The sequence below is a fragment of the Neoarius graeffei genome, chromosome 21 (genome assembly GCF_027579695.1).
Source record: "Neoarius graeffei isolate fNeoGra1 chromosome 21, fNeoGra1.pri, whole genome shotgun sequence".
In the NCBI taxonomy this organism is placed as follows: domain Eukaryota; kingdom Metazoa; phylum Chordata; class Actinopteri; order Siluriformes; family Ariidae; genus Neoarius; species Neoarius graeffei.
The window spans coordinates 19,394,694-19,866,595 of NC_083589.1; the positions used below are offsets into that span (position 1 = coordinate 19,394,694).

Consider the following 471,902-nt stretch of genomic DNA (forward strand, 5'->3'; position numbering starts at 1 on the left):
CTTGAGGTGGAAAAGACTGTCCCAAGTTCATGAGTAGTATTGTGACCATTTTAATTATTTGGCTTTTCCTCAAATACCTCGTGTAAGTGTGAACTTCCACCAGACGTCCACTAAAATTGTAGCAATGTTCTTAAAACTATTAGATTTTTAACTGAAAGCCCAAGAAAGAGCAAGTCTTTTATTAATGTTTCCTGACATTCAGTCCATCCATGGATTATGTAAAGGAGAAACACGGAAGAAAAAAAAAACACTAACATAATTTAGGAGCTGATAAATTTGGGTAATTTTTGTTTGTGTGTCAATATAATAAAAAGAATATCACACATTGGCTTGAAGATATGAAGTTTATCTTCTCATGCTGAAAAACTCGCATTTTTCATATGAAATACATCACGGATCTAAGTGACATATTTAAATAATATTGGCTGGCTTTTTTTTCATGGTACATGAGATATATTCCATTCAGCTAGCATGATACTGAACAAGTCAAAGACGAGTTCAATATCATGCTAGCTGAATTAAATATATCTGATATACCATGGCGGCACGGTGGTGTAGTGGTTAGCGCTGTCGCCTCACAGCAAGAAGGTCCTGGGTTCGAGCCCCGTGGCCGGCGAGGGCCTTTCTGTGCGGTGTTTGCATGTTCTCCCCGTGTCCGCGTGGGTTTCCTCCGGGTGCTCCGGTTTCCCCCACAGTCCAAAGACATGCAGGTTAGGTTAACTGGTGACACTAAATTGACCGTAGGTGTGAATGTGAGTGTGAATGGTTGTCTGTGTCTATGTGTCAGCCCTGTGATGACCTGGCGACTTGTCCAGGGTGTACCCCGCCTTTCGCCCGTAGTCAGCTGGGATAGGCTCCAGCTTGCCTGCGACCCTGTAGAAGGATAAAGCGGCTAGAGATAATGTGATGTGATGTGATATACCATGAAAAAAAAGCCAGCCAATATGATGATGATAATAATAATAATAATAAACATTCCTTTCAGGTGTTCGTGTCTTTCTCTTTCAAAATTCTCTCAAAATCTTCCATATTTAATGAAGCAAACCTGGTGGGCATGTTTGTTTACAAATTGTCACAGTCGCTCGCTAGCACGAAAGTTTTACATCAACATGTGACGTCTTATTGTCTTGACAACCATGCAACATCGTAAACTATATTCAACGCTCATTCTCCACTGGGTAGAGTGACATAATACACATAGGATAAGCGATATGCTAACAATATTGCATGCCATCAAATCAAATGAATGAACCTCGCTAGAAGGGAATAGAATGTTTTTATTCCATCAAAAAAGCGTCCTGGATGTATAACAATTCCCGATATTTCATTCCGATGACATCCCAGTGTTTTCCTGCTGCCTCAATGTACATTGTCAAAATTGCGAACCAGTTCAAAATTAAAATCTTTTGATTAACTTGTGTTTTTTTTTAACGTCCATATAATACAAACATTACACAGTGGGGTGAAGATACATCATCTTGTGTTGAAAAATATATCACTCAATTCACTTCGCTCAGTCGTGGTATATACATTCACCACTTGAAGATAAACTTCCACCACCGTGTAATATCCTCTATATACATAGTCTTACAGCCTAGCCCTGTTTGAAATGCTATCTGCATATCCCTATATACTGGCACAATTACTGATTTTGTTGAAGTTTATTAATAAATCAAACAGAGAGGGAGAGAGTGGACATCCTGGCCTAGTCCCTCAATGAAGTGTAAATGTTTGAAAGATTGTTCAGGTATTAACCACTGTAACTTTTTGGTGAGTGATAAAAATAAAAAAAACACAAGTACAGATTACTTTGTCCAATGCTTTTGTGTGTCCAGTATTGCTGCATCACATTTCTTGATTTGATGATGCATGTTATTTCAGGAGTGTCTACTTTTAACAAAAACAGTCTGATCTGGATAGAAGAGGAAACATGAACCTTTAGTCCTACTATTCCCTTATAACACCTGAATATAAACCTTCAAGTTGGTGCTCATTTTGTTCCTAAAGCTCTGACTTATTTAACATTAAAAATAAAATGTTAAATCAGAATTACTGTGCCTAGGCTAGCCATATGTTCAAATTTTTCTCCTATAGACCTTTCTTCAGAGCATTACCACACCATTGACTTACCTGATACCGTTTTGATGTCTGGAATCCAGAAGAGTGAATTGGTATTGATGTTCATCAGAGATCATTTGTCTAGCTGTCTAACTCATGTAAGACGATAAACAAAGAGAAAATGCTGCTTATGACTAGCTCTGCCCTGCTATAATCAATATTTCCCGTTTAATGAGCATCTGATTTCAGACAGCAATTTAGACCTGAAATATTTAGACCTGCTTAATCTTCAGTTCTAGTTTACAATAAATGCTATGCTGCTCTCACCTATTCCACCTGACAAAAAGAATCACATTTTGGTTAACTGTAAACTTTGCCATTTAAGTGGTGAGCCAAAAGCAATAAAATTAGTACTATACACTCAGCGGCCACTTTACATGTGCTCATTAATGCAATTATTACGTTGTGGCAGAAATGCAATGCAAATGATCATGCAGATGCACAGAATGGTGGTGGGAAGAAAAAAAACCCCAAAACATCCAGTGAGCAGCAGGTATGTGGGCGGAAACACCTTGTCGATGAGAGGTGAGAGAAGAATGGACGAATCGGTTGGAGTCAACAGGAAGGACGGCAACTAAATGAACAACTCTACAGCTGTACTGAGCTGAAAGCATCACAGGATGCTACAGAGGCACAACAGTAGCAGAAGACGACATCAGGATCCACTCCTTTCAGCCAAGAACAGTTTCACTGGACACACAAGCACCACAACTGCTGAAGATTGGGACGAATCTGTTTCTGTCGAGTTACACAGATGGTGGGGCCAGAATCTGGCATCAATAGCTTGAATCCATGAATCCCAAACTGCCCTGTGTCAACAGTTCAGGCTGGTGGTGTAACGATGTGGGGGAATGTTTTCTTGGATCACACCTGGGCCCCTGAATACCAATCGAGCGCCGTTTGAATGCCACAGCCTGAGTATTGGTGAGTATCTGAGTAGTGTTCCTAATCACATGCATCTATTTATGGCCTTTACTTACATATTTAATTATGCAGCTCACTTTTTTTTTTAACGGCAGTCTATTATTTCTTTCGATGAACCATGTCATTAGCAGATTTGAGCAAAGGGGGAGTCCTGCCCGGTATGGGAAAGATGTTCCTAATAAAGTGACCAGAGATTGTATATTACAGCAAAAGATTTTGAGTAGCGTACTTCTAAAGTTTAAAAAATTAATCTTATTTTAAATAAACCACCATATGTTTGACACCTAGAGTCTTATCGTTTTTTGTTTTTTTATAATTGCTCTTTTACAAAACAATAACAGATGCAGTTAAATAATAAAAAATAAAGTTTCAAAAGTGTGCTTTCACCCATTAAAATGTTATTCTTCACTTTACAATCATGTAATTATTACTAACTACATAAACAGCCACTTGGAAAAATATTCAGACCCCCCAAAATCAATTCAAATTCTGTATTGGGAAAACAAACCAAAAACACCCCCGACACACACAACCACACCCTACACACTGTTGTGTGTGTATACACACACTCTCATGCTAAGCTAAACACATTCTATATTTCTGATGGTTCCAAAGGCAAACCAACCCCACATCTTTTCTCCATTTAACTTAATTATATTAATTTTCAGGGAACTCAGACATCACTATACAACATACAGGAGGAACTAAGTGCTCTGTGACTCTGAAACACTTCCAGTATGTATCTTTGCAAATGGCACTAATTCAGAAAAAAAAAAGAAAAATCATACAAAATTAGAATGTTTTTTTATCTTGGCTTCATAGTCAGGGTATGGAATTTAGACGATCCCCACTCTTAGCAATTAAACAAAAAGGTAAAGGAGGTCATTAAGTATTAGACAGCAACAAGTACAAATTTTTCTTTTTGAAAAATGCTGCTTTCATAGAAAACAATCCTGACTTTAAAGATGTTGACAAAGAAACACCAGAAATGAGAGATCCAAATGAGTAAGGGAAAGGGGGAAAAGTCTGAAACAGTTTCAGTCGTGTGAGCAAAATGCTTTGTAGCCCTACTGAAGCCTTGAATACTTACACCATCGCACATTTCAGTGTCTTTCCTTTGTTGCTTTACGATGATCTTTTTTCCTCTTCCCTTTTTTTGTGCAGTTTGACTATTTATATGGATGCAACAGAAGTACTGAATACTTTTGCAAGTGGCTAACTGTACGAGTTCCCAAAAAATAAAAAGTTGTGAAGGCAGATAAAATATGATACATGTGTAATTTTTTTTGGTACATACAAGTCCAAACCCAACTAGAGAGCATGTTTAATAAAACTTCTGATTAGTGATGAATTCAGGAGGTGACGTTGGAGACAAAGACAGAAGCTCACTAATTACCACAAGTACAGCGGACTTCAGTGTGCATGTTTACGTTATTAAATAATGGGTACTTATTTCCTTTAAGCTTCTAATTAAAAGAAAATGCTTTCATGGAAATCAACCCAAGTACAACAGTAACCAAATGGGGGGGGGAGAAAAAAAAAAAGCTTGGAAAAATCAGATCTTCGTGCGTGTTCAAATATTCAGAAAGAGTGCATGTGTGTATGCGCGCGCGAGAGAGAGAGAGGGACAGAGTGCCTGAGAGAGTGATCAAGTTACCACATCCATTAGATTCTGTATTCCAACTTTGCAGTCAACAGGAAAACAAAACACTGCTGAAGCCATCAGTGTTACAGAGCAGAGAACGAGTGGTTGATGAAGAGTACCAGTACTATAGAGAGGGGGGAGGGGGAGGGGGGGAGGGGGAGAGACACTGTCCTAGCCTGATGAACAGCACCCTCCGGCTGCAGTAGCAGCTTGCGGTTCGTCGTCGATGATCTGAACGCCTCTCCGTCCTGTGCTTGCGTGGCTCGTCCCGTTCCCCTTAGATCTCTCCTCCACCTGTGCAGTCTCCATCATTCCTGCACATTGAGAGAAATCTCAGAATCAGCAAAAAGTTTCATTCAATCGTTCATTCATCTTCAAGTAAGCACTTCCCAGAGGCTATCCCAGGAACGTTCTGTGCAAGCCAGGAATACAGCCTGAAATGGTAAGTCATCACTGCGTGCGCACGCACACTTCATTTATAAATGTTTGATAAATGTATGCTAAACCAAAAATTTGTAGTGGATTTACAATCCAAATTCCAAAAAAGTTGCAAAACGTAAATAAACAGAATCCAATGATTTACAAAACCTTTGCAAAGTATATACTCAATTGAATACAATACAAAACCAAGATATTTAATGTTCAAACAAACATTTTTTGTAAATATACACTCATTCAGAATTAGAATTCTATTAGACTCGTGTTTAATGTTGCCTGGTGTAACAGCTTTGGGAGACCAGTATGGGGAGATCTAACAGATCCTGGAGATATAATTGATCTCCATCACTCCTCTGATATGTAATACAGCTCAATCTACTGGGTCTTCCTGATATCACAGTCTGTGTGGTTTTAAGAGTATACATGTAGGTCTGTGCCATAGATTTAAGGAGCCACTATTTATATTTGAAAATTATCAATAAAAAAAAATGTGAACCGCTGGGAAAATTTCCTAATTACTGATGCGTGAAAAGGGCATCAATCCCAAGCCTACAGTTTTCCTTCACATTTGTGTGTGTTTGCTGAACACCAATTACGTCTAAAGGCTCAATTGTGCGCAACGTTAAATACAGATACGGATGGAGCCTTCTGTGTACTCTGCGTTGGTTTCATGTGCATTTGTGCACATGTGGGGGCAACATAGACAACAGTTCAAGATACACACGAAGAAATTTTTAAAAGAGTGGCAAAACTTTGAGGAGAGGTTATGCAATTTAGTAAGTAATTTTAAACATCTACCAATGTCTAGAACGCTGCCTCTGCTTTTGCCTCCTTCTTAAAAGGAAGATTATTACAACCTCCTCCACATCACGTTTGTTGTTGTCAGAAGTGTTTGACTGAGCTGACTTCTAGTGGATGTACTGCTCATCATCCATGCTGACGTAAAGGATGCACAGAAGTACGTGAGCAGTGACGGTTACATTGTTTGAAATGGACGCATTCCCCCCCATATAAAGGAAGCATAAATGAGCCTTAAATTCCCAGGTGCATGCAGGACACCACTGCAATTGGTGACATCCACAAAACTCCATAAAAGGCAAACCTCACAGTGGAAAATGATAATTTTGCCCTGAAAAGGCTGAACTCTTGGAGGCAAGTTCCAGAAAAGGTGAAGTAAATGAAAAGAAAATAGTTTGACATGACAATGGACACCAAGGAGAGGACACAGGAAAAACAGCGATACTTAAATCAAAACAAAGTGTCTCAGAGACCGTCAGCCAAAACCAATAACACGCCCTTGCCAATAATATGCTAGAAAAGCAGGAGGATGTGCGTCATTGCAGATTGAGACACAGCAGATCAGTCCATCATTGGTCACATAGCACTGACTCTAATAAAGTGTTGCATAGCATTAAAAGACAACACTGTGGAAAACGCTTCCTTTTATACAGGAGTATTTCTTCTTAAACTAATAACTGGTTGTATTAGTCAGAAAATAGCCATTCAATTTGAGCTTAATTGAAATACACAAGCTATTTAAACTTGGCAGCACAATCCGTACAAAAAAGTGCAGTAACATCACGAAAGTATATGATTTGAAGTTAATCATTTGAGCTTTACGAGTTAATTTCCTTTTACGTAAATTTATACACAATCCGAAGCAAGAGTAGGATAAGAACGTTTTTCTGAACTTACAGGATTTTCACGATTACCAAATCTCATAAATGCTCATACAAACAATTTACATATAAAATGTACTTGTATCCATCTTGATAAAAGGAGGTTACATGTAGTGCTCAGTGTGTTTAGGAATCCTTAACCCTCTGGGGGTTAAGAACTTCACCAGTGAAGCTCAGCAAGTTTAGAATAAGTAGGTCTTGTATTTAGATAAATATCTGCACAAAGTTTTTAATCATACAAGCATGATAAACATATTGACAAAATATACACTTTCCTGTGTGCCCACTGACAAATTTTTTTTTTTTTTAAATTACCCAAGTTAGATGAAACATACAACTTGTCACCTTACTCAGTGACACCGGAGTCGGAGCAGTGAGTGCCCACTTACGCATTCATATAAAAGACTATTCACATGGTAACGGCATAACGATCACTTTCACTCTTTCGGTTTTGATTGATTACTCTTTCACAACGGGAACGCCCAACGTAAACAGGATAAAATATTCTTGGGTTTCAGTCACATGACTCTTCTCAGCGACTTCACTTCTGGTAAAATGGCAGGTGGTCGAGCAAACCAAAACGGCTGCCGTAGTGCAAACAACTAGCGATAACTTCGGAGTATGCTCGTAATCTAGAAGCCACTGCTCGCTTTAGATATATTCAGAAGATTGCTATGTGGAATGGAAGAGACCCCAGCAGTCTGGGAAAGAAGGATTTGTCTTACGATTTTGAAAACTACCCTTCAGTTGAGCTCCCTGACATCTTGAACTATCTGGTGTTGCAGAGATTCTGCAGGGGAACCCTGAAGAAACTTATCAGTTTCACGGTTTGATCAATTCGAACAACCTAAAACAATGCAAGTGTAAGGCATTTTTCATTCGAGCAATGCACCTTCTCCATACAAACGCTTTGTCAACTGAGCTTTGGTAGACCACCAGCTAAAGTTCTGAATAACTTATGTTTGTGACGTCACGTGAAACCTAAGAATATCAGCCATAGTTTTGGCTACCTGTTTGGAGGTAAAACTTGCTGTGAGATGGCATGGGGATTTGATGCTCAGGAAGTGCTTCGGATGATTCAGGACAATTATTTAATTTCAGGACAGCAATTCAGTTCAGTTCAAACTGACACTGATGAGCAGTGTCATTTTGAACTTTGACTCGATTCAGCCAAAGATCAACTTGAGTAAGTGTAAAGATTTCTTCTATTTTTATGAGCATATTGGTTCATATGCATGCGGTGTAGTGCTTGAGTAAATAAAACTTGCACCGGTGCTTATTTGCTCCATTTTCTTTTTAGTTTTTTCTGGCACTCTAATGATTTTGGCATGCGCTGGTGTCAATTTCAACAAATCTAAGCAGTATTTTCAGTCACATGACTTTTGTATTCAGCACAAGTTCAGCTACAATAATATCTTTGTAGTATGTATGTCATGATTGTACTTACAAAAATAAAAATAAATGAAGATATTGTAAAAAGCAGTTTTAGAACTGTGTTGGAACGTGTGAAAAAAATATTACCTTACTCAGTGTGATGAACTGTTTTGATCACTTGACCTGATGGGATTAAGAGTTGGCAGTGGGAGGGGTTTTCACTCTTCTCACTGAATGAAATGGAATGTTTGACCCTTCTCATTGAATATCCCTCCCACTGCCAACCCTTTATCCCAAAACAACAGGACACAAAATTTTTGATGGCCAGTTAATTGTCCAAATCAGTGGAGCAGATTTAAGTTTTTGTGCTTGATACATTCCTAAGACTGAACAGAATTCACCTCAAGTGACCAAAACGGTTCGTCACAATGGGCAAGGTCATGTTTTTTGACACAAACAGTTCTAAAACTTCTTTTTACAACATCTTCGTTTCTCTGTTATTTTTTTTTTTAAAGTGAATTTAATGCCCCTAAATCCCACTTTTTTTTCCTTGTACAAAGCAACAATCATTATGTTGATTGACCATGTGTTTTCGAACCATAGCTGATCCAAAAAGCCATAAATTGATGGAAAATCAATAAGATCAACCGATTTTCAAGGAATCTGCAGAGACTGATCCTGAAGGGGTGTGTGATGTCATACATGTAACAATCCAGGTGTCAATTTCGTTCATGTGCGCAGCAGTGGTTAGACCAGTCTCAATATGGAATCACGTTTTGGAGAGAATTCTGACAGTGATTGGGATTCTTACATGTCGGATAAAGGGGCAAAAGATTATCAAGAATATTCCGGAGAAAATGGTTCTCTTTTTGAGCCCCAAGACAAGAAACTGCCAGTTCACGACAGTCCCACTCACCGCCTATGGACCCTTTTCACGTGACGTCACGACAAACGCGGCCGCCATTTTGGACGTGTACTACCAGTAGTTTACCACAGCCAGCATTGAGGAACGGCAGCAAAGAAAGTGTTTATTTTCAGCAAGACTTCCATCATGCCACTATATTGTTGTGCACCTGGATGTAATAACCATCAACAAACAAGGCAAGGGTTATCATTTTATCGGATCCCGGTAGATGCTGACCGACGGAGAAGATGGATAGCGGCATACCAACGCTTGTGTAGTGACCACTTTGTTGGAGGTAAGACGAATAAAATTAGCCAGAAAAGGCATTACATTGCTGTTAACATTCTGTGGCGGCAAGTGTGTAACCAAATAGGCTAAAATAACCCATTGTAACCTCTTTGTTCTTCTGTAGTAGCTATTAGCTAACGACATTAGCTAGCGTTGTGTTCCTTTGCTTCTGGTAGACTGTAGGACAGATCAGAGGCAGTGTCCTACAAACAGCGCTTAATTTGAGGGGGAGCAAGCCGGAGCGCGCTCCGGAACCTCGGGCGTTGGCTCCGGCAGCTATTTACACTGGATCCGGTGATCCGACACCTCTTTTGACTATGTAACAAAAAAAAAAATAAAAAAAATAAATGCAAGTTTATTTAGTGTTAATGTCTGATTTTGATATCTGTCTTGTTGGCGATTTCTCTCATGAAACGACATCCACAAAATATCTGCAGATGAACTTAATTTGCAGTGTTATTACAAAACATGCCCAGAAGCGCAGCGCCGCGCCCCCCTCCCCCCCTCTTTTTTTCCGCACCGGAGCCGCTCATCCTCTGTGCTCCGGGACCTCCCACTTTACAAATTAAGCACTGCCTACAAATAAGTGTTCAAAATAAGAGGAACATGTATTGGTCTCTTAAATCCAGGCCGTTCCCTGTAATCTGTAACAACGGTTGGAGAAAGTAATGGCAAATAGTGAGTGCACAAACCATAGAAGGTAAACTGTACACAGCGCCAGGGCAGTGTGATGGTATGTCTACTTTTAGATTGTGTTAGCTTATCAATGAACACACTCGTCACTCGACGAGTTTCACGTCTTTACGACGGATACTTAAATGTGTGTTAGGTATTATTGTTGCAGTCTAAGCAGTCATTGTAGCAGCTAGATGAGCGAGAACCGAAAGGGTCTGTGCCATAAACTGTTATTTCTGTACGGCGTTGCTAATGTGTCGTTACTGTTATTTCTCCCTCTGCTCGCCCTGTAAATGCCCTACGTCGCTGGATAGCGAAGGTGTTTTCTGCATCTCGCTCCTTTTTCTTGTATGTTCTCTGTTTGTCGCCTTCCTCGCATTCAAACCAATTCGAGCCGAAGTCCACTACATGTCCAAAATGGTGGTCGCGTTTACGAAGGTCACGTGACTGAAAAGGGTCTATAGCGCACCACCAGCCAGAGAGAACTGGAGAAACAGATTGGTTTGTGGATTTTTATTCTAAGCTGGCCACTGCAAAATATAGGGAAAGTATTTACATGTACCTCAATAAACAGAGAAATATAATCTTTAAAATGTACACTTGTTCACTGCAATTATTGAAAGAAAATATGAAGTGGGCAATAATAGGGGAATCAACAAACCGTCCAAATGTCAGATCAAATGTCATTTATTAAATAAATAGGTTTCTTTTTTGATCCAATAACTCCAATGTGGGCGACACGGTGGTGTAGTGGTTAGCGCTGTCACCTCACAGCAAGAAGGTCCGGGTTCGAGCCCCGTGGCCGGTGAGGGCCTCTGTGCGGAGTTTGCATGTTCTCTCCGTGTCCGCGTGGGTTTCCTCCGGGTGCTCCGGTTTCCCCCACAGTCCAAAGACATGCAGGTTAGGTTAACTGGTGACTCTAAATTGACCGTAGGTGTGAATGTGAGTGTGAATGGTTGTCTATGTCTATGTGTCAGCCCTGTGATGACCTGGCGACTTGTCCAGGTTGTACCCTGCCTTTCGCCCGTAGTCAGCTGGGATAGGCTCCAGCTTGCCTGCGACCCTGTAGAACAGGATGAAGCGGATAGAGATAACAAGAGGAGATAATTCCAATGTGGTTGTTCTGGCGGTGAACACTTGATGAATCAGATTTATTAGTAGTAGGTGACAATCGTTTGCACAAACTTCACCCACTTTCGCTTTAGATTAGTGTAATTTCTCAGAAATTCATGAACCGAATGTCCTGTTGTGTATGGATTTGAACATCCAAACAACACAGTTTCCCATCGTTATTTTTGCAAGATTCCAACAACAATATCCAATTTCAGCGAGTAAACGAGCATGGCATCAGATGAATCGAAATGACTCAGATAACCAGGGTTCCATGCGTGGCATCATGCAAGATTAGCCTGAGGCAAGGCTGCCTTTTTCCGGGATCCAGAAGCCACAATTTATCAATAGTTTTGTGCTTGATAATAAAATAAATTAATATCCCCCCCCTTTATTAATTCATTTTGGTCGTTACTAACGATATATTCATTTTAAAGCATTACAATAAGGCATTACATACACTTTAAAAAGTACAATCATGACATATATACTACTTAAATATTATTGTAGCTGAACTTGTGCTGAGAAAAAAAAAAAAAAGGGTCATATGACTTTGAAAATACTGCTTAGATTTGTTGAAATTGACATCAGAGCATGCCAAGCTCATTAGTGCCAGAAAATACCCTCAGACCCCAGAGGGTTAAATAGCATTGTAATTTACTTGGAAGACAACATGCTCCTGCTTGCTACTGAATATAGGCATTAGTATAATATTAATTTAGCATGAAAGCATATTGTGGAAAAACAGTGTGCTTATGAAAAGCATTTTTTTGTTCAAAATCCCTGTATCCTCTTCTGATCCAAGGTGATGTAGTAGTTACCTTTTCAGAGGAGAGTGTGCAGGCTTAATTAAGTTTAAAATATTCACATAGTAGAAGATGGATTTTTGAAAAAAAAAAAAAAAGTTGACTACTTTATAACGCGGTCTGTGATGTATCCGATCTAGAGTCTCATCTCATATCGACTGAAACGATACATCACATGAGGAAGTGAAGCAGCTTGAACACTTACTTTTACACAGATCGAGGAACATTTCTTCAATTCCTTTGTTTAATTTAGCTGATGTGTGATAGTGTTTTGCCCCAACTGACTCTGCATACCTGTGAGAGAGAACATTTCAGAAAAAGATCATACAACTTTTAAACATCAGACATCTTGCAGCCTTGACTTTGTGCTTGAAGCTTTGTCTTGACTAATGATTGTAAAATGCTCTGGCAGTAAAACAAGTACTGTATTTACAAGACCACTGAGTGTTACATGAAAACTAAAATGCAGATGCAGAATCAACTGTTTTTGTGTGGGGTGTGTGTATTAAAAGTGCATGTAACGCCTCTAAACCCCACTTTTTTCCTTGTACAAAGCAACAATCATTATATTGACTGACCATGTGTTTTCAAACCATAGCTGATCCAAACAGCCATAAATTGATGGAAAATCAATAAGACCAGCTGATTCTGGCAGAACCTGCCAAGACTGATCCAGAAGATTCCAAAGGGGTGCATGACATTACATGTGTAACAATCCAGGTGTTAATTTTGTTCATGTGCACAGCAGTGGTTAGCCCAGTCTCGATATGGAATCACGTTTTGGAGAGAATTCTGACAGTGATTGGGATTCTTATATATCGGATGAAGGGGCAGAAGATTTTCAAGGATATTCTGGAGTAAATGGTTATCTTTGAGCCCCCAAAACGAGAAACTGCCAGTTCACAACAGTCGTCCTCTGTAGCGTGTGCAAGATGGAGAGATGGCGAGAGAGAGAGAGAGATATATGTGCAGAACAGGATGGTTACCTTTCATCATGTTTTCCTGAACAAAACTAAAAACAAATCAAGTCTTACAATATTGCAATCTGAGGGAATTTAACACCTCAGTTAATAATTAATGATGACTGCATGTACATTTTTTTTTCCTGATAAAGTGTATCAGGTATGACAAGATCGGATGCCCTGAGCATGCAAGTATTGCTCATAATCCTGTGTCTGGTGCACAGTGTGTGTGTGAGAGAGAGAGAGAGATAATAGGGGAATCAACGAACTGTCCAAATGTCAGATCAAATGTCATTTATTAAATAAATGGGTTTCTTTTTGCTCCAATAATTCCCCATGTGGTCGTTCTAGTGAACACTCGATGAATCAGATTTATTATTCGTAGGGGACACTAAATCTGCCCGCTTCATTTGCGCAAACCTCACCCACTTTTGCTTTAGTGTCATTTCTCAGAAATTTGTGAACTAAATGTCATGTTGTATATGAATTGAACATCCAAACACAATGCGGCGCTTTCCCATCGTTATTTTTGTAAGATTCCAACAATATACAATTTCAGTGAGTAAACAAGCACGAAGTCAGATGAATGGAAATGACCCAGATAACCTGGGTTCCACGCGTGATGTCATGTGATATTAGCCCTGAGGCAAGGCTGCCTTTCCCCGGGATCTGGACACGCGGTTTATCGGTAGTTTTGTGCTTGATTGATTGATTAATTAATTAAATAAATAAAATACATCCCCCCTTTTATTAATTCATTTTGGTCATTACTAAATGATATTTATTTTAAAGCATGACAATAAGGCATTAATACACATACTAAGAAGAATGAAAGTGAAACTATGAAAACAACCATTTTCAACTGAGCAGTTTTTACTAGTCATTTCATAAATTCAGATTTAATTTTGCATTATACTAGCTGATTACACAACTTGATGGCACAAGTCTAATAACCAAGACAAATAATATACATACGCCTCAGCCTCTTCCACTGAAACATTTCTCTCTTTCTCCAGATCGATTTTATTACCTAGGAGGAGAAACAGGAAGACCATCAGGAGAGTCATCATTCACAAGAATGTGAATTTCATCTAAATTCTCATCAAGCTGTTAAAGCATGTGTGATGAAATTATATTATACAGTATAGTAATGAAATATACCATGCACTCAGAGGCTCCGGCTGAAATTATGGATTCTCTGAGATGTATGGCATAGTACTATTTTCTGAGGGACACAGCCAGTCCACAAGAGAACCCATAATCACCGAAGCCCCTCAGTGCATGGTATATTAGATTTATATCCCTCATCAAAAAATTCCAAACTAAAAGTGTTAAAATTTAACCTCGGCATAAACTCACTGGAGGTAGCCGCGTTTGTTGTTTACGTTGGAGCAACCTTCGACCTGCACATGTGCAATGTTCCATGCCATCGCCTGCCTTGCTAGGCATGATCATGATTCATAGATCCACAGACACAGAAATGCTGGCTGAGCCAAAGCTGTGATTCAAGTTGGCCGTGTAGCTTGAAACTGTGATGTCAGCTCATGGCATGTTCCAGGATATACCATGATTGACTTGCACTACATTTTTTTTGACATCACGAGATACATTGCTTAATCAATGGTGAAACTATTTTTCACGTGAGCCGTCTTTGGCCAATCCCTGCATGAGAATTTTTTTGATGAGGTATATAAAATATGATATTCTGCCATGTGTGAGATTTCCATACAGGAGTTCGTTAGTTGTGCTTTCAGTTACACAGCTCTCTGTGTGTGGTGTGTTTTTGAATCTTGGGTTCTCTGTTCCTGATCTCTGCTGTGATTCTTATCCTGTCATGACCCAGTAAGGAAAGGCTGTCTGACAGAGTTAAGAGAGAAGTGTATGTTTTTTTTGTTTGTTTTTAAATGCCTTTAGTGCAGATAAATAGAAAGCTATTTTTTCAGAGGGAGTGTGGGATTGATTAATTTGAAAATATGTTTATTCAATAGCCATGTACAGTAGCACTTCAGTCAATTCATGATTTGATTCACAATACTGAGCTCACAGCTGGATTTTGCAATGATGATTTTTTTTTTTGGGGGGGGAAATCTTAAATATTCCTTTTGTTAAATAAATAATTAAAAAAAGACGACCTTTTTCATTTCTCATTCCCTCCATTTTGTGCCCTCTGCTGTCTAAACACAATTACAATTTTTTTTTTTTTTTTTTTTTGGGGGGGGGGGGGGGGGGGGGCACCCTAAGATTAATTCATCCACCTGATAATCATCATGATTCATTTTTTATTTCATCAATTTGAATAATCATATTTGTATCATGATATATCGTTACATCTCATCATTTAAGCGGTACTATATGACGACTTTATCATGCGGTCTGCTGAATGTGTTGTTCAAGCCAAAGCCTCATATGGAATGAAACACCACATCATTACAGCCCCAGCTGGCTGCTGCCTACTGAGATCATGTTGGGTAAAAATTAGCTGAATTTTTTTTTTTAAAAAGCAGCACTAAAACCAGTCAGTCTCCATAAAGATGTCTAAAAGCTTTCTAGCTAAATGTGTTCACAAAAGATTTAACCAACAGGACAGAACCACCTGAGTGAATCAGCGTTTATTTCCCCTTAGATGTAAAGCCATAAATACTCTCACGGTCACCATGCACAACTGCTAAATGACTGGCATTGTTCACATACTTGCTTGCGTATCTTATGTACAGCTGGAGGATTAAAAGATGTTCTGGCTCTGAAGTGGCATCTACTAGATGGCACTTCAGAGCCAGAACATCTGTTCATCTGGTTTTCACTTTGAATGTAATGTTTAGTGATTTCACGCATAGCGACGTTAAACAGGATTAGCTCTGTTTCACTTTAAAACCTTTTGCCGCTGTCGTGACTTATGATCTGTCGCGCAAATCAAAAATGCTCACCGTACATTCAAAAATATTCTATCCACATTCACAAGCTCTGATTGGCTACTCTACTCCTAGGATATCAGCTCACATACCGTGAGTAGAGAAAAACAAAATGGCAAAGCGTGCTGCTGAACCAGCCGAGGACAAAAAAACTACTTGAAAATAAAACTGTTAAAAAAAAAAATAAGGAATAAAAGTATCTTTTTTTCCCAACAAGAATAATTATTATAGCATTTTCCACAAATTGCTACCGTCATTTTGCTGGTTTGTTTACATTCTAAGCAGAAATTATTTTGTTGGACGTTTTGTGTAAAGTTTTTATTTATTGAATTTGCAAAAAATAAAAATGCTCCATTTCTCAAAATCCAGTGAGTGTGGATATAATAAAACAGTTCTTCCACTCAATCTCGTCATACATTGCGTATAGCTGACTCAGCACTACGCGTCTCATTGGCTATCAGCTCACGTACGACTTGATTTCATGGAATAACTTAAATATTCACTAATCTGGAAAATCCCCAAGACTACTACTCAAAACAGACTTTTCAGTAGGTTTAACAGCTTTTTTTAATAGTTCAAACACTAATGTAAATAGGAAAACTCAATAAGTCTAGTACGCAAGTATTTGATTTGAGACGCAGTGTTATTAAATCGAGGACACGGGGTCACACGGTGCTATACTGCCTCCACTATTTATAATACCAATGTATTACACCACACACGCACCCTTCATGTGAATTTCTGAGGATGTGGACAAATGACGCACCAAACCATGCAGGATATATGAGGCAGCCATCTTGCGTATGCTTACGGTAGTAAACAGCAAATAGAAAAATCAATCTTAAGTACGAGGCTGAGTGAAATGCTTGTTAAATGCTGCGAGTGATATTTATTTTACCTCAGGTGACAAGACTGAGGCTGATGACCTGTGTTTGTCATAATGAATGATTTAGGTGTATCCAAATTTTTGACTGGTACTGTATACAAAGTAGAAAATGTCAAACTTAGACCACGTGAAAGGTTTTTGAAGGCCGCTACACAACACAACGAGAATAAATCATCAAATCCATGAACGCTATTCTGTGTCTCACAGATTAGCAGAGCAGCAACACATCAGCTCCTGGGGGAAATAAACCTCTGGATGTGCGTGTGAATGTTTGTGAAGGAGAAGACAGTCATATGGACTGTGAGAAAAGCCTGTGAGGGTTTTCTCAAATCACGAGAGGGAGCAGTGTAACATCATGTGACGGGGCGTGGCAGTGTTCACATTCTCGTACCGGTAGGTCTTCCGACAGCCTGCAAGGTCCAGCTGACTCTACACTGTCCTTCAGATTCTTATTTTAACAAAAATAGCAAATAATTTACATGGTAAAGAAAATGTACATACTTACCTACTATACATAAACATATTTCGTTTCCCAACATTTTCCTTAGTTCCTTCACCCAGTTTTTCACCTAACAAATATGAGAGAGGGGGAAAGAAAAAAAGACTCATTAGTAACAAGATGATATACTGACAGGAAATTCTCCCTTTGCTTTTTCCTCTTATTGTGTGGACATAAAAGAATTTCAGTTTGAGACTTTGTAGCTATATTTATCCACTGGATGTAAAACACATCACAAACTCTTAAAGAATTCTTACCGAGTATAAACAGTCACTTAACACTTACATTACACCACACTGTTGGCCTCATGATAATCGTGTGTGCTCATGAGAGTATTATTTCAATTTGTGGGAATGTGACACACAGTGGAAGTACGAGGTCACAGGTTGAAATTATGTCTCTTAAAGCATTAAGATGCTGTCTAGGTGTACTGTATATTTATGGTCATATTTATCAATCCTTCCTGGTGCATCAGAAACAGTTTTGCTACTTTGGGCAAAAAGTTAGTACTCTGTCTGGCAACACGATGGGTTCAAATGAATGATCAGGCTACAAAACAAACATTTGCTTACTTCAAGTAGTGAAGTAATGAAGCTATTGGAATCAATTAACTTGTAAGTAGTTAGGTTTTTTTTTTTTGGACCCAGTAGCATTGAAAAATGGTACACTGTCTAATTTTCTGAGCATATGCAATGCATAGTTTTAATACATCTTGTCCATCAAGTGGATCCCAAACTTCTGCAACTGGAAACAGATCCCGAAGAAGCCACACTCAACTTTATAGCCCGCCGGCTAGCTCACACGGATTTGTACATCCTGTTAAAATCAGCATCCTTTCTTCCTGTTCATTTTCATTTGATGTGCTTTCATATTTTATGAGATACACATGCGCCACATCCATTGAGGTCACTAATTCTACTGTTGTCACCATTTCAGAACCAGGAAGTGGAATTTTACATGGTGAACACAGAGGAACAGAGTGATACACAGTTAAACGTCTTGGTGTGGTTACAGGAAATATCAGCACTCTTGGAACATTGCTCGACTAATCAAATTAGTGAACTGTTGTATAATGGGTGCAATACCGTTCCTTCAGTGAAATGCTGTATGAAATCTGATCACGAGTGGCCTGATCACTGGAGAAGCGTTCAACATGCCTGGTGTTAGTCCGAGTGTCTCCCTGCTCTTACGAAAAGAACCTCACCTTCTGGAAGGAGTCTTCATCGGTGATGTCGTAGACTAAAATGGCTCCGTTGGAGTCTCTGTAGTAGATTGGCCCGAGAGCGTGAAACCGTTCCTGCCCAGCTGTGTCCTGGAAGTTTCACACAAATGGCCACGAAGAAGTCAATGTGTCACATCACCACTGGTGGGTGATATTATGGCGGGAAAACAGTCACCACCACCACAGTCTTTGTTTAATACTTTTCCATTTTAGTGATTTTAAAAACACGCTTATAAATAAGGTAAGCAAATCTCAAAAAGTAATAAACCTTCATCTTTACAGTTATCCAGAGGTTTTGTATAAATTTGTATTTTTGTATATGCAAGTGTAAATGTGAGCATGCCATATGCATATGAAATGAAAAACTTGACTCAAATCTCTTATTTCTACTTAACCTTGAATTAGAGTGGAAAAAATGTGGACAGAAACTTTGTTTAAAATGAAATCAGATCTGCTCTGTGAGACGTACACAACACTGAAAACATTTCAAAATGAAATCTGATTAACGCAAAACAACAGGAAGTTAAATGTGTTTAATTCACTCATACATGGTAGACACTATTTAAAGGGAGACTTACCCAAATAGCCAGATTGACTCTCTTGCCTGTAATGTTGAGCTTCTTTGTAAGGAATGATGCCTAAAAACAAAAAGATAGATATAAATGTCTCATGTCAATTTTAACAACAACCAGCCTCACAGTGCTATTATTGTATTAAAACAGAGAAGACAGAAGAACCAACCAACTCCAGTTCACGATAGCAGCTAGAATAGAGCCTCATGTCACACAAGTTTGGAGAATTTTGTTGTTTTGAATCTCATGATACAAAATACTGGCAAGATGAATTTTGTTTCTCTGAGGTCTATCATGATATTTCTGCTGTTTAATATACGTTACAAGCTGTATCTCTTCTTACACACAGGAAGTCTGTAAATGGGAACTTAACTGCATGTTAAGTCCAAAATTCACACTAATCAGAAGGAAGTGTTATGGCACATCTGTAAAAAAAAAAAAAAAAAAAAAAGACCTGCAGCCTCCTTTCATTTAGCCTGTGTGAACATAATGCTGAAACCACCCGTGGTAGACTACTGCTCATTTTCATAGCATGGCACAAACGTTGTATATACTGTGTATGCATGTGCTCTCTGGTTTGTACCATAGTTGCCTTTACTGCAGTCTGAAACACATGTTAAAATCAATTCCCATGTGCTGTGCTTGATGCAAGTCACACTCACGTCTAAAACCTATTCAGAAGCATGTTCTGCCATCAGTGGCATAACCAGAAACTAATTTCAGAGGGATGAGTAAATATACAACGTAAAAATCATGATCCTCATCTGTACATTTAAATAGGTTAGTGTGATGCGCTTGTGTGTTTCAGACAGATGTCAGATAGCAGTAGGAGTGCTGATGACACAAATTTATAATTTAATCATTTAAGGCACAAACAACATTGCCATGAAATACCTTTATAACACTACAAAAGGTTAAAATAACATTATACCTTACATTATAAATACAGATCTACTTTTCTTACAGTACTGCATTGTGTATTGATATTGCACTAGTTCAATTTGTTGTCATTACAAAATAAAAGGTATTAAAATGCAGCATTTTATTTGTGTCAGTATCGTCTCATGAAGGCTGTATCAGGATATCTGTCTCATGCAGAGTTATATTTAAAAATACAAAAACTGGGATGTTTCTCCACGTTTTGCAAGTATTTTCTTATATGTCACTCCTTGTTGAGTTTTTTTTATGCCCGAGTTGTTTGAAACCAATCTGGGTTTTGTGTGTCGAATAAGAAAATCAAACACCTTCGTGAAGGAGCGAACTCGAATGCGAGCAGAAAAAAATAAAATAAGATTCTTAAGCATCCTCACTTCCGACTGTTTTTGTAAAATACGTTTTAAATACAATCATGAATTTCTCTGGAGTTTTCAGGCTGAGCTCCTCTCTTCATATTCTTTAACCCTCGTTGTTCTTGAAGCAATTTGCTTCCATTTGTTAACATTTTTCTTGATAGCGGGGAGACAGTAATGCCTTTTATCTATTTCTCTGTTTGAACAAGCAAAAACAGCGCAAAATTAACCATATTGAAGACAAATTAAGCCTTGCTTACATGAAAGGGTCTGTCTGACCCCAGCTGAAATTATCACGTGATGCGGGACATCATGCACAAGGGGTCTATAAACAGTACGCATACCATACCACAACAGCGGGGGTATATAAAATAACTTGCAAAGCAGTAAATGAAACCGAGACTAAGAAAACAGCCAAGACATAATGGTGGATATGTAGCGAGGGATGCATTTAGGAACTGAAATAAAATGATCAAAAAGCCTAATTTTTGTGGTGCTAATTTGTAATATATGCTCATTCCAACTTGCCTGGTCAGGCATGTCGGGGACATATCCCACTTGCCCGAATGTATGTTTCACCTGCCCCAGGCAATTGGGCAGTGCTTAATGTTGAGCCCTGATTTTGCTGTTCAAAAAAAAAAAAAAATTCAAAACAGTTTAAAAAATTCCAGAGAGGTCCCAGGTTCAAATCCCAGATGAGCTCCGATTTTATCACAACCTGGCTCAAAGGAAGGACAAAATGTGGAGACCACACATGGTTTTTTCAAGTAAAAATAAACTTAAGTAAATTAAAATGTGCAGTCAGTAGATCAGTAATGTGTGTTGCGAATGGATGTGTGAATATGTAGAAGAGCAAGTAAAACTAAAATCAAACAGCCAAAAAGGAGAGATAGAGAGACTGACTGCTGGAGCACATATATACTAGGGGTGGGTATTGCCAAGGACCTCACGATACGCATCACGATACGATACGCATCACGATACTTGAGTCACGATACGATACTGCGATATATTGCGATATTCTACATAGTTCACCGAAAAATGTAAACGCATTATGCATCTTAAAATCCGAGTTGTATGTACATCAGATGATAGTGATAATTCATGGGACAAACTGAGTCAAAACAATGTAATTCTAATTATCCATGCCATTTTATTGTAACTATACAAGCGCAAGTTACAACATATTTGCAGGAACAACACACTGTCTGGAACACATTGAAAAGTGCAGTGTGCATCTTAGTCTCCCTGAGCACAATTATGAAACAAAGTGCAGTGTGGGTCAGTGTCCACACACTGAAACTGAATTGAAACCTCAGTGAATCACGTTTCTTCTGAACTTTGAGTAAATACTCAAAATAAAATGCAGTGTCTCACACACACTAAAATTGAAAATGCAAAATAAAGTGCAGCTTCTTGCCTTTGGTCTTAAATGACAAAATTAAGTTCACAGTTACAGTAAGTTACACATCACTGAAGTAGACGGGAGGACTTTGGCGCTGTCCAGTGTAGTTTGCTTCGGGTCGGGTTTCGGTGGCTCCGGCTGAGCTAATATGTCGGGGTGGTGTCGTGCTAAGTAAGTTCGCAAGTTTGTTGTGTTACCTGACTAACTAATTGGAGAGAAACAGGTTTTGCAAAGTGCGTACTCTTTGTCCAGCTCACTGTTTTTCTCCTTTCCTTTGGAATCCAAAGTGCCTCCAAACATCTGCCTTAAAGTTCAGCGGCATCTCTAGGTTTACATTAACAGCCATGCTTGCTTGTTTTTTTTCCTCTCTGCAACCACCGGGAAAAAAAGAGAAGACGAAGAGTGCCTTGCAGTGAGGTAGCGGCACAGCGACACCTTGCGGAGCGGAGGTGCGGAAGTCGTACTGGATTTACAACCCGTTTGAAACATGATTTATTATTTGAAAAAATATCGATATTCAAATTGAGTATCGATATTGAATCGGAAGACAAAGTATCGCGATATATCGCCGTATCGATAATTTTGCCCACCCCTAATATATACAGTGGGGCAAAAAAAGTATTTAGTCAGCCACCAATTGTGCAAGTTCTCCCACTTAAAAAGATGAGAGAGGCCTGTAATTTTCATCATAGGTACACTTCAACTATGAGACAGAATGGGGGGAAAGAATCCAGGAAATCACATTGTAGGATTTTTAAATGAATTAATTGGAAAATTCCTCAGTAAAATAAGTATTTGGTCACCTACAAACAAGCAAGATTTCTGGCTCTCACAAACCTGTAACAACTTCTTTAAGAGGCTCCTCTGTCCTCCACTCGTTACCTGTACTAATGGCACCTGTTTGAACTCGTTATCGGTATAAAAGACACCTGTCCACAACCTCAAACAGTCACACTCCAAACTCCACTATGGCCAAGACCAAAGAGCTGTCAAAGGACACCAGAAACAAAATTGTAGACCTGCACCAGGCTGGGAAGACTGAATCTGCAATAGGTAAGCAGCTTGGTGAGAAGAAATCAACTGTGGGAGCAATTATTAGAAAATGGAAGACATACAAGACCACTGATAATCTCCCTCGATCTGGGGCTCCATGCAAGATCTCACCCCATGGGGTCAAAATGATCACAAGAACGGTGAGCAAAAATCCCAGAACCACACGGGGGGGGACCTAATGAATGACCTGCAGACAGCTGGGACCAAAATAACAAAGGCTACCATCAGTAACACACTACACCGCCAGGGACTCAAATCCTGCAGTGCCAGACGTGTCCCCCTGCTTAAGCCAGTACATGTCCAGGCCCGTCTGAAGTTTGCTAGAGAGCATTTGGATGATCCAGAAGAGGATTGGCAGAATGTCATATGGTCCGATGAAACCACAATAGAACTTTTTGGTAAAAACTCAAATTGTTGTGTTTGGAGGAGAAAGAATGCTGAGTTGCATCCAAAGAACATCATACCTACTGTGAAGCATAGGGGTGGAAACATCATGCTTTGGGGCTGTTTTTCTGCAAAGGGACCAGAACAACTGATCCATGTAAAGGAAAGAATGAATGGGGCCATGTATCGTGAGATTTTGAGTGAAAACCTCCTTCCATCAGCAAGGGCATTGAAGATGAAACGTGGCTGGGTCTTTCAGCATGACAGTGATCCCAAACACACCGCCCGGGCAACGAAGGAGTGGCTTCGTAAGAAGCATTTCAAGGTCCTGGAGTGGCCTAGCCAGTCTCCAGATCTCAACCCCATAGAAAATCTTTGGAGGGAGTTGAAAGTCCGTGTTGCCCAGCGACAGCCCCAAAACATCACTGCTCTAGAGGAGATCTGCATGGAGGAATGGGCCAAAATACCAGCAACAGTGTGTGAAAACCTTGTGAAGACTGACAGAAAACATTTGACCTCTGTCATTGCCAACAAAGGGTATATAACAAAGTACTGAGATGAACTTTTGTTATTGACCAAATACTTATTTTCCACCATAATTTGCAAATAAATTCTTTAAAAATCAGACAGTGATTTTCTGGATTTTTTTCTCATTTTGTATCTCATAGTTGAGGTATACCTATGATGAAAATTACAGGCCTCTCATCTTTTTAAGTGGGAGAACTTGCACAATTGGTGACTGACTAAATACTTTTTTGCCCCACTGTAGGTGAGCCAGGTGCCAGCCATCATTCCCTACGAGCCACTCCCCTGATCTCAACCATCAGGAGATTGGTCTTAAGGCCAAGAGAGGCTGTCACACTGTTCTGATGAGGAAAGTTTACTATGATCCATTTCCTGCCTGCTTTGATGGAGATGCAAATAATTAAAGTTCACAAAATGTAAATAAAACAGGAACCAAATCGTACAAATAGGAACCACAATTTATTTTGTGTTTTAAAACTACTGCTAAAATGTACACCAATGTTTTTCAAATACAAGATTGCACTTTAAGGCTACATGTCGCTATTGAACTTTATACCATGGCGCTTGAGAATTGAATTCCCAAAAGTCAGCTGATGTGGATTCGTTTTCTCTCTCAGCATGGCTCAGGCAGTAGTTCTGTCTGTAGTAAACGAGAGGTTCACATTAATGTGCTCGTTCTAACACATTATCGTTTCTATAGCAACAGCTTGTTCACAGTGACCTGCATACCCAACACTATATAATCTAAGCCTTTATGGAACATTTCTGGAAGGCGTCTCGGCTCTCAGGTGCTAGCGCTTTGCAACACTCAGTAAATTTTCCGTCACTGGAATGCCTTCAGGACAGAGGACTTTGCGTTTTATGGTTTCTCAGTAACATGACAAGCTGTGTGCATTTTTTCCAGGAGCACTTACAAAGAGAAAGAGAGAGAAGGAGGAAGAAGGAAAAAAAAAAAAGAGGTTGGTGAGAGACGGACTGCTCATAAAGCAAGTGATAACAGGAACGAACATGTCTTGAGGATGAAATAAATGTGTATTTGGGCAATAAAATTAAATGTAACTAATTTTTTTTAATAATGATGCATCAATCATTAATAAACTGAAAATTTGTCATGGGGACGGTGTAGGCATCGTTTATAACAGTCCTCAATTCCTTTCAGCAAAGTGTCTTATTTCTGCTAATGACCCAAATCTCACAAAGTACGTCCCGAAGTACAGCTAGGAGCTTTACCAGAAACTTCAGAATGGTGACGTTCCTGATGGGTCTCCAAGGAGGTGTTGATATCTCCACCGCACATCATATTGGACCTTATGAAAATTTCTCACAGCTCTAGAAAAAGAGTCAGCAGCCATCAAGACCTTGACCTTCAAAACTTCAGTCTCAGATCAAGATGATCCTGGAGTGCAATGAATTCCCCCAAGAAGCTCACTATTAAGAAGGTGGCGGCTTGGAACAGCATTTTTTCATGGTAGGTCAGGCTTCTAGTTGAGACTCTGAAGAAGAACCATGACAACATGGGCTGCAGGATCTCTCTCAAAGTCCATATACTTGATACTCATCTTGATAAATCTGAGTAGAACATGGGAGCATACTCCGAGGAGCAAGACGAGCGTTTCCACCAGGATATCCTACTGAACAACGTTAACAAGGACAATATAACAAGAACGTGATGGGAGACTATGTCAGGAGGCTGCTTCGTACAATATAATCATAAATCTTGAAAAAATACTCAATCTTTTGTAATCATTTTTGTATAACTAATATAAATACACTGATTTGATTGATGGTGTTTTTTTCTGACTTTACGTGAATGAAAAAAGATGCAAATTTGCCCGTTTTCTCAATGAAAGTAGATCAGTTTATACAAAATACCAAAACTCCTGGTCACAAAAGCAAAGTCTGAGGGGATTAATGAACATTTTCTGTACTTTTAATGAAGAAGCAAATAGAAAACACTTACTACCCAGGAACAAAACCTGTGGGTGGATCAGTGGTCATCACTGTCACCTCACAGCAAGAAGGTTCCGGGTTCGAATCGCACAGCTGAACGGGGCCTTTCTGTGTGCAATTTGCATGTTCTCATGTCTGTGTGGGCAGCATGGTGGTGTTGTGGTTAGCATGGTCGCCTCACAGCAAGAAGGTTCTGGGTTCAAACCCAGCGGCTGGCAAGGGCCTTTCTGTGTGGAGTTTGCATGTTCTCCCTGTGTCTGCGTGGGTTTCCTCCACAATCCAAAGACATGCAGGTTAGGTTAATATGGGACAGCCTTGGGCTGAGGTGCCCTTGAGCAAGGTACAGTGCTCAGCATAAATGAGTACACCCCCTTTGAAAAGTAACATTTTAAACAATGTCTCAATGAACACAAACAATTTCCAAAATGTTGACAAGACAAAGTTTAATGTAACATCTGTTTAACTTATAACGTGAAAGTAATGTTAATAATATAACTTAGATTACACATTTTTTCAGTTTTACTCAAATTAGGGTGGTGCAAAAATGAGTACACCCCACAACAAAAACTATTACATCTAGTACTTTGTATGGCCTCCATGATTTTTAATGATGGCACCAAGTCTTCTAGGCATGGAATGAACAAGTTGGCGACATTTTGCAACATCAATCTTTTTCCATTCTTCAACAATGACCTCTTTTAGTGACTGGATGCTGGATGGAGAGTGATGCTCAACTTGTCTCTTCAGAATTCCCCAAAGAAAATTATTTCTTTACACCACAAAGGTGAAGGCTACAAGATCATCAAAGCTTTACTTATCAGTCAGAATACTGTAGCAAAAGTGGTACAAAAATTTAAGAAAGATGGAACTGCAACCATGTCACAGAGATGTCCAGGTCGTCCACAGAAGTTAACACCTCAACAGGAGCGTCTTCTGAAGAAAATCAGCATGCAAGTTCACTGCAGTTATCTAAAGAAGTAGAAAGCCAAACTGGGGTGACTATTTCCCGTGACACAACATGGCATACACTGCAGAGGAATGGCATGCATGGATGCCGTCCATGAAAGAAGCCTCTCCTAAAGCCCAGGCCCAAAAAAGCCCGCCTAGAGTTTGCCAGGGCCCATGCTGACAAAGATGAAGACTACTGGGACTCTATACTCTGGACTGATGAGACCAAGATAAATGTTTTTGGAACTGATGGCTTCAAAACTGTATGGCATTGCAAAGGTGAGGAATACAAAGAAAAATGCATGGTGCCTACAGTGAAACATGGTGGTGGCAGTGTCCTTATGTGGGGCTGCATGAGTGCTGCTGGTGTCGGGGAGCTGCATTTCATTGATGGCATCATGAATTCACAGATGTATTGCTCTATACTGAAAGAGAAGATGCTACCATCACTCCGTGCCCTTGGTCGTTGTGCACTTTTTCAACATGACTACACACACATCTAAGGCCACTGTTGGATTTCTGAAGAAGAACAGGGTGAAAGTGATTCAGTGGCCAAGTATGTCTCCTGATCTGAACCCAATCGAACACCTATGGGGAATTCTGAAGAGACAAGTTGAGCATCACTCTCCATCCAGCATCCAGTCACTAAAAGAGCTCACTGTTGAAGAATGGAAAAAGATTGATGTTGCAAAATGTCGCCAACTTGTTCATTCCATGCCTAGAAGACTTGGTGCCATCATTAAAAATCATGGAGGCCATACAAAGTACTAGATGTAGTAGTTTTTGTTGTGGAGTGTACTCATTTTTGCACCACCCTAATTTGAGTAAAACTGAAAAAATGTGTAATCTAAGTTATATTATTAACCTTACAAGTTAAAACAGATGTTATATTAAACTTTGTCTTGTCAACATTTTGGAAATTGTGTTCATTGAGATATTGTTTAAAATGTTACTTTTCAAAGGGGGTGTACTTATTTACGCTTAGCACTGTACCTAACTCCCAACTGCTCCCTGGGCGCTGTTAGCATGGCTGCCCACTGCTCTGGGTATGTGTGTGTACTCATTGCTCATGTGTGTGTTCACTGCTTCAGATGGGTTAAATGCAGAGAGGAAATTTCACAAGTGTGTGATGAATAAAGTTGTGCTTTCTTTCTCTCTTTTTTCCCTCCAGGTGCTCAGATTTCCTCCCACAATCCAAAAACCTGTGGATTAGGTCACTTGGATACTTTAATTGCTCATAAGTGTGAATGAGTGTGAGAATAGTGTAACGTTCGTCTCTGTGTTAGTCCTGTGACAGACTGCCCAGGGTGAACCTCGCCTCTTACCCTGAAGTCAACAGTATGGATAATGGATGGAGAACATTTTCTTTTCCTGATAACGAACAGATTATTAAACATACTTCAATGCAGCAGATCAAATCCGTATCTCGTACATGATTCACTTCTTCAAAAGGTCACAATTCAAAAGCTTCCATGTTTCAAATTCACATTTATTTATCTCACTGTGTGAAGCAGGGCTTTTTTGTTTTTCATACCCATGAAAAACTTTACTTGATCCAAAGGGATACAGTGAATTGGATACCAGAGATGAGACCAGGTTTCTTGCAGTGGATCAGAGATGAGGTGAGTGGTAATATGTAGTAGGAGTAATAAAAGTACATAACCATATTACATACAATAAAAACATCGTCTTTTCTTTTGTTTCAAATCTATTATTGTGTAAGGAAGATCTGCTTACTATAAACATTTTGTGCAAATCGAAATAGAAACTGATCGACAGGAAACTGTGTACACACACACACGGCAAGTTCCTCTAAAATATACAGTAGAGAAGAAAAATCGCCTGGAATTATAAAATGCTTATTTTTTATCCCCAAACAAACAAGCACCAACTAATTTCTCCCCACAAAACCTTCTTTCCTTCCTGTACGAGAATTGAGAAGATTTGACTAGTTAAATTAGTAGCGTGTTCTGTGTCAATCCAGCCAGTTAGCTAGCCATAACAACAGCTACGCCTGAGCATGCACACTAGCACACTAAGCAGTAAGTATGAACACACAGGTGGCTGAGTCCACACTGGAACACTATCCAGTAGGCGAGTGCGCTGCATCAGCCCAGTTTGAGGAGAAACGCAGTGGGTTGTTAGCCGGAAGCTAACAGCGTTACCTGGAGGGTCGTGATGTGTTTGTCGTTGAACTTGTTTTCACAATAGCGAAGGACCAGAGACGTCTTTCCCACACAGCCTTCCCCTAACAACACCACCTTGAAGGAGTATGTTCTGTGAACAGTACTGCCGCCGCCAGCCGCCATGGTAGATAGATAGAGAGGTCTCCTTCTTCAACTTCAGTAAAGAAAAGTACACCTCGCCTCCTGCTGCTGCCTTACATTAGATATCTACATTCGTGTGATATGAAACCGTGAGGGGAAACGACGGGGGTTAAGTCCCCCCCTACTGAGTAAAAAGAGAGAGAAAAAAAACAGAAAAGTAAATAAGATATTATTTCCGCCTGTTTGTGTCTGCGCTTCTCAGCCAGTCTAATGGCGTCCTCTGCTACGTCACTCTCTGGGAATCATATGACAAGCAGGCGAGCTGCTGCTCCACTCAGCCCCGGTGACGTCAGCGTTTACCTCATGTTTCTGTTCTGTCTCCAAAAAGTTCGTGGTTTTTTTTATTTTTTAAAATTATTTTTTACATAAAATTTTTTACACACATTTTAATTTATAGTAAAATACATATAATTATTACATTACTCTATAACAATAATGGATTTATTGTAAGGCAGATAAACACGATTGGCCGTGTAGTCACAGGAAAATTATCCACAACAGGTTGTTTTTATTATTATTATTATTATTATTATTATTATTATTATTTCCAGTGTGGGTGACTCTGAATTGCCCGTAGTTGTGTGAATGTGAGTGTGAATGGTTGTCTGTGTCTATGTGTCAGCCCTGTGATGACCTGGCGACTTGTCCAGGGTGTACCCCGCCTTTCGCCCGTAGTCAGCCGGGATAGGCTCCAGCTTGCCTGCGACCCTGTAGAACAGGATAAAGCGGCTAGAGATAATGAGATGAGATGAGATTTCCAGTGTGTTTTATTCCTCTGATACTACAGCAACTTTTTTCCCCCAACGATTACAATTTAACTTTTCTATGGAGCCCCCTAAGGGTCATGGTGGGGATTTTTTAAAAGTTACTTTTGTGTTACCTCACAATATTTTTGTTACCTCGCAATACTTTTGTGTTACCTTGTAATATTTTTGCGTTACTTTGCAATACTTTTGTGTTACCTCACTTTTGTGTTCCCTCGCAATACTTTTGCGTTACCTCACAATACTTTTGTTACCTCGCAATACTTTTGTGTTACCTTGTAATATTTTTGCGTTACTTTGCAATACTTTTGTGTTACCTCACTTTTGTGTTCCCTCGCAATACTTTTGCGTTACCTCACAATACTTTTGTTACCTCGCAATACTTTTGCATTACCTCATAATACTTTTGCGTTACCTCGTAATACTTTTGTGTTCCTCACAATACATTTGTGTTACCTCGTAATATTTTGCATTACTTTGCAATACTTTTGTGTTCCCTCGCAATACTTTTGCGTTACCTCACAATACTTTTGTTACCTCACAATACTTTTGCATTACCTCATAATACTTTTGCGTTACCTCATAATACTTTTGTGTTCCCTCGCAGTACTTTTGCGTTACCTCACAATATGTTTGCGTTACCTCGTAATATTTTTGCGTTACTTTGCAATACTTTTGCGTTACCTTGCAGTACTTTTGTTACCTCGCAATACTTTTGCGTTACCTCACAATACTTTTGTTACCTCTCAATACTTTTGTGTTACCTCATAATACTTTTCTATTCCCTCACTTTTGCATTACCTTGCAATACTTTCATGTTACCTCGCAATACTTTTGTGTTACCTCATAATACTTTTGTTCCTTCACAATACTTGTGTTCCCTCACAATACTTTCATGTTACCTCGCAATACTTTTGTTACCTCACAATACTTCTGTGTTACCTTGCAATACATTTGTTACCTCACAATACTGTTGCGTTCCCTTGCAACACTTTTGTTACTTCACAATACTTTTGCGTTACCTCACAATACTTTTGACTGACCTCACAATAAGGGTTAGGGTGAGGATTAACACTAAAATATTGCAAGGGAATGTAAAACTAGCTCCAAAAAATTCCCACCATGACCTGAGGGGGCTCTGTACTTTTTAGCCGTTTATACAGTAGTTACATCTTATGCCGCTTTTCCACTACAAACGCGGCTGAGTCGGGCTGAGCCGTGCCGTGCTGAGTCGAGCTGAGCGGGGCTGTTGGAGTTGCATTTCGACTACAACCGCGCTGAACCGTGCTGGCTGGAAGTGGGTGGACACATTGGGTGGAGTTAGCGAAAGTGGGTGGACGTCAGGTGATGTCGTTAAGCAGCGCAAACAGTGACATCAGTGATCTTTTAAGCGGTAGTCTCACGACCCGGATAGTAAACAATAAACATGGAGGACGTGGAGTCGTTAGTGTTGCTGGTCTTGGTGCTGTGGCTTGTTGTCACCGACAACGCCAACAGATACTGGCAAGAGCGTATAGATGAGGCGAGGTGCATAAGGCTTCAGAAATTCTCGTAATTCGTAATTCTTCTCCTTCCGGGTTTGCGGTGTTTACAGATCCCAGCGTGCTCGCGGGGCGTGTGTGGGCATGTGAGGACACTCCTCCTCACCAATCAGTGCACAGGGGAGTGTCTGCTCACGTCCCCAGCCTCACTCGGCACGGCTTGGCTCGCTTCAGCCCCACTCCAAAACGGTGCGAGTTTTAGGGGCTGAGCAGGGCTGAAACGAGCTGAGTCGTGCTGGTTTTTGGTAGTCGAAACGCGAGCCGTGTCGGGCTGAAGTGAGCTGAAGCGAGCTGAAGTGAGCTGAAAAAGGGTAGTGGAAAAGGGCCATTAGTGTCCATAAAAGATCTCGCTGTTCTCACTGATGTTATAGCAGCTATAAAGAGTTGTTTCCACACCACCCTGTCTTTTTAAGTTAATATACACTATATGGCCCAAAGTTTTTGGATACCTGATCATCACATTCATATGTGCCTGTTGATGCACAATTCACTCCAGATTTAGTTTCCCTGTGTTTGCTGTTGTAATAACCTCTACTCTTTCTCTTTAGAAAGGTTTCTATTAGGCTTTCTATTAGATTTTAGTGTTCATTAAACCACGAGTGCACTGATGTTGGGTGGGGAGGCCTGGGGTGCAGTCAGTGTTCCAGTTCATCACAAAGGTGTTCAGAAGGGTTGAGGTCAGGGATCTGTGGAGGACACTTGAGTTCTTCCACTCCAACCTTTGTTCCACTCCAACAGGGGTATTGTGTTGCTGGAACAGGTTTGGGCCTCTTAGTTCCAGTGAAGGGAAATACAGCATACAAAGACATTCTACTGTATCTAATTGTGTACTTCCAACGTTGTTGTAATAGTTTGGAGAAGAACCACATATAGGTTTGATGATCAGGTGTCCACATACTTTTGGCTGTACAATATAGTAACATTTGTACAGATTGTGGAAGGAGTACAAGACCAGTTCCTGTTCTCACTTATGTTATAGCAGCTATAAGCTGTTGTTTCCATACCAGTGTCTTTTTTTCCCCCCTCATATATGGAATTCAAAAGTATTAAGATGAAAATTCTCTGTACTGAAGACTTCCCCATTACAAAGTTGACCGACACCCAAGACTCCAACCATAAATGTTAAACAGCTCCTTATCAAAAGTTTAACCATATCAATAATTATGGAAATTTTTTCTTCAGTACACATTTATTTATCTATTTATTAGCCTTATTACAGATAGAACATATTAGAACTAGTGAAAATAAACCTGTGATTTGTCTTGCATCATTGTCTGACCAATCAGAATTGAGAATTCAAGTGTTGTGGTATAAAACTAATTAATTGTACCACTTTATAATTAAAGTACCTATTAAAATAAATATGGAACGAGCCTAATAATAGTAAAGCAATGCAGAAAGCCCAGTTCATTACATTAAATATCAGGAATCAATTATTACATAGGTGGCACGGTGGTGTAGTGGTTAGCGCTGTCGCCTCACAGCAAGAAGGTCCTGGGTTCGAGCCCAGGGGCCGGCGAGGGCCTTTCTGTGTGGAGTTTGCATGTTCTCCCCGTGTCCGCGTGGGTTTCCTCCGGGTGCTCCGGTTTCCCCCACAGTCCAAAGACATGCAGGTTAGGTTAACTGGTGACTCTGGATTGACCATAGGTGTGAATGTGAGTGTGAATGGTTGTCTGTGTCTATGTGTCAGCCCTGTGATGACCTGGCGACTTGTCCAGGGTGTACCCCGCCTTTCGCCCGTAGTCAGCTGGGATAGGCTCCAGCTTGCCTGCGACCCTGTAGAACAGGATAAAGCGGCTAGAGATAATGAGATGAGATGAGAATGAATTATTACATAAAATCACAATATCTTTAAAACAACATATTCACTCAAATTTCTCTATTTACATAATATGAGCTAAATCATTCAATCTTCAAGTTCTATCAGGACAAACAGACCAAAATAAGGCAATAGTAAGAACTTTAGCTGAGAATTTAGGTCAAGCATACAGCATTAACAGTAGATTAGTCTACATAGTTTCAAAGGTGATTCATTAACATTATGTATACAGGAAATCTCCTGGGAAGAGGGCTCAGAGCTCAGCACACAGGGATCAGTCAAGTCAATCAATTATTGACTGGTTTTGCACACATAGCTTTCTGAAAACATCATGAACTGGGTACAAAATAGCTACAGACAACTCAGAAGACGACATTGAACCAAAGGGTCATGACACAAATCACCAACCTTGTGCAAAACATGAATGAACCTCTTTAAGAGGTTCTTTTATATACATATTAAACCATATTCATCAATTTTACTTCACTTTGAAAAAAAATTAACTATCTCCCAGAGATTATGCCAAATAAAGACCCGCAACCTACTGTACTGCACAACATACTGGACATGTGATGTTAAGAGTTTATAAGGGGTGGGGGTGTTTCAGTGTTTATTTTTTTAAATAAATACCAAATATTATGTAAACATGAAAAAAAACAATATAAATGCATTTATTATAAATGTGTTTATTATTAATAATAGTTTATATAACACTGCTCTATTGGACTGCTGGAAGTTTTGGTATATGTGATGTATACCATGTCATAGAAATGGCTTCAAGTATCATATATGATATGATATTTCTGTCGTATTGCCCACGCTGAGTATCAACACAGGAAATTTACAACCAAAGAGGTTCACAGTGCACAGATGTCTTTAAAATAATCTTTAATAAGAGTCACTAAAATTGTAACACAATATTCACATTAATCACACCAAAAGATGGATTTTAATCTAACGATTTCATCTCCAGGTCAGGCCCATATGATCCCAAATTTAAAAAAAAAAAAAAAACACACTAGCTAGGGGCATCTAACTGACTTGCAAGCACATTTGTTGCAAATCCAATAGCAGCTGTACACAGTGTCCTTTACTGGATCAGCGCGTGGGCCAGACACCCCATGCAATTCCTGGCAGGATCAGAGCTATGAGGACCGAGGAGAAGAGGTTTACTCCATTGTTATCCAAAATGGGTTTCCCACATATCCACTTTATTTTTGGAGCCTGAAAGTTGACAACCTTCCCAGTGCTTTCATCATAGCCTTGATTGAGAGAAAACACAAATAATGTTGAGCATTATGTAGAGGCTGCTGAATTGGATAATAGTAGCTAAACAAGATGTCATATTTGCATGTGGTGGGATTCAGTTGCACGACATTTATAGACTATACCTGAATATTGCATGACCGCACCCAGCAAAGAGTCGAGCAACGAGCCGAGTAAGCCCGCCACAGTGCCGTACACAACAATAGGCCACTGAGGGGCTGCCAAATGCAGATCACTAACCAGCAGCAGCTGAGACATGAAGTAAGCCGTGCCCACAGTGGCTCCACCGAGCAAGCTAGCTACAAGACCAACAACAGTCACTCCTCCATTGGTACCTGTGATGAAGATTACAAAATAAAACAGACTTTTCTTTTTATGACATAATGGAAGAAATAGTACAATTATGAGGCACTGGAAGTCTATTGGCCTTGTGTAATATAATGATTTAATCATCTCTACACAACATAACACTGCCACGATATCCAGTGCTATTTATGTCTACTCTATTCCCAGACGTGCCAAACTTTACCAAATTTATCGTAGCACTATAATTTAACAGAGTACACAACTGAGTTATAAATAAAAAATATGCCAAAAGAGCAGTCTTTCTCTATTCAATAAAAAAAGATGAGCCAACACACATATTCAGACACATCACAGCTGTTTTGAACAGTTAACTGGTTCTTCCTGGAAGCCCTACCCCCTTCCCTCACTCACATACTCTTGACTGGCCTTGTTGTGTGTCTTTGGTTTCTGTCAGATGAAGAATGTTTTGAATTAATTCATATCCAGGACTGTATGTTCAACTTGGCTAATATTAGACATAAACCAAGTATATATTTAACATCAGGTCACCATAGTTTTAAAAGAAAAGAAAACCCATTTTTAAAATACAGTTATGAAGATAGATTATGATATAAACTAACGATTCATGTGAATAATTGAAAATAAGGAGCTCACACAACTAAGATATCCATCTTCAAAAGTCAAGTTTCTATGCAGAATGGACGATTTCACAGAGGCCGCCATTGCAAATATTTTAACCAATCAGAAAAATCCCCCTGAGTGTTTCTGGCAGTGTTCTGACGTCATTTGAGCGCAAGACACAGAAGCTCCACATAGCGAGTAAGACTTAAAGCTGCTCCTGGCTAGAGATTATTTCATTAAAAGTTTATATTAAAAAAAAATTTGAAATTCCATTTCTCTAACAAAAAAGTAGAGGGGAAAGGATAATACTGATGCCACTGATAAACAGTTGATGTATTTCTATGTGACTGAATGCAGGGAGGTAACTTTTCATATTTATATCTCCGGTACAAGTAGTGCTGCCGTGACAGCCTCGTTCTGTGGACTGTAACCTTGCTAGACAACCTACAAACAGATCTGCATACAATCTGACTTACCTAAATCTGTCGAAGAGGCAAGTGCGCAAGTTTTTCCACGTTCCTGGCAGCATAAGCACTCGTTAGCATGCTCTCGACTCATTCATGAAAAACTTCCTCGTCAAGACGTCACCAGGCTAGCCTACCATAATTACCGGAGTAGAGTGTCCAACCTCTGCAGCAATGCAGAAAGAGGGTAAACAAAAACTGCTTTATGCAGCTCGTGTGCTCAGAACATTTTGAAGAAAATTGTTTCACTCAAACAACTCTGATGCACCGGGCATTAGGAATACTGTACAAGCCAGCGCTGAATCCAGATGCAGTTCCCACAACCTTCGGCCAAAAAGCAGACAAGACAAACGAGACAACACGGTCAGTAGTCCGCAAAAGAGAAGTTCAAAGGGTAAGAAAAACACTTTTTATGGCTTCCCTAAGTTTTTATTAAGTGTGATATGTTATTTTGAGTTCCTTTGGGCATAAACGTAATAATTGCTAATGCAGCTAAGCAGCTTGATGTTTGTTGGGTGGCTTGCTTTGATTTAGTGTTGTCAGAAAAGCCTCAGTAATGACTAACTAAAACAACTCTATAAATATTGTTCACTTGTGTGTAACTAATTGATATGGTAATACTTGTTTTTCATGATCATCATCGTTATTTGTGTCATTGTCCTAAATACTTAAGGAAATCAGTGAAGAAATGTCGCTGGTGCTGTGGTCTATTTTGTCGAACATGTCCGTGTATTGTAAGTGACGTCACACTTTACGGAAACCATTCAGGGTTCTTTTAGGTAAACAGGAATTTGTTTGTGGAATAGCTGACCTCGATCAGTGCAATCTAGTCAAACACGTGATAATTTTAAGAATCAGTTTTTATGGAGTAAATTCCAAACCCAGTTTTATGATGTGTATATACCTAATTTTTAATAATTTTGATGCCATTTCTGTAATCTAGTTGTACTCTGTGATAATTACAGTTAGCATATTTTTTTGTTTATGACTTTCATCATTGTTTATACAATTTTGTCAATTTATTATTGTCTCTTATATTTTATTGTTTCCTGCTGTCATCAAGAGGACCACATTGGAAATAAGTGCATTTTATACTTTGTGTTGTCGTCGGTGCTATTTATACTGTATCTTTTACATGTATGAATTTTACCAAATAAATCCATACCATACCAGCAGCTCGGGTGTTTCTGGCAATATTTCCGCCTTTTTTCGTACAAGTGCATCTTGCTGTAATGCTCAGATGAATTCTGTATAGTAAAGCAGTGTTTGTTTACCCTCTTCCTGCATTGCCGCGGGGGTTGGACACTCTACTATGGTAATTACGGTAGGCTAGCCTGGTGACGTCTTGACGAGGAAGCTTTTCATGAATGAGTCGAGAGCATGCTAAGCATCCTAATGAGTAGTATAACACTGTTTCAGCCTCGTTTTACAGGTAAAGAATTCAGATTTGTCTATAAGTCAGGGTTGCAGCTCATTAATACACTACTGCAGATGTATAGTGTGGAGGGAGGGAAAAAAAAATCGACATTGTCACCTTAGTAGACATTTCACTTTGCCCCTTCAGTACTGAAGTATACACTCAACCTTGCGCCCAAATGACGTCATGCATCGCCCTTCCAACAGGCAATATGGTAGCCTCCTGGTGGCATAAGAGCAGCGATACAAAAACGCTCACAACTTTCTTATAAATGGTCAAACATGCCTGAAACTTTTCTTACGGGCTCTCAATATTACAAGCTACCAACCCGTGCATGTATTTACTTTGCATTTTCGATTCCTTTAAGGATGCCAACTGAAATGCAATACAATGTGGCCAAATATGTACATGTGCTTATTGAACATCCCATTCCAGAATTATTCCCCTCTTTCCATTTATAATAAGCTGCACTCTTCTGGGAAGGCTTTCCATTAGATTTTGGGGCGTGGCTGTGGGGATTTATGATCACTGAGCATGACTGAGATCAGACACTGATGTCAAATTTAATGACTTTTCACTGACTTTCACTGACTAAAAAGCTCCATTTCCATGACCTGTAATTTGGGTTGCCACCTGTGTCTGACAAAAATCCTGGACATTTCGACCATCCAATCGACCTTTTTGCTTGTAAGCAACGGCGCCCTTCACACATCTAAACCAAGACAAAAATCGCCCTTCTACGCTGAAATTGTATTGCTCTAATTAGTAAAAATGACGCTTTTGCTAGTTATTTGTTTAGTTAATTGCTTTACATAATATAGCAGGTCTTCATTATTTTGGTTTATTTCCAACAGTTTTTGGTTGTGGACACCTGGGGGCAGTAGTGGGCACAGGTAAAAGGGGAATACATAATTAAGTTGTTTGTTTGCTTATGTGGAATAAAAATAATCTAATTTTTCATTGTATCTAAGAATACCTGAATGTAACAATGTAAGGTGTAGTGTCAAACAGTTTACCTGATTGCTTAGAGTGTGGTGTGTGCTTTGCTTGTGCTTGCCTGTGCCTCTGCTGCTCTTGGCTAAACAAATACATAGGAGGACATATAACTGGGCACATACAGTACATACAGGAGTAGGCAGATAAGACTATTTGGATTTCATTTAATTCACCAAAACCTTACCTAATCTTCCATTTATATTTGGTGTTTTTCTTTGCTGCTGCTATGAGTCCTGGCTGATTTTCAATGAATGTCTTGAACTCAGTACAGGACAACTGAAAGTTTAGCCTGACTTGAAGCTCAGCCTTCACCATTGCAACAGAGAGTCTGTTTCTTTTATCAGTCCAAGCATCCTCCATTGCCCCTTTTCCACCAAAGCAGTTCCAGGGCTGGTTCGGGGCCAGTGCTTAGTTTGGAACCGGGTTTTCTGTTTCCACTGACAAAGAACTGGCTCTGGGGCCAGAAAAACCGGTTCCAGGCTAGCACCAACTCTCTGCTGGGCCAGAGGAAAGAACCGCTTACGTCAGCGGGGGGCGGAGTTGTTAAGACCAACAACAATAGACCCTTTTCAGTCACGTGACCTTCGTAAACGCGACCACCATTTTGGACATGTAGAGGACTTCGGCTCGAATTGGTTTGAATGCGAGGAAGGCGACAAACGGAGAACATACAAGAAAAAGGAGCGAGATGCAGAAAACACCTTCGCTATCCAGCGACGTAGGGCATTTACAGGGCGAGCAGAGGGAGAAATAACAGTAACGACACATTAGCAACGCCGTACAGAAATAATGGCTTATGGCACAGACCCTTTCGGTTCTCGCTCATCTAGCTGCTACAATGACTGCTTAGACTGCAACAATAATACCTAACACACATTTAAGTATCCGTCGTAAAGACGTGAAACTCGTCGAGTGACGAGTGTGTTCATTGATAAGCAAACACAATCTAAAAGTAGACATACCATCACACTGCCCTGGCGCTGTGTACAGTTTACCTTCTATGGTTTGTGCGCTCACTATTTGCCATTACTTTCTCCAACCGTTGTTACAGATTACAGGGAACGGCCTGGATTTAAGAGACAAATACATGCTCCTATTGTTTTGAACACTTATTTGTAGGCAGTGCTTAATTTGTAAAGTGGGAGGTCCCGGAGCGCAGAGGATGAGCGGCTCCGGTGCGGAAAAAAGAGGGGGGGAGGGGGGCGCGGCGCTGCGCTTCTGGGCATGTTTTGTAATAACACTGCAAATTAAGTTCATCTGCAGATATTTTGTGGATGTCGTTTCATGAGAGAAATCACCAACAAGACAGATATCAAAATCAGACATTAACACTAAATAAACTTGCATTTTTTAATTTAATTATTTGTTTGTTTGTTTTTGTTACATAGTCAAAAGAGGTGTCGGATCACCGGATCCAGTGTAAATAGCTGCCGGAGCCAATGCCCGAGGTTCCGGAGCGTGCTCCGGCTTGCTCCCCTCAAATTAAGCGCTGTTTGTAGGACACTGCCTCTGATCTGTCCTACAGTCTACCAACAGCAAAGGAACACAACGCTAGCTAATGTCGTTAGCTAATAGCTACTACAGAAGAACAAAGAGGTTACAATGGGTTATTTTAGCCTATTTGGTTACACACTCGCCCCCACAGAATGTTAACAGCAATGTAATGCCTTTTCTGGCTAATTTTATTCGTCTTACCTCCAACAAAGTGGTCACTACACAAGCGCTGGTATGCCGAGGGCTGCCAATCTTTCCTGTTAATGGCCGCTATCCATCTACCGGGATCCGATAAAATGATAACCCTTGCCTTGTTTGTTGATGGTTACTACATCCAGGTGCACAACAATATAGTGGCATGATGGAAGTCTTGCTGAAAATAAACACTTTCTTTGCTGCCGTTCCTCAATGTTGGCTGTGGTAAACTACTGGTAGTACACGTCCAAAAGGGCGGCCGCGTTTGTCGTGACGTCACGTGAAAAGGGTCCATAACAAGACCGCGAAAGATCACCATTTTTAAGCGACGAGAAGCAGCAGCTGTACAAACACGAAGTCAGCCATCATCATTATTATTGTTGTTGTTGTTGCTGCTGCTGCTTCTTCCGTGTTTTTGCTTTGATATTCGCGCCAAGGTTTATGCAAACGTAGCGCCGTAACTGACGTATACAGCGACGTAAGTGACGTATACAGCGACGTAATGACGTGGCTCCACTTAGCACGGCGAGCTCGGAAAAGCAAACTGGTTCTCAGCTGGCTCGCAAGTTGAAATACACATTTTGTCCATTATGTACAAAAAACCGGGACATTCAGTGTCCCGGATTTTTTTTTTTCCGAGACAGACCATGAAAATCCGGGACAATCAGGAAAAACCGGGACAGGTGGCAACACTACCTGTAATGAATGGAAAAAAACTAGGCTGCCTTTTTGCTGAGCAGACAAAAACCAGCCATGGTATTTTAAAGATTTTTTTTTAGTTCAGATGTTTTCAGTACAAAACTTAGTTTGCACTGCTTTAACATGGTATAAGAACCAGAAAAAGAAAAATACAAATTAACAATTATTCGCTGAAAGCGAAGTGAATATCAGTGATTATTATACATCCAGGACACTTTTTCGATGGAATAAAAACATGTATTCTGTTCCCTTCTAGTGGGTTCCATTCATTTGGCTTGATACAGTTGTGATCAGAAGTTTACATACAGTGACATGAATGTCATCTTGGATGTCATGGCAGTATTTGGGCTTTCAGTAATTTCTTCGAACTGTTCTTTTTCTGTGGCAGAATGTATAGCATACATCTTTAAAAAAAACAACAACGATTTAGTGCACAAGTTTTAATTTTCTTTGGGTTTTCTGAAATCAACACAGGGTCAAAATTATACATACAGAGTCAAACATTTACATACGCTCACTTAGATTATTAATTCAGAGGTGCTGAAACTTCCATAATGTCTTATCTTGCCAAGACCGAGGTCTCTTAACTTCCTGTTAGTGATCATGATTGACTACAGCTGGTAGCTTCTCTGTGCCTTCATAAAAAAGGCTTTGTTTACAGCACTCATTGGATTGACCAACACACAGTAAAATGGGAAAGTCCAAGGAGCTCAGTGCAGATCTGAGAAAGAGGACTGCAGATATACACAACTCCGGAATGTCTCTTGGAGCCATTTCTAAACAATTGCAAATTCCAAGATCAGTTCAAACAATTGTATGCAAGTTATTATGAGGTGTAGTCACTTTGCCAAGTCACTTTGCTTCAAGAAAACCCAAACTGTCATCCTCAGCTGAAAGGAAATTGGTTTGGATGGTCAAGAACAACCTGGGAACCATCATGGCACAGTCCTGCCATGAACTGGAAGCTGATGGATCACTGTCTACAGTTCAGTGAGTTTTACATCACCATGGACTAAGAGGCTGCTATCCAAGAAATAACCCCCTGTTCCAAAACTGACACCTTCAAGCTTTAGTTAAGTTTGAAGCTGACAACACAGACAAAGAAAAAAGCCTTCTGGAGAAAAGCTGTATGGTCAGATGAGACAAAGATCGAGTTGTTTGGCCACAATGACCAACATGTACAGAGGGACACTGTACCAGCTGGTTGTGGTGGTAGGATAATCATGCTGCCAGTGGAACTGGTTCATGCACAAAGTGCATGGAATAATGACAGAGGACTACCTCAGAATTCTTCAGCATAAACCATCAGAAACTTGAACACGACTTGGGACTTACAACAGGACAATAAACCCAAACACGCATCAGAGCTGGTTGTGAAGGATAAAGCAGGCTAACATTAAGCTTAAAACAAGTCCTGACTTCAACCCTATTGAAAATATACAAGTCGAGTCCATGCCAAGAAAAAAAAAAACCCAAAACAAAACCATATTTAATTGAACTCTACCAATTCTAACATGAAGAGTCATGAAATATCCAACGAGAATTCTGCCAGAAGCTTGTCCATGGTAAACAAAAATGTTTGGTCAAGGTGAATCTTGCAAAGAGACACTTTACCCAAATATTAGGTGTGCTGTATGTATATATATTTTGACCCTGTATGTATAATTTTGACCCTGTGTTGATTTCAGACAACCCAAAGAAAAGTAAAACTTGTGCACAAAATTCTAGTGTTTTTTTTCAATTAGAAATATATGCTGTACATTCTGCCACAGAAAAAGAACAGTTCAAAGAAATTACTTAAAGCCCAAATACTCCCATGACATTCATATCCAAGATGACGTCACTGTATGTAAACTTCTGACCACAACTGTAGCATGGAATATTGTCAGCATATCGCTTATCCTACGTGTATTACGCCACTCTACCCAATGGAGAATGAGCGTACAATATGGTTTACGATATTGCATGGTTGTCAAGACAACATGACGTCACACGTTGCAACTGGTGTGAATATTCAATGAGAGTTTTCTGATGTGAATGCGCACTTGTGGCAGCAGGGGCGTGGTCAAGCGTCGGTCTGTGAACGGAGGGCGGAGTCAGGGAAGGTAAGTGGCAGAATCACTGCACCTGATGTCAGTTAACCTGTGTTTGTGTGTCTATCCAGTGACCGCGCCCTATAAAAGGAGAGAGAGAGCAGAGGAAGGGAGCTCTCTCCCCAACCAGACAACTTATGTGTATGTGCGTGTCTGTGTAGCTGGGAGAATGTTAAGTCACTGAAAAGTGCTAAAATAAAGAGTTTTGGGAAACTCAGTTCTGGCCTGCTGTCCTTCTGTGCTCCACCCACCCGCTCAAAGTTCTATAGCACTGTTGCACTGAACTGAAAATACCATAAGATACGCATTACACATAAAACTTCCATGCTAGCGAGCGACTGTGACAATTTGTAAACAAACATGGCTGCCAGGTTTGTTCCATCAAACGTGTATGTATTATAATAATAATAACAACAATCAGGCTTGTAGTACTCGAGTTCGACTTGTGCCCTAATTTTAAGGACTCGTGACTTGAGCACTGATGAGTCGGACTTGTGCATTAACTGCATTAGGACTCATGCACTGGAGATGAGGACTCGGATTTTTTCTTAATTTTTATGCAACATGCCATAATAATTTGGCATATTTATATCTACATTAATTTTTGTACGAATTTTAGGCAAGAACATACATGCCAAGTTATACGGTTTCCCCCGTATTTTGTACGGGAAAATGCAATTTTTTGGCGAATACGGCGTACACTGATTTTCATACGGGAAAATTACGTTTTGCATCAGATATTTTTTCTGTTACTCCGAGAAATTTTTTTTTAGCATCCACCATTTATTTTTTCAAACACGCATGCCCAATGAAACGGAACTATTTTCGATTTATGTGGTTTTATAGTTGCACGTGGTTTTCTCGGTCATTTGTAGTTGAGCAGTCCTCGTGTGCACATCAAATTTGACAAGTTTTATCTTTTAAAAATGGCATCTGGAAACGCAATGGCAAAGAGAAAACGTGCTGGAACTGGAAAACAGGTCAAGAGCCTGGGCATAATATTAAACTGTATACTGTCCTTCAACGCTCACATTAATAACGTGTCTCGCAGTGCCTTTTTTCACCTATGGAACATCGCAAGACTACGCCCAGCCCTCACTCTGCAGAATGCAAAAGTCGTGGTCAATGCTTATGTTACATCTTGCATTGACTACTGCAACTCCATCTCGTCTGGCATCCCAAATAAGCTCCAATTAATCCAAAACTCTGCAGCCAGGATCATAACACGTTCAAAACCCACTAGCCATGTAACACCTTTACTCATGCAGCTTCACTGGATCCCAGTTGCATATCAAGTCCAATTTAAAGTCCTGTTCCTAGCTTATAAGGCCCTGTAGAACCAGAGCAGGTGGGTGGAGCACAGGAGCACGGCAGGCCAGAACTGAGTTCTCAGAAACTCTTATTTTTAAAGTTATATGTGGCTTTTCAGCTCATTCACACTCTCTCACACATGCATTTGGGTCGGGAGAGAGCTCCCTTTCTCTGCTCTCTCTCTCTCCTTTTATAGGGCGCGGTCACTGGGGAAGACACACAAACACAGGTTAACTCACATCAAGTGCAGTGATTCTGCCACTTACCTTCCCTGACTCCGCCTTCCATTCACAGACCGACACTTGACCACGCCCCTGCTGCCACATACCCCCACTGCCCGACTCAAGCCGGGGAGCCATCCGGCCTGCAGCTGACTCCCCCCCTTGACGCGAGAGGAAATCCGCCACGACCATCTACGCCCCCGGCCTGTGGACCACCTTGAACTTAAACGGCTGGAGTGCCAGATACCAACGGGTGATCCGCGCGTTGGCATCCTTCATGCGGTGGAGCCACTGGAGGGGGGCATGGTCCGAACAGAGGGTGAAAGGGCATCCCAGTAGGTAGTAGCGGAGGGCGAGGACTGCCCACTTAATGGCGAGGCACTCCTTTTCTATGGTGCTGTACCGGCCCTCACGCACCGACAGCTTCCGGCTGACGTACAGCACTGGACGATCCTCCCCCTCCACCTCCTGGGACAGAACAGCCCCCAGCCCTCTGTCCGACGCGTCCGTGTGCAAAACAAAGGGGAGAGAAAAGTCAGGGGAGTGTAACAGTGGCCCCCCACACAGTACAGCCTTTACCTCAGAGAAAGCCCGCTGGCATTGCTCCGTCCACTGGACCGGATCTGGTGCCCCCTTTTTAGTGAGATCAGTCAGTGGGCTGGTGACGTCCGAATAATTAGGTATAAACCTACGATAGTAGTCAGCCAGTCCCAGGAACTGTCTCACCCCCTTTTTGGTCTTGGGCCTCGGGCAGGCCGCAATCACTGCCGTCTTATTAATTTGGGGACGCACCTGCCCATTGGCCAAGTGGAAGCCCAGATACCGTACTTCCACCCGCCCAATCGCACACTTCTTCGGGTTGGCTGTGAGACCCGCTCACCTCAGCAACCTAAGGACAGCCCTTAGATGCTTTAGGTGTCGTGGCCAGTCATTACTATAAATAATAATGTCATCCAAGTATGCGGTCGTGTAGGTGGCATGGGGGCGGAGGACCCTATCCATAAGCCGCTGGAACGTAGCGGGCGCCCCAAACAGCCCAAAAGGAAGTGTGACGAACTGGTGTAAGCCAAACGGTGTGGAAAAGGCCGTTTTCTCTTGGGATAACGGAGTCAAGGGGATCTGCCAATATCCCTTTGTCAAATCCAGTGTCGAATAAAAACGAGCCGTGCCTAGTCGATCAAGCAACTCATCAATACGAAGCATTGGGTACGCATCTAATTTAGACATCACGTTGACTTTTCTATAGTCCACACAGAACCGGACTGACCAGTCAGCCTTGGGAACCAAGACCACCGGGCTGCTCCAGTCACTATGGGACTCCTCGACGATGCCCATTTCGAGCATGGCCTTGAGTTCTTCCCGAACCACCTTTTTTTTTTTTGTGTTCGGGCAGTCTGTAAGGGTGGCTGCGTACTACCACCCCCGGGGGTGTCTCAATATGGTGTTCTATGAGATGGGTGCGGCCAGGCAGGGGTGAGAATACGTCAGAAAATTCTGTCTGCAACTGGGCGACCTCCGTGAGTTGGGTCGGAGAGAGGTGGTCTCCACAGGGGAACGGAGTGGTGGGCGATGTCAATTTTACTTTTTGAACCTCCGGCCCCAGCTCCGCCTTTTCTGGAACCACCGACACCAATGCCACGGGGACCTCCTTGTTCCAAAGTTTTAACAGATTGAGGTGGTAAATCTGTAACGCCCCACCCCTGTCCATTCGCCGCACCTCATAGTCGATGTCCCCAACTCGCCGTGTGACCTCAAAGGGTCCTTGCCACCTGGTGATCAATTTGGAGCTCGACGTGGGCAACAACACGAGTACTTTATCTCCCGGTGTGAATTCGCTAAGAGGCGTGCCCGTTGTACAGACGGACTTGACGTTCTTGGGCCTGCCGCAAATTCTCCTGGGTTAGGTGCGTGAGAGTGTGGAGTTTAGCGCACAGGTCGATAACGTATTGAATTTCATTTTTGCTTGTTGAAGGTCCCTCCTCCCAATTTTCATGCAGCACATCTAAAATGCCATGCGGCTTACGCCCGTATAATAATTCAAACGGGGAGAACCCCGTGGAGGCTTGTGGGACCTCTCGCACTGCGAATAATAGGGGCTCGAGCCATTTATCCCAGCTGCGTGCGTCCTCGCTTACAAATTTTTGAATTATGTTCTTGAGGGTGCGGTTGAACCGTTCGACTAAGCCATCCGTTTGCGGGTGATAAACACTGGTGCGGATAGGCTTAATTCCCAGTAACCCATACAGTTCGCGCAGTGTGCGTGACATAAACGCAGTGCCTTGATCAGTCAGAATCTCTTTGGGGATTCTGACTCGGGAGATGACGCGGAAGAGTGCTTCCGCAATACTGCATGCTGAGATATTGCGAAGAGGCACTGCTTCAGGATATCACGTTGCATAGTCCACCAGAACTAAAATAAAGCGATATCCTCGTGTTGACCGATCTAATGGCCCGATGAGATCCATCCCAATTCTTTTGAACGGGGTCTCAATTAATGGCAAAGGGCGCAAAGGCGCTTTTGGAATGGCCGCTGGATTTACTAACTGGCATTCGCGGCACGCCGTACACCACCTACGGACATCGCCGCGAATCCCTGGCCAATAGAACTGGGCCATTATTTGGGCTAGTGTCTTATCCTGCCCCAAGTGTCCGGCCATGGGATTAAAGTGAGCCGCCTGGAATATAAATTCCTGGCGGCTCTTTGGGATCAAAAGCTGTGTTATCGGTTCCTTAGTCTGAGTGTCCTGCGTCACTTGGTATAATCTATCCTTAATAATGGAGAAATAGGGGAAGGACGGGGTGGCATTTGACTGGAGCATTTGGCCATCGATTACTCCCACTTGTTCAAACGCATACCGCAGAGTCTCGTCTCATGACTGCTCTAATGGGAAATCCGCAAGGGATTCCCCGAGAGAGGGAGGAGGAGCCTGCTGCTCCTCACTCTGACGAGGTGATGACGGAGACGGCTCTGTGACAGCTGCTTCTGCCAATGCCACACCGGGACCTCTCCCCGCTAAATTATGGCAGGCCCCACTCTTCACTAAATGTGACATTAATTCCCGAAATCCCGGCCAATCAGTCCCCAAAATTATCGAGTGGGTAAGGCGAGGATTAACCGCCGCCTTTACTCTAAATTTCTCCCCTCGAAGTAGAATGTGGACCAACACTAAACATCCCCGTGAACATCATTGTGAACATCCCCGTGCACACACAACACCTTCACCAATTGTGCTCTCCCCACTGCCTCGTCTTGCACCAGGCTTTGGTGGATTGAGGTGTGATTACAGCCGGAGTCCACCAAAGCCTGATACGTATCCCCTTGGATACCCACCGGTATGCGATACGCTCCGGCCCGATCGAGGGCAGTCCCTGGCGCGTCGGGGATCCGGACCACCATGCCCACCTCCATCGCCGAGCACGGATGCTGGAGATGCCCTGGCTCCCCGCAGCGCCAGCATACCGGCCCAGGCTTTCCCTCTGCGCCGATGTTTCGGAGCTCACTCACCTGGGGGGGGGGGGGGGGACGACACAGACATGGAAGTAGGAAACGGTAGGGCACCGCGGGTGCGGTGGGCCGGCTGGGGTGGAGCCGGCCCCCGCCTCCGCGGTGGGGGAATGGGGTGAGGATGAGAAACAGAAGGGGAGAGAGAGAGAGAGAGGGGAGAAGAGGAGACACGCTGTCCTGTGGTCGGAACAGCCGCCATATGACCGCCATATGGCGGCTGTTCCAACCGCAGGACAGCGTGTCTCCTCTTCTCCCCTCTCTTCTCTCTCTCTCAGCTCGATGGCCTGATCCAGCGACACCAGGCGATGGCACTGGACCCACTCCGCTGTTCCTTCCGGAAGTCGGGCAATGAATTGTTCCAGCGCCACCAAGTCAATGATTCCCTCGGCGTCGCGGTTGTCGGCCCTCAGCCACCACCGGCAGGCATCCCGGAGTTGCTGGCCAAACAGCGAACGGCCGGCCGACCTCCTCAAGGCACAGCGCACAGAAGTGCTGCCGTTGCTGCTCCAGGGTGCGCCCCACATGTTGGAGGACGGCCCTGAGGAGGTCGGCGTAGACCAGCCGGCTGTCGGCGGGGAGCTGTAGCGCAGCCAGCTGCGCCTCGCCCGTTAGCAGGGGGAGGAGGCACGCCACGCGCTGTTCCACCGGCCAACCCCATGCCTCTGCTGCCTGCTCAAAAAGAGCGAGGAAGGCTTCAGGGTCATCGGGTGGACCCATCTTCGTTAGGGTGAGGTGGGGAGGGTCCGCGGCAGTGGTGATGGTGGACCCCGCCGACGCAAGCAGGTACCGGAATGCCTGGCGATCTTCCTGCTGTGCCAGCAACAGGGCTTCGAACCCTTGTTCTTACTCCTTCCGGAGGGCGACCAGCGCCTGGTGCTGGCTCTGTTGGGCCGAGGTGAGGGCATGGACCAGGTCCTTGAAGCGGGAGGACTCCATGGGGCTGTCTCCTTCTGCGCTCCGTTCCGGGTTTCAGCACCACTGTAGAACCACAGCAGGTGGGTGGAGCACAGAAGCATGGCAGGCCAGAACTGAGTTCTCAGAAACTCTTTTATTTTTAAAGTTATACAGTGGTGATTGAAAGTTTGTGAACCCTTTAGAATTTTCTATATTTCTGCATAAATATGACCTAAAACATCATCAGATTTTCACACAAGTCCTAAAAGTAGATAAAGAGAACCCAGTTAAACAAATGAGACAAACATTTTATACTTGGTCATTTATTTATTGAGGAAAATGATCCAATATTGCATATCTGTGAGTGGCAAAAGTATGTGAACCTCTAGGATTGTCAGTTAATTTGAAGGTGAAATTAGAGTCAGGTGTTTTCAGTCAATGGGATGACAATCAGGTGTGAGTGGGCACCCTGTTTTATTTAAAGAACAGGGATCTATCAAAGTCTGATCTTCACAACACATGTTTGTGGAAGTGTATCATGGCACGAACAAAGGAGATTCCTGAGGACCTCAGAAAAAGCGTTGTTGATGCTCATCAGGCTGGAAAAGTTTACAAAACCATCTCTAAAGAGTTTGGACTCCACCAATCCACAGTCAGACAGATTGTGTACAAATGGAGGAAATTCAAGGCCATTGTTACCCTCCCAAGGAGTGGTCAACCAACAAAGATCACTCCAAGAGCAAGGCGTGTAATAGTCGGCGAGGTCACAAAGGACCCCAGGGTAACTTCTAAGCAACTGAAGGCCTCTCTCACATTGGCTAATGTTAATGTTCATGAGTCCACCATCAGGAGGACACTGAACAACAATGGTGTGCACGGCAGGGTTGCAAGGAGAAAGCCACTGCTCTGGTTAAAGAAGATTAAAGTTAATGTTTTGGAATGGCCAAGTCAAAGTCCTGACTTTAATCCAATCAAAATGTTGTGGAAGGACCTGAAGTGAGCAGTTCATGTGAGGAAACCCACCAACATCCCAGAGTTGAAGCTATTCTGTATGGAGGAATGGGCTAAAATTCCTCCAAGCCAGTGTGCAGGACTGATCAACAGTTACCGGAAACGTTTAGTTGCAGTTAATGCTGCACAAGGGGGTCACATCAGATACTTAAAGCAAAGGTTCACATACTTTTGCCACTCACAGATATGCAATATTGGATCATTTTCCTCGATAAATAAATGACCAAGTATAAAATTGTCTCACTTGTTTAACTGGGTTCTCTTTATCTACTTTTAGGACTTGTGTGAAAATCTGATGATGTTTTAGGTCATATTTATGCAGAAATATAGAAAATTCTAAAGGGTTCACAAACTTTCAAGCACCACTGTATGTGGCTTTTCAGCTCATTCACTCTCTCACACACACGCGCACACATGCATTCGGGTCGGGAGAGAGCTCCCTTTCTCTGCTCTCTCTCCTTTTATAGGACACGGTCACTGGGGAAGACACACAAACACAGGTTAACTCACATCAGGTGCAGTGATTCTGCCACTTACCTTCCCTGACTCCGCCTTCCATTCACAGACCGATGCTTGACCACGCCCCCGCTGCCACAGGGCCTATGGAGCACTTGCATGTGATGTCACAGCCGATCCAGATTGTGACAGACGCCACCTTGTCGGTCAAATGCCATATTCCGCCTTCTACTTCTACTTCTGGTTCTACTTCTACCTTTTCTTCTGGAAAAACCTACTATATACAATTCTACTACAACGGCTGCGGCTACAAGCTCTCCCTACCTGTGCACGTTTTTTATGTTTTTTGTGTGTATTTTTGCGTGTTGTTCATCTGTACCGGACTTCAATATCCACTACAACCGTATGGACTTACTGGACATTGGTTTCCAGCAGAAAATGACGGTTTGTAGCGATTTCCATCGCATGCACAACATTCCGGACGAGAAAAAAAAAACAAACATTCCGGACGAGATAGTGAGACCAGCGGGGTCTCCGTGGATTGTTATTGGAAGCAAAGCTAAGGAGGTGGCGCCGGGAGCAAAAGCGAGGCTGCAGAGCCGGCCTGTTGACTAAGCTCAGAAAACAGCCACTCAAACCTCCACTGCTAAGCCGCTCCCTCTCCAACGCCAGGTAAACAAGACGGACGATTTGAAATTACAGCTGGAATTACCTTATTCTATTCTATAATCGGCTGGTCAGTGCTATACTCAATACTTAAGTGACTTACCCATCCAGTGAGGATCATTTTCTTGTTTACAAGATGCCACATCTGAGTCGCTGACAAATCCTGAATTTCTGTAAAGATAACTGTCCAGAGATTTATAAGCACGCAGTGCTTCACCACTGAACAGCGAGGGAAAGTTGATGAGGTAATTATGCACGTCCGGGTATTCCGCTGGCAGTTCCATATCCACTGACACGGTCGTGAAAACTCCGTCCGGAAAGCCATAAGGGTCAATAATCTGTAGATCGTTTATTTTAGACATATATCTAGTTATCTGTTCATTAGAAAAATGAGCCGTGTAGTCCGTCGGTTGAAATTGATCCATTCTGTACACGAGTGCAGCAGTATTCAGCTATGCTGTTGACCGACAAGATGGCGGCTGTGTACTTTCCGGTCACGTGACTGTAAGATCTCTATATAACCATGCTCCCACTTATCTCAATGACCTCGTTGAGAACTACACCCCTGCCCATTCACAGTGATCCTCCTCAGCAGGTTTACTGAGAATACCAAACATAAACCTCAACACCGTGGGAGAAAGAGCAGTCAGTCACATTGTCCCTAAGCTCTGGAATTCACTTCCCCTTTACATCAGACACTGTGAATCCACTGCGGACTTTAAACGCCACCTAAAAACTCATCTCTAAGCTGGCATATCCACTGTGATTTGGTTTTACTACCTTGTAAATATGAGATTACTGTTCATTTAATATTTTATGAACTGCATTTGTATATGTTTCTATTTGTGAAGTGACATCATGAAAGGCACTTTTAAATAAAATGTCTTATTATTATTATTATTGAATTAGAAGGTGTGTCCAAACTTTTGACTGGTATCGCAAGTGGCGGATCATTCCCAGGGCAGCAGTGTGTGTATAGCGCTGGCATGAGTGCTTCAGACATAGTATGTGTGTGGCTTTTTTTGAATACTTTTTTTTGGTGCACTTTGTTGTTATACAGCTAGAGACTCAACATTTACATGCATCACTGATCTTAATTAGTGTTTTGTTTATGACCAGAACCACTGCTGCAGTTGATACACACACCAGTATCATAGTGCTATGCTGAGAAATGTCAGGGCATCAAAAGAAAACTCCCATGTGGAACACGTTATTCCAAGGTCTCTTTCCTCACCTGCTGGGACTTCCTTCCATGTGGTAATGAGCCTGGGTTGGCTCTTGCTGAGAACAGGACCAATTTCCGAAGCCCAAGTGTCACCTGTACTGCAAGCCAAAGCTCCCAGGAGTGACAAGCACATCCACGATGCGGAGTACTGCATCGTAAAATCTACAGGCATCTCACCTGGGCCAACTTCGATCATGTAAAGCAAAGCCAGTTCTGTTGGCACGCCTCCATTACAGAAAACCTGGATCCAGTTCCTCTGACCACCTGCAGAACAACACAGATAAATTCAAACATAAAAACATGACTATAATCAGATTATGTTTTTCTTTTCAGCAATTTATTTACTTTCTGGTTAATTTAAGAATGATGCCTGGCAACAGGAATTCAGAGACAAGAAGAAACTGTACATCTTTTCCCATCGACATGACTTTGGTCTACCTTCATCCTTACTTTGATGAATTAATAATTTGGGCATTTATATCAGAACACAAAACATTTCCTATACTAAGTGAGTTGACTAAAATCAGCCTTTATCAGAATTGTACTCGTATGGTAGGAACTACAACAACCTTCATGTTTTTCTTACTTACTTTTTTCCAATACAAACAATCTATGTAAGAATTGTTTCATCCAGCTGTTGTGTGTAAAATGTATAACTAGTATTTTTTTGTATTTTTAAAACTGAACTTTAGGTTTAAGCTGCCCTTAAGATTGGGAAGAACTTGCTTAGGAACAACATCTTCAACAGACCGGACCATCAAGTGCTGTACCATATTTTCCACAGTGTGTAAAGGTGAACATTTCCACAATAAATATCATGGAATAAACATCATCCTGGAATTAATAAACAGAACATTCACCTTCTTTATATTCAGAGTCGATGCGTTTCTTGACCGCACCCTTCCATCGTGTCAGCTTGCTGGAGGTGATGAAGAAGGCAAACAAAGCTGCCAAGAAGCTCATGTTGGCCAAGGTGAGAATAAAACCAACGAGCAATGCTGCAACACACAGATATCAGAAAATAAAGCAAGGGCTTAGACAGAAATATATTCTTTCCTATAATAAATCTCCTGCCTTCCCTAGAAAAGTGTGCAATTTTTCTAGTTATGGTGTTAAAGCTCGAAATGTCTTGGCCTTAGTTATAGAGCCTAATACCCTGATAAACCCTTTCATATAAGAGTGAAATCTTGTTTGGTCTGCACAGTGATGATGGTGAGCTCTCACCAGGATGTGGCAGACCAACTGCTCACACCTTTCCTCCAGCTGCCCTCTGAAGCGAGGTGATAAAAGGCAAAACTCTCACAGAGCTGAAATTGAGTAAATGACAACTAAACAGCAAGAGACAGCATTGTGTGTTAAACTTTCCAGTAAAGCAGCTCGGCTATTGCAGCATGTCAGCTACCATACACAGGTTCCTGTTATAAGGCATCATTCGTTTTGTCCTAATTGAAAAGCTAATCTTATTTGTTTTAATTCATGTACTTCTTTTGATTTGCTTTCTTTCAAGTCATTATAATGAAGCAACTGAAATAAATGTCTTGACAGTGTCACCTTTACAGAAACTTCCAACAACTCATCGCCAATTACAGTGGGGCAAAAAAGTATTTAGTCAGCCACCAATTGTGCAAGTTCTCCCACTTAAAAAGATGAGAGAGGCCTGTAATTTTCATCATAGGTACAATTCAACTATGAGAGACAGAATGGGGGGAAAGAATCCAGGAAATCACATTGTAGGATTTTTAATGAATTAATTGGTAAATTCCTCGGTAAAATAAGTATTTGGTCACCTACAAACAAGCAAGATTTCTGGCTCTCACAGACCTGTAACAACTTCTTTAAGAGGCTCCTCTGTCCTCCACTCGTTAGCTGTATTAATGGCACCTGTTTGAACTCGTTATCAGTATAAAAGACACCTGTCCACAACCTCAAACAGTCACACTCCAAACTCCACTATGGCCAAGACCAAAGAGCTGTCAAAGGACACCAGAAACAAAATTGTAGACCTGCACCAGGCTGGGAAGCAACTGAAATAAATGTCTTGACAGTGTCACCTTTACAGAAACTTCCAACCAAGGTAAGCAGCTTGGTGTGAAGAAATCAACTGTGGGAGCAATTATTAGAAAATGGAAGACATACAAGACCACTGATAATCTCCCTCGATCTGGGGCTCCATGCAAGATCTCACCCCGTGGGGTCAAAATGATCACAAGAACGGTGAACAAAAATCCCAGAACCACACAGGGGGACCTAGTGAATGACCTGCAGAGAGTTGGGACCAAAGTAACAAAGGCTACCATCAGTAACACACTACGCCACCAGGGACTCAAATCTTGCAGTGCCAGACGTGCCCCCCTGCTTAGGCCAGTACATGTCCAGGTCCGTCTGAGCATTTGGATGATCCAGAAGAGGATTGGGAGAATGTCATATGGTCAGATGAAACCAAAATAGAACTTTTTGGTAAAAACTCAACTTGTGTTTGGAGGAGAAAGAATGCTGAGTTGCATCCAAAGAACACCATACCTACTGTGAAGCATGGGGGTGGAAACATCATGCTTTGGGGCTGGTTTTCTGCAAAGGGACCAGGACGACTGATCCGTGTAAAGGAAAGAATCAATGGGGCCATGTATCATGAGATTTTGAGTGAAAACCTCCTTCCATCAGCGAGGGCATTGAAGATGAAACGTGGCTGGGTCTTTCAGCATGACAGTGATCCCAAACACACCGCCCGGGCAGCGAAGGAGTGGCTTCGTAAGAAGCATTTAAGGTCCTGGAGTGGCCTAGCCAGTCTCCAAATCTCAACCCCATAGAAAATCTTTGGAGGGAGTTGAAATTCCGTGTTGCCCAGCGACAGCCCCAAAACATCACTGCTCTAGAGGAGATCTGCATGGAGGAATGGGCCAAAATACCAGCAACAGTGTGTGAAAACCTTGTGAAGACTTACAGAAAATGTTTGACCTCTGTCATTGCCAACAAAGGGTATATAACAAAGTAATGAGATGAACTTTTGTTATTGACCAAATACTTATTTTCCACCATAATTTGCAAATAAATTCTTTAAAAATCAGACAATGTGATTTTCTGGATTTTTTTTCTTATTTTGTCTCTCATAGTTGAGATATACCTATGGTGAAAATTACAGGCCTCTCTCATCTTTTTAAGTGGGAGAACTTGCACAATTGGTGACTGACTAAATACTTTTTTGCCCCACTGTATATGATTTGAGCCTAAGAACTGAGGTTCATATAAGCGAGTCTCCTTCAGGCTGACTAATACTTGCTGTTAACAACATGCACGCGTATGCAAGATGGCCACCACAAATATCCTGAGGTCATTTGGCACATCACTTGCGTACAACCTCAGAAATGAACACGATTTCATCTTACAAAAGGACAATGACCCAAAGTGCTGCTCTGACATTTTGCAAAACCAATTTTTAGGCATGTAATATCATGTGATGATAATGATATAAATTTATGATGATTCAAATAGATTAAACAAAAAATGAATTGTGATTATTGTCAGGCTGCGTAATCTTAGTTTTTCCTAGCTGTAATTGCATTGTTCAGACAGCAGAAGGGGCATTAACATACAATAGTGGAAATACATGTGACTTCACCACAGGCAGAAGTAACACAGCTCTAATGCACTGAGCTCTATCCTCGACTTACAAGTGACGTCAAAGCAAAATAGAAACCCGGCTGTCGGCCATGTTGGTGGATATACAAATGTGGGGTCAAGCAACATTCCATATAAAACACAGTCACACGTGCACAACTCTCTTTGTTTTTCCACCGCTTTAAGTGTTCTTTTAGCTATACCATATCTTTGTGCTGTATATGGTTATGGTCACAACAGTACTTGTGACCATGGCATGTTCCGATTTTTTTAGAATTCCGTCTGCGATTCGGAAAGAGGGTGAGAAAACTCTGAGGCTTAGTACGGAGAGGAGACGAGCACGGCTGAACAACATCGGCAGGGCTGATCTAACAGAGGCTAAAACCAAAACAGCTCGTATTTGCAGTAATCATTTTATCTCAGGTGAGACTCAAAAGCTTACTCAATAATATCATGAAAGAATTTTATTTCTTGTTGCTAGAATTTTGCTATAAAATGAGCGTTGTCTTGTCATGGTTCACTCAGTCGTTGTTATAATTTTAACACGTGTATTACCAATTCGCTTCTAGGAGTGCCAGCAAAATTATATGATAGAAACAATCCAGACTGGGCACCTACTCAGAAAATGGGCTATGTTTCGTCCAAGGACAGACTTGATTTTTCGGCAGCCAAACCAGATAGAACGTACAACCCCGATTCCAAAGAAGTTGGGACAAAGTACAAATTATAAATAAAAACGGAATGCAATGATGTGGAAGTTTCAAAATCCATATTTTATTCAGAATAGAACATAGATGACATCAAATGTTTAAACTGAGAAAATGTATCATTTAAAGAGAAAAATTAGGTGATTTTAAATTTCATGACAACAACACATCTCAAAAAAGTTGGGACAAGGCCATGTTTACCACTGTGAGACATCCCCTTTTCTCTTTACAACAGTCTGTAAATGTCTGGGGACTGAGGAGACAAGTTGCTCAAGTTTAGGGATAGGAATGTTAACCCATTCTTGTCTAATGTAGGATTCTAGTTGCTCAACTGTCTTAGGTCTTTTTTGTCGTATCTTCCGTTTTATGATGTGCCAAATGTTTTCTATGGGTGAAAGATCTGGACTGCAGGCTGGCCAGTTCAGTACCCGGACCCTTCTACGCAGCCATGATGCTGTAATTGATGCAGTATGTGGTTTGACATTGTCATGTTGGAAAACGCAAGGTCTTCCCTGAAAGAGACGTCGTCTGGATGAGAGCATATGTTGCTCTAGAACCTGGATATACCTTTCAGCATTGACGGTGTCTTTCCAGATGTGTAAGCTGCCCATGCCACACGCACTAATGCAACCCCATACCATCAGAGATGCAGGCTTCTGACCTGAGCGCTGATAACTTGGGTCGTCCTTCTCCTCTTTAGTCCGAATGACACGGCGTCCCTGATTTCCATAAAGAACTTCAAATTTTGATTCGTCTGACCACAGAACAGTTTTTCACTTTGCCACAGTCCATTTTAAATGAGCCTTGGCCCAGAGAAGATGTCTGCGCTTCTGGATCATGTTTAGATACGGCTTCTTCTTTGAACTATAGAGTTTTAGCTGGCAACGGCGGATGGCACGGTGAATTGTGTTCACAGATAATGTTCTCTGGAAATATTCCTGAGCCCATTTTGTGATTTCCAATACAGAAGCATGCCTGTATGTGATGCAGTGCCGTCTAAGGGCCCGAAGATCACGGGCACCCAGTATGGTTTTCCAGCCTTGACCCTTACGCACAGAGATTCTTCCAGGTTCTCTGAATCTTTTGATGATATTATGCACTGTAGATGATATGTTCAAACTCTTTGCAATTTTACACTGTCAAACTCCTTTCTGATATTGCTCCACTATTTGTTGATGCAGAATTAGGGGGATTGGTGATCCTCTTCCCATCTTTACTTCTGAGAGCCGCTGCCACTCCAAGATGCTCTTTTTATACCCAATCATGTTAATGACCTATTGCCAATTGACCTAATGAGTTGCAATTTGGTCCTCCAGCTGTTCCTTTTTTGTACCTTTAACTTTTCCAGTCTCTTATTGCCCCTGTCCCAACTTTTTTGAGATGTGTTGCTGGAATGAAATTTCAAATGAGCCAATATTTGGCATGAAATTTCAAAATGTCTCACTTTCGACATCTGATATGTTGTCTATGTTCTATTGTGAATACAATATCAGTTTTTGAGATTTGTAAATTATTGCATTCCATTTTTATTTACAATTTGTACTTTGTCCCAACTTTTTTGGAATCGGGGTTGTAATATCTGGGTACTCGATGGTCAGTAGAAGCGTCTTATCTTCAGAAAAGTCTGACTTTTTTAAATAATATGGGTCAGAAACACACAGAGATGAAAGTGGAGCAAAGAAAAAAAACCCTGAACTTTTGAAAGTCAAACTAAGATGGGGGGGCAATGTCCCCCGAAAATATTTTAATAACATAACAAGCAAAACCCTGCATTGTAGTGCATTTTAGTACTTCATCTCATCTCATTATCTCTAGCCGCTTTATCCTTCTACAGGGTTGCAGGCAAGCTGGAGCCTATCCCAGCTGACTACGGGCGAAAGGCGGGGTACACCCTGGACAAGTCGCCAGGTCATCACAGGGCTGACACATAGACACAGACAACCATTCACACTCACACCTACGGTCAATTTAGAGTCACCAGTTAACCTAACCTGCATGTCTTTGGACTGTGGAGGAAACCGGAGCACCCGGAGGAAACCCACGCGGACACGGGGAGAACATGCAAACTCCACACAGAAAGGCCCTCGCCGGCCCCGGGGCTCGAACCCAGGACCTTCTTGCTGTGAGGCGACAGCGCTAACCACTACACCACCGTGCCGCCCTGCATTTTAGTACTTATTTTCACTAAAACAAGTTATAACTTAAGCCTTTTTCTTTCATGTACATTAATGATTAACATGTCAAAAATATCAAATTTAATTCCCCTAGTTAATGAGTAATTTTCAGGAGTGCATTTGAAGGTAAACTCAGCAAAATCCCAAAAGATTACTGTTAAAAAGTAAAGGTCTGTTAAAGTTTCTAAAGCTTTCAGGTTTCAGTGTTGGGGACACTGAGCCTCATTTATCAATCTTTTAGTAGAGTTGTGCGTTTGCATAAGCTAAAGTGAACTAAAAATTTCCAATTCATATTTACATGAGTTGAAGCCAATTGTTTACATTAGTTCGTATTGTCTGTAAATTTAAAACACACCAATGAATACCAAATTTCTCATGTAAATCAGGGGCGTAGCTAGGATTTTCGGGGGGGGGGGGGGGTGTCACACACTGACTGGCAGCCTGAGTACATTATGTAATAAAAAATAATTACCACTGCTAGTTTTAGGTAGCTTAGAAACCAGCTCTTCCATTATTGCTGTTTCTTCCACGTTTTCTTGATGTTGTGTTCTAGAAACGGCACTAAAACTTAGCTTCGAAACCACAAAATGCAACTTTGATGGAAAAAAAAAAATTGCTTACCTCTCTTCACGTCGAAAGAAGGAGGAAAGTTTTGCTTGTTTTGACATGGCGAATTATTAACACGAGGAAATACTTGTAATTTGCAACTAAAAAGACTGCAGCTACACTGGCAGCTTGACCATGCTTTCTAGTGCGATTGTGTTGCGCTTGCACAGAACGGTGTCAGTCCTGTGCGCCTTAGCTCGTGCGCCTGAAGGCGCGCCTTGGGTGCACGTGCCTAACGAGCTCCGGCACGTGCGCCGTTAACAAAGAACACCTGTTTTTAATCAATAAACTATGTTTGGGCTATTTAAGGACCGTGCCCATGCAAGGACGATGCGAAGTATTATGCCGCGTCTAGGAATGTGAAAAATCCGAAAAATATATTTCTCCATTCGGAAAACCGGAGATTTTCAAGAGTTTTGTCAAATATCCGGATTTCCGGGTAAATCCGGAAGACTTTCATCCCTGCACACATATCTATCTTCTCTTTGTATCGAATCTTCGCTCGACCGTTCAAATCATGGTAATACTGAGAAAATTCAGTATTGCTTACAGACACAATTTCAGCTGCTGCCATCCTAGTTGCTTTGTATATCCACCATCATGGCGGATGCTCATGACGTAGCACATTTTGATCACGTAGTTGCAAGTCATCTATATTAAATTTGGAGAGCTCATAGGTTGGTCAGAGTGAAGCCATCTGGCCGCCATCTTACCACTCACATTGCGTGTATTTGGCTTGTGTGTTAAACTGTTGCATCCGATCAAATTTGCCCCAAGAAAAGTATCTCCTGACTTTTTTCCCTTTCATTACCTCCTCTTATTTTCTCAACTTTACCCACATTTCTTACACATCTTTATAGCGCTCCCCTTCACCATTATTGTTTTTTCTCCTTGTCCAGTCTAATCTGATCATTATTTTAACAGTTCTTTCATGAGCATAATTATTTTTAGGGAGATTATTTCAGTTTTTTTCTCTTATACAGTGTATTTCTCTTTTGTATAGTTCTTCATCCATCCATCCATCCATCCATCCAGCCTGCCCGTTCATTATACCAATACAAAAGGCTGTACAATACTTCCTTTCCATTTTGGACAGTTGTTGAAACAGGATTATTTTTCTGAGTTTCTTTCTGAATTTGCAGATTTTATCTCAGATCTGGTTATTTCCTTAGACAAAGCTTTAGTTGTCGGAGATTTTAATATTCACTTCGATAACCCAGAAGACCCTTTAAAAACAGCGTTTGTGTCCATCTTAGACTCAGTCAGGATTAAGCAGAATGTCATAGGACCGACCCATAATGGTGGTCACACCCTTGATCTAATACTAACATTCAGATTAAACGTAGATAATATAGTCATACTTCCACAGTCTGAAGTTATCTCAGATCATTGTCTCATCTCATTCAAGATATGTCTGAGTAATAATATATGCACCTCACCACGCTACTGTATTAAACGTACTTTCACGTCAACTACTGCACAGAGCTTTATAAATGATCTCCCAGAGCTGTCAACTTTGATTGGGTCACTGTCAGCCCCTGCAGAACTTGATCAGGCAACTGAATGCTTAGAGTCAACATTCCGCCATACTTTAGATAATGTAGCTCCTCTAAAAAGGAAAATGGTCAGAGACAAAAAATTAGCACCCTGGTATAATGATGACACTCGCACATTAAAACAGACCACTCGAAAATTGGAACGCAAATGGCGTCAAACAAAATTGGTAGTGTTCAAATTAGCTTGGAAGGAGAGCTTCCTGAAGTATAGAAAAGCTCTTAGTGCTGCGAGATCAACATATTTCTCCTTCCTAATAGAAGATAACAAAAATAATCCTAGATTCCTATTTAATACTGTAGCAAAATTAACCAGGAATAAGTCCACTATCAACACATGCACACCTGCAGTATGTAGTAGCAACGACTTCATGAATTTTTTTAATGACAAAATTGAGAATATCCAACAAAAAATTCAAACTACTAATTTAAGGTTAGACAATGAAAGTGACCTTGTAGTTAACAATATAACTGTATCAGATCATCAGTTAGAATGTTTTACTCCCCTAAAAGAAACTGAATTACTTTCATTAATCTCTACATCAAAAGCCTCAACTTGCGTACTAGATCCCTTACCGACACATCTATTCAAACAGATAATGCCTGGAGTAATTGAACCGCTTCTAAAAATAATAAATTCTTCTCTTATGATTGGCTATGTACCCAAATCCTTTAAACTAGCAGTTATCAAACCCCTGATTAAAAAACCTGACCTTGATCCCTGTCAGCTGTCCAATTATCGGCCAATATCAAACCTCCCCTTTATCTCCAAGATCCTTGAAAAAGCTGTGGCACAGCAGTTATGCTCATATTTACATAGGAATAACATCCATGAAATGTGTCAGTCAGGATTTAGACCTCATCATAGCACAGAGACAGCACTGGTTAAAGTAGTAAACGACCTACTGTTGGCGTCTGATCAGGGCTGTGTCTCGCTACTTGTGTTGCTTGACCTTAGTGCAGCATTTGATACCATTGATCATTCCATTCTTCTGGATAGACTAGAAAATGTTGTGGGAGTTAAGGGAATGGCCCTCTCCTGGCTCAGGTCTTATCTAACTGATCGTTATCAGTATGTTGATATAAATGGTGATATTTCTAGACGTACCGAGGTAAAGTTTGGTGTTCCACAAGGTTCTGTCTTGGGTCCACTGCTTTTTTCTCTATATATGTTACCTCTGGGCGATATTATTCGTAAACATTGCATTAGTTTCCACTGTTATGCTGATGACACACAGTTGTATGTCTCTGCAAAACCTGATGAGAGACACCAGCTTAATAGAATTGAGGAATGTGTTAAGGACATTAGACACTGGATGCTTATTAATTTCCTTCTGCTTAACTCTGACAAGACTGAAGTACTTGTGCTAGGACCACATACAGCTAGAAGTAAGTTTTCTGATTACACAGTGACTCTGGATGGCCTTTCTGTTTCTTCACGTGCAGCAGTAAAAGACCTCGGAGTGATTATTGACCCCAGTCTTTCATTCGAAACTCACATTGATAACATCACCCGGATAGCTTTCCTTCATCTCAGAAATATTGCAAAGATAAGAAATTTAATGTCATTGCATGATGCAGAAAAACTAGTCCATGCTTTCGTTACCTCCAGGTTGGATTATTGTAATGCCTTACTGTCTGGATGTTCCAATAAGTGCATAAACAAGCTCCAGTTAGTTCAAAATGCAGCAGCAAGAGTCCTTACTAGAACTAGAAAATATGACCACATCACGCCTGTCTTATCCACACTGCATTGGCTCCCAATCAAATTTCGTATTGATTATAAAATACTACTATTGACCTTTAAAGCACTAAATGGTCTCGCACCACAGTACCTGAGTGAACTTCTGCTCCTCTATGACCCGCCACGCCTACTTAGATCAAAAGGTGCAGGCTATCTGCTGGTACCTCATATAGTGAAGGCTACATCAGGGGGCAGAGCCTTTTCTTACAAAGCCCCGCAGTTATGGAACAGCCTTCCAAGTAATGTTCGGGAATCAGACACAGTCTCAGCATTTAAGTCTAGGCTGAAAACATATCTGTTTAGTCAAGCCTTTTGTTAATGGTGTTTATGAGGTAAAGGAGTAGATCTGGAGGGTCCTCAGACATAGAGTGTTTTGGTAAACTGGGATGTATGGATGCTGTCAGTCCCCACTCGCTTGCTCACTCGAGTTTGACGACGGTGTAGTGGCTGGCTGCTTTATGTCCCGGGGCTCCCTCATGCCTGTGTTACCTTCTGGCTCTCTCCTTTTAGTTATGCTGTCATAGTTAGTTGCCGGAGTCCCTGCTTGTACTCGGTGCAATATGTATACTGCTCCTACTTATTCAGGTGACATTGGGCATACCTAACAACCTGTGTTTTCTTTCCCTCCCCCCCACCCCAAATCTGTCCCTCTGAGTTACATGGAGTCAACAGGAAATCTTTTGGTGGAGAGGGTGGAGACCTCGACTGGCTATCGTAGCCTGCAGGGAATCGGCCGTCAGACATTCTGTCGCATGTCCCAGACCCGGTGAAATGTAACTGAATTGTCTTGGCCAGCCCTAAGGGCCCCATCTGCATCTCATCATTGCTGAGGAGTGTGCTCCCATCACCCAATCAAGCATCCAGCCAGAGCAGGTCATGATATATTTTTTACCATATTAACATACCATTGTTGTGTGTTATGCCTGATGTAAAGACTCTCGTCTCTGCGAGCCTACCACACAGATTTAATACTTGTCATTTTTAGGGCATACCTAACAACCTGTGTTTTCTTTCTCTCTCCCCCCCCCAATCTGTCCCTCTGAGTTACATGTTGATCCTGGGATTGAGATGCTGGCCTCTTCTGCCCCTCGGACCTGCTTGATCCATCCTGGTGCCCTGTGTCTGGTCGGAGTTTTATCGCACCGCTCCTGTGAAGGACGGCCCCATGAGGACAGTTGAGGGTTATACCTGTTAAAACTGTTAATATTATAGTCAGGCTGTCTGTTGTTGCCCAAATGAGGATGGGTTCCCTTTTGAGTCTGGTTCCTCTCGAGGTTTCTTCCTCATGTCGTCTGAGGGAGTTTTTCCTTGCCACCATCGCCACAGGCTTGCTCATTGGGAATAGATTAGGGATAAAATTAGCTCATGTTTTAAGTCGTTCAAATTCTGTAAAGCTGCTTTGCGACAATGTTTATTGTTAAAAGCGCTATGCAAATAAACTTGATCTGATTTGATTATTTTCTCATGTTATTTACCATTTTTACTTCATTCTCACATGTCTTAACAGTATTTATTGGTCACATAATTCACTGTCACAATATTCATGCAGCGTGCAATCAATATGACCATTAAATACTGTTAAGACATGACTGTGAGAATGAAGTGAAAATGGTAAATAACATGAGAAAATAATCCTGTTTCAACAACTGTCCTAAACAGAAAGGAAACCTTTGTATTGGTACAGACTTTGTGTTGGTTGGTTGAATAAATAAATAAATAAATAAATAAATAAACAAACAAACACACAGATAGATAGATAGATAGATAGATAGATAGATAGATAGATAGATAGATAGATAGATAGAAAGGAAGGAGAAATATGAAAGAGAATGATACACTGTATAAGAGAAAAACTGAAATAATCTCCATTGAATTATAGTAGTAAAAGAGCCGTTCAAAAAAAATGATCAGAGACTGGACTGGAAAAGAAAAAAACAATGAAAGGGAGCACTATAAAAGATATGTAAGGAATGTGGGTAAAGTGGAGAAAATAAGAGGAGGTAATGAAAGGGAAAAAAGTCAGGAGATACTTTTCTTGGGGCAAATTTGATCGGATACAACAGTTTAACACACAAGCCAAATACACGCAATGTGAGTGGTAAGATGGCGGCCAGATGGCTTCACTCGTCTCTACAGCGGGGAATAGGCTATGAGCTCTCCAGATTTTATATAGAGCTCACTGCTCGAATGCCACGAAAACACTCCCTGTGTCTGAAATCACTCACTACTCACTACACAGTGGACTATATAGTGATTTGGCCATTTTGTAGTGCTGTCTGAATGCATAATGAGAATTATTACACCCTATATAATGGATGCATAGTATCCCACAATGCACCACGAAAAATAGTGTACAACTGATGGTCACTAACCAAGCAATATATCCCATCATGCACTGCGGTTGTGCTGAAAGAAAAAAAAAAGCGTGTTGGGGTGAATGGACAGAGGAAGAAACACATTATAAACGGACATTCAAGTACAATTAAAATTAGTAAGAGAATAGAAAAAAAAGCTAAAATAGAATAAGGCAGATAAAATACAAGAATAGAAGTTACAGTGCAGAGCAAGGAATTAATCAAAAGCCTCAAATTTGATTTAATAAAAGGCAGCGGCAAAGAAGAAATCAACCTTGATTTAAAAGAACTGAAAGATGCAGCAGAAACAAAGTACTTTGTATTTATTAAAGTTGGAAATGCGCTCAGTATAATATGTATTTATCACAAAAATACATGCATGTATTATTTTTAAAATCCACCAGCTAACTGATCTGGCACGTTTTAATTGTGCGACAGTAATGACGTAAATAATGGCATGGCAGAGAAGTGTCCAAAAGTGTTTTTTCATTTTACCAATGAGCTCACTATATAGTCCTCTATATAGAATTCCCTAGATAGTGAGTAAGGAGTAGTGAATGAGTGAGTGATTTCGGACACAGCCACTGATCTCTAAAATATCTGGACAGCTCATAGTCCAATCCACGCTGTATAGACGAGTGAAGCCATCTGGCCACCATATTACCATGCACATCACGTATATTTGGTTTAGATGTTAAAGCTTCGTATCCAATCAAATTTCCCCAAGAAAAGTATTTCCTGACTTTTTATTCCCTTTCATTATATTTTCTCTTATTTTCTCAACTTTACCCACATTCCTTACATATATCTTTATAACGCTCCCCTTGTTATTGTTTTTTTTTTTACCCCTTTTCCAGTTCAGTCTCTGATCATTTTTTGAATGGCTCTTTTAATCTTTTAATGGTTCTATAATCATTTTTATGGAGATTATTTCAGTTTTTCTCTGATACAGTGCATCATTCTCTTTTGTATATTTCTTCTGCCTTTCTATTTAGGACAGTTGTTGAAACAGGATTATTTTTTCATGTTATTTGTCATTTTCACTTCATTCTCACAGTCATGTCTTAACAGTATTTATTGGTCATATAACATAATTGGTCACATTAACACATTCATTAGCACCTTACCGCCCAAACAACCACCAAAATCAAGACTCTTTTTCTTCAGAGCACGAGATGTGATAATAAGTGGGACCAGAACTGAGAACAGCCATCGCCACGGAGACACAGGCTGCAATGTACCTTCAGTGTATTAAGAACACAAAAAACAATTAGAGAACCAAATCAAACTCTCAAAATAAGCATTTGAATGCTGAACTGTTAAACTGTGCCAAAGAGCACATGTTAAAAAGAAATAAATAAAAGGGTGTGAAAGTGTGAACTCACCGGAGTAAGCACTGATAGCTATGGATATGATCCAGAAGGACACGGAGATGGCCAAAGTGAAACACAACACGATGATATCAGTCATCATCTTGACACACTTATTGAGCAGTTTATCATCCACAGAACGTGTTACTCCTTTTGAGAGGTGCAGCTATGAAGCACAGGAGAAAAATGCAATATATTAAATTAACAACACAGACGATGAATTACTCACGTTTCAAAACTTAACACAGGTCCACATTAGACAATACTGACCAAGGACAATAGTTGACTCTTCTATGATCGTTGCAAATCTACAACTGCAACCAATTTGTTTGTCTGGATGAGTCATAAATATTGGCAATGATTCCACAGTCCGTTTCATTCATGTTAAAACATATTTTGAAACTGCTGTCCCTGAGTGCACCATGACAACTGCTTTCTGGATTACATTTGAGCAACTAGCCTGCATGTATACTCTAGCAGCGGTTCCCAAACTTTTTTGGCCGCGCACCCCCTTCTATACTCCAACCAGGTTGACGCACCCCCAGTTCCCCAGTTTCAAAAAAACACATGCTTTCTTATAAGGGAAGCATCTTTAATCGTGCTAAATGATAACAAACATCGTTTGCCACACCTGCAGGAAACCACAAAAGTGGAAAAAAAAAACCCACCAAAGCTTTCTTACAAAGGCAACACGTCATGCTCGAATGAGAACATCGAATCACATTAACATATTATGCGCTCTCGTATTTGAATTAGATAGAATTTGATTGAAATGTAACAGTTTTAAAACGTTGCAACACGGTAAATGCGCAAATTCATTACAAAGGGAGATCACATCGAGGCATGTAGTCTACCAGCCAGATATGGGGAAAATATATGATTTTCATCTGTGTTTAAAACACTAGCAACACAACCCTGTCATTACAAGGTTATGAAAATGAATTGAGAATGAATTTAATTTGCAAAAAAGTTAACATATAATAACAACAGTAAAAATAGCAATGATAATTATGAACATATGCATTTTAAAGAGATACAACAATTAAGGAGCATATCAGGAACAGATAAAGAGGATCCATCTGATTGTGAAGTGCAGCGCTGGCGGCTCAGTCTGCAGCGAGAGAGAGAGACAGACAGACAGACAGACGGACGGTGGGTGGGTCAGTAGGCTATATAGGTCCTATTTTCAGTAGCAGTATATATTTTTAGCAAGATCAATGCCATTTGGCCAAATACATACCAATATTAATGCGACGGATGGGCCTGCACCTTGGCACAGAGCTCTCCGATGTTTGGGGTAATTGAAGACAGTCTCAGCCTCAAATCTTTCTCAACATCTCCCAGTCTTTGCCGATGTTTAGTTGCCGATCAGCATTTAGTTTTGCCGATTTCAACCAGTTGAGCATCGCGAATGAATGAATTAATTAATGAAGCCACAAACTACTGCAGAACCGTTACGGCGTAGAAGAAGAGTTAAAAATCGCCATTACATTTTTTATCTTGCGCACCCCCTAGTGGCAGCTCGCGCACCCCTGGGGGTGCGCGCACCACACTTTGGGAACCCCTGCTCTAAAGGATTACTGGTACCTGTTAACGGGGATTGTAATATAGAGTCATCGTATTTCTACACTGGCTATGTTTTGTCACTCTTGAACTTTACTTCCATCGACTGGATTTTAAGATGTATGGCATTGTTGAGCATAGACGCAATGCAGATTTTATCTCAGATTTGGTTATTTCCTTAGACAAAGCTTTAGTTGTCGGAGATTTTAATATTCACTTCGATAACCCAGAAGACCCTTTAAAAACAGCGTTTGTGTCCATCTTAGATTCAGTCAGGATTAAGCAGAATGTCATAGGACCGACCCATAATGGTGGTCACACCCTTGATCTAATACTAACATTCAGATTAAACGTAGACAATATAGTCATACTTCCACAGTCTGAAGTTATCTCAGATCATTGTCTCATCTCATTCAAGATATGTCTGAGTAATAATATATGCACCTCACCACGCTACTGTATTAAACGTACTTTCACGTCAACTACTGCACAGAGCTTTATAAATGATCTCCCAGAGCTGTCAACTTTGATTGGGTCACTGTCAGCCCCTGCAGAACTTGATCAGGCAACTGAATGCTTAGAGTCAACATTCCGCCATACTTTAGATAATGTAGCTCCTCTAAAAAGGAAAATGGTCAGAGACAAAAAATTAGCACCCTGGTATAATGATGACACTCGCACATTAAAACAGACCACTCGAAAATTGGAACGTAAATGGCGTCAAACAAAATTGGTAGTGTTCAAATTAGCTTGGAAGGAGAGCTTCCTGAAGTATAGAAAAGCTCTTAGTGCTGCGAGATCAACATATTTCTCCTCCCTAATAGAAGATAACAAAAATAATCCTAGATTCCTATTTAATACTGTAGCAAAATTAACCAGGAATAAGTCCACTATAGACACATGCACACCTGCAGTATGTAGTAGCAACGACTTCATGAATTTTTTTTTTTTTTTAATGACAAAATTGAGAATATCCAACAAAAAATTCAAACTACTAATTTAAGGTTAGACAATGAAAGTGACCTTGTAGTTAACAATATAACTGTATCAGATCATCAATTAGAATGTTTTACTCCCCTAAAAGAAACTGAATTACTTTCATTAATCTCTACATCAAAAGCCTCAACTTGCGGACTAGATCCCTTACCGACACATCTATTCAAACAGATAATGCCTGGAGTAATTGAACCGCTTCTAAAAATAATAAATTCTTCTCTTATGATTGGCTATGTACCCAAATCCTTTAAACTAGCAGTTATCAAACCCCTGATTAAAAAACCTGACCTTGATCCCTGTCAGCTGTCCAATTATCGGCCAATATCAAACCTCCCCTTTATCTCCAAGATCCTTGAAAAAGCTGTGGCATAGCAGTTATGCTCATATTTACATAGGAATAACATCCATGAAATGTATCAGTCAGGATTTAGACCTCATCATAGCACAGAGACAGCACTGGTTAAAGTAGTAAACGACTTACTGTTGGCGTCTGATCAGGGCTGTGTCTCGCTACTTGTGTTGCTTGACCTTAGTGCAGCATTTGATACCATTGATCATTCCATTCTTCTGGATAGACTAGAAAATGTTGTGGGAGTTAAGGGAATGGCCCTCTCCTGGCTCAGGTCTTATCTAACTGATCGTTATCAGTATGTTGATATAAATGGTGATATTTCTAGACGTACCGAGGTAAAGTTTGGTGTTCCACAAGGTTCTGTCTTGGGTCCACTGCTTTTTTCTCTATATATGTTACCTCTGGGCGATATTATTCGTAAACATTGTATTAGTTTCCACTGTTATGCTGATGACACACAGTTGTATGTCTCTGCAAAACCTGATGAGAGACACCAGCTTAATAGAATTGAGGAATGTGTTAAGGACATTAGACACTGGATGCTTATTAATTTCCTTCTGCTTAACTCTGACAAGACTGAAGTACTTGTGCTAGGACCACATACAGCTAGAAGTAAGTTTTCTGATTACATAGTAACTCTGGATGGCCTTTCTGTTTCTTCACGTGCAGCAGTAAAAGACCTCGGAGTGATTATTGACCCCAGTCTTTCATTCGAAACTCACATTGATAACATCACCCGGATAGCTTTCCTTCATCTCAGAAATATTGCAAAGATAAGAAATTTAATGTCATTGCATGATGCAGAAAAACTAGTCCATGCTTTCGTTACCTCCAGGTTGGATTATTGTAATGCCTTACTGTCTGGATGTTCCAATAAGTGCATAAACAAGCTCCAGTTAGTTCAAAATGCAGCAGCAAGAGTCCTTACTAGAACTAGAAAATATGACCACATCACGCCTGTCTTATCCACACTGCATTGGCTCCCAATCAAATTTCGTATTGATTATAAAATACTACTATTGACCTTTAAAGCACTAAATGGTCTCGCACCACAGTACCTGAGTGAACTTCTGCTCCTCTATGACCCGCCACGCCTACTTAGATCAAAAGGTGCAGGCTATCTGCTGGTACCTCGTATAGTGAAGGCTACATCAGGGGGCAGAGCCTTTTCTTACAAAGCCCCACTGTTATGGAACAGCCTTCCAAGTAATGTTCGGGAATCAGACACAGTCCCAGCATTTAAGTCTAGGCTGAAAACATATCTGTTTAGTCAAGCCTTTTGTTAATGGTGTTTATGAGGTAAAGGAGTAGATCTGGAGGGTCCTCAGACATAGAGTGTTTTGGTAAACTGGGATGTATGGATGCTGTCAGTCCCCACTCGCTTGCTCACTCGAGTTTGTTGACGGTGTAGTGGCTGGCTGCTTTATGTCCCGGGGCTCCCTCATGCCTGTGTTACCTTCTGGCTCTCTCCTTTTAGTTATGCTGTCATAGTTAGTTGCCGGAGTCCCTGCTTGTACTCGGTGCAATATGTATACTGTTCCTACTTATTCAGGTGACATTGGGCATACCTAACCACCTGTGTTTTCTTTCCCTCCCCCCCACCCCAAATCTGTCCCTCTGAGTTACATGGAGTCAACAGGAAATCTTTTGGTGGAGACGGTGGGGACCTCGACTGGCTATCGTAGCCTGCAGGGAATCGGCCGTCAGACATTCTGTCGCATGTCCCAGACCCGGTGAAATGTAACTGAATTGTCTTGGCCAGGCCTAAGGGTCCCATCTGCATCTCATCATTGCTGAGGAGTGTGCTCCCATCACCCAATCAAGCATCCAGCCAGAGCAGGTCATGATATATTTTTTACCATATTAACATGCCATTGTGTGTTATGCCTGATGTAAAGACTCTCGTCTCTGCGAGCCTACCACACAGATTTAATACTTGTCATTTTTAGGGCATACCTAACAACGTGTTTTCTTTCTCTCTCTCTCCCCCCCCCCATCTGTCCCTCTGAGTTACATGTTGATCCTGGGATTGAGATGCTGGCCTCTTCTGCCCCTCGGACCTGCTTGATCCATCCTGGTGTGTCTGGTCGGAGTTTTATCGCCCCACTCCTGTGAAGGACGGCCTCATGAGGACAGTTGAGGGTTATACCTGTTAAAACTGTTAATATTATAGTCAGGCTGTCTGTTGTTGCCCAAATGAGGATGGGTTCCCTTTTGAGTCTGGTTCCTCTCGAGGTTTCTTCCTCATGTCGTCTGAGGGAGTTTTTCCTTGCCACCGTCGCCACAGGCTTGCTCATTGGGGATAGATTAGGGATAAAATTAGCTCATGTTTTAAGTCGTTCAAATTCTGTAAAGCTGCTCTGCGACAATGTTTATTGTTAAAAGCGCTGTACAAATAAACTTGATTTGATTTGATTTGATAGACGTCCACCAAGGCCAAATGCCATATCTGGCAACATTCACACAAGCAAAACTAAATTTGTGGATCTGCTCCAAAATTTTATGGCTTCTTCCTTGGCCTACACTGTACCCTTCCACTAATGGCCCTTTTCCACTACCCTTTTTCAGCTCACTTCAGCTCGCTTCAGCTCACTTCAGCCCGACACGGCTCACGTTTCGACTATCTCAGAGCAGCACGACTCAGCTCGCTTCAGCCCTGCTTAGCACCCAAAACTCGCACCGTTTTGGAGTGGGGCTGAAGCGAGCCAAACCGAGCCGAGTGGGGCTAGGGGCGTGAGGAGACACTCCCCTGTGCACTGATTGGTGAGGAGGAGTGTCCTCACATGCCCACACACGCCCCGCGAGCACGCTAGGATCTGTAAACACCGTAAACCCGGAAGAAGAAGAATTACGAATTACGAGAATTTCTGAAGCCTTATGCGCCTCGCCTCATCTATACGCTCTTGCCAGTATCTGTTGGCGTTGTCGGTGACAACAAGCCACAGCACCAAGACCAGCAACACTAACGACTCCATGTCCTCCATGTTTATTGTTTACTATCCGGGTCGTGAGACTACCGCTTAAAAGCTCACTGATGTCACTGTTTGCGCCGCCTAACGACATCACGTGACGTCCACCCACTTTCGCTAACTCCACCCAATGTGTCCACCCACTTCCAGCCAGCACGGTTCAGCGCGGTTGTAGTCGAAATGCAACTCCAACAGCCCCACTCAGCTCGACTCAGCCCAACTCAGCCGCGTTTGTAGTGGAAAAGCGGCATAAGTTTCATGGAAATCGAGTCAGTACATTTTGCACAATCCTGCTTACAGTCAGGCAAACAAACCTCACCGAAGACATAACCTCCTTGGTGGAGGTAATTAGCCACAACTGGACCATACTGTTATCAATTTGTTTTTAAGTGAACTTAGGCTAACCCAAGGACAATTCAACATGCAACATTTTTCTGGAATTTTAAATCAGTAGAAGTTTAAGCTTTCTGGCTGTAACTGCCAAGACTGAGAAGGCAAGATAGAGGAGAAAACACAGAATCCAACACTTAAATGCTTAATTAGGCCTGGATGAGATCACGATGTAAGAAGGATATTTTAACCAATTATAGCCTGAAATGCTGTACTTTTTGGAGATATTGTGGGAAGTGCAATATCTTTCTCATAATTTTTTTTAAATAATTTTAAACTCTGGAAGCAGATTGGATCAAGGCTTCTACTATTCGCAGTCTTTACATGTGTAAAATGTTACAACTTTTACAGAATTTTCTTTCTTACTTTTTTCAAGATGAATGTTCCCTCTTTTTTTATTTCCTCCTGTTAATTTATTTTTGTACACATTAAATACAGGTTTTTAAATGCAACATGAAAATAAATGCAACTTTAGCTGGCAGTTTCTTTTTCAAAACACATCAGGAATTATAGAAATGTCCTGCAATCATCTGATAGGATGTGTTGTGAACCTGAAATTGGTTTCATTTCGACCACGTTCCTTTCTCCCTCCCTCCCGCCTTCCATCCCTCCCTCCCACAGAAATAATAGCTGAGAAAGTGGTGTTCCATCCCTCTTAATCCCTCTTCTTCCATCCTGTTAAAACCAGAAATACACCACAACACCTTTAAATGGTGCCTTTTCAGAAGCAGCTTAAGTGGGGCTTTAATGAGGAGTCCAACTGTTACATCATGTTCAAATATACTCTATGTGGCCAAAAGTATGTGGACACCTGACCATCACACTATATGTGGTTCTTCTCCAAACTGTTGCACCAAGTTGGAAGCACACAACTGTATAGAATGTCTCTGTATGCTGTAGTTTTACAATTTACCTTCACTGGAACTAATGAGCCCAAACCTGTTCCAGCATCACAATGCCTGTGTGCTCAAAGTGAGCTCCATGAAGACATGGTGTGTCAAGTTTGGTGCAGATGAACTCGAGTGAGCTGCACAGAGCCCTGACCTCAACCCCACTGAACACCTTTGGGATGAATTGGAACACTGACTGCACCCCAGACCTCCTCATCTAACATCAGTGCTGTACCTCTCTAAAGCTCTCGTAGCTGAATGATCACAAATCCCCACAGCCACGCCCCAAAATCTAGTGGAAAGCCTTCCCAGAAGAGTGGAGCTTATTAAAACAGCAAACACAGGGGAACTAAATCTGGAATGAATATGTGCATCAACAAGCACATATGGATGTGCTGGTCAGGCGGCCACAAACTTTTGGCCACATAGAGTACAGTGCCCTCCACAATTATTGGCACCCCTTGTAAATATTAATAATAAAAAGGTTTATAAAAAAAAATCCACCAGGAAGTTGCTTCATCTCGCACTGAAAGAAATGTGTGTGTGTGTGTGTGTGTGTGTGGGGGGGGGGGGGGATCCAACCTTTAATTGAAACATTTATTCAAAGAAAAACAAATCCCTCATGAAGAAATAATTATTTTCAACTTGGCACCCCTGCATTTAATACTTTGTAAAACCTCCCTTTGCCAGTAAACCAGCACTGAGTCTTTCCTATAACATTTTATAAGGTTGGAGATACAGAACAGGGCATCGGAGACCATTCCTCTTTACACAATCTCTCCAGATCATCCAGGGGGCTTGGCCTTCTCTTGTGCACTCTTCTCTTCAGCTCTGCCCATAGGTTTTCATTGGGGTTCAGGTCAGGGGACTGAGATGGCCAGGGCAGAAGCTTGATTCTGTGTTCAGTGAACCACTTTTCAAGTCAAGTTTATTTGTATAGCGCAGGGGTGGCCAACCAGTCGGAGCCCAAGAGCCACAATTCTTACCGTGTTACGGCAAAGAGCCACATCGGCACATGAACATGGGCACACAATTACTCTTCCTTCTGCGCGCGTGGACACACACACAGCCACATTGATGTCACACTCCAACTTAACCAATGCCCCACACCAACATGATGATACATTTACTGCAGTACCAAGACCACAGGCCAGTCATTTTCAAGAGTGGCGACTGGTGAAGAAAATTGTAGGTGGGGCACAAAGGCAGACATTGTTTACATGTGGGGATTCCCCCCCATTGGGGGGGTTCCGGGGGGCCTCCCCCGAAAAATTTTGGATTTCTTAGATGCAATTTCCTGTATTCTAGTGCATTTTGGAGTTACCTGTTTAACATCGAAAATGCAAAAGCCATTTTGATTCAGCTTGAATTCTCAATTGCATGACCTGCACAAGACCTGCATTCAAATAAATAAGTATTCAAATAAATACAGTCAGTCGGAAAATAGAAATTAAAGTGCTAATTTAATTTCCTCAAACAGTACAAGCTCCATAGGCACTGGGAACAGTGATCAGTGCAAGTGCAAATATAGATAAAATATAATACAATGCTCAAATTTTTGAAAGAAGAACACACGCGCACACACACAAATTGATAACTGGAAAACAAATGAACAAATACATACTGTATATACACTACATGACAAAAGTTTGGACACACCTTCTCATTCAATGTGTTCTGTGTTCTCATGACTATTTACACTTACAGTATACTCTACTCTCACTCAAGGCATCAAAACTGAATGAGCACTCACCCACTACTCAGGCTTGCGCGCCCAGCGCGTATCCCAAGCCTCAGCAGCAGGGATAGTACAATACTCACACACGCAGTTAGCATCACAAACGGTCACCCACTACTTCAATGAGAAGGTATGTTCAAACTTTTGGCCTGTAGTGTATCTGAATTCACATCAGCACACATTCACATACTCAAATGTACACACATATACACACAGCAGTAGAATTGCTACTTGTAGGGGAGTTTAGCATATCATCTCACGCACCTGCGCATTTGTCATGATGTGAAAATGCCGTAATGAAACCAAGCGAAGCACCTTTAATAAAATAACCGTAATTAACTGCAGTGAAGCGAAAACGCACATAAAACCACAAACGAACACCAACTTGGACGTGAAGGTGAGAGCCGCATGACACCAGGCAAAGAGCCGCATGCGGCTCGCGAGCCGCGGGTTGGCCACCTATGGTATAGCGCTTTTAACAATAGACATTGTTGCAAAGCAGCTTTACAGAATTTGAACGACTTAAAACATGAGCTAATTTTGTCCCTAATCTATCCCCAATGAGCAAGCCTGTGGCGACGGTGGCAAGGAAAAACTCCCTCAGACGACATGAGGAAGAAACCTCGAGAGGAACCAGACTCAAAAGGGAACCCATCCTCATCACTTTTGTGTTGATTTGGACACATGCTTTGGATCATTGTCCTGCTGGAAGATCCAGTGACGACCCAGTTTTAGTTTCCTGGCAGAGGAGCCAGATTTTGATTTAAAATGTCCTGGTATTTCATGGAGTCCATGACACCATGTACACTAACAAGGTTTCCAGGGTCTTTGGAGGATAAACAGCCCCAAAACATCACAGAAACTCCATGTTTTACAGTAGGGATTGTGTTCTTTTCATTATAGCCATCCTTCTTTTTACACCAAACCCACCTTTTTGTCTGTTGTTGCCCAAATGAGCATGGGTTCCCTTTTGAGTCTGGTTCCTCTCGAGGTTTCTTCCTCATGTCGTCTGAGGGAGTTTTTCCTTGCCACCGTCGCCACAGGCTTGCTCATTGGGGATAGATTAGGGATAAAATTAGCTCATCTTTTAAGTCGTTCAAATTCTGTAAAGCTGCTTTGCGACAATGTTTATTGTTAAAAGCGCTGTACAAATAAACTTGACTTGACTTGAGTGTTTATTGCAAAAAAAGCTCAATTTTTGTTCTATCAGACCATAACCATGTTCCATTCAAAGTTGTAGTAGCATTTCACAAACTTCAGGTGTTTATGTTTGTGGTTAACTGACAGAAAAGGTTTTTTTTCTCTCAGACCTTCCAGATAACCTGTTGGCATGGAGGTGGTGTCTGATGGTGGTTTTGGAGATTTGGAAACCCCAAGATTTTACTTTTTCTTGTAATTCAGAGATCCTTGGGATTTTTTTTTGAGTCTCTTATCCTCATCACTGTACACAGGGGCAAAATAAACTTGGGTCCTCTTCCAAGCAAGTCTGTAACAGTTCCAGTTGGCGTCCACTTTTTTATTATTGCCCCAACAGTAGAAATGGACATTTTCAGGCGAGTAGCTTTTTTTTAAAAATAACCATTCCCTTATGAAGGTCAACACTCTTCTCCCTCATTTGGTTTGTGTGCTCTTATTTTTCCCCACGTTGATGGATGACTAAGGGAATTTGGCCTCTGTGTCACCTCATATTTGTACCCCTGTTAATCAAGAAATCATGGATTACAGCTTGAAAGTTCCTACGCACTCCAATCAACTCAAAAATGTACAATTTAAATGGGAAACATGCTTCAGTTACATTGTGTTCACTATCATTTCCAGGTGTGCCAATAAAAGTGGCACGTGTTTTGCTGAAAATAATTATTTCTTGATGAGGAATTTGTTTTTCTCTGAATACATTTATTTCAATTAAAGGTTGGATTTTCTCATTTCTTTCAGTGTGAGATGAAGCAACTTCACCAAAAGGTGAATTTTTTTTCTCACCCTTTTATAAGGGGGCCTGTAACTGTGGAGGGCACTGTATGACATTATATTATATGGACATGAGTGTTTTACTGGGAAATACGCCACTCGTATTTTTCATACGAGCTACATCCGGGACATGGAGAACCAAAGCCGTGACATAAATCTCTTTATTTTTTTCACAGTCCGGTTTCAATCAAATCCTGCACTCTGATTGGCTGGCGAGCAGGTCCGTATCCTACGATACGGACCCCAGTTACAGACCCCGGTTATGGACCTCTGGCGACTCACTTGTTCACAACAACAACAAACGTAGTAGCATTTTTTGTCAACATTTATCTTTTTTTATATAAAATTATCAAAAATCTTATAAATTTTTGCCAGCATTTCTCAGGAGAATAGCATTAATTTTACAGCATGGAAAGTGATAACGACAGTCTTCATAGCGAAAGCGAGTTTTACTATCCTGAGGAAGAATAAATAAAATAAAACATTTCAGGAGAAAGCTAAAAACCTATTACTGTTGCTAACGCTGAGCAAAAGCATGGCTGAATCCTGAATGACTCAATTTTGTATAAATAGGGGACTACATAGGCGGCAAAATGTAGTTTTTTTTCCCTGCCATGGAAGTGTACTTGTATACCAAGGAGGAAGCCATTTGCATTACAGCTGTGAATGAGGATTCAAAATGGCGTCTCGCCTCGGTTTTCCCTTTCGGGCGCTCTTGTTTTCTGTTAGAATTTGGTAAAGAAAAAAATATATTATTTAAGGTCGGTCCGTATGGTGAAATACCGTGACCTCAGCCTTGAATACTGACCTCGCCCCAGAGGGCCTCGGTCAGTACTTCCAAGACCTCGGTCACAGTATTTCATGATACGGACCTCCCAGCTGGTAAATAACATTTATTTTTTTCGCGGTCTGGTTTCCATCAAATCTTGCGCTCTGATTGGCTGGCGAGCAGGTCCGTATCCTACGATATGGACCCCAGTTATGGACCTCTGATGACTCACTCGTTCACAACAACAAACATCGTAGCAATTTTTGTCAACATTTATTTTCGCATTTCTCAGGAGAATAGCATTAATTTTACATCATGGATAGTGATAACGACAGTCCTCACAGCAAAAGCGAGTTTTACGACCCTGATGAAGAAGAAATAAAAGAAAACATTTCAGGAGAAAGCTAAAAACCTGTAACTGTTGCTAACGCCGAGCAAAAACATGGCTGAATCCTGAATGACTCAATTTTGTATAAATAGGGGACTACATAGGCAGCATAATGTAGTTTTTTTTCCTGCCATGGAAGTGCACTTGTATACCGAGGAGGAAGTCATTTGCATTACAGCCATGAATGAGGATTCAAAACGGCGGCTCGACTCGGTTTTCCCTTTCGGGCGCTCTCGTTTTCTGTTAGAATTTGGTAAAGAAAAAAATAAATATTTTATTTACCAGCTTAAGGTCGGTCCATATGGTGAAATACCATGACCTCGGCCTTGAATATTGACCTCGGTCACGGTATTTCACGATACGGACCTCCCAGTTGGCAAATAACACATACATACATACACACACACACACACATATATATATATATATATATATATATATATATATATATATATATATATATATATATATATACACACACATATATATTATACTATGTGTGTCTAGAAATTACAGAATTTCACATTAAATGATTCAAGTTCAAAAAGAACTTTCCCCCTCTTTGGACAAAGACTGAGCAGCTCCTGAAACGCTGGGCCCTACTTCTGTTGTCTGTAGCAGGCCGAATCAACTCAATTAAAATGTCTGTACTCCCAAAATTCACTTATCTTTTTCAAAGTATCCCAGTTTTTATTTCAAAGTCTTTTTTTCACAGGATGGATGGAATATATCATTTACCTGGAATTGTAAATTTGCCAGAGCCTGAAAAAGTCTCCTAGTACAACCCAAAAACTCTGGTGGCATGGCTCTTCCACATTTTCAATCTTATTACTGGGCCTGTAACATTCACCCTATATTACACTGGCTATATGAAGACCCTGGTGTAGACGCACTCTCTTGGCAACAATCTGTTGAATCTAATTCATGTATCATCACTGACTGCCCTTGTTTACGCCCCTCTCTCCTCATCATATACAGCTTACACAACAAACCTGTTGGTCAAACCCTCCCTGAAAATTTGGACTCAAATTAGAAAGCACTTTGGATGGCAATCATTTTCATTTAAATCTTCTTTCTATCTATCCTCATCATTATTTCAAGCCATCTATAATGGACAAAGCATTCTCTATATGGAGCACTGCTGGCATTAAGCAATTCCATGATCTTTATAACAGTGGGTCCTTCGTCTCTTTTCAACATTTGTGTGATAACTTCAGTATCCCTAAAAATGACTTCTGCTTTCTTCAAATTCGTGACTTTGCTAGGAATATCTCCTCAATATTTCCAAACCAACCTCCATGTACCTTCTTTGACCATATATTAGATAAACCACCATCATTTAAGGGCATTATATCAGTCATTTATAGTAAACTGATGGCATTTTCACATTTCATGCTTCCCGATGGTGTGAATGTGAGTGAATGGTTGTCTGTGTCTATGTGTCGGCCCTGTGATGACCTGGTGACTTGTCCAGGGTGTACCCCGCCTTTCACCCGTAGTCAGCTGGGATAGGCTCCAGCTTGCCTGCGACCCTGTAGAAGGATAAAGCGGCTACAGATAATGAGATGAGATGCTTCCTGACATAAACTCTCAATGGGAGGGGGAACTTGGAAAATCTATCTCTGAAGAATCTTGGGAGGTGGGATTAGGTAGAGTACATAGCTCTTCAATTTGTGCGAGACATGAACTATTACAATTCAAGATCATACACCACACACACTGGACTAAACTCAGATTATCCAAGCGAATTTCTGATGTAGATTCACTCTGTGATAGATGTAAGTCTAACCTGGCATCACATACCCACATGTTCTGGTCTTGCCCAAAGCAAAGCTGGACCGCTATTGGACATCTATCTTAAATACTATATCTGGCTTACTGGGACAATCAGTTTCATTCATGCCCTAAAACTGGGTTATTTGGCATTACACCTGATTCAAATAATTTAACTAAGGCACAATCTGATAGTATTGCCCTTCTCACTCTTATTGCTAGATGACTAATTTTATTAAAATGGAACAACTACAAACCCCCAACATTTACACACTGGATTAAAGATGCCCTTTACTTTCCTAAACTTGAAAAGATTAGGCACTCTATGAAGGGATCAGCAAAGAATTACACTAAAATATGGGGACCTTTCTTGGACTATGCTAAGGCACATATTACACTACCTGCCTCCCAGTAGAGCAAGGAGAGGTGATCCATCACCTTCTGTGGATGGATACCTCTCAGTATGTGAAGCAGCAATGATAACCTCAATGGAACAGAAATCGCATACTTTATGGTCACTAACACCCCCCCCAAATGTAATGTAAATTAGATTTTTTTTCTATGTTTGTTTTACTTGTTGTTGTCATTATTATTATTATTAGTCCTGTCCCTTTGTTTGTTAATAGTGTCGACTATCACAGCCAATGTAAGAATGTCATCGTAATGTCACGGCTATGCTACACTGAAATAATAATAATAATAATAATAATAATAAAGTAAAATTAAAGCCGCAAGCGGCCTCGACGGGCCCTCGCGCCAGCGGCCAAGGGGGGCGGGGGCATGCGTCCCCGCGAAAAACCTTCCACAGCTTCTGCGGCAGGAGACATTACTCCCACAATGGCGACAAAGCACAGAATTGGACACAGGGCAACAATAGGGTCTCGCACTTCGTGCGTTGTCGACCATGGCAAGCGCCTCAAAAAGGGTCTTGAAAAGAGTTTGCTTGCCAAGTTTGACAAATCAGAAGCTGCAATATCATTTTTGCCATAATCAGCACCCCCAGGGGCGAAAGTGCACAAAATTTGGCGTATATGTCAGGTGAGCTATGAAGAGTTTGCGTATGAAGTTTGATGACAATTGAGAAAATAGAAGATGAGATATAGATTTTTGAAGAATACATTTTTTGGTTTTTCCCATGTCAGTAGGTGGCGCTATGCTGTACATGAGCGAGTATGAGTTGGGAAAATAAGTGTCTACAACAGCAACGTACAATCACAAGGTAGTGGTGTGAAGGAAAAGCATTATGGAATTACTTACCAAAAACCCGTTGTGGAGCAATTGCGTGGGCCAAAAACAGCGCCCCCCATGGACGAAAATTCCCAAAATGTGGGATACATGACATGGGAGGTAGTAAGAGAGTGGCCGTGAAGTTTGACCAAATTTGAGGAAAGATTGGATTTTTTGCCCAAAAAATAGCGCCCCCAGTGGCGAAACATCACAGAAATTGGGTCACATGTCAGAAGCCCAATGAGTGATTTGCGTGTGAAGTATGAGCAGTGTTGAGCAATTAGAAGATTTGTTATGAATTTTTAAGCATGTAAAATTCTGCATTGAAAAATGATTGACGTATAACTTCTGAACAGTTAACGCTACGTGAAACGTATTTAGCAACTTTTGTCAGCCATGTCTGTAGATGATGTGTATCAATTTTGGTGACATTCCTATGAACGGTCTAGGAGGAGTTGCGCCGTCTTCGTGGCCATGCATTTCGCACAAAAGTGTAATCACCTCACGTCCTGTAGGGCGTGGCTAATGCATTGGCATTACATTTTTGTCCGGCTTGGTGAGATACATATGCGTACCAAAGGGCATGCCAGTACTACAAACTACATGGCAACCAGGCACCTTAATGCGAGAGGCAAAAATCACAACACGTTAGGGGGCGCTATAGAGGCCCTGAGGCCCGCCTGGATCTGGGCTTCTGGTTCTCAGTAGCGGTGGCAGTCTAAGAAAAAGGAGCCAAATTTCGAGCGTTGTCGACCATGGCAAGCGCCCCAATAAGGGTCTTGTAAAGAGTTTGCTTGCCAAGGTTGACAAATCAGAAGCTGCAATATCATTTCTGCCATAACCAGCACCCCCAGGGGCGAAAGTGCACAAAATTTGGCGTATATGTCAGGGGAGCTATGAAGAGTTTGCATATGAAGTGTGATGAAAATTGAGTAAATAGAAGATGAGATATAGATTTTTGAAGAATAAAATTTTTGGTTTTTCCCATGTCAGTAGGTGGCGCTATGCTGTACATGAGCGATTATGAGTTGGAAAAATAAGTGTCTACAACAGCAACGTACTTTCACAAGGTAGTGGTGTGAAGGAAAAGCATTATGGAATTATTAACCAAAAACCCATTTTGGAGAAACTGCGTCGGCCAAAAACAGCGCCCCCCATGGACGAAAATTCCCAAAATGTGGAACACATGACATGGGAGGTAGTAAGAGGGTGGCCGTGAAGTTTGACCAAATTTGAGGAAAGATTGGATTTTTTGCCCAAAAATAGCGCCCCCAGTGGCGAAATATCACAGAAATTGGGTAACATGTCAGAAGCCCAATGAGAGATTAGCGTGTGAAGTATGAGCAGTTTTGAGCAATTAGAAGATTTGTTATGAATTTTTAAGCATGTAAAATTTTGAAGTGAAAATTGATTGACGTATAACTTCTGAACGGTTTATCCTACGTGAAACGTATTTAGTAACTTTTGTCAGCCATGTCTGTAGATGATGTGTATCAATTTTGGTGACATTCCTATGAACGGTCTAGGAGGAGTTGCGCCGTCTTCGTGGCCATGCATTTCGCACAAAAGTGAAATTACCTCACTTCCTGTTGGGCGTGGCTAATGCATTGGCATTACATTTTTGTCCGGCTTAGTGAGATACATATGCGTACCAAATGGCATGCCAGTACTACAAACTATATGGCAACCAGGCACCTTAATGCGGGAGGCCAAAATCACAACGACTTAGGGGGCGCTATAGAGGCCCTGAGCCCCGGCCAAGTTTGGGCTTTTGGTTCTGAGTAGCGGTGGCAATTCTCGGAAGTGGTGCCAAATTTCGTGCGTTTTCGCCCATGGCAAGCACCCCGAAAATGGCCCAACAGCGGAGAAAAATAAAGAAGAAGAAGAAGAAGAAGAAGAAGACGGAAGAATAATTAAAGCCGCTAGCGGCCTCGACGGGCCCTCGCGCCAGCGGCCAAGGGGGGCGGGGGCATGCGTCCCCGCGAAAGACCTTCCACAGCTTCTTCGGCAAGAGACATTACTCCCACAATGGCGACAAAGCACAGAACTGGAAACATGGCAACAATAGGGTCTCGCACTGTACGGTGCTCAGGGGGCGCTATAGAGGCCCTGAGGCCCGCCTGGATCTGGGCTTCTGGTTCTCAGTAGCGGTGGCAGTCTAAGAAAAAGGAGCCAAATTTCGTGCGTTGTCGACCATGGCAAGCGCCCCACTAAGGGTCTTGTAAAGAGTTTGCTTGCCAAGTTTGACAAATCAGAAGCTGCAATATCATTTCTGCCATAACCAGCACCCCCAGGGGCGAAAGTGCAGAAAATTTGGCGTACATGTCAGGTGAGCTATGAAGAGTTTGCGTATGAAGTTTGATGACAATTGAGTAAATAGAAGATGAGATATAGATTTTTGAAGAATAAATTTTTTGGTTTTTCCCATGTCAGTAGGTGGCGCTATGCTGTACATGAGCGATAATGAATTGGAGAAATAAGTGTCTACAACAGCAACGCACTATCACAAGGCAGTGGTGTGAAGGAAAAGCATTATGAAATTATTTACCAAAAACCCGTTTTGGAGCAATTGCGTCGGCCAAAAACAGCGCCCCCCATGGACGAAAATTCCCAAAATGTGGTATACATGACATGGGAGGTAGGAAGAGGGTGGCCGTGAAGTTTGACCAAATTTGAGGAAAGATTGGATTTTTTGCCCAAAAATAGCGCCCCCAGTGGCGAAATATCACAGAAATTGGGTAACATGTCAGAAGCCCAATGATTGATTAACGTGTGAAGTATGAGCAGTTTTGAGCAATGAGAAGATTTGTTATGAATTTTTAAGCATGTAAAATTTTGCATTGAAAATTGATTGACATATAACTTCTGAACGGTTAATCCTACGTGAAACGTATTTAGTAACTTTTGTCAGCCATGTCTGTAGATGATGTGTATCAATTTTGGTGACATACCTATGAACGGTCTAGGAGGAGTTGCGCCGTCTTCGTGGCCATGCATTTCGCACAAAAGTGAAATTACCTCACTTCCTGTTGGGCGTGGCTAATGCATTGGCATTACATTTTTGTCCGGCTTAGTGAGATACATATGCGTACCAAATGGCATGCCAGTACTACAAACTACATGGCAACCAGGCACCTTAATGCGGGAGACCAAAATCACAACGACTTAGGGGGCGCTATAGAGGCCCTGAGCCCCGGCCAAGTTTGGGCTTTTGGGTCTGAGTAGCGGTGGCAATTCTCGGAACTGGTGCCAAATTTCGTGCGTTTTCGCCCATGGCAAGTGCCCCGAAAATGGCCCAACAGCGGAGAAAAATAAAGAAGAAGACGGAAGAATTAAAGCCGCAAGCGGCCTCGACGGGCCCTCGCGCCAGCGGCCAAGGGGGGCGGGGGCATGCGTCCCCGCGAAATACCTTCCACAGCATCTTTGGCAGGAGACATTACTCCCACAATGGTGACAAAGCACAGAATTGGACACAGAGTACACGGTGCGCTGAGATGTTGTCATGGACAGAACATTTTATGCCATGGCTTCCCAACCAAATTAATGTATTTACCTCATCAGTCACCAAGCTATAGCTACATAGGATTGTCTTCTGTTAGACATCTATTAGTCTGTATATAATGCTACAACACTTGCTCCCGACTGCCTACCCATTCCCCACAAGTCATGTGTGTTTAAGGCAACCAAAACAACATACTCCTGGTGCCTCATGATTGTAAACACCTCTCCTGCAACTGCTACAGCGCAATGAGCGCCCCCAGTGGTCCACAAGTCACGTGTGTTTAAGGCAACCAAAACAACATACTCCTGGTGCCTCATGATTGTAAACACCTCTCCTGCAACTGCAACAGCGCAATGAGCGCCCCCAGTGGTCCACAAGTCACGTGTGTTTAAGGCAACCAAAACAACATACTCCTGGTGCCTCATGATTGTAAACACCTCTCCTGCAACTGCTACAGCGCAATGAGCGCCCCCAGTGGTGAAAGTTCACCAAATTTGGTATACATGTCAAGGGACCTATGAAGAGTTGTTTTGTAAAGTTTGATCAAGTTTGACCAATCCGAAGCCGAGATATAAATTGTTGCCTGAAAACAGCGCCCCCAGTGGCAAAAGTTCACAAAATTTGGCACATATGTCAGGTGACCTGTTAAGAGTGTGCCTATCAAGTTTGATCAAGATTGAGAAAATAGAAGATGAGATATTGATTTTTGAAGAATAAATTTTTTGGTTTCTCCCATGTCAGTAGGTGGCGCTATGCTGCACATGAGCGAGTATGAGTTGGAAAAATAAGTGTCTACAACAGCAACGTACTATCACAAGGTAGTGGTGTGATGGAGAAGCATTATGGAATTATTTACCAAAAACCTGTTTTGGAGCAATTGCGTTGGCCAAAAACAGCGCCCCCCCTGGACGAAAATTCCCAAAATGTGGTGTACATGACATGGGAGGTAGTAAGAGGATGGCCGTGAAGTTTGACCAAATTTGAGGAAAGATTGGATTTTTTGCCCAAAAATAGCGCCCCCAGTGGCGAAATATAACAGAAATTGGGTAACATGTCAGATGCCCAATGAGTGATTTGCGTGTGAAGTATGAGCAGTTTTGAGCAATTTGAAGATGTTATGAATTTTTAAGCATGTAAAATTTTGCATTGAAAATTGATTGACGTATAACTTCTGAACGGTTTATTCTACGTGAAACGTATTTAGGAACTTTTGTCAGCCGTGTCTGTAGATGATGTGTATCAATTTTGGTGACATTCCTATGAACGGTCTAGGAGGAGTTGCGCCGTCTTCGTGGCCATGCATTTCGCACAAAAGTGAAATTACCTCACTTCCTGTTGGGCGTGGCTAATGCATTGGCATTACATTTTTGTCCGGCTTAGTGAGATACATATGCGTACCAAATGGCATGCCACTACTACAAACTACATGGCAACCAGGCACCTTAATGCGGGAGGCCAAAATCACAATGAGTTAGGGGGCGCTATAGAGGCCCTGAGGCCCGCCTGGATCTGGGCTTCTGGTTCTCAGTAGCGGTGGGAGTCTAAGAAAAAGGAGCCAAATTTCGTGCGATGTCGACCATAGCAAGCGCCCCAAAAAGGGTCTTGTAAAGAGTTTGCTTGCCAAGTTTGACAAATCAGAAGCTGCAATATCATTTCTGCCATAACCAGCACACCCAGGGGGGAAAGTGCACAAAATTTGGCGTACATGTCAGGTGAGCTATGAAGAGTTTGCGTATGAAGTTTGATGACAGTTGAGTAAACAGAAGATGAGATATAGATTTTTGAAGAATAAATTTTTTGGTTTTTCCCATGTCAGTAGGTGGCGCTATGCTGTACATGAGTGAGTATGAGATGGAAAAATAAGTGTCCACAACAGCAACGCACTATCACAAGGTAATGGTGTGAAGGAAAAGCATTATGGAATTATTTACCAAAAACCCGTTTTGGAGAAATTGCGTCGGCCAAAAACAGCGCCCCCCATGGACGAAAATTCCCAAAATGTGGTATACATGACATGGGAGGTAGAAAGAGGGTGGACGTGAAGTTTGACCAAATTTGAGGAAAGATTGGATTTTTTGCCCAAAAATAGCGCCCCCAGTGGCGAAATATCACAGAAATTGGGTAACATGTCAGAAGCCCAATGAGTGATTAGCGTGTGAAGTATGAGCAGTGTGGAGCAATTAGAAGATTTGTTATGAATTTTTTAGCATGTAAAATTTTGAAGTGAAAATTGATTGACGTATAACTTCTCAACGGTTTATCCTACGTGAAACGTATTTAGTAACTTTTGTCAGCCATGTCTGTAGATGATGTGTATCAATTTTGGTGACATTCCTATGAACGGTCTAGGAGGAGTTGCGCCGTCTTCGTGGCCATGCATTTCACACAAAAGTGAAATTACCTCACTTCCTGTTGGGCGTGGCTAATGCATTGGCATTACATTTTTGTCCGGCTTAGTGAGATACATAGGCCTACCAAATGGCATGCCACTACTACAAACTATATGGCTACCAGGCACCTTAATGCGGGATGCCAAAATCACAATGACTTAGGGGGCGCTATAGAGGCCCTGAGCCCCGGCCAAGTGTGGGCTTTTGGTTCTGAGTAGCGGTGGCAATTCTCGGAAGTGGCGCCAAATTTCGCGCGTTTTCGCCCATGGCAAGCGCCCCGAAAATGGCCCAACAGCGGAGAAAAATAAAGAAGAATAATAATAGTGAACTCTTACAAGAACAATAGGGCCTTCGCCCTATAGGGCTCGGGCCCTAATAATAATAGTGAACTCTTACAAGAACAATAGGGCCTTCGCCCATAGGGCTCGGGCCCTAATAATAGTGAACTCTTACAAGAACAATAGGGCCTTCGCCCATAGGGCTCGGGCCCTAAATATACACACAATGTGTGTGTGTGTGTGTGTGTGTGTGTGTGTGTGTGTACATGCTGTGCAAAAGTCTTAGTCACCCTATTTTGTTTCATCCAAACTTTGTTATATATTTTTATTTTATGACTACTACATTATCGAGTCAGGACAAAAACATCTTAAAAGTTCCAAACGTTCATTTTCCAGCACAAAATTAAATGTTACAGAAAAAAAATTGTATCTGAGCAGCATATTACACAAGAGACCAAGTTTCAGATTAAAAAAGAAAACATAATGAAGGCTACCGGCTTCTGCTGCAAAATTAAAGGTAGCCTGCCTTTCAGATTTTTCAAGTGTAGGTCATAAGAATTTTGCCTGATACTTTTGTTTAGTGGATCGAAAACTACTGAATTCGAAATCACACTTCCAATTTTATTATTATTATTATTTTTTAAATAGAACAATTAATGAATTTACAGCCATGTGGCCCTAAATTCGCTATTTTTTCCTGATTCACCATGACCCAATTCAAGATACTACGTCATACATCACATAGTGGGCTTTCCCCATTCATGCAAGGCATTGTGGGATACAAATTTGAAAGAGGAGAGAAAAATGGAAGACGTGAGCGTGTGAATGAAATGTGAACACCCGGCTACAGTAACGGAAAGCAAAAAGAAAAGACGTTATGTTGCGAAGGAAAGAAAACACAGGCCCAAACTAATAAATATTGGCGGTCAGCGAGCACCTCGGTGTGATCAGCTGTTTGTTTAGCGACAGAATGATGTAACTGTCAATGCACAAAGGTAAACCTGCGCTTGCGCACACAGACTTCCTCTGTCTGCTTGACTGTGCAAAGCGAGAGATTTCATGCATATTATTTGCTCAGGAATCCCCTCAAATTAAATAACTTCCCAGCCACAGAATGGCCTGGGTTTTTTTTTTTTTTTAGATATTGCAGAAATAAATATATATAACAATGACCAAATTTCAGAGGGAATTAAATTTCACCTATTTTATGAAATCAAAAGGCCGTCTAGCTTGAAGAAGCAAGCGTGACAGTCAAAGTGTCCAGAAGAACTGTGGCTGGTTCTGCAAGATGCTCAGTAAAATCTATAGCTCATTTCCTTATAAAACTGCACTGATTGTACCTGAGACTACTATTTTTTTTAAAGCAAAGGGTCGTCTCACACCAAATATTGACTTTGTTTAATTTATTATGGCTTACTGCTGTTTACAGTATTTTTTTTCAATGTTGAAAAATTTCATTTCATTATTTTTTAAAGCCATTTTTGGTCTACAGCATTTTATTTTTATTTCAGAGTTCGAACTACCTTGGACTTATTCTGGGAGCCTGAACAAATAGGTCTGAATTTAAAGCAGGGCAGAGACTCCATTTACACGGGGAACAGTGATTAGTACAACTCTACATGGATTAAGCAATATTTTCCAAACAATTTGAAGAAACACACAGAATTAATAGTAATACCTCCATCTCCTTTGCGATATCTTAAAAATAACAATCATTAAATGTTCTTATTTAAAAAAAAAAAAGTGACAGCTGAATTTCCAGCTGCACATTATGAGGTGGTCAGAATATGTGGCCCTCACAACATTCCTGTTACAGTGACACCATGTACAGTGGGGCAAAAAAGTATTTAGTCAGTCACCAATTGTGCAAGTTCTCCCACTTAAAAAGATGAGAGGCCTGTAATTTTCATCATAGGTATACCTCAACTATGAGAGACAAAATGAGAAAAAAAAAATCCAGAAAATCACATTGCCTGATTTTTAAAGAATTTATTTGCAAATTATGGTGGAAAATAAGCATTTGGTGAATAACAAAAGTTCATCTCAATACTTTGTTATATACCCTTTGTTGGCAATGACAGAGGTCAAATGTTTTCTGTAAGTCTTCACAAGGTTTTCACACACTGTTGCTGGTATTTTGGCCCATTCCTCCATGCAGATCTCCTCTAGAGCAGTGATGTTTTGGGGCTGTCACTGGGCAACACGGACTTTCAACTCCCTCCAAAGATTTTCTATGGGGTTGAGATCTGGAGACTGGCTAGGCCACTCCAGGACCTTGAAATGCTTCTTACGAAGCCACTCCTTTGTTGCCCGGGCAGTGTGTTTTGGATCATTGTCATGCTGAAAGACCCAGCCACATTTCATCTTCAATGCCCTTGCTGATGGAAGGAGGTTTTCACTCAAAATCTCACGATACATGGCCCCATTTATTCTTTCCTTTACACGGATCAGTCGTCCTGGTCCTTTTGCAGAAAAACAGCCCCAAAGCATGATGATTCCACCCCCATGCTTCACAGTAGGTATGGTGTTCTTTGGATGCAACTCAGTATTCTTTCTCCTCCAAACATGACAAGTTGAGTTTTTACCAAAAAGTTCTATTTTGGTTTCATCTGACCATATGGCATTCTCCCAATCCTCTTCTGGATCATCCAAATGCTCTCTAGCAAACTTCAGACAGGCCTGGACATATACTGGCTTAAGCAAGGGGACACGTCTGGCACTGCAGGATTTGAGTCCCTGGCAGCGTAGTGTGTTACTGATGGTAGCCTTTGTTACTTTGGTCCCAGCTCTCTGCAGGTCATTCACTAGGTCCCCCCATGTGCTTCTGGGATTTTTGCTCACCGTTCTTGTGATCATTTTGACCCCACGGGGTAAGATCTTGCGTGGAGCCCCAGATCGAGGGAGATTATCAGTGGTCTTGTATGTCTTCCATTTTCTAATAATTGCTCCCACAGTTGATTTCTTCACACCAAGCTGCTTACCTATTGCAGATTCAGTCTTCCCAGCCTGGTGCAGGTCTACAATTTTGTTTCTGGTGTCCTTTGACAGCTCTTTGGTCTTGGCCATAGTAGAGTTTGGAGTGTGACCGTTTGAGGTTGTGGACAGGTGTCTTTTATACTGATAACAAGTTCAAACAGGTGCCATTAATACAGGTAACGAGTGGAGGACAGAGGAGCCTCTTAAAGAAGTTGTTACAGGTCTGTGAGAGCCAGAAATCTTGCTTGTTTGTAGGTGACCAAATACTTATTTTACCGAGGAATTTACCAATTAATTCATTAAAAATCCTACAATGTGATTTCCTGGATTCTTTCCCCCCATTCTGTCTCTCATAGTTGAGGTATACCTATGATGAAAATTACAGGCCTGCCTCATCTTTTTAAGTGGGAGAACTTGCACACTTGGTGGCTGACTAAATACTTTTTTGCCCCACTGTCTGTTACTGTACAAACGCAGACTGCACAGTTTATTTCCCTTGCTCTTTAAACAAAACCTGAATTCCCTAAAGAAATGAACATCCTGCAATGCAACTCACTGAGCTAATAAAAGTATTTAGCCAAAAAAAAAAGATTAAAGTTTTAAATTCACCTCATACTGTATTTTCTTTTATTTCTAACACACACCCTCTGAGAAAAGAGCATGATAACGTGGCTGATTTAAACCATGGCATTGTTAAACACAGACCTCGATCCTGTCCTTCTTTGACATTTGCTCATTTGACTGACGCTTAAACTAGAACGAAGGATCAGGATCTTCAGTAACTTCCATAGAGAACAAAAGATAGAATAGTGAGGGAACTGTTTGCAGCCGTTATAGTGTGAACAGGAACTCATTTTTCTTGTGGACATTCCATAATGTTAAATATAACGATAAATGGATAAAAGTACGATGTTTCTTTTTTATTTTAATAAATGTTTACAAATGTTGGTGAACTAGTGTGGTATAGAAGAAAGGAAACACTTCGGGATTGTCCTGTTATTGGAAAGTAATTAACTTAATTAATGCAGCTAAGGGCGGCACGGTGGTGTAGTGGTTAGCGCTGTCGCCTCACAGCAAGAAGGTCCGGGTTCGAGCCCCGTGGCGCGAGGGCCTTTCTGTGCGGAGTTTGCATGTTCTCCCCGTGTCCGCGTGGGTTTCCTCCGGGTGCTCCGGTTTCCCCCACAGTCCAAAGACATGCAGGTTAGGTTAACTGGTGACTCTAAATTGACCGTAGGTGTGAATGGTTGTCTGTGTCTATGTGCCAGCCCTGTGATGACCTGGCGACTTGTCCAGGGTGTACCCCGCCTTTCGCCTGTAGTCAGCTGAGCTCCAGCTTGCCTGCGACCCTGTAGGACAGGATAAAGCGGCTAGAGATAATGAGATGAGATAATGCAGCTAATGTAGTATGGTTGATTATTTTCCGATAACTGCATGCACCACCATCATGATTCATTCCTTCCAGCACACCCAGTCACAGTTTGGAGAAATACTCACACCGTAACACATATATATTCAGGTTGCTGTGAAAAATAAACACCTAAACGCAAATTCTGTTGTTTCGACCGTTGATTATTTTCCTATAACAGCAAAGCCCTGTTGTTTTATTCCTAATTTATTAGAATAGGATTTGTAATTGTACTGTGCTGTACTTCCGGTTTGATAGGGTTAAAGATTAAAGAGCTACATCAGAGGTACTGATACTACCGATGACACTCCCAGAAAAAAAAATATAGCGTATCATGACGTCATTGATGACGATACACGATATCGATATTGTATCGTCATATCCTCTGTTCTTAATTGTAAGCACGACACTAAGCTAAGGTGCTTAGCTTGTCGACAGTAACAAGCAGTTGTAACATAGTTCACCGGAAGTGTACCTGCAGGAGAGGAAGCCGCGGTGTTGGTGAGCTGTCTGTTCCATGTTAAAAGCCAGAAACTTTCATTAAACAGGTATAACGCAAAAAACCTCAGCAGTATTAAAGCACACATTAATTTATTAATGTAGCGTACTGTTCTTCTTCTACTGCTTTCCTCCTGCAAGTTACAGTCGCGCTCTACTGCCACCTGCCGGACTGACTGAGAGCTGCTTCATAACCAGGAGCAGAAAATAAACAACTAAAACACTTCTCTTTATTCCACTGAACATTTCTGAGTTACAAAATCACAAAACAACAACAACGACAATAATAATAATAATAATAATAATAATACAGGAAAATATGGCACTGCAAATAATATGGGTAATAATATAATAACATGAAAGTAATTAAAAAAGGAACAAAACTTATGATAGACAATAACAAATACATTACTCAGTCAGTCACTCAGTCAGACAGACTGATAGATAGATAGATAGACAGATAGATAGATAGATAGATAGATAGATAGATAGATAGATAGATAGATAGATAGATAGATAGATAGTTTCACTCCTGGTCTGACTGAAAACACACAAATCATTCACATCTATATCATTTCAAGAGTTTATAGACAGAAATAAATATTATTCAGTATTTTCCAGTGTATTTCCTTGGCTTTGTGAGGGATGTGATACTTGTATGGAAGTAACCATGACTTTTTTCCAGTTGATGTTTGACGAAACATTATACCAGTGATATGTACCTCTTGGAATCACAGTATTTCTTTGTTGCAGGAAAATATGTTCACATATTTGTTTTTGCATTTTTTTATCAAGTAAACATATACCTTCTAATGTGTTCGCGAATCCTTGTGTATATAGAATATACATTGTTTGAAGGTAAGAAATGCTGCTTTGTTTACTGCTGATGTTGTGAGCAGCCATACTGATTTGAGGTCACTTGTGGAATTGAGAAAAGTCAGCATTGAGAAGACCACTCTGAGTTCCTGAGTAGGAATTCTGAGGTGAGGGATGGCGTTACTTTGTTTTTTCCTAGTTGGAGGTCAGAAATGATGAGTTACAACCTCTAGTTGAATGCATTATGTTACGCTACAGTAGAATTTAGCTAAAGCCTAAATTCAACATTTGATATCATACACGCCTACCTGAACTGCAGACTGGGCTGGACATCCATCTATCCATCCATCCCTCCATCCATCCAAAAATTCATCCACCCATCAATCCATCCATAAATCCATCTATCCATCCATTCCTCTATCCATCCATCAACACATCCATCCATCTCTCTATCCATCCATCCAACAGTCCATCCACCTATCCATCCACCTATCCATCCATCCATCCATCCATCCATCCATCTGTCCATCCCAGCATCCATCTAGCTAGCTACACTGTCAGAGAGATAAGTATTTGGAGACTTTTTTTGTTGTTATTTAAGATACTTCCATAGCATGTATCCACTTCACATTTACAAAATGTCTGTTGACTTTGCGCTTATACAGTGGTGCTTGAAAGTTTGTGAACCTTTTAGAATTTTCTATATTTCTGCATAAATATAACCTAAAACATAATCAGATTTTCACACAAGTCCTAAAAGTAGATAAAGAGAACCCAGTTAAACAAATGAGACAAAAATATTATACTTGGTCATTTATTTATTGAGAAAAATGATGTGCTGATGTCATCGTAGAGTTTGCTGAGTGCTGCCATGGAATTAGCTCATGGGAGGATGTAAACAGCGGCCAAAAAATACAGCAGTGAATTCCCTTGGTAAATAATAGCCATGGCCTTTCAGCAGTAACAGCTCCACATCTGGCAACAGTGCTTATAGACGGTCTGTATATCTCCACACATGTTTTGGAATGGCCAAGTCAAAGTCCTGACCTTAATCCAATCGAAATGTTGTGGAAGGACCTGAAGCGAGCAGTTCATGTGAGGAAACCCACCAACATCCCAGAGTTGAAGCTGTTCTGTACGGAGGAATGGGCTAAAATTCCTCCAAGGCGGTGTGCAGGACTGATCAACAGTTACCAGAAATGTTTAGTTGCAGTTATTGCTGCACAAGGGGGTCACACCAGATACTGAAAGCAAAGGTTCACATACTTTTGCCACTCACAGATATGTAATATTGGATCATTTTCCTCAATAAAAAAATGACCAAGTATAATATCTTTGTCTCATTTGTTTAACTGGGTTCTCTTTATCTATTTTTCGGACTTGTATGAAAATCTGATGTTTTAGGTCATATTTATGCAGAAATATAGAAAATTCTAAAAGGTTCACAAACTTTCAAGCACCACTGTAAATATGAATGACAAGCTGAATTATTGCCAAAGAGTTCTATCTTTATTTCATCTTTTGTTCCATAAATGTTCTGATTGGTTTAAAGGCTTATGTGCAAATTTTAGATGCAAATCTCTGTTTTTGTTTGTTTGTGTTTTTTTTTGTTAAACCAGAAGAGTTTTTTGTGAGATGTAGAAATGGATATAACTGTGTTGCAGTTCATTGCTTATTGTTCTCTGTGTAATTGTTTTTCCTGCTGCCTTCACGTCGTTCTGCAACTCTTTTTGCGTGACTGCTGGTTTCATTCATTATTGTGGAACTCAGAGAAGTCAGCATTATACCAGTGATATTTACCTCTTGGAGTCACAGTATTTCTTTCATTTTTGCAGCATTTATTATATTGTGAATTTGATTTATTTTTGATTGATTTATCATTTATTTTATTTTCATATAATTTTCCTTATCAATATCATTTTGTCAATATCTATCTATCTATCTATCTATCTATCTATCTCAAAACAATGTTTCTCTCTTTCTCTGTTTTTATATCATACTGTAAAACAAAATATACTGTACTCAAAGTGGAATCCAGGAAACCGACTGGGTCTTTGAAGCATAGCCAGGGTATCTGAGTTTATTTATTTACATATTTGTTTGTTTGTCTGTCTGCTTGTTAATGTCGTGGAAAATGCAACATATTATTCTCAAAGATCCATCATCCACCCATCCATCAAAGAATCCATGGATGGATTCTTGAGTTCTTACAATCATTATTATTTGACTTGTTGAATGGGTTCAGGTGGGTCTAAACCTCAAAATCTCTAAATAAGTAAGTTAGTTCTTTAGCTCCAGTCAATAGTGAAAGTTTTATTGTACACATTTGAATCTCATCTCATTATCTCTAGCCGCTTTATCCTTCTACAGGGTCGCAGGCAAGCTGGAGCCCATCCCAGCTGACTACGGGCGAAAGGCGGGGTACGCCCTGTACAAGTCGCCAGGTCATCACAGGGCTGACACATAGACACAGACAACCATTCACACCTACGGTCAATTTAGACTCACCAGTTAACCTAACCTGCATGTCTTTGGACTGTGGGGGAAACCGGAGCACCCGAAGGAAACCCACGCGGACACGGGGAGAACATGCAAACTCCGCACAGAAAGGCCCTTGCCGGCCCCGGGGCTCGAACCCAGGACCTTCTTGCTGTGAGGCGACAGCGCTAACCACTACACCACCGTGCCGCCCACATTTGAATCATGAGTCTAATATTTAAATAAATGGATTTTGTTCATAAAATAATTGTGTACTGATGGAATGAGATTTATTTCACAGTTAAAGGGGTGGTGCACTGGATCACAAAATTTATAATGTGTGAAGACTGGAAAAAGACCTTTTTTCCCTTAATCTTCAACTGGGTGAGTTTGTGCCCATGATAAACTCAGATTCCTATTTTTAGCTGACAGGAATGGAACCTGATATGACCTTCTGCTGTTGTCACCCATCCACCCCAAATTTTAATGTTTTGTGCATGCTGAGATGCTCTTCTGCTCACCACGGTTGGAAAGAGTGATTATATGAGTTACTATATCCTTCCTGGCAGCTTGAAACAATCTGGCCATGTTCCTTTGACCTCTCTTATCAACAAGGTGTTTGTTTCCACTGACAGAACTGTTACTCACTCAAGTTTTGTTTTTCACGCCATTCTGTGTAAACTCTAGAGACTGTTGTGTGTGAAAACCCCAGGAGATCAGCAGTTTCTGAAATACTCAAACTAATCCATCTGGCACCAACACCCATGCCACAGTCAAAGTCACAGAGATCACAATTTTTTGTTTTGAAGTTTGAAGTGAACATTAACTGAAGCTCTTGACCATTATGTGCATGATGTTACATACATATTGCACTGCTGCCACGTCATTGGCTGACTGGAGAACTGCATGAATGTGCAGGTATACAGATGTTCCTAATAAAGTGGATGGTGAGTTTGTCATGTGTAAACCTTACAGATCTTCAAAGAGGAACATGTAGATGCTCACTAACAGGAATAGTTTCACTAAAGACTTGTAATTTTCCATAAAAATGAACAAGCAGCTCTGGAATCCAGAGTGTATGTCACAAGCTTCACAAAGCTGGGGTTTATGGCATGAGAACCTCATGCCACTGAGCAGGGGAACATGGCTGATGCCAAGACAACATTCCCAGAAGTATTGGCACCCTTTATGAGAATAGCAAAGAAATTAATTTTAACTAAATTGATAAATGTTAAATATAAATAAGTCAGGTTTGAAGCAGATTTTTAATCATAATCAACACACTTTTCCTCTTAAACACTTAATTTTACTGAAAGTATGTCTGTATATACTGTGTTTGCGTTTGTACTGTGAGTTCCCTATAAGCTACATTTGTTCACCACATTGTGGTGGTTTCTTTACCCTGTATTTTGGATTCAACTGTTCCTTTCAATTCCTGGTCTGCAAACATAATTACAACATTTTGGTGGTTTTGATAATCTTAACAACTTACTCATTTAATTTTCTCATTTTTATCACTTTTTCATGTACACACAAAAAAACATCATTTATTTTTATTTAAACATCTTTAACACAAATTACATGACATATTCGAGGTATATATACACTGATTAGCCATAACATTAAAAACACTAAGAGGTGAAGTGAATAACATTGATTATTCTATCCACATTCACTGGATATGAGTCATTACACAATTTGATTGGTTACTCTACTGTTAGGCTATCAGCTTATATACCATGAGTAGAGAACAAACAAATGGCAGCACGTGTTGCAGAACCAACCAAGGACGAAATAAAAACTCGACTCGAAAACAACCCCCCACCCACCCCCCAAAATAAGCAACAAAATATGGAATTAAAGTATTTGATGGTAAGAACATATCTTTTTTATTTTTCAAGAATTATTATTGCATTTTTCACAGATTGCTACTGTCATTTCGCCGGTTTGTTTACATTCTAAGCAGAAATAATTTTGTCGGATGTTTTGTATCAAGTTTTTATTTCTCGAATTTGCAAAAAATAAAATGCTCTGTTTCTCAAAGTCCAGTGAATGTGGATAGAATAAAACAGTTATTCCACTCAGTCTCATCGTACATGGTTTATAGCCACATCGGTGCTATGCACCTCGTCGGCTATCAGCTCATGTACGACTCAATTTTGTGGAATAACTTAATTATCTCATTACAATGGCACTTGTCAAGGGGTGGGATATATTAGGCAGCAAGAGAACAGTCAGTTCTTGAAGTTGGTGTGTTGGAAACAGGAAAAATGGGCAAGCATAAGGATCTGAGTGACTTTGACAAGGGCCAAATTGTGATGGCTGGATGACTGGGTCGGAGCGTCTCCAAAATAGCACATCTTGTGGGGTGTTCCCGGTATGCAGTGATTAGTACCTAACAAAAGTGGTCCAAGGAAGGACAACCGGTGAACCGGCAACAGGGTCATGAGTGCTGAAGGTTCATTGAGTTGCATGGGGCACGAAGTCTAGCCCATATGGTCCAATCCCACAGTAGAGCTACTGTAGCACAAACTGCTGAAAAAGTTAATGCTGACACCTTTCTGTTTTAGCCAGCATTAACTTTTTCAGCAGTTTGTGCTGCAGTAGCTCTTCTGTGGGATCCTTATGCTTGTCCATTTTTCTGGCTTCCAACACATCAACTTTAAAGGGCTGATGACACGAACATGACTCTATGCAATTTCTTAAATAAACTATACAACATGGCAAACATGTTAGATTTCTGTTATAATTACGTGAAAAGAAGCTGTTGTTACGCGAACATCCAACTTTTAATTGCACAATGCAAGAAAACTGGGTCCGTGGCTCGCGGCCATGTTGTGACGTCAGCGGAACAACACGCTGCGGTTCACTGGCTGTCTACTCAATGGAAATGGCGCATGAAAACGCCGGTGAACTCTCTAGCTCTTCCTCTTCTGGGAGTCTAGAATTGTGTTGTGAGTGGGATAGATCGGAAGAATCAAGTGATGACAAACACGGGTGCATCCAACCGTACAGGTTTGAACCTGTTATTGTGCAATCTGAGAGCGACTCCGACTCTGACCCCAAGATGGACAGCGGACAGGCAGACAGCCCAGCATTGAACACCACAAGGTTGGATGACAAGGATTGGTAGGTCAACCCGTATTTGTTCAAAATGTTACGGAATCAATATTTTAATATTGTGTATTGTTGTCTTGCATGTGAAAACACTGCTTATATCATGTAAGCCGTATGCTACACTGAATACATAGTTCCTAATGGAGCATGCAAACGGCTAACATAATAAGCTTACGACTATGCCTGATCCGTGATACATTTAGGATAATATTGGCAGGCACATCTTCTAGTTTATAGCTTCTTAGTTTTATCCTTGAATGAAGCAAAATATTTGATAACCTACATCAGCGTAAGCAAATGACAATCTGTAGCCTACTTGTCTGGCTAAGTTAGCTTTCCCTCGAGAAACAAATTCTTTCAACTTGGCAATAAGAGACCACAATGCAAAGGCAAAATACTACAACTGCTACTACAAATCTGTCACATCAACAAACCAGCAAGTGAGGAGGAAGACTAGGCGATATGATGCCCATACCCATAGACCAGTTTTTTTTGTATTAGTACTAAGAAGACGTAAACAAACCATCCAACACCATCGAAGACAGTGCAAGCTTTCACAAGCAAATACATGACTGATATCATGCCGACTTTATGATTGCATTTATGATTATCATGAATGTGTACTCTATGATGTGTACTCTATGAGCGCTCTGGAGCGAGTCACTTCCAAGATGGCCGCGCAGACCGCATGGTTACTATTTTTAGCATCATGTCAGAGCACTCTATAGCTCTACGTACCTTTATCTTATGTCATTTCTCAACACGTTCTGACAGGATGACTGTCTTTGGAGGAGTTGCCTTGTCCCAGGCGACTGCTGGATCCGGCATAGCTACTAGTAGACCCCCTCCGGAATACTGTAGGCACTGCTGATGGTAGCAGCACACGTTTGTGTTGAACTGAACACCCAAGAGATTCCTTTAAGCTGGGAAGGGTGTCAAAACAATCCAAATCGAAGTGTTCAGAGCACAGGACAGATGTTGGTGAGGGCTCCCACTTGTCACGAGTGCGCCTGACTTGCTTCACCCACTTCGCATGCAGCTCGGGATCTCTGGGAAACTTGAATAAACTTACCCCATCCTTGTGGGTTTTGGAGCAAAAGCCGGCAACACAACGCGAAGGCATAATAACTATATAAATATATTATAATAATGTATAATAATGTATAATAATAATACTAATAATGATAAACTGAACATCTCTCGCATCAACAACAAACTGGTAAGCTAGGAGGAAGATTCTTTCGCTGACGTCATATAGCCCCTCCTCCTCTTTCGTCTCCTGGGTGCTGCAGCCCCGTCAAATTTGCCCAAATAGCCGCGTTTTTTATCATAACTTGTAAAATAGGCGCCTTCGTGAATTAATATATGGATCATCGGGAATTACTTTTTATGTTATAAAACATCGCCAAAGATGTCAAAAACGTGTCATCAGCCCTTTAAGAGCTGACTGTTATCTTGCTACCTAATATATCCTACCCCTTGACAGGTGCCATTGTAATGAGATAATCAATGTTATTCACTTCACCTGTCCGTGGTCATAATGTGTATATGAGTGATTCCACGCTTATGGGTACTGAAATGGGGACATGAACTTATTTTTAAAAATTCACCTAAAACCATTTCTTTTTTTTACCATCAGGTCACAAAACATGTAATCTTTAATGAATGATATGTTAAAAGATAACTTTAATTTTCTGAGATGTAATAAAAACATTTATATGCCAAAGTCAGAACGTAACAGAAGTGTTGTGGACATATATATTCTCAATTTTAACAATGTAGAATTACTTTTTGAAACATAGGAAAGTGATGTTTTAGCAAATATAATTAATAAACATGTGTAGTAGAATAAACATACACATTCTTTCAATAAGATTAACATGGTATATAGCTAGATTGTAATTAATTTGTAACAGACGCGAGATGGACAATCGTAACAGAAGTAATGTAACAGACATCATTTTGGAACTCATAGGCTTGACTTTGGCATATAAATGTTTTTATTACATCTCAGAAAATTAAAGTTATCTTTTAACATATCATTCATTAAAGATTACATGTTTTGTGACCTGATGGTAAAAAAAGAAATGGTTTTAGGTGAATAAGTTCATGTCCCCATTTCAGTACCCATAAGCATGGAATCACTCATATAAACAGACATTATATGTTCAGACATGAGAACGTACACTTCAGTGGTGAACAGTTGCTAAAACTACATCTCAGATTCACAGCTCCTTTACACAACACTTCATTATCATATAATTACCAACTCTACTGGTTGGTTCAGGTTCATACAAAGGTTCTCTCAGTATATTAGAAAAAAAAAATGAGATGTGAATGTATTTGGATCAGCTTGAACACGTAATGTTCATTCAGTGGTTTATTTTCTCTCTTTTCATCTTCTGGTTGGAAACGTTTCTATGATTGGTCATGTGAATTGTTAAAGTGAGATACTTTAGCTACATAATGACATCAAATTATGCATGGTGTGTTGTGTACTCATTTATCACAATGAGAAATCCTCACCATGCCAGATATCTCAACAATACTAGATCAGCTAATTAATTATGAAACATTAGCAATGTATGGATCAAATATCTTTATGGTTCATATAAAAGTCTTGCTATGAATAGTTCTATATTTATTGTTACATGCATGCATTTAAAGCAGGATGATGTATGATGAAGGGCGGCACGGTGGTGTAGTGGTTAGCGCTGTCGCCTCACAGCAAGAAGGTCCTGGGTTCGAGCCCTGGGGCCGGCGAGGGCCTTTCTGTGCGGAGTTTGCATGTTCTCCCCGTGTCCGCGTGGGTTTCCTCCGGGTGCTCCGGTTTCCCCCACAGTCCAAAGACATGCAGGTTAGGTTAACTGGTGACTCTAAATTGACCGTAGGTGTGAATGTGAGTGTGAATGGTTGTCTGTGTCTATGTGTCAGCCCTGTGATGACCTGGCGACTTGTCCAGGGTGTACCCCGCCTTTCGCCCGTAGTCAGCTGGGATAGGCTCCAGCTTGCCTGCGACCCTGTAGAAGGATAAAGCGGCTAGAGATAATGAGATGAGATGAGATGATGTATGATGAATGTGTTAAGCTAATCATTAATGGAGACGGTGAAGACTAAAGAAGTGCTATTAAAAACAGAATGCACTAAAACCAGTGCTTCGTGTTTCATACAGTTTTTTTTTTCTGTAACACATTCAGCAGTAAGTTTGTAACATTACCACACAAATTATCTCCATCTATACAACACTGTGTCCTCTGTACAGGTTTGTAAGAGTGATTAGCTGGTTGAAAGGTACTGTACAATCGAATAGTCTTGTCTATCAACAGTGAATCAACAGTAAATCATCATCCCATTTAGCTAAATATTTAATACTTTAACCATTGCATAGGTCCCCTCCTAGAACTGCCACCTTATTGTGGTGGAGGGGTTTGTGTGCTTGAATGATCCTAGGAGCTATGTTGTTGGGGGCATTACACCCCTGTTAGGGTTTCCCAAGGCAGACAGGTCCTAGGTGACAGGCCAGACCATCAAAACCCCTTATGGAAATAAAAAAAAAAATCAAGGACCGTGACGTTGCCCGGCATGGCGCAGCCGGGGTCCCACCCTGGAGCCAGGCCCGGGGTTGGGGCTCGTATGCGAGCGCTTGGTGGCCGGGCCTTTGCCCACGAGGCCCGGCCGGGCTCAGCCCGAAGCGGTGATGTGGGCCCGACCTCCTGTGGGTTCACCACCCACAGAGGTAGCCGTAGGGGGCCGGTGCAGTGTGGATTGGGCGGCAGTTGAAGGCAGGGGCCTCAACGACCTGATCCCCGAACACAGCTGCTAGCTGTTGGGACATGGAATGTCACTTCGCTGGGGGGGAAAGAGCCTGAGCTTGTGCAGGAGGTTGAGAGGTACTGGCTAGAGATAGTCGGGCTCACCTCCGTGCACAGCTTGGGCTCCGGAACCCAGCTCCTCAAGAGGGGCTGGACTCTCCACTTCTCTGGAGTTGCCCACAGTGAGTGGTGGCAGGCTGGTGTGGGCTTGCTTGTAGCTCCCCAGCTCAGCTGCCATGTGTTGGAGTTTACCCCAGTGAATGAGAGGGTCGCCTCTCTGCGCCTTCGGGTCGGGGAGAGGGCTCTTGCTGTTGTTTGTGCCTATGGGCCGAATAGCAGTATAGAGTATCCAGCCTTCTTGGAGTCCCTGGGAGAGGTACTGAGAGGTGCTCAGACTGGGGACTCCATTGTTCTACTGGGGGACTTTAACGCTCATGTGGGCGACGACAGTGACACCTGGAGGGGCGTGATTGAGAGGAACAGCCTCCCCGATCTGAACCCAAGTGGTGCTTTGTTGTTGGACTTCTGTGCGAGTCACGGTTTGTCCATAACAAACACCATGTTTGAGCATAGGGGTGTCCATAAGTGCACGTGGCACCAGGACACCTTAGGTCGGAGGTCGATGATCGACTTTGTTGTCGTTTCATCTGATCTCTGGCCCTATGTCTTGGACACTCAGGTGAAGAGAGGGGCTGAGCTGTCAACTGATCACCACCTGGTGGTGTGTTGGATCCACTGGCGGAGGAGGAAGCCGGACAGACCTGGCAGGCCCAAACGTATGGTGAGGGTATGCTGGGAACGTCTGGCCGAGCACTCTGTCAGGGAGGTCTTTAACTCTCACCTCCGGGAGAGCTTCTCCCAGCTTCCGAGGGAGGTGGGGGACATTGAGTCTGAGTGGACCATGTTCTCTGCCTCCATTGTCGACGCGGCTGTTCAGAGCTGTGGCAGTAAGGTCTCCGGTGCCTGTCATGGTGGCAATCCCCGAACCCGGTGGTGGACACCGTAAGTAAGGGATGCCGTCAAGCTGAAGGAGTCCTATCGGGCCATGTTGGCCTCCGGGACTCGTGAGGCAGCTGACGGGTATCTGCAGGCCAGGCGTGCCACAGCTCGAGCAGTTGCGGAGGCAAAAACTCAGAACTGGGAGGAGTTTGGTGAGGCCATGGAGGAGGACTATTGGTCGGCCTCGAGGAAATTCTGGCAAACCGTCCAGTGCCTCAGGAGGGGGAAGCAGTACTCTGCCAACACTGTTTACAGTACGGGTGGGGAGCTGTTGACCTCGACTGGGGATATTGTCAGGCGGTGGAAGGAATACTTCAAGGATCTCTTCAATCCCACCGTCACGTCTTCCATTGAGGAAGCGGAGGCTGATGACTCAGAGGTGGACTCGTCCATTACACAAGCTGAAGTCACTGAGGTGGTTTGCAAGCTCCTCGGTGGCAAGGCACCAGGGGTGGATGAAATCTGCCTTGAGTATCTCAAGTCTCTGGATGTTGTGGGGCTGTCTTGGCTGACACGCCTCTGCAACATCACGTGGCGGTTGGGGACAGTGCCTCTGGAGTGGCAGACCGGGGTGGTGGTCCCTCTTTTTAAGAAAGGGGACTGAAGAGTGTGCTCCAATTATAGGGGAATCACACTTCTCAGCCTCCCCGGGAAGGTTTACTCCAGGGTACTGGAGAGGAGAATTTGGCCAATAGTCGAACCTCGGATCCAGGAGGAACAATACGGTTTTCGTCCTGGTCGTGGAATACTGGACCAGCTCTATACCCTTCATAGGGTGCTCAAGGGTTCAAGGGAGTTTGCCCAACCAGTCCACATGTGCTTTGTGGATCTGGAGAAGGCATTCGACCGTGTCCCTCGTGGTATCCTGTGGGGGGTGCTTCGGGAGTATGGGGTTCAGGGCTCTTTGCTAAAGGCTGTCCGGTCCCTGTACAAATGGAGCAGGAGTCTGGTTCACATTGCCGGCAGTAAGTCAGACCTGTTCCCAGTGCATGTTGGACTCCGGCAGGGCTGCCCTTTGTCACCGGTTCTGTTCATAATTTTTATGGACAGAATTTCTAGGTGCAGCCAGGGGCCGAAGGGAATCCTGTTTGGGAACCACAGGATTTCATCTCTGCTTTTTGCAGATGATGTTGTCCTGTTGGCTTCTTCAAACCAGGACCTTCAGCATGCACTGGGGTGGTTTGCAGTTGAGTGTGAAGTTGCTGGGATGAGAATCAGCACCTCCAAGTCTGAGGCCATGGTTCTCGACCGGAAAAGGGTGGCTTGCCTTCTTCAGGTTGGTGGAGAAATCCTGCCTCAAGTGGAGGAGTTTAAGTATCTCGGGATCTTGTTCACGAGTGAGGGAAGGATGGAGCGTGAGATCGACAGGTAGATCGGTGCAGCCTCCGCAGTGATACAGTCGCTTTACCGGTCCGTCGTGGTGAAGAAGGAGCTTAGCCAAAAGGCAAAGCTCTCGATTTACCAGTCAATCTACGTTCCGACTCTCACCTATGGTCATGAGCTTTGGGTAATGACCGAAAGAACAAGATCGCGGATACAAGCGGCCGAAATGAGTTTCCTTCGCAGGGTGGCTGGGCGCTCCCTTAGAGATAGGGTGAGAAGCACAGTCAATCGGGAGGAGCTCGGAGTAGAGCTGCTGCTCCTCCACATCGAGAGGAATCAGCTGAGGTGGCTCGGGCATCTCTTTTGGATGCCTCCTGGATGCCTCCCCAGGGAGGTGTTTCAGGCATGTCCCCCCGAGAGGAGGCCCTGAGGAAGACCCAGGACACGCTGGAGGGACTATGTCTCTCGGCTGGCCTGGGAATGCCTTGGTGTTCTTCCCGAGGAGCTGGCCAAGGAGAGGGAAGTTTGGGCTTCCATGCTCAGACTGCTGCCTCCGCGACCCGGCCCCAGATAAGCGGAAGAAAATGAGATGAGATGAGATGAGATGAGATGAGATGAGATGAGACATTGCATAGGTCAAAAGGTAAAACATGAAACACCACATGAAACACTGACCTGGCATCTTCAATATCACTAATATTTAATGATTTGTCTTATTAAACCATCAACTTTTGCCAAAACATTACCATGTATTTACAATCTACTATGTGCAAAAAATTTACACACACATTTGCTTTTTGAGTAAATATGGAAATGCAACCCACAAAAAAAATCTTGAGCAACAACACTACTGCTGTTAGACGACTTCTTTGTACACATCACACTTGGCAGCTAAAAAGTCAGGGGTTTTAAACACCATTTGACAGTTAAATGCAGGTTAAGTCCCTGCCACCAAGTCTGGACAAAACCTTAGACATCAGTATTCTCCTCACGTACACTCGACCAACACACACGCAACGCAGTGTTACTGAAGGCTTGAAATAATGTGCAGTTGAAATAATGCACACACTGACACTTTTGTTTACAATGATCCATGTAACGTTGCCTGGGTTGGTTTTATGCACTTGGCTGCGTTGTGTGGAAAATCAATTTGAAAACAACGTCTTGCATTTTAGCCAACACACCACTTTAAGATGTACACACACAGTGCATGGTGAGATGATGGGGCTTGCTATTCTGTGCCAAATATGCTGGGTGGTTGTTTAAACTGGTGAAAGAGACCAAAGCTTGCGTGGAGTCGCAGGACTGCTTTTCAGCATCGTCTGAGTCGAGCGAGGCCAGGCTCAGGCGCTGGTTTCTCACCCGAGTCTGTCTGAGCAGGAGTCGCAGGTCCTCTTTGAAATGGGGGTTGAAGAGCACATAAAGCAAGGGGTTAAGGCATGCGGGTAAGGGTAAAACCACCAGAAGCACTGATTTGACAATGTCCGAGCCCATGGCGGAGAGTTTCAGCAGGGCAGAAAACGACAGGAATGCTACAGGGAAGTAAAGGACACAATTTGCAAAAAGAAGCCAGGCCACGTGCCGGATCATGGAGCAGTCCCAGAGCTTGTCGTGTTCCCCTTTCTCCAAGCTGCAGTACAGACACGTGTACGTCACAGTCATGATGAGGTAGCACAGAGAGTTGACTAGTACTTGAACCACCATTAAGCCCAAACCAGCGTGTTCTCCAAGAGGAACAGGAAGGCAGAGTGATGATATGCCGTACTCTCCAACATGTATGAGAGGTATAGATGTTAGAGCCAAGCCCACAATGAAGCACAGTGGCACTGCTAGCTTAACCATTGCTTTTGATGCTCTACAATCCAATGCTGTTTTACTGTTATGGACAGAAAGGCTTCTTTCCACAGCAGCCACTGTCAAGAGGAAAACGCTTGTTTCTGACGCAAAAACTGACACGAAGCCAGTGAGCTTACAGCTTGTACTGCTTTCCCAGTTAGCGCCATACATAGCAAAGCTACCAAAGGTTAGGGCATCTACAAGAGCCATAACTCCACTGCATAGTCCTGTCAGACTGTTGACCAATGCAAGCAAGCCCACCAGCAGCTTCACAGGAGATAAAAATGTTGGAGAAAGAAAGATGGACACCATGACCATGGCGTTACCAACCAGGGACACGACAGCAACAATCCAAACTCCACAGCGGATGAGCCAGCTCTCAAACAGATAAAGACATGGCTGGAATGGGCCTGGATAAAAAGAAACAAAAAACATTTAGAGGAAAAGGTAGATAAGAAAAGCAATTATGATTGTGATATGTTCTTCTGTTACCTGGTGTTGGGGAGCACTGGACTGAGTGGTGTAACACAGTGTCATCTTCAGGGTCTGGGAAAAGATCCTCAAATTCGTGGTCTCCTTTTAAACCAAAAAAAAGGAAAAAAAAAAACCTGTTGTATCAGTGACTAGATTTATGCATCAATATGAGTTAACGTAAAAATTAAAGAATTTTATGGCATATAAACTATAAAACAAACAAACAAAAACAGTCTTTAATACTGACTGTGCAGAGTGGTATTAGCGAGTGTGGTCATTAAGAGTGAGTATGAGGTGTTGTGAATTGCGCACGCACGCACGCACGCACGCACACACACACACACACACACACACACACAGATATCCAAGCGTGGAGCTTTGACTCGAGTGTGCAGAGAACCTTCTCAACACGAGGGCACTTCAATTCTGCCAGAACTGAGACACGTACGCTTGCTTGCCATGGCAAAGTAAAAGTGGAAGTAATAAAAAAAAAGGCAGAAAGTGATCTTGATCACAGTAAACTTAATTTAAAGCTGAACTAAGTACATAGCTAACACACGTAGAATCATGTTATACAATAGTGTGCAAGTGTATATGTCTTAGGCACATGTAAAGAAATGCTGTAGACCAAAAATGGCTTAAAAATAATGAAATGAAATGTTTCAACATTAAAAAATACTGTAAACAGCAGTAAGCCAAAATAAATGAAACAAAGTTAATATTTGGTGTGAGACGACCCTTTGCTTTAAAAACTAGTAGTCTCAGGCACGATGAGTGCAGTTTTATAAGGAAATGAGCTGTAGGTTTTACTGAGCATCTTGCAGAACCAGCCAGTTCTTCTGGAAACTTTGTCACACTTGCTTCTTAATTTTGCACCAAAACCCAGCAGCCTTCATTATGTTTTCTTTTTTAATCTGAAAAGTGCTCTCTTATGGAATATGCTGCTCAGATACAAACTTTTTTTTCTGTAACATTAAAGGTAGACTCCTTTTCAGATTTCTCAAATTTAGGCCATAAAAAGAATTTTTCTCGACACCCGATTTTTTTTTTTTTACTGAATCTGAATCACAGACTTCCGATTTTATTACTTTTTTCCCCTAAAAGAACAATTAACTAATTTAGAGCCCCCATGGCCCTAAATTCTCTGCCATTTTTTTCTTGCCTCGCCGTGACCTAAACCAAGATACTACATCATGTATGACGTGGGGGTTTTCCCCGTTCGCAACACATTGTGGGATATAAATTTGCAACCTGAGAGAACAATGGAGCACATGAGTGCGCATGAAACACGGAAGAGTGACTACAGTAACGGAAAGTGAGAAAAGATAAGACCCTGTATTGCGAAGGAAAGGAAACACAGGACCAAACTGCGTATTCCTTCAATATTTTAATATTTATTAAAATATTGGTAATCGGATCCGATCGCCAATATTTATTAGTTTGGTCCTGCGTTTCCTTTCCCTTTCTTCTCACTTTCTGTTACTGTAGTCGGTCTTCCGTGTTTCATGCTCCACTGGTTTTGCTCCATTCACAAACCAGTGCTTGACCACACCCCCACTACCACAGTGAAAAAGAACCTCATACTGTCTTGCTCAACAAAATAAACTGCACAGTATGATAGCAAATCGAGAGGTTGTTCACCAGAAGTTGTGCAATATAAGTGTATAGTCTAATTACACACATTTTCGCTCAGCGGTCTTCACCATCGCAATGATAAAAAAGGACCTTCTATGTAAACTATCTAATGCACAGGAATAATATTTACACTGTGAAATCAATACATAATTTTCGTTATGACGAATGAATGTTGCCTAGGATACACTCAATAAAAAACAGACTTCAACAAGATGAGTGACCAGGCTCAAGTTCGCCTCAAAAAGATACATATTTGGGCTAATTGCAGCATGTTACTCACTAATTACAATATTTATGACAGGGAGAAACATAGTAACCAGCATTTGATGTGTAGGCTCCATTGGCTTGGTCATATTTTCTGTCACAACTTGAGTACTGAACTTGCAATGTGAATGTTATTAGCTCTTCATCTCGCGGCAAAATGGCGTAACTGGGTCAGTGCCCAGTCAATGAAAACTTGCACATGCGCACAACGGACTTCCTCTGTCTGCTTGGCTGCGCAAAGTGCACGATTTCTTGCACATTATTTGTTAGGGCATCTCCTCAAAATAAATAACTTCCCAGCCACAGAATGGCCTGGTTTTTTTTTTTTTTTTGAGATATTACAGAAATAAACATATCACAATGACCAAATTTCAGAGGGAACTAAATTTCACCGATTTTATGAAATCAAAAGGGCGTCTTGCTTTAAATTTCATGCTGGAAAACAAATGTTTGGAACTCTAAAATGTTTTTGTACTGACTCAATAATGTAGAGGTCATAAAATAGTAATCTATAACAAAAAGTTTGGATGAAAAAAAATAGGGTGTCTAAAACTTTTGACAATACTGTATGTTTTATGTTGCTAATATAAACCAGTCGGCTACCAGTTTTATTTACGTGTCTTCCCGTCCTACAGGGTCGCAGGCAAGCTGGAGCCTATCCCAGCTAACTATGGATGAGAGGCAGGGTACACCCTGGACAAGTCACCAGGTCATCACAGGGCTGACACATAGACACAGACAACCCTTCACACTCACACCTATGGTCAATTTAGAGCCACCAATTAGCCTTTGGAGGAAACCCACGTGAACACAGGGAGAGCACGCAAACTCGACACAGAAAGGCCCTCGTCGGCCGCTGGGCTTGAACCCAGGACCTTCTTGCTGTGAGGCGACAGTGCTAACCACTATACCACTGTGCCGCCATATTCTGTAACTTCAGTAAACTGTTGACAGAGGAACATTAATTAGCAACAAAGATACTATTAATCTTTCAAATGACAATAAATACAAATACACTTAGAACTACAGGTCCTTTAATGGATTTTGGGAAATTTGGTAAAAAGAATTGTGTTGAAATCATTTTTGAGACACTAAATATAATAAAGCTTTTGACATTTTGTTATAATCCACCAATAGATCATCTTTAATGGTAGTTTAGTTTATTTACCTTTACATACAACAATGCAATAATTGTAAACTAAATTTTATGTTTGAGTGACAAACCCATTGCTTCGATGCGTCTCCACCATTTTGGAGAATTTTACATGCAGGTGGTAGGTGCACATGGCTCACTGCTTACTGAACTGAAGTGCACTGCACGCTAAACTCACTGCTCGATGCTTGCAAATACTTTTGTGTGCATGCAATTCACAGCACATCACACTAATTTTTAATGACCATGTCTGCTGATTCTGTGCTGCATGCTCCGGTAAAAAAATGCTGTTTAAATGCTATAGAAGTTCTAAAAAAAGAAAAAGAAATTCATGCACATTATGAAAACATGCAGCTGAAGTGGTAGAGTAGGAGCATGAATTATATTTGCGTGTCACTGTAATGAAATGCTTGTGACAAAATAGCCTTTAGCATGCCACGGTCTGGTCTAAGGTCTTGGGTCAGAGACAGGAGTACTAGTTCCCTCTTTGTTCCCAGATCTCCACAGACTACAGCATTTACTACCCTAATTGAGTTTATTCATATAACATAAAAGGATAAAGTAATGTTATAAAGGAGGTAAGAGAATAATAAATAAAAGCCACCGAAATAAATTGTAGGGAGCTGCTTAAACTAGCTATAAACCAAAAGAAAGAAAATACAGCAAATTCCCTAACCCTTTCCCTAAAAAAAATAAAATAAATAAAAAATCCCATATCACGAAGAAAGGGTCGTCCTTCTCATTTTATTTTCAATGATATTCAAGATTCATAGGTTGTATCAGAGTTTCACTTTGCTCCTATATGTGGTTACTGCTACATACACCAGTCACAAGGCAATTGCTAAACTGCGAGATAGACAACGCTATCTACCAGCCGAAGTGCGAGTGAACAGGTCAGGCCTAGCCAGTTGTACTCAAGGGAAATCTGAGAAGATAGAAAGTGCCGGAAACCCACACCAGAAGCAAGCACTATAAACAGTATAAACACTGCTTTATATTTATAAAATCATATATTTATGGCTTAATAGAGGTCAATAGACATGGCTCAAAGAGATGATTCAAAGTGTAGGCACCTGGGTTGGAGGCAACACTGTCTTTCCTTCCCGTGTCATTGCTACTGTTCTTCTCTTTTTCCCAACCCATCACATGTTTCTCACAGGTCAGAAACGGACAGCACTGAAACGCATACGGCATCTCCATGACCCTACAAATGTGAAGGCAACCTGTTAAATATTTCACAACCCCAAATCAGAAAAAGTTGGGACAGTATGCTGAAATTGAAATTAAAATTGAAAACAATGATTTGCAAATAATCTTGGACTTGTATTGCACTCAAAACAACACAACAGCAGAATAGTTGATGTTTTACCTCATGATTTTTTTCCAAATACATTTCAGTTTTGATTCTTGCAAAAAGTAAAACATTTACCACTTTATAATGTTTCCATTCCTTCTCAACACTTAAAATATATTTAGGGACTGAAGACACCAAGTGGTAAAGTGTTTCAGGTGTTATTTTGTCCCAAACAGGTCCACTGCAAACATGTTTTAAGGTGTACAACAGTACAGGGTCATTGTTGTCAAATTTTTTGTTTCAAAATTCACCACACATTCTCTTTTGGGAACAGAGGGGACAGGCACCCTCTTCTTCCACAGTCATGTCTTTGTAATGTGAAATAACCCTTTGAACTTGTTGCTGGTAACAGTTTGGATGGTCCTTTTCATCTTTGGTCCAGAGCACATGGCATCCATTTCTTCCAAAAATCACCTGGAATACTGATTCGGCTGACCAAAATACATGTTTTCACTGTGTGATGGTTCATCCCAGATACCTCCAAGCCCAGAGAAGTTGACAGAGCTTCTGGGCACAGTTAACATAAGGCTTCTGTTTGTGAGTGTGTAGTGAGACACACGGAGCCGGAGACACCGTTTCAGTTCAGCACAGGTTTTTAATGGCGTGCTGCACAATTGGGAACATCAACAGTATACTGCGCTCAACTACAGGTTACCCGAGCCACCAAGAGGTGGCGCAGCTACACTCCATAACATCTCCCCTTTTTTAAATTAAAGTTTCTTTTAAACCTTACTTGTACTTAAGTAAACATTTCAACATAACGGAATAGAAATCCTTCTTTAATCCTAAACTAACTGTTACCCTTTCCACTGATGGATTACTATACCTGGCCATCATAGCAAACATTAACATGGCACTGGTGAACACATACTCTTTTTTTTTTTTTTTTGAATGCCTGTGTGTGTGTGTATGGTCACAAATTGAGTCTCTGTGGGGGTCTGATGAGTCTGCCACTCTTTGTGTGGCCCACAGGCTGCACAGGTGCCTGTGCAGGGCTAAGGGGCTCATTTCACCAAGTACGATCTGGAAAAATCGCACGTGACCACACACGACTATGATCGCAGCTATGTTTTCCCGTAGTCGCGGGCAAAATCCGTGCGACCTAAACCCATTATTTTCTGTGTACGCTCTATGTTCGGTGTTATCTCGTTCGACCTTCGATGTGTATGCTCTACCTGCGTCCTATACGCTCTGTAGACGCTTTACATACGCTCTACTTGCGTCTATCCACTCGATCTGATGCGATCTTAACACGACCAAGGCTCATTCTGTTCGACCAATCTGCAACATAGCGTCGATCTCTCGGCGATCTATCCTCGCAAGTGCACGACCTCGGCCGATCAAGGCTCAATCTTGGCCGATCTAGCTACGTACGAGTTGCAACGTACCCTCGATCAATATGATTTAGCCTGCAATATAAACGTTCTAGCCTCGCTCTGTACGCTCAATTCTCGATCTTTTCTAGACAGACTCTCGCCTGAGCTACATGCAAATTTGTCACGGTTGCCCGGATTTGCGTGCGACCCACTGCAACCGTATAAAAAGGCCCGGCGATCGGTGGCCGACCATCAGTTTTTGACCAGCCTCCGAAGGGACAACATGGACCCAATCGCTCTGCATCATGCTATGTTATTACAGCACCGTCAGGGGTGAAAGTAACTTTTATTTCTTGCCGGTACTATTATTTTGAGTCATAGTGCACATGCACAGCATGCGCCGGAAAATACACCTAATTATTTATTATTGTTTACTTACCAAGCATTCACTAGGACTTCTTATCACTCAGTAGTACTAGTATAGTACTTTTTTAATCACACTATCACGCTTTCATCCACCTGTATCAGTTTTTGATTATAAATAAATTGCAAACACATCATTTCAACAACACAATTTAATAAAAATTTTTTTAGCTGAACAATTGAAAACTAACTTTTCATTTTGGACATTGGACACAGAACAGTGTAACAGAACAGAAAAGTGAAAGTTTTAGGTAAAACACTTAAAATAAATTCCAAAGAGGCTTGAACATTTGAGAAAGTGCATGCATTCTACAGTAAGTGCGTGTGTTCTCAGTGCGCGTGCCATGCATTGGTAGCCAGTTACTCTGCTCGCTCCAACCAGACAGTAATCTAGAATCTTTGCCCCAACTTCCACTCGATTTACGAATTCTGATCAAAGTAATTTTTAAATAGTCTATCATGAAACATTAACACGTTTCTTTATATGCCTTTTTATTTGGGAGACTTTGCAACTAACGTCTGTCTGGTAAAACACTTTGATTACCAGCTATTACCACGTTATAGCACAAGATCTGGTTAAGCGAGTCTCCGAATGTTGCTTTTTGAAGTGTCCGACTGAAAAGTACGGCAATAAAGCCTGATATTCATCCTGATCTCTGTCCTGCCGTCTTCTATGCTCCACCCACACGTTATATCCGCTACAGTGGTGCTAAAACCCGGGAAAAGGTGGAGCACCTGTCCTGCAGCCCCATGGAATCCTCCCCGTTCGCGGACTTGGTCCACGCCCTCGCCACGGCTCAGCAGAGCCAGCACCAGGCACTCGTCACGCTCCGGAAGGAGCAGGAGCGCCGCTTCGAAGCCCTGGTGCTGGCTCAGCAGGAAGACCGAGAGGCGTTCCGGCGCCTCCTCGCGTCGGCGGGGTCCACCAGCGCCCCGGCCGCGGGCCCATCTCCCCTCACCTTGACCAAGATGGGCCCGCAGGACGACCCCGAGGCTTTCATCGCGTTGTTCGAGCAGGTCGCCGAAGCCTCAGGGTGGCCGATGGAGCAGCGCGCGGCGCGCCTCCTCCCCCTCCTGACGGGAGAGGCGCAGCTGGCCGCACTACAGCTCCCCGCCGACCGCCGGCTGGCCTACGCCGACCTTCGCCGGGCTGTCCTCCAGCGCGTGGGGCGCATGCCGGAGCAGCAGCGCCAGCGCTTCTGCGCGCTGCGGATGGAGGAAGTCGGCAGCCCGTTCGCGTTCGGCCAGCAGCTCCGTGACGCCTGCTGGCGGTGGCTGAGGGCCGAAGATCGCGACGCCGAGGGAATCATCGACCAGGTGGCGCTGGAACAGTTCATCGCCCGCCTACCCGCCGGAACCGCGGAGTGGGTCCAGTGCCACCGCCCGGCGTCGCTGGATCAGGCCGTAGGACTGGCGGAGGATCATCTGGCGGCTGTCCCGGCGGCAGGACAACGGATGACATCGTCTTCTCTCTCCTCTTCTCTCTCTCTTCCCCCTCCTCCCATGTCCCGTCCTCGCCCCATTCCCCCACCACGGAGGCAGGGGCCGGCTCCACCCCAGCCGGCCCGCCGCACCCGTGGTGCCCTCCCGTTTCTCCCTTCTGTGTCTGTCTCTCCCCCCCCCCTCAGGTGAGTGACCCTCAGAACACAGCTGCAGAGGGAAGGCCCGGGCCGGTTTGCTGGCACTGTGGGGAACCGGGCCACCTGCAGCAACAGTGTGCAGCGATGGAGGTGGGGGCGGTGGTGCGGATCCCCGACACGCCAGAGGCTGCCCTCGATCAGGCCGGAGCGTATCACATACCGGTAAGTGTACAAGGGGCGACATATCAGGCGTTGGTGGATTCAGGTTGCAATCAGACCTCGATCCGCCAAAGCCTGGTGCAAGACGAGGCATTGGGGGGAGCACAAGGGGTGAAGGTGTTGTGTGTGCACGGGGATATTCACAGCTACCCGTTGGTGTCGGTCCACATACATTTCAGAGGGGAAAAATCGATAGTCAAGGCGACGGTTAATCCTCGCCTTACCCACTCTTTGATCTTGGGGACTGATTGGCCGGGATTTCGGGGGTTGATGGCACGCCTAGTAAAGAGTGGGCCCTGCCGGTTGTCAGGGGAGGGTCCCGGTGTCGCTTTGGCTGGAGCTGCGGTCGCAGAGCCGTCTACGTCATCTCCGCGACAGAGTGAGGAGCCCCCGGCCCCTCCTCTTTCTATTGGGGAATCCCTCGCGGATTTCCCACTGGAACAATCGTGAGACAAGACTCTGCAACACGCGTTTGACCAAGTGAGAGTAATCGATGGTCAAACGCTCCAGCCGAACGCCACCCCATCCTTCCCCTATTTTTCCATTTTGAAGGATAGGTTATACCGAGTGACGCAGGACACTCAGACGAAGGAGCGAGTCACCCAGTTGTTAATTCCAAAGAGCCGCCGGGAATTGGTATTCCAGGCGGCTCACTTTAATCCCATGGTGGGACACCTCGGGCAGGATAAGACACTCGCCCGGATAATGGCCCGATTCTATTGGCCGGGGATTCGCGGCGACGTCCGTAAGTGGTGTACGGCGTGCCGCGAATGCCAGTTAGTAAATCCAGCGGCCATTCCAAAAGCGCCCTTGCGCCCCCTACCATTAATCGAGACCCCGTTTGAAAGAATTGGGATAGATCTCGTCGGGCCATTAGATCGGTGAACACGAGGGTACCGCTTTATATTGGTTCTGGTGGACTATGCAACGCGATACCCGGAAGCGGTGCCTCTTCGCAATATCTCCGCACGTAGTATTGCAGAGGCCCTCTTCCACGTCATCTCCCGGGTTGGAATTCCGAAAGAGATTCTGACTGACCAAGGCACCTCGTTTATGTCACGAACACTGAGCGAACTGTATGGGCTACTGGGTATTAAGCCGATCCGCACCAGCGTGTATCACCCACAGACGGACGGTTTAGTTGAACGGTTCAATCGCACCCTCAAGAATATTATCAAAAAATTCGTGAGGACGCACGTAACTGGGATAAGTGGCTCGAACCCTTGTTGTTTGCAGTGCGAGAGGTCCCCCAAGCCTCCACGGGGTTCTCCCCATTTGAATTATTATATGGGCGTAAGCCGCGTGGCATCTTAGATGTACTGTGGGAAAATTGGGAGGAGGGACCTTCACAGAGCAAAAACGAAATTCAGTACGTTATGGATCTGCGCGCAAAACTCCACACGCTCACCCACCTAACTCAGGAGAATTTGCGGCAGGCCCAGGAACGGCAAACCCGCCTGTACAACAAGGGCACGCGCCTTAGAGAGTTCACTCCAGGAGATAAGGTACTCGTCCTGTTGCCCACGTCGAGCTCCAAATTAATCGCCAAGTGGCAAGGACCCTTTGAGGTCACACGGCGAGTCGGGGACGTCGACTATGAGGTTAGGCGAACGGACAGGGAGGGGGCGCTACAGATCTACCACCTCAATCTGCTGAAACTCTGGAACGAGGAGGTCCCCGTGGCATTGGTGTCGGTAGTTCCGGAGAAGGCGGAGCTGGGGCCGGAGGTCCAAAAAGGGTCATTGGCATCTCGCACCTCTCCGGTCCCCTGTGGAGCTCACCTCTCCCCGACCCAACTCACGGAGGTCGCCCAGTTGCAGGCCGAGTTTTCGGATGTGTTCTCGCCCCTGCCCGGTCGCACCAACCTCATAGAACACCACATAGAGACGCCCCCGGGGGTGGTAGTGCGTAGCCGTCCTTATAGATTACCCGAACACACAAAAAAGGTGGTTCGGGAAGAACTTCAGGCCATGCTTGAAATGGGCATCGTCGAGGAGTCCCACAGTGACTGGAGCAGCCCGGTGGTCTTGGTTCCCAAGGCCGACGGCTCGGTCCGGTTCTGCGTGGACTATAGAAAAGTCAACGCGGTGTCTAAATTCGATGCGTACCCAATGCCTCGTATTGATGAGCTGCTCGATCGACTAGGCACGGCTCGCTTTTACTCGACACTGGATTTGACGAAGGGATATTGGCAGATCCCCTTGACTCCATTATCCCGGGAAAAAACGGCCTTTTCCACACCGTTCGGCTTACACCAGTTCGTCACACTTCCGTTTGGGCTGTATGGGGTGCCCGCTACGTTTCAGCAGCTGATGGACCGGGTCCTCCGGCCCCACGCCACCTATGCGGCCGCTTACTTAGACGACATCATCATTTATAGTAATGACTGGCAGCGGCACCTGCAACACCTGAGGGCCGTCCTTAGGTCGCTGAGGCGGGCGGGGCTCACTGCCAACCCGAAGAAGTGTGCGATTGGGCGGGTGGAAGTACGGTATCTGGGCTTCCACTTGGGTAACGGGCAGGTGCGTCCCCAAATTAATAAGACAGCAGCGATTGCGGCCTGCCCGAGGCCCAAGACCAAAAAGGGGGTGAGACAGTTCCTGGGGCTGGCTGGCTACTATCGTAGGTTTATACCTAATTATTCGGACGTCACCAGCCCGCTGACTGACCTCACTAAAAAGGGGGCGCCAGATCCGGTCCAGTGGACGGAGCAGTGCCAGCGGGCTTTCTCTGAGGTAAAGGCTGCACTGTGTGGGGGGCCACTTTTGCACTCCCCTGACTTCTCTCTCCCTTTTTTATTACAGACGGATGCGTCGGACAGAGGGCTGGGGGCCGTTTTGTCCCAGCGGGTGGAGGGAGAGGATCGCCCAGTATTATACATCAGCCGAAAGCTGTCAGTGCATGAGGGGCGCTACAGCACAATTGAGAAAGAGTGCCTGGCGATCAAGTGGGCGGTCCTTGCCCTCCGTTACTACCTGCTGGGGTGCTCTTTCACCCTCTGTTCGGACCACGCGCCCCTCCAGTGGCTCCACCGCATGAAGGATGCCAATGCGCGGATCACCCGTTGGTATCTGGCGCTCCAACCCTTCAACTTCAAGGTGGTCCACAGGCCGGGGGCGCAGATGGTCGTGGCGGACTTCCTCTCCCGTCAAGGGGGGGGGGGGGAGTCGGCGGCGGGCCGGACGGGCGCCCGGCCTGAGTCGGGCGGTGGGGGTATGTGGCAGCGGGGGCGTGGTCAAGCGCCGGTCTGTGACAGGAGGGCGGAGTCGGGGAAGGTAAGTGGCAGAATCGCTACACCGGAGTGTAATTAACCTGTGTTTTGTGTGTGTTCTCCCCAGTAAACCGCGCCCCATTTAAGGAGGGAGAGTGAGAGCAGAGGGGAGCTTCCCGAGAGGAGACTACAGAGTGTGTGTGTGTGTGTGTGTGTGTGCGCGCGAGTCTCCGAATGTTGCTTTTTGAAGTGTCCGACTGAAAAGTACGGCAATAAAGCCTGATATTCATCCTGATCTCTGTCCTGCCGTCTTCTGTGCTCCACCCACACGTTATATCCGCTACAGCGCCTTATCCACCTGAGCCATGACGCCCCCGGTCGATCTTTATTGGTTGAAGAAGGTCGCACCTTAATCCTCTTTCGAATCCAATCGTGCCCATGGGAAAATTAGGGAGCATACAGGTCTAGGGAAGGTCTGGGACAGGTTGCACGGAGCAAGGCTTGATCGCAAAAGAGTGAAGCTAGATCGCACGGATCAAGTGAGTGTCGAGGATAGGCCGAGCAGCACAACCATGCGCGCAATCAGTTCTCGCTCGAGAAGACTCTCGACCAATGCGTCCTTTCCTCGACCTTGTTCACTCTTTTGACGCTCTCTGTGCGACTTTTAGGTCGAGGCTCAGTTTTTTGACATGTCAAAAAAACGAGCTACGATCTCTTTGTTGGGGAGACCATTCCTCGACCACGTACAACCACGGAAGACCAAGGCGTGACCAACCCTCGGTCAACCGTCGACTGTGTACGACCTGCGGTGACCAAGCCACGCTCTGAGATCGCAGCTCGGTCTTCCGGAAAGATTTCTAGGTGAAATGACCCCCTAAGACTTGCATGGTCCATAGCCTCATGAGTGGGCTGACGATTTGTTGACGGGTTTGCCAGCATGCTGATAGGTTCCCATCGGTCCTCCTGAGTATGTGTGCTGCCCTCGGTGGGTAGTCCATTGGCGGTGGTGTGTTCAGGCTGCACACTGATCTCAGGTGGAATGGGCTCAGCTGGCTGCAAGTCTACCCGGTTGTGGCGATATGTGGCTCCTTCCACTTCCACAAGGTATGAATGTGGTGCCACCTGCTGAAGACATATGCCACGGCACCATCTCCCAGTCCTGTCGCCTGGAAGGGGCTTCATCCTGACACCCTGTCCAATCTGCAGCTCTGGGAGGTCTTTTGCAGATCTGTCATAGTAATGTTTAGCTACTTGCCTTTTGCACTGTATTCTTTCAGATACGCCCGGCACAACAAATGGCTCAAGTAGCGAGTCAGACACTGGGAGAGGTGTCTTAAGTCGGCATGCCATGAGCCGCTGTGCTGGACTACTATCCATGCCTACTGTGGGCGTGTTTCTCCAAAGCAGGATAGCTCTCCATGGGTCATCACCTGCTTGCAAAGCACATTTACAGATGTTTTTTGCAATCTTCACTGCCAATTTGGCCTTACCATTCGCCTTTGGGTGACGCGGAGATGAAGTGATGTGCTCAAAACCCCAGTCTCGGGCAAACTGACGGAAAAGGCTACATTCAAACTGAGCCACAGTCTGAGATTACATGATCAGGTTGTCCATACCTGGCAAATTGGGCCTTGCATCTTTTGATGGTAGTCTCAGCGGACAGGTCGGGAAGGTGTTCTATTTCCCAGAAGTCTGAGTAGTGATCCACAATCAGCAGGAAATCTTTCCCTGTGAAGTTAAACAGATCCATGCTTACAATCTGCCAGGGCCGCTTTGGGAGGGGGTGTGACATCATTGCCTCTTTTTGCTGGTCATGTGCGTACTCATTGCATATGGCACACTGGCCCACAAAGTCCTTGATCTCCCCTTGCATATTAGGCCAGAAGAGCGTTTGATGAGCCTGTCTGTAACAGGCCTCTGCTCCTATGTGGCTCCAGTGAATACGTTTCAGCATTTCAGGATGAAGCTTCTTGGGAATGATGACCCTGTCACTTTTGAAGAGGACCCCATTCTGCACGCTTACTTCATCCCTGAAGGCCCAGTATTTTCTGATGGCAATTGGCGTCTATCTTCTCTGGTCTGGCCAGTCCTCCAGTACGGTTGACTTAAGGGCCTGAAGGTGTTCGTCAGTCTCTGTATACTGTCTGGTCTGGGCCAAGCGCTGACTTGTGACATTGAGGTAATCAGCTTGATCTACTTGTTCAGCTTCCAACTGCTCCTGCTGTACTACTGTGCATACAGAATGCCGTATGTAGGGCAGGTTTGAACTGTGAGCACACACGTGCGGTCAGGGTAGGCACTGCCTACCTTAGGTAAATTTCATTAAAATAAAAACCAACACGTGTTTTTAAAAAATATATTGTTGAGAGTTCACAATGTGCAATATGGGTTTTTGATCGGTCTTCGGAGACGTAAATGTACTTTTAACAACTCATTTGTTCCAACTCAATGTTTTGGAACAAATGAGTTGTTAAAAGTACATTTACGTCTCCGAAGACCGATCAAAAACCCAAGTTATCGCACGACGCAAAGCACCCAGGCTTTGGCAGGTTGTTGCGGGAACGCGCAATCCTCCGCTCGCATTTCGAAGACCAGGGTAGGCTCCCTTTGGGTCTGCCTGTCTTGACTTCAACGCTGCCAATATAGGGGGGTTGCGCATGCGTATTATGTATCGCATAGACAGTCTATGGGGAGCAAAAGCTCAGCTTTTGCCGCAGCGGGAATATGCGAGCCAATCACAGCGGTCAAAATGAAAAATTGTTACATTGCACATGAAGTGCCTACTCTGTCTGTGCTATATGCCCCACACACTGTATTTTGAGCACGTTAGCAAAAACTTCACAGGTGAATATGTCTACAATTGCACACTTAAAGTGTTTCAACAAACTTGATTACCAGCAGAAGTTGCTTACAATCAATCGAGGTAGGACATCTGTTCATTCATGTTCACAATCGCTACATTCGTCTACTGATCTTGTTTCATTTTGTGGCACATTTCTTCCACTCTCATAGCCCATGTTTTCCCTATATACCCCTAATGTGATGCTGTAAAGCGCTTGGGACAAATGCTTGTTATTGACAAGCACTCTGTCTCGAATGTCTGTATTAAATAAACTTAAATTAAGCCTTCCTTCTAATAAGTCTTTATTTCCCCACTCTGTGTCTTGGCGTGGTTGAGGCTACCAAAACAGGTCTTGATTTTGAACACAAATCTGGCCCTACTTGGATTAAGGCACCTTATTGGATTTTTTTAATGTTGATTAGGCCCTTTTTTATTCTTTTCTACGAAATTAGCCCAGCTAAATTCCGTATCTTTTCAGTATCTAGGATTCAAATCAATTCAATTAAGAGTTACATCAAGCAAAAATTAATGACATTTTGCATAATGACAGCCTCAGTCACATCTTTGACACCTTGACATCTGACATCTTAGTTATTTTGTTAAAGGTGTTGAACAGATAGTGGCTCATTACCATAGCGCCATCTAGCGGCTGTCTTTGAAAATAACGATTTGATTTGCTTTGATTTTTTTCCATCATTATTTTGAGTATAGGCCTACTATCTATCTATCTATCTATCTATCTATCTATCTATCTATCTATCTATCTATCTATCTATCTATCTATCTAATCACAGCATGAAAAAGTGCACAGCATGTGTCACTGCCTACCCTGCCATAGGGCTCACAGCACGCTACTGACTGTGAGGGGGTGTTGTGGCTCTGCTCAGTGTATCACTGAGATACACCGTACATCTCTGGACCTGGTTTGTACACCACACTCAGGCAGTAGCCCTGAAGGGTTAGCAGCATGTTTTGAAGTCGCTTTGGAACACTGAGGAGCAGCTTGTTAAAGATGGCAATGAGTGGTTTGTGGTCAGTTTCCACTGTCACATCACGTCTTCCATAGAGGTAATAATGAAAGCGTTGACAGGCAAAGACTATGCTAAGGCACTCTTTTTCGATTTGTGCATAATTGTGCTCTGCTGGTGTTAGCGCCCGGGAAGCAAATGCCACCGGCTGTCCATCTTGCAAGAGGCAGCATCCTAAACCATTTTGGCTCGCATCACTTTGCACTGTGACTGGCTTGCTGACATCAAAATATTTCAGGACTGGTGCTAGCCGTGTGATGACCTGGCGACTTGTCCAGGGTGTACCCCGCCTTTCGCCCGTAGTCGGCTGGGATGGGCTCCAGCTTGCCTGCGACCCTGTAGAAGGATAAAGCGGCTAGAGATAATGAGATGAGATGAGATGAGATGAGACTGGTGCTACTGACACTAAGCGCTTGATTTCTGCCACCGCAGCATCATGTTTCGGAAGCCAGTGCCAAGGTATTTCCTTGTCCAGGAGCCTGTGCAAAGGTTCACACACCTCGGACAGCTGCGGCATGAACTTGGAAAGGTATGTGATGAACCCTATGAATCTCTGGACATCTTTGACATCCACTGATGCTGGCATGGCCTGAACTGCCCTGACCTTCTCAGGGTCTGGTCTGAGGCCCTCTGCTGACGGCAAATGTCCATGGAAGAGCACCTCCTTAACCTTAAACTGTAGCTTCTTCAAACTAAGCCTGAGCCGGACTTCCCTGCAGTGTTCCATAAGTGCAAGTAGCTTAGTGTCATGGTCCCTGACAGCCTCGTCTTCTGAGTCGCCACGGCCAACAATCAAGATGTCATCTGCAATCGGCTCCACTCCATTCAGGCCAGCAAGGAGCTCATGCTGTTTCCTTTGATAGACTTCAGGAGCCACTGAAACTCCAAAAGGCAGCTTAAGCCAGCGCTTGCATCCCCATGGAGTCCAGAATGTTGTGAGGAAGCTGCTTTCGTTGTCAAGTTTACATTGCAGGAAGGCATCACATGCGTCCACTAGAGAGAATATGCGGGCTTTGGGCAGCTTATAGAGGACATCTAGAGTAGGCATGATATAGTGCCTCTTGAGTGCTTTATTCAGTGGTTTTGGATCAATGCAAATTCAAATTTTATCAGGTTTCTTAATGATAGCCATATTACTAATCCAATCGGTAGGCTCTGTCACAGAGGTTAGGTGAACCTCCCGCTCATGTCTATCCAGTTCTGCTTTTACAGTTGTTTTGAAGGCTATTGGGACATTGCGTGGTGGGCACTGAACAGGTGTGATTGACTCGTTTAAGTCAAAGTGGACTTCACCAGGTAATGACTCAATGGGTGAGGTGAAGACATCGTCATACCTGCTGGTGAGCTGCTGCCTTGTGAGGGATACCTGGAACAATGCATTCCGTCTTATGGAGCTCCTCAGGTATGATGAAGTGCATCAGACCCAGGCGTTCGCACATTGAGCCCGACAACAATGGATATTGGTTGGTCTCCACGATCTCAAAGTCTAATGGGTAAGTCTGTCCCTTTATTGAGCAATAGGTTCTGAACAGTCCCAGTGAAGTCATGACCTCACCTGAGTAAAGCTTCAGCCTAGTGTGGCTTGGTGCCAGTTTCTCTTTCGGCGCCACTCTCATCTTTTCTTTGAGGCTCATAACATTACAAGTAGCTCCAGAGTCCAACTGGCATTTAAGCCTGACCCTGTTCATTCTCAGATTCACAATCCACTTCTTTCCTTGCTGTCTATCTGTTGTAGCAGCTGCAGTCATATACAGGTACGCTTCTTCTTCATTGTTCTGTAACATGTCTGCTACAGTGTCCACTAAATTTAGGTGAGGCTGTCCAGCCTGTTTTTTTAGACACACGCTGACAAAATGGTTAAGTGTTCCGCAGTGGCGACAGGTCTTCCCAAATGCAGGACATGCGTCTCTCCCTGCTTTGTGCTGGTGGCCACAATATTTGCAGCTCACTTCCATCTCTTTAGCTCTTGGTTTGGTGAATGTGTGCGAGTTGCTCACAGGCTGCCTGGAGTCTGCAGCATTGATTGTGTCCTCAGATTTCTGGGTGAATGCTCTCATACGCACGTCCATCTCAGCTATTGATATGTGCCGTGCTGCTGAGCTCAGCAGCACGGCACATATCAATAGCTGAGACAAGGGTAAGGTCTTTCTCTCTCAAAAGCCTGAGGCGCGTGCCTTCATCTGCTATGCCAAGGACTAGCCTGTCCCTTATGAGTTCCTCCTTTAGTGCACCATAGTTGCAGGTAGCGGCCTTTTCTCTCAGCCGAGTCACATACATATCTATCAGTTCTCCCTCCTCTTGCTTCAGACTCCCTAAAACAAAACGCTCAAATCTGACATTTTTAGCAGGTTTAAAATATGCTTCCAAGGCTTTCAGAATGGTTGCAACGTCGTTCTCATGGTCCTCATCTAAGTGCAGGTTGTGTTTATAGATATGCCTACATTCGCTGCCCATGACCCTTCTCTGTGTCGCTGCTTTTACCTCCGCTGTTTTTCCGGCTAGTCTAGATGCCAACATGTAGTCTTCAAAGTCCTCCTTGAACATATCCCAGTTGGCGGCAACGTCCCCGGAGAGTTTCATCTCAGCTGGAGGTGGAATCGTGCTCAGGTTAGCAGCCATTTTCGCTCCGTTTATCTGGTGAAGGCGAGCGAGAAAACAACTTGCGTCGCTATATAAGTTAGGTCAGGGGTTTTCAAAGTGTGGGAGAGTCAGCCCCCCCTCGGAGAGCAAATAAACAACAGTGCCCCCCTTACAATTTTTGTTGTTGCTATACTTAATGTTCCATTCGTATTTTTAAAAAATGGTTGTTGTACACATTTTTATTTTTTTCTTTTTCACATTTTAAACATCTGTGCTTTTTAAAACATCTTGTTTTACACATTTTAAACATCTCATAGCATCGTTAGCTAGCACCTCTTGGCAGACAACACACTGTGGCAGTGGAGCATCTTCAGATCCAGTCCATGAAAATCCAAACTTTAAATAATCGTGGTCATACTTCCTTCTTTTTTCAGTCCCCCCAGGATTCCGCGGGCCTTTTTTGTGATTGTTGCGGGCTAAAATGTCTGATGTTGCGGGGGTTTTCCAAAAAATTGCGATGAAAGTTGCGGTGTTTTTTAGGTTTTTGTTGCGATTACATTGCGGGAGGAAGTGAAAGTTGTGAGAAATTGTTGTGATTTTCTCTTTTTGTGATTAAAATTGAGTGATATGTTAAATATTAAGTTATTACTGAAAAACTATTGATTAAAAAAACAAAGACACTGAGAAATGGTCCTATAAACAACTTTACCAATATAAAAGATTACCAGGACTACAAAAATGCAGAAAAATAGGCTTTACTTATCCAAATGCACCTGTTGGTTCAAAAGTTAAAGTGCATAGAACCTCACAGCACAACATGAAGTTACCTTAAAATATAATATAAATGCCTCAGCTTTCATGTAAGAAAAAAACACTATTAATACTAGTACTGTGTGCAGGCAGTCTCTCCTGAAGACTAAATTAAACAATAATTATAAACTAATAAAATAAATGGCTCAGGCTTCATAGAAGAAAAAAAAACAATTTGAACAGAATCTCACAGTATGATGCTGAAGCTGCCTAAACAATGGAAAATAAAATACCATTTTGGCAAAAATGTTGGCATCCATTAATTTATTGTATTAAGTAAAAAAAAATGTAAAGTGCACACTGTGCTTCACTGTAAACATAACACACTTTCAGTAACAGAATTTAAGCCTATATAAACACTGACTCGCACATCATGCAATGTTGCCAGATACTGCTGACGTTTTCCAGTCCAAAATATGTTCAAAACCCGCCAAAATGCACTTGAAACCACCCAATCTGGCAACACTGCGCGCATGCTGCTTCTCTTGAACGTATACACGGAAGTAAGGCGGAAGGTAGTTTGTCGACGTCACCTCAAGACGACGCCAACGATTGGTCAAATTTGCGGGAAAGTTGCAGTGATTGGATATAATTGCAACACCGCCCTGAATTTGCGGGGATTGGTTGAATTTGCATTAAATTTTCAAATCGCAACATCCTGGAGGCTCTGTTTTTTTTGCTTGGCCCAGACTCTGTCTCCTCACTCACTGTAGCTTTAGGTACTAAAAATCGATCCATTTTGTCTCTGGTAAAGGCTAGCTGAAGTTCGCTAAATGTCCGCAATAGTAACTTATTCTGGTTTATTTTTCCTCACGTTGCGCCCCCCCCTTAAGAACTCTGGCGCCCCCCAAGGGGGGCACGCTCCACACTTTGAAAAGCCCTGAGTTAGGTTATCTCACTAACTTTCCCAAGCTTCTGACACCATGTTTGTGAGTGTGTAGTGAGACGCACGGAGCCGGAGACACCGTTTCAGTTCAGCACAGGTTTTTAATGGTGTGCTGCACACTTGGGAACATCAACAGTATACTGTGCTCAACTACAGGTTACCCGAGCCACCAAGAGGTGGCGCAGCTACACTCCATAACAGCTTCCTTTTGTGCACAGTAAAGTTTTAACTGATATTTGTGGATGCCAAGTCAAGTTTATTTGTATAGCGCTTTTAACAATAAACATTGTCGCAAAGCAGCTTTACAGAATTTGAACGACTTAAAACATGAGCTAATTTTATCCCTAATCTATCCCCAATGAGCAAGCCTGTGGCGACGGTGGCAAGGAAAAACTCCCTCAGACGACATGAGGAAGAAACCTCGAGAGGAACCAGACTCAAAAGGGAACCCATCCTCATTTGGGCAACAACAGACAACATGATCATAACATTAACAGTTTTAACATGAAGTCAGTTCCATTGATGTTATAATTCTTCATTGATGGAAACTTGAGTGCTAAACTGTTCATGACAACTGCAGTCCTAAAGATAGCAAGTCAACTGTAGTCCTCAGCCATAAAAGCATTACTGTAAGTGTCCAGAGCGTCCTCCAGGTGTGACTTTCAACTGTCCACATGGGGCCGTCCTCCACAGGAGCGATGCGATGAGACTCCAACCAGACACAGGGCACCAGGATGGATCAGGCAGGTCCGAGGAGCAGAAGAGGTCAGCATCTCGATCTCAGGATTGACATGTAACTCAGAGGGACAGATTTTTTTTTTGGGGGGGGAGAGACAGAGAGAGAAAAAACAGGTTGTTAGGTATGCCCAATGTCACCTGAATAAGTAGGAACAGTATACATATTGCACTGAGTACAAGTAGGGACTCCGGAAACTAACTATGACAGTATAACTAAAAGGGGAGAGCCAGAAGGTAACACAGGCATGAGGGAGCCCCGGGACATAAAGCAGCCAGCCACTACACCGTCAACAAACTCGAGTGAGCAAGTGAGTGGGGGACTGACAGCATCCATACATCCCAGTTTACCAAAACACTATGTCTGAGGACCCTCCAGGTCTACACCTTTACCTCAAACACCATTAACACAAGGCTTGACTAAACAGATATGTTTTCAGTCTAGACTTAAAGGCTGAGACTGTGTCTGATTCCCAAACATTACTTGGAAGGCTGTTCCATAAATGTGGCGCTTTGTAAGAAAAGGCTCTGCCCCCTGATGTAGCCTTCACTATACGAAGTACCAGCAGATAGCCTACACCTTTTGATCTAAGTAGGCGTGGCAGGTCACAGACGACCAGAAGTTCACTCAGGTATTGCGGTGCGAGACCATTCAGTGCTTTAAAGGTCAATAGTAGTATTTTATAATCAATACGAAATTTGATTGGGAGCCAATGCAGTGTGGATAAGACAGGGGTGATGTGGTCATATTTTCTAGTTCTAGTAAGGACTCTTGCTGCTGCATTTTGAACTAACTGGAGCTTGTTTATGCACTTATTGGAACATCCAGACGGTAAGGCATTACAATAATCCAACCTGGAGGTAACGAATGCATGAACTAGTTTTTCCGCGTCATGTAGTGACATTAATTTTCTTATCTTAGCAATATTTCTGAGATGAAAGAAAGCAATCCGGGTAATGTTATCAATGTGAGTTTTAAATGAAAGACTGGGGTCAATAATTACTCCGAGGTCTTTTACTGCTGCACGTGAAGAAACAGAAAGGCCATCCAGAGTTACTGTGTAATCAGAAAACTTACTTCTAGCTGCATGTGGCCCTAGTACAAGTACTTTAGTCTTGTCAGAGTTAAGCAGAAGGAAGTTAATAAGCATCCAGTGTCTAATGCCCTTCACACATTCCTCAATTCTATTAAGCTGGTGTCTCTCATCAGGTTTTGCAGAAACACACAACTGTGTGTCATCAGCATAACAGTGGAAACTAATACAATGTTTATGAATAATATCACCCAGAGGTAACATATATAAAGAAAAAAGCAGTGGACCCAAGAGAGAACCTTGTGGAACACCAAACTTTACTTCAGTATGTCTCGAAAAATCACCATTTACATCAACATACTGATAGCAATCCGTTAAATAAGACCTGAGCCAGGAGAGGGCCATTCCCTTAAAGGACATGGGAAATGAAACATAAATGCACGCTATATCAGTTTCTTTCCATTAAAAATATGAATTAATTGCATCAACAAATACAAAATCATCTATTAAATTCAGCAAAATCATTATATTCGTGATGATTATATGGCATTTCTGCTCGAGCTCCGATATGCATATTTTACAACCGGAAGAGCCGCTGTCACGTGATCATACGTCACAAAAACTTTCGGGCACAGCACAAGCGGGTAGATGAATGGAGAAGTGAATGACAAGAAAATTGTTTTTATAGTCTTTAACGTACATTGAACATCATGGTGTATTGTGCTGCTTATGGTTGCAGTAATTCCAATGGGAAATGCCCTGGAGTAAGTTTTTTTGCATTCCCCAAAGACCTGAAGCTGAGGAAAGTGTGGGCTCACTACTGCCGTAGAAAAAACTTTGCACCTACTGTTTCCCACAAACTGTGTTCGGACCATTTCACTGAGGATTCTTTCAACATTAATACTCAGGTACTGAGCGATATTAATTGCCAAGCCAAATTTAAGAGGCCATATAGCACCATAATATACAGGGCCTAACATTCCTACAACTGTAGAGACAGTCAAGAAATCCTGTAACATTAATGGACATTTAAATAAATGTTATATTGGTAAGTTTGTTTAACTTTTCTTAATTTTCATCTCTTTCACCAAATGGCGTAGTGTTGTTGGCTGTGTGATGGCGTTTCGCCATTTTGAATGTTTTCATCTCGGACTCTGGAAGCATTGTATCTCAATCAATCTCGAAAAATATCAGCAAAAAAAAACTAGCTTGCAACGGACTTTAGCTAGATCTATGATGAACTTTCAATGTATGATACAAAAATAATACTTCTTTCAACAGATCATTAGCCTTTGAGCAGAATTGTTTTTAACTTACCAGGAAGTGTTATCGAGCCGACCGCTTTCAGTTTCATGGGGATTGAATGAACTCTCACTCTCAGAATCACCTGACGCATCAGAGTAAAGACAAGATCCATGTTCATGTGAATTTCCAGCTATCGGTTCGAATTGATAGGGTCTAACTTCACATCTCTGTGAAACATCGGGAATGTCACTGTCGATGGTGTCCATTTCGGTAACCTGTTTACATTAGATTCCCAAGCGCTGGCTCCTTGGAAAGTTTTTGTGACGTCACGGGTCACGTGACCACCTAGCTAATTAACGAATCATTGTTTTATGCTGATGTATAAAAAAGTTGAATAATGTGATGATTTTCACATTTTTGACACCCTGCAGTGATTTAGATGGCATTTCTTATGTCCTTTATACATAATTATACCCAGAAAAAAATCCATGTCCCATGTCCTTTAACTCCCACAACATTTTCTAGTCTATCCAGAAGAACGGAATGATCAATGGTATCAAATGCTGCACTAAGGTAAAGCAACACAATAAGCGAGACATAGCCCTGATCAGACGCCAACAGTAGGTCGTTTACTACTTTAACCAGAGCTGTCTCTGTGCTATGATGAGGTCTAAATCCTGACTGATACATTTCAAGGATGTTATTCCTATGTAAATATAAGCATAACTGCTGTGCCACAGCTTTTTCAAGGATCTTTGAGATAAAGGGGAGGTTTGATATTGGCCGGTAATTGGACAGCTGACAGGGATCAAGGTCAGGTTTTTTAATCAGGGGTTTGATAACTGCAAGTTTAAAAGATTTGGGTACATAGCCAATCCTAAGAGAATAATTTATTATTTTTTAGAAGCAGTTCAATTACTTCAGGTATTATCTGTTTGAATTGATGTGTAGGTAAGGGATCTAGTACACAAGTTGAGGCTTTTTGATGCCAAGATTAATGAAAGTAATTAAATTTTTCAAAGGGGAGTAAAACATTCTAATTGCTGATCTGATACGGTTATATTGTTAACTACAGGGTCCCTTACATTGTCTGACCTTAAGTTAGTTAGTTTGAATTTGTCGGATATTCTCAATTTTGCCATTAAAAAAATTCATGAAGTCGTTGCTACTACATACTGTAGGTGTGCATGTGTCTATAGTGGACTTATTCCTGGTTAATTTTGCTACAGTATTAAATAGAAATCTAGGATTATTTTTATCTTCTATTAGGGAGGAGAGATATGTTGATCTAACAGCACTAAGAGATTTTCTATACTTCAGGAAGCTCTCCTTCCACACTAATTTGAACACTACCAATTTTGTTTGATGCCATTTACGTTCCAATTTGAGTGGTCTGTTTTAAAGTGCGAGTGTCATCATTATACCAGGGTGCTAATTTTTTGTCTCTGACCATTTTCCTTTTAAGAGGAGCTACATTATCTAAAGTATGGCGGAACGTTGACTCTACGCATTCAGTTGCCTGATCAAGTTCTGCAGGGGCTGACAGTGACCCGATCAAAGTTGATAACTCTGGGAGATCATTTATAAAGCTCTGTGAAGTAGTTGACATGAATGTACATTTAATACAGTACCATGGTGAGGTGCATATATTATTACTTAGAAATATTTTGAATGAGATGAGATAATGATCTGAGATAACTTCAGACTGTGGAAGTATGACTATATGTTCTACATTTAACCTGAATTATTAGATCGAGGGTGTGACCACCATTATGGGTCGGTCCTATGACATTCTGATTAATCCCTACTGAATCTAAAATGGACACAAACGCTGTTTTCAAAGGGTCTTCTGGGTTATCAAAGTGAATATTAAAATCTCTGACAACTAAAGCTTTGTCTAAGGAAATAACCAGATCGGAGATAAAATCTGCAAATTCAGAAAGAAACTCAGAATATGGCCCTGGGGGCCTGTAAATAATAAGTAATGGAATTAACTGGGTAGACCTATTTTGCGAGGCTACATACATTACACTGTGTGCACAATTATTAGGCAAGTGAGTACTCTGACCCTACCATTATTTCTATGCATGTTTTCCAACCGCAAGCTAGATACACTTGAATGCTAATTGGATTTAAGCATTCTCAGGTGGTATTTATTTGTGTAATGAGGGAGGGTGTGACCTAAAGTCATTAATACCCTATATTAAGGTCTGCATAATTATTAGGCAGCTTCTTTATCTCAGGAAAAATGGGCCAAAAAAGAGATTTAACAGACACTGAAAAGACAAAAATTGTAAAATGCCTATCAGAGGGATGCAGCACTCTTGAAATAGCTAAGCTATAGAAATGTGAGCACAAAACAATCAAACGTTTTGTTGCAAATAGTCAACAGGGTCGCAAAAAATGTGTGGAGAAGAAAAGACACAAATTAACCGCAAAAGACTTGAGAAGGATTAAACATGAAGCTACAAGGAACCCATTATCCTCCAGTGCCACAATATTCTAGAACTGCAACCGACTTGGAGTGTCCAGAAGGACAAGGTGTTCGGTGCTCAGAGACATGGCCAAGGTAAGGAAGGCTGAAACACGACCACCACTAAACAAGACTCACAAGTTGAAATGTCAAGATTGGGCCAAGAAATATCTGAAGACAGATTTTCCAAAGGTTTTATGGACGGATGAAATGAGAGTGACTCTGGATAGACCAGATGGATGGGCCCATAGCTGGATAACTAATGGACACAGGGCACTTTGACTCAGACACCAGCAAGGTGGTGGAGGGGTAATGGCATGGGCTGCTATTATTAAGGATGAGCTAGTTTGACCATTTCAGGTTGAAGATGGACTTAACATCAACTCCCAAACCTACTGCCAGTTTCTAAAAGATACATTCTTCAAGCAGTGGTATGGGAAGAAGTCTGCATCATTCAAGAAGGCCATGATTGTTATGCAGAACAATGCACCATCACATGCACCCAAGTACTCCACTGCTTGGCGAGCCCACAAAGGCCTTAAAGATGACAAAGTAATGACATGGCCCCCTTCCTCACCTGACTTAAACCCTATTGAGTACTTGTGGCCCCTTCTTAAGCATGAGATTTACAGCGAGGGAAGACAATACACCACTCTGAATAGCATTTGGGAGGCCGTGGTTGCTCCTGCACAAAAAGTTGATCGTCAACAAATCAAAAAACTAACAGACTGGATGGAAGGCTCATGGCAGTTATTGAAAAGAAGGGTGTCTATATTGGTCACTGAATATTTTTGAAATGCTAGAAGTGTTTATTTGTTAATTCTGAGTTGTTTATTTGTTACACTGAAAATTAAAATAAACAAGTGAGATGGGAAACTTTAAGCTTTTCATTTAGTTGCATAATAATTCTGCACACTAAATGTTGCCTAATAATTGTGCACACTTATATATTCCCCTGAGAAGGCCTAAACTCCCCTTTCCTTTGTTAATCATTCTGGTTTTAGGTTTATTAACAATTTGGATTGACTGAGAGCACTGTATTTGTTCAACGATAAAATTAATCATCAGGAATACAACTTGCCTAATAATTGTGCACACAGTGTATATGAGTATAAAGAACTTCAAATGTATTAAATTTATAACTAGGTTTGTGTGTTACACCTAGATAATCATTATAAATAATCGCGACGCCTCCTCCTCTGCCAGTTAGACGAGACTGGTATATATAACTGTATCCAGGAGGACTCGCTTCATTTAATGCTATATATTCATTTGGCTTAATCCATGTTTCAGTTAAACAAAGTACATTAAACTCCTGATCAGTAATAAGTTAATTAACCATTAGCACTTTAGATGTAAGAGATCTAATATTTAATAGCGCCACCTTTAGATCAAAGGTGCTGGCAGCAGCTGTACAGTCAGTATGATCTAATTTTATATTGATTAGGTTACTGGAACAAACTGAATATTTCTACTTTTTTGTTGAGCTCAGGGAACAGACACAGTCTTGATGTAGTGGACCCTGAGTGACGACTGTGCAGCTAGCAGACAGTCGGTTTAGCCTGTTCGTCTGCTCCCTGGCCTTGGATTGTCAGAAATTAACTAGGCCTGTTCTGAGACTATGACCTATGCTGCAGGAAATGAGAGCAGCACCTTCCCGAGTGGGATGGATACCATCCCGCCCTAAAAGGCCAGTAGCGCCCTCAAAATTAGCCCAATTATCTATAAAGCCCACACTGTTTTCAGAGCACCACCTGGACAACCAGCAGTTCAGCGACCATAACCTGCTGTAAGCTACATCACCACGCCACATTGGGATGGGGCCAGAGCATACTACAGCATCGGACATCGCCTTCGCTAATTTAAACACCTCTACAAAGTTACTCTTAGTAACCTCAGACTGACAAAGGCGTACATCATTAGCTCCTGCATGGATAACTATCTTTGAGAACCTGTGCTTGCCTAGGACCCTAAGATTACCTGCTATGTCCGGCACCCTGGCTCCCGGTATACACCTGACTAAAGCTGCTGGTGCCCCTAAAGGCTGAGCTAATTTCACATGCCGTATGATAGAGTCCCCTATAACCAGAGCTCTTTCAGGTTTCTCAGTGGGTGCATCATTAAGGAGAGCAAACCTGTTTGACATGTGACGCGGAGAGGAGTGGTGCTCCCGTGGGCGAGCCTCAGCAGTAGCTTTGGCTCTACGCTTATGCCGCAGAGTCATCATCCATTCGCCCCGCTGTAAGGGCTCTAATGCCGGAGTTGGGGGATTACTAACTCCACCTAGGGCATCCAGACTTTCCCCTACAGAAACTACACTGTTCTCATTCTCACTGACCTTCTCTAAAGCCTGGATACGCGCTTCTAACACTATAATCTTCTCCATCAGAGAGCTAACTAATCTGCACTTATCACAAATAAAGCTATCACTAGCGACGGAGGAAGAATGACTAAACATCCTGCAATCAGCACACTGAACAGGTTGAAAGTGTGCCATGATGAAAGGATTCACGTACTTTAATCGAAGATCTGTTGATATTAAAGCAGATCCGATGTGGATGGCCTCCGCTTGTGCTCTTTACACAAGAGGAGAAAAAAAAAAAGAAAGCTTCCGGTCTCGACATTCTTCCAAAAAAAGAGAAAAAAAAACGGAAAAAGGAACATGAAGGTACAAAAAGGAAAGCGAAAGTACAATAAAAAAATGAAGAGGATACTGGAAAATGATTTGTCGAAAAAATAAAAGAGATTAGTAATTAACGCCAACACTCACGGAAAAAAGACTTGTCGCAAACAACTCAGGAACCAGGAAGTGCATAGCACAGAATGTGCATAGCACAGAATGTGCATGCGCAACCCAATCACCAATCACCCAGATGTACAGGTGTAACTCCATATTGTAGTGCAGAGTTCACAGATGGAGACGGTTGATGAACAGTAATTTTCATGATGCTGTTTGCTTAGGTAAGGTCAACTCTGAGGTCTTTCAAACCCAATTTAGGCGCTTCACAGCAAGCGAGGGGGTACTTATGCAATCTTCTTCTTCTTCTTCTTCCTTTTCGGCTACTCCCATTAGGGGTTGCCACAGCAGATCTGTTCCGCATATTTGATTTGGCATAGGTTTTTCACTGGATCCCCTTCCTGACGCAACCCTCCCCAATCTATCCAGGCTTGGGACCAGCACTAAGTATGCACTGGCTTGTGTAACCCCAATGGCTAGGTATTTCACCTAATCTGCATGTCTTTGCACTCTGGAGGAAACTGGAGTACCCGGAGGAAAGCCACACAGACATGGGAAGAACATGCAAATTCCACACAGAAGGACCCCCGTCTACTGATCCCCCTTTTCCACCAGAGCAATTCCAGGGCTGGTTCGGGGCCAGTGCTTAGTTTGGAACCGGGTTTTCTGTTTCCACTGTCAAGGAACTGGCTCTGGGGCCAGAAAAACCGGTTCCAGGCTAGCAACAACTCTCTGCTGGGCCAGAGGAAAGAACCGCTTATGTCAGCGGAGGGGGCGGAGTTGTTAAGACCAACAACAATAACAAGACCACGAAAGATCGCCATTTTTAAGCGGCGAGAAGCAGCAGCTGTACAAATGCGAAGTCATCCATTATTATTATTATTGTTGTTGTTGTTGTTGCTGCTGCTTCTTCCGTGTTGTTTTTGCTTCGATATTCGCGCCAAGGTTTAAGCAAACGTAGCGACGTAACTGACGTATACAGCAACGTAATGACATATACAGTGACGTAATGACGTGGCACCGCGAGCTATGGAAAAGCAAACTGGTTCTCAGCTGGCTCGCAAGTTGAACGAGTTGTGAACCAGCACCAGCACTGGCCCCGAACCAGCCCTGGAACTGATTTGGTGGAAAAGGGGTATGAGAGATTCAAACCTGGAACTTTCTTGCTGTGAGGCAACAGTGCTAACCACCGTGCCACCCCCAATACTTATGCAATCATAATTATTAAATTAAAAAAATTAATAAAATTGTAAATATGTTTCAACCTAAACTGTTCACCCTGTTTAATATTATGGGCTGTTTTGTGTTGAGTTATTATAGAAAATCTCAGTTACATCTAATTCAGTTCCAGGTTGTAACACTGCAAAATGTGCACAAGTTCAAAGGGGGTGAATACTAATGCAAGGCACTGTATATACACAACTGAAAAAGACAACAAGGAACCTAAAGATACAAGACAAAAGTCTATGTATATTCATTTGACATGTTTTTACCTTAATCTGGGGAATCTCTCCACTGGAATAAGCTCCTGGAGATTGACATTACCAGCCAGTTTCAGGTGAGTCAACACATGCAGCTCAACCACAGGTAAAGACGAAAGGTGATTGGAAGTCAGGTCACTGTAAAGAAATAAAGTCAATAGCACTATATTTATTCATATTCAAACTCACACAAGGTATGTGTGTTTCAGAATTATTGGCACATTTGTTTAAAAAAATATTTCCACATTTTAACAAATCCATGTCACTATGACGGTGTATTAGGGCTATAATAGGTTAAAAAAATGGAGCTGAGGTGGGGGAAATATTCTTCAAAAAACCCTCTGAATTTCTGAGCTTAAAGCATTTAAGAGATTAACCATTTATGAGAAACAAACTTGCCGTTTGCCGAGATTATAAAGACATAAATTTGAAAAAATAAAAATAAAACTATCATGCGTCCCTGCTGCAGTGCATTCTGGGAAATGTAAGAGAAAATCTCTTAGTGATTTATTCTTTTATACTGTGCAGTCGAGGTGGAAAGACTGCATTTCCTATAACTCTTGGCTCAGCCGTGGCCTCTGTGATGTGATGACGTTGATGCAACCTTGTAAAGTGAAGCAATCTGGTTCCTTGAGAAAAACAAGATTTTTTCCAATTTGTTTTTTTTTCTTGTAAATTTGAGAGTTCTTAATCTTGGAATTTCTGATGTTTTGATATCAGAATTTCTGAGATTTGTCTCCTTTTCAAGTTTTTTTTTTCCTCACAATTTTATAACTTTATAATCTCTGAGAATATCCAATTTTTTTTCCTCATAAATGTACAACATTAATCTTGGAAATTCTGAGGTTTGTCCCCCCCCTCAGAATACAGTATTACTCCCTGCCTCAGCTCTATTTTTTTCCCTACAATGGCTCTAACATGCTGTTGAAATGTCAAAGTTATAGAAATTGTTACATATGAACAAAAGGTTCACCTGACACTTGACGAATTAACAGCTTTAAGACATTCTTAAAGTATCCTAAAAGTTTACAGAATGCTAAATTTCAGTGTATTTACTTATAACTTTGGGAATTTGAATAGTATAACTTGAAGTGACTTTCCATGACTTCTTAAAGATAACGAAATGCTGTTAAAAAGAATGTTTAGATGTCACTTAAAGTTACTTAATTTAACATTTAAATGTACTTAAAGTCACTACTACTTTAACTACCAATAAAGGGTCTTAAAGTTACTAGTATATGAAATGAATTTAAAAAGTTTAATACAGGTTCTTAAATGTACTACTAAATTTAAGGGCTGGTCTTAAAGGTAACTTAAATACACTACTAAATTTCAGGTTCATTTAAGGTTTAGATTAAATGAAATTAAATTCACATTTTCACCTAGTGTGTGTACCAAAACAGGAAGTCATGCATGACCACTTGATTGTGGTCATGCATGACTTCCTGTTTTGGTGTATACATTCAAGGTAACACAAAGAGTAATTCAAGTAGCCATTTGTCAACATATGGAAAATTAGAGAATACACAAATGAAACAAAAGTGTGTAGATCATCTTAAGTCAGAAAATAGCTATAAAACATACCTGAAATGCCCATATCCACTTTTAGGGCAAGAATTAAGAAGTGTAAAACAACCCAAACTGTAATGAACCAATCCGAAAGAGGATGAAGTTGTATTTTGCCCCTAACACACACTGAAGTAAAAACTTCTTGAATTTTTTACTTCAGTGTTTCAGACTGTTTCAGACATTTGATCTTGCTGTGGTTTTGACTGTTTGGATCAATTCCAAAATCTAAGCAGTTTATCTGTTGGTTCGGATGAAAATTCCATATAAATCCTACAAACAATCAAACACTCATTCTTGAGATATAGCACTATTAAAAGAGCCTCAAACAGACTCACAGATGGGCACACAGACAGACAGACAACCTAAAACCTGGTGACAGAGGCATAAATACACTCACTGGCCACTTTATTAGGAACATCCATCCACTTGCTGCTTTATAGAAGAAGAAGAAACCTTTGTCACATGCACACTTCAAGCACAGTGAAATTCATCCTCTGCATTTAACCCATCTGAAGCAGTGAACACACGCACACACACCCAAAGCAGTGGGCAGCCACACTAGAGCGCCCGGGGAGCAGTCAGGGGTTAAGTACCTTGCTCAAGGGCACTTCAGCACAAGGCCACCCCACGTTAACCTAACTGCATGTCTTTGGACAGTGGGGGAAACCGGAGCACCCGGAGGAAACCCACGCAGACATGGGGAGAACATGCAAACTCCACACAGAAAGGCCCTCGCCGGCCGCTGGGTTCAAACCCAGAACCTTCTTGCTGTGAGGCGACCGTGCTAACCACTACACCACCGTGCCGCCCCATCTTCTTTATGCAGATATCTAATCAGCCGATCCCTTGACAGCAGCACAATGTATAAAATCATCCATCCATTATCCATAACCGCTTATCCTGTGTGGGGTCGCAGGCAAGCTGGAGCCTATCCCAGCTGACTATGGGCGAGAGGCAGGGTACACCCTGAACAAGTCGCCAGATCATTTCAGGTCTGACACATAGAGACAAGCAACTATTCACACTCACATTCACACCTACTGTCAATTTAGAGCCACCAATTAGCCTAACCTGCATGTCTTTGAACTGTGGCGGAAACCAGAGCACCTGGAGGAAACCCACACAGACATGGACAGAACATGCAAACTCCACACAGGACAGCCCCCGGCAGCCGCTGGGCTCGAACCCAGAACCTTCTTGCTGTGAGGTGGCAGTGTTAACCACTACACCACTGTGCCACCCCTGCACAAAATCATGCAGATACAAATCAAGAGCTTCAGTTAATGTTCACTTCAAACATCAAAACAGAAAAAATTGTGATCTCAAAGTGTGACTTTAACTGTGGCATGGGAGTTGGTGCCAGATGGACTGGTTTGAGTATTTCAGAAACTGCTGATCTCCTGGGGTTTTCACACACAACAGTCTCTAGAGTTGACACAGAATGGTGCGAAAAACAAAAAACACTGAGTGAGCGACAGTTCTATGGGTGGAAACAAATGCCTTGTTGATAAAAGAGGTCAGAGGAAAATGGCCAGATTGGTTTGAGCTGTCAAGGAAGATATAGTAACTTCTTTACAACTGTGGTGAGCAGAAAAGCATCTCAGCATGCAACAGCAGAAGACCACATTGGATTCCACTCCTGCAGCCAGGAACAGGAATCTTAGAATCAAGAACAAGTTCCTATTAAAGTGGCCAGTGAGTGTAAAGTATTTTGGCGACAAACACTCAACACTTAGCTTAGCGAAAAAACAAGTCCAGATGGTTCTACAGAAAATAACTTAATCCCTAATGTTAAGTACGGTGGAGGATCTACAACCCCGATTCCAAAAAAGTTGGTACAAAGTACAAATTGTAAATAAAAACGGAATGCAATTTACAAATCTCAAAAACTAATATTGTATTCACAATAGAACATAGACAACATATCAAATGTCGAAAGTGAGACATTTTGAAATTTCATGCCAAATATTGGCTCATTTGAAATTTCATGACAGCAACACATCTCAAAAAAGTTGGGACAGGGGCAATAAGAGGCTGGAAAAGTTAAAAGTACAAAAAAGGAACAGCTGGAGGACCAAATTGCAACTCATTAGGCCAATTGGAAATAGGTCATTGTGACAGTTCATAAGGGTGGGTGGAGCACAGAAGGACGGCAGGCCAGAACTGAGTTCACAAAACTCTTTTTATTGTGACACTTTTCAGCGTACACTCTCCCAGACACTCAGACACATGCACACACATTAGTCATCTGGTTGGGGAGAGAGCTCCCTCTGCTCTCGCTCTCTCTCCTTAAATAGGGCGCGGTCACTGGGGAAGACACACAAACACATTAATTAACATCAGGTGCAGTGATTCTGCCACTTACCTTCCCTGACTCTGCCCTCCGGTCACAGACCGACGCTTGACCACGCCCCCACTGCCACATACCCCCACCGCCCGACTCAGGCCGGGCGGCTGTCCAGCCTGCAGCTGACTCCCCCCCCCGACGGGAGAGGAAGTCCGCCACGACCATCTGCGCACCCAGCCTGTGGATCACCTTGAAGTTAAAGGGTTGGAGTGCCAGATACCAACGGGTGATCAGCGCGTTGGCATCCTTCATGCGGTGGAGCCACTGGAGGGGCGCATGGTCCGAACAGAGGGTGAAAGGGCGTCCCAGCAGGTAGTAACGGAGGGCGAGGACCGCCCACTTGATTGCCAGGCACTCTTTCTCAATGGTGCTGTAGCGCCCCTCACGCACTGACAGCTTCCTACTGATATACAGTACTGGGCGATCCTCCCCCTCCACCTCCTGGGACAAAATGGCCCCCAGTCCTCTGTCCGACGCATCCGTCTGTAACAAAAAGGGGAGAGAAAAGTCAGGGGAGTGTAAAAGTGGCCCCCCACACAGTGCAGCCTTTACCTCAGAAAAAGCCCGCTGGCATTGCTCCGTCCACTGGACCGGATCTGGTGCCCCCTTTTTAGTCAGATCAGTCAGCGGGCTGGTGACGTCCGAATAATTAGGTATAAACCTACGATAATAGCCAGCCAGCCCCAGGAACTGTCTCACCCCCTTTTTGGTCTTGGGCCTCAGGCAGGCCGCAATTGCTGCTGTCTTGTTAATTCGGAGATTCACCTGCCCGTTGCCAAAGTGGAAGCCCAGATACCGTACTTCCACCCACCCAATCGCACACTTCTTCGGGTTGGCTGTGAGACCCGCTCGCCTCAGCAACCTAAGCACAGCCCTCAGATGTTGGAGGTGCCTCGGCCAGTCATTACTATAGATAATGATGTCATCGAGGTAGGCGGCCGCATAGGTGGCGGGGGGCGGAGGACCCTATCCATCAGCCACTGAAACGTAGCGGGCGCCCCAAACAGCCCAAAAGGAAGTGTGACAAATTGGTGTAAGCCGAACAGTGTGGAAAAGGCCGTTTTTTCTCGGGATAATGGAGTCAAGGGGATCTGCCAATAACCCTTTCTTAAATCCAGTGTCGAGTAAAAACGAGCCGTGCCTAGCCGATCGAGCAACTCATCAATATGAGGCATTGGGTACGCGTCGAATTTAGACACCGCGTTGACTTTTCTATAGTCTACACAGAACCGGACCGACCCGTCAGCCTTGGGTACCAAGACCACCAGGCTGCTCCAGTCACTGTGGGACTCCTCAATGATGCTCATTTCGAGCATGGCCTCGAGTTCTTCCTGAACCACTTTTTTCTTGTGCTCGGGTAACTTGTAAGGGCAGCTACGCACTACCATCCCTGGGGGCGTCTCAATGTGGTGCTCTATGAGGTTGGTGCGGCCGGGCAGGGGCGAGAACACGTCCGAAAACTCGGTCTGCAACTGGGCAACCTCCGCGAGTTGGGTTGGGGAGAGGTGGTCTCCACAGTGGACCGGAGAGGTACGTGATGCCAATGTTCCCTTTTGAACCTCCGGCCCCAGCTCCGCCTTCTCTGGAACCACCGACACCAACGCCATGAGGACCTCCTCGTTCCAGAGTTTGAGCAGATTGAGGTGGTAAATCTGTAGCGCCCCACCCCTATCCATTCGCCTCACCTCATAGTCAACGCCCCCGATTCGCCGTGTGACCTCAAAGGGTCCATGCCACTTGGCGACCAATTTGGAGCTCGATGTGGGCAACAGTACGAGTACTTTATCTCCCGGTGCGAACTCCCTAAGGCGCGTACCCTTGTCATACAGGTGGGTTTGTCATTCTTGGGCCTGCCGCAAATTCTCCTGAGTTAGGTGCGTGAGTGTGTGGAGTTTTGCGTGCAGGTCAATGACGTACCTGATTTCATTTTTACTTGGTGAAGGTCCCTCCTCCCAATTTTCCCGCAGCACATCTAGAATGCCGCGCGGCTTATGCCCGTATAACAATTCAAATGGGGAGAACCCCGTGGAGGCTTGGGGGACCTCTCGCACTGCAAATAGCAAGGGTTCGAGCCATTTATCCCAATTACGTGCGTCCTCACTTACGAACTTTTTAATTATATTCTTGATGGTGCGATTTAACCATTCAACTAAACCGTCCGTTTGTGGGTGATACACGCTGGTGCGGATCGGCTTAATACACAACAACCCATACAGTTCGTTCAGTGTACGTGACATAAACGGGGTGTCTTGGTAAGTCAGAATCTCTTTCGGGATTCCAACTCGGGAGATAATGCGGAAGAGTGCTTCCGCAATACTGCGTGCGGAGATATTGCGAAGAGGCACTGCTTCCAGGTATCGCGTTGCATAGTCCACCAGAACTAATATAAAGTGGTACCCTCGTGTTGACCAATCTAATGGCCCGACGAGATCCATCCCAATTCTTTCGAACGGGGTCTCAATTAACGGTAGAGGGCGCAAAGGCACTTTTGGAATGGCCGCTGGATTTACTAACTGGCATTCGCGGCATGCCGTACACCACTTACGGACATCGACGCGAATCCCTGGCCAATAGAACCGGGTCATTATTTGGGCTAGTGTTTTATCCTGCCCTAAGTGTCCAGCCATGGGATTAAAGTGAGCCGCCTGGAATACCAATTCCCGGTGGCTCTTCGGAATCAAAAGCTGCATGACTCGCTCTTTAGTCTGAGTGTCCTGCATCCTCACTTACGAATTTTTGGCATTTGGCTGGAGCATTTGACCAGTGATTACTCTCACTTGGTCAAATGCATGCCACAGAGTCTCATCTCGCGACTGCTCTAATGGAAAATCCGTGAGGGATTCCCCATTAGAGAGAGGAGGAGCCGGCGGCTCCTCACTCTGACACGGAGATGACGAAGACGGCTCTGTGACAGCTGCTCCCGCCAAAGCGACACCGGGACCTCCCCCTGTTAAACTATGGCAGGACCCACTCTTCACTAGATGACCCATTAACTCCCCAAATCCCGGCCAATCAGTCCCCAAAATTATCGAGTGGGTAAGGCGAGGATTAACCGCCGCCTTCACTATAAATTTTTCCCCTCGAAAAAGAATGTGGACCGACACTAGAGGGTAGTTGTGAACATCCCCATGCACACACAACACCTTCACCAATTGTGCTCCCCCCAATGCCTCATCTTGCACCAGGCTTTGGTGGATTGAGGTCTGATTACAACCAGAATCCACCAACGCCTGATATGTATCCCCTTGGACACTCACCGGTATGCAATATGCTCCGGCCCGATTGAGGGCAGCTCCTGGCGTGTCGGGGATCCGAACCACCACACCCACCTCCATCACCGAACACTGCTGTTGGAGGTGGCCCGGCTCCCCGCAGCGCCAGCAAACCAGCCCGGGCTTCCTCTCTGCACTAGTGCTCTGGGGCTCAGTCACCTGGGGGGGGGGGGGGGGAGAGACAGACACAGAAGGGAGAAACGGGAAGGCACCGCAGGTGCGGCGGGCCGGCTGGGGTGGCGCCGGCCCCCACCTCCGTGGTGGGGGAATGGGGCGAGGAGGAGACACAGGAGGAGGGGGAGAGAGAGAGAGGAGAGGAGAGAAGAGGTTGTCTGCTGTCCTGCCGTCGGGAAAGCTGCCAAATGGTCCTCCTCCAGCTCGATTGCCTGATCCAGTGATGCCGGGCGGTGGCACTGGACCCACTCTGCGGTTTCTGCTGGTAAATGCACAATGAACTGCTCCAGTACCACCTGGTCGATGAGTCCCTCGGCGTCGTGGTTGTCGGCCCTCAACCACTGCCAGCAGGCGTCCCGGAGTTGCTGGCCAAACGCGAACGGTCGACCGACTTCCTCCAAGCGCAAAGTGCGGAAGCGCTGATGTTGTTGCTCAGGGGTGCACCCCACACGCTGGAGGACAGCCCTGCGAACATCCGCGTAGGCCAGCCGGCGGTCGGTGGGGAGCTGTAGCGTGGCCAGCTGCGCCTCTCCCATTAGCAGGGGGAGGAGGCGCGCCGCGCGCTGTTCCACCAGCCACCCCGAGGTCTCTGCCACCTGCTCAAAGAGCGTGAGGAAGGCCTCGGGGTCGTCCTGTGGGCCCATCTTCATTAGGGTGAGGGGGGAAGGGCCCGCGGTGGTGGAGTTGGTGGACCCCGCCGACGCGAGGAGGTGCCGGAACACCTGACGATCTTCCTGTTGCGCCACCACCAGGGCCTCGAACCGTTGTTCTTGCTCCTTTCGGAGGGCGAGCAGCACCTGGTGCTGGCTCTGTTGGGCCATGGTGAGGGCGTGGATCAGGTCTGCGAAGGGGGAGGACTCCATGGGGCTGTTCTCTTCTGTGCTCGTCCCGGGTTCCGGCACCACTGTGACAGTTCGTAAAGGTGGGTGGAGCAAAGAAGGAAGGCAGGCCAGAACGGAGTTCACAAAACTCTTTTTATTGTGACACTTTTCAGCGTACACTCTCCCAGACACTCAGACACACGCACACACATTAGTCGTCTGGTTGGGGAGAGAGCTCCCTCTGCTCTCAGTCTCTCTCCTTAAATAGGGCGCGGTCACTGGGGAAGACACACAAACACATTAATTAACATCAGGTGCAGTGATTCTGCCACTTACCTTCCCTGACTCCACCCTCCGGTCACAGACCGACGCTTGACCACGCCCCCGCTGCCACAGTCATTAACATGACCGGGTATAAAAAGAGCATCTTGGGGCCCGTTTACACGAGGACGCTGTCGGGTAAAAACGACTAAATATTTTATCGGAAGTGCCTTTCGTCTACACGGGGACGGCGTTTCCGAGGCTGAAAAACGGAAAAAATTGAAAACGCCTTCCAAAGTGGATAAGTTAAAAACAGCTCCCATTGCATATCCGTCTAAACTACCTAATACGCGAAACTCTGCTCGGATCTGCTCACGTCGGGTACGCGTTTACGTCATACATATGTCATATACTGTACACGCCAGCCCGGGAAGTAAGAAAGTAAGTAAAAAAGTAAAAGCATGTCTGATTACATCGATCCAACGGACCTTCAAGCTGCTCTGGCAGCTTTAATAAACGTCCAGGAGTCCTTCGAACATCTATACCGAATCTGCACATATACCCTTAATGAACAGAGGCGGGTATAGTATGCTCTTACTTTTTTACTTACTTTCTTACTTACCATAGCCAGAGTAGTCAAAGTTTTTGCGGCGCAGATGTGCAGATCAGATAAGACGGAAGACGTTGCGCATGCGTGCAGACATAGCGGAGGTCTTTCACAGCACCGCCTGGCATGCACATCTGTGACAGAGCGCAATGCGTCTGTCACTAAACAGCGGTTCCTCCCGCTGGTCATGTTTCAATGGTCAAGTGCAATGGACTAAACCACAGTTGCAAAGAAATTCCAAATACAATCTGTGTTGTATGTTTGTTGTGGGTTTGGTAATGGGGGCTTTACAAGTATGTTTTGTTACAGGTACATTTGTTACAACTTTTAGATATGTATAAACCTGAAATGTTTGGTACGTGTTCATAGTAAAAGACGCGACACAGGTTTAAACAGCGCAATCATTTATTAGTTTTCACTATAAACAATAGAGTGTAAAGATTCATTAAGTGCGCACGTTTAACATCTGAATCCTTTTCTACTAGAGTTTATCTAACATCAGCCAGAAACGTTTGTAGCCATTTACCTGCTGTAGTCTTCCGGGTGCGGGACCAAAGCAGAATGCAGGTCTGAAAGCGCTTTTCAAGGTTTCTTCCACGATGCGCGGGAAAGCAGCTCATTAGAGCGGAGAGAAATGGTCTAAAAATCTTACGTAAGTGTTTGTTGTAATATTTAAGGTCTGCACATTGTTGTAGGAGTGTAATGCATGCAATGAAAATGTTTAGAACTGTTAAAATCTGTCTAGATGTGTTGACTGATTTTAATTGTGTTAAGACTGTGACGTAGTCTTTTAAATATGCGCTGCACTGTTCATTCAGGAGATGGCCTCGGCAGTGAGAGGACGCATGACTTGAGCTCTATGTGAGTAATGCCAGAGTAGCCTAGCTTGCGTGGGCATTTTGTCCCAGAATTTTTTTGTTTGTTTGGTTTTGTCATCAGTGTTTTTTTTTGTTTGTCCTGTTTGTGTTAACTGCCGGCTTAAGAATAAAAAGAAAACTATTTTTGTACAAGAATTTTCCTTATTTTGCTCATCATTCTGACTGACTACTCCATCCGCTCGGCACACTCTATTACAACATCCAATTGAATTCCACACATTTATGCGTCACCGTATAGACGCAGATTTCCTCCTTGAAAACGGTCGTGTAGACGCGGAAAAAAGTGAGAACGAAAACGGACTTTTGCGTTTTTGTTTCAGACCGTCCCCGTGTAAAGTGGGCCTTGGAGTGGCAGCGGCTCTCAGAAGTAAAGATGGGAAGAGGATCACCAATCCCCCTAATTCTGCGCCGACAAATAGTGGAGCAATATCAGAAAGGAGTTCAGCAGTGTAAAATTGCAAAGAGTTTGAACATATCATCTACTGTACAGTGCATAATATCATCAAAAGATTCAGAGAATCTGGAAGAATCTCTGTGCGTAAGGGTCAAGGTCGGAAAACCATACTGGGTGCCCGTGATCTTCGGGCCCTTAGACGGCACTGCATCACATACAGGCATGCTTCTGTATTGGAAATCACAAAATGGGCTCAGGAATATTTCCAGAGAACATTATCTGTGAACACAATTCACCGTGCCATCCGCCGTTGCCAGCTAAAACTCTATAGTTCAAAGAAGAAGCCGTATCTAAACATGATCCAGAAGCGCAGATGTCTTCTCTGGGCCAAGGCTCATTTAAAATGGACTGTGGCAAAGTGGAAAACTGTTCTGTGGTCAGACGAATCAAAATTTTAAGTTCTTTATGGAAATCAGGGACGCCGTGTCATTCGGACTAAAGAGGAGAAGGACGACCCAAGTTGTTATCAGCGCTCAGTTCAGAAGCCTGCATCTCTGATGGTATGGGGTTGCATTGGTGCGTGTGGCATGGGCAGCTTACACATCTGGAAAGACACCATCAATGCTAAAAGGTATATCCAGGTTCTAGAGCAACATATGCTCCCATCCAGACGACGTCTCTTTCAGGGAAGACCTTGCATTTTCCAACATGACAATGCCAAACCACATACTGCATCAATTACAGCATCATGCTGTAGAAGAAGGGTCTGGGTACTGAACTGGCCAGCCTGCAGTCCAGATCTTTCACCCATAGAAAACATTTGGCGCATCATAAAATGGAAGATATGACAAAAAAGACCTAAGACAGTTGAGCAACTAGAATCCTACATTAGACAAGAATAGGTTAACATTCCTATCCCTAAACTTGAGCAACTTGTCTCCTCAGTCCCCAGACGTTTACAGACTGTTGTAAAGAGAAAAGGGGATGTCTCACAGTGGTAAACATGGCCTTGTCCCAACTTTTTTGAGATGTGTTGTTGTCATGAAATTTAAAATCACCTAATTTTTCTCTTTAAATGATACATTTTCTCAGTTTAAACATCTGATATGTCATCTATGTTCTATTCTGAATAAAATATGGAATTTCAAACTTACACATCATTGCATTCCGTTTTTATTTACAATTTGTATTTTGTCCCAACTTTTTTGGAATCGGGGTTGTATGATGTTCCTTTTTGTCCTCCAAAAAGTCCTAGGAACCTTGTTAGGATACATGGAATTATGGACTCCATGAACTACAAGGTCATGATTGGATCTTCCAGTAGGACAATGATCCAAAGTTACACAAAGATGGTTCAGTAACCACAGAATCAAGCTTTCGATATGTCCCCTGATAAAAAAAAAACCATTGATAACCCATGGAATGATCTGAACAGGAGAGTCCACAAGAGAGGACCTAGAACCCTGAAGATACTGGAGATACTTCATGGTCTATACGCTCCAACCTCATCAAGATACATCAAGATCAAGAACAATATGAGACTCCATGTTGCTATAGTGGTCAAGGAAGGTTCCACAATGTAGTAGCACAGATGTGGTTCCTTAAAAAAATTGTTTGGGTTTTTTTCAGTGATTTTCTTAGAATACATCAAATTCAATTCAAGGTTCATTTTCTCTCATATTTTCAGGGTGACATTATGATATTATCCAAATGAGCCACAGACATTTGTTTGCCACTGAGGGTGCCAATCATTTTGGAGCTGGCTGTGTGGTTATTGTTAGCACTTAAATTATGTTCATGACTCATGAGAGTAAGCTGTTGGCCATGGTTCATTAATAAAGGGTTTTGTTTTTGTGTGTTTGTGTGTGTGTGTGTGTGTGTGTGTGTGTTAAATACTGGAACTCACAGTTTGGTGAGAGCTGGCAGCTCAGAGAAGGAGAGTGGGTCCACAGAGCATAGCTTATTCCAGGCCAGGCCACTACAACAAAAAATTGACTGTTTAAAAAACTTCCATTGATGGATGCTTATGTCAGGTTCTTCCACTTGCTGATGATATGGACTGTTGGCTTCATGGCATTCTAAACTGTTAATTCATAACGCTTTTCTTCCCTTGTTTAATTCTTCAGAAATGAGACAAATGGTTTACTGTTGCTTCATTCATATGATTTCTGTTACCACTTCAGCTCAAACTACCCAACTCTCCTCACATTTCACTTCACGTACAACCCATACCCAGTGTCATATCGTCAGATCATTATACAGGATAATGAATGTATCTGGTATTGCTTTCTACAAGAAATAATCCTTCCATAGCAACAATATTCCTTTAATGTTCTTACACCTCCATTTAGCCAAACCACTTTCACTAACTGAGCTTTTCAGTTATAACCATCACTCAGCCACTCATACTCACAGGGACTTGAGTAAAGGCAACCCTTGAAACGTGTCTGCTCGCAGCTCATGGATCTGGTTATGATGAAGATCACTAGTCAGTAAAGACAAGCATGAGTTATTGTTACATTGTTATTTTATTGTTCATCATATCATCTGAGTGTAAAAAAGTCCAGTTTCATTCATAACTCACATCTTTTGAATCTTTTTGCAGCCTTGGAGACTGGGAAGGGATTGGATTCGATTGTATGAAAGATCTCTACAAAGAAAACACATCTGTGGGTTATGGTTGGATCACAGATACAGGATAATTGCACTTATTCTCCAAATCTCTCATCACTTGCCTTGTCGATGGAAATGTCTTAAAATCGAACAAGAATGTAGACATATACTGTTCTGGTATTATGAAGAGTGGATAAGAATTAAAGGGCTGATGACACGAACATGACTCTATGCAATTTCTTAAATAAACTATACAACATGGCAAACATGTTAGATTTCTGTTATAATTACGTGAAAAGAAGCTGTTGTTACGCGAATATCCAACTTTTAATTGCACAGCGCAAGAAAACTGGGTCCGTGGCTCGCAGCCATGTTGTGACGTCAGCGGAAGAACACGCTGCGGTTCACTGGCTGTTCTACTCTGGTTCTACTCAGTGGAAATGGCGCATGAAAACGCCGGTGAACTCTCTAGTGCTAGCTCTTCCTCTTCTGGGAGTCTAGAATTGTGTTGATCTCTTCCGAATAGAATCTATGATAGCCTACCCTCTTTACCCTTTGCCTCTCGTTGCTAGGTGGCAGTTACATGAAAGCTGCAAGCTTTCACAAGCAAATACATGACTGATATCACGCCGACTTTATGATTACATTTATGATTATCATGTAGAATCTATAGCTCTATGTACCTTTATCTTATGTCATTTCACAACACGTTCTGACAGGAGGACTGTCTTTGGATCCGGCATAGCTACTAGTAGACCCCCTCCGGAATACTGGCAGTGTTGCCAGATTGGGAGGTTTCCCGCCCAGTTGGGCGGTTTCAAGTGCATTTTGGTGGGTTTTGAACATATTTTGGGCTGGAAAACTTCAGCAGTATCTGGCAACAGATACTGCTGATGTTTTCCAGCCCAAAATATGTTCAAAACCCACCAAAATGCACTTGAAACCGCCCAACTGGGCGGGAAACCTCCCAATCTGGCAACACTGCCAGTATTCCGGAGGGGGCCTACTAGTAGCTATGCTGGATCCAAAGCTAAGCCGGCAACACTGTGTAGGCACTGCTGATGGTAGTAACACACGTTTGTGCTGAACTGAACACCCAAGAGATTCTTTTAAGCTGGGAAGGGTGTCAAAACAATCCAAATCGAAGTGTTCAGAGCACAGGACGGATGTTGGTGAGGGCTCCCACTTGTCACGAGTGCGCCTGACTTGCTTCACCCACTTCGCATGCAGCTCGGGATCTCTGGGAAACTTGAATAAACTTACCCCATCCTTGTGGGTTTTGGAGCAAAAGCCGGCAACACAACGCGAAGGCATAATAACTATATATATATATATATATATATATATATATATATATATATATATATAAATAAAATAATGTATAATAAAAATACTAATAATGATAAACTGAACACCTGTCGCATCAACAACAAACTGGTAAGTTAGGAGGAAGGTTCTTTCGCTGATGTCATATAGCTCCTCCTCCTCCTTCGTCTCCTGGGTGCTGCAGCCCCGTCAAATTTGCCCAGATAGCCGCGTTTTTTATCATAACTTGTAAAATAGGCGCCTTCGTGAATTAATATATGGATCATCAGGAATTACTTTTTATGTTATAAAACATCGCCAAAGATGTCAAAAATGTGTCATCAGCACTTTAAGAGCACTCACAGCATCTGCAGGTTGGGTAGCTGCTCACATACTGTGCTAGGTAGAGATGTGATTCTCGCACCTGTGATCGTGCTGAACACAGAGACAACCACTGCAATTAAATCACAAGTATACTCCATATCTGAAATATTTTCAAACTACTATAGTTTTTATGTGCAAGTCATGTCATGAAGCAAAGTGGAAGCCAAATGGAGGCAAACGATTTGTGCTTTCACGGTTTTTCTAGAGAATCAGACAGGGTTATGCATATACAGTACTGTGCAAAAGTCTTAGGCACATGCAATGAAATGCTGTAGAGCAAAGATGCCTTCAAAATAATGAAATTAAATATTTCTACATTAAAAATACCATAAAGATCAGTAGGCAGTACTGCATGGAAAAAGTCAGTGTTTGGTCAGACAACCTTTTGCTTAAAAAAAATAGTAGTCTCAGGTACAGTTTGTGCAGTTTTATAAGGAGATGAGCTGTAGGTTTTACTGAGCATCTTACAGAAACAGCTGCAGTTCTTCTGGACACTTTGACTGTCACACTTCCTTATTATTTTTTCAGCAAAACCAAGTGTGGCAGCGGGGGCGTGGTCAAGCGCCGGTCTGTGACAGGAGGGCGGAGTCGGGGAAGGTAAGTGGCAGAATCGCTACACCTGAGGGTAATTAACCTGTGTTTGTGTGTGTTTTCCCCAGTAAACCGCCCTCTGCTTAAGGAGGGAGAGGGAGAGCGGAAGGGAGCTCTCTCCCCAGCCAGACGACTTGTGTGTGTGTGTGTGTCTGTGTGCGTGGCTGAGAGAGTGGTGTATGCGTCTGAAAAGAGCAAATAAAAAAGTCATTGAATTTTACTCTGTCCTGCCGTCCTCTGTGCTCCACCCACACGCGATTCTCGCTACACCGAGCAGCCTTCATTATGTTTTTGTCTGAAAAGTGGTCCGTTATGTAATATGCTGCTTTCTTTACTGACATACAAACATTTTTCTGTAACCTTTAATTTTGTGCTGGAAAACTAATAAATCTGAAGTGTTTTTGTGCTGGTTCCATAATGTAGAAGTCATAAAATAAAAGTCTATAACAAAGTTTGTGTTTGTTTGTTTTTTTAAAGTGGGTGCCTAAGACTTTTGCACAGTACTGTTTGTACAGTTGGTCCACAAAGTATTCAGCTCCCTTCAGTTTTTTCACACATTGTTGTGTTATAGATTTTATAAAAAATAGATTAAACTGACTTCTTTGGCCATCAATGTACCCACAATAATCCATAACGACAATGAAAAATGTTGCGAATTTAATTAAACATCAAAAGCTGAAAACTTGCATTTAGATAAGGATAACTCCATATTCAGGACTTTGGAGAAGCACTTTTTTGGCACCAAATACAGCTACAATTCCTTCTTGGGTAAGTCTGTACAAGCTCCACATACCTGGATTTGGGGAGTTTCTCTTATTCTGCCTACCAGATGTTCTCAACTTCAATCAGACTGGATAGTGAGTGTCTGTGACCTGCCATCTTTAGGTCTCTACACAGATGTTTTATTGTGTTCATTCCTACACTTTTTCTATCCCACTTAAGGACATTCAGAGACTTGACCTAAAGCCACTCCAGCACTGGCTGGGCTGTATACTTTGGGTCACTATCATTCTGAAAGTTCACTCTGGAGCAGGTTTTCTTCAAAGATCTCTCAACACTTGGAAAATTCATCCATCCATCACTTCCAACCAGTCTCCCTGTCCTGCTGCTGAGAAGCACCCTTATGGCATGATGCTGCCACCACCATCCTTCACTACAGGGATGGCATTAGCCACTTAATGAGTAGCACCTATTTTTCCCCAGATGTAGTACTTAGAGTTTAAGTTAAAACCTAAAAAGTTCAATCTCATGCTCACGTTTCCTCATGCTCTCAGAGACCTTTAAGTAGCTTCCCTCTACAGACTCCAGCATAAACCATAAAGACTGATGGAGTATTTCTGAGATGGTGGTCCTTTTCCCCATCTCTGGTCAGTTTTCCTATATTTATGGAGGACTTCTGAAGCATTCATATATCTCTGAGGAAAGCAGACTCATACAAAATGTGTGTTCACAGATGCTCATGATTGGCTAGTGGGATTCAAGCTAATAATTGCTGGATGATAGGGCAAATTTTGATCCATTTTAAATTAAATCTATAAGACCAAAAACTGAAGTGGTCTGAATACTTTTCAAATCCAGTCTATATATTCCTTCATCTTTAGTAACCATTTTATCCTGGTCAGAGTTGCAGTGAATCCGGAGTCTATCCTGAGAAAACTGGATGTGAGGCAGTAATTTAGAATATCCAATCCATCCACCGGCATGTTTTTGGGAGTTAGGAGGAAACCTACAAGGCCACTGGAAGACCTTGCAAAATATACACTATATAATTTAAACAACCAGAGTAATGCTTCTAGCTAATGATGTATAAATTATAAAAATGTATAATTAAAAAGAACAAAAAACAATACTTTTGTGGCAGTCCTGATAAACAACTAAACTGGATACATTGTGTATAATAAGTGAATATTGCTACCGTATATATTTCCAGTGTATTTGCTTGGTCAGTAATTCCAGTATTTTGTGGTAATGCAGAGAAGGTGCTTAAGTAAACAGTGTATTTGAGGACATGGTTTGAGAGAACAGTGGGAACTCACAGCCTCTCCAGACTGTGTGTGCCTGTGAGATCTGGGAACTGCATGATATCTGCTGCTCCATTTAAAGACCTAAACACAACAGGAAAAAAGTATGTGACACTCTTGCTGTGGTCAAAGTTGGTGCTGTAATTTAATCATGAAGACAATAAAATGTGATGGTTCATTGATCCAAATTGTAGCTTGGCTCACAGCGTTCTGAGCTCTGGCAAGTGCTGGAAAGCAGACTGACCAACAAATTGAATGGGGTTGTCATAGAAGAATCTGTCAGAAAGAAAAAAAAACCCAACATATTAAAAAACTATGCTTTCACATGTTTTTGACAAACAGTAAAAAATGAGAACAAGTCATGATTTACATCATCATATTCACACTGATCTATCAAGACATAACTCCCAAGATTTTATTCATTGCTAATATTACAGTATCTCAGTTAAAAAGTAGGAATATGAGCTTAGCACAGAGATTCTGGTGCAAAAAGTTTGAAAAGTTATACATCATTCAGTAATCTCAGAGTTTACAACATAGAAAGTACTGAGAAAGTCAGTGATTTGTGCTCTATGTAATATGAGTATAATCTATATAACCAGAATTAAGAGGGGTTTAGAACCATTTAAAATGCTAAATGCACTTAGTAACAGTTTAATCATATTGGTACTGATCATAAATGAACACATATAGAGACCTACATTGTTAAGAGAGAGGGGTTTCCAATGAAGGCATGCTCAGGGATGGACTTAATGTTGTTGTTGTGAAAGGCCCTGCAAAGAAAAAGTAGACATGTAGCCAATGAAAATAAAGGTATAAAATAAAGGTACTGATAGTAAGGGGAAAGACACACTGTGGCTACTTACAACTCCTTTAAAGTCCTCAAGGTTCTGATAGCGATGGGGAACTCCTCCAGACTGTTGTAGTTCAAATCCCTGTTAATACAGACAGATTTGGATTACAGTATTACGAGGAAAGTTAATTTGTCCTTCTGTTCACATTTATACATGTAAGAGACTGATTTAAAAAAAGTACGATGTATTAGTACTTATTGTTATGACTTTTTACTTTGATTTTTTCTCATCTTTACTATTGTAATGCACTTATATCTTCAAGCAAAATAAACTGGATAATTGGAGATTGAAAACCTGTCCGGTTTTAGTAAGTCTGTGCTCACTGTAGCCTCAGATTCTTGCTCTTGGCTGACAGAAGTGCAACCTGATGTGGGATTCTGCTATTGTAGCCCATTCACCTCAAGGTTCAGCATGTTGTGCATTTTGAGATGCTTTTCTGCTGACTACATTTGTAAAGAGTGGTTATTTGAGTTACCATACATTCTCATCAATCTTCTCTGTCATCAACAAGGTGTTGTTCTTTTACAGGACTTCTGCTCTCTGGATTTCATAATTTTTCACACCATTCTGTGTGAGACTGCTGTGTATGAAAATCCCAGGAGATGAACAGTTTCTGAAATACTCACACCAGCCCATCTGATGCCAACAACCATACCACAGTTTATTCTTGTTTGAACATCAGAACAAGTGACTGCACTACAATTAAATACAACACTGCAACCCACATAATGAGGACATTCATATACTGACACACAGGATGTATCTTACATAGTACTTAGTATTTTAGTTCATCACAGAGATTAGAGGCTTAAAATTGTACATCCATGTGTAGCATAATAAAAGGAATAATGTATTATTTGTTATGTAGGTACATTCAGTCCATCTCTTTAAGAAACTACATTTCCCATCAGCCAACTTCCGCGTTGACCTACGTCAAGCGTGGGCGGGATCATCTACGTCACATCCTCCAGGAAGGCATAAACCACCCGGAAACTCCTAGCTCCTTCTCTTTTGGTGCCGTGATTTCAACACGGACACAGGGAGGAATCGTTCGCTCCGCGAGCAAACCCAAAAAGACGTCTTTTCTTTTCTTTCTTGCAAGAATCAGAGTTTCGCGCTTTTCTTTGTTTACCTTTGGCCATGGTAGACTCTAAGATCACGCGATTTCAAACTCAGCTTGAGTTTACAACCGGTTTTTCATTTGTTCCTTATAAGTACGTACAACACTGCAACCAGGCAGTTATTTTAAAGTTAAGAAGCGACTGGATCCTTTTTAACTCAAAAGCTGTGCACATTGTTTAATCAGAGACTTTCTTTTCATCACAAGCGACTACACGTCGGATCAAGAAGTTCTCTGCGCCTCACGGAAGCGACTCACGTGCTCCACAATGGCGAAACTCCAAAAGTCTCAGAACATCTCTTCATAATCTTGCTAGAGGCAAGATACTGAGTAAGACTTGGCATTCGGGCAAAACCTAGTCTTAGGAATTAGCTTTTATTGAAGTAGTGTGAATTTAAACTCACGCTTAATTGTTACACTATAGACACGCAGCATGTTGAATTGATTTATTTTGTTTTAATTTCTCAGTTGTTTAATAGATAGGCTTTGCATGCTTCTCTTTATTCCTTATTAACACCTTTTGTCTTAATTCCACGAGGTAGGACCCTTGGGCCTTAGCTAGCCACATATGGCTAATTCTTTGTCTAATTAGCAACCAAAGCTAGCTCACCAGGCCTCACAAACACCTTAGCTAAACACATGGCTAATTCTTTTGTTCCATTAGCCTCCAGGGCTAATTGTATTGTCTCAAGGGATCACAAGGCCTCCACCACGTGGAGTTAGCTACACAGAGCTAATCTTTTGTCTCTAACACGTGGCGGTCCTCCCCCACACACACAAACACACCTTTAGCTAGCAACCAGAGCTAAATCCTTCGTTCTCAAACCCCACGTGGTGACACACCCTCCTTAGCTAGCATTCCTTTGTCTTAGCTTAGCCACACGAGGTTAATCTAAGCACACACAAACACGTGGTCACCAGGCCCCACCAGGCCTGACACACACAAACATACCTAGCTAGCATCCCATGCTAGCCTTCTGCTCAGGCCACAGGGCCTTTCACACACACAGGCCACACACACAAGCACACATTAGCAACACGTGCTAATTCTTTGTTTTCCTTAGATAACATTCCTTTGTCTTAGCTAGCAACCAAGTTAGGCCTCACCAGGCCTGACACACACAAACACATCTTAATTAGCACACAAAGCTAATCTTTGGTTTTCACCACAACACACCCACACTCACACGCTCATCAAGTATATCTCACTGTTTGTATATATTTCAACTGCCATTATCCATTTTTATCTTTGTTATAATAAATTCATTTATTATTGAAACTGCGTGTTTGTGTTCCAATATTTATGAGGTCACACAATCTCCCAAAGAATTCAAAAAGGTGCATATAAGTTATGTAATACGGTAAGTGATCATAATAATTTGGAATATACCATAATTTAGCTGTTTGGAAATGTATTATTAAGCACCAAAATTAATGGTATTAATTAATGAGACTGATTCCATGAGTGATTTAATGATAAATGAGACTGATTCAATTTAAACGATTCAAATGAGACTGATTCAATTTTAATTATTAACCTTCAGATTTAATGAGATTGATCACTCAATTATCCAAATGCACCTACATATTAAATTGGTGCCCCGTGTGAGGAGATTGGTTTGTTGACTTCTTGAATATTGTTGCAACAACAGATAAACCATCAGTTTGTTTAAGCAACTGCTAAAGTATATCCCCAGGTGTGTTAAACGGTTAACAGTAGCGTGATAACCATATCACAAAATACTAATAACCTATTGATAACTTAGGATAAGAGAGCATTGTCAGCAAAAACAGCCTTATCAACTGATTAATTAATTACATAGTTAATATTAATTAATAAAAAGTAATTAATAAATTAACTCATTGATTAATTAATTATCCAATATCCAAACTAAGCGAAATGGCATCCCCTCGTGTCTCAAAAATTGAAGACAATGCTCAAGACGTGTCTCTCCTTGAGGTCATCGCAGACCTCATTCACTGCTCTGCCTCCGAAAAGGCAAACATTAGGAACACGAGTAAGAGTGAACGCCAAAACAACATAGATAACTCGGGGGCGTCGTGGCTCAGGTGGCTAAGGCGCCATACCATAAATCCGGGGACCCGGGTTCGATTCCGACCCGAGGTCATTTCCCGATCCCTCCCTGTCTCTCTCTCCCACTCATTTCCTGTCCTGTCTCTACACTATCCTATCCAATAAAGGTGAAAAAAGCCCCAAAAATATATTTAAAAAAAACATAGATAACTCGAACAAACATATGAGAGATCCAAAAGAAACAACTTTTAGTGTCCAAGCGGCACTAGGTAAACTATTTCTGTCATACTTCCAAGATACTGACTCAGAAATCAGACGCCTCCGCGGAGAGGTTGAAAGGCTGACCACCAGCAACGCCGAGCTGGCAGCCGATAATAATGAGTTACATAGGGAGCGTGAGCTCTTGAAGAACTCCCTTGATTGCGCCAAAAGGCTAGAGAAAACCAAAAAGGCTGCCCAGAGGGCTGCTGAGGAGCAGACCCCCCAAGAAGAGCGCGAGGGGCATGAAAGACCCCCAACGATGCGCCAAAGTTCAGAGCGGGAAGAGGCGTCTGAACCGGACACCGTAGATTACCTGGTAGAGAACCAGACACCCCGCCAAACTCCATCAACTCGCTACACGACTTCGCTGTTTAGCCAGGGTGGAGCCGTACTGTGCTCATCCCGAGCCCAGGACCATAGCACACCCAGGTCAGTGTGCTACAGTATCCCTGATCCATCTTCGGATGAGTCAGGCTATGAATCTAGTGCGAAACGGGAGCAACACCAGAGTAGCTTAGATAGTGAGTACTCAGGAGAGCCAAGAAGGCTGCACAAGGACGTGCACCAAACTCTTCACTTACGGCAAATTGACCTACTTGCCAAAGATGTCGAGCGATTCGATCCCGACAATCAAAGAACACATGTAAATGATTATTTGCGAGAAATTGACTGATGCCTGATGGACCTGCCGAACGCCACAACGCGAGAAAAACTTAAACTGATCTGGAAGCCCTCCAGTAGCAGCGTTCGTGCCTTTTTAGAGACGCTACCCCCAAACATTTGCGATAGTTATTCGAAACTTCACAACTACATGAGGGAAGAATATGCGCCGTACACGGACGAAACCTCCGTGACATTGTGTGCATTACAAATCACACAAAAACGGTCTGAGGCGCCTCGTGAATATTATAGATGGCTACGTACTGCCTATTTCCAGGGTAGTAGCGCACCAGGCTTGGAAGAAGATAGAGGTTTCAAATCCCTCTTCTTACATAACCTCCACCCAAGCGTGCGGACTCAAGTCGCACTGACGTGTCGACAGGGTTTCCACTCGATGAGGGAAATTAGGTAACTAGCCCAAATGACCTGGGAGACCATTGTCAAAACCGCAAATGGAAACGATAATGAACCCAGAGTCCTTAGGCTCTAGGATGCAGATAAGCCCCCGCTAGCCTTAGGAGGCGAAGCTCCAAAAGGGGGACCCCCCTGGAGAAATCCTGGTCCGAACCGCCTCTTGCCGAGCCATCACCAGCGTGAGCTGAGAAATCGGCAAGGTAAGGCCAGGAAGGACCGAAGGCAAGTCCACAGTGACTATGGCAACCGCCCATCACATGAAAAGGGTCGTAGGGAACAACAAGGCGGTTGGCAGCAAGACCGTCATCCCCGCTCTGGCCAGAGACGGCAGGAGTGTTCCGACTGTAACTCTAAACGTAGGGGTAGAGATGACCGACGCAGTGACTCAGACCAACCTGGTGAGTTCCGCTCAGAGCTGGAATCTTTAAAAACCCAGTTGGCTGAGATTAAAGAACTGTTACAAAAGAGGTCAGACCCCTCAACAAAATAAATCGAAACGAGCGTAAAAGAACAAAAGGCCTACTACGACCGAAAAGCCTCCCATCACAAATATCAAATAGGCAACAAAGTCCTATATTTTAACTTTACCAAACCGGTAGGAGTTTAAAAAAAAAAAAAGTTCCTACCACACTGGTCGGGACTTTTCGATCGTAGGAAAACTGTCCCCCGTCGCGTATCGCATTAGGACATCCAGGCCCAATCAAACGCTCTCATATTGATTTCCATACCAATCAAATCAAGCCTTTTGAACAGTCCTCACTCCAAGAGGGGGGGACGATAGCTAGGCCCATCCTGTCCACCTAGCTTGTACACCTCACTCACCCATAAGCGTACACTAACATTCCCGGTCAGACTTACCAACCCAATAAAGTAATAACCCTTCGGTATAACATGGTAGATAAAATACTAAAATCCGCTATTATTACTAGTGTGTATTCATCGCAAATACACCTGGCATATAGTCTTGGCAGTGCTATCCTCATTTTTGTGAATCCACAAGACTTAGAGATGTGCACCTCCACTAAAGACATCCACTGGGTCTGCCCAGGCAACCCATACATAACGCTACACGCCAAGCTGGATAAGATGGTCTGCGTTCCTGACAGCTTTAGCCGCAGTAGCGCTCGCTTTCTGGCCAGACCACCCACTGCTATTACACCTTTCTAGAAGATTAGGTTTACCAACCCAAACACTAATACTTCTTCCCTTCCTTCATTTCTTCTCTTTTCTTGTTTTTTTTTATGCGTAGGAAATGAAGTATGTATGTTTCATGTTCAATGTTAATTTTTTTTTTAGATGTGACTTGTGACCTAGTTAGCTAGAGTGATTATATGGCCAAAATGCCCATAGCCTGAGTATATGCCCAAAATGTCTCTGCCTCCAACTGTCCTCCTGGAACTCATGAGTTTACACAGTTTTCACAGGACACCATGGACTGTACAGAGCAAGGCTGCCTCAAGGACTACGGACATGTGGACTGTACGGTACTGTGCTCTCAGTGCTACGACTCCATCATACCCCTGAGACCAAAAGGGGGATTGTAGGTACATTCAGTCCGTCTCTTTAAGAAACTACATTTCCCATCAGCCAACTTCTGCGTTGGCCTATGTCACGCGTGGGAGGGATCATCTACGTCACATCCTCCAGGAAGGCATAAACCACCCGGAAACTCCTAGCTCCTTCTCTTTTGGCGCTGTGATTTCAACACGGACACGGAGGAATCGCTCGCTCCGCGAGCAAACCCAAGAAGACGTCTTTTCTTTTCTTTCTTGCAAGAATCAGAGTTTCGCGCTTTTCTTTGTTTACCTTTGGCCATGGTAGACTCTAAGATCACGCGATTTCAAACTCAGCTTGAGTTTACAACCGGTTTTTCATTTGTTCCTTATAAGTACGTACAACACTGCAACCAGGCAGTTATTTTAAAGTTAAGAAGTGACTGGATCCTTTTTAACTCAAAAGCTGTGCACATTGTTTAATCAGAGACTTTCTTTTCATCACAAGCGACCACGCGTCGGATCAAGAAGTTCTCTGCGCCTCTCGGAAGCGACTCACGTGCTCCACAATGGCGAAACTCCAAAAGTCTCGGAACATCTCTTCATAATCTTGCTAGAGGCAAGATACTGAATAAGACTTGGCATTCGGGCAAAACCTAGTCTTAGGAATTAGCTTTTATTGAAGTAGTGTGAATTTAAACTCACGCTTAATTGTTACACTATAGACACGCAGCGTGTTGAATTGATTTATTTTGTTTTAATTTCTCAATTGTTTAATAGATAGGCTTTGCATGCTTCTCTTTATTCCTTATTAACACCTTTTGTCTTAACCCCACGAGGTAGGATCCTTGGGCCTTAGCTAGCCACATACGGCTAATTCTTTGTCTAATTAGCAACCAAAGCTAGCTCACCAGGCCTCACAAACAACTTAGCTAAACACACGGCTAATTCTTTTGTTCCATTAGCCTCCAGGGCTAATTGTATTGTCTCAAGGGATCACAAGGCCTCCACCACGTGGAGTTAGCTACACAGAGCTAATCTTTTGTCTCTAACACGTGGTGGTCCTCCCACACACACACCTTTAGCTAGCAACCAGAGCTAAATCCTTCATTCTCAAACCCCACGTGGTGACACACCCTCCTTAGCTACCATTCCTTTGTCTTAGCTTAGCCACACGAGGTTAATCTAAGCACACACAAACACATGGTCACCAGGCCCCACCAGGCCTGACACACACAAACATACCTAGCTAGCATCCCACGCTAGCCTTCTGCTCAGGTCATAGGGCCTTTCACACACACAGGCCACACACACAAGCACACATTAGCAACACGTGCTAATTCTTTGTTTTCCTTAGATAACATTCCTTTGTCTTAGCTAGCAACCAAGCTAGGCCTCACCAGGCCTGACACACACAAACACATCTTAATTAGCACACAAAGCTAATTATTAACCTTCAGATTTAATGAGATTGATCACTCAATTACCCAAATGCACCTACAGTTATTTTGTTAGGATTATAGACCAGCACGGCTGTGATTTAGCTGTAGGCATGATTGCTGCAGGTAATCACATCCATGCTGATATTCATTATATACATGTTAATGCGGAAACACCTGTTGAGGAGGAAGTTTAAAATGTACTGTGCTCCTTTAGGACCAACAAGAGCAGTAGAACGGATGTAAAAACTAAAGGTTTAAAATACAATGACAGCAAAAACCTAGTGTGTCTCATATGATGTCTTCTCATGCTGATATGGACATTAGTAACAATTCCATCAGTATGGCTTCACTGCAATATAACATAACATCTCATCTCATTATCTCTAGCCGCTTTATCCTGTTCTGCAGGGTCGCAGGCAAGCTGGAGCCTATCCCAGCTGACTACAGGCGAAAGGCAGGGTACACCCTGGACAAGTCGCCAGGTCATCACAGGGCTGACACATATGGCCCTTTTCCACTACCCTTTTTCAGCTCACTTCAGCTCGCTTCAGCTCACTTCAGCCCGACACGGCTCGCGTTTCGACTACCAAAAACCAGCACGACTCAGCTCGCTTCAGCCCTGCTTAGCCCCTAAAACTCGCACCGTTTTGGAGTGGGGCTGAAGCGAGCCAAAGCGAGCCGAGTGAGGCTGAGGGCGTGAGCAGACACTCCCCTGTGCACTGATTGGTGAGGAGGAGTGTCCTCACATGCCCACACACGCCCCGCGAGCGCGCTGGGATCTGTAAACACCGCAAACCCGGAAGGAGAAGAATTACGAATTACGAGAATTTCTGAAGCCTTATGCGCCTCGCCTCATCTATACACTCTTGCCAGTATCTGTCCGCGTTGTCGGTGACAACAAGCCACAGCACCAAGACCAGCAACACTAACGACTCCATGTCCTCCATGTTTATTGTTTACTATTCGGGTTGTGAGACTACTGCTTAAAAGATCACTGATGTCACTGTTTGCGCTGCTTAACGACATCACCTGACGTCCACCCACTTTTGCTAACTCCACCCAATGTGTCCACCCACTTCCAGCCAGCACGGTTCAGCGCGGTTGTAGTCGAAATGCAACTCCAACAGCCCCGCTCAGCCCGACTCAGCCCGGCACGGCTCAGCCCAACTCAGCCGCGTTTGTAGTGGAAAAGCGGCAATAGACACAGACAACCATTCACACTCATATTCACACCTATGGTCAATTTAGAGTCACCAGTTAACCTAACCTGCATGTCTTTGGACTGTGGGGGAAACCGGAGCACCCGGAGGAAACCCACGCAGACACGGGGAGAACATGCAAACTCCGCATGGAAAGGCCCTCGTCGGCCACGGGGCTCGAACCTGGACCTTCTTGCTGTAAGGTGACAGCACTAACCACTACACCACCATGCCGCCCGCAATATAACATACCTTTTCAAAAAAGGTCTCATGAGTCTTGCAGCAAATTACAGAGATATTTCTATTGGTGCAAATATGAGTGGAATTCTTGCCAAAATAATTATGATTAGATTGAAAGATGCATATGAACAACATATTGGTGAAGAGCAGTTTGGATTCCATGTCTGTGAAGGTTCTCAGTCATCCAGGTCATAGTAAACCATAGGTGCTAAAGAAGGCAACTGGACTTGCTTGAAATTCTTGAAGACGTTTCACCTCTCATCCAAAAGGCTTCTTTAGTTCTGTCTGACTTGTGGGGAGTTCCAGATATTTATCCTCTAGTGGATCAAAAGCAACCCTAAGGAGAGTCATTGAGTCATTGAGTCAACCTGGGTCGTTGAGTCATCCTGTAGGTGTAGGTCACTTGGGGCTGGGTGTGAATGGTATTAGCAGCCTAGAGAGTCATTAGGGTGATCTGTGGGTTGTTGGCTCTCTCTGCCATCAGGTGAGTCACTGAAGTCCGCTGAGTTTTGATGTAGATGTGTATTCAGTTTTCTGGGATTCTGTGTATTCCTCTTAAGGTTGCTTTTGATCCACTAGAGGATAAATACCTGGAACTCCCCACTAGTCAGACAGAACTGAAGAATCCTTTCGGATGAGAGGTGAAACGTCTCCAAGAATTTCAAGCAAGTCCAGTTGCCTTCTTTAGCACCTACTGTTCAGTTTGGATTCCACCAAAATCAGTCAACTTCTGATGGCATTTTCATCATCCATCCATCCAGCATCTGTAGCCGCTTATCCTGTGTAGGGTCGCAGGCAAGCTGGAGCCTATCCCAGCTGACTATGGGCGAGAGACGGGGTACAAGACAGCATTTATCATCAAAAACATTATTCAGAAATATGGTGAGACACTAATAGCTGTATACATAGACCTAACAGCAGCATATGATCATGCACCAAGAAATTCTCTTTCGCATACTGAAATTACATACTGGAGTAAAACACCTCATAGCAATATTACAAAAAAATGTACAAGGGAACAGCTGCTTCAATACGTGGATCAAAATCAAAGTCTGATGTGCTTGTTGTATGGAGACAGGGAAGCCAAGAATCACTATACCTCTTTAACTATTACTTTATGTACTAAAAGTCGCTGCTCAGGAGATTGATCCAGCCTACCCAGGAGGCTGGGGTGTTTCATTTGAATACAATATACTGCACTGGTATACAAATAGAGAACAGAGAGGAAAGGGAAAACTGACAGGAATAGAAATTATCAGATGGATACTCTATGTGGATGATGTAGTCCTCTTCTGCAAACCTGTTCCTGAGGCTGAGAACCTACTTGCAATATCAACATGTGTAATCGGTTTGGGTTAACAATATCATTCAAAAAACCAAGATGCAGGTGTTTAACAATGATGAACCTGCTAGGAAAGATTCTCTCATCATTGTTGGAGATGAATCAATAGAGAATGTTCAGCAATTTACATACCTCCGCCAATTTATCAGTCACGATAAAGCAGTGTGCCTCACCAGTTATCCTATTGAACGAACAATGGCAAAGTTTACTGAATTCCACAATGTTCTAACCGATAAAACCATAAATATGCAGACTTGTCGGAAGCTACTAGAAAGTTTTGTGCACTCAAGGTTAATGTATGGGACACAAGCATGGTACCCTACGGAGGAACAGAAGAAGACGCTTGTAGTATGTTGGACCCAGAGTTTGAGAAGCATGGTGAGAGGTGGTTCAAAGCGAAATAATATACTAGAGGAAAATGAAGGTACTGATGCAGATTATAGTTATATGTACAACATTGAGCACATCATGAAGTTTGTTTGTACTCAAACTGTGAGTGGCTTAATTAATGCACAATACCTTAAATATACTGCTTATTTACTGTATGTAGAGCTGAGAATACATCTATTACAAAGGAAATTGTTTGCCAAACAAACCAGGAGCCATTATCAATGATCCATGGATCAAAATATCAAAACTGCTTGGTATATCAATTGAGCAAGTTAAAAGACTTATACAATCAAGGAATGAATTTGCTGAGCTAGTACAGAAGCGTACTATTTCGTCTCAGTGATGACAAGGATCATTGATGGAGGATTCTTCAGAACAGCTACAACCGCATGATTGGAAATATGATATTGCTTTCATACAACAGCACTATGAACAAGAAATTAATATAGAGTAACTGACATTCCAGACACACGATGGCCAAATATTTTGTTTATTTTTGCTCCATCAACAAAAATATTTCGTGAAAAAGCCACAGCTGGATATTGTGTGTTTCCATGCCAATGCACAGGCTAATGCACAGTCTGTAGTAAGTGTATAATGGTTTTAATGGAAAGAACTATTACCAGAAGTGGAATTTATATAGCGCACACAAGGGAGTGATACAAGCAATGAAACATCCTACCGCACTCTGAACTAACTGCTGTATAATAGGGAATAAACAAGCTGAACATGGAACAGGTGAACACAATAGAATAATAAACCAATGACAGGATGGGGCAGAAGGAGGACAAAAACCAAACATGTCAAAACAATCAAAAGCATGAGGACAACTGAGAACAATAGCAAACTGTCAGGAGTGGCAAGCTGAGGTAAAGTGAGGCCCGAAGAGCAGACTCAAAACAAGCAGTGTAAAGAGAAAACTTCTTTAATGAAGTAGATGGCAGAAAGACAAAGTAGGGCTCAGGCAAAAACTGGTAGTCAAAAACACAGAGGAGCAGATAGACATGATCAGGGACAAAAAACAGGACAGAAAAATCTTCACTAAAACTGATGAACAAAGGGACAAGGGAAATCCAGGCAGAGGTAGCAAAAGACAATTCAAAAGAACAGGCAGACAAAAAACTGGACAGAAAAACAAAGAGAATCAAGAAGACACAATACCAATGAGCTGTAGCGAGGCGAGGAAAGTCTACAAGAGACAGTCTGGTAAATGGAGTAGCTCCAAACAGTTCTTAAAAAGCCCTGGCTGATGGGAGAGGAGTGGTAGCGCCGCTTCAGGAAATGGCCTTCAGCAAGGCAGGACTTAATTCCTGTCCTGGATCCGGCGTGGAAGTCCCACAATCTAAGGCATGGATGGACTGGACCGGATGTGAGAGTACCCCCCCCTTCAACGGGCGCCTCCAGGCGCCTTAGAAAGTGCTTCAGGATGTTGGTGGAAGTCCGTGATGAGGGTGGGATCCATGATGAACCTGGCAGGAGCCCAGCTCCTCTCCTCAGGACCATACCCCTCCCAAATCAGGGAACTGCAGACAAGGGGTTTGACTTGGAAACCATGGAAAGTTGGAAGAATATGTCTGTGCCCGTAACCATGCGCCAGTCTTACAGAGCAGGGATTAATGACCTTGGAGACAGGGAAAGGTCCTATGACCCTGGGAGCCAATTTGCAGGAGACTGTCTTGAGGGGCAAGTGGCGAGTGGAGAACATTACCTGCTGCCCCACCCAATAGATGGGAGCTGCCAAGCGGTGTTTGTTGGCTTGTTCTTTAAACATCTTGACAGAACGTAGGAGCTTTTTCCTGGTCAATGACCATGTTCTCCTGCAGTGGTGCACAAACATCTGGGCAGAGGGCACGGCGACGACTTCTTGGATGGGGAAGAGTGGTGGCTGGTAACCCAGAGAGCACTGGAAGGGGGAAAAGACCTGTAGCAGAGGTGGGTAAGGAGTTGAGTGTACTCTATCCAAGGAAGGGTCTTGCTCCAGGAGGCAGTATCCTTGGACACCATGCACCTGAAAGTCACTTCCAGCTCCTGGTTGGCCCGTTCCATCTGTCCATTGGTCTGAGGGTGAAAACCTGAAGACAGACTGCGAGAAGCACCAATGAGTTTACAGAAAGCCTTCCAGAATTGGGCAGAGAACTGGGGTCCATGGTTTGATATTATGTCTGAGGGGAGTCCATGTAGACGGAAAACATGGAGTATCAGCAATTCAGCGGTCTCCTTGGCGGTGGGAAGCTTGGGCAGAGGGATAAAATGAACAGCTTTAGAAAAACAGTTGACAGTGAGGATACAAGTATTGCCACCTGAATTGGGGAGTCCTGTGATGAAATCCAGGGCTGTGTGTGACCAGGGCCAGTGGGGAACAGGAAGGGGTCTCAGCAGGCCAGCAGGGGGTCTGTTGCCAGTCTTGTTCCTGGTGCAGATGTCGCAAGCTGCCACAAACCTCTGGATGTCCTCCTTGATGGATGGCCACCAAAAACGTTGTCAGATGAGTGCCAGAGTCCGGGCTGCTCCTGGGTGGCACACCATTCTGGAACCATGACCCCATTGCAACATCTGTGCCTGCACAGAAACAAAGATGGTTAGGAGGTGCATTACTGGGTCCTGCTCATGGGCCTTCTGGACCAGGGTTTCCACCTCTAACAGAGCAGCCCCCACCAGGCACCGTGGAGGAAGGATGGTCTCAGGGGAGGTCGATTCCTCCTAGAGGGGAGAAAACATTCTGGACAAGGCATCAGGCTTACCATTCTAAGAGCCTGGGCAGAAGGAAAGTGTGAACTTGAAGCGAGAAAAGAAGTGACCATCGGGCCTGACGAGAATTGAGGCGCTTAGCAGTCCTGAGGTATTCAAGGTTCTTGTGATCTGCCCATACGAAGAAGGGAAGGTCTGACCCCTCCAACCAATGTCTCTATTCTTCCAAGGCCAGTTTAATGGCCAACAGTTCCCTACTGCCAACGTCATAGTTTCTCTCAGAGGGGGACAGCCGATGAGAGAAGGAGCAAGGATGAAGCTTGTTGTCACTAGCTGATCTTTGGGACAATATGGCCCCCACCCCTGACTCTGAAGCATTGACCTCAACCACAAACTGCCGGGACGGATCTGGAATGGTGAGTATAAGTGCTGACGTGAACCTTCGTTTGAGCTCAGAGAACACCTTCTCAGCCCCTTCCTCCCAGCTGAAAGGGACCTTGGTGGAAGTTAGAGCTGTGAGGGGCCCAGCCACCATACTAAAGTTCCTGATGAATCACTTGTAAAAATTCACAAACCCAAGAAACCGCTGGAGTTCTCACTGAGAGAACGGGGTGAGCCAGTCAGCAACTGCCTTGAGTTTCAAGGGGTCCATCTGAATCTGTGCAGGGGAGATAACGAAACCCAGAAAGGAGACAGAACTTCTATGGAACTCACAGTTCTCTGCCTTAACAAAGAGTTTATTTTCCAGGAGTTGTTGAAGGACCTGCCTGACGTGGATGTAGTGTTCATGAAGGGAGCGGGGAAAAAATCATCCAGATAAACAAAAACATTAAGGTAGTTCCTCAGGACATCATTAACGAGGGCCTGGAAAACCACGGAAGCATTAGTCAGGCCGAACGGAATCACAAGATATTCGTAGTGGCCCGTGGGGGTGTTTTCCATTCGTCCAACTGCTGTCTTCCATTCGTCCCCTTCCCTGATCCTCACAAGGTGGTAAGCATTATGCAGGTCTAGCTTGGTGAAAATCTGGGCTCCCTGGAGTAACTCAAACGCCATAGATATGACAGGTAAGGAGTAACTGTTCTTGATGAAGTCATTTAGCCCACAGTAATTGTGGCAGCGGGGGCGTGGTCAAGTGTTGGTCTGTGACCGGAGGGCAGAGTCAGGGAAGGTAAGTGGCAGAATCACTGCACCTGATGTTGGTTAATCTGTGTTTGTGTGTCTTCCCCAGTGACCACGCCCTACATGACGAGAGAGAGAGCAGAGGAAGGAGGCTCTCTCCCCAACCAGGCGACTGGTGTGTGTGTGCGTGCATGCATGACTAGAGAGTTGACAACGTCTGAAAAGACTAAAATAAAAAGAGTTTGTGGAACTTAATTCTGGCCTGCCGTCTTTCTGTGCTCCACCCACACGAACTGCTACAGTAATCAATGTAAGGGTGCAAGGATTTGTCCTTCTCCACAAAAAAAAAAGAATCCTGCCCCTGCAGGAGAAGAGGGATGAATACTTCCAGCTGCTAAGGACTCAGTGATGTATTTATCCATGGCTTGCCTTTCAGAAGGAGAGAGTGAGTAAAGTTGCCCCTTAAGTGGTGCAGTCCCAGGGAGAAGGTCAATTTCACAGTCATAGGGCCTATGGGGAGGAAGGGAAACAGCTTGAGACTTGCTGAACACAGATTAAGTCATTATACTCGGGAGACACATTACAGAGGTCAGGATATTCACCAATGGTGGGCTGGAGTAGTTTGGCGTGAGGGAGGGCAGATCTCAGGCATGACGATAAACAGAATTGACTCCATCCTAAAATGGTGTTAGTCCAGTTGGCATGGGGGTTATGTAGAGTTGGCCAGGGCAGACCAAGAACTATAGGCACATGGGGATTACTCATGACAAACAACTGGATGGATTCAGAGTGGTTGCCAGAAATTAAGGTGACCGGGGCTGTTCTGTGGGTGATGGTAGTCAGACCAGTACTGTTAAGGGTCAGGACAGTGAGGGACGGGTTCAGAGCCAGTAGTGGAATCCCCAGGTGCTTGGCGGTGGTCGAGCAGATCAGGTTTCTGTCAGCCCCTGAATCAATGAGTGCCTGGAGGTCGTGGGGCTGATCACCATGGATAATGACCACTGGGAGTAGCAGTTGATCGGTAGGGGGCTGATTCTGGACATTGTCCACCAGGGCCCCTAAACTCACTGGTGGGCTCTTCCTTTTAAAAGGGCAAGATTGGCAGAAATGCCCCAGCTGTCTGTAAAAAAACATGCCCTCATATCCCGACGGCGCTGTCGTTCCTCAGGTGAGATGTGGACTCGGTCTACCTGCATTGGTTCAACAGAAGGAATGGGAGGCTGAGGGGGAGCAAGACTAGTCCGAGTTCTCTCTTTCACCCACTGTCTGATCCGAGAGTCAATACGACTGGTGAGGTTCATGAGACCGGGGAGATCAGGTGGCAGTTCTCGTGAGACCAGCTCATCCTTGATGAAGTCTGACAGCCCGTTCAAAAATGCATCAAACAAGGCACTCTCATTCCAGCCACAAGATGCCACCAAAGTGGAAAACTCAATCGCATAGTCAAAAGCGGACCGGGCACCCTGCCGCAGCCCCATGATTTTTCTTGCTGCCTCTCAGCCAGACAGAGTGATCGAAGGTTCGCCTCATCTCCTCTGTGAAATCCTTGAAGCTGGCGCAGCATGGTGCATTGGTGTCCCAGATAGCTGTTCCCCACTCCCTAGCTTTGCCAGTGAGGAGAGTGATGGTGTAGGCCACTTGGAAATGCTCTGCAGGGAAGGTCAGTGGTTGAAGCTCAAGGGTTAGTGAGCATTGAGATAAAAATGATCTGCAGGTACCTGGTTCTTCGTCGTATGGCTGTGGGGCAGGAAGTCTCAGCTCTCTGAAGAGGGCTGGAGCAGGAGGAGTGGTAGGTGGAGGGGGTTGTGTAGGAGCAGACGTTACTTGAAGCTGTTGTAGCTGAGTGGCAAGAAGATTGAGAGTGTCAGAGATGGCAACAAGATTTTGATTCACCTGTTGGATGTTGTGGCAGCGGGGGCGTGGTCAAGCATCGGTCTGTGACCGGAGGGCGGAGTCAGGGAAGGTAAGTGGCAGAATCACTACATCTGATGATAATTAACCTGTTTGTGTGTCTTCCCAGCAACCACGCCCTATATAAGGAGAGAGAGCAGAGGAAGAGAGCTCTCTCCCCAACCAGATTCTGCCACTTACCTTCCTTGACTCCGCCCTCCGGTCACAGACCAATGCTTGACCATGCCCCCGCTGCCACAGATGTCCTGTTGGTGGGTCCCAAGGAGAGGTCCCTGTTTCTGCACCGCTGCTCTTAGCTGGGCAAAATCTGCTAGGTCCACGTTGGCCAGACTGTGCTGTCAGGAGTGATGAGCTGAGGTGAAGTGAAGACCCAAGAGCAGACTCAAAATAGGCAATGTAAAGAGAAAACCTCTTTAATGAAGTAAATGACAGAAAGGCAAAAGGTACAGTAGGGCTCAGGCAAAAATTGGTAGTCAAAAACGGGCCAGGAGGTCAAAAACACAGAGGAGCAGGTAGACACGATCAGGAACAAACAACAGGACAGAAAAATCTTCACAAAAACTGATGAACACAAGGACAAGGGAAATCCAGGCAGAGGTAGCAAAAGACACAATTCAAAAGAACAGGCAGGCAAAATACAAGGACAAAAAACTGGACAGAAAAACAAGGAGAAATTCAGGCAGGGGGAATCAAGAAGACACAATACCAATGAGCTGTAGCAAGGTGAGGAAAGTCTATAAGAGACAATCTGGCAAATGGAGTCGCTCCAAACAGTTCTTAAAAAGCCCCAGCTGATGGGAAAGGAGTGGTAGCAGGTGTGGGAGTGCGGCTTCAGGAAATGGCCTTCAGCAAGGCAGGACTGAATTCCAGTCCTGGATCCAGCCTGGAGCCGGCATGGAAGTCCCACAATCTAAGGCATGGATGGACTGGACCGGACTGTGACAGCAAAATGTAGCCACTATGCTGAGAGCCCTGACAGGTGGAATATGTGACATTTTAAGCAATCATGTATTTATATGTTTTTTAAATTTATTTATTCAGTCTCTAAACCAAATCATAACTGATTCAGCATCATCAGCTTATAAGTATTGAAAAAAAAGTTATAAACCAACACACATTTATTTGAAATGGAAAAATTTGACTGAATACTTACTGAAAGATTATAGTCACATGCCTTTTTTTAGTCATACTGCAAAACTTTTTTAATTAAGTATAATTTGCCTGGAATGTGCAAAACATTTTCTGCTTCTACACTAACACCCACTTCCTAATGCACACACAACTCTGGGTTTGCAAGTAAAATATTCCCTGAGAGGGCAACTAAAAACTCTATTGAGCTAAAACTCCTTATCTTCTTTATCTGAGAAGAAACTAGGATGGAAAAAGGCAGAATGGACAGAGAATAGAGAGGGAAAAGGAATGGCACTTTTGCTGAATGTTAATGAGAGAGCAACTCACAAAGTCTCCAAGCTCTGTAGCCCATCAAAGCTCTGTTTTCCCAGGGACATCACTCTGTTGTTATTGAGATGCCTGCAGTGAGACAGCAAAGAGAACAGTCAGATACACCCACCCCTCTCCATCTAGTGAGCTGAAAGCTGGGGGGGGGGAAGAGCAGAAGTAAAAGACAAAAATAGCAACAAAGACCCCCAGTTTTTTTGTGCCTGATGTCAGTCTAAAAAAATACAGTATACAATAAATGCACCCTGAGCTTTATTCATTTTAACATGACTGTAAAAAAAAAAATAAGATGATCAAAGGGGAGGAGTGCTTTATATTATAAACAGTGTCTTTCAGAGAGCTTTTTCCAAGCCTATTAAATCAGATCCATAACTAAAATCATGCTAGCACAGTAATTATGGTATAAAAGTAAGAAGGAAATACAGTACTGACCATTACAAAGCACTGATATTGGAGACTCCTTCCATAAATGTTATACAAATATTGAGCCAAAACCCCAAGAATCCAGAAATATCTTTTTAAATTCTTCCAAGCAGCTGGATCATATCTGGTGCATATCTGGTGATGTTTTGATAATGTCATGATCATAAAATACCCAACATGGATTTTATCATCAGTGGTCGAAATACTTTTTTCCAGTGTTCTGCAATATTGCAGAATGTCAAAATTTTGTTCTGCAATTTGGAAATATTTTCTGCAAATACACAAGCCTCCATACTACACCCTTCTCAACCTAATAATGCCTATATTTTGTGAGGGAAATTTAATGGATGAACATTATTATTCTGTGTTTCTGTATGTTGAGCTAAAGTGGCTTAGTTACTGAGAAGAGATGTTTTCCACATGCTGTAATTGCCTTTCTGTGACCTTGGTGGTAATGAGCAGAGTGCTTGAGTTCGTCCTAATTACGCATCTTCTCATGATGTAACCACCTCTCCTGACCTCGGTGGTGATAAGCAGAGAGCTTGAGTTCTCCCTGCTTGCATCTGCCTGCACGTACCAAAGCATGCCAGGTGCACTCATTAGCAAAGCTTCATAGAAAATCTTGAGCCAATCACATAAAGACACAAGCAGTGAGCGAATGCCTTCAGAGTATAATAGATAACATTCCTAAAACACAACTCAGAGTGCGCGTACTCTCGGCATCACTGAAGTGGTGTCTTCTACTCTTCTTCTATTCTTCTCTTTTCTTTCCTATTTTATATATATCTTTATATGATCTACTATAATAAATAACTGAAAAGATTACTGCTAAGCGTTCTGAAGTGTTTATTAGAAATTTCCATTACAATTTGGCGTCCCTCGGTGGGCCCTATGCGTCTGATCCTCGGACGACGGAACACTCCCAAGGCTACGGTGCAGAGCTGAGAACTCAGACCAGGCCATCAGGGCTCGCCGAACCAGTAAGTGATAACTCTGCATTCTTCTGTAAAGAAATTAGTGGAAACAGTATTTAAAGAATGATACAAGAAATGGACAGAGATTTGTCCTAGTATTTAAAGAATGATATAAAAGACGGACAGAGATTGTTCCAGTCAAGGAAGACTGATATAAGAGACGGACAGAAGTTTGTCCAAGCCCAGGAGGACTGCTAAGCTGTCCCTCACATCAATATGTTTGCCGAAATGGATAAAACACAATTTTGAGACAATAAACCGTGAGTAGTTTATTGGGTTGTGTAAGAGAAAAATCCGCCCAAGTGATGACTGGGTAACGGCTCACCTACTTGAGCGAGGGAAGTACGGGTGCGTGTCTCAACGGACTCACGTTCAGCGATTCGTAACTGGGAGAGAATTTAGTTTTTCTCCCTTTGTTCTGTGTGAACAACTGGCCCGTCGGAGGAACGGGATAGAGAGGTTCGATTACAAAGTCGCAAAGACACACCGGTGTGCATGCAAAATATTGATGAATTAACAGAGTACTGTCCTCCTCCAAATTCTGAAACAGAGAAACAGATTTTGTACACATGCATGAGTTGTCTTTGAGGTTGTTGTGCTAAATTATACCTACTTTAGTTTAAGGCAAATGTCAGATAAATTGTTTACTAATAAGAACACACCCAAAGGATTATTGTGTTGCATTTTTGGACATAGTCCAACTTGTTCTTCTTGTGATCCAAATAAAAACTCAGCCATTGTTGTCATAACCTATTGATATAACAGTGTACAATGAGGAACAGAAACAGTAAGTTAGGGAAAGAAAAGAAAAGCAAGTAAGCCTGAGGCTACCTGTGCTATAATAAGAATTGGGTGCTCCTATGACAGCCCAAACATCCAGTTTATGAAAACCTCGTATGGCGAGGATTATTTGGCACAGTTTGATATATGGGTAAAGGACTCAGGATTCCCTGAAAAGGGCAGTTTTAGTCCCAGGCAGATAGAACCACGGGCGCAGATAGAGGGGGGGACGGGGGGGATTCGTCCCACCCAGATTTAAATTCACCTCGTTCGGTCCCCCCCACTTATAGGGAGGAAAAAACGTCTATGCTGTCTTTCTTTGCATAAGGCAAACCTCACGGAAAAATCAAAAGACTAATTAGCATTCGGTTTATTGAGGTGCACAGCAGTGTATACATAGTTGCAACTGCGCAGACTGCACAGGTTGCGAGCTCGAGCTTGGTTGCTATGGTTACCCACAAGTTTGACAGGCATATCGGGGACAGCGCCTCCTAGTTCAGGACCCCAACACGGCATGATGAAGGGTGCCCAAAGGCAGAAAACGATTGCATCGTTTAAAAAAAAAAAAACGACTGTAAGTAAACTGTGCCTTACTTTATCATATCACCTTGCAATTTTTTGATAGTCTGTTCAAAGTAATGTCGTAGTGAAAGTAAAATCGTACGGAGTAGAGAAGCCTTTCTGGTAGCCTCCTTCTTTCGGAGGTAGCCTGTAGATACAGTGCTCAGAAGGCAGTTTTAATGTTTAATCTGGCGTTCCCTGCCATAATTTCAGCGAGCATATTGTTTCATAAGGAAACTTTGCAAAGAGTTGTTGACTGACTGCCGCTCACGCAACACACAGGCATAGTTAGAAAGTCAGGATGCACTGGTTTACACTTTACACACACACACACACACACACGTAGCCCAGCCTCTCGCTATGTTTAACAGTTGGAACTTAGCGGTTTTAAAACTAGTTTTGCAGTTTTGCAATTTCTGTGCGTGATGATAATGTGTAAACTTTGGATTTCCATAGGCTATGTTAAAATGTTATCATTGTCCTGGCCTGCAGGTAGTTCCTGGTGATGGCAGTGAGGGAGGTGAAATAACATGTATACACACTACCGTTCAAAAGTTTGGGGTCACCCAGACAATTTTGTGTTTTCCATGAAAAGTCACACTTTTATTTACCACCATAAGTTGTAAAATGAATAGAAAATATAGTCAAGACATTTTTCTGGCCATTTTGAGCATTTAATCGACCCCACAAATGTGATGCTCCAGAAACTCAATCTGCTCAAAGGAAGGTCAGTTTTATAGCTTCTCTAAAGAGCTCAACTGTTTTCAGCTGTGCTAACATGATTGTACAAGGGTTTTCTAATCATCCATTAGCTTTCTGAGGCAATGAGCAAACACATTGTACCATTAGAACACTGGAGTGAGAGTTGCTGGAAATGGGCCTCTATACACCTATGGAGATATTGCACCAAAAACCAGACATTTAGTAGAATTTAGCTAGAATAGTCATTTACCACATTAGCAATGTATAGAGTGGATTTCTGATTAGTTTAAAGTGATCTTCATTGAAAAGAACAGTGCTTTTCTTTCAAAAATAAGGACATTTCAAAGTGGCCCCAAACTTTTGAATGGTAGTGTGTGTGTGTGTGTGTGTGTGTGTGTGTGTGTGTATATATATATATATATATATATATATAAATAATATACACACACACATATATAGATATATAAAATATACACACACATACATACATATATATAATATACACACACACACACACACACATATATATATATATATATATATGTGTGTGTGTGTGTATATATATAATATAATATACACACACAAAATGGAATCATTTGCTGACAGCTCAGTCCCCCCCAGTTCAAAAATCCTATCTGCGCCCCTGGATAGAACAGTTAGAAGAAAAGTTGAAATGGAAGGAAAAAGAAGAGTCTGCAGATAATGTTAAGTTCTTAGGGGACTGGAGGGCATTTTCTGCATGGAAAGAAGAAACACTTAAGAGAGAGTACAAAAGAGAGAAACGGCAGGCAGGGCTCTCACCCTCTTCTCAGTGTTTGAAATTTCAGATGGGCCCTGACCTGGAGTCTGCCCCACCACCCCGACACACACTGCCTCCTCAGCAAGGCGGAGTATCACTCCCACAAGAGCTTCACCCACAGAAAGGGGGAGAAGTTGAGACAAAGAAAAAAAAAACTGAGCCTCTGGAATCTCTCCCAGCCTACCAGCCGCCTCCAGCATCAGCACCTCTCAGCGCTTCTCCATCACACACGAGATCCGGTCTTGCATATGGCGATGGAAAAGACACCCTCCTGGACCTGACCACGTGCTCACCAGTGGGTCCACAAGACCATAACCTAAAGTCTGAAGTCCTTCATCTTCCAATGATGGAAGTGGCTGGAGCTGATGGCGTGCTTTTAGTCCACAGACCCTAGACGACAGCTGACATGAAGAAAAGCATGGCTTCTCTTCCCAATGTGAGAGAGGTAGGAGGAAAGAGATTTGGTAATGAGCTGTTGATATTTTGCAGAGAATTCCAACCAACCACCCATGAACTTCACCGCCTACTCATGATCAAGATCGGTATAGATTGGAACAAGGTTTCCAAAGAGTGGTCGGAAGCTGACCAGCGAGTGACTACACCAGACTGGAGCGCGGCTGGCAATGGTGAGTATAGAGATACCATCACTGCTCTCTGTGCTCGTCTGGACAGTGCTTTTCCCTTGAACATAGATATGACTAAGATCAGTACAGTATGTGTAAGCAAGAAGATGGAGAAGGTGTGCCAGCGTTTCTCGCCCGTCTCACCGCCGTGCATGAGAAACACAGTGGCCTGACCAGGCCCATGACCCTGGCTGCAGTGGAGGGCACTCCTGAGCCTCACCAAGATCGAGCAGTACGCTGTGCATGCAGAAAAGCTGCTGAAAGAGAAGGAGAAGACAAAGTCAACACAAAGAGACCAAGACCTACACGCCGCCACTCTCACTCTTCTCCAGACTGCTCAGCCTGGACCTAGAGGAAGAGGTCGAGGTAGGGGCCGAGACAGGATGACCTGGGGTGACTCGTCCTGGATAAAAGGCGCAACCTGCTACAACTGCAATCAGAAGGGACACATTGCTCGAGATTGTCTCCACAGTAGCAGGCAGAAGCCCCGTGAGGAGTACAGCAAAGCAGACTGACGGGCAGACTCCGGGAACGGGCCCTGCACAGAGAACAGGGGAGGTAATACACACACACCTGGTGATATACATACACATAGACAAGAGCATTCACATAACATGAAACACATTAGTAGCAGCACCTGCATGCAACACCAAGACTACACAGAAATGCCCGATACACCAGTCAAAATAGATACACCTGAAGTTGCATTAAGTTTGTTAAAATACACAACTACTCCCTTCTCTAAACTCCCTTGTATGCCCCTCACTGTATGTGGGCATGTGTTAACCTTTTTAGTAGATTCTGGAGCAGCACACTCAGTGATACAACATGGGGTACTTCCAGTAGACCCACCACTCAGCTCAAATTCTATTCAGATAATGGGCATCTCAGGACGACCTGTAACCGAAACTTTCTCAGTCAACCTCCCATGTAAAAGCGAGGAAGGAATAGTTACGTCCCACTCATTTCTCATCCAGTAAATTTCTTAGCACGTGATTTAATGTGCAAATTAGGAGTAAATCTCACGTCCACTCCAGATGGACTAACTACTGAAGTAAGTGAAATGTGCGGTGTGCAGTATGGGTTTGGAAGCCCCCTGTATGTGTATGTCTGGCGGCTCTGCTCAGATCAACTCACACAAACTCCAAAACACCTTGTACAGCTCGCACACTTGAACACCTCATCATTTGACACAGATTATATGAAAGAGGTAGATTTGCATTACACAGCACATGTTCACCAAGGGCAAGATGTGGAGTTTGAAAAGACTTGGTTTGCAGACCCCCATGTACAGTACGTGAAAGATTGACCCTCAAAACTACATATTGGTCTAAACATTATTGCGCTGTGCAGGTCCATTTTACTCATTGTCCGAACAACTGCATCAATGTTCATCGCAGTGTTCTCAAACATGTTATACACGGCCTCGTGTCAGAGGACTCTGAGGTTGGCTGCTGCCAGCATGATTTCTTTGACATCGTTAATTCTATATCCTATGTCTCATTAGCAAAGCCATGAGCCGCCCATTGGAAAGACGTGGGGAAGTGGGTCAAGAAGAGTGCAGTCGATGGCAATGAATGGTCCCAAACAGAGGACCCTAGTGTGTTGTTTTGCCAAAGGCTTGGGGTCTACAAACAAAGTCATGCTATGTGTGTGTATGTTAAGCGCAGCGTAATATTAGCCACTGATGACCGGGATCCTGGGGACCCTGGCCATAGTGGCCTGTTTGTCTCTGTTTCCACAGGCATAACTCCAGCAGAGGTGCACCCCAAATTGGCGGTAGTTCCAAATTCCGTTTGGGTGAAGGGTAAACATGATGTGGGCCTAATAAACAATGCTGAATCAGTGGTGATCACCCCCAAATCAGATTTCAGGCCTAAACAGACCCAATACCCACTCAAACCAGAAGCAATCGCAGGTATAAGACCAGTCTTTGATTCGTTGCTGAAGGCAGATGTAATTGTCCCTTGCCAGGACTCTCCAGTGCGCACTCCTATTTTTCCAGTTAAGAAGGCAAGAAACTGTCCCAGCCCGATGAGTAGAGGTTTGTCCAAGATCTGCAAGCAGTCAATGCTGTGGCTGTCCCACGCGCACCTGACGTCCCTAAAGAGTGCTCTGCAGACCACACCCACTCTGGGACTGCCTGACCCCAATAAATAATTTTGTTCAAAGTGTAGATGAAAAGAAGGGTTTTATGACCTCTGTTCTTTTGCATAAACACGGGGATAGATTGAGACCTGTAGCTTACTTCTCCAGCAGGCTGGATCCAGTGGCGGCTGGACTTCCTGTTTGCCTGCGTGCAGTTGCTGCAGCTGAAAAGGCGGTAACTGCCTCCAGAAATATTGTGGGGTATTCTAACCTCACCCTTTTGGTCCCACATGCTGTCTCCCTGCTTCTGTTGGAGAAAAAGACTTCACATTTGTCAGCACAGAGATGACTGAAGTATAACACTGTCATACTTGATATGCCTAACATCATTGTGAAACGTTGTTCTGTTCTGAATTCTGCCTCTCTTCTCCCTACAGAGGATGATGGAGAGCCACATGACTGTGTTGCTCTCACTAACGATTTTTGTTCCCCCAGGGCAGACTTAAAAAGCGACCCTTTGGAAAATCCAGACATGGTCCTCTATGTGGATGGTTCAGCCTCCAGAGACTCAGAGACGGGAAAGAAGAAAGTAGGTTTTGCCGTAGTCTCAGATCACGAGGTCCTCAAGGCGTCGTGTCTGTCCTCAAACCTGTCGGCGCAGGCCGCAGAGCTCTGTGCCCTTATTGAGGCATGCAAATTGGCTGCAGGGCAATCTGTCAATATTTTTACAGACAGCAGGTATGCATTTGGCATAGTGCATGATTTTGGCACCATTTGGAAACACAGAAATTCTCACTAGCACAGGATCTCCCACTGCACATCATAAACTGGTCTCTGAGTTGTTGGATGCTATTCTACTCCCTAGAGACATTGCTGTGTGTAAGTGTGCTGCCCATACTAACAATACTGATCTTGTGTCTCAAGGGAATGCCAGGGTGGACGCGGCAGCTAAGTGTGCAGCCTCAGCTTCCAGTTCACCCTCTAACCTTGCTTTTCCTCAGGTTTCTACCCCCTTTTTACAGCTAGCAGACCTTCAGAGCACTGCCACTCAGGATGAGAGACGAGTCTGGAAACAGGCAGGCTGTATCTTTGCAAACTTGGTCTGGGTTTGTCCCTCGGGCCATCCCTGTCGACCAAAACACATGTTCCCTTTCTATGCAAAATTGGCACATGGGCTCACCCATGTGTCAAAAGGGGGGATGGTAGCAGAAGTAACAAAGAGATGGTTCACAGAGGGGTTTTCAAATTATGCTGCGAAATTTTGCAAGCAATGCTTGATATGTGCACAACATAATGCAGGTCAAGGTATCAAACTAACTCAAGCAGCACACCTAATACCAGACAAACCATTTGATAATTTCCAAATGGACTTCATTGAACTGACACCTAGTGAAGGGAAAAGGTATTGCCTGGTAATAGCTGACATGTTTTCAAAATGGGTTGAAGTACTCCCCACAGCTAAACAGGACTCAGAGGCAGTAGTCAAAGCACTCCTGGGAGATATAATTCCTAGGTGGGGTATACCTAGCAAAATCTCAAGTGACAATGGAACACCCTTTGTTAATGCAGCCCTAAAGAAAATAGGAGCATTCCTAGGGATAGACCTGAAACAACATTGTGCCTACCATCCTGCCAGTGTGGGAGCAGTAGAGAGGGAAAATGGGTCACTTAAAAATAAACTAAGCAAAGCTTGTGCAGAAACAGGACTAGGATGGACAAAGGTCATCCCTGTAGTACTCACACAAATGAGGATGCAAATTAGACCTAAGCATGGGTTAAGCCCATTCGAAATTCTGTTTGGATGAGTACCCAACATGGGGATAGGGCCAGCCCAAGGAACACTGCCGAACAGCAGACTGTGTGATGATGCAATGTTGAATTACTGTGCAACGTTGTCCTCTGCTTTGAAATCTATCCACAAACAAGTAAAAGAAGCACTTCCCAAACCCACTGAGGGACCTCTGCACGATCTACAACCAGGGGATTGGATTGTGGTGAAGGACTTCCGACGAACCAAGTGGAACAAGCCACGGTGGAATGGCCCATTCCAGGTCCTGCTCACGACCCCAACAGCAGTGAAGGTCACGGGCAGAGTGACGTGGATCCACGCTAGCCACTGCAAGAGGGTTCCTGAACCGGCTGAGCAGGAGGAAGAGGAAGGCCTAAGTGACCAGACGCTGACTAAAGCTCGTGAGGAAGAAAGGCATCACTACATGGAACAGTGCAAGTATCACATCAGTCACACACACACCCTCAATAGGGAAGAGTATTTCAGTGTCTAGCCAATAGATAAGTCTTAGGGTTTCGAGTTTCCTCCAAGTCCCGGTGAGGTGGGACAAGGGCTGATAGGGCATGCCCGCCCTCTGAGCACCAATACATGTCAAGAAGGGCAAGGGTTAACTTGGAGACCTAGTTAACATAGAATGAAGGGGGTAAATCATTATAAGCTAGGTCCAGTCATGGGCCTGAGCATCCTGATACTGCTGGGGCTCACAGGAGGATTCGTGTGGTGGCTGATACAGGGAACTCAGGCTGACACAGAGTCGAAGACAGTTGGTTTAGTGGATGGAAGACTCTAATTCTATCCACCATACCGGTCCTGGGCTTAGTGATTGTGATGCTATGTTTGCTCCCTGTTTTCTGTCAATGTTGTATGTCTGTGTTTCAGAGGCAGTTGACAAATATCGGTTACCAGATGGTGAAAATAGACTCAGACAACTTGCATGACTGGCCTCCAAACCCACACGAAGACTATAACCCACCGTTCGATGACATCAGCACAGTTGACATGAATTACTCCTAACTCAAAACACTTTCATTTATGGTTGTTTCCTGTTCTATTATTCCTGATCTACACTACCGTTCAAAAGTTTGGGGTCACTTTGAAATTTCCTTATTTTTGAAAGAAAAGCACTGTTCTTTTCAATGAAGATCACTTTAAACTAATCAGAAATACACTCTATACCAGGGTTTTTCAAAGTGTGGGGCGTGCCTCCCCTAGGGGGCGCCAGAGTTTTTCAGGGGGACACAACGTGAGGAAAAATAAACCAGAATAAGTTACTATTGCGGGCGGCACGGTGGTGTAGTGGTTAGCGCTGTTGCCTCACAGCAAGAAGGTCCGGGTTTGAGCCCCGTGGCCGGCGAGGGCCTTTCTGGGTGGAGTTTGCATGTTCTCCCCGTGTCCGCGTGGGTTTCCTCCGGGTGCTCTGGTTTCCCCCACAATCCAAAGACATGCAGATTAGGTTAACTGGTGACTCTAAATTGACCGTAGGTGTGAATGGTTGTCTGTGTCTATGTGTCAGCCCTGTGATGACCTGGCGACTTGTCCAGGGTGTACCCCGCCTTTCGTCTGTAGTCAGCTGGGATAGGCTCCAGCTTGCCTGCGACCCTGTAGAACAGAATAAAGCGGCTAGAGATAATGAGATGAGATGAGAAGTTACTATTGCGGACATTTAGCAAACTTCAGCTAGCCTTTGCCAGAGACAAAATGGATCGATTTTTAGTACCTAAAGCTACAGTGAGTGAGGAGACAGAGTCTAGGCCAAGCAAAAAAAGAAGGAAGTATGACCATGATTATTTAAAGTTTGGATTTTCAGGGACTGGATCTGAAGATGCTCCACTGCCACAGTGTGTTGTCTGCCAAGAGGTGCTAGCTAACGATGCTATGAGATGTTTAAAAGGTGTAAAACAAGATGTTTTTTTTTTTTTAAAAAGCACAGATGTTTAAAATGTGTAAAAAAAATGTTTTTAAAAGCACAGATGTTTAAAATGTGTAAAAAAGAGGTTTTAAAAAAGCACAGATGTTTAAAATGTGTAAAACAAGATGTTTTAAAAAAGCAGATATTTAAAATGTGTAAAAAAAGATGGTTTTAAAAAAGCAGATGTTTAAAATGTGTAAAAAAAGAGGTTTTAAAAAAGCAGATGTTTAAAATGTGTAAAACAAGATGTTTTAAAAAAAGCAGATGTTTAAAATGTGTAAAAAAGATGTTTTAAAAAGCACAGATGTTTAAAATGTGTAAAACAAGATGTTTAAAAAAAAGCAGATGTTTAAAATGTGTAAAAAAGATGTTTTAAAAAGCACAGATGTTTAAAATGTGTAAAAAAAAAAAACATCGTTTTACACATTTTAAACATCTGTGCTTTAAAATGTGCAAAAAAGGGGTTTTAAAAAAGCACAGATGTTTAAAATGTGTAAAACGATGTTTTTTACACATTTTAAACATCTGTGCTTTTTAAAACATCTTTTTTACACATTTTAAACATCTGCTTTTTTTAAAACATCTTGTTTTACACATTTTAAACATCTGCTTTTTCTTGTCTGTGTAAAACAAGATGTTTTTAAAAAAGCAGATGTTTAAAATGTGTAAAAAAAAGATGTTTTAAAAAGCACAGATGTTTAAAAAGTGTAAAACAAGATGTTTTTAAAAAAGCAGATGTGTAAAATGTGTAAAAAAGAGGTTTTAAAAAAGCAGATGTTTAAAATGTGTAAAACAATATGTTTTAAAAAAAGCACAGATGTTTAAAATGTGTAAAAGAAAAAAATAAAATGTGTACAACAACCATTTTTTTAAATATGAATGGAACATTAAGTATAGCAACAACAAAAATTGTAAGGTGGGGGGGGGGGGGGGCGCTGTTGTTTATTTGCTCTCTGAGGGGGGGCTGACTCTCCCACACTTTGAAAACCTCTGCTCTATACATTGCTAATGTGGTAAATGACTATTCTAGCTGCAAATGTCTGGTTTTTGGTGCAATATCTACATAGGTGTATAGAGGCCCATTTCCAGCAACTATCACTCCAGTGTTCTAATGGTACAATGTGTTTGCTCATTGCCTCAGAAGGCTAATGGATGATTAGAAAACCCTTGTACAATCATGTTAGCACAGCTGAAAACAGTTGAGCTCTTTAGAGAAGCTATAAAACTGACCTTCCTTTGAGCAGATTGAGTTTCTGGAGCATCACATTTGTGGGGTCGATTAAATGCTCAAAATGGCCAGAAAAATGTCTTGACTATATTTTCTATTCATTTTACAACTTATGGTGGTAAATAAAAGTGTGACTTTTCATGGAAAACACAAAATTGTCTGGGTGACCCCAAACTTTTGAACGGTAGTGTATGTACTGTATATAGCTTGCTCGCGTTAACTTAAGACGTCTATGTCTTACAAAAACAGCCTTAGCATTATCCCTGTACACTTAATGACGTGTTAAGTCGAATCTCTCTGGGAACTCTTATCACTGAAACTGTGTACAGTTCTTTTCTTTTATAGCCCGGTCACACCGCCCAAACTTTGCTGGAGCGTTCCTTGAACGGTAGGGAGGGGGGGCCGAATTTCAACAACGCTCGTCACCGCGCACAAAATGGGAAAAAAATCAAAAACAAGGGCGTTGGCTTAGCGGTGCACCGCTGAAGCCGGCGTTGCTTTAGCGTTGGTTTAGCGGTAGCGAGCGTTGGTTTAGCGGTGACGTGAGCGTTGGTATAGCGGCGTTCTGCGCATGCGGGCTTTGGCTCGGCGGGGGTATAAAGTTGGTTTAGCGGCATACCGCTTGTGACTACGGAGCTGAACGGATCGTTTTGATACAAGTTCTGATAGATTTTTGATAGAAGCTCCACCATCAGCTTGTCATACAGTCCATGTTCAGGCCTTCTCAGTATTCACTGTCTGACCCACACAACTCTGTCTCTCCTTCTCTCTCTTCTCCTTCTGTCAACAGCTTGTTGCAATCTGAGGCGGTTCTGATTCTGCTGCTGGACTAGTGCACCAATCATAGCAAGTCTCTCAGCATCCATGGTGATACAGTTTTACTGTAACTTTGAGCAAATTCGATATAGATGAGATCTGAACTCAACGGCAGCTCGATTCCAAATGAGCTCCTGGTCCATTTCTCCCTGTATTTATAGCCAAATTCTGGTCCCGCTCCGACACCTCTATACCAACGCCAAAACAAAGTTCATCGCCGCCATGGATAGCTGCTTCAACACCCGACACCGTTCCAGCAACCCCGTGTCCGCTCGTAAAACGCTTACAACCGCTCCACCGAAGTTTGTGCAACGTTTAATCGCCGCCCGGGCAACGCTGGCAAAGCAGCGGTGGTCCAGCGTTCAAGATTTCTGCATTGGCCTAGCGGACCCAAGCATCCACGAACTTGCGTCTAGCGGTGCCAAACTTTGACTGGGCATTGGTGGAGCGGGGGTGAACTTTGCCGGGGCGGAAAATTGCCCCCTCCTCACCGCTCGCAATATTTTGTGCAGCTCAAAACTTTCGGAGCGGTAGGAGGGCCCCTCGAGAAACATCAGCGGTGGCCGAGCGTATACGGCGTTGCTTTAACGGGGGCCAACTTTTGTTAAACGGTGGTGAATGGTTACGAGTGGTGATGAATTTTTTTCACCGCTCCAGGAACGCTCCAGCAAAGTTCGGGCGGTGTGACCGGGCTATTAGCAATATTATCCTGTAGGATAAAAAGGGGGGAAATGTGAGGGAAATTTAATGGACGAACATTATTATTCTCTGTGTTTCTGTATGTTGAGCTAAAGTGGCTTAGTTACTGAGAAGAGATGTTTTCCACATGCTGTAATTGCCTTTCTGTGACCTTGGTGGTAATGAGCAGGGTGCTTGAGTTCGTCCTAACTACACATCTTCTCATGATGTAACCACCTCTCCTGACCTCGGTGGTGATAAGCAGAGAGCTTGAGTTCTCCCTGCTTGCATCTGCCTGCACGTACCAAAGCATGCCAGGTCCACTCATTAGCAAAGCTTCATAGAAAATCTTGAGCCAATCACGTGAAGACACAAGCAGTGAGCGAATGCCTTCAGAGTATAATAGATAACATTCCTAAAACACAACTCAGAGTGCGCGTACTCTTGGCATCACTGAAGTGGTGTCTTCTACTCTTCTCTTTCCTTTCCTATTTTATATATCTTTATATGATCTACTATAATAAATAACTGAAAAGACGACTGCTAAGCGTTCTGAAGTGTTTATTAGAAATTTCCATTACAATTTACATCATATCTAGCTTTACAACTCATAGCATTACTGTAATTCTTTATTCTCTCACTCTATTTTTAATTTCAGTCTTCACAGATCCTTCTCTGCAGCAAAGTTATCATTCCATGATACCTCCACAGGTCTTTCATCCCCCTCGCCCTGACACTATGGGCTACTACAACTTGAAGTATAACAACTAATTCATAAATGTACTAGTTATCACACCCACACATTATTCTTCCACACAACATACTAATAAAGGTATCACCACAATAAAAAATAGAACACAACTGTTCTTCAAGAAACAAAACATTCATTTTCATGTTACACGTCATGCTACATTTTGTCAAGATTAAGTTTCTAGCTTGAACAATAGACTGTTACCCAAAATGTACTTCATTCACAGTGTTTCCATCTGCAACCTGTAGTTTTAAATTGAAAGCAAGGTTTCAATTCTACACTCTGTTACATCTTACGATGATGCAAAGAATTGATGCCATTAAGGAATAAAACCCAACTGGCAAATGGAAAGACGTTTGGGTTCATTGTGTTTGCCTGGCTTCTAAAGTGCAAGGTCATGAAATGAACTGAGAACTACTGCAGGGGCTTCACTTCTCTAAACTAACAACAGAGAACTGGGTACAAACTAATCATGGCAGAACTGAGAGCTACAGAACTGAACCTATGAGCTTTGTCTTACAGGGCAACCGTTTTACTTTGTGCTAGTCTGCACCACAGGCAAGACAGCACTTGTAAAAAAAAAAAATAGAACATGTACATACACAAAACATGTATTAGTGTAGCTTGGTATGAGAAAACAAAATATTCAAAAGTATCTACGAGTAAAGGTAAAATACTGTTGCTGTCTTCAAAAGGGATATAATATCAGTATAATTTTGCATGATTCAACAATACAATATATACAAACCTATACAGTTTACCAATATATATGTATGCAAGATAAGAACTAATCAGAGTCTTCGCTTTCTGAACCAGATCCCGTCTTTATTTTTGTCACCCTTGCGGACGCGCGATCTGTCACTGTTGTTGTTGGAGTCACGCTGGCTGCCGGTTTTGCCGAGATACGACAAAATCGTCCTTGTTTTCTTGGCATTTTTGTCGGACTCTTGCCCCGAAGAAACAATCCACTTCTTGGGAGCCATGTTTGTTGTGCTGCATTGAATTCTGGGAGATGCATGGTGGAAACTGGCGAACACTGCCGAGGAAGTTGTCGGGTCCTCAGGTAAAAACTGAGTTATGCTAACATGAATAACTTTAACTTATCTGAAGTCCTGTCAGAAATCTCATCTCATCTCATTATCTCTAGCCGCTTTATCCTTCTACAGGGTCACAGGCAAGCTGGAGCCTATCCCAGCTGACTACGGGCGAAAGGCAGGGTACACCCTGGACAAGTCTCCAGGTCATCACAGGGCTGACACATAGACACAGACAACCATTCATACTCACATTCACACCTACAGTCAATTTAGAGTCACCAGTTAACCTAACCTGCATGTCTTTGGACTGTGGGGGAAACCGGAGCACCCGGAGGAAACCCACGCGGACACGGGGAGAACATGCAAACTCCGCACAGAAAGGCCCTCGCCGGCCACGGGGCTCAAACCTGGACCTTCTTGCTGTGAGGCGACAGCACTAACCGCTAGACCACTGTGCCGCCCCCTTTCAGAAATGTTTTAGCATAATCTTCCCAAATAAACAGATTGTAGAAATCTTTCTTTTCTAGTAGTATTAGCTACCCAACATGATTTTGAGTTTGAAAAGATTTTGCTAGCATGTCAGGTGGAGCTTCACTAACGAGCTAGCTTAACGTTAAACCACCATGATGGCACAGGATGTGTTCATTTTGTGAATTCACATTTCTGTCTTTGGTCATGGCGTTAGGTATTGTAAGCATTGTGGCAATAATACAACGATGTCTCATCTCATCTCATTATCTCTAGCCGCTTTATCCTGTTCTACAGGGTCACAGGCAAGCTGGAGCCTATCCCAGCTGACTACGGGCGAAAGGCGGGGTACACCCTGGACAAGTCACCAGGTCATCACAGGGCTGACACATAGACACAGACAACCATTCACACTCACATTCACACCTACAGCCAATTTAGAGTCACCAGTTAACCTAACCTGCATGTCTTTGGACTGTGGGGGAAACCGGAGCACCTGAAGGAAACCCACGCGGACACGGGGAGAACATGCAAACTCCACACAGAAAGGCCCTCGCTGGCCACGGGGCTCGAACCCGGACCTTCTTGCTGTGAGGCGACAGCGCTAACCACTACACCACTGTGCCGCCCAATACAACGATGTGTTAACAAAAAATGTACTTTTAAGACTTAAGTATTTTTAAAAGCAAGTACTTCAGTACTTTAACTTAAGTAAAAATTTGACTGTACAACTTTCACTTGTATCGGAGTAACATTTGACCAATGGAATCTGTACTTTGACTTAAGTAATGAAGTTGGGTACTTTGTCCACCTCTGAATACAACAGCACATTATTTGTTTTACCTCATGAATTTTAGTTATTTATTTATTTTTCAAAATAAACACATTTCAATTTTGATTCTTTCAACACATTTTTACAAAGTTGGGACTATAAAGCATTTACCACTTTATAATGTTGCTATTCCTTATCACAACATTTAAAAGATGTTGAGGGACTGAAGGAACCAAGTGATGAAGCATTTCAGGTGTTATTTTGTCCTATTCTTAGTACGGGGTCATCATCATGTTTTTCTTTCAAAATTCGCTGCACATACCCTATTGGGGAGACAGGGGAAAGGGTAACAGTCTGGATGGTCACTCATCTCTGGTCTGGAGCTCACGGATGTCAGGATGCAGGCACTTATGGATGTATGTGCAGGGGAGAGCAGAGAACGCAAACTCATCTCATCTCATATCATCTCTAGCCGCTTTATCCTGTTCTACAGGGTCGCAGGCAAGCTGGAGCCTATCCCAGCTGACTACGGGCGAAAGGCGGGGTACACCCTGGACAAGTCGCCAGGTCATCACAGGGCTGACACATAGACACAGACAACCATTCACACTCACATTCACACCTACGGTCAATTTAGAGTCACCAGTTAACCTAACCTGCATGTCTTTGGACTGTGGGGGAAACCGGAGCACCCGGAGGAAACCCACGCGGACACGGGGAGAACATGCAAACTCTGCACAGAAAGGCCCTCGCCGGCCATGGGGCTCAAACCCGGACCTTCTTGCTGTGAGGCGACAGCGCTAACCACTACACCACCGTGCCGCCAGAACGCAGACTGACAAACAAATCCAAAACGCTAGATGAAATCGAAGTCGAGGGACAGGCAGGGGTCGATCGATCGGCAGACAGAGTAATAAGGGCTAAAGAGTAACAAGAATGAGACAATAACAAGGGTCGAGAACATGATAAGGCAGACAGAATAACAAGGCTTGGTATGCCAGATAAGACACTGAACGATACTTCGCATTGAGTGAGTGTAGGAGAAGTGTTTATATAGTGTGGGCTGATTAACCAGGAAATAAGTGACAAGTGTAATTAGTAGACAGGCGATAGAGACGGTTGTGGTTCTTGGGTGTTGTAGTTCAGATTGGCCATGTTTGTAGTCAGATTGGAAGTGGCGCTCTCTATTGGGTTAGCTCCCTCCAGGAACTACATTCTTCCTAGGATGCCCCCTCCTTCTGGGTGCGGGCTTGTCGGGGTGTTGGTTGTGAAATTCTTGAGTAAGGAGAGGGTCTAGGATGTCCTTAGCTCCCACCCAGCTTCGTTCCTCAGGTCCATAGCCCTCCCAATCTACCAGGTATTCTAGCTGACCTCTTCTACGTCTAGAGTCTAGGATCTGATTTACCTGGTAGATGGGTTCTCCTTCTGGGCCAGGAGACAGGTGGTCAGGGGTGAGCATGTTCTCAGACAGGGGACCCTGGATGGAGGGTTTGAGGCAGGAGACGTGGAAGGTGGGTGACAGACGACTGTGAGGTGGGAACTCAACTCTATAGGAAACCTCGTTGATGCACTGGAGCACCTTTTATACGATGTAGCGTGCCTGTAATTTTTGGCATGTGTTGGGTTCCCTAAGGTCCCTGGTGGAAACCCATACCCAATTGCCAGGAGATTACCTGGGGTTGTTGCTCCAGTGTTTATCGGCATATTCCTTGTATGTGACATTAACTGACGTGATGCATTGGTGAACTTCCTCCCAAATCGACTGGCTACGGGTGAACCACTCCTCCACGGCCCATACCCATGCTGGAGAGTTGTCCCAAGGAAACAGGGGAGGTTGGTAGCCGAGCATACACTGGAAGTGCTTGAGAGAGTTTTGAGCATATTCAGCCCATGGGATGACTCAGGTCCAATCCCCTTGGTTTCGCATGCAGAAGATTCTGAGGAAACATGCTATTTCTTGGTTGGCTCTCTCTACCTGGCCATTTGACTGGGGATGATATCCCAACATGAGGCTCACTGAGACCCCTAGTCACTCCATGAAGCTGGCCAACAGACGAGAGATTAATTGAGGGCCAGGGTCACTGACTATGTCTTCTGGGATGCCAAAGTGTCAGAACAAGTACTGGAACAATAATTCGGTGGTCTCAAATGCTGTGGGTAGGCCGGATAATGGGATGAGTCTCAGCGCCTTGGAGAAGCAGTCGGTGATGAAGTTGATTGCCAGGTGGGACCATGGTCTCTGAGGCACAGGAAGAGGGCATAGTTTGCCAGCTGGAGGAGTTCAAGGGACCTTGGCTTGAGCGCACTCAGTGCATGAAGAGATGAAACGAATGATTTCAGTCAAGATGTTCTCCCACCAATACTTGTTTCGCAGCAGTTGGTGGGTGCGATGGCTGCTAGGATGACCAGTGGCAGAAAAAGTGTGTGCCCATGTGATGAGTCTGCTCCTGAGATGATTAGGGACGTACAGGCAGCCTGGTGGGCAGTTGACTGGAGGATTCCGAGGTTGTGAGTCCCTTATCTCCTTGTCAAGGTCCCAAGTGATTGCCTGGACGAAGCATTCAGGTGTCAGGATGGGATGAGGTTCCAGGTCATGAAGAGACAGGCTGAAGATGCGTGACAGGGCGTCACCCTTAGTGTTTTTGGTGCCAGGACGATAGGATATCGTGAAGTGGGTGAAGAACAGTGCCCATCAGGCTTGGCGTGGGTTCAGTCTCTTTGCCTTCTTGAGATACTCAAGATTTTTATGATCAGTAAAAATGACAAAGGGGTGTGTGGCCCCCTCCAACCAATGCCTCCATTCCTCTAAGGTGAGCTTGATGGCCAGTAGCTCTCGGTTCCCAATGTCATACATTCTCTCTGCTGGAATGAACTTTTTGGAGAAGAATGCTACTGGGTGGAACTTGGGCCTTTTGCTGAAGTGCTGGGAGAGAACCCCTCCTACACCAATCTTGGTGGCATCCACTTCAACCATGAAAAGTCAGGTCAGGTCCAAATGCTGAAGGATAGGGGCTGTGGTGAAAGCCATTTTGAGCCTGTCAAAGGCCTTTTCAGCTGTGGGGTTCCAGTGGAGGCATTTGGGTGCCTTCTTCAGGAGGAGATCGGGGTGCTGAACCCTCTAATGAAAAAATGATAAAAGTTTGTGAAGCCTAGGAAACGTTGGCGCTCCTTCACTGAGGTGGGAATGGGCCAGGATGTGACTGCAGTTGGAGGGGTCCATGCTGACCCCCTCAGCACTGATGATGTACCCCAGGAAGGAGATCTTACGCATGTGAAATTCACACTTCTCAGCCTTGACATAGAAATGGTTCTTAGAAAGGCACTTGAGTACTGATCGAACATGGTTAAGATGACTCTCTTCAACACGGTCATCCCCAACAAACTCACCCATAAACTGTCCACACTTGGTTTGCACCCCACCCTCTGTGACTGGCTCCTCAACTTCCTGACTGGCAGACCCCACACTGTCAGGATTGGTAATAGGACTTCAGCCAGCATTATCACAAACATTGGCAGGACAACAACCTCACCCTCAACACGGACAAGGCAAAGGAGAGGATAGTGGACATGAGGAAGGAGACCTCATCAGCCACTGTTCATCCGGGAGCTTGAGTTGGAGAGGGTCAGCAGCTTCAAATATCTGGGTGTTCACATCAGTGAGGACCTCACGTGGACACCTAATGTTAGGACTAGGACTGTTTTGGCCTCTAGAGGCCGCTGTTATTTCCTTTTCATGTCGTGTTTATTTTGGCCTCTAGAGGCCGCCACTGTTCCTGTGTTTTGTGTTTGTGTTAATTGCCTAATTATCTTCACCTGTGTCCTTAATTAGTTTGTCTATTTATACCCCTGAGTTCAGTCCTCTTGTCACGGAGTCTTTGTGCTGTTATGTTTATCTCCAGTTTCCTTTGTACTGTGTTTTTTGATCTTCTTAGCTTTTGTATTTTTGCACTTTGCTTTTCTTTTGGATTATACTCTTTGGTTTTTTTTTGTCTTTTGTTTTGCCCTGTATATAGTGTATATAGTTTAAATAAACCTTTTGATTCTTTTTCTACTTCCGCCTCACGCCTCTGCATTTGAGTCATCCCCCTGGTGGCCTAGTGGGGGTTTGCTGGATTATCACACCAACGAACCAGGTTCGAATCCCAGCAAAACCCTAACAGAAAGACTCCGTCATGACCGACTCAGCAGAGGCTGCTTCAACTATCTACCCGGCCAACCTTCAGGGAATTATGGCAGCTTTGACACGCTTCGGAGCGACCATGGACGCTCATGGACGTACGCTCACCAGCCAACGTGAGGCCCTCGCTCGCCACGAGGAACTGCTTCAGCAAATTGGGAAAACCCTGGCACAGCTGACATCTCTGCCTGCATCTCCTGCTCCTGATCCAGTTCCTGCTCCTGATCCAGCTCCCACTCCTGCTCCAGTGCCTCCTGCAATGCTGCCTTCTTCACCTCGCGAACCCAGCCTTCCTGCACCACAGAGGTATGACGGCAAGCACAGTGAGTGCCGAGAGTTCCTTACCCAGTGTCAACTCACCTTTGAGCTTCAGCCTACCACCTACACTACGGATCGCCGCAAGATTGCCTTTGTGATCACCTTATTAGCTGGTAAGGCGCGAGCCTGGGCTACTGCTATCTGGCAAAGACAGGGACCTGAGTGCTTTGATTTCCAGCTGTTTTCTGAAGAGATGCTTCGGGTCTTCGATCAGGCAGACATCAGTACCGACGCAGCCCGAAAGCTCATGTCCATCCGGCAAGGAGGAAGCGTCGCAGATTACGCCATCTCGTTCCGAACACTCGCAGCAGTAAGTGGATGGAACGAGACTGCCCTGGTGTCAGCCTTCCACCATGGTCTGTCTGACCCCATCAAGGACGGTCTGGCCTCTATTGGATGCCCAAGTGACCTCGAAACCCTCATCTCACATGCTATTCGTCTGGACAACAGGATGAGAGAACGCCACCAAGCCTTGAGCCCCCCCAGCCTCCCTACCTCTACCTGGAGACCGTCTACCTCCTTCAGTGACTGTCCAGAACCCATGCAAGTGGGTCGTACTCGCCTCTCCGCATCTGAGAGGGAGCGCAGAAGGAGGGACAAGTGCTGCATCTACTGTGGCAAGCCTGGTCACTTCCGAGCATCATGTCCCGAACTCTTGGGAAAAGGACCGCCCCGTCCAGCCGAGGGAGGGTTGTGACGGGGCCTACCCTCTCTCCCGGACTCCCTGGCCAAGGAATCTACATCCCGGTCTCCATCTCCTGGGGTGAGTCTGTCCACTCTTGTCAAGCTTTGATAGACTCAGGGGCGGCTGGGAACTTTATGGATATTCACTTCGCCCAAAGCATCAATATTCCGACTGCACCTCTTGAAGTCCCACTGTCTGTGTCTGCCCTCGATGGCCAAGCGTTAGGTGATGGAAGAGTCACCCAAGTTACTTCTCCAGTTTTCCTCCAGTCTCAAGGTCACAAGGAAGAAATATCCCTGCACCTGATTCCTTCACCTGAGTTCCCAGTTATTCTAGGCCTTCCTTGGCTTACTCGCCACAACCCTCGCATAGACTGGGTAACAAGCCAGGTTGTGGAATGGGGCCCTGCATGCCATGCCTCTTGTCTGCTCTCTAGCTCTCCTGTGTCTCCTGCCGAGCCCCCTGATCTCACCGAGTTATCTCAAGTTCCCACAGAGTACTGGGATCTCAAGGAGGTATTCAGCAAGAGCAGGGCCGCCGTTCTTCCTCCGCACCGGGCCTACGACTGTGCCATCGACTTGCTCCCTGGGACTACCCCTCCTCGTGGCAGACTGTTTTCACTCTCTCAGCCAGAACGCAAGGCCATGGAGGAATACCTCAAAGATGCCCTGGTCTCTGGGTTTATTCGACCCTCCACTTCACCTGCTGGAGCCGGCTTCTTCTTTGTCGGCAAGAAGGATGGGGGGCTCCGACCATGTATTGATTACAGGGGCCTGAATAAGATCACTGTGCGCAACCGATATCCCCTTCCGCTGATGTCCACAGCTTTCGACCTGCTCCAAGGCGCCACCGTCTTCACCAAGTTGGACCTACGGAACGCATACCACCTCATCCGTATCCGACAGGGAGACGAGTGGAAGACTGCCTTTAACACCCCGTCTGGGCACTACGAATACCAGGTGATGCCCTTCGGACTCACCAACGCACCAGCTGTTTTTCAGGCCCTAATCAACGACGTCTTAAGGGACATGATTAACCTATACGTTTTTGTCTACCTCGACGACATCCTTATCTTTTCCAAGACCGTGCAGGAGCACCGCCACCATGTCCGCCAGGTTCTCCAGAGGCTGCTACAGAACAATCTGTTCGCCAAGGCCCAGAAATGCGAATTTCATGTTCCCGAGGTCTCCTTTCTGGGATTTATTGTACGGACAGGCCAACTCCAAATGGACCCTGCCAAGACCCTGGCCGTCCGGGATTGGCCTACTCCCAAGTCCGTTAAGGAGGTTCAGCGGTTCTTAGGATTCGCTAACTTCTACCGCAAGTTCATCAGGAACTTCAGTTCTGTGGCAGCACCCATGTCTGACCTCACCAAAGGGACAGGTGGATCTTATGGCTGGTCTCCTCAGGCAGAAAAGGCGTTCAAAGACCTCAAGGACCGCTTCTGCACGGCACCCATTCTGGTTCTCCCGGACACCTCCCAACCATTCATCGTGGAGGTGGACGCCTCGGACAGTGGTGTCGGCGCGGTGCTCTCTCAACGTTCGGAAGGAAAGCTGCACCCCTGCGCTTACTTCTCCCACCGCCTGAGTCCTGCTGAGTCCCGGTACGATGTGGGGGATCGAGAACTGCTAGCGGTCAAACTGGCCCTTGAGGAGTGGAGGCACTGGCTGGAGGGAGCACAACATCCATTCCTGGTTTGGACTGACCACAAGAACCTGGAGTACCTCCAGCAAGCCAAGAGACTGAACCCTCGACAGGCTAGGTGGGCCCTGTTTTTCAGTCGGTTTGACTTCACCCTCTCATACCGCCCCGGCTCCAAGAACACCAAACCTGACGCACTGTCCAGACTGTTCTCTGCCACTAACAGGGAGAATGAAGTCGGGCCTATTATCCCTGTGTCCCGGATTGTGGCCCCTGTCCGCTGGGGTATTGAGGAGGCTGTCCGACGAGCCCAACGCCAGGACCCCGGTCCTGGGACGGGGCCACCAGGCCTCTTGTACGTCCCACATCAAGCCCGGGCCAAGGTTCTCCAGTGGGGTCACTCTTCCCCTCTCACCGCCCACCCGGGAGCTCGGAGGACCCTGGACTTCCTGAAAAGACGCTTCTGGTGGCCTAACATGGAGAAGGAAGTAAGGTCATTTGTCCTGTCCTGTGAGGTTTGCACCAGAACCAAGAACCCACGACAGCGTCCCCAGGGTCTCCTGCATCCTCTGACCATTCCCCGGCGTCCCTGGTCCCACGTGGCAGTCGACTTTATCACGGGTCTCCCTGAGTCACAAGGTAACACGGTCATTTTGGTCTTAGTTGACAGATTCTCCAAGGCCTGCCGCTTCATACCACTGTGCAAACTCCCCTCTGCTCTTGAAACTGCGAAACTTTTGTTTAATCATGTCTTCCGAGTCTTTGGTCTTCCACAGGACATCGTCTCAGACCGAGGGCCCCAGTTCTCCTCCCGAGTGTGGCACGGGTTCTGCAAGGTCATCGGAGCCACTGCCAGCCTCTCCTCTGGGTTTCACCCACAGTCCAATGGTCAGACGGAGAGGCTCAACCAGGACCTGGAAACCACCCTGCGAGGCCTGGCTATGGATAACCCGACATCGTGGAGCACCTGGCTGCCATGGGCGGAGTACGCCCACAACACCCTGCAGTCATCGGCCACCAAGCTGTCGCCATTCCAGTGCCAATTCGGGTTCCAGCCACCTCTGTTCCCGGACCAGGAGGAGGACGCGGGGGTGCCCTCGGTCAACCAATATGTGAGACGGTGTCGCAAGACCTGGAGCAAGGTCAGGAAGACCCTCATACAGACCTCCAGAACCAACCAGACTCAGGCCAACCGCCATAGAAGACCTGCACACGCTTTCCGCCCTGGGCAGCGTGTTTGGCTGTCCACTAAGGACCTTCCACTGCGGGTGGAGAACCGCAAGCTTGCTCCTCGCTACATTGGCCCCTTCAAGGTGGTGCGCAGGGTGAACCCTGTCTCCTACCGGCTCCAGTTGCCCCGGACTCTGAGGATCAACCCCACTTTCCATGTTTCCCTGTTACGGCCCGTACTGACGTCTACGTATGCCCCTGCCCCTAGGAACCCCCCACCCCCCCGCATCTTCCAGGGGCAGACTGTGTTCACTGTGAATCGCCTGCTTGACTCCCGCCGGGTCCGCGGCGGGTTGCAATATCTGGTGGACTGGGAGGGCTATGGTCCTGAGGAGCGCTGCTGGGTTCCTGCTCGGGATGTCCTTGATAAAGAACTATGTCGGGACTTCCATTCGGCCCATCCGGATCGCCCTGGGAACGTCAGGAGACGCTCCTAGAGGGGGGGGTCCTGTTAGGACTAGGACTGTTTTGGCCTCTAGAGGCCGCTGTTATTTCCTTTTCATGTCGTGTTTATTTTGGCCTCTAGAGGCCGCCACTGTTCCTGTGTTTTGTGTTTGTGTTAATTGCCTAATTATCTTCACCTGTGTCCTTAATTAGTTTGTCTATTTATACCCCTGAGTTCAGTCCTCTTGTCACGGAGTCTTTGTGCTGTTATGTTTATCTCCAGTTTCCTTTGTACTGTGTTTTTTGATCTTCTTAGCTTTTGTATTTTTGCACTTTGCTTTTCTTTTGGATTATACTCTTTGGTTTTTTTTTGTCTTTTGTTTTGCCCTGTATATAGTGTATATAGTTTAAATAAACCTTTTGATTCTTTTTCTACTTCCGCCTCACGCCTCTGCATTTGAGTCATCCCCCTGGTGGCCTAGTGGGGGTTTGCTGGATTATCACACCAACGAACCAGGTTCGAATCCCAGCAAAACCCTAACACCTAACACCACACAGCTGGTTAGGAAGGCTCAACAGCAGCTGTACTTTCTGAGGAGGCTGAGGAAGTTTGTTACGTCGCCCAAGATCCTCGCCAACTTCTACAACTGCGTGATTTGAGAGCATCCTGATCAGCTGCATCACTGTGTGATATGGCAGCACTATGGCTATGGACCACAAATGCCTGCAGAGAGTGGTGAAGACTGAAGAGGATCACCAGGACTCCATTGCCCTCTCTGCAGAGCATCTACCATCGCAGAGTCCACAGGAGAGCTGCCTCCATCCTCAAAGACCCCACCCACTCCCAGTACGGACTGTTCACACTTCTACCCTTAGGCTGGAGGTACAGAAGTGTGAAATGCAGGACTGTTAGATTAAAGAACTCTTTCTTTCCCACCACCATCAGACTCCTGAACAGCTGACAGGAGTCTATAACGATGGATTACCTCCTTGTAAACTATCCTTGACTGTTTACATCTGTTTACATTTGTTTGCACATGTTTGTACACTACTGCCATTTTTTTTGCTGCTACATTGCCTTATTTTTATATTATACTGCCTATTTTGCACTATATTACCTTTATTTTATACTATATTACTTTTATTTTGTATTATACTGCCTTTACTTTGCACTATATTGCTTTTACTTTGTATTATTTCTTCCACCTATTTATTGTTGTAATTTGGCATTCATGGTGGACAGCAAACTAAGAATTTCATTGTGCAGGAGGACATGTTACTTACTGTGCATATGACAATAAACACTTTGAATCTTGAATCTATTCGTCAGGGGAGTAGATCAGGATGTCATCAATGTAAGCTATGACATACTCGTACCTCCCCAACATGTCTTGCAGCACGTCGTTAATGAGGCACTAGAACATGCTTGGCACCAAATAGAGGCCATAAGGCATGACCCCGCATTCAAAATGGCCGGCGCTGGTACTGAAGGCGGTCTTCCACTCGTCACCCTCGTGGATGTGGGCCAGGTTGTCGGCACTAGGTAGGTCAAGCTTGGAGAAGATCATGATGCTGCAGAGCTGTTCCAATGCGGAGGGCACAAGGGGAAGTGGATATGGGTATTTCACTGATATCTGATTGAGTCCTTGAAAGTCTATACATGGACGAAGTCTGCCCCCTCTCTTCTCTACAAAAAAGAATCCCACTGATGCTGGCGAAGTGGATGGGTGTATGTACCCCTGCTTGAGGGCCTCCTGTATGTACTCTTCCATAGCAGCTTGTTCATTTTGGGACAGAGGGTAAATGTAGCTTCGTGGGGGAGAAGTACCAGGCAGGAGGTCAATGGCACAATTGTATGGACAATGTGGGGGTAGGCCGCATGCTTTGCCCTTGCTGAAGACCTCCTCTAGCCCCAGGTAGCATGCGAGGATCCCTTCCAGGGAGTCAGGGTGAGGACTCTACAGAGGTGGAGGAAAGATTTAATGGAGGACATCGGAAGCAGTTCTGTAAACATGTTGGGGACCACTGGAGAATCTCCTTGTTCTGTCAGGAGATGAGTGGGTCATGAAGCTGTAGCCACGGATAGCCCAGGATGATGTTATGATGCTTGGTAGCTGTGACGAAGAGTGAAATTTGTTTAGAGTGAAGAGCTCCCACCTGAATATGCACAGGAGCGGTCCAGGAGGTGACGAGGCCCTCCCCTATGGGGCCTCCATCGATGGACTGGATGCTGAGTGGGCTTTGCAGCAAGTTTGAGGGCAGATTGAACCTCTGGACAACTGAACTAGTGATGAAGTTTCCCTCTGTCCCCAAGTCAATAAACACAGACAGCACGTGGGTAGAGGAAGACAGTTTCAGTACTACTGTAAGTTTGAAAGAAAGATCGAGCTCTAATAATAATAATGATGATGTTCAATTTATATAGCGCCTTTCTCAAAACCCAAGGTCGCTTTACAATAATAGGCAGGAAAAAAAAAAGTCCACCAAATAGAGGTCAGGATGTGGTGTAGCAGCCACAGTCCCACCAAAAGGCACACGAAAACAAGTCCCACATCTCCAGCACAGCCGCCATGACACTGCCAGCAACATCGCTCGAACACCACTCCATGGATCCACAAAGCGAGCACAGAAGCACCGCCATGCAGAGTGCTGGTATGTTCCAAACCGCCTGCACAGCCGCCGCGACGCCATCAAGCAACATCGCTCAGAACATCACACCAAGCATTCAAGCACAGAGCGCTGGACAACCACGATGTTAAAATGAGCAACGAGCTCACTGCAGTCTATAGCTGGGAACACAGGCATCACCCACGGCAAACCAAGGCCTGGAGGGAACCGATGCCCAAAACTGGGTCCGGAGCTACACCACAACCGACGGATTAAACCACTCAAACAAATGTCAAACACAGAAAAAAGAAAAAAAATTGAATTAAAAAAAGGAGAGAAAAATAAAATAAAAAAGCTCCGGTGAGAAGCCAGAATGTGCACGATGTACTCTCAAACGGAAACGGGGAAAAAAAAAAAAGATCTTCGTGATCTCATGGGACTCACCGAATCAGCCTTGGTCTCCTCGGAGCTGGCGCATGGTGGGCGGACTGGACACTGGATGATAGGGTGACTGGAGCTCCCGCAATAGAAGCACAAGCACTCCTTTCTCCAATCTCATTCAGAGCGTTTCAGGCGAGCACGAGAAACTTCCATGGGAGAGGGAGAATCAGAGGTCATGGCTTCCTCCTGGAGGGATGGGCGGCTGGAAAGCAGATGACGAACTTGCCAAATGGCAAAATCAATGAGAGTGTCCAGAGTGAGATGTTCATCACGACATGCTACAACCCCGATTCCAAAAAAGTTGGGACAAAGTACAAATTGTAATAAAAATGGAATGCAATGATGTGGACGTTTCAAAATTCCATATTTTATTCAGAATAGAACATAGATGACATATCAAATGCTTAAACTGAGAAAATGTATCATTTAAAGAGAAAAATTAGGTGATTTTAAATTTCATGACAACAACACATCTCAAAAAAGCTGGGACAAGGCCACGTTTACCACTGTGAGACATCCCCTTTTCTCTTTACAACAGTCTGTAAACGTCTGGGGACTGAGGAGACAAGTTGCTCAAGTTTAGGGATAGGAATGTTAACCCATTCTTGTCTAATGTAGGATTCTAGTTGCTCAACTGTCTTAGGTCTGTTTTGTCATATCTTCCGTTTTATGATGCGCCAAATGTTTTCTATGGGTGAAAGATCTGGACTGCAGGCTGGCCAGTTCAGTACCCGGACCCTTCTTCTACGCAGCCATGATGCTGTAATTGATGCAGTATGTGGTTTGGCATTGTCATGTTGGAAAATGCAAGGTCTTCCCTGAAAGAGATGTCATCTGGATGGGAGCATATGTTGCTCTAGAACCTGGATATACCTTTCAGCATTGATGGTGTCTTTCCAGATGTGTAAGCTGCCCATGCCACATGCACTAATGCAACCCCATACCATCAGAGACGCAGGCTTCTGAACTGAGCGCTGATAACAACTTGGGTCGTCCTTCTCCTCTTTAGTCCGAATGACACGGCGTCCCTGATTTCCATAAAGAACTTCAAATTTTGATTCGTCTGACCACAGAACAGTTTTCCACTTTGCCACAGTCCATTTTAATTGAGCTTTGGCCCAGAGAAGACGTCTGCACTTCTGGATCATGTTTAGATACGGCGGCTTCTTTGAACTATAGAGTTTTAGCTGGCAACGGTGGATGGCACAGTGAATTGTGCTCACAGATAATGTTCTCAGGAAATATTCCTGACCCCATTTTGTGATTTCCCATACAGAAGCAAGCCTATACGTGATGCAGTGCCGTCTAAGGGCCCGAAGGTCACGGGCACCCAGTATGGTTTTCCGGCCTTGACCCTTACGCACAGAGATTCTTCCAGATTCTCTGAATCTTTTGATGATATTATGCACTGTAGATGATGATATGTTCAAACTCTTTGCAATTTTACACTGTTGAACTCCTTTCTAATATTGCTCCACTATTTGTCGGCACAGAATTAGGAGGATTGGTGATCCTCTTCCCATCTTTACTTCTGAGAGCCGCTGCCACTCCAAGATGCTCTTTTTATACCCAGTCATGTTAATGACCTATTGCCAATTGACCTAATGAGTTGCAATTTGGTCCTCCAGCTGTTCCTTTTTTGTACCTTTAACTTTTTTTTTAACTTTTAATAAGAGGCTTCTTATTGCCCCATCCCAACTTTAAGATGTGTTGCTGTCATGAAATTTCAAATGAGCCAATATTTGGCATGAAATTTCAAAATGTCTCAGTTTCGACATTTGATATGTTGTCTATGTTCTATTGTGAATACAATATAAGTTTTTGAGATTTGTAAATTATTACATTCCGTTTTTATTTACAATTTGTACTTTGTCCCAACTTTTTTGGAATCGGGGTTGTACATATACATGTGTACACACACTGCCACAGCTGTGTCAGAACACGACCATGCTGCTTTTTAGATTAGATTAGATTAGATTAGATAAAACATTATTGATCCCTTTGGGAGGGTTAGGGTAAATGTGTGTATGGGGGGGGGGGGGGGGCAGGAAAGATATTGCACTTTATATTGCACATTATATTGCACATTGTCCAGTATTGCTTATTGTTAGGCTAGGCTACTGCTCCTTCCCGTCCTCTGTCCTCCTGTTACCCCTTCTCCCCCCCAGAGAGGAGTTGTACAGTCTGATGGCGTGAGGGACAAAGGAGTTTTTGAGTCTGTTCGTCCTGCACTTGGGAAGGAGCATTCTGTCACTGAACAGGCTCCTCTGGTTGCTGATGACGGTGTGCAGAGGGTGACTGGCATCGTCCATGATGTTCAATAGTTTGTCCATAGATCTCTTCTCTGCCACCGTAACCAGAGAGTCCAGCTTCATGCCGACCACATAGCCGGCCCGCCTGATCAGTTTGTCCAGCCTGGATGTGTCCTTCTTGGATGTGCTGCCCCCCCAACACACCACGGTGTAAAACAGGACATTGGCGACCACAGACTGATAGAACAACCACAGGAGTTTCCTGCAGATGTTAAAGGACCGCAGCCTCCTAATGAAGTATAGCCTGCTCTGTCCCTTCCTGTATACAAGTGTTTGGTGTTGCAAGTCCAGTCCAGCTTGCTGTCCAGCCACAGCCCAAAGTACTTGTAGGAATCCACAGCCTCCACCTTGACTCCCTCGATCAGAATTGGTCGTGATCTTGGTGGCAGTTCCGATGGCAGGAAGACATGCTTCTTCTTCTCCTCTCTCTCTCCCTCTCTCTTTGATTCCCGTCCTCACCCCGGTCCCCCACCGTGGAGGCTGGGGCCACTTGTCTGTGTCTTCTCCCCCCCAGGTGAGTGATGTCCATAACACCAGTGCAGAGGGAGAGCCTGGGCCGGTGTGCTGGCACTGCAGGGAGCCGGGACATCTCCAAAATCAGTGCTCCACGATGTTAGTGGGCGTGGTGGTCCAGGTCCCTGACATGCCAGAAACAGCCCTCGATCGGGCCAGAGCGTATCGTATGCCAGTAAGTGTCCAAGGGGATATGTATCAGGCCTTGGTGGATTCTGGCTGTAACCAGACCTCAATCCACCAAAGCCTGGTGCAAGGTGAGGCATTGGGGAGAGCACAAGTGGTGAAGGTATTGTGTGTGCACAGGGATGTTCACAGCTACCCTTTAGTGTCCGTCTACATTCTATTTCGGGGAGAAAAGCATAGTGTAAAGGCGGCGGTTAGCCCTCGTCTCACCCACTTGCTGATTTTGGGGACTGACTGGCCAGGATTTAAAGAGTTAATGAAACAAATAGTGTGAAGTGGGTCCTGCAGTAATACGTCTCGGGACGATCCCGGACAAGCATTGGTGGGAGAAGCTGTCACAGAGCCGTCTATGTCAGCACCGTGTCAGGGCGATACATGGAGCGAGGACCACCCTGCCCCTCCTCCCTCTCTTGGGGATTCCCTTGAGGATTTCCTGTTAGAGCAGTCACGAGACAAGACTCTGCGGCATGCATTTGACCAAATGAGACTAATCGATGGTCAAATTCTCCAGTCAAATGCGACGCCGGCCTTCCCTTACTTTTCTATTATTAAGGATAGGTTATACCGAGTGACGCAGGACACTCAAACTGGCGAAAAGATAACAGTTATTAATCCCAAAGAGCCGCCGGGAACTCATATTCCAGGCAGCTCACTTTAATCCCATAGCCGGAAACTTAGGGCAGGACAAAACACTAGCCTGAATAATGGCCCGGTTCTACTGGCCAGGGATTTGCGGGGATGTCTGTCGGTGGTGTGCGGCGTGCCGTGAATGCCAATTAGTAAATCCCACAGCCACTCCAAAAGCACCTTTGCGCCCCCTCCCTTTGATCGAGACCCCTTTTGAAAGAATCGGGATAGATCTCGTCGGGCCATTAGATTGGTCAGCACGGGGATATCGCTTTATCTTAGTTCTGGTGGACTATGCAATGCGATATCCGGAAGCAGTGCCTCTCCGCATTATCTCAGCATGCAGTATTGAGGAAGCGCTCTTCCGTATTATCTCCTGTGTCAGGATTTCGAAAGAAATCCTGACAGACCAAGGCACTACATTTATGTCATGCACACTATGTGAACTGTATGGGCTATTGGGGATTAAGTCTATCCGCACCAGTGTCTATCACCCACAAACGGATGGCTTAGTGGAACGCTTTAATCAAACACTCAGAAACATAATTCAGAAGTTTGTAAGTGAAGATGCACATAATTGGGATAAATGGCTCAAGCCCATGTTATTTGCAGTACGAGAGGTCCCGCAAGCCTCCACAGGTTTTTTCACCATTCGAATTATTATATGGGCGTAAGCCGCGCAGCATTTTGGACATGCTACGTGAAAATTGGGAGGAGGGACCTTCGCCTAGTAAGAACAAAATTCAATACGTTCTCGACCTGCATGCCAAACTCCACACACTCACGCACTTAACCCAGGAGAATTTTCAGCAGGCACAAGAACGTCAAGTCCGACTGTATGACAGAGGCATGAGCCTTAGAGAGTTCACGCCGGGAGAAAAAGTGCTCATGTTTTTGCCCATGTCGAGCTCCAAATTAATTGCCAAGTGGCAAGGGCCCTTCGAGGTCACACGGCGAGTCGGAGACATCAACTATAAGGTGAGGCGAATGGACAGGGGTGGGGCATTGCAAATTTACCACCTCAATCTGTTAAAACGCTGGAATGAGGAGGTCCCTGTGGTGTTGGTGTCAGTAGTCCTGGAGAAGGCGGAGCTAGGGCTGGAGGTACAAAAAAAAAAAGACATCTTTAGCCACTCCGGTCCCTTGCGGAGACACCTCTCCCTGGCCCAACTCACGGAGGTAGCCCAGTTGCAGAAAAAATTTTCTGATGTGTTCTTGCCCCTGCCCGGCCGCACCCACCTCATAGAACACCACATTGAGACGCCCCCGGGGGTGGTAGCACGCAGCCACCCTTACCGCCTGCCCAAACGCACAAAAAAGTGGTCCGGGATGAACTCAAGGCCATGCTCGAAATGGGCATAATTGAGGAGTCCCACAGTGACTGGAGCAGCCCAGTGGTCCTAGTTCCCAAGGCTGATGGGTCGGTCCGGTTCTGTGTGGATTATAGTCAATGCAGTGCCTAAATTCAAAGCATACCCAATGCCTCGCATTGACGAGCTGCTCGATCAATTAGGCACTGCTCGCTTTTACTCGACACTGGATTTAACGAAGGGATATTGGCGGATCCCCTTGACTCCTCTGTCCCGAGAGAAAACAGCCTTTTCCAAACCGTTTGGGGTACACCAATTCGTCACACTTTCTTTTGGGTTGTTTGGGGCTCCTTCAATGTTCCAGTGGTTCATGAACAGGATTCTCCGCTCCCACGCTGCCTACGCAGCCGTGTACCTAGACAACGTTATCATCTATAGCAATGATTGGCCGTGGCACCTCAAACACATTAGGGCCGTCATAAAGTCGCTGAGGCATGCAGGTCTCACAGCTAACCCAAAAAAGTGTGCAATTGGGCGGGTGGAAGTGTCTGTCTGAGTGTCTGTCCCAAATGAAAGAAAGTATTGTGCTGAAAAGCCAAAATAAACATAATCTAAACATGAACAGCAGCCTGCTGTACTTCTGTGCTCCACCCACATCCAGACAGCTTCTACAGTCTTTTTTTTTTAATTGTAACACTCCTCCCCACCCCCAAAATCTGTTTATCTGTTTGGGCGCTGTGTGAGACGGCTGCCTCTCCAGTAGCTCTGTAGTGTTTATCTCTTTAAACCTCTTTTTTTCCACCTTTTTTTTTTTTACTTTTTTACTCTTCTTACGAAGACATAGTGTGTTTTACTATATAACATGGATATATTTAACTTTAACACGCAACCAGGAGCCAGTTTTCTCACTTAATCAAGAGAGGAGCTGCTGGCCCTGAAAACAATGGGACGAGCCCGGATACAACACCCCATCCCAGCGGAACTGAGGAGGAAACCCAGGGGCTGCAAAGCTGGAGCTAAGCTAAAGGCTAGCCTAGCGGACAACCAGCGGTGCTACAAACCATCCATTCCCTCCATTATCATGGGGAATGTGAACTCACTGCCGAATAAAGTCGATGAGCTATCCGCACTGAACAACCAGCAGATTTATCGGGAGAGCAGCCTATTTATCTTTATGGAGACATGGCTAACACACCTTGTACCAGATGCTAACGTGGACCTGTGGGGATTCATTGCTGTGAGAGCTGACAGAGACACTAACACATGCGGGAAAAGCAAAGGTGGGGAACTCATCATTTATGTTAACAACCGCTGGTGCAAACCGGGACATATCTCCGTAAAGACAGTTTTATGTTGCCCAGACTTGGAGCTGCTAGCTGTTAGCCTGCGGCCATATTATCTGCTGAGGGAGTTCAGTCACGTGATCACCATCTGTGTTTACATCCCTCCAAAGGCAGATGCATATGAGAGGATTCACTCTGTCACAACAAGGCTGCAGACACAGCACCCTGAGGCATTTATGATCATTTCTCTCTCATCTCGCATTGCTTTGTTTTGTTTGTTTGTTCACTTGTTTTGTGCATATGCTTTTATCTGTGTTGCACTATGAAAGCTAAGTGGTACCGGAGTCAAATTCCTCGTGTGTGTTCGCACACCTGGCAATAAAAGTGTTTCTGATTCTGATTTCTGGGCGGCACGGTGGTGTAGTGGTTAGCGCTGTCGCCTCACAGCAAGAAGGTCCGGGTTCGAGCCCCATGGCTGGCGAGGGTCTTTCTGTGTGGAATTTGCATGTTCTCCCTGTGTCCGCGTGGGTTTCCTCCGGGTGCTCCGGTTTCCCCCACAGTCCAAAGACATGCAGGTTAGGTTAACTGGTGACTCTAAATTGACCGTAGGTGTGAATGTGAGTGTGAATAGTTGTCTGTGTCTATGTGTCAGCCCTGTGATGACCTGGCAACTTGTCCAGGGTGTACCCCGCCTTTCGCCCGTAGTCAGCTGGGATAGGCTCCAGCTTGCCTGCGACCCTCTAGAAGGATAAAGCGGCTAGAGATAATGAGATGAGATTCTGATTTCTGGGGACTTTAATTATGCTACTTTGGACTCTACTTTGGCTGCTTTTTACCAGGCTGTGGATTGTCCAACAAGGAACAACAGGACAGTTGACTTGCTGTATGCTAATGTGAGGGATGCACACAGAGTCACACCCCTCCCCCCACTAGAGAAGTCTGACCACAACCTCGTTCTTCTACAGCCGAAGTACATCCCCCTGGTTCAAAGGCAGCCTGCAACAACTAGCTCCATCAGGAGGTGGTCCCCTGAAATGGAAGATGCCCTCAGAGACTGCTATGACATCATGGACTGGGATGTGCTGCTTCGCCCACACTGTGAGGACATAGAGGGGCTGACACACTGTCTGACAGATTACCTCAACTTCTGTGCAGACGTGGTCTCCCCCGCTAAGACTGTATGGTGTTACCCTAATAACAAGCCATGGGTAACACAGGAAGTCAAAGCTGTCCTCAACAGGAAGAAGGCCGCCTTCAGGAGCAGGGATAGGGAGGAGATGAAAGCAGCACAGCAGGAGGTGAAACGCTGCATGAGGGAAGCTAAGGACAGCTACAGGAGAAAGGTGGAGCAGAAGCTGAAGGAGAACAGCATGAGGGAGGTCTGGGAAGGTGTGAAAACCATCACAGGCCACAATACAAAGACTAGAGTCATTGAGGGGACAGTGGAGAGGGCGAATGAGTTGAATGACTTCTTCAATCGGTTCAACCAGCCCACGTCCCCCACACCCTCTCCCTCACTGCAGCCATCTCTCCTTCTTCCCTCAACACACCTCCCCCCCAGTCATCACAGCATCCCCCTCCTCCCCCACCTCAACACAGACTCCTCTATGAATTACTGCAGACCAGGTCAGAGGTCAACTGAGGAAGCTTCACCCCAGGAAAGCAGCAGGCCCGGACAAGGTATGTCCACAACTACTGAAGACCTGCGCTGTTGAACTGGGTGAACCACTCCAACGTATCTTCAACCTCAGCCTGCAGCTGGGGAGAGTGCCAACCCTCTGGAAGCCATCATGTATCATTCCAGTTCCCAAAAAGAATCGGCCCAGCAAGCTGAACGACTTCCGACCGGTGGCACTCACTTCACATCTGATGAAGACGTTGGAGCGGCTCTTCCTCAGCCTCCTCAGACCCCAGGTACAACATGCCCAGGACTGTCTGCAGTTTGCGTACCGGGCAGGTGTTGGTGTGGAAGACGCCATCCTCTACCTGCTACATCGAGCCCACTCGCATCTGGATAAGGGAAATGGCACAGTGAGGATCCTCTTCTTGGACTTCTTGAGTGCCTTCAACACCATCCAGCCCCTACTGCTTCAGGACAAACTGAACAGGATGCGAGTGGACCCCTGCCTGGTCACCTGGATCTCCAGCTACCTCACTGACAGGCCGGAGTACATCAGGCTGAAGGACATCACGTCTGACATTGTAATTAGCAGCACCGGAGCACCCCAGGGCACGGTGCTGGCCCCTCTTCTCTTCACCCTGTACACCGCGGACTTCTGCTACAACTCGGGAGCTGTGTCACATTCAGAAGTTTGCCGATGACACAGCCATCGTTGGGTGTATCAGTGACAACAGAGAGGAGGAGTATAGGAGCCTGGTGAGGGAACAGGAACCATCTGCAGCTCAACACCTCGAAGACCTAGGAACTGATCATTGACTTTGGGAGGTCCAGACCAAGGTCACACCAGTTCTGATCGAGGGAGTCAAGGTGGAGGCTGTGGATTCCTACAAGTACCTCGGGCTGTGGCTGGACAGCAAGCTGGACTGGACTTGCAACACCAATCACTTATACAGGAAGGGACAGAGCAGGCTATAATTCATTAGGAGGCTGTGGTCCTTTAACATCTGCAGGAAACTCCTGTGGATGTTCTATCAGTCTGTGGTCACCAGTGTCCTGTTTTACACCGTGGTGTGCTGGGGGGGCAGCACATCCAAGAAGGACACATCCAGGCTGGACAAACTGATCAGGTGGGCCGGCTCTGTGATCGGCATGAAGCTGGACTCTCTGGTGATGGTGGCAGAGAAGAGGTCTATGGACAAACTATTGAACATCATGGACGATGCCAGTCACCCTCTGCACACCGTCATCAGCAACCAGAGGAGCCTGTTCAGTGACAGAATGCTCCTTCCCAAGTGCAGGATGAACAGACTCAAAAACTCCTTTGTCCCTCACGCCATCAGACTGTACAACTCCTCTCTGGGGGATAGGAGGGGTAACAGGAGGACAGAGGACGGGAAGGAGCAGTAGCCTAGCCTAACAAGCAATACCGGACAATGTGCAATATAATGTGCAATATAAAGTGCAATATCTTTCCTGCTCCTCCCCCCCCCACACACACAGACACTTACCCTAACCCCACTTCTCCCCCCTTCCTCCTCTCTCCCCCTTCCTCTCTTCCCCATATCTTATTCTTTTATATTTGTATATGTAAATACTTAAATTAAAATTAATTATCTAGAAGTTTTCTCTATTTCTTTTCTCTATTTATCTGTAATGATGCTGCTGGAATCTTAGCCCATGTTTACATTAGACCGTATCAGCGGATCATCAGATTAACGTTTTTAAAAACGATTAGTGTGCACACAGCAACACCAATACACGATTTGCGTGCACACAGCAATGCCAATACACGGATACGCTCGGCTCCGCAGGCATCCTGCGCTCCAAATCACTCCGCCCTGAACAGCGAGTGCCCTCTGGAGGGTGCGCACTCCGGCCTTGCGCAGCTCACACAGCGCGCGAGTGAAGTGAACAAGCTGTGATTCGGGACTGAGCCGCTGTGTGTGTGATCCCAGCGCACATCACTTACCACTTGCAAGTGGAAGGATGGCAAGCCTAAAGACAATCATAACTACACAATGGGCAGTATTTGCATCAGTATTTGCAGTATTTTCATACTTTTATACTCTTTAATGAAAGGTGATACAAGGCGGAAGTCCGCGCCGTTTTTCAGCAGTCGCGTCACATGACCAACGCCAGCGAATCAGGAAGGTGGATGTCACAGTGACGTTGTCCAATGAGACGCCAGCTAGAGCTCAGCACAGCGTATCTGCGTATTCTGAATGTTTACACAGCACCGGAGCTGACACGATCTGGATTGAATACGTGGACGCTGGCGGATTCCCGTTTCCTGGCGTTTCCAGGCGGTTTAATGTAAACGGACAGTGCATCCGCGAAGAAAACGAGACAGATACGGTCTAATGTAAACGTAGCCTTAATTTCCCTGAGGGAACCCTCCCAAAGGGATCAATAAAGTTTTATCTAATCTAATCTAATCTAAAAAGCAGCATGGTCATGTTCTGACACAGCTGTGGTAGTGTGTGCACACATGTATATGTATGTTAATCAGGAAGACAGTGGAATAGCTGTAAATGCAGCTTGCTCAGAAAATAAAAAGGACAATCTAACCTGCTTAAAACCCAGGTCCACACCTTGAGCTTAATAACTGCCCAACAGCAACACTGTTTTAAGCAAGACAAAAAAAGTGCAAGACCATCATCTGACATCAAAACAAAAAATTCCCGCAATTTGTTGTGACTGACTAGTACAATACTATCTATCCCACAGGTCTCACGTATTCAGGCACATGTGAATCTGCCTGTGGAATCATGGTGGTTTAACATTAAGCTAGCTAGTCAGTGAAACTCCACCTGACATGCTAGCAAAATCTTTTCAAACTCAAAATCATATTGGGTAGCTAATATTACTAGAAAAGAAAGATTTCTACAATTTGTTTATTTGGCAAGATTATGCTAAAACATTTCTGAAAGGACTTCAGATAAGTTAACGTTATTCCTGTTAGCATAACTCTGTTTTTACATCTTAACTACCAGTGTCCAAGTTAAGTAGCTATGTGTTAATGTTAGCCATGGACAAGGCTTTGGAAACTTGGTGGGCAAATCCATAGAAAGTCATTTGACTAACCAGACTGCATAACTATTGCAATGTTATCGCTAGCTCTAAAAGCACATAAAACTTCATTGCAAGCTTTCTCTTGGAACAAAATGTTTACATACCTCAATATGCTTCTGCAGGTCAGACGACAAGTTTTTGTAGGCTGTGATGTGGTCCGTTTTAGGCAAACATTTAAAATGAAATGAATCTTTAATCCTTTCAGAAAACTGAAACATGGGTTCTAGCTATAGAACTGTGGGTGCGTGCATTCCCCAGAAGAACCGCCTCCTTCCATTCTACCATCAACTGATCGTGTTAAATAACGCTGCTGAGAAATCATTGATCTTGATTTTATCCAGTCTATGGATGTGATGTGACCCTAATGATTACTGACAGGCTGTCTCAGTATCACCTGCAAAAAAACCAATCACGTTTTAGAAAAGAAAAGAAAAAAATTCACTCTTCAAAGCTGCTTCATAGTAACGAGTAATGAGGACCTTGATAGAAATGTAGGAGTAAAAAGTATGATATTTGTCTTTCAAATGTAGTGAAGTTAAAGTCATAAGTTGCCCAAAAAAATACTCAATAAAGTACAGATACTCAAAAAGTGTACTTAAGTACAGTACTCAAGTAAAGGTACTTTGTTACTGTCCACCTCTGATGTGCAGGGGAGAGTGAGGAATGCAGACTGGCAAAGAAATCCAAAACACTAGACAAAATCGAAGTCGAGGGCCAGGCAGGGGTCGATCGATCGGCAGACAGCCACTGAACAGATAACAAGGCTTGGTATGCCAGGTAAGACACTGAACGATACTTTGCATTGCGTGAGTGTGGGAGAGGTGTTTATAAAGCGTTGACTGATTAACCAGGAAATGAGTGACAGGTGTAAATAGTAGACAGGCGATAGAGGGCGTTGTGGTTCTTGGGTGTTGGAGTTCAGATCAGCCATGTTTGCAGTCCAACTGGAAGTGGCGCTCTCTATCGCATTACTGACAATGGACCACAAAAAAAGACCTGGAATATTGATTTGTCTGACCATAATACAAATTTCCACTGTGTAATGGTCCATCCCAGATACCTCCAAGCCCAGAGAAGTCGACAACACTTCTAGAGACAGTTAACATAGGCTCCCTTTTTGCACAGTAAAGTTTTAACTGGCATTTGTGGATGTAACTCCATATTGTACCGCTTGACAAAGGTTTACCAAAGTAATCCCGAGCTCATGTGGTTATATCAGTTATAGATGAATGACAGTTCTTGATGCAGTGCCGTCAGAGGGATTGGAGATCACGGGTGTTTGGCTTAGGCTTGTGCCCTTGCCCTTTACACATTGAAATTCTTCCAGATTCCTTGAATCATTTAATGATATTATGCACTATAGAGGATTAAATATCAAAATCCCTTCATATCCTTTGAGGAACACTGTTTTTAAACATTTCAATAATTTTCTCATGCATTTGTTGACAAACTGGAATCATCAGCCCATCTTTGCTCCTTAAAGATGAGGCCTTTCCTGCATACTGATTTTGTACCAAATCATGATGACAATCACCTGTTGACATCACCTGTTTCAAAATCACATCATCATTCATTGTTTTACCTCATTACTTGCCCTAAACTGCTCCCATCCTGACTTTTTTTTGGAATGTGTTGCAGGCCTGGGGCCTCATGTACAAAGACCTGCGTGGATTTCCCACTAAATATGTGCGCACGTCAAAATCGGGAAATTTGCGTACGACCAAAAAAATCCGGATGTATCAATCAGTGCGTACGAAGGTTTCCACGCACTCTCCTGTTGTACATCCCAATCAATGTGGAATTCGGCGCACATGCACGAGCCCCGTTCCCCGCCCCGTCTCCTCCCTCAATTATTCCACACTGAATATGTTAATTAGTATAAATAGACCTGCAGTAAGGCCCGCGTTAGGTAAAAGACATGGCAACTTTTACTAACGCGTTAATGTTAATTAAATGTTAGAAATCTCGCGTTAATCAAATTAACATTTAACATTTATTAACATTTAACATTAACATTTATTCGCGTTAATCCCTGCCTTTAGCACAGTGTAATAGAATTCACATACATCACTTAATTGTTGGGCGGCACGGTGGTGTAGTGGTTAGCGCTGTCGCCTCACAGCAAGAAGGTCCTGGGTTCGAGCCCCGGGGCCGGCGAGGGCCTTTCTGTGTGGAGTTTGCATGTTCTCCCCGTGTCCGCGTGGGTTTCCTCCGGGTGCTCCGGTTTCCCCCACAGTCCAAAGACATGCAGGTTAGGTTAACTGGTGACTCTAAATTGACCGTAGGTGTGAATGTGAGTGTGAATGGTTGTCTATGTGTCAGCCCTGTGATGACCTGGCGACTTGTCCAGGGTGTACCCTGCCTTTCACCCGTAGTCAGCTGGGATAGGCTCCAGCTTGCCTGCGACCCTGTAGAACAGGATAAAGCGGCTAGAGATAATGAGATGAGATGAGACTTAATTGTTCTGTCAACTCCAATTAAAGTGATGTTCAAAGTGTATGCTATGAGACATGCAACGGTCACTGATTGTATGCCACTGAATGTGAATGTAGCCTATACCAAGATAACGGTATGATTCGCATCGTCCGCAGTGCCTGCGCCACAATGAGTGTCTATTTGAGTTACATGGGTTTTGAAAACAAAAAAACACCTTTAGTGCTCTAATGTGTACATTTTTTCGGGGACACCCTGTATTTGAGGAAATGTCTTCCTCTCTTAGTAGGCCCAATATTCCTAGCCACATGTAACCAGAAATAAAACATGTGCACATATTTTCCACAATAGGATTTTAATGACAAATGTATTCTAGCAGGGTGCCAGGGAACAACAGGAGGCCCCCAATCCATCCCACCCGAGCAGGAAGAGGACCCCCAGCCGAGCGGATCCAGCGTCACTGTCACCTGCCCCCCTTCTCCACCGCTTGCCCCTGTTGCCGGGTCCACAGGCTGGGTGCTGACGCGCGCGGTCCTTGAGTCGCAGGGGGAAATTTTAAAGGGGATAGAGGCGATTAACGACAACCTCGAGGGAATCCACGAGGAATTGAAGGAACTGAATAACACATTAAAAGAATATCTTAAAAAATGAATGGTGTCCCGTGTCCCGTCTGTCCTTACCTTTTCACATTGTGGCTATTAAGTGCTGCCGGGTTTGTATGCCATGTCGCTGTGGCACCTCGTTGTGAGGCCCAGGGTCTGGGTCCTCCGGCAGGTCTCGCTCCATTATTGGCACGCCGTGCCGCTGCGCCACATTGTGTAACACACCACACACCGCGGTTGTGTCTGATTTGTACGCACTTGGAAATCGTTTCATATATTGATCTTGGTAATTATGTGATAAGGCTACCCCACGCAACATCAACTAATAATATTTCAGTCTGACACCTCGCGGCAAATGCGCGAGGAAGATCTATTAAGCTAGCTGCAATGCATGGTCCTGCATGTGCATTCTTTAATTTAATTAATTAACCAATAGTCAATGGGAATAATATCGAAATGATATTGCTGGGGTTTCTCATTTCCCGTAATTACAATATGGAAGGGATGGTTGATGGATCTGTTGGCATTTACCCAACAGTCTCGCATTATGTGTCTCGACAATGTCATATGACTGACATACATTTCAATTCACGCATCCTGATGTTCCGATGCATTTTTGGATGCCTCTTATCGCCATGTCATGACTCTTGACCGAGCAGGCCTAAATGTAGTTGCGTTGCTCTGCCTCTAAGTGTCGCCAAGTACCAAGATGCACCAGAAATGTGCGTACGCCAGCCATGAGGTTTGCGTAGAGTACCGCACTTTTCCACGGCAAGTCAATCTTTGTACATACGAATGTTTGCGCAGAAAGTGACGTACGTAGCTTTTTTGTGCGTACGCAAGCTTTGTACATGAGGCCCCTGAAATGCAGTAATGGATATATAAACAAATGAAATATCTTGGGTTCATTTTGTCTGCAATGAACTACAAGTCAAAGTAAATTTAGAAATCACTGCTCTCTTTTTCATTTGCATTTTCCATACTGTCCCAAGTTTTTCTAATTTGTAATTCATTTATGTGAACATCCAAGATTAAATCCCTGAAAATTAGCTGCTACTACAGAAACTATAACATGTCAGATCTAAATCTATCATTTTATTTGTTAATTGTCTCGTTATCTCATGCATTTTTATGCTCCATGTTGCTCCATACAGTGAAGAAATAATAAGTTAGACAGCACTTACAAAACCACCAGATTTGAAAGACTGGCAAACGCTCGGTCTGGGATGTGGGTGATCTTGTTGAGGGCGAAGGTCATTGCCTGCAAGGAGGAGAGGGTGTGCAGGGCATCAACAGGTACCTCTGTCAGAGCGTTGTCATCCAGCCACAAGTGGCGTAAAGAGGACAGTCCATCAAAACAGTCTTGTGGCACTCTTGAAATGTGGTTTGCATCTAACCGTCTGGTGAAAAAGATTACAGTAAACTTGACTGGTTAGGTGCAAAAAGATCAGGTTCATAAATGAATTGTTTAAAATAAAGTCACAGCGATGTGGCTGTGTTTGTAGGTGGCTTTAATGGAGTGTGATGGGATAGAGAGGACTTTAGATACACTTTATTTAGTACCATTATATACTCATCTGTTCATTTGAAATGAATAAATTAGCTAAGCTTTCTAAAGGACGGCACAATGGTGCAGAGGTGTTGCTCTAAGGTTCCCAGGTCCATTGTGAGCTTGTGTCTGTGTGGAGTTTCTCTGCATGTTGTCTGCATTGGACAGGTCAATTGGTGGATTAGCTACACTAAATTGCTCCTAGCTATTTTGTGTGTGTGTGCATGGTGCCCTGTCATGGACTGGTGTCCCATCCAGTGTGTATTCCCACCTCACTTGCAGGATAGACCCTGGATCCACTGTGTCTCTGACTAGATTAAAGAGCTTACTGAAGGTAAATGAATGAATAATTGAAGCTTTCTAAATAGACAAGTTTGAGTGTCTGTTCAAACCAGAAACAGCTGTTTCATCTAGTGAATGGTATATTCAAATCCAAACAAGCTCCACTGCTTCCATCCCATGACTCTCCACAAGAACTGGCTGAAAGGTTCAATAAGTATTTTTCCAACAAAATAACAGCTCTAAGATCTGATCTTAATAATTTACCACCCAGAGATCTTTCTGTGGAGGTTCAGGAATTTTTACCCAAGTCTATGCTGTCTGGCTTTGATGTTGTTTCATCTGATATTGTGAGAAAGACCATCAGTAGTGCTCCTTCAAAGTCCTGCACACTGGATCCACTTCCGACTAGTCTGTTGAAGAAATCAATTCATGCTCTGCTACCTTGTATTACTTTTTTGGTTAACCTGTCATTACAAACTGGTGCTTTCCCTGCACAGTTAAAGGTTGTGCATGTCACTCCACTGCTAAAGAAGCCTGACTTAGATCATGAGGTATTAAAGAATTACAGACCAATCAGCAATTTGCCTCATCTTGGAAAAGTATTGGAGCGGATAGTGTCTTAACCAACAGCTTAACCAACATCTTACACTCTATTTTCCAGTCAGCCTATAAAGTGAACCATAGCACTGAGACTGCTCTACTTCATATGTCAAACAACATGAATCTGGCTCTTGACAACCATGATGACGCCGTGTTGGTTATGCTTGATTTGTCCTCAGCATTTGACACCATCGACCACAACATTTTGATTGCCAGACTACAAAGCAGATATGGAATCACTGGCACTGCACTGGACTGGATTATATCCTATCTGACTATTTATTAACAGTGATTAATAACTCCAAATCTGAGCCATTTGTGTTAGAGTATGGTGTCCCTCAAGGTTCCGTTCTGGGTCCTTTGCTATTCTCCTTGTATGCTGCACCCATTGAGGATATCATTTGTGCACATGGTCTACAGCCAATGTTGTATGCTGATGACACCCAAATTTATCTTGTGGTGAAAAGGTTCAACCATCTACCTTGCACTGGCAAACTGGAATGTTGCATTCAGGATGTCACTAACAGGATGTTTAATAATAAACTAGTTTGTAATAGTTTTAAGACTGAAGTTGTGCACTTCTCTTCTCGTCACCTACAAAACCATCCAATTGAGTCAATTGTGATGAATGGAACAAAGATCAAGATTACTTCTGAAGTGCATGATCTTGGTGTAATGGTTGACAACAACTTCACTATGGTTTCTCAAATAAACGGTATATGCAAGTCTGCTTCATTTGCCCTTAGATGCATTGGCACTATTAGAAAGTTTTTGGACCAGCACAATGCCGAAGAACTTATCCATGCATTTGTAACTTCTAACCTTGGTTACTGTAACAGTCTTCTCTATGGTCTTCCTGACAAACAAATCAACAAACTTCAATGCATCCAGAACTGTGCTGCACGTATTCTAACCATGATGAGGAAATCTGACCACATTACTCCTGTTCTCCATGATCTTCACTGGCTCCCTATTCACAAGCGTATTATCTTCAAAATACTTCTGGTGACTTACAAGACTGTTAGTGGCTCTGCATCAAAGTATTTAAGTGATCTTTTGAGGCTCCACCAACCAAGATGAATGCTGTGTTCAAGCAAGGATCATCTGTGCTTGTCAAGTCCTCAATTCAAGACCAACAGCTACGGAGCACGAGCATTCTCTACTTGTGCCCCCAGACTGTGGAATGCTATTCTATTAGAGATACATGAAGCATCCTCCTGTGAAATTTTCGAAAAAAACCTAAAAACTTATTTGTTTAATCAAAGACAACCATTTGACATTGTTGATCAACATTTTTAGACACAGTGAATATGTATTTTAATATGCTTTTTTTTACATATATTACAGTTAGGTCCATATATATTTGGACACTGACACAAATTTTGTTTTTTTACCTATTTACTGAAACATATTCAGGTTATAGTTATATAATGGACATGGACATAAAGTCCAGACTTTCAGCTTTCATTTGAGGGTACCCACATTAAAATTGGATGAAGGGTTTAGGAGTTTCAGCTCCTTAACATGTACCACCCTGTTTTTAAATGGAACAAAAGTAATTGGACAATTGACTCAAAGGCTATTTCATGGGCAGGTGTGGGCAATTCCTTCATTATGTCATTCTTAATTAAGCAGATAAAAGGCCTGGAGTTGATTTGAGGTGTGGTGCTTGCATTTGGAAGATTCTGCTGTGAAGAAAACATGTGGTCAAAGGAGCTCTCCATGCAGGTGAAACAAGCCATCCATAAGCTGTGAAAACAGAAAAAAACCATCCAAGAAATTGCTACAATATTAGGAGTGGCAAAATCTACAGTTTGGTACATCCTGAGAAAGAAAGCAAGCACTGGTGAACTCATCAATGCAAAAAGACCTGGATGCCCACAGAAGACAACCAGGGGCGGTCTTAACATAGAGGCATAGGTAGGCGGCTGCTTGGGGCCCCCCACCAGCGGTTGTAGTGGGGGGGCCCCCAACCAACCTCAAAAAAAAAAAAGAAAAAGAAAAAGCCCCTTATCATGATTCATGAACACTTCAAAAGTATGGTACATTTTACTAATATTCCTAAGAAATACGTTGAAGTAGTAGTTAACATGTCCAGTTCATGGTTATCTGTCCCTACACATACACCCCATACTTTCACAATGAAATGGACTAGTCCATAACGCTGCGCAGTGCGAAAGGTAAACACATAGTGACAGGAGTCTGAACAACGCGAAAATGAAAAGGAGTTACCCAAGCGGATCAAAAAAAAAAGAAAAAAGCGAAAAGACGCTGAGAAATATGTGACAATGCTGCCTAAGTTGGGAAACTTTTTTACAACTACTGTTAGCAATAGAGACCGCGACAACAACGTCAACATCATTCAAAACGTTGAACATGATGCTGGTACAGCAGCAGCAGCTAGCTGCTGTGAAGTGGCACTAGCTGAGGAGGATAACGTCAAGCAAGACACGTTGTTGCCACCTTCCATCACCGACAGTGTCAACGTTGACACAAATGAGGTGGAAGAGTTGTCCAGTAATGGCCATTTTGACACTGATGATGATGACGATGGGGCTTTGGTGAGTCAACCGCAAACTTCTGCTAGTAATAGCCATAGCTGTGCCATACCTGCTGCTACCAACCAAAGCACTGTAGGCTTGCTGACAGATGACCCGTCCCTCTGGCCCAAGAAGCTCACGACAGAGGAGCGATGTGTGATCGTTCGCAAGGTCCCATACAAATTAGTTTAGAATTCCCCAAAAATCTGGAGGGGCGGAGATTTACTAGTAATAATTACTGCATCCAAATGAAGAACGGGGAGAAGATTAATAGGCGGTGGCTCATCTGCAGTGAATCAGGGGACTGTGTTATGTGCTTTTGTTGCCGACTTTTTGGAGATGGGAAAACAAACTTAAGTTCAGATGGTTTTAACAATTGGAGAAACCTCAGAGCTCACCTGAAACAGCATGAGAGCTCTGCTGAACATGTGTCTCATATGGAGTCCTGGCACACACTTACCCAAAGACTTCAGACAGGCACAGCCATTGATCAGCTGAATCAAAATGCAATGATGGCAGAAATTGAGAGATGGAGAAGCATTTTAAATAGATTGCTTGCCATAATTACCCATCTAGCTGAGCGAAATCTTGCTTTTCGTGGGCATACAGAGGGGTTATATGAGCATGGCAATGGAAACTTCCTAGGACAAGTACAGTTGATGGCAAAATTTGACCCTTTCATGAAAGAACATTTAAGAAGAATCCAATAAAAAGAGCTGTCAGACACTTATTTGAGTAAGCACATCCAGAATGAACTGATAGCACATGTGGCAAAGGGCACCCTTGATGCCATTGTTAAAAGAGTGAAGGGTGCCAAATATTATGCTGTTATAATGGATTGCACATTTGACATAAGCCACAATGAACAGCTGTCTGTGGTCCTGCGCATAGTTAATTGTGAGCTTCACAAAGGTGTGTCCATCCACGAGCATTTTGTAGGCTTTCTTTTAGCAGAGGACACAACTGGCAAAGGCCTACTTGAACTTTTCCTTGGACATTTGTAATCACTGCTCTTGGATATCTCTGACTGCCGTGGTCAATCGTATGACAATGGTAGTAATATGCAGGGAAAGAAGCAGGGGGTACAAAAGAGGGTCCTTGACCTCAACCTCAAAGCCCTCTGTGTCCCGTGTGGAAGTCATATACTGAACCTGGTCATTGGGGATGCTGCCAAATCCTCCACAACATCCCTTAAATTCTATGGTGTGTTACAGAGACTACAATCTTTTTAGTGGCTCTGTTCAACGGTGGGCCATTCTTCAGGCGAATGTGAAGGATTTTACCATCAAGGCCTTGTCAACTACCAGATGGGAATGCCGCGTGGAGGCTGTAAAAGCTGTACGGTATCAGCTTCCAGAAATTTTGAATGCCCTGGAGGCTGTACATGACTTCACCATAGAAAAGAGGGATTCAGAGTGTGCATCCAGTGCTTCAAGCCTCTGCCAAGAACTGAAGAAATGGCCATTTATGGTAAGTTGTGTGGTGTGGTACAATGTATTGTACGTCATCAACAAAGTCAGTAAGTTACTACAGGGCCCCAAAGTGAGCATTGAGACGATGAAGAGGGAAAGCTCTGCAGTCGTAGACTTCCTCCAAGATTTCAGGGTGAATGGACTCAATGCCGCTAAAATAGATGCCAGGGAAATTGCAGAGAAGATTGGGGAGGTGGAGATAATCTGGCCAGACGTTCGGCAGAAAAAAATCAAAAAGGCAGTTTGACTATGAGGGCACAGAGGAGACCACTTCAACTGCAGAGGAAAGTTTCAGAAGAGAGTTCTTCTTACACCTAGTTGATACTACCCTGGTCACGACTAGGGAGAGATTCTTATACAGTGGGGCAAAAAAGTATTTAGTCAGTCACCAATTGTGCAAGTTCTCCCACTTAAAAAGATGAGAGAGGCCTGTAATTTTCATCATAGGTATACCTCAACTATGAGAGACAAAATGAGAAAAAAAATCCAGAAAATCACATTGTCTGATTTTTAAAGAATTTATTTGCAAATTATGGTGGAAAATAAGTACTTGGTCAATAACAAAAGTTCATCTCAATACTTTGTTATATACCCTTTGTTGGCAATGACAGAGGTCAAACGTTTTCTGTAAGTCTTCACAAGGTTCACACACTGTTGCTGGTATTTTGGCCCATTCCTCCATGCAGATCTCCTCTAGAGCAGTGATGTTTTGGGGCTGTTGCTGGGCAACACGGACTTTCAACTCCCTCCAAAGATTTTCTATGGGGTTGAGATCTGGAGACTGGCTAGGCCACTCCAGGACCTTGAAATGCTTCTTACGAAGCCACTCCTTCATTGCCTGGGCGGTGCGTTTGGGATCATTGTCATACTGAAAGACCCAGCCACATTTCATCTTCAATGCCCTTGCTGATGGAAGGAGGTTTTCACTCAAAATCTCACGATACATGGCCCCATTCATTCTTTCCTTTACACGGATCAGTCGTCCTGGTCCCTTTGCAGAAAAACAGCCCCAAAGCATGATGTTTCCACCCCCACGCTTCACAGTAGGTATGGTGTTCTTTGGATGCAACTCAGCATTCTTTCTCCTCCAAACACGACAAGTTGAGTTTTTACCAAAAAGTTCTATTTTGGTTTCATCTGACCATATGACATTCTCCCAATCCTCTTCTGGATCATCCAAATGCTCTCTAGCAAACTTCAGACAGGCCTGGACATGTACTGGCTTAAGCAGGGGGACACGTCTGGCACTGCAGGATTTGAGTCCCTGGCGGCGTAGTGTGTTACTGATGGTAGCCTTTGTTACTTTGGTTCCAGCTCTCTGCAGGTCATTCACTAGGTCCCCCCGTGTGGTTCTGGGATTTTTGCTCACCATTCTTGTGATCATTTTGACCCCATGGGGTGAGATCTTGCGTGGAGCCCCAGATCGAGGGAGATTATAAGTGGTCTTGTATGTCTTCCATTTTCTAATAATTGCTCCCACAGTTGATTTCTTCACACCAAGCTGCTTACCTATTGCAGATTCAGTCTTCCCAGCCTGGTGCAGGTCTACAATTTTGTTTCTGGTGTCCTTTGACAGCTCTTTGGTCTTGGCCATAGTGGAGTTTGGAGTGTGACTGTTTGAGGTTGTGGGCAGGTGTCTTTTATACTGATAACGAGTTCAAACAGGTGCCATTAATACAGGTAACGAGTGGAGGACAGAGAAGCCTCTTAAAGAAGAAGTTACAGGTCTGTGAGAGCCAGAAATCTTGCTTGTTTGTAGGTGACCAAATACTTATTTTACCGAGGAATTTACTAATTAATTCATTAAAAATCCTACAATGTGATTTCCTGGATTCTTTCCCCCCATTCTGTCTTTCATAGTTGAAGTGTACCTATGATGAAAATTACAGGCCTCTCTCATCTTTTTAAGTGGGAGAACTTGCACAATTGGTGGCTGACTAAATACTTTTTTGCCCCACTGTACATGGAGAACTTTTTTCATTTGTATGGATTTCTCTACTCCACTGAAACAATGAAAAGCACTGTACAGGCAGGCAATCTAGGTGAATGCTGCAACAGGTTTGAGAAGGCAATGGAGGATATGGATGCAGGGGACCTAACAATGGAAATTACAGGTGCTGTTAGGTCTTTCCCCCCACACATCTCATCACCATTGGAAGTTCTTAGCTACATATACAAAGAGAATCTCCTAGATCTTTTTCCAAATCTGAGCATAGCCCTGCAGCTCTTGCTCACACTTCCTGTTACAATTGCATCAGATGAGAGAAGTTTCTCTACACTGAAATGATTGAAAACATATCTGCGCTCATCTATGTCCCAAGAAAGACTGTCATCCCTGGCTATCATTTCTATTGAACATGAGATAGTGGAAACTATTGATACAGACTCCATAATTATATGATTTGCTGAGGCTAAGGCTTGCAGAGTAAGATTGGTATGAACATGATGGGAAAGACAAAAAAAGGCATGAGGATGAAGAGAGGGAGGAGGAGAGTAAGGGACCGAGACAAAAGCAGATGGAATACTCAGCACTCAAACACAGTCATAAAGAAGAGCAGGAGAAGAACAGAAAAAGAAGGAGAGAAAGAGAAAGAAAGACAAGGGAGAGAAAGTAAAAACAGGCATGAGGAGGAAAAGAAACAGAGGGATGAGGAAGAGAGATAGGACGGGACAGAAACGCAAAAGAGAGAAGGTAATCATTTAGGCCTAACAATACAAAATTCATATTATTTCTTAATTCCAATGATTTCTGTTGTTTTTTGTTATCCTCTCAATTCATAATAGAAGATGCCCATCACTAACTTCTAGATAGCAAAAGTAATTGAATCAGCCTTTTATTGACACATACACTCATTTTGTTCATAGACCAAAAGGGGAATGTTTTTTTCTCCTCTCCAACCTTTACTTCCCTATAGATTAGCTTTACCTGCCTATCCACCATGCAGTCGGTACGTTTTTTTTGTTTGTTTGTTTTGGATCGGATGAGGGGGGCCCCATACATACCTTCACCTGGGGCCCCCAATTTGCTAAATTCGCCACTGAAGACAACAGTGGTGGATGATTGCAGAATAATTTCCATGGTGAAGAGAAACCCCTTCACAACAGCCAACCAAGTGAACAACACTCTCCAGGAGGTAGGCCTATCAATATCCAAATCTACCATAAAGAGAAGACTGTATGAAAGTAAATACAGAGGGTTCACTGCACGGTGCAAGCCACTCATAAGCCTCAAGAATAAAAAGGCTAGATTGGACTTTGCTAAAAAACATCTAAAAAAGCCAGCACAGTTCTGGAAGAACATTCTTTGGACAGATGAAACCAAGATCAACCTCTACCAGAATGATGGAAAGAAAAAAGTATGGTGAAGGCATGGTACAGCTCATGATCCAAAGCATACCACATCATCTGTAAAACACGGCAGAGGCAGTGTGATGTCTTGGGCATGCATGGCTGCCAGTGGCACTGGGTCACTAGTGTTTATTGATGATGTGACACAGGACAGAAGCAACCGGATGAATTCTGAGGTATTCAGAGACATACTGTGTGCTCAAATCCAGCCAAATGCAGCCAAACTGATTGGTCGGCGTTTCATAATACAGATGGACAATGACCCAAAACATAAAGCCAAAGCAACCCAGGAGTTTATAAAAGCAAAGAAGTGGAATATTCTTGAATGGCCAAGTCAGTCACCCGATCTCAACCCAATTGAGCATGCATTTCACTTGTTAAAGACTAAACTTCAGACAGAAAGGCCCACAAACAGACAGCAAGTGAAAACCGCTGCAGTAAAGGCCTGGCAGAGCATTAAAAAGGAGGAAACACAGCATCTGGTGATGTCCATGAGTTCAAGACTTCAGGCAGTCATTGCCAACAAAGGGTTTTCAACCAAGTATTAGAAATTAACATTTTATTTACAATTATTTAATTTGTCCAATTACTTTTGAGCCCCTGAAATAAAGGGATTGTGTTTAAAAAATGATTTAGTTCCTCACATTTTTATGCAATCATTTTGTTCAACCCACTGAATTAAAGCTGAAAGTCTGAACTTCAACTGCATCTGAATTGTTTTGTTCAAAATTCATTGTGGTTATGTACAGAGCCAAAATTAGAAAAATGTTGTCTCTGTCCAAATATTTATGGACCTAACTGTATTTCTATTTTGTAAGAGCATCGAGCTTTACATGGAATGTGCGCAATAAATAAATATTTATTATTATTATTATTATTATTATTAATGAGGAAAAAACATCAAGAATAACTGTACTATCTTCCTATAGTCCTACTTAAACTACTTACAATATGACCATACACTCACATCGCAAAATCCATTGAATAGTTTGTAATGCCAAGCCTTTGTGCTGCTCTGCATCCGTCTATCACCTCTGCCTGTATGCCTACATTGCTCTTCAGTCATATTCACCAACTCTTCCAGGGTACTGAAGTGTTCTTTTCAGGTGTCAGTGTAAGTGCCAATATTATTGTACCAAAGTGCCTCAGTTATTGATGGCTAAACATTGCGAATTTCCTGCTTTCAAATGCCAACTTCCAAAAACACTGATAAGATTTAAATAGATGGTTGTGGCAGCGGGGGCGTGGTCAAGCGTCGGTCTGTGAATGGAGGGCGGAGTCAGGGAAGGTAAGTGGTGGAATCACTGCACCTGACGGGAATTAACCTGTGTTTGTGTGTCTTCCCCAGTGACCGTGCCCTATAAGAGGAGAGGGAGCGCAGACGAAGGGAGCTCTCCCGACCAGAAGACATGTGTGTGTGGCGTGTGTGTGTATGAGTAAACGTGTAGAAGCTGAAAAGCTGACAATAAAAGAGTTATTGAGAACTCAGTTCTGGCCTGCCGTGCTTCTGTGCTCCACCCACCTAGAACACTTGCTACAGTGGTGCTGAAACCCGGGACGGAGCGCAGGAGAGAACAGCCCCATGGAGTCCTCCCCCTTCAAGGACCTGATCCATGCCCTCGCCACGGCCCAACAGAGCCAGCACCAGGCGCTGGTCGCCCTCCGGGAAGAACAGGAGCGAAGGTTCGAGGCCCTGGTGCTGGCACAGCAGGAAGATCGCCGGGTGTTCCGGCACCTACTCGTGTCGGCGGAGTCCACCACCTCCACCACCGCAGGCCCTTCCCACCTCACCCTGACGAAGATGGGCCCGCACGATGACCCCAAGGCCTTCCTCGCTCTCTTTGAGCAGGCAGCAGAGGCGTGGGGTTGGCCGGTGGAACAGCGCACAGAGCGCCTCCTCCCCCTGCTCACAGGCGAGACGCAGCTGGCCGCGCTACAGCTCCCCGCCAACAGCCGGCTGGTCTACGCGGACCTCCGCAGGGCCGTCCTCCAGCGCGTGGGTCGCACTCCGGAGCAGCAGCGGCTGCGCTTCCGTGCGCTGCCCCTGGAGGACGTCGGCCGGCCGTTCGCGTTTGGCCAGCAACTCCGGGATGCCTGCTGCCGGTGGCTGAGGGCCGACAACAGCGATGCTGAGGAGATCATTGATCTGGTAGTGCTGGAGAAGTTCGTCGCTCGACTTCCAGAAGGAACCGCAGAGTGGGTCCAGTGCCATCGCCCGGCGTCGCTGGATCAGGCCATTGAGCTGGCGGAGGACCATATGGCGGCCGTTCCAACGGCAGGACAGCGTGTCTCCCCTTCTCCCCTCCCCTCTCTCTCCCCTTCTGTTCCTCTCCCTCGCCCCATTCCCCCACCACGGAGGCGGGGGCTGGCTCCACCCCAGCCGGCCCGCCGCACCCGCGGTGTCCTACCGTTTCCTACTTCCGTGTCTGCGTCTTCCCCCCCTCAGGTGAGTGATATCTGGAACACCGGTGCAGAGAGAGAGCCCGGGCCGGTGTCCTGGCGCTGCGGGGAGCCAGGGTACCTCCAGCATCAGTGCTCGGCGATGGAGGTGGGCACGGTGGTCCAGATCCCTGATGCGCCAGGAACCGCCCTCGATTGGGCCGGAGCGTATCGCATACCAGTGAGTATCCAAGGGGATACGTATCAGGCTTTGGTGGATTCCGGCTGTAATCAGACCACAATCCACCAGAGCCTGGTGCAAAACGAGGCATTGGGGAGAGCACAATTGGTGAAGGTGTTGTGTGTGCACGGGGATATTCACAACTATCCTTTAGTGTCGGTCCACATTCTGTTTCGAGGGGAGAAATTTAGAGTTCAGGCGGCGGTTAATCCTCGCCTCACCCACTCGATAATTTTGGGGACTGATTGGCCGGGATTTTGGGATTTAATGACGCACTTAGTGAAGAGTGGGTCCTGCCGTAGTTTAGCGGGGGAAGGTCCCGGAGTGGCATTGGCGGAAGCAGCTGTCACAGAGCCGTCTATGTCATCACCGCATCAGAGTGAGGAGCAGCAGGCTCCTCCTCCCTCTCTCGGGGAATCCCTTGCGGATTTTCCGTTAGAGCAATCGCGAGATGAGTCTCTGCGGCATGCGTTTGACCAAGTGAGAGTAATCAATGGTCAAACGCTCCAGCCAAACGCCACCCCGTCCTTCCCCGATTTTTCCATTATTAAGGATAGATTATACCGAGTGACGCAGGACACTCAAACTAAGGAACAAATAACCCAACTTTTGATCCCAAAGAGCCGCCGGGAATTGGTATTCCAGGCGGCTCACTTAAATCCCATGGCTGGACACTTAGGGCAGGATAAGACACTAGCCCGAATAATGGCCCGGTTCTATTGGCCAGGGATTCGCGGCGATGTCTGTAGGTGGTGTACAGCATGCCGCGAATGCCAGTTAGTAAATCCAGCGGCCATCCCAAAAGTGCCTTTGCGCCCTCTCCCATTAATTGAGACCCCGTTCGAAAGAATTGGGATGGATCTCGTCGGGCCATTAGATCGGTCAACATGAAGGTATTGCTTTATTTTAGTTCTGGTGGACTATGCAACGCGATATCCGGAAGCGGTGCCACTCCGCAATATCTCCACATGTAGTATTGTGGAAGCGCTCTTCCACGTTATCTCCCGAGTCGGAATCCCCAAAGAGATTCTGACTGATCAAGGCACTACGTTCATGTCACGCACACTGCGCAAACTGTATGGGTTATTGGGAATCAAGCCAATCCGCACCAGCGTTTATCACCCACAAACGGACGGCTTAGTCAAACGGTTTAATCACAGCCTCAAAAACATAATTAAAAAATTGTAAGCGAGGACGCACGTAACTGGGATAAATGGCTCGAACCCCTGCTTTTCGCACTGCGAGAGGTCCCACAAGCCTCCACGGGGTTCTCCCCGTTTGAATTATTATATGGGCATAAGCCACGCAGCATCCTAGATGTGCTGCGGGAAAATTGTGAGGAGGGACCTTCCCCGTGCAAAAATGAAATTCAATACGTTATTGACCTGTGCGCAAAACTCCACACACTCACACACCTAACCCAGGAGAATTTGCGGCAGGCTCAAGAACGTCAAGTCCGCCTGTACAACAGGGGCATGCGCCTTAGGGAATTCACACCGGGAGACAAAGTACTCGTGTTATTGCCCACGTCAAGCTCTAAATTAATCGTCAGGAGGCAAGGACCCTTTGAGGTCACATGGCGAGTCGGGGACGTCGACTATGAGGTGAGGCGAACGGACAGGGGTGGGGCGTTACAGGTATACCACCTCAATCTGTTAAAACGTTGGAGCAAGGAGGTCCCCGTGGCGCTGGTGTCGGTGGTTCCCAAGAAGGCGGAACTGGGGCCGGAGGTTCAAAAGGGAAAATTGGCATCACCCACCGCTCCGGTCCCCTGTGGAGCCCACCTCTCCCCAACCCAGCTCGCGGAGGTCGCCCGGTTGCAAACAGAATTTTCTGACATGTTCTCGCCCCTGCCTGGCCGTACCCGCCTCATAGAACACCACATTGAGATGCCCCCGGGGGTGGTAGTGCTCAGCTGCCCTTACAGACTGCCCGAACACAAGAAAAAGGTGGTTCGGGAAGAACTCGAGACCATGCTTGAAATGGGCATTGTCGAGGAGTCCAACAGTGACTGGAGCAGTCCGGTGGTCTTGGTTCCCAAGGCCGACGGGTCGGTCCGGTTCTGTGTGGACTATAGAAAAGTCAACGCGGTGTCTAAATTTGATGCATACCCAATGCCTCGTATTGACGAGTTGCTCGATCGACTAGGGACGGCTCGTTTTTATTCGACACTGGATTTGACAAAGGGATATTGGCAGATCCCCTTGACTCCACTATCCTGAGAGAAAACGGCCTTTTCCACACCGTTTGGCTTACACCAGTTCGTCACACTTCCGTTTGGGCTGGTTGGGGCGCCCGCTACGTTCCAGCGGCTTATGCATAGGGTCCTCCGCCCCCATGCCACCTATGCGGCCGCATACTTGGATGACATTATTATTTAGAGTAATGACTGGCCGCGGCACCTAAAACACCTGAGGGCCGTCCTGGGGTCGCTGAGGTGAGCAGGTCTCACAGCCAACCCGAAGAAGTGTGCGATTGGGCGGGTGGAAGTACGGTATCTGGGCTTCCACTTGGGCAATGGGCAGGTGCGTCCCCAAATCAATAAGACAGCAGCGATTGCGGCCTGCCCGAGGCCAAGACCAAAAAGGGGGTGAGGCAGTTCCTGGGGCTGGCTGGCTATTATCGTAGGCTTATACCTAATTATTTGGACGTCACCAGCCCGCTGACTGATCTCACTAAAAAGGGGGCACCAGATCCGGTCCAGTGGACGGAGCAATGCCAGCGGGCTTTCTCTAAGGTAAAGGCTGCACTGTGTGGGGGGCCACTGTTACACTCCCCTGACTTTTCTCTCCCCTTTGTGTTACAGACGGACACATCAGACAGAGGGCTGGAGGCTGTTCTGTCCCAGGAGGTGGAGGGGGAGGACTGTCCAGTGCTGTACATCAGCCTCAAGCTGTCGGTGTGCGAGGGCAGGTACAGCACCATAGAGAAGGAATGCCTCGCCATCAAGTGGGCGGTTCTCGCCTTCCGCTACTATCTGCTGGGGCGCCCTTTCCCCTCTGGTCGGACCACGCGCCCCTGCAGTGGCTCCACCGCATGAAGGATGCCAACGCGCGGATCACCCGTTGGTATCTGGCATTCCAGCCATTTAAGTTCGAGGTGGTCCACAGGCCGGGGGCGCAGATGGTTGTGGTGGACTTCCTCTCCCGTCGGGGGGGAACTGCAGTGGAGCCACTGCAGAGGCTGCAGGCCGGACGGCTGCCTGGCCTGAGTCGGGTGGTGGGGGTATGTGGCAGCGGGGGCGTGGTCAAGCGTCGGTCTGTGAATGGAGAGTGGAGTCAGGGAAGGTAAGTGGTGGAATCACTGCACCTGACGGGAATTAACCTGTGTTTGTGTGTCTTCCCCAGTGACCATGCCCTATAAGAGGAGAGGGAGCGCGGAGGAAGGGAGCTCTCCCAACCAGAACACATGTGTGTGGCATGTGTGTGTATGAGTAAACATGTAGAAGCTGAAAAGCTGACAATAAAAGAGTTATTGAGAACTCAGTTCTGGCCTGCCGTGCTTCTGTGCTCCACCCACCTAGAACACTTGCTACAATGGTGAAGACTGAGATTTAAAGCCCGGTTTATTTCACATAAACCTGTCAATGAGCAGGTCAGCTTCACAGAGTAAGCTGCCACAGTAACCTCTGGTAAACCTGACCTCAACCCCTGTCAGTTGTCCAAGTATAGACCAATATCAAACCTCCCCTTTATTTCCAAGATCCTAGAAAAAACTGTGGCACAGCAGTTATGCTCATACCTAATAGGAATAATGTTCATGAAATGTATCAATCACGATTTAGAACTCATCATAGCACAGAGACAGCACTGGTTAAAGTAGTAAATGACCTACTACTGGCCTCTGATCAGGGCTGTGTCTCCTTGCTTTGATTGCTTGACATTATTGCAGCTTATGACACCACTGATCACACTCTTGAAAGATTAGAAATTGTAATTGGAGTTGAAGGAATGGCACTCTCCTGGCTGCAGTCTTATTTAACTGATCACTATCAATTTGTAGTTCATTTGTAGTAAATGGTGATTTTTCTATGCATACTCAGGTACAGTTTGTTCCATAAGGTTTTGTCTTAGGCACACTGCTTTTTTCTTTATATATGTTACCTTTGAGTAATATTATTCATAAGCATGGTATTAGCTTCCATTGTTATGCTGATGATGCACAGTTGTATGTTTCTACAAAGCCAGATGAGAGACACCAACTTAATAAAATTGAGGAATGTGTAAAGGACATTAGACACTGGATGCTTATTAACTTCCTTCTACTTAATTCTGACAAGACAGAAGTACTTATACTAGGATCACATGCAGCTAGGAGTAGGTTTTCTAATTACACAGTAACTCTGTATGGCCTTTCTGTTTCTTCAAATGCAGCAGGAAAAGACCTTGGGGTGATCATTTACTCCAGTCTTTCATTTGAAGCTCATGTAGATAATATTACTTGTACCAATTGGCTAGACAGTGGGACCAAGCTGGGAAGGACATGCAACAGTTTAGGATGATGAATGATAAAGATGGAAATGTACTGACAAGTGAGGAGAGTGTCTTGAGAAGATGGAAGGAGTACTTTGAGAAGCTGATGAATGAAGAAACAGAGAGAGAAGGGTGGATGGTGTGGGGATTGTGAATCTGAATATAGGGGCTGTGAATCAGGAAGTGCAGTGGATTAGTAAGGATGAAGTAAGGACAGTTATGAAGAGGATGAAAATGGGAAGGAAGTTGGTCCGGATAACATACCTATCGAGGCATGGGGATATTTCAGAGAAATGGCAGTGGAGTTTTTAATTAGATTGTTTAGCACAATCTTGGAAAGCGAGAGCATGCCTGAAAAGTGGAGAAGAAGTGTACTGATACCAATTTTCAAGAATAAGGGTGATGTGCAGTGCTGTAGTAACTACAGAGGTATAAAGTTGATCAGCCACACCATAAAGTTATGAGAAAGAATAGTAGATAAGAAGTTAAGAAGAGAGGTGGTGATTAGTGAGCAGCAGTATGGTTTCATGCTAGGAAAGAGCAATACAGGAGCAATGTTTGCTCTGAGAATGTTGATGGAGAAGTACAGAGAAGGTCAGGAGTTGCACTGTGTCTTTCTGGACTTAGAGAAAGCATATGACAGGGTGCCGAGAGAGGAAGTGTGGAGAGCAAGGTTAGAGGCACCTTGTACCATTTTGACAGAGAGCGCATGCACATTCTGCGTTTCTGCGTACTTCCTGTTTTTCGAGTTGCTTGCGACAAGTCTTTGTTCCGCGACTGTTGGCGTTAATCACTAATCTTTTTATGTTCTCTACAAATAATTTTCAACTATCTTTTTCATTTTTGATTGTCCTTTCACATTCCCTTTTTCTGCATTTAAATTTTTTCAGAGAATGCCAAGACCGGAAGTTTTTTCCTCCCATGCAAAGACTGCAAGTGGAGGCCATCCACATCGGATCTGCATTAATATTAACAGATCTTCAATTAAGGTATGTAAATCCATTCATAATGGACACTTTCAGCTTGTTCAGTGTGCTGAGTGCAGGATGTTTAGTCAGTCTTCCTCCATCATTAGTGACAGCTTTATTTGTGATAAGTGTAGATTAGTTAGTTCTCTGATGGAGAAGATTGCAGTGTTAGAGGTGTGCATCCAGACTCTAGAGAGGGTTAGTGAGAATGAGAGCAGTATAGTTTCTGTAGGGGGAAGTCTGGATGCCCAGACTTCCCCCTACATAATTGTTAATTAACTTATTACTGATCAGGAGTTGAATGTACTGTGTTTAACAGAAACATGGATGAAGCCAAATGAATATATAGCATTAAGCGACGCTAGTCCTCCTGGATACAGTTATATACACCAGCCTCGCCTAACTGGTAGAAGAGGAGGCATTGCGGTTATTTATAATGATTTTCTAGGTGTAACACAAAAACCTGGTTATAAATTCAATACGTTTGAAGTTCTTCATACTAATATAATGTATGTAGCCTCAAAAAATAAGTCTACCCAGTCAATTCGGTTACTTATTAGGCACATTGAAAAACGCTGGTAGGCGATATGTTTCCCCTGGTGAAACAAACAAACAAACAAACAAACAAACAAACAAACAAACAAACAAAGATGATCAATAAATACACACATTAAAATAAGTAAATAAATAGAAATCAAAACAACAAATATGACTTGAATAAATAGAAACAATAAGATTAAAATAAGAACAGGATAAAAAAGAAAAAGAAAAACTATGTCAGACTGAACTAAAAGCAAGGGTAAAAAGATAGGTTTTCAAATTAGATTTAAAACTGGCAATGGTTGGGCAGGATTTGATGTGGGGTGGGAGACTATTCCAAAGCTTTGGGGCAAAAACAGAAAAGGCCCGGTCACCTCTGCTTTTGAGGCATGAGTGGGGGACTGTGAGGAGTTGCTGGGAGGATGACCTGAGTGACCTTAGGGGAGAGTAGGCAGTTAAAAGCTCTGTTATATAAGATGGAGCAAGACTGTTGAGAGCTTTAAAAACAAAAAGTAAAATTTTAAAGTTGATTCTATATTTAATTGGTAGCCAGTGGAGATGAGCCAAGACAGGTGAGATACAGTGGTGCTTGAAAGTTTGTGAACCCTTTAGAATTTTCTATATTTCTGCATAAATATGACCTAAAACATCATCAGATTTTCACACAAGTCCTAAAAGTAGATAAAGAGAACCCAGTTAAACAAATGAGACAAAAATATTATACTTGGTCATTTATTTATTGAGGAAAATGATCCAATATTACATATCTGTGAGTGGCAAAAGTATGTGAACCTCTAGGATTAGCAGTTCATTTGAAGGTGAAATTAGAGTCAGGTGTTTTCAATCAATGGGATGACAATCAGGTGTGAGTGGGCACCCTGTTTTATTTAAAGAACAGGGATCTATCAAAGCCTGATCTTCACAACACATGTTTGTGGAAGTGTATCATGGCACGAACAAAGGAGATTTCTGAGGACCTCAGAAAAAGCGTTGTTGATGCTCATCAGGCTGGAAAAGGTTACAAAACCATCTCTAAAGAGTTTGGACTCCACCAATCCACAGTCAGACAGATTGTGTACAAATGGAGGAAATTCAAGACCATTGTTACCCTCCCCAGGAGTGGTCGACCAACAAAGATCACTCCAAGAGCAAGGCATGTAATAGTCAGCGAGGTCACAAAGGACCCCAGGGTAACTTCTAAGCAACTGAAGGCATCTCTCACATTGGCTAATGTTAATGTTCATGAGGCCACCATCAGGAGAACACTGAACAATAATGGTGTGCACGGCAGGGTTGCAAGGAGAAAGCCACTGCTCTCCAAAAAGAACATTTCTGCTCATCTGCAGTTTGCTAAAGATCACGTGGACAAGCCAGAAGGCTATTGGAAAAATGTTTTGTGGACGGATGAGACCAAAATAGAACTTTTTGGTTTAAATGAGAAGCGTTATGTTTGGAGAACGGAAAACACTGCATTCCAGCATAAGAGCCTTATCCCATCTGTGAAACATGGTGGTGGTAGTATCATGGTTTGGGCCTGATTTGCTGCATCTGGGCCAGGACGGCTTGCCATCATTGATGGAACAATGAATTCTGAATTATACCAGCGAATTCTAAAGGAAAAGGTCAAGACATCTGTCCATGAACTGAATCTCAAGAGAAGGTGGGTCATGCAGCAAGACAATGACCCTAAGCACACAAGTAATTCTACCAAAGAATGGTTAAAGAATAATAAAGTTAATGTTCTGTAATGGCCAAGTCAAAGTCCTGACCTTAATCCAATGGAAATGTTGTGGAAGAACCTGAAGCGAGCAGTTCATGTGAGAAAACCCACCAACATCCCAGAGTTGAAGCTGTTCTGTACAGAGGAATGGGCTAAAATTCCTCCAAGCTGATTTCCAGGACTGATCAACAGTTACCAGAAACGTTTAGTTGCAGTTATTGCTGCACAAGGGGGTCACACCAGATACTGAATGCAAAGGTTCACATACTTTTGCCACTCACAGATATGTAATATTGGATCATTTTCTTCAATAAATAAATGACCAAGTATAATATTTTTGTCTCATTTGTTTAACTGGGTTCTCTTTATCTACTTTTAGGACTTGTGTGAAAATCTGATGATGTTTTAGGTCATATTTATGCAGAAATATAGAAAATTCTAAAGGGTTCACAAACTTTCAAGCACCACTGTATGTTCTCTCTTTTTAGTACCAGTTAAAAGCCTAGCTGCTGCATTTTGGACCATTTGCAGCCTATTGATGTTAGACTGGGTTAAAACTGTGTACAAAGAGTTGCAATAGTCCAAACGGGATAAAATAAAAGCATGAATGAGAGTTTCAAGCTCAGTAGAAGATAAGAGTGGCTTTAGTTTGGCTTTGGTTCAGAGCTGATAAAAGCTTCCCTTCACCACACTGCTGACTTGACTGTTAAAACTCAGTGAACTGTCCATTAAAATGCCAAGATTTCTCACTGTACTGTGAACATTCGCAGATAGGGGGCCAAGTGCAATTGTCAGGCTGGCTACAGAACAGGAGGATCTAAATACCATTACTGCAGTTTTATTGTCATTTAATTGAAGAAAATTAGTAGCCATCCAGATTTTAATATCATCCAGGCAGGTGAACAGATTGGTTAGTGAGGTGTTGTCTGTTGTCACAGGCAGGTACAACTGTGTGTCATCTGCATAGCAATGGTATTGAATGTTGTGTTTTTGTAAAATTGAGCCAAGTGGTAGCATGTACAGTGAGAAAAGAAGAGGGCATAGAATTGAACCTTGGGGGACACCACATTTGATGGGCGTCGAGGATGATGTGCAGTTTCCCAATTGAACAGAAAATGTTCGATCCTTCAGGTATGAAGTAAACCAATTTAAAACTGGGCCCTGTAGACCAACACAGTTCTTCAGGCAAGTTAAAAGGATGTCATGATCAATTGTATCAAAAGTGGCACTAAGGTCAAGTAAGACTAAAAACAGCACTGGACCCAGAGTCAGTACACAGCAAGATATCATTGAGTACCTTCAGCAAGGCAGACTCGGTGCTGTGTAGAGCTCTAAAACCAGATTGAAATTCAAACGTGTTCAAATAGGATAAAAGCTGAGAAGCAACCACCTTTTCCAAGATCTTAGACAAAAAAGGTAGCTTGGATGTGGGCTGGTAATTCTTTAGGATACAAGGATCTAAGCCTGGCTTTTTTAAAAGTGGTTATACAGTGGCATGTTTAAAACAAGAAGGGACAACACCATTATTTAGCGAGCTGTTAACTATGGCTAAAATCAGGGGGAAAATGGAAGGGAAAACATCTTTAAAAAGGCACGAATCAATGATGTCTGAGGAACAGACAGTGGGCTTCATCTGTGAAATCACCTCAGACAGTTGGGAGGATGTCACTGGTGTAAAATACTGGAGAACATTAACAGGATGGGGACTATCTGTGAAATCAAACTGTGACTGTGGGATGTTTGCCCTTATGGTGTCAATTTTTTCAGTAAAGAATTTAAAAAATTTCTCACATGTTTCATTACTGGAAGCAGAGGTAACTGGAGCAGCTGGGTTTAAAAGAGAGTTGATTGTCTTGAACAGCACTCTGGGTCTATTTGCGTCTTTGTTTATGAGGTTACTAAAATAGTCCTTTCGTGCCCTCTGTACAGAGAGTTGGTAGTGTTTTAGGTAGTCTTGCAAGATCATATGATACTTGTAGTTTGTCTTTTTTCCATTTACATTCAGCCCATCTACAGGCATGTTGTGCAGTGTGGGTGGAATCATTAAGCCAGGGTGTAGTATTGGACCTAACTTTCCGAGACTTGAGAGGGGCCACATCATTTAAAATGTTGGCGCAAGTAGAGTTAAAAAGATTGACAAGCTCGGAGGTGTCGCTGCAGGTGGCTAGGGCTTCGGTGATTTGGGGTAGGTGGCAGTCAGAAAACGAATTGGAGAAAAGCTGTGGAGTGGCTGAGTTTATAGATCGGGTAAAAGAGCAGGGGATGATGGGAGAGGAGGGATAGGAGGAGGACCAGAGAGATTTAAACTGTATCATGAAGTGATCTGACAAAGTGATGTCAGAAATGACAAAGTGTGAGACAGGAACACTAGATGACAGGACAAGATCAAGTTTATGGCCTTTCTGATGTGTAGGGCCAGATACTAATTGGGTTAAAGGGATAGTTCGGGATTTTTGACATGAATCTGTATGGCATCCTCATCAATAGTGCCGTGCAAACACACTGACTTACCCCTGACAGCATCCTGTGAGTCCAATTCTTGTCCAGTTTTGGTCCAGACGAAAGTAGTCCGGCAAGTTTGTTGGGGTCACGAAAGTAAAACGTTTTTCGTCTCAAAACAGTATGTGTTCAAAAGAGTGATATATTTGCATCACAAAACCGTTGTCAAATAAAAAGTCAGACCTCGCAATCGCTTGGCACTATTTTCTCTCCCTTCTTATCACTGCGCGCTGCCGCCAGGTGACAGCAAAACGCAGACCCACTAAGCTGGTGGGAGACCAAGGCTGCACCCTATCCACGGCTTACACACGTGATGGCACGGAGGATGTGTATAGTGGCAGCATCTGTCCCCCCAGAGAGGATCTTTTCAAAAGCAGGACAGATTATAACTGAGAGGAGAAATAGAATCAGAATTAACTAGTTGATTGCAGCAATTAAAGGAATAGGTAGGAAAAGGAAGGCGCAAAGACACCGCGCAGCGCCTGAAAACGGGTTTTCAGGCGCTGCGCACCCGTTTTCAGGCGCTGCGCGGTGTCTTTGCGCCTGCAGCAGTGCTTTGCCTGTGCTGTGGCTGAAAATAGTTCCAGATATAAATTGGTCTAGTAAATCCCTTCGTGTTAATTTGCATTGATATGTGTACTCGATGTGAATGTACAAGTCTTGAGAAATAATTATAAAAAATCTTCCGAAAGAGCCGGCTCCTTATAGTAAGAAGAGCCGAAATTCCCATCACTAGTAAACAATGAATGAAACAGCTGTGGCTGTCACCTGGCGGCAGCGCGCAGTGATAAGAAGGGAGAGAAAATAGTGCCAAGCGATTTCGAGGTCTGACTTTTTATTTGACAACGGTTTTGTGATGCAAATATATCACTCTTTTGAACACATACTGTTTTGAGACGAAAAACGTTTTACTTTCGTGACCCCAACAAACTTGCCGGACTACTTTCGTCTGGACCAAAACTGGACAAGAACTGGACTCACAGGATGCTGTCAGGGGTAAGTCAGTGTGTTTGCACGACACTATTGATGGGGATGCCATACAGATTCATGTCAAAAATCCCGAACTATCCCTTTAAATTAAGAGTCAACCAGGTTTAAAAATTCGCTCACCATGGGCTTATTTGGACAACACACATGAACGTTAAAGTCACCTAAAATTAACAACTTATTAGAATGAGAGGCCATGACAGACAAAAGGTCAGAAAACTCTTGAATGAAAGTGCTGGAGGCTTTGGGAGGCCTGTACACTAGAGGACATAGGACAGGGGCAGGGCCATTAATCGATAAGAGTTGCACCTCAAAAGTGGAATAAGCGCTGGTGGGAAGAAATCTGCATTTAAATGAGTTGTTGAAAACGGTGACTAAACCGCCTCCATGACCAGAAGTCCTTGGTGAGCTTAAAAAACGAAAATGAGGGGACAGAGTTCACCAAGTGAAAGGTGATCATCAACAGTAAGCCAAGTCTCGGTTACAAATAGAAAATCCAGTTGACGAGATATTATAATGCCATTTAAAATAAAAGTCTTATTTGTCAGGGATCGGACATTTATTAGGGCGACGCTGATCGGTGATGGCTGAGCCGCTGGTGTCGGGGATAATGTTAAGTTCATATAGGCTGGTAGTGAATGAAGATTCCCTGCATTTACTTCGCCAGTGCGTGTGGTTTTGAGGGGGAGCGAGGAGTCCAGTGCACCAGGATAAGATCCGTGCGTAGTGGTGGAGGAGCCAGGCGCCAAAGATTTCGCGAGTCTATGTCCCCAACTCTGCGATTGCAAGCCGACAATCGCGTGGGGAATGTCAACACCACAATGGGGATAGCGCTGTCAAGTGTATGCTGAATTTGGAATTGACGGCGACAGCCTTGGTGCAGGTACCGGGGCTGACGAGCAATCCCAACACTGGCACAAAGTTTGTAAATTCCAGGGGACAGACGAAGTGACGATGAGTTCATTTTTAACAAGTCCGCCGGAGAATAGCACAGATCCATAGCCAAATGCGGTGTGCTGGAAAGGCTGCAGAAGCTGTAAATAATCCACATGACGGGATGCATTCTAACTCCCCATAGAACACTGTGAGAGCCAGCAGAAACTCACAGCCAGATTGACAATCCCGATAAGCCAACTACCAGATACCAGACACCAGCACTTATCAGAAAAGGCAGGGGAAACTACCAATTCTGGCTAAATGCTACAAAGAGCGTACAACAGTGAGGAAGTGGAGACTTATACACTAGCACACCAGGGGTCAACAGCATCCACGGCAGAGAGGGCTCGAGTTAGGCCGGAGAGATGCTAGCACACCCATGAGAAAGATGGCAGGTCCCAAGGATACAGGTAATCAGTGAGGATAAACAATTCAAAAATATCGGTACAGTCCAGGTTTACAGTTTCACACAGTTTGTGAACTTTCGGTTTATCCGCATTTCCCGGTGAAGGTAATCAGGAGTGAGAGGAACCGCAGGCTCCTTTGGAAGCGGAAAAGAAAAGTGTTCAGGTACAGTGGAGTGGGTGGAGAAGAGTGTCAAGAGTGATTTGCAACAGAAGGCTACCAGCAAAAGTGAAAAGGAAGGTGTACAAGATGATAGTGAGACCAGCCATGTTATGGTTTGGAGATTGTGGCACTGATGAAAAAACAGGAGGCAGAGTTGGAGGCAGCAGAGTTAAAATGCTAAGATTTGTGTTGGGAGTGACAAAGATGGACAAGATTAAGAACAAGTATATTAGAGGGACAGCCCATGTTGGATGGTTTGGAGACAAAGCAAGAGAGATGAGATTGAGCTGATTTGGGCATATGCAGCGGAGAGATGCTGAGTATATTGGGAGAAGGATGCTGAAGATGGAGCTGCTAGGCAAGCAGAAAAGAGGAAGGCTAAAGAGGAGGTTTATGGATGGGGTGAAAGAGGACATGCAGGTGGTTGGCATGACAGAGTAAGATGCTTTATGACAGTGCCAGCTTCTTTGCATATATGAGCGGCTGTAGTGACCCCTAAAGAAGAAGTAGTAGATCTTATTACTAGGATAGCCTTCTTTCATCTCAGAAATATTGCTAAGATAAGAAACATAATGTCCCTACACGATGCACAAAAAACTAGTTCATGTTTCTGTTACCACTGGGTTGGATTATTGTCACGCCTTACTGTCTGGATGTACTAGTAAGTGCATAAACAAGCTCCAGTTATTCCAGAATGCAGCAGCAAGAGACCTTACTAGAACCACAAGATGTGACCACATCACTCCTGTCTTATCCACACTGCACTGGCTCCCAATCAAATTTTGCATTGATCATAAAGACAAACAAACTATTATAAAATAAATATTGACCTACAAAGCACTGTATGGTCTCATGCTACAGTACCTGAGTGAATTTCTGGTATTTTGTGACCACAACTACTTAGATTAAAAGATGCGGGCTATTTGTTGGTACCTCAAATAGTGAAGGCTACAACAGGTGGCAGAGCCTTTTCTTACAAAGCCCCACAGTTATGGAGCACCCTTCCAAGTAGTGTTCTGGACTCAGACACAGCCTCAGTGTTTAAGTCTAGACTCAAAGTATATTTGTTCAGCTAAGCCTTTTGTTAATAACCTTTTATTAAGTAAAGGAGCAGATCTGAAGGGTTATCAGGCATAAAGTGTTTTGATAAACTGGGATGTATGGATGCTGTCGACCGCCCACTCTCATAAATTCACTCAGGTTTCTTGACGGTGGAGTGGCTGGCTGCTTTATATCCCAAGGCACCCTCATGTCTGTGTTACCTTCTGGCTCTCCCTTTTAGTTATGCTGTCATAGCTAGTCTTGCTGGAGTCCCTGCTTGCACTCAATGTACATTGTTCATGGTTCCTGACCATAACATGACAATGAGCATACCTAACAATCTGCGTGTGCATCTCTCTCTCTCTCTCTCTCTCTCTCTCCATCTCTCTCTCTCTGTGCCAAGCTACAAATGCTACCACTTCTGACATACCAGTAATGCTGACCTCTCCTGCTGTACAGACCTGCTGATCCATCCTGATGCCCTACTTCTAGCTGGAGTTCTCATCACTTTGCTCCTGTGGAGGATGGCCCAATATGAACAGTCTAAAACTACACTTAGAAGATGGCTTTGGACTGTTAATACAAACGGTTTTGCTACAATGGCTTAGGACTACAATTGTCACAATAGCTTTAGGAGTGCAGTTTTCATTAAAGTTTTTGCACTCAAGTCTCCATCAGTGAAGAGTTGATAACTTTATTAAACTAGACTTCATGTCAAAATTATAATGAGTATCCTGCTTACACAATTGCACTTTTTGACCATATAAGACACAGTTATAGAAGCAAGTCATTTATAATCACACTATCTATTATCATCCCAATGAGGATGGCTTCCTTTTTGTGTCTGGTTCCTCTCAAGGTTTCTTCCTCATGTCATCTCAGGGAGTTTTTCCTTGGTGCCATCACCTCAGTTTTGCTCATTAGGGACAAATTCATATCTTTAAAATGTATATTTTTCTGTAAAGTTGCTTTGCGACAATCTCTATTGCCAAATTGACTTGAGTTGACTAACCTGCTCTTTGAGCTTGGTTCCTGGAATGGAAATCTCCAGATGTTCCTGAACTGTCTGAGGGTAGTAGTATATTGTGATTGCTTAACACCCCTTCCCTTCAACAAATGGCAGAAGATTAAATGTTGATAATATTATTGATAATACACCTAACCTTTATGTAGGATGATGCTTTACGACAGTGCCAGCCTCTTTGCATATGTGAGCTGCTGTGGTGACCCCTAATGGGAGCAGCCGAAAGAAGAAGTAGTAGATCTTATTACTAGGATAGCCTTCTTTCATCTCAGAAATATTGCTAAGGATGATTCCTTGGAGGAATCATGGTGATGGTGGAGGCTCCCGAAACATTTTAGGGGCCTTAGCCTTCTTACTAAAACTAAAATAAACCTGGGTTTAAAATCAGGTTGAATCTTTGTACTATCACAGAATTCATTTCAATTCTATTTTGTAAACCCAGACAGCTCAAACTATTAAAAGTGTTGAATTCAAACAAAATATTACGACCAAAATATTGGTCCAAACTTTATACAAGATCTGTTCCTGTTGCAAACTAATGGAGTGTGCGGCATGTGCATGCAGCAGGAGTGACCAATAACTCGTGTGAGTCAGTATGCCATGTGATGTTGCACTGTCAACATCAGGACCTGTGTTACACACATTTCTGTGAAAATGTGCACAAGTTGTTTTCAAGTTCAGCATCAGGTTTAACTGAGACATGCTTTGTTGTACTCTCACCTAATTTCTGAATAGTGCTTGCATCTGACAGTTGAATACTAATGTGCACAATTTTGAAATTAGATCCTCTGTATCTCATCTCTGAATGTGGCCCTGGATAAATAAATTAGGTTTCATGCAACTCTATACTCTAATATTCACTTGCTCAGCATTTTTTACCCTGGAAACTCACTTTGATTTTCCCTGAAAATATACAAATATCTTCAAATTATGATAATATATTAATTCTTCACATATTCAATATTTTCTACTTGAGTTATGAATCCTTTGAATCCTATGAATCTTTTTTGATGCTGTTGGGCCATCGATTCAAATAATTCTAAATTCATGTCTCACATCTGGTACTGTCCCTACCTTTTTTAAGCATGCAGTCGTCCAACCCCTGCTTAAAAAACCCAACCTCGATGCCCAATGTTTGCAAAATTATCGCCCCATCTCCAAGCTCCCTTTTTTTTCAAAAGTTCTAGAAAAAGCTATACTGTCACAGCTGATTCCTTTTCTGACCACCCATAACATACTTGAACCTTTTCAGTCAGGATTCAGATCCCTTCACAGCACTGAAACAGCCCTGCTTAAAGTAACTAATGATCTGCTCCTCACTTTAGATTCTGGTGATAATGCCATTTTGGTTTTACTCGACCTTAGCGCTGCATTTGATACTGTTGACCACAACATCCTCCTCAGCCGTCTAGACCAGCAGGTGGGCATCAGGGACACTGCTCTTCTCTGGTTCAGGTCCTAAATTAAACATAGGACCTTCTCTGTTTCTATTGGCCATTTCTCCTCATCAACTGCCTCTGTCTCCTATGGGGTCCCCCAGGGGTCCATCTTGGGTCCCATGCTTTTCAGTCTCTACATGCTCCCACTTGGTGACATCATTAGAAAGCACAACATTTCCTTTCACCTTTATGCTGATGACTCACAATTGTATTTGCCCTTAAAATCTAGGGACTCCATCCAATCTCTCCTTGTCTGTCTTGAAGACATCAGAAATTGGATGGCTAACAACTTCCTCCAGCTAAATGGTGACAAGACTGAAGTCATTATTTTTAGTCCCTCCAAGGCAAGATGCACTACAGTGAATGATTTAGGTCACCTCACTCCTCATGTCACACCCTCTGCCAGAAACCTGGGTGTCTTCCTTGACTCTGATCTCTGTCTTGACAAACAAATTAGCACTGTGGTCAAAAATAGTTTTTACCAACTCAGAGTGATTTCCCACCTCAAATCCTTCCTATCTCATAACGATCTTGAAATAGTCATTCATGCTTTTATCACATCACGACTGGATTATTGCAATTCCCTTTATCTTGGCTTCCCTCAAACCTCACTTAGACGTTTACAGCTGGTCCAAAACGCAGCTGCACGTCTTTTAACTGGCACCAGGAGATGTGAGCACATCACTCCCATTCTGGCCTCCTTGCACTGGCTCCCAGTCTTTTTCAGAATACAATTTAAAGTTTTATTATTTGTTTTTAAAGCACTCAGTGGGCTGGCCCCAGCCTACATCAATGACCTTTTACAGCCCCACTCAGTCCAAAGGTCTCTAAGATCCTCTAACGCAGGGCTTCTTCATGTACCTCGCTCGCGGCTGAAGCAGAGAGGTGACAGAGCTTTTTCTGTTGCTGCTCCACGCCTCTGGAATCAGCTCCCACCGGACATCAGATTTGCTCCCTCCATCTCTGCCTTTAAATCTAGGCTAAAAACCCATCTCTACTCCTTGGCCTTTCCTTAACCATCAGCTTATTGTTATTGTTGTTATTATTATAGTTTTATTTTATTTATTTTTTTTATTTTTATTTTGATCATTTGTCTTTTAAATATTGACTCTGTACAGCACTTTGGTCAGTGTATGCTGTGTTTAAATGTGCTATACAAATTAAACTTACTTACTTACTTAGTCTTTTTTTCATAAATTGTTCAGTGTTTCATTGATGAGGGCGGTTCTCTTGAGAGTTGGTTCACTTGAAACACAGAAATTATAATCTGCTGGAACTGATTGCTGTAGGTGCTGTATGTAAGGTTCATTTAACTCGCAATCCAAGTTCAAATTTAGGGTTTATTAAACCTGGCTCCTGCTGTACCCCTTGGGCACGCTGTCGTTTAGCAGCTATCTTGCTACAATCAACCTTAGAGCTACATGAAGCCTTGCTGAGAGAATGCACTATTTGGTTTGGTTAAAGTGCTAGTCTAACGAAAATTACATCATAAAATCCTGTGTTTTCTGTGTGTGATATGCTCAAAAAGCTTGTAAAATTCACCGATAAATAAAAAATTGGTCCAAAAAATAATTTTTTTGCGTCTGAATTCTGTTCCAAAAATCACTAAAAGCTTGTCCACCATTATTGGATCCCAGCGATTTACAGGTCAGCGGCACTGCATGTGCGACATCATATGCGCTACTGCCTTCTTTTGTGTTCACACAGACTCTATACTATTCTCTGCAATGGCATGCATTCTTGATACTGATTCTTTTGAAAAAGACGACGAAAGCTCTTCAGATTCGTCCTCAGTCTTTGGTTGGTTGTCTGAGAATGATTTAGAACCTATAGTCACGGAGAAAAGGGTGGACGAATATTCAAGCCAAGTCGCTTGTGAAGAAGAAGAAGAAGAAGAAGAAGAAGAAGAAGAAGAGCAACAACTGCTCAAGCAGTTTTCTGGAACACAGGAAGTTAATACACTGTACAAATCATAATTTGCTTATTCATTTTTTTTTTTTTTACTGATTTGGTGTTCAACTTTCACAGTTATGATAAATATAGCTCTCTTCGTAATTGTCATCTTTGTAACCTCACCTGGTAGGCACAAGGCTAAATAATGGCAATACTAAATAGGCACTTTCACTTTCAGTGCTGGAGCCGGCAGAGGTGGGTGGCACGTTGTGCCATATGCATTGTGCGCAGCGAGTACACAGCAGCCAGGAATTTGTTCAGGTTCACCTCCAAAATTAAGTTGCTCATAAAACTACAACCTTTTCTGGTTCTAACAGTACCAATTAGGACCATGTAGACCCTTTCTATTTTGTGCTACAACGTGAAGTAGAGTTATTTATTTTAGCTAGATATCATTATCTGAGGCGGCATGGTGGTGTAGTGGTTAGCGCTGTCGCCTCACAGCAAGAAGGTCCGGGTTCGAGCCCCGTGGCCGGCGAGGACCTTTCTGTGTGGAGTTTGCATGTTCTCCCCGTGTCCGCGTGGGTTTCCTCCGGGTGCTCCGGTTTCCCCCACAGTCCAAAGACATGCAGGTTAGGTTAACTGGTGACTCTAAATTGACCGTAGATGTGAGTGTGAATGGTTGTCTGTGTCTATGTGTCAGCCCTGTGATGACCTGGCGACTTGTCCAGGGTGTACCCCGCCTTTCGCCCGTAGTCAGCTGGGATAGGCTCCAGCTTGCCTGCGACCCTGTAGAAGGATAAAGCGGCTAGAGATAATGAGATGAGATGAGATCATTATCTGAAGCATGATTATAGGTATAGCTCTGGTTTCCTCCCACAGTCCAAAGACATGTGGATTAGGTCAACTGGCTACTTTAAATTGCCCAGAGGTGTGATATGAGTGAATGGCTGTCTGTCTTTCTGTGTTAGCCCAGTGATAGCTTGGCAGACCTGCCCATGGTGAACCCTACTTCTCGCCTGAAGTCAGCTGGGATTGGTTCCAGCTTCCCCACGATCTCGACAGATAAGCGGTATAGATAATGGATGGATGGATGATGATTACAGGTATAACTTATACGTAAAGACAACCAGTGTACCATTTCAATATGGTGATTTGATGAAACATTCATTATAATGCTGGTATATGATTAGCCTTTTCTTGTTAAACTGAGTGTGTTCAATTTATAACATAACTACCACAGATGGATATTGTAAGGCACTACCCTATTTAAAGTGTCAATCATTTTAACTGATTGCATAATCACCATGAAATTAGTTGAAACTAGATAGCCTATCTACCCTCCATGACTGCAGCTCACCCCACTCACCTCATTTTAATCACTAAGAAAACAAAGGCCAAAGAAAGGGAGCATTTCTTCTCTTCCTGGACAACTATTACCAAAGACACCCAAAGAGACAACATACTCAAACAATGACCACCCTGTTCCTTTTGCCAGGCAGAGTGCTGTACAGAGGAGTGCTTATGGATTAATGTGATCTTGGGCTGACAGTTTGCATGTATTTGAGAGTGAAGAAGCAGATGAGAAAGAGATAAAGTGAGCAGATGGGTTCTAGCAAAAATGCATTGAAAGATAATCTTCATTCAGCCTCCCGTACTACCCTTTCTCCGTCTTTTTTAAACTGATCAAAGGTGAAGCCTCATGAGGACTGAATACATTTGGAGAAGTCTAAGGGTCCGCTCTTTTGTGTCACTTTCTCCTTAGCTCCCATCCCCCCACCTTCTGTTTCATATGATAATTAACGGAGCCTTGGCACTGAGGGGGTCAATCTGTAACCAAAACAAGAAGAGAAGAGAAAAGAGAGAGTGTGTCTGAAAGACATTAAGCCATATGTATGTGCTCCTATGTACTCACAGTGAATGAAGGTTTTGCAGGCTCTTAAAGACTTCTCTGGGGACCTCCTGAAGCTGGTTGTTTTGGAGCATTCTGTGTGGGAATGTGTGAGAAAAGGCAAAAAGAGAGCATCAGGGTCCATAGAAGGTTAAAGAAAAGAACAGTCACAGGAAACCAGCTAAAGGAAGCCACCAATTAAGATTATACTAAAAGATAACAGACTCAAGATACTGTCATTAGATTACATTAATGGAATTTAGCAGATGCTTTGTCTGCTTATCCGGAGTTAAGTACAACATACCCAGAGCAGCCAGTTGGGAGTTAGGTGCCTTGCTTAAGTACACCTTAGCAATTCCTACTGATCCAGGGAATCAAACTGACAATGTTTTAGGCTACATCCACACGACAACGGCAACGAGATGTTATTTAAAAATATATCGCGTCCAAATGGGCAACGATCAGTAAAATATCAGGTCCATATGGCAATGCAACGCTTGCTGAAAACAATGCAATACACATGCCACACCTCTAGGGGCGCTGTAAGACGGTCCCTTCGGAGACAACAGAACAATAGAAGAAGTAAGGACGCATGCGCATAAACTATTATGCGCGAGACTTCATATTAGCCACAAAGTCAGGAAAATCTGTTCGTAAAATTACATTATAATGACCAAATACAATGAAAAGTATTTTTCCAGTCTCACCTGTGAAAGGTAATCCCATGTGATCTCGTTTGGACGGCAAACCTGTTGGTACAGTTAAACGCAGCTAATCTTTATTCTCCGCTTTGACCTATCCAATATGGCGTCGAGGATGACGTATGATTCTACGCGGAAGGCGGCATCTTTAATGGTCCGGAATAAATTGAATGCTACACGTTGATGGATTAATTTGTTGTTTCTCACCTGTGAAAGGTAATCCCATGTGATCTCGTTTGGACGGTAAACCTGTTGGTACAGTTAAACGCAGCACATGAATCTTTATTCTCCGCTTTGACCTATCCAATATGGCGGCGAGGATGATGTATGATTCTACGCGGAAGGCGGCATCTTTAATGGTCCGGAATAAATTGAATGCTACACGTTGCTGGATTAATTTGCTCTTCTACGCCCTTTTTGAGGAATGTATTGTAGGACTTAAACCAGCATTTGAAGAGGTGAGATCGCTCCTTTTTTTCCCTATTTTTGCTGGCGGGATTGACTCTGCCCTAAGGGCAGAGTCTCTCTCTCTCTCTCTCTCTCTCTCTCTCTCACTTTGCACCATTACACAATAAATATTCACAGTGAAAATATTTTGTAAGCGCGTTTCATGAACCAAGTTATAGGATTTGTTGACAACTCGCATCGAGTTCATTACACTTCTACCCGGCGTGAAGCACTCACAGTCATGTGGTTGTGACGTCATCATAAACAAATCCGTTCTACTCATCCAGACCACTTCACAACGGCAACGTTGCCAGATCTTTCCACTCTGGAACCCGTTCTCAAAAAGATTGCGTTTTGGGCACCCAAAACGCCGGTGCCGTGTGGACGCCAGGCCTAAACGATAAGCAATTGTATCGGAGTCACCTGAATCCGTTGCCATGTGGACAGGGCCATAGTCCCAAAGCTGCTTCTCTAACCATTAGCCCATGGCTCCCCCCCAGCCTAACATGAATGAGGTACGATTCACATTGTACCTCATTTGTCACATACTCTACAAACCATAGTGCACCCTGTACTAAAGCACATTGTGAATTTATCACAGTGATTGAGAGTTTCTTTCTATATTTGCTTAAACCAAATGTAAAAATAAAACCAGTCTGCTGAACCAGTAATTGTTTTCAGAAACCAGTCATAACAGTGACACAACAGGTGGGATTACAGAAAGCAGGTTTAGCTAATAACGCCAATTTGTTAACACAGAATTCCAAAAATCCAGAGTTCCAGAAACCAGACTAAATCAGTTACTGTGGCAATTTGCACTCTGACATTTATCTTTTAATTTGGAATTTTACTTGAAATAAACCTCTTATCAAGTTTCAAAATCAGTCTGTTAAATGCCACTTTTATAACAACAAGCTGGATCCTTTCCAAGAGCATCTCACAATATGCAGTACTTAAACTTCATTAGAACTGCAGTTAGCATCATGCGCTGTAGTCAACTGCGAACATAATCCAACATTTTGGTCATGTTTGACGCTAAAAGTGGACTGTATACAAGGAAAAGCCACTGATACCAAAATATGTTGATGGATCGATGATGTTTTGGAGCTGGTGGTTCAAGACTGATGGCATCATGAATTCTGATAAGCACTAGGATATTTTAGCCCCAAAACCTGGTTTCCTCTGATAGGAGGTTCAGATTTGATAGCACTTTCAACAAAATGATGAGCCAAAATTACTTCCAAATCAACACAGAAATGGTTAAAGAAAAAGAAACTCAATATTTAGTGATGATTAGCTCAGTCTCTGGATTTGAACTTGAGTGAAAAGCTAAAAGCTAGCTTAAAATGTTCTGCAAGGAGAATTAACGATCGCTCAAGTGACTCCAAACTTGTTAGACATTAAATGAAGAGACTCATACTATTGAATCAGACAAGCCAACTGAAGATGGCTGTGGTTACAGGAAGTTAGGAGAGATAACTGGTCCAAGAAGCTCAATTTTTGCTATGCCCATTTTATCTCAGCTAAGTAGCTTACTGTCATTTGGTGTGCTAACTCAGAATTTAACAGCTTTTTTAAACCTGCTTAATTTATATTGCTTTAACAAACCTACTTAGCTCACCTAAAATATACAACAAGAAACTAGCTAGCTTATGCTAGATATCTAGGTAACATTCTTACTGAGTAGTTGCCTATAATGGCTAATGCTTATTTAGCTAGCTTTGTTCAGCTGACAAATGCATTTATGGAAACTTTTTGAGCAGCTTTTCAGTGCCATGTTTTCCTTGATGTTGTAAAACATTATGTCTAAAAAAGCAAGGTTGTAAATATGAAGAGACTTGCACTGTATGTGCACTCATGGTGGTCAGTTTTAACCAAAGCTTAGCATCATTTAGCCAGAAGAAACTTCTAGAGTTCCAGCATTTGAAAGCATTAGTTGAGCAAAATAGCCCTCCCTGTCTTTTTGTGCTAATCCATAATAATAAGTGGAAAACATTTTAGCTAATATCAATTATTCAGTCAGATTATAAATAAGTAGTGTTAGTTGCTGGACTAGCTGTGGTCTTTTCACAACCAGGCTGCACGCACATTTTGTTGTTTTTGTTGTTGTTGAAGAAGATTATTTCATGAAATATTTCTGCAAGATTTATGCTCATAAGCTATACAGTGTATTGCCTATATATTAGACTGTATTGTACTATACAGCAGCACACACTTTGACATTAGTTAACATCCAAAAAAAAAACCCCAAGAAGACAGAGTCATCTATATCCCCCACTCTATATACCAACTATATACCATCTCATCTCATCTCATCTCATCTCATCTCATCTCATCATCCGTAGCTGCTTTATCCTGTCCTACAGGGTCGCAGGCAAGCTGGAGCCTATCCCAGCTGACTATGGGCGAAAGGCGGGGTACACCCTGGACAAGTCGCCAGGTCATCACAGGGCTGACACATAGACACAGACAACCATTCACACTCACATTCACACCTACGGTCAATTTAGAGTCACCAGTTAACCTAACCTGCATATCTTTGGACTGTGGGGGAAACCGGAGCACCCGGAGGAAACCCACGCAGACACGGGGAGAACATGCAAACTCTGCACAGAAAGGCCCTCGCCGGCCACGGGGCTCGAACCCGGACCTTCTTGCTGTGAGGTGACAGCGCTAACCACTACACCACCGTGCCGCCAACTATATACCAAGTTTCAAGATATTATTTGTCACATTTTTCAAGTTCTGCTGCAGGAAACCAACCCTATCTCTTTACATTGACCTCAGTAGCCCATGGCATAAGCCCACCGGACCTTTGGTCCAGGTGAGCTAAAAATTAAAATTTCTCACATTTCTTAGTATCAAAAGGCACGTATACATTACTTAATCAACACATATACCAACTTTCAAGACCATATCACTCATAGTTTTCAAGTTCTGCTCCGGAAACAAAACCTACCTCTAAGACTAACCTGAGAGACTAAGTCTGAAATTGTTTCTATGGAAACATGAAAAATTTAAATTTTTCAATTTTCTTAGTATGAAAAGGCACATCTACATCACCTTGTTAAAGGCCCGGTCACACAGCGCTTTACGGCTTTATCACGGCCAAAACCCGTCAAAAAGTGCTCTCCCGTGAAGCAGACGATGTTGTTCGTGTTGATGTCGAACTTAAGACGTGTTACAGTCGATATACAGACGTGACAGGACGCAGGGGAAAATCGGAACGGCGTCGGACGCGGCAAAAAGTTTTGGACTGCTCAAAACTTTAGACCGCGGACAACCACGGCCGGCACACGTGGTAAAGACGTGCAACACACGTGAAAAACACGTGATAATCAGTGTCCCGGCCGTTATTAAAACTTGGGGAGACGTGGTAAGACGCGAAAGTTTGGCGGTCTATCACGGGCAGAGCACGGTCATCGGACGGGTGTTACGCGTTGGTATCACGGGATATAGCGTGTGTTTAGCGGCTTATCACTGAGAAATGGATTTTTCCGCGTACATACCACTGTCTAAGCCCGTTAAACGACGTCTCAAACAAGTTCTAAATTCGATTGATCACTGTCTAATCACTTCTGCATCACTTCTGATTTGCGGCATGTAAATACCGTAATTTTCTGAGACCTCGGCACTTGCAGTCTAGATGTCAAGGGGTGAACATGAACCCTCAACGCTGTGATGTCCTCATCTTAATGCTCCAGCACCAACAGAACCAACTGATACAGGCTCAACATATCCTACCGCTTTTATATGCGCAGCAAGCCGCTCTTCCAACGATGCTGAGCCGCGGTTACCCGTGATTTGACAGTGCTGCAGCAGTGAAACAGCCGCCGACGGCCATACCCCGTACAAAGCACGGCAAAGCCAAAAATTGACCAAAAATTACCACTTACGACCACGTCCACCAGATTTTTGTATCTTTTTGTACGTGATATAGACGCGGAGTGCTGTGTGACCGGGCCTTAACATGTATACCAAGTTTCAAATCTGTATCATGAATAGTTTTGGATATATGCTCCAGAAATGAACACTGCTCTTAGAAACTAAGTCAAAATCTATTTTTTTATGTAAAAATTTGAAAAATACTTTTTTTCAAAAAATCCAAAATAGCAAAAGGCACCAGTTCACATGTTGCTTGATATGTATACAAAGTTTCATGAAGATATCTTCAGTAGTTTTAAAGACTACTGAAGATATCTTCATAAAACAAAAATGTGACCAGACAGACAGATGTATCCCCCGGCAAATTTCGTTTGGGTGGGGGATAAAAAAAAATGTGAAAATTCTAATGGTCATAAAACATCGGGGGGGGGATGTAGTGTTTGTTTGTGAATTGGGCTTTATGCTCATTATAATAACTATACGAAATACACTGCATTACCCTGACTAAACTAAATAGAATAGAATAGAATGCCTTTATTGTCACTATACACATGTACAATGAGATTAAAGCATCTCCAATAGACCCCTTCGCAGTAAACGTCATTCATACGTAAGCGGAAATTGCGCGCGCAGCCTGGACCCAAAAAAGACTCAGAAATGCCTAGTTGTTGTGTTGTCGGGTGTCAGAATCGTAGCAGTGATGGGGTTAAAATGTTCAGAATTCCAGCAGGATCTCACCCATTCCAAAAAAATCGCCAATGTCTATGGCTACAAGCCATCAAACGTGTAGACTGGGATGAAAGCACTATCAAAAATGCGCAGGTTTGTAGCACCCACTTCATCACAGGTAAGATCAGGCTATTTATTAAATCTTTCTTTTTTATTCTTTCTAGTCTTCGTTTATTGACGTAGCAAAATACTTTGGTAATGTTTGTCTGATTAGCTGGGTCATAGTTACACAATGTAATGAATATTGTTAGCATGTTAACTTAGCTTTGCATGCAATTTTGTTTGTAGGAGAGGTCTCGCTTGACTCAAGCAGTCCAGATTTTGTGCCATCATTATTTGTGTATGCCGAAAATCACAATTTTAAAGCAAGGATGGAAAGGTAAAATTGTGTGCCCTCACTCTAAATGCCAACTTACGTTGACTGCTCTAACCTAGCTCCCGTCCCGTTCAGTTTCATTTCTGGTCTCTGCCTCTCACTTTTTACGCAGCTCTGATTTCTCTTAGCTGCACTCTTTACACTATCATTCCCTTCATGCTATTACCTCCTGCAAATTGCTGTTTAGTGTTGGTATTTGCTGTTGTAGCTAAAGCCACATTGCCATCACATCACTGGCATAATTTGATTAAAACAAAATGAATATGAATGTCCCATTGTTAATCAAGTTGTACATGCCCGCACATAACAATCATATGCGTCTAAAGACTTGTAGACACGAAGTTTTTCGTGGGTGTACACTGAAGTCTTGTCAATAAGGTACGAGTATATATCTGGCCATTGTATACCAGGGAACTTACTAACATCGTCCGTCCACTCTTTAATTAAATGTGGATCCGGTAGGCGATGTCCACTTGTTAGAGTTAACTTATTTATGTAGCATTCTCGATCTTGTAACGACAATTGTTTGGCATAATCTGACAGCTCCAGCGCCATTGTTTCTGGGTCCAGGCTGCGCGTGCATCCTGGCAACGGTCGGTTTGTTTACAAACATGCGAAGGGGTCTATAACAGTGCAAAACAGCGTGTAGAGGGAGGGAGAGGAAGGGGGGGAAGGGTGTGTGTGTAAGGGGGGGTAAGGTGCACAGTCCTAAGGTGTATGTGTTGTGTTACACATTATGGAGTGAGGTACTGCTCATTGCACATATAAATTATTGCACAGAGAGAGTCACATTATAAATTATTGCATGAGAGATTCACATTATAAAATAAAAATATTACACATTTATGAAGTATTGCAAGGTAAGGTAGGTGCACAGACTTGAGGTGTGTGTGCTGTGTGTAAGGTGCACAGTCCTGAGGTGAGGTGAATGTGTTGTGTTTTACATTATGGAGTGAGGTATTGCACATTATAAAAGTATTGCACAGAGAGAGTCCCTTATAAAGTACTGCACATTATAAACTTTTACACGAGGAGAGTCACATAGTAAAATAAATAGACTATAAAGTCAGAGCATATCCAACTTCAGGGCGGTTATGGCTTTTGGAAATAAACTGTTTTTGAATCGGTTTGTCTTTGTCCTGATGCACCTGTAGTGCCTCCCTGAGGGCAACAGGTCGAACAGATCAAAGCCAGGGTGGGAGCTGTCCTTGATAATGTTTTTAGTTCTGCTAAGGCAGCGGGAGGTGTAAATGTCCATCAGGGAGGGGAGAGGGCAGCCAATGATCTTCTGTGTTGCCTTAACTACCCTCTGGAGCCTCTCCCTGTCTACAGCAGTGCAGCTGCCGTACCATATTGTAATACAGTACATCAGCAGGCTCTCGATGGATGAGCGGTAGAAGGTCAGCAGCAGGTTGGAGTTTAGATTGTACTTCCTGAGGACTCTCAGGAAGTGTAGCCGCTGCTGAGCCTTCTTAATGACTGCTGTGATGTTTACTGACCAGGAAATGTTGGCGGAGATGAGGACGCCGAGAAACCGGAAAATGTGGACCCTCTCCACATACACATTGTTGATGTAGAGGGGGGCTAGGTCGGTGCTGTGCTTCCTGAAGTCAACAATGAACTCTTTGGTTTTCTTGGTGTTCAGAGCAAGGTTATTTTCTGAACACCAGGCTGCAACTTCAGGACCTCCTCTCTGTAGGCTGCCTCGTCTCCCTTTGAGATGAGTCCGACCACTGTGGTGTCGTCAGCAAACTTGACAACGAGGTTGTTGTTGTGGGTCGAACTACAGTCGTGGGTCTCTCTCTCGTGTATCGTCATCATATGTCCAGCTTTGTGTCGTGTAGCCATGCCCTCGTCTCAGGTCCCACTCGGAAGAGGCCCTCCTCTGAAGGTGGTCTATACAGGGGACAAATGGTGATGATGTGGTTGGCAGTCTGCTCAGGCTCCCCGCACTCACACGCTGCACTGTCTGTTAGGCCCCACTTCTTCATAGAGGCTTTGAAGCAGCCAACCCCAGTGCGTAGGCGATTCAGGAGAGTCCATTGCCGGCGAGGTAGGTCTTCTCCTTCAGCGCCATCTCCAGGATCCTGGATGTAGTGGTGTATACATGTCTGACCTGCCGACTCCCATTCCTGCTTCCATGCCGCCGCCAGCCAGGCTTTAGTTGACAGGTCCTCCGGGATAGAAGTGAGCATCTCTTGGGCCGCCAAGTTGTATGGGTGGTGGGACTTGAGTCTGCTTGGAGGTGTTGCCATGGTTGTGGTGTTATGGAGGAGGTGCCAATCATATTCCGGGGCTTTCCTCGCCAGGGCAAGGGTGGCAGCCTCTCGCCGTAGGCTGGCTGGCGCAATTTCTGCTAGGACTGGCAGGTAGGACACGGGGGTGGGTTTCAAGCAGCCAGTTATGATCCTCAGGGCGTTGTTAATGGCCTCATCCACCATCTTGGTGTGTGGGCTTCTGCTCCAGGTTGGGGCACAGTACTCGGCAGCAGAAAAGACGAGGGCTTGTGTGGAGATACGTAATACCTTTGCGGAGGCACCCCAGGTCGTACCAGCAAGGCGACGGATGAGTGAGACCCTTGAGGTTACTTTGGCCCTCACTTCCTCGAGATGTTGTTTATACGACAAAGACCTGTCCAGGCGTATGCCAAGGTACTTTGGGGCCTGTTGGAACTCCAGGGGTTTGCTGTTCACTGAAACTTCCAGCTCCCTTGTCGCTTCCTTGTTGCAAAGGTGGAATGCTGCGGACACCGTCTTCCCAATGCTGAGCTGCAGGCGCCAGCTGCAAAGGTAGGCAGCCAAGATGCCCATGTCCTGGTTTAGGCCCTCTTCCACCGCCTTCCATGTTGGTTGTTGCAGCATAATGGCTAGGTCATCTGCATACCCGTACCATCTGGATGTTGTTGCAGGTAGGTCAAGGATGTATATATTGAAGAGCATTGGTGAAAGAACAGACCCTTGTGGGACCCCGTTTCTCAGCCTCCTGAGCCTGCTACGCTGGCCATTTGGACTTTGGAGGCACGCCAAGAAGAATGCGCACAACCAGGCGGATGTTGTTTCGCTCTGGTGGATCACAAACTCTGGATGTATGTTGTCGGGGCCTGGTGCCTTGCCTTGTTTGAGTTTGGATATGGCATCCCTGAGCTCGGTTGATGTAAATTTCCCTGACAGGTTGGCATTAACACTGGCCGCCCTGGAGAGGGCGGATACCTCGCAAGATGTTAGGCGGGCAAAGTCTTTATCTGCACCTGGGAAGCGGCCATTTTTTTTAGGAGTTGGGCTGCGATGGCATTTGCTGTCACCGGGCACTCGTGGGGTGTTCGCGGGGGTAGAAACCTGAGAGCTGATTAATGGTCTGCCACGCCTTACGGCTGGAATGGGTGAAGTCAATCGAATTGACGACCTCCATCCATCTGGCCCTGCGGGTGACATCCAGCTTCTCAAGAAGTGCCGTTGCCATTGCATCCACTTCAGCTCTTGATCCAGCCTGCTGGTGGGCTCGCAGGAGGTAGTTACACTCTTCATCCCAACCTGGGATGTAGTTTTTGTTCTAGCCTCGTGGGATAGATTTTTTCGCTGCCCCTATCAGCACTTCAGAGTAGGCCACGTATGCGGCATCTACATCAGGAGTGTCTGGGTCCGGAAGACTGGTGGATGTTCTCTCAGTCTCTGCAGCAAATGCATGCCAGATGGCCTTCTGGAAGTTCCACCTCCTGACAAGTTTCCCCGAGACCGGCTGCACCAGTGATGGAATTCCGATGACAGACGGTCGGTGGTGTGATCGGGGGAATCTGTCAATGACGCTTCTCTCTGGCATCGGGTCATTACTGTGGAACCCAGCAAAGGCGAGGTCTGGGTTGGTAAATGTGTTCCATCTGGAGGAGTAGAAGGTTGGTGGTTCTTTGGGGTCAAACAGGAACCGGGCATTGGTGGTGGAGGCCCACTCACTCAGTGTCTCACCATCTGGTGTTGTATGGGTGTAACCCCAATCAGTGTTCTGGCAGTTGAAATCCCCGGCGCAGATGCCGGGGCAATCGGGAGGTCTGATGTGGACAGTACTGATGGTGGGGGCTTGTACACATTCACAATCTGTATCCTTGTGGACATCCACTCGAGGCTGGAGCCTGGTGGAGATTGGCCTGTGGCTGTCCAGCTGAGGTCAGACCTAACAAAGGTGGCCATCCCATGCTGCCTACTGAGGATGAAGTCGGCAAGGTGGAACCTGGGCAACCTGAGGAAGTCTGCTTTTTCACAGTGTGTCTCCTGAAGGAGGACGGCTGCGACTTCGTGGGAGTCGGCGAGGTGGAGTATGATGTCCAGTTTGGCGACGGTGAGACCCTCGACATTCAGCTGAAACACTGACAGATCCTGACGCTTGATGGTCGGGATGGCCGCCTGCCCTAACGTGAGCTTGCGTCCCCCCGACCTCTTGCACCCTGGTCTGGCAGTGTGACGATTTGGTGGCGACATTAGTTTCATGAGCTGGTCTTTCACCATTTCTCATTACTTGCAGGAGAGTCTGCGTGGAGGCTGTCATCTCTCCCGAAGACGTGGGTGTAGAGGCAGTACAGGAGGGGGCTCAGCACATAGCCCTGTGCAGGTGGAGGAGAAGTGGGGGCCAATTCTCACAGTCTGGGGCAGGTTAGTAAGAAAGTCCTTTAACCAGGCACATGTGAGAGGGGTGAGGCCGAGAGTGTCCAGTTTTCTAAGAAGGATGTCCGGGATTATTGTATTAAAAGCTGAACTGTAATTCAGAAAGAGTATGCAGATGTAGCTCTGCTGCTGCTCCAGGTGATTTAGCGCAGAGTGGAGAGCTACGGCGATGGCATCCTCTGTGGATCTGTTTGTGCGATATGTGAATTGGTAGGGGTCAAAGTCTGGGGGAGGTGGTCCTTGATGTGCTGAAGAACTAGTCTCTCGAAGCATTTCATGATTACCGGGGTGAGGGCCACAGGACGGTAATCATTCAGGCTGGTGACGGGAGACTTCTTCGGCACTGGGATTATTGTTGCAGATTTTAGGCAGGGCAGGATGACTGCTTGAGTCAGGGAGAGGTTAAAGATCCTGGTGAAGGTAGGAGCGAGCTGGTGGGCGCACGCTCTGAGCACCTTACCAGGTACACCATCTGGGCCGGCAGCTTTCTTGGGGTTCACTGCCAGGAGCACCTGTCTGACATCGTGCTCCTGTACAGTGAAAGGAGTGGTGTAGGAACTGTGTGGTGGTGGGGGCAGGGCAGGAGCAGATGAGTGCTGCTGAGATGTTTCAAAGCGAGCAAAGAAGCGATTTAGCTCCTCTGCTAGAGGCGCACTCCAGTCTCCTGTTGGCGCGTCACAGTCTCTGAAGTTTGTGATGTCCTGAATGCCCTGCCACACTTCCCGTGTGTTGTTGCTGGACAGGTGGGATTCTATGCGCAGCCTGTGGTCCACCTTGACTTTATTTATGCCTCTTTTCAGATCAGCTCGAGCAGCTCTGTACAGAGCTCTATCACCTGACCTGAAGGCAGCATCACAAGCCTTGAGGAGTGAGTGGACCTGGCTGGTCATCCAGGGTTTCTGGTTTGGGAAGACCCAGATGTTTTTATCCACCATCACATTCCTGATGCAGAACTTGATATAGTCCAGCACCGCTTCTGTGAATGTCTCCAGCTCCCGGTGTTCAAATAAGTCCCAATCTGTCCATTTAAAGCAGTCCTGTAGTTTGGAGAGTGCGTTGTCAGGCCAGGTTGTGATAGTCCTTGTGGTGGGCCTGGCTCTGCATCTGAGGGGGGTGTAGGCTGGGGAGAGCAGGAGGGAAAGATGGTCTGACTGGCCGAGGTGGGGGAGGGGTATGGCTCTGTACACATGCTTGATGTTGGAGTAAACATGATCCAGATTGTTCTCCCCTCTAGTAGAACACTTAACATGTTGGTAAAACTTCGGCAGTACAGTCTTCAAGTTGGCCTTATTAAAGTCTCCTGCGATTTATGTGAACACCATCAGGGTGAGCCCACTGCTGTTTGTTAACGGTGTTCAGCAGGAGAGAGAGTGCTGTGTTTACACAGGCGTCAGGTGAAATGTACACAGCTGTGACAATCACCACAGTTAGCTCTCTCGGTAGAAAAAAAGGCCGGCATCTTACAGACATGTACTCGAGGTCTGGGGAATAGTGTTTATCTATAATTGTTCCGTTGTTACACCAATTGTCATGCACGTAAATAAAGAGCCCCCCTCCTCTACTCTTATCGGAGTTCCCATTTCTATTAGTCTGGCTAACGCGACTTCAAAGCTCTGCAAGCATTTGGTCTGGCAAAGATATTAAACCCAACCGTTTCCCAAAGGCGTGGTTGACCCGCCTCCCTGAAATGCCTCAGTTTGCTACTGGTCGAAGCCAGAAAAGGCTGTGACGAAGCTTAAACCAATCACATCACTCTTTCCTCTGACGTATGTGACGCGACGGAAACTGCTTGAGTAATAGGAAGAAGATAAATATCTCCAGGGCTGCTCTTTGCTCCGTTTTCAATGAGAACTTCCCGTTGAATGCTTTCAATACAGCATCTACCGCTGTGTCAAAGGCTTGCCGCTGCTCCATGTTCGTAATGTTTCTAGTGAATGAAGCGCTTCCGGCATAGATTCTGTAAACAATCTATGGCTTCCGGTCGCAGTTCTACTACGTCACTGCCTTGAACACGCCTCTACCCAGGGCCGTTGGAGATGCTCAAAGTTGATTGGCTCCCGATTTTTCGGGAGCTTGGAAGAGCTGTAGATAGCTTGCCTTGCCAGACTAAGCTCGCAACAGGCCCTCGTGTTGCGTCACGCTTAGGATGGGCGGGCCCAGGCTACATTTCTATCCCAGCGGAGCAGAGTGCGGCCTACTAGCTGCAAGCTAGCATCGGGTATTTCCGGATGAAGCCAGGTTTCTGTGATAATTAAAACACAGCAGTCCCGAACATAGCGATTTCCAGCGAGTTGTAATTCTAGATCATCCGTTTTATGTACCAGGGATCTAGCATTGGAGAGATACAGGCTCGGTAGAGGTGGCTTGTGTGGTTGTTTTCTTAGCCTTAGCATAGCACCGGACCTGCAGCCCCACTTCTGCTTCCTCTCCCTCCTCCGTCTGCATCGCCTCCTAGACCCGACAACAATCCATGGAGAGCCCGGCGGTCTCGCTATGTCATCTGGGATGTTATGCGTGAAGAGAAAGTCTCTCGAAACAGATATCTGGTGTTGGTCACTGATAGCTAAAAGTGTCTGGCGGGTGTACTGGATGTTCACAGAACCGATGGTGCACAAACAAGCAAGAAAGAAATACAAAAACAAACAAAAAAAAGAGCACTGAAAAGGAGAGCCGTAAGCCGTTGCAACCACGCGCGCCGCCATCAAAGCACCAAGCTCTTGGTGAAATTTTCTAGAATTTATTTGGTTTAATGCCCAAATCAATGTCCTGTCTACAGTGGTGCTTGAAAGTTTGTGAACCCTTTAGAATTGTCTACAACCCTGATTCCCAAAAAGTTGGGACAAAGTACAAATTGTAAATAAAAACGGAATGCAATGATGTGGAAGTTTGAAATTCCATATTTTATTCAGAATAGAACATAGATGACATATCAAATGTTTAAACTGAGAAAATGTATCATTTAAGGAGAAAAATTAGGTGATTTTAAATTTCATGACAACAACACATCTCAAAAAAGTTGGGACAAGGCCATGTTTACCACTGTGAGACATCCCCTTTTCTCTTTACAACAGTCTGTAAACGTCTGGGGACTGAGGAGACAAGTTGCTCAAGTTTAGGGATAGGAATGTTAACCCATTCTTGTCTAATGTAGGATTCTAGTTGCTCAACTGTCTTAGGTCTGTTTTGTCGTATCTTCCGTTTTATGATGCGCCAAATGTTTTCTATGGGTGAAAGATCTGGACTGCAGGCTGGCCAGTTCAGTACCCGGACCCTTCTTCTACGCAGCCATGATGCTGTAATTGATGCAGTATGTGGTTTGGCATTGTCATGTTGGAAAATGCAAGGTCTTCCCTGAAAGAGACATTGTCTGGATGGGAACATATGTTGCTCTAGAACCTGGATATACCTTTCAGCATTGATGGTGTCTTTCCAGATGTGTAAGCTGCCCATGCCATACGCACTAATGCAACCCCATACCATCAGAGATGCAGGCTTCTGAACTGAGCGCTGATAACAACTTGGGTCGTCCTTCTCGTCTTTAGTCCGAATGACATGGCGTCCCTGATTTCCATAAAGAACTTCAAATTTTGATTCGTCTGACCACAGAACAGTTTTCCACTTTGCCACAGTCCATTTTAAATGAGCCTTGGCCCAGAGAAGACGTCTGCGCTTCTGGATCATGTTTAGATACGGCTTCTTCTTTGAACTATAGAGTTTTAGCTGGCAACGGCGGATGGCACTGTGAATTGTGTTCACAGATAATGTTCTCTGGAAATATTCCTGAGCCCATTTTGTGATTTCCAATACAGAAGCATGCCTGTATGTGATGTAGTGCCGTCTAAGGGCCCGAAGATCACGGGCACCCAGTATGGTTTTCCGGCCTTGACCCTTACGCACAGAGATTCTTCCAGATTCTCTGAATCTTTTGATGATATTATGCACTGTAGATGATATGTTCAAACTCTTTGCAATTTTACACTGTCGAACTCCTTTCTGATATTGCTCCACTATTTGTCGGCGCAGAATTAGAGGGATTGGTGATCCTCTTCCCATCTTTACTTCTGAGAGCCGCTGCCACTCCAAGATGCTCTTTTTATACCCAGTCATGTTAACGACCTATTGCCAATTGACCTAATGAGTTGCAATTTGGTCCTCCAGCTGTTCCTTTTTTGTACCTTTAACTTTTCCAGCCTCTCATTGCCCCTGTCCCAACAAATGTTTTTTGAGATGTGTTGCTTTCATGAAATTTCAAATGAGCCAATATTTGGCATGACATTTCAAAATGTCTCAGTTTCGACATCTGATATGTTGTCTATGTTCTATTGTGAATACAATATCAGTTTTTGAGATTTGTAAATTATTGCATTCCATTTTTATTTACAATTTGTACTTTGTCCCAACTTTTTTGGAATCGGGGTTGTATATTTCTGCATAAATATGACCTAAAACATCATCAGATTTTCACACAAGTTCAAAGACATGCAGTTAGGTTAACATAGGACGGCCTTGGGCTGAAGTGCCCAAGAGTGGCGGCGCGTACGTATGCAGCGGCTTTGCTCTCCTGTGATGAACTTAATTTCATTGTACATTTGTGCAGTGACAATAAAGGCATTCTATTCTATTCTAAAAGTAGATAAAGAGAACCCAGTTAAACAAATGAGACAAAAATATTTTGGCAGCCGGGGTGTGGCCAAGCGTCAGTTTGTGAATGGAGGGCGGGGGCGGGGAAAGTAAGTGGCTATGTCATTCCACTTGCTGTCAATTAATGTGTGTGTGTGTTTGTTACAGGGACGGAGAATAAAAGGAGGGGGAGAGCAGAGAAAAGAGGCTCCCGGCCAGAATGCATTTGTGTGTGCATGTGAGGCTGAAAAGCTGTATATATCTCTCTTTAAAAAAATAAACATTGGTAAGAACTTCAGGTCCCGCCTGCCATGAGGACCAGTATTCCACCCACATCAGGGGTTTGCTACAGTGGTGCTGAAACCCGGGATCGAGTCCAGAAGGGAACCACCCCATGGAGTCCTCGCCAATTATGGAGCTCATCCATGCCCTCGCTGCTGCCCAGCAGAACCAGCATCAAGCGCTGACCGCCCTCTGGAAGGACCAGGAACAACACTTTGAAGCCTTGATGCTGGCCCACCGGGAAGATCGCCAGGCATTCCGGCATCTGCTGGTGTCGGCAGGGGTGTCCAACATTACCACCCTGGACTCCCCTCACATCACTCTCACGAAGATGGGCCCGCATGACGAGCCTGAAGCATTCATCGTTCACAAGCGATGAAGCGGCCCAAGCGTGGGCATGGCCAATTGAGCAGCGCGCGGCTTGCCTCCTCCCGCTCTTGACAGGCGAGGCGCAGCTCGCGGCGCAGCAGCTCCCTGCCGACAGCCAGTTCAACTACGCCGACCTCAAGAGGGCCATTTTGCAGCGGGTCGGCCGCTCCCCAGAACAACATCGCCAGCAGTTCCGGAAGCTGACACTGGAGGAGGTTGGCCAACCGTTTGCATTTGGCCAACAACTGCAGGACGCCTGCAGGCAGTGGCTGAGGGTGGAAGACTGCGATGCCGACAGGATCATTGACCTGGTGGCACTGGAACAGTTCATCTCTTGGCTTCTGGAAGGAACGGCAGAATGGGTCCAGTGTCAACCCCCAGCGTTGCTCCAGTGAGCCAACGAGTTTGCGGAGGACCATCTGGCAGCGGTTCCGATGACAGGCGGACGAGGCGAAGGTGCCTCTCCTCGTTTCTCTTCTCTCCCCTCTCTCTTTCTCCCTCTCTCTTGCCCCATTCCCCCACTGTGGAGGTGGGGGCTGACTCCCCAGCCAGCCCGTTGCACCCGTGGTGTCCTCCCGTCTCCCTCTTCCGTGTCTGTCTTTCTCTCCTCAGGTGAGTGATGTCCTTAGCACCAGTGCAGAGGGAAAGCCTGGGCCGGTATGGTGGCACGGCGGGGAGCCAGGGCATCTCCAGAATCAGGGTTCTGCAAGGGCGGTAGAAGGTGTGATCCAGATCCCCGAGGTGCCAGAGACCGTCCCCGATCGGGCTGGAACATATCGCATACCGGTAAGCGTTCAAGGGGATACATATCATGCTTTGGTGGATTCCAGTTGTAATCAGACCTCAATTCACCAACACCTGGTGCAAGGTGAGGCATTGGGGAGCGCACAAGCAGTGAAAGTGTTGTGTGTGCATGGGGATGTTCACAATTATCCCTTAGTGTCTGTCCGTATTCTATTCGGGGGCCAAATGCATAGAGTAAAGGGGGCAGTTAGTCCTCGTCTCATCCACTCGTTGATTTTGGGTACTGATTGGCCAGGGTTTAAAAAGCTGATGAAATATTTAACACATAGTGGGTCCTGCACTAGTAGGTCACGGCAAGATCACGGTGTGGCATTGACTGGAGAAGCTGTCACAGAGCCGTCTATGTCAGCACCACGTCAGAGTGAGGGGCAGCCTGCCCCTCCTCCCTCTCTCGGGGATTCCCTTGGGATTTCCCATTAGAGCAGTCATGAGACGAAACTCTGCGGCATGCATTTGACCAAGTGAGAGTAATCGATGGTCAAACTCTTCAGCCAAACACGGCACCGACCTTCCCTTATTTTTCTATTATTTAAGATAGTTTGTACCGAGTGATGCAGGACACTCAAAGTAGTGAACGAATAACCCAATTGTTAATCCCAAAGAGCCGCAGGGAACTCATATTCCATGCGGCTCACTTTAATCCCATGGCTGGATTCTGAAAGAAATGCTGACAGACCAAGGCACTTCATTTATGTCACGCACACTGCGCGAGCTGTATTGGTTATTGGGGATTAAGTCTATCCGCACCAGTGTCTATCATCCACAAATGGATGGCTTAGTGGAGCGATTTAACACTCAAGAACATAATCCGGAAATTTGTAAGTGAGGACGCACGTAATTGGGATAAGTGGCTCGAGCCCCTGTTATTCGCAGTATGAGAGGTCCTGCAAGCCTCCACGGAGTCGGGCGGTGGGGATATGTGGCAGCAGGGGCGTGACCAAGTGTCAGTTTGTGAATGGAGGGCAGGGTCGGGGAAGGTAAGTGGCTAAGTCATTCCACCTGCTGTCAATTAATGTGTGTGTGTGTGTGTGTGTGTGTGTGTGTGTGTGTGTGTGTGTGTGTGTGTGTGTGTTACAGGGATGGAGCATAAAAGGAGGGGGAGAGCAGAGAAAAGAGGCTCCCGACCAGAATGCATGTGTGTGCGCGCGCGTGTGAGGCTGAAAATCTCTCTTTAAAAAAATAAACGTTGGTTAGAACTGCAGGTCCCGTTTGCCGTGCTTCTGTACTCCACCCACATCAGGGGTTTGCTACAAATATTACACTTTGTCATCTATTTATTGAGGAAAATGATCCATTATTACATATCTGTGAGTGGCAAAAGTATGTGAACCTCTAGGATTAGCAGTTCATTTGAAGGTGAAATTAGAGTCAGCTGTTTTCAATCAATGGGATGACAATCAGGTGTGAGTGGGCACCCTGTTTTATTTAAAGAACGGGGATCTATCAAAGTCTGATCTTCACAACACGTTTGTGGAAGTGTATCATGGCACAAACAAAGGAGATTTCTGAGGACCTCAGAAAAAGCGTTGTTGATGCTCATCAGGCTGGAAAAGGTTACAAAACCATCTCTAAAGAGTTCGGACTCCACCAATCCACAGTCAGACAGATTGTGTACAAATGGAGGAAATTCAAGACCATTGTTACCCTCCCCAGGAGTGGTCAACCAACAAAGATCACTCCAAGAGCAAGGTGTGTAATAGTCAGCGAGGTCACAAAGGACCCTAGGGTAACTTCTAAGCAACTGAAGGCCTCTCTCACATTGGATAATGTTAATGTTCATGAGTCCACCATCAGAAGAACACTGAACAACAATGGTGTGCATGGCAGGGTTGCAAGGAGAAAGCCACTGCTCTCCAAAAAGAACATTGCTGCTCGTCTGCAGTTTGCTAAAGATCATGTGGACAAGCCAGAAGGCTATTGGAAAAATATTTTGTGGACGGATGAGACCAAAATAGAACTTTTTGGTTTGAATGAGAAGCATTATATTTGGAGAAAGAAAAACACTGCATTCCAGCATAAGAACCTTATCCCATTTGTGAAACATGGTGATGGTAGTATCATGGTTTGGGCCTGTTTTGCGGCATCTGGGCCAGGACAGCTTGCCATCATTGATGGAACAATGAATTCTGAATTATACCAGTGAATTCTAAAGGAAAATGTCAGGACATCTGTCCATGAACTGAATCTCAAGAGAAGGTGGGTCATGCAGCAAGACCACAACCCTAAGCACACAAATCGTTCTACCAAAGAATGATGAAAGAAGAATAAAGTTAATGTTTTGGAATGGCCAAGTCAAAATCCTTACCTTAATCCAATCGAAATGTTGTGGAAGGACCTGAAGTGAGCAGTTCATGTGAGGAAACCCACCAACATCCCAGAGTTGAAGCTGTTTTGTACGGAGGAATGGGCTAAAATTCCTCCAAGCCGGTGTGCAGGACTGATCAACGGTTACTGGAAACGTTTAGTTGCAGTTATTGCTGTACAAGGGGGTCACACCAGATACTGAAAGCAAAGGTTCACATACTTTTGCCACTCACAGATATGTAATACTGGATCATTTTCCTCAATAAATAAATGACCAAGTATAATATTTTTGTCTCATTTGTTTAACTGGGTTCTCTTTATCTACTTTTAGGACTTGTGTGAAAATCTGATGATGTTTTAGGTCATATTTATGCAGAAATATAGAAAATTCTAAAGGGTTCACAAACTTTCAAGCACCACTGTATGTTATACAAGCCTGGCAGCTGTGTATACACTTAGACATAGCAATTCATGAACAGATGGTTAAATGGAAATTTAAAAAAAAATCTGAACTGATATATGAGCTCAGAAATGTGATATTGTGCCCTGCATGTACAGGAGTATGATATACAGTATATATTATATGGACATGGGTGTTTTATTGAGAAATAGGTCACTCATATTTTTCATGCGACCTACATCCGGGACATGGAGAACAAAACCATGACATACAGTGGTGCTTGAAAGTTTGTGAGCCCTTTAGAATTTTCTATATTTCTGCATCAATATGACTGAAAACATCATCAGATTTTCACACAAGGCTTAAAAGTAGATAAAGAGAACCCAGTTAAACAAATGGGACAAAAATATGAGACTTGGTCATTTATTTATTGAGGAAAATGATCCAATATTACATATCTGTGAGTGGCAAAAGTATGTGAACCTTTGCTTTCAGTATCTGGTGTGAACCCCTTGTGCAGCACTAACTGCAACTAAACGTTTGCGGTAACTGTTGATCAGTCCTGCACACCGGCTTGGAGGAATTTTAGCCCATTCCTCCGTACAGAACAGCTTCAACTCTGGGATGTTGGTGGGTTTCCTCACATGAACTGCTCGCTTCAGGTCCTTCCACAACATTTCAATTGGATTAAGGTCAGGACTTTGACTTGGCCATTCCAAAACATTAACTTTATTCTTCTTTAACCATTCTTTGGTAGAATGACTTGTGTGCTTAGGGTCGTTGTCTTGCTGCATGACCCACCTTCTCTTGAGATTCAGTTCATGGACAGATGTCTTGACATTTTCCTTTAGGATTCGCTGGTATAATTCAGAATTCATTGTTCCATCAATGATGGCAAGCCGTCCTGGCCCAGATGCAGCAAAACAGGCCCAAACCATGATACTACCACCACCATGTTTCACAGATGGGATAAGGTTCTTATGCTGGAATGCAGTGTTTTCCTTTCTCCAAACATAACGCTTCTCATTTAAACCAAAAAGTTCTATTTTGGTCTCATCCATCCACAAAACATTTTTCCAATAGCCTTCTGGCTTGTCCACGTGATCTTTAGCAAACTGCAGATGAGCAGCAATATTCTTTTTGGAGAGCAGTGGCTTTCTCCTTGCAACCCTGCCATGCACACCATTATTGTTCAGTGTTCTCCTGATGGTAGACTCATGATCATTAACATAAGCCAATGCAAGAGAGACCTTCAGTTGCTTAGAAGTTACCCTGGGGTCCTTTGTGACCTCGCTGACTATTACACGCCTTGCTCTTGGAGTGATCTTTGTTGGTCGACCACTCCTGGGGAGGGTAACGATGGTCTTGAATTTCCTCCATTTGTACACAATCTGTCTGACTGTGGATTGGTGGAGTCCAAACTCTTTAGAGATGGTTTTGTAACCTTTTCCAGCCTGATGAGCATCAACAACGCTTTTTCTGAGGTCCTCAGAAATCTCCTTTGTTTGTGCCATGATACACTTCCACAAACATATGTTGTGAAGATCAGAGTTTGATAGATCCTTGTTCTTTAAATAAAACAGGGTGCCCACTCACACCTGATTCTCATCCCATTGATTGAAAACAGCTGACTCTAATTTCACCTTCAAATTAACTGCTAATCCTAGAGGTTCACATACTTTTGCCACTCACAGATATGTAATATTGGATCATTTTCCTCAATAAATAAATGACCAAGTACAATATTTTTGTCTCATTTGTTTAACTGGGTTCTCTTTATCTACTTTTAGGACTTGTGTGAAAATCTGATGATGTTTTCGGTCATATTTATGCAGAAATATAGAAAATTATTAAGGGTTCACAAACTTTCAAGCACCACTGTAAAAAGAGGATATTACACAGTTCCGCGAAGATATGAAGTTTATCTTCGAGTGGTGAATGTATATATCACGAGTGAGCGAAGCAAACAAGTGATATCTTTCAACACGAGGAAATAAACTTCATATCTTCATGCCACCGTGTAATGTTCTTTCTATTATGTGGACACACACACACAAATACGCAAGTTAATCAAAAGAATTTTAATTTTGAACCGGTTCACAATTTTGACAACGCGCGTCTAGTCAGCGGGAAAACACTGGGAGCGACGTCATCAGAGTGAAATATTGGGAAATATGTCACTCAGGGCCGCGATGTATTTTGTATGAAAAATGCAAGTTTTTCAACACGAGAAGATAAACTTCATATTTTCAAGCCAACATGTGATGTTCTCTTTATTATATAGACACATTCACAAACAAAAAGTACCCAAATTTATCAAAACAGTTCATCAATTTATTCACGAGTGACATAGAAATTTATGTCATTGTTTTGGTTCTCCATGTCCCGGATGTGGCACATATGAAAAATATGAGTGGCGTATTTCCCAGTAAAACACGTGTGTGTGTGTGTGTGTGTGTGTGTGTGTGTGTGTGTAGCCATTAAATAAGAATAAAAAATATATGTAATTCAAGAGGTGTGAAACACATCATATGCAAATTATGTTACCATAAAATAAAGATAAAGAAATATATGCAAATTATACTTGTTTCTTTTTTTTTACATTTATTTTTTATTGTGGCCACAAGATTTCAGACATTCTTCTTACATCATCACTTCTTCTTCGTCCTTTTTCCATGAGTTTTACATTACCAATACAGGAAAAAAGGAAATAAAACTTGTGTATTTTGATGAAGAAGACCTTACGGGTCGTAATATCAACGACAATTTTCTATTATGGCCATGGATTTTATACATTTCAGTAATCTTGTAACAGGAACAATTTGAACATAAAGGGTTCCACACTTCACAATTCACAAAAATGCAATTAAACATACAAAATTACACAGTAACAATATTAATCAGTATTAATCAGCAAAAAAATTTTCTTATCTCTTTAACATAGCCAGTCCATTTAGAGAATATCCTTAAAAAATTTCTCAGTCTGTATTCTGAGAGAGTAAGACAATTTTTCCATGACATATATATCTTGAATCACATCTAACCATTCTTCTATAGAAGGAGGATCTGGTTTTAACCACCTTCTTGAAATAGTCTTTTTGCTTGCAGCCAAAAGTATAAGCAGCAATTTTTTATCTCCACAGACCCATCTGTCAAAAGCAATATTCCCTAAATATAGAGTGTCAAACCTATGGGGAATGTTTACCCCAAAGATAGCTTTCAGATGAGAGTGTATTTCTCTCCAGTATACAGTTAAAACTGGGCATTCCCAAAAGACATGAAAGTGATTGGCTTCACTGTTTCCACAAGCTCTCCAACAACCTGTGTTCGGTTTTAGTGTTCGTTGTTGTAAAGGTGTAATAAAAAATCTTGACAGATTTTTCCAACTATATTCTCGCCATGTATTTGAACATGTTGTCTCCCACTGTAATATACATAATCTTTTCCACTCTTCTGAAGACAATGAGAGACCACATTCCTTTTCCCATTTCTGTTTGATATACAATGTATTGTGAGAGCTGGCTTGGCGTAGCCCATAGTACAGTTTAGATACAACCTTAGTACATATTGATGAATTGCTTGCTTTTTTAAATACTTCTACCATACCTGTATTTTCTAACTCCTGTGTCCTGGCTATGTTTTCACTGAAGTGGTGTCTAACCTGAAGGTACCTATAAAAATCCTGACGCTGCAGGCCATGCTCCTGCTGTTGTGATGTGAATGTCTTAAATGTCCCTTTATGTACAAAAGTGGAATAGTTTGAGAGGCCCATTTTAATCCAAGTCTTAAATCTGACATCTAACTTATTTGGAGAAAAATCAGTATCAAATGCACACCATCTTAGTATTCTTAGAGCCTGTTCCATATTGCAGAGCTTTACTATCTTCTGCCACGTCTTCAATTGATCCAAGGATTATTATTATCTAACATACTGTTTATTAATTTATTGTCTGCTATTATAGCTGCTAATGGAATCCCTTGACTCATTTTGAGCTCAATGTCCATCCATCTTGCAGAGTATGATGGAGCGTACCAGCACACTAGAGGTCTTAATTGGGCTGCATAGTAGTAGTCACGCAGACAAGGAAGACCCACACCTCCACATTCCTTGTATAGCTGTAATGTTTTATATCTGATCCTAGGTTTTTTGCCTTGCCATAGAAATCTTGATATCAATTTGTCCCATTCCATGAACTGCTTTGTGGGTATTTCGACTGGGAGAGTCTGGAAAAGGTATAGTAATCTCGGTAATACATTCATTCTTACAGACTCTACTCTGGAATTCAAGCTCAGGAAAGGAATGAGGCTCCATCTTTGTATATCTGATTTAATGTTTGTGTTTAAGGGACCATAATTCAAAGTAAACAGTTTTGAAGTATCCTTGGATAAATTCACACCCACGTATCTTATGGAGTCTGCATCCCATTTCAAGTGATACCTCTCCACCAAAAAGCCAGGTGGTTCATAATTAAATGTGAGCACTTGGGTCTTTTGAACATTCAATTTGTATCCTGAAATAACACCATATTCCTCTAAAAGATCCATCAATTTAGGAAATGTTAAAGTGGGTTGTGAGAGGTATACTAGAACATCATCAGCAAATAATGCAAGTTTATGTTCATCGGAATCCTTATTTATTCCTTGTTATGATTCCGCCTTATCCACTGACTCAAAGGTTCAATAAACAAAGCAAAAAGCAGGGGGGAGGCTGGACACCCCTGTCTTGTTCCGCGTTCTAATATGAAGGGCTTTGATAAGGCACTGTTAAATTTAATCCTTGCAGAGGGGCTATCATATAGAGCTTGAAATGTCTCAATAATACACTTGTGATAACCAAATTTTTCTAATACTTTATATAGGAAAGACCACCTGACAGAGTCAAAAGCCTTTTCTGCATCTAGATTTATAAGCATTGCCTCTGTGCCTTGTTGTCTAATATGATTAATAATGTGTAGGGTCCTTCTCAAATTGTCTTGTGTTTGTCTGTGTCTAATAAAAGCAGTCTGGTCTGTGTGAATTAATTTAAGTAGAATCTTGTCTATTCTGTATGCCAGTATTGATGTAAATAGTTTATAGTCTACATTTAGTAACTAATAGGGCGAAAACTACCGCACTCAAGTTTATCTTTGCCTTCCTTAGGAATCAATGAAATTATTGCTTCCCTCCATGAAGGAGGAATTTTCTTTTCCTTTAGAACCCAGTTGAAGGATGCCAGTAGTGTTGGGATCAGCTTCTCTCGCATAGTTCTATACCACTCAGCGGTGAAACCATCTGAGCCTGGTGACTTGTTTGCCTTCAATCTTGTTTGCCTTCAATCTGTTTAATTCTTCAATTGTTATTTTCGATGTTAACACTATTTTCTTCTTCAGAGATGGAGGGTAAATCAAGAGAGGCCAAGAATGAGTCAATATGAGAGGTGTTATCAATATGTGGTTGAGAATAGAGTGTTTTGTAGAATTTTTCAAAGCTCTGTTGAATTTTCTCTAGCCTGTGTTCAGTTATCCCTGACTCTGGATTCCGTATCTTAATGACATTATCTGCTTGCTGCTTTTTTAGTTTGTATGATAGAAGTTTCGTTGCCTTCCCTCCAGCCTCATAATACCACTGTTTTAAAAATATATATATATTTTAATTTCTTGTGTTCTTATTTCTGCTATCTCACGCCTTATCTCTTTCATTTCTTGTTTCACCCTGTCATCTAAAGTGTCAATGTGGACCCTTCGTAGGTGCTTTAGTTTACTCTCAAGACCCTGAAGCTTTTAAAGGACATGGGACATGGATTTTTTTCTGGGTATAATTATGTATAAAGGACATAAGAAATGCCATCTAAATCACTGCAGGGCATCAAAAATGTGAAAATCATCACATTATTCAACTTTTTTATACATCAGCGTAAAACAATGATTCGTTAATTAGCTAGGTGGTCACGTGACCTGTGACGTCACAAAAACTTTCCAAGGAGCCAGCGCTTGGGAATCTAATGTAAACAGGTTACCGAAATGGACACCATCGACAGTGACATTCCCGATGTTTCACAGAGATGTGAAGTTAGACCCTATCAATTCGAACCGATAGCTGGAAATTCACATGAACATGGATCTTGTCTTTACTCTGATGGGTCAGATGATTCTGAGAGTGAGAGTTCATTCAATCCCCATGAAACTGAAAGCGGTCGGCTCGATAACTGTGTTGCGCTTAAGGCAATTGTTTTTCTTTAATAAATAATTTCATGTGTTTAAAATATGGTACAAGGCTAAAAACGGTTGTAATTTCATTAAGAAGTGTTTTACATAAATATTTCATGTTTATTTGTGCTTTTGGTTAAAAAATATAGCGAAATAATACTACTTCCGGTTTCGCCGCGCGACTTCTGGTTTCGGTGTTCTCATGGTAAACAAGACGCATGCTATGGCTGGCTTGACTGTCATATGTCCAATCTGTCTCCATCCACCTTGAAGTATTAACAAGGCAATGCCGTAAGTTGTGAAAAGTGTTTATTTGATGTCTAGGCAACTATATTTTTGTATTAGTTTGTAGAGATGCGAAGTTTATGCACTTTATTTTTGTGATTGTATCAGCTCATGTTCTCAATGCATTGTACTGTATTGTTGCAGTTTTCACCATCCGAAGAGGGAAATTAAAGCCTCAATAACACGTCCCCTGTGGTCCCGGTCCTTCTTTGGTGGTTTAACTCGGTGTCATATCGATGGCGCTATAGTGAAAAGGCAGCATTCGATGCTTCATCGGGGACAAAATGGCAGCCAGCAACAAGTCAGAGAAAGCTTCAACTGTCGTCACATCTTCATCAGTGAGCAGCGTCGCCCGTGCTCGAGCCAAAGCAGAGGCAGCGAAGGTGAGGGCTTCATATGCAAGCAAGGAAGCACAGCTAAAAGTGGAAAAAACGAAAATTGATGTAGAGCTTGAAGTGCTAATGCTACACAGAGAAGCAGACATTGCAGTAGCTGAAGCAGCAGTGCTAGAAGAAGAGGCAGAGTGTGAGAGCAGAAAATCAGTATCAGACGGAGTAAAAAGAGAAAGAACGCAGGAATATGGGCGGTCTCAGATTAAGCGTTCTGAACCTCAAGGCCCCCCACCGGTTCCCCCCGCTAATGACAACAATGGTCACTCAGGTGAAACATTAGTGACATGGGATGGATCACAAGGTTCAGATCCAAAGCCACAGCCCAAAAGCAGTAAGCCAAAGCCTGATGACAATCACGCACCTTTGCTCACTCAAAGAGCATCTGAGACTCCAAAAGTTGAACAAACAAACAAAGTTCTCAGTCCATTCTCCAACCCATTCACGCCTCACTACAATACACCGGCAAGCATGTTACATTCAGCTGAGCCATTTGCACAATACATGGCACGCCGAGACCTCATCACTTCGGGTCTCTACCAGTATGATGACAGGCCAGAGAATTTCAGGGCATGGTTCTCTTCATTCAATGGTGCAACAGCAGAGGTCGCTCTCACACCAACTCAAGAACTCGACCTCATGACAAAATGGCTGGGAAAAGAGTCAAGCAATCAGGTGAAACGCATTCGCTCTGTACATATCAACAACCCCAAAACTGCTCTGAAGAAAGCATGGGAGAGACTTTGGGAGTGTTATGCAGCCCCTGAAATAATCGAAAAATCACTCTTTCAGAGACTGGATAGTTTTCCCAGACTAACAACAAAGGACAATGTAAAGCTACAGGAACTAGGGGATCTGCTGCAAGAGATCCACGGTGCAAAGGAGGACGGGTATCTCCCCGGCCTGCTTTATCTAGACACTTCACGTGGAATCGGACCAATTGTGGACAAACTTCCATACGGGCTCCAGGAGAAATGGATGTCTCATGGCTCACAATACAAAGAGGACAATGATGGTTGTTTTCCTCCTTTCAGCTACTTCTGCAAATTCATATGTAAAGAGGCCAAGAAACGTAACGATCCAAGTTTCAACCAGTACAACAGTCAAACGCACTTAAAACTTGAAAGGCCCTACCAAAAGAACTTTCACTCAGCTAAACCAATCGTAGTGCACAAGACTAACATTACGCCCCCCAACAAAGACTTTAACAAGAACTGCCCGCTGCACAACAAACCCCACCCACTAAAGAAATGCAGGACATTCAGGAACAAGCTACTGGACGAAAGAAAGGCTTTTCTCAAGGAGAAAGGAATATGTTTCAAGTGCTGTTCGTCAGACACTCATCTCGCTAAGGACTGTAAATCTACAGTATAGTGCTCTGAATGCGGCAGTACATACCACGACACAGTCATGCATCCTGGTCCTCCACCACAAACAGACAGGGCTCCTTCTCCTGCTAAAGAGGATGGCGGGGAGGGAGAAAATCCAGACAACGCAGCAGTAACTACAACTTGCACAACAGTGTGCGGTCCAGGTCAGTGGGGTCGTTCATGTTCTAAAATATGTCTCACACAGGTGTATCCTAAAGGTGACAAAAACAGTGCAGTAAAAGCTTACGTTATTCTTGACGACCAGAGCAATCGTTCCTTAGCTAGGCAGGAGTTCTTCGAACTTTTTAACATTAGAACCGAACCTGTCTCTTACCACCTGAGAACTTGCTCTGGGCTAGTTGAAACATGGGGCAAAACGGCTGAAGGCTTTCAGATAGAGTCTTTAGATGGGTCAGTAGTAATCCCACTGCCACCTCTCATTGAATGTCAGGACATTCCTAATAACAGAAGTGAAATCCCAACTCCAAACGCTGCACTGCACCAGCCACATCTCAAGTCCATTGCAAAGTACATTCCAGAGTTGGACCCTAAAGCAGAGATACTCCTGCTGCTAGGACAAGATGTTTTGCGTGCACACAAAGTCAGGGAACAAGTCAATGGCCCTCATCGTGCACCCTTTGCCCAACGCCTAGATTTAGGGTGGGTAGTAATCGGGGAGGTGTGTGTAGGTAATGTCCACAAGGAAACAGTCAGCTCATACAAAACAGTGATACTTGAAAATGGCCGTCCAACAGTCTTTGGGAAATGTGATAGCTTCCTGCAACTAAAAGAAATGTCACACACAGCTAGGCCCAGCAAGGCACCTGAACTAACGCTGGGACAAACAGCTTTCAATCGCACTGAAAATGACAACAAGCTAGCTCCCTCCATAGAGGACACTCTCTTTTTAGAGATAATGGACAAAGCCATGTACAGAGACGACGACAGTAGCTGGGTCGCCCCCTACCCTTTAAAGAGCCTCGCCAACCAATGCCAAACAACAGAGAGTTAGCACTCAGTCGATTTTCCTCTCTCAAAAGGAGCATGCAGAGGAAACCCCACATGCAGCAACAATATGTGGAGTTCATGGGAGCCATCTTCTCAAATGGTCACGCAGAAGTAGCACCTGATTTAAAGCAAGGAGAAGAGTGCTGGTTTCTTCCGACATTCGGGGTTTACCACCCTCAAAAGCCCAACAAGATCAGGGTAGTTTTCGATTCCAGCGCCCAACACTCTGGCGTCTCACTCAACAACGTACTCCTCACAGGCCCAGATCTTAATAACAGCCTCATTGGGGTACTCCTTCGCTTCCGCAAAGAACCTGTCGCTATCATGGCCGACATACAGCAAATGTTTCACTGTTTCATGGTGCGCGAAGACCATCGTAACTACCTCCGTTTTCTGTGGCACAAGGACAATGATGTTAACAAGGAAGTCATAGACTATCGCATGAAAGTCCACGTGTTTGGCAACTCACCGTCTCCTGCCATTGCTGTTTATGGACTGCGCAAGGCCATTCAAGCAGGAGCAAAAGAGCATGGGACTGACACAGTCAAGTTCGTGGAGAGGCACTTTTATGTAGATGATGGCCTCATCTCTTTGCCCTCTCCAGCCGAAGCAATCGACTTGCTCCAAAGGACTCAAGCCTCACTTGCTGAGTCCAACCTCCGCCTGCACAAGTTTGCTTCCAACTCTCAGGCGGTCATGCAGGCCTTCTGCCCTAAAGATTGTGCAGCAGTAGTAAAGGACTTAGATCTTGGTGGCGAAGAAACCCAGTCACAGAGAAGTCTGGGTCTCATTTGGGAAACTATGACAGACACTTTCACTTTTTCAGTGGCCACCACAGACAAGCCATTCACACGGCGCAGTGTCCTGTCATCTGTTAATAGTGTCTTTGATCCAATGGGCCTATTAGCACCAGTCACAATCCAAGGAAGGGCTTTGCTCAGAGAACTCACTTCTGAAAATTCAGATTGGGACACTCCACTTCCGGAAGACAAGCAAAGCAAATGGGAAGCTTGGAGAGGTTCCCTCAAAGACTTGAAAGAGCTTCATGTCCCGAGAACGTACACAACAACCTCTCTGAGTCAAGCAAAATACAAAGAACTGTATCTGTTTTCGGACGCTTCAACCAAAGCCATAGGCGCTGTAGCCTACTTAAGAGCAGTCTTTCCAGACAACAAAGTCGAGACCGGATTTGTCATGGGCAAAGCAAGACTAGCCCCTCAGTCAGAACCCACTATACCAAGACTTGAACTGTGCGCCGCCGTCTTGGCAGCAGAGATGGCTGATCTAATTCAGGATGAGTTAGACATTCAGTTTGATGCAGTTCACTTTTACACGGACAGTAAGGTAGTCTTGGGCTATATCTGCAATGAGTCAAAGAGATTCTACACATATGTTCACAACAGAGTGCAGCGCATTCGTCAGTCTTCAAAACCAGAACAGTGGCACTATGTGCGCACCGAGGAAAACCCAGCGGATCATGCATCTCGCTCACTCACAGCAACTCAACTAACAAAGACAACTTGGTTCACTGGACCTTCCTTCATTCGTCGTCCACCTGCAGAAACAAAGCAAGAAAGCAAAACGTTTGAGTTAGTTGAACCAGACAAAGACTGTGAAATCAGACCACAAGTTAAAACTTGCGCCACTCACCTCCAAGTACTCACCTGCAAACGCTTTGAACGCTTCTCCACCTTCAAGTCCTTAGTCAGAGCACTAGCGTTCCTCATTCACATCGCAAAGTCTTTCAACGGCACAAATCCAAACAGTGAATGCAAAGGGTGGCACAAATGCAACTTACCTCGAACACAAGATGAAATGACCAAAGCAAAGCACATCATTCTTCAAAAGGCTCAACAGGCCGCCTTCGAAAAAGAACTGTCTGCCCACAAAGCTGGCAAACCAATTTCAAAACAGAGCCCCTTGCTGAGACTCAGCCCAGTCCTTCACAACGACCTCATTTCAATTGGAGGCCGTCTCAAACACTCAGAGCTCGAGAACTTTGAAAAGAGCCCAATTGTTCTCCCTAAAGACAGTCACGTCTCACTCCTGCTCACTCGTCACTACCACGAGCGGGTCCACCACCAAGGCCGTCATCTGACGGACGGGGCAATAAGGGCAGCAGGACTGTGGATAATAGGTGGCAAAAGACTCGTAAACTCAGTAATCCACAAATGCATCACCTGTCGCAAACTACGTGGAAAACAGGAAGAACAACGCATGGCAGATCTTCCACCAGAACGACTGAAAACATGTCCTCCCTTTAGTTACGTCGGCCTTGACGTTTTCGGGCCATGGACTGTCACTAGTAGACGTACTAGAGGTGGACATGCACAAAGTAAGCGCTGGGCCATCATGTTTAGCTGTATGAGTTCGAGAGCCGTTCATATTGAGGTGATCGATTCTTTGGACACGTCCAGCTGCGTCAATGCCCTGAGACGCTTCTTCTCACTAAGAGGACCCGCCAAAAAACTTTTATCGGATCGTGGCACTAACTTCATCGGAGCTTCTAAGGAGTTAGGCATGGACAAGACACTTGAAAACTATCTAAAGGACCAAGGCTGCAGCTGGGAATTCAACCCACCACACGCCTCTCACATGGGAGGCTCCTGGGAGCGAATGATCGGTGTTGCTCGGAGAATACTGGACTCTATGCTGCTCCAAAGTAAGGTACAACTCACTCACGACGTGTTGTGCATGCTCATCGCCGAAGTCACCGCAATCATAAATGCACGGCCGCTCCTTCCAGTTTCTTCCGACCCCGACAATCCTTTCATTCTATCTCCATCAATGTTGCTCACCCAGAAATCTTGCCTTCTTCCACCTCCTGGAAATTTCATGGACAAAGACCTTTACACCAAGCAATGGAGACAAGTTCAGGCTCTTGCTAACCAGTTTTGGACACGCTGGAGGCAAGAGTACCTGCCGTCACTACAAAAAAGACAAAAATGGACTGTTTCTCGAAGGAATCTTCAAGTTGGTGACCTAGTTTTGCTGAAAGACAAGCAGGCCCCATGCAACAGCTGGCCCATGGCTAGAGTCACTGCCACATTTCCTGAAAAGGACAGTCACGTGAGGAAGATTGAGATCAAAGTAAGCGATCAAGGCAGTGTAAAGACTTTTATGCGACCAGTCACCGAAGTCATTCTTCTTCTGCCAATGGACACTTCTTGCAAAGTTTAGTTAGCTATAGTGGCCTATGAGGCCAGGCGGGGAGTGTGTTGCCCTTAAGGCAATTGTTTTTCTTTAATAAATAATTTCATGTGTTTAAAATATGGTACAAGGCTAAAAACGGTTGTAATTTCATTAAGAAGTGTTTTACATAAATATTTCATGTTTATTTGTGCTTTTGGTTAAAAAATATAGCGAAATAATACTACTTCCGGTTTCGCAGCGCGACTTCTGGTTTCGGTGTTCTCATGATAAACAAGACGCATGCTATGGCTGGCTTGACTGTCATATGTCCAATCTGTCTCCATCCACCTTGAAGTATTAACAAGACAATGCCGTAAGTTGTGAAAAGTGTTTATTTGATGTCTAGGCAACTATATTTTTGTATTAGTTTGTAGAGATGCGAAGTTTATGCACTTTATTTTTGTGATTGTATCAGCTCATGTTCTCAATGCATTGTACTGTATTGCTGCAGTTTTCAAAATCCGAAGAGGGAAATTAAAGCCTCAATAACACGTCTCCTGTGGTCCCGGTCCTTCTTTGGTGGTTTAACTCGGTGTCATATCGATGGCGCTATAATAACACTTCCTGGTAAGTTAAAAACAATTCTGCTCAAAGGCTAATGATCTGTTGAAAGAAGTATTATTTTTGTATCATACATTGAAAGTTCATCATAGATCTAGCTAAAGTCCATTGCAAGCTAGTTTTTTTTTGCTGATATTTTTCGAGATTGATTGAGATACAATGCTTCCAGAGTCCGAGATGAAAACATTCAAAATGGCGAAACACCATCACACGGCCAACAACACTACGCCATTTGGCGAAAGAGATGAAAATTAAGAAAAGTTAAACAAACTTACCAACATAACATTTATTTAAATGTCCATTAATGTTACAGAATTTCTTGACTGTCTCTACAGTTGTAGGAATGTTAGGCCCAGTATATTATGGCGCTATCACTGCCTCCATGAACCCGGCTATACAGCCTCTTAAATTTGGCTTGGCAATTAATATCGCGGGCGGCACGGTGGTGTAGTGGTTAGCGCTGTCGCCTCACAGCAAGAAGGTCCTGGGTTCGAGCCCCAGGGCCGGCGAGGGCCTTTCTGTGTGGAGTTTGCATGTTCTCCCCGTGTCCGCGTGGGTTTCCTCCGGGTGCTCCAGTTTCCCCCACAGTCCAAAGACATGCAGGTTAGGTTAACTGGTGACTCTAAATTGACCGTAGGTGTGAATGTGAGTGTGAATGGTTGTCTGTGTCGATGTGTCAGCCCTGTGATGACCTGGCGACTTGTCCAGGGTGTACCCCGCCTTTCGCCCGTAGTCAGCTGGGATAGGCTCCAGCTTGCCTGCGACCCTGTAGAAGGATAAAGCGGCTAGAGATAATGAAAATGAGATGAGATGAGATTAATATCGCTCAGTACCTGAGTATTAATGTTGAAAGAATCCTCAGTGAAATGGTCCGAACACAGTTTGTGGGAAACAGTAGGTGCAAAGTTTATCTAAAGTATAGCGTAAAGTATTTTCTTGTAAATTTGGCTTGGCAATTAATATCGCTCAGTACCTGAGTATTAATGTTGAAAGAATCCTCAGTGAAATGGTCCGAACACAGTTTGTGGGAAACAGTAGGTGCAAAGTTTATCTAAAGTATAGCGTAAAGTATTTTCTTGTAAATTTGGCTTGGCAATTAATATCGCTCAGTACCTGAGTATTAATGTTGAAAGAATCCTCAGTGAAATGGTCCGAACACAGTTTGTGGGAAACAGTAGGTGCAAAGTTTTTTCTACGGCAGTAGTGAGCCCACACTTTCCTCAGCTTCGGGTCCTTGGGGAATGCAAAAAAACTTACTCCAGGGCATTTCCCATTGGAATTATTGCAACCATAAGCAGCACAATACACCATGATGTTCAATGTACGTTAAAGACTATAAAAACAATTTTCTTGTCATTCACTTCTCCATTCATCTACCCGCTTGTGCTGTGCCCGAAAGTTTTTGTGACGTATGATCACGTGACAGCGGCTCTTCCGGTTGTAAAATATGCATATCGGAGCTCGAGCAGAAATGCCATATAATCATCACGAATATAACGATTTTGCTGAATTTAATAGATGATTTTGTATTTGTTGATGCAATTAATTCATATTTTTAATGGAAAGAAACTGATATAGTGTGCATTTATGTTTCATGTCCCATGTCCTTTAATGATACTTGTTTCAAGAAAAATATCACTGTACACTTGATACTTCTGAAAACATTCCAAAACTGAGATTACCTTCAGCAATTTTGTTTTCATTGGTTTTGGCAGAATTTGAGATTCTGTTGGTAGAATTTGAGATTCTACCAGTAGAAACTCTGATCGCAATCTTTACTGGTAAGATCGGAGATTCTACCAGTAGTGATTGCGATCGGGTTAAACATAGAAAATATGTTTAACACTTCCACAGTCTATAGTTATCTCAGATCATTATCTCATCTCATTCAAAATATGTCTGAGTAATCTATAAAATATATATGCATAATATATAAAAAAATATATGCATATAATATACAAAATATATATGCACCTCACCACGCTAATATATTAAACGTACATTCACGTCAACTACTGCACAGAGTTTTATAAATTATCTCCCTGAGTTATCAACTTTGATTGGGTCACTGTCAGCCCCCGCAGAACTTGATCAGGCAACCAAATGGTTAGAGTAAACGTTCCGCTATACTTTAGATAATGTAGCTTCTCTTAAAAGGAAAATGATCAGAGAGAAAAAATTAGCACCCTGGTATAACAATTACACTTGCACTTTAAAACAGACCACTCGAAAATTGGAATGTAAATGGCATCAAACAAAATTGGTAGTGTTCAAATTAGTTTGGAAGGAGAGCTTCCTGAAGTATAGAAAAGCTCTTAGTGCTGCGAGATCAACGTATCTCTCCTCCCTAATAGAAGATAACAAAAATAATCCTAGATTCCTATTTAATACTGTAGCAAAAATAACCAGGAAAAAGACCACTATAGACACATGCACACCTGCAGTATGTAGTAGCAACGACTTCATGAATTTTTTCAATGACAAAATTGAAAATATCCGACAAAAAATTCAAACTACTAATTTAAGGTCAGACAACTTAAGTGGCAATTTAAATGACCCTGTAATTAACAATAAAATTGTATCAGATCAACAATTATAATGTGTTACTCCCCTTAGAGAAATCGAACTACTTTCATTAATCTCCACATCAAAATCCTCAACTTGTGTACTAGATCCCTTACCGACACATCTATTCAAACAGATAATACCTGAAGTAATTGAACCACTTTTTAAAAATAATAAATTCTTCTCTTAGGATTGGCTATGTACCCAAATCCTTTAAACTTGCAGTTATCAAACCCCTGATTAAAAAACCTGACTTTGATCCCCGTCAGCTGTCCAATTATAGGCCAATATTAAACCTCCCCTTTATCTCTAAGATCCTAGAAAAAGCTGTCGTACAGCAGTTATGCTCATATTTACATAGGAATAACATCCATGAAATGTATCAGTCAGGATTTAGACCTCATCATAGCACTGAGACAGTACTGGTTAAAGTACTAAATGACCTACTGTTGGCATCTGATCAGGGCTGTGTCTCGCTGCTTGTGTTGCTTGACCTTAGTGCAGCCTTTGATACCACTGATCATTCCATTCTTTTGCATAGACTAGAAAATGTTGTGGGAGTTAAGGGAACAGCCCTCTCCTGGCTCAGTTCTTATTTAACTGATGGCTGTCAGTTTGTTGATGTAAATGGTGATTTTTCTAGACACACTTAGGTAAAATTTGGCGTTCCACAAGGTTCTGTCTTAGGCCCACTGCTTTTTTCTTTATATATGTTACCTCTGGGTGATATTATTTTATCAGTATTAGTTTCCACTGTTATACTGATGACACACAGTTGTATGTTTCTGCAAAACCACATGAGAGACGGCAACTTAATAAAATTGAGGAATGTGTAAAGGACATTAGACACTGGATGCTCATTAACTTCCTTCTGCTTAACTCTGACAAGACTGAAGTACTTGTCATGCAGCTAGACCACATGCAGCTAGAAGTAGGTTTCTGATTACACAGTAACTCTGGATTGCCTTTCTGTTTCTTCATGTGCAGCAGTAAAAGACCTCGGGGTGATTACTGACTCCAGTCTTTCATTTGAAACTGATATCAATAACATTACCCGGATAGCTTTCCTTCATCTCAGAAATATTGCTAAGATAAGAAATTTAATGTGGACAACGTGGAAAAACTAGTTCATGCTTTTGTTACCTCCAAGTTAGATTATTGTAATGCCTTACTGTCTGGATATTCCAATAAGTGCATAAACAAGCTCCAGTGAGTTCAAAATGCAGCAGCAAGAGTCCTTACTAGAACTAGAAAATATGACCACACCACATAGCCATTCTGTATTGGCTCCCAATCAAATTTCGTATTGTTTATAAAATATTACTATTGACCTTTAGATTAGGGATAAAATTAGCTTATGTTTAAAGTCATTCAAATTCTGTAAAGCTGCTTTGCGACAATGTCTATTGTTAAAAGCGCTATAGATATAAACTTGACTTTTAAAGATCTGATGACACAAACATGACTCTATGCAATTTCTTAAATAAACTATACAACATGGCAAACATGTTAGATTTCTGTTATAATTACGTGAAAAGCTGTTGTTACGCGAATATCCAACTTTTAATTGCACAGCGCAAGAAAACTGGGTCCGTGGCTCGCGGCCATGCTGTGACGTCAGCGGAAGAACACGCTGCGGTTGGGGGCGTCGTGGCTCAGGTGGTTAAGGCGCCATACCATGAATGCGGGCGACCCGGGTTCGATTCCGGCCCGAGGTCATTTCCCGATCCCTTCCCGTCTCTCTCTCCCGCTCATTTCCTGTCTCTACACTGTCCTATCCAATAAAGGTGCAAAAAGCCCAAAAAAATATCTTTAAAAAAAAAAAAAAAAAAAAAAAAGAACACGCTGCGGTTCACTGGCTGTTCTACTCTGGTTCTACTCAATGGAAATGGCGCATGAAAACGCCGGTGAACTCTCTAGTGCTAGCTCTTCCTCTTCTGGGAGTCTAGAATTGTGTTGTGAGTGGGATAGATCGGAAGAATCTAGTGATGACGAACACGGGTGCATCCAACCGTACAGGTTTGAACCTGTTACTGTGCACCAATCTGAGAGCAACTCTGACTCCGAGATGGACAGCGGACAGGCAGACAGCCCAGCATTGATGAACACCACAAGGTTGGATAACAAGGATTGGTAGGTCAACCCGTATTTGTTCAAAATGTTACGGAATCAATATTTTAATATTGTGTATTGTTGTCTTGCATGTGTAAACACTGCTTATATCATGTAAGCCGTATGCTACACTGAATACATAGTTCCTAATGGAGCATGCAAACGGCTAACATAATAAGCTTACGACTATGCCTGATCTGTGATACATTTAGGATAATATTGGCAGGCACGTCTTCTAGTTTATGGCTTCTTAGTTTTATCCTTGAATGAAGCAAAATATCCAGGCGACTGCTGGATCCGGCATAGCTACTAGTAGACCCCCTCCGGAATACTGTAGGCACTGCTGATGGTAGTAACACACGTTTGTGCTGAACTGCACACCCAAGAGATTCTTTTAAGCTGGGAAGGGTGTCAAAACAATCCAAATCGAAGTGTTCAGAGCACAGGACGGATGTTGGTGAGGGCTCCCACTTGTCACGAGTGCGCCTGACTTGCTTCACCCACTTCACATGCACCTCGGGATCTCTGGGAAACTTGAATAAACTTACTCCATCCTTGTGGGTTTTGGAGCAAAAGCCGGCAACACAACACGAAGGCATAATATATATATATATATATATATATATATATATATATATATATATATATATAAAATGTATAATAATAATACTAATAATGACAAACTGAACACATCAACAACAAACTGGTAAGTGAGGAGGAAGATTCTTTCGATGACGTCATATAGCCCCTCCTCCTCATTCGTCTCCTGGGTGCTGCAGCCCCGTCAAATTTGCCCAAATAGCCGCGTTTTTTATCATAACTTGTAAAATAGGCGCCTTCGTGAATTAATATATGGATCATCGGGAATTACTTTTTATGTTATAAAACATCGCCAAAGATGTCAAAAACGTGTCATCAGATCTTTAAGCACTGAATGATCTCGCGCCACAGTACGCGCAAACTTCTGGTCCTTTATGACCTGCCACACCTACTTAGATCAAAAGGTGCAGGCTATCTGCTGGTACCTCGTATAGTGAAGGCTACATCGGGGGTAGAGCCTTTTCTTACAAAGCCCCACAATTATGGGGAGCTTCCAAGTAGTGTTCAGGAATCAGATACAGTCTCAGTGTTTAAGTCTAGGCTGAAAACATCTGTTTAGTCAAGCCTTTTGTTAATAGTGTTTATGAGGGAAAGGAGTAGATCTGGAGGGTCCTTAGACAGAGTGTTTTGGTAAACTGGGATGTATGGATGCTGTCAGTCCCCCACTCACTTGCTCACTCGAGTTTTTTGACACTATAGTGGCTGGCTGCTTTATGTCCCGGGGCACCCTTATGCCTGTGTTACCTTCTGGCTCTCCCCTTTCAGTTATGTTGTCATAGTTAGTTTTGCCGGAGTCCTTGCTTGCACTCAGCGCAAAATGTATACTGTTCCTACTCATCAGGTGACATTGGGCATACCTAACAACCTGGAAGATGCTCTGGACACTTACAATAATGCTTTTATGGCTGAGGACTACAGTTGACTTGCTAACTATAGGGCTGTAGTTTTCATGAACAGTTGTGCACTCAAGTTTCCATCAATGAAGAGTTATAACATCAACGAAACGGACTTCATGTTAAAACTGTTAAAAATGTTATAATCACATTGTCCGTTATCACCCAAATGAGGATGGGTTCCCTTTTGAGTCTGGTTCCTCTCAAGGTTTCTTCCTCATGTCGTCTGAGGGAGTTTTTCCTTGCCACTGTCGCCGCAGGCTTGCTCAATGGGGATAGATTAGGGATAAAATTAGCTCATGTTTAAAGTCATTAAAATTCTGTAAAGCTGCTTTGCGACAACGTCTATTGTTAAAAGCGCTATAAAAATAAATTTGACTTGACTGGTAGAATCTCTGATTCCACCAGATTTTAATCTCTGCATGTCATTCGTGAAGAAATCGATGAATTTTTTTGATATGAAGTGTCAAATCACTTCACTCACTCATGAATATAGTCATCATTCAAAGACAAACTTCATATCTTTGCTCAACCATGGGATACCCTCCATGTATAGAAGAGTGCTTTAGTATATGGAAGCACTAGAAATGAAACTGATTTGTTACCTAACATTTTATGGCCTGTGCACTTCTTAACAGTGATGCATCATGAATTTTTAAAGTAAAAGTAGTAGGTCTATAATTCAGGCCTACTGGGGTCATGGGAACACTGTATGTCTGGTCACTGTCCAAAAAAGGTTCAGAGCTCCTGCTCTAACTTTAGAAACTATCTAGAAAGCCAACAGTCTAACACACACACAGGCAGACATGTAAACCATAATAATACTGTACGCTTCACTCACAGAGTTTTGAGATTGACAAGGCCATCAAATGCTCCTTTAGGAATGTCCATCAAATCATTTCCAGCTAGTCGCCTGTGAAAAGATCGAAAGCAAAACAAGTAAGGAATCAATCCTTGATAAAATTGCATGCCAATCCTGACACAACTTTTGATGTATAAGGATTTACAATGTTAGCTTTAACACCACACTGTATGTTACGGAGCCCCTAAAGGGATGTCTATAAAAAAAAGAAGTGAAAAAAAAAAGTTTCTCTTAGGTAGTTTCTCATGCACTCCAGAAACATTTTATTTTATTTTTTTACACATGTCCCATTAGGGGCTCCATAGTATGTTTCTCAAACTCTCATTTCTCATTTAGAAAATAAGAATTTATTTCAGAGTGGCTTATTTCGTAATTAGGATTTTAAAAAATCTTTAAATTGTTTTGATTTTTACCACCAATAATGTGACCTTGACTTCAATACCTTTGGTGTAGAGGATGTTAATGTAGATTAAACTGTAATAATCTTCTTTATCCATCCAAAAGTCCTAACTATATTCATGTCTGTACAGTTGTGGCCAAATGTTTACATACACCAAGGGTAAAGACATTCAATCTCAGATTTGTGCAATGCCACATCACATAATACACTCACTGGCCACTTTAAGAGGAACGTGTTCTTGATTCTAAGATTCTTGTTCTTGGCTGCAGGAGTGGAATCCAATGTGTTCTTCTGCTGTTGCATGCTGAGATGCTTTTCTGCTCACCACGGTTGTAAAGAGTGATTATATGAGTTACTACCTATATCCTTCCTGGCAGCTTGAACCAATCTGGCCATTTTCCTCTGCCCTCTCTTATCAACAATACGTTTCCACCCACAGAACTGTCACTCACTCGATGTTTTTTTTGTTTTTCGCACCATTGTGTGTAAACTCTAGAGACTGTTGTGTGTGAAAACCCCAGGGGATCAGCAGTTTCTTAAATACTCAAACCAGTCCATTTGACACCAACACCCATGCCACAGTGAAAGTCACACTTTGAGATCACCATTTTTCCCATTCTGATGTTTGAAGTGATCATTAACTGAAGCTCTTGACTTATATCTGCATGATTTTATGAATTGTGCATAAAGGAATTAGCTGATTAGATAACTGCATCAAATAGCAGGTGTTGTATGGGTCTTCTTAATAAAGAGGCCAGTGAGTGTATATTTCTATTGTTAAGTCAATTAGGGTAGTGTTTCTCAACTGGTGAGTTGTGGACTGCTGGGAGGGAAAAAAATTCTACATGCAAAGGATAAAACATAACAAAATGGAAAACTGGGAAAAATAAGACAATAAAGCAAATTATAGTTTTTTAAAAAGTGCACTCAGTCAAATTCTATCAATTTTGGCGCTACTTCATCTATCTGTAAACAAATAGTGCTAACATGGAAAGACAGTGAAATTCCCTCTTCTTCAAAAAGAATGGGAAAAAATCCCAAAAGGTCAAGGTTACTGCAAGGTGTCAGATATGCGAGGAAGGCAGACGTAAGTGCAGAAGTAATCAGTTAATTATAACAGTGAAAAAAAGAACATATATATATATATATATATATATATATATATATATATATATATATATATATATATATGTGTGTGTTTGTTTCACACATGAGCGTGAAAAACACACACAGGCAAACAGTCCAAATCGGCAGGCAAAATCCAAACACGTGAAACAGGTAAAAGGGTTGGGCAAGGCGCAAACAGGATATCAGAGGCAAAGCGAGAACAAGAACAAGAAACAGGCACACGAATCAAGAAACAGGAAATCAGAAACACAGGAAGAAAGGCTTGGTAATGCGTACTGACATAGCGTAATATTTCGTACTGAACGTGCATCAGCACAGTCCTTAAAGCATATACGCAGAGCCATGGTCTTACTTTCATTTATAAATGCCTTGAGACTTCAAGAATGGCACAGGAATAGTTTTAAGCATTAACAATAAATCTAATATAGTAATTTGTATGATTAAAGTGATTTATATAGGTAGCGGTCTGAGTGAATGACCTTGACGTCTGTAACATCACAACAGGAAGTCTATCGGTCTCATCACCATTTCCGCTATACTAAAACACAGAGCTGACTGCAACTCCAATCCTCCATTTTGAGCTAATTTATCGCCATGCCACATAGATGTGTTGCTGGCCAGTACAACAACATGACAGAAGCTGGATTTACATTGCATTCATGGCCCAAGAATGTTCAAACTGCAAAGATTTGGACGCGTTTTGCGAGAAGTTCACAGGCACATTGGGCACTTATGAAGTGGTTCCTCTTCTGCTCTGCACATTTTACTGAAGACTCGTACGAGACCTCTGATCTGTTGAGGAGCGTTGGCTATAAGCCTGTATTGAAAGAGGGTGCAGTATCAACAATTAAAGAAAAAGAAAACTATAAGAAAAGGAAAGTATTTATTTTATTTATTTAATTTTTTTAAAAGGAAAGTGAGTTCAGTTGCACCAGTCCTCCTGGGGTGAGCCGAGGGTTGTTGCTAAAACCCGGGACGGAACAGGATGGGACGTATCACTTGGGCAGTGACCTCCCTGCAGTTGTTGCTAAAACCGGTGACATCCCGTTCTGTCCTGGGTTTTAGTAATTGCCTGAGCCCAGCAGTAATGGCAGAATAGACATTATGAAGAAAAGTGAATGAGTGGAGCAGCCGTCTGATTTCTAAACTGGATATTGCTGCCATCTCGCCCTGACGTGGAAGAAGTGAATGAATGGAGAACTGAACGAACAACTGAAAATCAGATTGTTTCAAAAACAATCGGCCGCAAGATCGGCCTTCAAGAAGCGAGAACACCGATGGGTAAGCGCCGACTCTCATTTGGATTAAAAAAACAACACGTTGTTTACCTGCATTTAGATGCTTTTATCAAGATGGCGCCGTAAGAGTGGCAGCTAGTTGCAGTCGCTCCGAGCATGTTTATGTGTTTTGGTATGTTTTTGTACTTTTTTTTTGTGTTTCTTTCCGCACTACTCTCAATCGGAAGTGTGCATCTAGGGATGTACTACTCGCGAGACTGTGCATTTGTATTTTTCTCTTTTTCTTTCTGGGACTACTTAAATCGGCATCAGCGGACCCTTTTAGCCATGGCTCCATTGTTTACACTCGGGAGCAGCTGTTAGCACTGTGCAACACCAAGGTACTCCCAGTGGAAAGACCGGTGATCCACGCAGAATTAAGGAGAAGGAGAAGGGGATGCAGAGCTGGATTGAAGTGCCGGGAGAAGAAAAGATGGTATAAACCATGCATACCATCTGTCATCATGGGAAACGTAAGATCTCTCCCTAATAAGATGGATGAACTAACGGCGCTAACCAGGCTGCAGAGGGAGTACCGGGAGTGTAGCCTTATGTGCTTCACAGAGACTTGGCTGAATGAACTCTCACCTGACTCACACGTCACTCTGGACGGATTTCAACTCATGAGAGCGGACAGGAAAGCCAAGGAGAGCGGTAAGAGGAAAGGAGGGGGTATAGCGATGTTTGTGAATGACAGATGGTGTAACCCAGGGCACATCAGGGTAAAGGAGCAATATTGCAGTAAAAACATTGAACTGCTAGCGGTTAGCATTCGGCCATATTACCTCCCGAGGGAATTCTCGCATGTTATCGCGATAACTGTGTACATCCCCCCAGCGGCCGATGCTGCTGCAGCCTGTGAGCTCTTACACACTACAATGTCAAAGCTTCAGACATCGCACCCCCAATCCCTGCTACTAATCTCCGGTGACTTCAATCATGCTTCCCTGTCCTCCACTCTCCCAACCTTCACTCAGTATGTGAAATGCCACACCAGAGACAATAGAACTTTGGATTTAATGTATGTGAACACCAAGGATGCATATAGCTCATCACCCCTCCACCCGCTGGGCCGTTCTGACCACAATCTGGTTCACTTGTCCCCTACATACATACCTATGGTGAATAAACAACCACCCACCAAGAGGTATGTAAGGAGCTGGTCTGAGGAGACCAGTATGGCACTGAGGGACTGCTTTGACACCACGGACTGGGATGTGTTGTGTGAACCTCACAGGGATGACACTGATAGCCTGACAACCTGCATCACGGATTACATTAATTTCTGTGTTGAAAACACTGTGCCAGTCAGGAAGGTACGGTGTTTTCCCAACAATAAACCCTGGGTGACCTCTGAACTAAAAGTCCTATTAAACGAAAAGAAGAGGGTTTTTAAATCTGGCAACAAGGAGGGGAGATGAGGAGAGTGCAGAGGGAGCTAAAGAGGGGGATAAGGAGAGGCAAGGACAGCTACAGGAGGAAGCTGGAGGAGCGCCTCAAGGGAAGCAACACCGGAGAGGTATGGAGAGGCCTGAAAACCATCTCTGGCCACACAAAGGACAGTGGGAGGGGCCCTGTATCTGTGGGCCAGGACTGGGCAAATGACTTGAATCTCTTTTTCAACAAATTTGACTGTGCCACCCCACCCTCCCCCACTCACCATTGTCCTGACCTGTCTGTGATATCTCTCCACCCCCCCCATCCCCTCATAATACCTCTGACACCAACAGCTCCCTCCTCACACCACATCACCCCCCTCCGCTCCCTGCCAGACCAATCCCCACACTCCACTCCCGACCTCACTCTACAGGAGTCACACCTCGGCTACACCCCTCGCCTCTCCATAACAGCTGATCAGGTGTTGAAGGAGCTGAGGAGGATCAAGATGAGGAAAGCTGCTGGCCCTGATGGTATCAACTCCAGACTGCTTAAGGACTGTGCAGATCAGCTCTGTGGGATTCTTCTGTACATTTTCAACCTGAGCCTCAGTCTGGAGAAAGTTCCACTTCTGTGGAAAACATCATGTGTGGTTCCAGTTCCCAAGACTGCGCATCCCAGGGAGCTCAACCACTTTCGGCCAGTAGCTTTAACATCTCACCTAATGAAGATCATGGAGAGGATTGTTCTCTCCCACCTCCGACACCTGGTGAACAGCGAGATGGACCCCCTGCAGTTCGCATATCGACCGGGCATTGGTGTGGATGACGCTGTTATTTACCTGCTATACCGGTTACTTTTGCACCTGGAGGGCACTGGGAGCAATGTGAGAATCATGTTATTTGACTTCTCCAGTGCTTTCAACACAATCCAGCCATCATTGCTTAGGGGGAAGCTGGAGGGAGCTGGTGTCGACTGCCACCTGGCTGCATGGATCATCGACTACCTCATTAACAGGCCGCAGTATGTGAGCCTCCGCGACTGTGTGTCTGATGTGGTAGTCTGAAGCACAGGGGCTCCACAGGGTACAGTGCTCTCTCTTTTCCTCTTTACACATCTGACTTCAGCTACAACACGGACAGCTGCCACCTCCAGTTCTCAGATGATACAGCCATCATTGGACGTGTGTCAGAGGGTGACGATCTGGAGTACAGAGAGGTCATCACCAACTTTGTCGCCTGGTGCGAACTGAACCACCTGCGCATCAACGCCAGCAAGACAAAGGAGGTGGTGATCGATTTCAGAAGGACGGTTCCTCAAATTGCACCAGTGAACATCCAGGGTTTGGACATTGAGCTCGTGGAGGAGTACAAATACCTGGGTGTTGACCTCAACAACAAACTGGACTGGACTAACAACACAGATGTCCTGTACAAGAAGGGCCAAAGTCGTCTCCACCTCTTGAGAAGACTGAGGTCTTTTGGTGTGTGCAGGACACTGCTTAGGACTTTTTATAACTCTGTGGTAGCATCAGCGATTTTCTACACTGTGGTCTGCTGGGGCTGTGTAAGTTCAGAGAGGGACAGGAAGAAACTTAATAAACTGGTCAGAAGGGCTGGCTCAGTCTTGGACTGTCCTCTGGACTCCATTGAGGTGGTGGGTGAGAGGAGGATGTTAGCCAAGCTGACATCAATCATGGATAACCCCTCTCACCCCCTACAGTACATGAGGCTGTGGGGGCTTTAACCTTCATCCTACCAAGTGGGGTCCATCTGGACCCCGCACCTATATGTTTGTTTGCCATTTTAAAAATATGTGACATACTGCCTCACCGTTTTATGAATTTGTCGGAATTTATGTCTTAATTAAAACACTAAAGCACCGGAAGATCAGCTTTTTGCATTGTGAAGGTATAATTAATTTGTTACTGGGGTCCAACCGGACCCCAGAGTAAAGTTTATCTGTCTTTCATTTTATAACTGAATAGCACACTGAAAGTTAACTTCTTTTATTTCTTTTATGTTCCATAATGAAACTACCAAGGCATTCCTTCTTGGGGTCCGTGTGGACCCCACTGCTGCAATAAGCACAGGGTGCAAAACAAAAGCCCTAAATTATTTTACAATTACTTTTTTGTTTTAAATTCTGTAAGAAAAGACCTAAGTTGTAATCCAGAATGTTTTACAGCTGCATGAGCTGCAAAAATCATGTATATAATGCCAATTTTTTTGTGGCGCTATAATTTGCTACATGTATGCTAGTTATTGCAATATTATTGCAATGTTATTGCATTTATAATACATCATTGATATTCAGCCATAGTGGATTTTGTTCTTCAATAAAGTTATGTCTGTTTGCTGCATTGAATTGGTTCTTACTGCATTGATTTCAAGGTATTCCCTCCTGGGGTCCATACGGACCCCGCCTGGTAGTTTGTGTATGTAAAATTGGCTGGTAGGATGAAGGTTAAGTGTGTTCTTTATGCCTGGGCCCTTTAGTGTATTTCTGTTATTAATACAAGATGTTCTGAACAAAACTTATCTGGTGATTTTGTCTTTATAAGCTTTAATTTTAAAGAAGAGTATTGGGGTCCAAACGGACCCCACATGGTAAGATTAAGGTGTAAAATAGCATGGTAGGATGAGGGTTAAGCAGCTCTTTTAGTAGTAGATTGATACACCCACGGTGTAAGAAGGAGAGATACCACAGGTCATTCATACCTGCTGCTATCAGACTGTATAACACCCACAACTTGTAATGTAGCACCAATAACCTGTTTGTCGTTATATTTGCACTACTTCACCACTACTACCTCTGCCATCTCTCATCGATGCAATTATTGTGTGCAATAATATAGGCCTTAAACTATTTTTATGCATACTTGTGTATGTATATACCGGTGTGTGTGTATATATATATATATATATAAAATTTATGTATACGTGTGTATATATACAGAGTCTACCTGTAATGTGCAATTTTTCCGAGCCTCTCAATAAGGCAATTTTTCTATACTTTTTCTGTTAGGGTTTTGCTGGGATTCGAACCTGGTTCGTTGGTGTGATAATCCAGCAAACCCCCACTAGGCCACCAGGGGGATGACTCAAATGCAGAGGCGTGAGGCGGAAGTAGAAAAAGAATCAAAAGGTTTATTTAAACTATATACACTATATACAGGGCAAAACAAAAGACAAAAAAAAAACCAAAGAGTATAATCCAAAAGAAAAGCAAAGTGCAAAAATTCAAACGCTAAGAAGATCAAAAAACACAGTACAAAGGAAACTGGAGATAAACATAACAGCACAAAGACTCCGTGACAAGAGGACTGAACTCAGGGGTATAAATACACAAACTAATTAAGGACACAGGTGAAGATAATTAGGCAATTAACACAAACACAAAACACAGGAACAGTGGCGGCCTCTAGAGGCCAAAATAAACACGACATGAAAAGGAAATAACAGCGGCCTCTAGAGGCCAAAACAGTCCTAGTCCTAACAGGACCCCCCCCCTAGGAGCGTCTCCTGACGTTCCCAGGGCGATCCGGATGGGCCGAATGGAAGTCCCGACATAGTTCTTTATCAAGGACATCCCGAGCAGGAACCCAGCAGCGCTCCTCAGGACCATAGCCCTCCCAATCCACCAGATATTGCAACCCGCCGCGGACCCGGCGGGAGTCAAGCAGGCGATTCACAGTGAACACAGTCTGCCCCTGGAAGATGCGGGGGGGTGGGGGGTTCCTAGGGGCAGGGGCATACGTAGACGTCAGAACGGGCCGTAACAGGGAAACATGGAAAGTGGGGTTGATCCTCAGAGTCCGGGGCAACTGGAGCCGGTAGGAGACAGGGTTCACCCTGCGCACCACCTTGAAGGGGCCAATGTAGCGAGGAGCAAGCTTGCGGTTCTCCACCCGCAGTGGAAGGTCCTTAGTGGACAGCCAAACACGCTGCCCAGGGCGGAAAGCGTGTGCAGGTCTTCTATGGCGGTTGGCCTGAGTCTGGTTGGTTCTGGAGGTCTGTATGAGGGTCTTCCTGACCTTGCTCCAGGTCTTGCGACACCGTCTCACATATTGGTTGACCGAGGGCACCCCCGCGTCCTCCTCCTGGTCCGGGAACAGAGGTGGCTGGAACCCGAATTGGCACTGGAATGGCGACAGCTTGGTGGCCGATGACTGCAGGGTGTTGTGGGCGTACTCCGCCCATGGCAGCCAGGTGCTCCACGATGTCGGGTTATCCATAGCCAGGCCTCGCAGGGTGGTTTCCAGGTCCTGGTTGAGCCTCTCCGTCTGACCATTGGACTGTGGGTGAAACCCAGAGGAGAGGCTGGCAGTGGCTCCGATGACCTTGCAGAACCCGTGCCACACTCGGGAGGAGAACTGGGGCCCTCGGTCTGAGACGATGTCCTGTGGAAGACCAAAGACTCGGAAGACATGATTAAACAAAAGTTTCGCAGTTTCAAGAGCAGAGGGGAGTTTGCACAGTGGTATGAAGCGGCAGGCCTTGGAGAATCTGTCAACTAAGACCAAAATGACCGTGTTACCTTGTGACTCAGGGAGACCCGTGATAAAGTCGACTGCCACGTGGGACCAGGGACGCCGGGGAATGGTCAGAGGATGCAGGAGACCCTGGGGACGCTGTCGTGGGTTCTTGGTTCTGGTGCAAACCTCACAGGACAGGACAAATGACCTTACTTCCTTCTCCATGTTAGGCCACCAGAAGCGTCTTTTCAGGAAGTCCAGGGTCCTCCGAGCTCCCGGGTGGGCGGTGAGAGGGGAAGAGTGACCCCACTGGAGAACCTTGGCCCGGGCTTGATGTGGGACGTACAAGAGGCCTGGTGGCCCCGTCCCAGGACCGGGGTCCTGGCGTTGGGCTCGTCGGACAGCCTCCTCAATACCCCAGCGGACAGGGGCCACAATCCGGGACACAGGGATAATAGGCCCGACTTCATTCTCCCTGTTAGTGGCAGAGAACAGTCTGGACAGTGCGTCAGGTTTGGTGTTCTTGGAGCCGGGGCGGTATGAGAGGGTGAAGTCAAACCGACTGAAAAACAGGGCCCACCTAGCCTGTCGAGGGTTCAGTCTCTTGGCTTGCTGGAGGTACTCCAGGTTCTTGTGGTCAGTCCAAACCAGGAATGGATGTTGTGCTCCCTCCAGCCAGTGCCTCCACTCCTCAAGGGCCAGTTTGACCGCTAGCAGTTCTCGATCCCCCACATCGTACCGGGACTCAGCAGGACTCAGGCGGTGGGAGAAGTAAGCGCAGGGGTGCAGCTTTCCTTCCGAACGTTGAGAGAGCACCGCGCCGACACCACTGTCCGAGGCGTCCACCTCCACGATGAATGGTTGGGAGGTGTCCGGGAGAACCAGAATGGGTGCCGTGCAGAAGCGGTCCTTGAGGTCTTTGAACGCCTTTTCTGCCTGAGGAGACCAGCCATAAGATCCACCTGTCCCTTTGGTGAGGTCTGACATGGGTGCTGCCACAGAACTGAAGTTCCTGATGAACTTGCGGTAGAAGTTAGCGAATCCTAAGAACCGCTGAACCTCCTTAACGGACTTGGGAGTAGGCCAATCCCGGACGGCCAGGGTCTTGGCAGGGTCCATTTGGAGTTGGCCTGTCCGTACAATAAATCCCAGAAAGGAGACCTCGGGAACATGAAATTCGCATTTCTGGGCCTTGGCGAACAGATTGTTCTGTAGCAGCCTCTGGAGAACCTGGCGGACATGGTGGCGGTGCTCCTGCACGGTCTTGGAAAAGATAAGGATGTCGTCGAGGTAGACAAAAACGTATAGGTTAATCATGTCCCTTAAGACGTCGTTGATTAGGGCCTGAAAAACAGCTGGTGCGTTGGTGAGTCCGAAGGGCATCACCTGGTATTCGTAGTGCCCAGACGGGGTGTTAAAGGCAGTCTTCCACTCGTCTCCCTGTCGGATACGGATGAGGTGGTATGCGTTCCGTAGGTCCAACTTGGTGAAGACGGTGGCGCCTTGGAGCAGGTCGAAAGCTGTGGACATCAGCGGAAGGGGATATCGGTTGCGCACAGTGATCTTATTCAGGCCCCTGTAATCAATACATGGTCGGAGCCCCCCATCCTTCTTGCCGACAAAGAAGAAGCCGGCTCCAGCAGGTGAAGTGGAGGGTCGAATAAACCCAGAGACCAGGGCATCTTTGAGGTATTCCTCCATGGCCTTGCGTTCTGGCTGAGAGAGTGAAAACAGTCTGCCACGAGGAGGGGTAGTCCCAGGGAGCAAGTCGATGGCACAGTCGTAGGCCCGGTGCGGAGGAAGAACGGCGGCCCTGCTCTTGCTGAATACCTCCTTGAGATCCCAGTACTCTGTGGGAACTTGAGATAACTCGGTGAGATCAGGGGGCTCAGCAGGAGACACAGGAGAGCTAGAGAGCAGACAAGAGGCATGGCATGCAGGGCCCCATTCCACAACCTGGCTTGTTACCCAGTCTATGCGAGGGTTGTGGCGAATAAGCCAAGGAAGGCCTAGAATAACTGGGAACTCAGGTGAAGGAATCAGGTGCAGGGATATTTCTTCCTTGTGACCTTGAGACTGGAGGAAGACTGGAGAAGTAACTTGGGTGACTCTTCCATCACCTAACGCTTGGCCATCGAGGGCAGACACAGACAGTGGGACTTCAAGAGGTGCAGTCGGAATATTGATGCTTTGGGCGAAGTGAATATCCATAAAGTTCCCAGCCGCCCCTGAGTCTATCAAAGCTTGACAAGAGTGGACAGACTCACCCCAGGAGATGGAGACCGGGATGTAGATTCCTTGGCCAGGGAGTCCGGGAGAGAGGGTAGGCCCCGTCACAACCCTCCCTCGGCTGGACGGGGCGGTCCTTTTCCCAAGAGTTCGGGACATGATGCTCGGAAGTGACCAGGCTTGCCACAGTAGATGCAGCACTTGTCCCTCCTTCTGCGCTCCCTCTCAGATGCGGAGAGGCGAGTACGACCCACTTGCATGGGTTCTGGACAGTCACTGAAGGAGGTAGACGGTCTCCAGGTAGAGGTAGGGAGGCTGGGGGGGCTCAAGGCTTGGTGGCGTTCTCTCATCCTGTTGTCCAGACGAATAGCATGTGAGATGAGGGTTTCGAGGTCACTTGGGCATCCAATAGAGGCCAGACCGTCCTTGATGGGGTCAGACAGACCATGGTGGAAGGCTGACACCAGGGCAGTCTCGTTCCATCCACTTACTGCTGCGAGTGTTCGGAACGAGATGGCGTAATCTGCGACGCTTCCTCCTTGCCGGATGGACATGAGCTTTCGGGCTGCGTCGGTACTGATGTCTGCCTGATCGAAGACCCGAAGCATCTCTTCAGAAAACAGCTGGAAATCAAAGCACTCAGGTCCCTGTCTTTGCCAGATAGCAGTAGCCCAGGCTCGCGCCTTACCAGCTAATAAGGTGATCACAAAGGCAATCTTGCGGCGATCCGTAGTGTAGGTGGTAGGCTGAAGCTCAAAGGTGAGTTGACACTGGGTAAGGAACTCTCGGCACTCACTGTGCTTGCCGTCATACCTCTGTGGTGCAGGAAGGCTGGGTTCGCGAGGTGAAGAAGGCAGCATTGCAGGAGGCACTGGAGCAGGAGTGGGAGCTGGATCAGGAGCAGGAACTGGATCAGGAGCAGGAGATGCAGGCAGAGATGTCAGCTGTGCCAGGGTTTTCCCAATTTGCTGAAGCAGTTCCTCGTGGCGAGCGAGGGCCTCACGTTGGCTGGTGAGCGTATGTCCATGAGCGTCCATGGTCGCTCCGAAGCGTGTCAAAGCTGCCATAATTCCCTGAAGGTTGGCCGGGTAGACAGTTGAAGCAGCCTCTGCTGAGTCGGTCATGACGGAGTCTTTCTGTTAGGGTTTTGCTGGGATTCGAACCTGGTTCGTTGGTGTGATAATCCAGCAAACCCCCACTAGGCCACCAGGGGGATGACTCAAATGCAGAGGCGTGAGGCGGAAGTAGAAAAAGAATCAAAAGGTTTATTTAAACTATATACACTATATACAGGGCAAAACAAAAGACAAAAAAAAAACAGAGTATAATCCAAAAGAAAAGCAAAGTGCAAAAATTCAAACGCTAAGAAGATCAAAAAACACAGTACAAAGGAAACTGGAGATAAACATAACAGCACAAAGACTCCGTGACAAGAGGACTGAACTCAGGGGTATAAATACACAAACTAATTAAGGACACAGGTGAAGATAATTAGGCAATTAACACAAACACAAAACACAGGAACAGTGGCGGCCTCTAGAGGCCAAAATAAACACGACATGAAAAGGAAATAACAGCGGCCTCTAGAGGCCAAAACAGTCCTAGTCCTAACATTTTCACGGTAGATAATGCAAATAGCCCTCTGTATTTAATCTTTCGTTTGTCTAATTTTTATTTCAGTTTTATTTGTTATCTGTATGACATTTTCTTGCTACTGTAACACGTGAATTTCCCCGATGTGGGATGAATAAAGTGAATCTAATCTAATCTAGATTAATACATGTAACTTGTATTGTGTGTTTAAGTTACCGGTATAAAATTATTTAATTTGCTTCAGAATGTGATTGTCTCAGTTCAACTGATTATTTAATTAGCCTTTTACGTTTTATCAGTGAAAATGCATGCATGTGCATGTATGTTGCATAAGTTATAACACCTATCCTGTTTTAATGAGAGTCAACCCACAATCAATGACGTCAAATCAGTCTTAGTTCAGCAAGTCGGTAACGGTATTTCTTACTTTCACCATAAATTTTTATTTATATGACTTTGGTCTATAGCTGTAAAAGTCCTCTGCCTTAAAACTGGTTACCTCTGTGATGTTACGCACTCAGGGCTGGGTGGCTCAGCGGGGCAGCTCAAATGCAAACTTTGTGGTAGATTTTAACTCTCAAAAATATTTTTTTTATTCCCATTTATGCAGCATACAAGAGTCAGTGATGGAGATACTATCCACTTAGAAATGCATTTAACCCTTTGATGCAAAACATATGCACACCCCTTCTAATGCACAACATGGGTCAAAAATGACCCGCATTCATTTTCCAGGTTATTTCATGCTGACTGAGTTTTTCTTTGCTCTATCTTTTGAAATCAATTTATTTTATGATTGAATATTCCAAGTGTTCTTTAAATATCTTGTTTTTAATTACCAAAAATCATTAATTTATTTTTTTCTTTCCTACTTTATGAACAAAAATACTTTTTATCTTACTACACGGTTAGCGCTGTTGCCTCACAGCAAGAAGGTCCGGGTTCGAGCCCTGTGGCCGGCGAGGGCCTTTCTGTGTGGAGTTTGCATGTTCTCCCCGTGTCTGCGTGGGTTTCCTCCGGGTGCTCCAGTTACCCCCACAGTCCAAAGACATGCAGATTAGGTTAACTGGTGATTCTAAATTGACCGTAGGTGTGAGTGTGAATGGTTGTCTGTGTCTATGTGTCAGCCCTGTGATGACCTCGCGACTTGTCCAGGGTGTACCCCGCCTTTCGCCCGTAGTCAGCTGGGATAGGCTCCAGCTTGCCTGCGACCCTGTAGAAGGATAAAGCGGCTAGAGATAATGAGATGAGCTGAGATGAGATGAGATATTACTACACATGGGTCATCCAAGTGTGATTTAAAATTAAATGTCTTAATACTATAATAATAATTTGTTTCAAGTAATTACTTTAGCAGTGAATGGGGCCAGTTGTTTATTTATTAACTATGTAGTTAGCTAAGCCAACTACAATAAAATTAGCTAACTAAAGTAGAATATGTCAGCAGCTAGGTAGCTAATAGTAATTACTTGTAACTTTCTGACAAGTAATCTCAGGGTTCTTGCGGGATTCAGTAAGTTAAATTTTAGACCTTTTTTAGACTTTTTAAGACCATTATGAAAAATTTTTTAGACCAACACGAAGCATTACAACCTGCCCTACCCCCGCCCTTCTCAAAAAAAAGACAATCGAGTTCAATTCTCAAAACAAAGTAATTTGTATTGGTAAACTGATTATCAGGGATACAAACTGATTGTGTGCTTATTTAGGTCATATGGCAACATTAGTACAACATTAGTACATTGTCACATAGCAACAAAAGTACAAGACAATAGAGTGATAAAAGGCATTTGTGCAGTAAATGCAGTCTGTAGGGGTTTGGTTTTTTTCCCCTAACTGCAACAGAACTCATTTAAACTTTTGATTAGTGGTGTTCTGGTAATAAAACAGCGTTATTATATAATGCACTGTTGTCAGATGATGACTTTCTTGATTGCTCATGTGAACCCCATGCTGCAAACCACAGCATCGCAGACCTCCACTTGCTGTAGCAACCATTTCAACCATATTAACAGTAAAAATGCATACACATCTTTTAAAACTAATAGTTAAAACATACGTAGTAGCCCCGTAGCACACTTGCTTCCAGTTAAACAGCAAACTCACGCAAGGCGGCAGCGATTTACCAATGAAATCAAGTCATACCTTGCGAGAGGTATACAAGGGAGACAGCAGGTTTTTAAGCAGTAGCGGAGCAAACAGGGGCCATTTGAGACAGAGGTGTAAAATCATTGCAAAATATGAATGCAAAATTAATAAATACTAAATAATAAAGCCAGGAAAGACACACCATTGGGGAGAGAATAATATATTTAAAAAAAAAAAAAGCACTGTTAGAAAGTTGAATACGCTGACTGGACTCATGCGCTCCATGTTGTCATGGTAACGTTGACGACATGTAATGTGCATGCTAAGATTGTCTACAGCAAGGGTGCCCAAATTCTTCTCTACAATGGGCCAAAAATTAATTCTGTGGGTGGGCCGCGGGCCAAAAAACGAACGTCCACATTATGTTACCTTACATTTTATTGAAACGTGTCATTTTTATATAGGCTAAGATCATTAAACTCAAATGTAAATGTTTAAAGCAATTAAACACATATTTTGTATATTTATAGTAGGCCTACCTTTATTAATTTCAGAAGATGACAGAACATCCACATGGCTTATTTTAAGAGGTAGAAACATATTTGAAAGGAAAGCAACATTTCAGACTATATTACAAAAAGTGCTTTGGTAGCTTGAACAAGTTGAAAACAGTTGGATAAGGTCCAGGACAACCAAATATACAATTCTATTTAAAAATTAACTAAAATGTGAATTGAGCAATAACACATGCCCTTGTAACACTGTGCCTTTTAAGCTATTTGAAACCAGCTGGATTGCCCAACTTATGAAACCAGAGAGAATTTACTTTAGACGGAATGTGAAATTAGATTGAGTATTAGGTATGGAATTGGACAATGTGAACTGAGCAATATAGAACACAACACAACATTTCCCTCGTGTTGTACCTGAAAGTGTCTCAAGGCACAGGCGTAACTTTAATAAGGACAGGTGGGGACATGTCCCCACCAACTTTGACAGGGCAGGGGACAGTCCCCACCAACATTTCACGCCTTTTCCGAACGTTTAGAGACACGCGCGACTGTTTTCCCTTGTTTTATCCCATGAATGACAAGCCCCGCTGTTGCCGCCGCTTAGCTGCTGTTTTGAGAGCTGTAACCTGATTGGCGGCAGCTCTCTGCTATGTGTGTAGCAACCAACGACTCATTGGTAGCAACGTCTAGAACTATTGGTATTCTAGTTCTACATAACGCGTGTGGTGTTGAATGGTGATGGCAGGTTAGCGGTGGTGTCATGTCGGAAAAAATGCCAGTTGATATCCGGAGATTTTTCCGAAAACAATCAAATGTAAGTAATGATGTCATATTGCCTCGTTATAACGTATTATTATAGCATTTCACTGACTTTAGTTCTCCTTTCTTATTGCTAGGTGTAATCCTGGTTTAGTCCAGGTATAATCTAGTTTATTATTATATTAACTCTAGTTTAGTTTGCTCTTGTTTGTGGTTTAGCCTTGGTTTAGTCCTGATGTGATCCGTGTTTGCCCTGGCTGAAACACTGAAGTTCTGGTTTAGACCTGGCTCGTGTATAGTCCTGGTTTAGTTTTGAGTAGTCCTGTTTATGTGCTATCCCTTACCCCTTAGTTTGTATCTGTTTTGACTGAGCATTGTTGGTGGCCCTATTGTTTTTTTTTTTTGTGACACTAGAATCAACAATAAAAAGATGGCAATGAATGTTTTAAGATGATACTGTTTATTGTGTATTTTTTCATATAGCAGTTGTACTGCAGGACACAAGTCCTTCCACAGAATCTAGTAATAATGTGTAATGTGTATATAGTTCATATGTAAAGTATGTTCAATCAACCAGTGTGCAAGAGAGTATTTGGTAGGTATATTTTACCACCTTTTACCCATCAGAGTGCATCAGATTGCTTTATTTATGTGTGAAGATTCACAAAATTTTCTGAGGCAGGATCCCCCCCAGTTCTACATTTGTTTGGTCCATCATGTTTCCAGCCTTTCACTGCATACCCATTGACAGCCTGCCCTGAAATGGTTTTCATAAAAGTAGTGAGGCCATAGTACGCATCTCAAAATGCATCAAAATTAAGCCTTAAAACGGGATCTTTCTAAATTTTCTCCAGGGGGACCATGCCCCCTGACCCCCCTTGAAGGGAAGTATCGTGCCTGGAAATGTCCCCACCAACTTTGAATACAAAGTTACGCCCTTGTCTCAAGGCCAGCCAGCTCCTGTGTCACTTCAAAATCCTCACTGACTCCGCGCAAAAATGCCATCAATTGTGCATAGTCACATATGTCAGTGCTCTCATCGCAAGCAATAGAAAAGGCCGTAAATCTGGATGCTTTACCAAAGATTTGTTCTCTGAGATCCTCAGCCATGTCCTCGATGCGGCAGGTAACTGTGTACCATGATAAACTAATTTGCGAAAAGGCCCATGTCTGGCTCGGGGACACAGTCTCTGCAGCCACAGTCAGGCAACTTTTAACAAACTCTCCACATGACAAAGATCTCCCAGATTTCGCTATCATTGCGCTGATCTTATAGCTGGCCTTAGTTGCATTTTCTTGAGCAGATGACGGCTGCAGTAACGTGCGTTGTTGGGCACTGAGCCTGGCTAACAGTTCGCTAGCCTTCTGCTTTCTTATTTCACCACTGTATTTCGCAAACTGAGGTAAGTGTTTTGTTTCATAATGTCTACGGATGTTGTATTCTTTCAAAACTGCCACTCTCTGTCTACAGATAAGGCACACTGCCGAGGAATCGATTTCCGTGAAAAAAAAAAATCTTGCCAACTATTTTTGAATTTTCTTTTATCTGTGTGCCACTGCCTAACACAGCGCTCCATCGTAACCTCTGCTCCTCACTCGTGTCATGAGCCTGCTGACAGGCAGAAGAGCCAGCAACTCAACAGCGCCCCCCTTGTCCCCCCTTATAAAACTGTGGTCAGAAAGTGAACTGCAGGCAACTCTTCGGAGCCGTTGGGACAGAAATTCCCAGCGGCTGGCACAGACCTGGCACTGACGGGCGGGCACAGATGGGAAAAATGAGGCGGGCCAAAAAAAAACGGAACATGGGCCAAACTTGGCCCGCGGGTCCCAAATTGGGCACCCTTGGTCTACAGTGTGAAAGCTCTCCGCGCTAATGTGAGCGGCTATTTAACCAACCGTTCCAGCCCAACACAGCTCCTTTTAGCGATAGTGTGCTTCAGCCTATTGCTCGCAGAACATTCTCGTTTTTCATACTTACGGCGGTGCTTGAAAGTTTGTGAACCCTTTAGAATTTTCTATATTTCTGCATAAATATGACCTAAAATATCAGATTTTCACACAAGTCCTAAAAGTAGATCAGGAGAACCCAGTTAAACAAATGAGACAAAAATATTATACTTGGTCATTTATTTATTGAGGAAAATGATCCAATATTACATATCTGTGAGTGGCAAAAGTATGTGAACCTCTTTACTCACTATTATTCGACGCGCTATCCACACTCATCGCACTGCCAACACAACCGCTAACCTTCTCTGACTGCCACAGACTGCATAAACTCGGCGGGAACTTAGAAGGTAGAACTACGGTAGGCGTAGTGGACAAACTGGACCGTTGCATACTTGCCGCGATCACCGGTGATTGAAGTTTTTTAGCAGGCAGACAACAATGCAACCGGCACATTTTTTATTAATGTTTTGCAGGCACTTCTAGGAACGGACTGAGCGGATGTAATAATTTTAGACTTGGATAAATTAAATTTTAGACCTGGGATGAAAATGTGTGTGTTTTTTAGACATTTTAAGGCCTAAAATTTAACTTTCTGAATTTTAGACTTTTTTAGACCCCGCGGGAACCCTGAATCTACTCACTCTCAAGGTAACCTAAACATAATCAATTTTTTTCTAAGGTAATGTTAGAACAATTGAAAAACATTACTTACATGTATTAGATGGGCAAAGGGCGCTGTGCTGAGCTGTGAAATGTCTGACACAAGCACAATTCATAGTTCCCACCAAACTCTGTAGTAAATGCATGCGGGTCGGTTCTGACCCATGGGTGTAAACTTGATGTAGAATTACAAAAGCTGTGCTTGTTCATAACTTAAGAAAGGAAAAATAAAAATGATGATTTGTGCAAAACAAAAACAAGATATTTACTGCATATTTGGAAAAGTAAATGACAAAATGAATTTATTTCAAAAGTATATCATAGAAACACTCAGCCATACATGAAATAACCTGGAAAATGAATGCAGGTCGTTTTTGACCCATGTTGTGCATTAGAAGGGTAGTGATACAAAAAGGGTTTTTATTCAAAAAGTAAGAAAGGAAAAAATAAAATAAGGATGTATGATGATCAAAAACAAGTTAATTGAGGAATACCTTGAATACTGAATGATGGAATTAATTTATTGCAAAGATATAGAAGATAAAAACTCAACCGGGTCACTTTTGACCCATGTTTTGCATCAAAGGGTTAAAAATAAAGGCTCTGCGTATCTCCTTTAAATAGGTGCACACATTAGTTCCTTAATTGAGTTCAGGTGTGCATTATTAACAATGCAGGTGCTGGAGTCTACTCGACGCGCACGCAGCCCGAGGCACGCCTTCACATGCGCACGCCACAGTGTGCAGGACTGACAGAACCCCTTCCCAAAGAGCTCCCACTGAGAGCGAAAATCCATCATACTTGGCTCCGGTGGGGGTTCGGGCTCAGGCTCAGGACAAGACTTGGATTCTTGACTAGGAGTGGGCTTGAGCTTGGGACTTGACTTGGGCTCTGGGCCGGAATCATGCTCAGACTCTGGACTTGACTTGGGTCTTGGACTTGGTTCAGATCCAGGACTGAAGGTGGACTCAAGCTCCGGGCTGGATTCAAGCTTTGGAGATAAGTTGAGCTTTGGGCTGGACTCTGGCTCCAGCTCAGGAGATGACTCAGGCTTGAGCTATGGATCTGGCTTGGACACAGGGCTGGAATTGTGCTTGAGCTCCGAAGATGACTTGGGGTCTGGTAGAGCTGGGCGATAAATCGATTTTATCGATTAATTCAAATTTACAGTTGAGGATGATGTGTTTTTATGAAAATCGGTTTTCTCTCAGTTTTAACTTCTGCCACCGACGCTCCCCTCTGCGCATGTGCAGAACAGATCGGGCACTGACACAATAGCATGACAAATTTATTCCAACACCTTAAACAGAAGCATGCAGCGGAGCAGGAGTAGTGCTGCTCCCAGCGGAATGAAAACAGCTGCAGCATGAGCACACCATCCAAAGTAAAGCAAGCAACCGTCCCAGACACATTTTTGAACTGTGTGCCTTATGATAAGAATGGGGCATGGTGGAAGGCAATCACAGATGCTATCGCGATGTTATCTCATCTACAAGCTTGTTTTTTGGCTTGTTTTTGGTTTCTGGTTGCACTTTAACCCCAAAGAGGAAATTTAAGTGAAAACACAATAAAGGTAAAACTTGTTTTGATCCATTTCTTTGTCATCTGTAGTTTGATTTTTAGTAGGGGGGGGGAAATCGATTAAAATCGAAAATCGGATTTTTTGTGAAAAAATCGAAGATTTTTTTTTTTTTTAGGCCATATCGCCCAGCTCTAGGTTCTGGGGATGACTTAAGCTCTGGAGATGGCCTGAGCTCTGGACTGGACTCTGGCTCAAGCTCTGGAGATGACTCAGGTTGGAGTTCTGGAACTGGCTTGGGCTCAGGGCAGGAAGTGAGTTTCGACCCATTTTGTCAAGAACCGGCTCAAATTCAAGACAAAAATCAGGGAGAGCACACAAATAATCAAAGTTAATATATAAACTGAATTTATTTCACTAATGGTAAATCAAACACAAAAACCAACTAAAATTATATGTCAGTAAAGTCAGTAGTGTGGTGAGTGTGTGAATATGAGGAAAGGTATTGTCAATAAGTACTTAAAATAAAAATAAGGCTAAAAACACCCAAAACAAAACCCCAACCCAAATGTCCAGCCTGATGGGGGGGGGAGACAGAATTGACTGCATCAGTCCTCTTATATAGTAATCAGGTTCTGAATAGGTGCAGGTGTAACTCCCAGTCTCCTGACACAACAGGACCACCTCCTAAAGCAGAAGGAACAACAAACAAGGAAAACCAAAACAGCAAAGAAGGGATTATGGGGTCACCCCCGCATAAGAGCAGAAACCAATCAGGTACTCTAAAAATAATGCCCATCTCATCAGGCGTTGATTAGGATTTTGTAAAGAGCGCAAAAAAGTAAAGGGGTTATGGTCTGTGTACACCACAAGAGGAGTTCCAGAACCAACATACACATCAAAATGTTTTAATCCCCAAACTAATGCTAAGGCCTCTTCTTCAATGACAGAGTAGTTCAATTGGTTCAGTATATGCTAGACAATAACATTGCAGAACCTTGTAATTCAAGTTGGGCATCCCCATGTTTTCTGGTAAGAAAACCTGATTCCACATTTCAGCTATGCGCTGATTTTAGGAAAATCAATTGTGTTACAAAACCAGATGTGTTTCCTTTGCCATGTATGGAGGATTGCATGGACCAATAGATCCAGCTAAGTTTGTAAGCAAATTCGATTTACTTAAAGGATACTGGCAGGTGCCACTGTCTCCACGGGCCCAAGAGATAAGTGTGTTTATAACATCTACTGGCCTGTATTCTCATAAAGTGATGCCCTTTGGGTTGCGTAGTGCCCCGGCCACATTCTAGCGGCTAAAGAACATTGTGGTAGATGGCCTTGCTGGTTGTGCTGTGTTGATGATGTTGTTATTTTTAGTGACACTTGGGAGGACCTTTTGCAGAGGATATGTGCACTGTTTGACAGGTTGCGGTGGGCATGGTTAACAGTGAATTTGGCAAAGTGTGAATTCGCCAGAGCCACAGTTACCTACCCAGGAAAAATGGGCAGGGGGAAGTTCGGCCTCTTGAGGCTAAAGTGGAAGCCATCAAGGACTTTGCACCACCTACCACTAAAAAGGAGTTGATGTGTTTTCTAGGTATGGTGGGATATTATATTAGTTTTTGTGAGGAACTTCTCTTCAGTTGTTGCACTCCTTACTGACCTTTTGAAGTCAAAGGTCAAGTTTGTTTGGTCAGCTAAAGCCTAGGGTGCTTTTGAAAATATAAAAGCTCTTCTTTGTTCATCTCCTGTGTTGGCAGCACCACAGTTTGATAAATCTTTTATTCTGCAGGTTGATGCCAGTCATGTGGGAGCAGTGTTGTTACAAGCTGGCAATGTAGGGGTGGAGAGGCCGGGAGGATTCTTTTAAAAAAAGTTCAACTCTTATCAATTGAACTACTCTGTCACTGAAAAGAGGCCTTAGCATTAGTTTGGGGATTAAAACATTTTGATGTGTATGTTGGTTCTGGAACTCCTCTTGTGGTGTGCACAGACCACAACCCCTTTACTTTTTTGCGCTCTTTACAAAACCCTAATCAATGCTTGATGAAATGGATATTATTTTAACAGCCATATCATTTGGATATTCACCATATAAAAGGCTCTGAAAATGTAATGGCTGATGCTGTCTCTCATGCTTTCTAGTGGGGTAGTTTGTAATAGCTGCCTATTTTTGTGCCTTCTGTTTTTCCTTGTTCTGTCCTGCTCTCTTAAATTGCTCCTACAGGTACCAAGGTTGCGGAGGGTGATCTTGGCAGAACGGTTATGAGGTATTTGGATATTTTCTTTTTAATAGGCAGAATGCATCTATCTAGAAGTTGATTGTGACTTTTGTCTTCAGTACAATAAGTTATTATAATATCAGTGAGATTTGTCCTTGTAGTGTTTTACCCGTTTCCATAGTGTATAAGTTAATGTAAATGTTTTGGTAGCTGTTTTGGCAGAGTACCTGATTGGTCTCCACTCTTATGTGGGGGGGGTGATGACCTCATGACCCCTTCTTTGCTGTTTGATTTTCCTTGTTTGTTGTTCCTTCCTCTTCTTCTTTAGGAGGCGGTCCTGTTGTGTCAGGAGACTGGGAGTTACACCTGCACCTACTCAGTTCCTGATTACTGTATAAGAGGACTGATGCAGTCAATTCTCTCTTTCTCTCTCTCATGGAATCAATTTTGTGCCAAAATGTTCATACAATACTTTTGAAATATCAAACAAAAACGACAAATCAAAATACAAAAAAACAAAAAAAAGTCAATTTTTTTAGACTGGCAAACAAATTATTCATGTAATCGTGCAAAATATCAGTCTATTACTCTTCAGAAACCTTTTATTTTTGTTCCGCGTCTTTCTCGGTTTTGTTTGACGTAATTTATTTTGGTTGCGATTCCAGCTTTCTCGTTTACGCTCCCTGACTTTTTGCTTGCAGTTTTGGCACAAACTTCACGTGTGGGTGGGCTGTCCAGGAATGCATTCCCATTGGGTAACTTGTGTTTGACTGACAGCTACACTCAGCCATTCCCTACTCGGATTTTGGCGGACTGTTTGACGAGTGACCGATCCATTGACGGTAAACAAGGATCGAGTGGACTTCAGTGGCGACTATGATATTGAATTAATTCAACAAAGTGTAAATTCAATACCATAGTCGCCACTGAAGTCCACTCGATCCTTGTTTACCGTCAATGGAACAAAAATAAAAGGTTTCTGAAGAGTAATAGACTGATATTTTGCACGATTACATGAATAATTTGTTTGCCAGTCTAAAAAAATTGACTTTTTTTTGTATTTTGATTTGTCGCCTCTCTGCGCCTTCGGATTGGGGAGAGGGCTCTTGCTGTTGTTTGTGCCTACGGGCCAAATAGCAGTATAGAGTATCCGGCCTTCTTGGAGTCCCTGGGAGAGGTACTGAGGGGTGCTCAGACTGGGGACTCCATTGTGCTACTGGGGGACTTCAATGCTCACGTGGGCGATGACAGTGACACCTGGAGGGGCGTGGTTGGGAGGAACGGCCTCCCCGATCTGAACCCGAGTGGTGTTTTGTTATTGGACTTCTGTGCTAGTCACAGTTTGTCCATAACGAACACCATGTTCGAGCATAGGGGTGTCCATAAGTGCACGTGGCACCAGGACACCTTAGGTCGGAGGTCGATGATCGACTTTGTAGTCGTGTCATCTGATCTCCGACCCTATGTCTTGGACACTCGGGTGAAGAGAGGGGCTGAGTTGTCAACTGATCACCACCTGGTGGTGAGTTGGATCCGCTGGCGGAGGAGGAAGCTGGACAGACCTGGCAGGCCCAAACGTATGGTGAGGGTCTGCTGGGAACGTCTGGCCGAGCACTCTGTTGGGGAGGTCTTTAACTCCCACCTCCGGGAGAGCTTTTCCCAGCTTCCGAGGGAGGCGGGGGACATTGAGTCTGAGTGGACCATGTTCTCTACCTCCATTGTGGACGCAGCTGTTCGGAGCTGTGGCCGCAAGGTCTCCGGTGCCTGTCGTGGCGGCAATCCCCGAACCCGGTGGTGGACACCGGAAGTAAGGGATGCCGTCAAGCTGAAGAAGGAGTCCTATCGGGCCATGTTGACCTCCGGGACTCCTGAGGCAGCCGACGGGTATCGGCAGGCCAGGCGTGCTGCAGCTCGGGCAGTTGCGGAGGCAAAAACTCGGAACTGGGAGGAGTTCGGGGAGGCCATGGAGAAGGACTATCGGTCGGCCTCGAAGAAATTCTGGCAAACCGTCCGGCGCCTCAGGAGGGGGAAGCAGTACTCTGCCAACACTGTTTACAGTGCGGGTGGGGAGCTGTTGACCTCGACTGGGGACATTGTCGGGCGGTGGAAGGAATACTTTGAGGATCTCCTCAATCCCACCGTCATGTCTTCCACTGAGGAGACTGAGGCTGATGACTCAGAGGTGGACTCGTCCATTACCCAAGCCGAAGTCACTGAGGTGGTTTGCAAGCTCCTCGGTGGCAAGGCACCGGGGGTGGATGAGATCCGCCCTGAGTATCTCAAGTCTCTGGATGTTGTGGGGCTGTCTTGGTTGACACGCCTCTGCAACATCGCGTGGCGGTCGGGGACAGTGCCTCTGGAGTGGCAGACTGGGGTGGTGGTCCCTCTTTTTAAGAAAGGGGACCGGAGAGTGTGCTCCAATTATAGGGGAATCACACTTCTCAGCCTCCCAGGGAAAGTTTACTCCAGGGTACTGGAGAGGAGAATTCGACCGATAGTCGAACCTCGGATCCAGGAGGAACAATGCGGTTTTCGTCCTGGTCGCGGAACACTGGACCAGCTCTATACCCTTCATAGGGTGCTCGAGGGTTCATGGGAGTTTGCCCAACCAGTCCACATGTGCTTTGTGGATCTGGAGAAGGCATTCGACCGTGTCCCCCGTGGTATTCTGTGGGGGGTGCTTCGGGAGTATGGGGTTCGGGGCTCTTTGCTAAGGGCTGTCCGGTCCCTGTACGAACGGAGCAGGAGTCTGGTTCGCATTGCCGGCAGTAAGTCAGACCTGTTCCCAGTGCATGTTGGACTCCGTCAGGGCTGCCCTTTGTCACCGGTTCTGTTCATAATTTTTATGGACAGAATTTCTAGGCGCAGCCAGGGGCCGGAAGGAATCCTGTTTGGGAACCACAGGATTTCATCTCTGCTTTTTGCGGATGATGTTGTCCTGTTGGCTTCTTCAAACCAGGACCTTCAGCATGCACTGGGGCGGTTTGCAGTCGAGTGTGAAGCGGCTGGGATGAGAATCAGCACCTCCAAGTCCGAGGCCATGGTTCTCGACCGGAAAAGGGTGGCTTGCCCTCTCCAGGTTGGTGGAGAAGTCCTGCCTCAAGTGGAGGAGTTTAAGTATCTCGGGATCTTGTTCACGAGTGAGGGAAGGATGGAGCGTGAGATCGACAGGCGGATCGGTGCAGCCTCCGCAGTGATGCGGTCGCTTTACCGGTCCGTCGTGGTGAAGAAGGAGCTGAGCCAAAAGGCGAAGCTCTCAATTTACCGGTCGATCTACGTTCCGACTCTCACCTATGGTCATGAGCTTTGGGTAATGACAGAAAGAACAAGATCGCGGATACAAGCGGCTGAAATGAGTTTCCTTCGCAGGGTGGCTGGGCGCTCCCTTAGAGATAGGGTGAGAAGCACAGTCACTCGGGAGGAGCTCGGAGTAGAGCCGCTGCTCCTCCACATCGAGAGGAACCAGCTGAGGTGGCTCGGGCATCTTTTTCGGATGCCTCCTGGACGCCTCCCTGGGGAGGTGTTCCAGGCATGTCCCCCCGGGAGGAGGCCCCGGGGAAGACCCAGGACACGCTGGAGGGACTATGTCTCTCGGCTGGCCTGGGAACGCCTCGGTGTTCTTCCCGAGGAGCTGGCCGAGGTGTCTGGGGAAAGGGAAGTTTGGGCTTCCATGCTTAGACTGCTGCCTCCGCGACCCGGTCCTGGATAAGCGGAAGAAGACGAGACGAGACGAGACGAGATTTGTCATTTTTGTTTGATATTTCAAAAGTATTGTATGAACATTTTGGCACAAAATTGAGTCCATACTCTCTCCTTCTCCTTCCATCAGGTTGGACATTTCAGTTGGGCTTTTGTTTTGGGTGTTATTAATCTTATTTTTTATTTTAAATATTTATTGACAATACCTTTCCTCATATTCATAAACTACTGACTTTACTGACTTACATAATTTTAATTGGTTCTTGTGTTTGATTAAACATTAGTTAAATAAATTCAGTTTATATGTTAACTTTGATTATTTGTTTGGTCTCCCTGATTTTTGTCTTGAATTTGAGCTGGTTCACGACAACACGGCTGTATTCGGGCTCAGTAGAGGACTTAAGCTCTGGACTTGATTTGGACTGTGGACCTGACTTGGACTCAGGACTTGGCTGTAGTTCAAACTCTGGATGTAGCTTGAACTCGGGACTTGCCTCTAGTTCGAACTCAGGACCTGGCTCAGGCATGGGCTCGAACTCTGTCAGTGCGTTCCTTCAGTCCTGGTTAGGACCTGATGGCGGGACGACAATGACTTCTTCATGGCTGGGCAGCGGCGGGTCGATGATGATGTCTTCATAGCCAGGCAGAGGTGGGATGATGACGATGACGCCTTCATAGCCAGCTGAGGCAGAGGTTGCTCTGACGTCCTCTGACACGGGTTCTGGAACAGGCTCCAGTCCTGGCACGGGCCTTGACTCTGGCATTGGCACTGAAGCTGGCAAAGGCACTGACTCTGGCATAGGCTCTAGCTGACCCGGGCACCGGCTCTAGCTGACCCGGGCACCAGCTCTGGATTAGACATTGGCACAGGCTCTGACCCTGGAGCTGACTCTGATGCTGGTGCTGGCATAGGTTCTGGAGTAGACACTGGCACAGGTTCTGATGCTGGCTCTGGCACTGGAGCGGACTCCGGCACTGGCACTTGTTCTGAAGCAGATACTGGCACTGACTGGCTCTGACTCTGGCACTGGTTCTGGAGCAGGTGCTGGCTCTGGCACTGGAACAGATGCTGACACTGGCACTGACTGGCTCTGACTCTGGCACTGGTTCTGGAGCAGGTGCTGGCTCTGGCACTGGAACAGAGGCTGACACTGGCACTGGAGCAGACACTGGCATTGGTTCTGGCACTGGAACAGACGCTGGTGCTGGCACTGGCACTGGCTCTGACACTGGAGCTGGCTCTGGCTCTGGCTCTGGTTCAGGCATGGGTTCAGATGCAGACTCTGGTTCAGACATTGATTCAGGTGCTGGTTCTGGCTGAGAGACCAGCTCTGTAGAGACAGCCTCCAGGAGGGGCTCAGGAACAACAGCCTCCTCTGCTGTCTCCACATCGGCCACTGGAGGGAGCTCTAGAGCGACGGCCTCCTCCGCTGCGTCAGCCACTGGAGGGAGTTCTGGAGTGACTGTCTCCTCTGCTGCGTCAGCCACTGGAGTGATTGCCCCCCCAAAAAATTTTCATGGTATTCCTTCTTTTCCAATGATTCAAAAATGAACTAGAGCATGGCAGAGAAAGTCTGTGAGCTTTGAAGGCATGGGTGCTCAACTTGGATCAGGTAATCCACACATCTGTGTGCTCGTCTAGCAATAAATGTTAGGATAAAGCTTACCCAGACAGGTTCTGGTGACTTAGGCTCTTGGAGGTCCTCCTAGAAAAACTCACACTGAAAACTGAATCCCTTAGGATGATATATTCCGTAGTAAGGTGCTGGGGCTTCCATCCCAATATGCCATCAGAAATAATAAGTGAGAGGCTGAGATATGGAGACCCGGAAGCGTCATGGAATGACGTACTGAAAAGCTTCTGCTACATCCGTAGTATGGCAAAATATTCTGTCAGATACATGAGGAAGGCAGACGTAAGTACAGGCTGTGTGGCAGCGGGAGCGTGGTCAAGCATCGGTCTGTGAATGGAGGGCGGAGTCAGGGAAGGTAAGTGGTAGTATCACTGCACTTGATGTGAATTAACCTGTGTTTGTGTGTCTCCTCCAGTGACCGCTCCCTATAAAAGGAGAGAGAGCAGAGAAGGGGAACTCTCTCCCAACCTGAATGCATGTGTGTGTGTGTGTGTGTATGAGAGAGTAAGCTGAAAAGCTATACGCATATACAAAATAAGTTCGTGAGAACTGAGTTCTGGCCTGCCATGCTTCTGTGCTCCACCCACTTGCTCTGATTTGACAGTGGTGCCGAAACCTGGGATCCGGAGCAAAGAAGGAGACAGCCTCATGGAGTTCTCCCCCTTCAAGGACCTGGTCCATGCCCTCGCCACGGCCCAACAGAGCCAGCACCAGGCACTGATCACCCTCCAGAAGGAGCAGGAACAATGGTTCGAAGCCCTGGTGCTGGTGCAGCAGGAAGATCGCCAGGCATTCCGGCACCTACTTGCGTCAGCGGGGTTCATGACCACCACCGCCGCGGACCCTCCCCACCTCACCCTAACGAAGATGGGTCTGCATGATGACCCCGAAGCATTCCTCGCTCTCTTTGAGGAGGCAGCAGAGGCGTGGGGTTGGCCGGTGGAACAGCGCGCGGTGTGCCTCCTCCCCCTGCTAACGGGCGAGGTGTACCTGGCCATGCTGCAGCTCCCCGCCGACAGCCGGCTGGTCTACGCGGACCTCCGCAGGGCCGTGCTCCAATGTGTTGGTTGCACTCTGGAACAGCAACAGCAGCACGTCCGCGCACTGTGCCTGGAGGAGGTCGGCCGGCCGTTCGCGTTTGGCCAACAACTCCGGGACGCCTGCCGGTGGTGGCTGAGGGCCAACAACCGCGACACCGAGGGAATCGTCAACCTGGTGGTGCTGGAACAATTTGTCGCCCGACTTCTGGAAGGAACAGTGGAGTGGGTCCAGTGCCATTGCCCGGCGTTGCTGGATCAGGCGATCGAGCTGGCGGAGGACCATATGGCGGCCATCCTGATGGCAGGACAGTGTGTCTCCTCTTCTCCCCTCTCTTCTCTCTCTCCCTCTGCTCCCTGTCCTCACCACATTCCCCCACCGCGGAGGCAGGGGCCGGCTCCACCCCAGCTCTCGTTTCCTACTTCCTTGTCTGTGTCTTCTCCCCCTCAGGTGAGTGATGTCCGGAACACCGGTGCAGAGGGAGAGCCTGGGCCAGTATGCTGGCACTGCGGGGAAACGGGGCACCTCCAGCATCAGTGCTCGACGATGGAGGTGGGCGCGGTGGTCCGGATCCCCGACGCACCAGGGACCACCCTCAATCGGGCCGGAGCATATCGCATACCAGTGAGTATCCAAGGGGATACGTATCAGGCTTTGGTGGACTCCGGCTGTAATCAGACCTCAATCCACCAAAGCTTGGTGCAAGATGAGGCAGTGGGGAGAGCACAGTTGGTGAAGGTGTTGTGTGTGCACAAGGATGTTTACAACTACCCTTTAGTGTCAGTCCACATTCTATTTCGAGGGGAAAAATTTAGAGTAAAGGCTGGAGAGTTAATCCTCACCTTACCCACTCGATAATTCTGGGGACTGATCCTCTCTCGGGGATTCCCTTGCGAATTTCCCATTAGAGCAGTCGCGAGATGAGACTCTGCGGCATGCGTTTGACTAAGTGAGAGTAATCGATGGTCAAACTCTCCAGCCGAACGCTACACCGTCCTTCCCCTATTTCTCCATTATTAAAGATAAATTATACCGAGTGACGCAGGACACTCAGACTAAGGAACCAATAACCCAGCTTTTAATCCCAAAGAGCCGCCAGGAATTCATATTCCAGGTGGCTCACTTTAATCCCATGGCCAGACACTTGGGGTAGGATAAAACACTAGCCCAAATAATGGCCCGGTTCTATTGGCCAGGGATTTGCGGCGATGTCTGTAGGTGGTGTACGGCATGTCGCGAATGCCAGTTAGTAAATCCCACGGCCATTCCAAAAGCGCCTTTGCGCCCTCTGCCATTAATCGAGACCCCATTCGAAAGAATTGGGATGGATCTCATCGGGCCATTAGATCGGTCAGCACGAGGATATCGCTTTATTTTAGTTCTGGGGGACGATGGAACGTGATATCCGGAAGCAGTGCCTCTTCGCAATATCTCAGCACATAGTATTGCAGAAGCGCTCTTCCGCGTCATCTCCCAAGTCAGAATCCCCAAAGAGATTCTGACTGATCAAGGCACTACGTTCATGTCACGCACACCACGCGAACTGTATGGGTTACTGGGAATTAAGCCTATCCGCACCAGCGTTTATCACCCACAAACGGATGGCTTAGTCGAACGGTTTAATCACACCCTCAAAAATATAATTAGAAAATTTGTAAATGAAGACACACATAACTGGGATAAATGGCTCAAACCCCTGTTATTCGCAGTGCGAGAGGTCCTGCAAGCCTCCATGGGGTTCTCCCCATTCTAATTATTATACGGGCATAAACCACGTGGCATTTTGGATGTGCTACGTGAAAATTGGGAGGAGGAACCTTCAACTAGCAAAAACAAAATTCAATACGTTCTTGACCTGCGCACCAAACTCCACACACTCATGCACCTAATCCAGGAGAATTTGCGGCAGGCCCAAGAACGTCAAGTCCGTCTGTACGAGAGATTCACACCAGGAGATAAAGTACTCATGTTGTTGCCCACGTCAAGCTCCAAATTGATCGCCAGGTGGCAAGGACCCTTTGAGGTCACACGGCGAGTCGGGGACGTCAACTATGAGGTGAGGCGAACAGACAGGGGTGGGGCATTACAGATTTACCACCTCAATCTGCTAAAATGTTGGAACGAGGAGGTCCCTGTGGCGCTGGTGTCGGTGGTTCCGGAGAAGGCAGAGCTGGGGCCGGAGGTTCAAAAAGGAAAATTGACATCGCCCACCGCTCCGGTCCCCTGTGGAGACCACCTCTCCCCGACCCAGCTCACAGAGGTGGCCCAGTTGCAGACAGAATTTTGTGATGTGTTCTCGCCCCTACCCGGCCGCACCCACCTCATAGAACACCACATTGAGACACCCCCGGGGGTAGTAGTGTGCAGCCGCCCTGCTCGAACACAAAAAAAAAGGTGGCTCGGGAAGAACTCGAGGCCATGCTTGAAATGGGCATCGTCGAGGAGTCCCACGGTGACTGGAACAGCCCGGTGGTCTTGGTTCCCAAGGCCGACGGGTCGGTCTGGTTCTATGTGGACTATAGAAAAGTCAACGCAGTGTCTAAATTTGACGCATCTAAATCTAAATTTGACTATCGTAGGTTTATACCTAATTATTCGGACATCACCAGCCCGTTGACTGATCTCACTAAAAAGGGAGCACCAGATCTGGTCCAGTGGACGGAGCAATGCCAGCAGGCTTTCTCTGAGGTAAAGGCCCCACTGTTACACTCCCCTGACTTTTCTCTCCCCTTTATTTTGCAGAGGGACGCGTCGGACAGAGGGCTGGGGGCTGTTCTGTCCCAGGAGGTGGAGGAATGTCCCGTGCTGTACATTAGCCGGAAGCTGTCGGTGCACGAGGGCAGGTACAGCACGATAGAGAAGGAATGCCTCGGCATCAAGTGGGCAGTCCTTGCCCTCCGCTACTACCTGCTGGGGCACCCTTTCACCCTCTGTTCAGACCACGCACCCCTGCAGTGGCTCCACCGCATGAAGGATGCCAATGCCGGATCATCCATTGGTATCTGGCACTCCAGCCGTTTAAATTTGAGGTGGTCCACAGGCCGGGGGCACAGATGGTCATGGCAGATTTCCTCTCCCGCCAAGGGGGGGGGGGGGGGGGGGGGGGAGTAGGCTGCAGGCTGGACGGCTCCCCGGCCTGAGTCGGACGGTGGGGGCATGGTCAAGCGTTGGTCTGTGAATTGAGAGCGGAGTCAGGGAAGGCAAGTGGTAGTATCTGCACCTGATGTGAATTAACCTGTGTTTGTGTGTCTCCTCCAGTGACCACGCCCTATAAAAGGAGAGAGAGAGCAGAGAAAGGGAGAAGGGAGAGCAAAGAAACGCACTTCCTGCTTCCTGAGTTGTTCACGCCGAGTCCTTTTTCCCGCGAGTGTCGGCGTTAATTACTAATCCTTTTTTAATTTTTTTTTCTACAAATAAATTTCCAGTATCCTCTTCATTTTTATTGTACTGTCGCTTTCATTTTTGTACTTTTCACTTTCGCTTTCCTTTTTCCGGTTTTTTTCCCAGTTTTTTCTCTTTCTTTTTTCGGAAGAATGCCGAGACCGGAAGCTTTCTTTTTCTCTCCTCCTGTGTAAAGTCCACAAGCGGAGGCCATCTGATCTGCTTTAATATCAACAGATCTTCATTTAAGGTACGTGAATCTTTTCATCATGGCACACCTTCAGCCTGTTCAGTGTGCTGAGTGCAGGATGTTTAGTCATTCTTCCTCCGTCACTAGCGATAGCTCTATTAGCTTTACTTGTGATAAGTGCAGATTAGTTAGCTCTCTGACGGAGAAGATTACAGTGCTAGAAGCGCGTGTCCAGGCTTTAGAGCAGGTTAGTGAGCGTGAGAACAGTGTAGTTTCTGTTAGGGAAAGTCTGGACGCCCTAGGTGGAGTTAGTAATCCCCCAACTCCGGCATTAGAGCCCTTACAGCAGGGCGAATGGGTGACGGCTCGGCGGCATAAGCGTAGAGCCAAAGCTACCGCTGAGGCTCGCCCACGGGAGCACCACTCCTCTCCGCGTCATGTGTCGAACAGGTTTGCTCTCCTTAGTGATGCACCCACTGAGAAACCTGAAAGAGCTCTGGTTATAGGGGACTCTATCATACGGCACGTGAAATTAGCTCAGCCTTCAGGGGCACCAGAAGCTTTAGTCAGGTGTATACCGGGAGCCAGGGCGCCGGACATAGCAGGTAATCTTAGGGTCCTAGGCAAGCACAGGTTCTCAAAGATAGTTATCCATGCAGGAGCTAATGATATACGCCTTCGTCAGTCTGAGGTTACTAAGAGTAACTTTGTAGAGGTGTTTAAATTAGCGAAGGCGATGTCCGATGCTGTAGTATGCTCTGGCCCCATCCCAATGCGGCGTGGCGATGTAGCTTACAGCAGGTTATGGTCGCTGAACTGCTGGCTGTCCAGGTGGTGCTCTGAAAACAGTGTGGGCTTTATAGATAATTGGGCTAATTTTGAGGGCACTGCTGGCCTGTTAGGGCGGGACGGTATCCATCCCATTCGGGAAGGTGCTGCTCTCATTTCCTGCAGCATAGGTCATAGTCTCAGAACAGGCCTAGTTAATTTCTGACAATCCAGAGCCAAGGCCAGGGAGCAGACGAACAGGCTAAACCGACTGTCTGCTAGCTGCACAGAGTCGTCACTCAGGGCCCACTACATCGAGACTGTGTCTGTTCCCCGAGCTCAACAAAAAGGTAGAAATTTTCAGAGAGTTTGTTCTAGTAACCTAATCAAGATAAAATTAGATCATACTGACTGTCCAGCTGCTGCCAGCACCTTTGATCTAAAGGTGGGGCTATTAAATATTAGATCTCTTACATCTAAAGCGCTAATGGTTAATGAACTCATTACTGATCAGGAGTTTAATGTACTGTGTTTAACAGAAACATGGATTAAGCCAAATGAATATATATCATTAAATGAAGCGAGTCCTCCTGGATACAGTTATATACACCAGCCTTGTCTAACTGGCAGAGGAGGAGGCGTCGCGGTTATTTATAACGATTATCTAGGTGTAACACAAAAACCTGGTTATAAATTTAATACATTTGAAGTTCTTCATACTCATAATGTATGTAGCCTCGAAAAATAAGTCTACCCAGTTAATTCCATTGCTTATTATTTACAGGCCCCCGGGGCCATATTCTGAGTTTCTTTCTGAATTTGCAGATTTTATCTCAGATCTGGTTATTTCCTTAGACAAAGCTTTAGTTGTCGGAGATTTTTAATATTCACTTCGATAACCCAGAAGACCCTTTAAAAACAGCGTTTGTGTCCATCTTAGATTCAGTCGGGATTAAGCAGAATGTCATAGGACCGACCCATAATGGTGGTCACACCCTTGATCTAATACTAACATTCAGATTAAAAACGTAGACAATATAGTCATACTTCCACAGTCTGAAGTTATCTCAGATCATTGTCTCATCTCATTCAAAATATGTCTGAGTAATAATATATGCACCTCACCACGCTACTGTATTAAACGTACTTTCACGTCAACTACTGCACAGAGCTTTATAAATGATCTCCCAGAGCTGTCAACTTTGATTGGGTCACTGTCAGCCCCTGCAGAACTTGATCAGGCAACTGAATGCTTAGAGTCAACATTCCGCCATACTTTAGATAATGTAGCTCCTCTAAAAAGGAAAATGGTCAGAGACAAAAAATTAGCACCCTGGTATAATGATGACACTCGCACATTAAAACAGACCACTCGAAAATTGGAACGTAAATGGCGTCAAACAAAATTGGTAGTGTTCAAATTAGCTTGGAAGGAGAGCTTCCTGAAGTATAGAAAAGCTCTTAGTGCTGCGAGATCAACATATTTCTCCTCCCTAATAGAAGATAACAAAAATAATCCTAGCTTCCTATTTAATACTGTAGCAAAATTAACCAGGAATAAGTCCACTATCAACACATGCACACCTGCAGTATGTAGTAGCAACGACTTCATGAATTTTTTTAATGACAAAATTGAGAATATCCGACAAAAAATTCAAACTACTAATTTAAGGTTAGACAATGAAAGTGACCTTGTAGTTAACAATATAACTGTATCAGATCATCAGTTAGAATGTTTTACTCCCCTAAAAGAAACTGAATTACTTTCATTAATCTCTACATCAAAAGCCTCAACTTGCATACTAGATCCCTTACCGACACATCTATTCAAACAGATAATGCCTGGAGTAATTGAACCGCTTCTAAAAATAATAAATTCTTCTCTTATGATTGGCTATGTACCCAAATCCTTTAAACTAGCAGTTATCAAACCCCTGATTAAAAAACCTGACCTTGATCCCTGTCAGCTGTCCAATTATCGGCCAATATCAAACCTCCCCTTTATCTCCAAGATCCTTGAAAAAGCTGTGGCACAGCAGTTATGCTCATATTTACATAGGAATAACATCCATGAAATGTATCAGTCAGGATTTAGACCTCATCATAGCACAGAGACAGCACTGGTTAAAGTAGTAAACGACCTACTGTTGGCGTCTGATCAGGGCTGTGTCTCGCTACTTGTGTTGCTTGACCTTAGTGCAGCATTTGATACCATTGATCATTCCATTCTTCTGGATAGACTAGAAAATGTTGTGGGAGTTAAGGGAATGGCCCTCTCCTGGCTCAGGTCTTATCTAACTGATCGTTATCAGTATGTTGATATAAATGGTGATATTTCTAGACGTACCGAGGTAAAGTTTGGTGTTCCACAAGGTTCTGTCTTGGGTCCACTGCTTTTTTCTCTATATATGTTACCTCTGGGTGATATTATTCGTAAACATTGTATTAGTTTCCACTGTTATGCTGATGACACACAGTTGTATGTCTCTGCAAAACCTGATGAGAGACACCAGCTTAATAGAATTGAGGAATGTGTTAAGGACATTAGACACTGGATGCTTATTAATTTCCTTCTGCTTAACTCTGACAAGACTGAAGTACTTGTGCTAGGACCACATACAGCTAGAAGTAAGTTTTCTGATTACACAGTAACTCTGGATGGCCTTTCTGTTTCTTCACGTGCAGCAGTAAAAGACCTCGGAGTGATTATTGACCCCAGTCTTTCATTCGAAACTCACATTGATAACATCACCCGGATAGCTTTCTTTCATCTCAGAAATATTGCAAAGATAAGAAATTTAATGTCATTGCATGATGCAGAAAAACTAGTCCATGCTTTCGTTACCTCCAGGTTGGATTATTGTAATGCCTTACTGTCTGGATGTTCCAATAAGTGCATAAACAAGCTCCAGTTAGTTCAAACTACAGCAGCAAGAGTCCTTACTAGAACTAGAAAATATGACCACATCACGCCTGTCTTATCCACACTGCATTGGCTCCCAATCAAATTTCGTATTGATTATAAAATACTACTATTGACCTTTAAAGCACTAAATGGTCTCGCACCACAGTACCTGAGTGAACTTCTGCTCCTCTATGACCCGCCACGCCTACTTAGATCAAAAGGTGCAGGCTATCTGCTGGTACCTCGTATAGTGAAAGCTACATCAGGGGGCAGAGCCTTTTCTTACAAAGCCCCACTGTTATGGAACAGCCTTCCAAGTAATGTTCGGGAATCAGACACAGTCTCAGCATTTAAGTCTAGGCTGAAAACATATCTGTTTAGTCAAGCCTTTTGTTAATGGTGTTTATGAGGTAAAGGAGTAGATCTGGAGGGTCCTCAGACATAGAGTGTTTTGGTAAACTGGGATGTATGGATGCTGTCAGTCCCCACTCGCTTGCTCACTCGAGTTTGTTGACGGTGTAGTGGCTGGCTGCTTTATGTCCCGGGGCTCCCTCATGCCTGTGTTACCTTCTGGCTCTCTCCTTTTAGTTATGCTGTCATAGTTAGTTGCCGGAGTCCCTGCTTGTACTCGGTGCAATATGTATACTGTTCCTACTTATTCAGGTGACATTGGGCATACCTAACCACCTGTGTTTTCTTCCCCTCCCAAATCTGTCCCTCTGAGTTACATGGAGTCAACAGGAAATCTTTTGGTGGAGACGGTGGACACCTCGACTGGCTATCGTAGCCTGCAGGGAATCGCCCGTCAGACATTCTGTCGCATGTCTCAGACCCGGTGAAATGTAACTGAATTGTCTTGGCCAGCCCTAAGGGTCCCATCTGCATCTCATCATTGCTGAGGAGTGTGCTCCCATCACCCAATCAAGCATCCAGCCAGAGCAGGTCATGATATATTTTACCATATTAACATGCCATTGTGTGTTATGCCTGATGTAAAGACTCTCGTCTCTGCAAGCCTACCACACAGATTTAATACTTGTCATTTTTAGGGCATACCTAACAACGTGTTTTCTTTCTCTCTCTCTCTTCCCCCCCCAATCTGTCCCTCTGAGTTACATGTTGATCCTGGGATTGAGATGCTGGCCTCTTCTGCCCCTCGGACCTGCTTGATCCATCCTGGTGCCCTGTGTCTGGTCGGAGTTTTATCGCCCCACTCCTGTGAAGGACGGCCCCATGAGGACAGTTGAGGGTTATACCTGTTAAAACTGTTAATATTATAGTCAGGCTGTCTGTTGTTGCCCAAATGAGGATGGGTTCCCTTTTGAGTCTGGTTCCTCTCGAGGTTTCTTCCTCATGTCGTCTGAGGGAGTTTTTCCTTGCCACCGTCGCCACAGGCTTGCTCATTGGGGATAGATTAGGGATAAAATTAGCTCATGTTTTAAGTCGTTCAAATTCTGTAAAGCTGCTTTGCGACAATGTTTATTGTTAAAAGCGCTGTACAAATAAATTTGATTTGATTTGATTTGAATGCATATGTGTGTGTGTGTGTGTGTGTGTGTGTGTGTGTGTGTGTGTGTATATATGAGAGAGTAAGCTGAAAAGCTATATGCATATACAAAATAAAAAGTTCATGCTTCTGTGCTCCACCCACTTGCTCTGATTTTACAGAAAGTAATCAGTTAATTATAACAGTGAATATATATATATATATATATATATATATATATATATATATACACACACAAGCGTGTAAAACACACACAGGCAAACAGTCCAAATCGGCAGGCAAAATCCAAACACGTAAAACAGGCAAACGGGTCGGACAAGGCACAAACAGGATATCAGATGCAAAGCAAGAACGAGAACAAGAAACAGGCACAAGAATCAAGAAACAGGAAATCAGAAACACAGGAAAAAAGGCTTGGTAATGCGTACTGACGTAGCATAATACTTTGCACTGAATGTGCATCAGCACAGTCCTTAAATAGGTGCGCACATAGTTCCTTAATTGAGTTCAGGTGTGCATCATTAACAGCGCGGGTGCTGGAGTCTGCTCGACGCGCATGCAGCCCAAGGCGTGCCTTCAGGTGCACGCGCCACAGTGTGCAGGACTGACACAAGGTAAACCAAATTATAACCCGGATCACATAATATGGTTTTGTGTGCACAGAATAGAAGCATTCTTTGTGCAGACCACAGAATGTTTCGTTTGGTGAGTTATTGGCTGTGGAAGTATGAAACCATCAAAATTCAAAAGGTATTTACAGACATAAATACAAACCTATTGAGTTTCATAAAAGAAAACAATGGGACACATTTGGACACATCTCAAAAAATGATCAAAAACTTGTGCACTGTTCAGGAACAAGCATTTCATGTATCGTACAAACTTGCTCATCGCATTTCAAAAAGACTCACACAGTTACACAGGAGCTTGTTTTACTCGCTGATGCTGACATGATCAGAGAGATCCCCAGTGCAAATCTGCCACAAATCAGTCGAAAAATTGGTACCCAATCTCCAATGACACCATATGGAGGAGAATACAAAACAAGTCCAAGGACATAAAGCAGTAGAACGTAATACACATTAAAGCACTTATGACGATTATGCACTCAAACTAACCGAATCAACAAATTACCCAGTCATGACATACTGATTTTGAAACACTTACCAATATGAAATCACACCCTCAGGTTTCCCAAAGATTTACACAGGCTATGATTTTGGCTCTGTTCTTCTTAAATCTCATTATTATGTTCAATAGCTGTGCATTTTTCATATTGAGTGTACGATTTGTAATTCAATATTGGCTCAAAGTCAGTGTTTGTTTTACCGTAGGTGAGGTATACTCAGGATTATGTGTATGCATTTATATTGTGGTCCATCTTCATATTAATGTCATGTGAATAATTCATTTTGCACTTAAGCATATACAGTGCATTTAATAAACTGATCTTTTCCACTGGGGCGGCACGGTGGTGTAGTGGTTAGCGCTGTCGCCTCACAGCAAGAAGGTCCTGGGTTCGAGCCCCGGGGCCGGCGAGGGCCTTTCTGTGTGGAGTTTGCATGTTCTCCCCGTGTCCGCGTGGGTTTCCTCCGGGTGCTCCGGTTTCCCCCACAGTCCAAAGACATGCAGGTTAAGTTAACTGGTGACTCTAAATTGACCGTAGGTGTGAATGGTTGTCTGTGTCTATGTGTCAGCCCTGTGATGACCTGGCGACTTGTCCAGGGTGTACCCCGCCTTTCGCCCGTAGTCAGCTGGGATAGGCTCCAGCTTGCCTGCGACCCTGTAGAAGGATAAAGCGGCTAGAGATGAGATGAGATGAGATCTTTTCCACTGAGGCAGCATGGTAGTGTAGTGGTTAGCACTGTTGCCTCACAGCAAGAAGGTTATGGGTTTGACCTCAGTGGTCGACGGGGGCCTTTCTGTGTGGAGTTTGCATGTTCTCCCCATGTCTGCGTGGGTTTCCTCTGGGTGCTCCGGTTTCCCCCGCAGTCCAAAGACATGCAGGTTAGGCTAATTGGTGGCTCTAAATTGACCGTAGGTGTGAATGTGAGTGTGAATGGTTGTGTGTCTATGTGTCAGCCCTGCGATGATCTGGCAACTTGTCCAGAGTGTACCCTGCCTTTTGCCCATAGTCAGCTGGGATAGGCTTCAGCTTGCCTGCGATCCTGCACAGGATAAGCAGTTAAAGATAATGGATGGATCTTTTCCATTGTAAATACTTATGAGGTCCAACCTTAACAACCCAATATATCAGATAATTTATTTCCTGTTATCTGGTAATAAACAATTATTACCCAACTTTATTAGGCATATGCAATGGATAATTATTAGTAGTATAAATATGCAGGTGATTATAGGAAATCTGATTCATTGAGAGTCTGACTATTTCTCGATAATCATCTCGAGCCACTCGGCAAAATGGCTGCCAATCGCTTTGTCACCGAAAGTGAGGAAGAATTAGAAATGATGAAAGAAAATGCTGTTCCTAAAAACACTAAAGATGCTATGGAGTTTGGTCTAAAACTATTCAAAGGTAAGGTGGAACTGTGATTTATTTTATCCATTTCAAAACAAAGTATTTTCTGTGACTTGGCATAGATAAGTGACACAAGTCCACACCATGCCGTTATTACATTTACATGCCACTTTTTAAGATTGAAATAAATTATTTTTTAAATATTATTTTTTACATTTTTAAAAAAAAATTATCACCTGTGTATAAAAATCATATATAAACAATTATCCGCCTCAGGCTCAGTGAATATCGGTGAATAATAAATGAGATGAACTTCGAGGTTATTATTTACCGATATTCACTGAGCCTGAGGAGAATAATTGTTAAGTAGTATTAATAGGATTAATACGCATTTCTTAATTTATTCCCATACGAGCAACAAACTTATTGCAGTGTTCAGTCATGACCTGGTGTCCATCCTAAAACTGAGTCCTGAAGCAGTTGAGAGCGACTGAATTATTGCATCAACTCTGTTCACATCATTGCTCATTTTAAAACAATTGATTAGAGACATATTTATTTCATATTTAATTCACTATAACAAAATTCCAGTGGGGCAAAAGTAAATACACCAAATTAACTGTCCCTTTAAACAGATAATTTAAGAAATTGATCTAATGACTTTTAGAAAGTTCTGATTGGCCAATTGTCATAATTAGGAGTTAATTAGGAGTGCTTTGACTGTACTTAAGGGGCTACTTTAGAGCCAAAGCCTTTTTACACTTGATACCTCAGAAGAACAACTGTAGATCTACAGAACTCTGGTTCCTCCTTCGGAGTAATTTTCAAACAACTGACAAACAACTGCATATTTTTAATATGCATACAGTTGCAATGTTAATTAATAAATTACCAAGGATGAAGAACTTTGGTCTTAAAGATTCAATTGAACCCCAAAACAACAAGGGAACTGGTGAAGAAGTTGGAGGCATCAGGTACCCAAGTATGTACATGCACCATTGAGAGCGACATCAGCATCACCATGTACATCACCATTGCCTGAAAGGTTATCATACAAGGAACAAGCCACTACTCCAAGAATGGCTCAAAAAAAAAAAAAAAAAAAAACTAGACTGAAGTTTGCAGGTGATCACCAGCCTTTTGGAGGAGTGTTCTCTAGTCAGATAAAACCAAACTTGAATTGTTTGGCCATAATGATCAGTGCTATGGATGAAGGTAAAAATTGTGAGGCTTTTAATCCAAAGAACACCATCACCAACAATGTGAAGTATGGGGGTGGCAGCATCATGTTGTGGGGGAGTTTTGCTGGAAAAGAGACTTATGCAAAATAGATCATGCATAACGAGGAAGGAGGATTATCTAGAAATATTGAAGCAACACCTCAAGACTCCAGTGAGAAAATTTAAACTTGGTCACAACTGGGTCTTCCTGCAGGACTATGATCCTAAGCATACCTCCAAAGTTGTAATAAAATACTTAAAAACAACAAAGTGAAAGCATTGGAGAAGCCATCACAGAATTTGTGGACAGAACTGAAAAAGGAGGTCTGAGCAAAGCAGGTCCACAAACCTGACGGAGTTCCACCAGTTCGGTCAGGAGGAACAAGCAAAAAGTCCACTACAGTACTATAGTGTCAGTACTGTAGAGTCTCAGCTTGTGGAAGGCTACAACAAGAGTTTGTTCAACAGGTTCAAGCAATTAAAAGGCAACGACACCAAATACAAACAAAGTGTATGCAAACTTTTGACCTACTGAAACTCTGAGTAAATCAAAGCTGGAATAAACCTGTGCCTTCGTTATTATTCTGAAATGAGCTTTATGTAAATAAAGTAGATGCCCTACTTGACAAAAGACAGGAAATGGATGGTTATATTATGAAAGTTATGGAGGGAAAAGTGTTTGAATGTCTTTAACTTATGTGTATTACAACGAAACGAAATCAACAGATGTATCTGATCATGTCATCCTGATTTTGAGACACTTATCAACATGAAACCACGCCTGCAGATTTCCCATCGATTGCTCCGATTTCAGCCCTGTTCTTGTTCATTCTCATTATTATGTTTTTATGTTTATGTGCTTAATAGGTAATGCATTCAAAAAAGTGTTTAAATGTCTAACTTTTGCGTATTTTAACTTTTGGCCTCAACTCTAACATTGAGCCAGTGTTGTGACTCTGTATTACAACCCCGATTCCAAAAAAGTTGGGACAAAGTACAAATTGTAAATAAAAACGGAATGCAATAATTTACAAATCTCAAAAACTGATATTGTATTCACAATAGAACATAGACAACATATCAAATGTCAAAACTGAGACATTTTGAAATTTCATGCCAAATACTGGCTCATTTGAAATTTCATGACGGCAACACATCTCAAAAAAGTTGGGACAGGGGCAATAAGAGGCTGGAAAAGTTAAAGATACAAAAAAGGAACAGCTGGAGGACCAAATTGCAACTCATTAGGTCAATTGGCAATAGGTCATTAACATGACTGGGTATAAAAAGAGCATCTTGGGCCCTGTTTACATTATTTCGAATCAGCGGATCATCAGATTAACATTTTTAAAACGATTCGCGTACACACAAAATTTCTGTGCCCGCAACAAAACCGTTCCCCGTGCACACAGCAACGCCAATACACGGATACGCTAATCACATGACTAATTAGACGGCACGTCACATGATCCCAGTGCATATCGGGCATGCGCAAGTCACTCACCACTTGCAAGTGGAAGGATGTCGTTGTAAAAAATGAAGTATGCCAGTCTGTTATCGGCGGTACTGGTACTACAATGACGCCTTTTTTACACCGTGTATGGCCTTCGTGTTTATGCTAGAAGGATCTAACAGTCACTACGTTTACATGCACATAGAGAGAATCGAATTTCTGCCGTTGCTCGACTGAAATCGAAGTTCAAAATGCCATGTATACACCTTAATTCGGCTGAAATTGAACCGAACTTGATTTCTCGGAATCGAGCTACACGACCTAGTTTATGCGATTTCTGCCGAGCTACTTTGTGCATGTATACCCAATCGAGCTAGTTGTCGAGCTACTTCCGGAAGTGACGAGTGACGAGACCACAAGCGGGAAACACAACAGCCTCGGTCGGCATGACAACGAATCATGACAACGGCATGAATCTTTTCTTTTTGTGGCATTGTTTGCACTGTTAAAATTTAGCTCACTTACTGTATCACCAAATACATCTGTACAGCTGTTGCATAGCTGTGAATTGTGTACATAAACAAGTCATTGTATTTGTGTGTATATATATATATATATATATATATATATATATATATATATATATATATATGTCCAACATCTGCAGAATGTCAATAAAAACAAAACAATTGAACTTTTTGTGTGTTTATTAAGACATGTTAAATTGTAAGCAAAAAAAAAATAAATTTTTTGTAAGCAAAAAATGGACTTTAGAAAAATATTATTGTGCAAAATAAGTTGTCTTACAAAACAGTGGTCTGCGCCGGACAGTTTGTAGCCATAGTCTGTTAGAGCAAGCCTAACAGCTTGAACACGGAACTGCTAGTGTTGCCAGATTGGGGGTTTTAAGTGCATTTTAGCGGATTTGAACATGTTTTGGGCTGGAAAACGTCAGCAGTATCTGGCAACACTATAGCTCTTCTTCATGACGACAACCGTAAGTGTACCAACACGATGGGGCATGTAGCGCCACGTGTGGCTCGGGTGCACAATGCATCTTGCACAATAGCCCGATTTCACTTGTGCATGTAGGATTGGATTTCTCTGGCACCCCTGCTGGGACCCTTTGCTCGATTACCAACAGCAGCTCGATTTGGACGTGCATGTAAACGTAGTCAGTGTTCAGTACACTCTTCACCTCGCAGAACGGCCATTTTTTGCGATTACAACAAGACTATTTAGTGCTACGGTAACCAACACACTTCCTGTATTGCTCATTCACTTAATGACTTCCTCAACACACTTCCTGTATTGCTCATTCACATGACCAACGTGGCATGACCAACGCCAGCGAATCAGGAAGGTGGATGTCACAGTGACGTTGTCCAATGACGACGTCAGCTAGAGCTCAGTACTGCGTATCCTCGTTCCTCAATGTTTACACAGCACCGGATCAGATACGTACTGGGTTGAATACGTGAGCCCTGGCGGATTCAAACTGTTCCGCCTGTGGAGTCATTTTCCGGCGTTTTAATGTGCACAGACAGTGCATCTGCAACGAAAACGATACGGATACGGTCTAATGTAAACACCACCTTGGAGTGGCAGCGGCTCTCAGAAGTAAAGATGGGAAGAGGATCACCAATCCCCCTAATTCTGCACCGACAAATAGTGGAGCAATATCAGAAAGGAGTTCGACAGTATAAAATTGCAAAGAGTTTGAACATATCATCATCTACAGTGCATAATATCATTAAAAGATTCAGAGAATCTGGAAGAATCTCTGTGTGTAAGGGTCAAGGCCGGAAAACCATACTGGGTGCCCGTGATCTTCGGGCCCTTAGACGGCACTGCATCACATACAGGCATGCTTCTGTATTGGAAATCACAAAATAGGCTCAGGAATATTTCCAGAGAACATTATCTGTGAATACAATTCACCGTGCCATCCGCCGTTGCCAGCTAAAACTCTATAGTTCAAAGAAGAAGCCGTATCTAAAAATGATCCAGAAGCGCAGACGTCTTCTCTGGGCCAAGGCTCATTTAAAATGGACTGTGGCAAAGTGGAAAACTGTTCTGTGGTCAGATGAATCAAAATTTGAAGTTCTTTATGGAAATCAGGGACGCCGTGTCATTCAGACCAAAGAGGAGAAGGACGACCCAAGTTGTTATCGGCGCTAAGTTCACAAGCCTGCATCTCTGATGGTATGGGGTTGCATTAGTGCGTGTGGCATGGGCAGCTTACACATCTGGAAAGACACCATCAATGCTGAAAGGTATATCCAGGTTCTAGAGCAACATATGCTCCCATCCAGACGACGTCTCTTTCAGGGAAGACCTTGCATTTTCCAGCATGACAATGCCAAACCACATACTGCATCAATTACAGCATCATGGCTGCGTAGAAGAAGGGTCCGGGTACTGAACTGGCCAGCCTGCAGTCCAGATCTTTCACCCATAGAAAACATTTGACGCATCATAAAACGGAAGATACGACAAAACAGACCTAAGACAGTTGAGCAACTAGAATCCTACATTAGACAAGAATGGGTTAACATTCCTATCTCTAAACTTGAGCAACTTGTCTCCTCAGTCCCCAGACGTTTACAAACTGTTGTAAAGAGAAAAGGGGATGTCTCACAGTGGTAAACATGGCCTTGTCCCAACTTTTTTGAGATGTGTTGTTGTCATGAAATTTAAAATCACCTAATTTTTCTCTTTAAATGATACATTTTCTCATTTTAAACATTTGATATGTCATCTATGTTCTATTCTGAATAAAATATAAAATTTTGAAACGTCCACATCATTGCATTCCGTTTTTATTTACAATTTGTACTTTGTCCCAACTTTTTTGGAATTGGAGTTGTATAATAAATTTTGGCACTTTTGTACTCTTTGGTCAGAGGCTGCAAGTATGATACAACTTTAATGATGAATATTACAGCAGGAAAACAATATATTAGTTGCATTTCATTGTTCTCCTGGCAGTGTCTGGCAGGATTTCTGAATTTTACAGATTAAAAGATTATGTGCTGGCTTAATGGAAGCAACTAGAAAATCAACATCTAAGCAAAGAGAATGACATTTACCAATTGCAATAATTCTAAATAATAGACAAATGTGTGAACCCTTAATAAACTGAAATCTTTATACTGTTATGAACTAAATGGAAAATACAACTGGAATTAATAACATATTAGGTACCTTTTATGAAGTTTTGGCTTTAGGGCATTACAGAAGGCATGGTGTCATAGAATCCTGACTGTGTTTTGAATAAGGTTAACAATTACAATGTGAAAATATTAACACATAGTGGAAAGATTATGTGGCACTAGTTTGGCACTAGTTAGAGACAGATTTCTACATGCTAGTATCCTGTTTCACATTTTCAAATCAACTCCGCCCTTGCCAGGATGCTTCAATGTTAGATTTCGCAATGTCTCAAGAAACACGACAAGAAGGAGGCCAAGGGTCTGCATGTACCCTGTATACCGAAGGGTCCGCATTCTAACATGGTCGTGCCATTTGTTGCAGAGAGATGTTGTATCTCATCCATTGCAGGGGCATCAGTAGGGGGAAACATGATAATGAATAAGGGCATCCATCCAGACGCTACTAACAGATTGGAACACCGCTTCTTTGTATGTTTTGGGTCTTCCGAGAAATTGGTCAACTTGTACACAGTAATGGGCAGTTTGCCCTGGACAAACACAAGAGCAGAGACACTACACCTGAGCAAACACTCATGGGAGAATTTGTTCTTAATAAATCATGGCTACCTGTTCGTTCCAACTGTCAGTTTATGGGTCAGACAGGAGGTTGAAAGAGGGCATGTTGAGGACAAGGGATGACATACAATGGTTGCAGAGCAGCTAATTCAATAATCCAGTCCAAAAAGTTTGTGCACTCTGGCCTCAATAGTGGCATGCTTTGAATTCAGCAAACAGATTTGGTCACACTGCTTGTTTGAGATGTATATTTGAATTAATTTAGACAAATAGCATAATTTGTTTTGTGTCTTTTTCATGAAAATAGGTATTACTGTTCTTTTTGTCAAGATTTACAAACTCTTGTTTACTCAGTATAGCAAACTGTTGATCTGCATAAGTTAAGGAACAGCATTGAATAAAATAGCAGCATTGTTGTTCCCAAAGATGGATTGGAAAAAAAAAATGTATCAGTGCAGAAAACACTTGTCTGAGACTCAAAGGTTCCTTTAACACTGTTAGTCCAGTTTTCCCATACTAAAGTACAACCCCGATTCCAAAAAAGTTGGGACAAAGTACAAATTGTAAATAAAAACGGAATGCAATGATGTGGAAGTTTCAAAATTCCATATTTTATTCAGAATAGAACATAGATGACATATCAAATGTTTAAACTGAGAAAATGTATCATTTAAAGAGAAAAATTAGGTGATTTTAAATTTCATGACAACAACACATCTCAAAAAAGTTGGGACAAGGCCATGTTTACCACTGTGAGACATCCCCTTTTCTCTTTACAACAGTCTATAAATGTCTGGGGACTGAGGAGACAAGTTGCTCAAGTTTAGGGATAGGAATGTTAACCCATTCTTGTCTAATGTAGGATTCTAGTTGCTCAACTGTCTTAGGTCTGTTTTGTCGTATCTTCCGTTTTATGATGCGCCAAATGTTTTCTATGGGTGAAAGATCTGGACTGCAGGCTGGCCAGTTCAGTACCCGGACCCTTCTTCTACGCAGCCATGATGCTGTAATTGATGCAGTATGTGGTTTGCCATTGTCATGTTGGAAAATGCAAGGTCTTCCCTGAAAGAGACGTCGTCTGGATGGGAGCATATGTTGCTCTAGAACCCGGATATACCTTTCAGCATTGATGGTGTCTTTCCAGATGTGTAAGCTGCCCATGCCACATGCACTAATGCAACCCCATACCATCAGAGATGCAGGCTTCTGAATTGAGCGCTGATAACAACTTGGGTCGTCCTTCTCCTCTTTAGTCTGAATGACACGGCATCCCTGATTTCCATAAAGAACTTCAAATTTTGATTCGTCTGACCACAGAACAGTTTTCCACTTTGCCACAGTCCATTTTAAATGAGCCTTGGCCCTGACAAGACGTCTGCGCTTCTGGATCATGTTTAGATACGGCTTCTTCTTTGAACTATAGAGTTTTAGCTGGCAACGGCGGATGGCACGGTGAATTGTGTTCACAGATAATGTTCTCTGGAAATACTCCTGAGCCCATTTTGTGATTTCCAGTACAGAAGCATGCCTGTATGTGATGCAGTGCTGTCTAAGGGCCCGAAGATCACGGGCACCCAGTATGGTTTTATGGCCTTGACCCTTACGCACAGAGAGTCTTCAGATTCTCTGAATCTTTTGATGATATTATGCACTGTAGATGATGATATGTTCAAACTCTTTGCAATTTTACACTGTCGAACTCCTTTCTGATATTGCTCCACTATTTGTCGGCGCAGAATTAGGGGGATTGGTGATTTTCTTCCCATCTTTACTTCTGAGAGCCGCTGCCACTCCAAGATGCTCTTTTTATACCCAGTCATGTTAATTACCTATTGCCAATTGACCTAATGAGTTGCAATTTGGTCCTCCAGCTGTTCCTTTTTTGTACCTTTAACTTTTCCAGCCTCTTATTGCCCCTGTCCCAACTTTTTTGAGATGTGTTGCTGTCATGAAATTTCAAATGAGCCAATATTTGGCATGAAATTTTAAAATGTCTCACTTTCGACATTTGATATGTTGTCTATGTTCTATTGTGAATACAATATCAGTTTTTGAGATTTGTAAATTATTGCATTCCGTTTTTATTTACAATTTGTACTTTGTCCCAATTTTTTAGGAATCGGGGTTGTACTCAGAATTGGCATAAAATTCTCATTACTCCTCCTGAGTAGTTTCTACTTTCACCAGCCACTTTATTAGGTACACCCAGACACCTGCTGTTTTATGTAGTTACCTAATCAGCCAATCCCTCGACAGCAGCACAAGGCATAAAATCATGCAGATACAAATCAAGAGCTTCAGTTAATGTTCACTTCAAACATCAGAATGGGAAAAATTGTGATCTCAAAGTGTGACTTTCACTGTGGCATGGGTGTTGGTGCCAGAATGGACTGGTTAGAGTATTTCAGAAACTGCTGATCTCCTGAGGTTTTCACACACAACAGTCTCTAGAGTTTACACACAATGGTGCAAGAATAAACAACAACTTTGAGTGACAGTTCTGTGGGTGGAAACAAACACCTTGTGGATAAGAGAGGTCAGAGGAAAATGGCCAGGGGTGGGTTTCCCAAAAGCATCGTAGTACAAAGATCATAGTTAAATGGTAGGGCAAACATCACAATGAACACTGTATCTCCTAGTTAAGATGCTCTTAGCATTAAGAGACTTTTGGGAAGCCCACCCCAGATTGGTTCAAACTGCCAGGAAGGAAATAGTAACTCATGTAATCACGCTTTACAACTGTGGTGAGCAGAAAAGCATCTCGGCATGCAACAGCAGAAGACCACATTGGGTTCTACTTCTGCAGCCAAAAACAGGAATCTTAGATTCAAGAACAAGTTTCTAATAAAGCGGCCAGTGAGTGTGTGTGATATTATGCATGCACACGACAGTTAAGTGACAAATTAAAGGGAAAAACAGTTTTGCTGTGTGAAGTGTTTTGCTGGTATGGTTTGAGTCCACTTATCCCCTTCGAAGAAAGTCAGTCCAAATCAATATAAAGCTCTTCTGATAGATCAGCTTTACCCTATGATGAAACATTTCTATCCTGATGAGAGTGGTTTCTTCCAGGATGACAGTACCAACAGGGCACGAGGGCTCAGTGAATTGTTTGAAGAGTTTGAAAATGATATATATGCGTATGTAAATTACAGTCACCAGATCTCAACCCATTTGAACACCAAAGGGAGATTTTAGACCGATGTGTTCAACAGCTTTGTCCACCACCTCCGTCTTCATCGAAGCGATAAGAACAGTGTTCATCCCTCCATTACAGCTGCAGAGGCTTGTGTTCTGGCAGCTCATGGTGGCTCTCCCCATTCATCCTTTAATTTGATATGGTATGAGATTTGGGGAAAGCTTAACTGCTCAATGACCAAAATACAACATCTTTATGTTCCAGGAAGCCTGATTTTACTACTAACCCCGATTCCAAAAAAGTTGGGACAAAGTACAAATTGTAAATAAAAACGGAATGCAATAATTTACAAATCTCAAAAACTGATATTGTATTCACAACAGAATAGAGACAATATATCACATTTCGAAAGTGAGACATTTTGAAATTTCATGCCAAATATTGGCTCATTTGAAATTTCATGACAGCAACACATCTCAAAAAAGTTGGGACAGGGGCAATAAGAGGCTGGAAAAGTTAAAGGTACAAAAAAGGAACAGCTGGAGGACCAAATTGCAACTCATTAGGTCAATTGGCAATAGGTCATTAACATGACTGGGTATAAAAAGAGCATCTTGGAGTGGCAGCGGCTCTCAGAAGTAAAGATGGGAAGAGGATCACCAATCCCCCTAATTCTGCGCCGACAAATAGTGGAGCAATATCAGAAAGGAGTTTGACAGTGTAAAAGTGCAAAGAGTTTGAACATATCATCTGCAGTGCATAACATCATCAAAAGATTCAGAGACTCTGGAAGAATCTCTGTGCATAAGGGTCAAGGCCGGAAAACCATACTGGGTGCCCGTGATCCTCGGGCCCTTAGACGGCACTGCATCACATACAGGCATGCTTCTGTATTGGAAATCACAAAATGGGCTCAGGAATATTTCCAGAGAACACTATCTGTGAACACAATTCACCGTGCCATCCGCCGTTGCCAGCTACAACTCTATAGTTCAAAGAAGAAGCCGTATCTAAACATGACCCAGAAGCGCAGACGTCTTCTCTGGGCCAAGGCTCATTTAAAATGGACTGTGGCAAAGTGGAAAACTGTTCTGTGGTCAGACGAATCAAAATTTGAAGTTCTTTATGGAAATCAGGGACGCCGTGTCATTCGGACTAAAGAGGAGAAGGACGACCCAAGTTGTTATCAGCGCTCAGTTCAGAAGCCTGCATCTCTGATGGTATGGGGTTGCATTAGTGCGTGTGGCATGGGCAGCTTACACATCTGGAAAGACACCATCAATGCTGAAAGGTATATTCAGGTTCTAGAGCAACATATGCTCCCATTCTGACGACATCTCTTTCAGGGAAGACCTTGCATTTTCCAACATGACAATGCCAAACCACATACTGCATCAATTACAGCATCATGGCTGCGTAGAAGAAGGGTCCGGGTACTGAACTGGCCAGCCTGCAGTCCAGATCTTTCACCCATAGAAAACATTTGGCGCATCATAAAATGGAAGATACGACAAAAAAGACCTAAGACAGTTGAGCAACTAGAATCCTACATTAGACAAGAATGGGTTAACATTCCTATCCCTAAACTTGAGTAACTTGTCTCCTCAGTCCCCAAACGTTTACAGACTGTTGTAAAGAGAAAAGGGGATGTTTCACAGTGGTAAACATGGCCTTCTCCCAACTTTTTTGAGATGTGTTGTTGTCATGAAATTTAAAATCAACTAATTTTTCTCTTTAAATGATACATTTTCTCAGTTTAAACATTTGATATGTCATCTATGTTCTATTCTGAATAAAATATGGAATTTTGAAACTTCCACATCATTGCATTCCGTTTTTATTTACAATTTGTAAATTGTAAAATTTACATTTGTAAACGCGCTTCTGGATCATGTTTAGATACGGCTTCTTCTTTGAACTATAGAGTTTTAGCTGGCAATGGCGGATGGCACGGTGAATTGTGTTCACAGATAATGTTCTCTGGAAATATTCCTGAGCCCATTTTGTGATTTCCAATACAGAAGCATGCCTGTATGTGATGCAGTGCCGTCTAAGGGCCCGAAGATCACGGGCACCCAGTATGGTTTTCCGGCCTTGACCCTTATGCACAGAGATTCTTCCAGATTCTCTGAATCTTTTGATGATATTATGCACTGTAGATGATGATATGTTCAAACTCTTTGCAATTTTACACTGTTGAACTCCTTCTGATATTGCTCCACTATTTGTCGGCGCAGAATTAGGGGGATTGGTGATTCTCTTCCCATCTTTACTTCTGAGAGCCGCTGCCACTCCAAGATGCTCTTTTTATACCCAGTCATGTTAATGACCTATTGCCAATTGACCTAATGAGTTGAAATTTGGTCCTCCAGCTGTTCCTTTTTTGTACCTTTAACTTTTCCAGCCTCTTATTGCCCCTGTCCCAACTTTTTTGAGGTGTGTTGCTGTCATGAAATTTCAAATGAGCCGATATTTGGCATGAAATTTCAAAATGTCTCACTTTCGACATTTGATATGTTGTCTATGTTCTATTGTGAATATAATATCAGTTTTTGAGATTTTAAATTATTGCATTTCGTTTTTATTTACAATTTGTACTTTGTCCCAACTTTTTTGGAATCGGGGTTGTATGTTCTAAACACATATTTACTCTCTGTGATAACTTTAAACAGGAAGTTCAGGTTCTGTTTGGTTTTATTTTAACACAGTACCTTTTCAAGCATAAAACACAAATTCCTATCATGTCTAACAACACTGAGACCTTCGAAACTCTGTCTGTCAAGTTGTTAAGATATTGATCCATAATTATGAGCCATGATTTATAATGATGAGCATATGAGCAATATTTATAATAATAAATGTTCGATATGCTGAATATTTAATATTCAAGATTCGACACTATTTCTAGGTCCCTATTTAAATGTTAGCAAATATGTGACATTGATCATGTTTATGGCTTTGTAATACATGAGGTCAGACTTTCCTCATGTCTAATCTCTGATGGATTTATTCTAAAATGGATCATAAGATTTTGTACAAACTTGTGCACACCATGCCAGCTCGAGTATCATTAAAGCAAAAAAAAAAGGGACGTATCAAATACTAAGAAACTCTGAAATTCGTATACATATTTCAGATTTACTTTTCACTCAGGATGTTGTCAGTATTTGTGGTGAAATTTGCTGCATTCAATTAGAAGACAATGCAAAGTAGAAGCATTTTCACTTGTGCTCGCAGACTTTTTATTATAGTGGCATGTTAGAAACATTTATAACAGTAACATCTTTACAGTACAGTGACTATAAGGTGCTTTTTCTTGTATTCAGTGCCTCGATCTTTGACCTCCTGTCTGTGCACTTGTAACAAGGACTCAGAAAATTGGCCTTCCCTGTCAACAGAGGTTGTGTTCACTGGAATTCTAACACACACACATACACAGAGGTCACTTCCGGATTCACCGGTATATAAACAGCTCATGGGAATTCATGCAATGCAAAGCCTTGCCAATCCTTCTGTATTGTGTGAGGTCTAAGCCTTGTTATTTAGTACGGCCTTGACATGTATGACCTCTGCCCTGTTTCTCAGATTTGTCTCTTGAATTACCCTTTGGCCTCAATTACCCTGATCGTGAGTGTTTTGACCTGTGCTTGATTTACCAACATTGAAATTTGGATTGTAGTCCCAATCTGTTTGCATCAAACCTTATACACACAGATCCTCAATCTGCACATGGAGTCCTCATAGTTACGGCAGTATGCTCATTAGCTACTTACTCAGATATATTTAACCATTCATAAAATCTTATCATGGCTGCAATGTGCGGGTACTTATTCCTCAGGTAAATAGAATTATTATAATTGGATTGTATAATTGGATTGTAACTTTGTAAAGGTATGTTTTTGAAAAAAAAATCTTATGAGTTTAAGTGAGCTAAAGTAGTTCTTAAAACCACTGTCTATGTCTTCATCCAATTCCCTTCTATTGCACTGAATGTATTTTTCACATACTGTTAACACAAAAGGTGTTTTTGGGGAGGTTTATACTCACAGCTCTTCAAGAAAGTGAAGGTGGGTGAAAGCATTGCTGGGCAGCTGACTAATGTTGTTCATGCTCAGATCACTACAGAGAGATAAAGGAATATTAAATCAGTCTGTATTGATTGAGTATCCATTTACTGGCAAGAGAAAGTGAATGAAATTTATATTTTAGCCATATCTCTGATATAATCAAAATATTAGAATTAGTATTCAAAATCCAACCTCAGATTCAAACAAAGAGCAGTGTCATTATTGCCTGAATAAAAAGGATCAATATTTTCCATGTACAGTTGCACGTGTTTTAGAATTAGCAATCTCAGTGCAAAATAAAACCTGTACGTAATAACAAAGAATAAGAAGATCCATTCCCCCAACATATCTGTGCTTCATGGACTTTGAGTTTTAATTCAGAGTTGATGAATATACATCCTACTAAAAAAAAAAAAACTAGATAGAACTCAACGCCAACGGCGTTGATGGGGATGCCTCCGCCTGGTAGACTACACGCCTTATTAAGTTGTGATTTGGGGATGGACATTTGACCTCACAGTAATCTTGACCTGTGACCTTTTAACCTCAAAGTCTAATCAGTTCATGTTTGTCCCAAAGCGCACAAATGGTGAAAGTTTGGTGAAATTCCTTTCATTTGCCTTGGAGATATTGTGTTCACAAGGTTTTCGGACAGACCTTTGACCTCACAGTGACCTTGACCTTAGACATTATGATCTCAAAATCTAATCATTTCATCTTTGTCCCAAAGTGCACAAATGGTGAAAGTTTGGTGAAATTCCTTTCAGTAGTCTTTGAGATATGGTGTTCACAAAGTTTGGGGATGGACATTTGACCTCACAGTAATCTTGACCTGTGACCTTTTAACCTCAAAATCTAATCAGTTCATGTTTGTCCCCAAATGCACAAATGGTGAAAGTTTGGTGAAATTCCTTCCATTTGCCTTGGAGATATTGTGTTCACAAGGTTTTCGGACAGACATTTGACCTCACAGTGACCTTGACCTTAGACCTTTTAACCTCAAAATCTAATCAGTTCATGTATGTCCCAAAGCGCACAAATGGTGAAAGTTTGGTGAAATTCCTTTCATTAGCCTTTGAGATATCGTGTTCACAAGGTTTTGGGACGGACGCATGCACGCACGGACACACGCACGGACGCACGCACAGACAGATGGACGGACAACCCGAAAACATAATGCCTCCTGCACCTTAAGGTGGCGGAGGCATAAAAAAAAAGTACATACCCTTTACCTCTTTTCACAATGAGTTGGCATATTAGCTGGAATTAAAATAAAATAAATCATATTTTTATGCCTCCGCCACAATAAGGTGCAGGAGGCATTATATATTCAGGTTGTCCGTCTGTCCGTGCGCCCGTCTGTGCGTCCATGCGTGCGTGCGTCCGTCCCGAAACCTTGTGAACGCGATATCTCAAAGGCTAATGAAAGGAATTTCACCAAACTTTCACCATTTGTGCGCTTTGGGACAAACATGAACTGATTAGATTTTGAGATCAAAAGGTCTAAGGTCAAGGTCACTGTGAGGTCAAATGTCTGTCCAAAAACATTGTGAACACAATATCTCCAAGGCAGATGAAAGGAATTTCACCAAACTTTCACCATTTGTGCATTTGGGGACAAAGATAAACTGATTAGATTTTGAGATCAAAAGGTCTAAGGTCAAGGTCACTGTGAGGTCAAATGTCTGTCCGAAAACATTGTGAACACAATATCTCCAAGGCAGATAAAAGGAATTTCACCAAACTTTCACCATTTGTGCATTTGGGAACAAAGATAAACTGATTAGATTTTGAGATCAAAGGGTCTAAGGTCAAGGTCACTGTGAGGTCAAATGTCTGTCCGAAAACCTTGTGAACACAATATCTCCAAGGCTAATACAAGTAATTTCACCAGGTCAAGATTACTGTGAGGTCAAATGTCCATAACCAAATCACAACTTAATAAGGCGTGTAGTCTACCAGGCGGAGGCATCCCCATCGATGCCATTGGTGTCGAGTTCTATCTAGTTTTACCTAATCTAACACCAAACAATGCCAAAATTGAAAAGCTAACAGTAAAACATTTCTGTGGCAGCGGGGGTGTGGTCAAGCGTCGGCCTGTGAATGGAGGGCGGAGTCAGGGAAGGTAGGTGGCAGAATCACTGCACCTGATGGGAATTAATCTGTGTTTGTGTGTCTTCCCCAGTGACCGCACCCTATAAGTGGAGAGGGAGAGCAGAGGAAGGGAGCTCTTCCCAAACCTGGACGCTTGTATGCGTGTTTGGGGGAGCGAAATGAGAAGCTGAAAAGTTAAAATAAAAGAGTTTTGTGAGAACTCAGTTCTGGCCTGCCGTGCTTCTGTGCTCCACCCACCTTAACTATTTCTACAGTCGTGCTGAAACCCGGGACAGAGTACAGAAGAGAACAGCCTCATGGAGTACTCCCCCTTCAAGGACCTGGTCCATGCCCTCGCCACGGCCCAACAGAGCCAGCACCAGGCAGGGGTCGCCCTCCGGAAGGAGTAGGAACAACGGTTTGAAGCCCTGGTGCTGGCGCAGCAGGAAGATCGCCAGGCGTTCCGGCACCTGCTCGCATTGGTGGGGTCCACCATCACCACCGCCGCAGACCCTCCCCACCTCACCCTAACAAAGATGGGTCCGTATGACGACCCCAAAGCCTTCCTCGCTCTTTTTGAGCAGGCAGCAAAGGCATGGGGTTGGCCGGTGGAACAGCGCGCAGCACGCCTCCTCCCCCTGCTAACGGGCGAGGCACAGCTGGCCATGCTACAGCTCCCCGCCGACAGCCGGCTGGTCTACACCGACCTCCACAGGGCCGTCTTCCAACGTGTGGGGTGCACCCTGGAGCAGTACGGCAGGCCAGAACTGAGTTCTCACAAAACTCTTATTTTAGCTTTTCAGCTTCTCATTTCGCTCACCCAAACACACACACAAGTGTCCAGGTTGGGGAAGAGCTCCCTTCCTCTGCTCTTCCTCTCCACTTATAGGGCGTGGTCACTGGGGAAGACACACAAACGCAGATTAATTCCCATCAGGTGCAGTGATTCTGCCACTTACCTTCTCTGACTCCGCCCTCCATTCACAGGCCGACGCTTGACCATGCCCCCGCTGCCACAATTTCTAACGTTATTTAAAACCTACAAAATCTTGGTTTGATAAGTATACACCCCTTTACAATAACAACGCTGAAACAATCTCAGGAATAAACAATTGCCACAAAGTCACACAGTCACTTAGAATAAAAATAACTGTTTGGTATGACCCTTCACTTTTCATGTGCATATCCACACAAAGGCCCCAAAACCTCCACAACAAAATTGTGGAAAGGTACACATCAAGCGACAGATCTTGGAAAAAAGATTTCCAAGAATTTGAAAACAATCTAGGTGTCTACCAAAACTAAAAGACTGGAAAAGTAGAGATTTGATCAGAAAGGCCACCAGGAACCAAATGGTAATTTGAAAGCCGTTTCTCAAAAAGATCCATCTGGAATGCTGTATGAAGTTTGCACAAAGACACCTGAAGGATCCTCCAATAAACTGGCAGAATGTTTTGTGTTCAGATGAATCTAAAGTAGAACTTTATGGCATGAATGCCAACATGGCCCATCACCAAAACAAGACCATCCTGACTGTGAAGCATGGTAGTGGAATTATAATGTTGTGGGGATGTTTCTCTTCTTCAGGGACTGGGGAACTTGTCAAAATTGAGGGGAAGATGGATGGCGAAAAGTACAAGGAGATTCAATCTCCTTGTACTTGATGAAATATGCAAAATGTCTAAAAATGTGTCGGAGGACAGTGACCCCAAGGCCAAAGCTACCATGGAGTGACTTGTTAGGAACAAGGTGGATGTTGACAAGAGTGGTCTAGTCAAAGTCCTGACATCAAGCCAAATGAAGATCTATGTCCTGAAGGTTGATGCCCTTCAGTGAAAACCAACTAATCTTACCCGGCTTGAACTGTTCTGCAAAGAGGAATGGGGAAAATCTAATCCGGGGTGCCAACCATGCAGAAAGCTACTATCGTAGCAGTAGTTGTTTCCAAAGCTATCTCTACCAAGTACTGACTCTGGAAATGAATACTTATAACATACAAAACACATGTCCCAATTAAATCCATGAAGTTTACAGAACCTGATGAAATAAAATGAAAAAAAAATTGAAAGGGTGTGTATACAACCCCGATTCCAAAAAAGTTGGGACAAAGTACAAATTGTAAATAAAAACGGAATGCAATGATGTGGAAGTTTCAAAATTCCATATTTTATTCAGAATAGAACATAGATGACATATCAAATGTTTAAAATGAGAAAATGTATCATTTAAAGAGAAAAATTAGGTGATTTTAAATTTCATGACAACAACACATCTCAAAAAAGTTGGGACAAGGCCATGTTTACCACTGTGAGACATCCCCTTTTCTCTTTACAACAGTCTGTAAACGTCTGGGGACTGAGGAGACAAGTTGCTCAAGTTTAGGGATAGGAATGTTAACCCATTCTTGTCTAATGTAGGATTCTAGTTGCTCAACTGTCTTAGGTCTTTTTTGTCATATCTTCCGTTTTATGATGTGCCAAATGTTTTCTATGGGTGAAAGATCTGGACTGCAGGCTGGCCAGTTCAGTACCCGGACCCTTCTTCTACGCAGTCATGATGCTGTAATTGATGCAGTATGTGGTTTGGCATTGTCATGCTGGAAAATGCAAGGTCTTCCCTGAAAGAGACGTCATCTGGATGGGAGCATATGTTGCTCTAGAACCTGCATATACCTTTCAGCATTGATGGTGTCTTTCCAGATGTGTAAGCTGCCCATGCCACACGCACTAATGCAACCCCATACCATCAGAGATGCAGGCTTCTGAACCGAGCGCCGATAACAACTTGGGTCGTCCTTCTCCTCTTTAGTCCGAATGACACGGCGTCCCTGATTTCCATAAAGAACTTCAAATTTTGATTCGTCTGGCCACAGAACAGTTTTCCACTTTGCCACAGTCCATTTTAAATGAGCCTTGGCCCAGAGAAGTCGTCTGCGCTTCTGGATCATGTTTAGATACGGCTTCTTCTTTGAACTATAGAGTTTTAGCTGGCAACAGCGGATGGCACGGTGAATTGTGTTCACAGATAATGTTCTCTGGAAATATTCCTGAGCCCATTTTGTGATTTCCAATACAGAAGCATGCCTGTATGTGATGCAGTGCCGTCTAAGGGCCCGAAGATCACGGGCACCCGGTATGGTTTTCCGGCCTTGACCCTTACGCACAGAGATTCTTCCAGATTCTCTGAAGCTTTTGATGATATTATGCACTGTAGATGATGATATGTTCAAACTCTTTGCACTTTTACACTGTCAAACTCCTTTCTGATATTGCTCCACTATTTGTCGGCACAGAATTAGGGGGATTGGTGATCCTCTTCCCATCTTTACTTCTGAGAGCCGCTGCCACTCCAAGATGCTCTTTTTATACCCAGTCATGTTAATGACCTATTGCCAATTGACCTAATGAGTTGCAATTTGGTCCTCCAGCTGTTCCTTTTTTGTACCTTTAACTTTTCCAGCCTCTTATTGCCCCTGTCCCAACTTTTTTGAGATGTGTTGCTGTCATGAAATTTCAAATGAGCCAATATTTGGCATGAAATTTCAAAATGTCTCACTTTCGACATTTGATATGTTGTCTATGTTCTATTGTGAATACAATATCAGTTTTTGAGATTTGTAAATTATTGCATTCCATTTTTATTTACAATTTGTACTTTGTCCCAACTTTTTTGGAATCGGGATTGTACATTTTTATGCACCGTATCTAATAACGATTACAAGCCAAAAATGTCTGCAAAAGAATGAAAAAGGAAAGAAAAAGATTGCAGAGTGTCAACATTTATTGTACATTCTTAAAAGCAATACAGTTTAGTTGCTGTTTTAGGAGAAAGGAATCTTCACAGCAGTGAACAAATAAACCCAAAGTGTGAAGTAAGGAGATCTCCAATAAAAGCAGCACACTGAGACGCCTTCTAGGAAACTGGATTGACTCTAATCAACAATGCAGCAGCTGCATAATAAGGTTTAATGCAGGGCTGAGGGAGCTTAGAAAAAGTTAGACAAGCAAAAAGAGGCAATTTCATAGCACCTCAATGTCTTTCCCAAGGGTCTAAAGTATCCAGGCAGCAGGGGGCAGGGAGGGTGAAATAAATTACAGGGCAGCTGACTAGCATAGGGCAAGGATACCTTTTCAAAGAAGCTGATGGTCACTCTCTTCTCTTGTCTCTCACTCTTAGCTCTGCTGCAGAGGACTGTCTCGTCCCTAAATGCAGAGTACAAAAGGAGGCCTTTTTGCCAGGTGGCTCACTGTGTCTAGGTGAAGTTGTAGGATATCTATCAATCTTATCAGATGAATAAAATTGTTAGGTACCATGCAGTCTCGTAATTCTATCAGCCTAATTCCTTTGGACCTATCATGAATAGCCTACTGGTTTGTGGAGTCACAGTGTCTGCAAGGTACACAAAGCGAGAGAAGAACAGATAGCGGCTTTGTTTGTTTACCATGGCCGCTCCAATTAAATGCATAGCCAAAGGAGCTCCTTGCCCTGGAGGAGAAAAGAGGCCAGGCAGCATGCCTTCCTTCAGGCTTCATGAAAATGTTAACCTTTCATCTGTCAAAACTACATCTGAAGTGCATTGTATAAATGGCATGTACAGTATGCTTAGGGTTGCAAAACAATGTTTGATCAATGGCAAAATAATCTTACCAGTATTTGATTACACAACTTGAAAATCAGGCTCGGTGGAGAAAAATCAAAGACAGAAGAGTGAATCAGGTTTCGCTGAGCGTCTTACAGCAGAGCAGCCTGCACCTGCTGCGGTTCAGTCTGCTGGTACAATGAACATCTGGCACCATCCTTTAATTGGACCTCCATTTCAGTGAAAAGGGGCAGGACTGGTCAAACAGCCCCACATTAGGAAAAGAGGCAGTAAATTTCCACCAGAAGTTGGGCGTTGAGTTTTTTGCAATAGAACTCTCATAAAATTATAGTCAGAGCACTACTTTACGTGATTTTAGAATGATTTTGGTTCCAATCAGAATCACTATTAGACTCTCAAGCAAGGCGAGAAAATAGTGTCGACCAAATTAATTCATGTAAATGATGTAGTGCTATCAGAAATAACAGAATATCGAGCAGCTACTATCCTAGGGAATATTGTAAAATCTTGTCAATATATGCATACACTATAGGGCCAAAAGTATATGGACACCTGAACATCACATGTGTCCATTCCAAAACCACGGGCATCAACACAGACATAATCCCCTGTGTTTGCTGTTTTAATAAGCTCCACTCTTCTGGGAAGGCTTTCCACTAGATTTTGGGGTGTGGCTGTGGGGATCTGTGATCATTCAGCTACAAGAGAATTACTGAGCTCACGTACAGATGTTGGATGAGGAGATCTGAGGTGCAGTCAGTGTTCCAGTTCATCCCAAAGGTGCTCAGTGGGGTTGAGTTCAGTCAGTTTCTGCGTCATCGTCTTCTTCTTCTTCCCTTGGATTTTACGGCAGCTAGCATCCAGTGTTGCCTTACTGCCGTCTACAGGTTTACCTTGACTGTGCACTGATGGATACATCATTCTGTCATTAAACGAACAGCTGATCACACCGAGGTGCTCGCTGACCGCCGATATTTATTAGTTTGGTCCTGCGTTTCCTTTCCTTCACAACATAACATCTTTTCTTCTCACTTTTCGTTACTGTAGTTGGTCTTCCACGTTTCATTTGCATCCTCCATTTTCCTCTCCTGTTTCAAATTTGTATCCCACAATGCCTTGCGCGAACAGGGAAAGCCCACCACGTGATACATGACGTAGTATCTTGAATTGGGTCAGGGTGAAGCAAGAAATAATAGTGGAGAATTTAGGGCCACGTGGACCTAAATTCATTAATTGTTCTATTTAAAAAAACTAATAAAATTGGACGTCTGTGATTCAAATTCAGTAGCTTTCGGTCCACTAAAAAAAAAAATTAGGTGTCAGGGAAAATTCTTTTCATGAATCTGAAAGTCAGCCTACCTTTAAACTTAAGTATTATTTGACGTTATTTGAGTAGGGTGAATTAGTCTGGTGTGGGACATTTTAGGATAATTCACCTTAACGAAACATAATAATAAATGAATAGGTGTCCTACATTATGGCAATTCATAGTAATTATTGAAATGGAATACTTATACTATTGCTTAATTATATTTCCAAAAAAACATTTATTTTTTTCTTCTTACATTTTTATTTTGTCCTTCAAAGCCATTACAAATCTTAAAGTTCTCTTTTTCTCACATCCAGCCAATAACTAGGTGGGTTTCCATTAACCTGCTTATTAATACACAATTTAAAATTGCTACCTAAAAAAACAAGCAAGGGAAACACAATCATTTTGAAAAAGAAAAAGAAAACTCTCAAATGTGAAAACACAGACCTTTTTCAATCATGTTGTGTCGACTTCTTTTTAAAATCGCTTCTATTTTGAGAAAAACTGCAATGGAAACCCACTAGTGTACACTGGAATTTATTTAGTTCAAAGCATCTAACCAAATAAATCAAGCAAGAAAAAAATATCGAGATTTCACACTGTGCCAATTTGTATTCAACTGTGACCTCATGCTACTGGATGTACTTAGTGCTATAATTATCCATGTGTTTGAAGATGGGTGAGCCACTCAGTACAATGTGTTAATATAGCGGAGTAAGTAAAGAATCGTATAAAATAATGCGTCTCGTTTGCTTCTCTAGAAGGCATGATGAAGCATGTTGAGGTAAGTTTTGCTAATTTAAACGTCAATTAGGTGTAACTGACTGTTTGTCTGGGGGGAGCTGTGACAGGCCTAGCCAGCCACCAGTAGATCAAGTGTGCTCATGATAGACACAGATAGCCTCGGAAGAGGCTGGCAACTGACAGGCCAATAGAGATCTTGCATGTGACGTCACAGCCTATCCAGATTGTAACAGACGCCATCTTGTCGGTCAAACGCCATATTTCCGCCTTCTACTTCTACTTCTGGTTCTACTTCTGCTTCTACCTTTTCTTCTGGAAAACCCTACTATATACAATTCTACTACAACAGCTGCAGCTACAAGCTCTCCCTACCTGTGCATGTTTTTTATGTTTTTTGTGTGTATTTTTGCGTGTTGTTTGTCTGTACCGGACTTCAATATACACTACAACCGTATGGACTTACTGGACATTGGTGTCCAGCAGAAAATGACGGTTTGTAGCGATTTCCATCGCATGCACAACATTCCGGACGAGATAGCGAGACCAGCGGGGTCTCCGTGGATTGTTATCGGGTCTGGCAGGCGAAGGAGGCGGCGTCGGGAGAGGAAGCAAAAGCGAGGCTGCAGGCAGAGCCGGCCTGTTGACTAAGCTCAGAAAACAGCCACTCAAATCTCCACTGCCAAGCCTCTATCTCTCCAACACCAGATCCATGGTAAACAAGATGGACGATTTGGAATTACAGCTGGAATTACCTTATTCTATTCTATTCTATTCTATAATCGGCTGGTCAGTGCTATACTAGATACTACTGATATATCTAGTATCAGTACTAGTAATACTTAAGTGACTTACCCGTCCAATGAGGATTGTTATTTTCTTGTTTACAAGATGCCACATCTGAGGGCGGCTGACAAATCCTGAATTTCTGTAAAGATAGCTGTCCAGAGATTTATAAGCACGCAGTGCTTCACCACTGAACAGCGAGGGAAAGTTAATGAGGTATTCCACCTCTGGCAGTTCCATATCCACTGACACGGTCGTGAAAACTACGTCCGGTAAGCCATAAGGGTCACTAATCTGTAGGTCGTTTATTTTAGACATATATCTAATTATCTGTTCATTAGAAAAATGAGCCGTGTAGTCCGTCGGTTGAAATTGATCCATTTTGTACACGAGTGCAGCAGTATTCAGCGGTGTTTTTTACCGACAATATGGCGGCTGTGTACTTTCCAGTCACGTGACTGCAAGATCTCTATTGGCCTAGAGGGCAATGAAAAAAATGGGTAATGGGGGGATGGCAAGGGGTGCACCCCCCCGCCATATTGGCAGATTTCTCCCCTTCACTCTAAAGTTCTTGATTAAGTCATTATTTATTTCCAATGCATATGTTCTAATTGAGTGGTGCAGTGGTTAGCGCTGTCGCCTCAGATCAAGAAGGTTCCAGGTTCAAACCTCATGGCTGATGGGGACCTTTCTGTGTGGAGTTTGCATGGTCTCCACGGGTTTCCTTCACAGTCCAAAGACATGCAGTTAGATTAACTGGGTATTGTAATTTGCCCATAGGTGTGACTGATTGTTTGTCTGGGGAAGCTGTGACAGGCCTAGCCAGCCAGCGGTAGACGAAGTGTGCTCATGATAGACACAGACAGCCTCAAAAGAGGCTGGCAACTGATAGGCCAATTGGCCTACAGGGAAATAAAAAAAATATTCTAGCTGAAAGTTTCAATCTAATTCATGAATTATTTTGGCTACATACAGTTAGGTCCATAAATATTTGGACAGACACAACATTTTTCTAATTTTGGTTCTGTACATTACCACAATGAATTTTGAACAAAACAATTCAGATGCAGTTGAAGTTCAGACTTTCAGCTTTAATTCAGTGGGTTGAACAAAATGATTGCATAAAAATGTGAGGAACTAAAGCATTTTTTAAACACAATCCCTTCATTTCAGGGGCTCAAAAGTAATTGGACAAATTAAATAACTGTAAATAAAATGTTAATTTCTAATACTTGGTTGAAAACCCTTTGTTGGCAATGACTGCCTGAAGTCTTGAACTCATGGACATCACCAGACGCTGTGTTTCCTTCTTTTTAATGCTCTGCCAGGCCTTTACTGCACCGGTTTTCAGTTGCTGTTTGTTTGTGGGCCTTTCTGTCTGAAGTTTAGTCTTTAACAAGTGAAATGCATGCTCAATTGGGTTGAGATCAGATGACTGACTTGGCCATTCAAGAATATTCCACTTCTTTGCTTTTATAAACACCTGGGTTGCTTTGGCTTTATGTTTTGGGTCATTGTCCATCTGTATTATGAAACACCGACCAATCAGTTTGGCTGGATTTGAGCACACAGTATGTCTCTGAATACATCAGAATTCATCCGGCTGCTTCTGTCCTGTGTGACATCATCAATAAGCACTAGTGACCCAGTGTCACTGGCAGCCATGCATGCCCAAGCCATCATACTGCCTCCGCCGTGTTTTACAGATGATATGGTATGCTTTGGATCATGAGCTGTACCACGCCTTTGCCATACTTTTTTCTTTCCATCATTCTGGTAGAGGTTGATCTTGGTTTCATCTGTCCAAAGAATGTTCTTCCAGAACTGTGCTGGCTTTTTTAGATGTTTTTTAGCAAAGTCCAATCTAGCCTTTTTATTCTTGAGGCTTATGAGTGGCTTGCACCGTGCAGTGAACCCTCTGTATTTACTTTCATGCAGTCTTCTCTTTATGGTAGATTTGGATATTGATAGGCCTACCTCCTGGAGAGTGTTGTTCACTTGGTTGGCTGTTGTGAAGGGGTTTCTCTTCACCATGGAAATTATTCTGTGATCATCCACTACTGTTGTCTTCTGTGAGTGTCCAGGTCTTTTTGCATTGATGAGTTCACCAGTGCTTTCTTTCTTTCTTTCTCAGGATGTACCAAACTGTAGATTTTGCCACTCCTAATATTGTAGCAATTTCTCGGATGGTTTTTTTCTGTTTTCGCAGCTTAAGGATGGCTTGTTTCACCTGCATGGAGAGCTCCTTTGACCGCATGTTTTCTTCACAGCAAAATCTTCCAGATGCAAGCACCACACCTCAAATCAACTCCAGGCCTTTTATCTGCTTAATTGAGAATGACATAATGAAGGAATTGCCCACACCTGCCCATGAAACAGTCTTTGAGTCAATTGTCCAATTACTTTTGGTCCCTTTAAAAACAGGGTTGCACATGTTAAGGAGCTGAAACTCCTAAACCCTTCATCCAATTTTAATGTGGATACCCTCAAATGAAAGCTGAAAGTCTGGACTTTATGTCCATGTCCATTATATAACTATAACTTGAATATGTTTCAGTAAACAGATAAAAAAAACAATTTGTGTCAGTGTCCAAATATATATGGACCTAACTGTAATTCCTACAGCCACGATGAATGAATGAACTCAATAAGCTGCAGGTGAATCCACTGATTCCTTCTTTGAGGATCACTAGGAAGATAGTAAAATGACTTGTCTTTCAGAAGTTTATTTTTACATTCCGGGGCAAAATAATTGTCTGCCATCTTGACAATAATGACTTGACAATACCATCTTTCTTACTAGCGAGCTGTTTGAACTCTAGCTGACAGACTGGCACTCTACTCAACTTTTCCTGCCAGTATAGCTTTGGTATGGTTCATGATGGCAAATGCTGCATCTATGCTCCCCACCCACCCCCAGCCTTGTTCACCTGCTACACAGTGATTCTCTGGGATTAACCCAGAAGCAAGCTACTGTATGTAGCACTAGTCATGCATACAGCCAGTAAACTTATAAAACTTTATGCCAATTCTTCACACATTCACAAAATAACGACTTCATTTCATCTCTAAAAAACTTTTTTTTTTACTGTTGAATACTTGAGTACATTTAAAAGTAGCAACTTTTTTACTTTCACCTACATTCTGGACTGGATGCGTCCACTTTTATTTGAATAAAATTTTGACAATTTATACCTTCAATTAAGTATAATTACTCAGTACTTTTTCCAACCCTGTTAATTGGTGCAAACAGCTACACACAGAGATAAATGGTGTAAATATTTACACCCTAACAAATAAATGGTGTAAAGACTTCTACACTTATACTTACTTATATACTAAATGACGTAAATATTTACACACAGACAAATAGCGTAAATATTTACACAGAGATAAATGGCAAAAATATTCACACTCTTACAGAGAAATAGTGTAAATATTTACACATTTTTATATAAATTTTGTAAATATTCACACACATATAAAGAGCATAAAATAAAGTCTTAAACACGTACAGATAAATGGTGTAAATACTTATACACTTACTTCTACACTTAGACTTACTTATATACTAAATGACATAAATATTTACTTGCAGATAAATGATGTAAATGTTTACACATTTACACATACTCTTGAAAGTTTGTGGACCCTTTAGAATTTTCTATATTTCTGCATAAATATGACCTAAAACATCATCAGATTTTCACACAAGTCCTAAAAGTAGATAAAGAGAAACCAGTTAAACAGATGAAACAAAAATATTATACTTTGTAATTTATTTATTGAGGAAAATGATCCAATATTACATATCTGGGAGTGGCAAACGTATGTGAACCTCTAGGATTAGCAGTTAATTTGAAGGTGAAATTAGAGTCAGGTGTTTTCAATCAATGGGATGACAATCAGGTGTGAGTGGGCACCCTGTTTTATTTAAAGAACAGGGATCTATCAAAGTCTGATCTTCACAACACATGTTTGTGGAAATGTATCATGGCACGGACAAAGGAGATTTCTGAGGACCTCAGAAAAAGCGTTGTTGATGCTCATGAGGCTGGAAAAGGTTACAAAACCATCTCTAAAGAGTTTGTACTCCACCAATCCACAGTCAGACAGATTGTGTACAAATGGAGGAAATTCAAGACCACTGTTACCCTCCCCAGGAGTGGTCGACCAACAAAGATCACTCCAAGAGCAAAGCGTGTAATAGTTGGTGAGGTCACAAAGGACCCCAGGGTAACTTCTAAGCAACTGAAGCCATCTCTCACATTGGCTAATGTTAATGTTCATGAGTCCACCATCAGGAGAACACTGAACAACAATGGTGTGCATGGCAGGGTTGCAAGGAGAAAGCCACTGCTCTCCAAAAAGAACATTGCTGCTTGTCTGCAGTTTGCTAAAGATCAAGTGGACAAGCCAGAAGGCTATTGGAAAAATGTTTTGTGGACGGATGAGACCAAAATAGAATTTTTTTGGTTTAAATGAGAAGCGTTATGTTTGGAGAAAGAAAAACACTGCATTCCAGCATAAGAACCTTATCCCATCTGTGAAACATGGTGGTGGTAGTATCATGGTTTGGGCCTGTTTTGCTGCATCTGGGTCAGGATGGCTTGCCATCATTGATGGAACAATGAATTCTGAATTATACCAGCGCATTCTACAGCAAAATGTCAGGACATCTGTCCATGAACTGAATCTCAAGAGAAGGTGGGTCATGCAGCAAGACAACGACCCTAAGCACACAAGTCATTCTACCAAAGAATGGTTAAAGAAGAATAAAGTTAATGTTCTGGAATGGCCAAGTCAAAGCCTGACCTTAAACCAATCGAAATGTTGTGGAAGGACCTGAAGCAAGCAGTTCATGTGAGGAAACCCATCAACATCCCAGAGCTGAAGCTGTTCTGTACGGAGGAATGGGCTAAAACTCCTCCAAGCCGGTGTGCAGGACTGATCAACAGTTACCGGAAACGTTTAGTTGCAGTTATTGCTGCACAAGGGGGTCACACCAGATACTGAAAGCAAAGGTTCACATGCTTTTGCCACTCACAGATATGTAATACTGGATCATTTTCCTCAATAAATAAATGACCAAGTACAATATTTTTTATCTCATTTGTTTAACTGGGTTCTCTTTATCTACTTATAAGACTTGTGTGAAAATCTGATGATGTTTTAGGTCACATTTATGCAGAAATATGGAACATTCTAAAGAGTTCACAAACTTTCAAGCACCACTGTACACTCATATAAATGGTGTAAAGTCTGAAACACTTACAGGTAAGTGGTGTGGGCGCTGAGGGACTCCGGCAGTGAGGTGAGTCCCCGGTCGGCGCACTCCACTCTCACATGCACACCGTCCTGCTCGCAGGTACACTGGACCGGACACCCGCCTGTTCGCGCGCGCGACCCACAATACCACAGCAGCAGCGGCAGCACGAGCCAGTGGATTAAATGCGCACGCGACATCACCACCTTCACGGAGCGAGAACGCAACGGAGGGGGGGGAAACAATTAAAAAAAAACCGTGTGCAGCGTCCAGCGTAGGAAGATTAGACTTTTTATTGTTTATTTATTTTGTTTGTTTGTTTTTAATCGTGTGCGCCCGGGCGATTTGGAAACTCAGGTACTCCGAGTTTAGACTCCTATTTATCCTCGGAGAGTCTCTCACTCACCGTCTACGGTGTGTCTCGTGCGTCTGACGTCACTTTGTACCTTGCTGTGTGGGTCGGTGGCGAGCGAGGAGTCAAATTCAGTCAGTCAGTCAGCTCGTGCTGTAAAAGTTAGGTGATGGTTGCGGATGTGGGGGTATGAGTGGGGGTCGGGGTGGGGTGGGGGTCGTCTGGCTATGTTAAATGGGTTTAATCTGAACCTCAAGCTTAATTGGAGCAGTTAATGGCCAAAGGTTTGTGGACACCTGACCATCACACCCATATGTGGTTCTTCTCCTAATTGTTGCCACAAAGTCTGAAGCACATAGTTGTAGAGAATGTCTTTGTATGCTGGAGCATTATCATTTCCCTTCACTGGAACTAAGGGTGTATTCAGACCAGGATAGTTTGATAGTTCACTTGCTTTGGTCCGAACCAAATGTTTTTTGTATTTTTTCATTTTGGTGCGGTTCACTTTCACACTGTACATTTTAGTAAGCGGACCAAAATCTGTCAACAAAGCCACGCGCCCTGAGGTCGTTCAGCTATTGGTCAGAGACGACACGCGCACAAAGCGTTAAGTTCAAAAGTAGTCATGGAGGCTTTCCGTGCTGTTATTCTTTTTAATGTCATCAAAGCTATATGTTTTTTCCAGTTTTTACTGTTTTCACAATTGTGCGATTACTATGCTGTTGTACAAGTAATTTATCAACGACGACGACAAAGGGCAAGGCGGCTACGGAGGATAGCGCTGATGATCGCACATCATGTTGTGACAGTTCTGGCTCTTCACGCAAGACGGAGGAGGTATGTGTCGGGATATTCGCCTTATCCATCGCAATAGATGAATTTCTTTTTTGCGTCGCTAGTACCGCCACTTTCTGAAAGAATGTCCCTGATTTTAATGTAGGTCTGACAGAGTTTCTTCACTTTTAGCCGACATTGTTCTGGGGAGTGCGTGAACCCCTTCTCCTTCATTTTCTCACTGAATACAGCAAACACGTCGGCATTTTTGTGTGTTCTCTCCAAAAGCTCAGATATGTGGACATCTGCCCATATATCCACAAGGGTGCGTGTTTCTTCCTCGGCCCACGTTTGCCCCTTACTCATTTTTTGTACTCTGTAGTCTAGCCTACCACTGGTCTGAATGACTGAACGACTGTTGTAAGGTTCCCTTGACAACCGAAACAGTGTTTGCACTTTGCGGTGGAGTGTCAAGACTCTGTTTCCCATAATGCTCGACAAACGACGGAAGCTCCTGAGGTACAAAAAAGCAAAACTGTCAGATTAGGTCCGGTCTGCTTTCACACCTCCAAAAGGTCCGCACCAGGGTTCCTTTGGTCCGGACCGAGTCCGACCTTGCAGCTCGGTCTCGGTTCGCTTGTTTGGTCTGGACCAGAGTTCGGTGGTTTGTATTCAGACCAACCCAAAAGGTCTGGACCAAGGGAAATTTGGTTCGTTTGGTCGTTTGGTTCGGACCAAACAACGTAGGTGTGAATACGCCCTAAGAGGCCCAAACCTGTTCCAGCATCACAATGATCCTATGCACAAAGCGAGCTCCATGAAGACATGGTGTGATGAAAGTCTTGTAGAAGAACTCGAGTGTCCTGCACAGAACCCTGACCTCAATCCCACTGAACACATCTGGGATGAACTGGAACACTGAATGCACCCCAGACCTCCTCACCCAACATCAGTGCCTGATCTCTCTAATGCTCTTATAGCTGAATGATCACAAATCCCCACAGCCACACCCCAAAATCTAGTGGAGAGCCTTCCCAAAAGAGTGGAGCTATTAAAATAGTAAATAGAGGACTCATTAATGTCCAGGGTTTTAGAATGGGCACATATGGGTGTAATGGTGATGATACACGGGGCAACTTTTTGGGCAATGTTGCCGAGCAATGTTGCTGGGCAATTGCGTTTTGACTCTTTTCTATTGAGATTGGGCAACATTGTTTCTTTCTGAATGGTTTTGATAATCTCTGGCAACTTTTTGAGATAAGCCAATCAGAACGCGAGTATCGAGTCATGTGACCTCCGGTGAGGTTCGGATCAGAAATTTCAAACAAATATGGCGGCCGCTCAGTGTCATGGTGATGATACACGGGGCAACTTTTTGGGCAATGTTGCCGAGCAATGTTGTTGGGCAATTGCGTTTTGACTCTTTTCTATTGAGATTGGGCAACACTGTTTCTTTCTGAATGGTTTTGATAATCTCTGGCAACTTTTTGAGATAAGCCAATCAGAACGCGAGTATCGAGTCATGTGATCTCCGGTGAGGTTCCGATCAGAAATTTCAAACAAATATGGCGGCCGCTCAGTGTCAGTGGAGTGAAGAGATGGAGAGACTCCTCATCTGTTTTTACGCCGGTAAGTTGTTATTTTAATATTCTATATGGAGGAATTTACCTCACCAAAGCTCTAAAAAACAACAGACAGCTTGATTAAATGGTCACAGCAAAAATTAAGACTTCGATTTTTTTTAGCTAACTGTAAACTGCCGTTGCTAACTGTTGTTGCCCATTGTTAGTTGCCCTGAAAAGTTGCCCTGTGTCTCACCTAGTTGCCCTTTGCCAGCAACATTGCTCGGCAACATTGCCCAAAAAGTTGCCCCGTGTATCATCACCATCAGTGGAGTGAACAGATGGAGAGACTCCTCATCTGTTTTTACGCCGGTAAGTTGTTATTTTAATATTCTATATGGAGGAATTTACCTCACCAAAGCTCTAAAAAACAACAGACAGCTTGATTAAATGGTCAGAGCAAAAATTAAGACATCGATTTTTTTTTAGCTAACTGTAAACTGCCGTTGCTAACTGTTGTTGCCCATTGTTAGTTGCCCTGAAAAGTTGCCCTGTGTCTCACCTAGTTGCCCGTTGCCAGCAACATTGCTCGGCAACATTGCCCAAAAAGTTGCCCCGTGTATCATCACCATAATGGTCAGGTGTCAATATACTTTTGATCATATACTTCTGTTTATGTTCACACTGAAGAGCTAAACAACCAAGGTTGTCAAGTTTCAGCAAAATTTAAGGCCAAACTCCATCTCAAAAATGACACAGAAGACCTGAAAGTAGCCCAAAAAAATCATTGAAAGCCCAAACAATAACTGGGCATCGGATCAAGGAAACACATTCTTCTTCATTTTCTCAGTCTTTGCATCGAAAACAAGGTCACCGTGTGTCACCATCTGATGCATGCACTTTATCCACTCCACAAACCACCTTTCCATCTGCCAATCTCTACAAAGTATCTTACAATATAATTGTTTCTATACATCACAGACCCACTGCCTGCACTATCTTTGCAGAAATGCATTAGAGTCAATTCCCATTACTTGTCTTAACGGCCACATAGTATTCTTCTACTAGGCTATTTTGGCATAAAAAAACATGACCCTGGCAACCCTGTCATTATTTGTCCTGTCTGCTGCTCTTCTTTGGAGCATGGGGCAAAGAGTTTTCTCCAAAAGCTCCATCCAGCCATCCATCCATTATCTGTAGCCGCTTAATCTGTTCTAAAGGGTCACAGGCAAGCTGGAGCCTATCCCAGCTGACTATGGGTGAAAAGCAGGGTACACCCTGGACAAGTCGCCAGGTCATCGCAGGGCTAACACATAGAGACAAACAACCATTCACACTCATATTCACACCTATGATCAATTTAGAGCCACCAATTAGCCTAACCTGCATGTCTTTGGACTGTGCGGAAACCAGAGCACCCAGAGGAAACCCATGCAGACACGGGGAGAACATGCAAACTCCACACAGAAAGGCCCTCATCGGCTGCTGGGCTCAAACCCAGGACCTTCTTGCTGTGAGGCGACAGTGCTAACCACTATGCCACCGTGCTTCCCCCAATAATAACTCTATGGGGCTAAAAGGAGCAGTGAGTGTGCTTCCCCGTGATCGTGCAACATTTTGTTGTGCATGTGAATAATGAGTCTAATGTTTGATTAGTTCATAAATACATTTATAATAAGGGGTTCAGGTTTTTTTTTCCAAAAACAAAGACATAGGGACAATTTTCTTCAATTAGCAATAACTGTAAATTGCAAACAACTGATTTCTATGCACAGTGGTGGCAAAATCAGAATGCTTAATTTAAAAAAAATTGTTTAGCAGCACTAGACTCTAAATGTGTGTTATTAAATGGTTTAATTAAAGAAATACCTGAGTCTATAAACCAGGTTACACTAAACATGGGGTTACATGGGGAGCCTATGGCCTAAAGGTTAGAGAAGCTCCTCGGACCTGCCTGATCCATCCTGATGCCCTATGTCTAGTTGGAGTCTCATCACATCGCTCCTGTGGAGGACGGCCCCATATGGACAGTTGGAAGTCACACTTGGAAGACGCTCTGGACACTTACAGTAATGCTTTTATGGCTGAGGACTACAGTTGACTTGCTAACTTTAGGACTGCAGTTGTCATGAACAGTTTTGCACTCAAGTTTCCATCAGTGAAGATTTATAACATCAACGAAACTGACTTCATGTTAAAACTGTTAATGTTATAGTCATGTTGTCTGTTGTTGCCCAAATGAGGATGGGTTCCCTTTTGACTCTGGTTCCTCTCGATGTTTCTTCCTCATGTCGTCTGAGGGAGTTTTTCCTTGCCACTGTTGCCACAGGCTTGCTCACTGATTAGGGATAAAATTAGCTCATGTTTTATTTCATTCAAATTCTGTAAAGCTGCTTTGCGACAATGTCTATTGTTAAAAGCACTATACAAATAAACTTGACTTGACTTGACTAAAGGTTAGAGAAGCAGATTTGGGACCAAAAGGTCATGGGTTTGATTCCCTGGACCCTTGAGCAAGGCACCTAACCCCAACTGCTCCCCGGGCATGTAGGTATGTCAGGGTCTTGTTGTACGTCACTCTGGTTAAGAGCATCTGCTAAATGCCTGTAATGTAAACAAAAAGTTTAAATATAGAACCTAGATCTCAGTCAAAACCTACATTCTATGACTTGTCCCCCTACAGCAAAGTAAAAGCCTTTTCAGAACCAAAAAAACTCCCCTTAACCATCCAACCCTAGTCTTACACTTTGGGTTGTATGGTTAGAAATTTATTTATAAACATAGACCAATTATTTTCAATATATCATCAACAATGGCCTATTCATCAATAACATCACTCCCTATCAACTCATCTCATGATCTCTAGCTGCTTTATCCTGTTCTACAGGGTCGCAGGCAAGCTGGAGCCTATCCCAGCTGACTACGGGCAAAAGGTGGGGTACACCCTGGACAAGTTGCCAGGTCAGCACAGGGCTGACACATAGACACAGACAACCATCACACCTACGGTCAATTTAGAGTCACCAGTTAACCTAACCTGCATGTCTTTGGACTGTGGGGGAAACTAGAGCACCCGGAGGAAACCCATGCGGAGAACAGGAAAACTCCACACAGAAAGACCCTCGCCGGCCACGGGGCTCGAACCCGGACCTTCTTGCTGTGAGGCGACAGCGCTAACCACTACACCACTGTGCCGCCCTCCTTATCAACTCATTTTCAAATTAAAATTTCCAGTTAAATATGAATAATGTTGCCTCAGTTATAATATCCTTCAAAATGCTTCTATTTGTAAACCTCAACACAATCACATGAGGAACTTTTTCATGCAACACACACAAAAAGACTCCAACATATTTCTAGTGATATATGGTCGACATTTTGATATCTATCTCCACCATTTAGTCTAATTTGTATACCATCTAGCCAATCTAGCAAACAATGTTTTGTTTATAGTTCCTGCATATTTCTCGATAGATTTATTTCTCTTTTAAGTGTTCCCATTTTCATGCATATTTCCGAAGTTTAGAATTGGTACATTGGTGTGTACTGCAATACAATTTCCCTGCATGACTCACTTGTATTTTTCTGCCCCCTGCTGAATTCTGAGGAAATTGATATTTAGTTGGGCCTTTATAACCATGCAATGTGTCTTACAGGTCTTAGAAGCCCGACCATCTTTAAAAGTCTATTGATCACAATATATATAGTTGAGGATAAAAGTTTACATACACCTAAGCTACCATCCACAAGCTTCTCAGTGTTTTACTGGAATTTCTGCTCATTCCTCTTAACAGAACTGGTGTAAGTTAGTCAGGTTTGTGGACCTCCTTTGTCAGACACAAGTTTTAGTTCAGTCCATATGTATGTTTAGGCTCATTGTCTTGCTGGAAAACCCAGTTATGACCAAGTTTTAATTTTCTGTCTGATGTCTTGAGGTGTTAATTCAATATTTTTTAATAATCCTCCAAGTGCACCAGCCCCTTTTCCAGCAAAACACCTCCACTACATGATGCTGCCACCCCCATGTTTCACAGTTGGGATAATGTTCTTTTTAAAGCCTTATGCATTTTCCTCCATACATAGCACTGACCATTATGGCCAAACAGTCCATCTCATCTGACCAGAGAACACTCCTCCAAAAGGCTGGTAATGTTCTGCAAACTTCAATCTGGCTTTTTTATGCCAATCTTGAAGTAGCAGCTTCTTCCTTTCAGGCCATGGTGATGTAGGACTCTCTCAGTGGTGGACACACATACTTTGGTACCTGAGGCCTCCAACTTCTTCACCATTTCCTTTGTTGTTGCCTTAGAGTTCAGTTGAAGCAGACTTGTGGCAGTCCACACATTTTTTTTTTTTAGGTTTTGGCTGAGTTGCTTGGATTTTCCCATGTTATGATGGCCAAAAATACTCTAAAGGTAAGCCCTTTTACAAACACAAGTTCACTCCCAGTTAACTCTTCATGAATCAGAAGTCTCATCTCATCTCATCTCATTATCTCTAGCCGCTTTATCCTTCTACAGGGTCGCAGGCAAGCTGGAGCCTATCCCAGCTGACTATGGGCGAAAGGCGGGGTACACCCTGGACAAGTCGCCAGGTCATCACAGGGCTTGAATCAGAAGTCATTACATCAATTTCTGGAATCTTTCAGTCTGTTTAAAGAGACAGTGAACTCAGTGTATGTTCAGTTTTGGCACACTGGAGTTCTGATATAGTGATTTAAAGCTGAAATCTGTAGATGCTGTAATTGACTTGCCAAAGAAATGTAGGGCAACATGAAATGTGTGAAAAATTGAGAGTGAATATCTTTAGCCTTGGTGTATGTAAACTTTTGGTAAACTTTTTTAAGATAAGGTGACTTTTATGGAACATCTGGTTTGTTGTTATATAATAATCCATTTTTAAAAATGTATTTCATGACTCAGTTTGTCTCGCCATGTGTTTAAGCTAAACAGAGTGGCTGATGAAAGTGTTAAGTGTAGGCATACAACAGTGCTACTAATTGAATAAATCATACCACTTTTATTGTCCCTCATTTTTCTCAAAGTTACACTGATATTTCATGATGATAATTTACAATGAAAGTCCAAAAACATGATAACATTTGATTTACAAGTGCCTTTCAGGGTACCCCAAAACACTGCATGAATACAATGATAGATCAGTTCAAATGAAATAAAAGAAATTAAAAACAAACAAAAATAAACAAAATAAAATTATATAAGTAGGAGATAAAAGATATACCGAAAATACTCAAAAGAAAGTGCACATAAGATGCATAGTTACATAATTCACATATCTTGATTTTTGCATTCATGTCTCTATCAGGAAACAGTTGATAAGATCAGCAAAATAAGACTTCATATTAAAACTAATTAATTTCCTGGTTGCACAATTCTACTTTGTGACTATATATGTAGGACACACTTATAGAAGCAAGTTATTTATAATCATGCAATCTTTTATCACCCAAATGAGGATGGTTCCTCTCAATTTTTCTTACTCATGTCTTCTCAGGGAGGTTTTCCTCACCACCATCACCTCAGGCTTGCTCATTTTCCTCTATGTTAAATGCCATTGTATCAGTCTTTTTATAAGACATCTGTAAATCAAATCTTGAGAAAGTGTTGTAAATCTCTAAGATTTTCTTCAATTCATCTAAGTTTTCGGAAAACACTACAATGTCATCAGCATACATGAGCTCCGTTATTCTGGTCATGTCATATGCTGCCCTGGTGTGAAGTTGGCGGGGAGAAACTTCATTCGGTATTACAAACTCGATACATGCTCCTGTCTGAGGGAACTGGTTGATGATCTCATTATTAACACACTGCATGACAAAATCTATGCACACAAAAAAGATGCTAGGACTCTCAAATGCTCCTAGACGACAGCCTACATTGAAGTGTTGAAGTAGTGACCAGCATTCTTTATACAGGCCTTTGTGTCAGTGTACAGGGCTTTAAGAATGGAAATCAGCTTGGGGCACTGGAGACAAATTTCTAGGATGCGGAAGAGCACATCACATGGGATCCAATCATACTCAGCTTTGAGGTAAAAAAAACACAAATTTGGTTCAGGTTTGGACTCAGACATGGACATAGGCATGAGCATGGGCCTAGACATGGGTTCAGGTACACACATGGGCTTGATCATGGGCATAAACAAGGGCTCCGGCATAGATTCAGACATAGGCATGGGCTCCAGCATAGACTCAGACATGGGTGTTGGCTCAGGCATAGACATGGTCTCAAGCATGCACATAGATGTGAGCTCAGGCATAGACATGGACACGGACTCTGGCATAGACCCAGACATGGGCATGGACTCAGGCATAGGCCTGGGCTTGAGCATGGGCATGGACTCAGGCATGCACTCTGACTTTGGCATGGACTCTGGCATTAGCATGGACTTGGACTCCAGCATGGACATGGGCTTGGACTCCAACATGGACTCAGAGGCAGGCATAGGCTTTGGCATGGACATGGGCTTCAAAATGGACATGGACCCTGGCACTGGCATAGGCATAGACCTGAACATGGGCATGGACTCAGGCTTCAGTATTGACTCAGGCATGGATATGGACTTGAGCATGAGCATGGACTCTGGTGTCAGCGTGGGCATGGACTTAAACATGGACAGGGACTCAGGCACCAACATTGGCATGGACTCCAGTGTGGACCTGGGCTTGAACATGGACCCTGGTGTCAGCATGGGCATGGACCTTGGCATGGGCTCAGGCATAGACTTGGGCATGGGCTTAGGTGTCAACATAGGCATGGACTCAGGTGTTGGCATGGGCTTGAGCATAGGCATGGACCTTGGCATCAGCATGGGCATGGACCTGAACATGGGCATGGTCTCAGGCATCAGCATGGGCATGGACTCAGGCATACATGTGGGCTAGAGCATGGGCATGGACCCTGGCATTGGCATGGGAATGGACCTGAACATGGGCATGGACTCAGGCGTCGATATGGACATGGACTCAGGAATGGACATGGGCTTGAGCATATACCCTGGTGTTAGCATGGGCATGAATTTGGACATGGGCTTGGGCTCAGGCATGGACATGGCTTTGTGCTCAGACATGGGTTCAAAGATAGGCATAGGCTTTGGCATGGGCTCTGGTATCCTGGAACGGTCAAATTCAGTGCAGAATGAGACTTAGTTTTGCATATTAATGAGCATGTGGGGCCACCAGTATTTGGCTCTGAGGAGCTTGTACATGCTGTTTATGCCTGAGTGGCCTGTGGTGTGAGCCCAGGCGAGCCCAGGCGATAACCCGGTCTCTGAAGCATGGCGGAACATATCTGAGGTGAGACAGGCAGTTAGCGGGAATAGTGAGAAGTCATGGTGTGAGCAATGGTCACGTCCTTGCTGGTGCCTGGTGGTGGAGCAAAGGTCTTGTTCTCACTGGAGCCTGGCATGAAGGCCTCCCCATCTGCTGCTGTGTCAACAGAGTTCAAATTATGAATTCATCTTTGTGAGAGAAAAATAAAAGGAACAGTGTGTGGACGCAGCAAGTAAATATATAAGTAAATAGCCTAACAGGTGCACTTTCCATGAGTGAGAGGCTACGTGGTTTGTTAGGCTATATTTGCATACACACGTGGTTTGTCTTTTTTATTGTCTTTTTGTTGAACATATTGTTTTTGCTTTTTTCCTATAACACTTTAAACAGAGGGAGAATGCATTTTACTAGTAGAAAGTAAGCCATTCTCTTACCATCACCCAGACAAAATAAAACAAAGTGGTCTGTTTTCAGCAGGCTGTGGTTGTGCTCCAGGAACCTATGATGCTGACGTCAAATGTCTTTTCTTTATCCATGATTGGACAAATGGCACAGGGTCAAATATGTCAATAGGAGGTTCATTTAAGTCCACAAACAACAATGCATTAAGGCTCTTGGCACGTAGTCTGTTTCTGGTCTGACCATCAGTGTCATTACATGCAGAAAAACCCCTTTCACACTCTGCAGAAGTTGGGAGAACAGTATTGCTTGCAGCAACAGTAAGTCTCTTCAATGTTTTTTTCCCCTGATTCCCCTGTAATTTCCAGTCTCTGAATTCACTGACTGCTTCAGTGGCAGACTCTCTGAAAAGTTTTGCAAACTTCCCAACTTCACACTCTCCAAATAGAACTAGTTCTGTTCTCTCTTTGGGCCATAAAATTGCTGATCCATAGGCTTCGACATGGTTACTAGTTCACTGTCAGGGAGATGTTTGGTGAGATTGTCAGTGATTGACTAGTAAAATCAGGTCTTCTTTATTTTAGGTTGTATTTTCGTGAGAGCAACCCCTTTGAGCTGGCACCTGGTTATGCCTATTTAGACTTTCAATTCTGTTTTCCCCCCTTGTTCTTTCATGGCAGAGAGCACCTCGATTGTTTGATGAATATGTCTGCTAGCATCAACCACAGAAGTGTCCAGTCTCTGTAATTTCAAGGAGAACCCTTGTAGTTCACATAACACATCTTTCATTGTCACTAAATCAGCAAGGAATCCAGTGGATGTCAGATGCTTAAGTAAACCAGTATACTTGGCCCTCTCTCTGCTAGTGAAGATGTGAGGCATCTTCACTAGCAGAGAGAGGGCTCAGTATCAATGCGCTGTCGAAGCGCGCAGAAGGTGTTAGTACGCCTGTCATTATAGTGTGGACTTTCCATAGCATAGAAAATCGCTACGTTTCAATTTGTGTAACTGAACTTGTTTCATATCACTGGTCATATAAACCTATGTAAACAGGAAAAACGTGGAAGAGTTTGGTCGCATCTAACTACAGCCCCAAAAAATACCATTGGCCATGCTGAGCCTAGCTACATTGCTAACAGGAGTGACAGCGCGTCTGACTGACTGGGAGGTCGCGCAAAGCTCGAAGAGGTATGGAGCAGCTCGTCTCAATTCAGATAAGAGCATATTTCATTATGGAAGTATGGTGGACTGTTCCTTTAAGGCTACTTGTCTCTCTTTAACATAAATATTACCAAGGATATTGAAGGAAAATTAGCTTTATTTGTGATTAAAATATAATGATGCTGCATTTTTAGAGACCCCCCACAGATATATGATTTTACTGCTTTCATGGGAGCCAGACCTCACTCTATGGGAGCTCAGCTCCCACTGGCTCCCACGTAATTTGAACTATGTGTGTTGGTCTTACGAGTCTCAGCCTCCACCAAAAAAAAAAAAATTATGGGACGTTCCCTCTCTCTATCTGGCATGGCATAGCATTGCTCAGCCTGCCATCTCTCTTCCGCTACATCCATAATTAAGGCAAAGTATTCTGTCATGTAATGAGGCAGCTGAACAGATGTAAATGCAGGAAGAGTTTATTAACAAACAGGCAGGCATACAAATAAAAAAAACGTCAGACAAAGACAGAGACAGGAAACAGGCAAGGGTCATATGAGGTGCAAGCAGAATAGCAGAGGTAATAATAAATCAGAGTCAAGGAAAACAGGAAGCAGAGTCGATAAACAGAGTAACATAGACAAAACAAGGCTCAACAACATGGGATACCATGTACTATGTCCTCATAAGCACACACTGTGATTGCGCTCTGATCAGAAACAGGTGTATGGTAATTAGTCCTTGCTGCACACACTGTGTGTGGTAGTCTTTGGGACACGCACCACACTCACAGAGCCCAAACACTCATGAACGTGACAACTGACAATTGTACTTGTACTCCACTCAATGACAATAAAGTTGAATCTAATCTAATCTAATCTAATCTAATCTAATCTAATCTAATCTAATCTAATCTAATCTGCATAGGTAGGTGGAAAAGCAAGGTAGAAAAGGTGGAGTTTTAGTCATGTTTTAAATTGAGGAAGAGTAAAAGTTGGGGAACTACTGAAGTTTACTGTAAAGAGATTTTTTTTTATTATTTTACAATTCTTGGAATGATGATTTTACAAAAATAAAAAACTGAATTCTGCAACACTTACAGAAAAACTGTACCTGACTCATGTGTATCTTCACGAATGAATGCAGGGCTGCACAGTTATTCATTACAGCGTCGTTACAGTGAGTGTTCCAACTAAGGACACTTACTACTGTAGAAAATACTGCCTCGTTCGTTAAATCATAGCTCATAAATAATAAAGTCACACCTCCAAGCCAGCAGTCCTTCATACATCACTGCTAGTTACAGAGAACCGATCTATCATTGGTGCTTGGGCTCTGCATAAACCGTTCAGCTGATATATAATCTAAATTCTGTAAGGTCTTAAATTAAACACTTATAAATCATATTTTAATGCTGCACACACTTCCAGACAAACATTCAAAGCTTGCCTGCATTTATAAACTTCTGACAGGAACCAGGACCTGTACCAGAACTCCTGAAAAGGGATTCTTCATCAGTGTGTGAGTGAGGAGTCTGAGGGATTTAAAAAGCAATTATTTAACATTTACAGAGCATTAGAGCTAACAGCTCTCTCTCTTGAAAATAATGTTATGTATTTTTTTTGTCACTTGTCAGAGTGTTCACTAGATAGATAACTCAAGTGTTTTTAAACTCTTTAACATTATCAAAAAAACAACTATGACTATAGCATTACAGTAATTCTTATGAAAACACTTTATCATACACAAAAATTTTTTGTCTGAAATAAATAGATTAATGATTCATTCATCAAGCCAATCCATCCAGAATGAGATGACAAAAATAATTTTCTTTGGCTACTTTTTCTTTTTAGACTTCATGGAAATATCTCACAATGGCTATAACAAATAGAGAGAGAGAGAGAGAGAGAGACCCTGTAATTGATTGATTGATTGATTGATTGACTGGGGGTATGAGGGGTGTGTAAGTGGGGGTGAGGGCAAATGTCCCCATAAGGATAGGAATATCTGACAGTTTTGACCTTGTGGGGACATTTGGCTGGTTCCCAATGAAAGCACAAGGAATAGTGTTTTGTTATTTTTAGTTTGTGACAGGATTGTGACTGAAGCTTACCCCCCTCCCCCCACACACATACACACAAACAACAGCCATACATTTCCCTAAAGGTTACTGAGGTTACGGTGTTTATGAGGTTATGGTGGTTATGTTGGGTGGAAACATAACATTCATTAACTGTATTAATAATTATGTCAGTGGAACGTCCTCATAAGGACAATAAGACAAGCGTGTGTGTGTGTTTCTTTATCACCGGATAATTAGTGCTGGCACTAAACGTTTGTTTATGTACTCCCATGCTTTTAGGATTTTCTGATAATGTGAGGAAACACACCCAAAAAATCTCAGCTCCACCTACCATGTTTCTCTTATGTAACCAAGTACAGAGTAGCCGTGTTGCAAAGCGAGTCCAATTGAAACATACTTCTTGTGGCCAAGAATGTCCTGGAGATTTGCTTGACAGTCCAGTGAAGGCTTTCTGGAGTCCAAATTTGGTCATTTTCCACCAGTGTAACCAAAACATTGTGATGAGGTGTCTTTAAACAACACTGAATCAACGCAGCCTCTGCCAAGAACCACATTAAAAACACTCGTGGGACCTGTGCTTATTTATCATAAGAGAAGCAGGAACCCAAGTGCCCTTTTCTTCTGCTCACAATGGCTAAAGGAAGCGCCTTCATGAGAAGACTATGCATCGTTCTAAATATTCTCCTTGGGGTAAGTCACCAACTCTCAATGGAGTGTTGTTGTTTGTTGTTGTTTTTTTAATACAATGCTTGTATAGATGATTGTTTTTAAAATAAAAGAAACATCGTTTCTGTTACTATTCTGTTCTTAGTTCTTAGGGCTGGTCTTGCTGCTGGTCGGGATAGTGGCAAGCACTTTTAAGATTCAACCACTGATAAGTGGTTATTACTGGCAAGTAAGACCAATAATATCTTTAGTGCACTTTACAAAGAATAACTGCTGCATCATTGACAAAAATCATTTCCAGATTCAGTATTATTAGTTTGCTTGTTCTAGCCTGTTATTTGTCCTATCCTGTTATTTCACTGTTTATCTTCATTGTGTTATGTTTCTACTCCTGGTTTATATGATGCCGGATATCTGAAATACTCTTGCCAAATGAAAGGGTATTTGAGACTGATTAAAAACAACTCTGTATGAAGATAGGCCAGAAATTGTGTTATTGCCTTCATGTTGTTTAATTTCAGGATGGGACTCAGAGTGTGCTTTTCAGCATTGGATTTGGATTGGTCACCATCCTGCTCTCCGTCCTAGGAGTATATGGAGCATACCACGAACATGTCTTGGCTCTCCTTTTGGTAAGCCAGTTGTTTTTTTCTTCACTCAAATGGTGTGTATGTCAAATGGTGGAAATACTCTCAAAATATTAGAATGCTATGTTTGGGTCTACCCACATACATATTTATTTATTGTACATGGATATGTGTACTTAAAATAATGATTTAATGTTAAATCTTAAGAAATTATATGCAGTAACAGTAGTGTGCAAAAGTCTAAGGCACATACAAAGAAATGATGCAGAGCAAAGATGCCTCTAAAAATTATTAAGTTAAATGTTTCTATGTAAAAAAATACGATAAAGAGCTCTAAACAGTAATAAATTAAATGAGGTCAATATTTGCTGTGAGACGACCCTTTGCTTTACAAAAATAGTAGTCTCAGGTACAATGTGTTCAGTTTTATAAGGAAATAAGCTATAAGCTGTAAGTTTTGCTGAGCATCTGACAGAACCAGTCACAGTTCCTCTGGACAGTTTGTCACACTTGCCTCTAATTTTTGCATCAAAACCCAGTAGCCTTCATTAAGGTATTTTTTTAAATAATTTTTTCTTATGTAATATGCTGCTTTCTTTAGTGACTTGCAAACATTTTTCTGTAATATTTAATTTTGTTTATTTTGACTGTCGCTCTTCTTATTTTTGCAGCAAAACCCAACAGCCTTGTACTGACTCAATAATGTAGAAATGTAAAAAAAAAAACATAATAAAGTTTGTGCTAAAAAGTTTGTACTTGTGCAAATTTAAAAAAATGTACATTAATAATCAATGTTGATTTCCATATCAGCTTCACAGTGAGTATCCTAGTTCTGTTTATTCAAGACCTTCTTAGATTTTCTTAATTACAATTATTGTTAGTTTCCACTTCCTGTCATGTATAAACAAATATGGTATTTCTGAAGAAGAATTGTTCCAATATAAGCTTAATCCATATTTATTTGAACTGGTGTACTAGCGTCATTGGTTGCATTGGTGCATATGGAAGCTGGACACTAAAGGCAAGACTTTTCTAACCTTCTCATAACCTTCTCTGGTCTGTGGACATTTTGGTCATTCTGTTTTCAGTTCAGGAGCAGAAGTGAGAAAATTAAAAATGGTGTTGTGATTTTCATCTCAAAATCTAAAAATGAATAATGAAAAAACAAGTCAAGTCAGTTTATTTGTATCATGCTTTTAACAAGACATTGTTGCAAAGCAGCTTTACAAAAAAATAAAGACTTTAAGCATATGAGCTAATTTTATCCCTAATAAATTTATTTATCCCTTATGAGCAAGCCTGTGGCAACGGTGGCAAGGGAAAACTCCCTCAGATGACATGAAGAAGAAGCCTTGAGAGGAACCAGACAACAAAAAGGAATCCATCCTCATTTGGGTGATAACAGATAGCATCTGTAAAGCTACTTCCAAGTGTGTCTTTCAACTGTCCGTATGAGGCCATCCTCCACAGGAGCTATCTGATGAGATTCTAGTCAGACATAGGGCATGAGGATGGATCAGACAGGTCCGAAGAGCAGACAAGAGTCAAACAAGTAATTCTCATGTTCAGCCACTGCATATGCAAAATTCAAAAAGGACTTGATTTTCGTTTCCTCCTTGGTAAAACAGAAAATAAAATCATAAGAAAACAATAAGAGAAAATAGCGAGGGTTTTTTTTTCATTTTCTGAAACCAGAAGCTGTGGTCAGTCCACGTGCAGGAGTCTCAATGTTCCTATAATTCACAAACCTGGCTGGAGTGGCAGCTGAAAAAGTGTGGAGCAGTATGTCATTTTCCAAAACAACAAAAGAGTGTCACTCAGGGAGAAGGACATGAATGCAGAAAAACTTGGTCATGTATTTCAGGTGAAGCTTGCTTAAAGAGTTAAACTAATTAATGCAGCTGTTGCAGGCCCTGTTTTATCATCAAACATTCAAAGCCATCACTAGCAAACAGTATGTTCATTCCTCTCGAGGCTCTGTAAACTACTGCTGTAACTTCTGGGTAATTTAATTGTATATGGAACACACATGTGGACAGTTTCCAGTACAGGGTGCTGAAGCCAACCTGAGAAGAAGATGGGAAACTTGGTGTAGATGCAGGAAATGGCAGATCTTGCCTTTAAACATTAAACACAATTGACTTTAAGAGGTCTTAACTGCAGCTCTGATTCAGTAAACAGCTGCAGGTTTCTGGCACAGCTGTCTTCCAAAGTCTTGTGGAGCAAAATAGTTGCTGCAAATACGCCAGAAGTGCTACAAAATATTTTCTCTGGATCATTGTAAGGGAGTTGATGAGGACATCTGTTTACCAAACCAAATATTTGACAAAACAACAAACAACTGTAGGGGAAAAAAAAGGTTTGATAATGGAGTATTGCATGGACATAATGATTTCTACAGCATAGGGTTGTAGGTTTATAAAACAATCAATTTCATGAGCACATTTCCTCACTGTAAAGGTTCTGTTTATAGTCTCATCTTTGTATCATTATAATTTATTAAAGATGACATATTATGAAAAACTCACTTTTTCAGTGCTTGTGAACATACATTTATGTATCTGGAGCCGACCAATGCACAAACTCTGACATAAGACCAGAGTAAGTTTCTGTTGTTCTGCCTGTTTCAGAAAACATGAGCTTCAATTCAGATTCGGCTCCTCTTTCTATGTCACAAATGGAGCTCATTAGAATGATCCCACCCCCTCACCTGAGTATCTCCACTCATGGCTTGAGAACTACCTTTGTGAATGAATATTCATGAGGAAAGTGCTACCTGATTGGCTGGAGGAAGAGGGGGTGGGGTGAGCAGTGGTTCATTATCATTTAAAGGAACAGTCAATTAAATTGGCTGTTTGAACAGGGTTGTTTAGACAGAGTGAGAAGATGCTGTGGTGTCTTATCCTTGTGGTGTTTTGACCAAAGCATGTCACAGACATTTCATTAAGACATCAGGAAATTGTGTCAACTTGTGGAAAGGGGGTATAATATGTCACCTTTAATTTAAAGCCAGTGAAGGTGTACAAATATGACTAAAAGTAGACCAGAGGAGTATTCTCTTCCGTCTGAAGCAACTACTAATATTGTACTTGTTTAACAGCATTATACACAATATAACTAAGTATAATAATTTCCTATTCATTCATGACAACACAGTATGGCAAATTGTTGTAACACTATTTTATTTTCCTTCCCTGCAATGAGTTTCAAACAAAAACACAAAATTACATTAATTGTTTTTCAAAGGCGCATAACTCTAAATTTTCGATTATGTGATAGTCTTTTGTCTTTTCATTTTCTCTCCACAGTACAGTATTTTCATGACTATTGAATTCATTGCCGTCTTGGTCCTCACAATCATAGCCATACTCGAACAACCACAGGTACGCTCCTGGTACTCCATTTCAAACTTTACGTTCACTGCTTTACAACAAGAGCAGTCAGGTCTTATCATGTTATCTTCATGGGGTACTGCTGCTCTTTCATCAGATTGAGAAGAAAATTGAAGAGAGTTTTGGAAATATGACCTCACTTTATTATACAGATGAAGTATTCAGTAAGGAGCTCAACAAACTCCAACAGGAGGTAATACTTCACTTAATTATTCTGTTGAATTTAAGATGCCAAATGCACTCAAGCCATAGGTTTGAATAGAGCATATGTGTGGTGGTTTAGGAAAACCCTTTGCATGGTGAAATTGTGATATTTTCTCATGTATACACTCACCAACCACTTTATTAGGAACACCTGATGATTTGTGCAATTAACCAATCAACTAGTCATGTCGAGCTTCAGTTAATGTTCACATCGTACATCAGAAATGGGAATAAATGGGATCTCAATGACTTTGACCATAGCATCAGTGGGGGCAGATCAGTGAGGGTTTGAGTATTTCTGATCTCTTGGGATTTTCACACACCCACACAACACTCTCTGGAGTTTACAAAGAATGGTGTGAAAAACAAAAAATATGAGCTGACAGGATCACAGGCATGTAACAATTCACCCAATTCACAATTCAATTCAATTCACAATACTTTTGGAATAAAAATTTAAATGGAAACAATTTGATTAACAAACAAGCAACATTTATTTTCCTATCCTTTATCAACTTAAATATTTCTTTTGCTAAATTAGGGAAAAAAACTTTTATTTTCTTAACAACCAACAACACTTATTCACCTACATTTGTAAAGGTTGGAGTAAAATATAATAGCCTCTTAACTAAAATATTGTTTTTATTAAAAATGAAAATATTAATAACAAATAGGCCTTTTCTTAATAAACTTTTATGAATATTTCCTCCATTTACTTCTCTTTTCTTTATCTTTCAGCAGTCTGTAAAAAGAGAGCTCTGATTTCTTGTTACATTTATTTGTACAGTCAATCACACAACAGCTCTTTCCCATTGTACGTGTGTGTGTGTGTGTGTGTGTGTGTGTGTGTGTGTGTGTGTGTGTGTGTGTTTACATGGCATTGGAGCTACAGTGGTGCTTGAAAGTTTGTGAACCCTTTAGAATTTTCTACATTTCTGCATAAATATGACCTAAAACATCATCAGGTTTTCACACAAGTTCTAAAAGTAGATAAAGAGAACCCAGTTAAACAAATGAGACAAAAATATTATACTTGGTTATGTATTTATTGAGGAAAATGATCTAATATTACATATCTGTGAGTGGCAAAAGTATGTGAACCTTTGCTTTCAGTATCTGGTGTGACCCCCTTGTGCAGCAATAAATGCAACTAAACGTTTCCGGTAACTGTTGATCAGTCCTGCACACCGGCTTGGAGGAATTTTAGCCCATTCCTCCATACAGAACTGCTTCAACTCTGGGATGTTGGTGGGTTTCCTTATATGAACTGCTCGCTTCAGGTCAGGACTTTGACTTGGCCATTCCAAAACATTAACTTTATTCTTCTTTAACCATTCTTTGGTAGAACAACTTGAGTGCTTAGGGTTGTTGTCTTGCTGCATGACCCACCTTCTCTTGAGATTCAGTTCATGGACAGATGTTCTGACATTTTCCTTTAGAATTTGCTGGTATAATTCAGAATTCATTGTTCCATCAATGATGGCAAGCCGTCCTGGCCCAGATGCAGCAAAACAGCCCCAAACCATGATACTACCACCACCATGTTTCACAGCTGGGATAAGGTTCTTATGCTGGAATGCAGTGTTTTTCTTTCTCCAAACATAACGCTTCTCATTTAAACCAAAAATTCTATTTTGGTTTCATCCGTCCACAAAACATTTTTCCAATAGCCTTCTGGCTTGTCCACGTGATCTTTAGCAAACTGCAGATGAGCAGCAATGTTCTTTTTGGAGAGCAGTGGCTTTCTCCTTGCAACCTTTCCATGCACACCATTGTTGTTCAGTGTTCTCCTCATGGTGGACTCATGAACATTAACATTAGCCAATGTGAGAGAGGCCTTCAGTTGCTTAGAAGTTACCCTGGGGTCCTTTGTGACCTTGCCGACTATTAAACGCCTTGCTCTTGGAATGATCTTTGTTGGTCGACCACTCCTGGGGAGAGTAACAATGGTCTTGAATTTCCTCCATTTGTACACAATTTGTCTGACTGTGGATTGGTGGAGTCCAAATTCTTTAGAGATGGTTTTGTAACCTTTTCCAGCCTCATGAGCATCAACAACGCTTTTTCTGAGGTCCTCAGAAATCTCCTTTGTTCGTGCCATGATACATTTCCATAAACGTGTGTTGTGAAGATCAGACTTTGATAGATCCCTGTTCTTTAAATAAAACAGGGTGCCCACTCACACCTGATTGTAATCCCATTGATTGAAAACACCTGACTCTAATTTCACCTTCAAATTAACTGCTAATCCGAGAGGTTCACATACTTTTGCCACTCACAGATATGTAATATTGGATCATTTTCCTCAATAAATAAATGAGCAAGTATAATATTTTTGTCTCATTTGTTTAACTGGGTTCTCTTTATCTACTTTTAGGACTTGTGTGAAAATCTGATGATGTTTTAGGTCATATTTATGCAGAAATATAGAAAATTCTAAAGGGTTCACAAACTTTCAAGCACCACTGTATGTTACTTCTGCCTAGGGTGAGGTCACATATAATAACATAATTTATGTTATTGCATTGAGGTTGGCATGGTGGTGTAGTGGTTAGCACTGTCTCCTCACAGCAAAAAGGTTCTGGGTTTGAGCCCAGTGGCCGACAGGGGCCTTTCTCTGTGGAGTTTGCATGTTCTCCTTGTGTCTGCGTGAGTGTGCTCCGGTTTCCCCCACAGTCCAAAGACATGTAGGTTAGGCTAATTGGTGGCTCTAAATTGGCTGTAGGTGTGAATGTGAGTGTGAATAGTTGTTTGTCTCTATGTGGCAGCCCTGTGATGACCTGGCAACTTGTCCAGGGTGTACCCTGCCTCTCGCCCATAGTCAGCTGGGATAGGCTCCAGTTTGCCTGCAACCCTGCACAGGATAAATGGTTATGGATGGATGTTATTGTATCCTCTGCTGTCTAAACAATGTAATTACAGCTAGGAAAAACTAAGAGACAATACTATAGCATAATAATAATGATTCTTTTTTTATTTCATTGATTTGAATCGTCATCATTTTGCACAATATATCATTACATCCCTAACAGGAAAGCTACAGTAACTCAAGTAACCACTCTTTACAACTGCGGTGAGCAGAAAAGCATCCCACAACTACATGCTGAATCATGATGCGGAAGGATCTAGATTCATGCTGTTTACTCCAAATACTGCATGTTGCAGCAGAAATCAAAATTCAGTAGAACAAGTAATGTTTTTCAAATTTTCAGTTCTCCAGTTTGGGGGAGTCTGTCTCCAGTTTAGTCTCTGATTCTAGGTCTTGGCTGACAGGCATGGAACCTGATCTCATCTTCTGCCATTGTAGCCCATCCACCGCAAGCCTTGACATGTTGTCCTTTCTGAGATGCTTTTATGCTCACCACAGTTGTAAAGAGTGATTATTTGAGACAACAGTCAGCTCAAAATCCTCTGGTCATCCTCTTTGACACATTGCACCATTCTGTTTGAATTCTAAAGACTGTTGTGAAAGAAAATCCCAGGAGATCAACCATTTCTGAAGTAATCAAACCAGTCCATTTGACAGCAACAACCATGCCATGGTTAAAGTCACTAGGATCACATTTTTACCCCATTCTGACGTTTGATCTGAATATTAAATGAACATCTTGACCTGTATCTACATGAGTTTATTGATTGCACTGCTGCCACATGATTGGCTGATAAAACTGCTGAATAAAAGCATTTCGAGTCTATAGTTTGCAGTCTCAGATTTTCCTCCGATGATAGCATCTGATCCAATAGATTCCCTCAATCTTTATCCTTATCCATTTTTACTGAGTGTAAAGTTTAACAACATTGTCTGTCTCCCTTTTTGTTAACAGGCTGGGTGCTGTGGTCTGATACATTACACTGACTGGAGAGACCAGATACCTTCTTCATGTGATTGTCCTCAAAACTACTCAAACAAAGGAGACAGATGTGCAAAAGTCCATTTGGAAAATTATAGAAGTAGTGAGGTATGATTTCACATGGCACATTAATATTCTACAATGCCAGGTTGTCAGGGCATGTAAGACCCAAAAAAATCATGTAATGAGACAGATCTTTGCATTTTGTATATTTTTAGGTTGTGGTATAACAACATTTTAGCTGAAAATACATGAGTAACACTGTCAGGATATATAAGGCATGTGTTAAAGTTAAAGCTACAGATAGCTACAGCTTCATGTTTTATATTTGATTCTTTGGACTATTGATGATTATTGCTCTTTGACATATCATGAGGTGCTTGATCAGATGTATCAGCACTAAAGAAAACTACAGACTGTTTAGGTTTGAGTTTGCAGGACTGCAATTGATGAACCCAGGACTTTTCTGGCTGCTTTATTTCTGCAGGTGAACAAAAATGCTAACACTAACCTGATGCGCTATGTTTATAAGACGGTAAGAGATTAAAAGTGCTTTTGCATTTTTTCGCTCCATTCCCTTACGTAAAAAAGAAAAAATTTGCAAGTTGTCTTGTCTTCCTCAGAAATGTGGCCCAATCCTAATGAGGCATGTGAAGAATGCCTTGAGGATCCTGTTTGGGATAGTCTTTACCTTAGCAACTATTATGGTGAGATAAGTACAGTATATTAGTATATGGGGAAAAACAACCAAAAACGTCCCTGCTACTGAATTTCAATAACTGCAGGATCAGGTGCTAATTTCAAATGTATGTATATCTCTTATCAGCTGGCTGCTGTGATTGTGGCCTCACTCCTGTGGCATAAAATTAATGCACGGTCATCCATCACAGGCATCTCATACGATGATGACAGAACGAAGTATGAACTCCAGCCACACAAAATGGCCTGATATGACTGCCATCCTTAAAATATCTTGGGCTCTCACCAGGAGAAAGCTCTATAACCTCAAGAAGACATCTTTTTATACATGTTTCCAGTAGCATGTCACTTATCTGCAGGTTAATTCAAGCCTCATGTTCTATCCACTAGCTAGCAAATGGATATTTCCTCATATCTATTGGGTTTATGGCAATACAGTTGTAATGTGTATTTATTTGACCAAATATCTTTTATCTTTTGTATTTTATGTCTTCACATGCTGCGAATCCTCCTAAAAGCCAAACGTATGTGCAAATCAGAAAGGAAGGTCATGGGGATAATCTCTAGAATTAGTAACATTTTTAAAAATAATTTTAATTGTTCCACTTTAAGTCAAATTTTCAACAAAATCTTATACAGTAGAATAAAACATAAAGGGAACATAAAGATAACCAGATACAGACATGTTTGTCATTAGTGCACCAGCACTAATGTTTTAATGTTCAGGTCAGCTAGTTTCATTTCCACAATTAGTTGCATGTATATCTTCTACCATAAGGGTAACATGAACTTCATAATGGCCCTTAATAACTTCAAAATATGGTTTGCAAGACTAACAATTACAGAAAGATTAATGGTAACAAAGAAAAATACAGTATATTTACAGGAAATGTCTCCCTGAGATACATTAAATATGATAATATTTAATTATTTGTGATGTGATAGTGATACTGGTCCGAATTCATTAGTCACTGTGAGAAGTCATTGCTAGTACAGTTAAGTTTCTTGGTCTTATTGTACCATTTCTTGAACATTGGCTTAGCTTTGTAGCAAAGAGATGTCAAGCACAAAGCTGTGATGGAGGACGGCAAGATTAGCATGAAAATTGAAGCGTTGTAACCCAAACCATTTGAGGTGAATTATACAGATGAGAAGATGAACGAACTGGACAAACTGAAAGACTAAAGCGCTGTTCTCACTATTAGTAAACAGTCAAACAGCCAAACATTGTGGGTAAGGTAGACGATTGTTAACCCAAGTGAAAATAGACTAACACGTCCATTAAAGAAGTTTTAATCAAGTCAAATGAGAATTACATTCTCAAATAAATATTGCACTGTTGATTATCACTGTCACCTCACAGCAAGAAGGTTCTGGGTTTGAACCTCACAGCTGAATGGGGTCTTTCTGTGTGGAGTTTGCAATTTCTTCTTCTATCTCCAATGCCTTGCAAAAGTATTCATCCCCCTTGGTGTTTGTCCTGTTTTGTTGCATTATAAGCTGGAATTAACATGGATTGGGGGGGGGGGGTTAGCACCATTTGATTTACACAATATGCCTACAACTTTAAAGGTGTTTGTTTTTTTATTTTGACACAAACAATAATTAAGATGAAAAAACAGAAATCTGGAGTGTGCATAGGTATTCACCCCCCAAAGTCAATACTTTATAGAGCCACCTTTTGCTACAATTATAGCTGCAAGTCTCTTGGGGTATGTCTCTATTAGCTTAGCACATCTAGCCACAGGGATTTTTGCCCATTCCTTAGGGCAAAACTGTTCCAACTCCTTCAAGTTAAATGGGTTGCATTGGTGTACAGCAATCTTCAAGTTATGCCACAGGTTCTCAATTGGATTGAGGTCTGAGCTTTGATTAAGCCATTCCAAGACATTTAAATGTTTCCCTTTAAACCACTCCAGTGTAGCTTTAGCAGTATGTTTAGGGTCATTGTCCTGCTGGACCGTGAACCTTCGTCCCAGTCTCAAACCTCTGGCTGACTCAAACAGGTTTTCCTCCAGAATTGCCCTGTATTTAGTGCCATCTATCTTTCCTTCAGTCCTGACCAGCTTTCCTGTCCCTGCAGATGAAAAACATTCCCATAGCATGATGCTGCCACCACCATGTAGGGATGGTGTTCTCAGGGTGATGGGTTTGCGCCACACATGGCATTTCCCATGATGGCCAAAAAGTTCAATTTTTGTCTCATTTGACCAGAGAATTTTCTTCCATGTGTTTGGGGAGTCTGCCACATGCTGTTGGCAAACTCCAAATGTGATTTTTTTAAGCAATGACTTTTTCTGGCCACTCTTCCATAAAGCCCCACTCTGTGGAGTATACAGCTTAAAGTGGTCCTATGGACAGATACTCCCATCTCCGCTGTGGATCTTTGCAGCTCCTTCAGTGTTATCTTTGGTGTCTTTGTTGCATCTCTGATTAATGCCCTCCTTGCCCTGTCTGTGAGCTTTGGTGGGTGGCCTTCTCTTGTCAGGTTTGTAGTGGTGCCATAGTCTTTCCATTTTGCTATAATGGATTTAATGGTGCTCTGTGGGATATTCAAAGTTTGGGATATTTTTTATACCCCAACCCTGATCTATATTTCTCCACAACTTTGTCTCTGACCTGTTTGGAGTGCTCCTTGGTTTTCATGTTGCTTGTTTAGTAGTGTTGCAGAGTCAGGGTCCTTCCAGAACAGGTTGATTTATACAGACATCATGTGACAGATCATGTGACACTTTGCACACAGGTGGATCTTAATCAACTAATTATGTGACTTATGAAGTGAATTGTTTGGACCAGCTCTTATTTAGGGGTTTCATATGAAAGGGGGTGAATACCTATGCACACTCCAGATTTCTGTTTTTTCATCTTAATTATTGTTTGTGTCACAATAAAACAACTGTGCACCTTTAAAGCGGTAGGCATGTTGTGTAAATCAAATGGTGCTAACCCTCCAAAAATCCATTTTAATTCCAGCTTGTAATGCAACAAAACAGGACAAACACCAAGGGGGATGAATACTTTTGCAAGACACTGTACATGGGTTTCCTCTGGGTGCTCCAGGTTCCTCCCACAGTCTAAAGATATGCTGATTAGATCAACTGGCTACTCTAAATTGTCCATGAGTTTGAAGAAACTGGTCTGTGAATGGCAATCTGTCCAGGGTGAACCCTGCCTCTCACCTGAAGTCAGCTGGGATTGGCTTCAGCTTCCCCCGGGACCCTGACAGATAAACGATATAAATATATAGATATTGGATGAATGGAAAGACATATAATTTAATTAATTTATTCATAACAGAGCATATGTTTTATAAAATACATATAAAATAAAATTGAAAGACAAAACATAATCCGTCAACAACAGGAAAAAAGCTTTTTTTTTTTTCAAAAACATAGTTAAATTATTATATCAGCAAAATTAGAACATAAATCCTAACATTTATTAGTAAATGTAATTTGGTCCATATATTCATTGGCTTAAGGTTTTGTTGAATATTCTACTGATATTCTCAAACATATTTTTAAGCTTCTCTATTTTCTTTCATTATCAAGAAGACTTCATTATATATACACTGTAATACATTATTTATTTATTTATTTTTGTCTATTAGCAAGAGGCTACCTTATTTAAATTCAATTTTATAGACTACAGGTTTGGTCAAGTGAAATGTTCAAGAGTTTGAAGAAACTGGTTGAAGCAAAATAAATTATGAGAACCCATTATATGCTTTCATTTCCCCAAGTCTGTGTCTGTTCTTTATCCTGTTTTCTATCACAATGTGTAAATTATTGTTAATAAATCATGGAAAATGTGCTCATTAACTAGTAAGGAACATGTAGGAAGGTCTGGTGAACTGATCTGAATTATTTGGCCATTTTGGATACTTTTACCAAATATGGAAACAGTTTTGATGGAAGGAATGTCTTCTGTGGGATCAGCTGGACAGAAAAATAAAGTGTGATGTTATGTTTAAAAATGTTATGTTTATACAGGACAGTCTGTAAAGTAGAATATATAGCCTTTATGATTACTGTTAGAATGTGTATGTCCTACACAGAGTGTTTTTTAAATACAGTATTTGCTATTTTGTAATATTGATGTCCTGACACTGTTTAAAAAATACATTAGCAACTATTAAGATAACTAAACAACTGATGTTACTATTCTACTTTAATTACTGGCTTTTGGGGGGAAATGTTATTGATGTTAAACTGTACACATCTGAATACTTTTATAAAGAGGTAAGTTAAACTTCATGCTTTTTGTCTAGTACTGAATTCTGTTCAAGTGCAGTATAAAAGATCTGCACCAGTTTGATATATGATATATGAGCACATGATATAAAGTTGCTGAAGTGTATGAAAAGCAAACCCATGTGGTCCATGGTGCTTCATTAATCAACCTACTGATATTGAGATCAATAGAAGCAGAGTGGGCGGCACAGTGGTGTAGTGGTTAGCACTGTCGCCTCATAACAAGAAGGTCCTGGGTTTGAGCTCAGCAGCCGACGGGGGCCTTTCTGTGTGGAGTTTGCATGTTCTCCCCATGTCTGCGTGGGTTTCCTCTGGGTGCTCTGGTTTCCCCCACAGTCCAAAGACATGCAGGTTAGGCTAATTGGTGGCTCTAAATTGACCGTAGGTCTGAATGTGAGTGTAAATGGTTGTTTGTCTCTATGTATTAGCCCGGCGATGGCCTGGCAACTTATCCAGGGTGTACCCTGCCTTTCACCCATAGTCAGCTGGGATAGGCTCCAGCTTGCCTGCAACCCTGTACAGGATAAGTGGCTACAGATAATGCATGGATGGATAGAAACAGAATTACTTTTTATTATTACTCCAAAGTGCACACTCCAAAGTCTATTATTCCTCTTCTACCACAGAATTACCAAGACTTTTTAAATTTATGAATGACCTCTCATTCAGTTTTGATGGTGATCCTCTTCTTTTAAAGTTATATGTTTATTATTTTTAAAATTATTTCCTTCATGGATGGAAAAAAAAGAAGAAACCTTTATTTTTGTCACATGTACACTCAAGCACAGCAAAGTTATTCCACTGTATTTAACCCATCTGAAGCAGTGAACACACGCATGCACACATACACATGAGCAATGAGCACACACACATACCCAGAGCCATGGGGAGCTATTCTACAGCACCCAGGGAGCAGTTGGAGGTTAGGTGCCTTGCTCAAGGGCACTTCAGCCATGATACAGAGGGAGGGGAAAGTGCTGTTTATTCACTCAACTCCCCTCACATTTTTCCTGCCAGTCCCAAGAATTGAAACGGCAACCTTTTGGGCCCAAGTCTGCTTCTCTAACCTTCCGGCCATGACTGCCCTTAATAAAGGTGGTATGTTTCTGTAATTCAACTTTTTATTTGATTTTCATGTATAAAACATGTAATAACATAACAACAGAGAACAGACAGCATTGGTAGTGTATGGTCATATGTCCCCTTTTTGAGTCAAGTATCAAGCCAAAAAAGAAAGGGAAAAGAAATCTTTATCTACGTATACATACCAAGGATAAATAGTTTCAGCAACCGTAATAGCACTTTTACTCCTCATAACATCCCCACAATGCTATAGGCAAAAAGTGGTCCCATGACTTCTTAAAGTTCTCATTTTCATTATTGACTCTTGCCAACATGTCCTCATAGGATATTATCTCTGACATACGTTGCAACCATTGCCTAAATTCTGGGGGGGAGGTACTTTTCCATAGTCTGAGAATCACTCTGGTAGCTGTTATAGCCCCCACTTTTATTACTGCAAGGTCATACTTTGATGCCTTCGGAAGCTCTGTGTGATCCCCTAACAGGCACAACCTTGGAGACTTCGGTATTGCCATACCCATCCCCTTCCCCATATGTTCTAGGACTTTTTCCCAAAATGGGTTGTGGCAGTTCGTGTAGGTGGGTGGAGCACAGAAGGACAGCAGGACAGAACTGCTTTCACAAAACTCTCTTTTATTTAGCTTTTCAGCTTTTATCTCTATTCCCACACACTCAGACACATGCACACACATCAGCCGTCTGGTTGTGGAGAGAGCTCCCTCTGCTCTCGCTCTCTCTCCTTAAATAGGGCGCGGTCACTGGGAAGACACACAAACACATTAATTAACGACAGGTGTAGTGATTCTGCCACTTACCTTCCCTGACTCCGCCCTCCTGTCACAGACCGATGCTAGACCACGCCCCCGCTGCCACATACCCCCACCGCCCAACTCAGGCCGGGCAGCCGTCCGGCCCTCAGCCGACTCCCCCCCCCCCCCCCCCTTTGACGGGAGAGGAAGTCCGCCACGACCATCTGTGCCCCCAGCCTGTGGATCACCTTGAAGTTAAAGGGTTGGAGTGCCAGATACCAACGGGTGATCCGCGCGTTGGCATCCTTCATGCGGTGGAGCCACTGGAGGGCCGCGTGGTCCAAACAGAGGGTGAAAGGGCGTCCCAGCAGGTAGTAACGGAGGGCGAGGACCACCCATTTGATCGCCAGGCACTCCTTCTCGATGGTACTGTAGCGCCCCTCACGCACCGACAGCTTCCGACTAATGTATAAGACTGGGCGATCCTCCCCCTCCACCCGCTGGGACAAAACGGACCCCAACCCTCTGTCCGACGCATCCGTCTGCAACATAAAGGGGAGAGAAAAGTCAGGGGAGTGTAAAAGTGGCCCCCCACACAGTGCAGCCTTTACCTTAGAAAAAGCCCGCTGGCATTGCTCCGTCCACTGGACCGGATCTGGTGCCCCCTTTTTAGTCAGATCAGTCAGCGGGCTGGTGATGTCCGAATAATTAGGTATAAACCTACGATAATAGCCAGCCAGCCCCAGGAACTGTCTCACCCCCTTTTTGGTCTTGGGCCTCGGGCAGGCCGCAATCACTGCGGTCTTGTTAATCTGGGGACGCACCTGCCCATTGCCCAAGTGGAAGCCCAGATACCGTACTTCCACCCACCCAATCACACACTTCTTCAGGTTGGCTGTGAGACCCACCCGCCTCAGCGACCTAAGGACAGGTGTTGTAGGTGCCGCGGCCAGTCATTAGTATAAATAATGATATCGTCTAGGTATGCGGCCACATAGGTGGCGTGGGGGCAGAGGACCCTGTCCATCAGCCACTGAAACGTAGCGGGCGCCCCAAACAGCCCAAAAGGAAGCGTGACGAATTGGTGTAAGCCGAACAGTGTGGAAAAGGCCGTTTTTTCCCGGGATAATGGAGTCAAGGGGATCTGCCAATAACCCTTTGTTAAATTCAGTGTCGAGTAAAAACGAGCCGTGCCTAGCCGATCGAGCAACTCATCAATACGAGACATTGGGTACGTATCGAATTTAGACACCGTGTTGACTTTTCTATAGTCTACACAGAACCGGACCGACCCGTCAGCCTTGGGTACCAAGACCACCGGGCTGCTCCAGTCACTGTGGGACTCCTCGACGATGCCCATTTCGAGCATGGCCTCGAGTTCTTCCCGAACCACCTTTTTCATGTGTTCGGGTAACCTGTAAGGGCGGCTACGCACTACCACCCCCGGGGGTGTCTCAATGTGGTGCTCTATGAGGTTAGTGCGGCCAGGCAGGGGCGAGAACACGTCCGAAAACTCGGTCTGCAACTGGGCAACCTCCGCGAGTTGGGTCGGGGAGAGGTGGTCTCCACAGGGGACCGGAGAGGGACGTGATGCTAATGTTCCTTTTTGAACCTCCGGCCCCAGCTCCGCCTTCTCTGGAACCACCGACACCAACGCCACGGGGACCTCCTCGTTCCAGAGTTTGAGTAGTTTGAGGTGGTAAATCTGTAGTGCCCCACCCTTGTCCGTTCGCTTCACCTCATAGTCGACGTCCCCGACTCGCCGTGTGACCTCAAAGGGTCCTTGCCACTTGGCGACTAATTTAGAGCTCGATGTGGGCAACAGTACGAGTACTTTCTCTCCCGGTGCGAACTCTCTAAGGCGTGTACCCTTGTCGTACAGGCGGGTTTGCCGTTCTTGGGCCTGCCGCAAATTCTCCTGGGTTAGGTGTGTGAGTGTGTGGAGTTTTGCGCGCAGGTCAATAACATATTGGATTTCATTTTTGCTTGGTGAAGGTCCCTCCTCCCAATTTTCTCGCAGCACATCTAAAATGCCGCGCAGCTTACGCCCATATAATAATTCAAACGGGGAGAACCCCGTGAAGGCTTGGGGGACCTCTCGCACTGCAAAGAGCAAGGGTTCGAGCCATTTATCCCAGTTACGCGCGTCCTCACTTACAAATTTTTTAATTATGTTTTTAAGGGTGCGATTAAACCGTTCCACTAAACCGTCTGTTTGTGGGTGATACACGCTGGTGCAGATCGGCTTAATACCTAATAACCCATACAGTTCGTTCAGTGTTTGTGACATAAACGAGGTGCCTTGATCAGTCAGAATCTCTTTCGGGATTCCAACTCGGGAGATGATGCGGAAGAGTGCCTCCGCAATACTGCGTGCTGAGATATTGCGAAGAGGCACTGCTTCCGGGTATCGCGTTGCATAGTCCACTAGAACTAATATAAAGCGGTACCCTCGTGTTGACCGATCTAATGGCCCGACAAGATCCATCCCAATTCTTTCGAACGGGGTCTCAATTAACGGTAGAGGGCACAAAGGCGCTTTTGGAATGGCCGCTGGATTTACTAACTGGCATTCGCGGCACGCCGTACACCACCTACGGACATCGCCGCGAGTCCCCGGCCAATAGAATTGGGCCATTATTTGGGCTAGTGTTTTATCCTGCCCTAAGTGTCTAGCCCTAAGTGTCCAGCCAATTCCCGGTGGCTCTTTGGAATTAAAAGCTGCGTGACTCGCTCTTTAGTTTGAGTGTCCTGCGTCACTCGGTATAATCTATCCTTCATAATCGCGAAGTAGGGGAAGGACGGGGTGGCGTTTGGCTGGAGCGTTTGACCATCGATTACTCTCACTTGGTCAAACGCATGTCGCAGAGTCTCGTCTCGCGACTGCTCTAATGGGAAATCCGCGAGGGATTCCCCAATAGAGAGAGGAGGAGCCGGCGGCTCCTCACCCTGACACGGAGATGACGTAGACGGTTCTGTGACAGCTGCTCCCGCCAAAGCGACACCGGGACCTCCCCCTGTCAAATGGCAGGACCCACTCTTTACCAAGTGTGTCATTAAATCTCGAAATCCCGGCCAATCAGTCCCCACCCCTGTCCGTTCGCTTCACCTCATAGTCGACGTCCCCGACTCGCCATGTGACCTCAAAGGGTCCTTGCCACTTGGCGACTAATTTAGAGCTCGATGTGGGCAACAGTACGAGTACTTTCTCTCCCGGGTGGCAGTTCGTGTAGGTGGGTGGAGCACAGAAGGACGGCAGGACAGAATTGCTTTCACAAAACTCTCTTTTATTTAGCTTTTCAGCTTTTATCTCTATTCCCACACACTCAGACACATGCACACACATCAGCCGTCTGGTTGTGGAGAGAGCTCCCTCTGCTCTCGCTCTCTCTCCTTAAATAGGGCGCGGTCACTGGGAAGACACACAAACACATTAATTAATGACAGGCGTAGTGATTCTGCCACTTACCTTCCCTGACTCCGCCCTCCCATCACAGACCGATGCTAGACCACGCCCCCGCTGCCACAGGGTTTATCAGCTTGCATTCCCAGAATGTATGTACAAATGTTCCTGTCTCTGTGTGACATTTCCAACATAGGTTATTGGCCAAAATGCCCATTCTGTGTAGTTTAGAAAGAGTAAAATAAAACCTGTGTATTAATTTATATTGAATAAACTTTCCCCTGGCCTCCCATATGTACTTTCCTGTATTTGACAAAATTTTTAACCATTCCTCCTCACTAAATTCACACTGAATATCTTTTTCCCAAATAAGCTTCAAATTATTGCACAGATCTCTTGATTGCCCAATAAAGAATTTATAGAATCCCGATGCCTTGTGTGCTGAGCTTGGTAAGTCCAGAAAGTCCATCACCGGGTTTTTCCCCTGGTTGAATTTACCCTTATTGACACAGTCTCTGACTTGTAGATATTTCCAAACAGTCTGGAGTCCCTTTGTGTTCCAGATCAAATTTTTGCTGCAGCTCAGAGAAAGACATAAAATGTCCATCTGAATACAAGTCATTTATTTTATGAATCCCTTTTTTAAGCCATTGATCCCAGTAAATAGTCTTTTTCCCAATCCGTATATCCGGGTTGTGCCATAGAGTGGCATAGGGTTGTCTTATGTGTGACACTTTACATATCCTGTGGACTTCTCTCCAGACTGTTTGGGAATGAGCCAGTACTGGGTTTGAGGAACAGTTATCCCTGTCAGTCCTTGACCTATGTGAGAGAATGTCCACAAACGTAAATGGTGCAACCAGCTCCTGTTCCATTTTTATGCAACTTATTTCTGTGCTCGCTCCTCTCCAGTGTTCACTCAGCTTGGCCATTTCAAATGCCAGGTTATATAACCTGATGTTGGGGAGGCCTAAACCACCTATGTCTCTAGATGACCACATTTTCTTGATATTAATTCTTGGCTTTTTCTTATCCCAAAGAAAAGTTTTGACAATATTATCAAAAGTCTTAAACAATGATAGTGGTATATCTACAGGTAACATCATGGAAACATAACTGAATTGTGGAGTAACAACCATTTTTATCACATTCACTTTCCCCCATAAAGTGAGCTTTAGTTTCCCCCAGTTTTCTAAATTTGTTTTTATCTTCTGTAGGAGTGGTTCTATATTTAAGAGCATTATTTCCTCCAGTTTTGGACTTAGTTTAATCCCTAGGTATTTCATGCCTGTGGGCATCCATTTGAAAAGTGATATAATTTGAGTTACATGTACTGTACTCGATATTGGCATGCCTTCTGATTTGTGCCAGTTTATTTTATATCCTGACAGGTTAGAATAGGAATTAATGCATTCAAGTAACACTGGCAATGAGGTAGCAGGGTCTGCTATTACTGCTAAGATGTCATCTGCATACATAAATAACTTGTGTTCTCTGCTACCTGTATGTGCACCTTTAATTCTCCCCTCTGCTCTAATGGCTAGAGCCAATGGTTCTAGAGCTATAGTGAATAAAAGGGGTGGGAGAGAGCAGCCCTGTCTCGTTCCCCTTGACAGGCCAAAAAAATTGGATATCCCCCCATTCGTAAGGACTGCTGCTCTTGGGTTGGAGTAAAGCACTTTAACCCAGTGGCAAAAACCAGGCCCAAACTCAAATTTAGAAAGGTCTGCCATCAGGAAACCCCATTCCACATTCGAGCCCCAAACCCCATTCCCCATTCGAAGGCCTTCTCGGCATCTAGTGAGAGGGCCGCAACCAGTATAGGATTAGTACGATTTATATGTACAAGATGCATAAGTCTTTGCATATTATCCACTGACGATCTGTGTTTGATAAAACCTACTCGGTCACCATTTATAACGTCTGATAACACCCTTTCCAATCGTGATGCTAGAGTTTTTGTCAATATCTTAAAGCCAACCCCAAGCAGGCTTACAGGTCTGAAGTTGGCTGGTTGTAATGTATCATTGTCTTTTGTAGGGATAAGAGTGATTAAGGCATCATTAAATGTATTGGGCAAAGAACCGGTTTTGAATGCTTCCAGGTATACCTTATGTAACATAGGAGCCAGGATGTCAATATATTTTTTATAATACTCAATCAGGAAGCCGTCCAACCCAGGTGACCTCCCATTTTTCATGGACAGAATAGTTCTTCTTATCTCATCCTCTGCCAGGGGGGCATCCAGCATTGCTCTTTGCTCCTCAGAGACAATAGGCAACTGGAGGCTTGAGAAAAACTTCTCTACTTCTTCTGTGGTAGGTGTGCATTCAGACGCATACAAATCTTTGTAAAAGTCTTCAAATACCTTATTGATTTCTTTTGAGGATGTTACCACTCCATTTCCTCTCTTAATCATTGGGATATTGTTAGAAATGTCCTGATGTTTTAGTTGCCTGGCTAGTAATCTGCCACTCTTTTCCCCCCCTTCATAAAAATTAGATTTCAGTCTAAATAAGGCATATTCTGCTTTTTTGTTATATATTTTGTGTAACTGATATTTATGATTACAGATTGTTTGATATAGTTTCTCAGTGTTGTAAATTGCCAATTCTTTTTCCAGATTACATATTTTGTTTTCCAATTTTGCCACTTTCATTGCATTCTCTTTTTTAATTTTAGAAGACTGGGCTATGATTTTCTCTCGTATGTATGCTTTTGATGCCTCCCAAACAGAGGATATTTTTGATGTAGATCCAATATTAATTTCAAAGAATTATTTAAGCTCCTCTGATAATGTGTTGCTAAACACTTCGTCCTGCAATATCCTAGTGTTTAGCCTCCACCTGCCTTTTCTATCTCTGTCTGTCTGTAACTTTATATGTAGCTCTACTGTAGCATGGTCACTGAGGGCAATGGCCCCTATCTTACAGTCCACCACTGAGTCTATTAAGGTGTTCGATATTAGGAAGAAATCAATCCTTGAGTGTGACTTGTGACAATGAGAGTAGAATGTATATTCTCTCTCATGCGGGTTCACTAACTGCCAAGCATCCACCAGGCTCAAGTCCTCTGCTAACATATGTATTGAAGCCCTATCCCTAGGTACTGTATGTGTTTGCCACCAGGCCTGCTCTTATCAATCATCCCATCCATCACTTGATTAAACTCTCCTGCCAAAATAACCTGACCTTCCATATCTCCCACCAGTGTATTTATCTTGTGAAAAAAATCAGGATCTTCCTTATTAGGAGCATATATATTACATAATATCGTCTTAATTCCATTAATTAAGGCTTCAATACAAATAACTCTGCCTTCCTTGTCTTTCCTTTCCTTTAACATGACAAAGCTTAGGTTTTTATTTATAAGAATCATTACACCATTCCGTTTGCTTGAATAAGAGCTGTGAAAAACACTTCCCACCCAACCCCTTTGAAATTTCACTGCCTCCTCATTCTCCATTATGTGGGATTCTTGGATAAATGCTATATCTGTGTTCTTGGATTTCAGATATGCCAGTACCTTCCTCCTTTTAATTTGGTTGCCACATCCATTTATGTTCCATGATATCACATTGTTGTACCTGTTAGCCACCATTCGTATTATAAGCTGGCCTACTTTGTGGCCTCAACTGTAAATCACCCATCATAGCTTTAACTAAAGAAAAATGGGACATTAAATTACAACAGTTCTTAATTCTTCTACTCAGTGCTGTCTTTATGCAATAATCAAACCTGAACACACCAAACAAAAGAAACCACCCTTTAGTCAGAACGACATCGAACATTCTGCCACTCTGCGTAATGTAACCTCCCCCCTCCCCTACACCTATCTAAGAGTTCCCCTTAACTACTTTACTCAGTCCGTGAGGCGCGTTGCTATTAACAACACAACTTCGGCCACCTCAGACCAACCCATCAGAATAAAATACCTTTGTCAAGGACCAGACAGGAAAGGAGATCAAATGCACTCAGACCACAGTTTAATAATAACAGGGGAAAAGGGAGTCGGGAGAATGTGTGTGAAGTTCAGTGGCAAGAGGACTGAGAGGCAGGGATAGCTGGTGGGAGCATGGTGGTGACGTCTGAGGTCTCCCATCCAAGTACTGACCAGGCCCAACCCTGCTTAGCAGCTGAGATCAGGCGTTGTCAGAGAGTAGGCTGTAGGCTGACAGCACTTGGGTTTCAGGCAGTCTCTCAGCAGTAGTCCCTCAGCAGGCTGGAGTTAGTGAGCAGGCTGGAACACAGAGTCACAGATCAGATAGCAAGATAGGGGACAGAAATGCAGGGTCAGGTTACCGGGGCTGAAGAGTAGGGCTCCAGGCAGGGCTGCTCACACCGGGCTGATGGAGAGGCAGGCGAGCAGCAGGGCTGGGCAAGCTGGAGATCAGGCGAAGGTACAGGAGAGGCAGGCAAGAGGCAGAGTCGACAGGACAGAAGGCAGATCAGGTTACCGGGGCTGGAGAGCAGACAGAGTCAGACGGAACAGAATATCGTCAGGAGTCAGAGTAGTAGGAACACAGAGCAGGTTATCACGCTGGAAGTTGCAGACGATCTGACACTGAGGCTTGGAAGAACTGCAGCTTAAATATACACGGGGGAAGCAGGTGATCGGCAACAGCCAATGACAGTCACTGAAAGTTAATAAGAGGAAGTGAGAGCGGGCGTGGCCGGTAATGCTGAGTGGAGATGTTACCTGAAGAGAGAAGCCCACAGGTAGGACCATGACAGAACCCTCCCCTCAAGGGACGGCTCCAGAAGTCCCTAGCCACAGATCCACCAAGACGGGCGGGAGGAGGGGGAATAACGGTGGAGGGTCAGAACTCCTCTGACCGGTCAGTGTCCAAGGCCTCAGGATCTGGTTCAGAAACAGACTCGGGAACAGTAGCGGTTGGCGCATTGTCATTCTGACAATGACCCCTTGGTCGACCCCTCCGGTTGGCCGGCTGGTCCGGATGCAGGCGATGAAAGGTGCTGTTGAGGGTATGGTCTAAAATTCTCCCAGCAGGAACCCACATCCTCTCCTCAGGACCATAGCCCTCCAAATCCACCAGGTATTGGAGGCCCCTGCCCCTGCGCCGTGACTTCAGCAGTCGCCGGATGGAGTAGACCGGGCCACCATCGATGAGACGAGGAGGAGGAGGAGGTGCAGCTGGGACCAGCGGGCTCTCGTGCACTGGCTTAATCTTTGAGATGTGGAAGGTGGGGTGCACTCTCAGACTTGGGCAGTCGGAGCCGGACAGCAGACTGGCTGATTATCCTCTGGATCGGAAATGGTCCGACGAACCGAGGTGCCAGCTTACGAGACTCCACCTGGAGGGGCAGGTCCTTGGCTGACAACCACACCTTCTGGCCCACCCGGTAGGTGGGCGCAGGCGTCCTCTGCCGGTTGGCGCCAATGGAGTAGCTGGTGACTGACTTGAGGAGTGCAGCGCAGGCTTGAGACCAGGTGCGGTGGCATCAGCGTGCATAGGTGAGGGCAGACGGGCAGGTGACCTCTCCCTCCTGGCTGGGGAACAGGGGTGGTTGGTAGCCATACACTCAGTGGAATGGAGACAGTCCAGTGGCTGAGCTGGTGAGGGAGTTGTGAGAGTATTCCACCCACAGCAGGTGCTCACACCAGGCCCTAGGGTTGCGTGACGCCATGCACCGAAGTGCCTTCTCCAACTCCTGGTTAGTCCGCTCAGACTGGCCGTTGGACTGGGGTCGGAATCCGGAGGTGAGGCTGGCGGTGGCCCCAAGCAGGTGACAGAATTCCTTCCAGAAGGAGGAGGTGAATGGCGGCCCCCGATCCAAAACGATGTCCCTGGGCAGCCCATGGATGCGGAAGACCTGCTGCAGGACGATCTGGGCAGTCTCTTTGGCCGACGGTAGTTTTGGGAGGGGAACAAAGTGCGCCATCTTGCTAAAACGGTCCACGATGGTGAGTATGACAGTCATCCTGTTAGAAGGGGGCAGACCCATAACAAAATACAGGGAAATGTGGGACCAGGGTCGCATAGGCACGGGCAGAGGCTGGAGCAAACCGGCAGGAGGCTGGCTGGAGGATTTATTCTGATTACAGGTAGGGCAGGCTCGGACGAAGTCACGCACATCCCTGCTCATAGACGGCCACCAGAACCGTTGGGCAAGCAGGTGGTAGGTGCGAGTGGAACCAGGGTGGCAGGCTAGACGGGAGTCATGTCCCCATTGTATAACCTGGGATCGCAGGTCTTCAGGAACAAAGAGGCGACTTGCAGGGCATGCACTGGGGCTGAGTTGGTCACGGAGGGCTTCCTGCACTTGTTCTTCGATGTCCCAGGTCAGAGCAGCAACGATACAGGGGTCAGGTAGGATGGGAGCCGGATCCTTGGACGAGGCATCATCCTTCTGGAACTGGCGGGAGAGTGCGTCAGGCTTGGTGTTGTGAGATCCGGGCCGGTATGAAAGGGTGAAATTGAATCTGGTGAAAAAGAGAGCCCAGCGGGCCTGTCTGGGGTTGAGTCGTTTGGCGGTGCGGATGTATTCCAGATTCTTATGGTCTGTCCAGACCAGGAATGGGACTACGCACCCCTCCAGCCAGTGACGCCATTCCTCCAGGGCGAGCTTGACCACCAGTAGTTCCCGGTTGCCTATGTCGTAATTGCATTCGGCCAGCGATAGCCGGTGGGAGAAGAATGCACAGGGGTGGAGTTTGTTGTCATCCACTGACCTCTGTGAGAGCACTGCCCCAACTCCCACATCCGAGGCGTCCACCTCAACGATGAATTGCCGCTCTGCATCTGGCATCTGGAGGACGGGAGCAGTGATGAACCGAGCCTTGAGGGTGGCAAAGGCTTCATTGGCAGCCGGAGTCCAGGTGAAGGGCTGTTTGGTGCTGGTCAAGGCGGTGAGGGGTGACGCAACAGTGCTGTAATTATGAATGAATTTCCTGTAGAAATTTGCGAAGCCCAGGAACTGCTGAAGCTTCTTCCTGCTCTCTGGTACTGGCCATGAAGTCACTGCTGAGACTTTGGCAGGGTCCATCTGGATGCTCCCCTCTGCCACGATGTACCCCAGGAACACCATAGACTTGGCGTGAAACTCACACTTCTCTGCCTTGACGAAGAGGGAGTTTTCAAGGAGACGACGGAGCACTTGCTGGACATGCTGGGTGTGTTCGGACAGGGTTTTTGAGAAGATCAGGATGTCGTCGAGGAAAATGAACATGAACTTGTTCAACATATCTCTCAGGACATCATTCACCAGAGCCTGGAATACCGCTGGCGCGTTGGTAAGGCCAAACGGCATCACCCGGTATTCATAGTGACCGGTGGGGGTGTTGAATGCGGTCTTCCACTCGTCTCCCTCCCTTATCCGAACCAGGTGGTAGGCATTCCGGAGATCGAGTTTGGTGAAGATTGTGGCTCCCTGGAGCAGCTCGAAGGCGGAGGTAAGCAGTGGGAGAGGGTATCGGTTCTTGACGGTGATGTCATTGAGACCCCTGTAATCGATGCAGGGGCGCAGGGATCCATCCTTCTTTCCCATGAAGAAGAAACCAGTGCCGGCGGGAGAAGAGGATGGACGGATGAGGCCGGCAGCCAGAGTGTCACTGATGTAGGCCTCCATCGCCTTCCTTTCCGGGGCGGACAGAGAGTAGAGACGGCCCTTGGGTGGTACAGTGCCTGGGAGGAGATCAATGGTGCAGTCGTAGGGCCGGTGAGGAGGCAAGGAAGTGGCCTTGGCTTTGCTGAATACCTCCCAAAGGCTGTGATAACACACTGGGACATTAGTGAGGTCGGGGGCAGAGCTGGCAGGTGGAGTATGAGGGGTTAGAGTGGAGGCTCGTAAGCAGGTCCGGTGGCAGTCCTTGCCCCATTCTCTTATTGCTCCAGTGGCCCAGTCGAGGTGAGGACTGTGCTGGCGGAGCCATGGATAGCCCAGGATGAGAGGCTGGCCGGGGGAATGGAGCAGGTGAAATTGGATGGTTTCGTGGTGGTTGTCTGACAGAGTCATCGGGACAGGGGCAGTGAGGCATGTGACGGTGCCAAGGAGATGGCCATCCAGTGCCCTGGCTGGAACGGGAGAGGATAAGCAATGGCTTTGCAGACCCAACTGGCGTGCAAGCTCGGTGTCCATGATGTTAGCCTCGGCACCAGAGTCAACCAGGGTGGCCAGGGTGTGGGTGGAATCCGACAGACGAAGGCAAACTTGGAGCATAGGTTTCTGGCTGGTGGAGAATTGGATGATCATTGAGCTCAGCCGGGCCCCTCCTATGTCCAGTGAGCTCAGGCTTCTCTGTGCGCTGATGACTGACTGAGTCTGGCGGGCCCTCTCTCGTCGACGGGTCTGGACCCAGCGGTCAATGCGGATGGCCAGGGCGATGGCCTCATCGAGTGTCGACGGTTGTTCGTACGAGACCAATTCATCCTTCATGTAGTCGGCCAGGCTGTGCAGAAAGGCGTCCACCAGGGCCTGCATGTTCCACTTGCTGCGCCAGGCCAAGGTCCGGAAATCGATCGAGTAGTCAGCCACTGTTTGTCTGCCTTGGTGAATACTCATCAGTCCTCCGGATGCCTCTACCGCCGACAAGCCCAGGTCGAAGACCTTAATCATCTCCGCTGCAAACAGGGAGAAGGAGGCACACGCTGGTGTCCGGCATTCATACTCAGCAGTCCCCCACAGGCGGGCACGGCCAGTCAAACGAGTGATGACAAAGGCCACCTTCGCTGCCTCCGACGTGAAGGTTCTGGGCTGCAGGTCGAACAGCAACCGGCAGCTGGTCAGGAAAGCACGGACTTGGGAGGGGTCACTGTCAAAACGCTCCGGACTGCCGACCTTGGGTTCCGGGGCATCGAGTGCAGCAGGAGCACCTCCCGGAGCTGGCCAGTCAGCGGCGGGTATGACAGGGGCTGATGCAACGAGGGGCGGCGATGGTTGACTCGGAGGAGCAGGGGGTGCTAGGGCGGTGAGCAGCTGGAATGCTTGGTCCAGTCGTTGTTGCTGCTGACCAAGCTGGATCAGGGCTGCTACGTCAGCAGACATCTGACTGACCTCTCCTTCGGTGCGCTGCAGCCGGTCTAGGGCAGAGGGTTCGGGCGCTGACTCCATGTCTTGGTCAGATCGTTCTGTCAAGGACCAGACAGGAGAGGAGATCAAATGCACTCAAACCACAGTTTAATAATAACAGGGAAAAAGGGAGTTGGGAGTGAAGTTCAGTGGCAGGAGGACTGAGAGGCAGGGATGGCTGGTGGGAGCATGATGGTGACGTCTGAGATCTCCCATCCAAGTACTGACCAGGCCTGACCCTGCTTAGCAGCTGAGATCAGACAGGATCAGGCGTTGTCAGAGAGGTGTGGCCGTAGGCTGACAGCACTTGGGTTTCAGGCAGTCTCCCAGCAGTAGTCCCTCAGCAGGCTGGAGTTAGTGAGCAGGCTGGAACACAGAGTCACAGATCAGATAGCAAGATAGGGGACAGAAATGCAGGGTCAGGTTACTGGGGCTGAAGAATAGGGCTCCAGGCAGGGCTGCTCACACCGGGCTGATGGAGAGGCAGGCGAGCAGCAGGGCTGGGCAAGCTGGAGATCAGGCGAAGGTACAGGAGAGGCAGGCAAGAGGCAGAGTCGACAGGACAGAAGGCAGATCAGGTTTCCGGGGCTGGAGAGCAGACAGAGTCAGATGGAACAGAATATCGTCAGGAGTCAGAGTAGTAGGAACACAGAGCAGGTTATCACGCTGGAAGTTGCAGATGATCTGACACTGAGGCTTGGGAGAACTGCAGCTTAAATACACACAGGGGGGAAGCAGGTGATTGGCAACAGCCAATGACAGTCACTGAAAGTTAATAAGAGGAAGTGAGAGCAGGCGTGGCCGGTAATGCTGAGTGGAGATGTTACCTGAAGAGAGAAGCCCACAAGTAGGACCATGACAACCTTACTTTCGTCTTTTCACACACACACTTCAAAAGTCAGTTGCAGGACCCATGGTTGTATATTTGTCACTCTATATAAATTCGTCTGCTTCCTGCCAAGCTTTGAACATTTTCTTTTGCCCTTTCCAAGTAAAGATGAGCATAGCAGGGTATACTAATCGGTGCTTCACATTTAGCTCCTGTAGCCGTCTCTTCACTGGTGCAAACTCCTTCCTTTTCTCTGCCAACTCCCTTGAAAGGTCCTTGAAAAAGGACAGCTTGCAACCCTCCCATTCGATTCCACGTTTCTCCTTGGACACCTGTAGTACTTTATCTCGAGCCTTTGAACGTAGGAAGTGGATCATAATTGTCCTTGGTGGCTTGTCCGGGTCGGGCATAGGAGCCATTGAGCAGTGTGCTTGTTCAACCTCAAATTCCTGGCCGGTGAGCCCAAGCCCCTTGGATATGATTCTCTCCACATACTGCATCACTTTGCCCTTCTGCTCTTTATTTTCTTTCAGTCCCACCAACCTTACATTGTTTCTCCGATTTTCGAGGTCTTCAACCCGTGTCCACAGTGTCTCTAGCTTTTTGTCATGTTTCTCTACATCTTTCTCCATTCTCGCCTTTACGTCCTCTATGTCCGATATCCGTTGTTCGGCATCTCCAAGCCTGGTTTGTATGCTATCCACAGCCTCCTTCAGCTCCTTTGTGGTCTCCTTAATGGCAGCAACATCCACTGCTACCAGTTTAAGTGTTGCATTCATCTTTCATATCTCTTCCATTACTTTATCACCTGTTCCTTCCGGTCTATCACTGTCGGCCATGCTGCTTCTTGCTGAAGTCTTGCTTTTCTTATTCGCGCCTTGGGAAAAGTTTGCCCTGGTACTGTTCGACATTTCACCGCCTAATCTGCAATCTGACGATCTATAAAATTAACTCCAATATGACAATCAAAGTGTACACAAAAAACGAAGTGTGTGTTTCTAGAAGATTAAATTAGATGATGGGCCGTCCGGAGCTCTCCTAGTGTGCTGCCATCTTTCTCGGCAGTCCCACGTGACTCTCAAGGTGGTATGTTTCTAATGAATATAGAGTAGTCCATCCGCCGAAAGGTCAAATTAAATAAAATTCAAATGTATTTATCACATACACAATGATACAGAGTAGGACATGCAGTGAAATGCTTATTGCAATGCTCCTTAGGTCATGAAGATAGTGTTTCTTTTTTTCTTTTTTTTGGGGGAGGAAAAGTAGTAAAAAAAAGAAAGGGAGTAAAATAGAATGTAATAAATAGAATAAAAAATAAAAATGTGATGGCAAAGTGCTCTGTAGAATATACACAAGATACAGAATCTGTATAAAAATATGTAGCTCTGCAATATACATAATATACACTGTAGAATATACAATATACAGAATATGTATAATTATTCTATCCACATTCACTGAATATGAGCAATTGTGCGCTCTGATTGGCTCCTCTACTACTAGGCTATCAGCTCATAGAGTAGAGAAAAACAAAATGGTGAAAGGTGTTGCTGAACCAACTGAGGACAAACTCTACTTGAAAACAAAACACCAAAAATTGTTATCAAGTATTTAAAAGAAACAGAAATAGCTAAAATAATATTACCCCCACCCCCATATCTCCTATTCCACACATCAGCCCAGTCAGTGGCGGTAATACACCTTTTAACTTGGTTTGCCAACCACCAAAAAACCCTAAAAAAGAAGAAACCCCCCCCCAAAAAAAAAACCAAAAAAGCAACAAAATATGGAATAAAAGTATTTGATGGTAAGAACGTATCTTTTTTATTTTTCAAGAATTATTATTACAGCATTTTTCAAATTGCTACTGTCATTTTGCCATTTTGCCCTACATGAGGAAGAAACCTCGAGAGTCTGGTTCCTCTCGAGGTTTCTTCCTCATGTCGTCTGAGGGAGTTTTTCCTTGCCACCGTCGCCACAGGCTTGCTCATTGGGGATAGATTAGGGATAAAATTAGCTCATGTTTTAAGTCGTTCAAATTCTGTAAAGCTGCTTTGTGACAATGTTTATTGTTAAAAGCGCTGTACAAATAAACTTGATTGATTGATTGATTGATTGATTTATATTCTAAGCAGAAATGATTTTATCAGACCTTTTGTACAAAGTTTTTATTTATTGAATTTGCAAAAAAATAAAATAAAAATGCTCTTTTTCTCAAAATCCAGTGAATGTGGATAGAATAAAAAGTTATTCCACTCAATCTTGTCGTACATGGCTTATAGTCAACTTGGTGTGACGCACCTCATCGGCTATCAGCTCATGTACGACTCGATTTCGTGGAATAACTGTTAATTATTGAAATATGTTGCACTGTAATGAATATATGTTGCACTGTAATTAGGCTGCACAAAGAGGTACAATTGCAGTAGAAATGTACTGTATATATTGCACTTTAGATGAAAATGAAGATGAAATTTAGATTAAATTACTTGAAGATGTGTAAGAGATGGGGATGAGGGTGAAGTAGTGACGATATCTAGTTGTTGTCCATTGTTGTCCTTTATTGTTCGTTATTGTTACTGTTATTGTTGTTATTGTAGGTTTGATGTGTTGTCAAGTCAAGTTTATTTGTCTGCTTTGTTGAAGTTATAAGCTGTTCATTGATGTAAACTTGAGTGCAAAACTGTTCATGACAACTGCAGTCCTAAAGTTAGCAAAGATAATGTCTTTTAACAATATACATTATTGCAAAGCAGCTTTACAGAAAATTAAAGGCTTTCAACATGAGCTAATTTTATCCCTAATTTATCTCCAGTGAGCAAGCCTGTGGCAATGGTGGCAAGGAAAAACTCTCTCAGATGACATGACGAAGAAACCTCAGGAGGAACCAGACTCAAAAGGGAACCCATCCTCATTTGGGTGATAACAGGTAGCGTGATTATAAATAACTTGCTTCCAGGCGCGCAGGAATACATTTTAGGTCAGGGGTGCTGCATATTAAGTAGCCTAGTTAATGGGGGTCATATATATATATATATATATATATATATGTGTGTGTGTGTGATTCCACGCTTATGGGTACTGAAATGGGGACATGAACTTATTTTTAAAAATTCACCTAAAACCATTTCTTTTTTTACCATCAGGTCACAAAACATGTAATCTTTAATGAATGATATGTTAAAAGATAACTTTAATTTTCTGAGATGTAATAAAAACATATTTATATGCCAAAGTCAGAACGTAACAGAAGTGTTGTGGACATATATATTCTCAATTTTAACAATGTAGAATTACTTTTTGAAATATAGGAAGGTGATGTTTTAGCAAATATAATTAATAAACATGTGTAGTAGAATAAACATACACATTCTTTCAATAAGATTAACATGGTATAGAGCTAGATTGTAATTAATTTGTAACAGACGCGAGATGGACAATCGTAACAGAAGTAATGTAACAGACATCATTTTGGAACTCATAGGCTTGACTTTGGCATATAAATATGTTTTTATTACATCTCAGAAAATTAAAGTTATCTTTTAACATATCATTCATTAAAGATTACATGTTTTGTGACCTGATGGTAAAAAAAGAAATGGTTTTAGGTGAATAAATTCATGTCCCCATTTCAGTACCCATAAGCGTGGAATCACTCATATATATATATATATATATATATATATATATATATATATATATATATATATATATATATATATGCCGTTATAATGCACTTTAAGATTGATACCTTGACATCGCTGCAGCGCGGTACCCGACGTTCCATAATCTACATGTAACGCATGTAAGCAGAACCAACCTGTGATTTTGGCCGATATGTCTGAAGACTCCGAAGAAGCTCCATTCCTGAGGCACATTAACTGAATATTTTCCATCATCAACAGATTGTTTTACCTACATGGTGACGGAAAGATATAAAGACTAACTATTATTTTAACATATCCTGATGTATCCATTTCTGCGCCATTATCAGATGCTTTGGTGTAGATGCTAGGCTATCTCCATAGTAATGAGTTTTTACCTTTGACCTTACAATGTAGCATACATAAAAACTAATTTTAAATACACATCAGTCATTTTTATGCATTATTATGTTCATATTCTGATATGAATTTCATTGTGTGATATTTTAAAATTGCTCAGATGGTGAAATTAGTAATGATTTAAAACGTTTCATCCCTGCTCAGTAGGGGTGTGCAGCACCCTCAGTACTCCAGTAGAGGGCGCTGCAGCACCCTCAGCACCCCACTTCTCACGCCCTTGCTTGCTTCTATAACTGTGTCCAATAGAGTCACAAAGTATAACTGTGAAAACAGGAAAATCATTATCGTTTTAACATGAAGTCTGCTTTGATGAAGTTATAAGCTGTTCATTGATGTAAACTTGAGTGCAAAACTGTTCATGACAACTGCAGTCCTAAAGTTAGCAAGTTAACTGTAGTCCTCAGACATAAATGTATTACTGTACATGTCCATCTTCCAAGTGTGACTTTCAACTGTCCATATGGGGCCGTCCTCCACAGGAGTGATGTGATGAGACTCCAGCCAGACATAGGGCATCAGGATGGATCAGGCAGGTTCGAGGAGCAGAAGAGGTCAGCATCTTACTGGTGTCTCAGGATCGACATGTAACTCAGAGGGACAGACGGGGGGACACACAGGTTGTTAGGTATGCCCAATGTCACCTAATGAGTAAGAACAGGATACATGAACAGGACACAGCATACAACAAACCCAAGTGAGCGAGTGAGTGGGGGGATGACAGCATCCATACATCCCAGTTTACCAAAACCCTCTATGCCTGAGGACCCTCCAAATCTACTCCTTTACCTAATAAAACTATTAACAAAAGGCTTGACTAAACAGATATATTTTCAGCCTAGACTTAAACACTGAGACTGTGTATGGGTCCTGAACACTAATTGGAAGACTGTTCCATAACTGTGGGGCTTTGTAAAAAAAGGCTCTGCCCCCTGATGTAGCCTTCACTATATGAGGTACCAGTAGATAGCCTGCACCTTTTGATCTAAGTAGGTGCAGCATGTCATAAAGGACCAGAAGTTCACTAAGGTACTGTGGTGCAAGACAATTCAGTGCTTTCAAGGTCAATAGTAGTATTTTATAATCAATACGAAATTTGATTGGGAGCCAATGCAGTGTGGATAAGACAGGGGTGATGTGATCATATTTTCTAGTTCTTGTAGGGACTCTTGATGCTGCATTTTGAACTAACTGGAGCTTCTTTCTGCACTTCTTGGAACATCCAGACAGTAAGGCATTACAGTAATCCAAACTGACTAATAGGGAGTATCAGGTATTTATCCTCTCATGGATACATCACAATCCAAGAAGGCTAGATCATTCCCACTGATATCCTCCCGAGTGGGAATAATCTAGCCTTCTTGGATTGTGATGTGCACATTAGAAAAGACAGAAACCTTAGCATCAAGGTCTACTGTACTTAGGGTGTACTACTCTTCGACTCACACCACCCACTGGAACACAAATTGGGGGTCATTAGGACATTGCAACACAGGGCTCAAAACATTCCTACAATGGTAGAGGGAAAAGAGAAGGAGCAAAACCACATCAAGAAAGCACTTCAGAACTGCGGGTATCCCAACTGGGCTTTTTTCAAGAGCAGAAAAAGGAACATAATGGACAAGGAAAATAACAGGAACAAACACAAGAACATTATCATTCCCTACATTTCTGGTCTATCTGAGAAACTCAGGAGGATCTTCTACAAACACAACATTCCGGTACATTTCAGACCCAGCAACATCCTGAAGCAGAAACTGGTCCACCCTAAGGACAGAATACCCAGACACAAACAGGACAACATAGTGTATGCAATTCAGTGCAGTGAGGAATACACGGACTCGTATATTGGGGAAACAAATCAACTGCTTCACAGGCGCATGGCTCAACACAGGGGAACCAGTTCCTCAGGCCAGGACTCTGCTGTCTATCTTCATCTTAACAACAAAGGACACTCTTTTCAGGATTGCAACGTATGCATTTTAGCCAGAGAGGATCGTTGGTATGAGCGAGGAGTTAAAGAAGCCATTTTTGTCAACTTGGAATGGCCATCACTGAACAGAGGCGGTGGTCTAAGACACCATTTATCAGCCACCTACAATGCAGTCCTTGGTACACTTCCCAGACAACTGAATGCACATCAAAACCCAGCTGTTTTCAGTGTCTCACAGGAGGACAGAGAGAACCAACAACCCATTGATCACCCCAACGACTCTCTAGGCTGTTCACACCCAGCCCCCAGTGACCGACACCAACAGGATGACTCAATGACACCTTAGGATTGCTTTTCATCCATGACAGGATAAATACCTGATACTCCCTATTAGTCAGACAGAACTGAAGAAGCCTTTCGGATGAGAGGTGAAACATCTTCAAGAATCTTCAAGCAAGTCCAGTTGCTCTCTTTTACCAACCACAGTTTACTATGACCTGGATGACTGAGAATCTTCACAGACATGTAGTGACATTAAATGTCTTATCTTAGCAATATTTCTGAGATGAAAGAAAGCTATCTGGGTAATGTTATCGGTATGAGTTTCAAATGAAAGACTGGAGTCAATGATCACCCCGAGGTATTTTACTGCTGCACGTGAAGAAACAGAAAGGCAATCCAGAGTTACTGTGTAATCAGAAAACCTACTTCTAGCTGCATGTGGTCCTAGTACAAGTGCTTCAGTCTTGTCAGAGTTACACATTCCTCAATTCTATTAAGCCGGTGTCTCTCATCTAGCTTCGCAGAAGCATACAACTGTGTGTCATCAGTATAACAGTGGAAACTAATACCATGCTTATGAATAATATCACCCAGAGGTAACAATATATATATATATATATATATATATATATATATATATATATATATATATATATATAAAGAAAAAAGCAGTGGGCCTAAGACAGAACCTTGTGGAACACCAAACTTTACCTCAACCTCAGTGTGTCTAGAAAAATCACTATTTACATCAACATACTGATAGCGATCAGTTAAATAAGACCTGAGCCAGGAGAGGGCCATTCCCTTAACTCCCACAATATTTTCTAGTCTATCCAAAAAAATGGAATGATCAATGGTGTCAAATGCTGCACTAAGGTCAAGCAACGCAAGCAGGGAGACACAGCCCTGATCAGATGCCACCAGTAGGTAGTTTACTACTTTAACAAGTGTTGTCTCTGTGCTATGATGAGGTCTAAATCCTGACTGATACATTTCATGGATGTTATTCATATGTAGATATGAGCATAACTGCTGTGCTACAGCTTTTTCTAGGATCTTGGAGATAAAGGGGAGGTTTGATATTGGCCTATAATTGGACAGCTGACAGGGTTCGAGGTCAGGTTTTGTAGTCAGGGGTTTGATAACTGCCAGTTTAAAGGATTCGGGTACATAGTCAATTCTACAGGAAGAATTTATTATTTTTAGAAGTGGTTCAATTGCTTCTGGTATTATCTGTTTGAAGAGTCATGTACAGTAGGTAAGGGATATAATACACAAGTTGAAGATTTCAGTGTGAGATTAATGAAATTAGTTCAGTTTCTCTAAGGGGAGTAAAACATTCTAATTGCTGATCTGGTACAGTTATATTGTTAACTACAGGGTTACTTAAATTGTCTGGCCTTAAATTAGTAGTCTGAATTTTTCATTGGATATTTTCAATTTTGTCATTGAAAAGTTTCATGAAGTCATTCCTACTACATATTGCAGGTGTGCGTGTGTCTACAGTGGTCTTTTTCCTGGTTAATTTTGCTACAGTATTCAATAGGAATCTAGGATCATTTATGTTATCCTCTATTAGGGTGGAGAGATATGTTGATCTAGCAGCACTAAGAGTTTTTCTGTATTTCAGGAGGCTCTCCTTCCATGCTAATTAGAACACTACCAATTTTGTTTGGGTGCTAATTTTTTCTCTCTAATAATTTTTCTTTTAAGTCGAGCTACATTAACTAAAGTATAGCGGAACGTTGACTCTAAGCATTCAGCTGCCTGATCAAGTTCTGTAGGGGCTGACAATGATCCAATCATAGTTGATAACTCTGGAAGATTTATAAAACTCTGTGCAGTAATTGACATGAATGTGCATTTAACACAGTAGCATGGTGAGGTGCATATATTATTACTCAGACATATTTTGAACAAGATGAGATAATGATGTGAGGTAACTTCAGATTGTGGAAGTGTGACTATATTTTCTATATTTAACCCATATATTAGTATTAGATTGAGAGTGTGACCACCATTGTGGGTGGGTCCTATGACATTCTGATTAACCCTACTGAATCTAAAATGGACATGAACACTGTTTTCAGAGGATCTTATGGGTTATCAAAGTGAATATTAAAATCTCCAACAACTTAAGTTTTGTCTAAGGAAATAACAAGGTCTGAGATAAAAGCCGCAAATTCAGAAAGAAACTCAGAATATGGTCCCGGGGGCCTGTAAATAATATATAATGGAACTAATTGGGTAGACTAATTTTTAGAGGCTACATACAATATATTAGTATGAAGAACTTCAAACATATTAAATTTATAACCCGGCTTTTGTGTTACAGCTAGATAATCATTATAAATAACTGTGACACCTCCTCTGCCAGTTAGATGAGGCTGGTGTATATACAGTAACTGTATACAGGAGGAATAGTTTAATTTAATGCTATATGTTCATTTGGCTTCATCCATGTTTCTGTTAAAGACAGTACATTAAACTCCTGATCAGTAATAAGTTCATTAACAATTAGCACTTTAGATCTAAGAGATCTAATATTTAAGAGTCCTACTTTCAGATCAAAGGTGCTGGCAGTGGCTGTACAGTAGATATGATCTAATTTTATATTAATTAGGTCACAAGAACAGACTCTTTGAGTATTTCTACTTTTTTGTTTAGCTCGGGGAACAGACACAGTCTTGATATAGTGGACCCTGAGTGGAGTCTATGCAGCTAGCAGACAGTTGGTTTAGCCTGTTTGTCTGCTCCCTGACCTTGGCTCTGGATTGTAATAAGTTAACTTGGCCTGTTCTGAGACTGTGAGCTATGCTGCAGAAATTGAGAGCAGCACCTTCCCGTGAGGGATGGATACCGTCCTGCCCTAACAGGCCAGCAGTGCTATAAAGCCCACATTGTTTTCAGAGCACCACCTGGACAACCAGCAGTTCAGCGACCTGGACCTGTTGTAAGCTACATTGCCAAGCAGCATTGGCAGGGGTTAAATTGGGCCGGGGCTGTCCGGGGCTGAGCCCCGGCACATAAGCTCGGAGCGGATGGCATATGATCACGCACACATCAAAAGCAACAAACCCTTTTCACGATTTTCAGTTCTGAATAATTAAATATCGTTTTATTAATCAATAAACCCATGACTTTTATGAGATAGATCATAGTTTTCCTGATAACAAGACGACCTGTCAAAGCTATTTAGAACAGAACTTGCGATCAGAGATTCTGGTTTCTGGAACACTGCGTGGGTTGCCAATTCCGCTTTTTATAAGCGACTGTGGGGTTTCTTTTTTTGTGAGCTCGCTTTAAAAAAAAATCAGAAGTCGTGGTTTGCGGGTTTTTGGGCTTGTGTTTCAGCGTTGTGACTTGTTTATAATTTTCTCTGTACACCGTCTCCCCTTTTACCTGCATACGAACATAATCATTATCATATTTTTTATTATTAAAAACAAAATATCAAATAATACTGAAGAGGGGAAAAAATAATACTGATCTAAATATGTTGTGTTTTTATTTTTAGACAGTATGTGTTTAGCAAAACACATACTGTCTAAAAATAAAAACACAACATATTTAGATCAGTATTATTTTTTCCCCTCTTCAGTATTATTTGATATTTTGTTTTTAATAATAAAAAATATGATAATGATTATGTTCACTGTATTGTAAATATTATTAGTGTTTTATTATTTATTGTTAATATTTAATTTAATGTTAATTTATTATTATTTATTGTTAATATTATTAGTGCATTATTAGTGTAATTATTATTGTTATTATTATGTATTCAATTATTTATTTGGCATGTGGTGCTTTTTGTATTGTCTAGAACATATATAAGATGAGCATATTATAGCAGCAAAATAGAAGCACAATCATTTGAATGCAGCAAAACTTTTGCTGCATTCAAATGATTGTGCTTCTATTTTGCTGCTATAATATGCTCATCTTATGTATGTTCTAGACAATACAAAAAGCACCACATGCCAAATAAATAATTGAATACATAATAATAACAATAATAATAAATGCTTCCAATGTTATAGTGTTGTTTGTATTTGGTTGCATTCACTGCATGAATATATTTGATTGACAATTTGGCTGACAGTGTTTTGGCATATTTAACATTTATCCTCCAAAATAAATAAACTGTTTTGGTTTAAGATTGTGCAAGCCTTCAAATTTTCTCACTGAACATTTCTCCTTCACATTTTTCACCTGTAGGCATGTGACAAGATTTAACATGATATTGCTCAACCTACCTCTGTAAAGTCAGCTAACAACTTATTAAAATGCACCAGAATTCAGCAAATAACATGTATGATAATAAAAAACTTCTGGGGGAGGACCCCCAGACCCCCCACTAATCATTTCTGTTAGGACTTGGACTGTTTTGGCCTCTAGAGGCCGCTGTTATTTCCTTTTCGTGTCATATTTATTTTGGCCTCTAGAGGCCGCCACTGTTCCTGTGTTTTGTGTTTTTTTTTTGTTAATTGCCTGTTAGTCCTAATTATCTTCACCTGTGTCCTTAATTAGTTTGTGTATTTATACCCCTGAGTTCAGTCCTCTTGTCACGGAGTCTTTGTGCTGTTATGTTTATCTCCAGTTTCCTTTGTACTGTGTTTTGTGGATCTTCTGAGCTTTTGCATTTTTGCCTTTTTCTTTTTGAATTATACTCTTTGTTTTTGTTTTTTTTGTTTTGCCCTGGATTGTATATAGTGTACATAGTATAAATAAACCTTTTGTTACTTTTTCTACTTCTGCCTCACGCCTCTGCATTTGAGTCATTCCCCTGGTGGCCTAGTGGGGGTTTGCTGGATCATCACACCAACGAACCAGGTTCGAATCCCAGCTAAACCCTAACAATTTCCTTCAAACCAATGTACAACAACCTGTACAATCTGTTACAGTGGCCAACCAATCTACATTCAAACTGCCATAATGTGTAGGGGGGCACTACAAGACACACATAGGCCTACAACACACAGATAAGGTGTATATCTCTGTGCAATATGATATGGTTATCAAATTAGAGGGTTATTTTCCTAAAAGTATATTGGGGCAGGGCGGCGGGGGCAGGGGCGGGTACGAGGCAGAGCCCCCCCACATAACCAATCCCAATTTAACCCCTGAGCATTGGGATGGGGCCAGAGCATACTACAGAGCATACGACATCACCTTCGCTAATTTAAGCATCTCTACAAAGTTACTCTTAGTAACCTCAGACTGACAAAGGTGTATATCATTAGCTCCTATGTGGATAACTATCTTGTTGTCCATTCTGAGATGCTTTTCTGCTCACCATGGTTGTAAAGAGTGGTTGTTTGAGTGATTGTAGCCTTTCTGTCAATGTGATCCAGAACTGCTGCTCCCTGGATGTTTGTTTGTTTGTTTGTTTGTTTTCACATAATTCTGTGTAAATTCTACAGCAGGGTTTTTCAATCTTATCCATAAAGTATGGCCGGCATGGCTACAGGTTTTCATTACAGCTAAATTGGAGGCATATTTGATAGTTGATTGGAGATTAAGGTGAACTGATTAAACAAGTGGAATCAGGTGTGGCTCCTGCTTGGTTGGAATGAAAAACTGTAGCCACTCCAGGCCATGGGTGAATAAGATTGAAGACCACTGCTCTTGAGTTTACACAGTTGTAGATGAAAATGCCAGGAGATCAGCAGTTTCTGTAATACTCAAACCAGCAGCCTATCTGCACCAACAACCATAATGTTGGTTAAAGTCACAGAGATCACACTTTTTCCTATTCTCATGTTGCTGTGAACCTTAACTGAAGCTCGTGCTGCAAAAGACTTTAGATCATAGACAGATGTCAAGAATAATGGATCATATGCAGTATTGATGGGACTTGGATTGAAGTAAAGGTCCGCTACAGTGACCTTGAAGGCAAAAAAAAAAATTCTTCTCATGGGTACCAACTAGATATCTACTGTAATACAAATTTGGAGGTGTCATCAAAGTAGTATCATTTTGAATTTGTTGAATATTTTACAGAAAATGCAGTAATGTTTACAGAATTTAATGTGATGATGATGATGTCTTTGAACTGTGATTGTCTTCAGGACCCAGAGTGTTTCTTAGATTTCACTCACACATGATTCACTCACTCCACTGTTAAGATCACATGAAAACATTACACTGCTCATTTTTATAATTACCTACAAAATAATGTCCTTCTGGATTATTTGACCCTGTGATGACCTGGCGACTTGTCCAGGGTGTACCCCACCTTTTGCCCGTAGTCAGCTGGGATAGGCTCCAGCTTGCCTGCGACCCTGTAGAACAGGATAAAGTGGCTAGAGATGATGAGATGAGATGGATTATTTGGTAAAGGTTACTGATTAATGTTCTAACAAATATTTCTACTCTTTTCTATAGATGGTAGACTTCAACAGAAGCATTAAAGTAACTTAGAATGAGGATGAACCTCAAACCTGGACATCTGGTTTTCATTGTTAGCAAAAATGCATCCCAGAATTCTTGGCTGGTTGGAAGAATCTTGTGAAGTGTCTTAGATTCCAGAAGTCTGGTCTTCATTTTTAAAAAGACATTGCAGCCTTTTAAGTTTAATTTAAAATTTCTTAAATATTCTGTGTTTATAATGTTGCTTTTTTCAGGTTTGATAAGTGCTTCCTGATGAATATAAAATCAAATATTGTAGTGTAGCTTGGATATGTGTAGGGTAATGTTGGGAACAATGGAGTTGAAAACTGTATTGGATATCTGATGCAAAATTAATGTGCTTTACAGGTGTAAACTGGAAGGTCTAGTTTATTCCCATAATGACGCAAAATATATTGAAATCTGATGACTCCATATCACCATCCACATTCACAGGTACCAGTAATCCTCTGGGATACACATGTAGGCATGTAATTCTAATAGTTTTGGAAATGTATCCAGACATAGAAAGTGATTACAGTTGCAGATTTGCATATCATAGAAGAGTTGAATATGGTCCTTGGTTGAGGTCTGCGCTCTCCATAGTGCCCTTGTAGTTTCTACTTGTATTTATTTCAATTTAATTCACTCACAGATTTATTAAAAAAAAAAAATACAAACTCAGTATGATGATTGAATTTAGCCTCCATATTTATCCAGTTAAAATGTTGTTAGAGTTATGAGTACAAAATATTAACTGCAAAATTTTACATATAGACATAAAACTCACAATATGGGCATCATTTATTAATCTTTGAGTAAAGTTGTGTGTAAATGTTTGTGTAAGTCAAAGTGAACTAAATTTCTTTGCCAGATTTACAAACATTTCTGAAAAACTGATTTTCTTCATACTTATGTATGTGTAACGTATGTTGATCACCCATAAAGTGCAAGCAGCTCATATGCATTCAGTGACACCCATAAAACTCCATAAAAGGTAAAGTGCAGAGATGGCTGGAAACACAAAATGTCTACTAAATGATTTTTAATGAAATACCTACTAATTGCTATTTTAAAACTGCTTGGAAACATTGTACTGGATCTTAAGTGTAGCACAGCTTTAAAAATAGATGCTGTGGGAAATGGAACTTATTTATACATGAGCTTTCATCTACAAAAAAAAAAAAAAATCATACAAGGCGTTTGTTTACAGCTTATGGCTCTACACAGACAGACAGACCCGTCCTCTTTTGTAGGGCACCATTTCTTTTATCAAAACTGAATGATTAGTTTTATTTGTCTTAATTTATGGGTTTGGGTTGGCTGAATTTCTTTATTTTTTATATTCTTTAATTAATGTTATTGTTATAAAACAACTGATTTTCACAAAATGTTCTTGATGGCAATCTTTAATTCCCTGACCAAGTGAACTAACATGAGGATTTTTTATAGAGTCTCAAAGGCACTTCTATAAGTCAATCTGGATAAGAGCTTCTGTTAAATGCTGTAAACATAATAAAAATAAGCTTGGCAGTACAGTATTGTGGCAGCGGGGGCATGGCCTAGCGTCAGTTTGTGAATGGAGGGCGGGGCCAGAGAAGGTGAGTGGCAAAGTCAATGCACCTGTTGTTAATTAATGGTGTGTTTGTTGTTGTAGTGACAGAGGATAGAAAAGGAGAGAGAGAGGGGAGCTCTCCTGACCAGAACACGTGTGTGTGTATGAGAGAGAGAGCGAGCGAGCAGTGAGTAGCGAGTGAGTGAAGCTGAAAAGCAGCAAGATGAGGACAAATAAAGTATGTATGAACATCAGCTCCTGTCTGCCATGCTTCTGTACTCCACCCACACTAGGGACTTATTACAGTGGTGCCGAAACCCGGGCGTACAGAAGGGAACCACTACATGGAGTCCTCCCCATTTAAGGAGCTCACCCATGCCCTCACTACCATCCAGCAGAACCAGCATCCAGCGCTGACCGCCCTCCAGAAGGAGCAAGAGCAACGCTTTGAGGCCTTGATGCTGGCCCAGCAGAAAGATCATCAGGTGTTCCAGCATCTGCTCTCGTCGGCAGGGGCTTTGACTGCCACCACAGCGGACCCTCCTCATGTCACCCTCACAAAGCTGGGCCCACATGATGATCCAGAAGCCTTCATTGTTCTCTTTGAGCAAGCGGCCGAAACGTGGGGGTGGGCGCTCAAGCAGCGCGTGGTGTGCCTCCTCCCGGTCCTGACTGGCGAGGCGCAGCTCATAGCGCAGCAGCTCCCTGCTGAGAGCTGGCTCATGTATGTCGACCTAAAGAGAGCCATCCTGCAGTATGTCAGCCACTCCCTGGAACAACATCACCAGCGCTTCCGGATGTTGACAGTGGAGGAGGTCAGCCGGCCGTTCACATTCGAACAACAACTCCGGGACGCCAGCCGGCAGTGGCTGAGGGTGGAAGACCATGACACCAATTGGATCATCGAGCTGGTGGCACTGGAACAGTTCATCTCTCGACTTCCAGAAGGAACGACAGAGTGGGTCCAGTGTCATTGCCCAGCATCGTTAAAACAAGCCATCAAGCTGGTGGAGGACCATGTGGCAGCGGTTCCGATGGCAGGCACATTTCTTTTCTCTCTCTCCTTTTTCCCCCATCTTGCTCTCCTTTCCTTCCCTGCCCCACTCCCCCAATGCAGAGGCAGGGGCTGGCTCCTCCCCAGCTGGCCCGTCGCACCCGTGGTGTCCTCCCATCTCCCTCTTCCATGTCTGTGTCTTCTCCCTTTCAGGTGAGTGACGCCCATAATGCCAGTGCAGAGGGAAAGCCTGGCCCAGTGTGCTGGCGCTGGTGTGATGTTCCCTTTAGAGCAGTCACGAGACAAAACTCTGCGGCATGTGTTTGACTTAGTGAGAGTAATCAGTGGTCAAACTCTCCAGCCAAATGCAGCAGCTGCCTTCCCATACTTCACGATTATTAAAGAAAGACTGTATCAAGTGACACAGGACACTCAAATTGGTGAACAAATAACCTAGTTGTTAATCCCTAAGAGCCATAGGGAACTCATGTTCCATGTGGCTCACTTTAATCCCATGGCCGGACACTTGGGGCAGGATAAAACACTAGCTTGAATAATTGCCTGGTTCTATTGGCCAGGGATTCATGGAGATGTTCGTCGGTGGTGTGCGGCATGTCGCGAATGCCAGTTAGTAAATCCCGTGGCCCACTCCCTCCAAAAGTGCCTTTCCGCCCGCTCCCTCTAATCAAGACCCCCTTCAAGAGAATTGGTATGGATCTCATCGGGCCATTAAATCGGTTATCATGAGGATATTGCTTTATTTTAATTGTGGTGGACTATGCAACATGATATCCGGAAGTCGTGCCTCTCCGCAATATCTCAGCATTGCAGAGGTGCTCTTCCATGTTATCTCCCGGGTTGGGATTCTGACAGAAATCCTGACACACTACATTTATGTCACGCACACTGCGTGAACTGTATGAGTTATTGGGAATTAAATCTATCCACACCAGCATTTATCACCCACAAATGGATGGTTTGGTAGTGAGGTTTAATCAAACACTTAAAAATTTAATTCAGAAATTTGTAAGTGAGGATGCACGTAAAAAACAAATGGCTTGAGCCCCTGTAATTTGCAGTATGAGAGGTCCCACAAGCCTCCACAGGATTTTCCCCATTTGAATTATTATATGGGTGGAAGCCGCGCGGCATCTTGGACATGCTGCAGGAAAACTGGGAGGAGGGACCTTCACCTAGTAAAAACAAAATTCAATATGTTCTCGACCTGCGCACAAAATTCCACACCCTCATGCACTTAACCCAAGAGAATTTGTGACAGGCACAAGAACGTCAAGCCCAGCTGTATGACGGGCGCATGCCTTAGAGATTTCACTCTGGGAGACAAAGTATTCGTGTTATTGCCCATGTCGAGATCCAAATTAGTCGCCAAGTGGCAAGGGCCCTTCAAGGTCACACGGCGAGTCAGGGACGTTGACTATGAAGTGAGGTGAACGGATAGGGGCGGGGCCCTACAAATATACCACCTCAACCTATTGAAATGCTGGAATGAGGGGGTCCATGTGGCACTGGTGTCAGTAGTGCCGGAGAAGGCAGAGCTGGGGCCAGAGGTAAAAACAACCAAAATCACAACCCATACTGCTCTGGTCCCTTGTGGGGACCACATCTCACTGGCCCAACTCACAGACATGGCCAAATTGTAGGAGGAATTTTCTGATATGTTCTCGCCCCTTCCCGGTTGCACCCACCTCATAGAACACCACATTGAAAGGCTCCTGGGGGTGGTGGTGTGTAGCCACCCTTGCTGCTTACCAGAATACAAAAAAAAGGTGGTTCAGGACGAACTCAAGGCCATGCTCGACATAGACATAATTGAGGAGTTACACAGTGACTGGAGCAGCCCGGTGGTCCTGGAATCCAAGGTTGACGGGTCAGTCTGATTCTGTGTAGACTATAGAAAAGTCAATGCAGTGTCTACACAGTGCCAACGCAATGCCTTGCATTACGTTGGTACTGCGATTTGCTCAATCGGTTAGGTGCTGATCGCTTTTACTCAAAGCTGGACTTAATGAAGGGATATTGGCAGATCCCCTTGACTCCTCTATCCCAAGAGAAATTGGCCTTTTCCACACCATTTGGATTACACCAGTTTGTCACGCTTCTTTTTGGGTTATTTGGGGCTCCCGTGATGTTCCAGTGGCTCATGGACAAGATCCTCTGCCCCCACACCACCTATGCAGCAGCCTACTTAGATGACATCATATACAACAGTGACTGGCCGCAGCACATAGAACACCTTTGGGCCGTCCTAGAGTTGCTGAGGCAGGTGGATATCACAGCTAACCCGAAAAAGTGTGCAATTGGGCGAGTGGAAGTGCAGTATCTGGATTTCCACTTGGGTCATGGGCAGGTGTGCGTCCCCAAATTGACAAGACTGCAGTGATTGTGGCCTGCCCAAGACCAAAAAGGGGGTGAGACAGTTCCTGGGGCTGGCATCTATCTATCTATCTATCTTTAGATACCTAATTATTCAGACGTCACCAGCCCGCTGACTGATCTCACTAAAAAGGGAGCACCAGATCCGTTCCAGTGGACGGAGCAGTGCCAACAGGCATGTTTACCCATGAGGGTAAAAGCTGCACTGTGTGCAGGGCCACTCTTACACTCCCCTGACTTCTCTCTCCCCTTTATTTTGCAGACAGATGCATTGGACAGAGGGCTGGGGGTTGTTTTGTCCCAGAAGGTGGAAGGCAAGGAATGCCCTGTGCTGTACGGTATATCAGCTGCAAGCTCTCGATGTGTGAGAGTAAGTACAGCACCATCGAGAAAGAGTGCCTGGCCATCAAGTAGGCGGTCCTCACCCTCCGATACTACATGCTGGGGCACCCTTTCACCCTCTGTTCAGACCACGTACCCCTCCAGTGGCTCCACCACATGAAAGATGCCAATGCACAGATCACCCCTTGGTATCTGGCCCTCCATCCATTTAAATTCGAGGTGGTCCACAGGCCGTGAACACAGATGGTAGTGGCGAACTTCCTGTCCTGTTGGGGGGAGTCCGCTGCAGGCCAGACAGCTCCCCGTCCTGAGTTGGGTGGTGGGGGTATGTGGCAGCGGGGGCGTGGCCTAGTGTCAGTTTGTGAATGGAGGGTGGGGCCAGGGAATCTGAGTGGCAAAGTCAATGCACCTGTTGTTAATTAATGTTGTGCGTGTGTTGTTGCAGTGACAGAGGATAGAAAAGGAGGGAGAGAACAGCGAGAGGGGAACTCTCCTGACCAGAACACGTGTGTGAGCAGCGAGTGAGTGAAGCTGAAAAGCAGCAAGATAAGGAAAAATAAAGTGTGTGTGAACATCAGCTCCCATCTGCTGTGCTTCTGTACTCCCCCCACACCAGGGACTTATTGCAAGTATATTTTATATATAATAATTGCATATAAACTCCATGCAAATGATTTGATTTGAAGTTGATCAAATTAAGATTTACATTAGTGTTCTTATGAGTAAATTTACACTCAAGTAGGATATTAACATGGTGCGCTAGAAGGATGCAAATGTTTTTCCAAAATTGAGATTTCATGAAAACCAAGCATTTTGTGTAACTGCTCCTACAAACAACTTATAAATAAATCCATGCATTGCACATTCAGTGGTATTGTCAAATGACTTATGAATCTAAATTGTATTACATCATAGCGTATCATATCAGATTTGGTGGTATTGTCTAATATTCAATCATTGCCTTATGAAACAAATTCGTATAGCAACATATATCATTGCAGATTCATTGATATTGGCAAATAGTGATTTGTTGCCTTATGAATCAAAATCACATTATATCTTACCATATCACATTCAGTGGTTTCAATCTAGCACAACCTTTGACCTGTATTGCACTCAAAGCAATACAGCAGCACATTGTTTGACCTCAAACATTTTTATTTTTTCAAAATAAACACATTTCAATTGTGATTCTTGGAACACATTTCAGAAAAGTTGTGATGGTAAAGCATTTACCACTTTATAATGTTCCCGTTCCTTTTCACAACACTTAAAAGATGTTTAGGGACTAAAGACACCAAGTGATGAAGTGTTTCAGGTTATTTTGTCCCATTCTTCCTGCAAACAAGTCTGAAGGTATGCAACAGTACGGGGTCACTGTCATTTTTCATTTCAGAATTCACCACACATTCTCTATTGGAGACTGAGGGGACAGGCATCCTCTTCTTCCACAGCCATGCCTTTGTAATGTGTGCAGAATGTGGTTGTGCATTGTTTTACTGAAATATCTGTGGAAAAGATAGCAGAATATGTTGCTCCAAAATCTCACTGTAATTTTCTACATTAAATGCTCCATCACAGAAGTGCAACTTTGCCAAGGGCACTAACACAACTTCATACCATGATAGACCCTTGCTTTTGGACTTGTTCCTGGTAACAGTCTGGATGGTCCTTTACATCTTTGGTTCAGAGCACACCACATCCATTTCTTCCAAATAAGACCTGGAATACTAATTGGTCTGACCACACTACATGTTTCCACTGTGTTCATCCCAGATGCCTCCAAGCCCAGAGAAGTTGATGGCGCTTCTGGACACAGTTGACATAAGGCTTCCTTTTTGCACAGTAAAGTTTTAACTAGCATTTGTGGATGTAACTCTATATTGTAATTTGACAAAGGTTTGACAATGTATTCTTGGGCTCATGTGGTTATATCAGCTATAGATGAATGACGGTTCTTGATGCAGTGCTGTCTGAGGGATCGGAGATCATGGGTGTTCAGCTTGTACCCTTGCCCTTTATGCACTGAAATTCCTTGAATCGTTTAATATTATGCACCATTGAAGGTGAAATATCCAAAGTCCCTTCATATCTTTCTTTGAGGAACATAATTTTTGAAGTGTTTAAAAACTTTCTCACACAGTTGTTGACAAACTGGAGGTCCTCAGCCCATCTTTGCTCCTCAAAGACTAGGCCTTTCCTGGATACAGATTTTGTACCAAATCACCTGTTTCAAATCACATCATTTCATTGTTTTATCTCATTACTCGCCCTAAATTATGCCAGCCCTACTTTTCTTTTTAATGTGTTGCAGGCCCGAAATGCAGAAATGGCTGTATATTAGCAAATAAAATGAAGCTGTCCAGACAAAACATAAAATATCTTGGGTTCTTTCTGTCTGCAGTGAAATACAAATCATACCATTATAACTTTGTCTGATGTGGGGTTGTAGCACATTCAGTGATATGATCTCTAAATTGGCCTTATGAATCTAAATGGTATCGTATTGTAACGTATCATTCAGTGGTATCATCAAATATGTAATGAATTAAAGATTAAAATGCTATTGTGTGGAAACTTGAGGTTTACAACCCTAGAAAACACCGGGCATTGATAATATCATAAACTAGTCAAGGTTAGATTTAAAAAATGTTTGCGAGAAACCGAAGCGGTAGTTTTTCTCCGGACCGGTAGGTGGCGATGGTGAGTCTGTGTTTTTTGTGTGTGAGAGAGCGTGAGAGACCCTTCTGTTCTGTTCACTTCCACTGATGCTGAAAATGGCGGCTTCCATGCGGACACTTTCCAATATAGGACTTCTGTCAAAGGCAGTACAAGAATTCTGTCTGAAGGTGCATAAATTTTATGAAACTTTATGAATTAGACAGTTCTTGTAAGGTTATATAATTGTTTCTGTATGTCGTGACGAGCTTTTATTACCTAGATAGTGTGTTGTGGAGTGAAGTAGGGAGCCTAACTAGTGCTGTGTGTCTCAGGCTGTTGTCCCGCGATGTGTGTGTCTACCTCACCTTCCTCCAGCAGCACTACGGTTTGTTTGATTTCATTCCCAACTTGTCTGTCTATTTTAATTCAAAATCACTCTCAGTCCTGATTTACTAAAATAGTAGACTGCTTGTTTAAACACAGTAATATTTGTTCTGCTTATCAGAGCCATGGAGATGTTTATTCCTGACATTTCCATTGAAAGAACACACTATGTCCAAACTGGCATTATTTATAGCCTGCTTGGATTGAATGATTGATTGATTGATTGAGTGAGTGAGTGAGTCTTGGGTTAAAGTCATTGAATCATTATACGTTCATGCACTTCTGTAATCAGACAGTCATGTACAGATTTGGCCAAAAGTTTTGAGACTGACACAAATTTTTCACAAAGTTTGCTGCTTGTGTTTTTAGATATTTTTTTTTATCAGATGTTTCTATGGTGTACTGAAGTACAGTTATAAGCATTTCATAAGATACAAAGGCTATTATTGATGTACATCAAGTTTATGCAAAGAGTCAGTATTTACAGTGTTGACCCTTCTTTTTCAAGACTCCTGTAATTCACCCTGGCATGCTGGATGTCAGCTTCTGGGCCAAATCCTGACTGATGGCAACCCATCTCATCTCATTATCTCTAGACGCTTTATCCTGTTCTACAGGGTCGCAGGCAAGCTGGAGCCTATCCCAGCTGACTACGGGCGAAAGGTCATCCTGACAAGTCGCCAGGTCATCACAGGGCTGACACATAGACACAGACGACCATTCACACACTCATTCACACCTACGGTCAATTTAGAGTCACCAGTTAATCTAACCTGCATGTCTTTGGACTGTGGGGAGCACCCGGAGGAAACCCACGCGGACATGGGGAGAACATGCAAACTCTGCACAGAAAGGCCCTCGTCGGCCACGGGGCTTGAACCTGGACCTTCTTGTTGTGAGGTGACAGCGCTAACCACTACACCACTGTGCCGCCCCATTCTTGCATAATCAGTGCTTGGAGTTTATCACAAATTTGAGTGTTTGTTTGTCCACCCACTTTTTGAGGATTGACTACAGGTTCTTGATGGGATTAAGGTCTGGGGAGTTTCCTGGCCATGGACCCAAAATTTCAATGTTTTGTTAATGTTTTAGTTATCACTTTTGCCTTGTGAAATGGTGCTCCATCATGCTGGAAAAAGCATTGTTCACCAAATTGCTCCTGGATCGTTGGGAGAAGTTGTTCTTGGAGGATGTTTTGATACCATTCTTTAATCATGGCTGTGTTGCCAGTAGGGCGATATATATGGAGACTTTTATAATGACACACTGAGAACGAATAGTACTTTTATTTTGATACTTGTTCCTGCCATTTCTGCTTAGCAACGGTTGCTTCCTGCCTTGTTCCTCATCTCATCTCATTATCTCTAGCCGCTTTATCCTTCTACAGGGTCGCAGGCAAGCTGGAGCCTATCCCAGCTGACTACGGGCGAAAGGCGGGGTACACCCTGGACAAGTCGCCAGGTCATCACAGGGCTGACACATAGACACAGACAACCATTCACACTCACATTCACACCTATGGTCAATTTAGAGTCACCAGTTAACCTAACCTGCATGTCTTTGGACTGTGGGGGAAACCGGAGCACCCGGAGGAAACCCACGCGGACACGGGGAGAACATGCAAACTCCACACAGAAAGGCCCTCGCCGGCCCCGGGGCTCGAACCCAGGGCCTTCTTGCTGTGAGGCGACAGCGCTAACCACTACACCACCGTGCCGCCCTGCCTTGTTCCTATCAGTTAAAAACAGTTCCAGCAAACGTAAATTCAGATCGTGAGCGGCGCTAGAAGCAAAGTTGTAAGTAAAATTTAAGTTAATAAATGATAGATTACGTTAAAAGTTGAAAGGGAAGATAGTTTAAAAAGATCGTTTTTATTTACATGTATGCACAAGAATATTTCATTAAACTTTGTGAAGCTGAGCTTAATGTTAAAACAGTCAAATTTTATTTTTTGTTACAGTTTTCACCCTGTCATGTAATTTAGGAAACTTCAGTAAACAACGTCAATGTTAACTACATCACAGACTCCTTGTCATTGCATCAGGGTTTAACTGGCTGTATAGCTACAGTTGCTACACTGCAGTAAGGACAGCACAATGGCAGTGTTCTTCGACACAATTGTGAGTGAACCCACTCCCATGGATGAGAAGCAACCCCACACATGAATAGTCTCAGGATGCTTTACTGTTGGCATGACACCAGACTCATGGTAGTATTCACCTTTTCTTCTTTGGATAATCATTTTTCCAGATGTCCCAAACAGTCTGAAGGGGGCTACATCAGAGAAAATAACTTTTACCTCAGTCCTCTGCAGTCCAATCCCTGTACGTCCTGCAGAATGTCAGTCTGTCCTTGATGTTTTTCTTGGAGAGAAGTTGCTTCTTTGCTGCCCTTCTTGACACCAGGCCATCCTCCAAAAGTCTTCGCCTCACTGTGTGTGCAGATGTACTAACAACTGCCTGCTGCCATTCCTGAGCAAGCTCTGCACTAGTGGTGACCCAATCTCATAGCTGAATGCTCTTGAGGAGACATCTTGGCACTTGCTGGACTTTCTTGGGTGCCCTGAAACTTTTCTTCACAGCAATTGAACCTCTCTCCTTGAAGTTCTTAATGATCTGATAAATGGTTGATTTAGGTGCAATCTTAGCAGCAGCAATCTCCTTGCCTGTGAAGCTTTTTTTGATGCAGTGATGACTACACATGTTTCCTTGGAGGTAACCATGGTTAACAGAAAAAGGCAATGATTTCAAGCACCACCCCTCTTTTAAAGCCACCAGTCTGCTCTATCAGCATGACAGGATGATATCAGCTGCCTTGTCCACCTTAACACTTTTCTCCTGAACTAACGAGATCATCACTGAAATGATGTTAGCAGGTCATTTTGTGGCAGGGCTAAAATGCAGTGGAAATGGGGTTTTTGTGATTTTTAAGTTAATTTTCATGGCAAGGAAGGACTTTGCAATGAATTGCAATTCATGTGATCACTCTTCATAACAATATAGAGTCAATGCAAATTGCCACCATAAAAACTGAAGCAGTATACTTTGTGAAAACCAAAAGTTTTGAGACTGACACAAATTTTGGCCACGACTGTAGATCATGTTTGCATTTGAACATCATACAGGTACAGGTCAAGGACTTCAGTTAAAGTTCACATCAACAGCAAAATGAAGTTTCTTGTCTTTATTTATTGATTGATTCCTGTTCTTGGTTGATAGGAATGGAATCCATGTCAAGGTTTGATATTTTGTGCATGCGGAGATGCTTTTCTGCTCACCACGGTTGTACAGAATGATTTTATCCTTCCTGGCAGCTCAGACAAACCTGGCCATTTTTCCTCTGAACTTTCTCATCAGTAAGGCCACTAACAGAACCGTCGCTTACTGAATATTTTTGTTTGTTTTTCACACCATTCTGTGTAAATTCTAGAGACTGTTGTGTGTGTGAAAACCCCAGGAGAGCAGCAGTTTCTGAACTACTCAAACCAGTCCATCACCCATGCCACAATGAAAGTCACACTTTGAGATCACAATTTTTCCCATTCTGATGTTTGATGTGAACATTAACTCGAGCTCTTGACCTGTGTCTGCATGATTTTGTGCATCGTGCTGCTGACACATGATTGGCTGATTGAATGAGTAGGTGTACAGGTGTTCCTAATAAAGTGTGCGGTGATGCTCAGCTGGTAAGATGAGGATTTCCACATTTATGTAAGTCAGAGTCCTTTGTATTTTTTTTTCTTGTTTGTTATTGCAGAAGCCATATTAATGTGACTCCTGTGGCCTTCGTGAGCACTACAAATGTTTCTCCTGTAAGTCACATGTACAGTGTCATTTACATTTGCATTTTTATCTTTCATGATGAACTTCATGCTTGAGAGGACTGTTATTGCTGTTGAAATCAGTTGAAAATTCAGATTCAATCCAAATTGCTTGAAACTGTTCTCATTGAATGCAGAACAACATACTTTTTACATAATTAAAATGTTTGTACATTCTTAAGATATTACAAATCAAAGACTCAAAAAGCAGCTTAATTTTTTTTTTTTTTTAGAAAACTGCCGTAATGTTGCGTATGAGGATCACATGGTACAAAATCGGCCTCATTAGCGATTTTTTTTTTTTTCAAATGTTTTCTTCTTAATTTTTTTTTCTATTTTTCAAGATATCTACATGGAAATTGGCAGGCGCATAGATGTTTGTATACTGAATACAAAGTTTGAAAAATTAGTAAAAACAAATTATGCAAATTAGTATTTAAAGTTATAGATGAAAGTCTTCCAGATTTACCCGGAAATCTGGATATTTGACAAAACTCTTGAAAATCTCCGGTTTTCCGAATGGAGAAATTTATTTTTCGGATTTTTCGCGTTCCTAGATGCGGTGTAATGCTTCGCATCGTCCTTGCATGTGCGCGGTCCTTAAATAGCCCCTTTGTTAACGGCGCGTGTGCCGGAGCTCGTTAGGTGCGCGCACCCAAGGCACGCCTTCAGGTGCACGAGCTAAGGCGCGCAAAACTGACACCGTTCTGCGCAAGCGCAACACAATCACACTAGAAACCATGGTCAAGCTGCCAGTGTAGCTGTAGTCTTTTTAGTTGTGAATTACAAGTATTTCCTCGTGTTAATACTGTAATTCGCCATGTCAAAACAAGCAAAACTTTCCTCCTCCTTTCGATGTGAAGAGAGGTAAGCAATTTATTATATATATTTTTTTCCATCAAAGTTGCATTTTGTGGCTTCGAAGCTAAGTTTTAGTGTGCCATTTCTGGAACACATCAAGAAAATGTGGAAGAAACAGCAATAATGGAAGAGCCGGTTTCTAAGCTACCTAAAACTAGCAATGGTAATTTATTTTTTGTTACATAATGTACTCAGGCTGCCAGTCAGTGTGTGACACCCACCCACCCCCCTGAAAAATCCTAGCTATGCCCCTGATTTACATGAGAAATTTGGTATTCATTGGTGTTTAAAATTTACAGACAATATGAACTACGTAATGTAAACAATTGGCTTCAACTTGCATAAATATGAATTGGAAATTTTTAGTTCACTTTAGCTTATGCAAACGCACAACTCTACTAAAAGATTGATAAACGAGGCTCAATGTCCCCAACATTGAAACCTGGAAGCTTTAGAAACTCTAACAGACCTTTACTTTTTAACAGCACTGGTTTGGGATTTTGCTGACTTTACCTTCAACTGTCTGATTTTTTTTCAAAGTAATGAACTGTGTAGCCAGGAAAATCACCACGTTTTCTAAATGCACTCCTGAAAATTACTCATTAACTAGGGGAATTAAATTTGATATTTTTAACATGTTAATCATTAATGTACATGAAAGAAAAAGGCTTAAAAGTTATAACTTGTTTTAGTGAAAATAAGTACTAAAATGCACTAGAATACAGGGTTTTGCGTGTTGTTATTAAAATTAAGTTGACTTTCAAAAGTTCAGGATTTTTTTTTCTTTGCTCCACTTTCATCTCTAATTAAAGTGAGACGGCCTTTCAATTTCATAAAATCGGTGAAATTTAGTACCCTCTGAAATTTGGTTATTGTGATATGTTTATTTCTGTAATATCCATTCTGTGGCTGGGAAGTTATTTAATTTGAGGGGATTCCTGAGCAAATAATGTGCATGAAATCGCTTGCTTCGTGCAGTCAGGCAGACAGAGGAAGTCCGTGTGCGCATGCGCAGGTTTACTTTGACCGTACACTGACAGTTGTATCATTCCGTCGCTAAACGAACAGCTGATTACACCGAGGTACTCGCTGACTGCCGATATTTATTAGTTTGGTCCTGCATTTCTATTTCTTCACAACATGTTTTTTTCTTCTTGCTTTCTGTTACTGTAGTCGATCTGTCACGTTTCATTCACACATTCACGTCCTCCATTTTTCTCTCCTGTTTCAAATTTGTATCCCACAATGCCTTGCTCAAACGGGGAAAGCCCACCACGTGATGCATGATGTAGTATGTTGAATTGGGTCATGGTGAATTGGAAAAATAGCAAAGAATTTGGGGCCATATGGCCCTAAATTCATCAATTGTTCTATTTAAAAAAAAAAAAAAAACTAAAAATTGGAAGTCTGTGGTTCGAATTCAGTAGCTTATGGTCCACTAAACAAAAATAATTGGGTGTCAGGGAAAACTCTTTTTATGACCTACACTTGAAAAATCTGAAAAACAGTCTACCTTTTAATTAGTATTAATTATGCTAATTGGGTAAAAATGTTAAACTCAGTAAAAAAGTAATAAAAGATTTGTTTCTAATACCCTCTTTGTGCTCTGTAGGCCTTTGTATTTCTCAAAAGTAGGGCATATGAAAGAATATAAATTGTTTCAATTAATATTCACAGCTCAAGGCGAACCTCGAAAAAACTGTGAGCCACTTCCAATAAACAATTTCAATTAATTGAATTGAAATCGACACTCGCGTTTCTGACTTCCGTTTTTTTTAAATATCATTCCGACCACTAAGATCTCAATACTTTTCATCAAAACAACTACAGTTATATTCTAAAATAGTTATTTATTGACATGAATGTTTGATTTGAAAAAATAAGTAGGTAAAGCTATGAAAACTTGCTTCAAAGTCTCCTGTGAAGCATAACATCAAAACTAGCTGATAGAAAATTTTACTGAATACTTCATCAGAAACAGTGAGAGCTAGAGAACATCCCTATAAAAGTTATCTGATTGATATTCACAAATAATCCAGTCGGAAACTGATAGAGAGAGAGCCTGACCGCTTTCCCATGACTCAAAAAGCACTGGCAGTTTCCTGACGTCATGTGAGCGGAGAGTGTACTGTATTGTATCAACTTCAACCTGCCATTGCTCCAAAAGTACTGAACATATCTTAACAAGATTAATTTATTTGGAAAGCGGAGATTATAAGCTTTTTAATGATGGTATGATATAAAATATTCTAGAGTTAAGCAATGACAGATATGGAAACTTAGATAAGCGTCTGCATGTAGAATTTTCACAGCACGGCCAGCAAGAATCTGATATGCCGACTGTTGGATCATTTTCTTCCTGTTTACTGTAGATCACAGTCACGGACGAGCCGGACACACTGTTTCAGAAGCTGACCGTGTTGGTTAAAGGTCACGATAAAGCGGTTCTGGACAGTTATGAGTTTTTTGCAACTTTGGCTGCCAAGGAGCTCGGTCTAACCCTAACTAAAGTGTGAGTTACTATAAGTTTCTACGTGTATCTTGCAATAAATTGGCTATATTCAATGACCACAGGGTGGTGTTTCTTCTACTCATGTGGCAGGTTTGAACCTCCGAGGAACATCGAGAGGCTCACACTTCTGAAGTCAGTGCACATCTTTAAAAAACACAGGGTCCAGTATGAAATGAGGACACACTACAGATGCATTGAGGTGAGCTCTTAAGTTATACAGTACATTAGAAGTACAGTAGGCATTTGTATAGGAAGTTATTATTGTTTTTTGCTTGATTGAAATTGTGGATGTGTTGTAAACTATAAGATACAGTTCGGTGCATGATACAGGTCGTGTGTGTGTGTGTCAGATTGCCAGGATAACAGGATCCAGTGCACGTGTATATCTGGAGTACATCCAGCGCAACCTGCCTGAGGGCGTGGCCATGCAGGTCACGGAGGTAATAAACTAAAAATCTGTCTAAGAAATTCAGCATGTCTGTGTAGGCAGGTATTTAAATTACATTTAATTTTAAATTGTCATACGATTTGTATGCTTTTAAGTCATTCAGCTGTGTTTCTGGATAAAATAACACACACAAGTGTTTAAAATGGGGGAGAAGCTTGTATTATTTTGGAAATGTAAGCTATACATATAATTTTACTGTGACTTTAATCTGTGGGTGTTGGTCTGTATGGGACCAGCACCCACAGATTACACAGTAATCCAACCACCAAAGACATTTTGAATGTGTATTTTATTTCTTTTTTTTGGGGGGGGGACCAGCCCTCTTATTCATAATAATTGAATTGAAAAGCCTTTTTTTTTTTTTTTTTCTTTTTAAGCTGGTTGCTATTATTCCACTAGGGGGCAGGGTAGAACAATAAACTCAAAGCTATTTGCTCAGCGAATGACAAAGGAACTAACGAGAGAATTCTTCCTTAGCAAACTAAATAATAGACACTGTAACCATGCCTCTTTCCAGTTAAACTAGTTGAGGGATTTCAGAGCAGCAGGAGTGATTTTTTTTTTTTTTTTTTTTTTTTTATTGTCTGATTTCCACCAACTTCAATATTATGGGCTACTTTGTGTTGATTCATGATCTATAATCCCAATTAAATCCATATCAGTTCGAGGTAATAACGTGGAAAATTTGAAACAAGTCTATGTAGACTCACCAGCCACTTTATTAGGCACACCCATCCACCTGCTGTTTTATGCAGCTCTCTAATCAGCCAATCCCTTGACAGCAGCACAATCCATAAAATCATGCAGATAAAATCAAGAGCTTCAGTTAATGTTCACTTCAAACATCAGAATGGGAAAAATTGTGATCTGTGACTTTCACTGTGGCATGGGAGTTGGTACCAGATGGATTTGAGTATTTCAGAAACTGCTGATCTCCTGGTGTTTTCAGACACAGCAGTCTCTAGAGTTTACACAGAATGGTATGGGAAGAAAAAAAACCCACCATTGAGTGAGCTACAGTTCTGTGGGTAGAAGAGAGGTCAGAGGAAAATGGGCAGATTGTTTTGAGCTGCCAGGAAGGCTATCTCCTATAATTTACAAAGAGAATTCATATAATCACTCTTTACAGCTGTGGTAAGCAGAAAAGCATCTCAACATGCAACAGCAGAAGACCACATTGGGTTCCACTCCTGTAGCCAAGAACAGGAATCTTAGAATCAAGAACAATTTGCCAATAAATTGGCCAGTGAGTGTATATAAGCCTCTACCTGTAGTTGATGAACTGTTTGAGACAAATGTGTAGCAAAGTAGGGCTGGGCAGCAACCTGAGACAGTCTCGACGTCATGATTAAACTGTATACTTCAGCAATGTGGACATCAGTGTTTTATATTTTTTCCTTTTAAGGTGCTTCTTTTAACAAAACCTAACTGATTGGAAGCACCTTCTTTGATTTTAAAGTTTTATAGTTAAAAAAAATGCTGAATTTTATTTTTCCTCATTTTCAGTGCTAAATCATTCCTTTCAGTGATGCATGGAAAAAAAATACACAATTTTTTAAAAAATTATCAAGCTTCATTGTTTTTTACAAGGTTTTGAAATGTTACTACTTTTATTTTATTTTGAAGGCATTTTTAATCAGACCTTTTTATATCATGATTCATGTACTAAAGATAATAAAACTGAATTATCCTGGAACAATGACTGCTGATATCTCTATATGAGAGCTAAAAACTGTACATTTCTACTTCTAGACTGCTATAGAGAAAGTTCCAGAGCATATCCAGACACCGATGTGGGACATGGAGAGCCAACAGGAAGCCAGCTAATGAGGACCTTTTTATTCCAAGCCTTTTGTATTCAATAGGCACCTTATTGAGGATTTGAATTGAAGGAAGAAAGAAAGAAAGACTGTCATGGGGAATCATTTTATGTAAATGACAAAAGAAATAAGTGAATTAACTCCGAGATGTGTTTAGTGCTGTGTATTTATAAGTGTAAACTTGTGACTTGAGATTATAAAATATAAAGTTGTTATAGGTGGATCAATTGGTTTTTATTTTGTAAAAAAAAAAAAGCCACTCATGTGACTGCTCATATTGTCCATTACTATAAGTACACGAAACAGAAATGTGATTGTTACCCAAATGTGTACGCTGCAAAAAGTGTAAGGATATAGTATCTCGTATACAGTGGGGCAAAAAAGTATTTAGTCAGTCACCAATTGTGCAAGTTCTCCCACTTAAAAAGATGAGAGGCCTGTAATTTTCATCATAGGGAGAATTTTCAATTTTCATCTGTCTATGAGAGACAGAATGGGGGGAAAGAATCCAGGAAATCACATTGTCTGATTTTTAAAGAATTGATTTGCAAATTATGGTGGAAAATAAGTATTTGGTCAATAACAAAAGTTCATCTCAGTACTTTGTTATATACCCTTTGTTGGCAGTGACAGAGGTCAAATGTTTTCTGTAAGTCTTCACAAGGTTTTCACACACTGTTGCTGGTATTTTGGCCCATTCCTCCATGCAGATCTCCTCTAGAGCAGTGATGTTTTGGGGCTGTCGCTGGGCAACACGGACTTTCAACTCCCTCCAAAGATTTTCTATGGGGTTGAGATCTGGAGACTGGCTAGGCCACTCCAGGACCTTGAAATGCTTCTTACGAAGCCACTCCTTCGTTGCCCGGGCGGTGTGTTTGGGATCATTGTCATGCTGAAAGACCCAGCCACGTTTCATCTTCAATGCCCTTGCTGACGGAAGGAGGTTTACACTCAAAATCTCACGATACATGGCCCCATTCATTCTTTCGTTTACATGGATCAGTTGTCCTGGTCGCTTTGCAGAAAAACAGCCCCAAAGCATGATTTTTCTACCCCCTTGCTTCACAGTAGGAATGGTGTTCTTTGGATGCAACTCAGCATTCTTTCTCCTCCAAACATGACAATTTGAGTTTTTACCAAAAAGTTCTATTTTGGTTTCATCTGACCATATGACATTCTCCCAATCCTCTTCTGGATCATCCAAATGCTCTCTAGCAAACTTCAGACGGGCCTGGACATGTACTGGGGACACGTCTGGCACTGCAGGATTTGAGTCCCTGGCGGCGTAGTGTGTTACTGATGGTAGCCTTTGTTACTTTGGTTCCAGCTCTCTGCAGGTCATTCACTAGGTCCCCCCGTGTGGTTCTGGGATTTTTGCTCACCATTCTTGTGATCATTTTGACCCCACGGGGTGAGATCTTGCATGGAGCCCCAGTTCAAGGGAGATTATCAGTGGTCTTGTATGTCTTCCATTTTCTAATAATTGCTCCCACAGTTGATTTCTTCACACCAAGCTGCTTACCTATTGCAGATTCAGTCTTCCCAGCCTGGTGCAGGTCTACAATTTTGTTTCTGGTGTCCTTTGACAGCTCTTTGGTCTTGGCCATAGTAGAGTTTGGAGTGTGACTGTTTGAGGTTGTGGACAGGCGTCTTTTATACTGATGACAAGTTCAAACAGGTGCCATTAATACAGGTAATGAGTGGAGGACAGAGGAGCCTCTTAAGGAAGAAGTTACAGGTCTGTGAGAGCCAGAAATCTTGCTTGTTTGTAGGTGACCAAATACTTATTTTACCAAGGAATTTACCAATTAATTCATTAAAAATCCTACAATGTGACTTCCTGGATTCTTTCCCCCCATTCTGTCTCTCATAGTTGAAGTGTACCTATGATGAAAATTACAGGCCTCTCTCATCTTTTTAAGTGGGAGAACTTGCACAATTGGTGGCTGACTAAATACTTTTTTGCCCCACTGTAATCACTCTTTACAACCGTGCTGAACAGAAAAGCATCTCAGAATGCACAGTGCAAAAAAATGATGACTGAAAAGTTCTTGGTTTGATTTTTTTTATTTTGATTTGGTTAAAATGCAGTACATACAAAATACAGTATGAACATGGCATAAAAACCAGGATTATACAAAAAAGTGTGAATACTTGTTTCCATTGTGGTCCCAGAGACTTATCACAGACAGCCATGGTTACCATACTAAGTAAATACCAAAAATATAAGTAATACAAGAAATAATAATACTAATAATAACATTAAGATCAATGTCAATAATACTGTAACAAAAATGGTAACAAAAAGGACATAGCACCAGAGTAAAAACTAGAATAAATTTACAAGAAGAAAACATGACTAGTGAACATTAACACAGACCACAATGGAAGCTAATAGTAAACAAAGTGTTTCTCTCGTGGTGTGATATCTGCTTAAAATAACTTATTTGGTGACTCTAAATTGACCGTAGGTGTGAATGTGAGTGTGAATGGTTGTCTGTGTCTATGTGTCAGCCCTGTGATGACCTGACGACTTGTCCAGGGTGTACCCTGCCTTTCGCCCGTAGTCAGCTGGGATAGGCTCCAGCTTGCCTGTGACCCTGTAGAACAGGATAAAGCGGCTAGAGATAATGAGATGAGAACTTTTTATAGCTTTCTTAAAATTAGACAGATCTTGTATGTATTGTAACTCTGAAGGAAGACTGTTCCATGCCTGAATTCCAGTGTAAAGGAAACTAGATTTACCAAAAGACTTGACCCTAGGTATCTGCAAGGATGATGCACTAGATCTTGTATTGATTGAATGGCATTCATTTGTATAGCTGAAGCCTTGGGCCAAAAAATTTGGGGCAGAACCATTTAGAATTTTGAAAACAAGATTAAGCTTCAACTGGGCAACGCGCATACTCACTGGTAACATATTGGCCTGCTTAAATTCCTCAGCACCAATTTGACTTCTGGCTGGTGCATTCAAAATATACTGAATTAATTTATTCTGGGATACCTGTAGTCTATTTTGGAACTTTTTTGATAACCCAGAATACCATACCAATATAACATGGTCACATTGTCTAGTATTTCCTTTTATAAGGTTACAATAAACTGAATATAAGATAAGAATATAAGACGGACAGTACTAGTCAAAAGTTTGGACATCCCTACTCATAGGTTTTTCTGTATTTTGTATTTTCTACATTGTACAACAATACTGAAGACATCAAAACTATGTAATAACATATGGAACATGTATGGAATTATGTAGTAAACAAAAAAGGGTTAAAACCCAAAACATTTCATATTTTAGATTCTTCAAAGCATCCAGCATTTACCTTGATGAGGCTTTGCACACCATTGGCATTATCTTAACCAGCTTCATGAAGTAGTCACCTGGAATGCATTTCAATTAACAGCTGTGCCTTGTCAAAAGTTAATTAGTTAAAATCTTGCCTTCTTAATGTGTTTGAGATGAAATAGTAAATAATAAAAATATAGTAGATAGCCCTATTCTACAACTGTAGTTATCCATACAGTATTGTCAAGAACAGCTCAACTAAGTAAAGAGAAACAACATCCATCATTACTTTGTAAGACATGAAGTGGTTTTTATTTTTATGAATTAAAACCACTGAATTAGGAGAGTCCAAAATTTTGACTGGTACTCATCTAGACTTTTTATTCATTTCAACCCTAAAATAAGCTTATGATTGCAGATAATGTTGCTAATACTAAGCATTTATTCTGAAATAGAAGCATAATGATCTGCCAATATGATATAATTTTAACCTTAGACTTAATACAAAATGTCTTTTGTATTATTAATCTATTTTGTTTCTTGTAATGTAATATAGGAAATACTCAGTAAATCTGATTATATTCTAAATCTTTTCAGTTGTCTTTTTTTTTGCAGTGTATAAGAGTAAATTATCAAAAAGCTGTACATGTGTGTGATCAATTAAAAAATAAATAGTAGTATGAGCCATTATTACTATTTATTACAAGTCTTTGGGTGAAGATCAATGTAGGTGCAAAAACAAAGACAGACTAAAACAATTCCTCAAAAACACTTTGACAATTAAAATCAATTACATTAGAACAGAATTACTTTACCATGCACTCAATATTGTTTATAAGATGGGCAAACAAAGTGATGCAAGTTTGAATGAAAATCCTTAAAACAATCAGTGAAATACAGCAGCAGCTCGTGACCACACATCGGGATGAGGCAGGACAGCAATAATGGCAACATTAATAACACAGCCTCCAAAAATTAAGTTCCGAGGCTATCACACTAGACTTATGCTATAAGCTACTATCTCATTTGTTTATTAAGAGTAACCCTGAACGAGGAAGCTGAGAGTCAACAAGACTTGAATGAAATTAAAGTACATCAGTTTTCACAAGATAAATTATAAAAGTCCATTATCTCTGACATAACTCTGCCACCTCGCTCTTTTAACTTGACTCATCTGTAAAGAAATTTAGCTCGTCAGTTCATGACAAATTTTCAACAGTTTTATTGAAATCAGGTGTTATTTAACAATTATTCGCCAAAGGTGAATATCGGTGAATAATAAACAAGATGAAGTCGAGGTTATTATTCACCGATATTTACTGAGCCTCAGGTGGATAATTGTTCTAGTATAAATACACAGGTGATTATTTTTAAAAAATCATATGAAAAAAATTTCAAACTTGAAAAGCGGAATGCAAATGTAATGTGCGCAGACTTGTGCCACTTATCTATGCCGAGCAGACTTGTAGTACTCGAGTCCGACTCGTGCCCTAATTTTAAGGACTCATGACTTGGACTCGAGCACTGATGATTTGGACTCGAACTCATGCATTAATTGCATGAGGACTCGTAAATTGGAGACAAGGACTGATTTTTTTATTTATTTTTTGTAACATGCCATAATAATTTGGCACATTTATATCTACGTTAATTTTTGTACTAATTTTGTGCAAGTGTCACACCTGCATGCCTTGGCACATGCATCAGATAGACTCTTGGGTGCGCTCCGGACAGTATGCAGATATAAAAACTGTGAAAACACACTTTGTGAAGTATTGAGTTGCGTTCCTGACACATTACCAAGCCTTATTTCCTTGTTTGGTTTCCTGATCCCCGATTTCCTGTTTCTCGTCTTTGATTGTGCCAAGTCTACGATAGCCTGTCTGTGCCTCGCTCGACACCTATTGTGTTTCACTGTTTTACGATTTTGCTTGCCATTCTGGATTATTTATCTGTCTTCACTTGTATTAATAAGCACACCTTCTGCACTTACATCTGTCTCCCAAGTCCCAACTATCTCTGACAGAATACTTCACACTCCCTGACAAAGAGAATGCACATTCACTTGTTCATACATTATGTTCAGGAACAAACTAATGTTAATGGCGCTAAAACAGCCACCGTCAAATGGTGCGGTTGAAGTCTTGTTCTCCAACTCGACTCGGATCAAAAGTGGACCAGACTCAACTCGAAATTTTTTTAATGACTTGGACTTGACTCGGACTTGAACACTGGGGACTCAAGACCGGACTCAGACTCGAGGTTTAGTGATTCGACTCTAAGACTGATGCCGAGTCACATAAAATACTTTGTTTTGAAATAGATAAATCACAATTCCACCTTACCTTTGAATAGTTTTTGACCAAACTTCAGAGCATCTTTAGTACCTTTAGGAACAGCATTTTCTTTTGGGGGAAGCCATGGCCAAATGGCTAAACAGCTTTGGGACCAAAAGGTCACTGGTTTGATTCCCTGAACAAGCAGGACTGGCTCAAGTGTCCTTGAGCAAAGTGCCTAACCCCCAACAGCTCTGGCAAGAGTGGTGGTGTACCTTGTGTCTGATTAACTAGAGAAAAACTGATGTGATTATCAGTTTGGGCAAGAACCCAGCCATAACTATTTTCTTTCATCATTTGTAATTCTTCCTCACTTACGGTCAGGGCCGTACCCAGGATTTTTCAAATACCGAGGTCAAACATGGCTGACAGCACCGAAGCCCCCCAGCACAACGTAAATAAATAAATAAATAAATAAATAAGGATAGATTTGGTGGAGGACACATTTATTTTAACGATTCTAAAACTGTGGCACCATAACTGTGGTGTTTTATCTGACATAAAAGTAGAAAAGTAGTGAACTCTTGAACTGAGTATACATACCTAAAGTACCAGTTACCTAAAGTATTGGCATTATTTACATTGCAGCATACACATGACAGAAAGGGTGTGAACTGCTGAATTGTAAGCTTTAGTATTACACCTTATAATAATAGTGTGAGTGAGTGTGTGTGTGAGAGAGAGCGTGAGAGAGTTTGTGTGTTATTTGTGGGTGTCTGCAGTGTTGTGCAAGTTCACGCTTTTTTGAACTAGTTCAAACATGTTAAAAGTGAACTGGTCACGTTCATAGTTCAGTTTTAATTCTGAACTAGTTCAAAGTTCAGTTCATTTTACTTTTAGGCGGGATATGAAAATAAAGACTAAAATCATATGCTACATTCTAGCTCAAAACTACTCACATATTATAGATATTCTATTCTATCACACAAAATGGAAGTTATTGTACATACTATATATGGAAAAAGGACAAAATATTTTGACTTCTTCACTGACTCAACCACTGCACCAAAACGTTACACGTGACTTCAAACAAATGCTTTCAGTTTCAACTAACAGTAACTTCTAATAAACTAGTCTGATGAACGAGGATTTCTCAACTTTGCTTAGTGGTTGTAAATCTTCCACAATGTAGTCAATAATCAGTTTATCTACCTGCTGCTGGGAGACAGTGGTACTCTTGAAGGCTGCAGGCAGTGTGACTTGGATTTTGGGATTTTGGCAGGGGATCTTCTTGCCCTTTCCCTTCTGATCCTCGAGGACTTGCATATATGCTTTGAAACTGGACAGATGCTTCAACTCAATGTGTCGTTTCAAATTTGAGAACGACGTTGTCGATGTTCTTACTTGTTTTTTTCAGGAAAGGTGGACAGAGCTTACACAGAAAGGTAAGGTTTTTACCGTCTGAGTCTTTGTGTGAAATTGTGTAAAATTGCTGTAAATAACCATGAGGAGAATCCGTCTCATCTGTGTTCTCCGTGCCGCTACTTGAACTTTCACTGGCCATGTTGCTGTGAGTGTGCGCCGGCTGTGGTGTGCGCGCTGTCTGCTGCCTGTAGCTAGGGAATGCTGGGTTACGCCTACTCTGCTCTGCTGCATCATGGGTAACGTAGTATGGAGCCAAATCATAGAGCCATCCACTATCTCCGGCTTCACACTACGTTATCTGTGATGCATTGCACACACGCGGCACCTCAGGGCAGTGAGTGACAACAACATCAGACTGACAGTGAAGTAGTAGAACGTAAAATATCTTGCAAGTAGACGTGCCACTCGATTCATCAGGTTTCATGTTTCATTCATCTTCATGTTTGTCGTTCATGTCGCATAATTTGAACGAATTCACGTTCAAGTTCTTTCATTACAAAGTTGTTGCGTTCAGTTCAAAGTTCATGGAAAAACGAGCGTGTTCAATGAACGCGTTCTTTTGAACGCGTTCATGCACAACACTAGGTGTCTGTATGTGTAGAGACATTCTGAGCAGTAATGTAAAGGCATCAGTCTATCTGGCTGTCTTGAATTGAGATCCATTTGCATGCATTCTCTGAAACAGAGTGTTCTCACCATTGCCTGTAATGTAAGTTTGGCTCACAACACATTTACTTTAACAATTCTAAAACTATGCCATCAGAACTGCGGAGTTTTGTCTGACATAAAAGTCAAAACTGAACTGATTGTATTGCTCAGCTACCTGAAGTATTGGCATTATTTACATTTCATTATCTTAAATTACATTAGAATGTAGAGCTATTAGTTCTGTGTGAAGACTATGCATTAGAGAGAGTGTGTGAGAGTGTATTATTTGTGTGTATGTGTGTGTGTGTGTGTCTGTATTTGTGTGTGTGTGAGTGAGAGAGAGAGTTATGAGAGAGAGAGAGAGAGAGAGAGAGAGAGAGTTACTCGAACAAGCCCGTTTAGTCAGCCCTGCACAGGGCTGCCTGTGACAACGTAGTTTTGAATGTTTCTCGAAATGCTAACTAAAATGTAATTGGCAATGACAATGAAACGTTTCCCCTTGGAAAGTTGGCATGACACCGCTGAACGGTCTGCCACTGCACTGACAATATTTTCTCACCTTCCCTCCTTCTCTTTTCCTGCTCTTCTGTTGGCTGTCCAAACCTTAATTTAGTTTGTTGCAACGTTTTCATTTTGCACTCAGGTAAAGCTCTATAATGCGATGTGACTATTAGCCTACGTTAGGTTAGGTAGGCATATGTGATAGAGCGTAGACTACACCCTGCCTGTTTTATCCAAAACCCAACATCCCCGGCTGACACTAGTATAGGCTACGTTGCGTGACGCTGCGTTAGACACGGCAACGATAGAGATAGAGGCTGAGAGATTTCAGATGACATTAGACAAATGTGAATTTTATTGGGGGGAAATACAGATGACATGTGGATGTGGACGCTGCGTTTTACATTGATCACTGCTTGAATTCAGCGTAGACCAATTTGAAATTTCTGAAAAAAATACCGAGGACATGACCTCGGTGTCCTCAATGGTAGTTACGGCCATGCTTACGGTGGCGAAGCAATTGGCCACCATTTTGCCAAGTCGCTCGAGGTGATCAAGAAAGAATCCGAATTTCTCGACCAATCAGTGTGCACAATTTCCTATAATCACCTGAGTATTTATACTAAAATGTATTATTACACAACATAGTTGAATACACGATTCTGATTGGTCCTTTACGGCATTCTACGGTCTGTTATTTCTGAATAACACACCGTTGCTATGGACACAGTTCTGATCATAAATGCTTGAGGATCATGTCCAGCCATATCAATCCGCAGAAAGAAGTCTGGTAAATTTTATTGCTTTAATAATCAAATTAAACCTTACTCCATCAGAAAACATCATAGAAGATTTTTCTAATATTCATTTTAATGTTCAGTTTAACATTAAAATTAAATCTTAAGAATGTTAGAGTTTACATTGCCATGGACACAGTTCCAACCATAGAATCTAATAGATTATTTTTTTCAGTGGAAGCAATAAAATCATATTTTTAGATATTTTGTGCCAAATTATGGATTTCTTCAGTAAGTAGCCTTGTAAAAAGCAAGATGACGTACAGTGAGCCAGTTGTTATTGCAAAATAAACCCCTTCAAGGTGATTTAAGAGTCCTCCGCTTTACATCACAGTCCTGCATTACCTGTCGGGGTTTATTTCGCAATAATGACCAGCTCACTGTATGTTATCCCTTACATAAGCTCTTAGTCCAATGATGGTGGATTCTGATTGCTGATAATTGCACTGCAAAAACATTAACACAGATAGCTAGCTAACACTGTTGATTAAACTTACTAACCATGCCCACATCTATGGACTAAAAAGCTCAGTGTTCATTTTGATAACTAACATTCAAATTGGTTTTTAAAAAGTAATTAATATGTATCCAATAGAGCAGGTGTGCTTCCTGTCAAGTCAAGTTTATTTGTATCGCGCTTTTAACAATAAACATTGTCGCAAAGCAGCTGGACAGAATTTGTATGACTTAAAATATGAGCTAATTTTATCCCTACTCTATCCCCAATGAGCAAGCCTGTGGCAATGGTGGCAAAGAAAAACTCCCTCAGACGACATGAGGAAGAAACCTTGAGAGGAACCAGACTCAAAAGAGAACCCATTCCCATCCGGGCAACAACAGACAACATGACTAACAAAGTCAGCTTCACTGATGCTATAAACCCCCCACCGACGGAAACCCGAGCGCAAAACCGTTCACGACAACCGCAGTCCCAAAGTCAGCAAGTCAACTGTAGTCCCCAGCCACAAAAGCATCACTGCAAGAGTCCAGAGCATCCTCCAGGCGTGACCCCCAACTGTCCACATGGGGCCGCCCTCCACAGGAGCGATGCGATGAGACTCCAACCAGACACAGGGCACCAGGATGGATCAGGCAGGTCCGAGGAGCAGAAGAGGTCAGCATCTCAATCCCAGGACCGACGTGTAACTCAGAGGGACAGATTTGGGGGGGGGGGGAAGAAAACACAGGTTGTTAGGTATGCCCAGTGTCACCTGAATAAGTAGGAACAGTATACATATTGCACTGAGTACAAGCAGGGACTCCGGCAACTAACTATGACAGCATAACTAAAAGGGGAGAGCCAGAAGGTAACACAGGCATGAGGGAGCCCTGGGACATAAAGCAGCCAGCCACTACACTGTCAACAAACTCAAGTGAGCAAGCGAGTGGGGACTGACAGCATCCATACATCCCAGTTTACCAAAACACTATGTCTGAGGACCCTCCAGATCTACACCTTTACCTCATAAACACCATTAACAAAAGGCTTGTCACTATCACTGTGTGAAAGATAAGTAAAGAATAGATAATATCAGTAAATGATCTGTACGCTGCCCCTCCCTCCTCCAACCAAACGTGAGGGAAGGGTGACTTCTTTATTCACACTTGGTGCACTTCTCATTTTTGACCCCTGGTGCAATAATAGAGCAGTGAGCACACTGCACTGTGATCACACAACATCTAGAAAGGTCACAAAATCAATGGAACATTGGCTTATCCATCAAATAGCAACTTTTTAAAAAAATCTTTGGTCACTCAAAAGAGGTAATTAGCATTCCCATAACATTTAAACAGTGTGCAGTTGGAGTGAATGAGAACTTTACGAAGATTAACATTTGTTGAACAGTTGATACAGTGGTATGCAAAAGTTTGGGCACCCCTGGTCAAAATTACTATTACTGTGAACAGTTAAGCAAGTTGAACATGAAATGAACTCCAAAAGGCATAAAGTTAAAGATGAAACACACTTTTCAACATTTTAAGCAATATTGGTGTATTATTCTGGTTTTGTACAGTTTTAGAGTGAAAAAAGGAATGGAGTAACTTGCAAAAGTATGGGAACCCTAGGAGATTTGAGCACTCAGATCACTTTGACCAAGGTCTCAGACCTTAATTAGTTTGTTAGGGTTATGGCTTGTTCACACTCATCGTTAGGAAAGGCCAGGTGATGCAAATTTCAAAGCTTTATAAATATCCAGGGTCCTCTAACCTAGTCCCAAAAATCAGCAGCCATGGGTTCTTCTAAGCAGCTTCCTACCACTCTGAAAATGAAAATGGTCGAGGCCCACAAAGCAGGAGAAGGCTATAAGAAGTTAGTAAAATGTTTTCAGGTTGTCATTTCCTCAGTTCGAAATGTAATTAAGAAATGGTAGTTAACAGGAACAGTGGAGGTCAAGATAAGGTCTGGAAGACCAAGAAAAATTTCAGAGAGAGCTGCTCGTAGGATTGCTAGAAAGGCAAATCAGAACCCCTAATTGACTGCAAAAGACCTTCAGGAAGATTTAGCAGACTCTGGAGTTGTGGTACATTGTTCTACTGTTCAGCGACACCTGCACAAATATGGCCTTCATGGAAGAGTCATCAGAAGAAAACCTCTCCTGCGTCCTCACCACAAAATTCAGCATCAGAAGTTTGCAAAAGAACATCTAAACAAGCCTGATGCATTTTGGAAACAAGTCCTGTGGACCGATGAGGTTAAAATGGAACTCTTTGGCAGCAACAAGCAAAGGTATGTTTGGAGAAAATAGGGCACAGAATTTCATGAAAAGAACACCTCTCCAACCATTAAGTATGGGGGTGGATCAATCATGCTTTGGGGTTGTGTTGCAGCCAAAGGCACGGGGAACATTTCACGGGTAGAGGGAAGAATGGCTCCAATGAAATTCCAGCAAATTCTGGAAGCAAACATAACCCCATCTGTAAAAAAGCTGAAGTTGAAAAGAGGATGGCTTCTACAAATGGATAATGATCCTAAACACACCTCAAAATCCACAACAGACTACCTCAAGAAGCACAAGCTGAAGGTTTTAGAAGAAGAAGAAACCTTTATTCATCACATGCACACTTCAAGCACAGTGAAATTCATCCTCTGCATTTAACCCATCTGAAGCAGTGAACACACGCACACACTCAGAGCAGTGGGCAGCCACACCAGAGCGCCCAGGGAGCAGTCAGGGGTCAGGTACCTTGCTCAAGGGCACCTCAGCCCAAGGCCACCCCATGTCGACCTAACTGCATGTCTTTGGATTGTGGGGGAAACCGGGGCACCCGGAGGAAACCCATGCAGACACGGGGAGAACATGCAAACTCCACACAGAAAGGCCCTCGCTGGCCGCTGGGTTCAAACCCAGAACCTTCTTGCTGTGAGGCAACCGTACTAACCACTACACCACCGTGCCCTCACAGTCCCCTGATCTGAACATCATTGAAAATCTGTGGATAGACCTCAAAAGAGCAGTGCATGCAAGATGGCCCAGGAACCTCTCAGAACTGGAAGACTTTTGCAAGGAAGAATGGATGAAAATTCCTCAAACAAGAATTGAAAGACTCTTGGCTGGCTACAAAAAGCGTTTACAAGCTGTTATACTTGCCAAAGGGGGTGCTACTAGGTACTAACCATGCAGGGTGCCCAAACTTTTGCTTTGGGCCCTTTTCCTTTTTTGTCATTTTGAAAATGTAAAAGATGAAAATAAAAAATTGTTTTTGCTTAAAATATAAAGGGAATGAGTCATCTTTAACTTTTATGCCTTTTGGAGATCATTTCATCTGCAACTTGCTTAACTGTTCACAGTAACAGTAATTTTGACCAGGGGTGCCCAAAATTTTGCATACCACTGTATGTCCCCTTGCACTGACATCACACTTATTAGGTTAGCAACCATTGCTACCCTTGTCCTGGGGGACAAGCGATACTGAAGATGTCAGATGTCTGTAGTTCAAAGAAAATGACAGCTAAAAAAGCTTTACTACTGGATTACTTGGATAATCTTAGTCAGAAAGAAGCAAAGGATAGATATACATAGAAATTAGAGTTTATTAGTGGTTATGATCCATACAAAATTCCTCGAAACGATTGGAGCGACGATGTAGATTTTGTGGCCTAGCATTACCTACATAGATGTTGGAATGTACCTTCTCACTGCATTTTCTCTGTTTTAATTAAAAAAAAAAACCTTATCGTTTGCTGGAAGAGAAGAGCAGGGAGGATTGAGAATCGAGTGGCTGTGGTGTGTTTACACCCAATACTAAATCTTGTAGTGTCCTAGCTACCACCGCAAAGACACGTATGAAAAGACCAAAAATTTCTACTTACCTGGGCAAAAATGATACAGGATTTATCTTGTAGTATCCTGATCCCCAGATCTTTAATCTAGCCACATGTAAAAAGTTGTACGCCTCCATGCTCTTCCAGGTTTTCATCTGTTTGATCGTGTAGAACTAGGTCTGCAGTACCAAGTAGTTTGAGATGTCGGGGAACTCAATGCATGGATAATTTTTTCAAATCATCAGAGAAATCCTTCTTTACTAGTGTGTAAGGATCTATCCCGTCACAAAGAGCAACTTTCTGAAGGTATTTTGACTGTGCATTGGCATCTAAACTGTGAAAATAGTCGAAGATGGTTTCACTAGCTCTGCATAATGGCAGCCAAATCGGTTTGCCTGACCACCACTTCATGCACCGGAAGTAAACTCGCAAGCAAAAGTCATGTGACTGAATACAACCTATATTCTATTCCAGGTTAATCTCTTGCAAAGAATGACCGAAAAACCTTTAACTCCGTGGATTGTCAGTGAAGAACATGGCAAGATTGTAGCCGCACACTGCGGCTGTATGGCATACCTTGGAGAGAGCTGTTCTCACATAGCATCGTTGTTGTGGGCTTGAAACTGGAGTGAAACAAAGGGATTCACTGACAGTTACAGTGAATACAGTGGGAAGCCATGGCCTAATGGTTAGAGAACCAGCTCTGGGACCAAAAGGTTGCCAGTTTGATTCCCTGGACCAGCAGGAATGGCTGAAGTACCCTTGAGCAAGGCACCTAACTGCTCTGGATACATTGTACATCACTCTGGATAAGAGCATCCACTAAATGCCTGAAATGTACTGAATAAAAAAGTGCACTGGGTTCTTTCTACCGCTGTGAAAAAGAAAATCTCCCACTCCCAGATCAGTGATATTTCCTTTCTAAAGAAATGCCCAAGTCAAGTTCGTAAGCCACAATCAGAAGTTCAAGACAAAATTCCAGGGAGATGGTAAAATCTTTAATCTTTTTCTCTATTTGAATCATCGGAACAACCAAAAACAACACAAAAATGAACCATATTTAAGACAGATTAAGCCTTGCTTACAGGAAAGATGGTGTCTGGTTGTCCCCCAGTAGAAATTATCACATGATGCATAGGTCACGCACAAGGGGTCTGTAGACGAGCTGCCACTGGTGACATGAGCACACATTAATAGCGTGTATCTACAATATACAGGTGTCTTTACAAGCATATCCATGAAAGTTGTATGTGAGTCACTCACCATCACTGGAGACTCCTGAAAAACTTCCTTACTATAAAGTTGATGGCTTGGCTAAAGTGTGCAAAAGAAAAAAAAGACATCAAATACAAACCCAACACACATGAAAGGCACTACGTCCTCCGATGGTAGAAGCAGTCATTCACAATGGTAAGCATTTTTAACTTAATTTTTAACATTCAATTTCTGTGCACGTATGCTGTATTCGACTTAAATCGGTAATGAGAAGTTGGAGCTCGAAATTACGTTGTTTTCAAAATCTGTGCATTCGAGTTATAAAGTGGAGGGAAAATCATGGATGCCTCTACGTTCAACTTTTGCTAACAACAAGCTAGCTAACTAACCACGATGAATGAAGTATGTTTTCTAGTCAGTGTTATAGATTTGGCAAGTGAATGTCTGTATGCTGATTGATCCAAAGCAACTACTTGTATAAACTCATTTAAAGGGAATTAATGCTATTGAGGTTTACTACTAATGATGGGAGCCATTTGAGCATATTTAAGAACCATGTTGTTTTGACGTCACTTGAACTGAACTTGGAGGAACGCCATGAAGCGTTGTGGAAACTGTCCCGAGTTCCTGAGTATGACTTCAGAGTCAAGGGGGTGTTTTCTTTGGTTTTTTCCTGGTTGGAGGTCAGGTATTACGACATAGTTGAATGCAGCAGTATTTTGTTCTGGGGCCTCCATAAAAGTTAAAGATGACGTTCTGTCTTCACTGTTATTGGGCCATGGCTGCAATCTGCATACAATGCAAGTGAGTTCCACTCAAGTGAAATTACACAGAGTTTCTGAGCTAACCCCAAATCAGTAAAAAAGTGCCTCAAAAATGTGCAATTCATATATCCCAAGTTTCCCTGTCTTCTTAACAAGTTTCCATACCATTCCCAATTCCCAGGTTCTCTCCAAGCTTTTGAGAGCATCAAAAGCTCCAACTCCTTGTTCATGCCACTCCTTGGAGTGAACGTTATGATGGACCCTTAATCTCTCAAGAAATCCAAGCAGCATCTTCACTTCCTGTGGAGATTGAGGAAAGCAAAACCCCTCTGTCCACCCTCACACCTTTTACAGGCTCTGGTGATCTGTTGATTTTGCAGGCCAGTAGCTGCATCTCAGTGTTGCATCACACTTGTCGTACACAGATGTGCACTTTACACTAGTCATCCTGCAACGTGTGAGCATCAGTGCTGTGTTCTGACTAGACACGAATCACAGACAGTCAAATACTGATGATCTGTTACATTCGTCCAGGTGCACAACCTACTGACCTTGGACAAGAAGAGGCTCCTAATAGTGGGTGCGAATAAATTTGGTCAAGTTGTTTGTGTAGCCCAAAGACAAAACTCAGTCACAAAACACTGAGTTCAAAGATGATGAGTGCTTGTATTAGCATGTAATTCACTATTACGCAATTATTCTTTTGTACTGCAGGGCAAAGAGTGATCCTAGTGACCACGGCCATGATGGTTCTTGGTGCCAGATGGGTTGGATCGAGTACAATAATTCCAAAAGTTTACACAGAATAGTGCAAAAAAAGGAAACTAAAAGGAAGTCTATAGTAACTCAAATAACCACCTTTTACAACCGTGATGAGCAGAAAAGCATCTCAGAATGCACAACAGGTAGAACCTTGAGGCAGAAGAGCAATGTTTTTTCCAATCTTCTCCTGTCTAGTTTGGTTGATCTTGTGCTCACTGTAGCCTCAGATTCTTGTTCTTGGCTGATGGGAGTGGAATCTGATATTTCACTATATTCATATTTCACTATAGATGTACACATCACCCCAAAGGAGATGGGGCTCTCATGGGGTGAGGCACAACATGCTGCAAATGACAGGAACAAATGGAGATGCCTTGTTGATGCCTTATGTCCCGCCTGGGACGAAGAGGACTAAGTAAGTAAGTAAATCACCCCAAATCGCACATTAGTGTACTAAATACAGGGGTGAAGAAAGGACTGAGAAATAAGTGAAATTAGTATAAATACACAGGTGATTATAGGAAATCGTGTGTGCTAATTGGTTGAGAGATTCAGACTATTTCTGAATGGCGGCCAATTGCTTCGTCACCGTAAGTGAGGAAGAATTACAAATGATGAAAGAAAATGCTGTTCCTAAAAGCAATAAAGATGCCCCGAAGTTTGGTCTAAAAGTATTCAAAGGTAAGGTGGAATTGTGATTTATTCTATCTATTTCAAAACAAAGTATTTTATGTGACTCAGCAGAGATAAGTGACAAGTCTGCGCTGTGCCATTATTACATTTTCCTTCCACTTTTGAAGTGAAATAATTTTTAATACAAGGTTTTAAAATAATCATCTGTGTATTTATACAATTATCCACCTCAGGCTCCATGAATATTGGTGAATAACATTCACTTCACCTTTGGCAAATAATTGTTAAGTATAAATAATGTATCAGAACTGTATTAAATTAAAACTGGAAGTATCTATCTGAAAAATTCAGTCAAGTGTAGTATGCAAGTAAAAAGTTTTTACTCTTAAATGTTTTCATTATTAAAAAGTAAAATGTTTACCTTAATAAAAGTTGTTTGTCATGTTTTTATTTGAATTTTCTTTATTATAAACTGTTTTGCCTGAAAACATTCAATCTCTGTAAGTTCACCATATTTACCAGTAGCTAAAATCTGGACTTACTGCCTAGCTAATAACATTAGCTACTTAAATGTCATCTAACATGGCATTAGCAAAGCAAACAAGCTCAGTTAATGTCAGCAGTTTAGTGAAACTTACCTCGTTTCTAAATCAGATGGAGTTCATTACTTTTAGGGAGGTAAAATATGAGTCATTGTTTACTCCACTGTGGCAAGTTCAACTCATAAGTACTTTGCAGTTCTAAATAAAAATCCAAAAAGCAATAAAGTATGTTTTTGTGGAAATGTAATAAAGTGTGCAAATATTCAATTCATACTCAAGTACAGTGCTCAGCGTAAATGAGTACACCGCCTTTGAAAAGTAACATTTTAAACAATATCTCAATGAACACAATTTCCAAAATGTTGACAAGGCAAAGTTTAATATAACATCTGTTTAACTTATAATGTGAAAGTAAGGTTAATAATATAACTTAGATTACACATTTTTTCAGTTTTACTCAAATTAGGGTGGTGCAAAAATGAGTACACCCCACAACAAAAACTACTACATCTAGTACTTTGTATGGCCTCCATGATTTTTAATGACAGCACCAAGTCTTCTAGGCATGGAATGAACAAGTTGGCGACATTTTGCAACATCAATCTTTTTCCATTCTTCAACAATGACCTCTTTTAGTGTTGGATGCTGGATGGAGAGTGATGCTCAACTTGTCTCTTCAGAATTCCCCATAGGTGTTCGATTGGGTTCAGATCAGGAGACATACTTGGCCACTGAATCACTTTCACCCTGTTCTTCTTCAGAAATCCAACAGTGGCCTTAAGCCTCGGTCACAACCGGCCATACGTGCTCCTACGGCCGGTCTACGTGCAAAAAACGCAAGTAACGCATGGAGGGTGCGCGTGTGACGTGCTGATTTTCGAGCCGTAGACTGGCCGCAGAGGTTCTTTGTCATGTCAAACAAACTCTATGGGCGCTTACGTTTTTTTCAGGTTGCAAGACAAATTTATGGCCAATGTGAGTCTTTCTCCACAAACAAAAAAAACGCAGTGATTTGGGAAACGCCAAAAATCGCACGGCCAAAAAATCGTACGTCCGGTTGTGACCTAGGCTTTAGATGTGTGTTTAGTCATGTTGGAAAAGTGCACAACGACCAAGGGCACAGAGTGATGGTAGCATCTTCTCTTTCAGTATAGAGCAATACATCTGTGAATTCATGATGCCATCAATGAAATGCAGCTCCCCAACACCAGCAGCACTCATGCAGCCCCACATAAGGACACTGCCACCACCATGTTTCACTGTAGGCACTATGCATTTTTCTTTGTATTCCTCACCTTTGCGACACCATACAGTTTTGAAGCCATCAGTTCCAAAAACATTTATCTTGGTCTCATCAGTCCAGAGTATAGAGTCCTAGTAGTCTTCATCTTTGTCAGCATGGGCCCTGGCAAACTCTAGGCGGCTTTTTTGTGCCTGGGCTTTAGGAGAGGCTTCTTTCATGGACGGCATCCATGCATGCCATTCCTCTGCAGTGTACGCCGTATTGTGTCACGGGAAATAGTCACCCCAGTTTGGCTTTCTACTTCTTTAGATAACTGCAGTGAACTTGCATGCCGATTTTCTTCAACCCTTCTCATCAGAAAACGCTCCTTTCGAGGTGTTAAAGGAACAGTCCACCGTATTTCCATAATGAAATATGCTCTTATCTGAATTGAGACGAGCTGCTCCGTACCTATCCGAGCTTTGCGCGACCTCCCAGTCAGTCAGACGCAGTCAGACACGCTGTCACTCCTGTTAGCAATGTAGCTAGGCTCAGTATGGCCAACGGTATTTTTTGGGGCTGTAGTTAGATGCGACCAAACTCTTCCGCGTTTTTCCTGTTTACATAGGTTTATATGACCAGTGATATGAAACAAGTTCAGTTACACAAATTGAAACGTAGCGATTTTCTATGCTATGGAAAGTCCGCACTATAATGACAGGCGTACTAACACCTTCTGCGCGCTTCGGCAGCGCATTGATATCTGAGCTCCGTATCAATGCGCTGCCGAAGCGCGCAGAAGGTGTTAGTACGCCTGTCATTATAGTGCGGACTTTCCATATCATAGAAAATCGCTACGTTTCAATTTGTGTAACTGAACTTGTTTCATATCACTGGTCATATAAACCTATGTAAACAGGAAAAACGCGGAACAGTTTGGTCGCATCTAACTACAGCCCCAAAAAAATACCGTTGGCCATACTGAGCCTAGCTACATTGCTAACAGGAGTGACAGCGCGTCTGACTGCGTCTGACTGACTGGGAGGTCGCGCAAAGCTCGGATAGGTACGGAGCAGCTCGTCTCAATTCAGATAAGAGCATATTTCATTATGGAAATACGGTGGACTGTTCCTTTAACTTCCGTGGACGACCTGGACATCTCTGTGAGATGGTTGCAGCTCCATCTTTCTTAAATTTTTGTACCACTTTTGCTACAGTATTCTGACTGATAAGTAAAGCTTTGCTGATCTTCTTGTAGCCTTCACCTTTGTAGTGTAAATAAATTATTTTCTTTGGGGAATTCTGAAGAGACATGTTGAGCATCACTCTCCATCCAGCATCCAGTCACTAAAAGAGGTCATTGTTGAAGAATGGAAAAAGATTGATGTTGCAAAATGTCACCAACTTGTTCATTCCATGCCTAGAAGACTTGATGCCATCATTAAAAATCATGGCGGCCATACAAAGTACTAGATGTAGTAGTTTTTGTTGTGGGGTGTACTCATTTTTGCACCACCTTAATTTGAGTAAAACTGAAAAAATGTGTAATCTAAGTTATATTATTAACCTTACTTTCATGTTATAAGTTAAACAGATGTTATATTAAACTTTGTCTTGTCAACATTATGGAAATTGTGTTCATTGAGATATTGTTTAAAATGTTACTTTTCAAAGGGGGTGTACTCATTTACGCTGTGCACTGTATAAATACAACTACATAATACTTACTTATAGTATCATTGTACTATGATTACTCATGTATTTCCCACTCTTGACTAAATAATATTCCAAAATAGTGCACCACCAGCTAGCTGTTATTTCATACAGCCTTCTGCTTAGAAGGTTAGTATGCAGTTGGGACATACCCTGTTCATGCTGTATTCTGATTGGCTGCCCAGTCATAGTGAGTTGTTCGAATGCATCATGTGCTGTACACTCTCTTGCTCTGTTCATTTCAGCCATGGCCCAATCTCAGTGCTATTCAAATGAATGACTCGCATGACGTAGATAAAATATCAATGCCATGGAAATGTCTCATCATCATGGAAATGTCTCATTATCTCTAGCCGCTTTATCCTTCTACAGGGTTGCAGGCAAGCTGGAGCCTATCCCAGCTGACTACAGGCGAAAGGCGGGGTACACCCTGGACAAGTCGCCAGGTCAGCCATGGAAATGTACATTTTCATAATATAGACTAATTTAACCTGCAAACGCTGTGCCTTAACCTTTAGCTGTAAATCTCAAGTGTTTCATTTGACAAATTACATTTAGTGACTCCAGATTTTTTTTTTTTTTTTGGATAACATGAAATAATGGCACTTCGTGGTTCTTTCAGGACTTAACCTTGTGTCCACATGCAAAAATTGAGGAGTAACTGAGCTCAATGCCTGGGTCTCATGCCTGCAATTACACCGATCAGCCATTATGATCACTGACAGGTGAAGTTAATTACATTGATTATCTCATTATAATGGCACCTGTCAAGGGGTAGGCTATATTAGGCAGTAAGATAACAGTCAGTTCTTGAAGCTGATGTGTTGGAAGCAGGAAAAATGGGCAAGCAGAAGGATCTGAGTGACTTTGACAAGGGCCAAATTGTGATGGCTGGATGACTGGGTCTGAGCATCTCCAAAATGGCACATCTTGTGGGGTGTTCCTGGTATGCAGTGGTTAGTACCTACCAAAAGTGGTCCAAGGAAGGACAACCGGTGAACCGGCAACAGAGTCATGGGTGTCGAAGGCTCATTGATTTGCATAGGCCATGAAGGCTAGCCCATATGGTCCAATCCCACAGAAGAGCTACTGTAGCACAAACTCAAGGTCAAGGCTCCTTTTTGTCATTTCAACCATACACAGTTGGTACAGTACACAGTTAAAATGAAACAACGTTTCTCCAGGACCACAGTGTCACAAACTGCTGAAAACTTTAATGCTGACACCTTTCTGTTTTAGCCAGCATTAACTTTTTCAGCAGTTTGTGTTACAGTAGCTCTTCTGTGGCATTGGACCATATGGGCAAGCCTTAGTGCCCCATGCGAATCAACGAGCCTTGGCTGCGACCCTGTTGCCGGTTCACTGGTTGTCCTTCCTTAGACCACTTTTGGTAGGTACTAACCACTGCATACCGGGAACACCCCACAAGATGTGCCATTTTGGAGATGCTCAGACCCAGTCATTTAGCCATCACAATTTGGCCCTTGTCAAAGTCACTCAGATCCTTACGCTTGCCCATTTTTCCTGCTTCCAACACATCAACTTCAAGAACTGACTGTTCTCTTGCTGTGTAATATATCCCTCATCTTGACAGGTGTCATTGTAATGAGATAATCAGTGTTATTTACTTCACCTGTCAGTGGTTTTAATGTTATAGCTGATTGGAGTAAGTGCAAGAAGAAAAGAGCACATGGCAATAGCTGTATTATGGTAACTTATAAAGCACAGAACTACCCATACAATCAACCTCCATCTAATGTGTCTGTTTGGTATTCAATGTATTTGTGCATGAATGGTAAATGGAAAAACAGTTCAAAGAATCACGTTGCACTTCTTGGTAAAGTGGTGGTTCTGTGCCAGTACAAAATCCAGGCTCAAACAAGTCACTGATGTTGTTGTTATTATTATTATTATGAAAAAAGCATCTGCCAAATTAATTTTTATAGTTACAAAGTAAAATCTTGTGAAGTTCAGTTGGTTTACATCAAGCCCTTGTGCTTTTCATTGAGTATATCCTTTTCTTACTTTATCGTGTGTGTGTGTGTGTGTGTGTGTGTGCACGCAAGGTTGTGAAGTAACTAATGTGTCTGTCTCACTGTGCTTGTGTGCAAAAAAAGACCTGGGTAGGGTAGTAGAGATTGTTGGACACAAAAGACAACTCACCTTGGTTATTGGGGAAGGGGATAGGGAGCGAGTCACTGCACATCACTGGGGCAGAGGGAGAGAGCGGGGTGTAGTGTCCTGCCGCCATGTCCCCGTGCCTTCCGAAAGGGTGACTAAGTCCCCCTTCAGGAGACAACAACAGTCAGTCCAGCATCAACAGCACACAGGTGAGCAGAAGCAGCAAAGCTAGCAGAAGTGAAAGCACTTGACTCTCAGAGGAAACAAGAGTGGAGGCAAGTGACAGAACTGAAGAAAGGTGCAACACCTGTCACACACTTGGCCATCTGCGGATATTTAGTATACGTCTTACCATCATGGAGATCACACTGTATTTCTTCGTATAAAAGTATTTCTATATATAATTTTAGCTATTATCTGCAAAAAAAAAAAAGAATTACCAAGAGTGCATCATTCACATAGTATTAGTTAAGTGTGCAGCTGGATCAGTACATGACATCATGTTTTACCTGTAGTAGAAAAAAAATGCTGCATTTTCACAATTTTGTTATTTCTGTAAATATATTTGTATCGTATACATTAAATATACTTGCTATTTGTGAAACAATGCTAAAAGCAAAGCTTTTTAATTTACATAAAATAATATAAATGCTCCTATAAGCAGTCTTTCTTACAGAGCAATAAGGAAGATCAATTTGTCACCATCAATTAAAAAAAATAAGTATACGTTTCCAAATTTGTGACATTTTCTTTTGTGCATTATCTTCTTTCCTTGGAACACAAGCCCTGTCTAGCTGAACCAAATGAAGTGCTTGTTCCTTTGGTGGTTTCCATCACCAAAGATATTGCACCTTTGTATACATTCTCATGCACTTCAGCAGGCTTTAAGTGTACCCAATTTTTAAAAAAATAAAATAAAAAAAAAGAATGAAACAAAAGGTTTAAACCACAGATTGAGTATTTCTTATAACATGCACACCCCCATTTTTCTCTGAACTGACCTTCTGTTCTGTTTTAATGAAATCAACAATTGGAAAAAAGAAAGAGAGAGAGAGAAATACTGTACATTAGGGACTCCTATTTTCAGTAGTGGGCCAAGTTTAAGCGTTTCAGCTTTCAGAAGTGCTCGTCTCATTCATTTAATTATTTCTTCACTGTGCTTTCTGCTTTTTTATTTTTAATTTCACACTATCTTAAGATGATAACTTCCCCAAAGCAGTTTAGTTCAATGTTATGTTATGAGACACCTTAAAATATTTCACTGATCTCAAGTAAGTCTCACGTGCAATGAAATAATATTATTTTACAAATACAAAAAATTGGGGAAATACATGGATTCTTCCACCCATCAGTGTCCATTTTGGTTCATGCGGTTTATTACATGGTTTAAATAGACGTTCATGTACTGTGTTTAAATTAACAGTATAAAAAAAAAGAAGGAGTGAGTTTGTTTTAACTTTATTTTGACTATGTCCAAAGCTGTTAACGTTTAACCAGTTTACACAATTTTCACAAATCCACAGAAGTCAGTTACAGTGTGTAAAAGGATGGTCATAAAGAGAACATTTTAACATTAGACACAGTGCTATCCTAACATTAAGCCATGTCTTTGTATAATTGTCAAATTAGTCACTGCTGTCACTGCTGAACACAAATATGAAAAGATTTCAACAGCAAAATTTTCACTTTTACGTTAAATAGCTGCACATTTATTAAATAAAGTGTCACTTTTGAATCATAAACACTTCACATACAGAATAAGGTCTTTATTTGTTTATATAAAATTCTATACAACTAGAGCTGTATCAGCTTGTAAATACTGAATAATCAGAGCTAAAAGAAACTAAACATTGAACAAAAGTGAAAGTCCGTGAGGCCCAAGGAGTCTTGAAAAAAGAAGCTACTTTTACATTCGGGCTAATTTGTTTCTCTCTCATTCGTTCAAATGTACTTTTCATTCTTTACGTGTCATTAAAAAAAGTCGATTAAGGCTTACAGGGTTAGCACCACGCAAACTAAATGCTGATTAATGGGGACAGAATGAGCTTCTCTTTGCAGACAATAAAAACTTAAACATAAGATACTTCTCAGGTTTATCAGAGAACAGGGAATGATTGTGCTTTTGGGATTCTTTCTAAATACACTGAAGAAAATGGAGGAAGTGTGTTGATCAGGGACTGGAGTATCTATTAGAGTATGAGTTACTAGTAGTCACTGGTTACACCCTGGCGGTAAGAATCAGAAATATATATTTTTTTCAATAAGTCTGGGCTGCTTTAAAACCGCCAGCCAGCAGGGGGCCCCGGCCAGCGCTGACCTCTGCCTGGAGGCAGATGGGGAGGAGGAAGAAGAGGGGGTCCATTGTGGTAGCTGCATGAAAGGATAAAATTATACATTTGGTTTCTTTGTGCTAGGTGACAGAAAAGGGCCCCGCCACAAAATCCAATTTCTCCTTCTGAACCAATGTATTCATCAAAATAGTAAAAAACATTTATTACAAAAGCAAAATATGGATTCATGCATTACTATCCATGGCAGCTAGAACAGTTTCATGTGTTGCTCTAATTGCATCGAAAGCAGTTCACTTTAGATGACATTAAACTACGGCAAAAAATTTTGGAGCACATGAAAACGTTAAGTTGAGAAAGACGTGGAGCCAAAGGATTGTGAAAGGGCAAGAAAGGAAAGAGGGTAAAAGATGGAACCAAGGGATGAAAAGGAAAGAATGACCTTACCCTCTGGGGTGGAAGTGGCGATGGGAACCGGAGAGCATCAAGCCCCGTCCTCTTGGGCGCAGAGGAAACCCTCTGAAAGGAGGATGCCCAGGTGGAGGTGGTGGAAGTGGTGGAGGTGGACCATACCTATAAGACAAGAGTTCTCCATTCTCCAGAACTGCACTTCACATCACAGTGCTGCAGATTTGTCTCACTTGTTAAGTTTTTTTGTTTGTTTTTTTCAAAGAGGCTCCGCTTACTGGAAGACTTCCATGCACCTGCATTAACTACTGCTATGCTGTCCCAGATGGTTGCTAGGATATTGCTTGACATTTCATTTGGTTGCTAGGGTGCTGGTATGGTGCTTGCTATGATATACCAGATTGTTGTTAGGATGTTGCTAGGTGATTGCTATGCAACGCCAACTGGTTGCTAGGGTGTTGCTAAGTAGTCTCTTTCATATTATTCCTCTTCGTTGCTAGGATGTTCCCCATGGCTGCTAGTGTTTGTTAGGTGGTGGTTAAGCTACAGAGACACATAAACCAGACGCCACCTTCTGCGTAGAATCATACGGCATCCTCGCCGCCATATTGGATGTGGCAAAGTGGAGATTCTTCAACCGTCTCTGGTATAGCGTCTAGACCAGGGGCCATCAAACTACGGCCCGCGGGCCAACTACGGCCCGCCACCCCTCTTTGACCGGCCCCCCAGCCCCTCTGCCCCCACCACTTGAACCGGCCCTATGAGGCAATCCCCAAAAGTGGTCATGGCCTATTTTTTTAAATTGCTTTTTGGCAAATAATAACATGTCTGCATCTTGTATTTTGTTGATTTTATCAATTAAAATTGATATTTAGTTATAAAATGAACTATTCATATTTTCCGAATTTTCGTCATATGCTCGCGATCAAGCAGTGACAGGCAGCACATGCGCAGAGAACTGTCAGTGTTCAGGACAGCAAAATGGCTAGCGGTCAGCGAAAAGCTGACAGAGAGTGCAGAGTTTTTAAAGAACAGTGGACCACCGATTATTTTTTCGTTCAGTGTAAGGACCGTGCAGTTTGTCTTGTATGTAAAGAAAGTGTGTCGGTTTTCAAAGAATATAATCTGCGTCGTCACTACGAAACCCGCCACAAAGAGTATGCTAGTTTGCGAGGGCAAACAAGAGAAGACAGGGTTCGGAGGATGAAATGCGGACTGGCTGCACAACAGAATGTATTCCTTCGCCAAACCCAGATCAACCAGGCTGCTGTCCGAGCTAGCTATAAGGTAGCTCACCTACTAGCTACCCATGGAAAGCCGTTTACTGATGGGGACTTTGTTAAAGTATGCATGCTTGCTGTGGCTGAGGAGGTGTGTCCCGACAAGAAGGATGCGCTCAACGTGGCGAGTCTCTCCGCACCTACAACCCCTGGCAAAAAATATGGAATCACTACTCCTGGAGGATGTTAATTCAGCTGTTTTACTTTGTAGCACAAAAAAAAAAAAAAAAAAATCACAGATATGACACAAAATTATTTAATTTAACAGCTGAACATTCTGGCTTTGTAAAATATACCTCAAAAAATTAAATTAATTTTTTGTAATTAATGGCACATTTTTTTCAAGATCAAGTAGAAGAAAAAATTATGGAATCACTCAATGATGAGGAAAAAATTATGGAATCATAAATAAAAAAAATCACAATTAGTACTTTGCTGTACCTCCTCTGGCTTTTATGACAGCTTGAATTCTTTGAGGCATGTACTTCACTAATGAAAAACAATATTCTTTATCAGTCAGGTTCCAACTTTCTCGTATAAGAGTTGACAGATCAGCTTTGCAGGATGGAGCCTTGTCATGGACTTTTTTTTTTTCCAATTTCCACCATATATTTTCAATTGGATTGAGATCCAGACTGTTTGCTGGCCATGCCATTGAGTTGATCTGCCTTTCCTGAAGAAGAGTTTTAATGCTCTTTGCTCTGTAGCAAGATGCATTATCATCCTGAAAAATGACTTCATTACCACTAAAAGTACTTTTGATTGATGGAATGAGAAAAGTGTCCAAAATTTCAATGTACACCTGTGCATTTGTAGAGGTAATGACTGCCATCTGCCCAGGTCCTTTACCTGACATCCAACCCCATATCATCAATGACTGTGGAAATTTGCTTGTTTTCTTCAGGCAGTCATCTTTATATGTTTCATTGGAACAGCACCAAACAAAAGTTCCAGGATCATCTCCTTGGCCAATGCAGATTCATGATTCATCACTGAATATAACTTTCATCCAATCACCCACAGTCCACGACTCCTTCTCTTTAACCCCTTTGTAACCTTGTTTTCTTCTGTTTAGGTGTTAATGATGGTTAACGTTTGGCTTTTCTGCATGTAAATCCCATTTCCTTCAGCCGATTTCTTAAATTTTGGTCACAAACATTGACTCCTGTTTCTGCCCGTTTGTTTTTCATTTCTTTTCTTGTGCATTGTCTATTTTCAAGGCATCTTGCTTTGAGTTTCCTGTCCTGACGCTTTGATGCATGTTTCCCTTTTACAACCTTCCCATTTTGTTTGTACTTGCTCCAGATTTTAGACACAGCTGACTGGAAACAACCAACATCTTTTACCACACTCCATGTTGAATTACCTTCTTTAAGGAGTTTTATAATCCTTCCCATTGTTTCAACTGACAGCTCTCTTGTTGGGGCCATGTTTTCTGTCAATCAGCCAGGTGCAACAGCTCATTCAGGTCTACAAGCAGTCTCTTAACTGCAGACTAATTTGCACATTTAGGCTTGTGCAGATATTTGTTTTAGAAATGCAAGTTATAGATTGATTCCATAATTTTTTTCTCATCATTGAGTGATTCCATAATTTTTTCTTCTACTTGATCTTTAAAAAAATGTGCCATTAATTACAACAATTTCATATAATTTTTTGAGGTATATTTTACAAAGCGGGCGGCACGGTGGTGTAGTGGTTAGCGCTGTCGCCTCACAGCAAGAAGGTCCTGGGTTCGAGCCCCGGGGCCGGCGAGGGCCTTTCTGTGTGGAGTTTGCATGTTTTCCCCGTGTCCGCGTGGGTTTCCTCCGGGTGCTCCGGTTTCCCCCACAGTCCAAAGACATGCAGGTTAGGTTAACTGGTGACTCTAAATTGACCGTAGGTGTGAATGTGAGTGTGAATGGTTGTCTGTGTCTATGTGTCAGCCCTGTGATGACCTGGCGACTTGTCCAGGGTGTACCCCGCCTTTCGCCCGTAGTCAGCTGGGATAGGCTCCAGCTTGCCTGCGACCCTGTAGAAGGACAAAGCGGCTAGAGATAATGAGATGAGATGAGATTTTACAAAGCCAGAATGTTCAGCTGTTAAATAAAACAATTTTGTGTCATGTCTCTGATTTGTTTTTTTTGCTACAAAGTAAAACAGCTGAATGAACATCCTCCAAGAGTAGTGATTCCATATTTTTTGCTAGGGGTTGTACTATGACCAGGCGAACCGAAGATTTGGGGGACAACGTGTATGACCAGCTGAATGAGAAAGCGTCAGAATTCGAGTTTTTTGCTTTGGCCATGGATGAGAGCAATGACGTGCAGGACACAGCACAACTGCTGTGATCTATTGATCATATTATAATTTCACTGGTTTTTTAATGTATTTATTTTATAGGCCTATTTATTTGACCTTTATTAAGTGCTGCACACAATTATTATTAATATTATTAATAATATCAACAGGCCTACCTACAATTTATAATTTTCCACTCACCTTTGCCAGTGTCAATCACCTCAACTAGGCAGATGTTTCTTACTTTGATAGCTTTGATGTTATTTTTATTAGAAAATAAATAAATGGAATATCTGTGGTATTTCAAATTAAAACAAAGTGTGAAGACTCGATTATTACTTTTGCAAACCACTAGTAAAGATAAACAAATATGTGCCAGGAATCGAGTGTTGATATAGTAGTGGGGATATAGTAGTGGGGATGGCTGTGCCAGGATAGTAATCTCTACTACACAATGAGGCCTGCTGGTGGTCATATTTGTCTGGGTCATACAATTCTATGTTATATAGCTGACCCAACCCCGGCCCCCCATCACAGTCAGGAACGACAATGTGGCCCCCAGAGAAAAAAGTTTGGTGACCCCTGGTCTAGACAGTAGCCGAGAATAAAGATGCCTCATTCATGTGCTGCGTTTAACTGTACCAACAGGTTTACCATCCAAATGAGATCACATGGGATTACCTTTCACAGGTGAGACTGGAAAAATACTTTTCATTGTATTTGGTCATTATAACGTAATTTTACGAACAGATTTTTCTGACTTTGTGGCTAATATGAAGTCTCACGCATAATAGCCGCTCAGTGAAACCTGTCTCCAAACAACGAAGTATTTCCTTCGTAACTACGCTAATTGTTGTTAGTTGCTTAGCTAACTTTTCACATACTATGTAGGTTTCCCAAAAATAAAGACATGAAAAAGCAGTGGGAGACAGCTGTGCGACGGGAAGGGTTTTCTGCTACTCCGTCATCCATGCTCTGCAGTGAACACTTCAGAACGGAGGATTTTGACAGAACAGGTCAGACAGTCAGGATCAGAGAGGGAGCTGTTCCTTCAGTCTTCAGTTTCCCAGCTCATCTCCACCGGGTAGGTGTATAGTTATAAGCAGTGAGAATTAGATAATACAGTGCCACACTATGATGAACGTTTTTGAACGTATGATGAATGTTTTTAACCTTTCTGAATGTGAAGGAATCAGTGATGTATTTTGTTTTGGTATGACGTTAGAACCTGGCTGAACTCAGTTTGGCGGTCATTCAGCTCACTTTATTCAGCAAGAGTAGGTCTGTGTGGTGACTCAATCAATAAAATAGTAAATTTTTATTTTCATTCACTATTTCCAGTTTTTCTACTATTTCCATCATTTATCATATTCAGTCTTGTAGGTTGGTTATTGTGGCCTCAGGTTTTGGTAGCTTGCTATGGTATGCTGACTGATTAGCTTACCTGAGCTATCTATCGCGTATCTGTCGCTAGTTTGCAGTGTACAGGGTATTTTGCACACTATTTATAACCATCACATTAAAAGTTATATATGTTGTTTTGATGCCTGTTTGTTTCCCAAATATATACGTGTGTGTCTTAATAGGTGAATAAAAGGCATCGAGTTAAATATTATTGTAGAAAGGGGCTTTATGAAGTTCAGTCCATTTACTTGCATTGGTTTACGGGGAAGATTTGCCACATCCAATATGGCGGACGCTCTGACGTATCCCAGCAACGGGGCCACCAGCTCAATGCGGCGTCTATGTTTACATGTCTATGGTTAAGCTATACCAACTGGTTGCTAGGGTATTGCTAGTTGGTTGCTATGGTATCCCAGGTGGATACTGTGGTGTTGCTGGTTACTATGATGTTACTAGGTGGTTGCTATGGCATTACCTTGCACTTCATCCGTTCTTTTGAACAAGTTACTCATCATGTTTTATGATTTACTTTTGATATTTTCACAAGTGCTATTTTACTTTATTTTCTTCACTTCACCTTTTCATTCTGATGGTGCACATTGGGTGTGAAATATCTACAGTATTATAAATAACTACTACTACTAATAATAATAATAATAATAATAATTAAAAAAACACTTTATCTGCAGGGCGGCACGGTGGTGTAGTGGTTAGCGCTGTCGCCTCACAGCAAGAAGGTCCTGGGTTTGAGCCCCGGGGCTGGCGAGGGCCTTTCTGTGTGGAGTTTGCATGTTCTCCCCGTGTCCGCGTGGGTTTCCTCCGGGTGCTCCGGTTTCCCCCACAGTCCAAAGACATGCAGGTTAGGTTAACTGGTGACTCTAAATTGACCGTAGGTGTGAATGTGAGTGTGAATGGTTGTCTGTGTCTATGTGTCAGCCCTGTGATGACCTGGCGACTTGTCCAGGGTGTACCCCGCCTTTCGCCCGTAGTCAGCTGGGATAGGCTCCAGCTTGCCTGCGACCCTGTAGAAGGATAAAGCGGCTAGAGATAATGAGATGAGATGAGATGAGACTTTATCTGCATTGATATACAACCCCAATTCCAAATAAGTTGGGACACTGTGTAAAACATAAATAAAAACAGAATCAGGTCAGTAACATGATTGGGTATAAAAAGAGCATCCCAGAGAAGCAGAGTCTCTCCAAAGTAAAGATGGGGAGGGGTACACTGCTCTGTGAAAGACTTTGGGGGCAAATAGTGCAACAATTTAAGAATAACGTTCCTCAATGTAAAATTGCAAAGAATTTGGGGATCACATCATCTATGCTACATAGTATCATTAAAAGATTCAGAAAATCTGGAGAAATCTCTGTATGCAAGGCTGAAAACTGACATTGGATGCCTGTGATCTTCAGGCCCTCAGGAGACACTGGATTAACAGACACATGTCTGTAGTGGAAATCACTGTATGGGCTCAGGAACACTTCAGAAAACCTGAACCCTGCATCCACAGACACAGTGGTAAACATACCCCTGTCCCAACTTTTCTGAAACGTGTTGCTGGCATCAAATTCTAAATGAGCATATATATATATATATATATATATATATATATATATATATATATATATATATATATATATTTTTTTTTTTTTTAATTCTCAGTTTCAACATTTGATATGTTGTCTTTGTACTATTTTCAATTAAATATAGAGTTCCCATAATTTGCAAGTCTTCACATTCTGTTTTTATTTATGTTTTACACAGTATCCCAACTTTTTTGGAATTGGGGATGTAATTAGTAAAATAAGAGTGGTGTGTACCTGTGCATCGGAGGTCCCCTTAGATGCATGGGTGGTGGTGGAGGAGGAGGAAGAGGAGGTGGTCCTACACACATGCCAATAGCATCACCTCTTCCTCGTTTTCTGCCTCGCATATCCAAATATGGCAGTGATCTACCCAGTCCCCTCCTAAAATACAATAGGCAGGTGAAATCCGAAATTAAAACTCAGACTACAAGCATAACGAAAGAGAAACAGCAATATTCTATGTTTTGGAGTGACCTAATTGGTCCAAATCCATTCATGAACCCATCACGATTCCTTGCCCTTCCTCGACCTTGTGGGCCAAAACCTTTCATCATCCTTCCGCGTCCACTACGGCCTCCTCGTCCCACCTGGCCACCTCGACCACGCCCCCTGACTCCACGGCCTCTGTAGAGATATGTGCAGATCCAGTATCTCGTACTGGGAAGGAAGCTAGGCAATGACAGTGGAAGTAATGATCATGGGACCTACCTTGATTTATAGTCAGGATCCGTCTTTACCTCTTTTGTTGTCCCCGAGGTCTCCGTCTGAACTGCAGACTCTTCCACCTGCTCCGGAGCATTATCCTCCATCTGATAAACAGACAAAATAAAGCATACACAATACAATAATAATTTATGAGATAAAATCAAGTAAATAAATGAAATTACACAAAAACCTTCTTGTAAACTCTTTCCATTAAATATAAATGGTTACAGTGGTGCTTGAAAGTTAGTGAACCCTTTAGAATTTTCTATATTTCTGCATAAATAAAACATCATCAGATTTTCACACAAGTCCTAAAAGTAGATAAAGAGAACCCAGTTAAACAAATGAGACAAAAATATTACACTTGGTCATTTATTTATTGAGGAAACTGATCCAATATTACATATCTGTGAGTGGCAAAAGTATGTGAAACTTTGCTTTCAGTATCTGGTGTGACCCCCTTGTGCAGCAATAACTGCAACTAAATGTTTCCGGTAACTGTTGATCAGTCCTGCACACCGGCTTGGAGGAATTTTAGCCCATTCCTCCGTACAGAACAGCTTCAACTCTGGAATGTTGGTGGGTTTCCTCACATGAACTGCTCGCTTCAGGTCCTTCCACAACATTTCGATTGGATTAAGGTCAGGATTTTGACTTGGCCATTCCAAAACATTAACTTGATTCTTCTTTAACCATTCTTTGGTAGAACGACTTGTGTGCTTAGGGTTGTTGTCTTGCTGCATGACACACCTTCTCTTGAGATTCAGTTCGTGGACAGATGTCCTGACATTTTCCTTTAGAATTCGCTGGTATAATTCAGAATTCATTGTTCCATCAATGATGGCAAGCCGTCCTGGCCCAGATGCAGCAAAACAGGCCCAAACCATGATACTACCACCACCATGTTTCACAGATGGGATAAAGTTCTGGATTGCTGGAATGCAGTGTTTTCCTTTCTCCAAACATAATGCTTCTCATTTAAACCAAAAAGTTCTATTTTGGTCTCATCCGTCCACAAAACATTTTTCCAATATCCTTCTGGCTTGTCCACATGATCTTTAGCAAACTGCAGACGAGCAGAAATGTTCTTTTTGGAAAGCAGTGGCTTGCTCCTTGCAACCCTGCCATGCACACCATTGTTGTTCAGTGTTCTCCTGATGGTGGACTCATGAACATTAACATTAGCCAATGTGAAAGAAGCCTTCAGTTGCTTAGAAGTTATCCTGGGGTTCTTTATGACCTCGCCGACTATTACACGCCTTGCTCTCGGAGTGATCTTTGTTGGTCGACCACTTCTGGGGAGGGTAACAGTGGTCTTGAATTTCCTCCATTTGTACACAATCTGTCTGACTGTGGATTGGTGGAGTCCAAACTCTTTAGAGATGGTTTTGTAACCTTTTCCAGCCTGATGAGCATCAACAACGCTTTTTCTGAGGTCCTCAGAAATCTTTTGTTCATGCCACAAACATGTGTTGTGAAGATCAGACTTTGATAGATCCCTATTCTTTAAATAAAACAGGGTGCCCACTCACACCTGATTGTCATCCCACTGATTGAAAACACCTGACTCTAATTTCTCCTTTAAATTCACTGCTAATCCTAGAGGTTCACATACTTTTGCCACTCACAGATATGTAATATTAGATCATTTTCCTCAATAAATAAATGACCAAGTATGATATTTTTGTCTCATTTGTTTAACTGGGTTCTCTTTATATACTTTTAGGACTTGTGTGAAAATCTGATGATGTTTTAGGTCATATTTATGCAGAAATAGAAAATTCTAAAGGGTTCACAAACTTCCAAGCACCACTGTATATGGATGAATTCAGCAAATGAACAGAGCACAGTCAAAGTGCAGGGAAGATAAATGACCCATTCCCAGGCTTTGGTGCTTCCAAAATACTTTGTTAGTCAGGCAAATAAAGCTATACCGCATGCTAAGGGTTTAACACTGACAATTCAGCTGAAATAATAAGCCGATGTAGTTTTGTGTAGAAGATGGGCCAAAACTTCTCCCATCTACAGTATATGGACAGCTGGATGGATGGATGGATGGATGGATGGATGGATCACATCCAACAGAAGAAACATCTCTGACAATCCAGTGTGTAACCAGGAACTGAAATGGACTTAATTCTGAATTTATGTCATGAATCTCCACAAAATAACCCATAATACAGAAATGGTAGGAATCAATATTCGTTCATTTTCTAAAGTGTTTATCCACTGTGGGTTGCAGGTGGGCTGGAGCCAATCCCAGCTGATGTTGGGTGACACTGGGCAGGTTGCCAATCTACTATCACAGGGCTAACACACAGTACGTTTACATGCACATCCAAATCGAGCTGCTGTCGGTAATCGAGCAAAGGGTCCCAGCAGGAGTGCCAGAGAAATCCAATCCTACATGCACACAAGGAAATTGAGCTATTGTGTGAGGTACATTGTGCACCTGAGCCACACACCTGTTACACGCCCCATCGTGTTGGTACACTTCCGGTTGTCGTCATGAAGAAGAGCTATTCAAGAGTGTAAACAAAGTTATCAGTTCCGTGTTCTCCATTGCGCGTTTTTCTCCCGTCCATGAATTTTAATATATTCAACTCCTTAAGCTGAATGAGCATGAACTCTGTCTCCTCATTGCTCCAAAAGTGCACGTTTCTGCTCGCCATTTTCTCTTCTTCGTTTGTTCCTCCTGACCTCTTCTGCTGCTCGCTACTACTGTTGTCATGCTGACCGAGGCTGTCGTGTTTCCCGCTTGTGGTCTCGTCACTCGTCACTTCCGGAAGGGGCAGTGCTGAAGTAAGTAGCTCGACTACGTAGCTCGATAGGGTATACATGCACTAAGTAGCTCGGCAAAAATCACATAATCTAGGTCGTGTAGCTCGATTACGAGAAATCAAGTTCGGTTCAATTTCAGCCTAGCTAAGGTGTTTCCATGGCATTTAGAACTTCGATTTCAGTCGAGCAACGGCAGAAATTCGATTTTCTCTATGTGTATGTAAACGCACTGACAGAGAGACACACAGCCATTCACACTCTCATTCATATTTATGGGCAATTTAGAGTAGCCAGTTGACCAAATCCACGTCTTTGCACTGTGGGAGGAAACCGAAGAACCTGGAAGAAACCTGTGAGGAGAACATGCAAACTCTAAAAAGAAAGACGCCAGTCAGCTGCGAGGTTCAAACCCAGAACCTTTTCCTGTGTTAACCAATCCACCACCATGCTGCCCAGGGATTGATATATTTTACAACGTTAATTGTTGAGTGCATAAGTATTCACCCCCATTTCTGTAAAGCTTCTAAATTAGTTTAGCTCCGATGAAACATTCCTGAACTTTCACAAAGCTGATAAGAAGAAAGACCTTATGGAAAACAAAGCAATATGAAAGCTAACAGAGACATAGCCCAAAAACTCTGCAGCTGTAACTGCAACCAACAAGTATCGAGGCAGGGGTAAATACTTATGTAGTCAAAAAATTTTTACTTTTATTTATTGTAAAACTTTAGATGACAGTAAAAAAAATATTTTGCAATATTAATAATCCCAATTTTCCATGTTGTAATGCTACAAAATGTGCAAAAGATCAAGAGGGTGAATACTTTTGAAAGGCAATATAATAATAAGAACGTGTGTAAATGTCCATGAGTATACTTCATGACCGTGTGGACCTCGTAAAGGTCAGTCAGAGTCATATTAAACCCACTGGGGTTACTTTATGTTAAGTCTCACATTCTGTAAAATTATCAGCTGATTGATTCCCTGAACCTTTAAACCAGAAATCAGGCAAATTTCCATTTAAAGCTAGACGGCCTTTCGATTTCATAAAATCAATGAAATATAGTTCCCTCTGAAATGTGGTCATTGTGATATATGTTTATTTCTGCAATATCTCAAAAAAAAAAAACCCAGACCATTCTGTGGCTGGGAAGTTATTTAATTTGAGGGGATTCCCTAGCAAATAATGTGCATGAAATTGCTTGCTTTGCGCAGTCAAGCAGACAGAGGAAGTCCGGTGTGCGCATGCGCAGCTTTACCTGCTTCTTCTTCTTTTCCTTCTTCTTTTGGATTTTACAGTAGCTGGCATCCAGTGTTGCATTCCTGCCATCTACAGGTTTACCTCGACCATGCACTGACAGTTACATCATTCTGTCACTAAATGAACAGCTGATCACACGAGGTGCTTGTTGACCGCAGATATTTATTAGTTTGGTCCTGTGTTTCCTTTCCTTTGCAACATAACTTCTCACTTCTCACTTTCATTACTGTAGTCGATCTTTCACGTTTCATTCGCGTCCTCCATTTTCCTCTCTTGTTTCAAATCCCACAATGTCTTGTGCGAACAGGGAAAGCCCATAAAGTGATGCATGACATAGTATCTTGAATTGGGTCAGGGTGAAGCAAGAAAAAATAGCGGCAAATTTAGGGCCACATGGCCCTAAATTCATTAATTGTTCTATTTAAAATTATTATTTTTTTAAACCTGATAAAATTGGAAATCTGTGATTCGAATTCAGTAGCTTTTGGTCCACTAAACAAAAATAATTGGGTGTCAGGGAAAATTATTTTTATGAAAAATAAAAATTTAAAAAATAAACTTGAAAAATTTATAAACTTAAATATAAATAAACTTGAAAAAAAAAACTTGAAAAATCTGAAAGGCAGTCTACCTTTAATGGCCAAAAAACAAGGTTAATAAAAATAAACATTTTGTTTAATTTTTTTTAAATAGCTAAAAAATATGTTCTGAAAAGAAGAAAAAATGTGTAAAAAGTTTAACGTTTTATAATTTTAACGATTAAGTAAAAAATCAGCTGCTTTCAGTCAATTTGTAATTCAATTAATTAAAAAAAACATATATACAGTACTGTGCAAAAGTCTTGGCACTTTTTTTTTAAAGTACAACCTTTTTTTTTTTTACAGATTTCTATATGATGAGGTCTACATTATGGAGTCAGCACAACACCCTTTCAGATTTCCAAACATTAGTTTTCCAGCACAAAATTAAATGTTACAGAAACATTTTCTGTATGTTAGTAAAGAAAGCAGCAGATTCCATACTGTAAGAGACCACGTTTCAGACACAAAACCTAATGAAAGCTACTGGGTTTTGCTGCAAAAATAAGAAGCAAGTGTGACAGTCAAAGTGTCCAGAAGAACTTTGGCTGGTTCTGTAAGATGCTCAGTAAAACCTACAGCTCATTTCCTTATAAAACTGCATTCACTCTACCTGAGACTACTATTTTTTAAGCAAAGGATCATCACACCAAATATCGACTTTCTTTCATGTATACCTGTTTACTGCTGTTTATGTATTTGTGTATTTTTTTAAACACAGAAACATTTAAATTCATTAGTTCTGTAGGCAGTTTTGCTCTACAGCATTTCTTTGCAGCACCTAAGACTTTTCCACAGAGCTGTATATAAATAAAAGATACCGAGATGTCAATGATATCTCAGAAAATCATATTGCAACATAATTTATCACAATGTTGATATTATACCATCATATCTCCCTGCACTACTTCTTAATATTTTCTTTACTTTTCCCCCTATAATGTATTCCCTTCATCTGCTTATATGCTTTTAATCTTTGTATAAATCTCTAAAGCAAGAGGGAATAAAGCTAATTATTATTATTATTATTATTATTATTATTATTTCATGCTTCATGGATTTCCAAATGATATTAAATTATATTTAGGATGTTGGAGCTATAGATATAGATTAGGAGTGGATGTAAAACCATAACTTTGAGTTAATAAATGTGTTAAGTAAATACGAAAATGAAGCACTACAATAACAGATTATCCTGAGATGTGTTTGTATGAGAAAATAATAATCTTCAGAGAGAGAGAGAGAGAGCTGTTCCACACTGTCCCTGTCTTATCTTATAAAGTTTACAGATAGTGAGAAGGAAATACACTTTTCAGACACAGTTTTCCAAAATATTTTTCACCCAACACCATATTCATCCTGTGTTTCTTCTTCATTTGTAACCAGATACTTGGAGATGTGTTTGTTTACTTTAACTAGCTGGCTAACAGAAGCTACATACATATCCTCCTCTATCCTCAGTCTCCATATTGTTGGTTAATTACCTCGTTAATTTACCTCGTAAGGGATAAAAAACCTCGTCCAAATGAGTCAGAAGGAATAGTTTTGCCTACACTTCGCCTGAAACAAACAAAAAAAAAAAGATTATACAATGAATGGTTATAAACCGCTTAGCAATGGCGCTGACGTCAATAGTCTTTTACATGGTGGTGCGTTCAAGGTATCGTTGAATTGCTGTATATTACTGTTTCCTTCTGTGAAAGGTTTTTTGGGGGGGTTATTTGTTTGTTTGTTTGTTTGTTTTTAAATAATAAACAAACTTGTCTATCGACCCTACTGTTGTTATTATTATTGTTGTTTGCCTACTAAGGTTCCCAAATACACTATTTAGCCAAAAGTATGTGGACACCTGAATATCACACCCATGTGTGGTTCTTCTCCAAACTGTTGCCACAAAGTCTGAAGCACACAATTATAAGCAGTGCTTAATTTGTGAAGTGGGAGGTCCCGGAACGCCAAATATTTTCAAATACATTTTCGTGAGAGCCATATATAAAAAGTGACGCTGAATACAATTAAAATGCATTTTTAAATATGACCAACAATTTGAGTGTAATATATTCTTTTTCATAATGAAGAGGCTCTTGACATGCCGTCTTCCTCCTGTCCCCTGCTGAATATTTTGACGCAAACGTAGCTTGGCGTGTTTCGAAGTGCCGCTTTATTTCATTGTTTCATCGATGCAATCTTGTCATTGTATAGGCCTATTGGACACAAAGCAGGACCCTCTCACCCCACAAAGGCGAATTCCTCTGTCCATTCCTGTTGAAATGTACGGTAGCCTACCAGTCACCTTTTTTCCCTTTTCGCCATCTCATCTCATCATCTCTAGCCGCTTTATCCTTCTACAGGGTTGCAGGCAAGCTGGAGCCTATCCCAGCTGACTATGGGCGAAAGGCGGGGTACACCCTGGACAAGTCGCCAGGTCATCACAGGGCTGACACATAGACACAGACAACCATTCACACTCACATTCACACCTACGGTCAATTTAGAGTCACCAGTTAACCTAACCTGCATGTCTTTGGACTGTGGGGGAAACCGGAGCACCCGGAGGAAACCCACACGGACACGGGGAGAGCATGCAAACTCCGCACAGAAAGGCCCTCGCCGGCCACGGGGCTCGAACCCGGACCTTCTTGCTGTGAGGCGACAGCACTAACCACTACATCACCGTGCCGCCCCCTTTTCACCATGTTCTTTGTCAAAAGGCTTTGCTTTGCGGACAGCTAACTGACTTTTTCATTAAATGGAGGTGTACTTCTTGATCTCAATGTGAGCTGATTAATCTGCGAGCCAGATTCAGTCACCAAAAGAGCCACATCTGGCTCCCGAGCCATTGCAGACCCCTGCGTTAAGGCAACAACTGGATCAACAATTAACAAATCAAACACAGGTTACAATATATTGATGGCCATAATAAAACACAGCAGAGTAAAGACTTAATCTTGCTTGTGTATCTGACTGAGATTATAAAGAAAGTAAATAAATAAAATGGTCCTGGCACTTGCACCCACAACGCAGCCCCATAGACTGTAGAACGCATTTGAACAATAGACCTACCATGTGTTGACCGACCCGGCAGCGGCCCCACTTGGCAAAAAAAATAAAATAAAATAATATCAGACATTATGATCTTAGAAAACGCTTTAGTGACGGATAGTTACAGACAGTAATATGTCGTGATATTCTCATCTCATCTCATTATCTGTAGCCGCTTTATCCTGTTCTACAGGGTCGCAGGCAAGCTGGAGCCTATCCCAGCTGACTACGGGCGAAAGGCGGGGTACACCCTGGACAAGTTGCCAGGTCATCACAGGGCTGACACATAGACACATTCACACTCACATTCACACCTACGGTCAATTTAGAGTCACCAGTTAACCTAACCTGCATGTCTTTGGACTGTGGGGGAAACCGGAGCACCCGGAGGAAACCCACGCGGACACGGGGAGAACATGCAAACTCCGCACAGAAAGGCCCTCGCCGGCCATGGGGCTCGAACCCGGACCTTCTTGCTGTGAGGCGACAGCGCTAATCACTACACCACCGTGCCGCCCGTCGTGATATTATGTTATAAAATATTTTTTTATTAGGCTATATATTAAATTATATATTAAATTTATCTTCTAAAATAACAGACTGTACTCATATCACAACCGGTTTATTTCACCACTGGAGATCAGATCACACAAGACATGAGTTAAATGACTCATTTTAAGGATTTAAGTAGGGTATTTAAAGGCATAGCCTAGGATTTCAAGCATATTTCAAGTTTAAAAGCAGTGCCAGCAAACATAAGTGCCAGCAAACATAAGTGCAATCAATTCAAGTAATAGTTAAGAAATAAAGGGTTTACAAAACAAGTTGGAGAATTCATTTTAAGGATTCAAGTTTTACTATATTCCAAGGATTCAAGTAGCAGCCATAAGTGCAATCGATTCAAGTAATGGGTATAACGGGTTTTTAAAAAGTGACGTGAACCATTTTTTCTTTTTCAAGTAACACAGTTAATTCTTTTCTTAAGTAATAATGAGTTGACATGTAATGTTTTTTTTTTTTTCAGGGCAGCGATCCGCCTACACCCTTCACATAGTCAAGGATTTGTTATGGAACTGGGATTGTTCGCAGGTGGTCGGCAGGTTCAGGATGCACCAGCGCTTTGCCAGCCCACTGTAGCTCTCTCGGGTTGCTCCATCACGGGTGGGATCCTGCGCTGCCTGTGTAAAATGTCTGTAGAGGGCAGGGTAACGTTTAGGATCCGGCTGTCCTGGGACTTTGAAAAATTTTAGTAAGCTTTCTTGTTTTTTTGCCATTTTTTCCACAGCGCAAGCTAACGGCTACAAAAAACCCAGTGTTCTATTGAGCGGAAGTATACACCTCATGTCCCCCCCCTTCCCCTTTCACATAGATTTTGTGGATGTCATAGGAGAGAAATCAACAACAGATATCAAAATCAAAACCGAACACTAAACAAATTTTTATTTACTTATTTATTTAATTTATTGTTTGATTTTTTTCACTTTGTGATGGTCACGGAGGTGATCTGATCCATTTAAATAGCTGCCGGAACACCAAATGAAATGAAAATAGCTGCCGGATCCGACGACGGAGGTTACGGATCTTGTTCCGTCATGTTCTGGCTCAAATTAAGCCCTGATTATAAGCTATAGAATATCTTTGTATGCTGGAGCATTACAGTTTGCATCCACTGAAATTAAGAGGCCCAAAACCAACGCCTCTGTGCACAAAGTGAGCTCCATAAAGACATGGTGTTAAGGTTGGTGTAAAAGAACTCGAATGTCCTGCACAGAGCCCTGACCTCAGCCCCCAGCCCCACTGAACACCTTTAGGATGAACTGGAACTGGAGCTTCAACATCCCAACATCAGTGTCTGATGTCACTAATGATCACTGAATGATCACAAATTCCCACGGCCATGCCCCAAAATCTAGTGCAAAATCAACTGAAATACTGTACATATTTTTGTTACTCATCATATGCACTCAGGTCTCTGAAGGATGAAAATTCGACTTTCTGAGATGATCTTTTGCTCTCTCTCTTGTATGCACAGTATATTTTAATTTGTTTCGTGTTTGTTTGAACAGTATTGTTATCTGTTCAGCAGGCTATATTGTATATATTTTATATAACAGTTATTATAAAATTCACATTGTTACATAAAATGTACTTTTACAGTACATTTAAATAATCTGATCATATAAGGGAGAGCTGGGAGACTTGGGACAAGTTTTCAGCTTTTGTAAATTGTGTGAAATACTTTGCAGGTTGCATCACATTCATATTGCATTAGAGAGGATTTACTATACCCTCTTACCACAAGATTAGTTTCTCAGCTTGTCACATATACTGGCCTTCAGGCTTCACTTTTTCTGTTATTATACATATGCAAAAAACAAAACAAAACCCTGTAACATGATGAACTGTCCCAACTCTCCCCATCTGGATATTTTGAAAAAAAAAAAAATTCCTTCAATGTTTTCCCCCACAACTTAAGTTTAATAAATAATACTATATATGGTAATTCTAGGCTACATACTTTAATTCCTGACAAATTCCCAGTTCACCAGTGTATATTATACCATACAATGGAGATGGAGGCAAAGTAGAAAATACAAATGTTGGTTGATAAACATATTGAACTGCACAAACCTTACTGCAGTGTCCAGCTTCGTGGCTCCAAAGGAAGTAGATTACTCTAAGGGGCAACTTCTAACGGAGTCTAAAACATAATTGGTTGAAATGAATTTATAGGAATACAAAAACTGTCCCCAACCTCCCCAGTCACAAGTCTCCCTGCTCTCCCCTACTACAACAAAAACACAAATATTTTTAAAACCAGTTTATTATTGTGGATGAGTTTTGCTGTATTCAGGATGATGGTTAGGTCCCAGGTGGTGATATTTTTTTCTTAATTACAGTGTGCACTTCTCTTTCTTGGAGCAGTGCAACAGCTATAAGACAACAAGCTATATTTTTAAAGTCTTAGACACCCTATTTTTGTGAACAAACCTTGTTATAGATTTTTATTTGATGACCTCTACATTATAGTCAGTACAAAAACATTTTATATTCCAAACATTAGTTTTCCAGCACAAAATGAAATGTTACAGAAAAATGTCTGTATGTCAGTAAAGAAAGCAATGTATTATATAAGAGAGACTTTTCAGATGCACAAAAAACAAACACACAAAACAAACAGACAAAACCCATAATGAAGGCTACTGGGTTTTGGTGCAAAATGAAGAAGCAAGTGTAACAGTCAAAAGTGTCCAGAAGAACTGTGGCTGGTTCTGTAAGATGCTCAGTAAAGCCTACAGCTCATTTCCTTATAAAACTGCACTCGCTGGACCTCAGACTATTATTTTTTTAAGCAAAGGATCATCACATCAAATAAATCATCACACCAAATAGTATTTATTTTTAAACATAAAACCATTATTTTTGAAGGCATCTTTGTCCTACAGCATTTCTTTGCAGTACCTAAGACCTTTGCACAGAACTGTATCCATAATGATAGAGAAGAATCTATTAAATGTTATTTGAAAGCACTGTGTTGAAATAAATGGAGATCATGAACATTTAACACATCATCAGCTATGATCAGCCCAATGCAGGGTGAAGTCCTCCCCAAGTTGTTGCCAAAGGTTAAAAAAAAGAAAAAATCTTGTGCTGATGCAATCCACATAAAGCTCACATAAACACATAAAGCTCCAGTTTACCCAAGTTAGACCAAACACAGTCTCTCATTACACCTTGTTAATGTTAATCTGTACATATCTTTTTTTTCTATTCTTGTGAATTGTCTATTGCAAACAGAAGGTTTCTAGTGAACCAGTAGCTATTCAACTACCCGTCTCAGCTCCATTTTTTGGTGATAAACTAAAGAAATAAACTACGCAAAGGTATAGGATTTATTCCATCATCTCTTTCTGGAAATATTTGATTCTTAGGACATGAAGAGGAATACAGGAGGAGGAAGGAATAAAAAAACAACCTTGTGCCAGAACAAGTATTTACATCAGACTTTTGGCACATTTCTGTACAAAGAAACTTTTAAACCACCCAAAATGGAAGCTGATTTAGGAGAGTGACTAGTGTCCATGACCTTCTCAGTGTCGGTGTCGGTTCATTCTTGATTGAGGATTTCCGACAGCTCCTTTATGTACTCGATGGTGTATTTGAGAGTCTGGATCTTGGTCAGTGGTTGTCCTCTGCGGCTGTAGACAGGAGGCAGGTAATCCCGGAGCTGATGCAAAGCTTCAGCTAAACTCCTCATGCGCATCTTCTCTCTCTCGCTCGCCTTCATGCGCCTTTTCGTCGACATTTTGGGTCGAGACGATTTCGTCTGGCCCGCTTTCCTTCCGTAGGAATAATCCGAGAACATTTCCCCTGGAGCCTCTGGAGAGGATGAGGAACAGCTGGAGCAGGGCGAGGCAGAGGGTTCAGGTGAGGGACATCTGCGTCTGATGGAGCCGCTTTGGGTGTCGGATCTCCAGTTCCACTGCGCCAGAAGTTTAGCGGTCAAGTGATCGACCTCTGCGCCGTCCATGTGTGTGTTAGGATAAACTCAGGTGAGCTGAGGGTGTGTTTTATACCAGCACAGCCTCACTCACGGCTGGTTTACGAGCTCACAGCTTTTGGCGAAGTTCAAAGAAAGATCAAGTGTCAGCAAGTGCGACTTGTTTGTCTCTCTGGAGATGAACAACTTCAGTATCGCCCAGGTGTGAATGAGCGGCTAATGCGGCTGAGAAAAGAAAATAATTAGATTTCCCTTTTGTGAGAAGTGACTTTAAACCTCGTCACGCGTCTCGGGGAAACGAGATAGACAAATGAGACACAGGAGGGGCTTCGGGATCTGGGGCAAAATGTTCAACACAGATTCACAGTGAAATTCATGATGGGGAGAATTTTACACACAGACTGGAGTGGGGAAGACTGGAGGCTATAGATAGATAGATAGATAGATAGATAGATAGATAGATAGTTTTGATCCAACATCACACTAGCTTTTTTTAAGAATCACAAAACGTTACTTATTTCAGTTATTTCTGTATTAAATAATATTCAGTCTACAGCTGTACAGCTGCTGTAGCAGAGCTGGAATGGATAAAATAGGCTGATTAATATCCTTAAACACTTAATTTTTTATTTTTTTACTTTTAACACTACTACTACTACTACTACTACTAATAATAATAATAATAATAAATAGAAGTATAAGATATTTAAATTCTTTGGTTTCTTTCAATATCTGTAATTTTAAAAACTAATATACAACAACAGCAACTACTACTACTATTTTAATTTCACTTCTTTAAATAAATTAATAATAATAATAATAATAATAATGGGATATTTGAATTTCATTGTTTAGATAACTAATTTATTAGTAAAACATCCTGCTTAATAATAGCTTTTTAAATTTCATTTTTTAAAAATAATTTAAAATACAACTACTACTACTAGAAGTAATGTGAATTTCATTGCTTTAAATAACTTTTCACAAA

The 471,902-nt window shown here is 43.0% G+C and overlaps 7 protein-coding genes across 12 annotated transcripts; 2 read left to right on the forward strand and 5 right to left on the reverse strand.

The window, feature by feature from the left end:
- Nucleotides 1-3,519: 3,519 nt before the first annotated feature.
- On the reverse strand, nt 3,520-29,138 carry rab21 (RAB21, member RAS oncogene family). Its single transcript, XM_060902784.1, has 7 exons — nt 28,731-29,138; nt 19,018-19,077; nt 18,422-18,529; nt 17,224-17,287; nt 13,899-13,953; nt 12,167-12,255; nt 3,520-5,001 (listed from the first exon to the last, which is right to left on the reverse strand). Exons 1-7 carry the CDS (start codon nt 28,872-28,874, stop codon nt 4,859-4,861), a joined length of 663 nt encoding a protein of 220 aa, XP_060758767.1. The 5' UTR covers nt 28,875-29,138; the 3' UTR covers nt 3,520-4,858.
- A 4,751-nt stretch (nt 29,139-33,889) lies between these two features.
- On the reverse strand, nt 33,890-92,191 carry tmem19 (transmembrane protein 19). 2 transcript variants are annotated; one of them, XM_060902786.1, is made up of 7 exons: nt 92,029-92,191; nt 65,995-66,145; nt 65,737-65,850; nt 52,717-52,854; nt 52,034-52,120; nt 34,408-34,617; nt 33,890-34,278 (listed from the first exon to the last, which is right to left on the reverse strand). In XM_060902786.1, exons 2-7 carry the CDS (start codon nt 66,080-66,082, stop codon nt 34,115-34,117), a joined length of 801 nt encoding a protein of 266 aa, XP_060758769.1. In that variant the 5' UTR covers nt 66,083-66,145; nt 92,029-92,191; the 3' UTR covers nt 33,890-34,114. The 2 variants fall into 2 exon arrangements, with proteins under 2 accessions (XP_060758769.1, XP_060758768.1); XM_060902785.1 differs by having other exon boundaries at nt 51,866-52,120.
- A 10,868-nt stretch (nt 92,192-103,059) lies between these two features.
- On the reverse strand, nt 103,060-353,995 carry LOC132869944 (leucine-rich repeat-containing G-protein coupled receptor 5-like; the record flags this gene model as incomplete). Its single annotated transcript, XM_060903511.1, has 20 exons — nt 353,805-353,995; nt 338,977-339,048; nt 285,580-285,651; nt 246,034-246,105; nt 214,806-215,021; nt 171,779-171,850; nt 154,016-154,084; nt 153,851-153,922; nt 153,354-153,425; nt 153,165-153,233; nt 150,517-150,588; nt 148,820-148,885; nt 148,649-148,720; nt 148,142-148,213; nt 135,925-136,050; nt 111,032-111,162; nt 106,925-107,008; nt 105,862-106,842; nt 103,276-103,290; nt 103,060-103,076 (listed from the first exon to the last, which is right to left on the reverse strand). Coding segments are annotated over exons 1-20 (2,613 nt in total), but the record flags the coding sequence as incomplete, so codon positions are not given.
- A 13,795-nt stretch (nt 353,996-367,790) lies between these two features.
- On the forward strand, nt 367,791-378,298 carry LOC132869557 (CD63 antigen-like). Its single transcript, XM_060902787.1, has 9 exons — nt 367,791-368,104; nt 368,226-368,309; nt 368,602-368,712; nt 371,976-372,050; nt 372,157-372,252; nt 376,088-376,222; nt 376,602-376,649; nt 376,738-376,821; nt 376,941-378,298. The coding sequence occupies exons 1-9, from the start codon at nt 368,045-368,047 to the stop codon at nt 377,061-377,063; spliced, it is 816 nt and encodes a 271-aa protein (XP_060758770.1). The 5' UTR covers nt 367,791-368,044; the 3' UTR covers nt 377,064-378,298.
- A 38,583-nt stretch (nt 378,299-416,881) lies between these two features.
- Nucleotides 416,882-426,845, forward strand: mrps10 (mitochondrial ribosomal protein S10). Of its 3 annotated transcripts, none has more exons than XM_060902790.1 (7): nt 416,882-416,965; nt 417,058-417,162; nt 417,670-418,061; nt 424,215-424,354; nt 424,445-424,553; nt 424,705-424,794; nt 426,555-426,845. In XM_060902790.1, exons 3-7 carry the CDS (start codon nt 417,939-417,941, stop codon nt 426,627-426,629), a joined length of 537 nt encoding a protein of 178 aa, XP_060758773.1. In that variant the 5' UTR covers nt 416,882-416,965; nt 417,058-417,162; nt 417,670-417,938; the 3' UTR covers nt 426,630-426,845. The 3 variants fall into 3 exon arrangements, with proteins under 3 accessions (XP_060758773.1, XP_060758772.1, XP_060758771.1); XM_060902789.1 differs by having other exon boundaries at nt 417,110-417,162; XM_060902788.1 differs by lacking the exon at nt 417,670-418,061 and adding an exon at nt 420,918-420,972 and having other exon boundaries at nt 417,110-417,162.
- A 12,561-nt stretch (nt 426,846-439,406) lies between these two features.
- On the reverse strand, nt 439,407-464,973 carry si:ch211-51e12.7 (uncharacterized protein LOC336335 homolog). 3 transcript variants are annotated; one of them, XR_009651046.1, is made up of 8 exons: nt 464,869-464,973; nt 458,755-458,855; nt 458,521-458,670; nt 458,281-458,427; nt 451,533-451,658; nt 448,840-448,962; nt 441,089-441,139; nt 439,407-440,996 (listed from the first exon to the last, which is right to left on the reverse strand). XR_009651046.1 is itself a non-coding variant. In XM_060903577.1 (6 exons), exons 2-6 carry the CDS (start codon nt 458,853-458,855, stop codon nt 451,074-451,076), a joined length of 618 nt encoding a protein of 205 aa, XP_060759560.1. In that variant the 5' UTR covers nt 464,869-464,973; the 3' UTR covers nt 450,548-451,073. The 3 variants fall into 3 exon arrangements, 2 of the variants coding, with proteins under 2 accessions (XP_060759560.1, XP_060759561.1); XM_060903577.1 differs by lacking the exons at nt 439,407-440,996; nt 441,089-441,139; nt 448,840-448,962 and adding an exon at nt 450,548-451,167; XM_060903578.1 differs by lacking the exons at nt 439,407-440,996; nt 441,089-441,139; nt 448,840-448,962 and adding an exon at nt 450,548-451,167 and having other exon boundaries at nt 464,856-464,973.
- A 5,548-nt stretch (nt 464,974-470,521) lies between these two features.
- Nucleotides 470,522-470,944, reverse strand: msgn1 (mesogenin 1). The gene has a single exon (XM_060903579.1). The coding sequence runs from the start codon at nt 470,942-470,944 to the stop codon at nt 470,522-470,524; it is 423 nt and encodes a 140-aa protein (XP_060759562.1).
- Nucleotides 470,945-471,902: the final 958 nt, after the last annotated feature.

Excerpts from the sequence above, each read along its gene's own strand:
- rab21 (XM_060902784.1), bottom strand. The coding sequence starts at position 28,874 with ATGGCGGCTGGCGGCGGCAGTACTGTTCACAGAACATACTCCTTCAAG. Across the intron at positions 19,078-28,730 it reads AACACATCACGACCCTCCAG|GCATCATTCCTTACAAAGAA; the intron begins GTAACGCTGTTA and ends TTTTGTTTTTAG. Across the intron at positions 17,288-18,421 it reads ATGAAGACTCCTTCCAGAAG|GTGAAAAACTGGGTGAAGGA; the intron begins GTGAGGTTCTTT and ends CATATTTGTTAG.
- tmem19 (XM_060902785.1), bottom strand. The coding sequence starts at position 66,082 with ATGATGACTGATATCATCGTGTTGTGTTTCACTTTGGCCATCTCCGTG. Across the intron at positions 65,851-65,994 it reads AGCTATCAGTGCTTACTCCG|GTACATTGCAGCCTGTGTCT; the intron begins GTGAGTTCACAC and ends AATACACTGAAG. Across the intron at positions 34,618-51,865 it reads ATGGAAGGAAGTCCCAGCAG|GTACCAATGGAGGAGTGACT; the intron begins GTGAGGAAAGAG and ends TCTTCATCACAG.
- LOC132869557 (XM_060902787.1), top strand. The coding sequence starts at position 368,045 with ATGGCTAAAGGAAGCGCCTTCATGAGAAGACTATGCATCGTTCTAAAT. Across the intron at positions 372,051-372,156 it reads CCATACTCGAACAACCACAG|ATTGAGAAGAAAATTGAAGA; the intron begins GTACGCTCCTGG and ends CTCTTTCATCAG. Across the intron at positions 376,650-376,737 it reads TGCGCTATGTTTATAAGACG|AAATGTGGCCCAATCCTAAT; the intron begins GTAAGAGATTAA and ends TGTCTTCCTCAG.
- mrps10 (XM_060902788.1), top strand. The coding sequence starts at position 416,885 with ATGCTGAAAATGGCGGCTTCCATGCGGACACTTTCCAATATAGGACTT. Across the intron at positions 424,554-424,704 it reads CACACTACAGATGCATTGAG|ATTGCCAGGATAACAGGATC; the intron begins GTGAGCTCTTAA and ends TGTGTGTGTCAG. Across the intron at positions 424,795-426,554 it reads TGGCCATGCAGGTCACGGAG|ACTGCTATAGAGAAAGTTCC; the intron begins GTAATAAACTAA and ends TTCTACTTCTAG.
- si:ch211-51e12.7 (XM_060903577.1), bottom strand. The coding sequence starts at position 458,855 with ATGGAGGATAATGCTCCGGAGCAGGTGGAAGAGTCTGCAGTTCAGACG. Across the intron at positions 458,428-458,520 it reads AATGGATTTGGACCAATTAG|GAGGGGACTGGGTAGATCAC; the intron begins GTCACTCCAAAA and ends ATTGTATTTTAG. Across the intron at positions 451,659-458,280 it reads AGGGGACCTCCGATGCACAG|GTATGGTCCACCTCCACCAC; the intron begins GTACACACCACT and ends CTTGTCTTATAG.
- msgn1 (XM_060903579.1), bottom strand. The coding sequence starts at position 470,944 with ATGGACGGCGCAGAGGTCGATCACTTGACCGCTAAACTTCTGGCGCAG.